We start from the raw sequence: 576,716 nt of genomic DNA on the forward strand, positions 1-576,716 counted from the left end.
GATTTTACCCTTAAATTAAATGCAGAGCACTAAGATGGGTTTGTGATAAAGGAAAAGTAAGTTTATTAACAAACGGGGATTTAAGTGATAATAAGTCAGAAGATGCAGTTATGATTACAAACAAAATAAGACATGCTTTCTAGTCGCTAAAACTCCATTTCAGTAAGTTATAATCTTGGTCTAAGCAGGTTCTCACCTATGGCAGTTCCCAGAGACTTCAACCCCTTGGCTGAAGGATCTGGCTTTCTCAGATTACAAGAGCTCTGGCCCCTTGTTTCCATCCAGCTGTGGATAAAAAATGGCTTTTTGCTTCTGTTTCTATCTTCACAAAGTTCACTGATGCTGTTTCAAGAGTCAGAAAGGCTTCCTGGGGGTGCAGCCTCCATCACCCATCAGGACTGTTAAGTGGCCATCTTCCCCCACTTGCTCACCTGAGGGCTGTGTTTACCTTACCTTTAAATGTCCTTTTCATTGTCTTTGGTTTCACTTTACTTAATTTTCCCTGGAGAAACAACATTCCTTTGCTAGGATTGGCTGGATTTAGGTCTGGCTACCAAACCCATTTTAGGAACATATTTCCAGCACACATCTATAATTCTTTATAGCTCACCTTTACATACCTCATACAATAATATTAATGACCAGCAGGTTATCAGTTTGCATATGACATCTTACACAACACCTTTTAGATACAGATTATGACGATGTGAGTCAGGACAATGAGTATGTTTGGTGTGATGAGAGCTATGGCATGGTGTGCCCTCTGTCAGTTGTCATTGAGGGGCTCCTTGGGTCACACCTTTATTTCAAGGGGAAAAAAATGAGTAATTTTTATTAAAAATAACCTCATTGTTGGAATAAGTTCCATCACGCCAAGCTCCAGATGTTCTGACTAAAGCATCATCCTTATTCAGTCTTATATTATGATCTGGAACTTCAATTGCTAATAGCTTGGTCTTGATCAAGCCCTTAGTGGAAATTCCCTCCCAGGTGTTTGAGTTAGATAAAACTCCAATTCTAATCTTTATTCTCCTTAGAAACAGAATGATGAAATGCCCTCAGAAAGTCAAAGTCCTATATATAATCCTGCATATGCTAAAAAAAAATGAAAGGGAACCATCTGGGCTGTACAGACAAAGTACAGCCTCTTTTAGTCCTGTAGCGACAGGAGGGAGAGCAGAGCCATGGAAGATAGACAAACTGAAAACAAGGTCCTTTTCTCTCTTTTCTCTTTGGCACTCTCTTAATAAGAACCAGGGTCTGGCCTTGTGGCGCGACTAAGTCCCTTTTCCACTACTGAGGGAGATCAAAGGAGGGTTATAGCTTCCCTAACAGGGCAACTGAGGATTTCCCTACTGTGCAGGAAAAGGCTTGTACAGACTCTGGGCTCCTCCCAACCCCAGGCACAGCCCCACATGCCTCTTCTCACCCTCCATTCCCTCCAATCAGCAAATTTCTATTGAATCTGTAGTGCCCTTCAAGCCCCTCACTCTCTGGTTGCCTGCCTCCTCAAATCTGTTCATCACCCTGGCCTCCCAGGGGCAGCCTCCTGCAGCCCAGCCAGCCCCCCGGCTCACTACAGGTATGTGTATAGCACAGCTGGTGAGTCCAGGAGAAAGGTGATAAGAACATTTTGAGAAACAAAATTTCAATGGAACACATTTTTTTAAATGTTCACTTCTGTTTTTCATTGAAAACAGAAGCAGTTGATACATCTTAGCACTGCTGATAGCTAATATTTGCATAGTTCAAAACACTCATTCTGATTAAAAGGAATAACTCTATGCATTTAATTTCAAATGTGTAAACGGTGTGTGAGATATTGTCCAAACATGTCTTGAAAGTTTGGCATATGTGGGGAATTTGTTTAGAATTTGTTTTTCTTTTTAAGTTAGAGGGGCCCAAGGCAAACATTTTAAAAACATCTTTGTACGTTCTCTGTAAAGGTGAGCAAATCTTTTATTAAAAATATCATGGGAAATTCAATTGTCTTATGAAGAGGTATGGTGCCAAATTTAAAGACTAAATTCAGTAGTTAAAGTCATTAAAGTATGAAACAGAAGGAATCTAGTCCTAATTTAAATGCAAATCTGCAGCAAATCTAACTAGAGTTGTTACCATTGCCTTCATAATACATCCTTTTTGCACCTCTAGGTACACACGCACAATGAATTGCAGTAGTACAAAGTTTCTAAAACACTTGAATACAGTTGCTTGCAAAGACTGAATTTCTGTATTTTAAGAAGAAATCCAAACTATGTTCTCTTTGTTGGTTTCCTCTCAATAACTTAATGGGATCGATTCTGTGGCTCTTGTGGCTTGTCTACATAGTGAAATGATGCGTTAAATGGGGGGGTGATTTCTAAAGCATGTTAACTTCTTGTTTATTAATTGATCCATGTAGACTCTGCTGGTGTGCACCAAAAGTTCTCTAGCATGCTTCAAAGTAGTACTGTTTCAAACAACACCATATTAAAGCACAGCAGGTGGGTTGACACATACCAATTAATACATAAGACATTAGTGCACTTTACAAATCACACACCTCTCCAGTTTATTACCCACCAGGTGGACAAGCTAACATGGTTGCTAACTTCAATAGAGCTACTTCAGATTTATTGCGGTGTAAATTAGCTGAATGTGTCTCTTTATTTCTTAAGTCTGTGTTTTAAGTTTTCCCTTTTCGACTATGCTTTATGACTTGTGAAAGGAAAGTTCAGTTAGATTTGTAGAAAGACTTCTGAATGTCAAAAAAGCAAATCTTCACTCGATTTAATTTGACTAAATTCATATTCCTTTAGCAGCTAGGAGACATGCTCAAGAATAAATGGCCCAACTTGATGATCACTTTAGATAAGTGGGGTGGGAGGAGGTATTGTTTCATGATCTCTGTGTGTATATAATGTCTGCTGCAGTTTCCACGGTATGCATCCGATGAAGTGAGCTGTAGCTCACGAAATCTCATGCTCAAATAAATTGGTTAGTCTCTAAGGTGCCACAAGTACTCCTTTTCTTTTTGCGAATACAGACTAACACAGCTGTTACTCTGAAACCAATAAAAATTCTGTTACCCCTTTCCTAAGTGGAAGCAAATTTGTGGCCTGGCAGGTCAGTTTCCAATTTGGACAAAAATGTATAGTGCAGTCAGGTATCTTCTTAAAGTAATTTGTACTTTTTACAGAATGTACACAAGACCTATTTCCCTGAACAGGGGGGTGATTACAATTTGCACACTCTTCTGCAGAAATTTCAAGTAAAGCCCAACTGTCCAGCTGCCTTAGGCCTCTCTCTCTCTCTCTCTGCAGAACTCACACATTACACAGACAGATCAAATAGCTTAAACACACTCTCTGCCCTTTTTTTTCCCCTCAGCCCCTTACACATGGGATGCCTCTAACCAAGCCACCCTTCATAATTCATGGTGTAGTAAAGGTGGCCTAGCCATTAACCCTCTTTTTGTTTAGCTGCTCTGTGATACAAAGGAAGCTCGCAACCATCTAATAAAAATGAGCAAAGCTTGATATCTTAAAACTCAGAAAGCAAATAAAAAGAACCCATTTTTTATGTCATGGGTTTTGAGGGTCTGGCTCACGATTTTTGAATGTTTAGGTTTGGCATCATTGCTCCATTGCAGTCTATCCAAAATGTAGTTGCTAAGATGATCTGTCTTGCTCAACCAGATCATGTCTCTTTCAGTCTTTGAATCCATAACTTTTCTACCATGTGAAATATAAGCTTCTTGAGCTTTCCATCAAGACAATGAACATTTTTGTTCCAGCTTATGTTGCAGATCTTTTTTTCTTATCATGTCCTTCGTTGCCTCCGTGTTCCAATAACATCAGGCCAATAGCCCTCTTCATTTTTTTCACTCCCATTTTTGCACATTTGCCATGGGGCATGCTGAATGTGGAACAACCTACCATTCCATTTGAGCCAGACTTCTACCCTCTCTTCATTCAGATTTTTCCTCAAGACCTACCTCTTCTGCAAAATTCACAAACACTAACTCACCTTAGTCAGATACCTTCAATCAACACCATATAAATGGAAGCAAGAGAGACAGAGACACAGTGTTTTAAGCTAACACGTTCTCTGGGTATCCTAATGTATTTTTTTCTCATCTGAGTCTGTCTCTAAGACTTTGTCTGTACTTAACAGCTTAAGTATAAATAAATAAATAATGATTTATCAGGGAGTACATCTTACATCACAAACTGTATAGCACAGTCTTTGTCTGGGGCCTGATCCAGAATGGGTGTTTCATCTAAGGAAGAACGGCAGATTCAGGTCCACTTTAGGAATTCCTGTGGCTACATCATCTCCAAACCAAGGTATAGGCTTTGGCATGGAGCCACAGTGTACCAGCAAGAATTTCAGGAGCACGATCTCTCCCTGAGACTCCTTCCTTCCCATTGAGTTTCCTCAGTGTGAGGAGAGAATAAATATGCCACCTCCCTGCCCTTCCCCCTTTCCTTTTGGATGAATTGTACCCAAAGTGGACACTAGAAAGCAGTAGTCTCTGTGCATCCTCGAGCACATAGACTGATTATCCCTGGCCATTGCAAGGGGCAAGGTAAGGGGCAGGGACAATATTTCCTATTTCTGTAAAGGGAATCAGTTTTCATGACTGAATAACTCAACCACGCAGCTCAACAGTCTTTAATCATAAACCTAAGACAAATGAATAGAGATGGTAATGAAACTGAAACTCGTTAACATCACATGCTTGAAAAACAAAATAACATTTGTCTGGATAGCTGGTATAAATTTGGTACTATACATTTATTATAAATGAAAATTAATAATATGTTACCAAGCAGCAAATAGAAGTCTGTAATTCACTCATTGGATTATTCTGCTATTCATAAATAGATTGTAATGTGCTACTATTTCATTTAATATTTTCAAACCACACTAGTAAATTACAACATGCCGTTAATTCTCCTGCAATCAGCTGTTTTAGGTGTATGCATTAATTGTCTTTATAATTTTCCCATAAAATACATGGGGTTTATAATGAACTGTGAGGAAAATGGGCCTGTTATGAATGAGCATTTCAGTTTTGCCATGACAGCTAGTTATAGTGCACCATGGAAGACCTGGCAGGTACCTATGGTACATTTCATAGCTACTACACAACATTTTACTTGGGGAATCAGAGTACTTAAAACAAAAAAATACATTTTGTGGACCCCACCCACATGAGTTTAGTGGACCTCAAAGGAGTGATATGGGGTCCAGGAACTCAGATGAGGCTGCTCTTGATGAGTTCCCTGAAAATAGGAAGAGTAGGGAAGTCTAGAGAAAAGGCATGGAATCCTTTAAAGGGGATTTCCTTTCCACTATAAATCTCAATGAGGCAAATGACCATATCATTATCAGCTCATCCCACAGCAGGTTTCTTTGCTTTGCTGGTTATTGCAATTTCCACTACAGATCCTTGCTGTATGACCTTGCCATAGCATCTTGGATGCTCACATAAGTTCTGGTGGTTTTTCCAGCTTCTCACAGACAGGAAGGGAATCATATTTATTCCCTCTTCGATGATTTCCTGAGGTGGGCCACATCCAGAGACAAGGTTCTCAAGGATATCTTACAGACCAAACAGGTGCCATAAAGCTTTGATGCTACAGTTTAAAAAAAGAGTCAGCTCTCAGTTTTTTAGACATTTATATGGGAGTGAAGACAGATAGTGTTCTCCACAAGGTATCAATACCTGTGAAGTGAAAACTCATGTTAACAAAAGCCCCACAGAGTATAGAGTATATATATATTTTCAATGTTCTATACAACTCACAATCCAACCACTCCTGAGTCTCTTGGGGATGCTGTTCTCCTGATATACTAGTTCTCCTAATATATATGCAGTGAGCCAAATTCTTCATGAGGCCCTCTGGGGTTGTCATAAATAAAGGGAAGTGTAACCACCTTTCTGTATACAGTGCTATAAAATCCCTCCTGGCCAGAGGCAACATCCTGTTACTGTAAAGTGTTAAGAAGCTCAGCTAACATGGCTGGCACCTGACCCAAAGGACCAATAAGGGAACAAGATACTTTCAAATCTTGGGGGGAGGAAGGCTTTTGTTTGTGCTCTTTGTTTACATTTTGTTCTCTCTTGGGACTGAGAGAGGCCAGACAGAAATCCATCTTTTCCAACCCATCCTAATCCAAGTCTCCAATATTGCAATCAGTATAGGCAAGCCAGGAAAAGCGGATTAGTTTATCTTTTGTTTTATGTGACTTTTCCCTGTGTTAAGAGAGAGGTTTATTCCTGTTTTCTGTAATTTTAAGGTTTTGCCCAGAGGGGAATCCTCTGTGTTTTGAATCTGAATACCCTGTAAAGTATTTTCCATCCTGATTTTACAGAGGTGATTCTTTTACGTTTTCTGTAATTAAAATTCTTATTTTGAGAACCTGATTGATTTTTCATTGTTCTTAAGATCCAAGGGTTTGGGTCTGTGTTCACCTGTACAAATTGGTGAGGATTATTATCAAGCCTTCCCCAGGAATGGGGGTGTAGGGTTTGGGGGGATATTTTGGGGGAAGACGTCTCCAAGTGAGCTCTTTCCCTGTTCTTTGTTTAAAACGCTTGGTGGTGGCAGCATGCTGTTCAAGGACAAGGCAAAGTTTGTACCTTGGGGAAGTTTTTTACCTAAGCTGGTTAGAATAAGTTTAGGGGGTCTTTCTTGCAGGTCCTCACATCTATAACCTAGAGTTCAGAGTGGGGAAAGAACCCTGACAGGGGTTCTCCTGTCTCTGATTATAGACTTATTACCATGACCACCCACAAAGAGCAAAATCCTCTCAGAAGCACCTAGATCATTTCAGTGGTAGATGATGAGAGACAGATCCCAGAGGGTATCTAAAATCGCAGAATCAGATACAGATTCAAATAATTTTCTTGATCCTTACAGAACTCCACAGTTTGCTCAGAATTCCATTTTCCACCTGCCCTGGAGGTGCTGAAACTTTTTGTATTGGGGAGGGTCACTTCATGTGATGCAGCAAGGTAGTCTGATGTGAACATTTTATTAAACAATGGTCACCTTGAATAAGGTGACAGATAACTCTTGGTGATAACATTGCAATCTACCTTTGTCCTAACTCAATTCATTCTGAAGGAGGTTGTGGAGTCTCAGTAGTTTGGATGACTAGTTCATGGAGATGCACAGGTGATGAAAATGTGATCCATGAAAAACTGATGCTACCTCAACAATAACTGTAGACTGTGATCTGCTTATGACCCACTTCACCTGCAGAAATCTTTTTTCACTGCTCTGTTCCCCCAAAAATCCAAAGTAAAAAGAAGATGTTAACATGACCCTGACCTTCCTGTATCTTTTCACAGGGCTTCTCTTCCATATAGGGCCAGATTATGCTATCCTTACTCATGGGTAGTATGCACTGGGACAACTCACAGAGCAAGGTAAACACCGAATGCAAGTCAGAGTGACAGAATCTGGCCCATAATGTTGAAATTTTTCTCTACCTTCAAAGCACTCCATCACTCATAGTTAAATGTCATCTTAACAAGGGCAGTCTGTGAACAGAGACCTACATTTTCAGAAGTTACTTAGTAGTGATTTTGGATGCTTCTGTGATTGTATGTCCTATGTGAGGCACCTTAATGGTTGATTTTCAGAGGGTGGTGCTCAGAACTTCCTGAAAAATCAGATGTCTCAAGCTGAGAAGCCAAAAAATGAGGTACCCATAATCATTGTCCCTTTTGAAAATTTAAAGGTAGGCAAATGCAGGCATAAAAGTTTGGGAGAAATTGACAGGGAACAAATGCCCAGAACATTTGATATCACAGAATAATTCTTCCATATTCAAAATGACTGACTTAAAAAAAAACTCTTTAAAGTATCTTCAGACATCTGCTAGGGATCTTTTCAGCAGTCTATAGACATCTTACCCCTTTGTGGTACTACAAATAGTAAATGCTGCACAACTGCAATGTGGCCAAACTAATTTTTCCCCCGGCAGGAATCTTCACTTTCATATATCCTGACTTTTGTATATGTTAACATTTTCACCTTAATATTGCAGTGGTCTAGATTTTTGCATTTATTATATTGTATTCAAAGAAAAAGTAAGTATGTCTCATAAAGCAAGTTTTCGTCCATTTTTTTACAACTATTTAGATTTTATTAGTGTTTGAAAGGGATAATGTCAAGGCAGCCTGGAGAATATGCCTCAGGTTATACAGTTAGGTTATGTAAACAGGCTGGCTCTAGGTTTTTTGCCGCCCCCAGCGGCGTGCCGCCGAAGCAAAAGGAAAAAAGGCCGGAGTGCCGCCCGGAGCACCGCCCCTTGAAAAGTGCCGCCCCGAGCACCTGCTTGGTTTGCTGGTGCCTAGAGCCGGCCTTGTATGTAAATAGGAACAAAGAATGTACATAGGATTATACAAGAACATTATGAACTTATATTAATTAGACACAGAAAGTAACACAGAGGTATTAACAATCCATTGTTTTACTATGCATAGGAAGTCAAGCTGATATTTGGTGCAATATCAGTTTGCAAACAAATGAAAACCATACATGAAGGTGAACTAGTCCATAGGAGTACCGTGGAAAGGGATCTGGGGATCACAGTGGATCACAAACTAAATATGAGTCAACAATGTAGCACTGTTGCAAAAAAAGCAAACATCATTCTGGGATGTATTAGCTGGAGTGTTGTAAGCAAGACACGAGAAGTAATTCTTCCACTCTACTCTGCATTGACTAGGCCTCAACTGGAGTATTGTGTCCAGTTCTGGATGCCACATTTTAGGAAAGATATGAACAAATTGGAGAAAGTCCAGAGACGAGCAACCAAAAATGATGATAGGTCTAGAAAACATGACCTATGAGGGAAGATTGAAAAAAATGGGTTTGTTTAGTCTGGACAAGAGAAGACAGAGGGAGAACATGATAAGAGTTTTCAAGTACATAAAAGGTTGTTACGGGGGCGGATTTTTTTTAATTTTATTTTATTTTTATTTTTTTAACCTCTGAAGATAGGACAAGAGACAATGTATTTAAACTGCAGCAAGGGTGGTTTAGGTTAGACGATAGGAAAAATTTCCTGTCAGGGTAGTTAAGCCCTGGAATAAATTGCCTAGGGAGGTTGTGGAATCTCCATCACTGGAGATTTTTAAGAGCTATCAGGGATGGTCTAGATAATACTTAGTGATGCCTTGAGTGCAGAGGACTGGACTAGAAGACCTCTCAAGGTCCCTTCTAGCCCTACACTGGTATGATTCCATATATATATAGACTTGGTGTGACATCATTATATGAAAGCAGGGAGTTAACATAGCAGACATGATTGTGTCAAGGTTTTCTGAAATTCCAGATTCATTTTCTCAGAGCATTTTAGGGTTTTTTGGTTCCAAAGTTTAGTATCTGTTGCGGGGAAGGGAGGGAAGGGACAGATTTTTATTCTGTTAAGTGATAAGTCTGCTAACTTTCCTCAAACCTGTCCTCGGATTGCTGGATATGGTCTGTAATTTGTTCTTTGTCTTATGTTTATTGCTTTCTGTCTAGCTGTAAATGAATGACTCTTTTAAGAACTAGATGATGTGTGATGTGTGATGGTGATACATTTCCAAGCTTCTGCAGGGAAGATTTTTGATAGATGTTGCTTTGAAAGAATGAGAGGAATTTTCCAGAATGCAATAGGTTGGATTTTCATCACACTGTGTGTTGAAGGCATTTGTGTATGTAAGACCAGAAGTTTTGCATATTAAAGCATCTCCAGAAAATGTGTGCAGAACCAGGTCATAGTTTGCAAAACACAGTGTGGGTGTTATATAGCACACAAAGACTTATCTCTGAATTTTAGATCCTTTTGGGTGAAAGGTGGCAGTTATCTGAGCCAAATAACACCATAGAGTTTTGTTGATTTTGTTTGTTTTTAAGAAATACAGACTAACTTCTGCAGTTGTAATTGGAGCATAAGAGGAATTCTAAGTAGGGAGAACAGAATTTCCAAAGTCAGGGGGATTGTCTGGCATTAGGGAGGATAAACTTGTGGTTGAAACAGGGGCTCTCAACCTGGGGTATAGTATCCCCTCCCCACACCGAAGAAGGGATCACAAACAAATGTCTGAGAGGTACAACCACTCTTGTCTATCCTATTGTAAAAGAGAAGGGGGTCCCTGTTAACTCACACCTATATGGAAGGTAGGATTGTATGTGCTCCTGGTATGGAAAATGGGGTAGCAGTACAAAAAGGTTTGAAAACCCCTTGGTTAAGGTATTGAACTGGGTTTCAGGAGATCTGGATCCCTGCCACAATCAGACATGCATACCACACTGAAAGCAGCTAAGGCAAAGAGGCTGGAATCTGTCCATAAATTATGTTTCATCTGGAGCCAAATGGTCATAAAAAAGAAATATGGAAATCTGTACATTTATTTTCAAGACCCAGACAAAAAGATGTGGAATAGAGCTGTGCCAGCAAGATGCTAACTGCTAGATTAAGGGGGGAAACATATGAAAGAGATGTTAATTCACCCTAACTATCAGCTTCCATAGGATGGGGGGATGCAAAGGCTTACAGACACCTATAGAGTGAACCTATAGGACTATGGGGATGTAGAAGGGGGGAAGAGAGTTGGACTGGAGAAAGGAGGATGGTAGAACCTTCCAGAGCTAGTCAGGGGTAGGAGACCTGAATGAGGATATAGTAGCCATTGTATGGGGAACACAGGCTATTTCACTTACAGACAGACAGTACACATGACCAACATTCATTTGTAGAGCTGTGGGTGGAGCCTCTCCCTGATATGAGGATGGACTCTAACACCTGGGAGATTGCCTACATAATGGGACTAAGGAAAAAGATCTGAGACTTCCGTGGGAGAGGTTTTCTCTGGCTGTTCTGACAGCAGGGGATCAGGGAAGGGATTAATTTCAAAAGATGAATGAAAAAGGAAATGTAACGTCTGTAACAGAGCTATGTGAAGCATACTTGATTTGGTACTCAAATTGAATATTATACATAATATTCAGTATTATTTTAATCTGATTTCCTGTCTATTTTTAATAAATCTTGTTTTTAAATAGACTCCTGTTTTATGGGTATTTTCACACTGTTCATCCCCAAAAAAAGCAAAATGCCTCAACCTCTAAGGAGTGGTAGTAAAGAGTATAGGGTGTTTGGAACCTTCATCCCCACTTGGAAGTCTCAATCAAAGGGGCATGGACTTGAGGGGTCATCTCCCAGAAGATGTTACCTAAGGCTGACATTGGTGAGCAAAAGGGATATGTCTTAGAACCAAGGACAATACAGGAGTTGGCAGAGGTGTAGGTGACAGCAATCTTATACTAACCAAGATAGAAAGCTCAACTCTGACCATGACACTTTGCATCCTACTGTTGTAAAAGTGTCTTGGGATCTCTCAGGGCTTTGGTTTTAATGCTTCATCCAAACGTCAGCACCTCCAACATCACACTGCTCTCTAACTTGATGCTGAGGTTGGTTCAGTAGTAAAATCAGAGGGAAGAGTGCCACCTACTGAATCCCCAGCAGCATTTTCTGCAGCATCTGGGATTTCCTTGGAGGTCCCAAATTCATGTTTTGATTAGTCCAAATCCTGTTTAGGATATGACCACACCCCACAGTTTTATGGCTTCAGGCACCGGTAAAAGCTCCCTGTGTTATAACCAGAAGTACCAAGTGTTCCCACTCCTTTAATTTTCACATGCATAATTTTCACATAAGAGGCACTTTAATAGGGAAAGCTGTAATTGTAGCATATTCTCTAAAACAGGAACACGATTCCATAGAACTGTCATTTCAATAAAAGTACACCTTAATGAGATACACTTTTTACACATTTACAAAAAGATAAATATAGCATGATGTGTTCTTTTGTTTTAGGCAGGCAGAAGATTTTCTACTCATTAGATCTGTAGAACCACTTACCAGCCTCCAATATTTTCAACATTTCTGATAATACAAAGAGAATAATCTGTGGGTGGCACTTTCAGAAATAAAAATATAAATAATGTTAAAAGAGGATTTTTTAAGTTTTAGAAGTGTTCTTGTAAAATTCACTATTATTTATTACCTATTTTTGTAAGATCACATGTGCCACAGAATGTTTTTCTTGATTTTCAGGTAAAGCTCAGGAAAATAACACGTATTCTAAAGAGGAGGTCTGAATACCTACAAGAGTGCCATAACTTTACTGTGTCAGAGAAGGTGGAAATGAAACATCAGTCTTCTCCCTCTCATGTCTGAAGTGTTAAAAAGCTGTTTGAGTCAAGAGAGATGTTCATTGCTTTGCCATATTCGTAATCTCTTTCATTTGCTTCAGATAACCGTGAACTATAATGCTGCTGAGTGTCCATTATTGAAAAAGCAATAGTCAGTCGAGCAGACAAAAAGGAGAAATTTAACCACAAGCAGAGTGAGTTTGAATTGTTATGTTCTGCTGTAGTTATTCACCTAATAAAGTACACATCTGTGAGAGTCCCGGTTATCAATGGGAGTTACTAATAACTTGTAACAGGAGAAAAAAAGCAGCATAGTTTTGCCTCTTATCTTGCTCTCATATGCTTTTTACATGTTTGCTTTTTACATGTGTGTTATTATTTATTCATCATTTGTACTACTGAAGCATCTAGGACTCCTAGTCAATGACCAGGACCCAATTGTGTAGGTGCTGTGCAAACACAAAAACAAAGACCATGAGAAGGGAACCCAGAATGGAAGGCCTTTGTGGAATTCCTGGGAGCTGTTAGTTTTAGGGGGATGTCAGCCCCTTGTGCCATGAGAAATTCTACAAGAGGAATATTGCAAGGTCTCCCATCCCATACACAGGCAATTCCTTCACAGAGGATTATCTAACTCAGAATAACAGCTTTAACTCTGAATTGCTTTTTTTCTCATTTTTATCACATCCTAGGCATTACATAAATGCAGTTATGATTTTGTTTACAGCTTTATATTGGCTAATCTCCTTTAAAGACCACAATTCATTGTTACCACTGCTCTTACTATACTACAGGGAGTGATGGATTTTAAAAGGGGTGAAGAGAAAAATAAAACGTTTTTCCTGAAACTCTCTTTTTAATTATCATCCCCCTGCCATATTATAAGAGTAATGATCTCCATGTTGGGCTTTGCATTCAAATGCTGTATAAAACTGATTAGAGAGAGGAAGTGGGTGAGGTAGTATCTTTTAATGGACTAACTTCTGTTTGTGAGAGAGACAAGCTTTTGAAAAAAGAAAAGGAGTACTTGTGACACCTTAAAGACTAACCAATTTATTTGAGCATAAGCTTTCGTGAGCTACAGCTCACTTCATCGGATGCATACTGTGGAAAATACAAGTTTTTGAGCTACACAGAGCTCTTTCTCAGGTCTGGGAAAGGTACTTGGAGTGTCACAGCTAAATACAAGATCAAACAGATTGTTTAGCATAAGTAGTTAGCACATATTCTAAGGGACCATTCAAGGTAAAGTGGCCCATTAGCACTCCCCTCCCCCTATTCCTAGGACAAAAAGGGAGGAGGGGTTAATGGGTTACAGATTGTTGCAATATGCCATAAATCCAGTGTCATTATTAAGACCATAATTTGGAGTGTCTAGCAAAAGTTATGAATTCAAGCTCCCAGGTTCATCTTTTGAAAGTGTTGTTCAGGTTTTCTTTGAGGATGCAGGTTGATAGATCAGATATGGAGCAACCACTTTATGAAAAGTGTTCACCAACAGGTGAGATGAACTTTTTAATCTTTTATCATTTTTCCTGTGTGAGTTCATTTGAGAGTGTAGTGATTGTCTGGTTTCACCCACATAGTTTTGATTGGGGCATTTAGTGCACTGGATGAGGTACACCACATGTGATAAGCATATGTAGGTCCGATGGATGTTGAAAGGTGTTTTGTGGGTTGTGTTGATCATTGTAGCAGTGGAGATATGTCTGCAGGTTTAACATTTTGTGTTCTGGCAGGGTCTGGTGCTGCCTTGAGTTGATGTATCCTGGTCTGTGGGGAGCTTGTTTCTGATGAGGAGATTGGAGAGGTTGGGGGGTTGTTTGAAGGCCAAAAGAGGGGGTTCAGAAAGATTTATTTCAGGATGGGATCCCCATTGGGTGTAGGTTGTAGATGTTTGATGATACCCCATATGGATTCCAGTGTGGGGTGGTAGGTGACAATGAGGTGTGTGCAGTCAGAGAGGGGTTTATTTCTGTACTGAGGCAGGTTCTCTCAGGGTATTTGGGGTATTTGGTATTTGTATAATAGTTGTTGTAACGGTGGGTAAATATACACTTTAATAACAATAAGTAATGCTTATGAAATTTCTCATCTTCTCATGACAGAGGTTGTAATGGAAGAAGGTAAATATGTGCCATTTTATTTTCTTGTTACAATCAGAGTTTAAATGTTATGTCCTTCCATTTAAACTGCTACACTACGCTGACCTTTCCAGTATTCTCCAATTAGACTAGCTAGCCATTTCTCTTCCACCTCTATTTGCAGTTTCACTGATTTATAGAAGATGGGTAAAATAGCTTACGAAATACAGATTAGAAGGATCAAAGCAGTGAATCATATTGTAATGTTCCTCATAGATCATATGGCTTACTGGAATCTTGGTATTTCATAAATTATAAGCAATGAAAGTGTTGATTGTAAATAAGAGTGGGAACTGGTATCAACTTCAGTAATTCTCATTTCAGGCAGATTATGATTTCATTTTCCTTTTCGGATTGGGGATGGTTTGTATTGCAGTAGTACATAGGGGCTGTAATCATAGACCAGGGCCTCATTGTGATAGGTGCTTTGCCATCACATAATGCAAAGATAGTCCCTGCATGAAGGCACTTACAGTTTAAGAATAAGACAAAAAACAGGAGGATATAACAGAGATGGGGAGCACAAGGTAACAGTGAGACAATGTTGGTCAGCACCATGGGCAATGATCACAGCACAGCTACCTAACCACTGTCAAGAATTTGCAAGCATCCCAGCAGATGAGAGCTTTAAAGATGACAATGGGGTGGCTTTGCAGTTGTTAACAGTAAGTCCTCCCATGCTTTCAGGGGTGATCTGGAGAAAGCACAAAGGTGCTTGTTTGAAATTTGAAAATGGATGAAAAAGGCAGGCTGGCATCATTGGCAGAGAGGAGGTGGAATGGGGAAGGAGGCCTGTCAATGTCTCAACAATGTATAAGATATAATAGGGAGAAGAAGGATAGGCTATGAAGAGCCTTGAAAGTAGAGTTGTGGAGGGACAAGTTTTCAGAGAATTTTGATTTTTCAGAATTTGATTCATGCTAGTTAGGAACAAAATCCAAAAATTTCAAAATTCTCCACCAAAAGGAATGGAGTTCGGACTCTGTCTGTATGGCTGGGTTGCTCCAGAACCACATACCCTGGAAGCCCTGAGGCGCAAATCCCAGGATAGACTACATAGCCAGGCTGCCCCAGAGCTAGGTACTCAGGCAGCATTCCGAATCCTACCTGAGTTATTTCAGAACTTTGATGGCATCATCCCATCTCCTCATAATGTTCCAATTTCATAGAACCTGCAAATTGTGACAAACCAGTGTTTCGAAAGACTTTTTTCCAAACCAGCTCTACTTAAAAACAAAGATGAATAGTTTGTGTTTGAGGTGGAGAAGGGGGAGCCAATGGAAGGATGCAAAGATGTGGTAATGTAGAAGAAACCATGGAACAGGGAAAAGATCTTTGCAGCAGTGTTTCAAATGGATATAAGTGGAGGAAGGTTTCACTTGTCAAGGCAAGAAAAGAGGAAGTTGCAGTACTTAAGATGCAAGAGGAAGAGTGTCTGTGTGAGAGATTTAGCTTTGAGAATGGGAAGCAAAATTGGATCTTCGAGATGTTAGGAAGAAGCAGCAAGATGTAAACATTGCCTGGATGTGAGGATCTAGAGAGGGGGCTGAATGAAAGATAATGCCCAGGTTGTGTATCTCTGTGATAGGGAGGATTGTGGTGTTGCCTTTGGTGACTCAGTAGAGGGCTTGAAAGGGAAGATTAAGAGCTATGATTTGCCACAACTGAGCTATTCATCATTATTCCCTGTTTCATTGCTGTTATTTGTTTTTTGTTAAGGGTGAATATTTAACACTCTACAAAACAGATTCAGGTGCTGCAAATAAAATGTATTCACCTTGCTATACGCCTGAAAGTTGCCTACCTCAGAGTTTTCCTTTTATCACTATTCTTATCTGAAGAACGTATTGGTCCATTATGCATGCAATGCTCTGGTGTACTAGCTACTATCTTGTCCTTATTTATCTCCCTCTTAAAGACTCAGGTACTCCATGACGCCTACAATAAGTTAGTCAATAATATTTGCTATCTTATGTCTTTATCGTCATTGTTTTATACATGTTATGCATGCAGCAGAAGTGATGTCATAGCTAAGGTTGCAGACATGTGTCATAGGCCAATTTAATTTTGTACATTGGAGTGAGTGTTAGAGGAATTGGTTGTGTTCATTATGGTTAGTTGTATCCGAGAAGTGAAAGGAAAAATGGTTGTAAAGGTGAAGAGTCTGTGATTATATACAGGTGGTATGCTGTTTGAATGGTGTGACAGATATAACAATATCCTGCACAAGCCTTACTGAATTGAGTTAAACCTTATCAAATTGAGTTTAATACCTTTGGGGTCTATTGTATTAAGAATCCAATTGTATATGTGTTATTGTGAGATTCTATGTAACTTCTTTAGGAGGAGGCCATGTGCGAATGTAATTCTTCTAATTATTAGCCCTTTGAAGCCACTTTCCGGGGGGGGGGGGGGGGGGGATTGCATGTATCAGTTCAAACTGGATTCTCCAGGGATCAACAGACAAAGAGAGGATTTTTTGATAAATAGCCTAGTTTTAAACTGGTTCGGGGCCTTCTTCTGAATCCAGCAAATAGACAGGACCTCTATCCACAAAGGGCTCAGTCCTTAGGGAAGGGTTGGAAGGAATGGGGCCTCAGAAGGCCAAGAAGACTATGTGCTAGTTCTAAGTTGAGGCTGTTAAGAACTTGTGACCAAAATCCTTTTCAGGGTTTTGAAGGACTCAACTGCCAGAACCCATATTGAAGACAGTTGTGGGGGATCTCTGGTAAGGTTAATAGCATACTTGTAGGTTCTTTATCATGTTTTCTCTATAGTCCTCAGGAATGAAATAGGCTTTCATTGAAAGTGGCTGTCTGATAACTTTTATAACTATTGGCAATTACTCTGTTATTAGTGAAGAGAAAGGAAGCAGGTCTGTTTAGGCAAACTGTCTTTTTCTGGGAATAAGACAGTGAATGCAGGAGTGTATGCAACCTGGAAATACCCTAATCAGGAGAGAGTGAGATGTCTGTCTCCACCAAAGAGAGACAACAGTTGGGACACTGAAAGCCAAGAGAGGGTGCCCTTGCTGGACCATAGAGGGGAATGCAGGTACAGTTACCCTGAACTGTGACAGATACTATGTCAGGTACATGTTTATGTCTTGAAATATCATGACCCCATGTTATAACAGAAAAAAAAGTTCTGGAGACTCCCTTCCATTTAGTCAAAAAATAATGAGTATAGTTGTGAATCCCAGAACCCTCTTTGTGACACTCCCCCACCCCAGAGGTTGAGCACCCATACACTGATGGAAGCCAAATAGTGTTTTTTAAAACAAACATGTACATACCATAGCATCTGTCACAGTTCAGGGCAACTGCACTAGTGGCAGATGAACTTCAGAAGGATTCAGCTTTTCAATTCAATTCAATTCAGCTAAGCACCCAAAACTTTGTGTGTTTACCCAAAACACATCTGAACATCTTGAGTCTACAAAATTGAGAAGGAGACTCATGAGGATAGGCAATTTTTGAGTTAACTATTTACATGGCTTGGCCAAAATTATGTTCAGAACAAGATCCTTTGCCATTTTTCTAGCATTTTTGCTTCTGTCCTGACTGGAACCAGGACGTGTGGTGCTGCATAAAACTGAAAAATAATGGAGAGGGGTGGGGGCACTGGCTGAAGTTTTTCAAACCTTGAAGGTTTGATAGAGGCTCAGTTTGAGATTTTGATGATGATTCAGGTCAGTTCTTTTATCCAGTCAGGTTCATCTAGCTCTATTATATCAATTTTTGCCTTCTAGTATTTCCTAATACATTTGAGAGTTAGAGAAATAGCCACTGTTCAATAATTCTCATACAGGGATTTCTCTTCAGAGCAGTGTGGCCTTGAGAATGGCGTGCTTGGCTGGGACACAGAAGACCTGGGTTCTATTCCCAGCTCTACTGCTGGGTGACCTTGGCCAAGTCACTTCACCTCTCTGTGCCTCAATATCTCCATCCCTAAAATAGGGATAGATACAGACCTTTTTTGTAATGCACTTTGAGATCTACTTAGGCAATAGGGCTAGGTAATATAGACCTATATAAGAGCTAGGTGCTATTAATATTATTCCTGAGCCCACAATTCAAGTTAACATGCATGCAAACAAATAGTAATAAAATTAGCAGAAAACTTCAGATTTGTTGCAAACAGGAATGAGAATGCTATTTTCTGAAGGGAAAGGGCAATAGGAAACTGCACCTACACTCTGAACAACCACAGAGAAATATGAACTCCCAGCAATATCCCCAGAATTCTTCAGGTTTTAATGTGAAGACTTTCATTAATGAAATATGCTGAAACAGTCACACTCTGCAATACTGTCTGCTCTTCCGATGCTGCGGAGGCCTGGATGTGTCAAATGGGCAGATTACTTTGCCAGAGGCAGACAGATTCAGTCAAAAGTATTAGAAAATTAAATCCAGACCTTGTCAAAAACAAAACAAAACTTCAGTCCACAGGACATGCCTGAGGTACAGTCCATACCCCATTGCCGTCTCCAGCAGCTGCCATGCAGGAAGGGGGCCCAGCAGCACCATGTGACCAAGCAGGAACAGCAAACCCTGGCAAAAATCGGGGGGGGGGCATGTGACCACACGTGTCCCCCCCTACACATTGCTTCTGGTTTCTGCCCAGTGTGGACGGGGGTCTCAGGGCTTCAGCCCCCTGGGGTGCACCTGCCCGGGCTCAGGGCTTCATCATGAGTGGGGTTGAAGCCCCAGTCCTGGGCAGGTGCCTCCTATGGGACTGAAGCCCCGAGCCCCCCTCCACACTGGGCAGAAGCCCCAGTAGATGCCTCCCAAAGGGCTGAAGCCCTGATCCCCAGCCGGTATGCCCCAGCTCTTGAACTTCTGAAGATTGTCGTATGTGGCTCAGAGAGACAATAAGTTTGGCCACCCCTGTTCTATAGGGATCTACCTATTGAGGGTGGTCATGATCATGATGGATAAAATGATGTCTCAGTAGACTTTGCCTCTGAAGATAAGGACCAAGGCCCTGACTCAGCAAAGCACTTAAGTGCATGTTTAACTTTAAACACTTGACTATTCACCAAAGTACTTAGGCATATATTTTGCTGAATCAGAGCCTAAAGTTTGACTCAGAACAGTATACCAAGCTACAGGTGACCCATCCAGGCTAAATTGAGACACTGGCAGAGGTTATGCAAAACTTGCTCTGTTGTCTCTTTGTTACCCTTCAATAACTAAACAGAACTTCATTTTCCAAAACCAGCAGAGTGTCGCCTAATGCAAGTACTGAATTCACTAAAAAAAAAAAAAAAAAGGAGGATTGTGCCTGCTTTGAGCAAGCAGGGGGTTGGACTAAATGATCTCCTGAGGTCCCTTCCAACTCTGATAGTCTATGAGTCTATGAGAGCGGAAATCTAGCACTAGTCAGTGCCTTCTTTCCCTTCAGTAAAGCTATACAGTAATCTTACTTTGTTTCTCAGGCTCAGAATTAAAGGCTATTCATTTCTAACATAAGGAAACCACATCACCAGGCATGTTATAAAGTCTTTGTTTGTTCTGCATGGTGAAATAGATTTGTCATAATTCAGACTGATAGGTGCAATTAACATCTGTGTTGCTTTGTCTAAAACTTCCACAAGGCAAAGATTTGACTCTGTAGTCTGATCTGATTTACGTCCTGTTCTCTTCTCACTTATACACCAGCATAAATCCTTCTCTCACTTCAATGGAGTTACATCAGTGTGCAACTTGTATGAGTTGAGAATCAAGTCCTCTATCTTAGTTTTGTACTTTGTACTTAAAATGAAGTGTGTCAGTACAATATCTCTCTTCCACCTCCAACCCTTCTATCCCCACAGCCAGTGTTTTATGTACATTTCAGGAACCATGGGCATGGGGAGACATGATTTTGTAGGGAGTTTGAAAGGGGAGATAAAGAGAAGGAAATTGTGTCAAACAAGCAAGATACACATATGGTACTCACAAAATTCCAGTGATACTGTATATATATTTGCTAAACCACTAAAAGCAGAGTGCATATGAAGGCATCTCACAGGTAAGATGCAGAAATTAAACCTAGCAGCTATTAGGTCTTATTAACTGTGCAAACATATAGTCAAAGTTTTTAATTTCTCTTGAACATTTCCTACAATGCCTTAAGAACATAGATTTTCATTAAGCATTACACAGATATCTACAGCTTTTTTGCTTACCCTCTGTCCCCCAATATAGCAACTATGGACAATGCAATGCAAGGAAACCCCCCATTCTACATAATGTGTAGATTCCCTTGAGCCATATGCTCGATAGAAACCTTCCAAAATTATTGCCCATATTTTTTTCAATTCTTATGCATTGTGTGCATTTGAGGCTGCCTCTTGGTAGCAAAATAAATATTGGAACTTTTTATGGGCTTCCTTTTATAGTCGGGGGAAAAAAGAATTTGGGGACTGGTTTTCAGAGCTGAATAACCACAGCTCCAGCTGAAGTAATGGGATCTGCTGTACTAGCATCTCTGAAAGTCAATCTTTGGCATTTAGCACAAACATTTAGCTATAGAATTTGGAAAAGATAGGTTAGATATATTGAAACAAAGGTATAGGTTACCAACCTTAAATGTGAAATTGCTCTATTGCGTTTTAATCAACGGACTCAAGGTAAGTAAAGGACTCAGGGTCTACTTAGACTTTTCATTTTGCTTTCATGAAAAATTAAATAGTAAAAAAATCTATTGCTCTGTTTTAGCCACGGAGGAAGTTATCAACGTTAGGAAGTCAGCTTATTTCACACATAGGTTTAAGACCGCTCGGCAAGTTTCAGGAACTATGGCTGTTCGAAGTAATACAACAGAGAGAATGCTATACTGTGATTTTTAAAATCACTGCTGCATTGTGATGACTCCAATGGGACCCAACACCAATGGAGGTGGCTGGAGGCATTTTGCATGCCAAAGGTTGAGAGTCAATATGCCACCTGGGTGCAGGTGGGGGGTATGCAAGAGCAGCTTAAATACTCCCTGTTTATAAATGCAGTATGTGCTCTCTCCCCTGCTGAACCCAGGCTACCTGCAAACATGAAAGAGGAGGGTGGGTCCTGTCAAGCCACCCACCGCACTCTTGTGGGATGTTCAGCACCCTTGAGACAAGATGGGATCTTTTATTGGTCCAATAAAATATATTATCTCACCCACCTTGTGTCTCTAATATCCTGGCACCAACACTGCATACAGCACCAGTGAGTCATGCTGGGCATATGAGAGAGATGCGATAAATCAGTCAAGTTGCCACTGCCTTTCTTCACCTAGAGCTTTAGTTACTTGGAAAGCACATATGAGCTGATGCTATTAAGTCTGTTGTATTTGACTAAACTCTGTGCTTCTGGGAAAGGGGAATGGAAATTGAACCTTTCTGTGAGGTCTGAAGGCCAGACCTGAATTCTCTCCCAGGTAGAATGAAAAAAAATTACTAAGTTTGAAGTGAAAAAACTGTGTTTGGAGATTTTCTGCAACTCACTTTTAAATGCCACTGGTGTGGACGTGTGAAATGGTTATGGGAAGGTGTGTGTTTATTTTATTTGTTCATCTTGATGGAAGTTAAGTTGTGTGGGAAAGCCAAAATACAAAACGTTAGGTTCCATGTGGTCCATTCCATTCCCACTGAGGTTAATGGCCAAACTTCCATTGACTTCAATGGGACCAGGATTATGATGATAATAGGAGAGACAAGATGGGTGAGGGAATATATTTTATTGGACCAACTTCTATTGGTGAAAGAGACAAGTTTTCAAGCTCCACAGAGTTAGACACCAAAAATCATGGACTCAACAAAGGTTGGTTTTATGTCTCATTACAACAATTTGTAACCCACTAACTCTCCTTTGTCCTGTAACTGCAGAAGTGTTAATTGCTCACTTCGTTTTGAATGGTTTCTTGAAACTCCTCCTTACCATTAACATGCTGTTCCTCCTTGTATTTAGCTATGACACCCTGATTAATTTGCCTTGACCTGAAGAAGAGCTCTGTGGGACTTGAAAGCTCGTCTCTCTCACCAAAAGAAGTTGTCCAATAAAAAATATTACCTCACCCTCCTTCTCTCTCTCTCTCTCTCATATCCTGGGACCATCACAGCTACAACACTGCTGTCATTATGACAATATCATGCTATATCCTCTTAAGCCTTGTGTATTCATTAATATTATACTTTTATATGCTGGATTCTTGCTATTACTGTCACAAAGGCCCTGATCTTGCAAAATATTAGGCACATGCTTAACGTCATTCAGTGTGTAGTGCCATTGACTTCAGTGTCTTCACAAGATCAGAGCCAACAAGTATGAACCAATAAAATTCTCTTTTGAGGAAAAAATAAAATATACCCTCTGCACATTTAAATAGGCCACATTCTACACCTTGTGCCCGAGCAATTCAAAATTTCTATGGCTATTACTGCTTAACTCTGAGTTGTCCCAAGACAAGGGCGGAGAAGAAACATGCTCACTACTCCACATATTATTCTAATATGGTTGACGGGTTGAAATGTGAGGTAAATCAGAAAAAAAAATAAAAGAAATGGCATGAGCAGCACCTTGAAATCTATAGATGAAATGACATAAAATATTACTAATTATTATTATATTATTACTATTCAGATCATTCAGCATAGCTAAGGCAATAGATGCAGTCAAGAGAAATTTTAAAGGACAAAAACATTTTTTAAAAATAGAAGTCTTCAATAGAACTGTCTTTTGACCTGTAAGACTTGTCTTTTTTTCACCAAGCATTTTGACAATCGATCCAAACTTGCTCATACAACAAGTACGATATGTTTTGAGATCCATTCATTAAGTCCTACTGTGAGATTGTTTTGGTGTGTGTTCAGGAGCAAGAATAAACATCTTTAACCGTTTTAAACTATTTAATTAATGAAACATTACTGTTAAGATCATCTGAAAACACTTCTGAGGCATAAATATTCACTATAAGCAGAGCTCACTGGGGAATCATAGAATCATAGAATATCAGGGTTGGAAGGGACCTCAGGAGGTCATCTAGTCCAACCCTCTGCTCAAAAGCAGGACCAATCCCCAATTAAATCATCCCAGCCAGGGCTTTGTCAAGCCTGACCTTAAAAACTTCTAAGGAAGGAGATTCCACCACCTCCCTGGGCAACGCATTCCAGTGTTTCACCACCCTCCTAGTGAAAAAGTTTTTCCTAATATCCAACCTAAACCTCCCCCACTGCAACTTGAGACCATTACTCCTTGTCCTGTCCTCTTCTACCAATGAGAATAGTCTAGAACCATCCTCTCTGGAACCACCTCTCAGGTAGTTGAAAGCAGCTATCAAATCCCCCCTCATTCTTCTCTTCTGCAGACTAAATAATCCCAGTTCCCTCAGCCTCTCCTCATAAGTCATGTGTTCCAGACCCCTGATCATTTTTGTTGCCCTTCGCTGGACTCTTTCCAATTATCCACATCCTTCTTGTAGTGTGGGGCCCAAAACTGGACACAGTACTCCAGATGAGGCCTCACCAATGTCGAATAGAGGGGGACGATCACGTCCCTCGATCTGCTCGCTATGCCCCTACTTATACATCCCAAAATGCCATTGGCCTTCTTGGCAACAAGGGCACACTGCTGACTCATATCCAGCTTCTCGTCCACTGTCACCCCTAGGTCCTTTTCCGCAGAACTGCTGCCTAGCCATTCGGTCCCTAGTCTGAAGCTGTGCATTGGGTTCTTCCGTCCTAAGTGCAGGACCCTGCACTTATCCTTATTGAACCTCATCAGATTTCTTTTGGCCCAATCCTCCAATTTGTCTAGGTCCCTCTGTATCCTATCCCTGCCCTCCAGCATATCTACCACTCCTCCCAGTTTAGTATCATCTGCAAATTTGCTGAGAGTGCAATCCACACCATCCTCCAGATCATTTATGAAGATATTGAACAAAACCGGCCCCAGGACCAACTCCTGGGGCACTCCACTTGACACCGGCTGCCAACTAGACATGGAGCCATTGATCACTACCCATTGAGCCCAACAATCTAGCCAACTTTCTACCCACCTTATAGTGCATTCATCCAGCCCATACTTCCTTAACTTGCTGACAAGAATACTGTGGGAGACCGTGTCAAAAGCTTTGCTAAAGTCAAGAAACGATACATCCACTGCTTTCCCTTCATCCACAGAACCAGTAATCTCATCATAGAAGGCGATTAGATTAGTCAGGCATGACCTTCCCTTGGTGAATCCATGCTGACTGTTCCTGATCACTTTCCTCTCCTCTAAGTGCTTCAGGATTGATTCTTTGAGGACCTGCTCCATGATTTTGCCGGGGACTGAAGTGAGGCTGACTGGCCTGTAGTTCCCAGGATCCTCCTTCTTCCCTTTTTTAAAGATTGGCACTACATTAGCCTTTTTCCAGTCAGCCGGGACTTCCCCCATTCGCCACGAGTTTTCAAAGATAATGGCCAATGGCTCTGCAATCACAGCTGCCAGTTCCTTTAACACTCTCGGATGCAACTCGTCCGGCCCCATGGACTTGTGCACGTCCAGCTTTTCTAAATAGTCCCTAACCACCTCTTTCTCCACAGAGGGCTGGCCATCTATTCCCCATGTTGTGATGCCCAGCGCAGCAGTCTGGGAGCTGACCTTGTTAGTGAAGACAGAGGCAAAAAAAGCATTGACTACATTAGCTTTTTCCACATCCTCTGTCACTAGGTTGCCTCCCTCATTCATTAAGGGGCCCACACTTTCCTTGGCTTTCTTCTTGTTGCCAACATACCTGAAGAAACCTTTCTTGTTACTCTTAACATCTCTCGCTAGCTGCAGCTCCAGGTGCGATTTGGCCCTCCTGATTTCATTCCTACATGCCCGAGCAATATTTTTATACTCTTCCCTGGTCATATGTCCAACCTTCCACTTCTTGTAAGCTTCTTTTTTATGTTTAAGATCCGCTAGGATTTCACCATTAAGCCAAGCTGGTCGCCTGCCATATTTACTATTCTTTCGACACATCGGGATGGTTTGTCCCTGTAACCTCAACAGGGATTCCTTGAAATACAGCCAGCTCTCCTGGACTCCTTTCCCCTTCATGTTAGCCCCCCAGGGGATCCTACCCATCCGTTCCCTGTGGGAGTCGAAGTCTGCTTTCCTGAAGTCCAGGGTCCGTATCCTGCTGCTTACCTTTCTTCCCTGTGTCAGGATCCTGAACTCAACCAACTCATGGTCACTGCCTCCCAGATTCCCATCCACTTTTGCTTCCCCCACTAATTCTTCCCGGTTTGTGAGCAGCAGGTCAAGAAAAGCTCTCCCCCTAGTTGGCTCCTCTAGCACTTGCACCAGGAAATTGTCCCCTACGCTTTCCAAAAACTTCCTGGATTGTCTATGCACCGCTGTATTGCTCTCCCAGCAGATATCAGGAAAATTAAAGTCACCCATGAGAACCAGGGCGTGCGATCTAGTAGCTTCCGCGAGCTGCCGGAAGAAAGCCTCATCCACCTCATCCCCCTGGTCTGGTGGTCTATAGCAGACTCCCACCACTACATCACACTTCTAAACTTAATCCAGAGACACTCAGGTTTTTCTGCAGTTTCGTACCGGAGCTCTGAGCAGTCATACTGCTCCCTTACATACAGTGCTACTCCCCCACCTTTTCTGCCCTGCCTGTCCTTCCTGAACAGTTTATAACCATCCATGACAGTACTCCAGTCATGTGAGTTATCTCACCAAGTCTCTGTTATTCCAATCACGTCATAATTCCTTGACATCACCAGGACCTCCAGTTCTCCCTGCTTGTTTCCAAGGCTTTGTGCATTCGTATATAAGCACTTGAGATAACCTGCTGATCGCCCCTCATTCTCAGTATGAGGCATGTCAATGTTGTAACTGATATCATGATTTAGTCAGATAAATGATGGATGAAATGTTGGCATCTTTTTTATGCAAATCATCAGCAATGCAGAAAAGGTAGCAGGATTCCTAAGAAGCATGTAGTGTTTTGCAGGAAAAATGGCCACTTCAGCGCAACCATTAGTGTCTGAGAGAGGAAGGTTTGTAGACCTTCTCGCATCTGAGGCAGAAATGACAACACATCAGAAAAGCCCCTTTCCAATTACAGTAAGTTTTTGAAGATTTCATATCCTGGGGTTGATTTCTTTTTTAAATAGTTTTTTTGTCTTTGGGAGTTTTATTTGTTATTAGCATTTGTGAAAAGGCAAGTTTATTAGCTTGTTTAAAATAAATGTAAAGAGCCTATTTAACATACACTAATGTTTCCTTGAAGCTGTTCCAAAAAGGAAAAAAAAACAGTCAAGAAACAAGAACAAAAAGTATGTCCATAGCTTATGCCTGCATGGGAGATTTCAACTAAAATTACCTCTAGGTCAATGGTTCAAACGCAGCTTAAGCTGACAGTGAAAAAAGTGTTTGCCTCTTGAAGGTTGTCCAATGGGCTTGGGATCTGATGCAGCATTCCCATACACTTCCTAGAGGAGTCCCAACATAATGAACGCTAACAAGACACCTTGTTGCAATTCCATCAATGAGGCCAAGGAGTGAATGAATGGGCATTCTTCTTGATAGGTCAAATATAGATTTGCTTCTCCCATTAATAGGAAACCATTTTAAAACACTTTTTTAAAATGTTTTTCAGCTAATATTTTTGTGTTTGCCAATGTGGATAGGAAATAACTTTGCTCAATAAAACCACTTTTGAAAATTGTCCTTGAAAGAAGATACTGTTGCCTCAACCTACGGTAAACAGAAATTAAAAGGTACATCACCAAAGTAAAATCCCTGCACGCTGCATGGAAACTTTTTAAAGACACCATAATAGAGTAAATGTATACCTCAAATTAAAAAAACATAGTAAGAGAACCAAAAAAGATCCACTGTAGCTAAACAACAAAGTAAAAGAATCAGTGAGAGGCAAAAAGGCATCCTTTAAAAAGTGAAAGTTAAATCCTAGTGAGGAAAATAGAAAGGAGCATAAACTCTGGCAAATGAAGTGTAAAAATATAATTAGGAAGGCCAAAAAAGAATTTGAAGAACAGCTAGCCAAAGACTCAAAACGTAATAACAAAAAAAAATGTAAGTACATCAGAAGCAGGAAACTTCAAACAACCAATGGGGACACTGGACGATTGAGATGCTAAAGGAGCACTCAAGGACAATAAGGCCATTGCAGAGAAACTAAATGAATTCTCTGCCTCAGTCTTCATGGTTGAGGATGTGAGGAAGATTTCCAAACCTGAGCCACTTTACTGAGATGACATTAGAGGTGTTTAATGAGGTGTCATTAGAGGAGGTTTTGAAACAAATTGATAAACTAAACAGTAATAAGTCACCAGGACCAGATGGTACCAAGAGTTCTGAGTTCTGAAGGAACTCAAATGTGAAATTGCAAGACTACTATCTGTAGTTTGTAGCCTATCATTTAAATCAGTTTCTGTACCAAATGACTGGAGGATAGCTAATGTGACACCAATTTTTAAAAAGGGCTCCAGAGGTGACCCCGGCAGTTATAGGCCAGTAAGCCTGAATTCAGTACTGGGCAAACTGGTTGAAACTATAGTAAAGAACAAAATTGTCAGACACATAGATGAACATAATTTGCTGGGGAAGAGTCAACATGGTTTTTGTAAATGGAAATCATGCCTCACCAATCTACTAGAATTCTTTGAGGGGGTGTAATGAATGCTGGCTTTGGTGGGACCCAACTTAGAGTACCAATTTAGGACAAATTGCTTAAAGCAGGGCAGTTACAGCCCAAGGCTGGGGTTCCTTTGCACACCAAGGCAAACCAAACCAGCCAAACAGAGAAGACTTTGGTTTTGCCCCACTGACTAACCACAAGTCACACAAGCAATTCCCTTAGACACTTCAGTTTTCCAGTATCACCACCCAGTGCCACTCGTTATGGACATGAATGGTTATGAAAACCAATACCCCAGTAAAAGAAAAAAGGTTCTCCCTATCCCAAAGGACCAAGCCCCAGACCCAGGTCAATATACAAATCAGATCTTACATACAAATCACACTGTTGCCAATCCTTTAGAATCTAAAATCTAAAGGTTTAGTCATAAAAAGAAAAAGATATAGATGAGTGCTAGAATTGGTTAAATGGAATCAATTATATACAGTAACGGCAAAGTTCTTGCTTCAGGCTTGTAGCAGTAATGAAACAAACTTCAGATTCAAATCAAGTCTCTGGAGTACCTCCACACCTGGGATGGGTCATTCAGTCCTTTGTTCAGAGCTTCAGTTTGTAGTAAAGTTCCTCCAGAGGCAAGAAGCAGGACTGAAGACAAGATGGAGGAGAGGCAGCTGCTTTTTATAGTCTCTTCCAGATGTAAGGACAGCTCTTTGTTCTTACTGTGGAAAATTACAGCAAAATGGAGTTTGGAGTCACATGTCCATGCATGACGCAGTTCTTTACAGGAGGCAGCCATTGCTTACATGCTATCTTGAACATTCCCAGGAAGAATTCTTATGTGGATTGGAGTCTCCCAAGGTCCAGAATAGTCCCTTCTCAAGAAGCTGACCAAATGCTTCACTGAGGTTTCTTAAAATCAAAACACATTGGAATACAAGTACATAGCCAATATTCATAACTTTAACTACAAAATTGATACACTCATATAGATAGCATAATCAGCAAATCGAAACCTTTTCTTAGACACCTTATTTGACCCCCTTTATACAAGATGTGGTCCCACTACAGGACCTTGGTTGCAACAATGATCTATACAGTCCCAGGTTATGTCAGTAACATCACAGGGAGTCAACAAGCATGTGGACAAGGGGGATCCAGTGGATATAGTGTATTTAGATTTTTAGAAAGCCCTTGACAAAGTCCCTCACCAAAGGCTCTCAAGCAAAGTAAGCAGTCATGAGATAAGGGGGAAAGTTCTCTCATGGATGGGTAACTGGTTAAAAGATAGGAAACAAATGGTAGGAATAAATGGTCAGTTTTCAGAATGGAGAGAGGTAAAGAGTGGTGTCCCCTAGGGGTCTTAACTGGGCCTGGTCCTATTTTACATATTCATAAATGATCTGGAAAAAAGGAGTAAACAGTGAGGTGGCAAAATTTTCAGATGATACAAAACTACTCAAGATAGTTAAGTCCCAGGCAGACTGCGAAGAGCTACAAAAGGATCTCTCAAAACTGGGTGACTGCACAACAAAATGGCAGATGAAATTCAATGTTGATAAATGCAAAGTATTGCACATGGGAAAACATAATCCCAACTATACATATAAAATGATGGCGTCTAAATTAGCTGTTGCCACTCAAGAAAGAGATCTTGGAGTCATTGTGGACAGTTCTCTGAAAACATCCACTCAATGTGAAGTGGCAGTCAAAAAAGCAAACAGAATGTTGGGCATCATTAAGAAAGGGATAAATAATAAGGCAGAAAATATCATATTAAACATAGAATCATAGAATATCAGGGTTTGAAGGGACCTCAGGAGGTCATCTAGTCCAACCCCCCGCTCAAAGCAGGGCCAATCCCCAATATTGCCGCTATATAAATCCATGGCATGCCCACATCTTGAATACTGCATGCAGATATGGTTGCCCCATCTCAAAAAAGATATATTGGAATTGGAAAAGGTTCAGGAAAGGGAAACAAAAATTATTAGGGGTATGGAGTGGCTGCCATATGAAGAGAGATTAATAAGACTGGGACTTTTCAGCTTGGAAAAGAGATGACTAAGGAGGGATATGATAGAGGTCTATAAAATCATGACTGGTGTGGAGAAACTAAATAAGGAAGAGTTATTTACTTCTTCTCATAACACAAGAACTAGGAATCACTAAATAAAATTAATAGGCAACAGATTTAAAATAAACAAAAGGGAGTATTTTTTTCACACAATGCACAGTCAACCTGTGGAACCAGTGTGCATTGGCCACTGTCGGAAGACATGACACTGGGCTAGATGGACCTTTGGTCTGACCCACTATGGCCGTTCTTATTTGCAGTTGGGTAAACTGAGGCACTGAAAATTTAAATGACCTGCCTAATATCTGTCCAAGTTAGCTGCAGAAATAGAATAGTCTTGTTTTCATTTCAATGACACTCTCTTCCTAATGTAATTTAAATGTTAGTATCTGCAAATTTGTATGATGTCTACTGTTTTCATTTTTTATTCTCAAAAACAAGTATAAATAAACCAATTATCTTGAACCAGGCATTGGAAAAGTAGAACTTCAGAAGGAGCAGGGACTATTTATAGTTTCAGAAAAGAGAAGAGCTTTCACTCCCTCCCCCACTACCCTGAACACACACACACACACACACACTCCCTCACCCCCTACAATTCGGGCACAGTTTCACCAGCTCCTTGGTTTCCATAGATCAATACTCACTTGTGAGTATTTTTCCTGCAAGTTTCATCCATATCTTTGCTTTGCCCATTACTGATCTGTGGCCTGCTCATAAATCTTGTGGTATAGCGACCACTTCTGCCTCGCTTGATGTAGTAGAATACAGTGTAAAATGTAATGACTATCTTTCCAGATTCTGAATTCATAAAACTAGAACTAATAAAAGCTGACAAAATACCAAGGCCAGAAGAATTATAACACTGTATTCTCAAGGGAGTAAGAAGGAAAAGTGTTTGGAAAAATTTATGTAATAGGTGGATAGATTTGCTTTTTAACCAGATAAGTCCTTTGTGTACTTCAGCCTAGTGTAATGTGAGATAAATGGGATAGAAATCATAATAGGCATCAGATTTGTAAACCAAACTCCCTGCAAACAGAGAGAAAGAAAGGAAGAGAGATATCTGATTATAAATATGATGTCTAAAAGTCTGAATACTATTTGTAAACAAGAAAGTTAAAATTAAGCCATTGTTTGAGTCTGGCTATAACATGCTGTATTGAGATGACCTCTCAAAGACCCCTCCAGTCCTACAATTCTATAACAAATCACAATTCACATAATAGGAAAATTCTCTTCTGTGTTGTCAGATGCCATGGGCGATGCAGAGACAATTTTTCTGAGATAAAGCAACCTCTGGCTGTTTGGAAGTAAGGCTGGTGGGATCTAAATGTTGTTGCATCCCATTCTCTGTGCTGGGGCTGGTTTCATTTAGGGCAGCACTCTCATTGTGGGAGACATGAGAAAATTCCTAAGAGCCAGTGACTGCACCACACCTTTAAGCAGGGGTGAATTTGTATCTCTGGCCTAATGAAGGGGAAGTGCTATGGCGGGGCGCGGGAGAGAGGTCAAACTGCTGCAAAAGGGGACGAGGGGCAACACTGACTCATCCCCTGGAATCTGGATGGGCAAAAGAGTTTAAAAGGGCAGCCCGTATGGTGAAGCCCCCTTTCACACAGAGCACGCTGTTGGTGCTTTCAGGATCAGCGAGCTAGTACCTGGGTGCGGTAGGGACTTTACAGGAAGGGCTTTGGAACTGCATGATGTACATGAGCACTCAGTTGTATTACACTTGCAAAGGTCAAAGATGGATCAAGCAGGCCAGGGTGAATCTGTTATCCTACGGAAGGGTGGTGAGCCTGGGGTCAGCTCGGTGCAGGCTTTGAGAGCCTACATGGTGACGGGGCTGGGGAGAGGAAGGACCCCTTTTTATGCACAGTGACAGGAGTCCCCTCACAACATATCAATTTGTTATGGTGTGGAGATGGGGATGATGAGGTTGGGGCTGCCAGCCCATGAATTTGGTTCCCACTCATTCAGAATTGAGGCAGCAACAAGAAGCAGCACAGCTAGGTATGGGAGCAGAGGAAATTCAGGCAGTCAGGCATTGGCATTCGGAAGCATACCGAAGGTATGTGAGACCTCAGGTGGTAAGTCAGCATTCATTTGTTGTAATCTTATTCCAGATGTTGGATGACCAGCCACACAGACAGTGGTGTGGAACTGCTGGAACAGTAATGCCTTTTGGACGCATAGGCATGCATCCAAGTTGCCTGAGGGTTCGCAGCTAGGGTTCTGCAGTGAAGCAATACTGAGTTGGCATGGAAAGAGGGGCATGTTATGGGATCAGCTGATACCACTTCTGTATGCTGTGCATGCCCGTCAGCAGCCACCAGATATAACTGTGGTACACTTTGAGGGAAATTATGTGGGAATGTGTAAAGGGGTCAAATTAATGCTCAGAGCAAGGAGGAACGTGAGGCTGATCCCTGCACTTTTTCCTGGAGTTAAAATTGCCATGAGCCCTCCCCCCAGGGTGAGCAAGGCAAGGAGGTATGTGAACACGGAGGTGGCCAAATTCCTTGGGATCATAGGAGGGACAGTTATTTCACATCCTGACATATTATATGGGGCACCAGAGTTATTTTGGGAGGATGGAGTTCACCTGTCAAACTTAGGTGCTGACATGTTTTTGGCATTGAGCATTGGAGATGTCTGGAAACCCAACTAGGTTTGGAGGAGGAGACAGCAAAGCAAATTGCTGATGCCTCCTTGTGGCAGGTACTCCATAGGGAAGTTATACAGTGACTGGATAAATGACTTGGTAAAGGACTTAAAAAGGAGGTGTTGGTTAAAGGAACGGAATGGGGGATTGGGGTTCCCATGAGCGGTATGGCAGGGAGACAGCCCTCCTTTCTTATAGCCCACCTTTACCCTCCTACAAGGGGGGATGAATGGTAAGGTCCCAGCAATGGATTGGCTGAGGGACTTTTGGAAAAAAGAGGGGTAACTGGCGGAAGCCCCCTGGGAAGTTATTGAATGCACATGGGGTTACCTCTACTGTACACTTTTATCTGCCGGGTAGTCCCAGACATCCAATAATAAAGTTGTGGCCTGATTAAAACCATATCAAATGTCTCCTCTCCTTCTTTCAGTACAGCCAGATGTGTCCTATTGGGCAAGAGCAATGCCCTGTAGGTTGCAAAGAATTAGGGGGAAATATGGTATTCATAAACCGTCTAGGAAAAAAACAAATAGAAAAACAGCAACTCCCCAAGAGCACAGAGTCATGGAAATGAATGATGGCCTGGGGAGGAGGCACCACCCATGAGCATATAGCACATAAGTGTGAATGAGTATGGGATCTAAGGAAAAACAGTAACAATGACAGGGAGAAGGAAGGTATCAATGAAACAAATAAGCTCTTGCCAGGGCATGTATAGTTTCTTATTGCTCTTTTCATTTGATCGTAAACAAACTCACACTTTTCTGGAATTACCTTGGAAGTATTGGTTGCAAACTGCTATTAAAAATGCCCCTTGAAATGGAATCCTATACTATCAACACGGATGGGTGGGATTTTATCCATCTGCAGCTCATTAAGGTCAGTGGGGAATAACAGAGCTGATTTTGGTCTCACTTACAATGATATAAATCAGATATAATTCTACTGAAGTCCCAAGAGTTAAACTGGTGTAAGTGAGATCAGAATCCGTCCCATTGCACACTACTTCAAAAGTGTGTCTCAAGTTAATTCTCTTTCAAACAAGTTTAATTTTCCTCCTTTCTTATTGCCTTGTTTAGTTTCATTTTCAGCTCCAATATCCCTCTATCTGCCTACATCACTTCATATCTTTTAAGAACAGAAGAGACCTTTAAATCATCTAATCTGATCTTCTACCATTAAATTTCACACAGATACACCTGTATTAAGCCCTCCAACCTGTGTTTGGCTAAAGCATAACTTCTAGAAAGGCATCCAATCTTCACCTGAAGACATTAAGAGATGGATAATCCAAGACCTTCTTTGATAGTTTGTTTCACAAATTAATCTTCCTCACTGTTAAAATATGAGTGTTTTATTTCTATTTGAATTTGTCTGGCTTCAGATTCTGGCCATTGGTTTTTGTTAGGCCTTTAGATTAATGAGATCTTTAGTAGCTGGTATTTTCTCCCCATAAAGGTACTTATACATTGTAATCAAGTCTCCTCTCAATCTTCTTTTTGATCAACTAAACAGATGGAGCTCTTTTTGTCTCTCACTGCTTTTAACTGCAAACTACTCAGATACCACTCACCCAGAATTATGCATCGATTTGAATTTAGAGTGTTTTATACTATTCTAATGACTAAACACAATGGGGCATATTCACCCTGAAATTAATGCCATTAGCTTCAGTAGATTTACCTCAGGGAGAATTTGGCCCATTTTATTCACAGATGAATCATAGCCACTTTATGCATTAATGGCTGACATTGCCAATTAATCTACGCAGAGGACAAAGGGAAATAACATGCCACAGATTTTGCATAGCCTTAAATGAACCCTGTACATTCCGAGACACTAAAAGCATTAAAGGAATGAAGGCATTGAAAGAATACATTATCAGTGTGTGGAGATCATACTTCTGACAAGATTCCCAGAGATATTAGAATATTCTATTAGTCACTTTCTTTATGTTTTTAATTCAAACAAGTAAGCATGTCATATTTTTTGTAAATAAAACATTGGAAAGGCTCTCAATATTTTAAGGAAAGTGTATTCCACTCTTTGCTAAACAATTTGTTGCTTTTCCCACAACAAGAGCACAATTTCTCTTTTCGGCATTTCCACATGCTGTTGTGCTGGGGCCTTCATTCTGGGCCAGCTATGGCAGCTCTCACTAATCCTTTTGACTGCTTTTACTGACAAGGCTTAGATAGTCAGTACCATTAACCCACGAGCAAGGGCACTGTGCCACTTATTAGATTTTTTTTTTTATCAGACACCTTTGATCCCAAGCAATACTTCTCAGCTGACAGCTCAGTAGGAATGTAACATAGCCATAGTGAATAGTTTGCCCCACCAGCAGATACTACTCAGCAAATTAGCCTGCACTGGGAAGAGAGGAAATGTGTGCAACGGGGGGGACAAAAGGGCCAGGAACAGAGTAAGTCAATGAAGAACCATGCAACAAAATACCAATTTAAATACTTTAAGATTTACATGGGATAAGAGGGAAGGTACTCTCATGGCTTGGTAACAGCTTAAAAGATAGAAAACAAAGGGTAGGAATAAATAGTCAGTTTTCAGAATGGAGAGAGGTAAATAGTGGTGTCCCACAGGGGTCTGTACTGAGCCCAGTCCTATTCAATATATTCATAAATGATCTGGAGAAAGGAGTAAACAAAAAGTGGCAAAATTTGCAGACGATACAAAATTGCTCCAGATAGTTAAGTCCCAGGCAGACTACGAAGAGCTACAAAAGGATCTCTCAAAACTGGGTGACTGCACAACAAAATGGCAGATGAAGTTCAATGTTCATAAATGCAAAGTAATACACATTGGAAAACATAATCCCAACTATACATATAAAATGATGGGATCTAAATTGGCTGTTACCACTCACTTGGAGTCATTGTGGATAGTTTTCTGAAAATATCTACTCAATGTGCAGCAGCAGCCAAAAAAGCAAACAGAATGTTTGGCATCATTAAGAAATGGATTGATAATAAGACAGAAAATATCATATTGCCTCTATATAAATCCATGGTACACCCACATCTTGAATACTACGTGCAGCTGTGGTCGCCCCTTATCAAAAAAGATATATTGGAATTAGAAAAGGTTCTGAAAAGGGAAACAAAAATTATTAGGGGTATGGAACGGCTGCCGTATGAGGAGAGATTAATAAAACTGGGACTTTTCAGCTTGGAAAAGAGACGACTAAGTGGGGATATGATAGAGGTCTATAAAATCATGACTGGTGTGGAGAAAATAAATAAGGAAGTGTTATTTACTCCTTCTCATAACACAAGAGCTAGGAGTCACTAAATGAAATTAATAGGCAGCAGGTTTAAAACAAACAAAAGGAAGTATTTTTTCACACAATCCACAAAACCGTGGAACTGCTTGCCAGAGGATGTTGTGAAAGCCAAGATTATAACAGCGTTCAAAAAAGAACTAGATAAGTTCATGGAAGATAGGTCCATCAATGGCTATTAGCCAGGATGGGCAGGGATGGTGTCACTAGACTCTGTTTGCCAGAATCTGGGAACAGGCGACAGGGGATGGATCACTTGATGATTACCTGTTCTGTTCATTCCCTCTGGGGCATCTGGCATTGGCCACTGTCGGAAGACATGATACTGGGCAAGATGGACCTTTGGTCTGACCCACTATAGCCGTTCTTATGTTCTTATGATTTGCAGCATGCATTTACCCATAGCAGAGGGTATGTCAGATGCTTCTTCGGTAGCACATCTTCCTAGAACTTACTGTGTGTAATGTCAGGGATTTGCACCTACAGAAGGGGTTAGGGCAGGAAGAAAAGGCACGGGGTTACAACCAGGAGGACACACTTTATCCCTCTCAAACACACAAGTGGAAAAGCCAGCCTGAGGCTGCATTAGCTGTTCCATGATCCCACTCCATATGCCAAAGCTTAGCCTAAAATACTGTTTCCCAACACAGGGTCAGATCTCCTCCCACAGTAAAAACCAAAGAATAAGATTCATGGAGTCCTTTGTGGAATTCCTACCCATTCACTCCGTCAACAGGTAGGCGAGAAGTAGTGAAGTTGCCAGGGACACCAGGATGATCTGTGCAGAGGTGCTGTGCCCCTTCAGTTGTTGTGCAGCCAAGTTTGTTTACCCTGCTCCAAGCTACATTATCTTTTTTTCTGGAACTCTCCATGAGGCGGGGGTAGGGTGGGATGAGATGTATATCCCCCAGCACACCCACTCCTTTCTCCAGCCTGCTCTGTCTCCTTTTGCTTCCCTAGCACAAAGCCTGGAACCACACAGCATCTTCTACAGGATCCAGAGGTGGCAAGTGGCCAAGGCAGCTGATTCTCTCTCTTCCCCTTTCACTTGGAAGTGGAAGGTCCATGGATGGAGGATTTCTCCTTGGGAGACAATCCCACCTAGAGTCACAGAACCATGTTTTTCTATCTACAGTGACAATTTTAAAGAGTGCTATAACATGATGTGCGCAACAATGGGGAACAGCATGTCTTTTTTAGTGGACCTTATACATTTCACTACTGCAAAATTTGACATACTATTCGGCATAAACTTTCCTTTGCTGAATTTCATCCCACAAGATGAACCCAGGGTATCCACCCTCTTACCCAATGGTATGTTCTAAACTATTTCTCTTTGTCAGTGGCACTTTTCCAATACTTGTTGATTACCACATACCTTCGGGTGCTTAACACACATCCTGAACCAATAATTCCATCTCTTTTATAATGTATGTTTCACCAGCCTTCCTTATATAAATCCATGTATATTTGCACTGTTCACCCAGCTGTGCAGAAAACTTCCACACAGGCCACGCAACAGCAGCAGCAAAAGTGTGAACTATGTCCCCTCATGTCACCTCACTGAGGTGGTAATGGAAACACTTAGTTGGGACTATGTAAATGTTAATACTACTAAAGAAGGCATTCTAGAAAAACTCAACTGGAATAAAAGAACTTTGCTCAGCCCCAATATGTCTGTTAAAGCATACATGCGTCTTGGCAGCAATTTTCACCAGAAGAGCTATTAACATACCAGGTACCTTAGGCTGCATATAAAGGGAGGTTTCCAGTCAAACTTGATGTGCTGTTTTAGGCTAGGGGTTGTCTTCAAGTACGCTGCTACAGTGCGGTAGCTGTGCTGCTGTGGTGCTTTCGTGAAGATGTGCCTACGCCAATGGGAGATCTTCTCCTATCGGTGTACTTAATCCACCTCCCTGAGAGGTGGTAGCTACATCAATGGGAGAAGTTCTGCTGTCGACAGCGCTGTCTACACAAGGTGTTAGCTCGATATAAATACGTTGCTCAGGGGTGTGGATTTTTCACATCCCTGAGCGACGTAGTTATAACAATATAGATCTGTAGTGTAGACCTGGACCAAGAAGAGACTGACTCACAAGGCTAATTCTGAGAGGTCAAATAAGAATGCAGCAGAAATGGAGAGAGAAGATGGAGTAGCGATTAAATCATTCAAAACATAATATTATGCATGTTACCTGAAACAGGGTGATAAAAGGGGACAATGGATGACAGAATATTCAGAAAGGACTTAATTGTGAAACAAGCTATGCCCTCACACAAGGGAGTGAGGAGCACCAGAGACCCCATTACTCTGCTCTGCAGACTATCCACATTGTGGATTTCATCATAGGATGAAAAGCAGTCGCCAAAAGACTCCAACCGTTCATCTCGCATTGATGTGCAGGGGGTGGGCAGACCCTTGGCTCTGTTCCCAGTGCACCAGGCAATGTGGAGGGGAAAGTCAGCTGTGCCAGGAAAAGGGCTGTCACAGATTACATCCCTCTTGGAACAAGTGCAAAATAAGAACTGAATTAGGACTTGAAGTACCTGCTTTGCTCCTGGCACAGCGCAAAGAAGACTGCAAGGTGTCATTCTAGCTGCAAACAAACTTCAATACCAGACATAATTACTTATTAACACCCATCTATCTTAGATTTGTATTTATAGGGTATCTGTCATTGTGGTATCTGGTCCCAAATTGAAATAGTTTCATTTGAGTTCCAATTAACATTCCCAAATGTAAGGCACAAATATACTGTAACACCATGGACTCAGGGGATATTGGCCCAGGGATCAGAACTCTCTCACTGAATTCACTCTCATTCATTGAGGGAACAATGTTGACAGGCTGCAGAGGAAGTCTCTTCAAGCCCTTCTCACTCAGAGATGGATTGAAAGCCACCAAGACACAGAGCCTTTTAGATGAGGGTAAAGAGGAGGAAAAATAAAGACTACCATCAGGTAGTCCAGTTGAAAAAGAGGAAGAGCAACAAACCCAGAAATAGAAGGAAAACCATTCGTACTGTACAACAAGCCACACACTTCTCATCCTGGAAGGTCCCGAGCACTTTCAAGTCCCACTAAGGGCAGAGGGAGTTGAAGGCCCTCAACAGACACATTCCCAGGCATGTTCAGCACCTTGCAAGGTGCTGGGCATGTCTAAGGCGCTGAGGCCCTTCACATCTCTCTTCAAGTCAGTGGGAAACATTGTGCTCAACCCCATAAAGGATTATGCCCACAGAGCCAGAAATGGATTTCCATCAGAAATTATGCCAATATCTTCACATCTCAGATACCTCCTATCCTCTTTACTCATGTACTGTGAATTTCCTTCCATGTACATTTGAGTGAATGTACTGGACAAGGAAATCTTGAATACTGAGCTGTCAGGCTCTAATTACTGTGCTAGAAATGTGAATGCAAAGCTGTTATGTTGGTGTTTTTGGTGCTTAGCCTGATTATTAATGTCAAAGTGTAAAAAGGATTTGAACAGTATAATTGTGGGCTATCAAAATAGTCATGGCTTCCAAAAGCGTGCCTCAGATTGGAATATAAAAGACAAGAGAATAGATAAATGTGAATGCTTTTATCCCAATTCAATGCTTTAATCCAAACAGAGGCTTCATCTTTATAAGAGAATCAGTCTTGAAGATGATAGTCAGGGAGTTACCTTCCTTTATAAGAAGGGATCAGTGAGACTGAAACCAGTGATTTCATGTGAGTATAATAACGGTGCTGGTGACAAAAATGGGCCAAAAGAAAAGGAAAGGACAAGGCTGATGAATGACAGCGTTATTAAAAGATTAGTGATACAGTGTCTTGTTCTATAACAAGCTTAATGCCTTTGAAGCATTTAGAACTGGCATTCTTCCCAGGGGCATGGGCAGGCATGTCTTAAAGATCATGGGTAGGAGGACACCACAGTGGATGTACCTTTTAGATTAGTAAAAATAAGGAGATTTTATTTTCTGTGACCCTTCTGTTAAAAAAAATACCACCAAAAAAAAACCCTTAGGCTTCATATGTCTATGAATTAAATAAAAAAGAGAACAGTCTTAGACTTGCTTAGCCAACAATATGGTTATATGCATTTTGTATGTTAAATTTTGAAGGTGATATTTTCATATCTTTATTTGCCCCTACAGGGTTGGCACTGCAGCATGATCTACTGTTGCTTTATGTGGAAGCCCCATGCTGAAGTGCACTTCAGCAGGCTGTTTTTATGTATTTTAAAACTTCATGGCTATAAGGCTGACCTAGGGGCAGATATAAAACACCCTCAAATGGATTTACATCTTTGGGCACTCACATGATACACCAGCATCCCACCACAGGTTGCCACTGAGTGGGCTTGGGGTATGAAGCAGAGCAAAAATGAAGAATGGCACTGTAAAGCACAATGTAAAACTATGCTTTCTAAGTCTTCTTTGGCAGAGAGAAGGGATGGTTGGGATAATATCTAAACGTCATCGCTATTGTCCACAATTGGCGTTTGACAGATCTGGTGGTGGGCCACATGCAGAGTGGAATTTTTTTTTTAATAGGAGAAAATAGCCTGTGCCTTTTTATTCCATGGAAAATATTGGTATAACTTGGTAATGACAGAATAAATTAGCTATATTTTTACAGATTTTTTGCTGTAGCTACAGATGAACAAAAATGTATATCTACCCATGTGCCCATCTGTAGTGATATCCCAGAGATGTAGTCTCAGTATGTATAGAGTATATAGATTCACAGAGTCACTATTATAGTTATATGAAGGAATATGACATCAGCTCTCTAGGGAAAGTAGATGCTGATTGCCCTGTGTGATTTCAACATCCAGATGGATGTAGACTCTTCCAGCTTAGTTCATGGAACTGTATCAGGTAGCAAGAGCCAGCTATCTGGTTACATAAATCTGGGAACTTTTTTCTCTTCTTTCTGTGGACTAGAATTAGAGGCAGAGATGTCCCCTCCCTCCCATCCCACTGCCCTCCCACTCCAAATCACCATTTTCTTTATGGCTCACTTTTATGCACATTGGGCAGGTGGGGCAGGTGAATCATGTTGAATAGCTTGATCTTGGAGCTTAATGCAAAGAGATGGGTTTCAGAAGTGTGTGAAGAAAAATACTGCTCAGTTGATAGACAAGTATTATTCTTGATTATTAATATGATTTACCCTTCCCTTGCATCAGGTCTCAGCTGAATGGGGATGACAGAGTGCTGGCAGAAGAAAGTGTGCTCTGAGTTTCACTGATCCATTTTGAAATATTATCACAGAGAGGGGAGTCTTTTCCTTTGCCATAGTATCTGCAAAGCTCCAATAAGCAGAATTGACATAGGTGGTGGACAGCGTGTTGAATCAGATTTGTCTTTATCTGACTAAAGAGTCTGATGCTTTTCACTGTGGTTAATTTTCCTAATATTTCACAGATTAGATTGCTCAGATTTGGACTAGATTGGCAGGACCTTTGGTGTTAGATTTGTGTGAGAGACGCAAGAACAATTGAATTGTTTTTTCTGTACTTGAGTTTGGTCTTTTTCACTCACTTAGTTTCTGGAGATGCTCATGAGGTTTTTAGGTATGATTTATTATTTTAATCCATGTCCTTCTTGAGAGGTAAAATCTAGCAAAAGATTATTGGATCTATAATTGCTGGAGATTGTCAATGGCTGCCAGCATCCCAATAATGAGAAACTGTTAGGCTCATACAGCAGAAGCCAGTTTTTGATTTTGCCCACCTTGCTAATTAGCACCCTTTTTAACTCTTCCCTGTCCAATGAAAACTATCAAGAAGGTTGTGGCGGTGAGGCAATTCTGGCATTATCTATATTCAAAGTTTACGCTCTAGTTTATAAAAAGAAAAGGAGGTCTTGTGGCACCTTAAAGACTAACAAATTTATTTGAGCATAAGCTTTCGTGAGCTACAGCTCACTTCATCGGATGCATTCAGTGGAAAATACAGTGGGAAGATTTATATACATAGAGAACATGAAACAAGGGGTGTTATGTTGTGTCTAGTTAAAAGCAAAACAAAAAAACCCTTGAATTTGAGGCAATTATTGTACTTTCTATGGTTTTGTCAATAAAACTGCAGTACATTTTTCCAGAAACTGTTCCTTTCCAACAAATGTACTCTAGCCTTCCATTTTTTCCTTTCTTAGTGGTTAATGTTCTTATGTTTAGTAGAGAGTTGTGTGTGTGGATTTGTTTATTGGATTTTAAAAATCTACGCAGTGATATAAATGTTAAAAATGGAAAAGCCAAACAGGTTTTCTTGCCTCAAAACAACAATTCTATAAAAATGCAGAAGGGATTTTTTACCAGCAGTAAATCTCTTGTGAAAAGACTACTTAAGCAGACAATCCGCTTGTCCAACTACTTCTACATTAAAAACAAATGTTTCATGCTATAGAAAGCATTTAGTTACCTGGCTCATATGCCTTATCAGGAGTTAATTTCTACCAGATTCCAGTTTACTTTGCAGACAAGTTTCCAGGCACTCTTTTGCATGCCCCAGGAGGCTATTTCATAAGTGAGCTAAAATCAGTTCAAACACGATTCATTTTTTCCATCACTTTACACCTTAGAAAACTAATACAGACTTACACTAATGAAGTTTAATACAGAACTTAGGTTTATGATGTATGGCACCTCATTTCAAATGTACACAGAACATATTGATATAGATTCTGAATTTTTTTTCAAAGAATAAAAATTCAGTGCAGTATCCAAATTTTATAACATGGTTCTTTACATAGCAATAAAAGAAGATATCCATGAAAGAAGAAATCCAAATCCCAGCAAATCATGGAATTTAGAATCCCACTTCAGTATTTCCAAAAATGTTTCTAATTCAGAGCTAAGTACACGTTACTTCCAAAATACACTCAAATGTATAATTGAATGCTAATAGTTGTAAAACTTCAAGGGATAAATTATGGCTGCTCCAGCATAGATGGGCAAGGAAGAGAGAGGCCAAAGAAGCCCTTTCTACACCTTGTGTAGTAGAGAGTCAAAATGTGCTCCATTCCTTTTGCACAATGGAGGTTGCGGGATAGGCTTACTGCCCCAGGGTTGAGGCTTGGCTCTGGTTCTCTCCAGACACACACACACATGCTTGTGGCTGAAGAACTGCACTGGGGGAAGGAGGGTAGCATAAAATACAGGTTTTCCAAAGACATTGCCAAGGCTACCATTGCACACTGTCCCCAACACATCTGAGTCACGTCTACACCAGGAAATGCAACAGGAGCAGCTGAACTAGTGCTGAACACAGTTTAACTGTAAGTTAGACCAGCAACAAACCATATTTAGTAGCATTTCAAAAGTGGTGATTAATCCCTAAGGAGGATCTTTTGTGCCATTTCAGCCCCAAAACTCAAACACATTGTAATTAATAACAATTTGCTAATACTTTAAGCTTGTTGTGCCATGTAATGCCAAAGTAGGTATTAACACTCAAATGATATTTTCATGCTATCTTGAGTGGCTCACAACTGTGAGTGCCTATCTTAGAGCAGACTGTCAGAAAACAAGGGCAGACACCCCAAACTGCTGATATGTTCCATAATTAGATTTCACCAAGCCAGTAACAAATGTGAACTCCTGGATCACGATACCAGTCTTACCATGAAGTCACAGACAGTCCCCTCAGACTCTCCAATCTATCTTGCCACCCAGACAAACTGAACTTTGTGATAAAAGGTTACTTAAATCTAAAAATCACACCACATCAGATTTCTCCCCGTACCAACAAACCAGTTACTTACCAAGATCAGTTGGTACTCCAGACCTTACACCAAACACAATGCTGGCAGCCAATCCCATAATAAACTAACTAAAGATTTATTAGCTAAGAAAAGGAAATGAGAGTTAATGAGAGATTAAAGTAGGTAAAATGTATGTACAGGTGAATCACAGTTCATAATTCCAAATGGTGGCAGTGATGAAGTAAACTGCCAGTTTCCCAAAAGACTTTCGGGGTACCCAGATTGTCTCTAGAGATCTCCACTTTGTATCTGGTACACTCCCCAAACAGTTCAGAGATGAAGGTCTTTCTTTGAATCCATCCTTAAATCCTCTTTTAACAGAAGACAAGCTGACAGTGTCTCTACCCACAAAGGCTTTTCCTTTGATGATGGTGAGTGAGGAATATAATTAGAGTCCTTGATCTCGATCATCACACACAACAACCACTTGCTTTGAAATTAGCACTTTCTATTAAAGTTCTTCATTTGCATTCCAAAAGGTTTCTTTCTCCTTTAATGAGTTTTTTGGTTACAGGAGTACACACCATGTAAATGTTTGCCATTATATTATAACAAGATATAGATAGGTGAAAACAATGCAAATAATGTTCCATTAGTTTTCATGAAGTTTAAACACCCAATACACTCCTATACGTCTTTGATCTATACTAATACGCAAGTGGATTTGCCTGTGGCCCTGGTCTGACCTGATTTGCCAGCATCTTGCCAGATATATTTTATAATTTCACATTCAAAAAATATAGGCCCAAGCAGGGGTGCTGGAACAATTTGTATAGTGGGGGGTGCTGAGAGCTATTGAACCAAACTGTAAACCCTGTATATGATAGAAACTACTTCAAGTCAGGGAGTGCTCTCGCACCCCCAGAACCCCTAGTTCCAGCACCTATGGGCCCAAGATTTAAAAAAATGGGTACCTAAAGTTAGATGCCTAAATCCATAGTTCAATCAGTTTTCATTGTAGTTCATTTCAGAGGTACTCCCACTGAAGCCAATGAGGGCTTTAAAAAATCAAACCAATGATTTAGATGAATAAATATTTATACACGCTTAATGAAAATATCACAACTTGCACATTCCTCAGCATTATATAATAACCCTAATTACTGCTGATATTTACACTTGGAAGGTTATCTTTGCAATGAGAAAAATCCAGACATAATACTTTTCAAACGCAAGCTTTGAATCTGTAGAAAACTTTGCAATTCACAGAGAGCAGCTTCAAAACCCATATTACAGTCATTACATTAAGTCAGGGAACCTTTCATTCAGATTATAATTCATATCTGGTAGATATCAGATATTGGCCTAAATTGCAACGTTTGAATTTACATGTATATCTAGGAAAAAGAAAAGGAGTACTTGTGGCACCTTAGAGACTAACCAATTTATTTGAGCATGAGCTTTGAGCTGTAGCTCACGAAAGCTCATGCTCAAATAAATTGGTTAGTCTCTAAGGTGCCACAAGTACTCCTTTTCTTTTTGCGAATACAGACTAACACGGCTGTTCCTCTGAAACATGTATATCTAGGGTTCTAGTTCATGCCCATCCCTATGGAGTAGCTAATGTGATTTATTACAGTGATTTCAGCCAAGTTATGAAAGAAGTACCATACTACCTGTACAGAATTATCATTACAAAAATAGGGTTACATACACATAACCCGTCTCAAGGCCTCTCATGCTCTCAGATGTGGATTCATAAGTCTGTCTCATACTTTTTCTTTCGTCACCTAAATCTAACCTAGTAACCTCTAATAAAAAATAATTTAGCTGTTTTTATGATATAGGGAGCCTATAAATCAGCAAAGTTAGACGGATGATATTTTACCATCAACCATGAGGTCAACAGAAAGAATCATATTTTCCCATCAGCTCATGATATTAAATGTCCCTATCTTACTTTAGTTTTCATATGGCAACTATGAGCACAACATTTCAAATCTATTTGGGGAATTCCTCTGATGTAGAGACTAAGGCCTTGTCTACACTTCAAATGTTTGCCAGCTAGACTGGCAACCCCTTCTAGTGTAGCTGCAGCTTATATTGGGAAAGAGTCCTTTTGTTGGTATAGCTCTACCAGTTCCCAGAGCAAAATAAGCTACACTGCATCTATACTAGGGTCTTGCTGGTATACAGATGTTGCAAAAAACATCGCAACCCCAACCAACATTACTAGACCAGCAAAACTTTTAAGTGTAGTCCAGACAGAGCTGGTTAAAATATATCTATCTATATTTTAGGGGGGAAATGTTATTTTAAAGTTGTTTAATTTAAACGTGTTTGAAAGCAACCCATTTTTGCTTATTTTTTTCACCATTTGAGGGAATTTTCAACTTTTATTGAAAACGATCAGAAATGTTAATGAAATGGGATTAGAATATTTGTTTAGTGATTTTAATCGCCATTTCAACAACATTTGATGTTTCAGTAAGAATTTGAAAAGATAAGACGCTGGCATTTTTCACTAAAAAACAAAAATCCACCAAAGTCAACAATTTTTCATTAAAAATCATTCTAATAATAATAATTTTGGGGCCAACATTTTTGAACAGCTCTAATTTTATTGGTTATTTTTGGTTTCAACCCAGTCTCAGCAGAATAAACACACTTTTCTTAATTTATCTTATTCAGAAAAGCACTTAAGTTTGTCAGTGGACTGTAAACATGTGCTTAACATTAAGGATGAGCTTAAGCATTTTTCTGAACAGGTTCTTGAAGGCTTGATTTTTTTTCTCTTTTATAGATTGAAAGATTGTGTTGATCATTTAAAGGTAATATTTAGTTTAAAGGAAGTCTCTCTCACACACACACTCACACTCACAGTAACTATGATAATAATTGTGTCCTAAAATTCCTTTGCTTTGTTATGTATGGAGTGTTGTTTTTAGAACTAAAAATCTTAGGAAATAATATCATGATTGACCTAACAGACCTGATATTCAAAAAACTGAGGCAAACAAACATGCATGAAAAATGTATGTGTACATATGTGACAGCTGCATGCACAAATGACCAGTCATGTATTATGAAGGTCATGGGCACTCACAAATAACCATTTTATGAAAGCTGTAAAGAAAATGAGTGCACAAATTAGATAAATGCATTTATAAATCTTAAAAATCAGGCCTGTAGAGAGCTAATTACTTGGTCCTACACTTACTACCTTCCTTTCTCTTCCTTCTCCACCCCTCCCCCCACTCCGCCCTTAAATGACTGGACCCCTTGGATTTTTGTGTTTGTACTGTAAGCAGGTAGGATTTTACAGTCTTTTTATTATACTGTGCATGTCTTTATTTTATTGTACAGCACCCTGAATGTTTTAGTAGGGATTGGGGAGCAACATAAATTCCTGTATATTTTTGTCACCTATGCAGATTATTTATTTATAGACTATATACAGCTATTCTAAATAATGATAATGTTAAGATAGAGTTATGGTGTATCACGGTCTCTCACTTTGTTATTTAGGCAAATCTGTAAATGCACAATATTTACCCAAAACCACATATTGGTTTCTTTGAAAGCATATTTATGTTTACCATATAAATATGAAATTAGACTTTAGTGCACGAATAGAAACAATCTTATGAAAACTAATGACTGTGGATGTGCATTAACTTCATTTCAGAATTAAAATCAGTATTTCAGCTACTCTCCATTTTTTCCACAAAAGTAATTTGACCATTTTGCTTACTGATCAGTTGTCAAATTTCATGTGTTAAATTGAAACTGTTTGAGCTGAAAGATCCCCCAGAGAGTGTCTCTACTCTTTACTCTTTTACTCACACCCCGAGAATGAGAGGGAGACATACCCTTTTGAGGGGCACCACTCGTTTTATAAAATGCTGCACATATATTGACAAAATTGCTAACAATTCTGTAATGCCTTTATATTCAATGGGCAAATCCTGAGAAGCAAGTGGAGCCTGATCCAAATCCCACTGAAGTTAGAGTCTTTCCATTGACTTCAGTGGACATTGGACCAGATTCATAGATTATAAGGCCAAAAGGAACCACTACGATCATCTAGTCTGGCCTCCAGTATAACACAGGCCATAGGGTTTCCCAGAATTCATTCCTGTTTCCACTGCAGCCTATTTTTTTAGAAAAACATCCAGTCTTGATTTAAAATTTGCCAGTGCTAGAGAATCCACCACAACTCTTCATAAGTAGTTCCAATGGTTAATTACTCTCACCGTTAATGCCTTATTTCCAGTCTGAATTTGTCTAGCTTCCAGCCACTGGATCTTGTTATACCTTTGTCTGCGAAACTGAAGAGACCATTATCAAATGTCCATTCCCCTTATAGGTACTTATAGACTGAGATCAAGTCACCCCTTAACCTTCTCTTTGTTAAGCTAAATATATTAAGCTCCTTGAGTCTATTAATATAAGGCAGGTTTTCTAATCATATAATCATTTTCATGGCTCTTCTTTGACCTCCCTCTGATTTAACAACTTTTTTGAACTGTGGACACCAGAACTGGACGCAGTACCCCAGCAGTGCCAAAGACAGAGGTAATAGAACCTCCCTACTCCTACTCAAGATTCCCATGTTTATGTATCCAACTATACCCACATCAGACAGTTGCCAAAATTCTGTTCAAGTCAATGAGCCCTCAGCACCTCTCAGCATTTGACCATATCTATGTCGAGTTTGGTTAGTATATCAAAGCATCTAAAAGATAATATCAAACCGTAAAGATGTGACGAAGCACACCACCCACATTTCAGCTTGAATGCAATATGGATCTAGATAGTTATGTCAAATAGAAAAAATGACAAATTAGGCATAAACAGCACAATTAAAGTTTGATTGAGAAGTTAAAAGATCAGGAGTGGTAATAGGACATTAGTTATGACTGAATCACTTAGGGCTATATCCTAAGTGCTGAACATCCATCAAAGGACATTCATTCTCCTCATCACCTCTGATGCTTAGCACCTGGCAGGCAGGGGCCTTAATTTAGCCATGCACTGATATTTATCTTGCTACACAGTTCCCTAATTTTCCATGCTGAAGAGTTTACTCTATGATTACTGTTTATGGACTAACATGTTCCATGTGAAGCACTGTGTCCGGCACAACATCCAAAAATAACTGCCCAGCTCTTGGGTAATGACATGGAACAGTCAGCTAAAATAGTAGTTCCAAATCCTAGAAATTCATCTAATATCTAATTATCTATAAATGATAGTTAATTATGAAAAATAATTAAAAGCTTTTAAATATACTGGAATTTCCCTAAGTAAAATCTGACTTTCTAGTTTCAGAGTAGCAGCCGTGTTAGTCTATATTCGCAAAAAGAAAAGGAGTATTTTGACTTTCTAGTGGGTCTCTCAAATGAAAACATGTTTAATTTTCTAATTTAATATGTCATTGTATAACTTTGCCAACGTGGGGGGGGGGCGGTGTGCACAAAGAGAAGCTTTATTAAAACTGGGGTAATAAAAATATCAGACAAGTGAGAGAACATGGTAAGAAAATAACTTTCAATGTGCTTTCTTTATTTATTTAGCACAAATCCATTCCAGGAAATGTTTGTATACTTGTGACTCCAAATTTCTATTAGCCAATGAAAAAGGAAAGAAAAGTCTGCAAAATCAAAACACAAAGCTAGAAATTAAAGCAAAAATTTTCAAGTGTGACTAGTAATTTGGGAGGCTTTAATTTTGCGGTCCCTACCTTGAGACACCCAGCCTCTTAAAAGGGCCTGATTTTCTGATATTTCAAATTAGGCATCCAAGAATGGAGGCACCAAAAATCACTAGTAACTAGTGTAAATTTTGGCCAAAATATACCTAGGTTTTAATACCAAATGATCCTAAGGGCACGTCTTCACTGGCAATTTTAAAGAGCTGCTGCGTCAGCACCTTAACATGGCTTGTGTAGTCACGGCACCACCTCCACGAGGGGCGTGGCTCCCAGCGCTGAAACTTGCAGCGCTAAGGGGGGTGTTTTTTCTCACCCCTGAGCAAGAAACTTGCAGCACTGTAAAGTGCCAGTGTAGACAAGCCCTTATATACCTCATGAACTAGGAAAGTAAAATTAATATGGGCTATAGAAATCTGTGGGGGATTTTAGTTAATCAGTTAGGATTTTCCCTCCAAAATTATGCCTTGTCTCCTGTGGCCATATTCCTTTTGTTTATTTTGTCTAACATTTGTATTTTAAAACTGAATCTCTCTGTAAGACACAAGAATGGGGAGTGTTTAAAAATTATATATTGTTACACTGCTCTCTGCTGCTATATCAGGTTTTACAGAAAGCCCTCACATCCTGCAAGCCGCACAGCAGGAGTCCATCATGTTTTGGCTATCATTATTGTACGCAACATTTAAGGGAAAGTAACAATCCTCTCAATTTGAATATTGGACTAATTACATATTTGGAATGTGTAGTGTGTTATGCCCATTCAACATCACAGCAGGATGTGACCCATATGTCCTACCACACTACATAATCTCATTAACTGGATTTCTTTGGTACCACTATAAGCACTGAAATAGTATTTTAAGTGATCATAATTAATGAGGCTTCAAAATTAGCGCCCCATTAAAACGAATGAGGAAAAATTTTGTCTCACTGACTGCAGTCTCAATTAAGATGGGATCTGGTTTGTATTCTGAAGACTATTTTAGCAAAAAGAAGGAATAATACGTGAATTATTTTAAAATGAAAGTTTAGGATCTGAAGAATAAAATCTCTAGTAAAACCCTAAACTCTTGGAATTAATGTTACTTTTGACTGCAAAGAGAGTTTTGAGAATGCCAACCCTTGCCTGCAGAATTGGTCTTGCTGAGTATACAGTCAAATTGAACTTTCCTCACCTAACTAATGAGGTGCTAGTTTTGAAGCCAAATTAGATGTAATTAAATACCAAACACATTTTGACTATTTCACTGCTGAAAGTTTTTTTCGAGACTCTTGTTGCCTGAAAGTTTCTTGTGTTTTCCATTCACATTTCAGAACATTGTCTTTCCTCTGCTGCTATCCACATTCAGCATAACTACCAGACAAGAACCTTTAGAACCAATTGAGTGCAGCACTAGGATTTCCCCTCTCCCCGGCCTCTCCTTTGCGGGTCGAACAGATTTTTATTTTACATATTGTAACTTTCTGACCAGATTCTCTGCTACATCCATCTTATATGGTGTGAAGCCCAGGGGTCTGTCCATGCATAGTCACTGGCAAGTTCAGGGCCAGACATTTTGAGGGATCTGCTTAAATTTGTCTGTACTGGCCAGCCCAATTTTTTCTTGCTAGTTACTTTTTTAAAATATTTCCCCACGCTCAATTTGTCCCCCTCACACACCTTTTCCCTTTGTAATGCTCACCCTCTCCTCCCATTGCCTGCCCAAAGTGCTGTTCATCACCCTGCCCAATCAACAGCAGAGTCAGGAACAGTGTGGGGGAAAACAGTCTCTGTTGTTATAAAGTAGTAGAAAGCATCTAAGGTCCCAATTCTGCAAGAGCTTAATCATGTGTGTCATGATGTCTGGAGAGGTTCACAACCTTGAGTGCCAAGCTGTCATAAATATAAAGGGAAGGGTAAACCCCTTTGAAATCCCTCCTGGCCAGGGGAAAGCTCCTCTCACCTGTAAAGGGTTAAGAAGCTAAAGGTAACCTCGCTGGCACCTGACCAAAATGACCAATGAGGAGACAAGATACTTTCAAAAGCTGGGAGGAGGGAGAGAAACAAAGGGTCTGGGTCTGTCTGTAGTCGTCTTGGCCGGGGATAGACCAGGAATGGAGTCTTAGAACTTTTAGTAAGTAATCTAGCTAGGTATGTGTTAGATTATGATTTCTTTAAATGCCTGAGAAAAGAATTGTGCTGAATAGAATAACTATTTCTGTCTGTGTATCTTTTTTGTAACTTAAGGTTTTGCCTAGATGGGTTCTCTATGTTTTTGAATCTAATTACCCTGTAAGATATCTACCATCCTGATTTTACAGGGGGGATTTCTTTATTTCTATTTACTTCTATTTTTATTAAAAGTCTTCTTGTAAGAAAACTGAATGCTTTTTCATTGTTCTCAGATCCAAGGGTTTGGGTCTGTGGTCACCTATGCAAATTGATGAGGCTTTTTATCCAACATTTCCCAGGAAAGGGGGGGTGCAAGTGTTGGGAGGATTGTTCATTGTTCTTAAGATCCAAGGGTCTGGGTCTGTAGTCACCTAGGCAAATTGGTGAGGCTTTTTACCAAACCTTGTCCAGGAAGTGGGGTGCAAGGTTTTGGGAAGTATTTGGGGGGGAAAGACGCGTCCAAACAGCTCTTCCCCAGTAACCAGTATTAGTTTGGTGGTGGTAGCGGCCAGTCCAAGGACAACGGGTGGAATATTTTGTACCTTGGGGAAGTTTTGACCTAAGCTGGTAAAGATAAGCTTAGGAGGTTTTTCATGCAGGTCCCCACATCTGTACCCTAGAGTTCAGAGTGGGGGAGGAACCTTGACACAAGCTTAGGGCAGACTGTCAAAAAGCAGGGCAAATGCCCCAAACTGGCGGTATGTTCTATAATTAGATTTCACCAACCCAGGAAAAAATGTTATCTTCTGAAGCACTATAACTGTCTTACAATGGAGTCACAGACAGTCCCCTTGGGCATTCCAGTTTATCTTGCAACCCAGGCAATCTGGATTTAATGATAGCTGCTTGCCATACACCAAAGATCACAAAAAAGATTCGGGTTGCTTTCAGTCCCAAGAGACCTGTCACTTACCCCAGGTCAATTTTTACCTCAGATCTCATACAAAAGACAACACTTGTAGCCAATCCTATAGTAAACTAAGGATTTATTAACTAGGAAAAAGATGTGAGAGTTTACAGGTTAAAGAAGGCAACCTATATACACAAATTACAGTCTATGGTTTTAAAAGGTGACAGAATTGTAGTAATCTGTTAGCACTGAATGCCTTTTAGGACTAACTGAGGTTGACCCTATGAATCTCTGCTTCTGTTTCTTAGGTTTTGTCAACACTGAAACCTGAATGACAGAACTTTTGTCATTCAGGGGTGTGAAAATAACACACACACACCCAAACTACAAAGTTTTACCAATGAAAAGCGCTAGTGTGAACAGTGCCTTGTCGGCAGGACAAAGCTACCACCACTAGTTGGGGTTGAAGTTTTTTCTCGGTGGGAGAGCTCTTTCCCACTGACAAACAGCAGCTACACTGTGCACCTTTTAGTGGCATGGCTGTAGCAGCACAGCTGTGTTGCTAAAAGGAGTATAGTGTAGACATAGCTTTAGTTCCAGCTCTCAGAGTCCAAACAGCAAAGAGATAACATGTTCTTAGGTCCCTGTTTTCACCCCTTCTTCCAGCACTCAAGCTGGTCGGAGAGGCTTTCTTGAACTTAGCACCTTCATGGGTGTGAAAGGGCGATTAACCAAGTCTTTGTATCGTGATGTTCTACAATAGCCAATTTAGTTTGGATAGTCCTTCTTGATGGGTAGTGGACCATTCCTCCTGACTGGGTTCACAGGTGCAGAGCAAGAATTTTTACAGTTATAAAGCAAAACTTACGTATTACCTAATATCGTGAGATACAGACATTACAAGTGAAATTAACCATTGCTGTATGCAGTGTCGTTATAGCAGTGTCAGTCCCAGAATATTAGAGAGACAAGTTTCAGAGGGGTAGCCATGTTAGTCTGTATCAGTAAAAACAACAAGGAGTCCTTGTGGCACCTTAGAGACTAACAAATTTATTTGGGCATAAGCTTTCCTGGGCTATAACCCACTTCACCAGGTGCATGGAGTGGAAAATAGAGTAGAAGGTATAAATATACAGCACATGAAAAGATGGGAGTGAGAGACAAGGTGGGTGAGGTAATATCTTTTATTGCGTAAGAGAGACACGCTTTCTAGTTCTGTGTGGCTCTGAAGTTGGTCCAATAAAACATATTTACCTCACCAACTTTGTCTCTCTCAGTGAAATTAATGCATGCAGCAATTTACAAGCATTCCACGGAGTGTAAGCACTAAACATTCTTATAAGTCTAATACCATCTTGAACAATACTAACATACAGGTGATCTGGTTTGGTTTCCAGCTATGATTTTGTCAGTGCTCAACTGACACCTACAGCCTTGACAAGAGCTGCCACCTGGCAGGCCACCATCATGATGTGCATACCTTTAAAGCCATGAGTAGTCCCATCACATAGTAAAGTTACACATATGCCTAAAAGTTCACAGGATCAGGGCCTAAAGGCTGAGGTGGCTAGTATTTGTGCAGGGTTCTATCACATGGCAGCACTCAGTTTAGTGTTGTCAAAATCTCTTGGCAGCTCAGTATTTATGATATTTTAAATGCATGTACATATAAATACTTATGTTCTTATATTTATTTAGCAAATTCTTCTCTCCATGTTTTATATTCAAGGTTGTTCATTGTTGCTTGCTATATACTTTCCTGTTGCCTTGTATTCCCAGAATTTTAAGCATCTCATATATTTTTACATAATTACTAATCTTTTATTTAAAAAAACTCTTACCAAGGTGTTGTCCATCCATATTTTTATCTGCCTTACACCATTTTTAGTGTTGCCTTTGCTATGCTAATTAAAGAAAAGAAAAGATAAAGTCAGAATGTCTTTCTTCACCACTCATAGTGTCTCAGAAAATGAATAGTGGCATTGCACATTATTAGATATGTAGGTAATGATACATTCATTCTGCCAAACTCTTCACAGATAATAAAAATTACACACTTGTTGCAGACATGCTAATTATCTGCAGTTATCGACAAGAAGAAAAAAATACTAATCCCTTCTATAAGACAGAGTAGTTTGCACTGAACACTGCCATTGACAAGGAGTTTGTGAATTTTATTTTAATTTTCTCAGCAGTAAATTAGAACTATGTTGAAAAACTATCAAAATTTTGAAATAAAACTACTAAGTCTGATTAATGAGCTAGAAAGGAGGTGCTCTACCTATCTGTGTCTGCCAATTGCAAATATACAAGAGAAGAAAGAGAGAAGTCTTCAGCTTGAATAGTGGGAATTAATATTATTTAATATTTATGCAACAGTAGCATCTAGAGGCCCCGTCAAGATAAGAACACAAGAACGGCCATACTGGATCAGACCACAGGTCCATCTAGCCAAGTATCCTGTCTTCTGACAATGTCCATCTAGCCAAGTATCCTGTCTTCCGACAATGGCCAATACCAGGTGCTTCCAAGGGAATATTCAGAACATCCCCTGTTGCCCATTCCCAGCTTCTGGCAAACAAAGGCTAGGGACATCATCCCTGCCCATCCTGGCTAAGATCTGGGCTGTGTTGTGCTAGGTGCTATACAAGCATATATGAAGACCCAGTTTCTGCCCAACATAGTTTATTTCATATATACTTTATGCCATCACTTCTGCCTTGCCACTAGTGTAAAGGGCCTGGTGAGGGAAGAGACATATCTGGAGCACTGATGTGCTTTGGTTACCCCTAGTTGCTGGAATAGCCTCTGAGGGCCATAGGCAGCTGGGCATGACTTTTAAAAGTAACCCCATGTATTCACAGCTTTTGGGAACATAGGGGAATTTAGTTCTTGGGAAAGTGCAGATTTTTAGCACTGGAGACTGAGTGCTCTATTGAGCAACAAAAGAGGTGCAAAAAGGCAGTAGCAGAGTGAGGTTTTCCTCCATATTGACTCAGGTTGGAAGGTTCCCTTTTATATTCTTTCTGAGGGCTAGTCTAGACTAGCAATGCTAAAGCGCTACTGTCAGGGTTCCTTCCCCACGCTGAATTCTAGGGTACAGATGTGGGGACCCGCACGAAAGACCCCCTAAGCTTATTTCTACTACCTTAGGTTAAAAACTTCCCCAAGGCACAAATCTCTGTTTGTCCTTGGACTGTGGTATGCTGCCAACACCAAGTGATTTAACAAAGAACCAGGGAAAATGACCACTTGAAGTTCCTCTTCCCCCAGCAATCTCCCCAAGCCCCTACATTCCCTTTCCTGGGGAGGCTTGAGAATAATATCCTAACCAATTGGTTACAAAATGATCAAAGACCCAAACCCCTAGGTCTTGGAACAATGGAAAAATCAGTCAGGTTCTTAAAAGAAAGATTTTATTTTAAAAAAAAAGGTAAAAATCGTCTCTGTAAAATCAGGATGGAAAATACTTTACAAGGTATTCAGATTCAAAACACAGAGGATTCGCCTCTGGGCAAAACCTTAAAGTTATAGAAAACAGAAATAAACCTCCCTCTTAACACAGGGAAAATTCACATAAAACAAAAGATAAACTAATCCGCCTTGCCTGGCTTACCTATACTGGTTGCAATATTGGAGACTTGGATTAGGATGGGTTGGAGAAGATGGATTTCTGTCTGGCCCAAGAGAGAACGGCCACAGAAACAAAGAACACAAAACAAACCCTCTCCTCCCCACCCCACCCCAATTTGAAAGTATCTTTTGTCCCCATTGGTTCCTTTGGTCAGGTGCCAACCAGGTTATTTGAGCTTCTTAACCCCTTACAGGTAAGGAGGAATTTTAGGCTATCCTTATGGTTATGACAGCTACTTTGGCAGCGCTTTAACATGGTTTGTGTGGTCACGGCAGAGTGCTGGGAGAGAGCTCTCCCAGTGCTCTAAAAAAGTCACCCCAACGAGGGGAGTAGCTACCAGCACTGGGAGCGCGGCTCCTGATCGAGAAAGTTGCAGCGCTGTAAATTGCCAGTGTAGACAAGCCCTAACATGGTCTTTGTGTTGAGATGGTTAAGGTGCCAATTATTGCCACCTGAGGTCATGGTCTTATAGTGTGGACACTCGTAGACTACTGAAAATGGACTAAAACTACCAATTTATTTCATATAAGCCATTGAACATTGCAGGATAACAGCTTTTGATCTCTACCAACTTAGGCAGGATGAACTTTTTTCCTGATCACTTTACCCCAAAATCTTTCCCAGAGATCTAAATGTATTTTCATATGAACAACAAAATACATTTGCTAACTAATATATTTAATTTAGTCTTCAACACCATGCACTCCTGGTAATCTGCCTTTTCCTGTTGTGAGTTAAATACATTCAAAATGGAAAGTGAGCCTGCATAAATGTAGGAATGGTAAAGAAATTAATCCAACATTATTTTGAGCCTCATGTTTTATTATTTTTGTATATGGCTCTCATTTTGGTTCTTTGTCCTGTCTGTTTAGGTTTATCAGGTTAAAAAGACCACGTTATCTGTATGAAAAAATATAATCATCCTGAACGATCCACTCTCCTGTACATTCAAATGATGAAGCAAAAAAGAAATAACTGAAAAATAAATTCACAGAGTACATCAGATTTATGGGGGAAAAAGGAAGTTCAACAAAATTTCTTACAAGAGAATTGGGAAGACCTGCTAATAACAGTCATAGAAGTACCACTTTGCCATCTCCCTGTAACTATCAGTTGCACAGTTGAGGGCATTCTGGGGATGAAGATGTAGGTGTGGAAAGGGGTGGATTACTGATATAGGATCACATTAAATAGCATCTATGCGAGTAGTCCTGTGCACATCAATGGGACTGCTCCTGTGAGTAAGCATGAGTAAAGATGGCAGAACTGAGTGCATAAAAATGTAATAAGACAGGACATTATCTGAACAATAGAACTTCAACTCCATTCTCTAATCCACTGGTATTACTGCTTTTCATGGAAATGCTGTCCTTCTTAACTTTGTCTGAGACTGGAGTTTATTTTTGGAAGCTTTTAAAAACATCTGGGGAGTATCTTTCACTTTTGGTTATATACATCTCTGTATCTTTTTTCATTTATTAAATATTTTAAAAACCCTGGATTCGGTGTAGCTTAAAATATGTTCCATATATTTCTCACAGGTGATAAAAATGGCCAGGTGGCAGACCTCTTAATTCTGCATGAAAGAGTTCAAACAGTTTAAATCGTATCCAATGCCTCTGATGCATTATATTCCTCCCCAGTACTGTTTCTCCAGACATTCACAAATTTGCAGATGTCCTCTGGAGAATTAAAAAAATTATGTCCAGACTCTCTATGCTGCCTGAAATTACACAGGTTTCATGATGCTATGCCCATGTAAAATGGGGAACTGAAGCCTGGATCCACCCATAGTAACTCTAACCCTAAAGCAGGGAGCCCTACCCATAGGAACCCTAACCGTAGCTCCAAGTGCCCTGACCATAGAAATACTAACCCTAGGGCAGGGATCCTTATGCATAGGAACATTAATCCTAAAGTGGGGAACCATACTCATAGGAACCCTAACCCTAGCTGCAAGTGCCCTACCCATAAGAACCCTAAGGCGAGGTGCCCTAACCATAGGAACACTAACCTTAGGGCGGGGAGCCCTACCCATACAAAACCTAACACTAGGATGGGGAGCCCAACCCATATAAACCCTAACCTGGCACCTAGTGCCCTATCCATTGGAACCCTAACCCTAGAGCAGAAAGCCCTACCAATAGAAATCCTAACCCTAGCTCCAAGAACCCTACCCACAGGAAGCTGAACAATGGGACAGAGAGAACCCTAAGCCTAGGGGGGAGGCCCTACCAGTAGGAACCCTAACCCTAGGGTGGAGAACCCTACCACAGGAATCCTAACCGTAGCTCCAAGTGCCCAAACCCATAGGAACCCTAATCCTAGGGTGAGGTGCCCTACCCATAGGAACCCTAAACCTAGCTCCAAGTGCCCTACCCATAGTAACCCAACTCTAGGGCAAGTACCATAATCATAGGAACCCTAACCCTAGGCCTGGGAGCCCTACCCAAACCCTAGATCCAAGTATCCTACCATTAGGAACCCTAACCCTTGGACGCGGAGCCCTACCCATACGAACCCAAACCCTAGCTCCAAGTGCCCAACTCATATGAACCCTAAACATAGGGCCAGGAGCCTTACCCATAGGAACACTAATACTAGCTCCAATTGTTCTACCCAGAGGAACCCTAACAATAGGGCGGGGAGCTCTTCCCATAGGAACCCTAACCATAGTTCCAAGTGCCCTACCCATATGAAAACGAACCCTAGCTACATGCACCCTACCCATAGGAACCATAACAGGGCACGGAGGCCTACCCTCATCCTAAGGCGGAGAGCCCTATCCGTAGGAACCCTAACCTGAGCTCCAAGTGCCCTACCCAGAGGAACCCTAAAAATATGGCGGGGAGCCCTATCCAGAGGAACCCAACCCATAGGTCCAACCATAGGAACCCTAAACCTAGGGGCGGGAACTAAGTTCCTTCTAAGCTGCGCAGCCGTACAACAGCCTGTTAAATGCTGTGAAGGTGCTCAGGGCTGCAGCGGGGAGAGATGACTCTCCCCCAGTCCCGGACCTGCCACAGCCAAGGGAGCGGCTGTTGGTGAACCTGGGCTTTTCTCTGCTACCTACAGCCTGTCAGATGTCATCTGCCAGGGGCTAATAATCGGCTGTGTTGCTCCCGGCAGGGGCACAAGCCTCCAAGAGGAGTCTGATCTCAGTCAGACTTGCTCCTGAGGGCAGCTGGGGCAACACCAGGGACCGCTGGAGCCCGAGTACAAGAGGCACCAAGCTTGGCCATAGGAAAGGCTACACTCAGGGATTAGCAGGGAGGGGCGCCTCTGCCCTGGCTGCAGCAGCTCCCAGTGTGGCTAGGGTTGCCAAATTTCAGACCGAACACCCTTTTCCCGCCCCTTGTGTGAGGCCCTGCCCTGCTGTCTCCTTTCCTCCCTCCGTCGCTTGCTCTCCCCGACCCTCACTCACTCGTGCATTTTCACCGGGCTGGGGAGGGCCCCTTTCCGAGTTCAGTTGAAAACTGGATACCTGGCAACCCTATGTCTGACCTGAAACATGGCTTTAAGCAGGGATGGAGACATCATGGTGGAATTCTTGCGGGAGGGACCAGAGCTGAGAGAAATCGGACTTTCTGTCCCCCCGGAAATCCCAACATTGGACCTTTGTTCCTGTCCCAAATGGAAGAAGCCCCAAGCTCTGGCTGGGGCAGGAGGGAGCGCAGGCTGCCGTTCGCATTTCAGTGGGGGTGCACTAGCTGTGCTCCCCAGAGGTTCCAGCCAACATTGGTGGGAGGCAGAGCTGCTCCACGCTGCTCCCAAGAGGGGCTGTACCTGACAGGCCCAGCCCAGCCCCAGGTTGCAGAATGTCAGTGGAGTACTGCAGGCAATGCAGTGCATTTGGGTTGCACTTTCCAGCCCTGTTCTGTGAGCAGTCACTAATAATGGCCTCACCCTGCAAACACTCACCATCTAGCATAGCGCACAGCCACTGACCCCAAGGGGGCTGCACTTCTGGAAGGGCCATTCTGCCTTCCAGTGTCCTTGTCACCCACAGGCATAATGTCCTCCCGGCCTCCTGGTCCTGGTGCCTTGCTTCTCCTCTCGTTCTCTACGGCCTCTATGGACCCTCTCTTGTAGTGACTTGACTATGTACAGCTGCTGCTCTGCTAGCTGGGTCATATAGGCCTGCAGATACTCTTGTGCCTCCCATTATCTCTGTTGGGCTTCGAGTAATTGGTGCAGCCGGGCCAGAAGCCACCCTCACTATTGGTCAGCCCCTTTCTCCAGGGACCCCGACTCTGGAGTCCAATCTGAGAAGGCACAAAAACCTTCTGCAAAGAAGGCCTCTGCATACTCCAACTTAGTCTCTCCAATCCCTGTAATGGGCAACCATCCCCACAGTTCTTTGTCCTCCCCTTATATCAGGGGTGACGGCATGACTGTGTTCTCCACTATATGTGGCGGGAAAGGGAGGGACTCACCATGCTAGCATCTCCTGCTGGTCATCTTGTGACCAGCTATACAGGTCAGTATGCCTACTCTCATCGCCTGCCGTCACTTCTGTTCCTGGACACATGTCATTCCAGGACCACAATGTCCTCTTCAGGACACAGTCCTCCGGTTGTGCTGCACTCTGTATTGCCCCCTTCCAGGGAAATGTACTGCAGTCTGACGTTCCAGCCACTTCCTCGGTGACAAGTGGGGGTGAGTGAGGAACCCAGGCCCACCCACTACTCTGGTCCCCACCCAGGGACCCTGTAGATGGCAGCCACATGCTGCATCCCCTCCAACCTCTCAGTCTATTTGCCTGGGCCACTGCCCCACAGCCCCAGCACCTTTTGGGGCCCTTTCCTCGGGGCCCTTGCCTCAGGGCCTCAGTCTTCAAATCCCCGAAACTGGCCAGAAGCTCTTCCCTAACTACCCTGGTCCTGCTAGCAGCACTGCTGTGTCCAAGGTGCTAGCTTTCTTCCTTCTGTAAGGCAACCAGTCCTCCCTTCTTGGGCTCCAGAAAGCAACTGCCCTGCTCTGACCTGCGGCTCTTCTTATATGGACCTGCCCATCCCTGAATGGCTGCTCCTTGCACCCCTCTCCAACTGGCTGTCTCCTGGACAGTGTCCCTCGGGCCCTCTGTAATTGGCTGCCTGTTGTGCAGCTTCCCTATGGTTCTATTAACACCTTATGGGCCAGTGTGGGCCAGAAGTCCCATCACAGAAGGACCCTCTGCCCCAGGGTTAGGGTTCCTATGGGTATTGCACTTGGAGCTAGGGTTAGGGAGCCTATGGGTAGGGCTCCCCACCCTAGGGGTAGGGTTCCATCAAGCAGTGATTCATATACCAGAGTGGAAATACATGTTACAGCTGGGCCAAATTGTTTCAAATTTGAATGCTTGAAATAAGATATTTAAATCCATATTTAGGCTCTTAAATGAGTGAGCTAATTTAGAAAAGTGCTGAGAATCTGCAGCGGCCTTCAGGGTTTCTTTGGCATCGCACTGTTTAATTAGGTACTTAAATATGGATTTAGGCATCAGCACCGACGATAAAACATTAGTGAGTGTTTAGCACCCACTGGCAGCCAACTCCCCCTCCCTCCCAGTGCCTACTGCTCGCCGCGATCAGCTGTTTTGCAACATGCAGGAGGTTCTGGGAGGGAGGGGAAGAGTGGGAATGGGGCACACTGGGGGGAGAGGGTGGAATTGGGTGGGAAGAGGCAGGGTGGGGGTGGGCGCTTGCGGGAAGGGATTGGGTGGGGCCTGGGGCACAAAGAGGTGGGACGGGTCGGGGACTTGGGGGGAAGAGGTTAGGTGGGGGCAGGGCCTGGGGCGGGGGGGGGGGTGTTGAGCACCCCCCGGGTCTGGAGGAAGCTGGCACTGTGGATTTAGGTACCTAATTTTAGGAACACCTAATTATAATTATTTGTGTATGCTTGAGGAAAAATTACAAAGATGTTCATTTGAGTATTTAACAAGTGGACATCAGTTTGATCCCTTGTCTAGAGGAGCACACTGCTCAGCTAGAACCAGTCAGTGCCAACACCTGCAAGCTGTGGAGCTCCAGGACTGCCATGCTCCAGCTCATTTCCAGGGCTGCCAAGGATGTGGCTGTGCAGGGGCCAGAACAGGACCTCAGCTACTGACTGCTCTAGATTGGTGGAGCAGCCAGAGGGAGAGAGTTAGCTGGCTTCTCCGCAGCAGAGGCAGCCAGGGCTGGTGGGCTCCAGGTTGGGCTGTACCAGGAGCACGCATCTGACTGAGTTGGGTGCTGCAGGGCCTGGCCTGTCTGAGGCCAGGATCTGGTATTGCTACTGCTACCTGCTGATGCAAGAGCTGCCAAGTGTGTGCATCCTGGTGGTGCTGGTCTTCACCTCACTGGCCCTAGTGCACCAGTACCTGCAGAGCTCACTGGGCTGGGCGCCTGGACAGCCTGGTTGGGGTGCTTACAGCTAGCATGACTAACAATAGCACTGCAGTAAGGCCTCAGCAGCATGGGTTAGCTACTCGAGTACATACCCAGGGTTCCAGACGGGCTTGGCTGGCCCAGGCTGCCGCAGCTTCATTGCTATGTTATTCATGCAAGTGCGATCTAAACAAGCTTGTCTGTGTCTACACATTCCTCAGTCACATCTCCAATAACAGTGTGGACACACCCTAAGAGAAAGGCTGCGAAGGGCCTTTCTAGCGAAGACAAGTAGTTTGTGGTGCAGAATGGGGAGCCAGTGAAGGGCCTCAAATACAGCACTGATGTGACTGAAGCAACAAACCAGGAAAATGATCTTCACATCACCTTTTTGACTGGTTACATGGGGCAAGATTGTGTTTCTCTGTAAAGAGGGGGTGTGGATGTGCGATTTAGCTCTGAAGATATTGAGGAAAGGCTAGATTTCAGGGATCTTATACAAGAAAGGGCAGGAGGGTTTAGATGCAGCTTGGCGACGAGAATGCAGAGCAAGGGCCGAGTTGAAGCTGATGACCAGATTATGGGTCTGTCTGACAGAGGATGTTGATGTTGTCCACAGTGCCTGACAGAGGATGTTGATGTTGTCCACAGTGCCTGAGAAAGAAGGAGGAGAAAGGGGTTTGGGTAGAAATTAGTTTATTTTTGAGTATATTTAGCTTCGGCTGATGGCTGGACATTCACAAGGAGAGGTCAAAGAGACAGGCTGAGATTTTAGTTTGACAGAAGGAGACAGATGCAGAGTAGAGAAGTCTCTGTGAATCATCAGCACAGAGATGCAACATGAACTTGTGCTTGTGAATGATATTGTCCAGTGACAAGATGTTAAGTAAGAAGAGGAAGGGACAAAGTTTGGAAATGCTGGCCTTGGTAGCTTGTGTTTTGCTTTGTGTCATTTTCATTTTGTTTCAAATAGTCTTTGCCACAGCTCAAGCTACTGCTAACCAGGTTTAATAACCAAATAGTTAAACCTGACAGACAAGAAATCACAAGAATAGAGATAGATTTTTGCAATGTCAACATCTTAAATTTCAAGGACTCAAGTCTGTGCCATTCTATTGTTTGCATTTGATATATGCCTAGTTTAAGCATTTATAATCTCACACAGATTTTTGTATATCAGAAATATGCCACTGTTATTCAAACAATTTTCCTAATTCAAATTCAAATTGGTTTTCAACTGAGATGGTTTATTCCTAGACTTAAAGATCCTTGCCCTTCACTGATCTAGTGATCTAATGATAGTGATTAATACCTTCTTAATGGAGAGCTGCATTTGATATTTTGGTGGCAGCTTCTGAATGTTGCTCTTTCCACCAGAATAAGTTGGAATTGCTCCAGAGGCAGCATTCTCATCCCATCCCATTCTCATCCCCCACCACTTATCGACCAATGGGCTAGATTTTCAAAAGAGCTCAAGCTCAGTTTTTCAGAAATACTCAGCACCCAAAGTTGGGGCTGGGTTTTTCAAAATGGATCAGCTTCTATTAGGCACCTAAATAAGGGCCAGATTTGCAAAAGATCTCAGCACCCACCAGCTCCTATCATGAAACTTATTGCCAGATTTTCAGTGTTTCAAAGATCATACTGAGCTTCTTTGAAAATCTGGCCTCAGCTATGGATGCTTCCAAAAATTCTGGCCCATATTTGTTATTTATATATAGTAGATAACACAAGGGATCCTTAACCCAAGCAGAAAGAGTTAAGATCCCAGAATTCAGGTAGGCCAGAGACTTCTACTTAATATATGACAATTTGTTTGCTTTACCATAGCTTTATTCTTCCCTTTTCTCCCAATTTTTGTTTGTCTCATACTCCCCTGGCATCTTGTCATACCATAATCAGTCAGGCTTCAGGGCAGGAACCTTTTTTTTCTGCATGATTATATGGTGCCTATATAATGGGGGGCCTGATCTTCAATAGGTGCCCCAGGCACTACTGCAGTACAAAAAGCAATAATAACAGCTATATAAAATAATAAAGTTGCTTTATTCAGTTAGAGACAACCAAGGTTCCTCTTTGTTTCTCCCAGCTGTTAATCCTGGGCCTTCTGGTCCAGTTCTGTGGTTTGTAAACAGAAAGAGACTGTTCAAGATACTGCTTAAACCAAGACCATGCAACATACATTTTATTTAAAGGATTGAGGGAGGGAACATGACCCTAACTAGCAACTCTGTAAATATTATAGTTATGATCCACCAGAAGGTGAGCTCAGATTCACTGGTGACACCCATTCCATGCTGTAGATTTGTAGATTCCAAGACCAGAATGGACCATTGTAATAAGCTAGTTCTGACCTCCTATATAACTCAGGCCAGAGAACTTCTTCAAAATAATTCCTCAAACATATCTTCTAGAAAAAAACATCCAATCTTGATTTAAATAGTGTCAGTGATGGAGAATCCACCACAACCCTTGGTAAATTGTTCCAATGGTTAATTACTCTCACCATTAAGAATTTACACCTTATTTCCAGTCTGAATTTGTCTAGGTGCAGCTTCCAGCCATTGGATCATATTATGCCTTTCTTTGCTAGATTGAATTATTAAATATTTGTTCCCTATGTAGGTACTTATAGACTGTAATCAAGTCACTCCTTACCCTTCTCTTTGTTAAACTAAATAGATTAAACTCTGGGAGTCTAGCATTCTAGGGCATGCTTTCTAACCCTTTAATCTATCTCTTTCTTTCTTTGATTCATCACAAGCAGTATGATTTGTTTGCCTTGGCTCAGTCCCTTTATTTCTGCCTAATTCCCATCCCTCAAAGAACTGATCTTGGCTTCTAGAGATGAGGCCCACCCTAATTTTGCCACTGCGGAGTGGAAGAGTGAAAGCCTTTGATGGCTTCGGAAGTTGTGATTCACACCTGTGACTGCAAAAAACAACTGACTTGGACAGGAGGACAATGAAAAACCATTGAGACATGGCAAGTAATTTAATTAGAAATACAGTTTTATGAGCAGTGTTAATGTGTGCTACCTCAGCTAACCTGACAATAAAGGTTTCACAAGCTACAATGACATCTGGCAAGGAATCATATGTAGGAATTATGCAGAGGCAATAAAAGACACTTAATTAGCATTGCAAATAGTTTTCCAACATTTATGAAATGTCTGCATATTTGCATACAGATACATAATTACATAATTTGCAGCTGTTGTGTTTGTTCCATAAGACCTTGCCACTTTAATAGTGGAATATGTAAATCAGGAATTAATGTGCGTTACCTTCTACTTTCTCAGCAGTCCATAAATATATGGCAAATCATGGGAACCTGGTAAAGCTCTTTTATCTGGACTTCATCGTCTTGTCTCAGAATGGTTTTGAAACAAAACCATATTCCATAACTTATTTAGAAGCAAAGGTCTTTTGAGAGATTTGTAAATATCATTTGTTAATGAATGCATCTCATTTATTAGCAAAGATTTTATGTTCTCCAGTCACCTTTGAAATTCTTAGCTTGCAGTGTCACACCAAAAATCTGTCCTCATTTATCCTTCTCCAATTTTAAGGAGGGTAAGTTTGCTCTCATTGGCACAGTTAAAATAAGGGCAGCTATCTTGTATGATAAATGAGTATGTAAGGAGAGGAGGAGGTATACCTGACCACGTAAGAGTGCTGTCTGTTGAGCATATTAGATGCAAAGTGATGCGGAGCAATTATGACACTTAAAATGAAAAATTAGACTGCATTTTATTAGATAAATTATAGTTCAATTTAATTAATTTATCATAAATCCCTGTGTATTGAATTATGTATTTAACTGGCTTAATGAAGAAGATTTGTACAACTATATACACTGGGACCACTTTGTATTGATAGGAAAGGACATGGAGAAGAACCATGATCTGAAATTCAGGTTCCCTCAAAATATATTGGACTTCCAGTTTTCATTGTGCTACTTTCATCCTCCTGAATACAAAATTAATATTTGTATGGCTAAGCTTTCTAGTATTTACTAGTTCACACAATTTTTGTGTGAACTCAGAATCACACTACTGGCTGCAAATTTTATACATATGATTAATGTAAAAATATTTTCTTCGGTTTTACTTTTTAGTGTGCTTTCTTTATGCATTTGACAGTGCTTTGAATATAGTCAGTTTCACTGTTTCTTCTCCATAGGCAGAGAGTTAGTTTCCCCTTTTGTTTGTGTGGTTTGTTTACACAGTAACAGGGGAGAGAAACATGTTAGGAAAATATTATTGTAAAACCACAAAAACAGGCAGAAGGACTATTTCATTTGTATTTTGCAATTGGCTAGATTTCAGTTTGACTGTGTCTCCTTAACTCTCTTTTAATAGATACAATTGGTTTACTGTAATAGAGCCTAAAGAATATTTTTGTTGTTTATAACCAGTAATGTTCTTCCATTACTTTTGTCTTATAATCCAAATGGTATGTGTCAAATAACAATCTGTTTATACAACAAAAACTATAATAAAAAATGAATATATCATTATGGTGTCTGTTGTTGTCTGAATATGGTAATGAGAAATGCAAATACATTCTTTTTCGGCTAAGAAAGATCTTTTCTACAGAATTCAGAGGAACAGCCGTGTTAGTCTGTATTCGCAAAAAGAAAAGGAGTACTTGTGGCACCTTAGAGACTAACCAATTTATTTGAGCATGAGCTTTCGTGAGCTACAGCTCACTTCAGCTCATGCTCAAATAAATTGGTTAGTCTCTAAGGTGCCACAAGTACTCCTTTTCTTTTCTACAGAAGTTTTCAAAAATGACTTTTGTCGAGGAGGGAAGTAGAATAAATTGCAAGTACTAAAGGATGGGGGCTCAGACACGAAGGTACAAGGGGGATGGGAAAAGTGCTTTGAAACTCCCCACCCCTTTGTACACCAAGGCTTGGACTGGGCACAGTTGCAGTCCTAAATGTTTCTCTCAGTGCAAAGACTGCTCCAACAGTGTGCTGTTGTAGTCTTCCCAGAAGAGGAGGGCTTAATAACGCTTTTCAACCTTGATATATGCTGAGTTGCTCATGATCAGTAATATCCAGGGAGTTTATCCAGCAGCACTAATGCATTAGCTATCTTTTTGTAATCTGTTTGGACAGTCCCTAATACAATGAAGCCCTGATCCGTGACTGAGGCCCCTAGTCCCTACCACAGTACAAATAAATAATGATAGCAAGCAAAAGGAAACATTCCTTGATGAATCTGCATATCTGTGTGATTCTTTCCCTTTTTTTTTTTTTTTTTTTTTTTTTTGATGTGAATCCCGCAGCACTGAGAGAAGCAGGACAAACCTTTGTATTTCATGTTCCAGTCAACATGCGGGGCCAGCCCATTGTCTCTTTCAGCAGGTGCGTGTGCTTCTGCTCCTGCTTTGTGGCTCTTGCATCCATAGCCAGTTTAACAGCTGTGTAATATGTGCAGTCACAAAGGACATTTCCTTACACCAAAGATCCATGTACTTGTTGTCATCATTAAACTTTGTACTGATCAGCCATAACCCCCCTGGTGAGTTCTATGAAGAAGTAGCAACAGAGTGAAAGGGGGAAAAATAGCATGGACCTAACTGAAAAATAATATGGGTCAGATCTGAAGTCAGTCATTTGCAATGCAGAATAACAACGCTATTGAACCAACAGATTAAGGAACCATATGAAATACCCAATATTTACTGGTTTCAGAGTAGCAGCCGTGTTAGTCTGTATCCGCAAAAAGAAAAGGAGGACTTGTGCCACCTTAGAGACTAACAAATTTATTTGAGCATAAGCTTTCGTGAGCTACACTGTATTTTCCACTGTATGCATCCGATGAAGTGAGCTGTAGCTCACGAAAGCTTATGCTCAAATAAATTCGTTAGTCTCTAAGGTGCCACAAGTCCTCCTGTTCTTTTTGCCAATATTTACTGTGAGGGATAAATGTCTGTCTTTAGGGGCAGATCTCAGTAGTTCCTAGATAATTTACCAAATGACATATAACCCCAGAGGAGGATATTGTGAACCCCATTGCTATTTTGAAAGAAAAAACAGCCTTCTGATTTTTATGGGTTTTATTACAAATTAATAAAAAGCAAATTTAAAATAAATTAATTCACACAAAAAATGACTATAACTTTTACTAAACTAATCAAGGATTGCACAGCACAATTATTAAATCAAAATCACAACCGGCATTGAGTTATTTCCACAAGTTGCCACTCAAACAAACCCAACAACAACAGAGCTTGGGGTGAGAGACTCAGATCCTGCTGGAAAATGTGCAACACAGGATGGGGATGAATGGGAGGGCAAAAGATGAGATTACACTAGTGTACACTCTCTGGTCCTGAGGTCACCCAGAGCTTGGCAGAGCTGCTTACCAGAGGGGGTTCAGGTCAGATCCTGCAGCTTACTCTAAGGCTTTTCTAATATGAATAGCACAATTTGTTTGTCTTCATATTTGTTGTAGAAGATTTCAATACAAAACACTTGCCTCGATGTTTGCATTTTTGTTCTTCTAACATAGCCGAGGAGACCTGACTGGCTCTTTCTAGAGCTCTAGGTCAGGTAATAGTCTGTCGGATACGTTTACGTTCCAAACTTCTTTAAATTGAACAAAAAGGAAATTAAAAAGACAAAGGCTCAGATTGCACACACAGCTAGATTATATCTGTGAGACACCTGCGTGTCGGAGAGAAGGCTGCACTGCAGCCACTTGCCTTCTACGGAGTAAGTGCTCTGGATGCAGCAGCCTTTAAAAGGGTGCTAGAGGATGTGATCCCCTTGCATTCAATCCAGCCCAATTTTTTTTATTAAGAAGCGGATTCCGATTGCCTTACCATGCATAGCACCCTATTCCATGGGACTACTGGTGGAGTAAAGTCCCACTCAATGAGACCCCAAAAATAATAAGAGCAAATTAGTCACATTGAATCTGTTTTATTGGCACCACTGTGCACTGTCATACACATTATTAACTATTTCTCTACAACTTACTCTAAATGTAGATTCAACCATATACACAAACATCTGAATTCAGGCCCGCCGACAGAGGAGGGCAAAGGGGGCAATTGCCCAGGGGCCTGGGCAATTTAAAAGGGCCTGGGCAGACCTCAGGGCCCGCTCTGCAGAAGCAGTAGGCTGGGGAAGTAGGTGGCTGTCCTGCGCCGCCCCTGCAAGGTAACACCTCCTCTCTGCCACAGGCATCAGCACCAGGTAGGTAGGGCTGGGTAGGGCTCTGGGTCAAAGGACCGCCCTGTGCTCCTAAGCTTCAGGTGTTCTGCCCCCTAGGACTGTGCTGGGCGGGGGGGAATCCCTGCTCTGAGCCAGCAAGTAGGGCTGGGGAGTGCGGCTGGAGGGCAGGGCATGGGGAAGTGGGTCTCTGGGGGAATCTGGTGGGGGGGTGCTGGGCAGTGGGGGAGGTTTGTGTGTTTTGGAGTTCTATCAGTGTGTGGGGTTATTGGGGGGTGCTGGGCAGTGGGGGTGGCCTGTGTGTGTTGGGGCACTGGGGGGTCTGTGTGGGGTGCTGGGCAGTTGTGGGGCTGTGGGCAGGGAGGAGGCGCTCAGTATAGCGAGTCCGGGGGAGGCTGGGCATACGGAGTTGGGGGGTGTTGGGTGGGGGGACTGTGTGGCACAGCATGGGCCCACCTCTGCATGCCATGCCCCATTGCCCCAGGCCAGCCCCTCGCTCTGAGTACTGACCTCCCTGCACCATGCTCCATTACTCCCATGGGGGCCCACAACTATGTTTTGCACCAGGCCCACAAAAGGTTAATCCAGCCCTGGTTCCTAGGCATATGCAGGCTGGTACCGGTGGTGGCAAAGGCAGCTGGGCGGGCACATCCCTTTCTAGGGGGCTCATTGACTTTTCTGCCCTGGGGCCTGGAACTGCTGTCCGCAGGCCTGCATCTGATCCACAGCCCAGTGAAGTGGGGCCTCTTTCTACTGATTTCAGTGGGCTTTGAATCAGGTCCAAAGAGAGGAGGAAAGGTCTCACCGTCTGGAGGATGAGTAAATCCCATCACAGATATTGTTACCGAAGTGTTGCAAACTTACAGAACCCCTGGCTGTACCTTACTATACAGTACAGTGATCTTGATACTCAGGCTTCCTATAACTGTTCTTTATTTGCAAGTACCCTGGCCTAAAACTTATCTCACCGGTAGGAAGAAAAGACTGACAGATGGTCCAAAACTGGTACATAGCTTTCAGACATTCTTGTGACCATAGATGGTTTCCACATCTTTTCTGTTATAATGAAAGACAAAATAGGATTTGCCTTCAACTTCCAGGAATTTAATTTCAGCAGAGTTGTGGAGAAATGTCAGAGCCAGATCTTATTCTAAACCAGTGTTCAGACATTTGTCTTATGCAAAAAATTTTGCAATAATTATGCTACTACTTTCTGGTTTGTGAATGATTTACAAGGTAATTAATATTTGGTTTTGTGAAACACATTAACCAGATGGTACCTTGCATTGACATGATCCTGAAAAACTACATGTATTTGGACTGGGCAACACTATAATGAAGTACAGTCTCGTAAAGAGTTTATTTATTATTATTATTATTATTTAAATGACCCATGTATAATTATAGTATGCAGCATTGACGCTAACTATGAAGGTTCCACTACTATGCTAATTTGGAAGTGATTGATTTTAATCACCTTCAGTCATAATGATGAAAAAATAGCACATTCATGTAAATATCCTATTTAGTGTTAGAATTTTGGTCTACCATTAGTTTAGTTTAACATCAGTGACATCCTGAAAAGAATGATGATATTGAGTTGTCTCTTATATTTACAGTAGAGGGGTGTCCAACTTGAATAATTCTGTAGGAAAGTTCAAGCACTTGAGGGTAAAATCCCTGCCCTACTGAAGCCAGCGATACAACTCCCTTTGATTTCAATGGCCCAATAGCTCTGTGCTTCAGGGTTAATTGACCAGGTTTCATTAACAAGAAGAGCAGATATAGCAGTTGTAGTTTGGGGCTGTGAGGACAATAGCAACTCTCAGATGCCAAGAGAACTATACAGAACCAGGAATTTCTACAGAGGTTTCTATTTTCATTTTGTAAAGTTACTCAGATGATGGAAATAACTTTTGCAGAGGAACTGCACACTGGATTTAACAAAATAGGACCCTAGGAGAAAGTGGTCTAACAAACCGTTGACGAACGTGGCATGACCACATATACACCTGGAAATAAGAGGATATCTCTACATGCAGAATCTTTAATTAAAGATAACACCCAAGATTTTCCAAACTGTGCACCGAAAGTGACACAAGAACAAATGGATATAAACTGGCCATCAGGAAATTTAGACTAGAAATTAGACGAAGGTTTCTAACCATCAGAGGAGTGAAGTTTTGGAATAGCCTTCCAAGGGAAGCAGTGGGGGCAAAAGATCTATCTGGCTTTAAGATTAAAAATTGATAAGTTTATGGAGGAGATGGTATGATGGGATAATATGGTTTTGGTAATTAAATATTTCAGGGTAAATAGGCCCAATGGCCTGTGATCGGATATTAGATGGGGTGGGATCTGAGTTACCCAGGAAAGAATTTTCTGTAGTATCTGGCTGATGAATCTTGCCCATATGCTCAGGGTTTAGCTGATCGCCATATTTGGGGTTGGGAAGGAATTTTCCTCCAGGGCAGATTGGAAGAGGCCCTGGAGGTTTTTTGCCTTCCTCTGTAGCATGGGGCACGGGTCACTTGCTGGAGGATTCTCTGCTCCTTGAAGTCTTTAAACTACGATTTGAGGACTTCAATAGCACAGATATAGGTGTGAGGTTTTTTGCAGGAGTGGTGGGTGAAATTCCATGGCCTGCGTTATGCAGGAGGTCAGACTAGATGATCATAATGGTCCCTTCTGACCTAAATATCTATGACTCTATGAAAGTTAAGCTCCTAACTCGGTATCACTAAAGTTAGAATCATAGAACATAAGAGCAGGCATACTGAGTCAGAGGTCCATCTAGCCCAGTATCCTGTCTTCCAGCATTGGCCAATGCCAGGTGCCCCAGAGGGAATGAACAGAACAGGCAATCATCAAGTGATCCATCCCCTGTCACCCATTCCTGGCTTCTGGCAAACAGAGGCTAGGGACACTATCCCTGCCCACCCTGGCTAATAGCCATTGATGGACCTATCGTCCATGAACTTATCTAGTTCTTTTTTGAACCCTGTTATAGTCTTGGCCTTTACAACATCCTCTGACTAAGAGTTCCACAGACTGACTGTGCATTGTGTTAAAGAAAACCTTCCTTTTGTTTGTTTTAAATTGCTGCCTATTAATTTCATTTGGTGACCCATAGCTCTTGTGTTATGTGAAGGAGTAAATAATTTACTTATTTACTTTCTCCACACCAGTCATGATTTTATAGACCTCAATCTTATCCCCACTTAGTCATCTCTTTTTCAAGCTGAAAAGTCCCAGTCTTATTAATCTCTCCTCATACGGAAGCCGTTCCATACCCCTAATCATTTTTGTTGCCCTTTTCTGAACCTTTTCCAATTCCAATATATCTTTTTTGAGATGGGGTGACCACATCTGAATGCAGTATTCAAGATGTGAGTGCACCATGGAGTTATATAGAGGCAATATGATATTTTCTGTTTTATTATGTATCCCATTCTTAATGAGTCACAACATTGTTTGCTTTTTTGACTGCCGCTGCACATTAAGTGGATGTTTTCAGAGAACTATCCACAATGACTCTAAGATCTCTTTCTTGATGGGGTCTAAATTAGCTGTTACCACTCATTTTATATGTATCGTTGGCATTATGTTTTCCAATGTACATTACTTTGCATTAATCAACACTGAATTTCATCTACCATTTTGTTGCACAGTCACCCAGTTTTGAGAGATCTTTTTGTAGCTCTTCACAGTCTGCTTGGGACTTAACTATCTTGAGTAGTTTTGTATCATCTGCAAATTATGTTCATCTATGTGTCTGACAATTTTGTTCTTTACTATAGTTTCAACCAGTTTTCCTAGTACTGAAGTGAGGCTTACCAGCCTGTAATTTCTGGGATCACCTCTGAAGTCCTTTTTAAAAATTGGTGTCACATTAGCTGTCCTCCATTCATTTGGTACAGAAGATGATTTAAATGATAGGTTACAGCTAGCAAACAGGAGTGGCTAAAAGGGGAGTTTTGCGAGGGAGTTTAGAGTGAGTGTGTGAGGGGGGGGGGGCTAGATACATTTACTCTTCTGTAAATGTAAAGCCAAAAACATCCCCTGATAAAAACAAAACAACAAAGGAACAAGCTTCTGGAGTATAGAGATAATGCAGGCAGAAGTCCAGCAACAGAGTGGGGGCTATCCAGTTTATTGACCCAATGCAGCATATATGATTACCTGCCCTATGGGCAGGTAGCATATGTGTGCATTTGGTGCAAGGAGCTCCTGGCCCTCAGAGACCACTCTTGGCTTTAGAGACCCGAGTAGCTGAACTGGAGCAGCTAAGGGAGACAGAGAGGTACATAGATGAGACTTTCTGGGACACAATATAGTACAGTCCCACCCCCAGTCTGACAGCCTCTGTGCTGTTGAGGAGGATGAAAGTCTCAGGGAAGGAGACTGGAGCAGAGAGAATGATCCCATAGTTGGGACCCTTCTTTCAGATGATACTGTGGTATAGAATCATAGAATATCAGGGTTGGAAGGGACCCCAGAAGGTCATCTAGTCCAACCCCCTGCTCGAAGCAGGACCAATGCCCAGTGAAATCATCCCAGCCAGGGCTTTGTCAAGCCTGACCTTAAAAACCTCTAAGGAAGGAGATTCTACTACCTCCCTAGGTAACGCATTCCAGTGTTTCACTCGCACTGAGGATACTGCTCCGGGGTGGGGGGGAGGGAGGACTCCAGTTATTAGGAATAGACCAGTATTAGTAATGGGCAATTTGATCATTAGAAACATAGATAGCTGGGTTTGCGATGATGGGAGAACTGCATGGTGACTTGCCTGCCTGGTGCGAAGATTGCAGATCTCTCAAGACATCTATATAGACTTATGTGTAGTGCTGGGGAGGAGCTGGTGGTCGTGGTACACGTAGGTTCCAATGAATAGGTAAAGATAGGAGAGACATCCTGGAGGCCAAATTTAGGCTGCTAGGTAAGAAATTTAAGTCTAGGACCTCCATGGTAGCATTCTTTGAAATGCTTCCAGTTCCACGTGCAGGGCCACTTAGGCAGAACTGCAGGGTCTCAATGAATGGATGAGACGATGGTGTAGGTAGGAGGGGTTTAGATTTATTAGGAACTGGGGAAACTTTCGGAAAAGGGGGAACCTATACAGGAAAGATGGGCTTTAGCTAAACCAAAATGGAACCAGATGGATGACACTTAAAATTAAAAAGGTCATAGAGTAGTTTTTAAACTAAGGGCTGGGAGAAAGCTGACAGCTGCAGGGGAGCAGATGGTTTGGTTAGGAAGATCTATTAATGGAGATTCTGTATGTCCTACTAAGGAAGAGAGAGTGGAAGATGATAAAACACAGGTAGGATCTGATGAGAAACAGTCAAATGAAAAAGAGTCCCATTCAATTGCATCATGTAATGACAGACAGCTAAAAAGTGACAAGTTTTTAAAGTGCTTATATACAAATGCTAGAAGTCTAAATAATAATATGGGTGAACTAGAGTGCCTCTTATTAAATGAGGATATTGATATATAGGCAGAAACTTGGTGGAATGAGGATGATCAATGAGACACAGTAATACCAGGGTACAAAATATATCGGCAGGAAAGAACAGGTTGTGCTGGTGGGGGAATGGCCTTATAGAAACAATAGAATCAAATGAAGTAAAAATCTTAAATGAACTAAACTGTACCATAGAATCTCTATGGATAGTAATTCCATGCTCTAATAAGAATATAATAGCAGTAGGGATATATTACCAACCACCTGACCAGGATGGTGATAGTGACTGTGAAATGCTCAGGGAGATTAGAGAGGCTATTTTAAAAAATAAACCTCACTAATAATGGGGGATTTCAACTATCCCCATATTGACTGGGTGCATGTCACCTCAGGATGGGATGCAGAGATAAAGTTTCTTGACTTCTTAAATGACTGCTTCTTGGAGCAGCTAGTTCTGGAACCCACAAGAGGAGTGGTAATTCTTGATTTAGTCCTAAGTGGAGCACAGGATCAGGTCCAACAGGTCAATATAGCTGGACTGCTTGGTAATAGTGACCATAATATAATTAAATTTAACATCCCTGTGGTGGGGAAAACACCACAGCAGCCCAACACTGTAGCATTTAATTTCAGAAAAGGGAACTACACAAAAATGAGGAAGTTAAACAGAAATTAAAAGGTACAGTGCCAAAATTGAAATCCCTGCAAGCTGCATGGAAACTTTTTAAAGACACCATAATACAGGCTCAACTTAAATGTATACCCCAAAATAAAAAACACAGTAAGAGAACCAAAAAAGGGCTACTGTGGCTAAACAGAGTAAAAGAAGCAGTGAGGGGCAAAAGGCATCCTTTAAAAAGTGGAAGTTAAATCCTAGTGAGGAAAATAGAAAGGAGCGTGAACTCTGGCAAATGAAGTGTAAAAATATAATTAGGAAGACCAAAAGAATTTCAAGAACAGCTAGCCAAAGACTCAAAAAGTAATAGCAAAAAAATGTTTAAGTACACCAGAAGCAGGAAGCCTGCTAAACAACCAGTGGGGCCACTGGATGATCAGGATGCTAAAGGAGCACTCAAGGACGATAAGGCCATTGCAGAGAAACTAAATGAATTCTTTTCATTGGTCTTCACAGCTGAGGATGTGAGGGAGATTCCCAAACCTGAGCCTTTCTTTTTAGGTGACAAATCTGAGGAACTGTCCCAGGTTGAGGTGTCATTAGGGGAGGTTTTTGGAACAAATTGATAAACTAAACAGTAATAGGTCACTAGGACCAGATGATATTCATCCAAGAGTATGAAGGAACTCAAATGTGAAATTGCAGAACTACTAACTGTAGTCCATAACCTAAATCAGGAGTTGGATTTTCAAAATTGCTGAGCCTCTAGCTGTCCACAGGGACTTCAGTGCAGAAATGCCAAAGCAATTAAATATAAATATTTGTCCCTATTAGCCAAAAAAAAAAAAAAAAAAAAAGAGAGAATTCCCAGAATAGTTGAAAATCAGGCTATGGATTTAGGTATCTACAGCTAGAGTCAGGAGCTTAATTTTAGGTGCAGAGTTTGGAAAATCTTGACTAACTTCTTTACACTGGAAAAATGAAATGTTGTAGAATTTAAATTCATTAACTTATTGGTGCTACATTTTCAAATGTAGAAGAGAAGATCCCCCAATAACTTTTTAAAGTGTTAGTTGAAATTTTGGGAATTAAGATCATGATCTCTCCCCATCTTGCAAAAAATATATATTTTTCTCCTGAGTAAAATGGGAAGTTCTGTTTAAACTGGTCTTTAGTAAGTGCACCAAAATTATAAGCTATAAAAACAGAAATTAAAGGTTTCATTTTCAGAAGTTTCTAGCTCTTATGGTTGTGAAGGTAACTTTGAAAATGTGAATCAAGTGCATACCAATGCGAGTGTCATCATCCAGAAGCAATTGCTCATAAAGGTGTAAACTGCCTATTCATCTCAATGGACTGTAAACTCTGAAACTAGAGCTATGCAGAGAAAGATAGTTCCATGATGCAGAGGATTCTGATGTTTTGCCATTTAGATTCATTCTGATTCAGAAGAGAGTTTTTCTATTGACTTCAGTATGACCAGAGGTGAAATTCTGGACCTTTTTCAGAGTAACAGCCGTGTTAGTCTGTATTAGCAAAAAGAAAAAGGAGTACTTGTGGCACCTTAGAGACTAACCAATTTATTTGAGCATCAGCTTTTGTGAGCTACAGCTCACTTGAAGCACTAGCTGATCTGCTTCCTTCTTAAATTTCATATGTAAGAGTTCAATTACACATTCCATTAAAGTCAATGGTGTTTTCCTATTGACTTCAATAGGACCAAGATTTCCCCTTCTTTAAAGAAAAAATAAATAAATAAAAATTTTCAAAAAAAAATTTCAAAGATTCAGTCTTTATTGGCCTCTGGCCAGCTAAGCAAACAAGAAGTTACAAAATACTAGTGTATTCCCCTTCACCCTTGAGGAAAAGCCCTTCAACAAGGGTAATTTAGCACTGAAATTGCATTGTCTTCTTTTGGAAATCTCAGTGATCTTCACCATCTGTTTCATACGATAAAATAAAGTTGTTGATTTGATGCTGTACCTTCCATGTTTGAATAAAGGCCAGCTTTAATTTGCATCAAGCAGCAAAAACTGAGGTAATTATAAATTGTAATGAATACAAGCACATGCTTTCTCACATTTTAATGAAACCAAGGTAGCTGCACCAGATTACAGTTCCAATCAAATTCAGGTCACGTATAGAGAATTTTTCAGACTTTCAAAACTGTAGGAACATAGCAGGCACAGTATAGTCAGAGCTCTAATGAGTTTCCCCACCACACAAAAATTATCCTGTGAGCAGTACAAAGATCACACAAATGAAAACAAATACTCAATAAAGCAGATAATTGACTCCAATCCTTTTTAATGAGATGGCCCAGAACTGCTTTGCAGAAATGCCAGAGCAACTAAATATAAATATTTGTCTCTTAACAAATAAAGAAAAATAACTTCTATTATATGGTTCCAGAAAACTTCTATACAGTTTTATGAGAATCTGATGCACTTTTAAAAACAAATCTGTTTTGTGTTAAAGGGCTTGGTTTTTTTCAAGTTTTATTCCAGCTTTGAGTCCCATGTTTTAACTGTCTAAAATCCATGTTGCTCCTGAGAATCCATCTGCAGCAGATTTTTACACTGAAATGGGAATGTGAGAATGGCATGCTCTGAGCTGTAAAATTCTGAGAGCTTTTACCACCATTGCAATAAAAATTGTCCAAATGGGACAGCTCAGGACTTGTGTCATTAGCCTTTTACAAAGAAAATATTAGAATATATAAATAAATAAATAAAAAGGTGTTCAATTATTGGAGTTTCTGAAGGTTACCGATCATGAAAGGGTATAGAATGGCATCCCTAGGCATTGAAGCCCTACATTTGGGCTTGACCTTGCAAGGTGTTGAGCACTCTGGCCCTAATCCAGTAAAGGGAATGTGACCACTCAAATAATGTCAAGTATGTTCTTATGTGCTTTGCTGGATCAGGGCCAGAGTGCTCAGCATCTTGAAGGATTAATGTCCACAGGACAGAAACAGTAGAGGGAGTAGCAGGGTAAGTTTTGCAAAACTGCATCACATCCCCAGGCTATTGGGATCAGTTCTACGGGTAATAGGATAGGTCAGTCTCTATGCCTATTTCATCCTCAGCCTTTATGCTGAGAGTACCCATACAAGTATAAATTAGGGCCAAATGGGATGATGGTAGTTCCTGTAAAATATGGAGACTTGTCCAACAAAAACAGTGAGACTATGCCAATGCCATTCACCAACAAAATATATTGAAAGTGTATGTTTCTTGAAAGGAATAAGGTAAAATGTCAGTCATATGTGACTACAACAAATCATAGAATATGGAAACCCATATACATTAGATGGTTATTAACTTACTAACATATGTGTTCTCCCTTCTATAATTACTGACTCTGCAGTGCCCTCTGACAAGACTAGCCTACTTAGGTTAACCAATCAATTCAGCAGTAGTACTTAAAAATGTTCAAATTAATATGAGATTAGAGAGAGTAAGGAATTGACAATGTAGCTTCATCAGCTGTGATTCTCAAGGAAATTGAACAGGGTTGAATTTCAGTGGGAGTTTGGCTCCTTTGAAAATCCCAGTCATCCCAACACCCTCTTCCTCCTCCCATTAGTGGATCTTCTCCCCATTAGGGAAATAAGTGGTGCCGACAGGGTTAAGCAGAGTCAGATTATGAACAAAACTTCCATGTAAGGAAATGAGTTTAGGAAGAAATGTAGGAGAATACATGCTAATGGGTGAACTCTGAATGAACTCTCAAAAGGTTCAGAGGTTTGGCTAAACAGCCTAAACTTTGATGCTTATCTGAACTTTTTGCCCTCTTCCTTCCCCACTCCATCAATAGGCCCTGGCTCCTTCTTTTCAAAGACAATCTACTCTCCACTGACCACACTATCTATTTGGATCCATAATGTTGTTCTCCAAACCATCACTGATGTGTCCTCTTGAAGGAAGAGTGTTAACTAAGCAGCCCACTCCCTTCTAGTCTGATAGCAGCTGCTGCTGGGGTGGGGCAGGGCACCAACGTCTCCTCTTCAGGAAGGAGTGTGATCCTTAGGAGGCAGTTAGCAGCCTTTTCTTTCACCCCACACAATTCCAGCAGGACAGAGTAACCCTTCTGTTGTACCCCAGGACCTCAGACCTTTAAGATTTAGAAGCAATACGGGGCTTCTACCAACAGGAGCACCAAATGCTCGCTCACTTGTAAATCCCAAAGTATGCAAACTCCCACCATCCCTTCATGTCAGATCAGTGGTAGAGTAGGAAGGAAAAGATCGATCCTGCCCCACTCCTTTCTCTGACCTTCCCCACTCTACCATCTCACTGCCACATTCAATTAATGGCAGATCTTATAAATAGAGAGCAGCTCAAGCTGCAAAATTCTGATCCAGATGTCAAACCCTTCTCTTCACATAGTTGGGATCCATGGCTTTGATTTGGACTCATCTCCATTACTGTGATGATGTATACTACGACAGTGGGGCAAAATGTGCTAGGCACAGTAACACACAGAAAGACCCAGTCCCTGTCAGAAAATAGCTTGCAACTTAAGAATCTTCCTAGAAGTAGCCAAAAGTCATACAGATGTAATTCAACTCCTTTCCACTTCTTTTCCCTTTCAGGCAGTATTCACAAATTGCCTCCATGCATCAGAAAAATGCAAAACTTCATTTTCATCCATGGCAGAGTGCTTTTCCATTGCAAGAAGTCCTAATAAAGTAGTTCTGCATATTTTAAAATTATGGTTAAACCCTGGGAGTCAGGAGACTTGGGTTCTATTCCTGCCATGGCACTGATCTGTTCTGTCACCTTGAACAAGTCACTTAAAAATTATGTGCCTCTGTTTCCCCATCTGAAAAGTTGGGACAATAATCCTTCCCTCCTTGGGTACTTTGTCATCTCTGGATGAAAAATAATGAATAATTAGCAATTATATAGTATTTTTAATTTTTACATTCTTTTTTCAATATTTAATTTTGAGACAAGTTTTTAGTGATTGAGTGTGCGCAGAAGAAATGTTTATTTCAGTTTATAAAAGCACATTTAGGCAACTCATTCCTTGCCTTGGGTACCTTTATACAGTTTAATTTCATAATAAAATATTGTATATGGGACTGCACTTCCCATCCTAACAAAGAAAGACCTTAGCAAATCATTGACATTTCTATACAACAGACAAAACCCCCTCCACTTCTTAGACTAGGCCTCCCCAAGTAGCTGGGCAAAAAGATGGGCCTTGCAGTGCGTACTGTCAGTTAGCAGATCTGGGCACTGCTCATCTAATCAGGGGTGGGCAAAAATCTAGGTCAAGGATCCCTCATGGAATACCCAGCCAGTACTCCCTTTCCTTGGCTTGGAGCTAGTGGCTGTGTCATAAATATACAGGGAAGGGTAAACCCCTTTAAAATCCCTCCTGGCCAGAGGAAAAATCCTCTCACCTGTAAAGGGTTAAGAAGCTAAAGGTAACCTCGCTAGCACCTGACCAAAATGACCAATGAGGAGACAAGATACTTTCAAAAGCTGGGAGGAGGGAGAAAAACAAAGGGTCTGTGCCTGTTGGTATGCTGCTTTTGCTGGGGATAGACCAGGAATGGAGTCTTAGAACTTTTAGTAAGTAATCTAGCTAGGTATGTGTTAGATTATGATTTTGTTAAATGGCTGAGAAAAGAATTGTGCTGAATAGAATGACTATTTCTGTCTGTGTGTCTTTTTTGTAACTTAAGGTTTTGCCTAGAGGGATTCTCTAGGTTTTGAATCTAATTACCCTGTAAGGTACCTACCATCCTGATTTTACAGGTGTGATTCCTTTACTTCTATTTCTATTAAAAGTCTTCTTGTAAGAAAACTAAATGCTTTTTCATTGTTCTCAGATCCAAGGGTTTGGGTCTGTGGTCACCTATGCAAATTGGTGAGGATTTTTGCCAAACCTTTCCCAGGAAGTGGGGTGCAAGGGTTGGGAGGATTTTGGGGGGGGGGGGGAAGGAGTGTCCAAACTATGTTTCCCAGTAAATCCAGTTAGACTTTGGTGGTGGCAGTGGATATTCCAAGGACAAAGGATAAAATTAATTTGTACCTTGGGGAAGTTTTAACCTAAGCTGGTAAAAGTAAGCTTAGGAGGTTTTCATGCAGGTCCCCACATCTGTACCCTAGAGTTCAGAGTGGGGGAGGAACCTTGACAGGCTGGTATACTGTAAAAGCAAATTTGCTCAAGCTTCCACTGGTATTTATGCTAATGGATCCTCATCTTGACCTGTATCACCCCTAAAAGCCATGAGTCTCTTGTAAGCACACATTGGAATCTACTGGGAATTGTATATGCACATACCCAGAGAGAAATAATTAAAATAGCAAGAGATCTGGAAGACATTTTGAATGCCTCTTGTATGCCCTGCAGTATTATAAGTAAGAAAAAACTAAAAACCATCTATATAAGAACGAATGAAACATGCAACTACAACCCCAGATGTGATAATAGTAGCACAGTGACCCATGTCTACATGTAAGTAGAATACAGATTCCGATTCTGGTCATTATGTAGAAAAGGTGCTGAACCAGGAAAAGTAAGGAGGATCGGGGACGGGGAGGGATCTATGTTAAAGCAAAACCAAGACAAATAAGATACCTGTCAACCCACCTGTGATTTGTTTTTGTCAGTGCTGTCAATCAGTGATCCAGAATAAGGGATTGGAAGCAATAGTATGTGATGTAAATATGTGCCCACTAGTAGAAGCTCATGGAATCATCATCACTCCCTATAAAGGTGCTTTCTGGACATGAAAGAAACATAGGAAAAGCTCAACCACTGGGCACAGACAAGGTGTTATTTTAGCATTTGTTTTATTTTTGAAGGATAGTCATTCTGAGGCCTTCACTCCAAAAGTGTAGAATGTAACAGGATTCCACAACTGGTTCTGATAGATTCAATGAGCCTGACTCTCAGTTACACAGTTGAAGATTTTCTAGTGACAAGTGGTTTTGGGTGCCTCCATTTTTGAGACACATTAAAGGGGCCTGAATTTGAGAGGGTTGAAGTTGAACATTCAAAAACTTGAAACACTAGTCTCTTAAATCATAACATACACATCCACCTTCTTCCCTTCATTTCTCTGCATGAGGCAGGGATGGGGGATGTCTTTAAGACACCTTTATGTTTCCTATATTCTGAGTCTGTGCAGGGACCTGTCAGGTTCTCAGCATAATTTAGAGCAGACACAGTGATGGTCTAACAACTCATGCTCTGCTTTACATGCCTGCCTCTTGGCCCTAGGAAGCAGAGGATTGCCATAGTGCAGTATCCTCTGACCATGCCCCCGACACACCCCAACGTACCACTTATGTCGGGGGTGGGGGGGGGAGAGAAGGACCAATATAAAGCCCTTACACCAGCTCTGCACAGGCTAAGATGCCACTTCATACAAGGAGCAGTCTCCATGCACAACAAGGCCCCTTTGTGATGCCAGAGTGCTGTAAGAGGACATTAGCGTAATTGAGAATCAGGCTCACTAGGCCTAATTCACTACTGCATTACTCCACTGTTATGTCAGGGTAACTCCACTGTGTGAACGGACTAACTGGAGTAACACAGTGATAAGTATTGAGTTGCTACTAAACTTGATAATTTATAGAAGCCCAATATAGCACAAACAAAGGAATGGAGCTAGGGATGGAGGCTCATAAGAGTTAATATCTGAAGACACCAGATAAAAATTTTAGAAGCACCTAAGTGGCTTGGAAGCCTAAGTCTCATTTTCAAGAGTAATTTAGTCACTGGAACTCAGTAGGATTTAGGCTCCTAGCAGCCAGATTTTCAAAGGTATTTAGATGCTAAAGATTCAGATAAGCATTTGCATCTTTAGGCATCTAAATACATTTTAATTTGGGAGAGTGGGATTTTCAAATGTGCCCAAGAAATTTAGGCTCCTAAATCCAATTCATTTCTATGTGCTAATCTGCTTTGGACCTATTGAAAATCTCACTAGGCACCTGTGTGCATCTTTAGGGGCCTAAATCCCTTTGAAAATCTGGCCCTAAATCCCTTTTGAAAAATGGGACTTAGGCTTTAGTCACTTGGGTACTTCTGAAAATTTCACCTGAAGTCAATGGGAAGGTAGTGTGGCCTATTGGATAGAGTACTGGACCGGGAATCAGGAGACCTGGATTCTATTCCTTGCTCTTCCATGGGATTGCTGGGTGACCTTGGACAAGACATTTAGGGCCAGATCTTCTTTAAGGTATTTAAAGACCTAAAAAGAAAGGCACTTTTGAAAATCCTACTAGGCACCTACCTACATGCTTAGGTGGCTAAATACCTTTAAAAATTTGGCCTTCAAACTCTGTGTCCCAGTTTCTCCTTCTGGAAAATAGGAATAATGATCCTGACAGCCTTGACAAGAGGCTTTTAGATTTACTGATTACAAAGTTCTATATAAGAGTCAGGTATCATATTAATAATATGCTAATATTAAACAATCATATCATTAAAAGACAAAATGGAAAAGGAGTTCCTACAAAATCTTACCAGTCTGTGGCCAAGAGCACAATGGTTTCCTTCATTCTGCTAAATAAGCAAACCAACACACACATTAGCAAAGCATAAAATTATACATTCATGTCTTCGAGAGTGAAACAAATGCTACTCAGTGGACTTTGACAGTAAAAGTACAAATAACTCCAATTATTTTAACAAAATTGTCCTTTATTATTTGCCTGTTTATACGTTTAAAACCTGTGATCTGGAAGACAAACCAATAGCATGAGTTGGGTGACCACAGACAGAAAATACAGTAAACAAGGTAACCAATATGCAAGTCTGAAATTTGTTAGCATTTGCTAGCATAAACTGGTCTATGAATACTTAGAAACAAATTCATTCATATGAATCAGGATCATTCTGCAAATGGGCAAAAGAGCAAAATTAACTGGATAATTTAGTTTCAACAAATAGATTGAACAGCAGACTGCTGGGATCATAATGGAGGTTTTGCAAACTATAGCAAGCTAATCCACCCAGTTGGCCTCTAGCCACTTCAGCATATAAATGAAATATAGAATGCAGAATATAAATATTAAATACACAACCTCGGTCCCTTTGCATAATAAAGGGAGCGAAAAAACATTTTAACCTGGCAGAAACATGAATGAGCAGGGTAACTCAAAAGTTCTCTGGAAAGAGGATCCACAGGAGATTACAATACCTTGAAAAGTCTGCTCCCTCACTTTGTTGTTCCAAAGTTCTCCCCCTCTCTTCTATATAGTACTTATAGACCCAGGGTCCACTTTTGCCTGATTTATTGCATGTCCTCTAGGTGTAATTCAGGACCGCAGTTTGCCTTTAAATTAACCTCTTTGTAATTTACCGCTCTCCTTTTGCCTTTATCCAAACTAATCAGAGTAAAGATGGATTAATTTTCCAGAATAAAATTGTTCAACACACACAGTTTAACACAATTAATTTCACACATTTTAACAGAAGAGTATACAACTTCACTACTGTCATGAAAAGGGCAGGTTCCTTCATCTACTAAATAGTGTAACTTTGGAGCCAAAGTCAGTCCTAACAATGCAAGGAAAGACTCCCATCCCATGAACTTCAACGTGCTTTGGATCAGGGCCTTTCATCCTGTGCAACTCCATTAACAGCAGTGAACTTTCACCAGATGTAAATCAGCTCATAGTTTTGCCTCTGTTGTAAGGAATGGATCTGGACTCCTGTTTCACCAGACCCCACTTTCCTGAGGAAGGTTACACCTTTTAAAGGTAAGCCAGCAAAAGGAATTTTATTTAGACACATCTATAGACTTTTCATGAAACAGAAAGCGTGTGCTGGTCATTTTCCTCACTTTAGTCCAAATGCCAACAGCAATGTCTCACTCCTTTTCCTTTGTAAAGCCAAGAGACTTGTGCAGATCACTGCTTATTTTACGGGTGCATTTCCACCCATTGCATGTGATTTGCAAAGGATTTTTAGATGGTAACTGTGTGTGGCCAGAACTGTCATTTTCTATGTTTGCACAGAGCCTAGAACAATTGGGTCCTGAGCTAGTGGCCACTAGGCTCTACTGTACTAGAAATATAAAATATAAAATCAATTATAATAACACAAAGTTAGGCTTGGGCCATTTTGTTTCCTTATAATTTAAGGACACAGAAGTGTGAGGGAGCAGGGTCTTCCCTTTTTTCCTTCATTAATAAATAGGGTTAAAATCTAGCTCCATTGAAGTCAATGGCAAAATTTCCTTTCACTGCAGCAGGGCCAGATTCACTCCAGGAATAGCAAATGTAGTTTTCTCCGATTCTGCTGGAGGGTCTCCGATCCCATGAACTTGGAAATCCCAACTGAAGACATAAGAGTCGCTAAAAAAAAGATTTCCTTTTGTGAAAATCTTAAGCAAGTATTGATGTTCCATAGGAGTTAACACACGGGCTAAAATTCATCCTATTCTGAGAGCGTATGCATAATTTAAGTAGTGTGTGGGCTTTGTATTGCACCCTTGAACAGGGATGAAATTCATCTTTGAGTAGTAACTTAATATCCAAATAGTCCCAGTGAAGCCAGTGGGATTAATCATGCCCTAAATTACTACTTAGTGGTTGTTAATACCTTAACTCAGATTGTTAATACCTTACTCATTTATGGAGTAGTACTTTATTTTGCAAATAGTTCCATTGAAATCAATGGGGCCAGAATATCATCCCTTTTATTGAAGATTACATGGTGTACAGTACATTTTCAGTGTGAGCAAGGGTTTCACAATCTGAGCCAATGGGAGTAAGGATGCCAGGAAAGATCCCTGAACAATTAGTTATCAAAAGGCTATATGATATTTGTTGAGGAAACAGAATGCAAAAGGACTGCACCAATACCCAGTAAAAAAAGTATGGTATATGGTTATACTCCTCTTTTATACAGCTCCTGTTTGAACTGAGGTGCAGATGAGTAGAAAAAAATACAACCCACTTCCCCTTTTTAAAAAATTAAACATTCCCAACACCGGTTAAGTCTTTTTACCCTTTTACTGTCATTTCCACCCAACCAGCTGCTCTAGAAATTCTGCATTCTCCATCAATTTGAACATGGACTGTGGGACTACTGCCTATCTGCAGCAAATTAAAGCTTGGAGCCTCTAAAGTTGTTTAACTGGCAACTGCATAAAAGCAAGCCGAATGAATGGACAGTGTTAGCAGTTAAAGTATGTGTAACAAAATAACCACAAAGACACGATTGTTCCACTGGGTTGGTTATGAGCTCTTGTTGGTACTGTTCTGATTTTAATCAACCTCTGTTTTGGTACACGTCAAGGGAAGCTCTAAAAAGATGGTCAGTCAATGTTTTTTTAATAACTATAAGTCCCTTTTCCTGGGTTATGCATGGGAGCATTTCATCACATGCCCTTGCAATGAACTTATTTGTGCTAATTATTCATCAAGAGGGGATGTTACTGATAGCATGCTTTCAAGAGCCCCACTTCCTGGCAGACAAGAACAGAATCATAGCTAATGAAGCATACAGACTATACATTAATTGCCTAACCTGGAATGCACAACAGTATTTGCAGTGTGAATTTGTAAGTCCCATTTGAGGACATTGAGCAAAGGCTGGCTTTTTGCTGGCACCTCTAAACTTAATGAATCCTCCCTTTAAAGGTAGAAAACTAAAAGGACTATAGACCTCAGATAGTTTCTCACTAAAACTGAAAACCAAAGGGCAGTGCTCATCTTGCTCACAAGAGACTCTACAGAGCCATTGAAGACCCAGCCAAATATGTCCTCTAAAGAGCCAAAACATGCAACCCACATGCAAAGAAATCCTCCTTTTCCTACTGCTGCATCCCATATTTTAAACGACCAGTTTGGTCAATGGCATAAAAGGAAAGAAGAGGAGGTGTGGAGACTTGGTAGAGACACTGACAGAAAGCACAAAATAAGGAAGGTCAGGGCAACTGCAGCAAACAACCGCAGAAGCTGGAACAGCAGCTGTAGACTGATGTGCCAAAGAAAGAAAAGACAGTTTTTTCATGAAGGCACACGACTGGGACTCAGATCTTGGTTCAGTTCTCAGCTCTGGCAGAGACTTCCGGCATGACTTAGGCAAATCTCTTTCCCTTGTACCTCAGCAACACCTCGTTTTGGAGGGAACCACCGGTTAGTATCTGTGCCTAGCACAATGGGGCTTCATCTAGCGGAGGCATTTTTGTAATACAATAATAAAAATACAAAAGCAGTGAGATTTGGAAACTGAATAGACTCTCATAGGGTAACTGAAATAATACACCAGCTTCAAGGCCGTAACAAACTCTTATAAATCTGATTTTCTATAGAGAAATTTAAGATGGCTGCTGCCATTCCATTTCTTTAAGTGAAACTGATTATTCTGTTTAAAGCTGTACCGATTGCAAAGTACATAATAATCATGTTCTATGAATCCCTGCCACTCACAGGAAGACAATACAGGTGCTTCTGCAACAGAAGTAATCAGAACAAATGAAGATGTAAGATATAATGTATTATCGAATCACTATTTTGGATGCCTTAATTTTCTAATTTGCTGTAGATATTCTGGCTGCATACATAGTTGATACTGTGGTAATAAGCGTGGTATGAGATCCTACATAGAACAAAATATTTTGTCATGCGACCCTATATAAAGTTCATGGTTAAGATTAAGGCCTATGTTTGTGAATACAGTATATAAATCAGGAGAATGTTCCTACCAGAGCTAGTTTTGTAGGAGCTATTTTCTATATTGAACTAATTAGGGAATCATTCCTTCCCTAAGTAACATTTCAAAAAGTGTTTAAACATATCTTTGCAGATCATCAAGCCCAAGGTCTGCAGCCCCTTTGCTCCAGCACAATGGACTTTCACTGTAGCTATAAGGCCTCCATGGGGAATACCACCAGTGCAGAGGGTGTGAAGGGGGAGGCATGGCCATGGTATTCCTATGCTTTCATTATTCCCTGGCTACTGCAACGCCATGGGGTCATTGCAGTAAATACCCAAGAAGTGGTGGGTTAATTCAATGCTGTTGATCTGTAGAATATTCTCTTAAGGGAAGAAATACCTTCTGCCTCATGGCAGAAATCTTTTAAAACTGAGCAGAGACCTTGATCAGATATTGTCAGGAATAATCCTGCACCAACAGAATAGATTATATAATCCTCAGGAAATTCTGCGCCACTGCGCGTCCACATAATTAATGAGCTGTGCATACTTTTATTTTGCACAGAAAAAAACTTCTGCTGGAGTGTTGCTGCAGATCTGCCTTTTGCCCACCAGAGGGCACTGTGGTGCTAGAAGAGAGCAGCAGCCCCCAGTAGACAATAACTTCTTAGTTCATCTTTTGCCCACCAGAGGGAACTGTGGGACTAGAACACAGCAGCTAGAACACAGCAGCCACTCCCAGCCAGCTACAGAAGAGAAAGAGCCTGCCTTCTTCACAGTGCCTCCCAGACAGTGTGGGGCTCCTGGGGGATCAGACAGGGGCTCATAAGGGCTAGTAGGGAAGGACTGACTGGGGTAGGGGCTGAATGGGAGTGGAGGGGGAGGGGCAGGGCCATATGGGCAGAGGGGGTGCAGAGCTCCAGGGGTAAGGGGGTTGGACTGAGTGGGGGCATAGAGACACATGGGGATGGAGGAGGGGGTGCAGGGACACAGGGCTAGGGGAGTAGCTGAGTGGGAGCACAGAAACACATGGGGATGGGGGGAGTGGGTGTCTGAGTGGGAGTGGAGGGACACATGTGGACAAGGGATGCTAAGACACATGGGGGTGTATGGATATGTGGGGGTGCGGGGCAGATATGCCTGAATGGGAGAGACTAGGGGTCAGCCAGGGTCTGCATGGGGGAAGCTCCCTAACAGTCCCTCCCTGCCTCCCCAAAAAACCTGTCCCATACTCCTCCCCCCCTTGCCCATACCCAACAACCCTTCAAGTTTACACCAGGCTGCTTCCCAGCAATTATTTCCCTCTCCCTCAGCTCCCTCCATTATCCCCGACTCCCCCAAGCCTTTGCATCTGAGGGGAGCAGGAAATATGGTTCCATATTGTAGTTTAAATGAAGTATTACTCACTATTAATATGCCTATTAAGGAATCTATTTGTCAACAAAAACTGACTTTTGTTGTCTGTATTCTTACATACTTGCTGACAAGTATTTTGAAATAAAATGACCACAAATAATTGAAACTGGTGTGATTATATTATGTTATTTTGACAAATAAAATATGAAGAATTTTGCAGAATTTGAAAATATATATATTTAATTTTTTGGTGCAGAATTCCCTGAGGAGTAATTCTAAAATCCTCTCATCTCTAATTGCTATGATCACATGAAAGTCTAATGTGAAGTAATCAGAGATATTACATCTCATTTATATATTAAAACTTCCTTAAAAACTTCTAAAATCACGTAAGATTATTTCAAAATGTTAAATTCACATAAAAATAAGTGGAAGGTAGTGCTTGAGATTAGAAACCCAGCAAGCCTGGTCTGCTACTAGGAACTTTTCAGCAGAATGCTTCTCACCTCTGCTCTGCATCTGTAAGCGAAAACAATGAGCTAAAGCTGCCTGAAACAGCTAACAGTATTTGTTAAACAAGTGATAAAATTTCTTGCAGTGAGCTGGAGTTATGCTTTATGTTGACTGATTCCTAGCAGCCACATCAAACGCCTACAAGCTTGTGAAAGGAAGGTAGCCAGGTTTTTCTTGCCTGCGGCCATATCTCATTGGTAAGGAATCTGGAGAAGATGACTGAATGGAAACCCTGGTAAGAACCTTTCAAGTCTAAAGTAAAGGAACTGCACTGATCCCTTCTGATTTCTCCTTGCTGTGTGAACTTATAAAAGTCCAAATCTGCATGTTGCTGCATAATTCCCAGTACAGTTAATATTATACTCAGGCTGCATTGAAAAAAATTGCCTTTGTATGACAATAAACTAATCTAATGCATCCAATGAAGTGATCTGTAGCTCACAAAAGCCGATGCTCAAATAAATTGGTTAGTCTCTAAGGTGCCACAAGTACTCCTTTTCTTTTTGCAAATACAGACTAACACGGCTGTTACTCTGAAACCTAATCTATTTTCCAGGCACTGTATAGTTAAACTTTATCTGATTTACAAAACCTTTACTATTTCCTCTCTTTTAAAACCACTGCAAGATTGAAAACTAACTTAATTATTTTTTCTGTATGAGAACCTAACATTCACTGATGTATGTCTGCTAAAGATTTTTCTCTTTCACTGGACAGTTAGGAGTGGTTTTTTTAATACTTCCCCACAGGTTCCAATCATAGCACTTTCTGTTGAATTACAGGACCCACTCAGGTCACACTGTTTCTGTCTGGAGATTTACAGACCTTTCTAAATATAAACTAGTGTATCGGTACCTGTCAGATACACTTCAGTGTTTGCAGCACTGGAAAAGTAAAAGAGCAGAGGTATCTCCAGATATCCTCTGTTTGATACATAACTGGGGAAAATCAGCTTTTCGGAACTGCTACTTTTGGGTTTGGAGAAAAGGAGTAGTAGGGGGACTCCAAGGATTTCAATATCCATTTGGGTAGATACATCATTGATGTCACAGGACTTTCTGTGGCTGTGACTTCAATGTATTGAGGCTTTGGCAGCGACAACAGAAATGAAGAGATCATTTTCATGGTCTGCCTACTTGCTAAGAGTTTATTTACTGTCCTATGCACTCATTTCAGTAATGACTACATTCTGACTTCTCTAGTCACATGGTTCAAACAAAAACAACAAACAGTCCAAAAACAAGTTTAAAAAACACCACATGCTTATTGTTGCTAGTGTAAGCGGGGGAATAGTCCCACTATTGTGGGGAACTTTCCTGGCTTCTGCACTACCCCGGTGAAGTAGGCTGGTGAAAGGATCAGAGTCCTCGCTCCCACTTCCTTTACCCAGTGGCCTCCCTGCCCTTGGGGGCTCCCCTTCCACTCTCCTGTCTGGCAAAGTCCTCATAACCCCAACAAGGCTGGGCCCAGGATTCCTGGGGGGCTCAACCCCCAACCTTACAGTGGTCACGTAGGACAGGGGCTAGGGTGTCCCCACTCCGGGGTACTCTCTGCACTGAGCACTTCTGACCCACTGATCATAACATACAATTTAAAGGAAATGCAAGTTATTTAATCAACAATTAATTTTTAAAAAAAAAGAGTAAGGAAAAATGGGAAAGGTTAAAGAAAACACATCACATGTCTCTGGAATGTCAGGGAAGTTCAGTCTGTTCCTTGTAAGTCCCAGGCTGCCTTCTCAGGCCCTGGCTGTGCTGCAGGGATGCTGTGGGGTGGACACTCACTCTGGTGATGGCCACACACTCTCAGGCTCTAGGTGGCAGGGCCCTTCTTCCCAGTGTCACCCCGCGCCCTGTCAGGGTTACCAATCCCCCTCCGAGTCTGGCCTGCAGAGTCTCCTGGCTGAGGCATCTCCCTGTGCTGGGCCCACTGCCCAGGGTCCCCCCTTGCTCTCCCCAGCTGCTCATGACACCCAGCCCCGTACTGCTCCAACCCCAGCCCCCACTCTGCCTCAGCATGGCTGCTGCTCTGCCTCCAGCTCCCTGGGCTGCTTCTCTGGCCCCTCTGGCTCTGGTTGCTGCAGCTCTGCTCCCAGGGCAAGTCTGCTCTCTCTGGGCTGTGCCTCTGGCTTTGGGGTTGCAGCTCTGCTCCCAGGACAGGGTCTGCTCTCTCTGGACTGCTTTTCTGGTCCCTCTGGATCTGGCCCAGCTCTGCTCCCCAGCTCAGCTTGGGCCCCCTGCTCTGTCCTTAGCTCAGCCCCACTCTGTCTGACCCAGACAATTCCAGCTCACACAAAGGACAGGACCTCCCTGGCCTCCTGACTCCCTGATTAGCCTGCCCGCCTTGTCATTCAGGCTGACCTAGAGCATTGGCCTCTCCCCATTGCTCCTAGGGACTGGCAGTCTCAGGGTTCTGATTCCCCACTGACCCTTCCCCCTTTTAGTACTGGGAGCTAGCACCTAAAACACGCCCCTTACTAACATTCAGTGGGGAACAGTCCCCTTATACTAGGGAAGTCATCATCTTGGTAGTAAACATTAGATATATTTGTGTCACAGTGCTTCTGCTTTTAGAGATACAGCCATAAGGATTTAGGATGAGTAAAAATAAAGAAAAGCAATAAAAATTACAGAAACAAATAAAACAAAGTACAAGAAGGGGAAACATGTTCAGTAAGCTATGCAAAGACCATTTAAATGCACGGTCATTAAAGACTTAAAGAATTCTAACTAGCATTTGCACCCGTAGCTTCCTATCAGGATAGGAGTAACTTCCTCTCATGTCAACATTATATTCTTTTCCTATTACAGAAAATCATAGCTGTAGTAGTGCAATGATGCTGGGTCTGATAACTGTATTTACTTGATTTTATGTTCTGCTGCAATGTAAATGTAGTTGTACTTCTTTGGCTGGGACACAGGACTCAGGACCCATGGATTCGGTTTCCAGTTCAGCCAGTGACTCATACTGTGACCCTGCATAAGTCACGTCTGTGTGCCTCAGCTTTCCTCATCTTTAGGATGTAGGGCCTCACACTCCATATTTGTAAAGAGCTTTGAAAGCAATGGATAGTAATGTATAGTATAATGCTCAGTGGAATTAGTGTTGTATGTATCTTCTGAAAGTTAAACCCAATATAAACAACCTTTTAAAATATCAATTGTGCAACTGTGGCTTGTGACTCTATGCAACACCATATTCTATTAAAAAACTGAAAACATCTTTACACATCTGAGTGCAACTTATCTTTAATATGAATCGATGGGGGGGGGGGGGGGCACGCAGTGGTGACATCTGAAAGCAGGTAGGCAAAACTTACCCATAAAAAGTATTCTTCCAGCCAATTTACAGTTGCGCGTAGCCAGCAGAGTCAATCTGACTCTATAGCAGGAGACTTCATGGTCATGTACCCTGTTAAAATAAAAAGCATTCCCTCAACCATGAGCAAAAGCCAAATTGTTTTACTGGAGGTTTTAGGGAATATAGCATTTGTATTCAAGGCTGTAAAGGTTCGGACTCACCCCTGTAGTGCCTCCTGCTGGTATTTGGGAATTAGCTCTTTTCCAGCCTGGAGCACCTTCTGCAGGCCGGTGATCTGCTCCGCGCTGGCCCCCCGTGTCCCTCACAGACCCCAGTGCCCCTTTCTCTGGGGTTCTGCTCCCTGGCCATACCCCCACACTCTGCCTCTGGGTCTCCCCTTCCTGGGGAACCCTCAACCCATTATCCCAACCTTGCCTCAGTCTGGGCTACTGCCAGTCATCACCAAGCCCCCGCTCTCTGGGGCAGACTGCAGTGTAAATGCCACTCATCATAGACAAGGGGATTTGGACCTGCTGCCTTCCAGTACCTCTATGGGCCTTGGATCAGGCCTTACAGCTTGTGGAGTTGCCAGCCTGGAGCGCCCCTGCTCAGCCTGCTCCTTCCCCAGCACAGCACTGCACCACCCCCACAGTACACTGTCAGTGAAGCCCTGCTCTCTCCCAACCTAGAAAGAAACTCCTTGGGCCTCTGCCTCACAGCCTTTTTATACAGGCCAGCTGGGGCCTGACTGGGGCGTGCCCCAGCTGCAGCTGCTTCCCCAGTCAGCCATCCCCAGCCACAGCCCTCTCCAGGGCTGCTTTTAACCCCTTCTATTTTAGGAGCGGGGTAACTACCCCTCTACAAAGGCACTCACATTTCTACAGCCTTGGAGCATTTCTTCACCTGAAGCATATGAGTAATTTTTATTGGCATTGAATAATATGTATATTAAACATAAGGCACAAACAAAATAGTCAAGCAGACTTCAACTCTTACTTTTTAAAAAATTGAGACGTGTTCCAGGGGTGTTGGTTGGTTGGTTGGCTGCCTGGCTGGTTTTTAGAGTGAAAATTGTAAGTATTGCTGCACTAAATGAAGCCTGAATAGGACTCCTCCAGGGCTAGGACAATATACAACATGAATAGTGAGTGACAGAATTGGGCCCAATAACAGCATATGCAACCCATCTTCTATTGCTCTCAATGCTCTTTAAAAACATCATTAAGTTCTTTAAAAACACCATTTTACAGATGGGAAAGCTGAGGCATAGAGAGGTAAAAGGTCAACTGAGTCCGTGGCAGAATCAGGAAAACCCATGTGTGCCGAGTTCTGTCTCCCAGCTGCCATTACATTACAACATATGTAACAGAACATAAAGTCAATAAAATACAAGTACCAGACTCTGCAATGTTGCATGGATACAAGTATGACTTTCAGTAATAGAAAAGAATTGTCATATAACAACTTTTGACAGAGTACTAATGATTTATTTCTCGATTAAAGATTTACTTGGTCTAGTGCTTTGAGCCCATGGCTGAGAATCAAGAATCTCCTGAGTTCTAAACTAATTGGAAGGCAAGTGACTGAGAAGTCAGTAGACCTGGTTTCTATACATTCTATTCATGTGGTACCCTTTAGACACAGCCCTGCATTGAGAGTGATGCAGTCATATCACCCCCAGGTGGTGCTCTGGAAGACTCCTCCCTTGGGCAAGCCCTGAGCTGCAGACACAATCTGGCCCTTCGTTTTTCTGTGCCTGAGTTCACTCATCTATAAACTATGACTAATACTTAACAATACCCAGTTTTGAAGAGCATTTTGGGTCTATGAACAAGAAATACAATGTGAGAGATAAATATTATTTGTAATCCCAAGCACTGACTCGCTCTTTGCCTTTGAGAGCAAGTTAAAACCTTTATGTCTGAGTTTCCCTCTGTATATAATTGGGGTGACACTTGCCTATTTCACAGGCTGTTTTAAGGATAATGGGGCTGGATCTGCAGTCCTCATTCCCATGAGCGGTCCCACTAACTTCAGCAGGACTACTGGAATGAACTTGAAGGGCTTGAAGATTGTGACTAATGGGCCAAATTTTGCTTTCCACTGCACTGCTGTGATCCTGGAGTAACTATACTGAAGTCAATAGAGTTACATGCACTGTAACTGAGTAGCATTTGACCCAATATTTGCAAAGCATCTGAAACACAAAACAAGGCCAGGTGGGGGCTAAAATTTAACACTGTGTTCCACATGAACCAAACTAAATATTGATTTAAGAAGGCACAACGCTTTTCAAGTCAGTGGAGTTACATCTTGTGTGCTCGTAGTAAATTTGGCTACAGCATAGCAGATATATACCTCTGCATATAACTTGTGCTGGTAAATAAACCATTCAAATATTCAAGTTCTAATTCTTTATTTAAAACTCATTTCAGAATTTTTAAATGATCTCCAGGTTTGGTGAGCTACAGAAGGCCTGATAGTGATCTAACAATGGTTTAAAGTCAGGAATCATCCCTCTGAAGTCAGTGGAGTTTGTATAAAAACAGTGCAAGTCAGAGCGGAATCAGGGCCATAGAATTTTTGCTTTTGTTGAGACATATGACATCCTATCTGTGCTATTGTAGTCTAGCAACAGCTTAAGCATCATGCAGTGACATCACTTCCTCAGATTTATAGGTTTATTCAACCCTAAGCACAATCCTCGATTGAGCATTTGAGTGAGAAATCATAGTTTAGTGAAATAAAACTATAATGTATGCTCAGAGCCATCTTGTTGCTGAGAAATTGTAAATCACAATACTTAGGAGAAAAATGAATTCTTTAGCAGATGGTAATTTTTTCCTATAAGGCATGCCAATAAACTTGAGATTTTGAGAGTCTGTGCCTAAAAGTGAAAGGAGGTAAACCTCTTCATCAGTTCCTGCATCATAACAGGAAATATACGTGTAGAGCCAGCTTTGTATTGGTACACATTTATTTTTTATTTTCCCCAGCTGGACCAACACCTTTAATGCTGTAGTGTATGCACATCTATTACTTCAGGAGTGGGCTCCTCCAGCTTCCTAAGTTGCCTCCTTACAACCTTTAATAAATAGAGCCCCAGGGGCACACTAATTCCAACCAGAAGTCATGTCTGCGATTATTGCAATCACAAAACTTATTCTTGGATTCATTTTTTCATTAGCTAGGAGAATGGATCAACATCACCTTGGAGGCTTGAGTTAGAGATTTGTAATTTAAAATCAACATAGGGAACCGTTTGGATGACTGAAGACCCTGTGCAGAAGGCCCTGGAAAGTAAAGCTGTTAAGAATATAGGAGTTCTGTAATACTGGCACCATGTAATGTTGTGTTTACTTGCATGTATTTAACCTTTATGCCTCAGCTACTTCTAAGAATGACTTAGGTATTCATGCAAAATAGACTTCGCTATTGACAAACAGTTCTTTCAAAAAATACTATTTTCTACTAATATAATACTATTATATTAAATTTTCAATAAAATACAGTATAAAAAATACTTTATACTGTCGGATAAAAAAACTAGAAAGACAACCTGAAAGGACTATCCAGCAGCCCCCAAGAATATTAAGTTCCAGTTACAAAGCTACTAAAGTCAGTGAAAGCCATATGTTTTCCACATAGCGCCAGCAACTCCCTATCTCTTTTTTGTTCCCTCGTTCCAGTGAATAAATGGACACTAAGGGGGTAGGAAAAATAAACAATCCTGCTTCCATTGAAATCAGTGGGAGAAGATGCATCTGTATATATAATATTTATTCCAAAATGTTTCAGAGTTAGATGAGAACCATCAAAATGAAAAAATAATAGCAGAGGAAGAGAAAAATTAAACACTGTAGTCAATGAGGAAAAGTCACTTTCAGATGTGATCTATCAGATGGAGAATGCATGAGGTGGGCCACACATCGTCAGAGCTTCATCTCAAACACAACTACGTCTTGGCGCTTGAGTCCTCAACAGGTAGACTTTTACCCTTTCTCAAGTACATTGTCTCAATGACCCAAAAACACTAACTCACCCTTAGGGTTAGTCACCCTTCAGCCAGGTGGTTACATGAATTGTATATAATCAATCTCAGCCTGAGATTTGTCATCTAAACAAGACTGCTCAACCCACCATACATATATCTAAAGATTCATGGCCTTTAACACCAAATTTAACAGTGGCCATTAAGTAAAAGTAGCTGAGACCCTAAAAGAAATGTTTCCCCTAGAATGCTGGGTAAAATTCTTCAGTCCTTAAGAAAAAACACCGAGAGAAGTCAAGTAAAGTCCACAGAATTTGGCCAATTGTTTTTCACATGGGTTTTGTTCCCCAGAATGAAAGTATAAAGCAGTGTAACTTAGCCAGGCAGGACAACAATCTGGACAGAATTTAAGGATAAAAAAATACAAAATGCGGCCTTTGCTTGTGCAAAAACAACTTTGTGTATCCACAAACACCTGCACACAAAGCTTTTGAGCAACTAATTTTCATAGTTGCATAGGCAGGTATTACAGACTATCAATAGCCCATTTAGGTGTAAGGACCTGATCCAGAATCTTTCTGTTGACTTCAGTGGAATTTGGGTCAAGCCATTAATGCTCAGAAGTATACATGCAGGGGTCTGCATGCAACATTGCCCATGCACAGGAGCCAGGCTGAAGCCCCTTTGAAAATCTAGCCCTATAGATCTACACTGCAGTAAAAGACCTGCGGCACAGCCACGGCCGGCCTGGATCAGGTGACTAGGGCTTGCCGGGCTTGGACTCCGGGGCTACAGAATTGCAGGGTAGACATTCAGGCTAGGGAGGGAGCCTGGACTCTGAGACCCTATGAAAGGAGTGGAATGTCTGAGTCTGGCCTCTAGCCTGGGCACAAACATCTACACACTGCAATTTTATAGCCCTGCAGCCCAAGCCTCATGAGCCTGAGTCAGCTGACCTGGGCTCTGAAACTCAGTGTCACAGGGTTTTTCTATCACAGTATAGCCATATAGTTATACTTCTCTGTTAGATCTGGTATTTCTACAAGAGAATTTTCTTGATTAGGGACACCAGACAAGGTCATTAGCACCATGCTGCACATAGACAGAGAAAGGTTTCAGAGTAGCAGCCGTGTTGGTCTGTATTCGCAAAAAGAAAAGGAGTACTTGTGGCACCTTAGAGACTAATAAATTTGTTAGTGTCTAAGGTGCTACAAGTACTCATTTTCTTTTCATAGACAGAGAAAGGAAGTGATTAAAATTAGGATGGGATAAGTTATTCACATTTTCCATTCTAATGGCAATCTTCATATTTTGCTGTTTCAGCTCTCATTACAATCTTTGACACAGGCATGAGGTGCTGGAATTTTAATAACTAATAAATTTTGTGAAATGTAATAGTTTGCTGCAGTGTTTGAGCTTTAGACAGTCTATGTATTTAGATTGGCTGGCCAGTCCCAAGCATTTCCCACAGCTCTGTTAGACTGCATAGGGAGAGAAAAGGAATGCCAGGCCAATCAAAACAATATAAAAAGGTTCAAATCTTACAACACGCTTCTGTAATTCGCAGAATATTGGAGACATTCCGATTCTGATCATTCATTCTTGTGACAAATGAGAGCAGCAAATGGTGAGACTTGCCCCAAGGCAATCATTAAAACATGAAGACACTCTTATAACAAGAAGAATTATGTGAGATCCATAAGTATGATTGAACCCAGACCCATTTTAGCAGACTGTGATCTTCCTTGAACACCATGGCTGAAATTCTGTGCCAATTTACAACTGGTCCAATCCCATTGTCTTCAACAAGGTTGTTTGAGGTATAAATCAATGCAGAACTTGGCCCTCTGATAACAACCTTCATATTAAAATAAAAGAAAATAAAATAAAACAGTAATTTTAACTGAGCACACCTCAGCTCTTCAGGTAGCATAAGGTATGCAGAATAATCACCTTTCTTTTGACAGAATTGATCTTAAATCTCTGTACTTCTATTTATAGACACTAGATTAATTTTTAACATCTACTTTTAATCCAGGCAAAGCCGTCCCTTTGAGTCTAAGAATGCCCACAAAGGTTTTTACTATTCACTGAATCTTCAGTTTTCTTGCTAAAAGATGGATGCCACATGCTTCCATGTAAAGCAGCAGCAGCCAAAAACTCCAAAAATGCTCATTTAAGAGGAAAAAATAAGTTTTGATGCAGTTTCTAGCTTTGCCAATTTCCTCCGCAGTCTCCAATAGCATGACATGTGAAGCATTTTCTTGATTTTACCACAGATCTTTCCTCACATAAGCTCTTATCATCTGTCACTCGAGAAAGATGCACAAGCACAGAGAGATAATGCAAATACTGAAATGCTGTCAGTTAAAATGTTAGTGAGTCCTCAGTCCATGATGATCAAAAAGCCTCTTTTATATTGAAACTTAAGTGGTAACGTTCTAACTGGGACAAGAACAATATTTTAAATCCTCACTTGAAAGATCAAATTAAATCCGCAGCAGTCAGTCTTGCTACTGCTGTGTCTATCACAGGCAGGTTTTTTATGAGAACTCTAGAAGGTCCAAAGCTACTTGGATGACTTGTCATTCCCCTGGGTTTTGTTTTGTGTGTTTTGGGGGGGGGGGGGGGCAGTTGGGTTTTTTTGCAGAAATTCAGGGAGCTAGGACTAGCTGTTCTTATTCAGAAAACAGCCCCAGTACTTAAGGGTGAGCAGGAAAAAAAAAAAGACCTCTTGATGTACACGTCAAGATTGTCCTTCATACAATCAGATTTTGACAACAGGATTTCAAAACATGACAGTCTCAGGCTTGATTTGCTTTTCTTTTTAGCATGATAATGTAGTCACACACTATCTCACACCTTTTCAGTTATAACTGCCTGGCAGCATCACTATAAAGTTCAGGGTCTGTGGCAGTTTCCATTAAAAATTCTATTTTACAGGAGTTAAAACTCAAGTGTTTCGAATCTCATCAACCTAAAACTTATTCTACAAGTTGTCAGCCCAAACACAATATATATATTTTTTCCTCAAATTTTAATTTAAATCAGTTCACAGAAGCTAGAGAGGAGTACAAAATGTACTTTAGACAGCTTGGGGGGGGGAGCGTGTTCCTCCAGCTAAACAAACCTTACTATTTATTTCACAGGCTCTTAGTTCATAATGTTGACCTTAATCTCCTTTTAAATATATTGGAGAAAACATGTGAAAATAGACAAAATACTTACATTGCCCAACAGTTACTAAGCATTCACATAGACAATGCTTAAAACTGTGTGGTTTCAGATACATTTTATGAAACTTGTTGCATATGGGATGATACGCAGCTTTGATTTCAACAGAAATTGAAATTTTAACATGTTTATGTAGTTTCAAGTCATGTAAAATATCAATTGAGTGATATAGCTAATCCGCAAAATTCCACTGATTCAAGGGGTGGGTTGCTAATATCATGGAAATATGTAGTTCTGTACCACACATTCTGTTTGGGATTTTCAAAACTGGAGGGCGGTGACCAAATCCCATTGAACTTCAGTGACATTGGACACTTAACTCCCTTAGGCACAGATTTTTAAAGGCATTTAGGTATTGCTGAGCTCAGTGTTGCAATGCCAAACTGTTTTAAGAGCCTAAATCTCATTTTCAAAAGATATTTAGACACATGGAGCCTAAAACCCATTCTTAGTCGATAGCAGGCTCCTTTACAAATTGCAGTCTATAGTCATGTTCAAAATAATATTGAGCCAGATTACATCCTCATGTGGAAAGACATCCTGGGAGAGGATAGAGAAAAGGAAAACTTCCAATAGATCATTAATCAGATTGGGGAAACTAAAAAGGACCCCAAAAATCTGCAGATCCCCTGAGATCCAAACAGTTCAAGAGAGGAAAAAACAGTTCAAGATAGTTGGCAGTTTTTCAAAGAGATTATTAAGGGCACAAGAGCAAACTATCCCACTGTGAAGGGAAAATAGGAAGTATGGCAAGAGACCACCCTGGCTTAACCAGGAGATCTTTAATGATTTGAAACTCAAACAAAAAAAAGTTCAACAAAAAGTGGAAACTAGGTCAAATTACAAAGGATGAATATAAAAAAATAACACAAGTATGCAGGACAAAATTAGAAAGGCCAAGGTACAAAATGAGATTAAACTAGCTAGATGCATCAAAGATAACAAGAAAACATTCTACAAATACATTAGAAGCAAAAGGAAGACCAAGGACAGGATGATCCTTGACAATCCCTCCAGAACATCTCAGATACAGGCCCCTGGCAGGCAGCATACCTTCTGGGATGCAATGTCAGGCTGATAGATGGGTGCCCCTGTCCCCCTCAGAAGAGTCTTCAACTACCACTACCCTACATTTCCTGGGAGTGGTGGCTGCAATCCTCCCAGCCTTCAGGGATACATGGCTTCTCCTCCACCACTTTTCCAGGTGATTCCTCATCACTCTTTGCCAGGGCAGCATAACTGTTCTTCATTACTAAGGTGGATGGGTTGGGAGTAATGTAGCAATGAAAATATACACCTTAGTCCTTAATTCTCTGCAATGTGAGTAGTGTGTGTGGTTTGGGGTATTAAATAATGGGGCAAGTTGAACTTGAAAATAGTGTTAGTCATCATTACCTCTGAATTTCCTGGCTATTTTCCCCAAATGCAGAAACTGTCCCTTCTCCCTATAGTGGGTTTAAGTCTGCATCAAAATTCCCCTAAACTTTGAAGAGTTCCAAAATCCAGACCAGATATAGATCTAATATTCATTTGTTTGGCCCTGTCACTAATTCCAACACAACTAGTACCACCAAATGGTCATTAAAATGTGCAGACTCATGATGAAAGCAGCCAAATTACCCACATCCCAGGGTGGAGGAGGCAGATAAACTTGTAAATATTTCACCAAAGTAGTATTATGTACTATCAAAACACAAAGCCACATTGAGCATCCTAGCTGTAGTGAACTCTCTGAGAATGCTGTATTTAATAAAAATTAATAGAAAATGAACAGAACACTTTATTCCTAATTAGGAACAATAGTTAGCTAGGACATCCTGATTTCAGTGAAGCAGCACCACAGGAAATTACTATCTCTACTACACTGCTACTCTTGGAAGATTTTTCCAGAGGCCAAGAATGCAATGTCCTGGTCCGTAATTAGAGGAGGAAAGGAGAAAAGAAAAGGGACTGGTCTGCTTGGGCTATTAAATCATTCCTTAGTGACTGAGCAGTATTAGGTAAGGTTCAAAGCATGGGGATCTCATTATGTCATTCATATTGAACAAATGTTCTGTGTAATTTATGTGAAGCAATGGTTGCCATAGACAGGAGACATGCATGACTGAAAGTAGTGCCCAGGGACTCCAGCTGAGGAAGGTTCACCAAAGAGAGGCTGCAGCAGTGCAAAGTGATGAGGGCCCTGTAGGCAGACAAAGTAGGCTTTAAAGTAAGCAATGCTGTCTGAGCCGGGGGATGCTCTAATTTTGGTAAGTGACTCTTAGTCAGAGCTGTCCCTTGGGTATGGCAAAGTGGGGCAACTGCCCCAGGCCCCACGCTTTGGGGAGGAGCGTGCTTCGCATGGGCAAGCAGGCGGCGAAGGGGGAGATGAGCAGCAGGCAGGCGGGGGGGCAAGGAGGAGCCCCCCTACTAGAACCTCCCATTCCCCACATCGCCTCCTCCCCGCCGGCGGGCCCCACCGATCCGTGCCTCCCCCTCCTTCTCAGCGCCTACTGCCTGCCACAGATGAGATGTTTCACGGCGTCAGGAGGCTCTGGGGAGGGAGGGGAGAGGAGCAAAGGCCAGCGTGCTTGTGGGAGAGGACTGAACTGGGTGGGGAAGAGGCAGGGCAGGGGTGGGAAGAGGTGGGGTGGGGCCTTGGGGAAGGGGTGGAGTGGGGGAGGGGTCTGGACGGAGCTGGGGGGGGGGTCAGGGAGGGAGCACCCTCCAGCAGATTAAAAACTCAACACCTATGTCCCAGGCCCCACACCCCCTTAGGGATGGCCCTGATCTTAGTATCCACAAAAAGAGAAGCAGAGTACTTTGTAAATAACAAAGAAACTTCTTGAAATATGCCTTATAAATATCCTTTTATAATATTGATATTTCATCCTTAAATCATGGTGTTCTAGGAACCTAACGCAAAGCCCATTGACATTCAGTGAAAGACTCCCACTGACTTCAGTGGGAAGTGAATCAAGCCCCAGAGTATAGTGATGAGGAGGAGTGCGCTCTCTCTTGGTGCACACAGAGTCATGGCTGCTTCTCTTTTTTTCAGGCCAAGACACATTAAAGTAGGGAAAGATGCCCAGCCCCCTTTGAACTTATTCAGCACCTTTCAAGCAAGGGTCTCAATGTGTGATATAGGTAGGTGTTAATACCTCCACTGCAGATGGAGGTACATTAATTTCCACCTCTTCAGTTTATCCTTCTGTAGCAGAGGTATTAATTGTGTACTTTAATTTGCATAGTTACCCAGTCAATCAGAAATATAACCCATGAGTAATGTCTCATTTCCTGTTCTAGTCACAAGATGATGCTGGCTCCCTTGTGGTATGTAATGACAAATATATTTACTGTACATTTTCTGAAAATATAGGGCAATATATCTTCCAAGGGAGGATTGCCTCATGATCAGCACCTCAGCAAAGGAATCTAAAGACCTGAATTCTGGTTCTGCCACTGACTGTGTGAGCGTGATCAAATTACATACGCTTCTGTTTCCCCAGCTATAAGATGGGGATAATGATTCCTACCTCACAGGGGCATTGTACTGCTTAAATTAGAATTGTAAAATGCTTTGAGATCCTTGGAGGAAAGGCACTAGAGATGTAAAGTATCATTTATTATTCTTTTAATGCTTATTATTACTGTGAAACAAAATAGATATCTGGGAACCATATGGAGCAAGGAGAGAGAGAGAGAGAGAGAGCGCTTTGAGATTCTGTTTGGTTCCAATTTTAGAAGTCTTGGGGAGAGTGGGGGGTTATATCTTCTATTTCTAAGGCTATGCTTACCGGAAAATAGCAAGGGGACAAAATAAATGGTTTGTAATTATTATGGAGAAGGGGAAGGATTTATCTCCTCCCAATCATTTATGTCCAAGCAAGGAGGGCTAATGCAAAGAAAAGAAGTGAAGGAAAAGCAAAATTCCATGGCTATTCAATTTTGTCTGTGTAAGGAGTTTCCTCTGCTGGGAAAGTTGATTCTCCTTGTTTAATTGAAGCTACCTCTCTCAAGTCCCTAAAAAAACGGGACAGAGTTAACAAAACAACAATTTAAATTTAGTCAAATATTTCCTTGGGTTTCTAAGTCAAAAGGTTGCTGAAGTTTATTTCTCTCTCTTTCACTAAAGTGAATTTAGAGTTCAGACATGCTGGCTGGAATGGAAGAGTAATCAGTCAGAAAGAACAAATAAATTTTGTGTCTGCCTCTGGTAGGAGGGAAAATAATTGAAAGCATGAGTGCTTATGTGGTTCCTGTAAAACTTCAAAAGTGTATATAATCGCCGAAAAGGGAATGCCATCTGTTTGTTGTTAGGGCCATGTCTTTTATTTTCCTGCTTACGCTCCTCCTAAAATCTATGAGACATTTTCAGCTCTTTTTGAAAATCAAGTAACTTTATTTTTCCCCTATATTCGCGTCAGTGAGGACAAGACTAAATTTCTTCCTCTCCCCCTAGCTGAATGAGTTTGTGGCTTGTTAATCGTTCTTTTTGAACATACACACTCTCTAGAATGCTAGAGTGGTTTGAATGGTCACGATTTCACAGCTGAAGGACTGTGACATTAAGGAAAAAGAGTAGACCTCCCTCAGGTCTCAACAGTTGAATTGAAGGGATTATTAAAAGCAAAGCCGCTGCAATTACACAAACTGTTCCCTTGCCATAATGAAGGCAAGATGTAACAATGTGTTGGTGAGGAGGGTGTCTTTGAAGCAGCTGCAGCCCAGTCTGTATAATATCCCAATGGAGATACACTAGTAATGGAAGTGTGCCTTGTCTAACTTCAACTATTCAGCTCAGCAGGTGATTTACAAGGTGATAAAAGGTTCCAAGCTGCAAAAGGTACTTTAGGCTGTTAAAAAGCATTTTTTTATGATCATTTCTTCTGTACAATACATGTTGCTTCATTAATCAAATACTTATTCTATTAGAAACCCCAAATCTTTTAGCTGGTGGGACAACAAATTTTACAACCATGAAATGGCATTAAAAGCCACAAACGTCCCAGCTAAGCCTCTGTAATGATTCTAACACAACCTGAGTGTGGCTATCCACAGTAAGATGCAAGAATGGTATCTCCGTTTAGCTTCGCCTCTTGGTGAACTCTGACAACTGTATTCCAATGCCTATGGCTCCATTACGTTCCTTAAACCATAACGCACGCAGGGGGAAAAGACATTTCCCAAAGCACTGCAAAACAGTCTGTTTGCATGAAATCTGAATTCACAGGGTAAACAGCATGCAGAAAAATATGGCTTCAATGAGTGGGGAAGGTCCAAATCCAGAAAAAGCAATGTTCACTCAGATTCAGGAAAAAAACATCAGCATTTATGTCTCCTGGAGACCCAACACAAAATAGATCACTCATAACTTTCCAATCAGCCCAGCTATGAGAGAAACCCATTCTACTAAACAAAGAGTTAGTGTGAAGCAACAAATAATATCAACTCACACATTTATAAAAACGGTAGAAGTGTAAAAAAGGAATAGACCTTGTTTATTTGTATAGAGCCCACAGTGAACAACAGACACATAAAAAGTCAAGGTTCCTTGCTTTGAAGAGCTCATTTAATATAAATAGACAACATTGCTAACAACAGACAAAAGAAGAATGATGAAAGTCAGCCCAACTGAGCAGTGCAGTAAAATATGTGACTTTTATGATTGGGGGGGTTATGTAAATTATGTGGGATTTTAATGAGACTATTCACATGATTAAAGATAAGCATGTGCATAAATGTTTTCAAGGTTAAGGCCTGCTTGTGAATCTGTTGAATGTGATTGATTGCTTTTTAAAAACAAACAAACAAAAACAATGTTGTTGGATTTTTTCCATAAATATATATTTATATGATTTCCAGGGCCTGCCAAATAAATTGATCTGGTTGCCTCAAATAAATTGGAGAAAGGTGTGAGAACATTAGGGTTGATACAGGATAAAACACACAATGGATGAGTAATATTAATTAGCCGTTTACCCATCACAAGTTTCTCAGGTATTTATAGAATTGTAGGTTATCTAAAGTACAAACTCAACATTCTATATGTCTTTTATTAATCAAAAATAAAAAGTAAACATAAATAAGTTACAGAAAGTAGAAGGTTGATGTTTATATCATAACTGTTGTAAAATTTAAATGAATTTAACATGAGCTATTAAAACCTTTCAAGTAGTAATAAATCAAACTCAAATAAATCAAAATCTTAACAGAAAGTGGTAAACATATTACTTTTCTGCTGTTCTGTGGGGAGGTGATTTGGGTACCAATATGGAAATATGGACCTTTTATAGGTTCATATGTTATGGGATTGTAAATGGCATTTCAACGAGGAGTAATTCTACAGTAATACAACTGTATGGCACTGCTACAGATAACCTTTTAAAGATAATTGATTATTATTCTAGCACAGTCCTCTGTCTATAAATCAGGGGGTTGATACTGTTTTACCTTTGAGATCTAGTATTACTCAACATTTTGGTTAACTTTCTTAATCTCTTTTCTCAGGGAAATTTGTGTCACAACAGGAAATAAGTAATCACACATGTGGCTTAGAATTTAAGAGGCTTAACATTTTACATTCTGGGAATGGTGGTAATTGGAGATCTTAAAAAAATAAAAATAAAATTGCAAGGGCTCCATAGCCTTTGCACTACTTTATTTAGGGCTTTATGCTTTCATTTTTGCATTGCACATCTTGTGCCAATAGGACATGACAATACAGAAAGCCAGCAATAGGGAACATAGCCAGTATACGGAACTCCCACTGGTACCAATGGGAGTTGCACTTGGAGATTGTGGGCACTTATAGATTCATAGATTTTGTAGATTCCAAGGCCGGGTGGGACCATTGTGATCATCTAGTCTGATCTACTATATAACACAGGCCATAGAACTTCCCAAAAAAATCTCCTAGAGCATAGCTCTTAGCCAGAAATGTTGTAACGTTACCATAAATCTAAAAAATAAAGGATGAGCCAGATTTTCAAAGATGTGGAGCATCCCCAACTCCAGTTGAAGTCAGTAGGATCTGTAGATGTTCGGACCTCTGAAAATCTGGCCCTAAGTATGTATTTTCAAAGGTGCTGAACCCTTGCAGCTCCAACTAACTTCTGGGGTGATGTTGTTGCTCAGCACCTCTGACAATCAGGACACTTATATTTAGGTGCCTAAATATGGACTCAAGGTAGGATCTTCATAAGGTGCCTAAGAGAGTAATTTTCAGCATCGCTGTAGCCACATTGGTCACAGGATATTAAAGACACAAGGTGGGTGAGGTAATACCTTTTACTGAACCAAATTCTGTTGGTGAAGGAGACAAAAACCTTCAAGCTTATACAGAGCTCTTCTTCAGGTCCTCTGTGTAAGCCTGAAAGTTTGTCTCTCTCACCAACAGAAGTTGGTCCAATAAAAGATATCACCTCACGCATCGTGTCTCCCTAAGATAGTTAGGCATCCAGCTCCTGTGGAATTTTAATGGGAGTTGGGTGCCAATCTCAGTTAGGTTCCTTTAACAATCCCAGCTTTAGATTTCTAAGGTTTTGTCTACACTGGCAAGTGAAACACAAAACTTTTGCCATTCAGAGGTGTTAAAAAAAAGACCACACACACACAGAGCCCGGAAGACAAAAGTTTTGCCAATGACAAACGCTGGTGTGAACAGCGCTTTGTTGGCATGCGCACTCTCCTGCTAACAAAGCTAACGCCGCTCGTTGGGGGTGGAAGTTTTTTGTCGGTGGGAGAGCTCTCTCCTGCCAACAAACAGCAGCTACACTGTGCGCCTTTTAGTAGCACGGTATTAGTGGCACAGCCATGTCGCTAAAAGCTGTGTAGTGTAGACATAACCTAAATGTTGATCAAAATGTTTCAAATAGCATTCCTGTGACCCATCCAGGTTATTTTGGACAGAGTGTACTAGGTGGGGTATTCTCAGAGCAATTATCTTAAATTATATGACAAGATTTCTTCTTTTTTTTATTTTTTTGTTCTTTTGCTCACCTTAGATCTCCTTTATAATAAAAACTTCCTTGTGAAGTTGTCTGTCTTGTTCCCCTCAGCCTATTATCATGAGAGGAGGCAGGGGCAAAAATTAGTATGTCCCCAGCCCTCTAGCCTTTACTCTCTGTGCCTTTGCCTTCACAGGGAGCAGCTGTAATTAGCTGGAAGGAGACAACTGTTTTTGTTCACGTTTGACTTCGGCATGAAACAGAGGAGATCAGCCAAGGCAAATGTTTAGCAGGGTTAAAACAATCTTGTTTATCTACATTTCTCCAATTTGTTAATGACTGAACTAACATGTGAAAAAGCCTTCTATTTTTGCTGAGTCAGCTGTCTTTGCTTTCCCAGGAACACCTGGAGCCCCTAATTCCCAGACTTGTTTTTGCTCAGGCACACAAATTGAATTACATGTACAGCTCAATCGATTAGTCACTCATCCTCACTCTCTGTTCCTCCGATTTTCCCACCTGTATACTGATTCTGTACTGCAGAGGAGTCATGTGACAAAGCTGAATTGGGTGAGCATTTTTGACACAAAAAGAAAAGGAGTACTTGTGGCACCTTAGAGACTAACCAATTTATTTGAGCGTAAGCTTTCTTGAGCTACAGCTCACTTCATCGGATGCATACTGTGGAAAGTGTAGAAGATCTTTTTATACACACAAAGCATGAAAAATACCACCTCCCACCCCACTCTCCTGCTGATAATAGCTTATCTAAAGTGATCACTCTCCTTACAATGTGTATGATAATCAAGTTGGGCCATTTCCAGCACAAATCCAGGTTTTCTCACACACACACACCCCACACACACACACACACACAAACCCACTCTCCTGCTGGTAATAGCTTATCTAAAGTGACCACTCTCCTTATAATGTGCATGATAATCAAGGTTGGCCATTTCCAGCACAAATCCAGGGTTTAACAAGAACGTCTGGGGGGGGGGTAGGAAAAAACAAGGGGAAATGGGTTACCTTGCATAATGACCCAGCCACTCCCAGTCTCTATTCAAGCCTAAGTTAATTGTATCCAATTTGCAAATGAATTCCAATTGAACAGTTTCTCGCTGGAGTCTGGATTTGAAGTTTTTTTGTTGTAATATCGCAACTTTCATGTCTGTAATCGCGTGACCAGAGAGATTGAAGTGTTCTCCGACTGGTTTATGAATGTTATAATTCTTGACATCTGATTTGTGTCCATTTATTCTTTTACGTAGAGACTGTCCAGTTTGACCAATGTACATGGCAGAGGGGCATTGCTGGCACATGATGGCATATATCACATTGGTGGATGTGCAGGTGAACGAGCCTCTGATAGTGTGGCTGATGTTATTAGGCCCTGTGATGGTGTCCCCTGAATAGATATGTGGGCACAGTTGGCAACGGGTTTTGTTGCAAGGATAGGTTCCTGGCTTAGTGGTTCTGTTGTGTGGTATGTGGTTGTTGGTGAGTATTTGCTTCAGGTTGGGGGGATGTCTGTAGGCAAGGACTGGCCTGTCTCCCAAGATTTGTGAGAGCGTTGGGTCATCCTTCAGGATAGGTTGTAGATCCTTAATAATGCGTTGGAGGGGTTTTAGTTGGGGGCTGAAGGTGATGGCTAGTGGCGTTCTGTTATTTTCTTTGTTAGGCCTGTCCTGTAGTAGGTGACTTCTGGGAACTCTACTGGCTCTATCAATCTGTTTCTTCACTTCCGCAGGTGGGTATTGTAGTTGTAAGAATGCTTGATAGAGATCTTGTAGGTGTTTGTCTCTGTCTGAGGGGTTGGAGCAAATGCGGTTGTATCGCCGAGCTTGGCTGTAGACGATGGATCGTGTGGTGTGGTCAGGGTGAAAGCTGGAGGCATGTAGGTAGGAATAGCGGTCAGTAGGTTTCCGGTACAGGGCGGTGTTTATGTGACCATCGTTTATTAGAACTGTAGTGTCCAGGAAGTGGTTGGTGGTGGGATGGAAATTGTTGAAATCATGGTGGAATTCCTCAAGGGCTTCTTTTCCATGGGTCCAGATGATGAAGATATCATCAATATAGCGCAAGTAGAGTCGGGCGTTAGGGGACGAGAGCTGAGGAAGCGTTGTTCTAAGTCAGCCATAAAAATGTTGGCATAGTGTGGGGCCATGCAGGTACCCATAGCAGTGCCGCTGATCTGAAGGTATACATTGTCCCCAAATGTAAAATAGTTATGGGTAAGGATAAAGTCACAAAGTTCAGCCACCAGGTTAGCTGTGGCATTATCAGGGATAGTGTTCTTGATGGCTTGTAGTCCATCTTTGTGTGGAATGTTGGTGTAGAGGGCTTCTACATCCATAGTGGCCAGGATGGTGTTATCAGGAAGATCACCGATGGATTGGGGGTGTGAGAAAACCTGGATTTGTGCTGGAAATGGCCCAACTTGATTATCATACACATTGTAAGGAGAGTGATCACTTTAGATAAGCTATTACCATCAGGAGAGTGGGGTGGGGGGAGGTATTTTTTCATGCTTTGTGTGTATAAAAAGATCTTCTACACTTTTCACAGTATGCATCCAATGAAGTGAGCTGTAGCTCCCGAAAGCTTACGCTCAAATAAATTGGTTAGTCTCTAAGGTGCCACAAGTACTCCTTTTCTTTTTGCGAATACAGACTAACACGGCTGTTACTCTGAAACCTGTCATTTTTGACACAGCTCTTGTTCCAGTCCCTGAATATGACAACTTCTAAATGGATATGCAGAAAACTAATAAGTTAATTCAATTCAATTATTTTAAGACCAAAAGAATATGAAGGGGAAACGATAAATTCTGAGAGTTTCATACTTTTGACTCTTATTTGGCACCAGAAATAGAGATTTTATTGTGATCAGAAAAAGGAAGTGACCCCTTTTAAAAGGACAGGTAAAGTAGCAAAAGTAAAAAACAAAAATCATAACAGTATTAGGATCAAGTCAGGGCTGTGAGGGATATTCACAATCCATCTCAAATCCATTTATACTGAGCCTTGCATTCAAAGTTTGATACATTCATGAACCTCAGCCCAAATTGCAAAATTCAGCAAACGGGCTGAAGTTGTTTGCCCACCTGGGAAGCTGGCAGACTCCTTTCTCACCATCTGGGCCCTTCCATTACTGTTCTTCAACTTGCACCAGCAGCCTCTTGAAGGTAACTTGTATGAGGAAAAAGAGGGTTCTCAAAATATTTTTATGATGTGGATGTTAACTCTACTTTATAGATGGGGAACAAACAGAGGCATAGCAAAGTTAAGTAACTTAGCTGAGGTCATATAGAAAGTCAGGAATAGAATTCAGGTTCCCCACTCTAATCACTCCTAGTGTATGCTGCCTCAATGTTCAAAAAATAATTGATCTGAAAGAAGGAGCGAGAAAAATCCAGGAAAAAAGCGAGCAGAGTTATGAATTATGATTTAGTGGTTATGTCAGTCCAGGAGAGAGAACTTGTCTCTTCTACCCTGATGGTACTTGGGATAAAATACAAGAGAATGCAGTGCCAGTCTCCTTGATAAATTGAGCACTAGAAAAGCCCTGAATGCAAAATTATCTAGCAGATGATAAATCTGCTATAATAAATAAAAAGGCAATAAAGCCAGAAAAAGTATTATCAGTGAAAAGTTAAACTTTCCTCCAAACTCTTTACACCTAAACTTTTCTTTTTTTTTCCACTCTGGATCGCTAGGCATATGACTATTATGTAGTTATGTTTTTCAGTTCATAATCTGAGATTCTATTATGCACAACATCTTTGCCAGGGAAGTGAAAGTCATTTGTTTACATATTAGAGTACGGGTGAGTTGCTTCTGAAAAATATCCTCAAGGAACTAACTGGCAGGCTGAATGTGCAGCTGATTTGGGGTCAGATGTTCTAAAGTTTAGCAGACTCTAAAATACAGATAAGCTGACCCAAGTCTGCACAAGACAATATCTGGGGGTATCCACACATGCTCTCTCTCCAGTAAATAACTGGCTCACCAGCAAGGATTCCAGGCTACTGCCTTTTTTTAAAAAAAAACAAAAAACAAAAAACAAAATCAAGCAAGAGGCTTATTTCAGCTAATTTGAATTGGCCAAAGCTGTGATCACATGCCTGAAAATACCACTTTCTGGGCTAGTACTGTGATGGATGGCTATACTTGGATAGATAAAGTATCATTGCTTCCACTTTAGTATCATCAGGAAATTTGCTAGAAGGTCATTGTAAGGAGGAACTATAGGATCTCTGTTCACGCACACTCCTCAAAGAATGGAAGCCAAGAATGAATGAGCTCAGACATGAGGAAAATGGATTGGAGATCATACACTGGAAGAACAACGCTACAGAGAACCATTAACGAATTATGGACTGCAACACATAAAGTAGTCCCTGCTAAGAGATAGGACAGAGAGCTTTGGGGAAACACAAAAAGGTGTCACTTCCAAGAAGCAGTAATGAGCCAAGATACTACTAATATCAAATAAGAAGACTGCTATCAATCAGGCACTACCCTTTATAGCGTACAACTTTCTCAGTTGATTATACCACCACTCATCAGACATGCATCTACATGACAATAAATTATGTCAATTACCTTTTCAGCATTGGGGCAATGCAGAGCCATAACATCTGGGGGACCTCTGGAAAGCCCAGTATCTCAGTGCGGTACAGTACCTCCCTCAGAACCATAACGCACAGGAGGAGTGTGTAGAACATACACTTCCTTTGAATTGTGCAGCAATCTCCTTTCCCTGTGCCTGGCCAGCCCTGCAGGGGTAAGAGAGATGATCTTTCCCACCTGCTCTCCATCCATGTTACAGTAGATCACACCACCAGGGATACAGAGAGCAGTCCCTACATTTCCCCAAGCAGAGTATCTGAGAGTCCTCAGCTCTTGTGCAGTGGGGTGGGAGGGAAGTACCTTGTGGGAATCTGGGCCCATGTTGTTTTATTTATTGGGTATGCTTTTCCACACAATGCACATTTACAAGGTGGAATTCATTACCACAAGATTTCCTTGAAACTAAGAGCTTTGTAGGATTCAAAAAAGGATTAGACATTTATATGGATAGTAGGAACATCCAGAGTTACAATAGCATGAACTAAAAACAAAGTAACTAAAATAAAAACAAAAAACACATGAACCCTTATGCTTAGAACATAAACCAACCTCTAGAAATTGGGGGGGAAAGAAGAAACTATCCTGATGAGCAGGTTATTGCATAACTGCCACCGCAGGGTTTCTGAACCTTCCTCTGAAGAAGTGGGTGCTGGCCACTGTCAGAGACAGGATATTGGACTAGACAGACCATGGGTCTGATCCTGTATGGAGGTCTCTAGGTTTGTTTCTCTTCTTGCTTGTTCAAGTCTACACCTATGGATTGGGTTTAGCTATTATTAATGGGAGAAACATGTTGTGACTGTCCACTCTGGGATTAAAGGTAGCCAGAAATTTTCTGGTGGAATACATTGCTGCCAGAAACTGCCAATTTCTTTAAATCCAGATGTTCCACAGAGACAGTTTGTTTCAATCAGAGCTGGCAGAAAGCAGGCAGGTTTCCTGCCAGCTTGCCCACTCAGCTCCTTGGCAGCCCACTGGGCAGGCTGATGAGGAGCCGAGAACCTGGAAACCCAAGCTCCCATGCTCCTAACTTCCCAGGCAGACTGCTCCAGAGTCAGGGAGCCCAGGGCTTTCCCTTTTATGGAAAAGTTTGAAATAGTTGGTTTTCATTCCAAATCAGAAGAAAGCTAAATTTCAAAACACTGAAATCCTTTGCAAAACAGAATTACTTTTCTCTGCATAGCTCTACTTGGGATGCAAGAACGGCTTTACTCAGAGAGAAGCAGTATGCAGGTGGAGTCCCATAGGGCACTCTATGGTATAGGTTTTAGAGAAGACCCACCATGGCACTAAATTTTAAAGCAACATGATCAGCAATTCCAGCAAAGGAATTACAAATTTTCATTGAAATGGAGCAGGCTGGCTGCAAAGTAGATCTGAGGCAGAGTAGCAGACCTAGGCTTTGTGACCGGCATTCTCTGACAAAACTGCCAAATGCTTCAGGAAATACGGAATATATCTGGTATTCCTCTCAAGAACAGGCTCAATGATGGAGTGGGTATGGACCATCCAGCGGCTCCTTAAAAGAGATTTGCTGTTGGGGGGAGAACAGGCCACCCAGTTGTCTCACCCATCCCAACAAGTGGTTGAGTAGGTGGAATTTTTAACCAATTTTTTTAACTTTGGTCAAATAGGTCCATTTCAGGTATTGTACAAAGGTCCAGTGAAGCTTTAGGAAGGGTCACATCCCTAGTAGCAAATTGCAGGAGCTCCCCACATGCTTCCATAGCACCCCTGTGTTCAGTAGTACTGTACCAGTTCAGAGCCGACCGATTCCTTTCATATGGTGTCTATCATATGTCAGTATGACATGCTGTCAAGGTTCCTTCCCCACTCTGAACTCTAGGGTACAGATGTGGGGACCTGCATGAAAACCTCCTAAGCTTACTTTTACCAGTTTAGGTTAAAACTTCCCTAAGGTACAAACTATTTTACCCTTGGACTTCCACCAAACTTTATCTGGGTTCCTGAAAAAACATAGTTTGGAAACGTCTTTTCCCCCAAAATCCTCCCAACCCTTGTACCCCACTTCCTGGGGAAGGTTTGGTAAAAATCCTCACCAATTTGCATAGGTGACCACAGACCCAAACCCTTGGATCTTAGAACAATGAAAAAGCATTCAGTTTCCTTACAAGAAAACTTTTAATAGAAGTAAAAAAGAATCACCTCTGTAAAATCAGGATGGTGAATACCTTACAGGGTAATTAGATTCAAAACATAGAGAATCCCTCTAGGCAAAACCTTAAGTTACAAAAAAGACACACAGATAGGAATAGTCATTCTATTCATGCTATTTTCTCAGCCATTTAAAGAAATCATAATCTAACACATACCTAGCTAGATTACTTACTAAGTTCTAAGACTCCATTCCTGTTCTGTCCCTGGCAAAAGCATCATACAGACAGACACTTTGTTTTTCTCCCTCCTCCCAGCTTTTGAAAGTATCTTGTCTCCTCATTGGTCATTTTGGTCAGGTGCCAGCGAGGTTACCTTTAGCTTCTTAACCCTTTATAGGTGAGAGGATTTTTCCTCTGGCCAGGAGGGATTTTAAAGGGGTTTACCCTTCCCTTTATATTTATGACACATGCCCAAAGGGGAATAAAGTGTCAACAGCACTAAATAATTGGAGTGTATTCAGACCACCCATATTTAATGGCTGTTTGTTTGTTTTTCAACAGAGAATATTTGGGGTTTTAGCGTATTTCAGAACACTGGAAAAAACAATTTTCCAAGCCCAGGAAATTACCACTGTATAAATAACAATCATATCAATATCACTTCCCCTGAAGTTTTTATCTTCATCCCTAAAGTACACATGCAGGTTTTATACTAAGTCTCACTTTAATGGACTTCCCCCCGCCCTCCACACAGACATTGAATGTTTTTCTAAAGAAAAGCAAACTTGGGGGGGGGGGGAGGAACAGACCAAACAAATAGAATTCTAGGAGTTTCATAATGAGTGTGTTGCTTAAATGATTAGCCGGCCACTTTTGCCAATAGATCTCAGGCTTTTTTATTGAACTTACTACTTTATATTCGAAAAGGTTCGAAAAAAATGACTCTGCTTCCAATCAAGCTGTTTTGATATAAGGGTCATAGTACTGAATTTCTCCCTAAAAGATGGGGATAGAATGAGGAAGGCAGAAGGCAAACACGGGATCATAGGAATTGCCACTCTGGGTCAGATTTAAGACCCATCTGATCCAGTATCCTGTCTCTGACAGTAGCCAGCATCACAAGCTTCAGAGGAAGGTGGAATAAATTGTGCAACAGGCAAATGTGGGGTAATCTGCCCTCTTTGAAGGTCTCGTCCCAACCCCCAATAGATAGCATAGGTTTATGCCCTGAAACAGGAGATTTTACTCATGTTTACTCTTTTTCCTAGCACTGACTTTTATAACTCTAGGAGTTCTATAATCCATATAAATGTCCAATCCCTCTGACAATCCTGACGGTTCTCTGAAAAGCCCATCATTTTGTAGTTTCGTCTAAAAAATAACCTTTTGTTTGTTTTCCCTTGAAACAGGAGTTATTGTTTTCACCACTTGAAGGCTTCTTTTACTGTCAAAATCAAAACATTTCACCCCAGGAAAATTTGTGAACATATTTTTCTTTCTTTGGGTGCAATTCTACCATTTTATGGCAAAAACCTGAGTTTGCTGACACAAATTCCTCTACTGCTCATGGGCACTGACTCTGTGCATGCTTCACAGCTGGAGCACCCACAGGAAAAAAGTAGTGGATGCTCAGCACCGATCAGCTGTTTGGGGGGAGGGTGAAGAGCAGCCAGGGCCTCGGGGAAGGGGTTAGAACAGGGGAAGGAAAAAGCGGAGCGAGGGCGGGGTCTTGGGGGAAGGTCGGAGTGGGGGTGGGGTCTCGGGGCAGAGTGGGGGTGGAGCACACCTAGGGAAAAATAAAAGTCAGCACCTATGCCACTGCTCACTCATTAAATTTTCAAACACGGACCTTCAAGCTTGGCCTCACACTCTTAGGAGGTACTCCCTGTAAACATCCAGAAAGCTACCTCATTATCCACCTTCAAAGCTCTCCTCAACTCTCTCCTCTGCCATGATACATACAAAAAAAACTTGACAATGGTTAGGTTGTTGGTGTGCAGAGACCAGTTTATCACATTTAACAAAATTATCTCATTGTTTCCTTGTACTCCCATATCTATCTATCTATCCCCATCTGTTATCTCTTGTCTTAGATTATAAGTTCCTTGGGGCAGGGACTGTCTTTTTCTTCAGCGTTTGTACCGCACCTAGCACAGTGGGGGCCTGGTTCATGACTAGGGCTACTGGGTAATACAAATAATAGGTAATAAAATAATAATAAATGTGAAATTTTGCCCCAGAAGGAGTTTACAGATTCATATGGAAACAGATCATTTTCTCACCTCTGTTTGGGCTACATCTATCCGCATGTCAGCATGAAGCCCATTTGTTAAAGTGTAGTTCTTGTCTTTTGAAGAAAATGCCAGCAACAAGACCTTGAGTAAGATTCAGGACCCAGTCTGCTATGAAAACAAGTTATGAACACATCCCTCATGTACTGTGCAGCATGTGGTGTTAAGAGAGAAAAAAATCTCTACACGAATCAGCAATTATAGCAACACTTCAGAAAGGCTGTGAAAAGAATGCACATATATATGCCAAACAACTCGTAATCTGATGAGGTTCAAGTTATTTCCCAGCGACAAATTGAAGGCTAATAATATAGCACTGTATAATTTCACAGTCAGAATGAGCAATTGACTATATCCCGACAATGTTATGAGACACTTAGTCTAGTACCTGGAGGAAGCTTTAAGATAGTGAATCATGCTCTCATGTAGGAAACCTGAGGAGGGAGCTGTCAAATATCTCAGCATTTGCAGTCTTCTGCAAATGTTCAGTCAAATCAAATTCAACAGAAAGATGTCTCTGTGTCTTTCAAGAGGCATAGAAGTTGTCCAAAAGGATTTTGTTTTCTTTTGGGCAGTGCCATAGCAACACAACCTACGAACCCTGCAGTTGCAAGGGGGCCCCAGATCCAGTCCATAGTTTCAAGGTTATTTTGATTAATGTAGAGCAGACTAAATGTAGTGCAATTGTGGGATATTTGGCATTTATATGGCCCGTTGCACACTCAAAATCCTAGTGCACATGTAAAATCGAAAGAATGAGAGGATACACTGAACTGCTTAGACACACACACTGTGTTCCCTACTGAAATGGTACATTCCCTACCCATGACTGGTTGGCAAACCTCCCCTCTGCCCCCATACAAACGTGTTCCTTAGAGATGATATATTCCCTGCTGGGGGTAAGCTTTCGCCTTTCTTCTTGATACTTGCAGGTATCTGTTACATGTTATGCTGCTGTTTAAAATTAGGTGCTCAGTGCATATGAATGCCCTTTTATTGTAAAGACTAACAAACTCAATAAGGATTTTTATTTATGGGAGGGACTATAGTGCTCCAATGCCCCAGTCAGGATCACTAGATCAGGGAGGCCGAGGGCCACACAGCTTTGCCCCAGACGGAGCCTAAAAAGTTGCCTTTCAATTTAGTATATGTTTTGCCTTTCAATTTAGTTTAATGTCCTCTTATCATTGTATTATGATGAGAAAGAGTAAACAAGAGTGTGTGTGTGTGTGTGTGTGTGTGTGTGCGCTCATGCATTACCTCACTCCCATTTTTGCCCTTTATCTACCACTACATGTTTGCACAGCCAGGCCCTGTTGCACAAGATGTCAGGAGGTTTTAGAAAATTTACAACAGGTACAGCAAAAAGGAAGGAAAAAAGAGAAAGAGAGGATTAAGAGACATAAAGGTGAACTTGAGAGGTTTTTGACTCCTGGCATGTCTTCAAATATAGAATCAGTCCAGGAAACTGATCAAGAAAAAAGCTTTATAAGTGCATTAACAAAATAAGGATCAAGAAATGTTGTCTGACAGCTATGCTGCTATATAGCATCAAATGGTAGAGAAAAGCCACAACTGAGAAGATATTCAGCTAATTCTAGTATCCATTTTTAACGTCAGAGATCCTTCAACATGGCCCAAATTCAGAGAAGACAAAACAAAAATAGCCATAGTGAAACGCGGACCATTGCAAGTTAAAGGTAAAAGTTTTCCAAGTCACAACAGAAGGAGGTTTTACAAAAGAAAACTGTAAGAAAATTGAAAAACAGAGAAAATATACAAGGACACTGGCTTATATATTCTGGAAAAGTGGATGCATTGTTCAGTTTTTATTGCAAATTATTTGGTGTTGGTAAGCTTAGTCTCATTAATTTTGGATTGCACATGTGATATCAGTAATGAGGAACAAATGTCTGTCATTTTGAGGTACATTAAGATCCAATAGATGGAAGTCAACATTGAAGAGCACTTTGATCATTTCGGAATATGCAGGAAACTACCAGAAAGGACCTGTCAGATGAAATACTATAGGAGTTATCCAGACATGGTAGGACATTTGATAATTGCAGGGGGCCATTTCTTAAATCCAGTGCTGAGTGACACAGCAAATTCCCCAAACTTGGTCAAAAACTCTTTTCAGTGTTCTTCAACAAATGTACACTACATTTGCTGCTTCAGCAAGTAGGTGGACAGTTTTGAAATCCTGTGAAAATAACATTAAAGCCTCTCTCCGACACAGATAAGAAAAAAAAATGGAAAGTGTTAAAGCTCTGCAGTTTCAGACACAGAATATGCAATCAGCACTGTTGAAATTGAGAGAAATGACAAAAGATAATGGGGTATATGCAGAAGCTGGATTGCTTGTGGATGAACACTCCTCATTTCAGAGCAGCGGCCGTGATAGTCTGTATCCGCAAAAAGAAAAGGAGTGCGTGTGTAACTTCAATTAATTTGCTGACATCAAGACTAAGCATTGAGCTCTGCAATTTTTTGCTAACAAAATTAATTTTAAACACGAAGCTGTACAAAACCACAAGTGAGACAATAAACTGAAATTAGGAGTAAAAAGAAAAGGAGTACTTGTGGCACCTTAGAGACTAACAAATTTATTTGAGCATAAGCTTTCATGAGCTACAGCTCACTTCATCGGATGCATGCAGTGGAAAATACAGTGGGGAGATTTTATTTACAGAGAACATGAAGCAATGGGTGTTACCATACACACTGTAACGAGAGTGATCACGTAAGGTGAGCTATTACCAGTGGGGGGGGGGGGGGGAAATAAAAACCTTTTATAGTCATAATCAAGGTGGGCCATTTCCAGCAGTTGACAAGAATGTGTGAGGAACAGTAAGCGGGGGGGAGGGGGGGGAATAAACATGGGGAAATAGCTTTACTTTGTGTAATGACACATCCACTCCCAGTCTTTATTCAAGCCGAAATTAATTGTATCCAGTTTGCAAATTAATTCCAATTCAGCAGTCTCTCATTGGAGTCTGTTTCTGAAGTTTTTTTGTTGAAGAATTGCCACTTTTAGGTCTGTAATCGAGTGATGTTCTCTGACTTGTTTTTGAATGTTATAATTCTTGACGTCTGATTTGTGTCCATTTATTCTTTTACGTAGAGACTGTCCAGTTTGGCCAATGTACATTGCTGGCACATGATGGCATATATCACATTGGTAGATGTCCAGGTGTACGAGCCTCTGATAGTGTGGCTGATGTGATTAGGCCAAAAGGATTTTTTTTCAGTCTCCTGCTGGTAATAGCTCACTTACCTAATCACTCTCGTTACAGTGTGTATGGTAACACCCATTGTTTCATGTTCTCTGTATATACAAAATCTCCCCACTGTATTTTCCACTGCATGCATCCAATGAAGTGGGTGGTAGCTCACAAAAGCTTATGCTCAAATAAATTTGTTAGTCTCTAAGGTGCCACAAGTACTCCTTTTCTTTTTACTCCTAATTTCAGTTTATTGTCTCACTTGTGGTTTTGTACAGCTTCGTGTTTAAAATTAATTTTGTTAGCAAAAAATTGCAGAGCTCAATGCTTAGTCTTGATGTCAGCAAATTAATTGAAGTTACTCTGACAGAAATACTGAATTATTGTGAAAAAGGACTTGAAGAGACATTGTTAATTGCTAAACAGATAGCAGAAGACATATCACTGCCTGTGGAACTAGCTGAAACATGAGCCAGCAAAAAACAAACAAGTCATTTGCGCAATGCAGAAAAGAGATTTAAATTTGATTTCTTCAGCATTGCTATAGACACTGCTCTCATGAAGCTGTGAGAACATTTTTAATTATTGCAAGAGAACATGAATGTGTTTGCATTCCTGTGTAATGTAAAATTGGAAAAATTGATCAGTAACCTGGAATCAAATCTGATGGGTTGTGGTGACAGTATTGTGGAAGTAGACATGTACAACCTGGTACATGAACTCCAGAGTCTTTCTGGTGTTTTCCCAAAACCTAAGGATGCATTAGACACTTCAATTAATTTCCAGGTGCGGTTTGTCCACGATGTATCCAAACACGTGTATTGCTCTACAAGTGTGTCTTACAGCTCCAATTTCTGTGGCACTTACAGAAAGAAGTTTCTCAAAGCTTAAATTAATAAAAACTTATCTGAGGTCAGCCATGTCTCAAGAACATTTGGAAGGACTAGTTATATTGTCCATAGAAAGTGACATTTGCAAGACACTATCCTTCAAGGATGTGATAGATTATGAAAGAATTTGTCAATAGAGCACTCCATTACTCAGCATAAACAAGGTAAGGAAAACACTCATTAAACTTTTTTCCCCGTAGTAATCCACTGACAAGAGTAATATGCAACAGGGAATTTATTTGTTTAGCTTTGAAGGTATTTGCAGCCAATTACTAGTTGTGGATTTCTGTATGTCATTATCTGCATACTTTGATTAAACTGGTAATTGAATATTATGTTCACTCACTGGGGGCATCTAAACTTCTGTATACAACACTGTTTTTTGATAAAGAACTTGCACCTGCCAATAACTCACTGATCAACCCTTTGTATGACTCAGCCGGCTAGAGATGTACAGGAAAATGGCACCAAATCATGCCCTGACCAGTGCTAGAAGGGTCAACAGGAGCACTGCTGAGTAAGGCCACAGCAAGATGGGCTGGCAGGTTTCCATAGAGACAGGCAGTGATGAGCAAGAGGAATTTGCAGAACTAATTGGCACTTGCTGCAGACTGAAGTATATCACTACCTGGCTAGGGAGCTGGGTACATACCTGCCAATCATGCCTACCTGTCGATATGGTTCCTTAGCCAGGATCCTCATATGTACCTATGTTTCAAGTTTTGTGGAGTTAAGTGATTTGTTGGGATGGCTACAGGGAGAAACAGAAATGTTAGGCAATTTGAAAATTTTAAAAATTAAAGGCTTTTAATCTCAAAAAAGTGCCTCAAAATTCTCTATATTTTTTTCAGAACTGACACTAATGGTGAATGAGTCTTAGCACTAGGCATTTAAGAGCATGAGGTCATTTTGTTTTTGTAAGAGTCAGCCACAGCTGCTGAGGAATCAGAATTCAAATAAAATAAAAGAAAGCAAAACAAAGGGAGCACAGTTGCTTTTTGATTCTGTAGAGGTGGAATATTTATTTGAGAGTCTGCAGGGCTGATTTGCTTGGCCTCCTTGATATTTGTTTTTCAGTAACATATTTTGGACTCTAGAATTTTTATTTTTTGCAATGGCAAACCTCTATTCAGAGTTTAATAATCATCTTCATACCAAATGTTCTCCCTGAGTATATTCACAGACTTAGGTGACATAGCCATAATAAGTGTCTAAAGCTTGAATGACCCATTTACTTGTGAGGATATTATTGTGCAACCTGTCACCCTGCATTCTCTGGATAGTAACCTAGCTATCTACAGTAGGCACAATCTTATTTAATGGATTGGTCCTCACAGCTCCTCTGTGAAGTAGAGAACTGCTATTACCACTATTTTACAGATGGGAAACTAAGGCATAAAGAGTCTCACTGATTTGCCCAAGGTTGCACAGGAAGTCTGTGGCAAGGCAGGGAATTGAATCTAGTCCCAAGCTAGTGCCCTAATCATGGCCCGCCCTTTCTGTCTGTCCTAAAGATATAGTTTAGCTATAGTTTGAGTATAAACCACTTAATCAACCAGAAATTCCATAGGCAAATGTGGAGAAAAGATAATACCCACACAAAATTGACTGTTTCATTGCATTGTTTCTACCAGTAAATAATTAAAGTTCTTTTTCAAATAGGTACTTTTGGAAAGGACATTATTGCCTGGCAGGTAAAGCAGGGAATCTATGGGTAGGAGCACATAAGAAATATTTCAGCTCCTGTCTAATATCATTATACTAAATTGCTAAAGAAATATATTGTTTTAGAATATTATCATCATTATCTGAACATGATACTGTTGTTTTTTCTTGTTGATTTTACAGCCAGATTTTAAAGGTGAGCGGTGTTGCCATTTTAGAAGATAAGCACTCCTAAGTGCATAGAGCTATGCAAACTGGTTATCTCAAAGGGATTAAGATGGAGCTGCATGGCAGAGTGAGTACACAGAGCTAGGTAGCAAGGAGCACTGAGACCAGGCTTTCCCAGCTGAAATGCTGACTAGTTCACAATTGAGAATGGTTTCAGTTGTTTCATCATGGCCTATTGCGGATGCTTTGTGTCACACAATCAGACACTGTTGGCAGTTTATGCTTAAGAGATAAAAACTGCAGGGCCATTGTTGGTCACACTTAAAGAGAGCTGGTAAAGCTGTGCAGGGAAAACTTTCACAGCATATGCCAAGTACCATTGTTATTCATGGCCAAAGCCAGTGTCATTTGAAACTCACTTCCAGGAGCCGTAAATTCAGCCCCAATCCTTAATAAAGCAAAAAGATAATTACAGCACCCTGTAACATTTTGCAACATCAGTTCTTCAAGTGAAAATGTCAAATCTAGGAGTTGTCTTATGATTGAAATTTGGGGTTGCCAGCCATTACATTGATTTTCAAGAGTGAAATAATACAGTAGCAAACCACAACTGCCTTTCTCACCTTCACATGGGGAAGCAACAACTTCCATGACTTCAGGAATTTCCAACCTTGTCCATCTCCATGGCAGTGCATTCTCCAGAGAGTCGTATACAGACAGAAGAAAAGGAGTACTTGTGGCACCTTAGAGACTAACCAATTTATTTGAGCATAAGCTTTCGTGAGCTACAGCTCACTTCATCGGATGCATACTGTGGAAAATACAGAAGATGTTTTTATACACACAAACCATGAAAAAATGGGTGTTTATCACTACAAAAGGTTTTCTCTCCCCCCACCCCACTCTCCTGCTGATAATAGCTTATGTAAAGTGATCACTCTCCTTACAATGTGTATGATAATCAAGGTAGGCCATTTCCAGCACAAATCCAGGTTTTCTCCCCACCCCACCCCCCCACACAAACCCACTCTTCTGTTGGTAATAGCTTATCTAAAGTGACCACTCTCCTTACAATGTGTATGATAATCAAGGTGGGCCATTTCCAGCACAAATCCAGGGTTTAACAAGAACGTCTGAGGAACGGGGGGGGGGGGGGGGGGGGTGGTAGGAAAAAACAAGGGGAAATAGGTTACCTTGCATAATGACTTAGCCACTCCCAGTCTCTATTCAAGCCTAAGTTAATTGTATCCAATTTGCAAATGAATTCCAATTCAGCAGTCTCCCGCTGGAGTCTGGTTTTGAAGTTTTTCTGTTGTAATATCGCAACTTTCATGTCTGTAATCGCCTGACCAGAGAGATGGAAGTGTTCTCCGACTGGTTTATTTTTTTTTATTTTTTTTTTTATTTTTTTTTAATTTCTTTTTGCGAATACAGACTAACACGGCTGTGTCATAAATATAAAGGGAAGGGTAAACCCCTTTGAAATCCCTCCTGGCTAGGGGAAAGCTCCTCTCACCTGTAAAGGGTTAAGAAGCTAAAGGTAACCTCGCTGGCACCTGACCAATGAGGAGACAAGATACTTTCAAAAGCTGGGAGGAGGGAGAAAAACAAAGGGTCTGTGTGGAATGGAGTCTTAGAACTTTTAGTAAGTAATCTAGCTAGGTATGTGTTAGATTATGATTTCTTTAAATGGCTGAGAAAAGAATTGTGCTGAACAGAATAACTATTTCTGTCTGTGTATCTTTTTTGTAACTTAAGGTTTTGCCTAGAGGGGTTCTCTATGTTTTTGAATCTAATTACCCTGTAAGATATCTACCATCCTGATTTTACAGGGGGGATTTCTTTATTTCTATTTACTTCTATTTTTATTAAAAGTCTTCTTGTAAGAAACTGAATGCTTTTTCATTGTTCTCAGATCCAAGGGTTTGGGTCTGTGGTCACCTATGCAAATTGGTGAGGCTTTTTACCAAACCTTGTCCAGGAAGTGGGGTGCAAGGTTTTGGGAAGTATTTTGGGGGGGAAAGACGCGTCCAAACAGCTCTTCCCCAGTAACCAGTATTAGTTTGGTGGTGGTAGCGGCCAATCCAAGGACGACGGGTGGAATATTTTGTACCTTGGGGAAGTTTTGAGCTAAGCTGGTAAAGATAAGCTTAGGAGGTTTTTCATGCAGGTCCCCACATCTGTACCCTAGAGTTCAGAGTGGGGGAGGAACCTTGACATGGTGGCATAGTGGTGGGATTAACCTGAAATCATTTTGAGATCCAGTTGAGATTTTTTGAACTAGAAATACAGATTTTAAAAAGGAATTTTTTTTTTCCTTTGGAAAGGAAGTCCAGAAAGCAGCTGAAACTGAAAGCAGCTTGTTTTTTCTCTGCTTTGTGGCCAAGCAGAGACAAAAGGGGATTATCTTTGTGAATTGCAGGTTTTCTTTGCCTGGAGGCAGGGTACTTAACTCCTGCAGGGAAATTCACAGTCTTCCAACCCAGAGTTTTTTTTTTCTTTTCTTCCTAAAAGTAAATAGGGGGTGTGTGTTCTACCCATTTGCTTTTTCTTTGGGCTGGGTAAGCAGGTTTCCAAGTAGTTGGAAGTTTTTTGCTTTAATTTGGGCCCAGAGCAGAGACAAGGGAATTGTCTTTTTCTGTAGGCTGACAATCACTATCAGAGAATAGGTATTCTATTCCAGCACAGCAAAATTTTACAGCCAAGTTTTGTTTGTTTATTTCTAAACCTCGGGTGTAAAATTAGTTAAAAACAGAGAGGTTAGAATGACCAAATCCGCAGCTCGACTACAGCTGGAATTAGCCAAATTTCATGCTGAGAAATAACAAAGGGAACATGAAAGACAGATAGAACTCATGCGGCTGAAGAAGGAGGAGAAGGAAGAAGAGAGGAAGCATGTGAAGGAGGAGAAGGAAAAAGAGAGGAAGCATGTGGAGGAGATGGAGAGGATAAAGGCCCAGCAGAATATACCAACAAACCCTAGCAATCCTTCTCCAGGTACCACTTCCCATCCCAGAAAGTTCCCCACCTACAAGGCAGGTGATGATACTGAGGCCTTCTTAGAAAACTTCGAAAGGGCCTGCCTTGGGTACAACATCTCTACTGACCAATACATGGTAGAGCTGAGGCCGCAGCTCAGTGGACCCTTAGCTGAGGTGGCAGCTGAAATGCCTAAAGAACACATGAACAAGTATGAACTGTTTAAATCCAAGGCGAGAGTCAGAATAGGGATAACACCCGAGCAGTCTCGTCGGAGGTTCAGAGCCCTAAGGTGGAAACCAGACATGTCATTTACCCGACATGCCTACCACATTGTGAAACATTGGGATGCCTGGATATCAGGAGCAAGTGTTGAATCTCCAGAACATTTGCCCTTCCTAATGCAAATGCAACAATTCTTAGAGGGTGTTCCTGAGGAAATAGAAAGATACATCCTAGATGGGAAACCCAAAACTGTAATCGAGGCAGAAGAGATTGGAGCCAGATGGGTGGAGGTGGCAGAGAAGAAGAAAACTGGTCGCAGTTGGAGCGGAGACCAGAAGGGACAACCCCAGACCACACCCTATTACCGGGGGCCGCCCAAAGCCCCACCTACCTCCCAAAGAACCCTCCAGACCCCTTATCGTCCCACCAACCCATTCTCCAGCAACCCTCCTCGCCCCAGTGACCCGTCAGCTGGGCGATGTTTTAAATGTAACGAGCTGGGGCATGTAAAGGCCAACTGCCCCAAGAACCCCAACAGATTACAGTTCATTGCACCGGAATCACACCAGAGGTCCACAGGCCCAGATACCTCCCAGATACCCTTGGAGCGGAGGGAAACTGTGAGTGTGGGCGGGAAGAAGGTCACCACGTGGAGGGACACCGGAGCACAAGTGTCAGCTATCCATGCTTCCTTAGTGGACCCCAATTTAATCAACCCAGAGATCCAAATGACGATTCAACCCTTCAAGTCCAACTCTTTCAATTTGCCTACAGCCAAGTTGCCTGTCCAGTACAAGAGCTGGTCAGGAATGTGGACTTTTGCAGTCTATGATGATTATCCCATCCCCATGCTGTTGGGGGAAGACTTGGCCAATCATGTGAAGCATGCCAAGAGGGTGGGAACGGTCACCCGCAGCCAGGCTAAACAAGCCGTGAGGCCTAGCTCTGTTCCGGAAACTTCTATCAGGACCCGGTCAGAGGTGATGGACCCGGACCCCAGGCCAATGTCTGCAACAGCAGTAGTGGATCCAGTCCCAGAGACCCAGACGGAACCAGTCCCAGAACCGGAACCAGCCGAACAACCAACACCAGACCCCGTGTCAGCACTGAATCCAGTACTTGCAACCTCAACACCAGAGGGTCCCACCGAACCTGAACTGGCAGCAGCCGATAACCCTACACAAGAGGCTCAGCTGGAGCCTGAATCCCAACATAGTGCACCAGCGGAGAGCGGTTCACAGTCAACAGAAACAGCTCCATCCCCTATATCGCTTCCAGAGGGACCAAGCCTAGGTCCACAATCCAATGAGGGACTGATGTCTCCAGCATCAAGGGAACAGTTCCAGACCGAACAGGAAGCAGATGAAAGCCTCCAGAGAGTTTGGATGGCGGCACGGAGCAACCCACCGCCTCTCAGCTCTTCTAATCGATCCAGGTTTGTTGTAGAAAGAGGACTTTTATACAAGGAAACTCTTTCTGGGGGACACCAGGAAGACTGGCATCCTCAGAGACAGTTGGTAGTTCCAACTAAATACCGGGCCAAGCTCTTGAGCTTAGCCCATGATCACCCTAGTGGCCATGCTGGGGTGAACAGGACCGAAGACCGTTTGGGAGGGTCATTCCACTGGGAGGGAATGGGCAAGGATGTTTCTACCTATGTCCTGTCTTGTGAGGTGTGCCAAAGAGTGGGAACATCCCAAGACCAGGTCAAAGCCCCTCTCCAGCCACTCCCCATCATTGAAGTTCCATTTCAGCGAGTAGCTGTGGATATTCTGGGTCCTTTTCCGAAAAAGACACCCAGAGGAAAGCAGTACATACTGACTTTCATGGATTTTGCCACCCGATGGCCGGAAGCAGTAGCTCTAAGCAACACCAGGGCTAAAAGTGTGTGCCAGGCACTAGCAGACATTTTTGCCAGGGTAGGTTGGCCCTCCGACATCCTCACAGATGCAGGGACTAATTTCCTGGCAGGAACTATGAAAAACCTTTGGGAAGCTCATGGGGTAAATCACTTGGTTGCCACTCCTTACCACCATCAAACAAATGGCATGGTGGAGAAGTTTAATGGAACTTTGGGGGCCATGATACATAAATTCGTAAATGAGCACTCCAATGATTGGGACCTAGTGTTGCAGCAGTTGCTCTTTGCCTACAGAGCTGTACCACATCCCAGTTTAGGGTTTTCCCCATTTGAACTTGTATATGGCCGTGAGGTTAAGGGGCCATTGCAGTTGGTGAAGCAGCAATGGGAGGGATTTACACCTTCTCCAGGAACTAACATTCTGGACTTTGTAACCAACCTACAAAACACCCTCCAAACCTCTTTAGCCCTTGCTAGAGAAAACTTACAGGATGCTCAAAAAGAGCAAAAAGCCTGGTATGATAAACATGCCAGAGAGCGTTCCTTCAAAGTAGGAGACCAGGTCATGGTCTTAAAGGCGCTCCAGGCCCATAAAATGGAAGCATCGTGGGAAGGGCCATTCACGGTCCAGGAGCGCCTGGGAGCTGTTAATTATCTCATAGCATTCCCCACCTCCAACCGAAAGCCTAAGGTGTACCATATTAATTCTCTAAAGCCCTTTTATTCCAGAGAATTAAAGGTTTGTCAGTTTACAGCCCACGGAGGAGACGACGCTGAGTGGCCCGAAGGTGTCTACTAAGAAGGGAAATGTGGTGGTGGTGTGGAAGAGGTGAACCTCTCCATGACCCTTGGGCGTATGCAGCGACAGCAGATCCAGGAGCTGTGCACTAGCTACGCGCCAACGTTCTCAGCCACCCCAGGACTGACTGAACAGGCATACCACTCCATTGACACAGGTAATGCTCACCCAATTAGGGTCCAACCTTACTGGGTGTCTCCTCAAGCTAAAACTGCTATAGAACGGGAGATCCAGGATATGTTATAGATGGGTGTAATCCGCCCCTCTGAAAGTGCATAGGCATCTCCAGTGGTTCTAGTTCCCAAACCAGATGGGGAAATACGTTTTTGCGTGGACTACCGTAAGCTAAATGCTGTAACTCGCCCAGACAACTATCCAATGCCAGGCACAGATGAACTATTAGAGAAACTGGGACGGGCCCAGTTCATCTCTACCTTGGACTTAACCAAGGGGTATTGGCAGGTACCGCTAGATGAATCTGCCAAGGAAAGGTCAGCCTTCACCACACATCTCGGGCTGTATGAATTTAATGTACTCCCTTTCGGGCTGCGAAATGCACCCGCCACTTTCCAAAGACTTGTAGATGGTCTCCTAGCGGGATTAAGAGAATATGCAGTCGCCTACCTTGACGATGTGGCCATATTTTCGGATTCCTGGGCAGACCACCTGGAACATCTACAAAAAGTCCTTGAGCGCATAAGGGAGGCAGGACTAACTGTTAAGGCTAAGAAGTGTCAAATAGGCCTAAACAGAGTGACTTACCTTGGACACCAGGTGGGTCAAGGAACTATCAGCCCCCTACAGGCCAAAGTGGATGCTATTCAAAAGTGGCCTGTCCCAAAGTCAAAGAAACAGGTTCAATCCTCCTTAGGCTTGGCCGGTTATTACAGACGATTTGTACCGCACTACAGCCAAATCGCTGCCCCACTAACAGACCTAACCAAAAAGAAACAGCCAAATGCTGTTCAGTGGACCGGAAAGTGTCAGAAGGCCTTTAACAAGCTTAAAGTGACACTCATGTCTGACCCTGTACTAAGGGCCCCAGACTTTGACAAACCGTTCCTAGTAACCACAGATGCGTCCGAGCGTGGTGTGGGAGCAGTTTTAATGCAGAAAGGACCTGATCAAGAATTCCACCCTGTAGTGTTTCTCAGCAAAAAACTGTCTGAGAGGGAAAGCAACTGGTCAGTCACTGAAAAAGAATGTTACGCCATTATCTACGCTCTGGAAAAGCTACGCCCATATGTTTGGGGACGGCGTTTGCACCTGCAAACCGACCATGCTGCACTGAAGTGGCTTCACACCGTCAAGGAAACTAACAAAAAACTTCTTCGGTGGAGTTTAGCTCTCCAAGATTTTGATTTCGACATCCAACACATCTCAGGAGCTTCTAACAAAGTGGCTGATGCACTCTCCTGTGAAAGTTTCCCAGAATCAACTGGTTAAAATCGTCCTTGAGATGTGGAAAATATTGTTAGTCTTTATGTACTTGGTAGTATATTTAGAGATGCATGTGTCTTATTAACTCTGTTTTTCCTAGAGCTCCAGGAAGAAATCCCAGCCAGTGTTCCACCCTAGCTGAGATTTGGGGGGCGTGTCATAAATATAAAGGGAAGGGTAAACCCCTTTGAAATCCCTCCTGGCCAGGGGAAAGCTCCTCTCACCTGTAAAGGGTTAAGAAGCTAAAGGTAACCTCGCTGGCACCTGACCAAAATGACCAATGAGGAGACATGATACTTTCAAAAGCTGGGAGGAGGGAGAGAAACAACGGGTCTGTGTGTCTGTCTATAGTCTGTCTTTGTCAGGGATAGACCAGGAATGGAGTCTTAGAACTTTTAGTAAGTAATCTAGCTAGGTATGTGTTAGATTATGATTTCTTTAAATGCCTGAGAAAAGAATTGTGCTGAATAGAATAACTATTTCTGTCTGTGTATCTTTTTTGTAACTTAAGGTTTTGCCTAGAAGGGTTCTCTATGTTTTTTAATCTAATTACCCTGTAAGATATCTACCATCCTGATTTTACAGGGAGGATTTCTTTATTTCTATTTACTTCTATTTTTATTAAAAGTCTTCTTGTAAGAAACTGAATGCTTTTTCATTGTTCTCAGATCCAAGGGTTTGGGTATGTGGTCACCTATGCAAATTGGTGAGGCCTTTTACCAAACCTTGTCCAGGAAGTGGGGTGCAAGGTTTTGGGAAGTATTTGGGGGGGAAAGACGCGTCCAAACAGCTCTTCCCCAGTAACCAGTATTAGTTTGGTGGTGGTAGCGGCCAATCCAAGGACGACGGGTGGAATATTTTGTACCTTGGGGAAGTTTTGAGCTAAGCTGGTAAAGATAAGCTTAGGAGGTTTTTCATGCAGGTCCCCACATCTGTACCCTAGAGTTCAGAGTGGGGGAGGAACCTTGACAGGCTGTTACTCTGAAACAGACAGAAGAGAACCTTTCTAGTCCATTGCCTAGACGGAAAGACCACTGAATAGTCCATGCAAAGACCATTGTAGAAACCTTTAAGCAGGCCATGAAGGATTCCGGGTGCATTTTTGATCTCATCATAGCATTGTCCCATTAAAACCAGGTGAGTTTGCCGCCCCTTATGAAGGATCATTCCATATGCCTTGGAAGGAAATTATCGAAGTTAGGTTATTAGAGAAAACAAAGTGCTAGTCTACACTACAAAGGTTTTGCCAGTAAAGTTATACTGGTATAGTTGTACCAACAGAGCCCCCAACAGAGATGCAACTTACACCAGCAAAAGAAGTTATTTTGCTGTGTAATTAAACCACCTCCCCAAACAACATAAGCTATATCAGCATATAGACTCTTTTTTTCAGTCAGAGCTGCATCTACACCATGGGTTTTACCAGCTTAGCTATGCCAGGTTGGTGAGAGGTTATTTCAGAACCGTGACTAACATAGCTATGCCCAGAAAACTTCGTAGTGTAGATCTGGTTCCAATCTCCTCTGATAAGGTAGCATCTCCACTTGCAGGAATGTGCTTGACTCAAGATAAGGTAAGACAGATACGGCAATATCCTGCAATATCCTTGGGAGTCCTTACTGAATTAAGTTTAAATATCTTTGGGGTCCATTGCAATAAATGAATGGTATTAATGTGGGCAGGGATTATATGTAACCTCTCTGGGGGAGAGATATGATGTAAGGCCTGGATGATTGAAGGAGTCTATTAAACAATGTGCCACACAAGAATGGATTTTTCAGGACAATAGTATGGAGTGGATTTCCTGGGAAATACTGAGAGATAGAGGCTAATGCAAATTCCCCACCTGTGGTTATGCAAAAATCCTGCCTTGTGAAGCTATGCTTTGAGGAGCCGGTCTTTGTCCGCTGCCCAAAATTGTGACATAAAGTACTTCACTTTAAGCATCCTGTCAGAAACAACAATGCAGCATGTTATAGGCCTTCTAGAACACTCAACATAACTAAATTAAACTAACACTCCCTTGTAGTTATCCATATTTTTCAATTAAAAGTGTCATAAGCAGAAAAAAGATCAAAGCCCTTTAAGGCCTTTACAAACACATGTAAACAAAGTAATGTGTTTATCCCTATTTTATCATGACTCTTGTTGCAACAGCCTAAAATATTAATACTGTTGATATATCAAACACCAAGGAACCTATGGGCTTAGTGAATCCAGACATATGAGATATCAAAATGATTTCAGTTCCCTATATGATTTTAGAAAGTCTTTAATTAAAGTCAATATGACCATTTCAGGGTTACCGAAGGGGTACAGGGTGAATCGCTACTGCTTGCTTTTAGCATGGGGGGGAGACTTGTCTGTGCCCCCTGGGGGAAACCCACCCACAACTACCAATTGCTAGAAATACAGTAGCCCCATTCAGTGCTCCACAAGCCCCTCTCTTTTTCTCTGCAGGCTAATTATTTGAACCCCTCTAGCCCTTAGGCTCCCTAAGTGAGTCATTGGGGCAGAGCAGAAAGAACCCGTGTCTAAATCTATGGAGATACTTAGCCCCTAGAGTTCTGCTCTGGCTCAGAAGCAGACGTCCCTCTAACCTATCTGTACAATCCACTTCACTGAACTCAAGTGCCCAGTCTCTTGACTTCTGGACTCCTGCAGTGCACACAGATTCACTGTCTCCATGGAAGCAGTGCCTCCAGTTCAGTAGGCTCATTTTGAAGACGGTGATCACAGGGGAAACATGCCTGTCTGGACATGTCTGGGCAAGTCCCCAGGTATAGACTCATACCTTTGTACCCACATCTGTTGCTAACTTGGGGCACTGGGATCACAGTAAGATAATTAAAATAAGTCAACTGGTCTTTTCCACTGCCTTAACTGATATCACAAATAAGAATCCACTAGTGCAAATAAGAAAAGAGTTTACAAACAGCTGGTAGGTTTTAGCATTTCACTTAAAATAACTTCATACAAAACAAATTAATGAGTAATGTGGAAAGAGTCATAATAAATTAATATATCTAATTAGAGCCAACCTCAATGAGATTACATTAAAATCTCATTTTGTTCTATTAAAAATTCAATAAAACTGTGCCAATTAAATTAAGCAATCAGTAAGAACATGTAGATTTACTTGAAGTTTCATCTATTTTATCTGGTTATTAGAAGTCATTTTTAACAGCCTGTTGACAATGCTCCTCTCCACAGTGCTGCAGTGAGTATCAGGTGTCAGCTTTCAAATCTACATGGACAAATCATCCTCGCATTGCCATTTAGCACATCTGCTTCTGCAGGTAATTGAGTTCTCATAGGAAGCACACTACTTGTAACAGTGTGGGAGAGAACATTTTGGGGGGGGGGGTAATTGAATTTCAAGATAAACTGAAATACAGCATAAAGCCATAAAAATGTAATTAGAAAGATACATGTGCTCTCAGCTTGTAGATTAACCCAACAGAACAAACTGATTCATATTTCTATTTTCATTTTACAGTCTGCTAGTAAAGGGGTGGTTCACATTCTGGAACTACTACTCTTAAGTGTCCTCCCTTCAGCAGCGTTTTCCCATGGAACATCATTGAAAATGGATCAGGGCACCTTTATGGCTCAGAGTCCACCTCACACTTTTCAGCTGTTCTTGCTCGTTATAAAACATCATTAGAATATGGTATCTGAGGTACAAGCATAAAATAACATGGCTTTAGACATCTTTTCTATAGAATAGCGGAAACATGAAACTGTCATGTCAGTTGTCTCGTTGCTCTCGATCAATATCTTTACATTATCTTGGGATCTGTGACAACTGAGAACAGAATTTGGTTCAGGGTAAGTGACTGGTCTCCATCCAAGAGTCCTCCTCATGGCCTTCATTTATGATACTGAATATCAGAGGCTGGTGGATCAGGTTACATTTAGAAGTTGTCCTTCATGGGGTTGATTGTCAGGAGTGGCTTCTCTCTGCCCATTTGCTGGTGAAGTCTTCAGGTGGCAACTGGTGACCTGTCCTTCCTTCACTAATGAAGCACTTAGGTGCAAGTAGCATCTAATAATCATTCCACTAGGCACTGCTTGTGATTAGAGCAGGTCGAAAAAACTTTGAACCATTTCCCTTCAGAGAATGCAATTAGTTGAAGTTTCAACTTGGTGTGAAATTATGCCCATTTTGCTAAATTTTTGTTTAGGAGAAAAAAAACAGGAAGAAAGTTCTGACAAAGTCAAAATGTTGCATTTCAACATTTTCCAAATGAAACATTTCAATTTTTGTTTTGAAATGACTGTTTAGGATATTTTTATTTTGTATTATTGGCAATATAAATTTTAAAAGAGTCTGAACTGAAACAAGTCATTTGTTAAAAAGAAGCATTTTGATTTTTTTCTGATTTTTCTCACTGCAACTTTCAAAATGTATAGGTTTTCCCCGAATCAGAACAAAGACAAATATTTAAATCTCAAAATCCTTTTTGAAATGGAATTTCCATCCTCCATACAACTCTACTTGTGATATGTATAGCTGTGGATTGAAGGGAGACATTGTCATTGTGCTTTCTATGTACTGCTACTTTTAAATGTAAAGGAGACTCCCTAAAGAGGCAACTCTCAGTTTGTATTGGTGTTCAGATGTGGAATATTATACACTGAATCGCTGTGATCTCTGTCACACATGCTGTTGCATGGAGACTCCTTACTTCTTATATCAGGCATTTCCTGATATCTGCTGGGAGAGCAATACAGCGGTGCATAGACAATCCAGGAAGTTTTTGGAAAGCGTAGGGGACAATTTCCTGGCGCAAGTGCTCGAGGAGCCAACTAGGGGGGGCGCTTTTCTTGACCTGCTGCTCACAAACCGGGTAGAATTAGTGGGGGAAGCAAAAGTGGATGGGAATCTGGGGGGCAGTGACCATGAGTTGGTTGAGTTCAGGATCCTGACACAGGGAAGAAAGGTAAGCAGCACGATACGGACCCTGGACTTCAGGAAAGCAGACTTCGACTCCCTCAGGGAACGGATGGCCAGGATCCCCTGGGGGACTAACTTGAAGGGGAAAGGAGTCCAGGAGAGCTGGCTGTATTTCAAGGAATCCCTGTTGAGGTTACAGGGACAAACCATCCCGATGAGTCGAAAGAATAGTAAATATGGCAGGCGACCAGCTTGGCTTAATGGTGAAATCTTAGCGGATCTTAAACATAAAAAAGAAGCTTACAAGAAGTGGAAGGTTGGACATATGACCAGGGAAGAGTATAAAAATATTGCTAGGGCATGTAGGAATGTTATCAGGAGGGCCAAATCGCACCTGGAGCTGCAGCTAGCCAGAGATGTCAAGAGTAACAAGAAGGGTTTCTTCAGGTATGTTGGCAACAAGAAGAAAGCCAAGGAATGTGTGGGCCCCTTACTGAATGAGGGAGGCAAACTAGTGACAGAGGATGTGGAAAAAGCTAATGTACTCAATGCTTTTTTTGCCTCTGTTTTCACTAACAAGGTCAGCTCCCAGACTGCTACGCTGGGCATCACAAAATGGGGAAGAGATGGCCAGCCCTCTGTGGAGATAGAGGTGGTTAGGGACTTTTTAGAAAAGCTGGACGTGCACAAGTCCATGGGGCTGGACGAGTTGCATCCGAGAGTGCTGAAGGAACTGGCGGCTGTGATTGCAGAGCCATTGGCCATTATCTTTGAAAACTCGTGGCGAACCGGGGAAGTCCCGGATGACTGGAAAAAGGCTAATGTAGTGCCAATCTTTAAAAAAGGGAAGAAGGAGGATCCTGGGAACTACAGGCCAGTCAGCCTCACTTCAGTCCCTGGAAAAATCATGGAGCAGGTCCTCAAAGAATCAATCCTGAAGCACTTACATGAGAGGAAAGTGATCAGGAACAGCCAGCATGGATTCACCAAGGGAAGGTCATGCCTGACTAATCTAATCGCCTTCTATGATGAGATTACTGGTTCTGTGGATGAAGGGAAAGCAGTGGATGTATTGTTTCTTGACTTTAGCAAAGCTTTTGACACGGTCTCCCACAGTATTCTTGTCAGCAAGTTAAGGAAGTATGGGCTGGATGAATGCACTACAAGGTGGGTAGAAAGCTGGCTAGATTGTCGGGCTCAACGGGTAGTGATCAATGGCTCCATGTCTAGTTGGCAGCCGGTATCAAGTGGTGTGCCCCAAGGGTCGGTCCTGGGGCCGGTTTTGTTCAATATCTTCATAAATGATCTGGAGGATGGTGTGGATTGCACTCTCAGCAAATTTGCGGATGATACTAAACTGGGAGGAGTGGTAGATACGCTGGAGGGGAGAGATAGGATACAGAAGGACCTAGACAAATTGGAGGATTGGGCCAAAAGAAATCTGATGAGGTTCAATAAGGATAAGTGCAGGGTCCTGCACTTAGGACGGAAGAACCCAATGCACAGCTACAGACTAGGGACCGAATGTCTAGGCAGCAGTTCTGCGGAAAAGGACCTAGGGGTGACAGTGGACGAGAAGCTGGATATGAGTCAGCAGTGTGCCCTTGTTGCCAAGAAGGCCAATGGCATTTTGGGATGTATAAGTAGGGGCATAGCGAGCAGATCGAGGGACGTGATCGTTCCCCTCTATTCGACATTGGTGAGGCCTCATCTGGAGTACTGTGTCCAGTTTTGGGCCCCACACTTCAAGAAGGATGTGGATAAATTGGAGAGAGTCCAGCGAAGGGCAACAAAAATGATTAGGGGTCTGGAACATATGAGTTATGAGGAGAGGCTGAGGGAGCTGGGATTGTTTAGCCTGCAGAAGAGAAGAATGAGGGGGGATTTGATAGCTGTTTTCAACTACCTGAAAGGGGGTTCCAAAGAGGATGGCTCTAGACTGTTCTCAATGGTATCAGATGACAGAACGAGGAGTAATGGTCTCAAGTTACAGTGGGGGAGGTTTAGATTGGATATTAGGAAAAACTTTTTCACTAAGAGGGTGGTGAAACACTGGAATGCGTTACCTAGGGAGGTGGTAGAATCTCCTTCCTTAGAGGTTTTTAAGGTCAGGCTTGACAAAGCCCTGGCTGGGATGATTTAACTGGGAATTGGTCCTGCTTTGAGCAGGGGGTTGGACTAGATGACCTTCTGGGGTCCCTTCCAACCCTTATATTCTATGATTCTATGATTCTCTGTTGTTTTCTTCAATCTGAAATCTATCCAGATATACAGGGTTTGGCATTGTAGTATGGGAAAACATAAATTTTGAAATACTGTTCAGAAGTGTTAACAGCACGTTGGGACTTCCCTTCAACTTATGCAGTATGCCACATGATTCTTAAATCCCAGACCTCAGGAATCCCCTCCTTGCTTCCCTGCCCATGAGATTAGAAGCTCTCAAGAAAGCAAGAGAAACAGGACCTGTTTTATAAACATATATTTGAACAGCTTTTATAAACACAATATTTTACAAAGAAATAGGCATTCCAGGTCTATCTGCCATTTTAGTGCAGTGCATTTACTACATGTTATTAATTTGGGGCCACTGGGCCAATCATATAAACCTATGTGAAATCGTTTTTTAGAAGGTGGATTTGTGATCCAGCATGCCATAGTGCCTCCTTTGGATCTTTTAAGCACATAATACCTCATAAACATATTGTAACAACCTGTAGCATAAAGCCACTGCTGCAGTAGCTGACATTCAAAGCATTAATACCCCACCTGGTTTACATTTTTAAAATGTATTAAAAGGGCTTTGTCTGCATTAGAGACTGAAAAAAAAAATCTCTCTTTTTTTAAAAAAAAAACATACAGGTTGAATTATAGGAGCACAAAAATAAATTTGAAACTAGCAGAGATTAGTTTAATGGGGATTAGATCTGGATTTTTAAAACATGGAACCAAAGAGTTTCTTAGCTCAGACTCATCACTGAGATACTAGTAGAAAAAAATTTAATTAAAAAAAATATATATGCAGGAATTTATTAATAAAAGGTATTGAAAGGCTGACATTCACATGTTAGGGTACAACTTAGACTAAATTTCTATGGTTATATTGCATAGAGATTTAAAATGCAAACTTGACAGCCCCTTGAGTCTAGAAAAAACTATACAATACCACACTAACGTTGAGAGCATTTGGGAAGGAGTAACCCAGGCATTAGGATAAATAGTTCCTCTCTCTCTTTTCTTGGCATTTTGGATTAATTTCTCTTTACATTCTCCTTGCCATGACAAATTATATTAAGTTATATCACTTTAAGACAATCCCACCAAAAACCGTATAGAGTAATTTAGGGTGTGCTGTGTAGATGAGGGCAGGATTCTAAATTGAATACATTGGTATCCTTAAAATCAGTAGCCCAGTCCAGCATTTATGGGATTTTTCATGCTTTACATTAGTGGGGATTTTGATGCTCAAGGATGCAGAATCAGGCCCAAGTGAATTAAATTTGGTTAAAAAAAAAAAGAAAGGGATGGTATCAAGTTTAGCATTCCATTTCAAGGACAAATACTAGTGTAATGTCACTACCATATCACATTGCAAAGAAGAAAGTAAACAATTAAAAACCTGTCAAATAAATTAAAAACTAATAATCGTAAAAGGAAGCTGACACTTTGGTATGCTATTGCTTGGCCAACCGCTAGACACTGTTAAATTAGCCAAAACATTTTTTAAAAAATAGATCTCACCTTAAAATGACCATGAGCTTCTTTGCTTTCCTAGGTGCAAGCGCTTTCCCCCTGAGACCTACTCTTCATCATCATTTGTATTATCATTAAATGGATTTTACACACCATTGACATCTGGAGAGATAATGCAATGATCACAGGGATTCTGAACACTGTTTTGAAATATCATTTTTCAAAATACGCAATATTTTTAGACAATATTTAATCACTGTTTTTTTTCTGTTAGGGAAAAGATATTCTCTGTTTTTCATTCCTACCATCCTAAGGAAGTGAATTACTATGAGACTAAGGTAAGTCAAATACATATTTATCCTTGATTTATACAAAGTGGTATATAGACAATCAATAATTTACACCATTTACTACATTATTTAGCTTATACCTTGCTCCCCATATTGTAGCTACAAATATGGTAACCCTGCTACAGCCTATTGCCTGATGGATCACCCATAGCAAGCTCATATCCTCATGACATTTAGAGGATTTAGAATATCACCTAGGAATACTGCATTAATTACCTGAGTTATATGTGGAAAGATAGAAGAGTTTGGGTTCAATAAAAATCCTGACCCATGTAAGTGTAATTCAAAACATATATTGCCAGAACAACTTTCTGATCTGCAAAAGAAGAAGAAAAGGCTGAATAAACCGATCAACATAGCATGTGATTTTAGCATTCAATTATACTTTGAAAATCCAAATCTATCATGTACTCCTAAGTGTGATAAAACTTTGATTGTTCTAACAGATGCTGCTGATATTAGATTTGAGGTAGTGCTGTCTCACATAATGAAGGGATAAAAACATCTACTGGTATATATAAGCAATAAACTTATCTTACTATAGGGAAAGAGTGTGCTCAGCCTTTAAAAAGAAAGGTATATTTAAATTCTTTCCATTAGTAGATTTTTTTCAAAGTTTTCCTTTAGATTCCTCTTCCACCCCATCAAACTGAAAAGGTCATTTTAATATAGTCATTTATTCTGCCTCTCTTTCTGGTCCCTTTCACTGAATTCAATGGAGATACACCAGTATAAAAGTCAATGTAGCAGAAAAGAGAAACAGATTCAATTCACAAATTTTAAGGCCAGAAGGGACCATTATGATCATTTAGTCTAACCTCTTGCATAGCACAAGCCATAAGACTACCACAAATTAATTTCTGTTTCAAGTCCACTAGCTGTGGTTGGGCTAGAGGATATCTTTTAGGAAAAAAATCCCGTCTTGATTTTAAAATTGCCAGCGATAGAGAAAAGGAGTACTTGTAGCACCTTAGAGCTTTCATGCTTATGCTCAAATAAATTGGTTAGTCTCTAAGGTGCCACAAGTACTCCTTTTCTTTTTGCGAAAACAGACTAACACGGCTGTTACTCTGAAACCAGCGATAGAGAATCCACCACAACCCTAGATAAATTGTTCTAGTGGTTAATTACGCTCATTGTTAAAAATGTGTCTTATTTCTAGTCTGAATTTCATAGAATTATAGAAATGTAGGTCTGGAAGGGAACTCGAGAAGTCATCAAATCCAGCTCCCTGCACTGTTGTAGGACCAAGGAAACCTAGACTACCCCGACAGGTTCTTAAAAGCTTCCAATGATGGGGACTCTACAACCTTTCAGCTGTAGAGTCCTTTCAGTTAGAAAGTTTTTCTTAATATCTAACCTCAATCTCCCTTGCTGCAGATTAAGCCTGTTACTTCTTGTCCTACTTTCAGTGGACATGGAGAACAATTGAGCATCCTCTTTATAACAGCCTTTAACATATTTGAAGCCTGTTATCAGATCCCTCCTCAGTCTTCTTTTCTCAAGACTAAGCATGCCAAGTTTTTTTTAATCTTTTCTCATAAGGTCAAGTTTTCTAAACCTCTAATAATTTTTTTTGTTCTCCTCTGGATTCTTTCCAATTTGTCCACATCTTTCCTAAATTGTGGTGCCCAGAATTGATTTTGTCTAGCTTCAACTGCCTGCCACTGGATCTTGTTATAGATTTGTCTGCTAGATCAAAGAACTCTGTTATCAAATTTTTGTTCCCCGTGTAAATAATTATAGACTGATCGAATCACCCATTAACCTTCTCTTTAATAAGCTACATAGATTGAGCTCCTTGAGTCTTTCATTATAAGACGTTTTCCAGTCTTTTTATCATTCTTGTAGCTCTTCTCTGAAGCTCTCTCCAGTTTTTCAGCATCCTTCTTGAAGTGTGAACGCCAAAACTGGGCACAGTATTCCAGTAGTGGTCTCACCAGTGCCAAATTCAGAGGTAATATAACCTCCCACCCTACACCTCCTCAATATTCCCCTGCTTATACACTCAAGGATTCAATGACTTTAGGGGCTTACTTCTGTGAATTAAGGATTCCTTATGGGGTGGAATGAAGTGTCTTATATTCTCACTTTATTGACCCTATGGGTTCCACCTACATTGATAACTAAAAGGAAAGGTGTTTTGACCAAAGTAACATTTATGCAATCAAAAATAAAGGCTGTCTGATCAGCTTCTTACCCTTTAAATCTCCCTTTATTCAAAAGACAAATAAAAAAGTTTCAATTTCAAATAATGTTACAAGCAATCTTTCATTTATTTAGCTTCCAAAATTCTAATTTCATTCCCAAACTCTCAAGATCGGCTATACAAAAGGCTGCACAATTTTCCACATTCTTCCTCTCATTTGTCTTCTCCTTTCCTCCAAGTACCTTTTTTTTTTTTTTGTAAGAACATGTCAGATCTGCTTTATGGCTTAGACAGGGTGAACAAAGGGCAAGAAACATCATTAAGTATCAACCTTTCTAGTTTTAACAGCCTGGGTGCGGAGATCTTAGACTCCAGAATTCAAAAACATGATCTAATCTAACAGTTATGACTTCCCTTTTAATTTTTTTAATGGGATCTGAGATATATATATTTGGGGAGAGGAAGGTGAAAGTTAACCCAGTTTACCATGTCACTCTACAAATCAAAAGAAAGCAATCCATTATAGATACTTTTGAGGGCAACAGTGTTACAGCGGTATTCCTGATGGGTTTAGAAATTATGGCCTGTGGAACCTCACAGGCATTAAGCCTGAAAATAAAACCATTAGATCTTCTAAACAAATGGAGCCACTATTGGGGGGATATATTTTTCTGCTCACAGTTGGGTTTTTACTTTTCAAAATTGGAAACACACCACACTGAGGAAGTAATAACATTGCAGTAAAATACTCCAAGCCCAATTTTTATTCACATTGATTATTTTTTTACATTTTGAAGTATTGCCTTTGTACATCCATCTGCAAATGTTTATCAGACCGGAATTCAAAATCTTTTGTTCATTAAACCATTTTCTGAGAACACTATTTCCCTTTAGTTATATCTTTGGGCAAAGTGGAAGAGAAATGTGACATGCATGTTTTTTCATTCACCTGCCAAATTCATAATCCACATTCCTTTCGTGAGCCCCACTGGTCAGAAAATATGAAATTACACTTCTGGTCTGCCTTTTACCACTATAATATCAAGAGTGCACACAAGGAATGTTCCTTCCAACCAGAATTTGAATGGTCTCATGAGTATTTACCCTGCCTTTCTCCACTTTAATTCTTTTTTAACTATGTGCATGTGCTCAAAAAGTGAAATATATATTTTAGAAGGGTGGAGAGGCCTACTGAAAGAGGAGTGCTGCAATAAGATTTCAGACCTTCCAACTCCAAGTTACTTAGTTTTTGATTTGTATCAATGCCCATCAATACTGCCAGCCTCATCAAACCGAAAATTTTTTGATGAAGAAGTGGAAAGGATGACACACATGGTCAACTGCTTCTTAAGAGTGAAACATGTTATCTTAATGGCATTCACTCCAAATCTAGAGAGTATGTCATGGTCCTTTGGTCATAAATATTCTTTGATGGAGCTCAGAATGTCATTGGGCAAACTTCCGTGAACTTTTGCTGTTGGTTAAGCCACAATCTAAGTGTTGTTATAACACACAGCAAAAGGCATTCTGAGAACATGTCAGCTTATATACGTTTTAACTTTAGAGAACTGTTATGTGAAAGAAAGCTCTTTATGCCTTCATGTTGCAAAACTAGCAGAGAAATGCCCGACTTCTGCTGTCACAGGCTGTAAAATAAAATTTAATAATTGTCTTCCACAATGCAGAGGCTTCGCAACCGAGTGGCTTGATGTGGTTTTTCCTAGGTCAGTCACTCAGAGCATAGGTTTTCCCTCGAAGTTTCTCTCTTGCATTACTTCTTCCCCAACATGTTCCAGGGTGCCAGATCGGTGGTGGCAGGACCCTACACAGACAGTTATACAAAGGATCCATAACTGTAGCATACTATGAAAAAGTGATTACCTGGTGTACCAGTTCAAAAGCTGGAGGTCACAGTTTATGGTTATAGACCAATTTGCTATTTCCATGAAGCAAACAGTCAAGTGTTCTCTCAGTTGTTCTCAAGATGGAAAAACAGGGATCCTTATGCAGAAAATTAATGGTGGGTAATCTTTTGCAGTTGATCCCAGATACATTTTTGGGGCCCAGTCATACAAGGTGCTGAGCACACTCAGCTCTTATTAGCTTCAAGAGACAGAAGCACCAGAGTGAAGTAGGCACACTGCTATTGGAAGTAGCAGGCCCTCTGCACATAAGTGAATTTCACCCAACTTGAGGAAGTATCACACATGGGAAGAGGCTGTTGGTCTCTCAGATAATCGAGTCCCAATTTAAGGCCACTCGTGTCCCATAGAGCCAGATTCATTCCTCGTGTAGTTGCACTGCAGTCAGTGGAATTACTGCAGGGGTGAATTTTGCCTATTAGCTTCAATAAGACTACTCTCCTAAGTAAAGGTTGCAGGATCAGGCCCTATATTTTTATTTATTTTAATTCATTTTCATGCATAATCATTGAAATATCAAAATGATTTACTCCTAAGTAATAATTACACTAGTAAAGAAAAACTTGTCCAAACCTAACTCTCATTCTGGATCTGGTAGGTATCTTCCTCAGAAAAACAAAACTTCCATGCCTATTATTTAGTGATGGAAGTGATATCAGTCTAGCAAAGCAGCTGATGTTAGATATGGGAATGATTACTCTGAAAGAGAAAAACCAGGAAAAAAGCCTAAGATTCATTACAGTAATATTTGTTTAATAATTCATATAACTAAATATTAAAATATAATATAAAATAATCTCTAAAAGGGAAGTATTGCTGGAAAAATCATGAAACAATTAATATAGTCAAATACTGCAATCATTAGAAGACAATTAATGCCTAATAAAACATAGAGGGCAACTTTTTAGAACTTTAAAAAAAAAAGCGCTGAACTTTGTCCCACCAACTAAAACTCCTGCTGCCACTTTGTCTCATTTCTGAGGAGTGGATTGTTTAAAATTAAACGTAATATAAAACAGTTTTAATATGGGAATGTTTTGGTGAAGAGAAAGCCTCAGGAAAAAACAAATTTGTTGTTTACCTTGCTTTTGTAGGTACATCTTTATAAATTTGTTAGATTAATCTTTCCCTCATGTCTTGCTTTGAAAATCTCATACATTATTTCCTTCTTGACCTTTATATCTTCCTGTGTTTTTATTAGGGTTTTATTGTTGTTGTTGTTTTTAATTAAGTGGCTCATTTTAAATCTTGTTGTGAAGTTCTGACATTTTAAGTAATTTATTTATTTACTTTCCTGATTAAAAATGAATTTAAAAAATTATTGCCAAAAGAGTTGTTTTAATTATGCATGTATCTAAAAATATGAGTTACTTGTGGTACTTATTTGAGGTAGGTGTTTTTACTGTGTGTGTGGGTAGGTGTGTGTGCACATGTGTGTGCATGAAGATGAATACTTGAATAAAACTTTCTTAATTGCTCCTTTAATTGTTTTTCCCCTATGCATCATACTAGAAAGTCTAAAATAATGGAGTGTCTGTTACTTTAGGAATCTCATTGCCAATTACATTGGAGTAGCCTTTGAAAATTCATTTTCTAACAGTAAACTGATTCTTCTCTGTGATCACTGAAGAAAAATTAGATGGAGGAAGTGAGTTTTCTTCTGATTTTCAGAGTTCACATAATCTTTTCACTCTGTGCTTATTTCTGGATATTTCTTACTGTCTGCCACTTCATGGTAAAATAGTTACTTTTTGTCAGGGTCACAGAAAGTTCAGGATTATTAAGAATCTGTTTCTCGCTGCAATGGTGTTAACTACTGGATAACTCTGTCAAAGTCTTATTAAAAGGGACAAGATTATAGTCTCCAGAAGATATACCGTAAAAGGATTTTCTTTTAATTATCTCTCTAGTACATTAAGATTGATGCTTACCTAAATAGAGGACAAACTACCAGATCAGACAGTTATGAACAGGATTGTCCATCAATCCTACCCTGCTGCTACCCATTTCAAAATAAAATCAAACACTTGCTGGATCTTTTATAGACAACATATGACACCCATGTAGCTTTATAATCTATCACGCAATTTGGCAGAATGCAAGACATCACAGAGAGATAGCACATAAATGATAGTGATATCCATGTGATAAATTGTATTTACCACGCACCTTTGACTGTCACTTGCACTCCGCCTACTAACCCACCAAATATATAAAACATCACATCTACTGCAGAAGAGATGGGAAATCCTGGCTCCATCATAGTTAATGGCAAAACTCCGATTGACTTAATTCAGTATCGCCAGGATTTCACTCCTGGTCTTTGCCATTCGATTGTTTTCATGTGGGGCAGGGAAAAACAAATGTATTTTTCTCATGTTTAAAAGCAGTTTTCACAAACTTAAGGACCTGATCTTGTTCTCTTTGGAGTCAATGGGCTTTGCCACCAACTTCAACTGAAGAAGCAGAAGGTCTTTATATTTGTATCTCAAATACTTTTTATACATACTCTTTCATATGTATTATTAATTATTATTATTATTATTATTATTATTTGTATTACAGTAGTACCTACTGGCCCCAGGCACAGATCAGGTCTCCCCACTGTGCTAGGTGCTGTACAAACACAGAACAAAGAGACACTCCCTGCCCCAAAGAGCCCATAATCTAAACACAGGAGAACAGCCAACAGGTGGATACAACAAACAATGAGACATTGCTAGCACCATCATAAGCAATGGCTAAGTACAATGGCTAAGTACAGCTGCCAAAGAATTAATTCAAAATGGTAAAAAAAAGTGTCATAATTTTAAAGGAAATGCTAGGGAGGATCTAAGTTTTTTCATAAAAACCACAAAAGTAAAAAATACTTTTTTCCAAAAGCCTTTTTCAAACACACCCCCAAAATAATTAATTTTGATAAAGTTCAGTTTTGCAAACCAAAAATCAAACCAAATGCTGTTTTATTGAAACCCTCTCCCCAAAAAACACTATTTTTTCCTGTTTCCATTTGTTTCAACCAAAAAGAAAATTTTCTACAAAAAAAAACTCATTTTGGTTGAAAAAGCATTTTGCGTACAAAAAAGTCTTGACAAAAAAATTATTTCTCAGGTCTACCCCTTGTATGTATATATGGATGTAGGCAGTGCTTCATTTTTGCCAGGGCTGAAACCCAGCACCTCTAGACTTGGCAGTTCATAGCCCCAGTATCTCTGGGCTTGCCGCATCAGTTTTGAAAGTTTAAAAAAAATGGTTGTTCTTTATTAGAATTCATTAGAAATTAAGCACTGGGTGTATGCATGTGTCACTTTAAAGGTCAAGGCAAATGTTAACAAATGAAGTATAGTTACATCAATTTCCATATCACTCATGTGATCACTAGAGCGCACTGTAACACTGGAGAAGTTACCTTGTGGGTGTCAAGAGTATAATACAGAGGAAAAAAGTGCTAAGTGTAATTTGGCAGCAGAAATAAAGGCCAAATACTCTGCTGGTGTAAATAGCTGCAGCTCCACTGAAGTCAATAAAGCTGGGTCAGTTTATACTATAATAGAATTTGGGAGCGGGAGGAAGAGTCAACATTGCTTCTTTTTTCAGTTAGCTCACAAGAATTGAAAACTAGCGGGAAAAAATATATTTTTGGCAAATTCATTCAATACCTTCACTCGTCCCACCTGCATCTGAAATCCATGCAATGAGCAGTTCTGCTGCACTTTCTCCTACTTCTTTAATTTTCTTACTTACCTGTACTACATACCATACATTGCAAACACTGTTGCATTGTTTTTTCATAAGGCCTTCTCTACTTGGATGAGAACATTTATCTGGATGTGAACATATGCCCAGATTCACAGCATTTCCATTATCACATTGAAAACTCCTATAGAATCCTGCATTATGGTATTACATTTTTAGTTGTATGAGTCATTTCCCACCCTAGCCATAATTTGTATTCAGTAAAGATTGTGTGGGTTGATATAAAAATTGCATAAATTTGTAATTAAAGAAAAAATGCTCAGCTGTTTGGCCACAGTTTTGTTTGCTACATACAGTGGTTGCCCTTAAAGACTTTACAGTTTTATCCTAGATAACCTGCAGCAGCTGGTGCTGGCTCAGGGGCTGCCTGAGCCGGGCAGCCCCAGGGCCAGCAGCAGCAGTATGGGTGTGTGGGAGGGGATTCAGGGCTAGGGGCAGGGGATTGGAGGGTATGGGGTGTGCTTACCTTGGGGTGTGGTGCTCCCACTGGCATGGCCCTGCAGCTCCTAGACAGCGTGGAGCCAGGTAGGGAGCCCCTGCAAGCCCCGCCAACCATCCCCCACCAGCACCAGCAGGGGTCCTGGACCACCTCCCCCAGCACCCACGGCACCCCCAGACATCCGCCAGAGCACCCACAGCCCCCCACCCAAGTTTTAGTCATTGGTATTTTTAGTAAAAGTCATGGGTAGGTCACGGGCCATGAATTTTTGTTTAGTGCCTGTGACCCATCCATGATTTTTACTAAAAATAACCATGACTAAAACATAGCCTAAGTTATAATGGATCACAAATTGAATGAGTCAACAATATGATGCAGTTTCAGAAAAGGCTAATATAATTCTGGTGTGTATTAACAGGGGTGTTGTATATATCACAAGGGGAAAATTATCCCACTCTACTTGGCACTGGTGAGGCCTCAGTTGGAGTACTGTGTCCAATTCTGGATGGAAAGATTGGACAAATTGGAGAAAGTCAAGAAGAAAGCAACAAAAAATGACAAAAGTTTTAGAAAACCTGATCTATGATGAAAGATTTAAAAACTGGGCATGTTTAGCCTTGAGAAAAAAAAACTAAAGGGGGACCTGATAACAATCTTCAAATATGTTAAGAGGTGTTATAAGAGGACTGTGATCAATTGTTCTCCCTGTCCACTGAAGTTAGGACAAGAGGTAATAGGCTTAATCTGCAGTAATGGAGATTTAGGTTAAATGTTAAGAAAAACTTTCTAATTATAAAGATAGCTAAGCCCTGGACTAGGCTTCCAAGGAAGGTTGTAGAATCCACATCATTGGAGGTTTTTAAGAACAGGTTGGACAAATATCTGTCAGGGATGGTCTAGGTTTACTCGGTACTGCCTCAGTGCAGGGGGCTGAACTTCATGAGTTCGAGGTTCCTTCCATCCCTGAATTTCTGATTCTAAGATTCTAAACCAGATTCCTAAAGGTATCAATCATACAGCACTATTCTCTAATAGAGGAACTTAGCAATGAGGAAAAAGATAAGTTCTATAATTGCCTCTGAAGCTTGGCTGATAGACTACTAAAACCTGATTTACTCCTTGTGATGGGTGAATTTAACACTAAAGTAGGAAGCGATAACCAAGGAATGGAAAGAGCAATGGGGATGTATGGGTTGGGAATCATTAACCAAAATGTGGAGAGATTCATTGTGCTTGGTGTCCGACCTTGTTCTTACAAGCACCCTGATCCCTCATGATATACGAAAAGAAACTCAGAATTCACCAGATGGCAAAACATTAAAAAAACCAGACTGATCGCATCTGCACCAGCTTGAGATACAGTTCATCTGCCCAAGACAGAAGGGCATATTGAGCAGCAGATGTTAACAGCAACAACTACTTTTGCATTGCCAAACTGAAATTCAGAATGAGAAAGATCAACTTTAAACAGAAAGTGGCAAAGAAAATCAACTGTACAGAACTGAAAACAGAGTACTGGGAGAAATTCCAGCTTGAACGAAAGAACAAGTTTGAGGCACTGCCAGAGGCAGAGGAAGGTGAGACACAGACTGGACCTGAAAGAAAATGGGCAGTGCTCAGAGACAATGCGATTCAAGCTGCAGCAGTTACAGTGGGACATCAGCATAGACAGCGAAATAATTGGTTACGCCCAAGAGATGTGGTATCTTACTGAGGAAACAAAAGTACAGACAAGGAACCTGCTGAATGCTCAGACCAATGAAATATTGGAAAAACCAATGGAGGAGTACAAGAAAGACGACAAAGCAGTGAAAAGCAACGCAAGGAAAAATAAATGGAGACATGTTGAAGACCTAGCAGTTGAAGCTGAAGCTGCTGCTATGATAGGAAATCACAGAGTTGTTAACAAAGTGACTAAATCCTGTGTAAAAAAAATTCAAAACAGAAAATGGACCAATACAAAGTAATGATGGAAAGATGCTTGCAACTGAGATAAAACAGAACAACAGATGAAAGATACACTGCACCAAAACAAAACTGAGAATTTTCAATTCAAACATAATTGCAATGCTAACATATGACTGCAAGAGCTAAAGTTCTATTAAAATGTTAGAAAACTAGATGCCTTTGAAAATAACTGCCTACAAAAGATTCTGAGCATTGGATAGAGAGACTTTATCACAAATGACGAGATCTGAGAAATTACCAACCAGCAACTCATCTCTATTACAATTAGAAGGAAGTAATGAACATATTTGAGCCATGTATTCCACATGCCAACACACAGATACCCAAATGGAGCTATCAAGTGGAAACCAACTTGTGTGAGGAAACAAGAGTACTGAAGAAAATCCTTTAAAAGAACCCTTAGCAGGAAGGTCAGAACAGCAGATCTCAACACCGTAGAGCAGATGGAAGCAGGGTGATGGAAGAGACTAGTTTCTGCCACATGCACCAACATTGGCATGAGAAAGATGTAATAATAAATAATAATGTGGGTCATTAAAAACATTGCAAGAAACTCGGGAAGCAGGAACGGTGTGATTTGAGACTGAATTTGTCAAAAAGCACTGAAAATGCATCCTACAAATTTTGTGCAGATCAATGCATTCTTTCTTTGTATCAGTTTTGTTTGTTGTGTGATGTGAGCAGCATAACTGTAGTTTTTATATATATATAGCAACCATCTGCCATCTGTGTTCTAGGCACCACACATACAATGAAGCATTAGAACAATTAAAATCAATATAGACAAAGTTCATGGTACAAAAATCTCTTATCCACTCAGACGGCAAATATTGTAAGGGTTATAAAGGTCAGATATATGCTAGAGACCAAGTTTAGTCATGTCTTTAAAGGTAAAAATCACAAAAATGTTTAAACTCCGCCAATATGCCTAAAGGTGGTGAGCACAGAGGACAAATCAACAGAAGATAACATTTCACTCTCTCCCTATCTCAAATAATAAAAAAGCAGCTATCATCAGATAAGATTCATAGGTAGCACAATATGGATAACAAAGGCATGCACCATTGTCTTTAGATTAGTATGAAAGAGAAAGATCCACAAGCTACTGATGTTCTTAAATCCTGTCCTCACACCATGGTTGAGAATCATCTGGCTTTCTAATGCAGCAACTCATTGAATATTGGGAAGGCCTTGGAATATGCTGCTCTCTTCAGCACTACAGTAATCAAAATAATACCAGTACATTCTGTTTTGTTAATATTTAATGTCGCTTAGTTTAGTGTTCACTAAGGTAACACACGTCTTCAGACAGTACCTACAGATGCTTGTATCGTGTGTGTGTGTGTGTGTGTGTGTGTGTGTGTGCGCGTGGAGGTGTGTCACACACACACAATGTTCCCATTGAGGAAGAACATAGAAATGCAATTCTTCAGCTCTTCTCCAGCCCTGTAGCCTCAACAGGAAGAGAGAGCTCCTCCTGCTTTGGGGCTGCAGCACGGGGGAAAAAATCCCAAATTTTAACTGTCATGTATCCACCAGCATCACTAAAAGATCATCGGTCTTTTTAAAGGGATTTCTATAGTTGAGGCAGCCTTTTAAGTTCAAATCATGGAATTTGTGAGAGTCATTTATAATGGGCCAGCCAATGAGTACAAAAAGGAAAATCATTTTGGGCCAGATTAATTGGCATGCTCCAACAGTTATGTGCTGCTCCGATGGCACAAAGCAGCTATAAATCCAATTTAAATTGTTATGCAGGGTTTTCAGAACCCAAAGCAGTGGTAGCTTAACTGTTTCTCTCCCAGCAGTGTCAGGAATAAATGAATATGGATGGACACAGCTCCTCCATACGATAAATGATTGGTACAAACAAGAGTGCTTTTACCTAAAACTACTCATTCATTAGATCTTAAACACACACACATATATACCGTAGACTATAACGCCCTTTGCTATAGCGAGACTTTGGCTACACTGAACATGATCCCTGGATCCCCGACCGCTGTGGTGAGGGGGCTGATCGCTCTTCTGGCCCTGGGGCCACCTCTGGCACAGAGTTCTCCCCTGGCCCTGGGGACTCCGCCGGCACAGAGAGGAGCACTCTGTCCCGGCCACAGCCACAGGGCTGGAGGAGCGCTGTCAGGTCCTGCTGCAGCCCCAGGGCTGGAGGAGCTCTCTCTTCCCATTGCAGCCCCGGGGCTGGAGAAGCGCTGTCACCTCCTACTGTGGCCCTGGGGCCAAAGGAGCTTTGTCTCCCCAGCCCACAATGAGTTCAGTGGGTTAATAATGAGGCCCAGCATGGGCTCATGGCTCTCAACCAAGACCAAGCAATAATCTTCTCACCGGCACTCTCAGTTTTCACCCCTGATTCTGCCCCTCATGTAAGTTCCCTAGGGGAGTACCCATGGTTTGCGAAAGCAGGGGTTCTGCAACCAATCCATTTCTTTACTACCCAGCACATCAGTGCCAAGAATAAAACAACTGACATAATTTCGCACTTGACCAGGCTACCAGCCTGAGCCTTGAGTCCCAGTAACAGAATGCATCCATAAATTGACTAATGAACTACACTACCCTGCCATTCTCCCCTCTTGCACAGTAAACCATTTGTACCAATCATACCCTTCTCTCCATCACTCCTGGCGAGTTCGCCAAATCTGTTACCCAGGATTTTCAGAACCCAAAGCAGTGGTAACTTAACTGTTTCTCTCAGGAGGTGTCAGGAATAAATCAATAGGGACACACCTCCTCCATCTGATAAATGATTGGTACAAACAAGAGTGCTTTTATCTAAAACTACTCTTTTATTAGGTCTCAAGCGCACACACACACACACACACATATATATGCTGTAGCAGTAGGTTCTGAGCACCCCAAACATTATAGTTACCCAAAGTCTGAGACAGTTTCAAGTTATCAGCAGCCAGGCTTCTAGGGGCCTCCTTACATCCATCTGCTGGGGAGTTTAGGAGTCAGCGCCTTGCTCAAAGAAAAGCTACCTTGGACTACTCCAAAGTGTTTTTTGTTTTTGTTTTTTTGCTTAGTCTTTTATAGCTAACTTAAAAAAGAACATAATTCAGAGTGACTCCTAGTGGGTCACCATACTAATCTCTAGCAGGTCACCAATTCTCCTAATTTCAGCAAACTGCTCGTTATCTCTTATCATCAAAGTATTTCTGGTATTTCTAGTCATAATAATAACATTTGGAGAAATTAAGGTCAAACTTTAGACAAGAAAACTGATGAAACTGAGCAAGTGTACTGCGAGCACCAATGTTTCTAGTCACACCTACACAGAGGGTGGGCAGTTATCAGTTAGTACTGTATATCCTCCCCAAAATCCAGAGAATCATGTGGAGTCACTGGGCATCATCTGCGTAACAGTAGCCAATGAAATATTTTGCAAATGTCTGTCCATGAGGTGGAAGGTAAATACTGAAGAGCAGCCAAAGTAGACCACAAGGGGAACATCACAAACAATTCCAATATACTCTGACAGAAGTTGGCCCAACATAATTGAGAAGAATCCTTTTGTCAGGTTTATCTGGACTCAGTTAACTATTTTCCTATTTTCCAACCATCACAGCAGAGATTGATGAAGGATTTGTAGTAACATATAATGAGATGCTAATTACTAACCAGCATATCCTCAAAGATTCCTAATCACATACCCCAAGTGAAGAAAGGTTAAACTAATATGAATGTCATTCTAGTTATGCAGTTTATGAAGTATATCCAGTATTTAATGTAAAAAAGAGTATTAAACTGTGCCTTAAGACACTGATTGAAATTCACTTTTTTGTTACCATAGGTGCTTTGTTGTGTTTTGTGCATTCACTGAATCTGTGGACATGAATTTGTCTTGCTAATTTCTTTTCAGACTAACTAAACTCTGAGGGAAAATGCAGAATCACTGATTTCTGGAAAGTAATTGAGTTTTCATCCTTATAAACTAAAGTCAGATTTTCTTTAGTTAGTCCACTTTTCTTGTAATACAGCAGTCATCATCTTCATATAATCTGCAGTGACAAATATATATCTTTTAGATTTTCAGCATAATAATTTGAAACGAAGCTTTGTCTTTACCTCTATTTTGTCAGTTTTCATTTTCAATTCAATTGCAGCTAGGTTCAGTAAAGATCCACATGTACATACATTAAATCTACTTGAATAATGCAAGATACAATGTCATTTCCATGCAAAGTGAACCATCAGCGAACTACACGTTGCATGTTAATTATCTACCATCTTCTTTGAGAAAATTATGACCAGACTTTGTAAACATGATGGATAGCACAGGGATATATGTCAAATATAATGATTTATAAAACCAAAAAAACTATGTTAAAACATATGCATCTGTCTGTGTTATTGCATCTGACATGAATCCATAAAAGCCAAGAAAAAATAAAAATGTATTCTGAAAGTCTGACCCAGCAATCTATCTATATAGACCCTTGTTGTGCCTACAAATTGCAGTCCCTATATTACATACTATAATTTCAGCCACTGTTGGAGAGCTCTAGCTATATTTTGGCATAGAGGGTGAGTTAAGTTTGAGAGCCAAATTCAGAGTGGTATGTATTGTCACTGGTTTTAACTGCACCTCTGCCCCACTTTGTGGCGTTGGTATGGGAACCCATGTTCCTCTCCATCCAGAAGAGAGTTTTAGGGCTGTAGTCCCTTTGCATTTTATTGTGCTTATCCCAGCAGGTCTGACCCTGGTTCAGCACCTGCAGTTCTGCTTTCTCTTTGGAACAATGACAGAGTAAACCACTGACAAGCCAGCTTTCACAAAGAGTACAGTACATTTATTTAGGACAAAAGTGTTACAAGAAAACAATACACAGTTTACACACATACTAAGCTTACTGGATATTACTATCATCTACATGGGATCCTAATAGGTCTGTATTCAAGTCTGTCAATACTTTCTTCTAGAGCGAGTCTCTTCCTGAGCCAGATCAGGCTGACTCTACACAGTCTGGGGCCTTAGACCAAGGTAAAACCAGTAAATGTCTTTTCCCCAGGGGGGCAAAGTTTCAAATAGCTGTGCAGCTCCATAACCAGAATCGGTAATTTGCACAAATTACCCCCCTCTCAGTGATGCCTGATTCTACAGGAAACCCACCTAGCAAGTCAAGAACACAAAGATACATACACTGCTAATTGATACAGTAGTCTAGGAATAGCCCATGCACCCATAACATTTGGCAAATCTCAACATAATACTTGAAGTTTCCTTCTCACATCTGTCACATGTATGTTTGGGTATAAATTGGTAAGAAACGGGTGTAAGCGGCAAAGCCGTTTAACTTGCACAGACAACTTGGCATTGCAAAGTGAATGTAACTTTCACCAATGCAGTGTTCTTTGGGGAACTTATTATCTTCCTAGCACTCCTCCTAAAGTAAGTGCCATTGAAGTAAATGGGAGTTTTTCCATTTATGCGAGGTCTGAATTTGATCATGGGGACGTTAGGATGGTGCAAGTATAACAAAATAGTGGGAGGGGGCAGTTTAATCTTTCATCTTCTTGAAAATTGCTTTCCCTACTACTCCCTCCCTCCATTCCCTTGGAGCCCAAGTCACCCATTTTGCACACTGAGGGTCCAATCCTGCAAGGTGCTGAGAGCCTGCAATTCCTACTGTAGTCATTGAGAATTGAGGGTCTTCAGCACTTTGCAGGATCAGATCTCAGATGCTAAACTGCTGCCATTTACATTACTTTACCACTTACACCTGATGTGTAATTTACAACTGTTTGTATCACTGTTAAGTTTGGCCAAGAGATTTCCATGAGTGGTGCTACCTTATATACAAGGCTGCATTTTGGCTGAATATGGTTCCGAGCATCAGAAGAGATTTAACACCTCTTACTGTGCAACTGATTTAGTTAATTGTCAATCCTGAGTCACTAGACTCTAATCTTCTTTCTTTTACCACCTGGAGAAGAATGGATTCTGGCAATATTCTTTGTATTATTTTAGAATAGGAGTTTGCGTTTTCTTTCTAGAAAAATATTGTTCAAATGTTTTACCCTCTCCATAGGTATGTATTCACTTCATTAACAATAATGGCTCCAGGTTCTTCAAGAATAGTGCTTCCTTTCAGGGGGTAATTTGACATGCTTCTTACTTGCTAAGCTTTGGTAGCAAATACTGTGGCCTGATTCTGATCTAATTTACAATACTTTTACACCATTGACTTTGTTCATGTGAGATCAGAATCAGGTTTCTGATCTATAGCTATGCTGGCTCAAGTATCAAAATACCTGCTTTATTTGGAGCTCTCGGGCCTCATCAACAAAAGAAAATTTTACTCATTTAACTAAATTGGTTTAGAAACAATTTACTCTACACTAGAGACTCTTATCGCTATAGCAACATCACTTAGGGGTATGAAAAATCCACACCCCTGAGCAATATAGTTATACTGACCTAACCCTTGGTGTAGACAGTGCTATTTCGGTGGGAAAGCTTCTCCTGTCGACATAGCTATTGGTTCTCACAGGGATGGATAAACTACGCCGATGGGAGAAGCTCTCCCAGTGATGTAGGAGCATCTTCACGTTTTAAGTGTAGACTTGCCCTTAGTTAAACTGGTGCAGGTAACCCTATTCACTGGACTTTCTTATTTGGTTTGAATGAGGTGTATACCGATTTAGCTTAAGTCAGTAGGGAGTGCAAAGTAGGTGTAAAATGCTACTGTACTGTTTTACAGCCATTTTACACCAGTGTAAATGAATACCCAAAGTGTAAGACTGTGGAGAAGCAGGCTCTTCGATCAAATCCTCAACTGGTATAGATTGGTGTACCTCACTAAAATCAATGTAGCTACACCAGTTGAGGAACTAGCCCTTTTGTTTATATTATAGTAAAGAAAATAGTTCAGTCAATTGGCCTGATTCAGCATAAAACTGGTCTGACCATGTGGAGATTGAAGCCGAGTGACGGTAATTATCTCACCCTCTAGCAGCTGAAGGCTAGGAAAGAGGATAAGCGCTACTATTGCTAATAGATCATGAAAATTCTCTTCACTGCAGTTCAAGTGGTAAAGCAGCTGTTTTTACCTCAGATAACCACAGGCTGTTTTTTGACTAGAGAGCCAGTAATAAAGAGCTGACATTTAATCTTATATTTTACTGAGTAACATTATTTCTCAAATGTTCACTCCTTATGAATTCATTTCATATTCACTTGTACTAGCATTTGATCATTATGAACATGACTATGAGGAAATATCAGAAGGTGATAATTAAGCAATATGTTCGGTCAAGAACATTACCATCCCATAATGTCCATCATCTCACTTATATAGTTAATGATTTCAGTAATAAGTTACCAAGATATTGCAGTTAGATTTTTTTTTAACAGCCTACACCTCCTTCAACAAACAGGCACTGCCAGCTTCAGTGCTGATATATCAAAGGAGTGTTTAATATCTTTCTGTTTTCTGTTCCATTTATTTCTTCCGGCCGCTTTCATGAAAAGGAGTGTCCAGACAGAGGTCAGAGACCAATTACTTATTTGTTGTCTGTCTAGTCATTTAGATAGTAAATTCTTCAGGGAAGGGATTGTCTGTATTCTGTGTTTCTACAGTGCCCAGCATAGTGAGTCAACTCTCCTGAGCAGAGCACCGAGGCATTACTGGAATGAATATAATTAACAAATTAATAAATAACAATAATGATAATATACCTTATGGTGATCAAATCTGATAGCTTGTGAACAAATTTCTGTCTACTTGGCAAGTGACTACAAATACAAATGCCATTAACAGAAAAATGCCAGTTTTGTCAATGATTCACAAACAGAAAGGATGGTTGAATTTACAATGAATGTTATTTGCAACAAGCAATTTGACTAGCTCTCATCAGCAGTAACTCAACTGAAGTTTTTGGAGTTGCACTGAACCAGATTAAATGGTTTAAGAAAGCAAAAGAAGTTTCAGCCCCAAATTATCCTGGAGGAGATTTCAAATCGCACTAGAAAAAGGAACACATATCTCACATACAAAAAATATAGCTCTTGTTCACTGATTTACCTTAAAAACAGAAAAGATCATGTTGAGTGCAAATGGAGCATGTGCAGGCAGCTTTTCTGAGACTTCCTAGTTGCAGGAATGATTCTGCAAAACACCCAGGACACCTAATCTTAGAAAATCACTATGGTAGTAGTCTATCAAGAGAATTACAGAAAAAATATTGTAACAGAACACCATCTCTCATGGGAACTGTGAAAAATGCACAATTTTCACCTATTATAATATAGTTCACAGTGAAAAGATTTCCATAGAACACAGAGAAACAAATATTAACTCTGAAATTCTGGAGAAAAAAAAAGCTTTACTCCTCTGAGAATTATTCATGGCAGAAATATGCAATGGCACAGCACTGGGTATGAACCAGTTGTTAATTGTGTGCTGTATGGGCATGAATTGTGTATTCACTAACCAGGCATAACCAGTTAGTGGCACAGTAACATTCACTGTGTGGACAAGGCCTTAAATTACCAATTAAAATCCCATTTAGCCAGATGGTGACTATGGGTCATGTTTTAGCCTCATTCTGCAGATTAAAGTTTCATTGACATTAACAGAAGTTCTTTATGAACATCATAGGAAGGATACAGCCTTTCACTGGCCTATGTGAAATGAGTTAGTGGTTTCCACCTATCTCCTATCTCAGAGGTCTTCACATCACTACATCAATAATGGCTTTTATATGCAAGGGTAATTGGTATTTTATAGCTACATGAACTCATAGAATCATAGAATGAATGAATCCCATCAACCATCCCATTATACATCATCCCATATCTTTTTCACTTTTTAATAGCTCCTGTATCATTATTCTTACTCTCTTTTTATTGCTATTATTTTCTGATTCTTATATTTAAAAAGTGATTTACCAAGAAATAAAAATTTGGGTGAAGCCCGTTTTAATTTATTATACTGTGTAACAAAAAGAGAGAGGCTGAGGGTACATTTTTTTTCAGTGGAGGTGATTAACATTTTTTTTTCTCTGCTGGTTTTTTAACAAGATCCAAAAAACTTCCTTTTGCTAGAAGTCTCTTTGGAGGACTCAGAAGAGTGGACTGGGAGCTTTCTCAGCCCTTACCTAAGTTAAATAGAGATTAATAGAAGCAAACAAACAGTAAATCCCCCTATTTTTAAACAGTCTGAATAAATATAATTTCTCATCTCATTCATTTAAGTTTATTGGCTAAAATGATGTCATAAGACTACCAGTTCTTCAATCATTCATAAAGTCTACGAGGAAAAACAGGGCATTCAAAACTTGAATGTCTAATGTAAAAAAATGCAGGAAAAACAAACAAATAAAATAAGAACACACACACACAAAAACCCTGTCAGGTGTCTTTATGCATTAGGAAGCTAATAAAAACACAGGACTAAAATATTTTTCCTCAGCAGATCTTCTTTGATTCTTAATCAGCTTTCCATCATTTCAGTTTCTCACATATTCTGAGGATTAAATAGAAAAAGAACTACTTAAAAATGACCTTTGAAAGTGAAAACAGGTTGGTCAAGGGTTAGAAAATGTGCAGCCAAGCTCTCCAATATTTATTTGCTCAGTGTGAAATGCTTCCCATAAGTAATCTCTTGATCACTTGGTAGAAAGTAAAATTAAAATCACGCCCTCCATCTAAATGCCCTAGCATAAAGAGCCCTAGAACCTAGTCCTAGAAAGGTAGTAAACAGTCTCAGCTGGCCACTGGATCAAGGGCTTATTTAGGTGGTTAATCCTTTGTTCGTGACCCACTGAAGGCGTAGTAGTGCTTCAGTAGCATTTGATAACATGCAAAAGGAGGGAGGGACTCTAACCAGTGCTCAAAAAAAGCAACAGAAAGGAATTAATTAGTGTACATTTTCTAAAACCGCTCACTCTTTCCGTTTCTGTTTTCCCTTCTATCTGACATGTCTAAACCCTCCAACATGGTGAAACAGATGACAAGTTCTTTAAGCTTTACCCATAAATACCAAATGAAATATCTTCACAAACAATACAATGTTAGTTGTCTAATCTTTAGTACTTCAAATGTTTCCCATTCTCTTTCAGATGTTTCTTGGCTTTTGGTGTTGGCTTTTTCCGCCTTCCCTCTTCCTACTGTGCTTTATTAATGTATGGTTCTTCCTTTTTCTTTCTTTCTTTAAATGCAACAGTGAATTTACTTATCACAGCTCTTTGTCACATTATTTACAAAATCGTGAACAGCCAACACAAAGACTACTCTTCAAGAAGAAACAAAAAAGATGTGAAAAATTAGAAGTTAGCAGCATAGAACGTCTAGCAAGTATGGCGAAGTGCTGATATGTGAGACATAGGGTCAGGAATAACCCTTTGATTCACCACACTAATAGGAATTGGAAGGATCTAAAAGTATTATACCCCATTCTCCACCACCTTGTGTTCTAATTTATACCTGTGTATAATTGGTCAGATTCTCCCTGGTGTAAATTGACATAGCTCAATTGCAGTCAATGGAGTTGAGGATTTGAGTCAGTTAGTGCCCCGTGGGTGTAAAATTCTACCAGTTCTGAAATGTTCTGATCCAGTAGCATTTTATATACTCTTTCTACAGGTGTAGTTCTTTGGCATTGTCCAAAGAGCCCTCCAGCCAAAAAAAAGTGCTTGATATTCCCAATATTTCTAAAGTGAAAAACAAAACAAAACCAAAAAGCCTTGTCAGATCTTTTTTGAGGGAGGGGACCTTCCATATCACCTTTATACACCATAAAGCAGCATGAATGGACACTCCCAAGTTGCTTTATGTAGGATGATATTATACTGTTATAGTACATAAAGTAATTTTGACTACTTGCAAGAATACTAATAGCTGCTTCTAGTTAAAGATGATTTTTCACAAGTATACTATTGTGAAGACTAGTGGTTGGCTAGAGAGATTCTCTAGTAACAGCAAGAAACACACAGGTGAGACAGTCTGCACATCCCCAAAACACTGACTGACCCGAAGTCTGCAGCCAAAATTTCCAACCTGGATGCCTAAAGTTAGGTTCCTACATCCAAAATATAGGGGAAGGGAAATCAAAACTTCAATTCAGGTAAAAGCCTAAATGTTTAGATGCTGATCTTAAAGTTTTTTTAAAAAGCTGGGTTTGAAATCACTCAGCGTACTGTCTCATGAGATTACCACTTATTCCTGCTTTCAGCTAAACTGGAAATGTCATTTAGAAGACTATTGGGATAACCTACTGCCTGTACTTTGGGTTCTGACTTGAACTAAAAAGTGCAGAGGAATACAAAAACGAAAAATAATGTGTGAAATCCTAGTTCCATTGAAAGCAGTGGGAATTTTGCTACTGACGTCAATGGAGGCAGGACTTCACCAAAAGTTTTTTAAACCATGTAAGCAAACTCATTCACAGATCACCAGAATTGTTCCAGTCAGGTTTTGTTTGAGTTTGAAGCAAAGGTTGAGGATGGTTGTTTTACCTGAACAGCTTGTCCATACTCTTACATGACCCCTGAAGTTGTTCCCCTCAAGAGAAACAGCAGTCATTTTCCAGAACAAAGTCCTGCAGAACCAGGCACAATCTGTGACCTGCATTTGAAAATCAAATTTTCATCACATGTTTTATTTCTGCATTCTCATCTGGCAGCATTTCTTAGATGGGAAAGACGGGAAATCTTTCCAGAAAAAAAATGGAGCTGTAAGAAAAAAGTATTATTTTTGTAAGTGATTAAATACAAAGGTCTTGCTGAAGGGTTAATCCCTTCATTATTGTTCACCACCTACTGTTTATACCCAGAACCACACTGTCATCTCTTTGTTATGGAGTCAATGTAGATGGGCAGCTCATGATAAGTCTCATAACTAAGAAACTATCCTAAATGGCAATTAATGGTGATTCCAGGGCAGTTACCATTTTTATTGATCTCATAATGTAGTTTCCAAATTGTTAATTTGTTAATCAAATACTCAGTTTGATGTGCAGGATCTGTATATTTGTGTGTGTTCTTGATTATGGATGGAACAATAGAAATTGCTTATTGTGACAGCAAGCTGTGGTTACTACCTAATGGTGGGGGACTGATCAGAGACCTTAACTGTCCACTTCTAGGCTTTCAAATGTTTTGGGGGCTACAAGGAGTGGTGTGTGCCCCAAATAGGTTTAAAAATATGCGGTTGAGTCTTCACACTCACTATAGCTAACACCCACTCCACTTTCTTCTAACAAAGTACCTTGTGTGGCTGTGCGGAAATAACAGGCTGTGTCTCTTGCTCTTTACGCAATGGAAATAATAATACGAAGGAACCACATGGGCACAGTGAGGTCCATATAACTATGGGTATTTGTTAACTATGTACATAACATGTTAAGACCTAGCGACCTGTTCAAGTTACTGCTCTGCAAGATTTCTAAACATAGAGCCAAAGAGTGCCACTAGAGAGTTCACAACCATTTAAAAAGACACTACCCAGTTCCCATACACTACAATATACACACATGCCAAACACAACACACACACACACACGCACACACACACACACACACACACACCAATTGGTTTCTATAGTATGTTGTTATTTCTAGTTGCTAAAGTAGGTCTTCAGAAAATTTAATACTTATAGGCTATGTAGTCAAATACTACTATATGCTCAAATACATTTTTTATAAAAATATGGAAGCAGTCAAAAATCCAGTTTCACAAAGATCCACACAAATTTCTCCACTCAAAACTCATAATCAGATACATGGGTCTGACACATTTCCATTCCTTTTAAAAGCTACTAATGACCTAGCAAGAAAAATGGCCAGAAGATGGTTAGAGAGACAAGGTGGATGAGGTAATAGCTTTTGTTGGACCAACTTCTGTTAGTGAGAGAGACAAGCTTTCGCTCTTACACGGAGCTGTTCACCAGGAGAAGAATTAGAATTAGACATCTTCGTATACTATTAGCCTATCTCTATGGATATAAGTTGCAATGTCAGATGAGTTTCTCTGAACCCTGCCCTACTTCCCAATTTTTCTTTCATGAGAAAGCAACAGAATTATCTAAGCAACAGCAGCAAAGCCAGTGCTTACATTCAAAGCAAATTGCTCTAAGGATACAAGGTGTACTGTTGTGGTCATGAGAGTGAACAATATGAGCATACAGGAGTTCTCTGGGGAAATCACAAAGATTTGTCTGAGCCAGTTACAGGAGCATAAAAGAATCCCAGGCTACGTACTGATTCTTCAGCATCTAAACAGCAAGCTATTTACAACTGCTATGTAAGTGCTTTAATAACAGTCAGGCTGGCTCTAGTGCTGCTTTTACAAATTGCAAAACAAAACAGTTCCAGCTGCCTAAATATCCTATCTACCAGTGTTAGAACATCATGTCAGACTCATGCTCTGGTACAACATCTTATAAATTAGAAGAACATCAGTGCCCTATGGTTAGTGCTTTGAAAGGCATACAAGGCAAGATTCAGTTCCCAAATCCAGTCTCTCATGCCCTAAGTCAGCAGAGCACTGTAGAGGTTTGGAGTGAAATCGGGCCCCACTGAAGTGAAAAGGGGTTTTGCCTTTGATTTCAATAGGGCCAGGATTTTATCCTTCATGTTTAACCTTTGGAGCCAGTGTCTTACACAGCTCTGCAGTGACCATTCTGTGGCCCAAATAGGAGCAGTGTTGAGCGGATGTCACCTTTAGAACTCTTCAGCCATGGCAGTTTATTACAACCTAGGCCACAGTTTGAGGGGCGGATGGTTTCTGGAGGCTGGGCAGACCAAGACTTTTGCATGAAGTGAATCCTGAGATGACCCACCTCCATTTATTAACAATCTTCTCTCATCCTGGGCATCATTCACCCTCAACCTACCTCCCTGTTGCTTGTTCTTGGCTCACTTGGGAACAGGCAGGGGAAAGTGGTCAGCCAGAAGCATAATGTTTCTGCAGACTGAAGAGGAAACCAGATAGGTCTGAGCAAGAAGATGGGTTAACCTGGGAGAGAGATGGGTAGGGAGAGAGGAAAAATTGGTTGTGAGGATAGAAAGCCTGCAGGAGACATGATGGCTGGTGAGGTAGAAAGGAGATAAACCTCTTGAGGATACTGAAAAAACCAGGATTGAGAATAGTGGAAAAAGCAGGACTGAGAACTGATGCATTTCATTTTAGTCAGAAAGTCCCCTCAGCACAGTTCACAGGAGGAGGATGTCTAATGAATAGTGGGTGCTCCCTGTCCTTTAGGACGCAATCCATCCATTTCTTCCCTTCCTCCTGCAGAGCACCATAAGTGGGCTGACTAAATTATCTGTCATAAATGCAAGCAATGGTCTTTAATATAATTTGTGAGCATCATTTTGGAATGAGTCAACCAATGCTCCACTAAAGATTGTAATTGTATGGAAACTGTTCATATCACCAGTAAGTAGCGAGAGACTGAAAATGCAACTTGGATGAGGGTTTTAGAGAGGCCCTGTAGGTGGCAGAAAGCTTTAGAAAAACCAGTCTTCACTGAGTTAGGTAACCAGTGCTAATTAACAAGTTCTGATGCATTGGTGTATTGTGTGAATCAAAAACACAAGCAGCATAGTTGGGGCTATTTTTGCAGTAAGGATACTCAGCTTTAGAAAAGGCAGCAAATAAAGAATGCCAGTAATTTAATCTGAAAGACATAAACCATGAGTAAAAAGTTCTCATCAGTAATGGAGAGAAATATCCACAATCTAGGAAGGTTTCAATGACAAAAAGGCAGTTTTTCATACATATAAAACTACAAGAAAAAATACTCAATCAAGATACCTGTTTGAAATAGAACTGAAGGTCAAAGGCCAGAAGAAAATGATTGGCATTTCTCAGTAAATTTAAGGAGACAATCACCAGGAGCTTCATCATGAACAACATGAAACATTCAGCGACCTGTGATTTTGAAACATTAATGATTTAATGCCTGCCAGACAAGAAAAGACCCAGAGATGTTGGATTTCAAAGACAGTCATAACTGTTTCACTGGCATAAAAATGAAATCTGACATTATAACAATGAAAAATTGTTCTGGGGCAAGCTAGAAAACAATGGTCAAAGTAAAGAGTCTCATGGCAATTCTGAGGAAAATAGAACAACTCACCCTATTGCAGTGAGATATAACTTTTACAATTCCTGGAGACATGAAAAATACATGTGAAAGCTACAATGTTCTGCAAGTGACTCTCAATATATCAGCAAAATTCTGTGCCCTGCCTGGGTTATAACCTGAATTATTTTTAGCATTCATGAAAGGTACCAAATTGACAAACCTGTCCAGCCTGACTTTGAAGGAGAAGTACAAAACTAGAGAAATGCACCACTGCTAATCAAATCAGTGGATTGCCCTAGTGGAAAGAGCAATGGTGCAGTGCAGTCACACAGACTATCCTGTTTCAGTCCTGCCCTGCAACCCCACACACACAGCACTCTACTCTGGTAGCTATGGTAGTTGCACTGCCCTCTGGACACCTATCCCACAGTTCCTGACTCCGCTCCTTGAAGCATCAGTGTATGCAGAGTCTGCAATAGGATTCTGAGTGACAAAAGATATTGTCTTGTCCCTTGAGATCCTGTGTCTGCACTGCTCATGGTACCCAGCTTGAGCAGCTGTACAGACACCTGCTCATAAATCATACTTTTGATAATTCAGTATGGCTAAAACTATATCTCCTCAATGTCCTATATATGTTCCTTGGCCAGTCCAAAGCAATCTTCTTTCGGAAAGATGATCCCCAAGCTGCCGGGGGGGGGGGGGGTGGAGGGGGGGGAGCTTAACACTGGAAGAGCAATCATGCAAAAGTGGATGCTGGTGAAAAAAAGTAAACACAGTGAGATCTAAGATGTGCACACAGCCCAGATTGTACAGGCGAGGAGCTGCCAGAAAATGATCCTGCACTGCAAGAATAAATAAATAAAGACCAGGCAGCCCACTTAGTAACTAGTGCATTGTGAAACCAATTAAACCATTGTGAAACTAGTGCATTGTGAAACCAATTAAACTGCTTCAGTACCACTCCAGGTACGATCTACACTAGCATTACATCAATACATGTTAACATGGAGGTGGGGAACAGTTGTTATTCCTGTTCAGCGTAAATGCAATCTCAATGATGATAAGACCTCCCATGCACTAGTAATTGCAATTTTGTGTATATGCATGGAGGATTACAGGCATGCTGCGTCGTGTTGTAATGCCAATAGTCTATAGTGCAGGGAAGGCCCAGATGTGAGAGAGTAGTTTAAGTTCAGTGGTCAATTCAGCACTTGAGTTTTTGCTGAGACTGCCAACAAGATTATCATCTTATTGCTAATTATTACAGTGTTTTTCTGTGATGTGACTATTTTGGTGTAGCAGGTAAATGACACTTTAGTCAATATCAAAATTGTTAATAACTGTATGTTTTCTGTAGAGATTACCAGAAACTATTTGATAAACTTCTGGTACCTCCATGCCTGGGAATAATTCTGCCTCATTTAATCTTTTTTCCTGAAGTTGGAGGGAATAAGTGTTAATAGTAGTCATTATTTATATGATGGCAACACCTAGAAGCTTCATTCGAGGGTCAGGGCTCCATCATATTCGGAATTATACAGAAGAAATAACCAAGATGACAGAGAAAACACAATATACATGACAGGTTGCAACAGGTGAATAAAACAGACCTATTGAGTGGGGTTGGGGTGGGAGGCTGAAGTAAACAAACAGAGTTTAGCAAAAGAGCAGAAACCACAGTTTGTTATTTTCTGAGACACTGCCAGATGGGGGTGATTTATAGATATCACAGAAGAGGGTGGTTTCACTGGAATAATTTCTTGCAATGCATATCCAAACATGGCAAAACACAGATAAATCAAAAGAAGAGACTTTTAAACCACAGTGTTTACAGTTAGAAAGTTCTTTGTTGACATTTAGACACTAGCTTGGTATGCACTGAAAATGGAAAAACAACATTGTACACTAGTATTTATTTTATGTAGTGTTTTTCCTCTCTCTCTCTAGATCACATCAACAGATGTGTCTTTTGTTCTTCTCTGGGGAAGGCAATCTGCCATTGCTTTCCTGTTAAAATGCTTACAATATGGAGGAACATCAGGAACAATTAGCAAAAATCGCTGAGGTGAACTTGGTAGAAAGCATACATCAAATCTCCTAGGAAATCTTAAGAACTGCATAAAACAGAAATCCGTCGTTTCATTTTTCAGAAAGACTAACAGCATATAGTAACTTACAGGAGAACTATGAGTATGTTGCACAGAGGGTATATAAAAAGCTTCACTTATGTATTTTATTTTTCACATCAGGAGAACTATGAGTATGTTGCACGGAGGGTATGGTATATAAAAAGCTTCACTTATGTATTTTATTTTTCACATCATCTTCACTGTTTACATAAGCTTCTACCACATTGCCTCAGAATCTCCTGTGATGGGCTACAGCTGTTGCAGCATCATGTGGCTTCCCCTCCTTCTTCCTCCCCACAGCCCCAAGAATTACAAGACTACAGTCCCTATCATATCCTCAGCCTTCTGCTTACCAGACAGCTTTGATCAGAATGGTCCCTGAAGGAACCAGATGATGTAGCTATGGTCTGTTCTTGCACAAATGTACACAAGACTGCAGGAGATGGGAGGATGATATGTTATGTGATACAGTATACTTACTGATACAATCCATGGTAAGACAACTGTATACATTGCAAAGAAGCATCAAGGCAGCAGGGGATGTTCCCAAGAAGAAGACGTTTCTTTTTAACAATTAGAAGCAACACCAATCCTTCATGTCATTTGCTTTCCTTTTATTGCTTTGATTTTTGTTAATGGCAGACAAAATTTTGACTTGAGGAGGCCTATGTAAATATATATTTAGATAACCCACTAAGGTTTTGTAATCTTTTCTTTCCGCACATTCCAAGATCTTTTAGTGAATCTGTAAATTTTTGTTCAATTGGAACAAAATTTTATTAAATATCTTGAAAATAAAATGTCAATGGAAGCCTAAAAACATTTTGAGACAGATTTGAATACTTTTATTCATAGGAAGTAAAATGCGACTCAATGTGTGGCCCATTGATTACAGTTTGCTGAGTAAAGTATTACCCCATGTGAATAATATCAAAATATAGCCCTTGTGAGCCCAAAGATGTGAGTAAGGCTGGAAGAATCAGATCCAAATTAAAGAACAAATTTTCAGTTTTATATGGGGATTCTTTAATTTTGGACCTGACTCTTCCATCCTTACTCACAGTAGTATTTCACTCTGAGTAGTCCGAATTAAATCAATAAGACTACCAGCCAAGTAAACTAATAATCAGTGTGAAGTAGACTTTGTCTACACCAGCATTTTTATAGATAAAGCTTTAATCAGTCCGAGGTGTGAAAAAACACCCCCTGACCAACACAAGTTTCTCTGATGGAAGCACTGGTGTGGACAGTATGGGAAAGTTTGACATTTCAAAATTTCCTACAAATCGGAAATTCCAAAGAAATTTTGTTTCATAAGCATTGACACACAGTATTTCTGAATGAAATCTGCTTCCCAGAACCCAATCAGCACTTGACTAAAAGTGACATGATTCTTGTCAGATTCACACTGCTCTGCAGTCATGAAACTGACAAGAATCATGTCAATTTCAGTTGGGCAACCAGGGTCCACATCTAAGGGACAGTCCTACTATGTGGATTGGCCCCAGGGCTGGGGACCCCAGCAGTTCCAGTCTTCTGGGTCAGCAGACTCCTCATGATGTCTGACTCTCATGGCAGCTGGCTCACCAGGCTGCACAAGTGTAATTACACTGTAGTTATGCTCCAGTTGCAGTGTAATTAGACTGTGGTCATACTTTTAGATACCAGTGATTAATATTAATTCATATAACCAGAAAGTTTATTGCATGATAGTATAATTATAGGATAAATGCTATGTGATTAACATACCCATATTATAAACAAACATTTAGCCAGTTTGAAATAAAGAGAGGTAATAAGTAATTCAGTCATGTAGTAATCTGCAGTTAAATGAATTAGTGATAATTACAGGTATCCAAAAGCATAACTAGTGTAATTAGACTCACTGTATAATTTCTTTACATTCAGGAGGAAGAAGACTGTACAAATCTGAAACTCCAGAAATCAAATTTTTGATTTTTGTTGTTGTTTTTTTCTACTTCACTATAGGGTGAAAATTTCTGAGGATATGTCAGCAATTCTACTATGTTGTGCAAGTAGAACTGGCAAAAAATATTAAAAGTTTCACAGTGCATGTGAACATTTTGCATTAATCTTGAGGAAACTGAGCTACGCGCAATAGTCAGGTACTGGCTGCTTTCTGTGGCTTTCATAACTCAGTCAAGGCACACTAGCATGACAATCAGAGTATTTTCAGAAGCAAGGAAATAGGGCATGACTGGAATTTTGTTTAGTTGGAGTGCTTACCTGATGGAAAATCAACCCTAGAATGTGCTCTCCGAATGACATGTCCATACTAACACATTTTAGAAACCAATAATGGGAAGTGGATCAACTATATGGGTCCATAAACATGGTCACCAGCTAAACTCTACACATGTGGCACTGGGGTGGTATTCAGGACTATCTGCTGCAAAACATAGGGCCCATATCACTTGAGCTAAAGGACCATCTCAGATAACTGTTGTGGTATTAAGATTTCTCTCTGCTGTGTGGGCTAGACACTAAAGGGAGACAGTCACATATATTCAGGTCCCAAAACTTTACATTTGTAAACCACACCCACTCAGTGTAGTGCTCCACCCTGATTCCAGCCACATATAGCGGTTAATGAGCCTGCGTAAAGCCTTGGCTAACAGAGATGGCTCTTTAACGCAGGCAATAGAGGCTCAGGTGTTTAGATACAGAGACCTTTGTTTTGATCCCTACTGCAGATGACACACACAGCACACGATATAAAACATTGACTAAGTTCTTCAAGTCTTTGGGTTCATAGAAGTTTAAATTAGTCAGGCACTAGTCTGTAAGCCACCATCTGTATAGTTTGGTTTTGTGTTGTTGACTTCACTGTTCTGTTGCTAACTGTGTGAGAAGAGGACACTCAATGAATGAGGCATTGTCTACACTACAAAGTTTTGTCGGCAAAAGCTGCCTTTTGCTGACAAAACAGGGAAGGTGTACACACTAAAAAGCTACTTTTGGTGGCAAAACTCTGCTGTTTTGCTGACAAAATAAAACCACCTCAAAGAGAGGCACAGACGTTTTTGCAGAAAAGTTAAAGCGACAAACTTCAGCGTAGACTATGCTGTTTGTTTTGTCAAAGTAACTGGCTTCCACTAAAAAAAAAAAAAAAAAAGGAGTACTTGTGACACCTTACAGCTCACTTCATCGGATGCATTCACGAAAGCTCATGCTCAAATAAATTGGTTAGTCTCTAAGGTGCCACAAGTACTCCTTTTCTTTTTGCGAATACAGACTTAACACAGCTGCTACTCTGAAACCTGGCTTCCACCAGTATCCCATAATGCCTGCCAGGACTACTCGGCTCACTGTTTTGATCTCTGCTGCCCTGCAGGCATGTCTCCCTCCCCTTCAATCTGACAGCTGAGCGTGATGCTCCCTTGGGGGAACAAAAAGCAAAACATTAACATGGAATGCACCTGCTCTGTCCTTCACTAGGACCACAGCAGCAGGCACACTATTGCTGCAGGGAATGGAGGGTGGGGATTACTGTGCTGCTTTGACATTCCTCAGCACAGAGAGCTCACAGAGCTGCTCAGGATACCGCTCCCACCAGCTGAAGAAGCTGTGGGAGAACTCAGAGGGAATCGCAGAACCGCAGGCAGGCAGAGTGGGCTGCTTCAGGAAAGACTGCTGTGCTGAGCAGAGCTGGGGGCTGACATGAGGGGGGTGTCCCCCTCCCCCCTGCCTCAGAATAAGTTGGTCAGACTGCTGTCTCCCCTGCACCAGACACACCACTCTCCTCTCCCTCCCCGCACACACTTCAGTTGAAAAAGCAGCTGGCAATCTACTAGGATGCCCCTGGAACAATGGGATTGAGAAACCTGCATCATGTGACACTGTACCTGCCCCATGAAGCATTGCAAAACCTTCCCAGAGCACCCTGCAGCCAGCTGCACAGTGGGATAGCTACCCACAGTACACTGGTCTCTGTGTTGATGCAAGAGCTGTTAGTGTGGATGTGCTCCACCGACACAAGGAGCTAGTGTGGACATGCAACAATGGTTTTAATTAAAGTGGCATAACTTTTCCCGACAAAACTTTGTAGTATAGACAAGGCCAGAGACTGTGGTTCTCTAATTATCTTACATTCTAAAATGATATAATTAGAAACTCTTCAGAACAAGGATAGTGCCTTCTCAGAGTCTAGCAAGTGTCTAGCACATGGTGGTCTCTACCAGAAACAAATAAAATAATAGTAATCATATTATATACCATCCTGGTTTGTTGTTTTAGATATTTTATTCCTGCCTGTATTTTATAAAAAATACCACTCACACAAAGTCAGTATACTGTTCTGAAGATATTAATATTTCAATATCTATGTGGTATACAAAAGTTATTTCTAAATAGTAATTAAGACTTTGAAAAGTATCCAATGAGTCTGAAAAAAGTACTTTGAATTAATGTGGAGCGCTCTGTCTAAACTGAATTGATATAACAGTGTTAAAGATTTTAATTTCATAAGCTTTGCCACCTGAATAAACACTTCTTTTCTTGAACAGTTTATACTGTCTGCACTAGCTTTTATAATTATCAGAAGGTGAGCATATGGGCCACTTCAGGCTACTTGAGGAGAAGGAGGAAACACAGGTAATCAGTCAACAATAAGTGGCATGATCAAGTCATGACTTCTATCAGATGGCAAGTAGAAAGAACTTATTGCTGAACTCAGTCCAGACTTGAGTGATCCTTTGAAATGGACATTGGATGGCTTGTTCCAACACACTCAGGACCTTCCCAAGTACAATTCATAATGAGCTCTCTTTTGGCCACCATGTTTACACCCAAGAACATTAAGAGAGACAAGATACTAATTAAGCCAGGGATGGTACTAATGAAGACTTTCTATTATTATACACTGCAGTGTTGCAGTATAGTTAATGTACATTTAAACCTCAATTAACCCAGGTGTCTACCTTTTCTTTCTAAGCAACATTCACCTTGATGCCTTGAGCCAAATCCTTTCAAATTTAGAGCCAGATAATGAACACCTTACTCATATTGGTGAGCAATTACTCACAGGAGCAGCCCCCTGAAGTCAATGGGATAACTCCAGTGAGTAACTGCTCACCACTCTGAGCAAAAGACTTACAAATTTGCCCTTAGTATACTACTGGCATTGGAAATTCAAGGACCATACCAGGACTCAAGCTCATATTTATACTTTCACTGCAATATGGTACTCAAGGGCGCTACCCTGGTAGAGTTGCGACCATTCAGATGGGATGTTAAAAAGAGGTCTCTTCTGGGGACTCTGTAGGCGGAAGTAGAATAACCCAGTACCCTGCTGTATATCGCCTATATCACTAACACAAGTTCTGTCAGCAATGTATGTGAACACATAACAGTTTCTGAATTTCCTGTACTATTAGTTTGTAACTCATTGTACTGAAATATCTCAAGGCATTTTATACTAAAATGGATTATTCTCCTCTGTGTTCATTCAGAATTGTACCGCAGAAGGCAATCACACACAGATGCCTACTATACCTTCTCTGCTTATGACAATATGTTAGGAATAGAGGGAAAATAATATCTAAGAAATTACTCTGGGATCTTTGTGTGGGAGTCACTTTTTAGTCAATGTATAAATAAACGAAGATGTGTGAGCTATTAAAAACTACATTCATTATAAGTCTTTTAGATTTACATCAGTATCCAGTACACGACTCCAACAGTAACAGATGCAAGAGAAACAATAATAGTCTACAAACTGATGATCACCAGTAAAATTAATGACTTCCATCAGAACTTTAATGGCCCATAATTTTGCCTCTGGACATTAACTACCTAATCAGTTGTTAAGTGCTACTGATGTCTAAGTTGTCAGGTGTTATTGTGTTAATAATAGCATTCCCTTATTAAGTATAATGGTAGCACACTAAAATATTTAAGGAAGTCCAAATAGAGACATTTTTATAAATGACTTTTGATCAGTGTCTGTGCAGTCTGATGCAATGTTTCAAGCAGCTAATATCTGTTTTTAGCCCTTGTCTATCAGGTATCACAAAGTATATGAGAAATGATAGGCTATCACATTCTGCCACCTAACCAACATGCTGTAATGTAATGCCAAAGGATCAGGTCTCTTGGTGTCTCATCACCTGCAAAATCAGCACTGCCTATAGGTGTAGGACATGTCCATGGTAGTACTAGGAATGGCATCCTGGCAGGTGCCTGAATAGACATTTATTATAGCTGATGTGCTAGTGACAGTTAAAACTGTGGGAGTGTTTCCACGATAGCCCCCTTCATTCCAGTTGCTCATAGTATTCCAGTCTTTCACGTCGGAGGTTAAAATGTGGAGCCACAGTAATGGTACATATTCTATCTTTACCTGTTGCAGCAGGCAGGGCTGTGGAAAAGGAGCCATGGCTGGGGCAACCCTACACACTAGTGGACCTAATTTTTCAAGAAGGCCTCTTGGGGCTGTTCTAAAATAGAAAAGTCTGGAAGATGCTCTAACTTATGCTAGGGACTGGATCAAACCTGGCTGGTTCCATCAAAAGAACATAAGAGTGGCTTAAAGCCACCTTTGCTCCAACCACTGTCCCCTCTATTGAACTGAGTGCAGCTTGGCTAGACCAGTGGATCTGTACTAATATATATTTGACCAAGCTAAATGACACTAAACCTAATGATATTTCTCTTTTTGTCTGTCCGCAATGTGATAACTTTTGAAGATCACAGCTGAGCAATGCCAAAATTTGAGAGAACATTCTACGTATCAGTGAGAGGAACCTTAATTATTTTAGTGACAATTGGAAAGACAATTGGAAAACCCTGATTTCCACACAGTGCCCATTTGATGTGACAGGCAGATGAGCATTCTGACATCAGACACAATTCAGCCAGTCATCACTCCCTCCCTCCAAATTTCAATCCCATTGGTTTGAAATGAGTCAGCAAATAAAACTGCACTTTGTGAGTGAGGTGCTATGACAGAGTCGGGGGGTTAGGGACTCGAATAGTGGGGAACTGCTTCAAATCATGTGCTATATTGGCTGAATAGGAATGAGGCCGGAAATTTGCACTGTGGCTCTCTCCACACTATGCTTAGCTCAGGAAAGATCATTTACCTTTGCCTAGTCAAAACTATTTTAGTTCATCTAAACAGTGCTCATTTGGTGCTGCAGGCACAGAGCGTACTCTGCCTGCAATACCAAATGGGCACTGTCAAGAGGAGAGATGGCCAATGCATGCAGCGGAGTTAGGGTGAGGGTTACTGGCAGGAGCAATTGATGACTGGCTGAGTTACCTCTGATATCACAATGCTAGAGACAGATCCTCTGCTTGCAGCACATGGGCACTGTCAAGGGGAAGTTGTTGATATGAAATTGATAAAACAACCAAGAGAACAAGAGGAGCAGTTTCAATGAGTTAACAAAATGTCGGTTCGGTGGCAGTATCCTGTGAAAATGCTACAGGTTCAGGGTAGAAACTGCGTTCCTGCCCTTCGCATCACCTGCTTGCTTGACCTACATAAGCAATGAGCTATGCAACCCTCTAGTTGGTGTATATTCTTACACATAATAAAGGACAATACGTTCTTTAACCATGGAATAGGTTAGGGACAATGCATGGCCACCCCCTCCCAGGAGATCATATGGAAGATTTGTGCCTTAGGCAGCACAATATCTCCTCAAAATAGGCCAGTGCACAGGTTGCACCATTGGGGGTTGCGGGGAGCATGGGAAATGGAAACAGGTCCTTTCAGTGGGAATTAGGTGCCTAGCTGCCATGTGTGCCTTTGAAAATCTCACCCCCTTTCATTTAAACAGTACCAAAAGGAGTTTGTCATCTAAATAGCAATGAATAATGACGACAGTCATGGTGGCGAATGAAGAAGGACAAAAGATAACAACAGAAAGGGAATATTCCTCTTAGAAGAGCCCTTTTTATCACAAAAGAAGATTGTATCATTCATTTTCTTTTAGACTTGTTTTTTGTAGACATTTGGAGATTTTTTGGTTTTGTTGTGTGTTTCAATTGTCACGCTCAAGAGTAATAAAAAAGAGTGCTGGAATATAGATTACTGGTAAAAACCTAGGCAAAAGTAGCAGATTGTAATAACAGTGAGAGTTACCTTGGCACACAGGAAGAGAAGATGTGCCACAGAAGAGAAGGCATGAAACAAAGCACAAGGGAACAGATAAATGCAACAGATGAATAGACAAATATGTCAATCACTTAAGGTGATTGATCATGGAATAAAAAGAATTTTGAGCTAATTAAAAAAAAAGAGAGAGAGAAAAAGAGCTTGATTTACACCGTCAGGAGAAACCAGTCCCATCAATAACACACTCAGATCCACAGTAACAAAGAGGACGAACTGTAATATGCTTGCATGTTCAACATCATCATCATGTATTTGCTGCATCCCAGTGCCATTTAAGGAGTAAAATACTTCTCCCATTGAAGTTAATGGGCAGTGGAGGTGCATGACCTCTAGCAAGAGACTTTCAGCACCAAACAGGATCAGCCCTCTAAAGGAGGAGTTTCTCCATGATGATATGTTCATCCCTTATAAGTATTTTACAGCTATTCTTCTCACAAGGGAAAAAGTGGCTGCTCTCTCTATCTGATAGTTTTCTTCACATAACTCTCAACATAAAACTAGCCAGGGCAGGTCATGCTTAAAAGAACAAAAATAAATTAAGTAAAACTAAACTTCAGTAACTAACTAGACTGTAGTGAGGTGGTGTGCCCTCCCTCTGACCCACAGGGGGAGGAACCACCCTCTGTGCCTAGGTGGGCAGAGCCAGACCTGCCTCACCTTCCCACCAGAAGTAGGTAAGCAGTTTAAAGGACTATGGGACTATAGACTGTTGGCTGCTCTGTCCCAGGCTAAGGGCCAGAGCATACGGACTCCTGGGAGGCCCTGTCCCTGCCTAAGGGCCGGAGCCCATTGACTATTGGGGGTTTAGCACTGTTGGACCAGCTAGGATGCTAACGCCTATTCGCTAGTCCCCCCAGATACTAGGTGGCGATCCAAACGGCATAGTGAGGTGGGGTGACCTCCCCCTGACCCAGGGGGTGGGAAGACCTCCATACCACTGCACAGACCTATGAAATATTGATCAAAATGTCTGAGGCAGGGCTTACAGTACTTCTCAACTCACACAGTGTAAAGGAAATAGACAATATCCAGGGTTTAGATGAACATTAACTCATCCAATAAAAATGTGATACTTCCATGACATAAGTGCTATAATGCTGCTGTACATCACATGTATCATCTAATAATAACCCTGCTTCACACCCCTTCAGACGTTGCTCAGAGACTGACAACTGCACAAGGCACACATTCTGCTGATCCTGCTTTCTCCACATACTGTCAGTGTGCTGCTTCTATATTTATTTTTATCCTGCAAGCTTATGATCTAGTGTTTTCTCACTTACTGAGGTTAATACATAAATATTCATTTTAATCAGTGGCACATTAGTAGAAAAAATAGCCCATTTGAGTCTTTTGGTATGAAAAATATGATGCTGTGATTTGAATGTTGATTAAAATCAATACCTCTACGGTAAATAAGTTGCAAAATACATTGTTGCACAGGATAGAGTGATATGAATGCTTTCTCTTGGTGGCAATTGATAAAGAAAGGCTTAACCCTTGTTTTTAAAATTGCAAAAATGCTAATGAGAGAGTGAATCTGTTCAAATAGTATTAAAACAAAAATGAAATCCTTGATTGCTTAATGCTTGCAATTTAAAAGCTAGTTATGTTTGTAGCTTCCATAATAATAAATGTTTCAGTGTAAGAACTGAAATAGCATAAATCTAATTGTTTGAAAAAAAATTGGTCTCCATGAAGTGTCTAAGAAACATGTTTAGTAAATTCTAAAATAAAAGGGATTAGCTCAGGCCAAAACCTCCAAAGCTCAGGAGGAGTTTGGTACCAGATCTTGGACTTGGCAATTTGAAGCCATATTTGTGTGACAGAATACCACCTAATTCAGCATTTACACAATCAATGGACATTTGAGAAAGGTCATTTTCAACTAATAAAAAATGATCGTGTTTATTCAAATATTTCCCTTTCTTGGGAAACTAACAAGGAACAAAGAGGTGGTGGGGCTGTACTTTCAGAAAGGGTTGATGAATGATTCTGGAGCAAATCTGCTTCAGCGGTTCTAGTAAAGGTACCTCTTATCAGCTGGACTCCCCACCATCTAATGAGATCCTGATCCCCCAGTACTAATAGGAAGATATGTCCATTCCTGTGGACCCATGGAAAGGCCAATAGCAGACAATGACCATAACTTCAACTTATGCTGATTAATGCACAGTCACTAAAATAATCAGTGGTTGAGATGACCAGTCATGCTTGTCTCACCAAGACCTGAATGGATGGTTGCTAGAACAGATTTCTTCACTACAACATGAGACTAGATTAAAGGGAAAGGGAGACTTTGGCAACCCCAGGCACCATTACTTCAACTAGTAAGGAATGCAGCTGCCCTGCTTTTAAGTAGGTTAAACACAGGAGAGCGCATTACTCCTGCATAGAGCCAGGTGACATTTTTCAGATGAGAAGTTTATTTGCCAAAAAAAATGTAGTTCCAATTGACCTGAAATTATGCACATATTTGACTGAATAATTTCAACCAATACTTTTTTTTTCCTGAATCAGGATTTAGGTACCATTCACAAAAGGGTCACCATGTTTCTCTTATAACGGTTAGCTGAGTGGTTAGGGCACTCAGCTCAGATGTGGAAGGCTCAGGTTCAGTTCCCCACCTCATGTGGAGAAAAGATTTGAACCTGGGTCTCCCCTGTTGCAGGAGAATGCCTAGCCATTCGGCTATTCAAGTCTTTAATGGACCCTGCCCCAAGCTTTTATATTCTAAGAACCTGAGCAACATGCCAAGGGTAGAGGAAAGAAATACAATCAACTATATAAAAATGCAGGTTGTTGTGGTTATCATTATTTAAATAGTCTTCTATCTCCATGAATCTAGTTGTCATGAAATGACTGATTTCTTACAGGCATTGCAGCAAGGGCGGTGTCTTGTTGGAGAGGTTGGAACAATGTTCATAGTACCATGGGCTCTGCCCCCATACAAAACCGACGCCTATCCACACATGGATCCTCCATTGAATCCATGAGTTTAGCAGGTACAATGTCACAGAGGAAGCCAAACTCCTTTTTTACACTCCCTGGCCAGGAGTTCACCATTTTTCATCCCCTCTGCCTACAGAGGAGTTATTGGGCCATGGGGTTATATTTTTTATCTTTAAAATAATAATGATATACAATAATAATCACTGTAACTGAAGATTGTAGTATACAGATTCACAGACTTTAAGGCCAGGACCATCATGATAATCTAGTCTGACCTCCTGCACATTGCAGGCCATAGAACCTCACCTACTTACTCCTGTAATAGACCCCTAACCTCTGGCTGAGTTGCTGAAGTCTTCAAATCATGATTTAAAGACTTCAGGTTACAGAGACTCCACCATTTACACATGCACTATCCAAGACAGTTACCCTATATTTCTCTCTTGCTATTAAAATCTCTGGCTGCTGTTCAGCATCCCAAAAAGGAATCAGCAGCATTTATTCTCCTAGGCATGAAGTAGAAAGTAGAACCTCTGTGCTGAGAGAAATAAATCAAAGAGCCAAAACAAGGAACGTTACAAATAAGCACACAGGAAGCACAAACAGCACAGACTGCACTTACAGAATGTTAAGATCCCTCTAAACGGAGGCAAATGTTCTAATAAGAACCTTAGCAATTCTTTGATAAACAGCAGAAAATATTTTCTTCGAGATGGGATGTAAAAGAGATGCATAATGTATGAGACAAAGGCAAAATATCTTCAGTCCCTGAGGGAATGGCTTTTGTCTTATATGTAGGTCATTTCTGCATTCGCAAGATATTTTCTGTATCCTTTTTAAAGACATTCAAGCATTATGGATTATTATGTCAAGCCTTCTTTGCTGGCAGGCTGGGATTTTTTATTGCAACTAATGTGTTGTAATGAGCTTTGTAAAATTTTGAACTCAACCATCACTAAAAGAAATTAAAACAAGCAGAGATGTGAAAAGAGCATTCAGTTTAGCTGGGAGGAAGGAGTGGTGCTACTTACCTTAGACACTGAGAAAAGGGACAGAAAATTCACAGAAAAACATGGCAGAAATCAAGAAGGTATGAATTCAGAAGAGAACTGAAACAGAGGGGATAATAAAAACCATTCACTGGGAAGAACAAACACACGACTCAGAGACAAACTTACTTAAATTTAAGCTTAGTTTAAGCCGGCCAATACAATTAAGCAGAAAAAGATTTTGATAACAGGGGCTAAAAGTTTGAAGTAGGTGCCCACTCCCTTAGACTCTTTTGAAAATCCCACCCAAAGGCCTTATTTAGGCCATTCAATATAGAGGCTGTGACAGGGTCAGGCCATAGGAGAATTATAGGAATTATAGGAGAGTAATTTTTTTTTTTTTTTTTTTTACAGGAGAGTGATTTTTTTTTATTTGCATAACACACTTACAGAGTAAAAACAGCAGCATATGCAATGTGTAACACAGCAACCAATCACAATTGTTTTCTCATTAGCTTCAGGGGAGGGAAGTGTTCAAGCTTGCCTGGGCCCAGAGTGGGGGACTTCCTTGACTCTCGTGGTCTTCCACCCTTCCGAGTTACCTGGTGGCCCAGAGCGAGGGGGCTTCATCGACTCTCAAGGTCTGCCACCCCCTTGAGTTACCTGGCCCCATGCCCAGTGTCACCAACAATTCCCTCCTCTGAAAGCACCCAACAGGAGGGGCAGGCTGTGGGGTGGACAATCGGGAGGGGGGGCACCTGCACCCACGTGTGAAAGGACCACTCTTAGGTGGTGGTGTCTGCAGCAGCAATGGCTGGGGGTGGGGTCCCTTACTCTCTCCCCCAATCAAAGGGTCAGACAAAGGGACCCGGACGGGGACACGGAGCAGAGAACCTCGGGCAGCGCCCACCGCTCCTCAAAAGCATCAAGGGAGTTGGTGGACGCCGCCCAGAAGAACTCTGCCCGGATACGTGAACGGACCGAGGATTGGAAAATGGTCTTACAGTTACAGGAAACTCCATCGGCCAACCTCCTCTCTCTGGTTTTATAGATGGCCGTTTTAGCCAGGGCCAGGAAGAGGTTAACTAGGCGACTTTGTGAGGCCACAGATGGGGAATGCATAAATAAAAAAGTGAGGGGAAAAATGCAACCAAAAACGTAATAAAAGATTTGTGAGGAGCCGGAACAGGGGCTGCAGCCTGGCGCACTCCAAATATACATGCGCCAGGGTTTCCCTCACACCACAAAAGGGACAAGTATCTGGGATGGGGGTGAACCGCGCCAAGTACGTGCCCGTGCTCACAGCTCCGTGAAGGAGCCGCCAACTGATGTCCCCGACGGGCCTCGGAACCAAGGTGGAATATAGGCTGGCCCACTGGGGCTGCTCACCCTCCAAAGGTGGCAGAAGGTCCCGCAACTTTGTGTCGGGGCGGGACAGTAGGGTGAGGGCATGAAGGGTATGGAGCATGAGCGTGTATAGATGTTTCCTTGGCGTGGTTTGGAAGCGTACCGGCTGCAGTTCATGCAGCCGGCTCGCAGTGAAGGGGTAAGGGGGTTGATTGGGTCTGCGGGGCAGTGGTCCAATTAAAAGGTCTGGCAGGCCTGGGGTAGAGGGTGGGCGGGGCGTGCCCTCGAGCAGGACCTGATCGAGGTAAGCTCGAGCAGCGGGCAGCAAAGCGGCCTTCACCTCCTGAAGTACGCGCCGGGGGGGGGGGGGTACAAGGTCTGGAGAGCCCCATGCACGCATCAGGGGATCCAGCCAGTCTCCCCGGTCGTAGTCCAGGAGGTCTCCAACCCTCGTGACTTCCGCTAGGACCAACCTCTGGCGCACCGAGCGGGACTCTGCCATCTGCACATGGAGCTGGGGGTTGTGTAGCAGGGGCTCCATGAGGAGATCTACCCCCTAAGTGGCCGCCACGGACCTGGTCATTAAAAACAGTTTCCAAATCCAGAGGAGGTCCTGGTAGAAGACGGGCAGCCTGGAGAGGTCTCACGGAAGACCTCCCAGACGGAGATAAAAGAGATGCCGGTCATATCAGAGCCCTCAGATGTGGCGCAGAATGGTGTGCGCCAGTGTGCTCCACACCGAACTGTCTGCACCATAGAGGAGCCTCTGTAGGGCCTGGAGGCAGAAGACACGGACCTGAGTGTGTAGACACTTCAGGCCCTGTCCTTCTTCCTTCAGGGGTAGATGAAGAACCCCTACAGGGGCCCAGTGCATTCCTAACCAAAAGAACCCCAGAATCGATGTCCAGAGGTTGGTCAGGAAACCCGGGGCCGGGACCAGGGTGTTGAGCCAGTACCAGAGCATGGACAGGACTAGTTGATTAAGCCCCAGCGCTCTCCCTCAGAGGAAGAGACATCGGAGTAGTCCCGTCCATTTCCGGAGCCACTCTATCACCCCACCCTCTAAATTTTCCCAGTTCTCTGGCAGAAAGGGATGCGTGGCAGAAAGGTAAACGCCGAGGTACAGCAGCAGACCCGCGCTCCACCGGATGGTCTGAAGCGCGGGTGGGAGGGAGCTCGCCTGCTGCCAGTTTCCTACCGCCAAGCCAGAGCTCTTGACCCAGCTGACCTGGGCGGAGGAGGATGCCGAATAGATGGCCTGGCAAGCCTCCACCTGCGCCAAGTTGCCGGGGTCCTGGATCATGAGGAGCATGTCATCAGCATACGCCGACAAGATCAGCTGCAGCTCCGGCTCCCACAGCACCAACCCTGTCAACCTCCTCCGGAGCAGACAGAGGAAGGGCTCGATCGCCAGAGCGTACAGCTGGCCCGAGAGGGGGCACCGCTGCCGTACTCCTCGCCCGAAGCTGACGGGTTCGGTCAGGGTCCAGTTGAGCTTAACCAGACACTCTGCAGAAGCATACAGCACCCGGAGAAAATCCACAAACTGGGGTCCGAAGCCAAATGCCTGCAGAGTGCTCAGGAGGTACCCGTCATCCACCCTATCGAACACCTTCTCCTGATCTAGGGACAGGAGGACGAACAACAGACCGTCTCTATGCCCGAGTTCCAAAAGGTCCCGAACTAGAAATAGGTTATCAAAGATACTGCAGTCCGAGACAGTGTAGGTCTGGTCTGGGTAGATCACGTCCGCCAGCACAGATCCTAGCCGCAGCGAGATTGCTTTCGCTATGATTTTGTAGTCCATGCTGAGGAGCGAGACGGGACGCCAATTTCGTAAATCGTGGAGGTCCCCCTTCTTCGGCAATAAGGCGAGCACAGCTGGCCTGCACGAAAGAGGGAGGACCCTGCTCTGCAGAGACTCAGCCCAGACGGTGACTAGGTCTGGGCCGAAGACGTTCCAAAACACGCGGTAGAACTCCCCGGTCAGCCCATCCATGCCTGGAGACTTATTAGTGGGCATACGACGGAGGGCTTCCGAGAACTCGGCCAGAGTGAGAGGCAACTCTAGCCGATCTCGGTCGCTTGCACTGACCATAGGGAGCTCCTCCCAGAGCACTCTGCAAGTGCTAGGATCAGTCGGATCCGGGGAGAAAAGACTTGCTTAGAAGGCTCAGGCCCTCCCACACATCTCCGCCAGTTCCGTGAGGGAGGTGCCGTCTTCTGCCAGTAGGCAGGTGACATGTTTCTTGGCCCCCCTCATTTTCTCCAGGGCATAGAAGAAGCGGGAGCCGCGATCCATCTCCCGAAGGAGGCGGATGTGGGATCAAACAAAGGTGCCCCGGGCCCAATGGTCCTCAAGGGCCCGGAGCTCCTCCCGCTTCTCCCAGCGCACTCCGCGGAGTAGCAGGTCTTCGGGGCTGGCAGCCAAATGCCTCTCCAGCTCTAAGACCTCCCATTCCAACTGCTCTAATGCCGCATTTCTCCGTTGGCTGGTGCCCTGGGTGTACTCGCGGCAGAAAAGCTGGGCGCACACCTTCCCCAGCTCCCACCATCGCCGCACCGAGGGAAAGGCACGCCGCTGCCCTCGCCAGGCCAGCCAGAATTCCCGGAAGGACGTCACGAAGCCCTCATCCTCCAACAGGCTGTTGTTAAAATGCCAATAGGCCGGCCCCAGCCTCTCCGCACAGAGGGAAGCTGTCACGGTGGCTAGGTGATGGTCAGAAAATGGGGCCAGCCGAATGCTGGAGGAGTGGGCTCATGAGAGATGGAAGCGTGATAAATAAATGCGGTCCAACCGGGAGTGGCTCAACCGATGGGCTTCCACCCGGACAAAGGTGAATGTGGAAGTGTCATCCGGGTGGTGGTCAAGCCAGATGTCGACTAGGGAGTGATGTTCAACTATCATCCGGAGAGTGTCCACGGCGGCCGGGCTCTGCTCGGTCCCCAAGCAGTCTCGCTCCTCGAGGGTGGTATTAAAATCCCCTCCCAGGACCAGGCACTCGTGAGAATCTAAGGTGCCGAGGAAGGTGGACGCCTGCTGATAGAATTGCAGCCACTCCGGGCCTGATGTTGGGGCATAGACGTTAATGAGGTTAACCACAAGCCCCTCTATACGGACCCGCAGATGCAGCAGGTGACCTGGCACGGCCTCGGCGACCCCTAGCACCTCGGGACATAGGTCGGGGGAGAACAGGGTCGCCACTCCAGCCTGCCAAATCATGGAATGACTAAAGTAGACCCTGTCCCCCCACCTCAAGCCGCCAACTGTCCTTCGGCGGTCGGGTCTCCTGCAGGAAAATCACAGAGTACCCTCCCTCCTGAAAGAAGGAGAGCACCTGGAACCTGCGGAGAGCCATCCTACAACCCTGCGTGTTCAACATTGCAATGGTGAGAGGTGTCATGGGGGGGGGGGCTGGGGGGATCCTCACTGGCAGGGATGCTCGCATCCCCCAGCGGGCCGCGCAACAGTCCTTGACCCATCCCGTAGGTGAGTAATTTTTCACAGAAGATGCAGACCCGCCAGTAGGCCGCAGCATCCTGCTTCCCCGTCCCTTTACCTTCCCCCATGAGGGCCCTTGTGACCCGGAGGATTTGAAAAAAATCCCCCCATCGCTGGAGAGCAAGCTGTACCTTGTTGCGGGAGCCACGGATATCCTCTAAAAACTTCCGCGGCTCTCCTCACAGCTCATGGGGGGTGGGGTTACGGTTTCCCAGTTGTTCCCCGGCGGGGTCCTTGTTGCAGCCCCGTGGCTCACTAAAACAGGCAAGTAGGGTGTGGACCCCCGACGGGGTGCCTGATGGGCTGGAGCTACTAGGCCCGCCTCAAGCCTTGGGGCGATAGAGGGCGGTGGAGGGAAAATAGCAGCCCCTAGTGGGTCGGGGCAGGAGAATGCAAAGGCCACTCCCTGGGGGTCATCAGTTGGAAAAGGGAAGGAGACAGCCCCAGGGGCAGCAATGACATTGCAGGAGGTAGACTGGATAGGGGTAAGGGCAGGTGCAGAGGCGAGGTTCTGGGTTTCGGGAGGCAAGCAGCTGGATGGTGGCACTTCCCGATCAGACTCGAGGGTTAAGGGGGTGGGGAGGGAGCTCTCCGTGATACTGGGCGCGGGCTCTATGGTGGATTCAGCGGCCACAGCATCAGAAGGTGGATTATCTTCTGTTGGGCCCCCGCCCAGGAAGGAAATCGATTGCTCTGCACCAACGGGGGGTGCCTCTGGCGACTCGTGTCCCGGCCGTGTGGTGCCGGCTGTCACCTGAGGAAGCTCGGTGGTCATCAGCGGGGTGCTATCAGCGGCCAGGTCGATGGAGGAGTCCAGGGGCTCCTCGGAGGTGGGAGCAGAAGCAGCAATTAGGAGGAGGGAGCATGGGGAAAAGAGGGGTGGAGCGAGGTCGCCCAAATCGAGGTTTGTTGGCAAAAGGTCGTCCTCCCCCGGGCGACCGGGGTCAGATCTAGGGCCTCGATCTCCTCGAACATGGAGGAGAGGACACTTTCTGTAGCTCCGGGGTTCTCCCCACTGGCACCCACCACGACGGTTGCCTCGGAGTTCACGGGGGCTTCGGGTAGTGTCAGGACAGAAGGGGCTTCATAGAATCATAGAATCATAGAATATAAGGGTTGGAAGGGACCCCAGAAGGTCATCTAGTCCAACCCCATGCTCGAAGCAGGACCAATTCCCAGTTAAATCATCCCAGCCAGGGCTTTGTCAAGCCTGACCTTAAAAACCTCTAAGGAAGGAGATTCTACCACCTCCCTAGGTAACGCATTCCAGTGTTTCACCACCCTCTTAGTGAAAAAGTTTTTCCTAATATCCAATCTAAACCTCCCCCACTGCAGCTTGAGACCATTACTCCTCGTTCTGTCATCTGATACCATTGAGAACAGTCTAGAGCCATCCTCTTTGGAACCCCCTTTCAGGTAGTTGAAAGCAGCTATCAAATCCCCCCTCATTCTTCTCTTCTGCAGGCTAAACAATCCCAGCTCCCTCAGCCTCTCCTCATAACTCATGTGTTCCAGACCCCTAATCATTTTTGTTGCCCTTCGCTGGACTCTCTCCAATTTATCCACATCCTTCTTGAAGTGTGGGGCCCAAAACTGGACACAGTACTCCAGATGAGGCCTCACCAATGTCGAATAGAGGGGAACGATCACGTCCCTCGATCTGCTTGCTATGCCCCTACTTATACATCCCAAAATGCCATTGGCCTTCTTGGCAACAAGGGCACACTGCTGACTCATATCCAGCTTCTCGTCCACTGTCACCCCTAGGTCCTTTTCCGCAGAACTGCTGCCTAGCCATTCGGTCCCTAGTCTGTAGCTGTGCATTGGGTTCTTCCGTCCTAAGTGCAGGACCCTGCACTTATCCTTATTGAACCTCATCAGATTTCTTTTGGCCCAATCCTCCAATTTGTCTAGGTCCTTCTGTATCCTATCCCTCCCCTCCAGCGTATCTAGCACTCCTCCCAGTTTAGTATCATCCGCAAATTTGCTGAGAGTGCAATCCACACCATCCTCCAGATCATTTATGAAGATATTGAACAAAACCGGCCCCAGGACCGACCCTTGGGGCACTCCACTTGATACCGGCTGCCAACTAGACATGGAGCCATTGATCACTACCCGTTGAGCCTGACAATCTAGCCAGCTTTCTACCCACCTTGTAGTGCATTCATCCAGCCCATACTTCCTTAACTTGCTGACAAGAATACTGTGGGAGACCGTGTCAAAAGCTTTGCTAAAGTCAAGAAAAAATACATCCACTGCTTTCCCTTCATCCACAGAACCAGTAATCTCATCATAGAAGGCGATTAGATTAGTCAGGCATGACCTTCCCTTGGTGAATCCATGCTGGCTGTTCCTGATCACTTTCCTCTCATGCAAGTGCTTCAGGATTGATTCTTTGAGGGCCTGCTCCATGATTTTTCCAGGGACTGAAGTGAGGCTGACTGGCCTGTAGTTCCCAGGATCCTCCTTCTTCCCTTTTTTAAAGATTGGCACTACATTAGCCTTTTTCCAGTCATCCGGGACTTCCCCGGTTCGCCACGAGTTTTCAAAGATAATGGCCAATGGCTCTGCAATCACAGCCGCCAGTTCCTTCAGCACTCTCGGATGCAACTCATCCGGCCCCATGGACTTGTGCACGTCCAGCTTTTCTAAATAGTCCCTAACCACCTCTATCTCCACAGAGGGCGGTCCATCTCTTCCCCATTTTGTGATGCCCAGCGTAGCAGTCTGGGAGCTGACCTTGTTAGTGAAAACAGAGGCAAAAAAAGCATTGAGTACATTAGCTTTTTCCACATCCTCTGTCACTAGTTTGCCTCCCTCATTCAGTAAGGGGCCCACACATTCCTTGGCTTTCTTCTTGTTGCCAGCATACCTGAAGAAACCCTTCTTGTTACTCTTGACATCTCTGGCTAGCTGCAGCTCCAGGTGCGATTTGGCCCTCCTGATAACATTCCTACATGCCCGAGCAATATTTTTATACTCTTCCCTGGTCATATGTCCAACCTTCCACTTCTTGTAAGCTTCTTTTTTATGTTTAAGATCCGCTAAGATTTCACCATTAAGCCAAGCTGGTCGCCTGCCATATTTACTATTCTTTCGACTCATTGGGATGGTTTGTCCCTGTAACCTCAACAGGGATTCCTTGAAATACAGCCAGCTCTCCTGGACTCCTTTCCCCTTCAAGTTAGTCCCCCAGGGGATCCTGGCCATCCGTTCCCTGAGGGAGTCGAAGTCTGCTTTCCTGAAGTCCAGGGTCCGTATCGTGCTGCTTACCTTTCTTCCCTGTGTCAGGATCCTGAACTCAACCAACTCATGGTCACTGCCTCCCAGATTCCCATCCACTTTTGCTTCCCCCACTAATTCTACCCGGTTTGTGAGCATCAGGTCAAGGAAAGCGCCTCCCCTAGTTGGCTCCTCTAGCACTTGCGCCAGGAAATTGTCCCCTACGCTTTCCAAAAACTTCCTGGATTGTCTATGCACCGCTGTATTGCTCTCCCAGCAGAGGGAGAGCTTCCTCGAGGGTCTTGGAGGGGAGGGTCTCCCATGGAGGGGAGACACTACCTTCCGGTGCTACCGTCTTTCCCGGCTGACACCAGTGGATGGGATGCACTCGTGGGCAAAGCAGAAGGTTCGGCATTGGTGCCCCCATTCCTGGACTTCCGGGCGGCCTCCGCCTCAGGTAGATGAGGCGGAGCTCGAGCCTTCCGCTTGCCTCGCTTCCCCTGGACTAGGGCCCAGCCCTCCATGGCATCATCTGGGGGCTGGTTAGCAGGGGTCGTGTCAGGGGGTAAAGGTGATGGCTCAGGGACTTGGAGGGGGGGGGCGGCAAAAGGGAAGGAGGATTCTCCCTGGGGCAGGCTCTCTCCCATGCCTGGTGGTATCTCTGCCACACCCTCCTCCATAGGCCCCACCAGATTGTCAGCAGCAAGGGCGGGGCTCTCCCGCTCATCTGGGCCTTGTAGGGGAGGTGCCCCTTGGGCCTGAGTGGGAGAAGTGGTGGTCCAAAGAGGAGGGGGGGCGGGTTCGGGTATCGGGCAGCCAGGGGCATCGGCAATGACGGGGCTGATGTCCTGTCAGGTCTCAGGGATCCCAGGTACCCCTCCTTGGCGGGCTAAGGGGCAGTCCCTCTGGACATGCCCTGATGCCCGGCAGAGGTAGCACTGGGCTTCCCCCTTGGAGAAATACACCCGGTAATGGGCCCCCTGGTGGGGGACTAGGAAGGACCCCTCGAGCGCCTCTCCGACACGCGCCGCTGATGGCAGTAGAAGCTGCACTTGCCGGTGGAAGGAAAAGATGTGATGGAGGGCGGGGTCCTTGCAGCCCAACAGGAGAGGGCTGATGACAGAAACAGGTTTCCCCAGGGTGGAAAGGGCGGGTAACAAGGCAGATTGGGAAGAAAAGGAGGGACAGAGGTCAGGACCAGGCAGACGCCCAGGTCCTCTAGTGGCTCTAGGGGAACAAACACCCCCCCCCACTGCCAGGCCCCCCTCCACCGCCTCCTGGGCGGCAGCCTCCGATGCTAAGAAGAAGACGAACTTCCCATACATTTTGGAGGCCACCACAATGGCCGAGGGCCCCACCACCCTCGCCAATGCCCACACGGAGGTCTCCACGTGGGGCGAGGTGGGCACCAGGAGGCATTGGACACCGTGCTTCCTTGTCATGGTGGGGAAGGAGCCCCAGCCGCTGTTGATGGTGGCGGAGACGGTGGGTGGGAGAGATGACGAGGCAGCAGGTGGGGGGGCTGCCACTGCCCGGGCATACATCCTGGGGGGTGAGGGAGGGATACCCACAGAGCTGGTGGAGTGGGCAGTGGGGAGGGATGCTGTGGTCGGTGGCGGGGCCGCAGCAGTGGGGGTGGCCCCTGCTATGGAGAGCCTGGTGGTTTTAGCGGGGCCCTTCCCCTTCTTCTTGCCCTGGCCTTTCCCGCCGGCTGGGGGGGCTCCCCTAGAGTCTGGGGAGGTGGTGGGCATGGCAGTGGCAGAGGTCACCCCGGTGCCCTCCATTGCTGATGCCCCAGCGGGGGCGATGGCAGGTGGTTAGCAGGAGTTGGGGTCAGGTAAAAAAGGGACAGGCTGTGGGATGGGCAGTTCGCGGGGGTGGGGGGACACATGAATCACCGTACGTTTGTCCAGAGAATCCTGTTTGGTTGGCTGGTGCTTCTGGCCCACGTTGTGGAATCAGGGCAAGCAGCTGAGTCCAGAGGCAGATGTCAAACAGCCAGCAATGATGATGGAGGGGGCAGTGATGAGGATAGTACTGGGGGGGGTTGGGAGGACACAGATGGATCGGGGGCAGCTCCGTGCCACACCCCCTGTGTCCCTACAAACACAGTCATGACACAGTCAAGGCCTCCCCCCACACGAGAGCACAGTTCGAAAGTTACTCAGTCTTGGGCCCCCTCCACAGTGATTTGTAGATTCCCCGGGTGGCGTTCCTCCAGTAGACGGCTTTTTCTCTGTCTGTTCCGGGTTGTAGCTGCAAACATTCCAGGGATGCCAGAGCAGATGATAAGAAATTCTCTCAGCCGGAGACAGGTCCGCAGACAAACAGCTGGGTCTGGGGGTTGGGTCCCTCCACTCCCCCACTCTGGGGAAGCGGGCTGGCAGGCCCCCCCTCTCTCAGGGAGGCGGTTTCAGCTGGAGCGGCAGCAGCTGAGGGTGGGCGGGCTGGGGGGGGGGCTAACAGCTGGCCGGCAGCCGGCCAGCACTCTAGCAACAGCAGAGAAAGAGAAAAAAAACAACAAAAAGAAAAGGAAGGGGGGAGAGCGTCTGGCTCAGTCGGAGGGGAAGCCGAAAGCAGGGGCAAAAAGCAAGGAAAGCCCAGGCCAGAGGGCAGCAGCAGTAGACCAGGCTAAGTAGGTCCCTTTTCCCTGGGTAAGGTAACAGGGAAGGTACCAGAACAATCAGGAACCTTCTGGAGACAATTAAGACAGACAGGCTGATTGGCTGCAGGTGTTCTAATCAAGAAGCTGCTAGAATCAATTAAGGCAGGCTAATCAGGGCACCTGGGTTTTAAAAAAGAGCTCAGTTCAGTTTGTGGTGTGCGTGTGAGGAGTTGGGAGCAAAAGGCGCTAGGAGCTGAGAGTGAGAACGCAGACTGTTGGAGGACTGAGGAGTACAAGCATTATCAGACACCAGGAGGAAGGTCCTATGGTGAGGATAAAGAAGGTGTCGGGAGGAGGCCATGGGGAATTAGCCCAGGGAGTTGTAGCTGTCGCAGAGCTGTTCCAGGAGGCACTCTAGACAGCTGCATTCCACAGGGCCCTGGGCTGGAACCCGGAGTAGAGGGCAGGCCCAGGTTCCCCCCAAATCCTCCCAACTCCTGGTCAGACACAGGAGGAGTCGACCTGGACTGTGAATTCAGAAAAACGGCCAACCTGAGGGCTGCCGTGAAGCTCCAAGGTGAGCAAATCCACCAATAAGCGCAAGACCCACCAAGGTAGAGCAGGAACTTTGTCACAAGGCCCATTAGTGGTTCACTACTCAGTGTCAGCAACTCCTGTCAGGACTGACAACCTCACTACACCTAACTAACACTGTTGCCAAAATACATAACCAAGAGGTGGCATATAATATATAACTGGAGAACTATTATCTCACTAATTATTAATATTCTTGCACGATGTATGCACAGGTGTTTACGAAGAATTAGGATATGTGCTAGAATTATGTTTTTAAAATGTTTGGCAAGTATTGCATAAGCCCAGTCTGCGCTACACGAAGAAATGTGTATCTGTCCGTCTGACCAGCCTGGTTTTCTGGTAGAGACAATGAAGGTACAGTCACATAAAACATTTCAAGTCTATAAAGATTGGAGGTCTGAACCCCAAAGAATAAGCAACTGAATTTACTGATTTTATACATTACTGTATTATAAAAGTGTATCGAGTAACATCTTTTATAAAAGGCTATGCCACACTGGTGATTAATATAATTGTAAAATGTGTGTATTAATATTATATAAAGGAATTATTGATACTTTCTAATATTATGCTTTCAAATCTGTGACCAAACTTGGAAGGAATTGGTTTTCTCCCATACATGAAGGAAAGTAGCGGGGTAAAATCAAAACAATGGAAGCCCCATTTCCATACAAATCAGGGAAATGGGAAGTCCACAGGAAAGTAAGAGCAGCATAAGGTCATCCTGCGACTTGATACAGGGTCAATTAACTCAGATCTATGCAGAAAGAGAGCTATTTTGGCCTCTTTCACCGAGGAAGACAAGGGAAACCAGCACCTTGTACTTCTGTGGAAGGTCCTGACTGAAAGAAAGTCAGCCAGGGCTGGAAACAAGTCAGATTGGTAAGAAATGTACCTTGAACAAAGTTAGTTCTTAGCCATTAGAAAGCATATTATTTGTTTGTTTGTTTGTAGCCCTTTTTGTCTATCCCTTCTATTTGAATTCACTTTAAACCGCTCTCTTTTTGATTGATTAAATAAACTTTTTTCTTTTAATCTAAATCAGTGTAGTTCGGTGTTAGAACTGAAGTTACTGTTAACTCCAATTCAAGTAATAAGCTGTGCTTTTGCCTCTCCTCCAGCACACTACGCCTTATTACATCTCTGAGTGTTCTAGGAGAGGGCTGGATACTTCAGGGCAGATGGTTTTGGGGAAATTTGGGACAGGGGTGTGTTGGGGGTCACCCTGCTGGTAGTAACCAAGGCTGGTGGTGACCAGGATTGTTGGACTGTAGGCAGGCTGGTGAGGTCAGAGTGCTGAATCAGAGCTGCACAGCATGCAGAAAATCAGGGTACTGCACATTTGTCTGCTGGTGGTTGGTCTCTGGGCTGTGAGCCACAGCAGCAGAGCATTTAAGGCACCCAGGGTTACAGGGCACATGGTGACACAACATCTTACTGATCTGGATTGAACCCCAGAACATCACAGGCCCCAGATAAATGGTCTGGTTCTCGAAAGGCTGAAGTCAATAGGAGCTTCTAGATGCTCAGCACTTTTGAAATTCAGGCCATGTATTTAGGAGCCTAATCTTTAAAAATGTGGCCCTAACTCCCCCTGATTTCTGAGGTAATTAGGCCCCTAGATACCTTTAATATATGAACTTTAATAGTTTAACTAAATTTTCAGAAGTGACTAGTCATTTTGGTACCTCAGTTGTGGGGTGCCTAACCTGAGAGACTTTAGAGGAGCCTGATTTTTAGAAAACATGGGACACCAATACTCTGAAAATCAAGCCCTGTTAAGGGGTCTCAAGTTGGACACCCAAAAATTGAAGCAGCTAAAATCATTAGACACTTCAAAAAATGTAGATCTATTTTGAAAATCTTGGCCTAATATTCTAGAGACAGAGCTGGAATGCAGAGTGATAACAGTATTCTATTATTTCTTTTGTTTTAGTTCCTAAAGACGCACTTGAGCACTAACATTTGGCTATGCCACTCATGAGTTATCACTCTCCTCATGAAGATAAGCATCATGGCAGGACTTGGTTATCATTAATTCTCTGACTCTCTCTGTAGATCCCATTTATAAATTAAATTGGTGTGTGTTGCTCATACCACTATTTCAGCAGGCTGCACTCGGTGAGACTACCAGACTGTGAGATAGTGTTCCATGGAGAGGGGGAAAAGATTCCTTGTGCAAGACATTCAAAACTATGCTGAAAGCTTGGAAATATACTATAAGGAACTATGTTTAGTAGATTGAAGAATTAGAGGTACTAATAACGTCTCCTCTCTCACTTCTACAATATTTGTATTCTATGATACTGCTTACTGTGAACCAGATTATACCACCCTTCCACACTCTAAATAGTACCTCCATGAACAGTCTCAGTGAAATCCAGTGGGATGGTTTGCTGAGTAAAGTACTACTTAATGTGAGGAAGGACAGCAGAGTCTGGCCCTGAATATATAGGCAAAGTACAGAAACACGTAACAAGGAGATGGTGGTGTGGTTAGCTTTCTGAAAAACCTGCCATGTTTGGTTCGCATGAGTATCAGAGAGCTTTCTGATATGGTTTATGACCACTCATAGAACAGAAGATCTACCATACTGGGTCAGACCATGGCCCATCATGATCACTTTCCTGCCTCTAACAATGGCCCCTACCAGAACTTCAAGGGATGTGAGGAGAACAGGGAAATTATGGAGTGATCCAACTGTCTTCCACCGTTGGCTTCTGGTAGTAAGAGGTTTAGGGTCATTCCAAGCACAGGACTGAATCCCTGACCACCTTGGCTAATAGTTATTGATGGACCTAGTCTCCGTAAACATATCCTGTTCTTTTTTTAACCCCATTTTTACTTTTGGCCATCACACCATCCCCTAGCAATGAGTCCCACAGGTTAGCTGTGTATTATATGAAAAAGTATTTCCTCTCTTTTGTATTAAACCTTATACCTACTAATTTTATCAGATGACACCTGGTTTTTGTATTGAGTGAAAGGGTAAATAACACTTCTGTATTCACTTTCCACACTATTCAAGATTTTATAGACCACTATCATATCCCCCCCATCTTAGTTGTCTCTTTTCTAAGATGAGCCCTAATCTTTTCAGACACTCCTCATATGGAAGCTGTTCCATACCCTTCATCATCGTGGTTCCCATTCTCTGAACATTTTCCAGTTCCTTTTTGATATGGGGCATCCAGAACTGGACATGGTAGTTAAGGATTGGGCATACCATGGGCTTTATAATAGTGACATTATGGTATTTTTCCTATCCCTTTCCTAATATAGCATTAGCCTTTTTGACTGCTGCTGCACATTGAGCCGAAGTTTTCAGAGAACTATCCCTGGGGACGCCAAGATCTCTTTCTTGGCTGGTAATCACTAATTTAGAACCCATCATTACATATGCATAGTTGGGATTATTTTTTCCAGGGTAGATTACTTTACATTTATCAATGTTGAGTTTCATCTGCCATTTTTTAACTAGACACCCAGTTTTGTGAGCTCCCTTTGTAGCTCTTCACAGTCTGCTTCAGGCTTAACTATTTTGAGTAATTTTGTATTGTCTGCAAACTTTTCCATTTCATCGTTCATACCCTTTCCCAGACCATTAATAAATATGAACCCACTATTTATCTCTCTCCATTGTGAAAAATGACCATTTATTCCTACACTTTGCTTCCATTCAATCAGTTACTGATCCATGGTCTCTGATTTACAGTGATTTAACTAAGAACGGTTTGGCCCATAGCTTGTGTGTAGGACAACAGAAACAAAAGCAAATGATGAAATAATGTGAATGAGTGTTTTTAAAATAAGGCCAACTGTCAATCTTTTCACTGCCAGCGTATTGCTCCAAGAATTTCTAGCCAAGTCTCCACTGGATGCAGTCCTAGTATTGTTTAAAACTGATTAACTTAGTTGACTAGAATATTTGTTATTTAGAAGGGAAAAGATAAACAATATATTTATTTTTAAAGACTTTGGTCCCGGGGTAAAGGGTGTGAGTATTCTCAGTCTGATTCTTGCAAGGAATCTTTCATTATCATGGAGCTAACAGATGTGCAATTATTTTGAAAAACTAACAAAATCAAAGAACTATAAAAGCTTTGTCTAAATGTTTAAGTGTGAGTGCGCATAAAGTGCAGCACCTAAATAATCTAAATTCCATTGTCTTCAAAGAGTGATTATTTGTTCTTGGTTCCACTGGAAACCTAGCCCATAGCATATTTAGAATGCAAATCACAGATAAATATCCTGATGAAGTGTAACAGTGTAACACTAATATTAGATCCATGTTTCAAATTAGAAAAGAACCCCTGCATAGTATGTAATGTTTTTACATGCTTTTATACATTACCAAAATCAGGATTTGGACATCAAGCAGTTGAATAGTGAATTTCTAGGGCTTTGCAACAGAAAGCAGGGCTCGTCCTCTTAATTACTGTTAACTCATTTTGGCAAGCAGGTTCTAAGCAGTATTTTGCTAGGCCCAGGGCAAACTCATAACATGGGTCCCCCTGCCATCCCACACTGACACACTAAGTTAAATAAATTATATTTTATTTCTGAAATGGCATAGATAGGCTTTATCACTTTACAACTTTACTTTTCTGGTCCTTTACATTTCAAAATCATGAATTACCTCATGAAAAAGTTAAGTCAATTTTTCTTGAAAGTTCACACTCAGTAGACAAAACAGCAAGATGACTTAATTTACTATGGCACAGGAATGCTTGTTTACAGTTTTTGATGAGTGTCAGCTTGCTGAAACTTTTCCACTTTTGACATAGTCACTGGTAATGTGCAAAAAATTCACAGGACTATGTGCACGTCACTGAAAATTAGTTGTTTTTTGATGTAAATCTCATTAAATAACATAGTGGTGGCGGATCCAATTCTTTTCCAAAAGTAGACTTGAAGATTCTTTTTCAGATGGAAAAAGAAAAGGAGGACTTGTGGCACCTTAAAGGCTAACAAATTTATTTGAGCATAAGCTTTCGTGAGCTACAGCTCACTTCATCAGATGCATTCAGTGGAAAATACAGTGGGGAGATTTATATACACAGAGAACATGAAACAATGGTGTTACCATACCCACTGTAACCAGAGTGATCAGGTAAGGTGAGCTATTACCAGCAGGACAGCCCGGGCCGGGGGGGAGGGGAACCTTTTGTAGTGATAATCAAAGTGGGCCATTTCCAGCAGTTGACAAGAACGTCTGAGGAACAGTAAGGGGGGGGGGGAATAAAAATGGGGAAATAGTTTTACTTTGTGTAATGACACATCTACTCCCAGTCTTTATTCAAGCCTAAGTTAATTGTATCCAGTTTGCAAATTAATTCCAATTCAGCAGTCTCTCGCTGGCATCTTTTTTGAAGTTTTTTTGTTGAAGAATTGCCACTTTTAGGTCTGTAATCGAGTGACCAAAGAGATTGAAGTGTTCTCCGACTGGTTTTTGAATGTTATAATTCTTGATGTCTGATTTGGGTCCATTTATTCTTTTACGTAGAGACTGTCCAGTTTGGCTAATGTACATGGCAGAGGGGCATTGCTGGCATATATCACATTGGTAGATGCACAGGTGAACGAGCCTCTGATACTGTGGCTGATGTGATTAGACCCTATGATGGTGTCTCCTGAATAGATATGTGGACACAGTTGGCAACCGGCTTTGTTGCAAGGATAGGTTCCTGGGTTAGTGGTTCTGTTGTGTGGTGTGTGGTTGCTGGTGAGCATTTGCTTCAGGTTAGGGGGTTGTCTGTAGGCAAGGACTGGCCTGTCTCCCAAGATCTGAGAGTGGTGGGTCATTATTCAGGGTAGGTTGTAGATCCTTGATGATGCATTGGAGAGGTTTTAGTTGGGGGCTGATGGTGATGGCTAGTGGCGTTCTGTTATTTTATTTGTTGGGCCTGTCCTGTAGTAGGTAACTTCTGGGTACTCTTCTGGCTCTGTCCATCTGTTTCTTCACTTCAGCAGGTGGGTATTGTAGTTGTAAGAATGCTTGATAGAGATCTTGTAGGTGTTTGTCTCGGCAAACCTGGTGGCTGAACTTTGTGACTTTGTCCTCACCCATAACTATTTCATGTTTGGGGACAATGTATACCTTCAAATCAGCGGCACTGCTATGGGTACCCGCATGGCCCCACAGTATGCCAACATTTTTATGGCTGACTTAGAACAACGCTTCCTCAGCTCTCGTCCCCTAATGTCCCTACTCTACTCGCGCTACATTGATGACATCTTCATCATGTGGACCCATGGAAAAAAAGCCCTTGAGGAATTCCACCAGGATTTCAACAATTTCCATCCCACCATCAACCTCAGCCTGGACCAATCCACACAAGAGATCCACTTCCTGGACACTACGGTGCTAATAAGCTATGGTCACATAAACACCACCCTATAACGGAAACCTACTGACCACTATGCCTACCTACATGCTTCCAGCTTTCATCCAGACCACACCACATGATCCATTGTCTACAGCCAAGCTCTACGATACAACCGCATTTGCTCTAACCCCTCAGACAGAAGTGGAGTACTTGTGGCACCTTAGAGACTAACACATTTATTTGAGCATAAGCTTTTGTGAGCTACAGCTCACTTCATCGGATGCAAAGCTTATGTTCAAATAAATGTGTTAGTCTCTAAGGTGCCACAAGTACTCCTTTTCTTTTTGCGAATACAGACTAACATGGCTGCTACTCTGAAACCTGAAACTACATAGCCAGCAAGGTCCAGGTTTTAAATTGGACATGGCATAACTTCAGCACCTGATGCCAGGAGCTATCGTCAGAAATGTAGAGATGATCCCCAAAGAAAAAGTTTCATCTACAAGATCTCCTAAGACCCATCAGTGCTTCCCCAGATTCAGAGTTTGGCATATTGGGGCCACAAACATGTCATTTGGAAGCAAGGAATGAATAGTGGCCATCAGGACTGGTGATGGTCCCGCAGACAAAGTGGGAAGGTTTAAAAACAGTGGTAAGAGCTTCCTGCTCCACTTCACAGTAATTGTCCTTGTGGGACAAGGTGTCAGCCTTCCCATTCTTAGTCCCTGAATGGAACAAAACAATGAAGTTAAATTGGAAGAGGAAAAGGGCCTATCAAATCTGATGTTGGTTTGTTAATCGCACCATCTGCAGATGCTCCAAATTCTTGTGATTGGTCCAGACTTGAACAGGTACACAGGCTCCCTCGAGGAGAGGCCTCCATTCCTCAAAGGTGGCCCTGATGGCCAGGAGTTTTGTTTCAACTCATAGTTTCTCTCAGCAGAAGTCAGTTTGAGAGAAAAGGGCACAGGGATGAAGCAACTGATGAGGGCCAGTAAACTGTGAGAGAACCATGCATATCACAGTCTGGGGCATCAGTCTCAAATATGAAGGCCTTTATAGTGTCCTGATAGGTTAAAATGAGGGCAGAAATAAATTCCTTTTTCAAGTCATCAAAAGCTACCTGTATGTCAGTGGACCAGATAAACTTAACTTTCTTCCCAAGAAGGCACATTATGGGAGCTACCAGGTTCGAGAATCCTTGGATGAATCACTAGTAAAAATTCACAAACCTAAGGAACCACTGCAACCCGCGTATATTCAAAGGCACCTTCCACTTGGTGATGGCTGTAACCTTGCAAGGATCTGTAACCACAGCAAGTCCAACTGGGGAGATATCACAGCCCAGAAGCTCTACAATATCCTTATCAAATACGCAAAACCTGAAAAATGCAAAAACTTGATTTGATGAAGCTGATCAAACACAGTGCATGCATGGTCGTCATGGTGTTCTTTATCCTCTCAAAAAAAAAAAGAGAATATCATCTAAATGGAAGGTCAGAGACATGCACAACCAATAAGTGAAGACATCATACATGAAATGCTAGAAGGCAGCAGGGACATTACGTTGACCAAACAGCAGGACCAAATATTTGAAATAGCCAAAATTCCATCTTCTATTCATCCCCCTTCCAGATTCTGATCAGGTTGCATGCAGGTCTAGTTTTGTGATGATCCAAACCAAATGGAGTCTTTCCAGGAGTTTGATTATGACAGGAAGAGAGTATCAATTGTGGAGGGTGATCTTGTTAAGGGCTCAGTAATCAACACACAGACAGGGAGCCACCCTTTCTTCCACAGGGGAAGTTAAGGGATGGATGAACCCATTCCTCAGATTTTCCACAAGGTACTCCCAGAAGGCCTCCATCTCGGTCTTGAATAGGGTGTAAAACACATCCACAAGGGACCTCCATTCCTGGCTGAAGGTCAGTTGGGCAATCATAACTGCAGTGAAGAGGTAGAAGATCTGCCTTCTGTTTGGCAAGTGTGTTGGCACATTCTAGATACTTGTCAGGAATTCTAGGCGCTGCTGACCAAAAAAAGTGATTTGTGACTAGATCCTTTGAGGGCTGGCACGTGCCACAGAATGTGATCCGCTGTTGGCTAGATCTGGGAAGATATGCTCGTCAGCACTGCTGGGAACAAAAGAGTAGCGATTATGACTCAGGAGTAAAATGGATCTTGGCTAAGCACTGTGCTACAATGTGCCCAGGCATTCTACAATGCAGACACAACCCCAATGCCCAATGATTGTTCTTTTCAACAGTGAAGAGGTGGGACTGCACTCTGTCGCCTTGCATAGGTTCAGGGTCTGGGAGGATAACTGGGACCACAGGAGATGGAAGAGTTCTGGCTGGTGGGGATTGGGTGGCATGCTGCTTTTCTTGGACTCACTCAGTTAGTTGAACATCAACCAGGATGCAAATATTCATTAAAACTCTCCATCTAAGTGGAGGTTCCACCTGGCCTAGTTAATCTTTGATTGAGTCCCTGACTAAAATGATGTTTCTGCACAGCCTCATTTCAGGGTGTGTCTGCAACCAGAGATCAAAATTCCATTGCATATTTGGCAACAGACCTGGCACCGTGCCGGAAGGTGAGGAGAGCAGTTTCTGTGATAGGTTCTCGATTAGGGTCAAAGAAGTCCACCATTGCCCATTCAAAGTTCTCAAAGTATTCAGGGAGAGGACTGGACCCTTCCAGGAGCAGGGACGCCCACTTCTGGGTCTCTCCAGTGAGCAGGCTAAGTACTAATCCCATTCAGGACTGATCTGTGGGGTAGAACTGTGGCTGCAACATGAACAGGAAAGGACATTTATTAAGGAACCCACACAATTTGGCATGATCCCCATCATTTTATCAGGTAGAGGCAGCTTGAGTTCACAGACAGTGGATGCAAGAGTTGAGGAGACAATAGATGCTGCCTGGGCTTGTATCTGGGCCTGGAGGGACACATTCTGATCATCTAGTGCTCTACCTGAGACTGCAGTTCCTGCAGAACTGCAACAGTGTCTGAGAAGGTGGGTGGAGCTTTTGCTAGGGCCATTCCAGTGGAGACCTCCATTCTGTGGGGAAAAGTCCCCTCTCCTCTTCCAATTGGCTGTTCAAACTGTCACACTGAGGTGTAGGCAGTGTGACCTAGCTGTCAGAGCAGAATCAGACGGCAGAGCTGGAGTTGTAGTCAGGAGGCAAGCCCATGGTCAGAGCCAGGAGTTAGGAATCAGGAGTTCAGAAGCAGGCAGGGACTTGGGCTGGAGTGGAGCAATGGCTGTGCAAGAAGCAGGTCTGAACAGCTGTGGGCCTGGAATGCATTGAGCAGCCGCTATGCTGCTGAGCTTAAATGGTGCTCTGTTGGCTCTTCTGACCACTCAGGGAGCACAGTAACTTATCTCGGGTTTACTGGGCCCAGTTGAGCTTGTTGAGTTGCTAGACAACTGAGCCCATAGGCAGCTGAATTCCTGACAGTGGGAAACCCAAAGTTCAAATTTGTTCTCCATATCAGGCAACAAGAGGAGCTGAACCTGGGTTTCTCACATCCCAGGCAAGTGACGTAACCCCTGGGCTAAAGGTTGTAGAGGCAATGTCTTCCTGTCCCCAAATCCTGCCAGCCAGTTTGTGTGAATTTAGGCATGCTCTAAGCACACCTACTGGATAGGGCCCTTCAGGTTAGATTTGGCGGGGGGAGAGTACAACGCTTAGTTTGAGGATCCTTCTGAGGTGGAGGACAGCATCTGGGCACCTATATCGAGGTGGATGTGTGCAGGCTCACCTGCAGAAACTTGAGTGCCTCGGGGACTTTAATGGTGGCGATTTAGGCAACTAGGGATTTTTACCCTACCTAATTGCTTATGCTCCACTAGGTTCATTTAAAATGCCTAGGGCAGAGATAGGCAACTGGCAGCCCAAGAGTACATCCAACCCACCAGATCATGTTATGTGGCCTCCCAGCAGAGGATTTATTCTACCATGACATTCTCCTCCCTGCCCCCCCCCATGATAAACAATCTGCAACTACGAAGTGATGTATTAACGTAAAAGAGCAATCACTCAGGGGAGTGGTTGTGTGCTTCTTTGGGTAGCATGTATACCAGCGGTTCTCAAACTATGGGTCGGGACCCCAAAGTGGGTCATGAACCCATTTTAATGGGGTCGTCAGGGCTGGCTTAGACTTGTTGGGGCCCGGTGCTAGAGCCAAAGCCCGAAACCCACCACCTGGGGGCTGAAGCTGAAGCCCATGCCCCACCGCCCTGGGCAGTGGGGCTCAGGTTACAAGCTCCCTGCTGAGACTGAAGCCCTGGGCTTTGTCCTCCCCACCCAGGGCAATGGGGCTTTGCTTTGGCCACCCCACCTGGGGCAGTGGGAATCGGGCTTTGGCTCAGGCTTCAGTCCTCCCTCCTGGGGTCACGTAGTAATTTTTGTCCTCAGAAAGGGGTCCTGGTGCAATGAAGTTTGAGAACTCCTAATTACTGAACACAAAGAAATTCAATACCCTGAAACATCAGGTCTAAATCCATTGTGCAATGAATGAGGTGGAAAGCAGCACTTTGATAAACCATTGGCTGGCTCTTCTGCTTTTACAGTTTTATCATGAGTAAGTGAAAGACAGAAAAACGAATCTTCATGCAGAGTGGGAGCTTGAATATCTTTTCACTGAACATAGAGGTAAGCTCCAATGCTCTTATGTTTTCAAGAGAAGGCAGTGACAAAAGGAATGAAACTTGAACAGTCACTATAGTACCAGTCAATGCCACAAAGCAAAATATGACAAATGTCTTGGCACTGCCAGGGATCCCACTGTTGCTGATCTAAAAGGAGAAGTTTTAAGTTAGTAGAGGTGTTTTGCAAGAGCTACCACAGCACAAACAAAGTCTTACTGCATCATGCCTTCAAACTGTGGAACTGGCATGGGCTAAAAAAACCACTGAGGGACAGCAAAATGATGGTCAATGCAAGTGGCAAAGGCATTTGGTAAGGACAAATTGTTTTTAAAAAAATGAATGGCATCTTTCTAAGACGGAGTTTCACAAAGTTTCAGATATTAACAATCACATGGAAGAAAATGCAAAGGAAATTATGCACTATTTTTTATTTTTCTTTGGCACAAGGTAAGAATACAAATGTGTCAGCTATTGATATACAGACAACTGACAGTAATTTTAATATGCATAAACAGCTTATGAAGTTAGCCTCATTACATGGATAAGCAAAGGGCCCAGATACTTTTGGTGCTGTTCAGGAGGCTATTGCAGACTTTGAAGGTTTCAGAAAAGTTACCCACTGTTGCAACAGATGGAGTACCTTCCGTGCGTAGATCAAAGGTTGGGTTTGCAGGTTTATTGAAGCATGCAAGGCTGGACTGCTCAACACAGCCCTGCATTATTCATCAAGAGTCACTGTGTAATCCGGTCAGTGTGGTCAGGAAAGTTACAAACTCATCCAAGGTGGCCACAGATCACTGAGCCATCACAGATTTGTGGCTTTTTCTTGATGAAATGGATGCAGCATACAGAGACTTGGCCCTCTACACTAAAGTGTGATGGATGAGTTGTAAATGCCTTGAGAGATTCTTTGCACTTTGAAAGGAGATAGTCACCTTTCTAAAATACACTGAGTTCTGATGCTAAGAAGTTTCAGGGAAACCTGTGAACTGCAGCCTGATCCTATCTTTGTTGGAAAGAAGGAAAGGGGCATTGTGTTTTGGAAACTGCTTCCTGAATCTTGTTTCCCCAAATATGAGCAAGTGGTCACTGAAATTGTGTTCTGTGTTTGGAAGCCCTCATATTAGTGAAAGATTTCAGAGTAACAGCCGTGTTAGTCTGTATTCACAAAAAGAAAAGGAGTACTTGTGGCACCTTAGAGACTAACCAATTTATCTGAGCATAAGCTTTTGTGAGCTACAGCTCACTTCATTGGATGCATACTGTTGAAAGTACAGAAGATCTTTTTATACACACAAACCATGAAAAAATGGGTGTTTACCACTACAAAAGGTTTTCTCTCCCCCCCCCCCCCACCCCATTCTCCTGCTGATAATAGCATATCTAAAGTGATCACTCTCCTTACAATGTGTATGATAATCAAGTTGGGCCACTTCCAGCACAAATCCAGGGTTTAACAAGAAAGTCTGGGGTGGGGGTAGGAAAAAACAAGGGGAAATAGGTTACCTTGCATAATGACTTAGCCACTCCCAGTCTCTATTCAAGCCTAAGTTACTTGTATCCAATTTGCAAATGAATTCCAATTCAACAGTCTCTCGCTGGAGTCTGGTTTTGAAGTTTTTCTGTTGTAATATCGCAACTTTCATGTCTGTAATCGCGTGACCAGAGAGATTGAAGTGTTCTCCGACTGGTTTATGAATGTTATAATTCTTGACATCTGATTTGTGTCCATTTATTCTTTTACGTAGAGACTGTCCAGTTTGACCAATGTACATGGCAGAGGGGCGTTGCTGGCACATGATGGCATATATCACATTGGTGGATGTGCAGGTGAACGAGCCTCTGATAGTGTGGCTGATATTATTAGGCCCTGTGATGGTGTCCCCTGAATAGATATGTGGGCACAGTTGGCAACGGGCTTTGTTGCAAGGATAGGTTCCTGGGTTAGTGGTTCTGATGTGTGGTATGTGGTTGCTGGTGAGTATTTGCTTCAGGTTGGGGGGCTGTCTGTAGGCAAGGACTGGCCTGTCTCCCAAGATTTGTGAGAGTGTTGGGTCATCCTTCAGGATAGGTTGTAGATCCTTAATAATGCGTTGGAGGGTTTTAGTTGAGGGCTGAAGGTGACGGCTAGTGGCGTTCTGTTATTTTCTTTGTTAGGCCTGTCCTGTAGTAGGTGACTTCTGGTGAAAGTAACTTTTCTACACTGACTCATTTGAAATCAGTCGAAAGGAAATGACTGACAGCTGAAACCATCTTATGCAAGCTGGATGCTCCAGAAGTGATATAGATATATATATGCCTTTCTTAGTGCACAAGTCAAGTTTCACATTCACTGGCAAGATACTGTAAGCAGTGGAGGGAAAACATTAATAAAAACTTCTATTTTCATTTCTTAATCCCCTGCTCTTCTGTATGCTGAAAAAAGATAAATGAAAAGGGTAAACACAAATCTTTCACTAATTTAGGAAGGCTGTATTATAAGGAGATTTTTTTAATGAAGAACACTTCAGTTTTATATAGTTAATTGCATGTTATCATGCTGTATTGTAGCAAAACTTTCTGAGTTATGCCATATGGGGTCTCTAATTATATATAGGAACCTTAATGGATTCTCTGGCCCTACTATCTTAGGTTGCACATCCCTGGCCTAGAGTATGGAACACACATAAGTAGTTAACACATTCCATTTAAAAAAAATTGTGCTTTAATAAGACATTTGTTGAAAGTAGACAAAAGCAAACCAAGTACTGCACTATTAATTTAATTTTACAGGACTCAAAACAGCACCAGACTCCTCACAATTCAAATAAATAGCACATGCTCCCTGCCCTAAAAAGTTTACAATCTAAATTATATGTGATACTATATAAAATCCCATCTTCTCCCCTTAGATCAGAGGTGGGCAAACTATGGCCCACGGGTCACATCTGGCCCGCGGGCCCCTCCTGCCCAGCCCCTGAGCTCCTGGCCCAAGATGCTAGCCCCTTCCCCACTTCTCCCCCTCCCCGACAGCCTCAGATCACTGGGCCACCGGCGCAATGCTCTGGGTGGTGGGACTGCGAGCTCTTGCCAGGCAGGGCAGCTGCAGAGCCATGGCCTGACCCAGTGCTCTATGCTGTGCAGTGGTGTGGCTGGCTCCAGCCGGGCAGCACGGCTGCCTGTCCTGGTGCTCTGGGCAGCGCCGCCAGCCACCGGTGCTCCAGGCAGCGTGGTAAGGAGGCAGGGAGGTTTGGATAGAGGGCAGAGGAGTTGCGGTGGTGGTCAGGGGTGTTGATAGGGGTTGGGGCAGTCAGAAGGTGGGGAACAGGGGGTTGGATGTGGCAGGGATCCCAGGGGGGCAGTCAGGAATGAGAGGAGGGGTTGTATGGGGTGGCAGGAGGCAGTCAGGGTCTGGGGGTGGTCAGGGGACGGGGGGGTTGGATGGGGCAGGAGTCCCAGGGGGACCGTCAGGAGGCAAGAAGCGGGGGGGGGTCAGATACAGGGTGGGGACTGGGCCACGCCTGGCTGTTTGGGGAGGCACAGCCTCACCTAACCGGCCCTCCATACTTGATGTCGCCCTCAGTCCAAAAAGTTTGCCTGCTCCTGCCTTAGATGCTTATCACCTTTCTATTTCCTACACTGCTAACTGAGGAGAACTTGCTTCATCGGTGAGGACAAAAGCTCAAGGAAAAAACTCCACAAGCCAGATTCTGATCTCACAGCAGTATGACAGATGAGACTTTCTTCCCCATGTGAGTTCTCCTGAATGGAGTTCTATTCTTCTGGTCCTGGTCTGTGGTTCTGGCTTCCCTGGGTTTCCATTTTTTGTTGTTGTTGCTGCTGCTGTTGTTGTTAAGCACTTTTGGTGTGTCACTTCTGGTGTGTGAAGGATAGCCCCATTCATTCAGTTAACAAATACCCAATATGAACAGCATATTCCCTACCATCCTAAATTAGCATGGCACGATACTCTTCAGGAGACAAGAGTACTTTACAACATTCTAGAACTCAAAAACGCTAAATAGCTGGTGAGGACTTGTGGATATTTATACAAATTGCATGGCATTCAGGACTCAAATTTGGCCACGCGGAACAGATGGGAAGAAAATAGGGGCACCTATTTTAGTGCCACTGAAATAAATAGGACTGATGTTTCCAAATGACAGAATCGGAAAATGTTTCTCTCTTGAGAGAAACAGGTTTTGGATTCATGCTTTTGTATTGTTTGATGGTTGACTTCATTGTGGAAGGGGACAGAAAATACTGTTAAATAATTCTGGTGCTTAGGAAAGTTAAAAGCACATGTAAATAATGTACTGGCTAAAAGACACTGTGGGAGCCGGAGGAATGCAAAGACCCCTCTTCTCTGCTGATGTATTTGAATGACATGCACCAAAACCTTTGCTATTCCAGACCTGCAGCTCTCTCCTAATTAGAGACAGCAAATCGTACTGTCCACTACCAAATTGTTCATTTGTGATCTGGCTTTGTGGATACATGCCCACTAATATGCCAACTTATTTGGATAGTGATTAAATCCAGATTTAAACTAGAGATGGCGAAGTTCAGGTTTAGATTCTAGCTTCTTTAATGTCAAGGGATTTTCAGACCCAGGATTTTGGTTCATCCCATTATCCAGATGGAAAGTTCAGTTCTGAACAGAATCCAAATGGGGAGGAGGGGAGCACAGGGGGACAGGGATAGGAGAGGGAGGGCTGGAGCCAGGGTTTGGGGTTCAGGCCATTGCTAATTTAAACCGGTGAATGGTAAGTGGTTAGAATGTTAATGCACTACATTTTTTAGCCTGTTTTTGAATGGTTTTATTTAAAATGTATGCTTTAAAGTGTGTTTCAGGTGTGGTGGTGGTGGTGATGGAAATGGACCAAGGTTCTTAAAATAGCCTGTGAGAAAATGCAACCTTCAAAATACATTATTTTTCCTGTCTCAGTCTTACTGCTGTACTGTTTAAAACCAAAATTACTGAACCTCTAAACACCATGAAGTCTCATTAAGTCACTTTTGTATCTTCGGGGCATTCAAATATCCTCATTACTGTTTAAAGGCCACATTCAAATAAATATGGATTTTTAAAGAGCTGCTTACCTACTTCCATTTTACTCACTTCTGAAAGGCTGTTTAAGTTAAAAATGAACTAATTAGAAAGCAAAATTAGACGTCAATGATTGTAGGTGGCAATTATACCCCATTACCCTGCTAAATGCTAAGGTGAAACCAATTAAGTTAAGGGTGACTTAATTCCTTTTTATTACTATTCATTTTATGTGTTTTGTGTTGTTTTAATTAATGCTTACAAACTGTGTAGACGATGAAAGGAAGGTAGTCTCAACACATTCACAAAATGTAAAATTTCGTTTTAGGGCCTGATATGCTAATTGTGTACTGCTGTTTTTAAAAAAAACTTTTAACCCTGTAATTACTTACACTCATGGACGAAAAAAGACTATCTGCAAGAAGTCAAACCCTTTGCAATGGCACAGCTGGACATCAGAGAAATGAGGGTAACTGGAGTCCAGATTCTCAGAGGTACTTAGGCTCCTATATTCAATGGCCTACAATGTACAGACCATACTGTTGTTCTCACATATATTATAAAATGAAGTATGGAAGGGCAAGCACCTCTTGGATAAATTTTATAAATTTCTGTAAGGCTTTTGGCAGTGTACACAGAGACAGTCTTTGGGAAATCATGGCATATTATGAAATATCAGCAAAAAATAAATTAGTCATCGGAGATGTGATCATGCTGAATGTGCAGTCAGACAGTGATAGACAATGGTCTGCAGTGACAACTGGAGTAAGGTAAGAGCATATTATGTCCCCACAGTTGTTTGGATTGGTCTTTGACTATGTCACAAGGAAAAGTAACTGCAGAAGGCATTTTATGGACAAATGACAAAGCACACTTGGATGACCTTGTTTTTGTTGTTGACAGTGTCTTCCTTAGTTCCACTAAGTGATGTGTTGAAGAAGAAACCCAGCTTTTGGCAGACACAGCAAAACAAGTTGGTTTGTTTATCCACAAAGGGAAGACAAAATATATGGCTATCAATGTCCCCAAAACAAGTCGAATAACACCAGAAGTCATTTTACCACTCCAGGGAGCGTGATGTGTAATGATGATGACACCCTACTAGAGGTCAAGCAACAAGTATCAAAAGCAGCAAACAACTTTCATAAATTCGGAAAGGTTTGGAAGAGTAGCATGATAAAAATTTGTATTTTTGTGTCAGTATCTAACACCCGCATCAAGTCTATCCTCCTTTATGGAGCAGAGTCATGGAAATCTACAACAGAAATCGATAAGTTCAGCTCATTCCAAAGTAAATATCTGCAGGAGATCTTCTGAGTTCATTAGAAAAAAAAAAGAGTTTCTTGCAAGACCAGAAATTCTAAAGAAAGTAAAGACATCTAATGTATCCAACATGGTAAGATGATGACCATGAACATATGTAGGACACACTATAGGGATACCACCAACATTACTTCCACATCAAATGAGAATACAGACACTTGCTAGGAAGAGAAAGAAAGAGTGACCTCGAGAAACATTACACAGAACAGAGAAAGAAGCCAGATCCATCAGCAAACCACTCAGGAGACTAAACAGACCAGCACAAGACCAAAAGAAAATGGTAGAAACTGATAGTTGCCCCTGTGCACCTGTAACTGGGAGTTGCCCCTGTGGGCCAGTAACTGGGGTCCAGATCTTCAGAGATACTTAAACTTCTAATTTCAATGACCTACAATGTTCAGACCATGCTATTGTTCTCACATATATTATAGAATGAAATGTGGAGAAATAAATTTTACTTGTTGGCATATTTCATGCTGCTTCCATGTTCTATTATGGCTACTAAATATGTTGGGTCAAACACACCCCTTAACATTAGTCAATGGAGTTACCCTGGAAATTTTAACCCTTTTACCTCATTTTGTAATAGTGATGAGAATGGTTTCATGCTTTGTGTTCTGCTTATTTTTAAAACACAACATAAGATAAGTGTGACCGTATCCCAAAATTGTCCTTATAAGTAGGTCCCTACCAAATTCACAGCCATGAAAAATCTGGTCTTGTGTGCTTTTACCCTATATTGTATAGATTTCATGGGGAGACCAGCATTTTTCAAATTGGGGGTCCTGACCCAGAAGGAAATTGCAGGGGGATTGCAAGGTTATTTGGGGAGGGGCAGGTTATGGTGTTGCCACCCTTACTTCTGCGCTGCCTTCATAGCTGGGCGGCCAGAGCGTGGCAGCTGTTGGCCCGGCGCCCAGCTCTGAAGGCAGCGCCCCACCAGCAGCAGCACAGAAGTAAGGGTGGCAATACCATACCATGTCATCCTTACTTCTGTGCTGCTGCTAACAGCAGCTCTGCCTCGAGTTGGGCTCCCAGCCAGCAGCTGCCACTCCCCAGCTCAGAAGGCGGCACAGCCCCCAGCAGCAGTACAGAATTCAGGGTAGCAGTACCACAACCCCCACCCCCTACAATAACCTTGTGATCCCCTTGCGACCTCCCACAACTCCTTTTTGGGTCAGGACCCCTACAATTACAACACTGTGAAGTTTTAGATTTAAATAGCTGAAATCATGAAATTTACGATTTTTAAAAATCCTATCACTGTGAAATTGACCAAAATGGACCATGAATTTGGCAGGGCCCTACTTATAAGACTCTGATAATTGGGACAACTGCTGTAATTGTCACATTTCTGTTTCTACTAGTGTATCACACTATCTAATGTATATTTTGCTCAAGAACAAATATGGCAACCACCAGTTTCTGCATACTGAAAATACTCTTACCAAACAAACAAAAAAGAATATTAGGACATGAGAGAGAGAGCTAGAAGATTGCATGAGCTACTGTAATTAATTTTGACAGCTACAAAATACACCTAAAGCATATTCCCAAACTAGGTCCACTCTGCTAATCACGGAATAAAAAAATAGAAACCGGATCCTGCAGCCCTTATTTACGTTGGGCAGCATTTGTTGTAAAATAGTTCCATTCAAGTGAAGTACTACTCAACAAAGTAAGAGTTGCAGAATCTAGCCCATAATAATTTATACATTTCAGGCAACAAGAGCACCATTCAGTGAGCATTCTAGATAGCAGGCAAACCTATATTCATGAAATATACCTTAAAGTCAAAGTCAAGGCTCTTAATTTGTGCAATGGACAGTCCTATGGGAGCATTACAAAGCTCACACTTTAGAGGATTACTACAGGATTAGCTGTTTTTTCAGAAGTCAGTCTTTAGGCCATGAAGGCACTAAGGCTGTAAATCTGACAAGGTACATAGCACACTTACAGTCAGTTAATTCTCAGCTGAGAGACCGAGTCAGTTATCAATTTAGAATGTTATATCAGAGAGAAATGTGTAATCATGCTTTTCGTTATTTCCTTCTGGAAGCCCTCCTCAAAAAAAGATAATTGTTGCATCTAGAACGTTTCTTTATTAACCTTGATCCAACCCACTAGAACTGCAGCATTGATATGCAATGTAATTCAAAGCACCCAGGTTAACACTCTGGGCTTTGGAACAATAGAGGTCTGGCTGTACTGGAAAGGCAGTGTACTCATTCTAGAGAGAACATTCATTAGCTGGCAGAGTTAATGAATGACTAAAACAACATTGGCAGCAGCTCACAATACAATTTATCTGCAGGATCATGGTGGTGCAGATGAAGAGGGGAAGGAAAGACTACATAGTGCCCATCCGGAACTATTCTCTATTCCTAAACAGCTATGACAAAATATAAACAGGAGCATTCAAGCTGTGCAGTACTAACATGGTTTGCTTTTTAGTACAAACATGGCAAACAATAACTCCACATGGTGGAAGAAGAGAATTCATCTATAATAAAGCAAGACTGGGATTTAAAACAGTAGAATCTCTTGCAGGAAAGCATAGGTTCCAGGACCTTGCTATGGAGCAATTTCCAGTTATGTAAAAGTACACCCAAACATTCAATGCCGGAGGATGTCAAGGAAAACTATAATGTTGAATTTGTGTGTCAGATTTCTTTACATATCAGTTAGGGAGGCTGTATGACCTTGACATGGGAACAACAAAAATGTTTGTGAAATCTATAGACACGCTGAAAAGACCGCCTCAGAGAAATGTCAATCACGTAGTCAAGGTTGCTCTAAGACACCCAAAAAAACTAATTTTTAAAAAAGCTCATCCTGAAAGGGTGATTAAATATGGATGTCTTTTCTCAGCTTCTCGTTAGCACTTCAGAAAGTTTGCAAAAGATACATTTTACTTTGAGTCTAAAAAAGTTACCAATAAACATTATTAAAATACTTCGCACTTTTATAGCACTTTGAGGATCTCAGAGCACTTACAGCAACTAATCAATTTTAGCCTAGCAACATCCCTGTGAAGTAGGCAAGCATGATTATGTCCCTCTTATAGATGGAGGCCTAAGATTCAGAGATTAAGAAATTTAACAAGCTCACACAAGTGTGGAAGAGCTTCAAGTAGAATCCAAGACTGACTCATAAGGCCACCCCTCTCAGAAGGCCTCGACATTTCCTGTGAATGGTCCCTTCCAGGGGCAGCTTTAACGACAGTCCATGAGTTAAATTGTACCCACAGAACTCAGGCCAAATTTGAGTGGTCTTGTGACCTGGCACTACTCAAATTTCATGGTGAACTATCACAAATGGAAGGGATAAAAAATTAGCAGCATCACATAATATAAGTAATAGATTCTATCTACTTCGTTTTTTAATATTTAAAATGAGCTCGTAATTCCCACTGGGTGCATGTGCAAATATTTCAGTTAGAGTCACAAAATCCAAAAGTTCCTGGAATAATTTAAAGGAATAGATCATAAGTAACTGGAGATGAAAAACCTCTTTGTTCAATAAAGCAGTGTCCCCTTCATTCCTAAATAAAATTTGGACATACACTGGGAAGGGGTATGTTGGCGTCAAAATTCATTGAATCATCTATGCTGGATTAGCAGTCACCAGATAATAGCGTTCATACTTAGACTTCAAACGAACTGGGAGTATAAGTGACAGCCCCTTAGGAGGAAGGGATTGGAAAAAAAAGTCTCACCGACAGTTATGACCTCAGGCACTGGGATATAAGGATAAGGAGTAGTTTCTTATTTATCAGGGTTGTAACTATGAGGTTTACTTTACCTACCTTGGCTGTTGCCTAAGCTATGTACTAGATACAATGTTATAGAAACTTTAAGGTATCTATCTTGGCCCATGTCCAACTATGCTGGGACAGTCACCATGGACCATTCTTGAACACACAATTCTAATCTCTGGTAAAATAAGAGCAGGTTAAGAGGTACCTGACCTGCAGCATTCACATCAAGGCAAACAGCAAAAGACCATTGCATCCCCAAGAAGCTGTGCAGACAGACTCTGACTGCAGTCAGTAAGGAGCAAGGGGAAAGACTAATGATAAAGTGGAACAGGGAAGTGACAGTTACATAGTGTACATATGAAGCAAGATTTTTCCCCCCCTCAAAGATTTTGGATTCTTTTACTGGCAGAGGAAATTGGCCACCATACTTTGCAATATCATCATGGCTTCCAAATGGTCAGGAAGACGTGGACTCCAAGTGTGAACTATTTACTTGTTTGGGGAGAAATCAGTGATAGTAAGTAAAGACGAGGCTAGATTTCAATATTAGATTACAACTCAAAATCATGTCCAAGATTATATTGGATTCCTTTTGGAAGCAAAAAGTTCTTGAGGATGTTCTACAAACTGTTAACCATCCTAAGAACAGTTTAACATAATGAACAAGCATGAGAAGGAAACATTCCAGAGACATCGACTGCTTCAATTCCTTCAATCACTTCACAAGCTTCAACTCTCTTTCTGTGTGACCTATCTATTGGGAAGGATGAGAATACTACATCAACTGATACTTCAGAATAGATCATAAGATGACCAGTAAAGTGAAATATTTTAATCCAGCAATGTACAAAAATTTCCCTTTCATTGAATATTCAGTCCAGGCTGGTGCTATCTTCTGTTTGTTGGGGGCACTTCACTCTGTACACAATAAATAAGGTACCTGGTAGAAATTACAACTGGAATTGATAAATTCAAAAAAAGCATACAGATATATGCAAAGGCATGATCTTTCTCCTGCTCATAAAGAGCCTTTTCAGCAGTGGATGGACTGTCTCTCATGGAAAAGCAGAGACAGTGTTACCAACCATAACATATCAGGGTGGAAAGCACAAATTGAACAAAACGGATTCTTCTTCCAGCACATTGCTGACTGCGCCCTCACTGCAAAAAGGACCTCTGTGTAACTTGAAAGCTTGTCTCTCTCAACAACAGAAGTTGTCGCAGGCAGAGATATTACCTCCCCCACCTGGTCTCTCTAATGCTCACAATAGACTGTTAAATTTATGGAAAATGACATTCTGTAGGAGGACAAAGGAGGAGTGGCCTGTCTCCATACCTCCCCTCTCAGAAGGCTATGGGGAAGAAGTTTTCTTTAACAGGAGTCCAAGTTTCTGGCACCTTTGGAGGTGAGGGGGGCATGTTCCAATAACAAACAAAAACAAACTTCCCCAAGTCATTCACAGAATTCCAAACACCTGAATAAAGGCCTCTCTCTTACCTCAGAGCCTGGGTGAGCAAAAGGGTTCCTTCCTTCCTTTTATTAGTTCCTATGAGTTGACCTGCTTTGGGGTTTAGCTTGCAGCTGCCCTGGACAGAACTGGCTCCCTTGCAGACTTTCCAGAGTCAGCCACCCCCAGAACTACTTCTGGCTCTTTATATCAAGAATCAGCTGCTTAAGGCACCTACTACTTCCCTTTGCCAGGTGTCTCTGGCTGGCTCATTTCGGAAGCCTACACCAGGCTTGAAGACAAGGCAAGGCAAGGCAGCTTCCTCACTCCCTCTCATTTGCTTGCTCTCCCACGCAGAAAAAAAAAAGCCATGAAAATGGAGTATTCATTGCATTATTATGCATCATAATTGTTACTATAAGTAGAGTATCATAAGATTAAGTTTGTTGAAATATGAAATGATCATGCTCTTTGTATTTATTTTTGGTTTTCATACCACAATTACACCGCCAGGGGCTTTCCCTGAACAAGCGGCGTCCCAAGTTTGGGAAACACTGCACTAGAGTTTGGTATAGTGCACGCATTGAATTAGGAGGCTGTATCCACTCCTGATCACTTCTGCTTCACACCATGGAAACCCCTTTACAGGGTTCAGGCTCCACCTGAAAGGAAAAGAGGAAGCTAGAAATAGCAACAGTTGTTCCAGCCCCACCTCTTCTATCTACACCATCATACGTTACCCATACCACAGAACTTCTACAAGTAAATTCAAGCTTATCAGCATTGATTTACCTGGGCTCCTTCTCAACACACTGCTATTCATGGGACAGAAGGAGCTGGTAGGCACCATGCTGACAGAGGATCATAGGCAGGGCTGGGAGACAGTGCGGAAAGACAGAGCCTCTGCATGGATGCTTCTGGCCTGTACAGAATTCTACTGGTTTGAGGCACTGAACTACCTGAGCCACCGCTTCTGGTGGGCTACCCTTCACACTGACAGAAAAGTGCATTGGAAACTTCAAATCCAACTCATAGGGCTGGCCTGCATTGGGAAAAATTCCTCTTCAATTCAACTGGCTTTAAAGCCAAGCCTGTTCAATTCAGTAAATTTTAACCCGGTTTAGACCTAGGGTACATTGCATTCCAGGCATCACAAACCAATTTTACTGAGTACGTTCCAGAACGACCATCATCAGGTTTTGAAACTCGTTCAGGCTGCCTGGAGCCTGGGCTACCTGATGACTCTCCCGGTTTTGACATTGGTTTAGCTGAACAAGTTTTAAAACTGGGTAGAATTTGGATCATTAATTTCTCCTGAGTAGTAGAAGCCATAAAGTTTCCTGTCATCTACTTTGTTGTATCCAGTATAGAGAATTATATGGCCCAGAGCATTGAGAAAAACTAATGTAGATTCCTCTGCACAAGGATTCATAGAGGTGGCAGCTTTAAAATGTCAACCATATTCTGCAATATATATCAGGAGCTCGACTTGCTAATATCGTGTGCTCATCAATTGCCACTACTGCATTATCACCACACGTTTGGGAATGACGGTAGGCCAGAAATAAGTTCATAAAATATCAAGGCTATAAAATGTTCAGAGTATCTCCCTGCATGCATCAGGAAGAATAGATCAGAGTAGTGCTTTGACTGTTTAGTTGAATGTATTCACATTTGCTTCCAAGCTCTTACTAATTGCAAATGAAGAAAGCTGACAGACTGATCCTAATTTTTCAGTATTCAGATCCCAAAAGGGCATTGTTAAATTAAAAATTGCATTTCTGCCTGAAAATTTTGCACCAACAATAATTAGATGACTATAATTCTAAAAATGTAACTAACAATGTATTTCCCAGCTCCCCACGTCCCATAGGGTTTGATCCAACTCCCATTAAAGCTAATAGGAATCTTTCCACTGAGTTCAACAGCCATTGGATTGGGCCCTTTGCGTATTGTCATTCAAGCCCAGATCCTCAAAGGTATTTAGACTCCTAATACCCATTGAACATCAATGAAAGTTAGGAGCCTACATACCTTTGAGGATCTGGGCCCCAGGGCTAGATTTTCAGAGGTATTTCTGTGCCTAAAGATGGAGAAAAAGCACTAGGTGCCTAACAGCTTATGCACCAAAGTTCTGTTGAAGTCAGTGGGAGTGAGGTGCCTCCCCTGTTTAGGCACTTCTGAAAAAATCCCATTAGGCACCTATCTGAATGTTTCGGCACCTAAATTTGGCCTTCTTTGGGGTAGCCAGGCCTTCATCCTACATGATGATCCACGATGAAGGGATCCTGCACAGGCATGTAGCCCCTTTGGCTTCCATGAGCTCCACAATGGGCCAGCCTTGCATGATCACCATGTAGGATTGAGGTCTTAGTTTTTCCATTCCTTATAAACAGACAAGGAAAGAAGGGGAAAAAAGCTATATAAACTTTTTTCAATCACTTCTTTTTATTTACACACAAATTCACTACATGCTATTTAAAGGATGCTCGATTACAAACTGGATTTCTTTATGTAAATATACAACAAAAAAATCAAATTGACAGTGTCCTTTTCAAATTAAAAAGTTTAGAGGCTTGGATGATAGTGTCAGTGTAAAACTATCCTCAATTCCCATTCCCAGACTGTATGCAGATACAAGGAGCTTTGGTCAGGTGACATGGTTTTCTCATGGGACTTTAGGAGCATGCCCTGTAGGTTGATTTAATGGAGAAGTTGTAAAATGCAATGGCAAATTATCTATCAGAGTCTTCCTGTAACTGTTCAATTTAGTAATGCAATTCCCCATTTGCTGGCAAAGTTTATGCTTTTAAAAAAAGATGAGACACTTCACCTTATCACTTAATTGTGTACAGGTATTGCAGTGAAAATGTACATTTTTAATGCTAAGTATAAAGTATTAAAATGCATTTGACTTACATTATTACATAGGGCAACTCTTCCACCTATCCAATATGCTATATGTACATTTCATGACATTATTCTCTACTGGTCACTGTTAACGATCATTTCATTCAATATATTTTATTACAGTAAGTATATTTTGGGTTTTAATTGATTTTTGTTCAGATTTTCATTAATTTATAATATGTTTCCATTTTTGTTTAATCTAATAACTGTCTGATTCACTGTAGCTGCCTTCAGTAATTCAATTACTTTAAAAAAGATTTTGTTCCCTTTTACCTCAAATTAATATCCATCAAAGTTAGTCCTGAATAGTAATAAGTTATAGTAAAACAAATAGTTTTCTGTAGAAAGAACAGGAGGACTTGTGGCACTTTAGAGACTAACAAATTTATTAGAGCATAAGCTTACAGTAGGATTCAGTAGGTTTCCATTCAATAACTGGACACTCCCATTCAAATCAGTAAGGCTAACATGACACTGGTCATAGTTCAGTAGCTACAGTACCACCCAGTAGTTGGTATTAATATCTATCAACTTTATATTAATGAACGCTTTTGTCCATGGTAAAAGAGCAGTTCAGTGGTGAAGCTAGAAACAGAACCCTCCTCTCCTGACTCTCAGCCCAATGCTCTATTTGTTAGATTATTAAGGGACATATTCTGGCCTCAGTTACATAATTATAACATGAGTTGACATCAAGAGGGCTGGTCAGTTGTAAATGAGAAGCAAATTCAGTCCAGTACCATGGCGTGGGGCCTAAATTAACAATGATGTGATTCCACTGATTTTGATTGGTTTGCACCAGAGATGAATTTGGAATTTTATGTTTGTATTGAAAATTGCAGGCCAGATTGTCGCTTTAAAACAGAGCCGGCTGGTAGGGAGGAGTGCAAAAGCACAGCATGACAGTGAGTGTTTCAGGGAAGAGAGCTTCAATTCACCCCAGTGCCCATGTAGAGCCTTGCATATTAAATAAGGGGAGGCAACTTGCATTGTTCCTATACTGGTACTACAGAGGACTGGTTCAGTTTCCAACAAAGGTTTGCCCTGGCCAGTGTCATCTCCTCTTTCCTTGGGACACCCCTTTCTAGTTGGTCAATAGCTGAAACTAGGGCAAAGTTATGCAGCCTTCATCACTCTCAACAGAAGGCACAGATTAGTTCAAGTGGGTCTGGGCATCAGCCTTCCTTTCGTTCTGCTTCCCTAAATTATTCGTATTATTGTAACATCAAAGAGACTCCTCTGACTGATTCAGCTGTAACCACTGTCTACTGGAGCTAGCTTCCTTGCAAGTCTCCAGACAAGAAAGTGTGTGTGTATAACACACACACACACGCCCCTTGTTAATAACTATCCAGGTACAAATGCTATCACTGTAAATAGCCCTTATGGGACCCTTATGATAGCTTTTTTGTTTAACCCTTTCTATGGCGAGTTTACAATCAAGTATTTGCATATCAATAATTCATATCATGCATTTTCCATAACCAACATGACCCTGCAAATCATGGTGCACAGAACACGGCATTGCTGTCCACAAAAATATTCACAAATTAGTTGTTCTTCCTATGTGATCAGCTGTCCTGAAAATACATTCAGTGTTCCAAACAACTCGATGTTTGTTTTAAATGAACTTATGCATATTCAGAATCTGTCTTGAATTCCAACTTGCCACTGTAAAACAAGAGGAATGTTCAGCTATAAACCCTAAGGCAATATATGATTAATCATACTGCAGTCTTATTGGGCACTGAATGTCACCATGGCTTTACACAAATATTGTGCCACTGAGAGTGCAATTATCAGGCTGCAGATAAAGCAAGACATAAAAAGAGAAATCTCACATTTGGCAGCATGTTGTCAAACATGCCCTATTAGGGGAAGGAAATAAAATGTTTATGAACTAATTTATTCAGAACCTGTTTGCAAGTTTCTATCGTTAGCATTGTTCGATCCCAGTAAAGGTTAGATTGATTTGAATAAGAAAGACACAAAGCCTCAAAGACTACATCAAAAATATTACCTGCAGTCAAATCAAATAAATTCATTGTTTTCTAGTGGCCATAAGAAACTCACTGTTTCTCTGCTGATATCATTCAAATAACTGTTGTGTGTACTATCTCCCTGTCTTTCTTGGTGTCAAATAATAGTACTGCCAGATAATCCATTGGGTTTGGTTTGTTTATTTAAATCAGTGTTTATGCTTATGATCACAATGTCATCAACCTAAACCTAAAGACCTTGCAAAGCTGCACAACATAGGAATGAAAAACTAGCATGACGATAAATAATATACCAGCTGAATGGTATTACTGCCCATATTTGACAGAAGCTGTTGGAAGACATCAGACTTAGTAACATCAAGTAATAAAAAAAAAAAAGTGCCTAAAACAGCTGCTGAAGTTTAAAGTCATAATGTCGACAGCCACAGAGATGCAAGTCTGGATAATAATAGGGGTAATATACATCTGAACATCCTCTATAAACTGCATCTGACCTCTTTATGAAAAATAAAATGGAGAAGCTAATACTCCCAGTTTAAGTGACAGTCCATTACTTTTGAAAAAGCAATCATGCCTCCCTCACGGTAATTAAAGTTTCTTTCATCTCCCTGAGTCTGCACAGCTGCCACTATGTACATCTGATGCTAAGGAAACAGAGCAGGTTTTAAACCATAAGGGCCGCAGGACTACAGCTACCAGCAGCTCCAGAAAATATCTTCATTTTACAGGTTATTAAATTAATTATATTCCAGGAAGGATAAGGACACTTTGAGGCTGATCCTGCTCTCGCTTGTGCTGGTTTTACACAAGCATAACTCCACTAGAGTCAATGGAGATAAACAAGTGTAAAACCAGTGCAAGTGAGATCTGAAAGAAGTGCACCTCTGATCACAGAGGTGCAGGAACACGTGGCAATAGAATGGGGTATGGTGTCTGGGATGGGCATTTAAAACAATAGACGTTTAGGGCTAAAGTCTGCTCTCAGTTACTGCAATGTAAGTTGGCTTCCATGGCATTACTCAGCATTTACACTGGTGTAAACCAGAACAGAATTACACTAGCATATGAAGAAGCAATAAAACGTTTTACCAGTATGCTGAGTGAGAAGCAAGTCAAATTAGTAGGGAAGGTATCCCTACTAAACCAAAAGCCTTCAATACATTTGAGTAGGGATGTATCTCCCAATTTCTCTTTGCAAGTATTTGCATAAGAAAATAGTTTACACAAGAATTTCTGAACTTGATGCGGGGTTAAAATTTCACCATTTCTACCAATGAACAGCCATTTGGGGCAAAACTGGAGCATTTCCATTCTGGGAAAACTCCATAATTTGATCTAGAGAGATTTGCCACCATTTTCTGCCTTTCTTCAGAAAAATAGCTGCTCTGTTGGCAAAAACTACCTTTTATTGTTCTGCCAATTTGCAAAATATTTGACTTGAGACCAGAACACAGATTCTTACCATGAAATAATTGTTTTTCTTGTATGAAATGTAGCTGTGGCATGTTGGTTCCAGAATATTAGAAAGACAAGGTGTGTGAGGTAATATCTTTTATTGGACCAACTTCTGTGGATGAGAGAAACAATGGGAGTTGGTCCAATAAAAGATATTACCTCACTACCTTGTCTCTCTATTTCTTTTCTTGGTGATTAACTTTTTCCTCTGAAGGGGCAGCTCATTATATTTTTGAGGTCTCCCATTCTTCACTTTCAAAATGTCGATATCGCATATGAAAAAATATTAACAGTCTAATTTAGCCCAAATGGAACCACCAGACACACCCAATTTTATTTCCAGAGGGTTCAGGCTCACATTGTAGCATTCAAGTTTCTTTTTTAGGAACTTGCTCATTCTTTCACAGCAGATTAAACACAGAACATCATGGTGGCACAGTAATCACTGCTAGATCATTTAAAAGTATATTTCAAATACTGAAAAATACTATCTTTTTAGATACCCTGTTCTAATTGCAACAGGCTGCTTTTATTCCAGGCTCCAGCACCCATAGCTATTGAGTTATAAGCCAGATATGTGCGATTACATTCCACTCAGATCACACAACTCCCATTGCAGTGAGTTATCAGGTGGAAAAGAGCCCTCAGCGGTGGGGAATATTGCTTAAACAGGACATACATTATCTTCAAAGCAGAAATGATTTCCCAGGATACCTAGTGAAAATTGACGAACTGCATTATCTTCTAGCTCAGTGACATGCTCCTCCACTCAAAAGAGTAGTAAATGGATATGGTCAGGAAGTTTGGCATTGGAAATGAAGTTCCAAAAGCAATTTGAGACTAAAGAGAAAAATCAGGAGCCTGAGGAAGAGAGAATTATATAGGAGGAGAGAGACTGTGTGATTAGGGAAAGATATTGGGATCTGCAGATAAGAAATTAGAACTAAATAAAGATATGAGAAAGCATACTGCTTCTAACAGAAGGATATTTTTTACAGAAAGTAGGCTTGAGGGGGGAAGAGGAGAAAAATCTTTAGTATTTTCTGCTGTAATAACTCCCGTTTGAGACCAAAACAGCAACATTTTTATTGGCATGCTACTATAGAATCTCTCACTGGACATTTTATGTGGCCTTTGATTATTTGACAGCTTGCGTTTTCAGCAAATGTGATGGCTTTCCCTTATTTCCTGAGTGATTGGCATATTAAGCCTTCCTTTGCAGAATACCCGTCCCTATATTACCTGTTCTTCATATACAAAGGGGTTCAAGCTCACCTAACATTCTACACAGAGTTTGGCTATTTATTCTGGGCCTGCGCCTGCAAGAACTCTATTCTTGAAATTCCCACCATCTTGAAATGTGAGTAAGCCATTTGTTGAAGAATTGGGACTTTCGTTGGAAAATCTTCCATCTTTTTTTAAACAAATTTTACAACACTGTCCTCTTCCAAACAGCAAGGCAAAATGATGCTTAGAAAGATGGTCATAGTCAATTATTTATACACTATCATAGAATCATAGAATATCAGGGTTGGAAGGGACCTCAGGAGGTCATCTAGTCCAACCCCCTGCTCAAAGCAGGACCAATCCCCAATTAAATCATCCCAGCCAGGGCTTTGTCAAGCCTGACCTTAAAAACTTCTAAGAAAGGAGATTCTACCACCTCCCTAGGTAACGCATTCCAGTGTTTCACCACCCTCCTAGTGAAAAAGCTTTTCCTAATATCCAACCTAAACCTCCCCCACTGCAACTTGAGACCATTACTCCTTGTTCTGTCCTCTTCTACCACTGAGAATAGTCTAGAACCATCCTCTCTGGAACCACCTCTCAGGTAGTTGAAAGCAGCTATCAAATCCCCCCTCATTCTTCTCTTCTGCAGACTAAACAATCCCAGTTCCCTCAGCCTCTCCTCATAAGTCATGTGTTCCAGAACCCTAATCATTTTTGTTGCCCTTCGCTGGACTCTCTCCAATTTATCCACATCCTTCTTGTAGTGTGGGGCTCAAAACTGGACACAGTACTCCAGATGAGGCCTCACCAATGTCAAATAGAGGGGGACGATCACGTCCCTCGATCTGCTCGCTATGCCCCTACTTATACATCCCAAAATGCCATTGGCCTTCTTGGCAACAAGGGCACACTGCTGACTCATATCCAGCTTCTCGTCCACTGTCACCCCTAGGTCCTTTTCCGCAGAACTGCTGCCTAGCCGTTCAGTCCCTAGTCTGTAGCTGTGCAGTGGGTTCTTCCGTCCTAAGTGCAGGACCCTGCACTTATCCTTATTGAACCTCATCAGATTTCTTTTGGCCCAATCCTCCAATTTGTCTAGGTCCCTCTGTATCCTATCCCTGCCCTCCAGCGTATCTACCACTCCTCCCAGTTTAGTATCATCTGCAAATTTGCTGAGAGTGCAAACCACACCATCCTCCAGATCATTTATGAAGATATTGAACAAAACCGGCCCCAGGACCGACCCCTGGGGCACTCCACTTGATACCGGCTGCCAACTAGACATGGAGCCATTGATCACTACCCGTTGAGCCCGACAATCTAGCCAACTTTCTACCCACCTTATAGTGCATTCATCCAGCCCATACTTCTTTAACTTGCTGACAAGAATACTGTGGGAGACCGTGTCAAAAGCTTTGCTAAAGTCAAGAAACAATACATTCACTGCTTTCCCTTCATCCACAGAACCAGTAATCTCATCATAGAAGGCGACTAGATTAGTCAGGCATGACCTTCCCTTGGTGAATCCATGCTGACTGTTCCTGATCACTTTCCTCTTATGTAAGTGCTTCAGTATTGATTCTTTGAGGACCTGCTCCATGATTTTTCCGGGGACTGAGGTGAGGCTGACTGGCCTGTAGTTCCCAGGATCCTCCTTCTTCCCTTTTTTAAAGATTGGCACTACATTAGCCTTTTTCCAGTCAGCCGGGACTTCCCCCGTTCGCCACGAGTTTTCAAAGATAACAGCCAATGGCTCTGCAATCACAGCCGCCAATTCCTTTAGCACTCTCGGATGCAACTCGTCCGGCCCCATGGACTTGTGCACGTCCAGCTTTTCTAAATAGTGCCTAACCACCTCTTTCTCCACAGAGGGCTGGCCATCTATTCCCCATGTTGTGATGCCCAGCGCAGCAGTCTGGGAGCTGACCTTGTTCGTGAAGACAGAGGCAAAAAAAGTATTGAGTACATTAGCTTTTTCCACATCCTCTGTCACTAGGTTGCCTCCCTCATTCATTAAGGGGCCCACACTTTCCTTGGCTTTCTTCTTGTTGCCAACATACCTGAAGAAACCCTTCTTGTTTCTCTTGACATCTCTCGCTAGCTGCAGCTCTAGGTGTGATTTGGCTCTCCTGATTTCATTCCTACATGCCCGAGCAATATTTTTATACTCTTCCCTGGTTATATGTCCAACCTTCCACTTCTTGTAAGCTTCTTTTTTATGTTTAAGATCCGCTAGGATTTCACCGTTAAGCCAAGCTGGTCGCCTGCCATATTTACTATTCTTTTGACACATCGGGATGGTTTGTCCCTGTAACCTCAACAGGGATTCCTTGAAATACAGCCAGCTCTCCTGGACTCCTTTCCCCTTCATGTTAGTCCCCCAGGGGATCCTACCCATCCCTTCCCTTCGGGAGTCGAAGTCTGCTTTCCTGAAGTCCAGGGTCTGTATCCTGCTGCTTACCTTTCTTCCCTGTGTCAGGATCCTGAACTCAACCAACTCATGGTCACTGCCTCCCAGATTCCCATCCACTTTTGCTTCCCCTACTAATTCTTCCCGGTTTGTGAGCAGTAGGTCAAGAAAAGCTCTCCCCCTAGTTGGCTCCTCTAGCACTTGCACCAGGAAATTGTCCCCTACGCTTTCCAAAAACTTCCTGGATTGTCTATGCACCACTGTATTGCTCTTCCAGCAGATATCAGGAAAATTAAAGTCACCCATGAGGACCAGGGCGTGCGATCTAGTAGCTTCTGTGAGCTGCCGGAAGAAAGCCTCATCCACCTCATCCCCCTGGTCCGGTGGTCTATAGCAGACTCCCACCACTACATCACTCTTGTTGCTCACACTTCTAAACTTATTCCAGAGACACTCAAGTTTTTCTGCAGTTTCGTACTGGAGCTCTGAGCAGTCATACTGCTCCCTTACATACAGTGCTACTCCCCCACCTTTTCTGCCCTGCCTGTCCTTCCTGAACAGTTTATAACCATCCATGACAGTACTCCAGTCATGTGAGTTATCCCACCAAGTCTCTGTTATTCCAATCACGTCATAATTCCTTGACATCAGCAGGACCTCCACTATGATTAATGAAAGTACATGAGTAAAACTTTAAGCAGGTGAGTAATCCTGTTGACTTCAATGAACTACTCAAGCACTTAAAATTACATAAAAGTTTAGAAATCTTGATCAATCAATCAATCCTGATCAAGATCCTCTACAGCAAACAGGGAAAGATTAAGAATGAGCTCTCAAAAATGGATACTCTCATAAAGAACCAACCTTCCACACAAACTTCCTCGTGGCTGGATTTTACTAAAACTAGACAAGCCATTTACAACGCACACTTTGCTTCTCTACAAAAGAAAAAGGACACTAAACTTTCTAAACTACTACATGCTACAAGGGGCCACAGCAATGGTTCCCTCACCCCACCTAGCAATATTGTTAACCTATCCAACTATACTCTCAGCCCAGCAGAAGCAGCTGTTCTATCTCGGGGCCTCTCCTTCTGCCCCTCCACCCCCACGAACATGATACAGTTCTGTGGTGACCTAGAATCCTATTTTCGACGTCTCCGTCTCAAGGAATATTTCCAAAATACCTCTGAACAACATACTAATCCACAGAGGTCTCCCTGCCAACACTACAGAAAGAGGGATTCTAGATGGACTCCTCCTGAAGGTCGAAACAGCAGACTGGACTTCTACATAGAGTGCTTCCGCCGACGTGCACGGGCTGAAATTGTGGAAAAGCAGCATCACTTGCCCCATAACCTCAGCCATGCGGAACGCAATGCCATCCACAGCCTCAGAAACAACTCTGACATCATAATCAAAAAGGCTGACAAAGGAGGTGCTGTTGTCATCATGAATAGGTCGGAATATGAACAAGAGGCTGCTCGGCAGCTCTCCAACACGAGTTTCTACAAGCTATTACCCTATGATCCCACTGAGAGTTACCAAAAGCAACTACAGCATTTGCTCAAGAAACTTCCTGAAAAAGCACAAGATCAAATCCGCACAGACACACCCCTGGAACCCCAACCTGGGATATTCTATCTACTACCCAAGATCCATAAACCTGGAAATCCTGGGTGCCCCATCATCTCAGGCATTGGCACCCTGACAGCAGGATTGTCTGGCTATGTAGACTCCCTCCTCAGGCCCTACGCTACCAGCACTCCCAGCTACCTTCGAGACACCACTGACTTCCTGAGGAAACTTCAATCCATCGGTGATCTTCCTGATAACACCATCCTGGCTACTATGGATGTAGAAGCCCTCTACACCAACATTCTACACAAAGATGGACTACAAGCCGTCAAGAACACTATCCCTGATAATGTCACGGCTAACCTGGTGGCTGAACTTTGTGACTTTGTCCTTACCCATAACTATTTCACATTTGGGGACAATGTATACCTTCAGATCAGCGGCACTGCTATGGGTACCCGCATGGCCCCACAGTATGCCAACATTTTTATGGCTGATTTAGAACACCGCTTCCTCAGCTCTCGTCCCCTAAAGCCCCTACTCTACTTGCGCTATATTGATGACATCTTCATCATCTGGACCCATGGAAAAGAAGCCCTTGAGGAATTCCACCATGATTTCAACAATTTCCATCCCACCACCAACCTCAGCCTGGTCCAGTCCACACAAGAGATCCACTTCCTGGACACTACAGTGCTAATAAACAATGGCCACATAAACACCACCCTATACCGGAAACCTACTGACCGCTATTCCTACCTGCATGCCTCCAGCTTTCACCCTGACCACACCACACGATCCATCGTCTACAGCCAAGCTCTGCGATACAACCGCATTTGCTCCAACCCCTCAGACAGAGACAAACACCTACAAGATCTCTGTCAAGCTTTCTTACAACTACAATACCCACCTGCAGAAGTAAAGAAACAGATTGATAGAGCCAGAAGAGTTCCCAGAAGTTACCTACTACAGGACAGGCCTAACAAAGAAAATAACAGAACGCCACTAGCGGTCACCTTCAGCCCCCAACTAAAACCCCTCCAACGCATTATTAAGGATCTACAACCTATCCTAAAGGATGACCCAACACTCTCACAAGTCTTGGGAGACAGGCCAGTCCTTGCCTACAGACAGCTCCACAACCTGAAGCAAATACTCACCAACAACCACATACCACACAACAGAACCACTAACCCAGGAACTTATCCTTGCAACAAAGCCCGTTGCCAATTGTGCCCACATATCTATTCAGGGGACACCATCACAGGGCCTAATAACATCAGCCACACTATCAGAGGCTCGTTCACCTGCACATCCACCAATGTGATATATGCCATCATGTGCCAGCAATGCCCCTCTGCCATGTACATTGGTCAAACTGGACAGTCTCTACGTAAAAGAATAAATGGACACAAATCAGATGTCAAGAATTATAACATTCATAAACCAGTCGGAGAACACTTCAATCTCTCTGGTCACGCAACCACAGACATGAAGGTCGCTATCTTAAAACAAAAAAACTTCAAATCCAGACTCCAGCGAGAAACTGCTGAATTGGAATTCATTTGCAAATTGGATACTATTAATTTAGGCTTAAATAGAGACTGGGAGTGGCTAAGTCATTATGCAAGGTAGCCTGTTTCCTCTTGTTTTTTCCTAACCCCCCCCCCCCCCAGATGTTCTGGTTTAACTTGGATTTAAACTTGGAGAGTGGTCAGTTTAGATGAGCTATTACCAGCAGGAGAGTGAGTTTGTGTGTGTATGGGGGTGGGGGGGATGTGAGAAAACCTGGATCTATGCAGGAAATAGCCCGACTTGATTATGTAAAGAGTTGTCACTTTGGATGGGCTAGCACCAGCAGGAGAGTGAATTTGTGGGGGGGGGTGGAGGGTGAGAAAACCTGGATTTGTGCTGGAAATGGCCCACCTGTTGATCACTTTAGATAAGCTATTACCAGCAGGACAGTGGGGTGGGAGGAGGTATTGTTTCATATTCTCTGTGTGTATATAAAGTCTGCTGCAGTTTCCACGGTATGCATCTGATGAAGTGAGCTGTAGCTCACGAAAGCTCATGCTCAAATAAATTAGTTAGTCTCGAAGGTGCCACAAGTACTCCTTTTCTTTTTGCGAATACAGACTAACACGGCTGTTCCTCTGAAACCTGTCATAAAAGTTTAGGTACCTGCTGAATCAAGACCTTTACAACTAGTGCTTATCTGCACTTAAACATACGTGCTGGACAAAGTCAGGTTCAACTACTGCAAAATGTAAACAGAGGAAAGTGAAAGTGTGTGTGTGTGTAGGAACACAGGCCCCATCCTGAAAGCTCTCCACTTGTGGAACTTCAGCTGTACTCAGTGCAAGTTCTTCACACAGACAGCTTGCAAGATTAGTATAAATAATGGCAGCAAGCTATAAGCCACATCAATAAAACTCACTGTGGAATGTTAGAAGAGATGGAATTCTATTATTAATCAGGATAAGCCAAATGGGTTAAAGCTCATTTATGCCATTTCCATATTCTCTGTTAAAATGCTGTTTTACAAAAAAAAGTGAAAGAAAATCTTTCACACTGTATACCCTTTTCTTTTCTGCAGGTATGAAGATTGCAAGAGAGAATTAGGTCACAAATTAAATGTCATTTTTAAAAAAACTGTGCCTAAAATTAATGGTTCGAAACAATCTACCGAGTTTCATTGAAATTAAGTTCTTTTTGGATGGTGTGTGAATTACTAATGTATAATACAGAATTCACCTCAGAATGCTTAACATCAGAATCACCCCTCTTTCTTTTAAGCTCTTCTCATACTTAGTTATGATATATAAAAGAAAAATGACTTTCCATTTACTAGTCCCCCTCACTTTAAAATGTAGGGACATAGACACAGCACATTAACTACTAATTGTCAGCTTTTAAACTCAGACATAAGGTGCACATGTACGCATTTTGAAAATTCCACTAATGCAATGGTGAATATAACTATGGTAAGAAGTGTGGAGTTGATAAATGAACAAAAAGAAGTTAGTTACACCTTAGTGAGACAAAGGCAACAATTCTCATTGACTTCAGTAGCAGCAAGATCAGATCCATCTGAGCTGGCTAGATTCAGCCCTTCTGCACATGAGCACAACTTCACTGGAAGTTGCACCCACTTTGGCTGGGTCTCAGTTTGGTCTCCACTCTATACTCACTCTCTAGTCTCTTCCCATCTTTCTAATCTCCTCCTGCTGCTGCTAGACCATGAGCAGTATAATATTATGTGAACAAAGGGCTTGATTCTCCTCTCAGTGATTTTACTGTGTAACTCTTGAGTTACACTGGTATACATGGGAGGAGAATCGGGTCCAAGAGTTTTTATACTAATAATAAAAGACACATACTGTGTAGCCTGTTAACATACTTGGTGAAGGTGAGCCCACCAATTCCAACAACACTATTGTAGTTCTGCACTATAAGTCTCTGATCCTGTAAGCTGATCTGCCCAGAAAGACCCTTCGATAGGGCTCCACATATGCATAAGGGTCCACCTAACACAGATCAAGGACTAAATATCTTACAACTGTGGATGTCATTTTAGATTAAAAAAATGTAAATACAATTGAGGTAATAATTAAATTAAATATTTATTGGCTTCTCTGAGTGGGCACAGTCCTGTGGACAGAACTAAGTATTAGCAGCAAAGGCAAGCTGGGATATTTTGTTCATGGGCACTGTGGCAGAAAACATGGCAACAAAGAGGAATTGAGGACACTTGCCTTTTTGGTAGCTTTCCTAACTCAATGTCTAGGGGCCAGTAAAGATTTTGTTTGTTTTTAATGTGGTAGTAGAAATCACTGCAGATGGGACCTAACAAATGTATCATGATGTCAAAATGAATTTAGTCATTCCTATAGCTGCTGAATCTCTGTAAACAGCATGTAATGCATTAATGTCATTTTATCTTTCCAAAAGATCCATCTGGCATTGACTCTTTAATAAAGACATTTAGAAGTACATTTATATATATTTTGTAGGATGCTAGCACCCTTTTTATGGGACCAAATTTTCCAGATACCTTCAAGATATAGAGCACCTACCTTTTCATGACAAGGAGCCTCAAGATACCCGACAGAAGATATACAAAAATAAGTTGTAATCAGCAATGCCAAGCTAACAATTAACAGCAAAAGGGAAAACTAGAAGTGTTATTGGATTTGATTTTAAAAGAGTTGCAGCAAATGTAAGGAGGAGAGCAGATATTGGGATTCATCCAATTTAAAATAATCCTCGTTTAGGACTTCATCTGCAGACAACTATGCACAGATATACAGGCTCCAATTTCAACGAAGCACCTACATACGTAAAATCAACGCAACCTAAGCACATGCTTAAGTGCTTTGCTGAATCAAGACCATGATTACTTCCGCACAGGGCTGGATTAACTCTCCTGTGGGCCCGGGGCTATTAGATTTTGTGGGACCCCTGTATACAAGTCTTTTTCCTGGGAGGGAGTTTGATGCAGGGACGGTGCTGGGGGTAGGGGCAGTGCATGGAGCTGCCTCCCCCCTAGCAGGGGCCACAGAGACGTGCTAGCAGACAGCTGATTCCAGGAGCGGCGTGGGGCTACATCATGTAGGCAGCCTGCCTGAGCGCCCTGCTGTGCTGCAGGACTTTTAGGGGCCTGGAGTTGGAGATTGCTGCCTGTGATTTATTTTTGTGGGGTCCCCCTTGAGCCGGGGCCCTGGGCTGCAGCCCCTAAAGCCCCTACCTTAATCCGTCCCTGCTTCTGGAGGGGAGGTCTTTACAGAACACTTAATATCATGACAAATAAAATAAAAGACACATCTATATTCCTGACCAGGACCTGGGAAAAACTGTAGAAGATACCACTCCAAAGGAAGCTAGCCAAATTTTACAATAAATCCAATGCATGCTAGAACAGAGCTTTGGGCTAAATCCTGGTTACTATGCAAAGGCCAGCTAAAATTGGAGAATTTCTTTGTTCTTAGCCCAAGGCTGGAGCAAATGGAATTCTCTCCCTGAGGCTGCTCGGCAGTAGTGGAGCCACACGGCAGTCATTGTAGAAACCCTGGGACTGCAGTAGACAGTCTGCAGACAAAATCATTCAAACTCACCATTCAACAAGACTGATTTTGAGTACTTCTTGTATTCTGTGAATCTGATCAGTTTATACAGGACTCATGGGTACAAGGCATATGATTAAACAAAGTTCTACATAGTACAATTTAAAGTAAAGGCATACTATGTTTGGGGAAGCCCTGTTTGACCACCATCTCTAGGACGGTCCTCCACTGTCAGGAGAGAAGGAGAAGTCCAATGTCTTACTGTAAATAAGTGATGTGTCAGACAATGAATCCTACTTAGTCTACGTTGTCAACAAGACACAAAGGGCCAGGTCCTCAGCTGAGGTAAATCAGTGTATCTCTACTGGCTTCAATGAAGCTCTGGCGAGTTTTAACCAGATCCTTGGCTGTTGTATAAGAGCAGTATTGTTACTCTGTTCTGTTCTGATTGGCTGTTTGCTCCAACACTCCTCCTCCCTCATAATCTCTTCCCCTCTGCTTCACTCCACACCTGTCCCTTCTACTCCCCCCATCTATCTTCCCTTCCATTTTTATTTTGCTTTAGCTGATCCCTTCCTAAGTAGCCTTTCCCCCAAAATGAAATAAATCATGGAACTAACATGCCATTTGCTGCCATCACATTGTTCACACTGCTTGTCTGTTCTATCTCTTCTTTTATAATCTAAATAGACAAGTCAGACACAGGGTAATTTCTTCAGGGCAGGGACTGTCTGCTACTCTGTTTATATAGTGCCTAGCACAATGGATCCCATTCTTGCTTCCTCCTGAAGTACTAACACAATATAATCATGATTAATAAACTATTATATTCACAAAGAGCCCGTCATTTAAGAGCAAAGCACTATATAAACATTTATCCATATAAGAATCATTTACTCATCAGTGAAATTAAGCAAGAGGCAGCATTCCTCATAGGGGATAAAGGAAAATTAGTGTTCAACAGTGTAGCTCAACTATCTTCAGGAGCCTTGTTATGATCACTTAGCTTCTGCATTCTGCTTATAAAGTGTACTGGTGATCTCTGAAGTTTCCACGTTTGAGCAAAATCTTTTAAAATGTTCTCTTTGTTTTATACTTTTGAGTAACAAACAGAGCTCCTTTCAGGTAAGGCCGTATCTCCATCATTTTTCTAATTAGGTTTTGCGTCACTGTGAATCACAACTTTCCCATGAAATTCTTGCAACATTTTGATATCAACTGTTTATGTAATTTAACTAAACTTTAATACTTAACTATGTTCCTATAGGACAAAATGTGAGTGCATATCTAACTGTATCTCCAGTACCACTTTTCTCAGCCCCTGCACAGAATGGACAAAATACCAGTTGTAATTGTGGGACTATAAAACACTGACAGAGTTCACTAGCTTGTTAGTAATTTTACCTAGCTAATGATAGAGTTGGAAGAAGTGGGTGTGAACTGGCATAGCTCCACTGCCAGTTTAGACCAGATGAGGAGGTGGCCCAACAGTTGTGAGTTTACCAGAAAAATCTAACTTTCTATATTATTGAAAGATAATGGGTTTTTTTCCTGCAATATTAATATGGTTGATCATGCTTTTCTGTTTTAACACAGAGATATAAAAGTAATATGTGCAATGACAAGAGTAAGTTACTGTAGAACAGAGCTATTTGCATAAATAAGCAGTCTAATAAGTCTAATAAATAAGTCTAATAAGACTAATTTTTCCCATAGCAAGCAAAATAATTTGTGTATTACACTCTGACACATCTTCTTATCAACCCCACCCCCAACTACCAGCCCCTGTTGCAACAGATTGGAGAAGCATTTAACCTGCAAGAAAGAAATTAATCTTCTGACCCCGCAGCTCAATTTTCTCTCAGATGAGAGGAAAGGACGGTAGTGCTCTCAGGTGAGGAAGTGCTACATTCTGCCCAATCCTTCTAGTAAGATGCCAGTTATTGGTAATGACTGTATTATTACCACTTTCACATCACATCCCTGAGGTAAAATAAGTGATGACTGTATGGATTGAACTATCTCAGTAGTCCTGGGGAGTTGAATTGATAGACTCTCCTCCATGACTACTTCCTTAATTCACAGGGTCTAATCATCTTCTCACTTACATCAATTTAAAATCAGGAATTAAATCCACTAAATCAAAGGAGAATTGGGCCCTCAGACTGCAGTTCAGATTTCAAGATTGTATGGTGCCAAAAATCCACAGCAAGCAACATTATGTGACTGTTTTTTATTTTGAAAGAGGACTATAGAACATGTTGTATCCATACTAGGTTTCATTTGTTACTCAAATTTATATGGATCCACAGCTGAAATTCTCCCATTAATCTCTCCAGCACTTAATGCCTCTTTCGGCAGGTGACATTCAATTTGTCTCTTGTGAAGCTCTTTCCAACATTGCTGCATTTTCTCCTATCCAATAATTCAACAGTTTCCCCAACTTCTATTACTTGGAATGTTCTGTGAAGTGGCAGGAGACAGTCTATCTAAATCCAATACAGCCTGAAATGGGAAAAGCTGAAGGGAGAGGAATCATTTTATGTCTCTTACACCACCAATTCTTCCTTGTGTATGGCAGTGGGAGAAGTTCCACCTAAAGGGAAAGCTCAGGTTGCCAGATAACAATTTTGATGCTGAAGTGGTTTAGTTTTGAAACATACAGAACTGCAAGAATACAAAGTTGCCAACACACACAGTTTGTCTTTCAGAGATAAACTATATTAGAAATTCTAATTTGAGAGATATGATTGACCTGAAAATACTTCTGTTATTTGTGTATTTGACAACTTTTTGTATTTAATCACTTTCACTATCCCCCTACATGTTCAGTCAGTTTGTCCCTTGCTTATCCCTTATAAAATACTGAAGGGAACAGAAAAAATTTAACACATTTTTGAAATTTCAGGACATTTTCATAAAGCACCCTTTTAACCACATTGACTAAATTCAGAAAACTAGTCAAAAGGAAAGAAGCTGACATCTTTAAAGGTTTCGGCCTACTTCCCTTCAGAATAAGAATAGTTTTGATACACATGTTAGCTGGAGTCACTGCTTAGGATCCACTGGTAATAGCCCACAGGACCCATGCAATGAGTCCCATGTAATACTAGTGGATACAGTCCAGAGCGTGGGCAAAGTAGTACAATCCATCCACAACCCCATTCCACCATGGACTTCAGTACTAGATGGTACAATCCAAGAAGTGAGTAGGGGTGTACAGGTCAGTCATCACCAACATCTGTCTTATAAATTCTTAAAGCAGTTCACTTGACAGAACCCCCCAACAAAGAATAGTGGTTATTCTACCTTCCTTGCTCTGGAATCCTTCCTCAGGTGCAGCAGACTCCTTCTGTCCAAAAGAGCCTAGTCAAGTCCATTGCTGAGAGCACTATGTTCACGGTGAGACAGTGGCTAGGCATGTAAAGGAGAGTCTCAACTTTAATTTTTAGAAAGTAAAGGCAAAGTTAGATATCCAAAAGAATGATCTGATTTTTAAAAGCTACTGAGCAATGACAATTTCTCTGAGTTCAGTGAAGTTTGGGTGTGTTTAGTGCCTCTTCAAAACTGTTTAATTACTGCGCCTTCATTGTGGCAGATATGGCTAATTAGACTCTGCCCCATATACACAGGAGGTAGGAGCAGCTCTCTGCAGAGGGAGATAGGACTTGGGACAGGTATTTTCTTAGGGAAGGAACCGTAGGAGCAACCAGGGCTGGAATTCATGTGTTGTTTAAAAATTAGTTTTTTGCTAATAAAAACAGAACCTATCTGACTTCACATGTGTATGGCTTTTTGATTGGACCAGTTTACAGAGTCCCACAAATAGTAAAACTGTGACCCTGATGGAGTCTGCTATCTTCTTCCTCCATAGTCACTATACAAAGAGTGGAAACATTCACTATACACTGCAGAACCAACCGACTGAATTCCGCAAGAGCGATAAGAAAACTTTCTGCAGAACTACTTGCAGAAATAAAATGTTATGTTTTACTATAAATAAAGTGCAACCATATACTTTGTGTCAAGTTATTAAACCAGAAACAAAAAGTAAAGAGTCTGTATGAAAGAGCACAGTGTGGCATGCCAAAAGGAAAGGCATCTCAGTTGTATACTCTATGCACCTCAGATTCAGATGGAAAGAAGTTACAAAACAGGGTGCCATAAATTATTAATTCAATACAGCACTTTGCAGGAGGACAAAATTGACTTGCAAAAAATATATAATGGAAAGCAAATCTAATGAGAATAGGAAATTAGAAACCAGTGATTCAAGAGACAGGTAGCGAGGAATTGATCATCTGGGAAACAAAAACCACATTTTTGCAGTTCAGTTTATAAAAGGCCTTGTTTTGACATCACAGGAGAAAACACTGATATTTCTACAATTTTCATAAAGTGGACTTCTGGACAAGAGGAATAATTTTACAGTAATGTAGCCATTGTCTCATTGCTGCATAACAGACAACTACCTTACAGTTGAGAAATATGCCCATAAAATTGTGTTACAAATACTTTTTACAAGAGGAAGGGATTTAAATGTCTGAAAAATTAGCACGTTACCTGAAACTTAAAGTTTGTGTTTTACCTGGATTTGAACAGCCTTATGGAACCACATGATCTGCATCTTTCTCCACATAGGGTGAGAGAGTTGGAACAACATATTTAATTAACCTTGTCCAGTCAAAATAATTGTAACAGAGAACATTGAGTTGCTACCCTGGTCAGATGATTATTACTGGAATTGGATGCATCAGCATTGAAACAAAATCAGCACAGAGTAAGCTGCAGGAAAGGCCATTAGAAATTTGTCTCAGCTGATGAAAAAAAGCCAATGGCCTATTAGCTTTGGGTGCTTTCTGCACCTTTTGAGCTACAGCTGTTAGATGGTACATTCCTTGTCATGTGAGCTGGTCTACAGAATAGTAGTTTCATATTCTGCAGTCTGGTATTCCTCATTCGCTGATACACTGAGTTTGACAGAGATCAAGCACAGACATGTATTAAACTAGAATTGGCATAGATAAGTTAACAAGCTCTGTCCTACTTTTTTCTGAAAAATCAATCAGAATCTTGTCAGAATATAATTGCATTTTCGTTTGATTCTAGCTGTGTACAGAAGGTGAATGTGCAGGTGCTAGGACTAGACACATCTCTGATTATGCTGGTAAGCACATTAACAGAAACTTGACAGCAGCACCCACCACATTATCTCCTGCTGCTGCTCCTGTCATACACCCCATTAGGACCAAATCCTAAAGGGACAGAGTGCTGACTGTGATGTGAGTTGTGACTCATGGTGAACATGAAATGGTTCTCCCAGGAGTCACCAGATGCTACTATATAGTGTCTGACATTTGTGTCTCATTTTAGTGAATCAGCCAGAGAACCTCTTAGTAAAGCAGTGCATTTTAAACTCTGAACACATTTTCCAAATGCTTCAGAGGACACTCAAACATTGACTACTGAGAAGGAACAGTGCCCAACATACACACCTTTGCAATTCACAAGTAGTCTCCTCTTACAGAAACTATTCTATGGCATATTTTTTTATAAAAGTATTCGCTGGAAGGCTGGTGCCTTTGAGTGCTCTAATACATATACTGTGTAATTTATAGATCCAAAATTGATTGTTTTTCTCTTGGAAAGTAGGTCTGTTGCCTTCACTTTCTTTATTTCAGCAAAGTCCTAACAGATACATGTTGCCTTGGAATCAATATTTTACTCTTTTAATGTTGGGAGTAATTAATATTAACTCCTTCTGCACCTCACAATGTGCATCTGTCATCAAGGAATTCATTTCTTCTTGTGACAAGCACAGTATTTCTGCCACTCTGCTCTGTTACATCCCCACAGAAAAAGAATAGCTTACTTTTAAAAGGTCTGGCACAGGCATTGGGACAATGTGGAGCTATGGTCCAGAACAAAACCATTTTGTTACTTTGGTTAAAAGATATTGTTTTAGGTGTACAAGAATGGTCTTAAATTTGAGCTGGTTGAACACCATTTGTGAATAATTTGACTAAAATTTTCCCATCACTGTTGAACAAATTGCTTTCATTGGAACTCCATAGTATGAAAATATTGCTCAGGTTATTCCATTATCTTAAAGATGCTGGTGAAAAGATAAATCAACTATCACTTTAATTTTTTCCCCTCAGAGAGAGGGCGTTGCACTACAGATTTCCCTTCTCAGCTGATGCTCATAATACAAGTATTTTATTTGCAGACTCCTCAAAGAATATGATTATTTTTCAGTTGTACAGGATACAACTACAGTGCAATTATTGTACTGAATTCTACAAATGCTTTCTGAAAGATCTACTATATATTAACAAAAGGTGTTACTAGTAACACTTCCTTGTTATTCACAGCATTATACATTTAACTCTTCTACACAAAAGTATGGCCATTCCAAAGATATTTAATTCCCAATCTAAAATATTGTAACAAATCCATGGCCTCTTAATACTTCATGGTTATCATTGTTCTGAGCACCACAGAGGACTTCATAGCCAAATAGTAAGGATAGAACTCAACTCATGAGCCAGAAGCAGATACCTTGACCTACTTGAGCTAAAAGAGAATCTTTATTAGCTATCATAGTTCAATGACTATGACACAAAGTTGAGCAGTTTAGATTACATCCAACTGAGGTAGCAGTACATGCGCGTGTACACACACATTACATATGGATGAAACTTGGCTCAATGAGAGTCAATGGAAGTTTTGCCAATTATTTCAGTGGGCCAGGATTTCATGTATACTTTTCTAGCAGGGCAAAGCTCATCTGGGTTGACAGGAGTTTAAATTTTGCACCTAACACCAATGTAATAAATCCCTGGACATCTAGGATTCTATTTTAAACTATGCTGTAAGTCATAGCCACTCAGAATGCAAGGGCTAGCAGGGTTTTGGGAGGGAGCACATTTCTAGCACTTTAGCTAAAAGAGAATCTCTGTTAGCAGTATTAGGCCTATGACACACAATTGAGCAGTTCTGATTCCATCAACTAGAGAGCAATGCTATGTGCCCACATTAATATATACAGAGAAAGAATACTCAATTAATTGTATTACATAAATAATTCCAATTTTCAGAAAACAAATGGTATTCCTTAAGGACGTAAATCAAAAATACTTCACTATGAGAGCAGGACAGCCCTCATGATTAATTTGAGCATAACAAACCCTGCCATTTAATTAAGTCACAGATGCACCCTCCCTAGGTAAACATGGAAAAAAGCAGCAGAAGAAATATAAGTGAGAAGTCAGTGATCATTGAATTTTCAAATCTATTAACTTTTTCAACTAGCGCGCTCAGGAGATTTGTTTATATTTTAGATATTTTTCTTGTCAGCTAACATTTGAAAACATATGTATCCTGATGAGTCAATTCATTAGTCTATGGCCAGACATTTTGCCAACAGACTCTGACCTAGCCTTCCATAATTTGCTAAATTCATAAACTCTACACATTCTTTTACTGATCATAAGTTTGTGTCCTGACATACTGTGTACTGACATACAGCTGGGTGTGGCCCTACATCTGGGTGTACTGACATACAGCTGGGTGTGGCCCTACAGCTGGGTGTGCATGCGCTGAAAGAGGCCAGAGAGCTTACTTCAGCAAAACAGGGAGTGGGAACCGAGGCTGGTGGAGCAGGAGAGGCTCAGTGAAATCCCAGTACATCAGGTGGCATCCCAGAAGGGGGATCCAAACCGTCACAGTATGTTGTAGGGTTTAACTTGAAATATAATTTGGCTCACAGGCACTTATGTCAGCATAAACCAAATTCCAATGAAGTCAATAGATTTACAGTCATAAAACTGGTGTGAGCAAGAGGAGAATTAAGTTCTATGTATCTATATGAACATGTAGATATATAATATATGCCAGGTTGTGCTGATTGGGGGATATCTAAAATTTATGAATTATGAACTCTCTTTATATCTCTATCAATCTGCAAACTCCAGTTTGTTTGTAAGGATGGTCTTTGCCTTTCCACTGTCCTTTTATTTCCATCTTGAACTAAAATTCCTAGGGTTTGTGGCACAGGGCTAACAACAAGGAATAAGTAAACTTAATGACAGCTCTGACTGAATTGGTATGCTAAAGAGGGTTGCCTGGGAGGGAAACCAGTTCCACCAAGTTATCTACAGGGGGCTGGGTTTAGAGAGTGGACAATCCCCAAACAGAACAAAGAAACCAGGTATTATAAACTCAAGGGATCTCAGAAGACTCAGACAAAAGCAGCTTGGGAAAACAGGGGCATGCTTTTGCAGAAGAGAGGTCTTGTTCAACTGCAGGACCAAAGTTGACATGGAGGAGAAACTCTGAATTCTCACTGTCTGAGCTTTTGAAAGCCCTCCTGAGTCCTCAGTCCTGAGTCCCCCTCTTGAGTCCTCCCGGTGGCCTGCTCTTGTTGCAAATTTCTACTTCTGTACTGCCGGGCGCTCAGTCTTTCCCGTTGATTTTCCTGCACTTCCTTGGATATCAGCCCTCTTTCCTTTCATAAATTTGTGTTTCCCAGCGACCTGAGTGTGTGGTTTTTTTCCCCTTCAGAATCACCTCACCACTTTCCAATTTGCCTTTTCTTTCTCAAAGATCCACTGTCTTTCACTATCATGGAAGCTCTGTATCAGCATTCCTTTCTTAGTCTTACTAGAAGGGCATCATATCCAGAAAAGGTTTCCAGCACTTTAAATGCATGTTTTCTAAGATTAGGTTGGTTTAAAGGGGGGACAACAGCATAGAAGTAGACAGAAATCAACAGCAAGAAACCTAAATGCAGAGGTTTACCCAACCAAGAGGGGGCTGTGCTAACCACAAGTTTTTATTTTTGTGCCAGAAGATGTTTTCTTAGAGAAACATGGGAGGTTTTACTGCATCATAAATAGACAATGTTCCCCCCCAAAAAATATTTTTTTGTGAATCCTCCTGCAAATATTTCTAAAGATTCCACAAAATCCTTAGTCTTCCCTAGGCTCTTCTATCCCTAATAAAACTCTGGTGATCCCATTTATGGATCATGCACCATTCAGATGGTTTTGGCTTCTAATCCCATGAAATCTGAATTTTAATCTGCAAACAACTTTGTAATAGACACACATTTTGTACTTCAGTCACTAGAAGGGATGTTGCCCCATTAATCTCAAAGGATCGGCATAGCAATTTTATCACATTTACTAAAAAATCCATACAGATTTAAGGTTGAGTTCTGGATTTAATTGAAGTAACCTTTTGTACAATCTAGCTTTTAATGAAGTGCAATGAAGTTCAACTCCATGGGGGCCATTAATCTGAAACACTCCATTAAAAACAACTACAAGGGGAGTTTTTAATAAACAGTGTGAACTAATGCCCATGTGGAAAGGTAATTGAGAGGGAATTGGTGTCTGGCCCAGATTGTTATTAAATCCTGATCACAGGTAAAGCTGAAACCCCAAATGGCAAGCTGCCGTGTGATTTATAGAGCCCTTCTCTTCCCAGCCTTAAAAAAAGACTAAGTTTAATAATAAAAAAAAATCTTGTGACTAAGCTATAAAATAACTGAGCAATTACTTAGAATAATTTATACAGCGCAATACACCGACCTTGCTCTAAGCATAAAATCTACAAAATAACTTCTGTAATAAAACTGCGAACTACTAAAAGGACTAAAGGTTTTAACCCTTTTTATTGTGCAGAGCCTGAGGGAACTATAAATACACATTACACTCTAATAGGCGGGCTTAAGAAAATTCATAATTTTTTTATCTTTAAAAAAAAAAGCCTCTCCGAAGTCTGATAGAGCTGGTCAAATTACAAAGCAGCAGTTCACATTGTCGTATTTTAAAAGCTCTTAAAATGATACAAAGCTCCACGCTTTCTAAGATGATTTGTATTTAATGTCTGAACCCCTCTTGCCTCTGGTCTTATTCTTCCAGGGAACAATTAAAAATGGACAGAAAATTCTAATGTCAAAATCCATGACCAGTCTGGCTTGTATTTTTATAGATTATACTTTTAGGAATGAAAAAAATGGTACAATTAAGCTCTTGAAAGGTACAGTGGTGAAAGAGCATTAACTTAAGTTATCTAAGCAATTTCAGCTGGGCTAAGAATGGTTACATGTTATGTTTTTTGCTATAGCTGTAGCTTGTTGGCAAACTAGTACGACTATACAATGGTCATTTCACTATCTCTCAGACACCTGTCGTCAACTGTTAATGGTACATGGATCAGGGAGAAATAGATATGAGAGGGCTGGAAGTAGTAGGTTGTTTCAATGCCTGTTGAAGTCAATAGGAGTTTTTCCATTGTTTTCAATGGATAATGAATCAGTCCCTAGGTCAGTGTCAGTTTGTCTCTGAATGTGTATCAATGGTTTTGTCTAAAATAGATTTTAAAGCCTTCCAACATCTACTATTATTTACATGACCCGTCAATGTGTATAATGATGTACAAATGGGAAGGAAAAAGTCTCTACCCTAAAGATCCTAAATGACATGCTGAATAAGATGATTAACATAATAAATTATAAACGACAGTGAAGGGGAGGAGAATGGGAAGGAAAAGAGAGGAGACAACAGAAAAAGAAGAGGTAATCTGCTCCAGGGAGAATGTTATCACAAAGATGTCAGATTATTTCATTTGTTTTGCTTTCAGGCTTATCCTGACTCTAAGTTTATTAGGGGTTTTTCTGTTTTGGGTTTTTTAATATTATAACCAGCCATGGGAAAGAGAGAAGATGGTGCTAAACTGAGATTAGTGGCAGGATGCTGGTCAAAAGACATATATTTTGGGAATGGATTTGGAGGAGGATAGGTAGGTCACTTGATACACAAGAAGAGGAAGCCTGTTCCATATCTTGGGAGCAATATTAAGAAATAAAGGCTTGGAGTCAACAATGAGAGAAGAAAAAAAGTGTTCAGGACAGAGGGTGGGCAGAGCACAGAGAAGGGCTGGGGGCGGGGCGTTGCTTGCACTGTTCCAGGAGAAAAGATCTTTGGATTCTAAACCCACAATTATGTTTTAAAAATGCTTCCAAACCATGATTTCCTGTGGAAATGGCGGTTTGAGATTACCTCAAATTGACATGACAAAGTGCACAACATTATACAGACAACAGTGCTTGCCAGGAGTAGAATCCAGGACCTCACTGATGGTGGGCATATATCGCTTCTATGCTATGGATTTATAAACTCTGTTCTAAACTAAAGGCAGTATTTTTGGAGTGTTCTGTGACTTGGCACACAGGAAGTAGAAGTTTGGAAAGGAGTGCAGCAATGGTGACCTTTTGTGAAAGCTTGCTCGAGTTAACCCTACCAAAAGGAGGGCAGTATAGCTCAGCAAAAAAAGAAAAGAAAACTCCTTTATTATCAACATGGTGATAATTTAGTTTTACAGCAGATGCCATCCAGAAGGCTCTAGTCTGTATGCAGCATAAATGAAAGTCAGAAATGATCAACCATTCTGCATTCAACAGAAGGACTGTATCTTGATACACACTAACTTGGAAGGGTGCCTATGTGTAAGTGACCCTCTGCTTGCATATCAACAACACTCTCCCTACCACTGTCGCCAGTCACTGCTTTTATAATCATACAGATGTGATGCCAAAAGAAAGAATTGTAATATGTCTGGTTACTATTTCAAAAAGGAAATATCATCCCAAAATAGGCTAATTATAGTATACTGACTAAGCTACTCAGAAAACCTATGCATGTCAGCACATTCGTAAGCACCAGTCATTTCAACTGCATACTTTTTAGTTTTCCCCCGTATGTACACCTTCAGCTGTACATCATTATCATAAAAATGAAGAGCTGGAAGGGCCCTTGAAAAGTCATCCAGTCCAGCCCCTTGCACTGAGGCAGGACCAAGTAAATCTAAACTAACCTGTTCTTTCAAAACCTCCAGTGACAGGGATTCCACAACCTCCCTTGAAAGCCTATTCCAAAGCTTAACTATCCCTTATAGTGAGCAAGTTTTTCCTAATATTGAACCTAAATCTCCCTTTCTGCAAATTAAGCCCATTATTTTTTGTCCCATCTTCAGTGGACATGGAGAAAAATTGATCAACAGTTCTCTTTATAACAGCCTTTAACATATTTGGAGACTGTCCCCCCTCACGTCTTCTTTTCTCATGCCCTCTTTTAAAACTTTTCTCTTTAAAACTTTCCTTATAGGTCAGGTTTTCTAAACTTTCTGTCTTTTTTTACTAAATGGAGGTGGGGGGATGGTATCCTATAAGAAATAATTAATAGAAATAGAGGAACATTCTAAGACATCAGTAGACTATCCCAGAGTCCAAAGGAGAGCATTGTGAAGAATAGCACTCATTTCACTCAAATTTACCTTGTTACTATTGTATTGTACACATGTATATTCAAAACAATGTATGTAAATTTATGCAAACCTGTTCTCATTCTTTACTACAGGGATTTGTTGGCAACTGAAATATTCAGTCTTAAAACTGGAGTTTACTGGAAGTTTTATTCGTTTTTAAAAAGTGAGCTCTCATTGGTTTATGAAGTAAAAAAAATAATCTGTAAAAAAGGGATAAACAATAAAGTGGCAAAGTTTGCAGATTATACAAAATTACTCAAGATAGTCTAAAGTAGACTGAAGAGATTCAAAGGGATCTTACAAAACTGGGTGACTGGGCAAGAAAATGGCAATTGAAATTTAAAAAGTTGATACATGCAAACTAATGGCCCTGCAGGTGTGGCTCGGTGGGGCCACTTGGGCCGACAGCTACTCCTTAACCCCTTGCTCACCACTGTGGGGTTTGTATACCCCATCACAAATTCACTATACGTACAAAGTGATGGGGTCCAAATTAGCTGTTACTACTCAGGAAAGAGATCTTGGAGTCATTGTGGATAGTTCACTGAAAACATCTATTCAATGTGAAAATGTCATGCTACTATAGAAATCCATGGTATGTCCACACCTTGAATACTGAGAGAAGTTCTTGCTACCCCACCTCAAAAAAGGCACATTAGAATTGAAAAATACAGAGAAGGGCACCAAAAACTTTTAGGGGTATGAAACAGCTTCCATATGAGGAGAGAAAAAAGACTAGGACTGTTCAGCTTGGAAAAGAGACAACTGAGTGAGAATATGATAGAGGACTATAAAAATCATGAATGATGTGGAGGAAATAACACATCACAGAACACAAGAACAAGGGGTTGCCCACTGAAATTAATAGGAAGCAAGTTTAAAACAAACAAAATGAAGCATTTCTTCATATCATGCACAGTCAACCTGTGGAACTCACTGCCAGGGAGGTTGTGAAGGCCAAAAGTATAACAGGTTCAAAAAATAATTACATAAGTTGATGGAGTATAAGTCCATCAGTGGCTATTAGCCAAAATGGTCTGGGATGCAATCCCATTCTCTTTTTGTCCCTAAATCTCAGACTGCTAGAAACTGATGGTGGAAAACAGGGGATGGATCGCTTGGTAAATTATTCTGTTTGGTTCTCTCACTCTGAAGCATCGGGAACCGACCACTGTCAGACAACAGGATACTGCACTAAATGGACCATTGGTCTGGCCCAGTATGGTCATTCTTGTGTTTTGTTTGTCCTTCATTTATAGTGCTTTGTCATTCATTTTTAAGATAGGATGTATATTGTACTTTTTGCTCTTGGCAGGACGGTCACTATGTCATTCTAATAATAAACATATAACTAAGTCAAGAAAGTCCATTCCTGTTCAACAAAGCACTTAAGCATGTGCCTAAAGTTAAACATATGCTTAAGTACTTTGCTGTATAGGGATGGACCAAAACATAAATGCTTTGCTGAATTGTTTTTTCAGGTTCTGCCACATTACTTTTCCTTATGCTAAATTTTTCATGCAATGTAGCCATTCCATAAAGATTAACTGTGGTTCGCTGTATTGGCGCAGTTTCTCAGCTAATGGGTAGTGGTGTAACCTATTGACATTAATGGAACTATGCAAGTTTACATCAGCTAAGGAACTAGCCCAGTGTCTCTATATGGAAAGTACACTTGCTCTGTAAAGTCTATAGCAAAGGAGCTGATGATCCACTGATGTCTTTGAAAATGCATCTGTTGCTATTATTTCCTTAGGAAGAATCCTACAGGATACCATTCCCCACCAAAAAAACCATTTGCCGTCCCTTCTTCCCCACAATGATTTTCACAGGCTGTGTGTAACACTGCCCCAACTTCAATCTATAAGAGACAAATGGGGCTTTCAGCAGGGCCCATCAACAAATCTTCAAGTTGTTGCCGAAAGAAATTGGTTGAGAACACCATGAGCCACTTCTTTCTCGCAGGTCCAGTGAGACCTGGTCTGCTACTGTCAGAAATGAAATCAGACTCCTGAACTCACATTGCCTGCACAGGCAACACATTGGTCTACCACTGGAGCATCAGGTTAGCCCTTTTGCATCATTTTATAGATGAAAAGGCATTGATTAAGACGGTCTTCTTGCCAGATGTTACAATCAAAGTCAAGTTAGTATCCTGTCTTGGCCCGGATTTAGAAAAAAACCCTTCTCTTTCATTGTAATTTATATTTCAGGTTTACAAAGCTAAGCTAATTTGCAGAGTTAATTAAGTACTAGCCCATTGAGGAAATTCATACGAGATCTATACTCAGAAATGAACACAGAGTGTACATATAGTAAGAGGCATTTAGACATCAGCTATTCTACAAGTGCAATTCTCCCTTTTTCCTTCCTTTATATAAGATTCATTGCCCCTTAGCACAAGGAAAATTATCTAAGTTTTCCATTTAAACCTAACTGCCAGGCAACTCTCAAGACAAATGAATGGAAAAAGTATAAACCTCTTTCAGTCTTTTAAAATCCCCTTGGCCTTTTTCTGAAAGGAACTTGGCCTCTCTGGAATGGTTAAGACAAAGTATGAAAATAACATATTTCATTCCTTGGCAATCTACAAAATTATTACTTTAATCCATTTGCAGAACTAAACGTTGTTCTTATCTGATGCAGATAACCCAGCTGAAGCAAGGCTGGCTTGTGAGATTCATTATCCATAAGAAGAAAAGGAGTACTTGTGGCACCTTAGAGACTAACAAATTTATTTGAGCATAAGCTTTCGTGAGCTACAGCTCACTTCATCAGATGCATTCAGTGGAAAATACAGTGGGGAGATTTATATACACAGAGAACATGAAACAATGGGTGTTACCATACACACTGTAATGAGAGTGATCAGTTAAGGTGAGCTATTACCAGCAGGAGAGCCGGGGGGGCGGGGTGGGAAGGGGAAACCTTTTGTAGTGATAATCAAGGTGGGCCATTTCCAGCAGTTGACAAGAACGTGTGAGGAACAGTAGTGGGGTGGGTGGGAATAAACATGGGGAAATAGTTTTGCTTTGTGTAATGACACATCCACTCCCAGTCTTTATTCAAGCCTAAGTTAATTGTATCCAGTTTGCAAATTAATTCCAATTCAGCAGTCTCTCGTTGGAGTCTGTTTTTGAAGTTTTTTGTTGAAGAATTGCCACTTTTAGGTCTGTAATCGAGTGACCAAAGAGATTGAAGTGTTCTCCGACTGGTTTTTGAATGTTATAATTCTTGATGTTTGATTTGGGTCCATTTATTCTTTTACGTAGAGACTGTCTAGTTTGACCAATGTACATGGCAGAGGGGCATTGCTGGCACATGATGGCATATATCACATTAGTAGATGTGCAGGTTAAGGAGCCTCTGATAGTGTGGCTGATGTGATTAGGTCCTATGATGGTGTCCCTTGAATAGATATGTGGACACAGTTGGCAACCGGCTTTGTTGCAAGGATAGGTTCCTGGGTTAGTGGTTCTGTTGTGTGGTATGTGGTTGCTGGTGAGTATTTGCTTCAGGCTGGGGGGCTGTCTGTAGGCAAGGACTGGCCTGTCTCCCAAGATCTGTGAGAGTGATGGGTCATCCTTCAGGATAGGTTGTAGATCCTTGATGATGCGTTGGAGAGGTTTTAGTTGGCGGCTGAAGGTGATGGCTTAGTGGCGTTCTGTTATTTTCTTTGTTGGGCCTGTCCTGTAGTAGGTAACTTCTCGGTACTCTTCTGGCTTTGTCCATCTGTTTCTTCACTTCAGCAGGTGGGTATTGTAGTTGTAAGAATGCTTGATAGAGATCTTGTAGGTGTTTGTCTCTGTCTGAGGGGTTGGAGCAAATGTGGTTGTATCGTAGAGCTTGGCTGTAGACAATGGATCGTGTGGTGTGGTCTGGATGAAAGCTGGAGGCATGTAGGTAGGCATAGCAGTCAGTAGGTTTCCGTTATAGGGTGGTGTTTATGTGATCATCGCTTATTAGCACTGTAGTGTCCAGGAAGTGGATCTCTTGTGTGGACTGGTCCAGGCTGAGGTTGATGGTGGGATGGAAATTGTTGAAATCATGGTGGAATTCCTCAAGGGCTTCTTTTCCATGGGTCCAGATGATGAAGATGTCATCAATATAGTGCAAGTAGAGTAGGGGCATTAGGGGACGAGAGCTGAGGAAGCGTTGTTCTAAGTCAGCCATAAAAATGTTGGCATACTGTGGGGCCATGCAGGTATGCATAGCAGTACCGCTGATTTGAAGGTATACATTGTCCCCAAATGTGAAATAGTTATGGATGAGGACAAAGTCAAAGTTCAGCCACCAGGTTTGCCGTGACATTATCGGGGATACTGTTCCTGATGGCCTGTAGTCCATCTTTGTGTGGAATGTTAGTGTAGAGGGCTTCTACATCCATAGTGGCCAGGATGGTGTTTTCAGGAAGATCACCGATGGATTGTAGTTTCCTCAGGAAGTCAGTGGTGTCTCGAAGATAGCTGGGAGTGCTGGTAGCGTAGGGCCTGAGGAGGGAGTCTACATAGCCAGACAATCCTGCTGTCAGGGTGCAATGTCTGAGATGATGGGGCGTCCAGGATTTCCAGTTTTATGGATCGTGGGTAGCAGATAGAAGACCCCTAGTCGCGGTTCCAGGTGTGTGTCTGTGCGGATTTGTTCTTATGCTTTTTCAGGGAGTTTCTTAAGCAAATGGTGTCGTTTCTTTTGGTAACTCTCAGTGGGATCAGAGGGTAATGGCTTGTAGAAAGTGGTGTTGGAGAGCTGCCTAGCAGCCTCTTGTTCATATTCCGACCTATTCATGATGACGACAGCACCTCCTTTGTCAGCCTTTTTGATTATGATGTCAGAGTTGTTTCTGAGGCTGTGGATGGCATTGTGTTCTGCACAGCTGAGGTTATGGGGCAAGTGATGCTGTTTTAATGCATCCGATGAAGTGAGCTGTAGCTCACGAAAGCTTATGCTCAAATAAATTTGTTAGTCTCTAAGGTGCCACAAGTACTCCTTTTCTTTTTGCAGATACAGACTAACACGGCTGCTACTCTGAAACCTGTCATTATCCACAGGCTACTTTAAGTAAATGGGTGATGGACATGCCTTCCAATTCTCACCATCATGTGAAGGAGTTAGATCTGTGGATAAATCTTGACAAAGGCTTTCATTGACCTAACAATACATTCTATGTGGCATAGTTCCAAAATGTTTAATGCCTGTAAATATGTGCTGGCTGGTATTGCACTTTCAGAGAACAATGTACAATGAAGACAGTGAAAATGTAATAAAAAGAAAATCTTATCTTTACTGCCCCCTGCAGGCTATAGTGACTTTAGTTTTATGCAGCTGAACATATTCTATACTGCAATAATTTCTGACAGTCTTTGAGGTAAAACTTTTCTTTAAATTGTCTTTAATTTACGACAACTTCCTTTAAACAAAATTTATAAAGGAGCATGAATCTATTGTGTGTGAAATTCAGGTTGTAGTTTTGATGGCTTGATTAGTGAAATGCACAAATCACAGTTGCAAGTAACTGAAAGATACATAGTGAAACTATCTGCTAAGCATTATAGAATCACAACTGTCCTATTCATATTAAACAGCTCTTTCATAATTTACAAAGCATTGTTTCTCATTTTGCAAAAGAGCCAAAATCTACCACTTAGTTATTGTGTCATTTTTCACCTCCCATTAAGTTAGTGTTTTATATTACTTTTGTCCAGTTAGTGTAATTTCATTTTTCCAAGCTAAATCTCATATTATTTTTGCCCATGTTCTTTACCCCTTATTTTTGTCTCAGTAGTATTTGCAATTCTTTACAATTTAGGATCATCTTCATATTGTATTCATAACATCTTAATGTGTTACTCCCTCTTCTATAGCTTGTATAAATGGTTAATTAACCTGGGCTTAGAACAGTCTCCAATGTGCCCACCAGACAATTCTCCCCATTTAATATACTGTCATTTATCATCTTCTTTTGTTTATATTCCTTCAGCCAGTTTTCACTTTGAATGACTATTCCTATCCAAGCAAATCTGAATTAATGTCTCGAGTAAGTTTTAATATGGTATAATATCACCTGATTTATTAAAATTCAAATATCTACTGTGTTCTCTTCATCCACTAATATTCTACTTCTATCAGATCAAGTTTGTCTGGCAAGATTTAGTCTTTATAATCTCACTATATTTATTACTCATTGTTCTATTAATTACTATCATTTTGGCGAGGACGCTAAGTCTGATAGCACCTGCCTTTAAAATTTGGGACAAAAACACCCAGCAAGGAATACAACAACAAAATCTGTAGAAGATCTTGAAACAAATAGATGTTCAGTGACTTATGGGATGGTAATTTCCAGAATACTTTTTTTTCCTTGAAAACCCCCTAGGCACTTAAGTTTTCTCTAGTTTTTCAGAATTCCACATTAAAAAACATGGCAAAGACCAACATTAACCATATAAACATAAAAGCAAAGCAGGTTGTATCTATCCTGTGTGTAAGAATGCTAATTTACATAGTACATACAAAAACATGGGGTGAAATCTCGTTTGCTATTAACCTCATTAAGGCAATGATTACATTCCTGGTCCCTAAATTCTGACTGCCACAGCTGTGTACCCTCACATCCAATTCAAATTCTGAACTATATTCTATTGTTCTATTCTGGAACCAGATTTTAAATTTTATTTTACTTTTATGCTTCCCAAGTTCTCTGTTCTTTCCTTAATTCACTTTACTTTTTTCCTGGATTTTGCCCAGCCTTTCAAGAGCTCAGCTTCAGTTTCCCCTATAATTTATTTTTCCCCCCACCTTCCTCAGTCTAAGGTCTTCTCCACATAGGTGCAATGAGCACTACAGTGGCATGATTTCCAAAGTGCACTAATGTGGTGCATATTAATTGGTCCCTATAGACCCAACTGGTGTGCACTAAAAGTTCCCTACTGCACTTTAACTTAGTGCTGTTTAAACAGTACCATATTAAAGCATACTAGAGTACTTTATTGCACACCACACGGTCTACAGGGACCACTTAATGAGCAACTTTAGAATTCACAGTCCTTAGCACACATTGCCCTACCATGTAGACAAGCTCTAAATCTCTCCTCCGTCCCCTCCATTCTCCTCCTCTTTCAGTGCTCCCTCTGTCATATTCCCTTTCATTCTTCTTCTCTGTCCTGCAATATATTTTGGATATCTCGCCATGATTGTCACTTATGCAGGGTTTGATCCTGCTCTTTATCTCACTGAAGAATGTTGTATGACTTGTTTGTTGTGCATATAAATTACACATCATGTATTTTACTAATGTAGACATAATATTGAAATATGACAAGTGGGAGAGACAGAGAAACACAGTATGGTAGCCAAAAAATACAAAACTACTATTGGGCTAAGTTTTGAACAGCTGAGTTCATTACTAGTGGTAATCTCAAACAAGTCCAAATAAAACCTTTACAGCACCATGAACTATCGTGTATTTTGCTTACGACACGGTATAGAGAAAATTCATTATTTACGTTCTAAAATTGTTTGCATTATATTTTAATCCCTCCACCTCAAAAGACAAGTTATCCTAGAGCCTGATCCAGCAAAACGTGCTTAACTTTAAGCATGTGAGCAGTTCCTGTTAAATGGGACTTAAAATTAGGCCCATGCTTAAGTGTTTTGCTGGACAAAGGCCTTAGTTACCATTCATAGCCCTTGGACTGATGGAAATATTAGAATAATTACACTTCAAGGGAAGTACAATGTAACTGTATATGATTAGGCTTCCTGAGTCAAATAATTTGGAAAGCTAAACATAGTAACTTCAGAAATAAATTTGTAGGTGAAGGTAAAGCAGTTAAACTGCATTTATTCTGCCCCTTTATCATGTTTGCTCAGCTTATGACATGGTTACAGAAAGAAAGGAATGCATCACACGCATGGATATTACCACATATGCCAGAAAATTAGGTCTGATTTTATAAATATTTCATAGATCTGGATATTGCATTTTTTCCCCACTGTTCTGATCCAGTTTTTAAGATGTGCCAGACAGAAAGATACAAATAGGACCTTGTTTGATCTGATTAGGCTGGAATGGAAAGTTTGATTCCTCTCCAAAGTATTCTAATGGGTAACTAGAAATGTGTCAAAAGAGTTTCCATCTCTTTTGTTTCTATTGAGCTGTCCCAATTTTCAGATTTCAATGGGCCCCCTAATTACCCTGTCTTTGAAGCTTGTTTGTTTGTTGTTTTGAATGATTACTTGAATGATTAGCAGATTTCCAGCCTCAAGAGTGGTTTCCCATTTGGGTATGAACTGGTAGGGCTAACTGATATACATGTCCATGCAGGAGCAGAAGCATTAGGCTACAATATAAGCACAGAGAAAATCACTGGGATTACAGCTTTAGCATTTTACAGTACAGCAAATCTATAACCACAGCCTTAATTAATATTCTGGCAACTTTACTGGTCACTATGTCTATGCATCTAGTACAATTAGAAACTTAATAAGGAGGTATTTATAACAGGAATTATTTTTCAGTATAGTTTCATCAAGGCATAGTCAGCACTCTCATAGTAAAAGATTGCACCGAATTGATTATAGCATACTGGGGATTAGAAAGTAGCGAACAGCACAGCCGCTAACAGTTTGCCTGGGATCTGCCTGAGAGGAGGTACGCTAAGGGCTGCATTAAGGAGGCTGTGTTGGTGAGTATCTGAGTGTTTGTTGTGTTTGACCGTGTGCTTGACCGTGTGCTTGATTGGTTGTTTGAAAAGGGCGGGAACTGGGAGTGCTTTGTTCCAGCTGAGCCTTAAGTGGGCCTGACTATATAAAAAGCCAGTCAGCTATGAACCAGCTGAGCAGGGAACAGCACAGCAGCTAACGGAAGGAGTTTTCCTGGGAGGTCGCCTGGGGAGAGCCCACTGAGGCTTACGTCTTGTCGAAGTCTCTGAGTAATTACTACAACTCCTGAGGAAGCTCGTAGAAGGAAGGGAATATGGATGGGGGGTGTTCAGCTGTTGTGACCTGCATTGGATGTGCTATGTTTGTCTTTCTTCCACAGGACAGAAGCGACTTTGTCTGTACAAAGCTGGTCACCATATTGGAAGAGAAGGTTCAAGGTCTGGAGCAACAGGTATCGACCCTGCGTTGCATAAGAGAAACTGAAGATTTCCTGGACAGACGTCAGGATATGCTTCTACAGGCACAAGGTTCTGAAGATTCAGAGCAGGCTGCACATAGGGGACAGGAGGATGATGAAGAAATTTGGCATCATGTGACCTCCAGAATCAAAAAGGGGAACGTCCATGTACCAGCAACGCAGATACAGGTAAGTAACCGTTTTCATGTTCTCTCCACAGGTACTAATGCGGAGAGTGGACCAGATGATACGTCTGAGGGAAGGGAGCAGGAGACTCTGCCAGTTGGAAGGCATGAGATGCACTCTCCTAGGGTTGGGGGTTCCACGACCACCACTCCCAAGAGAAGGAGGCGGGTGGTGGTGGTCGGGGACTCTCTCCTCAGGGGGACTGAGTCATCTATCTGCCGCCCCGACCGGGAAAACCGAGAATTCTGCTGCTTGCCAGGAGCTAAGATTCGCGATGTGACGGAGAGACTGCCGAGACTCATCAAGCCCTCGGATCGCTACCCCTTCCTGCTTCTCCACGTGGGCACCAATGATATTGCCAAGAATGACCTTGAGCGGATCACTGCAGACTACATGGCTCTGGGAAGAAGGATAAAGGAGTTTGAGGCGCAAGTGGTGTTCTTGTCCATCCTCTCCGTGGAAGGAAAAGGCCTGGGTAGAGACCGTCGAAACGTGGAAGTCAACGAATGGCTACGCAGGTGGTGTCGGAGAGAAGGCTTTGGATTCTTTGACCATAGGATGGTGTTCCAAGAAGGAGGAGTGCTAGGCAGAGACGGGCTCCACCTAATGAAGAGAGGGAAGAGCATCTTCGCAAGCAGGCTGGCTAACCTAGTGAGGAGGGCTTTAAACTAGGTTCACCGGGGGAAGGAGACCAAAGGTAAGAGGTAAGTGGGGAAGTGGGATACCAGGAGGAAGCACGAGCAGGAACACGTGAGAGGGGAGGGCTTCTGCCTCATACTGAGAAAGAGGGGCGATCAGCGAGTTATCTCAAGTGACTATACACAAATGCACGAAGCCTGGGAGACAAGCAGGGAGAACAGAAAGTCCTGGCACAGTCAAGAAATTTTGATGTGATTGGAATAACAGAGACTTGGTGGGATAACTCACATGACTGGAGTACTGTCATGGATGGATATAGGCTGTTCAGTAAGGACAGGCGGGGCAGAAAAGTGTGATTAAAAAAGAGCAGTGTGATTTATTCCTTTTGAACCCTATGTAAGTCCAGAGTACAAAACAGTGTCTCTAACATGAAAATGAGAACGAATTTCCCCCACTGTGTTAGTAATGACATTGAGAGTTTTTCAGCAACAATCACTGCATTATTGGTCGGTCATCTCCCTTAGGAAGGAAAAGATTGAATGTTTACCTCTGCATTATTTACATCCATTCCAAATCCAATAGCATTGGCTTCATCATAGATACAGTTAACATCCACAGCTATTCTCCCTTATTGCAAAAATTACTATAGTGTTCAATAGTAATATTCCAACCCACTGTGGAATCTTTATTGCAAACTGCAGAGTTTTGGACCAAATATTGCAGAGCTTTTGTGAGAAGGATTGAGTTTGACTCCTGGAAAAAAAAACATTTTTGTGGTGAAAACTCCAAATTTTTAAATGAGGATGTGGCGGGGCACACTCATCCTGCCCCAGATGGGAAGGGGTTAACACTGAGACAGCCACACTCCCTTCTCACTACTGGGCATGCTCCAGGTGTACCAGTATGAAAGAGAACAGCCCAGCTCAGTCAGGGAGAGATGCCAGCAGGGAAGGACATGCACCAGAAGCCCCTGCTGAGGATGGCCTCTAGCCTGCCCCAGAGGGGAGCGGAGATGTGGACCACAGCCTCAGACCCCAGCAGCCCCTAGAGCGACTGGTGCTGGGGAACTAAGCGATCCCAACACCTCCTGGACTACAATGCCTGAGACTGAAGTAGGAAGTGACCTGGGGCGGTGTTGGAGTGAGAGCTCCCACCGAGGTAAGCTCAGCTTGTTTTGGTGGGACTCCCCACTAAGCTGGTAGCTGGTTGTTCCACCACTACTAGGGCCCTGGGTTGGGGCCCCCTACCTGGGCTGCTGGCAGCCTCTGTGAACTCTGGCCATTGGGCCACACTACCCTGGTAGTAGGAGCTTGTTTCATGGACTCTGGCCACAAGGCTGTACTACTCCTGAATGAGCAGGGTGTTTGCATAGACTCTGGCCACTGGGCCACAATGCCCTGGCAGTAAGGGTGTGTTTCATGGACTGTGCAATACTAGGCCACAGTACCCCTGAAAGAGGACAACGTGGTCCAGAGAGCAATGCATGTCCCAGTGGTGGAGACAATACAGCCAAGCAGACAATGGGCAAGACACCACCTGCTGAGGGTGCTCTGAAGCTGAATGAGCTAATTTCCAGAGCAGCCAGCAGGAGGTGCCATGGTGGTGAGCACAACCTGTTACAGAGGGCAAATGCATTATGTGTTTTACTATCACCTCTAACCCAGTTACATGCCCATGGGACTATATCCCTTCCCATCTCATGATTTACTACAATCCCTTTTTCCTTCTCATCCGACACTTTTCATTCTGCCTGTAATCATACTAGTGTTTCTTCTACTGTAATAAAATAAAGAACACCCTCAATTCTTCCTACATCTCTACCTATCACCCCATTTCATGCCTCCTGTTTTCTTCCATCCCTCTTGGGCTTGCTATTGATACACTCAAATTCCTGGTTTCAGAGTAACAGCTGTGTTAGTCTGTATTCACAAAAAGAAAAGGAGTACTTGTGGCACCTTAGAGACTAACCAATTTATTTGAGCATAAGCTTTCGTGAGCTACAGTTCACTTCATCGGATGCATACTGTGGAAAGTGTAGAAGATCTTATTATACACACACAAAGCATGAAAAAATACCTCCTCCCACCCCACTCTCCTGCTGGTAATAGCTTATCTAAAGTGATCACTCTCCTTACAATGTGTATGCGATGTCCATCTCCTCTAATTCTCATTTGGATTCCCTGCCCTCTTGCTTTGATTTGTACCACTCCTAGGCTAGAACTCTAATAATCTGCTTCTGTTGACTCCCGCAGGCATCTTCTCCAATCTGATCCTCCATGATCTGGTCACTGCCTTTGACAGTCAGCCACTATTAGAAAGGTCAAAAAAAAATTAACGAACATTTTTTTCAATTAACATTTCTCAGGTCCAGGATGGAATTTTTAATTGGGGAGTATGACCAGGTGCTCAACTTGCCACTAGGGTGGCGCTTCCTCCTGGCCATTCTGGGGATTAGCTTCACAAGGTTGACACCCCTTCCCACAGATGAGCACCATCACCCTGCGGCCAAGTCTCTCTCTCCGGATCTGCGGCCAAGTCTCTCTATGCATTTTTCCCCTTCCAGGGTATCAGTCTTTCTTCAGGAATCTTAGGCAGTCCTCCCATTCACTGCCTTAGTGACCCACAGTGTCACATCCTCAGTGACTGGCAGGAGAACCCAGGTGTGCGTGCACACACACACCCTCTCTGCTTCCAATTTCCTGGCTTTATAAACCCAGCCCAGCTCCTTCCTCCTCTGCTGGGCTTCCTCACACAGTCAGGGAATTACTCAGCCACCTGATTCCCCATAGCTGTGGCCTGTTGGGTTAATTAGCCCCATCTCAATCTGCATTAACCCTTTCAGGGCAAGGGTGGGGTAAACACCTCAGGGAGAAGGAGACCCCAGAATAGCCGGGTGGATAGGGCACTCCCCTGGGATGTGGGAGACCCAGATTCATTTAGAGCAAGTACCTGAACCTGCTTCTCCCATATCCAAGGTGAGTGCCCTAAGCACCAGGCTATAGACTATTTTCTCTTTAAAAAAAAAAACCAGAAAATATTCCAAAGATCTCATTTTTCCTTCCAGTGTGGAAGAAAACAAATTTTGAAACCAACTTTTTTTTGCAACATGGAATTCTTGTTTTCCAGCCAACTCTAGTCACTATATATCAGCACACTCTTCCCTGGGCTTATGGGTTTCTTTGCTCAGAGTTCTTCTAACTCTCTGATCATTGGTCCTTCAACATCTCACCTGGTGGTGCCTCCTCTTCCCTGCTCCCATATTCTGTGTCCCTCATGTCTGTTCTTGGACCCCTTCATTTCTCCCTTTAAACCCAATCCACTCACATGGCTTCATATAATCTGTCTACACTGATGACTCCCAAATGGACCTTTGTAACCCCAAACTCCATTCACTCATGCTTCTGCAGCTGCCTGTGGTGGAATTGGAGCTGCTCAATTTATGAATATTGTATACTGGTTATTGGGATGTTTACTGTATGAATATATTGCACTAGTTTAATAGGGGGAGTTAATGGTCAAAACCACAAGAGATCATAAAAACCATAGTAGAATTTAAAAAGGAACTCTCTTGAGAGAAGTATGTGGTTCAGGGGAACCAAACTGTCACAGGAAACTGTTGGGGTGTCTGAAGTAGTTAGGCCTGCCTAGGTTACAATCAGGGGATGGCAAGCATTTAGATAATAGTCTACATGCATGTCTATCTTATCTTAAACCCATTTTCTCTAAATACCTTGTCCCCACTGTGTGGGGAAAACAATACTTTGTTTTAACAAGGTTGTTTTGTCATTATATGCCACTGGTCACAGATTCCCCAATGGAAGAACTCAGGTATTTGAACTCAGTTGGATCTTCTGGGTAAGCACAGTTGCTAGACTGGGTGTTGTAGCTCAGGGCTTGGTTTAAGAGTGGGAGAATTTCAGAATTCCACCGTGGGAAAGTTCTGACTAGCACCCCTATGCACTATAGGAATATAACAAATATAAATAACAATAGACATGCCTGCCACCTGAGAGGATGCATTCAGAGGGACAGAGGTGAAGCTAACTCCTAAATGTGATAGGACCACTCTGAAGTTTCCTCCTGGATATCCAACTTCCAAACAGAGAGGTTAACAAGTATACTTAGCATTACACAAACCACAGAAACTTCCAGTGTGTTAATCCTCCTTGTCCCAGAACCCCATCTCCTTTTGTTTGTTTTCCTGTCATGGGATGAAGGGCCTGCACTGTAGCACCCCCTACTCACCTACTGTGACACTGCAGGCACTCCATGCTTCAGTTTCCCTTCTCCCAGGGCCCCTTAAGAAATCTACACTATCTAAAAGAGTCTAAGACAAACTTTCCCAGGAGGAGTTTTGCTTTAAGTACAAATAAACTTGAGCTAAAATATCTCTCATCAGGCTCAGGGATGCACAGCCCTCTTCTAGCCCTCAGACCTGGGAGGACAGGACAGTAGTCTCTCCCCTTGGCTCAAGGGTTGCAGAGCTCCTCAAGTCTCTAGGAGCTCACCTCCCTTAGAGTTTGTGTATCTCACTCAGCACCTCCCCTTCAGCTGAGCACAGATAACCTTTTATCAGCCTCAGGTGCTCATTATTCCATTAACTGCCTCATTCCCCTTAAATGAGCTTAACACAGCTTACCTGACACTGGACTCCTTTTAAAGGGGATAGCTGCCCTGTGATACTTCCACTGTTGTATTAAACATCCCTCATGATATTGAAATAAAAGAACCGGTCCCTGCCAAAGGAATTTTGTCTGTAAAGTTCCATGCACTCCTGTAAAGTTATGTGAATTTTTTAAATTAAATGAGTTTAATATGTAATTGTATTATATTCAAAGGCATCATTGATACCCTTTATTTTTTCCTTCAGAAGGGAGCACTGAATGCCAGGTATGATAGCAGTTGGATACTATACTGTAAGCATGTTACTTTAAATGGCAGACAATAAAAGCTACACATTCTTTTCCTTTAATTTAGTTTTATTCCCATACTTGGAGGCTATTGCTTTGGAGTTTGGATATTGTTGATACCTATGTTGGACTATTGTATCTTAGTAATATAGACATGCTACATCCTAAAATAAAGGAGGGTAGCACAAACACTTTAGCAAATGATCCAACCCTAAAGGTAAAAAATAGGAAAAGCCATCTAACATTTTCAAATTAATAATTGATCTGGATATTGATTATTTCAGCCTATCAAATTCTTCAACATTTTGACTAAGATAGAAATGTCATGATATAAATACAGGTCTTTTCTGCTATTAAAAAGGTAACCATGTGGGCATGTATATTGTGCAGTCAGTACTTGCCTGATCTGTGCAAATCTCTTCAATATGCAAAATTGGTCTCTATCTCATAACAATTCTTCCTATGAGATTTCTGGAGCTTCCTGCTTCCAGTCAGATGGAAATGATATAGGAACATGTTCTTTTTAGGGTATTTTCAGGGCTCCCACCTCCAGCACCCCAGCCATAATCAGGCAATGCAGAAAATCAGATAATTACCTACATATTTTTAAAGTTTTATACACCATTTTTGAGCTTCAAGAAAGGCTCACTTTGGGTTCACACTAAATGAACCCAGCCAGGCAATTCTTAGAAGCACAGAGAACCTCAAACATGCTGCTACTCAACATCTGCATTATGGGTAACCCCAGTTTTTTATACACAATTATATATGGTTTAGTCATTTAGATGTTAAAATACCCCAAAAAGACCTCTAAAAAAGGCTTTCAGCACCCTAACATCACAATAAAATCCCAGCAGCATTAGTCATTTCACAGAAACTCAGCTAGATACCTACAGCGATCCCTTGCCACCCCTGTATCACTCATACCCTCAGCTGTCTCCAAAAACCCTGTGAAACAGATGTATTTTGAAGTGTAGCTAAAAGTCACCAAATTTTGGACCAAGTCAGGGAATGAATTCCACATACTGGAGCCCTCACAGAGCATGCTCTGCCAGCCACCCCATCTCTTTCATAACTGAATCATTTCACTTCATTTCTCAAGCACATCAAGTTCAAGCTACTTCTCACCTTTCAGGTCCTCCTCATTCTTCCCTCCTTGGATTAGCTAACTTTATTTCTTTTTGTGCCACACCTTGTCCCCTGTGCCCTACAGATGACCTCAGCTTGCATGCCCCATTTGTCTGCTTTTTTTCAAATCTGTTCACACTTTCTTGCATGCCCAGAAACCATTTCCTGAGCTGATTTGTGCAAGGACCTCATTCATTCAACTCTTAAGACCATGTCTGCCATGATGCCTACACTAAATTGGACAACCGAGGGTATATCTACACTGGAGGTGTAATTGTCAGCTCAGATAGACATACCTGCACTAGCTCTGATTGAGCTAAGATGCTAAAAATCACAATCTAGCCATGGTGACACAAGCAGCAGGAGGGGCAAGCTGCCTTGAGTAGGATTCTGTCTGAAACCCTAGTACATTCTCAGGCAGCTAGCCCATCCCACCACTTGCAAACTCCTGGCTATACTTCTATTTTTAGCAGCCAAAATCAGTCACAGTTAGTGCAGGTATATCTATCCAAACTGGAAATTCTACATCCTGCTCTAGTGTAGATAGATGTACCCTAAAACATTCATTTAGACCTAAACAGAAGAAAAATATCTTCTGTGCTCCACCATGTCGTACACCAGCCACTACACAATCTTCTTGATGCTACTGAACCTGTCCTTTCCAAGCCCATCCCTACTGTCATTTTTATGTCCTATCTAATTTAGTTGTCTGATACCTGCCCCAAAGGAGCTTACCTATCTTTCTGTTTTGAAAGCCACCTAGAAAGCCTTAAGACATTAATAATAAATAGCAGTCCTTATCAAGCAACACCTGAACTGCCATGCTCTGCCTGCCTGAATTTTAAGGTAATGTCTTGTATGACTTTAGAGGCACTGTAATGCTATTGTATTCCATAACCCTTCTATTATTGTAGGATCTAAATAAAGGGAAGCTATTTATTTCTATATATCTGGCTGGTCTGGAGATTATCATTGTTATGAGTGTGTGCTCCCTTCACATCACACATTGGGTACTGCTTTCCTAAGGATAGGAACCTGAAAGGGAACAAATTTCCGTCACACATGTAAGATTTTATTGCTAGCAACCTGGCACAAGAGAAGGTCAGTAACTCAGTACAAACCTTGTTATATTGCATGGGTAACACAGCAAGAACTATGAATGAAATATCCTTAAAGGCTTAGGGTGAATTTTTCAAAGCTGCCTTAAGTATTCGGATGTAAATCCCATTCATTTGAATTAAGAGAATTAACATTTTTAATTTGAATGGCATCCAAATCCCTTGTGTCTTAGAAAACCTCACCTGAGTGCTGGGCTAAGGCTCTTAAAACCAAAACAAGGGAAGAGAGAGGAGACAAAGAGGCATGGCACAGACCTGCACATGCTAAATGTTCTTTAGCAGTGATAACAGAAATTTCAGTTGACTGAATTTAAGAAAATTCATTATTTTTGCCATGTTTGCAGGGGAGAAAATTTTATTTAGCAGGAGTAATGGCTCATTTTAAAGAATTTTGTGGGAATGCATAGGTTTCCCACGTGAATACTCAAAGCAAAAACTGGTTGTTTTGCATAGCTCTGCAGAAATATCAAGAAATATCATGGAACTGTTCTGGATGTAACTGACATCAATGAGACTTGTATGCACATAGAATCATAGAATATCTGGATTGGAAGGGACCTCAGGAGGTCATCTAGTCCAACCCCCTGCTCAAAGCAGGACCAATCCCCAACTAAATCATCCCAGCCAGGGCTTTGTCAAGCCTGATCTTAAACTTCTAAGGAAAGAGATTCCACCACCTCCCTAGGTAACGCATTCCAGTGTTTGAGGGCAGAACTTGGTTAAGCACACTTGGGGTTGTGATGAGACCTGCCAATCACTAGGGCATGCAAAGTGCTGCTAAATCACAGCCCTGGGACAACTGGAGTACTGCGGTGTGGTGTGGTGTGGTGCCAATAAAGGACTCCTGAGACTTTTAGACTGAAATGCAGCTAATCACACCAAAACCCTATATTTTCAAAGACCAGCACAGAATTGTGGTTATACAACTAAATCTCCATACATCTCTTCACATTTAGGAGAAAATGTTACTATTGGATTAAATATTTAATACTGCTGTTTGGACCAAGAGACTCCAATACATCTAGGGAGCTATTGGTTGCTGATAGAAGTCTTCCATGCAGCATTGGACTTCTGGAAGCCTAACTTGAGATACATTAAAGGGGCCTGATTTTTAAAGGGCAGGAGCCTGGCATTTCTGAAAATCAAGCCCTTTTAACTAATGGTCATTGTGTATTCTCTATCACTATTTTTAAATCAAGATTGGATGTTCTTCTCAAAGATATGCTCTAGGAATTATTTTGGGGAAGTTCTATGGCCTGTTACGCAGGAGGTCAGACTATATGATCACCTTCTGACCTTGGAATCTATGAATCTATAAATGTTTCAAGCTGAACACCCAGGAATTTCTGAAAACTTGGGCCTATTAGTAGTTGCATGAGACTTGTAAACTATCATACATAACTTTATTTCATCTAAACTTCCAGCTGTGATCCCTCCAGTGTTTGCAACTGAAACCAAATGATGCATGTCAATTTCTCACTAGGTTTCTTAATCATGTTTGTCACCCCCAGAGAAATAGTTTACTTTTTCTTAAAGCAGTGGGTTGCTTTTACGATCATGGAGCTAGCAACATTTCATGTGGCTTAGCCAAATTCTGTTTATAACATTCACAAAGGCTCATTTCTAAATCCCATGTTTAGTCAATAAAACTCCTGCTTTTGAGGACAACAGGAGTTCTGTCTGAATAAAGAGCACAGAGTAGCCCCGGGTCTTAGTCAGATTGACTAAATCCTAAAATAATTGGTGGCATATATGACTTGTGTCTTACAGATCACATTCAGCTCCACATTAAGCTTGTCAGTTATGAAAGCTGACTTTTATTAATCAGTTGTCCATTTTTGAAACTAAAACTAAACTTCTGGATGATTTTGTTTTGTTTTTTTAAAATATCTAATGTCCTACTTTGAACCAGATTCTTCACACAACACCATCAGGTGCTTTGAGGAAGTGTGCTTTATAAATATACAGCAGATCGATTAATGGAAGACTTGATGGCTGGTTTATGTCATGACCTTTACTTTCACTCATGATCTATCACTCATGAAGCAAAAGGTCAAAATAGGACTCAGCCATTATGTATTCTCACTCCCTCACTCAAGATAGTTATATTCATAGATATATGAAGGCTGACATAAATGGGCTCACCTCTGTGCTTTTCCATTTCTTTTCTCATCATAGGTGAGTGCCAAATGTCAGCACACATATCCAGCTTGTCCCATATTCTTTTCCATTGTTTTTTACATTCCCATTGACAGGTATAACATGCAATCAAAAATGGCTCCCATAAGAATTGCCCTTTTTGATTTTCTTTTTAATCTTATTTTTGCTGACAAGAATCCTTCAGTGACCGAAAGGAAACTGGCAGGATGAACAGAGTTTGTGAATGATAGCTGCTTTTATTGAGAGGAATGGATCCGTGCAAAACTCAGCGGCTGTGCTACGGAAAGGTTTGTGTAGATATATTTATTGGCTTCAGTCTGCTTAGGTTGGTATTCCTCTTTTTTTCTTTGAGTTTTGGATTTAACCTAACTCAAAATCTCAAAGCAAAACTTAATAAAAAAAGCCACAAATTTCAAATGATACCCAGGCAAAGCTAGTAATCAATCCAGGTTCACTCCATTAATGACCCAGGTTTGCTCAGATAGCTCAGGAACCTTTTGAGGAACACGGTCTGAGTTTCCAGATTGTAGCAAAACCCAAAGCCATGGGAGTTTTACTTAGTGCCAGGTTTCATCTGAAGTATTTTACACAGCTGTGATGAGGTATTTGATGCAGCAGTCACATGAATCAGCAAACTACTAATCTGCACTGAGAAGCAGAGGTGGCCTTGATGTTCTGCAGTGGTCCTTTTGGGGGAGAAAAGAATAAGCAAATTATTGAAGTCAAATGATAACAATGGTATTGGAAAAATAATGTCCTACAGATTGACATGAACAAAAGAGCTTTGCTTTCCGATTCCACACAAAGTGTGCTTTATCTGCATGCCTAGAAATAAAGTAATAACAATAGCATGTAATAATAGATTAGAAGAATTTCAGTTTCAAGGCAAAGGAGTCATGTCTATACTAAAATAGCCTATCAGTTGAGATTCCATAGAGAATAATTCTGAGCTGGAAATGTATGCTAATGAAATATGTAAAGGTAACATGGATGTCCCATTATCCAAAGAAGCAAAAAATGAACAAGCCCATGTATTCAGAAGATGGGACCTTTACTTTTAAATAGTCAGACTGTGACATCAATGAACAAGTACACTTTAGGGAGCATTCACAATTTTATAATTGACAAAATTCCTACAGTATTTTATTCTGTTCACTTAATTATGTCTTCTCTAAATGATCACTTTAATTTTTCATAGTACCAGAGTCTGTTCAAAGAAGTTATTCATGCAGTGTTAAAGGCATAATGCTTCTCTGCAGCTTTGGGAAGCCTTTAAAAGGAATTGAATCCTGCTGGACCTCAGTGGAGATTCCAGGGGGTGTAAGCGCAATGACATTTTATCAATTTTAGATTATGATCAATAGGTGTCTTATTGTAAAACCATTTCTACAGGTGCTGGGAGGAGATAACTCTTCACTTCAAGACAATTGTAATTCAGAAGTACAGCCACAGTTTACCAGCTGTCCCTTTCTGCAATGGTAGTGGCATCTCCCAGAAGAAACCCAATCTTTTAGATTAATTTACCACATTATTGGGGTCTTGAATGTATCAAGGAAAAATCATTCTTACAAAGCCCAAACTGCAATATGCCCTAATAAATTGTTACGTTTTTCAAGGATGGCTTCAAAAGTAATTTTTTATCAAAACATTTTAGAAGGGAAATCCAACGTTTTCAGTTAAAAATCCTGCTTAATTGTTGTCTGAATGTACATAATGACAAAGGGAAGCATTTGCTGGCACACACAACCTGTTTTTCTCCTATGTAGCTGAGGGTGAAAATTAGGACCCTAGGGCCAAAGAATCATAAGGTGAAATGCTGGCCCCATTTAAGTCAATTGGAGTTTTGCCATGGACTTTGAGGACAGGATTTCACTCACAGATTTTAAGGCCAGAAAGGACTGATATGATCATCTAATATGATACCCCAGCATGACAGAGGCCTTCATCAAGTGATTCCTGCATCAAATCCATACATACTTAAGGCTTTACTCATTAAGGGCAACTCCTTAACAAACACATGTTAAGCATGGACATAGAGGGACATAGGATATAAGGATCCCATGTAGAAGGTACAAAGCTCATCAGAGTTCGCAACAAAAAGACAGGTATGGGACAGGGACAGTAGGTCTGCCATCATCCCAATCAGCTGGTCATTGTCCTACATGCAGCATGAGGTGCTGCTCCGCCTCCACACAAAAACTTCCTACCTCAAAGCCCAGGTGCTCAGGCTGCATGTTTGGAGAAGGATTCACTCTCAACTGTACATGACCATGTATTCTTGTGTCCACACCCTACATACTATTGTAATATTTGTACAAAGTATGTCTTGTGAAATATCATCTGAAAACTCATAATTTGCTGCTCAATATGGTCTTGATAAAATGTGTGTGGCAACATTGTATGTGAAGTTATAACATTATGCAGGGAAATCTTAACACATGTTCCAAACCACAGGAGAAGTTGGCACACAGGTCTGTCTCTAACAAGGAATGTGTGCTCTATTTAATTTGCATTTTAGAAGTAAACAGAGTCATCAAGCAGGAAGGGTAGGCAAAGAAACACCAAACACGTGAGGAAAAGCTGCAGGGAACATCCTTCTCCACAGACTTTGTCTCCAGAATCTCAGCTGGAAATGTTTTCCAACAGGGGGACCGACCCTATAAAAAGAAGGGGCAAACACCCCAAGGCACCCCCTTCTCCCTCTCTTTCTCTCTCTGTCAATTCCTGCACCAGAAGGGACAAAGACAGCAGTCATTGAACTGGAGAAGGGGTCCAGAAGACTAAGAAGTTTGGTCGGTAAGATTGCTGAGAGCATGTGGTGAGAAAAACTTTGCTTTGAATTTAACATAGTTTGTTTAGTTAGGCACTTGTTGTGTTTTATCTTTATTGATCTTGTAACCATTTCTGACTGCTATGCCTCATTACTTGTACTCAAGTTTATTAACTATGAAGAGGAGAGTTTGTTTTGTTGTTTTATCAAATCCAGTGTATTTAAATTGAAGTGTCTGTGAAATTCCATTTGGGGTATCAAGGTGTGTGCATATTATTTCTGTTAAAGAAATGCAGACTTTATATGAATTTGTATTGTCTAGGAGAGGGATGGGCAATACACGACATCAATTTCTGGAGGGAAATCTAAGAGGACAGCATTATCTCCCATAAATGTAAACAAACTTGTTTGTCTTAGCAATTGGCTGAACAAGAAATAGGACTGAGTGGACTTGTAGGCTCTAAAGTTTTACATTGTTTTCTCTTTGAGTGAAGTTATGTAACAAAAAAATCTACATCTGTAAGTTGCACTTTCACCATAAAGAAATTGCACTACAGTACTTGTATGAGGTGAATTGAAAAATACTATTTCTTTTGTTTGCCATTTTTACAGTGCAAATATTTGTAATAAAAAATAATCTAAAGCAAGCACTGTCTACTTTGTATACTGTGTAATTGAAATCAATATATTTGAAAATGTAGAAAAACATCCAAAAATATTTAATAAATCTCAATTGGTATTCTATTGTTTAACAGTGTGCTTAAAACTGTGATTAATCACAATTAATGTTTTTAACCGTGATTTTTTGAGTTAATCATGTGAGTTAACTGCAATTAATCCACAGCTCTAGCTATTAAGTTAGAGGATGGATGTCCTGACTGTTTTTAAAACTCACAAAGTGACCTTCTCAGAAAAATCTCATATATATGGGTATATACCTACAGGTAAGCAGGATTGACTATTATGTCTCCACACCTTTGTCCTCACTGCATAGGGGTGGATATTGCCTCCCAAATCAATTGGTGCACTGTACTAAACTCTAGTGTAAGCATAGTATGAAACAAAACCAAAAATAAATACAAGCATGATTATCATTTCTTTATTACTTCAACTTATTATACTTATATGATACTCAACTAGTAATAACAAAATTATGTTGCATAATAATGCCATAAATATTCTCTATACAGGACCTTTTCTTGGATGTCAATTTTCTGTAACTTTAACAGCCTACTGCAATGTTCGTCATCTTGGATGCATTTGAGCAAATACATCTGTCCATCTTATCAAATCTATTTTGTAAGACAGATCCATCTAAACTGCAGTCACAGCCAGGTGGTTAAACTTTTTCTGTGACATTGTTGAGCAGAGAGAGTTCTTGATTCTCTTCACTGTGGAGAATGATCCCTCAACCAAGAGCACATGGGGAAGGTCATGGCCACTCACACTTAAGGAACTCACACTTAAGGAACTCCTCTATCGCTCAGTTTTTGATTGCTTGTGACATCATCAGAGATGATCATACACGTAAGCATTTAGCATGTGTAAACTGGAGCTATGGGGATTCCTACTGTTTTTCTATAGCATCAGTTGGGGAGTCACTATATTCATATTAAGCAGCCCCAGTGCAGATATACCCAAGATGATGTCACGATTGTCTGTAAAGCTCTTGTTGAGTTCACTGACTGATAAGACAGTTGGCTCAAACATGATTTTGCGATAGTATAACTGCACATCTTCTCACCTTTCTAGTGATTCAGACATTCCATAGCTGGAATTAAGTCAGCTTGATACTGTTTCTGTTGTCATGGTGCTTCTCCCATACATCAGCCTTATGTGCCATACTGGTAACATCAGTCCAAACCTCACCTAATCACATTTTCACAAGGTTCACCAGGACAATTTCCACATGCAGCAATGATCTATCAAGTGTGATGTCCTTCTTCGGTAGGCTCTCAGAGAGTGGTTGTGTTTCTTTCAAGAGGTGCAGTAGGGTGATGTAAAAGGATGAAATCTCTGCTAGCAGCCCATCTGCATCTTGATCAATAGTTGAATGGTCCAGCATTCATTCACACTGACTCAGTCTCTCCAGTATCTGAAGGATGCAATCAAATTGATTCACAAACACATATAGGCAGATCCAATGTGTGTCACATTGGACTGTATCTCCCATTTGTGTATTCCATGAAGTTCTTGGACCTTCATGAATACATCATCATGTTTTGCAGAGATGCTGAAAAAAGAGTCAACCTTCTCCATAAATCTAAACATTTTGTTGATGTGAGGGATCCCTCATGCTAGGATGAATCTGGTGGTTGTTGTCCTATGAGCCATGTAGTAAATGTAAGGGTATGGCTTCTGGCTGGCTTTTCTTTTAATAGTTTGGATCCCATTCGTTGTTCCAGACGTGATGTTGAAATCATAATAATTTTGTGCCATGCAATTTTTGATCAAGAGATTGGCCTAATTAATTTCATCCAATGTTGTTTTTGCTACAGAAAATGCATCATATTTCTGCATAGTGACAAAACACAGGAACCTTTCCTTGACTTTGCCGGAACTGACAGCTACGTAGCAAAAAGAGATAAAAAGCCGTTCGATATCTGAGATGCCTCTAGATGCATTGGCTCTGTGATGGGATATACAAACCTTGCACCAGTAAGGAATGTGTTAAGCAGCTGCTCTGGGCCCAGGCAGCCCACCCTCCTCTTCCCCCCCCCCCCCCCCACCTGCAAAGTGTACATGGCTTGGAGGAGAAACTCAAAAGGGGAACAGGGAGCTCAGTAAAACATCAGATTGTGGAGGTGAGCTGACCTAAAATCCTAGGAAGGAGCTCCACAGGAGTTCCTGAGGCCTGACACCTAACTAAGGAAGAGACTTGAGATCTGTAGAAGGTCTGAGACTTTATCTTTGATTTCCACTTATTTGATGTCTTTACTTTACCTGTTGGAAAAGAGGGGTGAGGTAGGAAGTGATCCAGAGAGACAGCAGTATAGCACTTTGGCAGTGCAGGATGTAGTTGCTTACACTGGGCCCTGAATCAGAATCCAGTGGCAAGAGTGGGCCGTGGTTCCCCTACCAGCCCCTAAGTGGTGCCAAAGGCAGAAGCAGACCCCTGATACAAGGAGTCTACGGGAAAGAAGGCTCTGAAGCCTGAAGGCCAACACCCTTGGACCTCAGCCCAGAGAGCAACCCAGAGATCCTCCCTTAAACCAGGAGGCTACCTATTGTTGGGCTCTTTATATACCCCAAAAGGGGTAGACATGAAACACATGACCTACCAGAGGTCAGAGTCACAAAAGGGCCAAATCACTACAGGACCAGAACAGCTATCAACAAGGGTGCCAGGAGAGAAGAGGCCCTGCCACACACTTTGTATATATTCACATGCCTTTTCCCATCTATTAAATCTAGTTGTAACAACTGACTCAGTGCCAATGCTACCAGATACCTTATTTATTGTGGACAGAGTGAAGTGTCAACAATAGAAACAGAAGACAGCACCAGCTGGGACCAATATTCAGTGAAAGGGAATTCTTTGTACACTGCCAAATTAAAACAACTTTTCACATTACCAGTCATCTCCTGTGGACAATTTTGAAGTATCAGTTGACATGGTTTCTCATCCTTACCAGCAGATAGGGCACCCTGTAAGAGAGTTGAAGCTTGTGAAGTGATTGATGGAATTGCAGTCATCGATGTTTCTGGAATGTTTCATTCTCATGGGTCTTCAAATTCTCTGAAACACTCCTCAGGCTATGTAGTAGTTAGTAATCATCCATTTCCCAAAAAGTCAGCTATCTTCCTGGACATGATTTTGAGTTTTGTCTAGTATTGATGCATAGCATGTAGCCTCATCTTTATTTACTATCATAGATTTCTCCCCAAACAAGTAAATAGTTCATGCTTGGAGTCCACATCTTCCTGACCATTTGGAAGCCATGATGATATTGCAAAGTATGGTGACCAATTCCCTCTGCTAGGAAAAGAATCCAAAATCTTTGAGGGGGGAAAAATCTTGCTTAATATGTACACTATGTAACTATCACTTCCCTGATCCACTTTATCGCTAGTCTTTCCTCTTGCTCCTTACTGACTGCAGTCAGAGTCTGTCTGCACAGCTTCTTGGGGATGGGATGGTCTTTTGCTGTTTGCCATGGTCTGAATGCTGCAGGTCAGGTACCTCTAACCTCCGCATATAGCTTGCCAGAGATCAGGCATTTGCATTCAAGAATGGTCCACAGCAACTGTCCCAGCATACCTGGATATTGGCCAAGATAGATATCTTAAGTAAAAGAAAGTTTATGTAACATTGTATCTAGTACACAGCATAGGCAACAGCCAAGGTAGGTAGGTTAAACCTTATAGTTACAATACTGGTAAATCAGAGATTATGCTGTATTCTAATGTCCCATTTCCTGAGGTCATAACTGGCCATGAGATTCTAGTCTAATCCCATCCTCTAAGGGTCTGTCATTTATATTCTCAATTTTTCTGTGATCTACATGTAAGGGTCAATGGGACTAGAACCCACATCTGCTGAGCCTGGGCCAGATGATAGTCCCACATCACCATTGGGAGGCAGTGCAGACCTATATCCAGAGGATCACTATGGAGATTAGTATTATCCAAAGAACTCGGTGCAGCAGCACCTTCCATCCTTCTGATTAGCCTGATTTCTAATTAGCCCTGAAGGGTGGCTCAGGAAGTTGTCTGGTCAACCATGCAGACTTCTGGCTTGCTGCAGCTCCAGGTCTAGTCTCACAATATTCAATCTGCAAGCCTGGCCTGAATTTGACCCTAATTTTTGCTTCCTGTTTCCAGCTTGGTAACCACTCCTGATCTTTGGTCTCTGACCCTGGCCTGACTCTGACCCTTGCCTACAGGTTCTGGATCTCTGATCCCTGTTGCCAACTTTGTGGCTACCCCTTGACTCTGCAACATCAGCCCAGCAGTAATCACTAGGCCTGATGGCCTACAACTGGTCTTTTATGCTAGATATGAACACTTTTACGTGAAGACTGCTAATCCGGCAGATATGATACAATAGATTTTGAAGCCAACATACCCTTTCCAGTATATGTCCCAATTTTATTTATTAAGAGTACTCCGCTTTCATGAGTAGAATTTTTCATCACCTGTTACTCAAGATACATCACTTCAAAGTAACTCCAGGAACTTTTGGATTTCAAGACTTGCAATTGACGTGTTTGCACATGCATCTAGTGGGCTCATTTTAAAAGTTGAAAAAATGAGTAGATAAAATCTGCTTACTGAGAATTACTTGAATCTGCTAACTTTTGATCCACTGCATTCATGGTACTTAACTTAGATTTGTAAAACAGTGATGTTAGTGTTTCTAGTATAAACTTTTATTAAACTATAACATTCAGCTTGTGTCCTTTTGCCATATTATATGTGACAGGTACATTCAACATCACAAAACTCTCTAGAATAATGTCAGTCTCCTTTTAAAAAAAAAAAAGTTTGCTGCCAAAAACAAAATCAGTATTATTATAATGAATGCAATGCTCTCTATCTTTCTCACCCCTCCCTCCCCCTACAAGGATACTTTGATCCAAATTCTGCACTGCCTCTCACAATATACAAATAACATTTAAATTAATGGGAGGTATACTGTGTATAAATTTAGGCAGGATTTGGCTCTTTTGAATTAATCTTTCTGTACCTGAGGGGCTTCATTATAAACATTTATCTTTCCTCTGAACTAAACATTTAGAGCTTTGGAGGCATTTCCAACAGCTGCTAACCCAAGAAGTAAGAACCTAGGAATGAGAATCAAACAGGGTCTCCCACATAGTAACCACAGCAGAATTCTGATATTAAAGTAGCCCAGTTTTTCAAAAAATACTTCACTCCACTCCTAAATACTTTAAAATGACCATCATCCTTACATGTAGGCTCCAGAGAAATTGAGGATATAAATGACAGGCCCTTTGAGGAAGGGATTGGAATAGAATCTCATTTGCATACTGCCTGCCCACTCATAGCTTGACTTGAATTCTAGAGCCAATTTGAGTGAGTCACTCCTTGCAGTACCGATGGCAGGTGCCAAACCTGAGTGCTGATACAATATGACACACAGGTTGCAATGCCAATTACTCAATTGCAAATGCATGGTTTTGTGATCCCATATGCCAGGTCGCAGCTGCACTCAGGTTCGCCCTACCTGGGCCTGTCGTCTGTGGGTGCAATTGCGCCCAGGGACCCCAACTAAAGTCTCCCCTGATGCTGCCCCTCCATACAGCACACTCTTCCCAAGCTGGTCTGAAAGGCCACCAACCTCTCTTCACTGAAATTGCTCCTGAAGAGCCATATCTACTGGGATGCCTACAAGAAACCACCCTGCTGATTACAGTGAGATTATGAGTACATAGGACTAATCTATTTATTTTATTGAAAAATAAAACTACAGTGCTTTGAGAGTGCTTTCTGAAAGCCTTGTATTACTAGAACATGGCCAGTTATGATCTTGAATGCTATGCTTATATACTGTATCACATTTCTCTGCCCCTTTGCCCAGTGTGCTTGGTACATTGTGGGACATATCAGAAACAAATGATGAACATCATAGTAACAAGAACAGCTCAAGCAGAAGTCCAAGCCTGCTCAGACCAGTTGCTTACAAATTGGTGAAACCAAACCCGGACATTGAGTGTTCAGTTCATAACACACAGTGTCACAACACATTGTTATACAAACACCATTGCACACTGGTGGCTCAGAAGAGTTCTGTGTTGCAAGGGCTAAGTCCCAGACCACAGGAAAGAATCTGAATTTGTCAAATTTTGTGGTTACTGACCAAACGCAAATACCTTTTGTTTCACTCACCCTGTGATGGAATAGTGACTGGCCTCATGTTCCTATCATAAAAGGCCTCTCAGAGTTAAAAGTCCCAGATTTAATGGAGCCCAAGGTAGCTCCTACACTCTAGCAATTTTTTCATTGTCTTGTTCATTTACAGCAGGAGTGGGCAAACTTTTTGGCCCAAGAACCACATCTGGGTATGGAAATTGTAGGGTGGGCCATGAATGCTCACAAAATTGGGGGTTGGGATGTGGGAGGGGGTGAGGGCTAGGGCTAGAGCTGGGAGTGCAAGCTCTGGGGTGGGGTCAGAAATGGGGAGTTCAGGGTGCTGGAGGGGGCTCCGGGCTGGGGAAGAGGGTTGGGGTGCAGGAGGGTACTCCAGGCTGGGACTGAGGGGTTCGGAGGGCAGGAGGGGGATCAGGGCTGGGGCAGGGGGTTGGGGCATGAGAGGGGGTGAGGGGTGCATGCTCTGGGTGGCACTTACCTCAAGCAGCTCTTGGAAGCAGTGGCATGTCCCCCCTCCAGCTCCTATGAGGAGGTGCACCAGTTCCTGGCCAATGGGAACTGCGGGGGCAGTGCTTGGGGCAGGAGCAGTGTGCGGAACCCCCTGGCTGCCCCTACGCATAGGAGACAGAGAGGGGGACATGCTGCTGCTTCCGGGAGCTGTGCAGAGCCACAGCATGCAAGTCCCCGATCCTGCTCCCCGGCAGGAGCTCGAGGGCCTGATTAAAACTTCTGAAGGGCCAGATGCGGACACCCCCAGGCCGTAGTTTGCCCACCCTTCATTTACAGTGAGCATCATTTATTCTGTTGTTTCTTGTTCTCATCAGTGCCTTGAATGCTGGACAAGAACTTATAAAATTAACTAACTAAAAATAATTACATGAGAATAGTGCATGAAATGACTTGACTTTTCTGCATATCAACCTAGAGCAGTAGTTAGAAAAATTTGTCAGATTTCGCCTCCTCTCGTGTCATAATTTTCTACCCTTACATTTCCTCCAGTGTCAAGGAATGAGAAATCTTGACAAGTGATAAAACACTCATGGGTATTTACTACCTGCGATAAAAGTCTGGGGTTTTTTTATGTTGTGTCTTTTCTCTCTGCTTGTATATATACAGAGAGCAATTTCTGATAGTAAAGCATAAACTCACAAGTAAAAATTCACTTTGGTACCAAGCGGAAAACTCTAAGAGGGAAGAATTTTATGAAGGGAAATAAAAAGGTGTTTTAGTGGTTAAAAAATATTGTTCCTGCATCTCTTCATATAGATATTTTTAGGTCTTTTTAGGCCCCTGTGCTGAGTGACCTTGCATGCAGAGGGTGAGGAGGTTGTCAGTGCATTACAGAAATGGTGACACTGATGAAGAATAACTACATTGGCCAGGTTGAAAAGTTATCTCTGGTTCTCTGATTTGTAAGAAGCATTGCAAAGCCTTAGAGACAACTTCAAAAGTTGAGTCATTGCACTCTACAGCTTTCTGACAATTCCTATTCTGGCTCCATTTGTACATTAAAGTAAAACTTAGACTAAGAAAGGTGCTGTAGTTGAAAGACACTGACACTTGCAGGTAATAATATTTAGCAGCTTTTGAAGTCTTTGATCACCTACTAGCTGCCTCAAGCTGATATATGGTAAAGGCTAAACAGTGAGAGCCAAAGCTATTATGGTGCAAACCAAGATGACATTATGAGACACCTGTAGCAAGGGGGAGTTCACTTAAAGTGGGACACAGAACCATACCTGGGGGACTCAAGATTTTCTTACTTCACTCACAGACAATAATAAAATCTCTCCCATGTATTTATTTTAAAGGACCTTTTAGACAACTCAGATGTCTTACTAGGATATCCAGGATTTGTAAGTTCAAGAAATCTAAAAGAATTATAAGCAACAAAACATTTCTGCTAATATTTACTCCAGTGTTCAACGCTGGCTCACAGCCAGGCCAGTGGCTAAGGAGTCATTGAACTACAAACCAAGAAGAATTTGATGCAGGAACTAGTGTAGACTGTCAATCTTCTGTGCAGCAGGAGCTCAGACTACAGGATAAGGATCTCATCCAAAGCCTATTGGAGGCAAAGGGAAACCTCCCACTGGCTTCACTGAGGTGTATATCCAGGCCTAAGTTTCTTGGGCAAGGTTAAGATTGGGGATTGCACTATGCCTCACTCTTACAGTACTGACTGTCCTTCCAGCCATACACAAAGTAGGGAATTCTAACAAAGTGTCAGTTCAGCTGCAGGAGGCCTGTGATATAAGTAATTTGGGCCTGAGGACAGGAGGGAGAGGAGGGCAATCATCATAGCATTTAGGAACCAAAATACATTAATGAAGAGTAACATCAGACTTTTAAAAAGTGGGCTCTGCTCTCATATACATTTTGTTTGGCCGTTTATACCTGGAGTTCTCTCTTCCTGCAAAGCTAACTTAAATAGCCCCATCCCCCTGCATTATCCAATGGTGGGAGGGTTACCCAGTCCATAATTGTGTAGCTACCATACTCTTCCTCTTCTGCTGGAAGAACTGTGCTTCAATAAGTCGCAATGCCTTCAGGAGCTGACACCAAGACTGTGCAACCTCTGCACTGTACCTTACCATCGGCTCACTTGTATTAGGGCAATTTAGCCTGAAGAACTTTTTAGTGGTTAGCCTTAGTCATTCAACTATTTATTGAGGGGGAAATCTTCAAAGGTACAAATGTGAATTAGGCACACAAATCACACTGACTTTCAGTAGGAGTTTTTGCCACTTAACTGACCTTTGTACCTTTTGAAAATATTCCACTTATAATTTATTTGAATCCCTAATCATTCAGGTCTTAAAAGAGCATCATCAACACCTTAAATTGCAGCACGAATAAGAAGCCAGTGCAGAAGCTTCAGCATAGGGTCCACATCATCCACATCGTGGGTAGCTGCATTTTACAGAGACTTCATGGTGATGAGTAACCTAGGTGACAGAAAAGGTCTAGAGTCCTTTTAAAAACCTAATCCAGGGATGCCATGTAAACTGTGTACTGACTGTAAGTATCCAGTTTGAGATTAATATGCATATGCTGCTTATCTGCCAGACTAGATACTACCTGACTTCTGGAAGTACAAGGGAATTCCAGTTAAAATCCCACCAAATATTACTGGATTATTACAAATTAGTATATTATGAGATTATTTTAAACATAGTACCATGAACTGCACATGGTGTATGTTATGTTCTGACTTGAGCGAGCTCAGAAGGCACCTGCATGAGTCTTTTCAAAGCAATTGTAATATATTTCACTGGATGTGACAAACCCTATAAAAATGAAATAATGTCATGCTTTACAAGCATTTCAGTCAATGGGACCAAACACATGGAGGGCATTGAGGATGATATTTAACTTTTTCCATGTGTTGATTTAATACCACACAAAAGTTTGAGTCCCATATTGCCAATTTTCCACCATGTGGTAACTATTTAGTCAGATTTTTAAAAGTTACTGAATTACAGAGTTGAATTACAGAACACAGCAACTACCAGTGGGTACTGGGTGTAGGCATGTCCCTCAGGCTTAGCACAGGGTCACATATACCGGCAGTAAATCATGGAAGCATTCCTATGGCAGCACTGTAGGTTTACACAAGAATGAAAGTGCCAGATTGCAAAACCATAGGCTTATGTTGTTCTAAAAATAGAGAATGTTAGTGTCAGATTGAATTGATGTAACTCCATCAGGTTCATGTCATTTTTAGTATACCTATGGAAATATAGTTCAGTATAGGGGATCTGGAATATGACCCTGCTAGAGAAGCCTGCTAGGTTATATGGGGTCAATTAAATCAAGCTCAGACTATTTTACATGGCTATGCAGGTCCAAATGTGAACCAAGAAGTACCATTAACAACAAGATTTGAAATATTCACCGAACTTTCACATCACAAAGAAGTAACATTGTGAATTTGTCCTTTTCAGGTTAGGGTAAGGCCTGAGTTGACAACTTTTGAAGAGAGAAGTACTTTTAAAATACATCACAAATCATTGAAGAGGGAAAACATCAATCGTTTCATTCATTCAATATCAGTGATAAAGATCATTCATTTAAAGCCAATGTGTTCTGTAGTGGGGTGATCACCCACTCCTGCCTGGAAGGACTTAAAACAGCCCTGGGAGAGGTCTGGAGCAGAAGAAAAGCTGGGCTGATTGGGAGGAGCCACACCCAAGCAGACCCAGCTGGCCCTACAGAAGCCAGTGAAGCTGGGAGCAGGAGACATTCTCTCTTTCCTGTTGAGAGGGAGGGACCTGGCTGCTGGGAGCATACCAAGGTACCTGAGGTGGAGCAGGACTGGGGGAAGGCCAGAGGAGCTGGGGAGCTCCGGCCTGGGGACCCCCCCCCCCAGGCTGCAGGCCTAGTGGAAGGCCAGATAGGTGCTGGGGTTGCAGAGGACAGCCCAAGGGGTAGGCAGAGGCAGCAGGTCCAAATGCTATGATGAGGGGCGCTTACACTGCAGTCAGCCCCAGGGAACAGGGGCTAGGTGAGGACTGGCAGTGGCCACAGACTGAGGCGAGGTGAGGGTAGAGGGTTGGGGGTTCCCCGGGGAGGGGAGACCCAGATCTGTGTGGGGTACTGCAGGTGGCAGCACCCCAGGGGAAAGGGGGCACCGGGGTCCGGGAGGGACTCTGGCCTGTGGAGGGCACTCCCGAGGCTGGAACACTAATCCCTGGATGACCAGCAGGAGGCGCTGCAGAAGTGAGTCCCGCACCACTACAGTTCCCAACAGCAAAGATCTATTGCAGAGCATGAAGTCTGCTGAATTATCTAAGCATTTTATCTGAGGGATTTACTATGATGATAAACAGCAGTATATCAGAGCACCCACCTCGTAAAATCTATAGCAAAGATCTGCCCAAGCTTTCACATGTTAAAATAGGCTGAAAATATACTGCATTATTACCAGCTGTACAATATATTGGACATAGTAAGATATTGTGCATGTTTTCTAAGTTAGTTATTCTGCAGCATGTCTTTTGAGGAAAAATGAAAGTGTATACTATATGTCATAACCAAGTAAATCTTCAGTGTTACCTGTGATAACAGATCAGTGCAACTGTCTCAAGTAATAAAGCCAAACAGCATGCAGAAGGGAGCAGACAAACCCGCGATTCCTGCCCAGGCATGCAGAGGAACTTCCCCCAGCACTCCCTTCTCATCTCACCACCATCTTGACACTACAGCAGGATCACTGCTGCACTCGGGAGAGTTCCAGAACACGGATACATTGGGAGTCAATGCTGCCTCAGGCTGTATGACTTGGTTGCAATTTAGGTGGGGGGCCTTCCAGTCCAATGCCTCCCCCTCACTCCTGACTACTCCCCCAACTTCTACCACCCAAACCAGCGAACACCTAGATATTTTTCACAGGCAGTGCAGAGAGAGCACATCCCAGTTAGCCACTTTCCCTTTCCACCTGGGTCCGTTATGGCTTTTAAGAACATCAGAATAGCTATACTGTTCTATCTAGCTCAGTATCTTGTCTTCCAACAGTGGCTGGTGCCAGATGCTTCTGAAGAAATTAATAGAATAGGGCAATTTATCAAGTGATCCATCCCCTGGCATCTAGTACCATCTTATAGCAGACAGATGTTTAGGGACACCCAAAGCATGGGGTTGCATCCCTGACCATCTTAACTAATAGTCATTGATGGACCTATATTCCACAAATTTCTCTAATTCTATTCTGAACCCAGTTCAAAACCCAGTTTTGTCACAGATTTGCTCACTTCTACATCACAAAGTGTGATGGAGACAGTATCAGCTAATCTTATTATTCATTCCTTTCCATAACCCCACAGGTATGCATAATGTCTTACACAATTAGACAAACTCCGTGGTCCAAGAGTTTACAGCCTAACCTAATGGATATAATATGGACAATGAGACACAAGGTGGAAGGCAGACAAGAAATGGCAAGAAGGGTGGGGTTTTTGATTCAATTAAAAGTGGAAATGGAGGATATTTCTTTCCAACCATGAAAAAAATAATAGAAGAGTCAATAGTGAGAGGAGAGGACAAATGGCTCACTTGAGAACATAATCCCTAGGACTCCTATAACAATTTTTCTATTCAAGGCAGTTTACAAAACATTAACGAGTGACTCCGCACCATATTCCTCTTTAGTTAAGTCCCCATTTTACAGAACTCAATGGTAGAGCAATTAAATTGTTTGCTCAGGCCTACGGAGAGATCAGAACAGGGATTAAATTTCAGGGCTTGTCTACACTGGAACTTTACAGCGCTGCAACTTTCTCGCTCAGGGGTATGAAAAAAACATCCCCGAGCACTGCAAGTTTCGGTGCTGTAAAGGGGCAGTGTAGAGTGCACCCGCGCTGGTAGCTACGCCCCTCGTGGAGAGCTCTCTCCCAGTGCTGTGATGCAACTACACGAGCCATGAGCTTTAACATTGCCAGTGTAGACAAGCCCTCGGAAAATCCTTGGTCCTCAGCCAGTTCTCAGACTACTACATCACGCCTCTTTCTGGGAGTATCAGAGAAGTCTGATCATATGCATTTTCCTGGACAATACATGTTTAAGGGTCATTTTTCAAATGTATTTCTCTTTTGCTATTCCTTTGCTTTTACATTCATGAAAGAAATGTTAACTTCCCCATAAAATATCAGAGGAGCCAGCCAGCATCTGTCATTCCTGACTGTTCTTCTGTTTTGAAGCTCAGACTACCTGATGCAAATAAAACTTGCTCTAGCTAATTATTGTTTTTGGCATGAATCAAGTCAAGTCCATAGAATTTAGATGCTCTAAACATTTTTTGAAATACCAATTAGGTATAGAATCATGGCTACAATCACTAGTACTGACTATTCTTTTGCTGATAATGCCACATCTCACAGGAGCTCATTACCAATCCCCATTTCGACAATCATTTAAGCATCCTGTAGGATAAGAAGAATGAATCAGAGAATTAGCAAGCGGCCTTTTACTACAATATCCATCCATAGTTTTGGCACAGTTTATCAGACAAGGCCCAAAATTAATGAATACATAATCTCCAAACCCACTTTCACTCAAAGACAATATTGTCCTTTCTTCTCACTTAGAGACAATATTGTCCTTTCTTCTGAAGTGTTTCTAGTGCAGTTTGGATGTCCAATCCACGTGTACTGGGTTGGGGAGAAACTGGACCTATGCCCTACCCCATCAACCTCCAATATTTCCAATACTTCAACATTTTATGAAAAGTAGGAGAGACAAGAAAAGAAGAAGATATATCAGCTTATTTCCCACTTTAATACACTAGGGGAAACATCCTTATCTGATTGTAATGGCTGTAAACCTTAAAAATAGTCACTAGACAGAAAGAGGACTTCTGTATCTTTCTTCTATTACAATATGAAAGCAGTTCATTACTGTTTAAAGAATCAAGTTTCCACAGGAGGTTAATACTGTACTCGTTCTGCTGCTAGCATGATAATTTTTCACAAGGACTTCAAAGTCTTTCATAGGTCCCTATGGAAGACAAAGGCTGTTGCCAATGAAGAGAATGAAATGTCTGCACATCACCCTAGAGCTTTTTGTTTGGACATTTACAAGGCATTTACTGTAGACATAACAAATTGCACCATTGCTTCTACAGAATGGCTACCTAATAAATAAGTCTACTGTTATCCATCTTTTATTATATAGAGACCAAAAGGCCAACAATACAGATTTATTTGTGTCTAACACTCGCCTTCAGAGTGATGGAAAGAGGACAAGAACAAAGCACAAGAGTCCCTCTCCAATTAAAAGGGATGTTATCAGCCTTTGAGAATAAAATGTCCCATTTCAAAACCCATTCTGAAATCAAATTAGAGCATAGACATCAGAATGCTCCAGCCAAGGAAAAAATGCAGTGCCCCTTTCTTGCAGTTTGTATGCAGGCCATTGGTGACCCATGTGGACACTCACAGAGATGAGGCACCTTGCCTCAGTTGTAGCATTAGCTGGACACCCCACTGAGCCAGACAGTAGCATGGAGATTTTGGATGCACCAGAAAACTATTCAGTAAATAAATGTGAAACCTCAGAGAGGGCTTTTTCCGCTGCACTTGGGATTTATACTGAGTTTCTGTCTAGCTGCACGACAGACCCTTGCCCAGCAACACAATGGTTATTATCTGGGTTACATGTAAATGTTAGCCTTCCAAGTTATATTATAAAGGTGTTTGTCACAATGCAGCAGACAGACAAGTCTCTTTTAATTTCCAAATGTCTCCTCTTAAAGTATGCATTGGTGGCAGAGGGCTTAGAGATTGTGGGGTCCAAGACCCTATTTATTTTCTGTAGTAACTGAAAACAAATTGTTTCAGAGTAGCAGCCGTGTTAGTCTGTAAACGCAAAAAGAAAAAGGAGGACTTGTGGCACCTTAGAGACTAACAAATAAATCAAGAAATGCCAGTGGAGCCAAATTGTCTCTTTATGATAATAGCTTTTCTCCTTAGCACAATACAGTACTGCAGGTCAATATTTATGGAAGAAGAAAGTGATGGACTGATACAACATTACCTGGAGTCAGGTATAGTGCAGACGCAGACAGATGCCGTGCAAGCTACTGAAGAACCATGCTAATACAGAGTGGAGTATGCAGCAGGACCTGTGACTAGTACTTGATATCTAGTACTGAAACATCCTATTATGCTGAACAATATGCTAGCCTGTAGCCGAAACCAAATGGTACTAGTTTCCAGCGGTGAAAAGATAGTGCAATACCCTACAGTGACACTATGCTAAATACCCCCTGTGGATTTTGTTTCTTCTAGTCAGAATGTTACTTTCGCCACCAAACATCCATTTGTCATCTGTTTCACTGGTTGCACTGGTATAGTGGTGGTGTGGGAGCATTCAGAATGAAATTAGACATTGAGCTTCTATGCATCCTTCCTAAATCAATTCCTGCCAATAGTGAATGAGCTGTTATATTTGCCTATAACGCAAATCTAATGCAAAGGCAGAATCAGTTTCCACATTTAAGTTGCACTTGACACTTGACACTGAAAAATGCAGAGAGACATTTAAATGGTTCTTGGTAACTTAATTAAAAGTCATGCTGCGAACTAAGGTTGTACTTTTGAGCATTATGGTCAGTAGAAGAATCTTTTTCTAATGTGTACACACACACACACACACCAATTGGAGTGAAGGTTAACCTAAGTAACCACAGGCTATGAAACTTTCTGCACTAAGCATAGTTTACTCTCGGAGTCAATTTTAGCTTTTTCTCCAGGGCTGATGCCTTAAATAAATCTGCATACCCACCCACGACCTATCAAGCTAGCATCACTGTGGAGCAAAGCTACACCTCAACTGGCCAAGGATCCGATTCTCAGCAGTGGGACTTCTACCAGAGTAGAGCCCAACCCCCCACTGTTCACATCCAAACACAAGACCCACACCTTTGATAAGGACTCCTCAGTATCACCCTCAGACCTAATCATAGGCATGTTAGTTCTGGTCTATATTATGCACTTATGTTGATATAACTACATCAGTCAGTGGTATGGAAAATCTGGTAAGTGTAGACAAGCACTTAGATCAGACAGATTGTTGTTTTCATGGCTTTGAGGAAGAATGGTGACACGCAGAATATAAAAGTGTATAGGTACCACGGCTAGATTCTGCAGTTTGAGGCAGGTTGCTTTGATTCCTATTGACATCATCCCCCCCACACACACACACTCTCCAACAGGTCACAGAGAAGGTTGGTGAAGCTGCATGACTGCTGGTATATTTACTCCATCGAAAACAAAACGAAAGCTGATTGTCCCTTTTTAGACTCAGGAGAGGGAGATAATCAATAAAACCCTAAAAAGGGAAGTAGACAGAGTTCTCAGATCGCTCATTGCTTTTCCTGTTTGCTCTTGCTTTGCTCTTGTGTATTTATTTCTCTTTTGTGTGTTATCAATCCTTAGTCACCCAGTGATAAAATAGTAAGAATTAACATGCCGAAAAGTAACAAAATATGGGACACAACATCAATCATGTAGGAAGGAGCTCTGAAACAAAATGCAAAACATCCTTTGAAACTTGTAAATGCTACTTGGAAGTAAAGTTATTTATTTAGGTTTTTTTAAAATCTTATTTTGCATGTTCGCACTAACGTTTTCCTATAATGGTCCTGCGCAGCTTTTCCTACATGCTGCATCAATTCATTTTTACAGGGAGATTTGTCACATTAAAATACACATTGCTCATTGAGCAGAGGCATGCCTAATATACTTTTGAAACACTCCAAGCACAGAGCTAACTGAAATGGGATTCCTTATCCTCACTCGAAAGGAGCTTATATCTCAACACACACACAAGTAAGTCATCTTCCACTATCGAGAAGCTAGGTAGGAGGCTCCCTTTGAGGCTGAACAACTTCACACCATTAAAAAGAGGCTGTCTTTCTAGGGCAGAGTCAAAGTTTTTAGAGGGGGTACTGTAGAGCATATTGTGATTGCCTGCATCATACTAGGTCTGGACAAATGGACAGCCTTAGCTCCCTGCAAAGCAGCTTTCAAATTTTGAGATGCTGATTCAGGCTATGAGAATCCAACTGGTGAGGTGGGATTTTATAGCAGGAAAAGCCTAGGGAAATCTAAGTATATTAAGATACAAAGAAACATGAAGCCATAAAAAATGGTATGTTTTGGAGGCCTCTTGTGTGGTATTTATAAAGATTCATGACTACTCATTAACCTTCAGAACACCCACACTAGAGAGTACCCACACTAGGGACAGCACACTGCTTGTACTACGCCACTACATAATATCACCAGTTTAGACAGGGCCTAAGCTTGCTAAAGCAATAACATACAACAGGCTACACTGTTTACAGGACACTCATGTCCATGGGTATGTCTACACTGGAGCTGGAGGTGTAATTTCCAGCTCGAGCAGACATATTCGTATTAGGTCTGATTGAGCTAGCGCATTCAAAATAGAAGTGTAGCCCTGTGGCAAGACAGGCTAGTCACTCCGAGTATGAGCCCATCTGAAACCCTAGGCAAGTATTCAAGGAGGCTAGCCCATCCCGCTGCTCATCTTGCTGCAGTGAAACTCTATTTTTAGTGCACTAGCTTGATCAGAGCTAGCATGGGTATGTCTATCCAAACCAGAAATTATACCTCCAGTTCCAGCATAGACATACCTTATATGTCTCAACTGTATTTTGGTGTGTGGCATGAGGCCAAATGCCTTTGACCACCCCAGAATATTCTGTAGCATTCTGTTTTTATAAAATAGGCTGTATTGCATTTCTGAAGATTGTTTGTCCATATTATATTTTAATTGTATACGTACAAAGTTCTGTAGAGTGCTAAGCATTGGGTCAGCACTGAACACATACCCAGAATGAGGGATGCAGTGTCAATCATGGTGAGCAAGTCTGAGTGGAGGCTGTGTGAAGGCAGAATGCTAGGTTCGGTCTTCTGCAATTCATGGCAACAACTCTCAAGCTTCCTCTGCAACTGCTCCTTTACTCACAAGCGCACAAGATAAAAAAGGAATAGGTATGGATAGATAATGTATGTGCCTGGGAAGATGTGCATTTGTGTGATTACTATCATGCTAATGAAGTACTTACCCTTTTAGGCCTAACAACTGCACTCTCGGAGGAATCTACATGTATGCTGTGCAGGATCAAGTCCACAGAGTATCTGTGTGCACAAGTAGCTAAACGTCCAATTACCCCATTTTATGCACAAGCTCCTTTTTTGCCAGCACAAGTGATTATGTGCCCAAGAGTTGGCATTTAACCAGAGGCTGATTTTGAAAATGATCCAGACTAGTGGCCCTTGGCTGCTGGAGTGCAGAGATCACTGCCTGTCATGCTGACCAATTCTGTCTCATTGCTTCTTTGCACCTAGGTCTGTAACCATCTGTTACTTCTTGTCTTATACTCAGGCTGCAAGCTTTTGGGGGAAGGGACAGTCTTTTTGTTTGTTCTGTGTTTGCACAACTCTTGGCACAATGAGTGGGGCTCCTCAACACTATGATGATAAAATAATAACAGCAACAATAAGGAAAACCAAAGGAGAACAAGTGCATCTGAGCACCTAAAATGCAGAAATTCAGTGGAGGGTTTAACAAAACTACGCAAACCAATGAAGTTGGTACATGGTCAGGATTTATTGGTGACTCCTGGGAATAAATTTTAGACAGTAGCTTTCCCCTTTTTATGATTAAAGAACCTGTATATTCGGAAGACTATTTATTTTAAATACATCTATCTATCTATCTCTATGATGTAATATCAAAGAATAATTATAATAAAAAGAGTTATGTGTATGGTACCTGGTTGTTAAATACACAAATCATTTCCTTTGAAGCTTCAGGGGCTATTCTTACACAAAATAAATCTGAAATGTTCGGGTTGAATTGCTTTTGTTGAAGACTAATGTAAACCTTTGATGTCATAGATATGCTTTTAACATTTCTTATTTCTTGTGTGTTATGCATACAATATAAGTGTGGAGATGATGTCGATAGGATACATTATGGAGTCCTGTGATAAACATATTTATCATTCACCTTTGACTGCTTCATCTGTCCTTAACACACTAATCCATATCTGCTGAAATTACTTCCATTGTTCCCAAGTTCAAGTCCATTGACCATTTCATTGCCTCTCAGGGTTCCTCAACAAATTCCAGCTATGGAAACACAGCCAAGGGAGAGAAATGTAATCCACTCATTAGTTCCCAAAATCTTTATAGACCAGGAAGTAGATCCCAACTGCTGCCATCTCCCTCTACTCTATTTAGTTGTTGCCTTCTGTGGAGGAAGGGAACAGAAAAGGCTCCTACCTGTATCTTCCTCACCACCTTCCACTTAGCTTGGAATAAAGACCAAAAAAGATACAAAAAAGCACCTATTTTTTTAAAAGCATTTAAAAAGCATTTTTAAACATTTTCATGTTCCAACTCATACTGATAAAACCTTTACACCACCCTATGCCATCATACACACACACAGTGGTATATTTTTGAAACAAATGCTTACAACTAAACCAGAGAACTTGCCTTTTGCCTTACGGCTTGAGTCTAGTAGCAAATTATGCCTAAGAAGAAAATAATAGGGTATAGCTGTAGTCTGCTGTGAAAATGAATAAATCAGATGTGATCGCTGCTTGAGCTCAGCTTCTGAAGTGTTGATTTTTAACAGATCTGTGAAGGAAGCTGACAGGCAAAATAATCTCTCTAATCACTCGGGATGAAATCCACCTTAACTGCATAAAACTTAAGTAATCAGGCCTTGTGCAGAGTACCAAATGAGGGGCTAGGAAAGATGACATTCCTAGATACACATCTCTACCTGTGAGCCGGCCATGGGGTCACATAATGCAGATACTACTCTAATACAAGCGTTAAAATAACAGATACTGCCCCATCCATCATTGCTCTGAAGGGACTGGCCCCCCTTAAGCACAGATCCCGTGGCCCTTCCCTGGCTTACTATGCTCTGGGTACCCCTGCGCAGCCTCCAACACAAGGCTTAATTATGCGCTGCCTCCTGATAGTCAGGCCTCGTGATTGGAGTGGAGGTCAAAACCCAGACATAGGGTCAGGACTGGACTGAGGGTAGCACTAGAATTGAGATCCAGGGATAGGCAAGGATCAGAACTGAGATCAGAGTCTGTAGACAAGCCAAAATCAGTACAACAGCTGGAGTCCAGGTACAAGCAAGGGATCGAAGACAGATATTCGGAGTCCAGGAGGGTCAGGAGGCAGAGGCAAAGCTGGAGTGAGTTTGTAACAGGGCTGGAGCAAGGTCAAAGTAGGACAAGAACAAGACTGGACAGGGCTCAGGCAAGGCTGGGCAGGAGCAGGAACAGGTTCCAGAGCAGTCTAGAGAGTCTGTTACACTGTGTGGCAGCAGGAGAGTCCCTCCCTGGCCAGGTAGTGCTGTTGCACACACAGATCTGCAGCTCTGGCAGGGTTGGGGAAATACCTGAGCCTGAGGGTCATCTAACCAGGCTCAGCTCAGGGATAGCTGACATGTGCCTGAAGGCTGAGTCACTGCAGGTTCTGTTGGCAGGGTAAGTCAGGGCAGCTACTGAGGGACTGGGTATGGGCCTACCCACATCTAAAGGCCCCTCCCTAAGCCTAAGGAGAGGAGCCACCAGACCCAGGCACCAATTAATCATGGGGGACAACTAATGAAAAAACAGGGATGGGAGTGAAGGTCACAGTTTCAAAATCAAGGATCCAGAGGGGACCCTGAGCAGAGAACGCTGGACAGAGCCCATTGCTCCTCAATGGCATCCGGGGAGCCAGTGGACACTGCCCAGAGGAACGCTGCTCAGAAACATGATAGAAGAGAGGACTTTTACAGTGGCGCCACGGATTGGGTGTGCATAAATAAGGAAGTGCAGGAAAAAGTGCAACCAGAACTTAAGGAAGAGGTTCTAAAGGAGCTCCAGGACTGCATAAGAGGGGCTGCAACCTGGTGCACTCAATGTAAATGTGTGCCAGGGTCACCCTCTCGCCACAGAAGGAGCAGGTGTCGGGGCGGTTGTGAATCATGCCAGGTATACGCCCGCACTCACAGCTCCATGAAGGAGCCACCAACTAATATCCCTGTCTGTTGGAGGGGCACCTATTGAGTCTCTGGGGAGCTGAGCAAGCAGCCCTGGGTTGACTGCAGGTTTGCCTCACAGTGACTGGGAGCAAGGGGTCAACTTCCCACTGTGCAACTGTCTCCATCCCACAATGTCATGTATGTCCCATAAGTTTTGCACATTTTTAAAAAATACCATGAACCTACCATGGTCTGCTATCTCTGACAGAAGAATGGAGCCTGCACAGCTCTGCACTATTGTCATAAGCGTTGCAAGCACAGGATGCACAATCCTCCAGTATTTGCAGAGCCTAAAGAAGAACCGAATCATCAGGGAACATCATTTCTTGGAGGACAGATTGCTGTGGGACATAGCAAGAACCAATTTAAGGTCATTGGTGTCATTCATGTAAAAGCTACAGATGGTGGAGTGCCGTTTCTAGGCCTGAGAAACAAACACTGATGGGTGGGATCGCATTGTAATGCCAGTTTGGGATGACGAGCAGTGGCTATCAAACTTTTGGATGTGCAAGGCCACATTCCTGGCTCTGTGTGCCAAGCTTTCCCCAAACCTCCAGCACAGGGACACCAAAATGAGAGCTGCACTGGGAGTGGAGAAGCAAGTGACGATCATACTGTGGAAACTTGCAAGACCAGATTGCTACCAGTCAGCAGGAAATCATTTTGGAGTTGGGAAATCCACTGTGAGGCTTTTGTCATACAAGTTTTCTGCTACACAGGACTGTGACTCTCAGCAACACGCAGGACACAGTGAATAGATTTGTGGCAATAGGATTTCCAAACTGCAGTGGAGTAATAGATGCCACAGCATATCCCTATTTTGGTACTAGACCACCTTGCCACAGAGTACATCAACAGAAAGGGCTACTTTTCTATGGTTATGCAAGCGCTGGTGGATCACTGGGGATGCTTCACTGACATCAATGTTGGCTGGTCAGGAAAGGTGCTTGATGTTCACATCTTCAAGAACACAGAACTGTTCAGAAAGCTACAAGCAGGGACTTACTTTCCTGACCAGTGGATTACCTTTGGCAATGTTGAAATACCAAAAGTGATCCAGGGGGACCCAGCCTGCCCCTTGATCCCTGGCTCATGAAGCCATACACCAGCCTTCTCAACAGTACGAAAGAAAATTCAACTACCTGTTTAGCAGGTATAGAATCACAGTTGAATATGCTTTTGGTAGATTGAAGGGATGTTGGTATTGATTATTTACAAGATTGGATCTCAGAGAAAAAAACATCCCAATAATTATAGCTGCCTTCTGTGTCCTGTATAATATCCATGAAGCAAAGGGGGAAAAGTTGCCACTGGGGTGGAGGTGGAACAGCTGTCGGCTGAGTTAGAACAGCCAGACACAAGGGCTATTAGAAGAGCTGAACACAGAGCTATTCAGCTAAGGGAGGCTTTGAAAGAGCACTTTAAAAGTGAGCCAAAGTAATGCTTTGGGGTTTGCTGTGTTCTACCTGAACCTGCTGTTTGGGGGCCTGTTGGGAATTGCATGGTGCTTGGTGTACATCTACGAATATAACAGTCAATGACCTATTAATTTTCCAATGCTTCCTATCCATTTATGATAATTGCACTGTGTTTGTCACTGATCCTGTGAGTTGTCACACTGAACAGTAACAAATAAGTGGGTGCCTTCAAAGCTGCTAGGCACTCTGCAGCATATGTTGTGAACTAATAAAGATGAATTATTTTCCAAATAATAGAATAGTAGTCAGTAACAAAACCAGTGCAAAGAAAAATCTGTGCAATTTAAAAGCACATACATTAAAAACTTAATAAATTAATGGAGCAGAACTTATGAAGGGGAAAGAACATTTATGTCCATTTTACCTACACATTCAGCAACTGTGGCTTTCACAGGTCAGTGTATGTGAAGCTGTGGTTGTCTCTAATGTCCCCCGGAGTGGAGTAGTAGGTAGGGATGAGGCCCCTGATGCCATGTGGAATGTTGAGGGGGGGGAGGCGTAGAAGTTGCTGTAATGGACTGCAAAGGGCGGACAGTCTGTGATTGTTAAATCTGTAGGTCCATAAGAGTCTGTGTTTGCTGCTGGAGAAGCCCATTATGTCCTTGTGCATCTTCCTCTTCTTTGACTTCTGGGACTCAGGGGCCTTTCTCCAGTCTTCTCTTTCCTTCTCCAGGATGTCTGCAATAGTCACCATCCAGGCCTTTTGCTCTAGGTCTGATGCAGCACTGGCTTGCAGGATCTCAATGAATATGCCATCCCAAGTCCTCTTCTTTCTCCTCCTCGTCTGGTGCAGATGTTCTGTAGCTGTCGAGGGGTGACCCCTTAGTGCTGCCATGGCAGCAGCTGCAGATAAAACACACAGAAGTACCATTGTCCGTACAGTCACAACGGAGAGCAAGAGTTAAGATTCGGAACTCCCTTCCCTTGCTCCCCCAAAGTTTTAAACAAGACATGTCTATTGACACTTCTACTTGGGAGTGCTTGCGTATGGCACCACTCACAGCACCAGCCCTGGTGAGTATGGCCTGCTAGAGCATGGGAAATGAGGGGGGAATTGCCCGGTTGCATGGAACTATAAGTATAGGGCAGTGGCATTGAGTACTGGCACCATTGTCCACAGGCAGCGGTGATTTTAGCTGATCTCTCACTTTTGTGTGTAACAAAGTCACGGAAAGCACAGCTGCTGCTGGTGTCCCAAAGCCACCCGGACCTGTATGCTGCTAGCTTGTGTAATGCAATGGTGCCTGCCAAAGTTATCTCTAACTGGTGTGGGGAAATGTTGTACCGCAGAGGAAGAAATAAGGCAGCCATCACTAGAAGACTTTGGGAGAGGATTGCAGAGTACCTCCATAAAAGTTTAATTGAGATCTCTCAGGAGGATTCAAGGGGCATCCCTGTGTACATAAAGAAACAGCTCTGCGTGGCACCCTGCCTAACTCCAGAGGGGAATTAAAAGCAATTAACCCCTCTCTTTGTTGTACCACTACCTTTTCCAGTACATGTAAATTTAATGAAAAGTTGATAGCTGTGTCCAGCAAAGTTGGGGTTGCCATTAGTACATCAATGCAATGGGAAATACAGTAGCACACTTACCCTAGATTCCTTCCCCTGCATCAGCCTTGCCTGTGCTCAACTGCCGGGACTAGCTGGAGTGCGGTGGATTCTCAAACAGGTCCTGGATTGTAACATAGCGGGACCCCACCCCCTCCCCCGATCACATGTCCCCCATCATCCTCCTCCATCTCATCCTCATCCTCACTGTTCAGGCCAGGGGTCTGTTGCTCAAGCTCCTCGGAGGAATCCATGGTGGTCTGCAGGGTGGTGGTGGGGTCTCCACAAAATATGTTATGAAGCTCCTTGTGAAAGTGGCAAGTCTGCAACTTGGCACCAGATAGACTGTTGACCTCCCTGGCCTTCTGATATGCCTGACACAGTTCCTTTCTTTTCATGTTCCACTGCTGCTGATCTCTGTCATATTCCTTCTCCTGCATCCCCTGGGCAATCTTCTCATAGAAATATGGACATCTGTGCAAGCCTCTTCTCCCCACAAGCCCAGGAGATCCAGTATCTCCTGTCTACTCCAAGCACGAGCACATCTGGAGCATGTAGCCAGTATGGTCAGTTAGCCAGTTACACACAACAATGGAGTGTTGCTAGGTGTACTAGGTGAGCTGCTAGGACAATCGGGAAAAGGCATTTCAAAAATCTGTAGGGCTTTAAAAGGGAAGGGAGCCTTCCTTTCTCCATGACCCCTGGGCAGTAGAGTTCACAATGTGACCAGAGCAGTCAATATGGAGTACGGTGGGACAGTTAGGGTCAACATAAGCAATACAGTGACTACCCTTGCGCTGCATCAACCTCAGTACATCTACCATGGCTCAACTCTACTCAAGGAGGTGGTATCACTACGTTGCTGTAACATGGCACTTACATCGGTGGGAGACAAATCCCAATGTACATTCATACCCAGCTAGGTCGATGCAAGGTGGCTTATGTCAACCTAACTTTGTAGCATAGACCAAGTCCGAGTAAGGCAAGCAGGAGTTGGTCCTATGTTTGAAACAGCACACTCTAGTTGAAAGGCACACAGCTGGGCTTTCCAAAGCAAATGTTAGCATTGTTTAACTCAGATAGGGGCACTCTGTTATGTATGCTATGGGACTGTCCAAATCCCTGACAGAAAATAAACCACCAGTATTCAAATAACTACAGATTTAGAAATTCCACATCTGTTTGTTTAGAAGCCCTAACAATACTCCTAAGGATATCTACAGTTCCAGAAAAATGGTCACTCTGGGGATTCCTCATTGCCAAAAGAGTGATCTTTATCAAATAGAAATCAACAACAGGCAATATGTTGTTGCAGGGATGCATTACAGGAACAAGCACTGAATTGCAGCGTTTTGTCTTTAAAAGAAATCTCATTCCTTTCACTATCCAGAATCACTCTTATTAAGGGCTAAATCCTGCTCACTTGATCATGCAAATATTCCCTTTGGCTTTGGCCCTAAATCAGAAACTTGGAAAAGAAGCTGTAGCTCACGAAAGCTTATGCTCAAATAAAATGGTTAGTCTCTAAGGTGCCACAAGTACTCCTTTTCTTTTTGCAAAGACAGACTAACACGGCTGCTGCTCTGAAACCTGAATCTACACTGTTTGCCATGGTTTGCTCATCTCCATCATTCACTCTGTTTAAATCACAACCCACAGTGGATTCACTGAAATTGCTCCCCAGAATACTTAAGGGATACAGTTTAGTAAATACTTGTAGACTTGATACAGTTGGTAACAACTGGATGAAGGTTACGGGTACCAAAAAGACCTTCCCTTCCTTTGTATGCATCTTCTTGATTCCACCTCCACAATCGTTCATTTCTGTCAACTGAATATTCAACCCCCTCTAAAAGCCCTAGTTCCTCCCATGGCACTTCTAGACTGAAGAAATCAGATTTAACTAGCAGACAAATGAAAGCCATCAATACAAAGCATAAAATATTAAAACCAAAAACAACACAATCAAACAGATCCTGTGGCACTAACACAATAGCTGCTCCACTTCACTCCTTGCAACCTGAGCTCAGCCTTCATTTGTATGCTGTCTTCCTACATGGCAAGCTGTTCAGGGCCATTCCTTCTCTTTTTGTCCATTTGTAAAGCACCTAGCATGACGCTGGCCTTATACAAGTAATAATTAACCATAATTATACTCTATATCAAAAGTTTTGCCTGTTACAAAGATTGGTCCGAAAAAAGAAAGCTGGAACTGGAAGGTATGTTTACCAAAGAGTTTACACTTAAATTCTGCTGAGACTGAACACTGAATCTTTAAAATTCATTTTATTTCTAAAGGTCCTTTAAAATTAAGCTAAAATTACCTGTCAACCACTAAGAAAATAGAGCAGGAGTACTGAGCTGTGGATACAGCATTTTTATTTTCATGCAATTATATATCATTTAAAATCTTTTTCACAAGCTCATTTTCTTTTCTGTTCATAACATTTTGGTTTATTGCTTTTAATCACTTCTCAGCAATTTACTAAACAATATTATCAACTACTCTCAATTTATTTTGAAGATTTAGAGCCCAGTGAAGTAAGAATTTGCAATCAATGCAAATAACACCCTTTATCTACTCTCGGATCCCTGCTCATGAATCATGATATGACAGTATCTATATCTACAAGGTGCAACACTATTTCTAATTCACCTTGTTTAATACCAGATCACAAAATCTTCATAAATCATATCCTGTTTTTATACATCTCAGCTGCAGACACATTCATTTTTCAAATGCATCATTTCAAGCAACATTTATTTTCAACTTCAATTTCCTCACCAATCTAGTCATATAGGTTATGACACTCCTTAATAGGTTTTGTGTGTGTGTGTGTGTGAGTGTGCAAGCACACTCTTTAGAGCAGTGGTGGGCAACCTGCTGCCTGTAGGCCGCATGCAGCCCGTCAGGGTAATCCGCTGGTGGGCCATGAGATAGCGTTTACATTAACCATCCACAGGCATGGCCGCCCGCAGCTCCCAGTGGCTGTGGTTCAGCGTTCCCAGCCAATGGGAGCTGCGGGGAGCCATGCCTGTGGACAGTCAATGTAAACACTGTCTCGCAGCCCACCAGTGGATTATCCTGATTGGCCGCATGCAGACCGCGGGCCACAGGTTGCCCGCCACTGCTTTAGAGAAACAGCATTGTATTTTCTGTGAACTATCCCAGCTGATAAATCTAAACCCTCATTTAGTTATCCTTTTGCATCCAAAATCTATTGCACCTCATCAGCTGTCCATAGGGCCTGATTCTGCTCCCATTGTAGTCAATAGCCAAATTCCTATTAAAAAATAGATATAGATGATCTAGCCTGGTAGTGGCCACAATGTGCTAGGCAGTTTCTAAACATAGAAGGAGGCAGGGCCCGGTCAAAAAAAGCATTAAATTTCTTTCAGTGGGAATAGGATCAGGCCCATGTCCTGTAATTTTAAAAGTAAAGAGACAGGCTCTAGACCTTGCTGAACAAAATTAATGGGAGCTCATCAACCCCCTAGGGCCAAATTCTCAGCCTCAATTCCATTCTCTTTGTACTAACCCAGCAGCACAAAGGGGCTATCACCTGGCCAGTTCAACATTCCCTCTTTCTTTTCTCATTAATAAAGAATGTCATCACTAAGGGGCATGTAGGGGGAAGGAATGTGACAGGATCAGAGATGGGAAGCTCCACTTTGCTCCCCTAAGGCAAATTTCAGATGGCATACCAGTTCCAACCAGCACCATAGCCATCTGGCGTGACTTAAAGCAGCCCCTAGACTGCTATAATTTTTGTCAGGGCCAGGGCAGTTTGAGAATCAGGAAGCTGTAACAGGCACCCTGACAGCCCCCTCTTCCTCCCTCCACTTAATGTATCTTGACACTGGGTGAATGTGGCCCTCCTTTGTCTCAAATTTATGCATGGAAAGGATACGCCACTCACAAATCTTCCAACTTCCATGCAGATGTGGGGCTCAGCTGACTCCATGGTACCATCCCCTATTCTGAACCCTTCTGAGATTTTTCAGGTAAGGCCATTTTCTACCAGTGCAGGTATTTCAAAAATACAATTTATCCACAATGGTATAGAGTTGGGGGGGTTTCTGACACTATCGAAAGTTACTGTGATCTATCTAGCAGTCTCAAAGCTAAAACTTATCGTATCCAGTTAGTAACACAGACAGTGGTCACTACAAAAAAAAATTCTACTGATACCCTGTCAAGGTTCCTTCCGCACTCTGAACTCTAGGGTACAAATGTGGGGACCTGCATGAAAACCCCCAAAGCTTATTTTTACCAGCTTAGGTTAAAACTTCCCCAAGGTACAAACTATTTTACCTTTTGCCCTTGGACTTTATTACTGCCACCACCAAGCGTCTAATAGATATATAACCGGGAAAGAGCCCGCTTGGAAATGTCTTTTCCCCAAAAATCCTCCCCAAACCCTACACCCCCTTTCCTGGGGAAGGCTTGATAAAAATCCTCACCAATTTGCATAGGTGAACACAGACCCAAACCCTTGGATCTTAAGAACAATGGAAAAGCAATCAGGTTCTTAAAAGAAGAATTTTAATTGAAGAAAAAAAGTAAAAGAATCACCTCTGTAAAATCAGGATGGTAAATACCTTACAGGGTAATCAGATTCAAAACATAGAAAATCCCTCTAGGCAAAACCTTAAGTTACAAAAAGACACAAAAACAGGAATATACATTCCATTCAGCACAGCTATTTTATCAGCCATTTAAACAAAACGGAATCTAACACATATCTAGCTAGATTACTTACTAAGTTCTAAGACTCCATTCCTTTTCTGTTCCTGGCAAAAGCATCACACAGACAGAGGGAGCCTTTGTTTCTCCCCTCCTCCAGCTTTGAAAATATCTTGTATCCTCATTGGTCATTTTGGTCAGGTGCCAGCGAGGTTATCCTAGCTTTTTAACCCTTTATAGGTGAAAGGGTTTTTTCCTCTGGCCAGGAGGGATTTTAAAGGTGTTTACCCTTCCCTTTATATTTATGACATATCCATAAACAGACTTACTGGGAAATTTTATAATTCTTATTCTGCTTAACCTTTACTTAACATTCTGAATTGCTGAAATACAAGATAATTTTAAGCATCTTTTCTCATTAATATTATGTCAGGAGAGATCAAGGCGCACTTATTTAGCCACTGAAACCATTACATTTTTTAGAATTCTGTGTTTTCTTCTAATTTAGCAATGTTTGGCATTAACATAGCAGAAACATGTATATAATAAAATAATTACAAAATGCACTTAGGTTCCATCTTTGTTCCAAAGAACTTTAAATGCTCTACAAAGTTATGTGAGTAACTCTGTGCCCACTTCAGCTGGGTAACACGAGACATAGAGAGGTTAAGTGATTTGTGTAAGGTCACACAGCAATTCAGTAGCAAAACTAAGGATAAAAGCCAAGTTTCCTGCTTCCTAGGTGTCTGATCCAACCACTGTTCAACACCACCTCCCACAGCTATTCAGGACTCACCAGTATCAATCTTTATGTTTCTAATACACACACAAAAGTCATGGACCAGATCCCAATATAGGGCAAATTGGAGAAGTTCTATTAAAGTTATGCTATGCTGATTTATACCCACTGAAGTTCTGGCCCCATTTTTCTAACCTCATATCTTTATTTGATTGCTCTTGTAGACAGCAGTAAGGAAACATGAAATAGCCAAAATGTGACCTGAAAGTAGTTTAAGAGTAGAAAATAGAGATCAGATCCTGCAAACCTTTATCATGTGAGTAGGCCTATTATCTTCAGTGAGGTCCATTGGTATTAATAAGGGTTTGCAGGTATCGTAAGTATCCTCTGCTTCACACACTGGTATTACAAAGAAGGATTAAAGAGAAGGCACTGAATTCATAGAAATTAGAGCTGGAAAAAACTTTTTTAGTCCATCCGTTGATTGTACGATTGCTCCTTAAAATATATTTCCAGTAATTTTTTTTCTGATTAACCAGACTGAATACCAGACTTCCTATTAGAAAGTGCATAGAAATTTCTCCAGAAGTAAGTAAGCAATGAGAATTGCAGATACATAATGCGAGTTTTCCTAATTCAAAAAAATGACATACCAATTCCCCAAATCTTCTTGCTTTACACTGTGAGAGTGTTATCGCAAATTATACATCAGATTTTAAAAGCAAAAATGCCGGGTTTTCAATGCAAATTAACAAGTGATGATTCTTTTCCACAGGCCTTGATCGAATTTCTGTCTTCCCTTTATTTTTTGAAAAGTTACTCCTGCTTTACTCTTGACAGCAAGATATCCTAAAAGCTATAATGATTGTTTATCTGGAGTCTTAAGTGCGTGCATTAGACTTACCATATTCCCCAAGCTAGCTGACTGATTTAAGAAATGCACATGTGTTTTTACACTTCACAAATACAATCAAATCTACATTTGGAGAACATTAAGTTGAAGGAGATAAAATAATGTCAGGTTCTGTGGAAGTAATTTTATTTAAAGATAAACAGTATTTCAATTATATTTTTAATTGTCATTATGTTTGACAACCTAGCAAGTACATTTCCAGAAGCGTGTTTCTATAAAGGAGTATTTGGGTGTATCTGTTATGAGCCATCATCTCTGAGGGCATTGCCATTATTAGTATCACTGTCACTTTTCCAAGATGGCAGAAGATGATGTGTACAGATAACTGGAATCTAAAATTATATTGAGAATAGTATCCCATACTATGAAATGTTTCCTTTTTAATCTTATATGTTAAATCATTCATATGTGACATTTCAAAGGAAATGTTTTCCTACAACCTTTGATCAGATAGATTTTACAAAAGAGCAAATGTCACACCAACCATAAACAAGGAATAAGAAAACATCAGGCTCCTTAGCACTTTACCCGTTATTCATACAACATCTCCGGGTCTATGGTAGACTTAGCACTAGCGATATCTGAAATCTGGTAAGAGTTTGCTGCTTCTTGCACATTCTAGCTGCTACAATCTGTATGTGAGTTCAAAACTCACAAACAGAGCTTGTCTTATGTATGTAAAAAGAATGGTATTAACTTGAGTTAACTAACACAAGATAAAATCCTAGTGAAAACAAAGCAGTTGCTGATCAGGGAAGCAATTACTGGTACCTGGGAGGGCAAGTGAACTGCTTATGTTATAAATTTAGAATGGTTTAATAAAGAGAGGGAATGTTAACTAAAACTCCTAGGTGCACATGCGGAGAGTCAAGAGGCTGAAACTGAGGTAACTGTGTTGCTATGCTGGGGATGAGAGTAGTCTGTCCTGAAACAAGCTGTATGTTTAACTCACAGGATTAATATTGTATACAGCATAGACTCCAAAAGCTGACATTTACCTCACTCTGAGTCAATCGTAGCTGTAATGGCAGTCATCTCTTGTTCCCTACGTTTGGAACAAACTGGATCCCTGCTTCTGGAGAGGTATACAGTAATGGAGAGTCAGCAGTTCTGTCATAAGCATGTGTTCAAAAAGCACGAGTCAATCCCCCAAAACATCATGAAATTTTAAAGAATAATCAGTTTGGGGTTCTTTGTATACTGAACCTTTAGGTTACATTTGGGTCCTATTTTCTGGCTTTTCTCCACAACCATGAAGACTAATTACTTTATTTTTTAAATGAAAGCTGAGATTGTCATGACTCCAGGAGCTGGTCTTTAAGAAAAATAGCAAGTATGGTGAGAGTTAGCAACACTTAGTCAGTCTCAGAAAGTCTCAAATCTTGTCTCACCTCTCTGAGTATGTGGGTAGCCCAGTGCTCTCTGAAGAGATCTAGGAGAAGGAGAGTGTATTTTCTGATACCACAGATCTTTTAAGTGTAAGCAGAGTCAGGATGAGCTCCACCCTGACATCTGGTGGTGAGGTATGGCAAGTTGTGGAAAAGAACTTCAGGGGCCGATCTCATTTGCATAGGCACACCCACCCTGCCTAGAATGAGGCCATAACTGCCCAAATGATCACTTTGGCTGTTGTGGGATCCCCAGTGTCTCTGTTATTGGGGTGGGAAGAATAAATTGTTATTACCCTGATTATGGGAACTGTGCTTGGAACTGTACTTGGCCTTTTGTTATGATGGAGGGACTCACCATCAACTAAGTAGCACTCGCTAGACAAGGGACATGGGTTCCAAAACTCTGTGAATTGAGAGAGGTTTAAGACAGGTATTAGTGCCTGGTGGTGTGGGCCCTTTTGTGAGGGCCTGAAACACCAATTGCACCTCTGTCTCTCTCCACTGTGGAATGTCAGAGCTAACTTTGGGTCTATTAAGAATCTTGCTACAGGTACTGTGGTGAATTCACTTTGGCCTTACGGTGCACCAGCACTAAGTCTCCCACGACTATGAGCTGAAATCACTGAGCACTGTGTCAGGTAGTGGGGAGCCAGAAGATCTAGAGTGCAGTGGTGCTGTTCATGGATAGGCTGGTGGAGCGTTCGTGAGATGGCGAGGCGAGCTGTGCAGAGCAGAGCTGTTCGTGAGATGGCAGAGTGGAGCGTTCGTGAGACGGCGAGCTGTACAGAGCGGAGCCGTTCGTGGTGGAGCGGAGCGGAGCACTGTGGGGCAGTCAGCTTCAGGACACGTAAGGTGCCCCTTACCTGTTTCCCCCACACAGAGGCACATTTTAGCCAGACTGGGGAGTAACACTAAGCAGATGAACTTTTGAACTCTGGGGCTGGACTTTTTGGACTTTGAGTGATTTGTGGATTGCTGGACTCAAGAGACGTTTGGGTTCTGGGACTCAAGAACCCGAGGGAAAGGATGTGGCCCAATTTGCTGGGGTGGGTCTTTGCTCATGGTTTGGTTAATGAACACTAGTTGTGGTGTTTCCCCAATTTAATGCTGATGTTGTTTACCTCATGTTATTAAAGATTCTCTGCTACACCGAGACTCTGTGCTTGCGAGAGGGGAAGTATTGCCTCTTTGAGGCGCCCAGGGGGTGTGTAAGATTTTCTCAGGTCACTGGGTGAGGGCTCAAGCCAGTTTTGCATTTGCTTTGATGAGAGGGAACCACTGTATACTGAACCCGGCCCTTGCTGCTATCAACTTGGCCTGGCAGAAGGGTTACATAAGAGCTGAAGAGAAAAGTGTAGCATTAAGGTAACTTTTCTCATCAGTTCCTAATAATCTGTAGGTATCTACTGCTCTTATAATGCAATAAATATTTGATACAAAAAATTGCTAAATGGTGCCTTGGGAATCATATGGATTTTTCTAGGCTTTTAAAAACAGCATTCACTCAATATCTAGTTATGTATCAAATTATTTTACCTAAAGGCCAGGGCAAAGAACTGATTTTTTGTTTGTTTAATAAAGTGGGGAGATAAAAGTGAGACTACAGTTCAGGCTCACAAGGCATTCAGAAAAAAATTAATTGTTGCCTAAACTTTTCAGTTTATCCCCACAACTGAGACGACAGATTTGCCATAAGATAGCTGAGAGCTTGAGGCGCTTTGGGATAATGACTTGCTTATGAGAATGCCATGTATCCCCTTTCAATCAGAATTCCTGTACTTAGTATTGCCACATTCACAGCAGCTTTTGAACTTCAATTTACCTAGGAAAGATCTAAAAATTGGAGCCACAGCATTACACTCTGTTAAGATTCATCAGCATGGTAATTGGTTTGCTAAACAGAGCTTACACAAATGATATGACCTCACTTTTTGACTGCATTAGTATTTCAGGCTAAGTAATTATACCTGTTTCTTCCACCTACTCACTTCAAACCACCAAAGTCTCAAAAATGAGACCAACAAAAAATCTCTTACAATGTAGAATATGTCTGAAAAAAATGAACATGTATTTGTGAAGGTCTCTGCAGCTTCTTAGGACAATCTCCAATCTACAGGAAAATATCACCTCTCAGGAAAGGGATGGAACTTACATATACTATCTTTTGCAAAATAAAAAGGACAGGCTTTCAAATGAACAAAGTGTAAGTTCTTCCTTTTATTATTAATTATATAGTGCCATAGACAGGCATGGCACTTAATATATACAAAGACAAGATCTCTGACCCAAGGGAAGCTTACAACTTGAGCCACATCCTATCATTGGGATTACTTGTGTATGTAAACCAGAAGGATGTGACCCTCAGTCAGACAGCTAACAAATTTCATGGAGAAGGGCTGATGCCATTAACAAACAGTTGCTCAATGTGTTGTATTTATTTCAAATTTAATGGGCCAGATCTTCAACCAGTGTAAATTTGCCTAGTTCCATTTAAATAAACTAAGGATCTGGCCCTATATCTCTTCACCGCTGGGTGCCGGACTGGTAATGTGCAGTACCCATGTGAAAATTAGGAATGGAAAATAAACAATAAGAAGCATCATTAATGCCTGATTCAGACCTGTGATGTTTTTTCTTTCTTTTTTTGTCCTGACACTTGATTCAATTTGTGTGTGTGTGTGTACACAAAGTGCATGCATAACTTCCTATATAAGATTTGAGTTGCTCTGAGCTGCTAAAATCAATCAAGGTAATTTTTACATCATTTTTCTGGGCACTGTATTGACAAAACAGACTTGATGGATGAGACTTTTTCAGTGTCAGGAGCACATTTAAGAAAGAAACGTGCTGAAATGCCCAAAAGCCAAACCCAATTCCCACTTACTGTATGTTGCTCAGAGTCTCTAGACTCTTCCACTGATTGCATGCTTCCTCTAATGGGAACATATTCAGCATCGATCTTCACATCCATCCTCTGAACATGAGGATTTTCTTTCCTGTGTAGCTTTACTAGTTTTGTAGACACGTGTGGACATGTGCTACTCTTCCCTCTGCTGCCAGGTAACGTGTGAATTTTCTGGTGTACTGGAAGTAGATGAGATAGCCAAAGTAACAAATTCATCCAGAGCTTTTTAATTAATTTCTGCATTTGAATCAAGATGATCTGAGTCCAAATGGTATTTTTTTCTGGTCTGTATCAGAAAAATACAAATCCCCAGACCTAACGTGTACCACATTATTTCTAGAATTGGCTTTTATTTTCACCATTGCAAATGGAAAATTCTCTCTCATAGTCTTCCAGTTGTCAACTCAGAACCAAAATAATCTTTAGATTTTTTTTAATGATGCTTACTAGGGATGGGTAAACTGGTCAAAGAAAATTCTAGACATACTTGTTTATTTTTTTTAAAAACTTCTCTGTCAAATAGTTAGCCCTTTGCAGCCATATCATTCCACTTGTCCTCTGCCACCGTTTTAAAAAACAAAAATGAAAGCTTTCCTTCACTGATTAATCATTACTTCCCCATTACTGAGCTAGCACCCATCAGAATGCTACAGTGTATGTTAGGTCTAAGGATGATCAACCTATCAAATAATTACCGACAAAATTTACCAGAACTGGAAAATTAAATCTGAGAACCTAGTGGATCCTCCAAAGAGTTTATTTACAGCAAGGGAAGTTAAATGGCTTACGTGCAGGCAGAAAAATGGGTGTGTCAAATCAAAACCCTCAATATCTAACCAAAGAAATAAAAGGAAATGAAAGGTGCCACTGTGTTACACTGACACCAGTGACCGCAGGAGGCTGAAATAGCAATCAGCAGGCTATATGGAAGCCTCTGGCCACATCTCTTCTGCCAGCCATATCGTCTACACCAGCAGCCAGGAGGGAGGATGGTGTTGTAAGAGACCCTATGCCAGCACTGTGGTGATCCTCCAAATAAGCCATTTCCTCTGGCTCATTTCTGCCAACAAGATGCAAAGCAGCCACATTGCATTCAAAAATCAAAAATGCATGAAGGTTTTAACCAGCACAAATGGAGTAGATCTTCATTACTCTCTCTATATATAAGTAACTCTGATGGAGCCAATCTAACTGAACAGAAAGGTGTCTGTTTCGGGGGTCTAACACCACCTTAGAAACAAAAAATCTTTTTAGGTACTAAGTTCAAAATATGCAAATAAAACTGGGTCAGTGTTGATAAATGCAAAAAATGCACATTGGAAAACATAATTCCAACTATACATATAAAATGATGGGGCCTAAATTAGCTATTGCCATTCAAGAAAGAGATCTTGGACTCATTGTGGATAGTTCTCTGACAACATCCACTCAATGTGCAGCAGCAGTCAAAAAAGCAAATTGAATACTAGGAATCATTAAAAAAGGGATAGATAAGACAGAAAATATCATATTGCCTGTATATAAATCCATGGTACGCTCACATCTTGACTACTCCTTGCAGATGTGGTCGCCCCATCTCAAAAAAAGATATATTGGAATTGGAAAAGGTTCAGAAAAGGGCAACAAAAATGATTAGGGGTATGGAACGGCTGCCATATGAGGAGATATTAATAAGACTGGACTTTTCAGCTTGGGAAAGAGACGACTAAGGGGGGCTATGATAGAGGTCTATAAAATTGTGACTAGTGTGAAAGAAAATAAAAAAGGAAGTGTTATTTACTCCTTCTCATAACACAAGTACTAAGGGTCACCAAATGAAATTAATAGGCAGCAGATTTAAAACAAACAAGAGGAAGTATTTCTTCACACAATGCACAGTAAACCTGTGGAACTCCTTGCCACATGATCTTGTGAAGGCCAAGACTATAACAGGGTTCAAAAAGAACTAGATACATTCATGGTGAATAGGTCCATCAATTACTATGAGCCAGGATGGGCAGGGATGGTGTCCTTAGCCTCTGTTTGCCAGAAGCTGGGAATGGGCAACAAGGAATGGATCACTTTATGGTTACCTGTTCTTTTCATTCCCTCTAGGGCACCTGGCATTGCCACTGTCAGAAGACAGGATACTGGGCTAAATGGACCTTTGGTCTGACCCAGTATGGCCGTTCTTATGGGTCTTCGCTCCTTACTGCAAAATGAGTCCAATGGTCAGTGAGTTTTAAGACAGTATCAAATCTGTGTTTTGATTTTCCTCCTGGAAATTAGAAGTTCTTTGTTGAAATACAACAGATTTTAGGATTGTGAAAAGATAGATTAGATATTACAAAGCCCAATGACACCCAATGGACATGGCAATAAAAAAGTAAGGAGGCAATGACAAAAAAATCACTCTCCCCCTACTATCATATAGGCTTCGACAGGGTTAAATGAACTGTCCTCAGAGTGTACTATTGTACTGCTGGTTCAGACAAATGGGTTTCATTTTATTGCATCTGATAAGGTTTTTCGATTGATTCTGGTGAGTCACCATGCCTTACAGCACAGGTTGTTATTCTTAGAACAGCATCTAGTGCCCTTCACAACACAGTGGTTTTCCTTAAAACAGGCAGGTGTTATCAAAGCTAAAATGATCAGTGGAAGCAGCTTCTCAGATTTTGTGAATCAAATTAAATCAATTCTGCATCAGCACAATAACCATAACAACCAGAAATACAAAGAGACCAAGACAAAAATAATGATATTTTTCTCTTCTGTCAATGTTTGGACAGCATGAAGATCCAGTAGAATCCACAATTCATAATCCCAATCCACAGCAGGAATGGTGTCAAAATATGTGTTTTCAAGTCACAAGAGCTGTTCTTAATGAGACTAAACGTACTTTTCACTGGAATAATTAGCAATACCAAGAACTGTGACTTCAGTTTTAGAATGCAGACAACCAGTGAAGCTAGGATCCTTCTTCATCCTCACATTACATTGAGTTAATAATAATGAGAGGTGAACCTCAAAAAGTTTCAAAAATATGGATAGGTTTTAAATAACAAAAGCAGCGTATCTAATAATTAGAACAGAAAATGAAAACTCAAAACTCCTTGAGTCCAACTCTTCCATTGACTCAATGAGTAATATTAGAAAAAAGTCACCTCTCTGTACTCCATTGTTACCCTATATTTAAAAAGGGATAATAATATCTATTTACCTAACAGGGGTGCTGAAAGAATTCACTGTTTGTAAAGTGTTTTAGGAATCCCGGACACAAGACACAATAAAAATGCAAAGTATTATTATACTGCCATTATTATCCATAGGTTCTGACGCTTATTTTGAACCTCTGGATTGGAAATATCAAAAGAACAGGCTCTCCAGAAAACTTTGCAGTACTTCTTTGCAGGAATGTCAGAACTCCTGCCAGAGTAGTGTCTTTCTTAGTATTCACGCTTGTGATCATATCAAGCAAGTGCAGAGGCCATAAAACAAATTAAGAGTTAACTAAAACTTTTTCAGTCTTCCATTTGAGTTTTGGATGGTTTGTCTTTTATCCATACAAGTTTGTCTGTGCTTAGTTTTTGTCATTGCAGGTGTGCTCTGTAATTTAGATAAAGACTGATTAAAATCTGCTAGGATTGTTTTAAACCTCTTTTTTTCAGGATTTTTCTTAAAACTCCTAAAAAAGTTCCGAACAAGAGATTTAATCTTATTCAACTCCTTCCTTCCTGTCTGTTTGTTAGCAACTAGAAACATGTCCAAGCCACAAACCAGATCATGCTTCAAATTTTCCCAAGATTTGAGGGTATTCAGAATCACAGTGCTGGTTTGGCCAGCTAGAATAATAGAGTAAGGCCCAGATCCACAAAGGGATTTAGGCCCCTAAATCGCAGATATGATGCTACTGTGAGCCACAAAACCCCCATTCAACTGCTTCCAAACCCTATGGGTTCCTATACTCACTCAGCACCTAAATTTTCACTGTAAAAGTTTCCTAGGCACTTAAGTTTCTGCCTCTGGCCATGTGCACTACTGCCTCAGGCAGGTGTCCAGATACCTATCTCACTCCTAAACCCCAGTACGATCATCAAAATAAGTGAAGATAGGTGTCACCCCACCTATCTCGCCTGTGGGGCCCAATCCACTAGGCATACTCACAGCAAGTCTAACTCCACACAAAATCAGTGTGTGGGGCGGTGCTTTAGCTCAGTGGTTAGGGTGCTCACGTACGCTGTGGGAGACTCCACTTCAATTACCTCATCTGCCTCATGTAAAAAAGGGATTTGAACTTGAGTTTCCCATTTCTCAGGTTACGGCCCTAACCACCAGAGTATATCATGCTCTAGTAGGGGGGCACGATCAGTCGCTCTTGTTGAAGCTGTTCCGCTTTGTGACACTAATGAAATATGCAGAGCGGTGAACCACAAAAAGAGTGAGTCGATAGCCCAATGGTAAGGGCACTCACCTGAGATGGAGGGAACTCCTTTTCAAGTCCCTTATCCACAATAGGCAGAAAAGGGAATTGAACAAGTGTCTTCCACATTCTAAGTGAGTACCCTAACCACTGGGATAAAGGTTATAAGGCACCTTTATGTCCTCCCTACCCATTTTGTGTGGTGTTACACATGCACTACCATCATTCTTGCAAGAAACAGCATAGGCGTCCAACACCAGGAGCTGGTTCCCAGCTAAAGATCACAAATAGAGATAGGTGCCCCTCTATCAGCTGGACTTTGGTGCCTAACTCCATGTGAGGAGCAGGGTTTAGGTCACCCACTTCTTGTCAGCATCTCCCACTGGCTAGTTTAGGCAGCTCCCTGCCTAGTGTGCTGGCTTTTGTGGCTCCCATTCTCAGGCACCCATCTCTCCACATGCATTGTATAAGGGTCCTAAAGTGCCTAATCCAGAGTTTGTGGATTCCACAAATTTTCCAGGCACCTGCAAGTTAGGTGTTGCAATGTCTAAGTTTCTTTGTGACTCCAGGCCAGGAAGTTCAGATGCAAATCTGGAATTTCCCAGTTTCAAGGTGTTTTGATCCTGGGTTTTAATTCAAGTACAATCTCTATTAGAAAAATTACAAAACCTTGGCGTATGATACAGAAAAAAGTTCAGTGCCATCCTCCAGTGGAGCAGGACCTGTCCTTTTATACTCATGAGGAGCTTTACATCTGTTCCTGAGCTTTCCTTTCAAATTAGCTGCTTGTCAATTCTATTACCAAACAAACATGAAGCAGCTGTAGCTCTCAAACTATGATTAGTATTAAACCCTCCAAATCCAGCCCAGCTTAGACAGCCTCCCTACAGTTCTACTCAATTGATTAACTCCAACTGGTTTGCTACTAAAACTAATCTATTAATTTAACAATCTGAAAAAGCTTCAAATAAAATGCTTCGCACCAGAGGGATCCAAACAATAAATTAAGTAAAACATCAATGGAAACACCACAGAAGTGTTTTAGGAGGGATAAGTAACTTTACGTTTTAAATCAGCGAGTTTTCTTTTGCCTTATGGCACTAAAACTGCGGATTATTTTATTGATTCAACACTCATTGTTTTCCTTTGCAGAACACTGGAGGACTGGAATAATGTTATTATTAGTCTTCTGAGAGAGGTAACATAGAAGACTCTAGGAACCACAAACCAATCAGCCTACTATCTGCTGCCTATAACGTCTGTGGCAAAGTATTGAACAATTGATTTACAGTAAAGCTGGATTCCAACCATGCTAAAGAATAGCATTTTGATCTGAACTTTCCACAACATATACCACCTCTGTGCAATCAACAAAATACAGGAAAAGATGACAAGCTATAACCCATCAATTTGCATTATCTTGTTAAGTCACGTTGCGATGTGTAAAATACTATAAAGGAAGAAAGGTTTCAGAGTAACAGCCGTGTTAGTCTGTATTCGCAAAAAGAAAAGGAGTACTTGTGGCACCTTAGAGACTAACCAATTTATTTGAGCATGAGCTTTCGTGAGCTACAGCTCACTTCATCGGATGCATACCGTGGAAACTGCAGCAGACTTTATATACACACAGAGAATATGAAACAATACCTCCTCCCACCCCACTGTCCTGCTGGTAATAGCTTATCTAAAGTGATCATCAAGTTGGGCCATTTCCAGCACAAATCCAGGTTCTCTCACCCCCCCCCACCCCCATACACACACAAACTCACTCTCCTGCTGGTAATAGCTCATCCAAACTGACCGCTCTCCAAGTTTAAATCCAAGTTAAACCAGAACATCGGGGGGGGGTAGGAAAAAACAAGGGGAAATAGCCACTCCCAGTCTCTATTTAAGCCTTTATAGAGACGGAGTGGCTAAGTCATTATGCAAGGTAGCCTATTTCCCCTTGTTTTTTCCTACCCCCCCCCCCCCCCCGATGTTCTGGTTTAACTTGGATTTAAACTTGGAGAGCGGTCAGTTTGGATGAGCTATTACCAGCAGGAGAGTGAGTTTGTGTGTGTATGGGGGTGGGGGGGGGGGGTGAGAAAACCTGGATTTGTGCTGGAAATGGCCCACCTTGATTATCATGCACATTGTAGGGAGAGTGGTCACTTTGGATGAGCTATTACCAGCAGGATAGTGAGTTTGTGTGTGTGGTTTTTGGGAGGGGGGTGAGGGGGTGAGAGAACCTGGATTTGTGCTGGAAATGGCCCAACTTGATTATCATGCACATTGTGTAGAGAGTTGTCACTTTGGATGGGCTATCACCAGCAGGAGAGTGAATTTGTGTGGGGGGGTGGAGGGTGAGAAAACCTGGATTTGTGCTGGAAATGGCCCAACTTGATGATCACTTTAGATAAGCTATTACCAGCAGGACAGTGGGGTGGGAGGAGGTATTGTTTCATATTCTCTGTGTGTATATAAAGTCTGCTGCAGTTTCCACGGTATGCATCCGATGAAGTGAGCTGTAGCTCACGAAAGCTCATGCTCAAATAAATTGGTTAGTCTCTAAGGTGCCACAAGTACTCCTTTTCTTTTTATAAAGGAAGAAAGTTGGTTACATACAATATACTTACTGATCTACTGGTTCAAGGGTGCTAACCAAAACAAGTGAGGGGCTGTGTCACTGCCTGTCCTGAAACCCTGAGTGCCTCACAATGCCTTGCTGCTGTAGCTCCCAACCTAGGACACTCACAACCAGCCTACAAGCTTGCAGATCACACCCTGCATGTCTGTGTGCTTAGACAACCCTGGTTCAGCAGCTCTGACCGCAACAGCCTCTCTACAGCCCCAGTGTGGCTTCCACCAGCCCTAGTTACTACTTGCAGGGTGACCCCAACACACTCCCAATTCAGAACTTTCCCAAACCGTGTGCTCTGTAATGTCCAGCTCTCTCCTGGACAGTAATAAGGTTTGCTTTTCCTCTAAACACAAAAGCACATCAGAGCATATTAACTTAACTGGAGTAAAGACACCATCCATTTAAATACAGCACTGAGATGGTTTATATTAACAATAAAACAAGTTTATTAACTAAAGAAGATAGGTTAAGTGATGCCAATTAAAAGGAATAAAGTTAGAAAGGGTTACAAGCAAATAAAAATGAAAACACACATAAAAAAGTCTAAAAATCTAGTAAAATACAGGCTTTGTTCAAGATATTTTTCTCGCCTATAGTCAGTTCCCAGAGATTTCAAAACAAACACACACACACACACACCTTGGTTGAAGGGCCCATCTTTCTCAGCTTGCAAGAGCTCTCTTCACTTGTGTCTGGCTAGTGGATGGATGCCAAACATGGCTGCTCTCCTTGCTTATATATTCCCAAAGTTCAATAACTTTGTTTCAAGAGGCAGGGTGGCTCCATGCTGTTCTTCCCTTCCTGTGGGCTTCCCATCCCCTTCTATATAAATGGGACTTCTGTTGTTTTGATTCCATCATCTTTAACTGACATAGGAGATAGGTAAATAGTTACCTTCTCTACTGTGTAGAGGGAACCTGTTTCTCCCCAAATGGCCACAGACTTCAAAACATAATATCATTTCCTCATATAGTGTTAATACATACATTTCACAATTATATTACTCACCAAGGTGTCATTAGCTTTCACTCCTATACTGCAACAACATTGCATACAGTCAGTTGATTCAATTGCTTTCCTCCAGAACCATGAGGGCTAGAAACATCCTTTTTTAAAATAAAAGCTGAGATTCTCACATAATCACTTCACTCCAGGAGCTGAACCTTAAAGAAAAACACCAAAAATGAGAGTTGCAACAAAATCATGATAGTTGGCAAGACTGATTCACATATTATAAAATAGGTTCTATACATTATATAATACTATTAGATGTTACATGCAGATGGCAAAGGTCCAGTGGTTTAGGTGCAAGCCTGAGATTTGGGAGACCCCAGTCCAGTTCCCAGCTCTATCACAAATTTCTTGTGTGGCCTTGGGACCTTGATTTCAGTGGGAATTAGACACCTAATTACTTTTAAAAATCTGGCCCTTAGTCTCCCTGTGACTCAGTTTCCCATCTGTAAAATGAGAATAATAATGCTTTTCTATGTTGTGGGGCATAATACATTACATACATTCTGAAGATAAATACATTAAAGATTAGGAAGCATTCAGCTATTATGGTAATGGTAGAAGTAGAGAACTATCCTAGATTGAAAAACACTTGGAAAACAAGAAACCAGTTGGCAAAACTAATAACTAACTATTACAAAACGACTAACAATGAGCACTGCATTTTTATGACTCAGGCAGTTGAGCAATCATGATCAGTGTTCTGTGGTTGCTGGCATCCCACGAGTTCTTTCCCAGGCTAACCCAAATGAAGTTTGTTGCAGTCGTCCAGCTTAGACGTAACAAATGTTTCAATAGCAAAAAGTAATGCGGCAAGCAGACAGGGTAGAAAAACACAGTGCTTTGTTAAACTATGTCTACACTTAAAACACTACAGCTGTAGTTAATCCACCTTCCTGAGAGGCAGTAGCTAAATTGACGGAAGGATTCTTCCATCAACCTAGCGCTGTCTACACGGAGGTTCAGGTAGTCTTAACTACGTCTCTCAGGGATGTGGATTTTTCATAACCCTGAGAGATGTAGCTATGCAGATTAACTTTTCAGTGTAAACCAGCCCCGAGAAGCCAACATTACATGCTGGGGCTTTGTGTGTTTCCAAAAAAGCCCCAAGCTTGCATTCCTCAGGCCAGGTCTACACTAAAAAGTTAGGTTAACCCAGCTATGTCACTCAGGAGTGTGAAAAATCCACACCCCTGAGCAACACAGTTCAGCCAAACTAAACCCCACCCCAAGTGTAGATGGTGTAGACAGAAGCATTCTTTATTCCAACCTAGCTACTACCGCTCAGGAGGGTGGATTAAATACAGCAATGGGAGAACCCCTTCCATCACTCTAGTGAGTGTCTACACTGAAGCACTACAGCTGTGCCACTGCAGTGGCTTAAGTGTAGACATAGCCCATCTCTGGTCTCATACCAATATATGTCCTTCTTGAAACCTGATCACCTTTTTCCAGTTCCACTCAGCATACTACATCAAAAGCATGGATTACCATGGCAAGGCCAAGTTCTGAAAGAAAAAGTCACAGCTTCTGAATATTTCAGAAGCCACAGCTGAACTCCTGGCCACCTCAGAAATACGGGCTTCCGTGTTCAATTTATGGACTTTTTGTTTCTTTCTTTTCCTACCCAAATTATTTTTTTAATTCAATAGCTTTAAAAATAGCCTAACCAATATTTAAGACTATGTGGATATAGGCTCATAAAATAATCTGAATGGATTTTGCTCACCTAACAGATTTTCATTAACATGAGTCTTGAGACAGCAATGCATGCTCTTGTTCCTCCTTAGTTTGTGCTGGTCTTAAAAACTCAGATTCAAAAAGTTAGACAGCCCAAGTATATTAGGTTTATGATGGAGAGAAAATATTGACAAAACAAAAGCAAAAAGTAGAATTATTTACTGATGATGTCCTGACTAAGGTACAGATTAGGAAATTATATGTACTGTATACTTTTTTCATCCCTGTCACCGATATAAATCCAGTTGACCATTATTACATTAGATGGGTGTTGGGATGGAAAATAAATGTGACAGTCTCATTAGTCAAGTTCTTAATGGAAAAAACCACTAGCACCAACTGACACTGTTAAGGCATCTGGAGTGGCTCAAGATTATGAGTACCAACCGCAGGGCAGACTTTTAAGAAGCAGAGCACAAACCCCAAACTGGTGTGAATTCTATCCTTAGATTTCACCAACCAAGTATCAAGTGTAAACTCCTCAGACACTACAATAGCCTACCCATGGAGTCACAGACAGTCCCCTTGGGCACTCCAGTCTATCTTGCCACCTAGGCAAGTTTGCCTTTTCTTACACCAAAAATCACAACAATATTCAGGTTAATCCTAGTCCCAAAGAACCACTTACTTGCCCCAGGTCAATTGTACTTTAAATCGTATACCAAAGATGACACTTATAGCCAATCCTATGATAAACTAACTAAAGATTTGGAGTACTTGTGGCACCTTAGAGACTAACCAATTTATTTGAGCATGAGCTTTCGTGAGCTACAGCTCACTTCATCGGATGCATACCGTGGAAACTGCAGAAGACATTATATACACAAAGGAAGATGATGTCTGTCTGTATCTGTACAAGTTTTTTCATGCAGTTGATAGACTTCCACTCCATATGGCTTTTCTTTTTGCGAATACAGACTAACACGGCTGTTACTCTGAAACCTAACTAAAGATTTATTCACTAAGAAAAAGAAATGAGAGTTATTTACAAGGTTAAAGCGGCAGGTAAACATATACACACAAGTGAGTTACAGTCTTAAGTTTCAAAAGGTGGTAGAAAGTTCTATAATAAACAAACTCTATCTGTCCTGGAGGGCTAACCCAGGGCAAGCACTGGGGAACTTCTGCTTATTCTTAGTAATCCTTGCCCCTCAGAATATGTCTACACAACAAAGAAACTCCCGGCTGACCCATGCCAGCCAACTTGGGCTCGTGGGCTCAGGCTGTGGGGCTGTTTCATTGCTGTGTAGACTTCTGGGCTTGGGCTGGAGCTTGGGCTTTAGGACCCTCCCACACCACATACCCTCAGAATCCAAGTAGCACAAAGATACCCTTTCATCCTGTCACGGATTTTTATTCCCTTCCCCCAGAGTTCAAACTTATGTGACGAATCCACAGGCACGTCTCTTCTTCATAGGCGTGGGGGAGGGAGCAATCAACGAAAGTCTTTTATCCTCTGATGTTCCACAATGATTTGTCTATAGGCCTTCTTTTGTTGGGCAGGAGATAACACCTCCTGTGGCAAACCAATATTTCACACTGAGTAATGTTTCTCTCCTGACTGATGGTATGAGTTACAGAGCAAACACTTAAATATTATCTTATAACATGGGATACGGTTATTATAAGTCAGTTTCATGCATGCAGAAACTTGCAAGCATTTGATAAACACTAAATGCATTTTTATAAGCCTAATACCTATTTTACCTACAACACACCCATGAGCCAGACTGGTTTCCTATGCATCTGTCAGTGTTCACTTGAGGCCTAAGGGCCTTGGCCTGAGCTGGTTTGCTAGTATCACAGATACTTTGCCACAGTCATAGTAGTGAGACAATAGACTGAATGGACATGGAGAATGAACACCTAGAGGTTTTCTTTTCAAGCCAGGAAGCTTGCTCTGCCACTGCCTGTGCTCTGCCTGTTCTGCAGATAAGGGTCCTTTGCGCTTTCTCCCACCTTTCACAAGTACTAAGTTTCCCCAAAACAATTTAAAAAAAAATAAGTTGTTTAAAAACTCAAGGATTTCACTCCCATTGGGTGTAAAGAAAATTGTGGTTTTGTGGGGACAGTATCTGGATTCAGGACAAATGACACAGAATCAGAAGCTCTGTAAGATATGTAGAGGAAAGTCACCTACAACAGTTCTTCCAATTAAAATGGGCAATGAAAACAATCAAATACCTTGGCAGTACCTTAGCCCAGTTAGACAAAACTGTAAAGAAATGATACAGCATTCCTGTGGGACAGCAAACATAATTTAGGAAGAAAAGGCTTATGGTTTTATGGCTGGGAAGAATAGCAGCAGTGAAAATGGACAACCTGCCAAGGATTCATTTTCTTTTTAAGCTCTGCCAATTCAAGTGTCTAGGGAAACTATAAATGACATCCAGCATTGTAACACAAGATTTGGGGTTAGAAAGTAAACTGCCAAGACTTACCAGTCATGTGCTATCAAGGGGAAAAAAGGGTATGGGATGGGCCCTCTACAACACTGAAACATATCATTGGGCTACACAACTAAGGACCCTGTTCCAGAAATATGGCCTTTCCAGAAGGAAGCACACTAAGTTCCAAGGGATCTTCTGCAAACACAGATTGAGGGCACAGAGGAAATAACTGCTTAGAAAGAAAAAAACAACTGCTGAAGTAGCAGTTGGTAGTTTGAGGAAAACTGAGGTTATTAATTTTATCTAGGGCTCAGGGACTGAAGCCTTGAAGTACGGGTTGGGCAAGGCGCCTCATTTTCTCAGGCAAGAATAAGGAATCTTGGGAAAGTGGGTTTTATATATTCTTCCCTCAGAGAGGAGGAGATTGTGGAGGCTTGCAGTCTCTCCCAGAGCTACAGAGATCTTGGCCTATTTTGCTTCCAGCTGTGAGGAAGAAACATTTTGAGGAATCAGTCTGATACAATAAAGGTAAACACTGGGTAGCAATTGCTTTGGAAAATCATATAGAAATTAAATTTTGGTATATACTAAAAAGAAAAGACTAACCTCAACATTAATGGAATTACATGAAACACCAATCACTAAATTCTCTCTAGAATTTTAGAGACAGTTGTTTGAAAAGTTGGCTATTGCCTCATTTTCTTTCCCCATATTTTCATTTCTCCTAGGATGTGAAGCTAGCGTATTTGCACAATGAGATCAATACATTGGGCCACATCAAATACCTACCACAGGGAATTAATGTAATTACGGCAAACCAAGGGACCGTCAATATGATTACAATATAATAATGATTACTAAGAAACAGGAAGGGAAAGGCCAATATATAAAAGCTAGGAAGAGTTAGTGGAAAAAGAACAATAGACTTTAATTTGGGAAAGAGTAGATGTCAAGGTTCCTTCCCCACTCTGAACTCTAGGGTACAGATGTGGGAACCTGCATGAAAGACCCCCTAAGCTTATTCTTACCAGCTTAGGTTAAAAGCTGCTACTACCAAAGTGTTACACAAAGAACAGGGGAAGTGCCCACTTGGAAACATCTCCCCCGCAAAATATCCCCTCAAGCACTGCACCCCCTTTCCTGGGGAAGGCTTGATAAAAATCCTCACCAATTTGCATAGGTGAACACAGACCCAAACCCTTGGATCTTAAGAACAATGAAACAGTAATCAGGTTCTTAAAAGAAGAATTTTAATTAAAGAAAAAGTAAAAGAATCACCTCTGTAAAATCAGGATGGTAAATACCTTACAGGGTAATCAGATTCAAAACATAGAGAATCCCTCTAGGCAAAACCTTAAGTTACAAAAAGACACAAAAACAGAAATATACATTCCATTCAGCACAACTTATTTTATCAGCCATTTAAACAAAACAGAATCTAACGCATATCTAACTAGATTGCTTACTAACTCTTTACAGGAGTTCTGACCTGCATTCCTGCTCTGGTCCTGGCAAAAACATCACACAGACAGAGAGGACTCTTTGTTTCCACCCCACCCTCCAGCTTTGAAAGTATCTTGTCTCCTCATTGGTCATTTTGGTTCAGGTGCCAGCAAAGTTATCTTAGCTTCTTAACCTTTTACAGGTGAAAGGGTTTTTCCTCTGGCCAGGAGGGATTTAAAGGTGGTTAGCCTTCCTTTTATTTTTATGACGGCAGACAATATCATGTACTCAGAAGGATAAAATGAAATCAGAAGAGTTAATCCCAGGCAAATCTACAGGGGCCAAGAGGGCCATGGAACAGCTGCAGGACTGTTCTGTAGCTTCGTTGCCCTTTGACTCCAGCAGCAGTGCTGTGCAGAGGAGGAGCACTGTATTTAAAGGTTAAGCAAAATCCCACTACCTTCTGCATTGTCTCCATTGCTCCCTAAGTTATTACGATTATAAAGATATAATGCTTCCAGGCATCTCAGTTCAGGTGATATACCTCCTCCTCCCACCTGCACAACTTCTGAATGTAAGAGGCATGAGCGCTGGGTATAATAGGTCAGGGGAGGCAGAATGAGGCGCACCTCCCTTTGAAGGCACACGGGAACCTGTCGCCTTTGGAGCACTGCCAAAAGGGTGCCCGAGCCATGGCCCCGCCCACGCTCCGTCCCAAGGCTCCATTCCCACATCCTTCTCTTGCCAAGTGGCCCCAACCATGCTCCTCCTCTTCCTGTCCCTGCTCTGCCTTTTCCCCTGGGGTCCCCATCTGCCACTCGCGCTTCACCAACACTTCCTCCACAGCCTCCCTCCCCCGCTCGCCTCTCGCGCCTCCTGAGAGGCAGAGAGGCATGGGTTTGGGGTCCCATGGGGGAGGGAGGGGGCGGAGATAGGCGCGAGCAGTGGGGGAGCCCCTCAGAGGAGGGAGCAGAGAGGCACAGGTGGAGGGGCCCCTTGAGGAAGGGGACACATATGTGCCAGCAGCAGGCGGGGGGCCTCAGACTCTGAGGCTCAGAGAAGGGGGCCAAGTGGGAGAAGGGTCTGGAGCACAATCAGAGTGGAGTATGGGTGGGGCCTCATGGAGAGGAGGCTAGGTGGGGATGGGCCTCGGAGTGCAGCAGGGGGAGGACCACAGTCCGGGCACTGGTGGCCCCTCCCACTTCTAGGGAGCTTCTGGCGCTGAGGCCCAGCCTCCTGAAATGCAGGAGTCATGCATTGCCCATGGTAAGAGACATCACTAGGGTTGCCAGGTGTCCAGTTTTCGACTGGACTATTCGGTCGAAAAGGGACCCTGCCAGCTTCCGTCAGCACCGCCGACTGGGCCGTTAAAAGTCCGGTCAGCGGAGCTGCAGGACTAAGGCAGGCTAGTCCCTACCTGTCCTAGCACTGTGCTGCGCCGCGGAAGCAGCCAGTAGGTCAGGCTCCTAGGCAGGGGGCCACGGGGCTTAGCGCACTGCCCCCGCCCAGAGCACCAGCTCCACACTCCCATTGGCCAGAACTGTGGCCAGTGGAAGCTGGGGAGGGTGCCTGTGGGCAAGAGCAGCACGCAGAGCCTCCTGCCCCACTCCTCTGTCTCCACCTAGGAGCCAGATCTGCTGGCCACTTCCGGGGCGCAGCACGGAGCCAGGACAGGTAGGAATTAGCCTGCCTTAGACCCGGGGCACTGCTAACCGGGAGCTGCCCAAGGTAAGCCCGCAACCCAACCCCCTACCCCAGCCCTGAGCCCCCCCACAAAGCTGGAGCTCCCTCCTCCATCCCAAACCCCTCTTTCTTGGCCCCACACCCCACACCCTGCCCCAGCCCTGTGAAAGTGAGTGAGGGTCGGGCAGAGCAAGCGGGAAGGTAGTGAGTGGGGGTGGGGCCTGGGGAAGGTGTGGGGCCTAGGGGAAGGGGGCAGAGCTAGGGTGTTCGGTTTTGTGGGATTAGAAAATTGGCAACCCTAGTGTCAAGGTCCCTCCCCCACTCTGAACTCTAGGGTACAGATGTGGGGACCTGCATGAAAAACCTCCTAAGCTTATCTTTACCAGCTTAGGTCAAAACTTCCCCAAGGTACAAAATATTCCACCCGTTGTCCTTGGACTGGCCGCTACCACCACCAAAGTAATACTGGTTACTGGGGAAGAGCTGTTTGGACGCGTCTTTCCCCCCAAAATACTTCCCAAAACCTTGCACCCCACTTCCTGGACAAGGTTTGGTAAAAAGCCTCACCAATTTGCCTAGGTGACTACAGACCCAGAATCTTAAGAACAATGAACAATCCTCCCAACACTTGCACCCCCCCTTTCCTGGGAAATGTTGGATAAAAAGCCTCACCAATTTGCATAGGTGACCACAGACCCAAACCCTTGGATCTGAGAACAATGAAAAAGCATTCAGTTTCTTACAAGAAGACTTTTAATAAAAATAGAAGTAAATAGAAATAAAGAAATCCCCCCTGTAAAATCAGGATGGTAGATATCTTACAGGGTAATTAGATTCAAAAACATAGAGAACCCCTCTAGGCAAAACCTTAAGTTACAAAAAAGATACACAGACAGAAATAGTTATTCTATTCAGCACAATTCTTTTCTCAGCCATTTAAAGAAATCATAATCTAAACACATACCTAGCTAGATTACTTACTAAAAGTTCTAAGACTCCATTCCTAGTCTATCCCCGTAAAGAGCAGCATATAGACAGACACAGACCCTTTGTTTCTCTCCCTCCTCCCAGCTTTTGAAAGTATCTTGTCTCCTCATTGGTCATTTTGGTCAGGTGCCAGCGAGGTTACCTTTAGCTTCTTAACCCTTTACAGGTGAGAGGAGCTTTCCCCTGGCCAGGAGGGATTTCAAAGGGGTTTACCCTTCCCTTTGTATTTATGACACCTAGGCATCACGGAAGTTTTATGATCAAAATCTGTCAAATAAGCAAAAATGTACTATTAGCTCTTACATTTTTTCTGATATCCTAAATATTGTATTATGTATTGACTAAAGTTGTAAAATGCTTGTTTATGAATGTTTACTTGTCCATGTAAAAATCTGAAATTAAACTTCTTATTTAACAAAACTGGCAATTTTCAAGGCATCTGTAATATTGAGAAGTTACAATAAAAGCATTTTCAAAATATAGTGGGCCAAAATGACTCTATTTTGACATCCAGGGGCTGTGCTCTGACATCATGACTTGCATCATGATATTATGGCGATGCATCAGCATGATCACACAACTCTTTTGGAATGTTGTAACAAAGCATTGCAAGGTGGCAGCCTGAGCTCCACCTCACATCAGACTTCCCTCCTCCAAATTATCAAGCAAAATATAAACCTCACACAAGCTACCTTTTATGCAGCTTGTTATATCTGCCAAGAGCGAGATATTTTAGGAGGGCCACCCATAGCTGTAAAGAAAGAGAAACTGAGCCAACTCCACAATTAAGAGAGCTCATTCACCACTAGAGTTTGCCTTAACCTGGAAGATTTCCACATTTTCTAACTATAAATAAAAGAGATAGACCTAGACCTATACAAAGTTCAGATCCCAAAGTTCAAGGATGTTCAGATCTCGGATTTTGGTTCAAGCCCATCTCTAGCATATGCATCTAAAGCACTTGAATATATCCATGCAAGCACAACTACATCTCTTTATTTCCATCACTTCAAAATGTCCTAGAGACATGTTGTTCATAAGGATTTTTTTTATAACTTGAGCTATGAAGGTGCCCATTTTGCAAATGACACCTCAGCGAAAATACCCCATCTGCATGAGAGACGGCAAATGATCTCAATCTTTAGGAATCTTTATTAAAAAAAAAAAAAAAAGCACATACAGCAAATTCCAAGCCAGTAACAAAATCCATCTATGATTTGTTTTCTAGATTTTCATATACCAAGGCTCCATTTATTTCCACTACCATAAAGAAAATGAACCATTACACATTTTTAAACAATCATAGCTAGCACATTTTGGAAATGTTTTAATTTCAAAAATACTAACTGGCAAATTAGAATGTAAATAGCTTTCCTAAAATGGCACTATTTTAGACACTGTTTTCTGATTGATGGTATGACTTTGCCCTGAGGGAGAAGATTTCATAGTTTTGTATGTATAATGTAATGATGTCTTTTTGCTGTTAGTGTCACTGAAATGAAAAATACTTTAAAATATGTAATTATTGTAAATAAAATTATATCCATTAAAAAGAAGAGAACTTAAGTCTCACATTATAGGAGCTTGAGAAACTCATGCCTAAATTTTTTTAAGCACTAGGAATGTATACTCTCAGCATTGTAGAGTAAGAATTGCAAGGTGGCAGCCTTGCAAATAAATAGTAAGTGTAATAAATATGGTCCCAATCCTGCAAAAATTTATACACATGTTCAATTAAAGTGCATAGTTGCTTCATGGACCACTCAAAATGCACAAAGTTAAGCAAGTGTGTAAGACTTTCCAGGATCAGGCAGATATCATTAGCAAACTGTAACAAAAGTATAGACATTATAGTTTTCAAAAGTTTGTTAATTTTCATGTATTTTTGTGGATACAGCAACATCTGGTGGACAAGTAGCAGAATATAAAGAGAAGACATTTCAGTTATCTGATAAAAACGAGAAGTCCGGTGGCACCTTAAAGACTAACAGATTTATTTCAGCATAAGTTTTTGTGGGTAAAAAGAAGTGTGAGCTATGAACCTGTGAAATGGATCCATGTCCCTCCTGGCTGGTGAAAACCAGCAAAGAACTATGCCTACTACTAAAGGAAATAGTCAGTGCTTCTTTCAGAAAATAACATAACTACCAGACTTTGTGAAAAATGCAATGGTTAACTCAAACTTCAAGAAACCAACATTCAGTACTGAATTTCTCTCCATCTACTAACCCATCTCCAGCCTCCTGTTCCTGGGCAAAATAACTGAGAAAGTAGTAACCACTAAGTTCCAACAATATGTGACATCAGTCAACATCCTGGATGCCTCAGTGTTCATACTAAAGCACATAGCTGGTTCTAGTGGCACTAGAAGACAATCTCCTCATGATCATGGTCACAGGTAAAATCTCCATGCTCATGCTGCTGGACCTCTCTGCAGCCTTTGATGCCGTGGACCAGAAAGTACTACTAACTTTCCTACTTGACACAGAAGATGACCCAGCACTAGTGGCTCCAATAATTCCTCTCCAGAAGAACTCAAAGAGTAGTGATGGGTAATTTCTTCTCCCTCTGAAGACCCTCACCTAAGGATCCTGCAGCAATCCCTTCTTTCCCCCCAGTTCTTCAATATCTACATGAGACCACTGGGAGAGAGAGCGAGATGCTACGGGCTTAGCTGTCAACAGTATGCCAATGATACTCAACTATATATCTCATTCTCAACTGATGCAACCACCACCATTTTTTAAATGTCAGAACATTTATGGAAAATAAGCTCTTGGATGAAGAGCAGCTGATTCAAGCTGAACCCAGGTAAAACCAAAGTGGCACTGATCAGAAAGAAGAACAGCTTGTAAGAGCTGGCCAAGACATTGTCTTCACCTTCCATCAAAGGACACAGCCCTCATTCGTCAAAGTGATGTGAAGCCTCAGGGTCCTATTTGACCCCTCACTGAGCTTGGATGACCAGGAAGCATCAGTTTCCAAAAATGCCTTCTCTCACCTCCAGGTTGATATGAAACTTTGTCCCTCTCATGCAGACAAGGACCTGGACATACCGATCCATGCATTTGTCACCTCCAGACTGGATTACTGTAACTCATATCTGAAACTGAATATGCAGATGATGCACTGACTGTAGCTGGTACAGAATATGGCTGCCCACCTTCTCCATGGCTCAGGCCATCATGAACACATCAAGCCTGTGCTCAAGTTTCTTCAAGTTTTTAGTGTGGCCCATCACACTAGTTTCTGATGCTTTCATCCTGATTTTCTAAGCAATTAATGGATCAAGGCCCACCTAAATCAAAGTCTAATTTTTGATCTATGAATCACCGTGCCAGCAGAGCTCCTCTGGGACAATGAGATCTGAAAGCCCTGGATAAAGCATGTGAGAGCTGGGGACAAAGCATTCTCTGTTGAAGGGATTTGGCTATGGAACAATCTTCCTGAGGAAATCAGGTGAATCTAGAGTGTGACCATCTTTAGGAAATGTTGCAAAGCCTTCCTCTTTGAGAAATCCTTTTCAACATAAGTGATGCTCATAGTTCAAACAACTCTTTTATTTCCAAATGCCTTTCATCACCACCCAAAAAGAAAAAAAGAATCAACCTATCCCAAACAGAGTTTTGACCTGAAAAGGAAGAAGGGCCAGAGACCTCATGAAGTACATTGTGTCCTGGCTATTGATATTGATTGTATGTAGATGTTCAGATATTATGGTGATGGGCTGTACTATAAAACCCTTAGGATACATCTACACTGCACACTCCTTTTGGTGGCATGTAGAATACAGACACTATACACACCGCTAGCATGGATATAAATAGTAGTGTAGATGGTGAGGTACTGCTTAGGCAAGTAAAAACACACCTGAACCCTTTGGTCATGTCCCCGATGTGGCACTCTACACACCCAAGTAGTACCTCCGCCCCTCTACACTGCTATTTTTAGCAGTGTAGTGTTCCACTGCCTCCCCGCTGCTGGAGTATTTCCCCTCCACAAGGAAAGGCTCCAGCAGCGGGGAAAGGCTCTGGCAGAGGGAAGGCAGCGCGCAAAAGCTTTGGCAGCTCGCCGCTGCTGAGCCTTTCCCTGCTGCCTCCCCTGCCAGACCCTTTCATCAAGACCTCTGGCTACACACCGTAGTGTGGACACAGGCTGCTTTTCACTGTGCAGTCTAGTTACACATACTCTACACACTGATGAAGGAAGTTCTAGTGTAGACATAGACTACAAGTATGTCTACGCTGCAATTAAAAACCCCTGGTTGGCCCACGCCAGCTGAGTTGGGCTCGTGAGGCTCGGGCTCACACGGTTGTTTAATTGTGGTGTGGACATTAGGTCTAACACCCTGCAAGGTGGAAGGGGCCCAAGCCCAAACGTCTACATGGTAATTAAACAGTGCCTTAGTCAGAGCCCCAAGCACCGGAGGCGGCTGGCGTGGTCCCGCCCTGGGTATCTAATTGCAAACTCACAACACCCGCCCGAAGGGGGCGGGAACAGCCGGGTGAGAGCAGGGGCTTCGCTTTCCCACTGCGCATGTGCACACCACTCGCACGCGTTGCCTAACGGCCGGCCGTTCCCATTTGTCCCTCAGCGGCCCCCGTTGGAGTTGCGGGAAGGCGTGGACGTTGTGTCCGTGCCGCTACGCGGCGGCGGCCTCTGTTGTTCAGCAATGGCGGAATATACCTGCGTGAAATCCACCAAGCTCGTTCTCAAGGGGGCGAAGAAGAAAAGGTGCGAAGTGGCCGGGACGTTCCGCCCCACCCCCCCCATTGGTCGCCCACGCGCCGCGATGAGCCCCGCTCCCCGGCATGGACAGGCCGGTCCGTCTCTGTCTGCTGCTCCCGGGCGGGGGCCCTGCTCGGGGCTCGCTCCCCAGCCGTGAAGTCACCGCGCGCCCTATCCCCCGCCCCCGCGTGGCCGCGCTCGTTCCGGGGTAAAGCGGCCCTGGCTCGCTGTAGCTTCGACTGACTGGGGTCAGGTGTGAACTAAACCCCAGCAAGAGCGTCCACACGGGGTCGTGCCTGGTTTTGAGTAAAGCGGTTTAAAAACCGACTTCTGAGATGGGTACAACGTGAGCCTGCTGACAGCTCGGTCTGCAGAGCCCAGGGCTGCCCTGTCAGAGCGGAGGTTTGTCCTGGTGACCTGCCCCTCTCTCCTCCTCCCGTGTTACTGTGTATTAGTGGTGGTGATCCAGAGACACACGGTTAGTTAGGGAAGGCTTATTATTTAGCCGTTTTTGCCATTGTCTCTCTTTGCAGTAAGAAAAAGCACAGAGATAAGAAAAGAAAAAGAGAAGAAAATGCAGAAGATCAGCTTGATATTGTTGGTGAGTGGGCTTTCAAGGATGTGCACACCAGTATAGAAGTAAAGATAAAGACAGGAAAAGTTAGGGTGTTTGTTTTGTTTTCTTGTTTGGGCTTCTGGCATGAATACAAAACACTTTTGCATTGACTATTTGTACATGTCTGCAAACCTATAAATCATAGTCCTTGTAGTCAAGAAAAATACATAAATGACTGTTTAAAAAATCTGTACAGAAATCTTTTTTTATATGGGGTAGAAGGGAGGTCTGATGTCCAATAGCCTCTGTTTCTCTACACACACTATGCTCTCTTGGCTGCTTCCAAAAAAGAGGAAAAGGCCATTCTAAGTTTAAGGCTACAAATAATCTTTCCAACAGCTAAGTCTAACTTCTAATTGCAGTGTGTCACATCATACGTCAAAAAGGGTATTTGGTGTTTGTCATTTATTCGCTTTAAAGTGAATGATGCAGAACACTTTTGTTCAACTTCTGGAATACTTGTAGATTGTTTTACTGCAAGAGCAAAATAAGCCTAAATATAATTATCAATCAAGGCTTCACAGCAAACTACCTAAACAGTAGGAGCTTATCATGCTACTACATATTACTAGATAAGATCTATTTCCTACCCAGACCAAAATCTGCATCTCCTCGTGGATGTCTAGCCATCAGCTGAAGCTCAACATGGCTAAAACAGCTCTTAATCTTCCCTCAATGCCCTTTTGGCACTGCTTCCTTTTTCACTCAGGCACATAACCTGGGCATCATCTTCAACTCAAACCTCTCTCTAGATCCTCATATTTAAGCTATCTTGCAGATTCTTTCTGGGAAAATTCTCTAAGATATAGCCCATAGACAATGTTTCAGAAGTAGTGTGCTGAGTCTTCATTTATTCACTCTAACTTAAGGTTTCACGTGCCAGTAATACGTTTTAATGTTTTTAGAAGGTCTCTTTCTATAAGTCTATAATATATAACTAAACTATTGTTGTATGTAAAGTAAATAAGGTTTTTAAAATGTTTAAGAAGCTTCATTTAGAATTAAATTAAAATGCAGAGCCCCCCCGGACTGGTGGCCAGGACTCTGGCAGTGTGAGTGCCACTGAAAATCAGCTCGCGTGCTGCCTTTGTGCCTTAGGTTGCCTATCCCTGATATAGCCTTTCCTATCCATCCATGCAGCTATCGCTGCATCTTGATCACTGGAACATCCTTTTCTCTTTTTAACATCTGTAACAAATGAAATCTTGTCCCATTCATATCCATTCAGAATGCTGCTGCAAAGATCATATTCCTAGCCTGTTAGTTTGACCATATCATCTTTCTCTTTGCAACACTCCACTGGCTCTCCCATCTCTAGCATATCAAATATAAGCTGCTTCTCTTCACTTTCAAAACGCTGCACAGTGTATCCCAACTCTACCTATAATTTCTCATTCACAGTTGAGATGTTGATTCACACCTCTGATCTGCCATTGATGCCAACCTCTATCACCCACTTATTAAATTTTCAAATAAGCACCCTAATGCTTTCTCCCGTGCTGTCCCTCATGCTTAAGAGCATTTCCCACAAACATCGTTATCCTCCAAACCCTTTCCTCTGCCGTGACACCTTCAAAAAGACTGAAGACAGTTAAGTTGCTGGTATGCTGACACCACTGCCTATCCTGCTAATGAATACTGTCTTGGTTCCTTGTACTCCCCTGTCTGTCTGTATCCATCTGTTGTCAGTTGCAAGTTCTTTGAGGCAGGGACCGTCATTTTGTTCTGTACAACACATAGTCTGATGGGGTTCTGATCCATGATAGGGCTCCTACGTGCTGTGTTAATTCAAATAATAATAGTATTTGGCTAAAATCCAGTTGTAAGTGTGCTATGTTATTTCATTTTCTTATATTTTAGGAAGCTGGTGGGCAGTAAAAAATTTTGGTGAAATCACAGGAACTGTAGCAATAGAACTGGACAAGGGAGCCTATATCCACGCTCTTGACAATGGCCTTTTTACACTTGGAGCACCACATAAAGGTTTGTATCAGGAAAAGAAAAAATTTGCAGTGTCGAGGTATGAAACATATTTTGCTAAGTGGAGAGTTTTTGTTGAAGACAATAACCTAAAGATTTTTTTTATAGTGATGCTAGTTAATATACATAATACAAAATATCATCCTATATGGCTGTATGGCACAGCCAAGAGGATAACTGAATCCTAATGACTGACCACTAATTAATTTTTCTAAGCCAGTCTTGATATTTTCTTTATACATGCAATTCAGTTCCTTTCCTGATGCTCAATTTCCTTGTATAAAAGTCCTTTTTCTACAATAAAACCTGGATTGAGTAGAAGAGCTGAGAGGTGGTGGGTTGCTCCATGCCACCGTCCAAGCTCTCTGGAGGCTTTCATCTGCTTCCTGTTCCGTCTGGAACTGTTCCCTTGATGCTGAAGACATCAGTTCCTCGTTGGATTGTGGACCTAGGCTTTGTCCCCCTGGAAGCGATGTAGGGGATGGGGCTGTTTCCGCTTGACTGTGAACCGCTTTCTGCTGGTGCACTACGTTGGGTTTCAGGCTCCGGTTGAGCCTCTTGTGTAGGGTTATCGGCTGCTGCCGGTGCAGATTCGGTGGGGCCCTTTGGTGTTGGGGTTGCAAGTACTGGATTCAGTGCTGGCACGGGGTCTGGTGCTGGTTGTTCCGCAAGTTTCGGCTCTGGGTCTGGCTCTGTCTGGGTCTCTGGGACTGGATCCACTACTGCTGTTGCAGACGTTGACATGGGGTCCGGTTCCATCACCTCTGACTGGGTACTGGTAGAAGTTTCCGGAACAGAGCTAGGCGTGACAGCTTGCTTAGCCTGGCTGCGGGTGACCATTCCCACCCTCTTGGCTAACTTCACATGATTGGCCAAGTCTTCTCCCAGCAGCATGGGGATGGGATAATCATCAAAAGTCTACGTTCCTGACCAGCCCTTGTACTGGACAGGCAACTTGGATGTAGGCTAATTGAAAGAGTTGGACTTGAAGGGTTGAATTGTCACTTGGATCTCTGGGTCGATTAAATTGGGATCCACTGAGGAAGTATGGATAGCCGACACTTGTGCTCCGGTGTCCTTCCACGCTGTGACCTTCTTCCCGCCCACACTCACAGTTTCCCTCCAATCCGAGGGTATCTGGACCTGAGGACCTCTGGTGTGATTCCGGTGCAATGAACTGTAATCTGTTGGGGTTCTTGGGGCAGTTGGCCTTTACATGCCCCGGCTCATTACATTTAAAACATCGTCCAGCTGACGGGTCACTGGGGCGAGGTGGGTTGCTGGAGAACGGTGTGGCAGGACGATAAGGTGTCTGGAGTGTTCCTCGGGGTGTAGTTGGGGCCTTGAGCTGCCCCCAGTAGTAGGGTGTGGTCTGAGGTTGTCCCTTCTGGTATCCGCTTCAACTGCAACCAGGATTGTTCCTCTCTCCTCCCTCCAAACATTTTGTTCCGGTTTGCCCCTTCTGATATTTGCCCTAACTGCTACTAGTTTTTTTCTTTTCTGCCACCTCCACCCATTTGGCTCTAATCTCTCCTGCCTCGATTACAGTTGTGGGCTTTCCATCTAGGATGTATCTTTTTATTTCCTCAGGAACACCCTCTAAGAACTGCTCCATTTGCATTAGGAAGGGCAACTCTTCTGGAGAGTTAACGTTTGCTCCTGATATCCAGGCATCCCAACGTTTCACAATGTGGTAGCCATGTCGAGTAAATGACATGTCTGGTTTCCACCTTAGGGCTCTGAACCCCCGACAGGAATGCTCGGGTGTTAGCCCCATTCTGACTCTCGCCTGGGTTTTAAACAGTTCATACTTGTTCATGTGTTCCTTAGGCATTTCAGCTGCCACCTCGGCTAAGGGTCCACTGAGTTGTGGCCTCAGCTCTACCATGTATTGGTCAGTAGAGATGTTGTACCCAAGGCAGGCCCTTTCGAAGTGTTTTAAGAAGGCCTCGGTATCATCGCCTGCCTTGTACGTGGGGAACTTCCTGGGATGAGAAGCGGTACCTGGAGAAAGATTGCTATTCTGCTGAGCCTTTGTCTTCTCCATCTCCAGTGCATGCTTCCTCTCTTTTTTCCTTCTCCTCCAGTTCTTTTTCCTTTGTCTCCGTAGCTCTGCTGCGGGCAGCCTCTCGTTTTTTTTCTGCCTCTTTCGCTGCCTCCAGTTCTCTCCTTTGGGCAGCCTCTTTGTTTTTTTCTGCCTTGGTTTCTGTCATGTTTGCCTCTCTGTTTTTAACTAACTTTACACCCGAGAGTTAGAAATCAAACAAACAAAAACACTTGGCTTGTCAAAAATATAGGTTGTGCTGTAACCTGATACCGATGTTCTCTGATAGTTTTCTCAGCCGACAGAAAAATCCTTTGTCTCCAGACAAATAGACAGAAAAACCCTCTAATTGCTCTTAGCTAAAAAAAACCCGACCTCTTCAGGTCTGTGAAGAACTTGTGAATTTCCTTGCAGGAGGTTAACTACCCTGCCTTTAGATAGAGAAAACTGCAGCTCACAAAAGCAAGCTCCCTTTTGTTATGCTTGTTGCTTTGTCCCCTTTTACAAAACCCTTTAAAATCTTTTAAAATTCTTCTGTGTTTTTGGTTCAAAAAAAATCTCAAAATGATTTCAAATAAATCCCACTGCTCTGCCACCATGTCAAGTTTCCTTCCACACTCTGAACTCTAGGGTACAGATGTGGGGACCTGCATGAAAGACCCCCTAAGCTTATTCTTACCAGCTTAGGTTAAAACTTCGCCAAGGTACACACTTTTACCTTTTTGTCCTTGAACCTTTATGCTGCCACCACCAAAGCGTCTAACAAAAATAACAGGGGAAGTGCCCACTTGGAAACGTCTTTCTCTCCCCTCACCCCCCCAAAAAATATCCCCGCAAGCACTACACCCCCTTTCCTGGGGAAGGCTTGATAAAAATCCTCACCAATTTGCATAGGTGAACACAGACCCAAACCCTTGAATCTTAAGAACAATGAAACAGCAATCAGGTTCTTAAAAGAAGAATTTTAATTAAAGAAAAAGTAAAAGAATCACCTCTGTAAAATCAGGATGGTAAATACCTTACAGGGTAATCGGATTCAAAACATAGAGAATCCCTCTAGGCAAAACTTTTTAAGTTACAAAAAGACACAAAAACAGGAATATATATTCCATTCAGCACAGCTTATTTTATCAGCCATTTAAACAAAACAGAATCTAACGCATATCTAACTAGATTGCTTGCTAACTCTTTACAGGAGTTCTGACCTGCATTCCTGCTCTGGTCCCAGCAAAAGCATCACACAGACAGAGAGGACCCTTTGTTCCCCCCGCCAGCTTTGAAAGTATCTTGTCTTCTCATTGGTCATTTTGGTCAGATGCCAGCGAGGTTAACTTTAGCATCTTAACCCTTTACAGGTGAAAGGGTTTTTCCTCTGGCCAGGAGGGATTTAAAGGTGTTTACGCTTCCCTTTATATTTATGACAACATGTAATTCAGTTCCTTTCCTGATGCTCACCTGTATGTTTAGGCCTTTAACAAGGTGGAAAGCACTATCGCTCTTGTAAGTAACCATGCAAAACCAGAATGAGGGTCCTGGTCTAACTTTAGTTTCTCTTTTTGTCTTATAAAAAGAGAAACTAAAGTCAGACCAGGACCATCATTTACCAACCAACAACTCCCACTCCACGTCAAAGGGTGCTGACTAACCCTCCTATACCTGTAATTGTTATGTAGATGTTCTCTGGAGGTGGCCTGGTAGCTGGTCTTTCCCTCACTCTGGGAGTGAGAGAGGTACTGCTCAAGTAGGGAATCCCTGTTCTGGAAGCAGAGTGAATTTGGATGTATTTCAACCCCAGAGTAAGGTAATGGCCAGTCCAGGAATGGTGGCAGTATATCATTCCCGCTGTTGCAAAAGTGATGGTGGCTTTTAAAATACTGAATTCTAGTCATGCGCTCAAGTAAAACAGTGCAAGTACATTTTCTTAGGAGAAGCTTATATAATGCATAGGCTGAGATTCACAAAGCAATTCAGTGGATTTAGATTCACATTTTCCATGAATAGTTATAAATTCTCAATCCTAAATTTGTTGGGGGCAGGGATTGTCTTTATTTGTGTCTTGTAGAATGCTAACCATATACTGTAAGTGCTTAGATAACTCCTATAAAACTCTTCTTTGCTTTTACAGTGTTTGGATACTCTTCTGAAAATTTATGTCAATATCTGGCCCCGCATTATAGCCTTTTCCTGTATTGTATACTGATCATTCTTGTATAATCTATCATCTTTATTTAAACTTAGTCTCATAAATTCAAAAATTGTATATCTAATGCTTTATACCTAATAATAATTTTCAAAAAAAATGTCTTTCAGAGGATGATGGCCCTAGTCCTCCTGAGCAGTTTACAGCAGTAAAGTTGTCTGATACCAGGTAATTTCTCCAGTGGATTTTTGAAAAATTTGATGTTGTGCAGGTTTTACTTCAAGAATGTCCATAAGGTCTCATTTAGACTGCTATATGTGATCTCTTACCCTGAATCAAAGCTAATTATCCCTCCCTTAAAATCTCCTTTATTGTAACATCTAGCTCTTAAAAGTATAGCTAAAACCAAAATACTGGACCTCTTTGATATATTGAATATTTTACAGAATGTTTTAAAGTTAAAACACTATCTTTTTTCCTCATTTCTCTAAGAATTGCACTGAAGTCTGGCTATGGCAAATACCTTGGCATAAATTCAGATGGTCTTGTTATTGGACGATCAGATGCAATAGGATCGAGAGAGCAATGGGAACCTGTCTTCCAAGATGTAAGCCATCTCTAATATTAACTGCAGGTGATGTTTTTGGTAAAAATTGTTGTTTTAAACTTAACATTAATAGTGCTAATGGGATACTCTTCCATGCAAGTGATAAAACAATGATATGACAGGTATTGCAAAATTATAAAGAATAGTTAATTTGTAAGTTGCAGTTGGGTACATTACTGTATTTTTAAAGACTTTAAATCAAAATGTTTTTCTGGTTTTGGCAGCAATATACAATGTAAGAGTAAAAGAGAGAGCAGATTGCCAAGGGTGGCTACTAAGAATTCCTTAGACATCTGTGGTGTCTTCTGGAGTATTCTAGAATTCTTATAATTTTAAGGCATGTCTAAAATTTGTTAACAGTACTAACTTAAATGGTGGTATTTTAACAGGGGAAAATGGCTTTATTAGCAGCAAATAGCTGTTTTATCACCTGTAATGAAGAGGGAGATATAGAAGCCAAAAGTAAAACTGCAGGGGAAGAAGAAATGATAAAGGTAATTTGTGTGTGTGATATATTCTCTATAATTATCATTATATATATCATTATCATATCATATAATTATATTATTGAATGCTATAGTGGAAAATGCAAAACCTATGTACTATCCATAATATTTATGGAACAAACATTCTAACATCGTAAGTTTACATAATACCTTTCATCATGAATTTTTCTAATTCACTTTACAAACTTCATATTAAGGAGCATCTTCATTCATCACTGAATTATGGACCTCTCCAAGGTCATATGGGGCAGCTTTTCAACAAATCTGCTGCCTAACGATTTAAGACGGGAAGAGAGTTATACTCATTGGAAATTGCAGGTAGGCAGAATACTCAACAAAACTGGCTTATGCCAAGTAACCAGGATTGCAAACTCCTTACTCTTGTGCAAATGCCACAAGATCTCTGACCACAAGTGGTCACTGTCTTTTTCGGTCTGAACAAATCAGATTGTAGTTCTGACAGCAAACTGCTCTCTAATAGTATGCTAGATTATTTGTTCAACACTTGCTCAGAAGTGTACCACCTCCTCCTTGCCAGTAACTGACAGCAACTTGGGTTTTCCTTGGCAATGTCGGGTGCAAGTACTAGATGTCCCTGGTTTGTACAAACAAGACTATCACAGTTTCTAATAGAAAAGCACTTAAGCTCCATCTATAATTCAACATCAGTTAAATTAGAAATGCAATATATTGTCACTCCTGGACATTAAAGGAATAAAAAAAAAAAAATTCTTGTCTTGATTTCTAGTTTCTAAAATCCCATAAACTTAATCTAAAACTTGGTATATAAAATTTGCTAAGAACTCAGTCTTGTAAGATTGTACAATTTAAATAGGAGTCTCCAAGTCCTCTTTCATCTTGCCAAGTACAGATGATGATGTTTTAATTGCATATATAGCAAAGCATTAACTGTTTCAGAACATGTGTGACACCACGCCCCATATAATTCATAGAAATACTGTTATGATAATGGCATAATTAAGATGTATTTTATGCAAGATGAGTCATGTGAGATACCATTGGAAAGGTTATGATTTACTGAATATGATTATCATATTTGTATTCATATACATTTTTGTATCTGAAGTTAGGAATATTGTCTATACACCTATTACAAATGTGTTTACACCTGGGGAACACGCACTAAACAATGCAGTCGGTCTAGTTGCTGGCTGGAAAGGGCCATTTGGAAAAACAGTAGGTCTTTGAAGATATCCCACCCTCCTGGAAAGCCTTCCTGTGGACTCTGCAAATAGACTTTTAAGTTATGGCTGCAGGGTCATGTGATCAAGTCACCTGACTCTATGATAAAATCAGTACTTTTCCACTGGCCAGGAGTGGGAATCACTGGAAGACAAAGGATTCCCACCATATGTAAAACCTATTTAAGGCAGGAGAGTGACATAATTGTGGTTCATTCTTCACTGAATCCCTGCCCAGGATGACTGCTAGAAACATCTAAGGGTATGTCTTTATTAGCAACGTACGGCAGCGCTTTAACGTGGCTGTGTAATCGTGGCACCAGCGCTGGGAGAGAGCTCTCCCACCATTGTAAAAAAACCACCCCCATGAGGGGAGTAGCTACCAGCACTGGGAGCGCAACTACCAGCTTTGGTGCACTGTCTATGCTGCCACTTTACAGTGCTGAAACATGTAGCTCTCGGGGGTGTTTTTTCACACCCCTGAGTGAGAAAGTTGCAGTGCTGTAAAGTGGCAGTGTAGACAAGGCCTTAGAAACAAAGACTTGGGGAGTGGGGAGGAGGAGCTGAGCCCAGGTTGGAAGGATGTCTAGTCTGTGAAAGAAATTCCTGGAGTTTTAAGCTGCAAGCAAAAGCAGCTTGCTTTCAAGAACCTCTGCAATCTGCTTAAAACAACATTTAGTTTCTTTAGTGCCTTAAGCTTAGTTTGCGAGTTTGTTTTATTTACTCAGTAATCTGCTTTGATCTGTTCACTGTCCCTTATAATCACTTAAAATCTATCTTCTGTAGTTAATAAATTTTGTTTTTGTTTTCTCTAAAAACCAGTTTGTGGAATTCATAACGGGGCCAAAAAGCTGTGCATATCTTCCTCCACATTGAGGGAGGGAGCGAATTTCATGAGCTTATACTGTACAGTTCTCTGTGCAGCACAAGACAATTTTGGGCTTACACTCCAAAGGGGAGTGTGCACTTGAGTGCTGGGCAAAGTGTGTATCCTGGAAGGGAGCTTGAGAGTCTGTCACAGCAGCACAGTGTAAAGGGAACCCAGTTCCAAGTGGCACCCTGGGGGAACCAGTCACAACATGAATCGTGGCTAATCCCTTAAATGTAGTGTTTATTACTGTAGATTCAGAATATATTTTGTTTGTATATTCAAGAAATATGTGAAATGTTGTTTAGTGTTTGTATGTTTTATATATACAATTTCAAGGTAGGAGCAAAGGCTTTATAAAACCAGAATAGAATAGAATCAACTTTTTTGTTAAGAGATCTTTGTCATATCCTAAGAAGCTGTTAAACTGAAAAGACCTACTCAAAAATTCAACGCTTTTCATATCCTGAGTGCCAGGAGAAGTTAGAATGTGTTTAGTTTTTTCTTACTATCAATTGTAGTTCGTATAATGTATATTTTCTATTTTCCCCTAATAACTAGATCCGTACTTGTGCTGAAAGAGAAGCTAAGCAGAAAGATGACATTCCAGAAGAAGACAAAGGAAATGTTAAACAATGTGAAATCAATTATGTGTATGTAATTGAAAGCTATTTAGCTGCCAGCCTTCTACATCTAAAATAAACTATCCATTTCCATATCTGAGCACAAAGGATTCCCATCTCCCCTTGTTTAAAACAATCCTGACCCACCATCCTTCTAGTCAAATGAAATTCTCTTCAGAGTCCTGTCAGCACTGCACATTAACAACCCAAAGAGGTTCCTGCTGAATGACAGTCTTCCCTCTCAAAGGCGGGGAGGCTCGTCTATCTTCCCCCCCCCCACCCCCGCCCTGCCCGGAGGAGCTTGGGGCTGGCCAAAGCCGCACCATGCCTTCCCTTCCCAGGCCTAGCCCGCCCAGGGGAAAAGCATCTGTTAGAAGACTGTTTTGATATGCCCCATGCAGGTTCTGGGGCAGCCGAGGAGGCCATACCACCTCCTCAGCCGCCCTGGCACCTGCATGGGGCATAATAAAGCAAAAACTTCACCACCAAACCCCGCAACCAGGGGTCCGGTAGGTGTGGCAGCAACACCCCTGGCCTATTGTACCCACCACCCATGATCTCAGAACACAGACTGTCTGAATAGGTTGTACCCACAACACTCAGTGTAACATGTGAGACCATTACCGATTCTCTTGCATCTTATTCTACTTTTAGGCCACGAATCTAGCCCAGGAATTGAACTTTGAAATCCTTGCACAACTATTGCATTTTATTATATAAAGTTCCAATAGAACTGGAGCTATTTTCACCCTCTTTATTGGTTGCAGAAAGAAGTTCCAAAGTTTCCAAGATCGTAAACTCAAAATAAGCCAAGAAGACAGTAAAGCTCTCAAAAAAGCTAGAAAAGAAGGCACTTTCCATGAGACGTTGCTGGACAGGTATTTTAAAATCCAAATAATTCCAGCTGTTAATTAAATGAAAGCTATTGACAGATAAATCTGTGATATACCTGGAATGCTAAAGACAACTAGAGTTAAGATTGCCTAAATGTTCTCACCATAGTCCATTTTCTGCTGCCTGTATATTTTTGAAACTCGCCTTTTTCAAGCCTGCCTGGTTTCTACCTGAAAGAAAACTTTTATGGAAAGCTTGAGCAAAACTCGTTTAGTCAATTGAGTACAAGGAGAGTGGAGAACAATAATACTGTATTATAAAAGCAAAATTCTTACATTTATTTTTTTCAACAACCCTGACACCAAAACAAGGATAGAAAGTTGCATTTTTGTAGGGAAATAGCCATTATTAAGGATTCTTTTCACATTGTTTAGTGAAAACTACTCTTGGTTTGACCAAGCTATGAGGGTGTGAGAATAGCACTTTGTACAGGTACAGTATTTGGGGAATGCAGAATATTCCAAGCACTACTTACCAGCTTTCTAAGCAAAGGAAAGCTGTACTGTATACCTATAAGTAATTAACTCAGCTGCAAAAAACATTGAGAAGAGCTGATGCCACTACTGTACAATTGTTACGTCGATTTAAGGCATTAGGGTTCCATAGGAGCCCTGCCCCATTGCACTGACTTGTGCAACTGAAAATTTTATGAACCTGGCGTAATGTTTTCTGTGATGTTCGCTGTGTATGCCAATGAAGCCTTTCCTTGTTAAGTGTGATGTGGCATGCCAGAGATGGTCCAGCCAAATAGTTTTTGACTATGGAATCATTTTTGTTTACATTCCCTGTCTTTAAAAAAATTCTATTAAAAAAAACAGTAAAAGATTAAGGCTTCGTGATTCAGAAACCAGAAAACTCCAAAATTTTAAGGTTGCATGTGCGACCAGTGGGCATATTCCTCACGGCTCTAATGCAAGAGCAAATACTAGCTGTACAAAGTAACAAAGCCAACAAACAATTCAGAAGTACTAACAGGCCTCTAATGTCATTTGCCAATGTTCCAAAGTTAAGTAGAAGCAAATGTTATAACAGCCTCCTCGTATGTCTTGTAACTATCACACTGTTCAAATGTATGTGGCTTTTGTGTAACCTAAATTTTGTCTGTCTTCTCTTTCATATAGGCGAGCAAAATTGAAAGCTGATAGATACTGCAAGTGACAAAAACAATTGGCTTGTTTGCTTGCTTTTATATCCTTTGGTTGTCCAACTGAACATACTATCTGAATAAGACATTTTGCAAATGTGACTTTATTTATGCAAAGACTTTTTTGTTCCTTCTTCTCATTAGAGTTAGTATCTAGTGTCACTCTGCATAAGAATTTGTCATTATTCTGATGAAATGCCATTTAGTTTATTATAAAACTTCACACAGTATTGAAATTTGGTATGCAGAATTTTATCCAAAAGCAAATAGCTTTAGCAAATTGAATTGTTGAAGGTTGAGAGAAGCAACTCAGTAATCTGAAGGTCATGATTAATAATCACGAAGAGAAGAGCTGCATACAAAACCAAACTACAAAGTTGCCCTGACCAATTGTACTTTCATTGGATAAATAAATTTTATCAAACTAATGTGTCTCTGAACATTTGGGACTGAAGTCTCAGCTTGACTTCAGTGGAGCAATGCTGCCTGATACCAACTGAGGATCTAGAATGGTTTTCAACATTTATAGAGAACAGTGGGTCTGTAAACATTAAGCGAATGTTTGCATAAACTATGTAGTTGAAAAACAGTATGGGGAAATGAAGAAAAGGCTGTCAGAAATGTAGAAATTGAGGTTCTTCATGAGAAAAGGAGACCCTTTAATTACCCATATGTTGCTGATGGTTTTTATGTTCTTTCAAATTTTGCTAACTTAAAGCTGTTGGATGGACTTGTTTCTATCTTTTAAAGTAAAAATGTTAAAGAATGTTTAAAATGCAGATACTGTGCATTCCTAATAACTATTACATAGAATGCTGTTTGCTATTTATGCTTGTTACCAAAATTTTATTTTACTAAAAACCGTTTATAGGAACTATTCCAACTGTACTGATTGTAACACCACCTTCACAATTCAGCTCTAACCTGTCGTCAAAAAGTATTTGGTTACCAGGCTCAGCCTTTTCATCTCAAGTCTTACTTCTAGTGAAGGCCATAATTTAAGTTACCTACATGCAATGTGTAGTCTATGCTGGTTTTTGTGGTTTTAAATTTGCAGCGTGGAATTGCCTATAACCTAAAGCAGGGGTAATTAATAGGGAGACCACGAGCCAAATCCAGACCGCCAAACACTTTTAATTGGGCCCCCAAAATCTTTTTATTTACTTACTTTTATTATTATTGTTATCTGGCATTGGGACCTTGACTATATCTTGACCAAGAAATTTGGACCTTGACAAAAATAGACTACGCCTGACCTGAGGCATAAAAATGGGATCATTAAAAGAACAGGCAGAGTCTGAGCATAAATACCCATCAGCATAAGGCTGAAAGACAGCACTGCCAGTTTAAAGTGGTGTCACTTCATAGCCAGCCTATGTGAAAATGAAACAGGGTGAACTTAATTGCCTATATTCAGAACAAGTTATAACTGGTGCTGAAGCCAAGTTAAGAAAGAATTGCAGTAGTAGAGCTGTATACACATGAGAGTATGTGATGCTGGTGTCAGGGACTCAAAGACAAACAGGTGTATAGCTTGTGCAGATTTATATTGCTGAAAAACTCAAGTTGCACACCATTTTACTGTCCCTCATCACATGAAAAGCTAACTGATTATTTACTGTATCAGGACTCAGACTGGTGCTTGGGAAAGTTTACTGGTTCTGTGCTAACTAAGCACATTGATTGTTGGCTCTCCAACATGGTTTTAATGCCAGGAATCGAATGTTTTATTTTATACTATTAAAAAGATAAAGGATCCAAGTTTTAGATAATATAGAGCAATGGAGTCCAACTCTTAGTTTTTTAGAAAATATATATATTTAAAAAAATAAAAACCATAGCACTTGTCCATTGTATTATCACCTACTTTTTATCCCTTGTTGCTGTTTGTCTAGACGTACCAGATCATGCCATTTACCTTCATGCAGAGGGGACTCTGCACCTAGGTCTCCCTCATGGAAGGATGGGAACCATAAGCTGCACTGTTCCCCTGTGTCCCCAGTCCTGAAGAAAGCCCTCTGCAGGTCTGAGAAATCATAAGAGCTAGGGAAGTGCTTGGGAATGCACATCCTCCTGCCCATGCTGCAGGGATCTCACATGAAAGTTAATATAACGTGGGGCTATATCCCTCCTGTTGGGAAGTAGCTTTTCAAGGGGAATCTGTCACAAGGTTAATTTGCTGCTGCGCTGCCAAGAAGTCGGAGGGAGGGTCAAAAGACTTTCAGAGCTGCTGTGGAGTCAGAGGGCCTCCATGCATATGGCTTTTGCCTCCATGTAGATCTCAGCAGATCTACTTAGTCCACAGGGTGGTCAAACTTATTACTCAACAGAAAAATAGGCAGAAACTCTGCCATTTTTCCTTCCCAAGCCTTTTTGTGTGAGATTTTGCCTGAGAAGAGGACTTGTCTACATGAGGAAATTTACAGCCATGCTACCAATATAATTATACTGGTATAATTTCCCATGAAGACAAGCCTTTAAATAGTAAGTTCACTGGAAGGCACATAAGACCTATGAGGTTGATAGAAATAAGTTAGAATACAAAGAAGTTAACTTAAAGCAAGGGCCGTAGCCATGCCAAGCTGTAAGAATGACGACTAATATGATAAATTAATCAGAACAACAAGAGAAATTGCCATCACTTTTGTCCATTTCATTCAGTAACCTGTATCTGACAGTATCAATTAACAGATGCATCAAAGATGAGTGCAAGAAACCTCACAGTAGACAATTGTGGTCGAACCTGACCTTCAGAAAAGTTTCTCCTTAATCTCTGTTACATATGGCCTGAAGTATGAGGGTTTATAGCCTTTCGTAAACATAACTCTAATGCTGGACATTTACTTGTACTATATAAATGTCTAATCCCTTTTTTGTATACAGTGACCTGAAGAAGAGCTCCATGTAAGCTCAAAAGCTTGTGTCTCTCCTTAACAGAAGTTGGTCCAATAAAAGATTCTCTCACCCACTTTGTGTGTCTGATATTGTTCAGATCAGCCATCTCAATATTGTTTAGGAATGAGTCTGTCTTAAGTTATGTTGTCAGGTGTTTGGGGTTTTTTTTAGTATTTGCAGGTGTCAGTTTTGAATTTGTTGCTTCCCAATTTCACTGAACATCCCACTTGTTCCTGGATTGTGAAAAAGGATAAATAGGAGCATTCAGTTTATCTTTTCTGGGCTATTTGATTGTATTGTACACTTCCATTATATCACCTGTCATTTGTGTCCTCTCTAAATGAAGCAGTTCTGGTCTTTCAATTCCTCATCCATACAAAATCCTGCCATGATCTAATCATATTCATCACGCATGTCTGAATTTCTGTTTCTGCCATGTTGTTTTGAGGTAGGGTAACTAAAACTGAACACAGTATTCCAAGTAAGGAGAACTATAAGCTTGATGTAATGGTGTTATGTTCTCAGTATTGTTCTTTCTTTATGCATCCTAATGTATTTTCTTTTGACAGTTGCTGTAGAGCAGTGGCTCTCAACCTTTCCAGACTACTGTATCCCTTTCAGGAGTCTGATTTTTCTCTTATGTACCCCAAGTTTCACCTCCCTTAAAAATTACTTGCTTACAAATCAGACATAAAAATACAAAAAAGTGTCACAGCTACACTATTACAGAAAAATTGCTTACTTTCTCATTTTTACCATATAATTATAAAATAAATCAATTGGAATATAAACATACTTACATTTCAGTGTATAGTGTATAAACAAGTCACTGTGTATGAAATTTTAATTTGTACTGACTTCACTAGTACGTTTTATGTAGCCTGTTGTATAGTTAAGCAAATATCTAGATGAGTTTATGTACTCCTTGGAAGAGTTCTGTGTACCCCCAGGGGTACGCGCAGCCCTGGCTGAGAACCACTGCTGTAGAGCACATTGAACTGTCCATGCTGACACTTGTGTCTTTCTCTCTCTCTTTTTTTTTTTTCCACTATCTTGCATTTTGTCAACAACAAATTTTCATCTGATCTGGTGCTGCCCATCTACCTAGCTTTGTTAGGTTCCCTCTGACGTTGCTCATAGTATTCTGCGGGCTTGACTAAACTCTAGAATTGTGCCACCTGTAAATTCTGCAATATCACTTTTCACCCATTTTACGAAGATAATTTAAAAATATATTGAACTCCAGTCCTTGTACAGAGCCTCATGTCACCCTACTTTAACCTTTTACCATGTTGAAAATGGGTCTTTCATTTCTATTTTTTATTTCTACTTTATGGCAGTATTTTACCTACCAGAGTAAGCTACCCCAGAGAGTTTGCAGATCATTTAGAGTGAAACAAACAGTAGTCATGTAGTTACCAAACATGTTCCGTGTTTCTCTAATTATTTCACGAACTTCACATGAAATTACATCCCTCCCTTCACATACGGTTCTTAAGGCCCCATCCCTCCCACACCTACACAGACACACATCATGTACAATGTGTTTCTGTTTGGGCTAACTGTAGGATTGCATATGAGAATTTGGCTTGAGTCCTTTGGGACACCACCCTAAGAAAAACTGAAGAGGCGTGTAAAGCCTTAGTCAAGCAGTAATGCAAATCACATACTGCTGCTGAAGCCTTAGAGACATGGTATGCATTGGTATGTTACAGAGATAACGCCCCATAAACGCAAACAAAAAAAAGATGCTTATGTAATTAGTGGATAAACAGTTTTTGTGAATGAGTTCAGACATTTTATATAAAGCTTACCACATAATGAGATCACTATCTGATTTTTTAAAATAAAAAGCTTAGCTATGCCAATCTCTACATGACTAGCAAAAGCCCAATGTACATGGTTGTTTTAAAATGTAGAAATAAAGACCAAATAGCCATTTATAGTGTGTCTGGTATTACTACCGATATTTTTCAATTGTCTACAATATAAATCAGGCACAGGCAACCAAATAAAACACTGTTAGGTAATGAATTCTCAAAAAGTTGGCAATTGTTAGGCTTAGAAAATTTTTAAAATAAATGCTCAGTTCCTACTTTAAAGTGTGTTTGTGGTCTTAAAATTGACTATAAGCTACTGCACAAGTCTGCTTCATTTAATGACAAAGTTAAAATCATCAGTGAATATGTGTGAGTGTGAGATTGGAATCTTTTTAATAGCATCGATTGGAGCCACTCGTGCCGTATTCTCCTCACACTCCTGTATGAGGGCATAAAGGGCAGGGCAGCTGTGACCCTCCACCAGTTCCCTCTTACTGCCCAGTGTAGGGAGACAATCTGGTAAGTTTCCAACACGTTTGTTCTTAGCTTCAGAAAAACCTTCAGAACTCTTCTGATTGCCTGACAGGACTGCTGTGAATGACACTGTCTGAACTGAATATTGGACCTGAAAAAGAGCTCTGTGGTGCTTGAAAGTTTGTGTCTTTAACTAACAGGAGTCAGTTCAATATGAGAGATTACCTCACCCACCTTGTCTCTGGACTGAATACAAACCCTCTTGTACAGGGCTCGATATGATGGATTCAAACCTCTTCTGTTTAGGAAAGTCCCATATAGAGAATGCTAGCAAAACTCAGTAACACTGACCTGCCCAGATATAGCCATATGTCCTGGGAGGGTATAAAGAGAAAAAAAAACAATTGCTGAATAACAAAGCAATTCTTTTGTGAGTGATCCATACGTTGTTTCCCAAACAGAAAAAAGATTATTAATAGAGAGCCTGTAATACGGAACTGATAAGCCTCCCTATTACTTAGGGTTAGAACTTTGGTGTCCTCTTTGATTCCTCTCTTTCCTTCACACAAAATCAAAACCTTTGTTAAATCCTATCATTTTTTCTTCTATGATATCTCTAAATGTAGCTTTTCTTCCATCGTTGCGACTCAGACTCCTGTCTATACTTTAGTACCTTATGCAAGAAAAGTTGTCCATTCTTAGCCCTGGTCTACACTAAGGGTTAGGTTGAATTTAGCTGCGTTAGGTCAATTTTAAAATGAATGCATCTACACAACTAATCCCATTCCATTGACCTAAAGGGCTCTTAAAAACAACTTTTGTACTCCTCCCCAGCGAGGGAAGTAGCACTAAAATCGACCTTGCTGGGTCGAATTTGTGGTAGTGCAGATGCAATTCAACGGTATTGGTCTCTGGGAGCTATCCCAGAGTGCTCCAATGTGACCGCTCTGGACAGCACTTTGAACTCCGATGCACTAGCCAGGTACACAGTAAAAGCCCCGGGAAATTTTGAATTTCATTTTCCTGTTTGGTCAGCGTGGCGAGTTCAGCAGCACAAGTGACCATGCAGTCCTCACAGAATCGCAAACAAGCTCCAGCATGGACCGAAAGGGAGACACTGGATTTGATTGCTGTATGGGGAGAAGAATCTGTGCAGGCCGAACTTCGATCAAAAAGAAGAAATGCTAATATATATGCCAAAATCACACAGGGCATGGTGTAGAGAGGCTACAACAGGGACACACAGTAGTGCCACATGAAAGTTAAGGAGCTCAGGCAAGCCTACGAAAAGACAAAGGAGGCAAACAGTCGCTCTGGGTCAGAGCACCATACATGCCACTTCTATTATCAGGTGCATGACATTCTAGGTGGGGACCCTACCACTACCCCACCACTGTCCGTGGACACCTGCAAGGGGGGCATCTCACACAACAAGGAGGAGGATTTTGTGGATGAGGAAGAGGAGGAGGAGAATGTGCAGCAGGCAAGCGGTGAATCCATTCTCCCTGGCAGCCAGGATCTTTTCATCACCCTGGAGCCAATACCTCCCAAGGCGGGATCCCCGACCCTGAAGCCGGAGAAGGCAGCTCTGGTGAGTGCACATATGTAACTACAGTACAGCGTTTAAAAGCAATAGTGTTTAATGTTTGATTTGCCCTGAACAATTGGGATGCATTCACGACCAGTACAGCTACTCGAAAAGTCTGTTAACGTGTCTGGGGATGGAGCGGGAATCCTCCTGGGACATCTCCATGAAGCCCTCCTGGAGGTACTCTGAAAGCCTTTGCAGAAGGTTTCTGGGGAGGGCTGCCTTATTTCGTCCTCCACAGTAGGACACTTTACCACGCCAAGCCAGTCGCAAGTATTCTGAATCATTGCAGCACAAAGTATGGCAGCGAATGGTCCTGGGTTTTGGTCGCATTCAAGCAACATTCGGTCTTTATCTTTCTGTGTTAGCCTCAGGAGAGTGATGTCATTCATGGTCACCTGGTTGAAATAGGGTAATTTTTGTAAGGGAACAGTAAAAGGACCCCATTCATGCTGGGTTGTTTGCGCCTGGCTAAAAGGGATCATCCAGGAGAATAGCCTCGTGGCGGGGGAGGGGTGAAGGGATCATCCCAGAGAATAGCCACGGCTTGGGGTGGGGGAGGTGTGTGCTGCACATCCACCCGAAAACCACAGCCCCTCCTTTTAAATGTGAAACCCAACCGGCATTGCTTGGAAAGGATGGCGCTGCAGTTTGAAACCATTCCCACATGTTATGAAGGCGTAAGAAGCCAACACCTCGTACCCTTTGGCTTACTATGGCTGCCTGGAAACTGAATTCTGTTGCCCAGCTGTGTGTGATGTATCACCATACCGGCAGGCGCTCAATATAAAAGGCAAAATGCGACCTTGTACCTAAAGCACATGTGCTGTCTGCTGTAAATTGCTTGATTCACTGTGAAAGAGTCTCCCTTTTGTTCTCAGAAATGTATCATCTTAAATTTTAATCTCCCTTTTTATCTCCCCCCAGGTGCAAATGTTTCTATGCTCCCCCTCTCATCTCTGTCCGTGAGGTTAGCACAGATTAGAAGGCAAAAAAAACCTGACTTACGATGACATGTTTTCCAAGCTCATGCAGTCCTCCCACACTGACAGGGCACAGATTAATGCATAGAGGCATTCAGTGGCAGAGGCCAGGAAAGCATTAAGTGAGTGCAAAGCGCAGAGGCAGGAGGCAATGCTGAGGCTAATGGGGGAGGAAACGGACATGATGAAGCATCTGTTGGGGCTGCAGGAAAGCCAACAAGAGCACAGACCCCAGCTGTATCCATTGTATAACTGCCTGCCTTCCTCCCCAAGTTCCATATCCTCCTCACCCAGACGCATTGAGAAGTACCCCTGGTGGTTTATATACTGGTTGGCAAGGTGGTCCGGTGCCAAGATAGGGATATGTGTTCCGTCTATCACCCCACCACAGTTAGGGAACCCCATTGCAGCAAAGCCATCCCGTATGACCTGCACATTTCCCAGAGTTACTACCCTTGATAGCAGAATGTCAGTGATTGCATTGGCTACTTGGATCACAGCAGTCCTCACAGTAGACTTGCCCACTCCACATTGATTCCTGACTGACCGGTAGCAGTCAGGAATTGCAAGCTTCCACAGGGCAATTGCCACTCGCTTCTCAACTGTCAGGGCAGCTCTCATCTTGGTATTCCTGCGCTTCAGGGCTGGGGAAAACAACTCACAAAGTTCAAGGAAAGTGGCCTTATGCATGCGAAAGTTTCACAGCCACTGTGAATCATCCCATACCTGCAACACTATGCGGTCCCACCAGTCTGTGCTTGTTTGCCGGGCCCAGAATCAGTGTTCCACTGTATCAACCAGCCCCACTGCCATCATGATGTCCCAATTGCCACAGCCCGTGCTTTCAGGAATGTCTGTGTCCATGTCTTCATCACAAACATCCTTGTGCTGGCGTCTCTTAGCCTGGTTTTGAACATACTCCAGGATAATGTGTGAGGTGTTTACAATGCTCACAACAGCAGCAGTGAGCTGAGCGGACTCCATGCTTGCCGTGGTATGGCGTCTGCATGGGTAACCCAGGAAAAAAGGTGCGAAACGATTGTCTGCCGTTGCTTTCACGGAGGGAGGAAGGGAGGGGCGACTGATGACATGTACCCAAAACCACCCTCAGCAACGTTTTTACCCCATCAGGCATTGGGAGCTTAACCCAGAATTCCAATGGGTAGTGGAGACTGCGGGAACTGTGAGATAGCTACCCACAGTGCACTGCTCCGTAAGTCAATGCTAGCCATGGTATTGAGGACACACTCCGCCGACTTAATGCACTTAGTAGGGACATACATAATCAACGGTATAAAATCGATTTCTAAAAATCGACTTCTATAAAATTGACCTAATTTTGTAGTGTAGACATACCCTTAGATAATACAATAACTATAGTATCTTCTTATGGTCTGCCCTCCCTTGATACCATCTAACTTTCATGCTGTCCTGATCTCATCATATATGTCCCTTTACTCCTTCTTTAATAAAAAATTAGTTCTATTGGAAAGTAATAAATATGCACCATTGTAACTAGCTACAGTAAGTATAGCACTTTGATGATATTCATGTTCTGAAGGAGTTAAAGTTTTCAGCACATGCTCCTCTTTTATCTTAATATTTTGTTGTTACACAGCCCAACTAGTAGCTATTAGTCTAATGTGGAAGCAACCTAAGTGACAACATCTGTATAATGCACAATATTTTTTTTCAAAGGAGTTTTGCTGTGGAAGAATTTGGCCCACTTCATCTGAGGTTGGGGCTAAGTTGTAGTCCTAGTTTGATTTAGGAATCTTATATAAGAAAAACAGTAATACATCCTTAACCTATATGTACCAAGGTTATCTGCATTAACTGCATACTTGAAAACTGGAAACCAGATGTTCAGCTATTCTCTCTTGTTGGCATTGATGCAAGTCAGTTTTCCCATGGAAATGGTGTAATATACTTTTGTAAGCTAGCAAGATTAAGTTGGCTGGTCTCTTTTCTTCCAGTAGACCAAAACAATGCATCCAGCTACCACCAGTAAATATGAAACTAGTGTTCTGCCACATGCAAGGTATATTCCCTTCCACCCCCAATGAGGACACCCAAGTAGAAGGACAGGTAGCCACCAAAGAAATGAGTGTAGGTGATTTTCTGTACATTAGGTACTAAAACAAGCTTCCAGAGCCCTTTGATGATGAAACACTCCTGTCAAAGTGCTGAGCTCCACAGTTACAGCAGCAATTTTCCCTATTTCTCAAATCCGTACACTGACTTCACAATGTCCACATCAGGCTTCTCATCGTTACCTTAAAAGCTTTATGCAACTCCACACCTGTCTGCATCTATTAACTGACTTCCTACTCATGGCTGCACACCCTACATTTGCTTCAGGCACTCTAACACTTTGTTTCCTTTATCGTTTTGTGACACTATACCTTCTTCGGTGCCTCCCACTCAGTACAGTAACCCATTGGCATTTGCCAACAACACATTCCCTCATCTTCACATCATCTGGGTTTTATTTATTTGGGGGGCAGTTCAATACCTGAATAACTTGGATAACTGCAGAGACTAGCTTATTAAAGAATTTATATCTTGTGTATGTGTGCTTTAAATTATGTGACGTGCCTAGAAACTGAGTAGGCCATTGGAAAAATCAAAAGAAACAAAATTAATATGCTCCCATTCCAGAAGGCCTACATACTTAACATTCAGACACAGTACAGTAGAGTGCTTGTGTTTTAATACAAAGCACACAGTATTAAAACAATACTAGTTTGTATTTTTTTATTATAAACTCTTTAGCATCTGGACCTTGTTATCTGTTTGCTGAGTTATTTATAGCCCTGTAAAACATCACATACAGTGACACATAAATAATAGACACACTGTCTAAGGTGGTAGGTCTAATGCTACATCTGTGTTAGCTCTGTGGCTGCATGCCTGTGGGTAATCTGCTTGTTGCATTCTTGAGCAGGCAAGACAACAAAAACTCCTTCCCCACCCCCACACGCCCCCCAAGAGTTTCAGGAGACTAAGCTTCTTTATTACCATAACCTGCTAAAAAGAACTAAGCAAATAGACAGAGCAATTAGATAGAGCAATGGATACAAAATTAAACTTACTGCCAGAGGTTTGTTCAGACAGGGTTGCCTAACAGAGAAAATAGAATCCTCGTGTTGCAGCCTCACTTTTGCAGAACAGATAGATTTTTTTTTTCAGTCAGGACACTCTTTTGAATATGTATTTTTAAGGTAGGTTCCATTTTGGGTTAGTATTTTAAGTTGCTGTATCAGCTGAAAACCAGTCAAGTATCTTTCAAAACAAGCCAAATGCAATCAACAAGAACCTGTTTGTCAAGTTTCTGTTCAGTGAAACAAGTATTGTCTCACAGAAAGAAATGTCAAAAAAATAAAATACACTAACGCGGTATTACAGCTGAAAATGTTACACACGACAAGTTGGACATTCAGCTGCTCAGACCTGTTGTTCTCAATGTAATAATTTATATTAACTATACTGCCATAAAGAGACACTTTCAGATTAAAGAATAAGTGATTACATGGAGTTACTGAATAATTCTACTTTCAATATTTATGCAGTCTCTTTTGTTTTTCATTCTACTTGGATAATGCAAACAGATTAAAAAGAGTTCACTGGAAATTTGGGAGGGGGATTCCCATGGAAAATTTAGACTTTTTGTGCAAAAAACCCATGAAAGCCTAAAATTTTGGGGGGTTAGATGAAAAGTCAAGATTTTCCATGGAAAGCAAACACTTTCCTCAAAAAAATTATTTTGTTGAAAACCCAATTTTCTGTTGAAAAACAGTTGATGGAAACTTTCAACCAACCCAATTGAATAATACTGTTTTGCCCTTCTACCGTACCTCTAGCCAACGAGCTCACTCAGCTTTACAAACATTAAAGAATAAAATCTTCCTAACACCTTGTGAGGAAGATATAGTTTATTATTGCTTTGAGGCAGAGACCATTTTTTCCTTTCAGTCTGTACAGCACCTAGCACAGTAGGATTTGGGGGCATGACTAGGGCTCCTAGAGGCTACACTAATACAAATAAATAAATAAATAAAATAAGCCAGGTTCACCTCTGTGCTTAGAAGTGCCTTGTTCTGTGAATATGACTTTAAGGAGGTGCTGAACCCTCCCAATTTCAGTTGAGATCAACGAGAGCTACAAGTGCTCAGCACTCCTGAAAAGCAGGCATCAAGTGAGTTCCCAGAGAGAAAATTGACTAAATCCCTCGAACGAAACCCACATTGCCTGATTCTCAGTCCTGTGCTTTAACCCCACCCGTCCTCTGCCTCATCCTAGTTTGAACTATTCATGTGAGTAAGGGTTTGCGAAATGACACCCTTAGACTGACTTTTTTAATAATCAAAGTTATGTTACTTCTTATCCAGTAGCACAATGCCTCAGTGTTTGGAATGCAACATTTACAAAGTATATTTTGTTTGATTTTCATTTTTTTTTTAATAGCTGCTGTTGAAGTCAGCCATGCAGCTGCACAACTGGTGGGATAAGTGGGCCACTCACTTCTCATCCTGGTTCTGCCACTAGGTTGCTGTGTAGCTTTGAGCAAGTTATATGAACTCTCCTGTACACAGATGCTTATAAGGAAAGTACCTCCCCAACTATAACTATGTGTTTTAAGAGGTTTTCATGTCTTATATTTTATAAGGTTTTCATTTGACCTGAGCACCTTGGGGTTGCGTGTTTCTGGGTGTATTACTGATAAAGTTATTGGGACAAATTAATCCTCACTGTAACTCTTTTGACTTCACTATACTACAGATAACTATATCCCATTTTTATTAAACTATTCAAAGCAAACACACCTATAGATATAAAAGAAAAAACACATTAACTACAAAAAGACTGGACTGGTTTGATCAGGTTCATGCAACCTTCCTAACTGCCCACAGTCCTGCTGTTGTATTAATAACACTATCCTCATCTTTAAAGGTTAAAAACTATTTCAGCCCAAGGTTGGATTGCTATAATCTCAGGAACTCCCCATTTGCAATATCTAGGTGTTCCATCCTCTGCACATGAAATGATACCTGTGTTAGATTTCTTAATATATTTCTTCATACAGTTTATTACTCCCAGGCTGGAAGGAGGCACCACCAAAAGGAGATAAACCACAACACAGAACCAGATCCCATAGAGAAAGATTATGAACCAGCTCTTTGGCTCCTGTTCCAGCTGTTTTGTGCTGCAGCAGCAGAGCAAAACAGCTGGAAAGTTGCCCTTAAGAGTCCAGCAAGGATTCCCCTGAGATAAATCATCAGCTGGTGGAGTAGTCCCTATGAAAGTGCTCCAACTGATATAATTTATAGCATCCCTTGGGCTACTCTATGTTGGAGGGAAACAGTCCACGGAATAGATTTGAGAGAATGGAAAGGTGACTGAGAGTCATCTTCACTTCCAGCCCAACCTCAGCTGCAGGAGCATGACATAGGGACAGCTGAGGGCTTGACCCCATATGCTTATTTTACAGCTCAGAGTGCATCCACTGAGGTAGACATAGTCTTTCTCACTGCTGACAGTAGTCTGAAATATTTAACCGAGGCAACAAGACAATAGCAAAAGTCTTTGGAGATTGCTTCACTCCCACTTATTCCTTATTATCATTTACCCAGATAAGTCAAAATATGTCCACAAAGATCAGCCAGCAAACTAGCAGCCATACCTTGATAATAAGCCATCACTCAAAGTGTTTGCAGCATCAAGGCTGTCAACCAAATAATTTGGCAATTCCTGTTTCAACTACTTGAAAAATATAATTTTGATATTGTTTTAAAGTGCCAAAGCTATTCTACAATACTCCAAAAGCTGATCTCTTCTTGAAAAAGAACTCTGCATCAGCTGATGCTGTCATAGATCAAAGAACAATGGAGATCCTAAAACTCTTAGGGGTAAGGACTGTTGTTTACTGTATGTTTTCACAACAAATAGCACAGTGTAGCCCTGAATTAACTGGCTTCTAGGCAGTACCAAAATATAAATCTGTGATAAATGTAGCCTCCTTGGTATTTTGGGGGCTTGAGAAAAGAAGCTTCCAGCAGCTCATGCAGTCAGAAGCACAGAGGATTGGGGAAGTGCTACTGAAACTGCTTGCCTGGCTTTTGCTTGAGGGACACAAACTGCTTGTGAGGCCTGGGGACCTGGAGTCTGACTGACAAAGCAGGGCAAACACATACAGACCCTGCATAGCCTGTACATGGCTGGGACCATCCTGACATTGGAGCTGCACCAGACAGACCCCTTGTTTGGGAGGAGAAGGAGTTACCATATCAGAACCTGCTTGCGTGGCCTGGAAGACCATCTGCAGACCCCGGAGAGCTTGCATATGCCTAGAACCAGCCTGACATGTGCACAGAGAGCTGGGCAGGGGCACTGTTTGTGGGAGACAGCTGGCTGCAAGGAGTTGGGTTACAGCAGCAGGAGGAGAAGCAGACCTAGCATTGCTCCCTGTAGCAGAAGGGAAAACAGCCATTTTATCTCTCTCAGCCAGAGGGCTTGAGACTGACCTAGAACCCCTAGCTCCACAAAGAAGAGACTGAGTTCCAACCCAGTGCTGTGCCTGTGAGGCGCAACTGTCAGACGCACCCCAGAGGCCTCCCGCTATGGTTGTCAACAGTCCCTTATTACAAGGAACATCCTAATTTTTTATTTCTCTACAGCAACATTGAGAGTTGCTGAGGGATGGTGGAGTTGGAGCTCAGTAAGAAGGGCTGGTATCCCCCACTGGGAAACCAATAGCTCTTCCTTTTGGCTGGAGTAGCCCTGCTGACATCAGGCACTGTAGGGTTGCCAACTTTCTAGTCACACAAAACCAAACACTTCTGCCCTGCCCCCTCTCTGAGGCCCCGCCCATACCCCACCCCTTCTCTGAGGCCCCGCCCCCACATTACTCACTCTTCTCAACCCTCACTCATTGTAACCGGGCTGGGGCAGAGGGTTGGGTGTGGGAGGGGAGGTATGGGCTCTGAGCTGGGAGTGGAGGCTCTGGGGTAGGGCCGGGGATGAAGGGTTTGGGGTGCAGGAGGAGGCTCCGAGCTGGGTCAGGGGATTGAGGTGCAGGAGGGGTGAGGGCTCTGATTGGGGGTAGGACCGGGGATGAGGAGCTTGGGGTGCAGGAGGGGGCTCCAGGCTGGGCCAGAGGGTTGGGGTGCGGGGTTATGGCAGCACTTACCAGGGCTCTTGGAAGTGGTCGCCAGGTCCCTGCGGTCTCTAAGTGCATGGGCGGCCAGGCAGCTCTGTGCGGTACACACTACTTTTACGCCCGCAGGCACCGACCCCCGCTCCCATTGGTCGTGGTTCCTGGTCAGTGGAAGCTGTGGAACTGGTACTCAGGGTGGGGGCAGCGCGTGGAGCCTCCCAGTCCCTGGATGCCCTAGCGTCTAGGGGCCGCAGGGAGACGGCGGCCCCTTCCAGGAGCTGCAAAGAGCCAGGGCAGGCAGGGAGCCTGCCTTAGCCCCAGTCCGCTGCTGAGCCACCGACCAGACTGGTGTAGGGGAGCGTGTTGTACTCCTAAAGCCAACTAATCTTGTTGTCTACCACTTCAGAGCTCACCTCCCTTCCAACACTACAAAATAATTTAATTTAGTCTTACAGCAAGGAACAAAATCACTAGTTGCTTCTAAACTAAACTACAATTCATGCCCAGCTGGGTAGAGTTAGGAAAAGTTTCTCATCTGGGAGGATATTTTGCCAATAATTATAATAAGGTATGGAACTGTTCAGAACCAACTATAATCTCTCAAATACTTTTAATTATCTGCACCCTGTTTTCAAGACTCAGCTAGAGAACAAGTGAGAGTCTCACAGAAATACAAACTGAGAAATCTCTTTCAGTATGGATGGACTCCAAGCAATTCATCTCTGAAATAGTCTCTTCATGCTCCATGCAGTGAACTCTGAGAATAGAAACTCAATATTATGTTGACTAATGATCATTGCTTTGAGATGTTGCAACATCCAACCTCATTCCCAATGTGCTGTAGATTGTCTGCCTCAACTCTTTCTTTAAACAGCTAAAATTCTTTATATAACATAGATTGCAAAATAGGACTTGTCATACTAGTTCAGAATGGTGAACCATCCAGTCTAGTAAGGTATTCTACATCTGGCAGCAGCTAATACAGGGTGGACAAACTTTTTGGCCTGAGGGCCACATTGGCGTTGTGGCCTCTATGGAAGGCCGAGTAGGGAAGGCTGTGCATCCCCAAATTGCCTGACCCACACCCCCTATCCACTCCCTCTCACTTCCCGCCCCATGACTGCCCCCCTCAGAACTCCCAACCCATCCAAGCCACTCTGCTCCTTATCCCCTGATCACCCCCTCCCAGGACCCTTGCCCCTAACCACCCCCCCAGGACCCCACCCCCTGTCCAACTACCCCTGCTCCCTGACTGCCCCAACCCCTATCCACACCCCCAACCCCAGGCAGGCCCCCCAGGACTCCCATGCCTATCCAATCCCCCTGTTCCCTTTCCCCTGACCCCCCCGAACCTCCACCCCATCCAACTGCTCCCTGCTCCCTGTCCCCTGACTGCCCCCTGGACCCCTCTGCCCCTTATCCAACCCCACCGCTCCCCGCCCCCTTACCATGCTGCTCACAGCAGCAGGAGCTCGCAGCTACACTGCCTGGCCAGAGCCAGCCACGCCGCCCACGCTGCCCGGCAAGAGCAGCAGGCTGGTGGCGCACGCTGAGGCTGTGGGGGAGAGGGGACAGCGGGGGAGGGGCCGGGGGCTAGCCTCCCCAGCCGGGAGCTCAGGGGCAGGGCAGTACTGTCCCATGGGCTGGATGTGGCCCGCGAGCCGTAGTTTGCCCACCTCTGAGCTAATAGATGCCTCTGAGGAAGGGGTACTCCTGGGGGAATTTTGCATCACTGCGCGTGCGCAAAATTCATGACCTCTGCATATTTCTTTGCTTCCCTGCAGAAAAATTATTTCTAACGGGGATACAAAGGGAAGCCGCAAGAGTGGTTATGTGCCCCTCCCCGGCAGTGCAGACAGATCAGTTTGGCTGCCCGGAGCAGCCAGTAGAGACACAAATCTCCGCAGGGACAGGAGAGCTGGGTAGTCATACATATGAGAGAGAGACACTCTGTTCCTCTCACTCGCTATTGTGGTATGCTTGGTGTGGAGGGGCAGGGCTTTGGGGTGTTTCTCAGGAGGTAGGTGTGGACCAGACTCTATCCTCTCAGGCAGAACAGAATGTAGCAGTCTGCCTGCTTAGTGAAGTGTTCTCATTCTTCTTACTGAATTCCCCCAGGAGTATAAAACAGGTGTAAAAATTTTAAAGCTCCTTTACATTGCCAGAGTGATGTAAAGGAGCCTTATTGTAAAGTGTGGCCTTAGAAATGCTTATGGCGCTTTAGTGATTAGAACCTGTCTAAATTTTGGGACTGAAAAGATTTCATATCAAAATGTGCTCCATGAACTGTTTGCTACTGACCTTTCTGGAGATGGTCAGTAGCCAATATTGTGAGTTTGAGTTCCCAGCCCTCACTTGCTCTTCAGTTGCCTATGATGTAACAGTGAGCAGATGGCCATATATTTGTTGACTAACAACTAGAAGAAAGGGTCAATGCTAGCTACATTACTATTAGACAGAGGGGGTTTGGGGATTTCCTCCAATGCTCCCCACTCCAATTCTCCATCCATTATATTGCAGTTTAATTACCAAAATAATTGAAACCAGCATGATTATGGTTGTGTTATTTTGACAAACAAAATATGTAGAATTTTGCAGAATTTTAAAATATTCTGCACAGAATTTTTAATTTTTTGATGCAGAATTCGCCTAGGAGTAAAAAGGAACAAACCCTGGAGTGGACAATTATGGAATAATCTGCCCATGAGGGAAACTTATTCCTTACTCCAGGAAGTTAGTGCCTGCGTTATTCCAGGTGGCCGCATGAAGGCTTATAGCCCTGAAACAGTTTTAATCTTAACTAATACAAGGCTGGGTGTTCTCACTTCACTGTCCATATAACTAGCCCTTCCCTTTTTTGCTATGACGGCTCTGGATCGCCGTGGTAGTGAGTTCCACAGGCCAATTGTGGGGGGTGCAAAAGAAGCATTTCCTTATGCCGCTTTCGGCGTGTGCCGAGGGCTGCTGCACCCTGCTGAGCCACCTGGCCCAGCGCCCGCACTCGGACTCCTGCACTGCCCCTTGTTTGCTTCTCGCTGGGTGCCAGCAGACCATCCCTCGCTTTCTCTCCCCCCTCCACCGTGAGTGGTACCTTCCTGGGGATGATGGGTCACGTGGCGCGCCACACACTGGGCGTGGGTGGTGTGGTCTCAGAGCCGAGTCACATGACGCCGCTTTTCTCCTGGTTCCTGCGCGTGCCGGCTCAGTCAGTGCGCGGGGCCCAGCAGCAGGATGAGTATCTCGCGCTGGTCGCTGCTGGCGGTCACTGCCGCCGCGGCGCTCGCGGCGCTGGCCGAGGACCCGGTGAGCGGGGCATGCTGGGCTGCTGCGTGGGGCAGGCTGCAGGGCTACTCCCCGCGGGTGACGGCTGGAGGTGCGGGGCTTCGCCCTTCTCCGAGCCTCACCCGCAGCGCCTTGCTGGGAAGCACCGGGGGGAACTGCAGCTGCGCCGGGCCGGGCGAGGGCTGCCCCTGCTTGCGGGACGGAGCGCGGCCCTCACCGGCCCGGGCACTCTCTGGGGTTGTGCCCCTTTGCAGCGCTCTCCTCTCAGGCAGAGGCGGCCCTCGCCTGATTCGGCCTCTGGGTCCCCGGGGGAGGACGCGGAGCCTTGTCGGTACTAGTTATGTGCATGGGCCGCACCTCGCTCTTCAAGGCACCGCCCTAGGCTGAGAGAGGAGTGGGCTGCCGCGCCTGGGTTAATAGCAAGTAGGTGGGGGCTTAGGATCCTGGGAGTCAAGCTGGTTTCAGTTGTTCTTGTAATTGGTATCGGTCTAAACTTTCAGAGTGGGGTTCCCGAAATTCGGCACTGCAGCCTGACCTTCCAGCATGGCATAGGTGCAGTGCTCCTGACTGCTTCTCTTAGTATCTTATCCTCTGGCTTCAGGGGAGGCTGGGGGTGTGTAGCTGTTCTGAAAGTTAGGCCACTTATCTAGGTACTGAATTCCAGGTGGCCAAACTCATAAACGGTAGCCCTTGTTAATGATGTAGGAGCTTGGTGTATTGTTGTGCAGAAAGTGGTACTGTATAGTCTACAGTAAGAGCAACTGCTTTTCAGCCTGTTTTATGCGCTGCTGAAGTTATGGGTTCCCCTCTTCTTAACTATTTGCCCCAAACCACTCTTTGTATGGGTTATTTATAATGTACAGCTTTATTCGGTAAAGCAGGAGATGGTTGGGGCTGTTTACATTGTTTAGTGATGCCCTGAACTAGTTAACCAGTGGTCTTGTTGTTTAAGCAGGGTGATTTAAATGTGCAGAACTTTATTGGGAAAACTTGATTATTCTCTGTAGAAGGTATAGGCAGAAAACTAGTATTTAAATGAGATCTTCTAGGAGTAACCAGAAGTATTTATTATTCTGCTTCATATGACAAAACATACAATTAACATGTTCCCTGGGTTAGGAAATGTACAGACAAGATAATACACAGAAAAACCAGGGGTGGTGGCCTATGGGAGAACATTTGTAAGACCCCACTTTCTCTAAAAACTCCACTGAAGTTAGTGTCCCAGGGAACTTTTCAGAATTGAAGCCTGGATTTTCTTCAGTGGAAAAAGAAAACACTTGAAAGTTTGTGCAATAACCAGAATAGCAGAAGTCTATCCAAGCTAGTTAAACTCCTAGCTGATTAAATTTACACAAATTGGCTTTTGAGGTAGCCCGATGCAGCAAGTGAGCTAGAGCTCACAAAAGCTTATGCTCAAATAAATTTGTTAGACTAAGGTGCCACAAGTCCTCCTTTTCTTTTTGCGAATACAGACTAACATGGCTGCTACTCTGAAACCTGTAACTTTCCTACACCTCTGAATTAATCCTCTCAATACCTGTAACTTCATTTCAGTAGTAGATGAAGTGAGCTGCGTGTATACATTTGTGAAGTGCTTTGGGATACTTTGAGATGAAAAAATGTTTGAATATTTGGATTACAGTAGTTTCTAGAGACCTCATTCAGAATTGGGACCTCATTGGGCTGGAAGCTGTGCAAACAGTAATAACTTAAATGCCTGTCAATATAATGACAAGTTTCAGAGTAGCAGCTGTGTTAGTCGGTATCCGCAAAAAGAACAGGAGTACTTGTGGCACCTTAGAGGCTAACAAATTAGAGCCTAAGCTTTCATGGGCTACACCATCATAGAACCTAATCACATAAGCCGTGCCTTAAGGGTTTGTTCACCTGCACATCTACCAATGTGATATGCCATCATGTACACTGGCCAAACCAGACAGTCTCTGTGCAAAAGAATAAATGGATGCAAATCTGACATTAGGAATCATAACATTCAAAAACTGGTAGGACAGCACTTCAACCTCTCTGGCCACTCAGTAAAAGATTTAAGGGTGGCAATTTTGCAACAGAAAAGCTTCAAAAACAGACTCCAAAGAGAAACTGCTGATCTTGAATAAATATACAAACTAGATGCCATTAACTTGGGTTTGAATAGAGACAGAGTGGCTGGGTCATTACACATACTGAATTTATTTCCCTGAGTTAAGTATCCTCACACCTTCTTGTCAACTGTCTAGATGAGCCATCTTTATTATCACTACAAAAGTTTTTTTCCTCCTGCTAATAGCAGCTCATCTTAACTAATTAGCCTCTGTTTGTATGGTAACTTCCAACTTATCTGTATGAAAAAATATATATATTTTCCTCTTACTATATGTTCCATTCTATGCATCTGATGAAGTGGGCTGTAGCCCATGAAAGCTTATGCTCTAATCAATTTGTTAGTCTCTAAGGTGCCACAAGTACTCCTGTTCTTTCTGCCAATATAGTTAAGTTTTGTTTTAAGAAGAGTCCTCTGACTTTCTTCTCCCTAGTCCACAGCAACTTACAACAGAACAATTGCTTCCTTTTATGACTTTCTGTGGTCTAGGTAACAGTTTTCTTGTTTCATAAGAAAGGAGTCCAGGAGAGCTGGCTGTATTTTAAAGAATCCTTATTGAGGTTACAGGAACAAACCATCTCGATGTGTAGAAAGAATAGTAAATATGGCAGGTGACCAGCTTGGCTTAACAGTGAAATCCTTGCTGATCTTAAATACAAAAAAGCTTACAGGAAGTGGAAGACTGGACAAATGACCAGGGAGAAGTATAAAAATATTGCTCAGGCATGCAGGAGTGAAATCAGGAAGGCCAAATCACACCTGGAGGTGCAGCTAGAAAGAGATGTTAAGAGTAACAAGAAGGGTTTCTTCAGGTATGTTAGCAACAAGAAGAATGAGGGAGGCAACCTAGTGACAGAGGATGTGGAAAAAGCTAATGTACTCAATGCTTTTTTTGCCTGTCTTCACAAAGAATGTCAGCTCCCAGATTACTGCACTGGGCAGCACAGTGTGGGGAGGAGGCTGTAACGATGCTGGTTCTTGCAGGACCCAACTGAGAGTGCCAATTGAGGACCAATTGCTTAAAGCAGGGCAGTTACAGCCCAAGGCTGGAGTTCTATGCACACCAAGGCAAACCAAAGCAGCTAAACAGAGAAGACTTCGGTTTTACCCCACTGGCTAACCACAAATCACACAAGCAATTCCCTTAGACACTCCAGTTTCCCAGTATTACCACCAGTGCCACTCATTATGGGACAGATGGGTATGAAAACCAATACCCCAGTAAAAGAAAAAAGGTTCTCTCAATCCCAAAGGACCAAGCCCCAGACCCAGGTCAATATACAGATCAGATCTTACCCACAAATCACGCTGTTGCCAATCCTTTAGAATCTAAAATCTAAAGGTTCATTCATAAAGGAAAAAAATATAGATGAGAGCTAGAATTGGTTAAATGGAATCAATTACATACAGTAATGGCAAAGTTCTTGGTTCAGGCTTGCAGCAGTGATAGAATAAACTGCAGGTTCAAATAAAGTCTCTGGAGTACATCCACAGCTGGGATGGCTTTCAGTCCTTGGTTCAAAGCTCCAGTGTAGCAAAGCTCCTCCAAATGTATGAAGCAGGATTGAAGACAAGATGGAGGAGCTGCAGCAGTTTTTTATATTCTCTTGCCATGTGGTCTGTCTTTCTTTGTTCCAAAGACAAGTTGTCCATCACATGGCATGGAAAAACCTCAGAGTTCTGTCCATAGGCATGTCCCTGCATACCTTGCTTGAGTCACAAGGCATGTCTGCCTTCTCTCAGTGGGTCACTTGTATAGCTGATGGTCCTTAATGGGCCATCAAGCAGGCTAGGCAGAGCTGACACCAACTTGTCTGGGGTGTCACGCAGAAGCATAGCACAAGTTTGAAATACAGACAGTATAGAGCCAATACTTAACTTTAAATACAAAAATGATACATGCATACAGATTGCATAATCATAACCAGAAAACCGTAACCTTGTCTTAGACACCTTATTTGACCCCTGTTATACAATTTTGGTGCTACTACAGGACCTTGGTTGCAACAATGTTCTATACAGTCCCAGTTCAAGTCAGTCACAGAGGCGACCAGCCATCTGTGGAGAGTGTGGTTCAGGACTATTTAGAAGATCTGGATGAACACAAGTCCATGGGGCTGGATGCGCTGCATCCGAGAGTGCTAAAGGAGTTGGCGGATGTGATTGCAGAGCCATTGGCTGTTATCTTGGAAAACTCATGGTGATCGGGGGAGGTCCTGGAAGACTGGAAAAAAGCTAATGTAGTGCCCATCTTTAAAAAAGGGAAGGAGGAGGATCTGAGGAACTACAGGCCAGTCAGCCTCATCTCAGTCCCTGGAAAAATTATGGAGCAGGTCCTCAGGGAATCAATTCTGAAGCACTTAGAGGAGAGGAAAGTGATCAGGAACAGTCAGCATGGATTCACCAAGGGCAAGTCATGCCTGACTAATCTAATTGCCTTCTATGACGAGATAACTGGCTCTGTGGATGAGGGGAAAGCAGTGGACATGTTATTCCTTGACTTTAGCAAAGCTTTTGATACGGTCTCCCACAGTATTCTTGCCAGCAAGTTAAAGTAATATGGGCTGGATGAATGGACTATAAGGTGGATAGAAAGCTGGCTATATCATCGGGCTCAACAGGTAGTGATCAATGGCTCAATGTCTAGTTGGCAGCTGGTATCAAGAGGAGTGCCCCAAGGGTCCGTCCTGGGGCCGGTTTTGTTCAATATCTTCATTAATGATCTGGAGGATGGTGTGGACTGCACCCTCAGCAAGCTTGCAGATGACACTAAACTGGAAGGAGTGGTAGATACGCTGGAGGGTAGGGATAGGATACAGAGGGACCTAGACAAATTGGAGGTTTGGACCCAAAGAAATCTGATGAGGTTCAACAAGGACAAGTGCAGAGTCCCATGCACTGCTACAGACTAGGGACTGAATGGCTAGGCAGCAGTTCTGGAGAGAAGGACCTGGGGTTACAGTGGACGAGAAGCTGGATATAAGTCAAGAGTGTGCCCTTGTTGCCAAGGCGGCTAACAGCATTTTGGGCTGTATAAGTAGGGGCATTGCCAGAAGATCAAGGGACAAGATCGTTCCCCTCTATTTGACATTGGTGAGGCCTCATCTCGAGTACTGTGTCCAGTTTTGGGCCCCACACTACAAGAAGGATGTGGAAAAATTGGAAAGCGTCCAGCGGAGGGCAACAAAAATGATTAGGGGACTGGAACACATGACTTATGAGGAGAGGCTGAGGGAACTGGGGATGTTTAGTCTATGGAAGAGAAGAATGAGGGGGGATTTGATAGCTGCTTTCAACTACCTGAAAGGGGGTTCCAGAGAGGATGGCTCTAGACTGTTCTCAATGGTAGCAGATGACAGAACAAGGAATAGTGGTCTCAAGTTGCATTGGGGGAGGTTTAGGTTGGATATTAGGAAAAAAATGTTCACTAGGAGGGTGGTGAAGCACTGGAATGGGTTACCTAGGGAGGTGGTGGAATCTTCTTCCTTAGAAGTTTTTAAGGTCAGGCTTGACAAAGCCCTGGCTGGGATGATTTAGTTGGGGATTGGTCCTGCTTTGAGCAGGGGGTTGGACTGGATGACCTCCTGAGGTCCCTTCCAACCCTGATATTCTATGATTCTAAGTGAACCTGAATTCTACTACTGTATCCTTTTTCAAAACACTGAAATGACACTCTTACTTTTGTCTGAAGACATGCTATATATGTCCTGAATACATTGTAAGCAGAGTTCCTCATTTTGATTGTTTTCCTCTAAGCATGCTTGATACAGAATACTGTTAGAACATTGCATATGAATGAACTCAAATACTCAAATTCTAATTTATACATGACTTTTTGATGTAACCGTAAGGTCTTGTTGAACAAGTGATCATACCTTTTAAAATATGAAATGTGGCCTTCACCAGTACAACAAATATTTGTAATATGTTTATAATGAAAGTACTGCAAAGGTAACTGAAGGGAGGCAAAGGGGATCTAAAAATCCAGCCAGATTCTTAAATCCTGATCTTGTAGTTGACTGCACCCAGGTGTATCCTTGGGGCTCCATGTTCACATGGAGCATACTACTGTAGTGGTTTAGAGGCACTAGTGTGAAAATGTGTTGGGGTAGGCTATTTAGAGGTGTGGTGGGAGAGTTGGTGGTGAAGTGGATGACTATATAACTTTTAATTTGTGTGATTCAGTTTCTTAAAGAACTTCAGGTTTCTCTTGATTTGATGCAGATGCATTAGGTTAAAGTATACTTCATACCACTGGCAATCAAGCTGGTTTCTCTTGTCACTTTGTCACTAGTATTAAATATCCTATATCCTAATGCTTTCAGTTACAGCTGTGTGTAACCCCATTGTATTGAGAATTGCACAGATTGTAACTGAATGCTTTCAGTGGGTTGTACACATGTAACTGAGGGCAAAACTTGTCTTGCCATTTCAATTTAGATAGAACTAAAAGCAAAAGAAAATTGGGCTCACTTGCCGTATCTGCATTGTCTGCAATTCTGTTAAGTTGTATATTACTTGTTACTATTATTCTGAAGGATGAAAAACATCAGTAGGATTATTACAGCATGGCAGAATACTGCCCTGTAATGGGAGAGGTAAAGAAACCGTTTTATGGAACATAGAATTCTAAGCTGTCTTTAGTTACAAAAAAATGCTGAATATCAATTAGTCTGTTAGCTTTAATGTGATATCTTTAATCTATAAAATAATATTCAAAGTTATAGTTGTGCAAAGGGAGATTATTAGGAATAATAGGGTTAGGTAAGGGAAATCTTAGACTGAGTAGTGAGGAAAATTTCCAGAAATTCTGGAGTACAGAATATTCTTCCAAGGCAATGATGAAATCCCTGTTGCTTGGAATGCTCAGAATGGACAATTTAAATGTCCAGGTGAACTTTATAAATGTAAATAGGCTGGGCTTGAAAAGTTTACCCAACTGTTACTAATCTGGGCACTAATGCTACTCTACAGTGACAAATTTGTGGCACCATGTTTCCTGCAGTTAACAGCTATATTCTGTATTTAAATGTAACTGTCAATTTTCTATTTAATAAACTGAGTAAATGGATAGCTGACTTTTTTGGACTCCCTTTCTTTGTAACTTGGCTTCACTCACTTTGATCATGGTGTATCTTTTCTATGTGGTCTTCAGCCATCTTACCTCTTTCCCTGCATTGCATTACCTTTCTCCTCCATTATATATTTTTCCTTCTGCTTCTCCTCCACAATCTATTGTATTTCTCTTTCGTAACTTATGCTGCCACGCACCCTCACATACTTTCATGTACACACGAAATTTAGAAAAACTTTACTCGACATTTAACAATCAAAACCTGGTAGCAAAAAGTTGGTAAGAAAGATGCAACCTGTCTGGGCCAATGTCCAAGCAAGAAGCTATCCTATCTTCAACCAAAATTCCCTAGCTATTGAGAAAGAGGAAAGTATAGGAATTTTTAACAAGATGCCGCTTCAGGCCCCTGCTTCCAGGCTCCGCTTTTTGTAGCGGCCTCTGATTAAGTGTCTGACATACCTGAAGCCCACTTTCATGGCTTCTGAAAGTGAAGAGAAGATCTGTCTACTAAGAGCAGCCTGACTGTTGAGAGGAGAGGGTGTGTCTCCTCTATCCTTCCTCCAGCTTCATGATAGTTGTAAAGGAAGGGGTCTCCCTTACCACAGTAATAGCTCCAGACCTGCTCCTAATTTCATTCTGTTGCTGGGAAATGTGTCAATTTCACTGCTGCTCCAGAGAAGCTTCTGAACAGCAGCAGTGAAACTAATCAGTCTTGTCAATTTTATGCTTTTTGCTTAGGAAAGCTATGAATAGTAGATGCTCTAGAACTGTCTGAAGATCTGGAAACAGCAGTGTGTGTTTGTAACCCTCCACCTAGAAACTTGTCTGTTTTCTTGAACTTTAAAAATAAAGTAAGGGTGGTGTTTTAACTAACTGTGACATAATACACACTGACTATAACTGAAAGACTAGAGAAAAGTCACTTCTGGACATAAAGGACAGTTTCATCCACCCACCCCACACCCCCTATGACTATGTGGGTTATTTTACACAAATAAAGAAAGGGGAAGCCTTGCAAAAGTGATAATAGAACAGCCAAAATTAGCTGGGGGAATATAACAGCATATGTAGGACTAGAAACGCCAAACTTAAAAAAAAGGTTGGATTTCAAGCTAATGTCCTATTATGTTCAATTTGCTAGAGGCAATAATATTTCCTCAATTAATATAGACTGCTTAGGTTACCATATTGAGCTTCTTATCAAGAAAAGGATTCTAGAGTATCCAGCTATCACTTAAAAAAAGAGACAAACTTCCAAACTGAAATTTGTCATTTTCCCTTAACAGTAGATAACTAATAAGCAGTTGGGTGCATTGCCTGGAAGTCTGCAAACTTATACTGTTTACCTAGTTTTGTGTTATAATTTTGTTGTGAAGGGATAATGTTTTTAAACAATGGTGGCAACAAAACCATTTATCATTTTGAGATACTTGAATATTTGTCTGTTTAGCAATGTTTTTCGGCCAGGTATCTATTTTTGAAGTGGCACTGTACTAACTGCCTGACCTAGTCCTAATTTTGCTTTATCTGTTAAACAGTTTCATGTGATGGAATATTTCCTTTTTGAGTATTGTGAAATGTAAAAGTTTCACAAGATACAGTTTTGCTGTTCAGAATTCCTTTGTTCATGAGAATTCTGACTCCTTACAGCCTTCTCAGTCACCTGATGTCTCCAGCTAGCTTCCTTATTTCAGATTCCTTAATTTGGTAGTTGCCTCTAAGTTTGAATTTTTTTTACATTTGTCTTAATTAGGAAGAGGATGTTATAACTGTGCAACATTGTGTTCATGCCCATGAATCTGCTTACTTCTTATAGTCACATCTAGCATGAGCTGTGATTCCCTTCATAAAGTTTCTTACCAATCACTCAAAACAGCAAGAATACAAATGTATTACATTTATTCAGCGCTCTGCTGATGACTGTTCTTAGCTGTGACTAGCACAACAGGGTAAGAGTAAGAAGCAGCTGCCAAAGGGTAACCTCTGATGGGTATAAAATCTCTTCGCTAGATTAATTTGTTACAGATCAAAAATCCTCTCACCAATTATATTGCACAAGTATGAATTAACTTTAACGCTTTTAAATGTCCTGTCTTCCTCTGTGATTGATACCATGGAATAACTTGTAAGATAGAAGGTATCTTGCACAATGTCACAGGCTATTTGAATTTATGAATCTAGGGAATTTAAGATGAGTTGCCCAAGGACAACTTGCATCTCCATCCAGATTATTGAACACTGATATGTTGGCTGTCAGTTGTTTAGTCTGAATGAGCTGTATGCCCATTTGTCAAGGACAAACTTAATCTTTCTTACTGGTGCAACCAAACTGCAAATAATTGACCTTCTGCCTGTTTACTTGTAAATGGCATTTGTGCCCATAAAACACTTCAGGGTGCACTTATGTTGTTAGCAGTGTGCCCTTGTTCGGTAGGGCAATGTGGGGTGTACTTGGGTGAACAAAACTCAGAAGCAGGCTGGTAATTTTTTTCCATTACTTCTGTTAGCTGGCTACACTTACAAGTCAAATGAGGCGAGTTGCCAGAGTGAAATAGCTGGTGCATCACAGGATTGGAAGCAGGAAGACTTGGGTTCTGACCCTGATGCTGACTCCTAGACTTCCCTATACTACAAAAAGAGTACTCATTGGGTGCAGCTGATATGCTTGGGATTATGCTTGCAGTTAATCAGTTTCTATATTGGTGCTGAATGTAAAATTAATTAAATGGTGCCAAATGTTACCTTGTATTTAAGTCCTATTCAGCACCAGTTTAGCTGCTCACGTCAGCAGTCGGTAATGTCTGTACCATATAGCAAGCTGTCATGACTTTAGACAAACCACTTAATTTGTATGTGCCTTTGCCACCCATCTGTAAGACAAGGATACTATCTAACATGCCTGTCTTGCACGTGTGTTGTGATTTACTTAACGCTTCTGAATTATTCTGATCTATGAACAGAATGCTCTGTAAATACTAAGTGCTATCACTGGCACCTCTGATCACAGTAGGAGTAATCAGTTAATATATAGGATTAAGTGCAAGCCATTAGCTTGTCCACTAAGCAATAAATAATAATTTCACTTGTTCAGCTTGGACTACCAAAATACAGGATTTTTTTCCCAGCCTGTTGTGATTGCTCAGCTAACCAACGGGTTATATTATCCTTCATGATAAAAGTATGAATGATTCCCGGTCATCCTGAAGTACCCCCTTGTGTCTGAGCACCTTAAGGCCAGGGTTACTGTCCCACTTCCTCTGTCAGGCCCTCTAAGGACTCCTCAGCAGGCTCTCTTGCTTCAACACCCCTCCTTGGGGCCCATTTATTACAAAAACATCATGCAAATAATCAAAAACAAAAGTCCCAAAGCATAGTCCATCTATATCACCACCAGTGCATCTAATCCATTGACATAGCACATACCACACTCCCAGTACCTCTTTGGTCCTCTCCTAGCCTTCTGCCAGGACAGCCACCTAACCATTTCACCTGGAGTCCAACCCCACTATTCCCAGCAGGGACCCCTCTCTGCTGGGAGTTCATCCATGTTAGGGGAACATACCTCACTCCTGTTAACCTTTTTCCAGCTCTCCAGCATGTAGCGCTCATTGGGTAAACCCCTCTGTTGTACCCTTGCCTTTAGTCTTCTCTGGTCCTTGGTTTCAGCTCTCCAGCTTGGAGGTCAGTAGGTAAATTCCTCTCTAGCTTGGGGTGGTCAGCCAGTAAACACCTCTGTAGCTTTCCCCCCAAAAACTGCCCTCCCTCTGTGCTTCTCCCTGATCCTTTATAGCTGCATGTGCTTCCTGGTCCCCCTAATTGGTCAAACTGGAAGCACCTGTACTGGCACAGAGGCACTGGACATGCTTCATTTAAAAGGACCAAAAACCTAAGACTACTTGGCATATTAAAAACAAAAGTCAGATAACCAAGAAATTGGTTTAAAAAAAAAAAAACCACCTTGCATTCTTAAACAGTATTGTTTCTCTCTCTCTCTCTCTCTCTAGTTTGGAGAAGACTGCAGAAGTAAAACATATCCTCCTACAGGACCAACGTGAGTAACTCAAATTACTACTACACTTTCTACCACATTACAGGAAAACAGTGAATTGGGAAGAAAAAAAAGCAGTTTAAGCTTTTGGCTTGCTTACATAACAGAATCAAATGAAAACATCTCTTCCATAGTTTTGGTCTTGTACTTGGTATAGCACAAATGTATAAACCTATATAAATATGAACTTTGGTACTCATTTTTCAGATTTAAAGGGACGGTTCCTATATACATCATAAATCTTGATTTACCACCCAGCAGAAGATGGGATAAGTTGATGAGTGACAAAAAAATGGAGGTATGAAATAAAGCTTTTGCTCTTAAGTTTAGCTTTAATAACTTGTATATAACTTTTTCATGGAGTGGGAAGAATTTATCTTTGAAATATTTAATGATTAACGTTTCTAATTCCAGTCTTCTGTACTTAAACTGATCTGACTTAAGGTCTTGACCAGAAAAAAAAATAAAATGGCTAAGTAAACACTTTCTTCCTACAAAATGTTTGTCAAACTAGATCTGACTTAATAGAAGGTAAGTTAACTAGTAATTAGAACACTTTGAAGAGTGGTGTTTCCTGAGGTGGACTTAAGTTTTCTTTTCCTCTTCAAATCTAAACACGTTTATTACGGGGGAATTGTGCCAGAGTGACAGCCTTCTGGGGGCTGAAGTATTCTATCCACAAACGCAGGATACAGTGGCAGTAGTCTTAACTTTCCCACATGATCCAGTCAGTATGCCTCATTCCTAATATGGAGAAATTGACTCTGGTGCTGAGTGGGTAGTACATTCCTCATCACCATACTGTTTTTGGCCTTCCTAACACTGTAAATTAAGGCACCGACTGTGGTGGAGTTTTTTGTGGAGTGGAAAGAGGTCACTAAATTTAGTTCATTCAAGCCATCTAATAAGCCATTGGGTAGGAATAACTCTTGAACAATATTAAGGTGTTTGGTTTGAACCTAAAGAGAAAAGGAACTGTGTCAAATTTTCAAATTTGCTGGTCTCTAAAGTTAGCCTTAAAAATCGTATTTAGGCCTCTAATTAGAAGTGGCTTTTTTCCCCAGATGTGTTGGGCATGAGCTTCTTGCATTGACTTCAGTGCCAGCTGGGACTGTTAATCACCTCTTAAAACTAAGCTAGTTCTGCTTTTGCCCAAATGCAAGTTTTAGGAATCTGTTTTTAGCTAGATTGGAAAACACCTGCCTATATTTTAGATCATGTACTCCCTCTTGAACCATGTAAACCAAATCAGTGGATTTGCACCATTTACAACAGGGCTGCATTTGTTATGTGCTCTCAAGTGGAGAAAATTTGAAGCTTTTCCAGTGTATATACTCGAAGTTTCTTAGAGTAGGGCCCTTATCGTCTTGTGTGAATAAGATAGTGAGTAAGGGTTCCAGAATTGGGCTCTTTAAATGGCTGCAGAGACTGGCAATGTTTGTCTCATCACTAGCATCAGATTATCATTTTCCTATCATTTCCTATATTAAAATGCAAAAGTATCGCAATCTTGAACTCTATTAACTTAAAATTTTTGCCTTTCTAGTTGAAGACTGTAATTCAGAGTATTAAAAATATAGCAAATGCATTCGTCCCTAGTGGCAAAGCGGTTGAAATAGTGGATACTAAGTTGGTAAGTACCTTCAGTGTCTAATTTTTTTTTTTTTTTTTAATCCTCCAACTGCATGCCCTAGCCTCCAGAATGCAGTCCTAGAATCCATAGAAATGTAGGGCGGGAAGGGACCTTGAGAGGTCATCAGGTCCAGCCCCCTGCACAGAAACAGGATCAAATACACCTAGACCATCCCTGACTGGTGTTTGTCCAACCTGTTAAAAACCTGGATGGGGATTCCACAACCTCCCTTGGAAGCCTATTCCAGAGATTAACTACCCTTATGGTTAGAAAGTTTTTCCCTTGCTGTAGGTTAAGCCTGTTACTTATCCAGAGACTGAGACTTCAGATGTGATAGATACGTACTTACTCTTAGTTTAGAAAACTTATTTTCTGGAGTTAAATTCTATTGGAAGACAGATACTAAACTGAGGAAAAAATTATTGCAAGTGTTCTGTTTGGGGGAATTCTTATGAATTCAAGAAAGTTTGAACGTAGTCTATCTAGTAGGAAAATTCATACGCCATTGAAAATGACGGTCTCTTTAACAAAACAGACTTACTGCAATGCTGTTTTTTCTGCTGTGCTGTACTCCTACTTAGTCATTTTCTTTAGTTCACTGCATGTGACAAGTGTCTGACCACAACAGCACTTATAAATTTACCAAACGGTCTTGATCAGAGTCCATTGTTTTGGACTAACAGCAAAACTGTGGCCCCCTCCCCTTTAACTACGAGCAGATATATGAAGTATTTGTGAGTAATTCACGAGTGTGGCAAAACTGAATTGAAACAGTACAGTTTTGAGCAGCAGCAGTAATATCTGGAGTTAAAAGTACCATTTTACTATGTGCAGTTTTGCAAAGGGTAAAAGGGACAAAAGCAAGAGAAACTGCAGATGTGGTGTTGATAAATCTGCTGATCTATATTGTAAGACATGTCTGTATACACTGCAATTTCCCTTTTATCCTTTGTAAATTTTTAGACCTCCTCAGCTGCTAAACTGACTGAAATGATTATCTTTAAAACTCTTAATAAAAGTTAGATTCTTTGGGTCAAACCTTCAAGCCTAGTTGATCCAGACTTGGTACAGGACCTGAGCAGGGAGCAAGATGACGTGCTCAAGCTAATGTGCTAAAAAGAGCAGAGTGGATGTTGAAACATAGGGTAGCCACCCAAGTATGGACCCGGGGATCAGGCAGGCTTGTAGCTGGTCAGCTAATTCTTTGCCAGGTTATCTTAAGCAGAGCTTGTGTGTGTCTGTCTTCCTGGACTGGGAAGCATTCTTAGTTGCAGTGTAGACATAACATTAGACAACTCTGCTTGCCTCATCCTGAAGGCAGCAGGCGGCCAGGTCTGTCCCTACACAATATACAACAGTCTCGTGTCACTCCAATTCGCCTCTGTGGCGGGGAGTAGGTAGGGATTCCCCTAATCAGCATTATTGTGAATGGTGCCTGGGTCTTGTCTTGGTCTTAAGTCTGTGGTCTCAGAAATTAACTGGACGTTGTGCCCATCTCCATTGTTTGAGTGTAGAGATTTTAATAAACTAATTTTTATTCTTAAGGTGCTTCCTTGCTTTTCAATTTTTTCCACAAACCCCTCAAATATTTGCAGATATTCAGTGTCCAGTTTTACAATGTCAGCCTAGAAAGATGTGACTATAAGGAGGAGAGAGCCTCTGTTTAGAGACCAAGATATTATTCATCATCAGTTACAATTTAAACAAGTTGTGGGTTTGGTATTTTTTTTGTCCCCCAGGTTCGGCTGATTTCCACCCTTCCCTACCCTTTCAATGAAGAGCTCAAAGGGATTGCAAATGCTTCGGGCATTCCTTTGGGTAATAATTTCAACATTTCAGTTCTATAATGTCTGAATCACTGATTTTTCTTCCTCCCCTTTAAAATTGCAGTGCATTTATCTATCACATTAGCCTACACTACCTAATTATTCAGTATATAATGGTAATTTAATGATGCTTTATATGAACACATTATCTGTAGGAATATGACAGCAAATGACACTTGAAAGATTGCAACTTGTAACCCTTGTGTCCAACCATGCCCTCTCTCTGATGGCCTTGTGAAGCAGATCTTCTGCTGAGAGATATGGAGGCTCTCAATCTAGGACTGCTAGAAGTTGCAGCACTCCTTTGTTGAGAGTTCTTTGCCTTTCCTTACACCCACTCCCAACATGCCAAGAGGGGCAGGGGTAGGAGTGCTTGTGGGACTTTTCTCCCCAGAAAGGCTATGTGTAGCTACATGCCATAGTAAAAAGCAGGCCGCAGCTACACATGCAAATGAAAGGCATCCCACTGCCAGAGCCATACTGCTAAAAATAGCCTTGTAGACTGGGGAGGTGCTGCTTGGACATGTGGAGAGCCATGTAGAGTACATACCCACAGGGTTCAGATGTGACTTGAATTGCCTAAGCAATGCCTCACCATCTACACTGCTGTTTATACCAGTGCTAGGGGGACATGCAGCGTATGTACTCTACATGCTAATAGAAGGTGTGTGTGCAGACTCTCACACTGGATCTCTGGGTACTACATATTCTCTGCCAGAATCCAGGCAGATCAGGAGAACTGCTGATCTGTGCTTTTTTCCCCCCAACAATCCTGGCAGTGTGCAAGCAGCACGAGCAGTGCTATGTTGAAGATCTTGTGTGATGCAAGTTGCTGAACAAGGAAAGCTGTATCTTCAGTGTCAGATTTGGGTGGGCACATAGGTGCAAGAGAATCTAGGCCCCGTGTTAGTTTAGTTCTTAAGATATTGAAGCTCCTTATACCTCTTGAGGCTCTTGCCTTTAAGTGAACTGGCCATTGACTCAAACCCTAAGAGTCAAATTGAAATTCTAGATAGGTAGTGCTGTAGGATTCTCCTTTCTCCAATAGACTTCTTTTCTAATAGCTACTCTTTTTATTGACAGTCTGGCACTTGGATTGAATGCTCCTTTTTTTTCCTAGGAGAAATTGTTCTGTTTAATATCTTCTATGAAATCTTTACAGTATGCACTTCAATAGTAGCAGAAGACAAATCAGGTAAAGTCTGTTCTTAACCACTTTTATTGTGAATCTTATGGGAGCAATGGCTTTTGTCCTGTGTAAATACTTTTTGGTTGAGCTTTTGATAATAGTCCACTAGGAACTTTGCTATTGCTGGCTTCTGTTCCTTGCTCTGTTGCTGTCCAGCTGGATGAAGTGACTTACTCAAGGTTGCTGTTTCCTGCATCAGTTTCCCCTTCTAGAAAGTAGAGGCGATGATGATATTGAACACTGTAAAGCATGTTGTGATCTAGAGATAAAGAGCACTATGTACAAGTTCAGTACTTTATGTGGAAGGTGCTCAGATACTGTGGTGATGGGCAGCATTTATATAACTCTAAACCAAAATAGTTTTAAGTGGCTGATTCATACCTACTGAATTAAAAAAAAAAAAATCACTCCATCGTTGCAGTGTTCTCAGTTGCTATGTGAGAGAACTGGGTTTCTGGTTTTGTTTTCTTGGTCCATTCTTTCCCCTTCCTAAACTGCACAGACACTAATATGAGTTGTCGCAAAAGGAGTCTTCCATTTTTCAGCCAAATGGGTGATAGTTTTGAGGGTAGGAGTGAATTCAGTGAACAAATGACATGAGGATTTCATTTGCTGCTTTTTCCCTTCCTGGAAATGAGTTCTGATATTGCATGATCACTCTTCCCATAAACAGAGTTTTTAGAGCGGGGGAAAAAAACACCTTTACAAACAGAGTAGATCATCTACTTATTTAAAACAAAACCCTCAAACAGCTGTGGATTGAAGCAGTAAACTGGAACTGCTTTGTATTCATCATTCCAGGGACTCTGAAACACTATTAGCAATCTGTAAACTACTATAACTTTGCCTAGGTTTCAGATTTACTAGGGTAGTTGAAATGCCTTTCCAAGAAGACACAGCATTTTTAAAGTTACCTGATTATGTATTCATTCAGGTGTTCTATCATGTTAATTTGATAACATTCCATATTATTTAAAAAACAAGTAATGGAAAAACTGGGAGAATTGTATTTTAATCCCCAAATAATGTTGGGGATTGGAGTCCATTTTGATATAGAAAACAATGGGACAAGTGTCAGAGAAAAAACGCTAAGGTTAGGAAACATTAAATTTTAGAAAGGAAAAGCTTTAGAAGCAGACTTGTTCCAAATATCTTTTTGGCAAAAGTAGCTTCTTTGGTCTCCCTAATCATTCTTAATATAGAATGGTATTCTTTAGCATCCATGTTGGTATAGCAAGAACACCCACAACACCATCCAGTTATAAAAATCTGTCTGCTATGAGTTCAGCTTGCCTGTTTTTCTTTAGTCAGAGCCTTAACCCCCTAGACATGCCTGTTTTTAAAAATATATTAAAATAACTTCTCTTCTAAATCCAGGAAAGCTGTACCATGCTAGAAATTTAGATTTTGGACTATTTCTGGGGTAAGTACATGTGTGTCTATCTGCCCATTAGAAATCATAGAATGATTCCGAATAAGAGTCCTAAAAGCAACCGAGGCGTGAATGTTACTCTGCTGTTTTTCAGTACAAGCTATTAATTTAACATTTACACATTGTTTGTCACAACTAGTTACTGTTACTAATTAACTCTTCACTGTATATTGCTGGTATAATGAAAAAGACTAGTACAGGGTAAGAGTACAGCTCTTTACCTCAAGTAGTAAAATGACCCTTCTTCCATACTTAGCAGAAATGGCTGTTCCGTTTTTTAAAAAATCATATCTTGTCCTGCTAGCATGGAAGAACCCCATAGATGGCCCAAGTGAATCCCCCCCACCCGCTCACCCACACCAGGGAATGGGCATGAATAGTTGCTGGAAACACTTGCACTCTGTGTGCTCCACTCTGTCCCAGCAGGTGGAACTCGCTCCAGAGCACAGCATCTGCTGTGGCACAAGACACACAACACACAGTGTAAAAGAAAAGAAGTGGATCACTGGGGTCACCAAGCTTTGGCTGTGGTCAATATCTAATTCTTCTAATAGCATCATGTGAACTGAAGAAGCACTTGTACCATGTCATCTGGATTATTCCTGCTGCTTGTTTTATGGTCCTGTGTGTGTATACACACATACCGCACAACAGCACCATCAGTGTGAACTCTGGAATTGAGTTTCCTTAAAAGGATAGCTTGGGTCAGACAGACTTCAGCTTTTACATCTCCTAAGATCAGTAGAAATGTTTCCATGGAATGATCTTCTAAATTCTCTTGGAGAGTTTGCATCCCAAATATTGCCACATGGTAGTGCAAGAGTTTGACCAGTTTGTATTTTTCTTAGCTCAGAGATTGTAAACCATAAACAGTATAAATAGTAAACTGAGTACGAAACAAGGGTGAGATCTTACCACTCTTAAAATTATCTCTGGTGCTGCTTAATGTGCTTTGTTTTTTTAAATTTGTATATGTTTAACCTGCCTATCACTGTACTTTCAGGTTGTTTTCAGTTTTTTTGTTAAATAACTATAATCATGTAGTTATATGTCCTTAGTATCTGAGGCCTACAGTACACCTTGCTGCTTATAGACAGATGGACTAGAGACTCAACTGTGTAATATTCTGAGAAATGTCTCTAAACAATTCAGTTTAGATTTGGGTAACCGTTATTGTACAGGTCATTGTTTTCTTGACTTCTCTCAGTATTCACAATCTGTTCTGTCCAGAGCTGGAGTCTACTCACTATTATATATCTTCTAATGTTTCTGTATCATGTTCCCTTCCACTCACTTTGTTTGAATAGAGTGAGCTCCATTGTTTGGCAGTAGTTTTCCTTCCAACTGTCTCTATAGCCAAGAATTTCAGAATTCCATTAACTTATTCACCCATTACATTTCTGAAATGTCAGTTTTATCTAGGTTTTTCTAATACCTCCACAAATTAACCATAACTACTTCTCCATATTTTTACTAGAACTTCTGCTCTTTTATTCGAGCTTCATTGATCAGTGCTCCTCAGCATCTTTCAAATTTCCCTTGACTAATATCAATAATAACCTCCCCACAAACAACTTCAACTCTGGTTCTTTCGGTTTTCAACAAAGAAAACCTCTATGTCTCTTTAATGAATCCTGATAATATTGCGTCTTTGGTTTCTCAATGTCTGTATAAGATAAGGACCTGGCTGAGACTTTAAACTAAAGATGGACAAAGGGTGATCAAATCTCATGGCGGAGACCACCAAGAGGTATACATCTTTGGGGTGCTTTAAAAGTCTCAGTAGCTCCTGGAATTCCAGGTAATCTCTGCCAAAAGTGGGGTCGTTATGACAGTTGAGATCACTTCATGACCCCTTACTAATAGGGTTAGGGTGGCTTAGTAAGTATTGCGTAGAGGTCCAGTTTGGCACTGAACAATCAGGTGTGGGCCAGTATTGGGTCTTTAAAACCATATATTCACCCATAAACTGCATTTTATAAATTTGATTTTCACTTTCTTCATGCATAGATTCGCTAGAAGTAAGGAATTAAAAGTAATGCTAAATGTGGAATTAAGAACACTGTTGTATTGGGTTTATGTGTACATTTAATGCATAGCTAAATGTTGCAGTCTGTATAATAACATGGGTTAGCAGAGTTGTCTTAATAATGCACACTTTCCTTCTGTAGGTGGGACATAAAAAATAGTTCCTGGATTATAACTCGGGAACTGAAGCCCTTAGTGGTGACTCTGGACTTCCAGAGAAACAACAAAACAGTATTTAAGTCTACAAACTTTGCGGGATATGTGGGCATGGTGTCTGGAATCAAACCAGTAAGTGTTCTTTGTTTGCAACACCACAAAACTTTCTGGCTCAGATTTTCCTTTTTTAGAGCAAGATTAACCTTCCTTCTAAGGATCAGTTAGGAACAGGTTTGAAACTTGTTCATTTGGCACCTTCAGAGATTGTCCATCTTTTGTAACTGAGCCCTTTACACAAGTTATAGCATCCAAGTTTACTTATAGTTGAGATGGAAATGTATGCTTCCAAAGAATGGAAAAAGAAGAAAGGATACTTGTTGGAAAATGCCATTGATTTGCACAATTTCATTATAAAAGGAAATTGCCCACATAAAATACTTGAACTTTGAAGCTAGCTTGTATAGCTAAAGGAAAATTTCACACACACTCAAAATTCAGAATCGTGCGGTCTTGTATCCAGCACAGATTTGGCTTTAAAAAAAGAAAAGTTAGATGAGCAGCTTTGTGAGCAAGCAAAAAATGAGATCACCCGTGATTCCCAAAAAGACGAAGAGCTGAACTTGGTCAGTGTTCTTAGTGTTATGTGTTCATCTCTCTTCCTGGCAAACGTAGGCATGTATTTTAAATTAACTTGTCTTGATTCTCAGGCAGCTGAGATCTGGGATTTAATCAAGATTTTAAACACTGACTATAAACATACACCCTGCTTCTCAAACGGGTGGCTTTTCTCTCTGCCTCCTCTTTTCCCTGTATTTTACCATCACCTCAGATCTTCTCCAAATGCTCTGTTCCACTCTTCTCTACCATTTTAGCCACAAACACAGTAAAATGAGCTCCAGCAATATAGTGTGAGTTCCACCTTCAGGAGTCTAGGCCTGAGCTGTTGAGTTCCCTTCCCACCCCACTGGAGGAGTGGAGTACACAGGAGGGGTTGGGGAAATTAACCTGGAAGCTCATGCACCTTGGTAGTTTCATGTGCGACTATAATTTATAAGTGTGGTACCAGTGACCATGCCATGGGGCAAGTCTTCAAGCCTGGAACTTTCCTAAGGTCTGGTCTCTTTCTGGGAGACTAATTAGGTGGCTAAAAGGGAGGTCAGATACATTATTGGCAGGTAGCTGATGTGATGCTCCTGTAGTGGTTTGAAGGGAGAATGACCCCAGCATTGGATTAGCACGACAGGAGAATCTTCGTGGCTTGCTACAGTAGGCTACAGACCCCAGAATACAGTTCAGCCTGGTCTTACCCACATCTAGGTTAGTGAGGTTCTGCTGCACGTGTCTAATTTTGCGATTCCTTTCTCAATGAGTAGTTCCACTGGTATCTTTTGGGAATATTCACACACAGAGCAGATTACAGGATCAGGCTATATGTCCACCTTAAAGTACAGTGTTACTCACTGCAGTGTCAGTAATTAGTAAAAGTATCTTTCACTTCATTATGAAAGCTAACTCATTTTGTTTACTGTTTCCCAGGGAATTTTCACTCTTACAATGAATGAGCGCTTCAGTCTTGATGGTGGCTACATTGGTGAGTAACTGAGACTTGTTTCTTGAATATATAGCAAAGTTTTCAAAATTTAGGGGCATCTGCTAACTTACACACAAAAAAAAGACTGAAGTCAGTGTCAGATGTACAAGACGGGGAAAAACAGAGAAGCTGAGGCTAGGGATTATACCAGGGATGTAGAAGCTATCAAGGGGAAATAAGAAAAAAAGTCAAGGGGAAATAAGATTGTGTCTCTATGAAGAAAAGTTGTTATAACAGGTGATTTCTTTCAGGAATCTTTGAGTGGATTCTTGGGAGGAGAGATGGTATGTGGATGGGTTTCCTCACCAGAACTGTGCTAGAGAACGGTACAAGGTAACGTGTTTTCTGCTCATCTTCCAGTGGGTTTGTTTATCATGGTAGTGTTGTGGATATTAACATTTAGAACCCCCCTACTCTTTTTTTAATCTCTTATTAGAAACTTGAAAATTAAACTCATCTCTGCCTATTTTGAAAATGTGTGGTAGATCTTTTTAGAAGCTAGAAAAGGAACCTTTTCCTGGCATGCATGTGTGGGGGTTCCTGACGAGCCCTTGTTTTCTTAAATGAAGCTAAAATTAACAGGACCACTTCCACCTCTCGAGTGGCGTATCATGACAGAACCTCTTCAGACACTAACATAAGTTAGGATGTCATGATATTGGGGGAAAAAATGCTTTGTTTCGCTGCAACCCACTAGGTGGGTCATAAAAAAGTTCCCATTTCTGTCTTGACAACCCTTAAAAGAAAAAACTATCCAGGAGACGTCTCCCAGAAAACTATAGGCTTTTTTAATAGAAAATCAAATTGTAAACATGAGCAGCTTGCTATTGGAGAATTTTTACTTCTAGAAACTCAGTATTGTTACTTTATATAGTTCTATTAAACTTTACTTATTGAATAAGCCTGATATAATGGAAAATACTTTGAGCATCAATGTTTGGGTATTCGTAGGGCTTAAAGCACACGAGTCTTGTTGAACTACATTTTTTTTCTCTAATGCATTATTTAGTTATCAAGAAGCAAAGGACCAGCTGGTTAAAACAAGACTACTGGCTCCAGCTTACTTCATACTGGGCGGAAACAAATCTGGAGAGGGCTGTGTGATCACTCGTAGCAGACAAGCTGCCTTGGATGTCTGGGAGTAAGTACACTTAAGAGTAAGACAAATTCCGTTGACATAGGCACACCTATGTCTAATGTATGAGCTCTTTTTTCCTTAAAAAGCTGACTCTGGAATCTTATTGCTTGATTGGATTAAAAGCTTTAAAAACTCTAAAAAGCAGCGTTTTGATATAGTATCTGACTTATTCAGGAAAAAGTGCTTTTATAATCTGAGGCTATTTCACTAATCTGCTCAGGAATCTCAAATTCTTTAACTAGTGCCGTCAGTGAAATACAGATACAGTTAGCATAGGGGGAAAAGTGTATCTGGAGTATTTAACCAGAAAATGAACACACATTTACATCTCTTTTCAAGCCTTAATGCAAACAGGGGCACATGGTACGTGTTGGAAACAAACTATGATCGTTGGAAGGCTCCCCTTGTCTTGGATGACCGTAGAACACCTGCAATGAAGTGCATGAACCAGACAAAGCAAGAGGTAAATATTTTAAAATAACTTAATTTAGTATTTTGAAATTATCTGAACTCAAGCCACCTCATAGTAAGGGTCTGCACTAACCATGGCAGTTCAGGGCATTAGCTTGGTAACAGGAACAACTAAGGCTTTAGAGTAACAGCCGTGTTAGTCTGTATTTGCAAAAAGAAAAGGAGTACTTGTGGCACCTTAGAGACTAACCAATTTATCTGAGCATAAGCTTTCGTGAGCTACAGCTCACGCTCAGATAAATTGGTTAGTCTCTAAGGTGCCACAAGTACTCCTTTTCTTTTAACTAAGGCTTTGATGCAAATTTGCCTACATAATGTATGTATAAAGCAGCTCAGCTGGCTGCTGCTAGGTTTAATGGGAGGCTTCTTCCTGGGCTAGCCTGAGGCTCTCACTGCTTTGCATTTTTAAACTCCAATTTCTGAAGTATTTTTTTTCTTCAGCAGTGCAAGCAGGTTGGGGTACAACTGATCATATAAAAACACTTCCTAAACTACATATAGGGATTGCTTCATCCATGAGCAAAATACTACAGCTGAGTTTACAGGTGCCAAATGTTACAAAACTGCCCTACCTTCAGCAAAGCCTGGCCTGCCAATCTCTAGTGCCTGCTTATCTTATGTCTGGAGGATGGTTGGGGAGTTATGTATTTTCAGTCTGCTTTAACTTTATAGCTTAAGTAGTCAGCAAAGATGATAGGTCACTGTTCTCAGCATGATCTTGCTATGTAATTTGTATGTAAACATGAGCTAATATAAACCTAGCTAATTGCAATTTACTCATCTCTTTCAGAACATCTCCCTACCAGCCATCTATGATGTTCTCTCCACAAAGCCTATCTTAAATAAGGTAACTATTTTTTCACATTTCTTGCAGTGGTGGTGTATTTCCACAACGTGGGTACATCACTTTAGGCCAGATTCAGTGGAGTTTCACCAACTTATGGCTGAGTCAAATTTGACCCTGGTTGATCTCTGTATATTTTGGTAGACACTTGAAACAAAAAAAATATTCTTGGTCTTGAAAATGTTTCAGTAGATGTCTTAGTGGTTATTTTACATCAGTGAGAATGCAATGATCATACTAGCTTGGTAAGAGGATGTGCAGCAAATCCAACTTCATCAAAAAAGGATGAACATCTAATCGTTTCTAACAGCAGTCAAATTACACAAGCAAGGAGAAGTACTGACATGAGATTCCTAAGTAAAACTTCCTTCAAAATATGTTGGCGTCAAAGTTCTCTGGCACTTGCAAAATGTATATGAAATCATTTAAACTTGTATCTGTAAATAGTCAGAGGCAAAAACACTTAGTGAATCTGACCTCATCCAAATCTCATGCTGTTACCTATGAATTTAGAGTTTAAATAACCAAGGGATAAATCTGGTCCACTCTGTTTACAAATTGAGTCATCACACACACCTTATCTTCCTTAGTGCCAGGAGCAAGGAATCTAATGTCAAGGAGCACAGATCAAGGGATGAAAAGTGTTTGATTTATTTTTATAGGGGTGATGTAAATTTTAGGATAATGTCTCCTCTTTTATAAATACACTGATTCAAAAACATTTCAGAGGTTCTGGGCCTTCATTAAGGATAGTACAAAACTGGTTAATTGGCAATCCACATAACTTAGACTTAATTCTTTTAAAACTTTCGGGTTGCAGCTCAAGGTGCTACGTCCCAGCATGCCTAAAGTTTTTCTTTTAACATAGAATGGACACTTGTCGGTTCTTCAATGGGATTAGGATTAAATCTAGTTATAACTAATCATAGTGGCTAGACTATAGGCTTTTTACCTCTGTGGATGGCAAGAACATAATCATTTTTGCTCTTACAGCATACACCTAATGTTTTACTAAAAACAAACCTCATAATATACATAGCTAGAAATATTAGAAGCTAAAAGAGCCAAATAGTTCTCATCCTCTCTGTTCCTCAGGGACTATCTGAAATAGGTAAAATGTGAATCACAGGAGGGATAAAATGAGTTTCCTTTCTCTTGCTAGCTGACTGTGTGCACAACACTGATGGAGGTTTCGGAAGGCCGTTCAGAAAGTTACCTGCGGGAGTGCATAGGTTCCTGTAGTCCATGGTGATCCTTCACCCATCTGGGATGAGCTCTGCCTGTTGGAATTGGATACCCTTCAATAAAAATAACTGTACCTCTGGAAAGGGGCTCTTCAGCCTACAGATTTTTCATCAGAAGTTTGATAGAAGCTCATAGATAGCTATCTGCAGATAGCTAAGAATAGATCCAATGTAGGACAGGTCATCCATCTGCTTCCTTAATTATTGACCGTTCAGACAACTGTCAGACAACTAGCGTTCTTTTGTTTCTACTTCCAAGTATCTTTGCTGTAAGTGTAATACAACAATCACCTATTAGTCCCTTCTAATTTGTTACCACAATTGTTCACTATCTGAAAATTCCTTTTTTAGAGTATATGCTTTTAAACTACAAAATTGCATTAGCATGGCACCCTCTCCCAGTATGAGAAAACTGGGAATGGTGTAAAAAAGGCAGTTGATTAAATGAGTTCTCTTACTCTCTTTTCACAATAACAAAATTAAGAGTTTATATTGTTTGGAAGAATGTTTAATGCAGCTATTCCATTATTAAGGATGCATTTCTAAAATGTCTGTGTAAAATGACCTATCCATAAAGAAGCTCCTATTACAATAAACAAGCTGTTGGGGAATGTCTTGTGTTAGATCTGGGACAGAAGTAGACTTTGGTGTTTGGGAGATTTTTACCCATGTTATTTCCTTGGCATGACATTTGCACTCTAACAAAAATAACGTTTCAAAACATTAATATTCCTCAATTTTCCTAGAGAATATCTATATTTTGACATCCAAAGTGCCTATGTATGAGTCACTGGTGCACAAGACACCTATGCACTCAGGTGTAATATAACAGTGTGCCATTTGCAATGAAAATAGGACATTGCAAACAACTTACATCAAGTAGAGAAAATATCCTGTGAGGAACATAAACACCAATTATTAAATAGCAGATAAAACCATAATGTAAAGCTGTACAGAGAGTGTACTGCAATAAGAAGTATTTGAAAAACCAGTAATGTTGGTTCTATTTCTCAGTTGTTAAGGACAAAGGAACTATAGAAACCAGAACTAGTAAATTGGGACAATACTCAAACTGTAGGGAGAAGTTGAAGATGCTTACTAGAGCTGAGTGAATGGGTTTGGTTTTTCCAGTTCCTGGGCAGAACTGAAAAATCCCCAAAAAACACTGTTTCAAAGTGAAACTTTTTTTGTTGTTGTTGGTTCTCTGCTTGTTTTGGGTGGGTTTTTCTTTTTTGTTTCAGAATGGTTTTAGGTGTTTCACCCTCTAAGTAAATAGCTACTTCTGAACAAAACACAATTTTGAAATGAAACGCCAAAATATTAGCCAAAGCTTAAACAGTTTCAACTTAAAAAAAAAGCTGAAGTAGTGTACACACTAACTTGTGCTCTAGATACTTGGGTCACATTGGAGGCTTTTCCCCCACCCACCTGATACTATCTTAGAAGTTTCAGAGAACCACAGTCTCACATAGAAATGGAAGTTTAACATTGATTTTAATTTGGGGGGGGGGGACTATTGATATTGCAACAGTTAATAAAGATGAAGACCATGTATACCAAACTGTTAAGCGATTACTACTATTATAAACTTTCTGGTTTCTATTCTCAAACTATAAAACAAATTAGGGTTTAACAGTTTATAACAGGATATATTATTAAAATGGTTTAGGGGACTACTCAGTAGGTTTTAATTGCATCCAAACAGAGGCAACGTTCGCTTAACATATAAAGCGCCAACTGTCATTTCAGGGATTTTTCTTTTTAAACAAGTGCCCTGTTTAAACATAAGTGTTAAAGGGAATGTGTATACAAATGTGGGAAAGACTAGACAGTATTCTAATGGTGTGGGAAGACCAATGTTTTGTATTCAATGGCCAAAAATATTCCTAAAAAGTGAGGTTTAAGTTGTAGTCTTCACTCTAGTGTGAAGTGTAGTCTTCACAACACTACTGTTGTGTGCTTTAAGGAACATTCCTTTGGAAAGGATAGACTAAGTGTCTCCAGCAATTTTAATGCATTCAGAAAAGAAACTAGTTTTCTATTTTAATAATTTGTTTTTAAAAAACTTGTCAAATGGGAAAAAATCCATCCCAATCAGTTTGCTAAAACTATATAAAAATGACATCTCTTTCCTAGACCACTCTCCCTACACTCCCCCATATGCTCCTAGAAGAGGCTGGAACCTGCCTTAGGGTCTGTCACAGGGACCACTTAAGCAGCCAGCCTATCTTAAAAAAAATCAAGCTTATGCTCAAATAAATTGGTTAGTCTCTAAGGTGCCACAAGTACTCATTTTCTTTTTGCGAATACAGACTAACATGGCTGTTACTCTGACACCTGTGAATTTTAGTAATTTTATTTACTGAGGGTTAAATAAAAAAAGTGTTAATCTTTCCTTAAACTGCTAAAGGATGTGCCCAAAGTCTATTTAAATGTGTGTGTAAAGATCAGCCAAAACCACTGGTCCAAATCAATCCAGTTTTGCAAATAGTTTCAGTGCCCCCCAAAAATGTATTTTTTGGCAAATTTACTGTGTGCTGAAAAACTTTGCCTGGCTCTAATACTTAAACCAAGCATCCATTTACATCCATAGTTATCCTACATGACTGGCACGGGAAAATTTTACATAACTAAAGTTGATTACTTGCTTTGCAGGATTCCAAGAAGGGAATTAATAAAACTCAGATGTGTGGAGTATGTGTCATTGATTATACCTGGGATTAGTGCCTATTCTCCACCTCCATACATTAAGCTTGTAGGACCAAGTGTGTTTTTTGACTTATACCCACAGCCTCTTAAATTTAATTTATGTTGTAGATAGTGTTATGGTGAGTAGCTACAAAGCTGAGCAGTTCATGCCTGTCATATGAGCAAAGTGGCATTCTTCTGTCCCTTCCTGATGGTATACAAAATTATTTTTTCCTACTATCCGTATCTGGATAAATCAAAGGGGCTTCAGGTGTCCTACCAGCTTTGAGGCTGTCACAAAATCACTGTTTTGCCTGAGACATTAAAATAAAATGTAGTAACATTAATAGACAAACTAAAACAGCTACATTAAACATTTTAAATTAGTCATCAAGTCAGCAGTAATGCTGAATACTTGGCACCTGTGTAATTTTCTTTTCCAGATTCTCCTCAAATGAAAGATTAGGCATACTTTTTTTACAATTAGTAATTAACCATTGGAACAATTTACCAACGGTTGTGGTCGATTCTCCATCACTGACCATTTTTAAATCAAGATGAGATGTTCTACTAAAAGATATGCTCTAGGAATTATATTAAGGAAGTTCTGGGGCCTGTTTTGTTCAGGAGGACAGACTAGATCAAAATTGTCCATTCTGGCCTTCGAATCTGTGGAAAAAAGTGGCTATATAAAACAGCAAGCACAGCCTTCCCTTCATAGTAGTAAATAAAAATCTAGTAATTTTGTTACTTTTAGCAATCTGGGAAGTCAAGAGGGAAGATTGTGTGTGTTGGAAAAGTTAGTTAACTCTTATTACAAACATCAGTGCAGAACTTAACAGTGGGAGTGTCCATTGAGTTAACTGTCCAACAGCAGCGTGAGGGACAAATTAGTTTCTATTTTACCATTGCATAGGTTTAATAATGAAACTTAAATTTTACAATACTTAATATTCATGCATTAGAACATTGGTTCTTTTTAAACATTGGTATGAAAAGAATGGTGGCTTTTTAAAAATTGGCCATTGTCATCACCCTTCAGCAAACTGGGTTGCAAGTTGATGAGAGACTGAAATGCCATGAATCCCTCAGCCCCACAATAACCAACAAAATTGATTCCCTCTTACAGAGAGCTTTTCACCTGAGGATACTGAAGCACTTTATAAACTTAAACCTCAGCCTGTAGTGAAGCAAGTCTCATACCCAATTTACAGTTAGGCAAAGTGTGACGTGCACATTTAGGGGAGCCTAGGTAAGTTACTGAGAGGCGGTGAGGGAAGAACTGGGAATGAGAATAGGACTCAAGACTCCTAGGCCCTGGTCCCTGAGCTAAACAGGAGTTTAGAAGCCAATTAAATTACCTACAAATGTATCTGACAAAGGGAAAGCAAGGTTGTGGCCCTAAAGGAATTGCTAGGGTTTTCCCAGGGGGCTTGTCTCTGACCTGGAGAGGGCTCACCAGAGCAAGCTAGTCTTGATCCTTGAAAGGACACAGATACCACTTTCTGCTCAAGGATTGGTACACAAGTAGAAATTCTTTGAAAACAAATATTTAAAAAAAAACGTAAGAAGTTACAGGAAATTTACTAAAGAAAGAATGCATCAAACATAAAACATAATAGAATTACATTCAAATACACAGTGCAGCACACAAAGACACAGACTATATAATGTATAGCAATGTAATCATTCACTTAAGACAGTCACATTTAACATGTAACACTAACAATTTAATACCTAACAACTGTCTACATTAATATGTACATTAACATTCTGTGAGGGCTGATCATAAAATCATAGGACTGGAAGGGACCTCAAGAGGTCACTTAGTCCATCCATGAGTGCAGGGGACTGGACTAAGTATTATCTAGATCAGGGGTGGCCAACCTGTGGCTCCAGAGCCACGTGCGACTCTTCAGAAGTTAATACACGGCTCCTTGTACAGGCACTGACTCCGGGGCTGGGGCTACAGGTACTAACTTTCCAATGTGCCGGGGGGTGCTCACTGCTCAATCCCTGGTTCTGTCACAGGCTCTGCCCCCACTCCACCCCTTCCCCTGAGTCTGCCATACCCTCGCTCCTCCCCGTCCCCACCAGAGCCTCCTGCACGCCACAAAACAGCTGATCGGCAGGGCTGCTGGTGGGTGGGAGGCGCTGGGAGCGGGGTGTGGAAGTTGCTGACGTATTACTGTGGCTCTTTGGCAATGTACACTGGTAAATTCTGGCTCCTTCTCAGGCTCAGGTTGGCCGCTCCTGATCTAGACCATCCCTGACAGGTGTTTGTCAAACCTGCTCTTAAAAATTTCTACTGATGGAGATTTCACAGCCTCCCTAGGCAATTTATTCCAGTGCTTCACCACCCTGTCAGGAAATTTTTCCTAATGTCCAACCTAAACCATCTGTGCTGCAATTTAAGCCCATTGCTTCTTGTCCTGTTCTCAGGTTAAGGAGAACAATTTTTATCCCTCCTCCTTGTCACAACCTTTTACGTACTTGAAAAGGTATGTCCCCGCTCAGTCTTGTCACAGGATGGGTAGGGGAAAGCTCACTCAGACACAGGCATCCAGCTTTGTTGACAGATGCACCCATACATTCCTTAATAATAGATGGGGATTTACACTTACTTCTATTATTCCCTCTGTAGCTCTTGAGCCCTCAAGGTCCTTTTGCTCTGTCTCACTGCTGTTCCTCCCAGATGGTACACGACACCAGTGCTGATTATGGCAGGGAGCAACAGCTACAGAACTGCTGCTGGCAGAGGCTGTTGGTTTGGTTGCTATAGCAACCATTGCCAAGGCAACCTCAGGGTTCTTTTGCTGCTGCAACTGCTGCTTCTTGAGGCTTCTAGCAGGCAGTCTCTTTCTGGAACCCCAAAGCAACCCCCCGCCAAACTCTCACAAGACTCCACCCAAAATCCAGCTTGTTTTGCTTGCTACGTCTTGATGCCCCTTGTAAGTGGTGGTTCTTCAGAACCCCAAAGCAACCCCTTCCCAAAGCCTCACAAGAGTCTACCCAAAGCTGCCTAAGAACCCTCTTCTCGGGTAGAAGTCTTGCAGCTTCTGTTCTTCTTGAAGGTCTCAAACCATTAGGAATTCAGTCTAGTGGCTGTTGCCCTTATATACACTTTCCAGTCTACCCTGCTCAGCTCTGATTGGTTGCCTTTCAGTGGCATGATATTTTCTCAGTCTCTGATTGGTTGCTCTTTCAGTAGGGTGACATTCTCTTAGCCAATCAGCTACCTGCTTTCTAACTCATGTGTACCTACATGTGACTACTTCTCCCTGGCACCATCTTGGGTTCTAGGAGTTCCTAAAAAGTTCTAGGTGATCTTTCCCTGTATCTGCCATTTTGGTCCTCTATATTGGATTTTATAAATTTAAACTATTAATTTTTATTTATTTTAAGCCTTAATTTTAAAACTAATTACTATTTTATGCACACTAAAGTGTCCTGATACTGTCATCACTCTTTTTATGTCCAATTGAGAAAAAATTTACAAATTTAAACCCCCTTTCAAGGTTTTTCTGCAAGCCTTTTTTCAAAACTTTCAAGGCAAAAATCTCTCACTACACTGTAGTCCCCACTTGAGCTTAGGGTAAAATAAGTATATAACTACTTAACTCAATTGACCTGAACAAAAGCAGTGAGAGAATTTCTTTAATTCTGTACCTAATCAAAAAATGTTAACAAGTAAGCAACCAGCAACACATCATTCAGTATGTGGGATTTTTGTAATTCACGATTATCTTTGGGTTCTTTCTTTAATCTGATTGTAAACAAGTTTGATTTGAGTTTAATCTTTAACCTGTTTTTACTAAGACTTGAGCATAGTGGAGTAAGGTCTTTATTCCCACATGGACATAAACATGTATACATGACCCACAACATACCTGAATAATGGTACAGTGCTATGGTTCACATGAACCACTTTACCTAAACAAAGGTAATCAAATGTTACATTTCATGGCATTAAAAAAACAGATTTTATACTACTCCATAATCCACACCCTAATTCAGGAGTTGGTACCATTAAGGTAATTAGGACTACTTGTGGAGTAAATATCGGTCCCTCAATTAGCCTGTCCTTCAAAAAAACCAACCAAAAAACCATCCAGGTAAGGCATCCTATCATCATCAGTAGTGAATGCAATTCATTTACAATATTCTGCATAAAGTAGGACAGTACTTCTTTGTGTGTGCTCTAAATTACCCAAGCAGCTCTTTTAGTTTTATCAAGTGTCCCCTTAACAAGTACTGTGGCTGCCTCTTGTGCAAAATAGCCTGGATTTGTTGACTTTCAAGTTATGCTGCAAAAAGAAAAGGAGTACTTGTGGCACCTTAGAGACTAACCAATTTATTTGAGCATAAGCTTTCGTGAGCTACAGCTCACTTCATCGGATGCATCATGTTATGCTGCAGGACTCATTTATTTCACCTGCCTTTCGAAGAGAGCCAGGAGGCTTGAGGTATAAGCTGATGTATGATTTGAATTTTGTATTTAATTCCAAGCTGCTACTTCTTACAAGGGGCGAGCTGCCTGAATTGCATTTTTGGTTCTGTAATTTTAAACAACTGGCAGGGTGGTCAAAGTCTATGGATGGGTGGCCTTTTTGTTATGCTACATAAAAAAAAATAAGTCAATAAAGCAAGGGTCCAGTGGGAAAAATAGTGTGTGAGGATATAATTGAAGACTGTCATAATACATGTGGACAAAGAATCTAATTAAGGTTGCACGGGCAACTTTAATTTTGGCATTTCCTTACATTTGAGTGCTTGACTTTGCAACCTTAATGTTCATCTAATTTAGCTTTCTATGTAATTTCCTAAGTTAAAAAACAGTAAAAATTTGTTCCATGTGATGATGATGATTTTGTTTTTTCATATTGATACAGAACATCATCATCCTTGATATAGAGCATCATCAGGATTGCGGTCTTTAAATCCACAGCACATATCCATTATGATATAGTCTTTAATTACATGATCACATACTATTTTTGCACCAGACTTGTGCAATTCAGTGCACAGGCTGGATGGTGAGCAGGTTTTCAATATTATGTTTTCTCCTCATTGTTTAATATGTAGCCCCAAGCTTTATTTACTGCTGATAGGATTATTCTGCAGATAGGATAGATAGATAGATTATTCTGCAGAGAGGATTATTAATGTCTTCATGGACTTTTTTCCTTTGGTATCTGAGTTCTTCACAAACACTAACTTATTTTCACAACACCTCTGTAAAATGAGTAGGGAATATCCCTGTTTTACAGATGGTGAACCAAGGTACACTGATTAAGGTAAAAAATACCCCCTAATTTTGGGGTGGCCAATTGGAGACACTTAGGACCTGATTTTTCAGAGTACTTAGCATTATCTAACACTTTATACACTCAAAGCATAGCTCCCCTTGCCTTCAGTTGCAGCTGTCAGTGCTCAGTACTTCTGCAAATCAAAAGCCAAAATATCGAGTTGGACACCCAGAAAATGAGGAACACAGAATTTTAGTGGCCATCTGTGGAAAAACCTGGTTTATGTGACCTACCCAGAATCATATAGGAATTCTGATACAGGCAGAGGTAGAATCAGATTCACAAGGGCAGAATTCAACTGCAAAACCATGAGACCTTCCTTTCTCTTCCTGCAATTCCTTGTCTGATCCACTACACACCTTCCAATTTCTGCAAATGAGGCATGGGTCCTACACACAACACTTTCCTTCACTACACAACCATTATTCATTCCCAGCACAGGCCTGTGCTGTGCACTAAATGAGGCAGGGCACCTGTGGAAAAAATATGTGACTATGTAATCAAAGACTATCTTAATGCATAGGTACAAGTGGGCCACATTATTGTTGCACAAGAAACTTAATTCTGGCATTTTCTATCTTTCAAGTGCTTTGCAAGCAATTCTTTAACATAGTTTTTTGGATGTAATATACAGAGTAGGGCAGCTTCTGTGCCATGCTTTCTGAGAGATTCAGTACAGAAGTCGCGTCTCAGGGGGAGGTAGGGTGGGGCAAAAGTTACTTTAAACCACATTTGTGCTACTAAGAGTCTTCTTTCAAGACCAGGAGACACTGTGGACACTAGTGTAAGTTAGAGCAGCCCCAGGGACCACTTACGCTGGCCTTTTGCTGCACCTGTGCTGGTGTCCAACGTACTGTATTTGCCCAGCTTCTTGTGGCTCTCCTACAGCTTCAATGTGCCACCAGACCAGTGACCAGTATGTGACCCAATGTACTTATTGTTTTTATTAATTGTCACTCTCTGCTCTATTCTTCAGTCACTTAATTTGTTTTTCACTCTGTGTCTGCTCCATTTTCCATTCTATATTTTTCATTGGTTATGTCTCCTCTGTGCAATGCAGATGCCATAATTTTCCAGATGAACTTTCAAACCATGCTTACGTGGGTTTGAAGTGAGGAAAAATGCATTTGTCTATTCTGGTCTCTAACTCCTATTTTTCAGTGAGGGTTATATTCCAGAGCATTATGATAGAACGTTAGCATGAAAACAGAACGCCCCAGAGCAGGGGCAGGAAACTTTTTGGCCTGATGGTTGCATCGGGTTTCTGAAATTGTATGGAGGACCAGTTAGGGGAGGCTATGCCTCCCCAAACAGCCAGGCATTGCCCGGCTTCTGCCCCCTATCCGATGCCCCCACTTCTCGCCCCTGATGGCCCCCCCCCGGGACTCTTGCCCCATCCAACCTCCCCTGTTCCCTGAAGGCCCCCCAGGGACCTCTGCCCCATCCACCCCCAATGCTCTTGGTCCCCTGACTGCCCCCGGACTCCCTGCCCCTAACTGCCCCCCGCTGCCCCATCCAACCCCTCCTCCTTCCTGACTGCCCCCCGGACCCCTGCCCCATCCAACCACCCCTTCTCCCTGACTGCCCCGGATCCCTTGCCCCTAACTGCCCCCTTCCCCTAACTGCCCCCCACCAGTCCATTCAACCTCCCCTCTCCTTCCTGACTGCCCCCCCCGAACCCCTGCCCCCATTCAACCCCCATTCCCCTCCCTCTGACCGTCCTGACCCCTACACATGCCCCTGACCACCCCCCGAACTCCCCTGCCCTCTATCCGACCTCCCCGCTCCCTGCCCCCTTACCGCACTGCCTGGAGCACTGGTGGCTGGCCGTGCAGCTGCACCAGGACAGGCAGCCGTGCCGCGCAGCACAGAGCACTGGGTCAGGACGGGCTCTGCACCCCCGCAGCCCAGAGCATTTTGCCGCGTGACAGCATGGCTGTGGGGGAGAGGGGACAGCCTCCCGAGCCAGGAGCTCGGGCCAGGCAGGACGGTCCCGCAGGCCAGATGTGGCCCACGGGCCGTAGTTTGCCCACCTCTGCCCTAGAGGCTGTGTCTTGGCTATGTATATTGGGAAATCCAGTGCAATCCACACCTTATTTTAACCCTGATTACAGGTCTCACTTTTACTCTCTCTAATTACACAGTATAAAACCAATGAAAAGGGTGATAGGTAAGCAAAATAATGTCATATCAAATTCTCTGCTAACCTTATTACCAGTGAAATTGCCTGACTGAGCAACCATCTCATCAGTGTTGTGGAGATCAATTGTATCCACCTCTGAAAACTCATTTTATTGATCACAACTTGCTCAGATTTGTGTGATTTCATGCTCCTGAACAATTTTATTTGATGATGAGAATGTTATAAGCCAGGTCACAATACTACTTATTTTAGAAAGCCATTTAATGTTTTCTTATGATCTAGCCTCCTTCTCCCCATTGACTGAGGACTATTTGAAGATAAGATTGGTGAATGGTCAAAATGCTTTGAAGTTGGAAAGTGCCATATAAGTGCTAGGTATTATTAAGTGTAAAAATTCCCAAGGCTCAGGTTAAACTTGATCTGTACAGTTGTTTGTATCTTCAAAGTCCTCATGCAATGGCAGTAACATTCTCGCTATTTGATTTGTTCTAATTTAACCAAAACACAGTTAACTGAGTGTATTATATTCCCTGTCCTAAAATGATTTTTGAGGGGTAAATCAACTGCGTTTACTTGTACAAATATTTAGAAATCTAAATTCCATTTTTATTTTCGGACTATTGGAGTTGAAATACTGGAGTCATTCTTATCTGTTACATTCCTCTGTTGTACTGGAGTATTCACCAGATCTAGATTCACATTTAATAGGGTTAAAGAATGCTGTGACCCTTGCCCCATGATTGAGCATTACATTGTTGCAGCAGGTTTCAGAGTAACAGCCGTGTTAGTCTGTATTCGCAAAAAGAAAAGGAGTACTTGTGGCACCTTAGCGACTAACCAATTTATTTGAGCAAAAGCTTTCGTGAGCTACAGCTCACTTCATCGGATGCCTACTGTGGAAAGTGTAGAAGATCTTTTTATACACACAAAGCATGAAAAAATACTTCTCCCCACCCCATTCTCCTGCTGGTAATAGCTTATCTAAAGTGATCACTCTCCTTACAATGTGTATGATAATCAAGGTGGGCCATTCACTTGGTAAACTTAAATTAGTTCCTCTTCTCTCAGTTTCTGGTTTGCAGAACAAACATTTACTGTAGTTTCCAATTTGCGTATTCCTCTTGGACCTCATCCCTCCATGTGCTCAGTGCCTTGAACTCTCACTGAAGGGAGTGAGATTTGCACCATTAATTTTGTTTATAGTGTTGTTGTAGCCATGTTGGTCCCAGGATATGAGAGAGACAAGGCAGGGGAGGTCATATCTTTTATTGGACCAACTTCTCTTGGTGAAAGCTTGTCTCTCTCACCAACAGAAGTTGGTCCAGTAAAATATATGACCTCCTCTGCCTTGTCTGTCTCTCCCTGAATTCTGGCACCCAATGTTTCACAGGCTCAGGCTCCTTGGCCCTTGATCCTACAAGCTGCTCCATTGATTTTAGTGGGGCTCTGCAGGCACACAGGGTGCCCCCATGCCAGGCAGTTTGCAGGAACAGAGCCTCAGTGTAGGGGAAAACAGATTTGTGGTGAGGAACTGGCAATATGTGTCATGTGAGTGTGGAGCTCCTATGGACAACCTCTCGTCTCCACATACAGGAACAGATATGAGCACATATGTGTAGGAGATGTGTTGTCTGATGATCAAAGGATGGAACTTGGAGTTAGGCTCTGCAGTATTCTAATCCTGGCTCTGACACCCTCTCTGGCCTTGTCTTAATTTTTCTACCTCAATTTCCCCATCTATAAATGGGAGATTATACTACCCACTTGCTTCCCTATGTCATGGAGATGTTGTGCGGATTAACTCCTTAATATTTGCGAAGGGCTCCAAAGATGAAAAATACTAGTATACATAAATAGGTTGATGACACATAGGAGTTCCATTCTCTCTTCTGCAGAATATACTCAAACCGCATATATATTTGCAAGCTGCTGTGGTTATGAAACCTTCTAAATGCAAGTTAAAACAGGTAAGGCTAAGGATCTGTTGTGCAACCAAGTAAAAGGGCTTGGGTTTAGTTTATACACACTGAAAGAGAGTTACTATCATCTTGAGGAAATAGATAATAGAAATGAGTTTAGTAATTCCACATACCCATTAGTTCTTTTCCACATTGCTGAATTAATTTTGCTCATAGCTTTAATCTTCTACAGAACAGCTAATTAAAAAGGCTACTTTTTGATTGCAACAAATAACCATAATCATTTCAATCCCTTGTCTGCTCTGGGTGTGTTTGTTTAGCAATAATATTTGCATGGTGTAATTTAAATGTTGATTTCATTCTGGTGCTAGAGAATCACTTTGAGTGTTTCTTCTTCCAGATGGCTATCAGCTGGGACTCATCATTGACAGGCCCAGGGAGAGGGTGGCAAAGAGTTAAGCTTGGGTGAGGGTTGGCTCTGAGCCCTTGGAAAAGGCTTATATATGCTGCAAAATTAAATCAGAAACTTTCTAGGGAAAGTTGGTCCTGTATGCTCCCAGAGAGGTAATAACGAGGGGTTTAATTCAATTGCAAGGGGGTTGATTGTTTAAGACTTATTAAAGGTTTTGGTATAATAAACCCCAGCATTTTAGTATTTCTAAAATGTATAAATTGATCAAACTCTCACTGATAAAATGATTGTAAGACAGTTTTTACTTTATTTCTTAATAGCTGTGGTAAGAAATTAACTTTAAGCAACTGGCTTTTTAAAATTCTGCCACACATACTGTGTAACTTGAATTCTGCTTTGATAATTCTCTACCAATTTGATAAGTAACCTTATGTAAGCCTCCTGTAAGCAAAAAAGCTCTGAGGGTAATTTCTACATTCTTTATCTGAGGCTTTTCCCAAGGAAGTCAAGCTAGTTAGCATCCTTACAACTTGATTAAGTTGCCTATGATCTAATGGAGTTTGTCTATTTCTTACTAATACTGGCAAGTGATGTCTCAGGCTGGGGTGGGAGGGTTTGTTCCCACTCCTGTCTATGAGGTGGCTTTGGAGCTGTGGGATGGAAGCGCTTTCCAGGTGCAAAGCATCTTGCCTTAATAGAAATTAAATTGGTTTTGCATTTGTTTGAAAATTGAAAGTTCTGTGCAGTGTCTACTAGGCCATTTTAAATAATGCTTTATAGAGAGAGAGAGCTCATTCTGCTGAAACCAAATCTGATTTAACAATGGTTAGGGCCAAGGCTGAAGTCAATCAGTTTTTTAATTGATACAATTGTTTAAGAACAACTATTTAAAAAAAAACTGAAGTCACACTTGTTCAAGAAGCTGCAAATGTACCTGGCTTCCTCGCATGGGGACTTGGGATGCTGATCCTGCAAATTACTGAATGTAAATGGATCCACATTGAAGTCAATAGGGCTCTGCCTCCAAGCAGCTCAGAGATTTGCCCCTAGTCTCAAGGTGCCACAAGTACTCCTTTTCTTTTTGCGAATACAGACTAACACGGCTGTTCCTCTAAAAGAAATCTGTGTTAGAGGCAAGACCAGAAACTATGGCTCCCAGCAGCTAAGTCCAGATCTCTGCTACCAGACTACAGTGCATCCAATCGGGTCACTTAATCTCTGTATCTTTATTTCTGTCTCTCAAATGGAGATACTGATCTGACTCCCCTGTGTGAGTATCCATCCCATAGCCCTCTTGCTTAATGCAAAGCTAGCATCTAGTTTACAGTCACTCCCATGTAATGACTTGGAGAGGTGTGTGGGAAAGAGTTCACCACCTAACAAATATGTGGGCCAACTGTCAGACCAATGAAATTATTTTATGCAGGAGTATGTTACTAGAGGTAGTTTTAAGGGAAGGAAACTTCGATGAGGAGAAAGGGGGTGTTGGTACTACACTGTCCAGCAAGCTGCCATAATGTGTTGTGTCAAAGCAGCATTGAACAAGCTAAGGATGGGAACAGAGGAGTGGCTGAGCCACTCCTCTCTCGCCCCTGACTTTATGGCCTCAGTCAGTGGGGCTGACATGGAGCAGGATAGTCATGAGGTGACAAAAACTGATGTCTCAATGACTTGCCAGGAAGGGTGGGAGGGAGCACTTTGCAAGGAGAATGGTATTCAGGAGACCTGGGACCTTACCTTCTACCACCCTCAATTACACACCTCTCCCATGCGGCACACTAGCAGGTACTTGTCTCCTGCAGCAGGAGAATAGGGCTCCTGGGTTCTACTCCTGGTTCTGCCACTAAATTCCTGGGTGACCCTGGGCAAGTCTCTTAACTTCTCTGACTCCCTATCTATAAAATGGACGTAACGTTATTGAATTACCTCACAGGGGGACAATGCATTGTCTACATTTTAATGGTTAAGTAAATTATTACGGTGCAAAGTCTATTAGTTGGTGCCTGCTGCAGCTTGGGGTAGCAGTGCACAGGGGAGACTATTCCTGTCAGTAGCCTAGCTATGCTGCCTTTCACAGAGTGTGCAGGACAGGGATGTTATCAGGATATATGTAAAATGAGAATTACTAGAAGGGGCTTGAAGGGGAGAGTGTTTGGCAGAAGCATTTGCTGTGGAAAGAGAATCTGATATATAAAGACAATGAAAGAGAAACAGCAGTGGGGCTTCTAAGCCATGCTGAAGAGGTGGCAGAGTGGTCCAAGCACAACATTTTGAGATATTTAGCGACCAGTTCAAACGTAGGCAGGATTAGATCAGCTGTTCATCTTCAAGGCAGATAGACTGAGCTCCATGCAGTTTGCTGTGGGAAGTATTCTGGCCAGGCCCTAAAAACTGGAGCTCCATGTGGACATTGGAGAGTATATGATGCATTTTGCAAGAGAAGGTTTTCTCAGTGTCATTCAACAGACCATCCTCCCACTCAGCCACCCATCTTGTGCTGTCGTTGGCAGGTGGCCTCCACCCCAGAGGACATGGCCCTCTAGTTCAGTGGTGCTTTATGTATATATTTTGGAGAGTGTGCTGAATAAAAAATGCTGTGTAAAATGTTACAGGATACTACTCAACCTGGACATATTGAATCAAAATGTCTGCTTTCTTTGGGCCGTAGCCAGGGAACAGATTTTTCCCTGATAACCTTCATTATCGCTAACGGTTATAATATCTGAATTAGAGAGTATGAGCATAAATTTTAACTAACAGGACTGATTTTGTGACAAAGGCCCCAAATCTGTGCCATGTACAAGGGCTGGAAACCAGTCACATCATCCCACCAGGGAACATTCCTGTCAAAAGGAATATTCCTTGGTAGCTATGGGCCAATGGAACACTCTTACACTGCACCCGGTCTACATGGGTATTTTGGGGGAAGGCTGGACTAGGTCTAACCCCTCTGTGCTCTGACTCTTCTGGGTTGCTGAACACTCATTCCCTTGGGGACCATTGCAATCTGGACAGAAGTCAAGCATTTAGAAGATGGGAAATGCCAAATTAAGACTTATAGTTCAATCTCAATGCTGCCCTCTTGTGTTTATCCCTTGGAATGGTGTCATGAGGTATGTTAAACTATTTTATTCATTAATACAAGAGATCTAGGGTTGCCAACTGTGTAATCACACAAACATCCTTGTCCCACCCCTTCCATGAGGCCCTGCCCCTGCTTACTCCATCCCCCCTCCCTCCTTCATTTGCTCTCTCCAACCCTCACTCACTTTCACCGGGATGGGACAAGGAGTTGGGATGCAGGCTCTGGGCTGGGGCCAAGGGGTTTGGAGTGTGGGAGGGGACTCTGGGCTGAGCCTGGGGCAGGAGGTTGGGGTGCAGGCTCTGGGAGGGAGTTTGGCTATGGGAGGGGGTTCTGACCTGGGGCAGGGGGTTGGAGTGCATGAGGGGGTGTGGGGTGCTGGCTCCAGGAAGGGGCTCAGGGCAGGGGGTTGGGGTATGTGAGGAGGTGAGGGGGGGCGCTTACCTCAGGTGGCTCCCAGTTGGCAGTGCAGCAGGGCTAAGGCAGGCTCCCTGCCTGCCCTGGCTCCACGCCACTCCTGGAAGTGGCTGGCATGTCCGGCCCCTAGGTGTGTGTGTGTGGGGGGGGGGGGGCGGGCAAGTGGCTCCACGTGCTGCCCCTTCCCCCAGAACTGATTCCACAGCTCCCATTGGCCGGGAACCGCGGCCAACAGGAGCTGCAGGGGCGGCATCTGTGGGCAGGGGCAGTGCGCGGAGACCTCCTTTCCTAGGGACCGGACATGCTAGCCGCTCTCAGATGCAGTGCAGGGCCAGGGCAGGTAGGGAGCCTGCCTTAGCCCTGCTGTGCCACCAGACTTTTATCAGTTTAAAATGTCCCGGATTGGCTTCAGTGGCCTCCCGGAAGATTAAGCCCGATTCTGGGAGACTCCCGGCAAAACCGGGAGGGTTGGCAACTGTAAGAGATCACATGACACTTGCAGAGATTTCTCACTAACCTTGCACACAGTAAGTTCCAGCACAAGACATGAGATGTTCACTTACAACCTGAATTCCAATTTGATGTGATCTACAAGCCAAGCTGAAAGAAAATGGTGGTCTTAAAGGTGGGGTGGGTGACCTTTAGAAACCAAACAAAGCATCCTGTCCTCCTCCTAACCCCATGTCCACCCCCAGAGGAGATAGCTCAAGGGAAAACTGTAAGAAAAACTCCACAAGCTTCCTCTAACGCCTTCTCCCTTGCTTTCTTCTGTAGGCTCTTACCCAGCAGGGTCCATCTGTTGTATGGACACTCACTAATACACAGCTCGGCCCAAAAGCATTCAATAAGCTTTAATATCCAGATGTGGTGGGGTTGATCAGAACCTAATAACGATTGCACAGAATTCAGATGCAGACTCAGACTCCTTTTGAAAGAGCAGCACTGCAGATGACCTGCTTTAGAACAAATCCGAGCTATCCAAACATTCACAAAGCACTTAACGTTGCGTAGGCTGTATATGTAACCCACAAACCTCCTGGGTGTGGTGTTCTGGCCTATCTAGTGGTACTGAGACCATTTAGAGAGAGAGAGAGAGATTGGGTTTGCTCTACATCCTTAGCTAACAGCCATATGGCTTTTAGTTCATGCTGTAGAGCAGTGGTTCTCAACTCTGGTCCACCGTTTGCTCAGGGAAAGCCCCTGGCGCACCAGGCTGGTTTGTTTACCTGCCGCGTCTGCAGGTTTGGCCAATGGTGGCTCCCACTGGCTGCAGTTCGCTGCTCCAGGTGCCGGAAGCAGCGTGGGCTGAGGGATGTGCTGGCCGCCCTTCCAGCAGCCCCCATTGGCCTGGAGCGGCAAACCGTGGCAAGTGGGAGTGGCGATCAGCCGAACCTGCAGACGCAGCAGGTAAACAAACCGTCCCGGTGCACCAGGGGCTTTCCCTGAACAAACGGTGGACCACAGTTGAGAACCACTGCTCTAGAGGCTCATGCACTGAGGCCCCAAGTTCGATCCCGCCCACCAACGACTGGGGTCTGTCGGTGTTACATATACTAACGCTCCTCTTTCTGACACAGTTTAGTTACTGATGGAAGATCAAGATGTTATTACCGAAGTCCCTGCAGCACTGAAACGGCTGGCCAAATACATGGTGCGTGGCTTCTATGGGGTAGAGTACTCACTGGTCCTTGACTTATTGATCCGATATCCCTGTGTGAAGGAGGATGACTTGTTGCTACTGCTCAAGTATGAACGCAAACAGTTGCGCACTGTCCTCAACACACTCAAGGCAGATAAATTTGTCAAGCTGCGCATGCGGGTTGAAACAGGGCCCAATGGGAAGAGTACAAGGCACAACTACTATTACATCAACTACAAGTTGCTGGTGGACGTGGTGAAGTACAAACTGGATCATGTGCGCCGGAAGATAGAAGCAGATGAGCGGGATTCAACCACCAGGTCCTCCTTCAAGTGTCCATCCTGCTTCAGCACTTACACGGACCTGGAAGTAAATCAGCTGTTTGACATATTCACAGGTATGCCAACTAGGCTGCTCATTTGCTCTCATCCTTCAGGAAATTGTTGGCAGCATTAGATGTGTCTGCACCTGTGCACATTTTGTAATAGAACCAGGTTGGTTGGGTTTTGTTTTTGGACATTTGCCCTAAAAAAAAGTAGAAGGAAATAACTGGGCTTTTAGAATGACCTGTGGTGAAGAGGAAGGGTATTCCTGTAGCTAAGATGCAGTCCTAGGATTCAGATTTTAGTCTCAGCTCTGCTATGGACTTGCTGTTTGACCTTGGCCAAGTAGTTTAACCAAGTTTTATGTTGTCTTTAATTTCCTCACCTGTAAAATACAAGTAAGTTGCCCATTTCACCTGGGTGTTTTGAGGTTAAATTAATTTAATGGTTATAAATGCATGAAGATCCTGAGGCAAGATGCCATAAAATATTAATAAAATACAGTATTTCAAATTGTTTTAACAAACATTAACTAATTCTCCTAACACCAGAGGGGGAGGTATAAGCTTCCCCATTCTACAAATAGGGCAACTGAGACATAGAGGTTCAGTGTCTTCCCAAAGGCACATAGCAAGTCAGGAGCTGAGTTGGCATTACAACTCAGGAGTTTCTGCCTCCTCTTCAAGCCAACTGAACCAGAAGTTGCATTTCAGATTCACTGGACAAGGCATTGTGAGGTATGGTGCAATAGCAGTTGACACCTACACTATAAACATCTGGGTAGCTGATAAGGATGAATGACCCAGAAAGAACGAGCAAAGCTTGATTTTGAGATTGTAAGGGGAGTTTGCAGGGCTGCACGCTGGCAAAATCCTTCTTGGCTTGTAAACTGAGCAAATTTGATCTGTAATCATTGAAACAATAAACATGGAAGCTGCTGATGGTGACACTTTTACAGAGTAGCTTTTCAGAGTAGAACTGAACACTTCAAACAGGTTCATTGAGGTAGAGGTACTGGTTTTTACTGCAGGATTCAGCTAGAAATAGCACCATTGTGTTTAAAAGGACACTGTCAATTTAAACATCAAATCTGCCTGAAAATATTTTACCTCTTGTTCCATGTTATGTCTAAGCTGAATGAACAAGTATAAGACATTAGAGAGAAGGAATTGACTATACAGAAGATGTTGCCAAATGCACAATTTCTCTTTCCTGTGGTAGTCTGTTTGTGTGGATCTTTCATACAACAGGTGTGTCAAAATCAGAGGCAAATGTGATTGTAAAATTCTCAGTGTTCCCCAGGATTCAGAGGCAGGAACAGTATCAGCAACTGCTTTTTAACCATTTTTTTTTAAAGTAAATTTGTTCATCTCTAACTTGAAATCTGTTATTTGGGCATAAGCTTTCGTGGGCTAAACCCACTTCATCGGATGCATGCAGAGGAAAATACAGTAGGAAGATACATATACAGAGAGAACATGAAAAAATGGGTGTTGCCATATCAACTGTAATGAGACCAATTAATTAAGGTGGGCTATTATCAGCAGGAGAAAAAAACCTTTTGTAGTGATAATCACGATGGCCCATTTCAAACAGTTGACAAGAAGGTGTAAGTAACAGTAGGTGGAAAAAGAATTAGCATGGGGAAATAGTTTTTACTTTGTGTAATGACCCATCATCCACTCCTCGTCTTTATTCAAGCCTAATTTAATGGTGTCCAGTTTGCAAATTAATTCCAATTCTGCAGTTTCTCATTGGAGTCTGTTTTTGAAGTTTTTTTGTTGGAGAATTGTGACTTTTAGGTCTGAAATTGAGTGACCAGGGAGGTTGAAGTGTTCTCCGACGTGTTTTAGCCCACAAAAGCTTATGCCAAAATAAATTTGTTAGTCTCTAAGGTGCCACAAGTAATCCTCGGGTTTTTTTTGCTGATACAGACTAACATGGCTACCACTCTGAAAGATTTCGAGTTGATTGTGTCCCTTCAAGCAGCATAAATGGTTGTAGCAAGGAACTGAGTTGTTCTTCAAAAGTCTTATTCACTGGGGGAGCAGGTTCCTTGGCAAAGATCACTGCTGAATTTTTGCATCTTTTACTAACCTGTGAATTTCCAATGGGGGTGATGTTGCAGAGACTTTCCGCTGCACCTACTGCAATGCTGAAGTGGAGGAGGATGCCTCTGCGCTTCCCAAACGAGATGCTCGAACCTTGCTAGCAAAATTTAACGAACAGATTGAACCCATCTTCGCACTACTGCGCGAGACTGAAGATGTTGTTCTACCACATGATTTGCTTGAACCTCAGCCAACAGAAATTCCAGAGCTATCAGAAAGGTATGAAGAGAAATCCCTTCTCAATCCAAGTTATAACTTATGGAAAACCAAATGTTTTCTGGCTCACTTCTTCCAGAGCATAATTTAAGCTAAACTTGTAAATCTTTCTTCCCATTTAAGTGGAGGACAAAAAGTGGCCCAAGGTGGTGAGGTAAAATCATGTTGACTAGAATCACGAATTGTCTTTCAAAAGGCCACTAAGGCCTATTTTTACATAAACAATTTTAGTTCTGACTCCTGCGCATCTAAACATTGGCACCTTTTCTTCACTGTGCTTTCCTTAAAACTAACAGCCTACTTCTCTCTGTATCTGCCTAAGATCCTGCTAACTACTTAAAAAATTAGAATTGACACAATTTGCTAGGCTCTCCTTTGCTTCTTTCCCTCCCTGTCATCTTATTTTTCATGCCAATCTCTTCCTTCTCCTATTATCTCCAACCCAGTTATCTGCTCTCTTGCTCCTAACTCCTTCCACTACTAACCTTAATCCCCTTCAGCCACCCACCTGTCTCAATTTCCTCATCATTGATACCATTACCAGTGACTCCTAGATCTGCCTTGTTGACAGGTTTGTTTTTTGTTTTGTTTTTTAACTTTCTCACTTAAGCCCTGTCCTTGCCTCATTTCTTAATCCTTCCTATTACCCAAGCTCTCAGCCTTGATGTCACTTTTGATTCTCCTCTGCCTCCTTTCCTGCACTCCCAGGCCGTCAAGCACATCTTACTGCTTCTTTCTCTACACTTCCAAAGTTCCAGCCCCCCAAACTACTCATTGGCAGGCTTTCCTAACACTTCCTCGTAGACTACTGCTTTTTACTTCTTACTCGCTTACAAATAGGGATGGAGACAGAGAACTTTGAATCTTCTTGCACACCTGCCCAACAACTCCTTTGTCTCCTCTAAACTTTGTCATCCTTTCACGAAGTCTAGACTGGAGTCTCTTTAATGCTTCACTGAAACTACTTCTTGCTTAATATGTGCAAAGTTCCATGCATAGAAAATAATAAATAAGAAAACCTAAAATCCTTTTCTGTGCAATGTTCTAGTTTCATGGCTCTTTCTACTCTATTTGTCTTGTATTGTGCCTGTTTGGTTTTTTTTTTACCATAACTGCTTAACGTACAGAACTGTGTTATGTTTGGCATATCTGTAGTATATGGCACTCTAAAAACTCCCAATTATTAAATGTGTGTATTTACCCCTCAAACTCAAAGATTTTTTTTCCACATTGGGAAGAATTTCTTGCTTCTTAAAAGTTTTATATTTCTCTCAGTACTACTTTTGGCTACTCTCTCGTTCTCTTTGCTCTCTACTGTCCTGTGAAAACCATGACATTAATCCTGACAATACACTTGATCCTAAAATGTATTCTAGAAAAGGGTATGCAGCTATTAACAGCTCAGAACCACACGTTAATCATGGGTTGGGGAGGAGATAATTTTATCTCAAGATACAGTGTAGCTGGCCAAACTGAAATTAATCTTGTGTCAGTTTCCTTGATAGAGAGATGAGGTGGTGGTGTGTTTTTGTGTGTGTGGCGGGGGTGGGGGGGGGGAAGACTTTTAAATACCCTGAGGTTTTGGGAGAGTGACTCTCTGCAAGCAAGAATTAAACTTTTTTCCTTCAGCTTTGAACAGAGGGTATGTTCAAGCATCCTGGACTCCAGTATCCATCTTGAGAAATGGGCCAACAAGAATTCATCTGTCAGTAATATGTATGTTCAAAACTTGGTCATTGATTTCCAAGAGTCTGAGCCAAAGAAGAAAGGGAAGGAAAAAGTGACTAAAGAACATCCTATATGGATGTCCGAAAGTACTGTACAAGGAGCATCTTCAAATGCAACTGATTCCAATATTGGTAAGACAAAGTTTGAGAACCTAAGATTTGAATGTATGGTCATGTGTTGATATGGCTGTCTCGTTAGGAATGTACTGTAATTAATTCTCTCCTCACCCCCACATTAGTAGCTGGTGGATGCTCAGCACTTATGAAAACTGTCCTCATGTAGGGACCTAAATACAGATTTAAGAACCTTGCTTTATGCACCAAATCCTGGAAAATCCCAGTCTTTTAGTAGCCTTATATTTTAAAATGTCTTCTTGAATGATGTATTCTATGTAACAACACATCTTTGTAAAGCTCTTCTCAATCTGGGAAGAGCAGGAAACTGAATGCTTCTTTAGGGATATTTATATCTGTACAAGTACCTGTGTAGGGAGACTTCTGCTAGTAGAGGGCTCTTTAATCAAGCAGACAAAAGCTTGACAAGATTCAATAGCTGGAAGCTGAAGCTAGATAAATTCAAGCTGGAAATAAGGTGTATTAACAGGGTAACTAACCATTTGAACATCTTGCCAAGGAACGAGATGGATTTTTCATTCCTTGAAGCCTTTAAAACAAGATTGGGTATCTTTCTAAAAGATACATTCTAGCTCAATCAGACATTATGACCTGTGATATATAGGAAGTAAGATTAATTGATACTAGTTCCTTCTGGCCTTTACAAATATAAATCTATACAGAGCAAGATTTTTCAAATGCTAGTAGTGATTCAGCATGTTCACTTAGACACTTTAAAGTGTACTAACTTTCAAAAAGTGCTGAGCACTCCCCTTTGAAAACTGGGTGCTTTTTGGGCACCAAGTTGAGAGAGACCTTATTCACTAGTCACTTATGAAAACGCTGGCCTCGGACTCCAATAGCTGAACATGAAGTTTGGATTAGATTTATGAACAAAGATCCAAAGGTTTAAAGGAATATTCTGTATATAAGGCTGGGGGTCCAGTCTACTGATAAACAGGAAACCAGTATTAACAACAGAACAAACCATTAAAGTAGGTCAGTTTAATCAAATATGATCTTGTTCAGAATTCTTCAGTAGAGGAGTAAGTTATATAAAGTGCCAGATGCAACTACAAAAAATATCTTCAGTGGCTCAATGCTGCTTCTGTAACTTAAGTAAGAAGCTATATTTCAAACACAAATCTAATTTTATTTCCTAACTGATACATCTGGTGCTGAATTACAGAAGAACCAGGGTGCCATGTCTAGAAAACCATTGAAACAGGTATGCTCAATATCAGATACAATAACTACAGCTGAGATGGCTCTCTATATATTTTAAAGGAGAGCTGGAGGTGCATTTACTGTCCATCTCTTTCCATCCTATTTTAATACACTTCATATACCCTGCTTATAAATGAACAGGAAAACACTCATTTCATTCGCTTGTGAAAGATGTCTTATAATCCTTTGATTGCAATTGTCAAACTTAAATAGGATTGTTCAAGTGGAAAATTACTGGTCTGTTTACATGTTAATTGCTTGTGGCTTATTTGATGCTCTCTTGTTTTTGGGAACAGAAATGTCCAAAGAAACGGATGACTGTGTTAAGGAGGCTGTTACTGATAATGAAGTAATAAGGACCCTTCTCATCCATGAATCTAAGTCTTCCTCTGGCACAGGGCATCCCCCTCCTCGTGCCAAAAACAAACTGCATGAGTCAGAAAGTGACACCAGTGAATCAGAGGAGGACGCCAAACATGCAAAACCTGTGGTAGTTAAAGCAGCAGGGAGTGACTTGGAACAAGAGGAGCAGGAAACACTGGATCCGACAGTAATGGTTGCTGGACAGGCCCACTTGTACAGTGAAGTTAGTGACAATCCAGAGCTAGTGTCATTTATGACAGATGAAGAGAGAGAAGTTTACATCAAGGTGGGACAAGAAATGTTCCAGTCTGTCTTTGAGTAAATGCATGAATTAAAAAGCAGTTGTTATACCACTCGTGTAAGTTTAGATGTTCTGCGAAGTTCTTTCTGTAGCTTAACCTACAGTAGTTGTCGGGTGAAACAAATGTAAAGTTCAGGATATTTTTGTGAAGGTGGTGGTGAGGTCTGAATCTGCTCCTTGGAGAGCTTGCTATTTATTTTTTGCTCATGTTATTTCTCTAAAGCAACAAAGTGAAGATGTTGCAGATAACCTTGGTTGGTTTCAGTCTAGAGCAGGGGCAGGCAAACTTTTTGGCCTGAGGGCGGCATTGGGTTTCAAAAGTTGTATGGAGGGCCGGTTAGGGGAGGAGGGGCGTGGCCTGACGACTGCTCCTCCCCCACCGCTGCACCATCCAACCCTCCCTTTCCTTCCTGACTGCCCCCCCCCGGAATCCCTGCCCCATCCACACCCCCACTTCCTGACTGTCCCACCAGGACCCCTGCCTCCATTCAAAACCCTATTCCGGCCCTCTGACCTCCCTGACTCCTCTCCACCCCCCCCCCCAACTACTCCATGAACTCCCTTGCCCTCTGTCCAACCCACCTGCCCCCTTACCGCGCACAGAGCACCGGCTCAGGCCAGGCTCTGCAGCCCCCCCACCCAGAGCATGGCGCTGGTGGTGCAGTGAGCTGAGGCTGCGCAGGAGGGGGAACAGCAGGGGCTCAGGAGCCGGGCATGAGGGTCCCATGGGTTGTAGTTTGCCCACCCCTGATCTAGTGTATTTAAATTGTTTTTGTTTCCATATAGTTCCTGTTTGTGAAACAGTCCTAAATTTTGTTTAATATGCTAAGTATTGTACTCACTTTTGCTTAATATGCTAAGTATTGTAATGAAAAGACAAAATGTAATGCTTTAATTACTTTAGAAGCAGGAATCATCCTGTTTGATCAATAAATAAATTGCAACAGGACACAATTGTCTGAGTGCTAAAATATATGCCTAAAACCAAGTGACAGTCAGAACCTAAATATTAAAAGATCTAACAGGTCATGTAATCCATCTCCCTGCCAAGGCAACGTTAGATTAATTTCCCTTTCTTGATAAGCAAGTTAAACTCATTGTTGCTGTAACTCCTTCATGCCAATGTGTCCAACAATTCTTCTGGAGTGTATGCTTCTACTGAGGTGGAGTATTAATGGCAGACAGAACAATCACAAAGGGATGTCCCTGCAACAAATCCCTGCTCCCAGATTTCTCTTTCTAGAGTTAATACTAATACTTGAAATCAAAGCAATGAACAGTCATAACAGCTTGACAGATAATTTAAAAAGAAAATTGTCTGGATTAGCAAAACTGTCCAAACAAACAAACCCACACAGTTAAGAGAGATTACCAAGTGCTCTGCAACTGATCCCTTTTGGGATGGGGAGAAATTTAAAAAATCTCAGGGTAAAGTGTGAGCTGAAGTCCTGGAGAAGAAGTGGGTTCGAGGACGTGGGCTGTAGCTCATGAAAGCTTATGCTCAAATAAATGTTAGTCTTTAAGGTGCCACAAGTACTCCTTTTCTTTTTGCGTATACAGACTACCACAGCTGCTACTCTGAAATCCATAGGAAATGACATCATTCATAGTCCAAGGCCAGAAGGGACTATTGCAATCATCCAGTCTGACTTCCTGTACAACACAGGCCACAGAATTTACCCATAATTCCTGGAGCATATGTTAAAAAAAAAAAAAATCTCCAACCTGATTTAAAAATTGCCAGGGATAGAGACTCCACCATGACCCCTAGTAAACTGTTCCAATGATTAATTACACCCACTATTAATTTATTTCCAGTCTTAAATGCTGCAGTGTGTTAGCCTTTGTCTGCTAGATTGAAGAGCCCATTATTGAACAGTTATTCCCCTCTAAATATTTATAGACTAATAATGTCATCCATTAGCCTTCTCTTTGAAAGAGCACACTATTGATCTTAATCTGTCTCTATAAGGCATCTTTTTCTAATCCTTTTCAATCTATCAACATCCTGTTTGAATTGTGAGTACCAGAACACGACATATCATTACAGCAGAGATTGCACCAGATATAGAGGAAAAATAACTTCTACTTTTATTGAAGATTCCCCTCTTTATGCATCCCAGGATGGTGTTTGCTCTTTTGGCCAGGGTCACACTGGGAGCTCATGTTCAGTTGATTATCCACCATGACCCCCAACTCTTTTTCAGTCAGCTTCCCAGAATAGAGTCCCCCATCCAGTAGGTTCATATGGTCTGTTTATTCCTAGATGCATATGTTAATTTAGCTGTATTAAAACATTCTTTGTATGTACCCAGTTTACCGAGTGATCCACACTGTTCCGAGTCAGTGACAGTTCTATTAATTACTTACCACTTCCCCAACATGTCAGCTGCAAACATTTTCAGTGATTTTATTTTCTTCCATAGCCTTAACATTAAATTGCATATGTTCAAGAACTGATCCCTGCAGGCCCCCCACTAGAAACATCTGCTCAGTGATGATTCCATGTTTACAATTCAAGACCTATCAGTTAGTTAAACCCACTTAATAGCATTCTATTTTTTTAATCAAGGTTGTGCTTTTTTTAGTCATGAAGCTTCAGGCTGCATTGGTAAATCAGAGGTAAAGCTTACATTGTTCTATGAAAGTAAATACACTCATTTACCATGTTACTTTGGTTTTGTAACTAGATTATGCTTCAAGCAGTAGTGGCAGGTACTGTATTATGCCTTTGGTCCCTAAAGGGTTCCTGGCCCATTCCCTTTTGATGTACTATTTCATTTCCTCTAAGCAATAGTTACCTTTCCTAGGTATATAGTGTTCTTGAGTACCTCTTTGCCCCTGTATCATATTTGATGATGAAGCCACCAGAACACTGGCTTAAGTCTACTTTCTCTTGCAATCCTATTTAAAGTGCTATACACCTTTCTGGTATTATGTAAATGTAATCTAAGTTATGCAACTTTAATAATAGGATGATTAGGCTGAGGAGGGAAGGATAAGTTCACAGGATCCATGGACAAACTACAGCCCACAGGACCATCCTGCCTGGCCCTTGAGCCCCTGGCCCCTCCCCTGCTGCATCCCCCCACAGCCTTACTTTGCCACTCTGCCAGCGCTCTGGCCTGCTGCTCTGAATGGCAGGGTAAGGGGGAAGTTGGATAAGGGGCAGGAGGTTGCAGGGGACAGTTAGGGGTGGAGGTGTGGATAGGGATTGGGGCAGTCAGGGGAAGATTGATTGGGGCAGAGGTTCAGGGTGGGGGGGTTGGGATGGAGACCAGGGTGGTTGGATAGGCATGGGAGTCCTGAGGAGGCAGGGAGGGTGCGGGATACAGGGCAGTCAGTGGACAAGGAGCAGGGGGGGTTGGATGGGTCGGCAGTTCTGAGGGGGGCAGTGGACCAGGCTGTTTGGGGAGGCACAGCCTTCCCTACCCAGCCCTCCTACAGCTTTGCAACCCCAATGTGGCCCTCAGGCCAAAAAGTTTGCCCACCCCTGGACTAGAACTACAGTTGGAAAAGTGAGGCATTGTCATAAGAACCATTTTAGCTTGGTGGAAAACACAGAAGCACCTCTATTCCACAGTAGATACATCTTACAAAAGGCAATAGCTCTAAGGCAGGGTCTTTTTGCCATTTCAAGTGTTCTGAACACTTGTCAAAATGGGGGACTGTAAAGATACAGAAGTGATACCTGGATCAGCCCACCGATAAGCATACTACAGCATTGAGCCTCAAACCATTTTTCTTGATGAATGAAATGTTGGGAGCCCTCAGTGTAACTGATGTGAAAGTGAGTCCTTGAGACATTCTGCCTGAGGGCTAGTCTGTCTGCTCAGTTCTTTATTAAACAGCTGAAGTTGGAAGTCTAGACACAAGACAGCTGAGGCCTTGGGCCAGGTGACTACTCACATGTACACCCCAAGCATTGACTGTAGTGCTTTAGGAAAACTTCTGCTGTCTACCAAAGCGACAGACTTAAACAGTAGACATAGCTCGTTCTATTCATTTTCCCTGTGGTGGATCAATGCTGACATGTGGGTGAATTCAGAGAATGCCTTGTTCAAGGAACTTTGAAATTCTAAAAAACATCTTAAAGCACTCATCACTATGAAAAGGTAAAAAGAAAAGCTGTAGCTCCTAAAAGCTTATGCTCAAATAAATTGGTTACTCTAAGGTGCCACAAGTACTCCTTTTCTTTTTGCGAATACAGACTAACACAGCTGTTACTCTGAAACCTATGAAAAGGTAGTGATTTCTCCTACTCTAACTGTTGTAACTGCAGCAGGGAAGACTGTTTTGACCAATAAATACTGCAACCAATCTTTAGTTCAATGGCTTAAGTGGCATAACCATCTGGCAGATTCCTAGGCCCATGTTTGAACCATATGTTCAAATACAGTATCTGCAGGCTTCAAGATTACCACACAGCTTAGGGGTGTCTTTTTGGCTCTGAGCAAAAAGCAAACAATCCTTATCACAATTTAATCTCTATAGAGAATAGAGGCTTGTCCCCTCTCTCCATTTCTCTCCATGCCCCCCCCCCTCCATTTGTACAGAAGTTGTGCAGTAGTGAGGAGCAGTTATTAGTGGGTCTGTATTACTCCTCTCTTCTGGACTCAAGCAGCAATGCAGCTGCTGAACTTGTTCCCCCAGTTGGAGAGAATGACTTCGACTGTCCAATGATCATCAAACAAATAAGGAAAGGAACTACTCAAAGGATGCAATTACTGGAGCCCCAACATCAGGGATGCTTTCCGCACCATGTAGGGAAACAGCCTGTCAAGGTTCCTCCCCCACTCTGAACTCTAGGGTACAGATGTGGGGACCTGCATGAAAAACCTCCTAAGCTTATCTTTACCAGCTTAGGTCAAAACTTCCCCAAGGTACAAAATATTCCCCCCGTTGTCCTTGGCCTGGCCGCTACCACCACCAAACTAATACTGGTTACTGGGGAAGAGCTGTTTGGACGCGTCCTTCCCCCCAAAATACTTCCCAAAACCTTGCACCCCACTTCCTGGACAAGGTTTGGTAAAAAGCCTCACCAATTTGCCTAGGTGACTACAGACCCAGACCCTTGGATCTTAAGAACAATGAACAATCCTCCCAACACTTGCACCCCCCCTTTCCTGGGAAATGTTGGATAAAAAGCCTCACCAATTTGCATAGGTGACCACAGACCCAAACCCTTGGATCTGAGAACAATGAAAAAGCATTTAGTTTTTTACAAGAAGACTTTTAATAAAAAATAGAAGTAAATAGAAATAAAGAAATCCCCCCTGTAAAATCAGGATGGTAGATATCTTACAGGGTAATTAGATTCAAAAACATAGAGAACCCCTCTAGGCAAAACCTTAAGTTACAAAAAAGATACACAGACAGAAATAGTTATTCTATTCAGCACAATTCTTTTCTCAGCCATTTAAAGAAATCATAATCTAACACATACCTAGCTAGATTACTTACTAAAAGTTCTAAGACTCCATTCCTGGTCTATCCCCGGCCAAGACCCAGCAACAGACAGACCCAGACCCTTTGTTTCTCTCCCTCCTCCTAGCTTTTGAAAGTATCTTGTCTCCTCATTGGTCATTTTGGTCAGGTGCCAGCGAGGTTACCTTTAGCTTCTTAACGCTTTACAGGTGAGAGGAGCTTTCCCTTGGCTAGGAGGGATTTCAAAGGGGTTTACCCTTCCCTTTATATTTATGACACAGCCAAAAGAAGATAGAATTAGGATAAAGAGTGAAACATTTAAGTCAGGTATTTCAAAAGTTACAGTTCTCATAGGTGGTACCAAAAGGCCCTAATGGTGATAAAATACAAGCTATTTTTATATTTGTCTACAGTTCAATAATGTACTGCTATTAATTTTAAATTAGTTGATACCCTAAACATGAATATTCACTTTAAGGATTTGGCTAAATAAAAATAAGTGCTCAAAATACCTGAACTAAGAAGTTAGCAATTGAAAGATTGCGGTGTTGATAGCCACAGAAATCTGCTTAGTTCAAGTATTGATTTGTACTGTCAAGTGTTAACTCTAGGTTTCAAATTGGCATTTTGTAAATAAATGTTAGTTAAGAATTATTAGTCTTGCTTATTGAATGTGTAATGGTGTTAGTTTCTAAAATCTTGACTGTATGCTAATATCTGAACTGTTAAGTGTATTCAGTTTACATTAAGGTTACAGAATTCAAAGAGTCTAGAAATGCCAAAGTTCAAAAGTAAGTGAACTGGACAGAGCTGGAACAAGGTAAGATTTACTTTGTAATTAGCTAGCAGATGGATGTGGAAGACGCAACTACAGTTAAAATTGGGGTACAGAAGCAAGGAACAGGCTACATGTCTTGAACTTAGAGCCCAGTAGTTTGGTGTGTGTGTGGTTTTTTTTGTTTGAGGAATAGCACTGATAGTTTCAAACTTCTTATATATGGGATCATATTACCTTGGAGGAGGGGGCAATAGGCAAGTCTTTGAGATCATCCTTGGGAACAATGACCAATGCAAGTGTTAACTGAAACTGACTCTTGTAAATTAGGCAGTTAAAAATGAAATATTAGAAGTCTCCCTCAACACTGCCTTCCCTATGAAATTTGTCACTGGGTGCTATTCAAGTTCACTGTTTTATTACATGGCAGTGACTTTGAGGCACTGCCCTTTACACCAGGAAATCATCAGACACACTCTTGACAAACTAAACACAACTGAATCCAGTCAGTTTATACGTTAGAAGTGGTTTGTGATTATGCCAATGTAGTTTTACAGTCACATTTTCCTATTTCTTAAATTTTGCTTGTTGTGTAGAAGACCTATTACAAACAAAGGGGGAAAACTGATTATACAAGTACTCTCAAATGCAGATCAAAAACTTCTACTCCTTGTTACAGTAAATTTAGATATGAAACAATTGTAGGCAACTATATTTTCAGAGCCATTTAAATTGTTTGCAGTGTTTACAGCAATGTTGGGCTCACCCTCTCATATAAATTGTGTAAGGTTTTTTTTTGTTGTTTTTTTTTTAAATCCAGCATGTAGGAAATAGGAATGATTTCTATCTCCTCTCCAAAAAGTTAAGTGAACTCATAAAAATTAAGTAGATTAACTTAGAAAATATGGCTGGTTGTGGGAGGCAGAATTCAGAGAACTTAGAGTAATATGAATGCTTCCATTTAAGGCTACATTTACTCTTCAAGCTAGGGGTCTGATGCCCAGCTCTTCCGCAGATGCTCAAGGAGAGCTAGCCTGAGTATAAACAGCAGTACGTCTGAAGTAGCACAGGAAGCAGTAGTACATACTCACAGGATTCAGAGATAGTGTATTCAGCACGGCTAAGTCATACCAGTGCCCCTGCCACCACAGCTACACTAATACTCCTGCTAGCTCTTATACATGCTCACACTAGGTTGATATGTGAGTTGGCACTCCCAGCCCTAGGTCATAGTGCAGATGTAGTCCAAGATGACAAACACTCCTGTTTTCCTTACAAACACCAATCATCTGCACGGGCACATAACAGCTACACCTATATAGTACTGTACCAGGTGAAGGGGAAAAATCTGTGGGATTTTTTTTTTTTTTTTTTTTAAAGAAAGCTACCCTTCCCCACCACATAGATTGATAGGACAACTAGTTTTCCTAGGCCAGGAAAACTGATAGTATCCCTTTGAATGGCACACTCTACTCTCTACAAATAAGCATTCACTACTAAGCACTTCATGTTGTCCAGGAGAGCAGGATGCCTTCACGCAGCATCATCAGAACTTCTCCAGCAACTGTAAAATAAGGGCTCAAAGACTTTACAGACAAGTCCAACCTTTATTTAAAACTACATTTTAAACCATTTTAAAATTACTAAACAAATCACAATGAATAAAAAAGATTAAGACAGAAAAAGAACAGTGCAGTAAGAATAACTAGAGGATTCAGTTACAGCTGTTTAAACTGCCCTGGGCAGAAGTTAGCATATCTATCCTAAAGGCAGTAGTGTGTCAAACTAATTTACATTTTTATACAAATTCAAATTGAGTGAAGTTTGTGCCCATTTTCTATATGCACTGGTATATGTGGAGAAGGGCTAGGAAGGAGTTTCTGGAAAAAATGTTCACGCACTTTGAGCTCCAGCAGTTTCTGCAAAATAAAAATTGTACTCATTAATGTCCAGGAACAATTACTGAATCTCAAACACACATTTTAACAGGTATATGTTTAAAAGTATTGCTGAGAACATCTTGACAAAACAAGTCCCTCCTCATTGTTGGTCTATACACAGTTTGCACATTGTGTTAGGTTGCACCTATTCCACTATCATGTGGGCACTCGGATTTCAGATAAAAAGCACCCTAATGCAATTACCAACTTAAGCAAAATTGAAAGAGGGTACTCAACCCACAATTAGTGTCCACAGAAAGGAGCTCTACCAATTTAACTAGTTTGGTTTAGAAACCAATTAATTCAGTGCAAAATGAACTCCATGAACTGTTTGCTACTGACCTTTCTGGAAATGGTCAGTAGCCAATATAAATTGTGAGTTTGATTTTCTAGCCCTCATTGGCTCGTCAGTTGCCTATGATGTAACACTAAGCATATGGCTGCATATATTTGTTGACTAATAACTAGAAATAAATGGTCAAACCTAGCTATATTATTATTAGGCAATGTTTCAAGGGATTTCCTCCAATGCTCCTCACTCCCATTCTCCAAACATTGTATTGTAGTTTAAATAAATTACCGAAATAATTGAAACCACCGTGATTATATTGCAGTATTTTGACAAATAGAATATGCAGAATTTTTAATTTTTTGGTGCAGAATTCCCCCAGGAGTAACTGACTTATAAAACTTATACAATCAGATCCTTCCTTACTATTAACTTCCATTTGAAAAGGATTGCTTCTTTAGTCACAGTCAAGAATATCCTGACTTGTAAAAATTAATGGAAGCAGCAGCAGCAAACAGAACATTTAGGTCAATACACATTTTCCAGTATGTCATAATGGAAACATTGACAATCAGAAGATTGAGTTTTCTTGCTTTACTCAGCAATAACCCTAAAGGGTTTAGACCCTAATAAAGCTTAACTCTCCCAAGAAGAGATTAAGGCGTTAGGAATTTAAAGAATCTCTCACCAGGTTCTTTTAGTGTTTGAGAGTCTCCAGCTAATTCTTCTCTTTGCATTCCATCACCATCTAGTATTGCATCAGACAAAGAGTTTGTCTGGGCTTCCGCCACCATTTTATTCATTAGATCTGCCTTTGGAGTGGATAAAACAAATGAGTTTCCAGAGTCATGTATATTTCTTCCCTTCCCGCATCCCCCCAATTTAAAAAAAAGACTCATTTTTGTGATGGGCACTTCTAAGTACAGAAAACCTCAAGCAAAATACCTCTGAATATATTGTAAGTTTAAGGGGCAAGTCTTCAACTCTCACAAAGTCATCTTCATCAGACTTTTGACTTATGTTTCCAGACCCAGCTTCCTGTTGATGACAGAATTTATGACATTTTAAGAAGAAAGTAGAGAGGTGCATGATTCTGTTCTAAGTACAGATACCTGATAACTAAAAATAAAAGAAATTAAGAGTTATATTTTAAGTGCTTGTATGCTCAATTTAACCTACAAACCGAATGAGTCTGGAGAGAAGGCTTAACTTTGAAATGACATTTTATATTTAAGAAAGACAATATGGAAACACAAATTATACGTACATATTCAGTCACTAACACAGGTGACTCTGTATCAGGGCTTCCAGCCATAGAGCTTTCTGGGCTTCCTGTCAAGGATTTGGTTTCTATGCACATTGTTTCTGATATCTGAATTTCATTTACTAGTAATGAAGGGCTTGGCTCTTCTGTTGCTGACACCTTGGTAGTACTAACAGACTCAGGTGCACTGACTGTTAGAAGTTTCTTATTCTCCAGCATATTGAGATAATGAGGCAAAATAGCAGGAACATCTTGTTCATCTAAAAACACAAAGCATTTTAAACAAGACATGGATTTTGACAAAGTAAATGGCTTCTTAATATTTTGTTTAAAAAACAAAAACAAAACACAAAAAAAACAACAACCACCTTCAAATGAATAACAAAAGCGAGTTTCCAGCAGACATGAGTCAGTATGTCTTTGAAATGAACAGGAACAGAAATTAATTCTGCTGAAACATTTGAGAGGGCAACAGCCTTGTAAACACTCATTGCAAACTAAAATGAACCTAATTAAAAGCCAATATATCAAGTTACAGATACCACATATTAAATACCTTTCTGAAGTTTATAGGCTAATCTTAATGTCAAGAATAATTCTGTGAATACAGAGATCAATTTTGGCAAAAAACTTGACCAATCTGCCTAATTTATAGATCAGATGCACAGTAAGCAGTTCAGTATTTCAGGCATTTTTTTTTTTAAAAGTTATTTCAAAGCATGTATAAGAGCAATACTATAAAGCCATAATTTACAAGAAACTCATCTACCCCAGTAGGTCATTTTAAAATGTTGTCAGTGTATAAACAGTGACACCAAAATCAGAAATATTTTAAGTTTAGAAATTAGTGCAATTATGTACCGGTAAATTGCTAAAGTGCAGAAGTACACTCATTTTAAGTTGTTTGGTAATAAAACAGAGTAATCCTTCACAGAGTTTTGGAAAGTTAATCAACCTGCAGTTGTTGTTAAACCACAGATTTGTTAAGATTGTTAATTTAAAATTCTGATGTTTAAATTAGCTTTTTAAATCATCCACAAACTTTATATCAAAACAAAATGTAAAATACAGTCTGCTGAAGGCAAGGTTAGTATTTTTTATGATGAATCAGCATATCATGATTAAGTTAGTTTTCTTCCTTACACTGAAGGTATTGACAGAGACTTGTGACACTATTCCCAGTAGCAGATACAACTTTAGAACAGACTGGTGCATGTAGAAAGGATCTGACATGAATGTTGAAGTTAAAGCACAATTATTATTATGACTGATGGGAACTTAAACGGCAAATGTACAATATGAGGTGCACATAACTGTCTGCCTTTTTTTTTTAAGCCTGCGTATGCTGCTCTTACATAAACATTTTAAAGAGTACAGTGTGCAGAATTTCTTAATGTTTTGCATGACTGCTGAAGCACAACAGAATCCACAGAGATACAGAGCTGTTCATCTATGAGAGGAACATAGGTCAGTGCAGAAAACACAGACTACTGCTAATTGTCTGAAATAGAAAATATATCTTAGGTGAGATAAGAAGCAACCACCATGACATGCGGTAGACTTGCCATCTTTTGCCAATAAGTAGCCAAGAATAGAAGGGCAATTTATTTTTGGAAGAGTTATCAGAGGGTTGACATTTTCCCATCACTTCTCTAGTAGATATGTACTTGATTTAGTCCCCATCTAATGTAAGGTTTCTTACACAGTAAAGATCACTTAAATAATTTTAAAAGCCTTATATTATTGACAATGAAGGATGAAAATGGCAGGGAGTGAGAAACAGGCACAGCAGCAATTATCTGTTGATTATGAAATTCAAACTTTACTTTCCAGTTTACTAAAACATTATCCTCCTCAGCTATTATTCATGGTTTTTCTTCTTGATACAAGAGTTATTCAATTAAAATTGTGTGAACCATGATATCAAAATAGTCCTGAAAGTTATGCCATGGACAAATGTCAAAACGCAACCCTATCATATACACTCAATTATATTGAGGTTTCTCTTTTAAAATGCTTGTTTTTTCTCATTTAAAATAATTAGATCACAGCATGTGCAAGAATCAGTAAAGCAATCCAATTAAAATAAAATCTAAAAAATTCTTACAAGTTTATTCAACTTCTTCATTCTTGGAGAAGGCAAATTCACATGAAAGTGATAGTATGGTTTTTTTTATGATGTACATAATTTAAAGTTTTACTCAGATCTTACCTTTAGAACTAACAGATTTCTGCTTAGATGATAAAATCTCATACTCATTTGGTTTATCAGATTCATCTGTTGAAATCTATATGGCAAAAATCATGTTTAGACAATCATGTTTAATTTCTATTAGGGAGAGTTTAGTATTTCATCTAGTCTACCCCTTCCTGTCCCAAGTCCCCCCCAGCAGGTATGCTTGTTCCTTACAGTATAAGCGCCAACATCTTGTCTATATTAGTTTTAAATTCTCGGTAAGTTCCACTGTTTACTTGTTAGTTGCTCTTCCATAGATTAAAAGATCTCACTGTTAAGATGTTTTTACACAATAGCCTTCGTTTTCCTTTTACCTTATTAGTCCTCATCATAAACCCATACATCAAACTGAAAAGCTCCTCTATAAGCATTTACATCATTCAGTACTTTTAGGCAGTTATACTTGCCTACCTCTTGTTCATTTTGCTAAATTGCCTATTTTTTAAAGGTCTTCATAGGTCAGTCCTTTCAACCCTTCACTCATTGGTAAATTAAGGAACAAGTCTCTAGAACCAAATCATACTCATTCAAGAGTTTCTAATGAACAATGAAGTGACTCAACAGCTAATAAAATACTGAAATTTTATTTTGAAATTTGCTACCATACTAGAAGGCTGGAGAGTAGCCAGTAGTTGTACCTATCTTTTTAAAAAGCTCTAGAAGTGATCCTTGAAATTACAGCCTAGTAAATTTACTTCAGTGCAGTTAAACTGCATTGAAAAAAATTTAGAATACAATTATAAAGCAAGTATTGGCACACTGGATGATGGAATGGCTTCTGCAAAGGCAAACTGAGTTTTAGTTATCTACTACAATTTTAGAGGGCCTATCAACAAAACAACGAAGAACGAACCATCACCTGACATGAACATTAACCCAGCAAAATTCAAACTGGAAATTTAAAATAAATATATTTATTTATTTAACACTGAAGGATGTGGCACATTTTCTCTCACTTGGTGTCTTTAAATCCAAGCTGGATATCTCTACAATATATGCCTTACTTCAACCATAAGTTGTTGGGCCAGATGCCAGGAATCACTATGTGAAGTCTGATGGCCTGTATTTTGCAGGTCAGACTAGATGACTGTATCAGTTCTACTTCTGACCTTAAAAATATAAGACGACAAGTGATGGGACTAGATGAATATGAAGTTTTAAATGTTGACAATGTATGAGACCTGCAAACTTCTCTGAAAAATCATCCTATTCAAAGTCAACTCTCTTCTCAAATTTTCTCTTTCCAATTTGGGGGGGGGGGGGGGAAGGCTTTATCTATCTAGTCATTACTTATTTCTAACTTAAAGTAACAACAGTTTGACATCACAAATGGCTACTGACTAACTAGGTGTTATAATAAACTGAATTAACATTCACTGAAGGTGGGAAATTAACAGCAAAAATATTAAAGCTAGAAACAGTGAATTTGAATAAAGTGTGAAATGCACCCAAACTGAGTGGCGTCACAGGGTCATAATGCAACCGCCTCTCTGTCTCCACTTATGGAGGGGCGAATGCTCCAAACCAAAGTATTGCTGCCACCACATGGACCAGGTCACAACACCTGAAGTGGGGAACCTGGCCCTGTCCTATGGGACAGGAACCACTGCTGGGGGGAGTGCAGGGTGGGCTCTTTCTCCAAACCCTTCCTTCTCTCCTCCCACCCCTGCCACCCTACAGGCTCCCTGCTCTCTCCCAATCATGGATATATTGTGGTTTTCATGCACCTCTGCTGTAAAATGTATTAAAAATTGGCATGCCAAATTCTAGTCTTAACTGTAAGGCCAGAAGATACAACTGATCATCTAGTCTGACCTCCTACATATAACACAGGCCATAGGACTTGCCTTTGAACAAGAACATCTCTCTTTTTGAAAAACATCCAATATTGATTTAAAAGTTTCCATAATGGAGAATCCACCACAACCCTTGATAAGATGTTCTAATAGTTAGTTATCCTCACTATTAAAAAATTACATCTTATTTCCAGTCTGAATTTGTCTAGCTTCAACAGCTAACCATTGGATCTTGGTCTCCTATATTGAAGAGCCCTCTTATCAAATTTCTGTTCCCCATATAGGTTTTCCAATTCTTTTATCACTCTCAAGGCTCATCTCCGAACCATCTTTAATTTATCAACAATCTTCTTGAACTGTGCACAGCAGAACTGGACACAGTATTCCAGTGAGGTTGCACTAATGCCCAATATAGAAGTAATATAGCCTCCCTACTCATACTCAAGATTGCCTGAGTTACAGATCCAAGGATCGCATTAGCTCCTGTTAGCTACAGGGTCACACTGGGTGCTCATGTTCAGCTGATTATCCTGGGAAGCAGTGATTCTGAAAAAGATTTGGGAGTCGTGGTGGAAAGAGTCTCCCATTCCTTAAGTATGGCCTACATTCTTTGCTCCCAAATGCATGACTTTAAATTTTGGCCATATTAAAACACATTGCTTGCTTACCAAGTGATCAAGATCACTTTGTATCAGTGATCTGCCCTCTTCCTTTATTTAGAACTCCCCCAACCTTTGTCCCATCTGCAAACTTTATCAGTAATGATTTTTGTTTTCTTCCAGGTCTTTGATAAAAACATTAAATACCACAGGATCAAGAACTGATCATGCAAATATCCTTACTAACAAGAACTCAAGAAGAATGTCTGACAGGAAAAAGGGTATCCACGTATAATATTTCTTTAAACAACCCTAGTAAGTGTAAAAGAAGAAAGGACTGGCATTCAAGAGTACAATGCATAGGTAACTTCCCTTCATTAAAATATTTTTTGGGTACCAAGTAGGTTAGCTAAGGTTTGTAGAACTCTGATAATACCTGCCCTTGTTCATTTTCAACTGTAGTGTCATTGCTGGCTTGCAGTGAAGTCTGGACATCCACAGGTCCTTCTTCAAACTCTTCTATTTCGTCATCTTCATTCTCATCTTCCCCACTTCCATAATTAGTTAGAGCTTGTGTTTCCGCTTTAGACAAACCTGAAGTCAGTCAATGCAAGAGTTTCAATATAGCTTAATCACTGATATAAGTTATACCGGCTCTTCATTAAAATTCTTGTCCTCGGTATTTCAAAAAAATAAAATTCAGACTTTAAGTAAGTTCTCTTCATATTCTGGAATAGGAGATAAGGCAACATTAGATACCTAGAACCTCAATATAACATGATAAATTATACGTCTGTGAGTGAGAATGGTTATGACCTGTAATTGTCTTGTGAGACCTTTTCCTGGAATGCAAATATTCTACAGAAACCTGACTGGAAGTACCACCGAACACCACTGCTGTGCTGTAATGTAATTAAGTACTTTTATTTATTGTAAGTCTACTTGAAGAGTACAACCATGGTGGAAGCAGAGATATTCAAGGATGGAACACAGGGACATAATTAGGAATAATGCAATGAAGGGAAAACATTTAGGTGGAATACTCAGGAAAAGTGTAGTGATAACAATTAGAGCTGAACTGCAGAATCAGAATAATAAAAGGAGAATGAAAGCCATTAGGGCTTGAAAAGATTCATATGAAGAGAGACTGAAAAGACAAATTATCTGCCTTAAAAAGGAGAGGAAAAAGAGGGAAATGATAAATAATGGTACAGAGAAGGTAGATTATAAACTTCTATTTCCCTGCATCTCAACATACGAACTTTCACTGAAATTTAAAGGAAATATTTTCTTCAAACAATGCATTAATAGAGTGCAGAACTCATTGTCAGACGATATCACAGAAACCAAGAACATGACAAGATTCAAAAAGTGATTGGACATGTATGTGAATAACAAAAATAGTTATTAAAGTAAGAAAAAAATCAGAAGGGATGTAAACCACATGCTTCAACGTTTAAGACAATCTAACTAGGAGAGATCATGCATGACAAGGCCTTCACAGGAGATGAGGTGGGGGATTTATCCCACATCTGCCTAATGTGGGGTTTCTTGACCCATCCTCTGAAGCTGGCCTGGTGGCTGGCCAATGTTAGACACAGGTTACTAGACTATATGGACCATGGATTTGTATCTTACAGGAATTCTCATAGTGGATCAAATCCATGGAATAAATTTGCTAAGTAGTGGAAGCTCCACTGCTTTTGGTATTTAAACCTAGACTGGACAAAATACTAGAAAATGTAGTACTGGAAATAATCGTGCATAGAGAGGAGAATAAACTAGATGAGTTAATAGAAAACTGAGATAAGACCTATTAACCTTATGCATGTATAGCACACACGAACAGTACATCATTAAAAATGTTGTCATAAAATTAGTTGCATGAAGTTACAGTAAAAATCTGAGTAACAACCTATCAAAACAATTAAAAACACACTTACTTATAGACACCGGACAGCCTTCACTCTCCTCATCTTCCTCCTGATCAGAAGCATCAGATCTCATACTTTGAGGAACTTCACCATCATTGTATATTTCTGATTCTTGTGTGGGTTTAACTGTTTCAGTTTCATCCTTGTCCTAGCCATAAGTAAAAGTAAACCTCTATTGAATAGATTTTCCCCTTATTCTGGACAAGAAGATTATTGTTACAATTAAGTGCATTGCCTCTGCTATACTCTGCACTAAAAACTTAGAAGCATCAGGAGAAAAAGCACCCAATGGAACAGATTAAGTACCAGATTAAGTATCATGAAAGGCCAGAAGAATCTGATCCTAGACACTAATGCATAAAAGCAACTGAATATAGGTTGTCTTTGGATCTGAGTCCCTCACCCACAGTGTCCTCCCTGCTCAGAATAATACCCTTGTTTTTCCTCATAGAAACAACATTCACAATTGCTTAGAGAAGAGTTCTCAGCAGTATGCCTTTTCTTCTTTAAAGACAGAAAGAACTGGGAAAAAGAACGGATATAAAAGCATAAACTCGGCCTGTGTGCGAAGATGTGTTTGAAACAGACAGATCAAATCCAACACATACTCAGTAGCCTTAGACTACTTTATGGAGGCTTGGTGGGAACCAGGCAACTTCAGATCCCAAGAAGACCTCAGAATAGACACCAGGACATTTAGAAGTTTCCAAGACTTCTTTCATGCCAAAGGAGGTGGATCCTTAGACAGACCCAGAACTAAAGGATTCCAAGAGTCTAGTCTTCAGGCTCCTACAGAAAGCTATTGCAGCATTGTTCACTATCCTCCACCTGTAAGAAGTAAACCCTGTGCGCACAAAGCAACCTCAAAGAATATTCATGTGCAAGGCACAGACAGACAAGGCATGTGACTCTTAACATCAAATGAGTGACACCAAGCACAGTTCAAATCTTGCCAGCTTGCAGAGATCTGCCACAGAGCCTATCAACACCACAACCCTGAGTAACAGAGAGGGAAATAAGATAGCTGACAGAGCTGAGTGGTCATTTGGAGTCAAAAGAAGCAGGAGTTGTTGATCATCACACAACGGTGATTAGTCAAATAATCCACACAAAAACCATGCTAATCATGAAGGGTGCAGAAAAAGGTTCCTATCCTCATAGCTAGCCATTATCAAGAAGGAGCTGAAAGTGGCTGGAGTCACAACTCCTCTTTATAACCTCTTTGTTTGGACCTGCAAAGTGGCCACTTTGCTATGCTTTTCAAGATGATTCTGCATTCACAGCACTGAGGGAAAACATCCCACAATGAGGCACTACAGAGGCAATTTTTGAGAACAAGTACTGAAAAGAAATAATGATGTGGTTCTACTCTGAAGAGAGATATTAAAAAAAGATATTGAGAAATTCCATGTTTATTGTGTCTATTTCTACATCAATTCTGCTAAGTTTATAAGCTATTTTTGTTTGTTTTAAACTACCAACCCTGCAAACTATTACTGGGATCTCAAAGTCAATCTGGCTCTTTCACACTTGCATCACCGTTAACAGAGATCCTGCAGGTCTCATTATGGTTTCAGTTAAACCTGATGTAACCTTTGTGTTCAAAGAGATTTCACAACTGTGAATGTCTTTAATGGGGATGCACAAAGATAACTGAGGACAGAATCTGGCGCTGCAACAAGAATTTAATGCATAAGAAATCGAATTAAACTCATGTCTGTAATCTGTGATGGCTCTGCTGTGCTAACAGAATGAAAATGAGTAAATCTTGGTCACTAAGTAATCTGCCATTATTGAATACATACAGAAGGGTATTTACTGATTAAGGAAGTTCACTTTCTTCTACATAAATCATTTTTCAGAAAGCTGCACTTTAAAAGATAGGTTACAGTACACATTGTGTTTCAGAGACAACTAAAGTAAAGAGTTGGTAACAGTCTAAGGAAACAGAAGAGGTATTAATAGGATATTTTCAATCAAAATTGAAATTCTGAAATATTTGCTTTCCAATAATCAGAGTTAAATGGATTGTTCAGAGACATTGGGTTTGTATTATCACTTTTGTTCAAATCACTACTAAAAATGCACTGAAAGTGATAACTAATGACTTCTGAAATTCTCCTACAAAAGGAGGAAAGACCGTTACAGTTTTAAAAAATAAGTATAACCTACTTTGTCTTCATCAATATCTTCAGCGGATGAACGAACGCCTACCTCAAGAACTCTCTTTGCCTAGAAGACAACCAATTAAATTATCTTCAATTCTGAACTGAAAATATCCCTTTTACAAAAATTTAGTCTACATATAAATCCACATTTAAATCAGAAATGGCTTTGAAATACTGGAAAAAATTGACTAAGCAGTGTCATACCCTTACTTAGAATTATGTTTATATATCATGCCTACTATTATAAATTCAATCTAAAAAATTGCAATAAAATACTCTAGCAAATATTTCTCAAGTCTTGCTGTAGTTTTTGAAGGGATACATCTTTAAATAGGTGTCATCACTATCTGGGAATTACAATACTCATTCAGAAATGCTTTGCTGGGTTTCTTACTGTTTAGTTATGTTTTAAATGAATATTTAGGACTCTTGTACTATCCCAATTTTACAGATATGTTCTATTCACATTAAAATGAAATTAGTTGAGCTGCATTTTTTTTAATTTGAGACTTCTAAAGAAAGCTACTAGGACTTCCATTAAAATATAAAATGGGAACAATTACAGTATATAAAAGGAAGTAATTAAGTAGTTGCGTAATGCTATGGTGGGGTAGTATTAATTTAGATTATACAAAGTATTTTTGTTATAATTTAGTTTTTTCTACGGTAAGTTCATTATGAACCCTGAGGATGCTGCTATGACATTCTTTAAGTGCCACCATGTGATCCCACAGCCTAGAACTAACAGTGATCATGATACATGCTGCTGGAATATATGGTGCCAACAATACTCTTATTTTCATTACAAGAATTTCTATTACATTCTTATTCATCGATTCCAAGGCCAGAAGGGACCATTGTTTTTATCTAGTTTGACTTCCTGTGCAAGACAAGACATAGAAATTTCCACAAAATAATTCCTGTTTGAACTAGAGCACATCTTTTAGAAAAAAAGATCCAGACTTGATTTAAAAATTGCCCATGATGAAGAATCCATCACAACCTTTGGTGTTGTTCCAATTGTTGTTTACCTTCACTGTTAAAAACATACGCCTTATTTCCAAACTGAATTTGTCCACCTTCAACTTGCATGTTTCTTTTTAATAAGAGGTTAACATTTTATTTACATTCCTTATTGAAGTTAGTCATACTTCCAAGAAACCCTGCCAAAACTGAAACTTTGCCAGACTGGTCATTGACATAGCAGCGTAAGTAGTATTTCTGCAAAACTTTAGTCTCACTGAAGTAGTGGATGAAAGGGCAGAAGGTGCAGGGCAAGAGAAGTGGTGCAGTGGGGAAATTGAAAGAACAAACTCATGAGCCCAATTCTACAACTATTTACTCAAATGAATAATCTCATTAACTTTAATGGGACAATTGACCTAAGTAAACTCACTCGTGCATATTTATAAGGTTGGACCCTATGTTTTTTGCTTATGAGGAAAAACAGAAAAATGTGACAGAAAGAGCATTCTCTCTGAAATCTTCCATGCACTAGGCCACTGATGTGTCTATATAGAATCATTTTTACTGTGATGTCACATTAATAGAAATAAGTTTTTAGAAGTCATATGTTCTTTTTTTCCTAGGAAAAGTTTTTAAAATAATTAAGTTAAACACATACATATCAACTGAAACCAGAAAAATTACATGCTTAAAAGAAAAAGCTTAAGCAGTTAACCTCTTTATCATAAGGTTGTATCACTCCCGCTGCTTCCATTTTACTTTTGCATCTTTGTTTTACAGTAATACTGTTGCTGTCCAAGTCTTTCATGAGTTTAAAGAAGGCTAGTTCATTAAATAAAACTTCAGAGATCTCCACAAGAAGATCCTCTCCACAATCTTTTAGTTTTCTACCAGCAAATTTTGCCAGTGAATCCTGTCAAAAGAAAAACAGTTCTTCAGTTTGAGTCATGATCTTAAAACTGAAATGAAGACTAAACAGCTTTTCCTTATATACCCCTGAAGATCAGGAACTTAGCATATTACAAACAGAGCTAAGCTAGTTAGAAAGATTGTCTAGGTAGCTTGTTTAAGTGAAATCCATCATGACGTAACATGGAGCTCCTCGTTACCAGGTCATGGCTCTGAATTGGCCCCAAGCCTATGGCAGTAAAAATTCATGATCACTTGATGACTTTCCAGTGATCCACATGAAGTAAATTTCTAGTTTCAGCACGGTACAAGTCTCTGCCCACAAACAAAACCATCATTATGGTTACCTTTAAAGGCAACCTCAGCAGATGTATTTCTCCACAAGTATTTTATTTTAAATATTTGTTCATATTTTATAATTAAGTTGCTGCTTGTTGTGGAAGGTATCACGATTCCCAGAACTTCACTGTTCTTTGTATCCAGGCATATAATAGGCCAAAACACAAGACGAGGGCAACACAAACTTGTCTACTCACATTGCTCAATTCTGTTATAGAGAACCATATATGCTCTCAATACTGTCAACACACACAATCACTGCGGTTTCTGGGCACTAATGAAAGGGCGGTTTAATTTTAATCAAATACTTGACTTTCTGACCAAATTCCAAGTTACGTTAATATCAATTATGCTGGCAGCTGGTTCATAGGTTTCAAATCTATATTCATGCTGCCAGATTTGTACTACTGTCTGATCCTGAGAAACCAATTGAGCGTGAGATATCAGAAGAGGTGATATTTATGTGAGGAAACAATGTACTATTTTATTAATATGTCAAAGAAGAAGGAAGAAGAGAGGCAAGGGTTTGTGTCACTGAAAGTATGCTCGATTGGAAATGTATTACCTGATTTTCAGAAGTCAGTTGAAGCTGCAAGTTGCTAGGCACTATTGAAAATCAAGATCACTATAGTACAGTTTTAAGGAATGTTTACACTAGAGATTATGTATCTTCTGCAAAGTATCCAATTTGCAATATAGCCCAAAACAAAAATTTATGAAGAGAAGTTACTGACCTGCAGTATGCCACCAAGTTGCTTATGAAAAAATTTCACAAATTCTTTGCTTTCATCATTTTGTTGTGTAAGAGTCAGGACCATACGTCTTACTGATGTCAATAGCTGAGAAGAGCATACTTCATCCATGTGTTCCTAGAAAATCCCAGGGGATAAAGAAAATTATCATGACTTTAAAAAGTGGTCACTACATCATATCTTGAAGCTGACTTTTACAGACAGACATTTTTCCAGAACTGTAACATGTTCTGGGAACACAGTTAAAGCATGGTTCAGTTTCATCCTATTCACATGGCACAACCAAGTTGCGTTTTTAACCCATGTCATAACCTTAATGGTCCCACACAGGAGGAATTATAGTGAAGACCTTATTTATATAAAATTTAAGCCTAACCTAGTCCTATTCCACCTTTCCAATATAGTTACTTCACACCAGCCACCAGAAATTTTACAACCATCTTATGATCTTCAGATACTCCGTGGCTGTGAACATTTAAAACCCTATATATGCTGGATGGCACTGTTAAAAGATATCTACAGTTGTAAGCCTCTTTGAATTCATAGGCAAACCTTAAAAGTTCCCACCATCAGGAATTGTGTTAAACCATCAGGCTATAGAGGTCAGCCAGTAGGAATTATTTAAAATGTCAGCCAGTAGGAATTATTGTCACAGATCTAACTAACTTACATTGTGTGCAGATTACGGTGGTGACAACATCAGAGTAAGATTGCTTGTAAGTTAATCATTTCTGCATTTACACTTCAACTTGAAAAAGTTAGTTTTAGAGTAGATGGGGTTCAAAATTTATCTTAAATTGGAAAGTTAGTTTAAACCATACGTATAGAGAAGCTACTGCTGTTTCATAATTTGTTTTTGTACAACTATGTTGTGTGATAATTTTTCTGATGAACAAAAGTTCAGAAATAAAAATCTCTTACCTTCAGAAAAGGGATGACCTCTTTCATAATTGCTTTAATCTGTCGGTCAAGCTGCTGAGTATCTATACGAGGACATGGAACAGAAGAAACTTCACTAGGCCGTGGCACACAGGGACTCTCGCCAGTAGATTGACCTAGTAAAATGAAGTGTATTCAAACCATAAGATATCTCCATTTAATAAGTATCAGTTTCAAAAAGTAAACTGTACTTTTAAGTTAAAACTACATGTTTAGTTATGGCAGAAATCCTATGCAACTTAACTAAAAATTACAACAAAGTACAATTAAGATGGAACTGAATTGTCAGGTGAATAGTTCCTGATATCTACAGATACTGTTTTCAAACACAAAATAAAAATACTTATATATGTGCAAACCTTCTAATTTAACAGCAGAGGCACTCTGGAGATTACTACAGCAGCCTTCGGAGTCAAGGGTACTTTCTGCTTCAGTTTTCATACGCTCATATTCCCTCATCCTAGCCAATGCCTGATCTAAGTGAATCACGGTGTTGCCTATGTTTAGAGCAAAAATACTTTTTATAAGTTTTTTAAAATGTACATTAAGGTTTGCATATGCAAACACAATCTGCATAATTGTAATAACGAATTAAAAAGTAAGGTTATATTTACGTTTAAGAGCCATAATTACTTAGGATACAGGAGGTATATATTTTAGAGTTAATCAAAAGTATTTAAGTGTTTCACATACATTAATTGACAGTATTATACTATATAACATTTACCAAGATCATCAGTGGCAAAAGGTTCAAAATTTGAAGATGTAGACATGGTACTGCCATTGTCCGCATCATTTTGTTCACAATCTCTACTTGCTCCTGTGTCAAAGTTCTTCTCAAAAGTTTCCTAAAAAATATACAAACAAATTTAAACAAAGCAAGCATATGTCCTGCTTCCTCAAATATCCCAGCAAGCCACTGATTCTCTCTTCACCCTGCCCCTAAGGTTACAAAATGTGTTCCCAGACTTACATACTGGGAATGACCTAACTTATGAAGGAGGTAACATAGGGTGCTTCTATAATGATCTATTTTGTATCCTTATATAGGTAACATAATTGAATAGGGCATAGCTGTTAGTGATTTCGTAACAAACTACGGAAAGTTTTAAGTCTTTGGGATTCTAGTGGGAAGTGCCGTCACTCCCTAAAAACAGCCCCATTTAGAGAATCTCTCATCCTCCCACTCCTGAAGCAGTTTTGACAGCTGATGGATTGAAGAGAATTGCTGCAAGTTCCTGATAGAATCTCTGTCTCAGATAGGAAGTAATCTGGGCTATTTACATTAACTGCAAGGCACTGAGTCTTCCTTCCATTCATACCAGCTTTTATGCTAGTTTTCAATATTAAATGAGACAAGATTCTACATAATTTCCATGTGAAGATATCCTGTAGCAAGCTTCTTCTTACAAGCAAGTGACTACTTATAAGCTAGTGTGGGTTTTGGAAAACAAGTCATTATGGTGAGTGCAGCATAACAACCTGCACAGAAACTGAAAGATGAAGAAATGAATTTCATATTAAACTAGTTTCTGAAGATAAAATAAAAAAATAAAATAAAAAAAAAAACACAAACCAAACCAAAAAACCTTACATCATCAGTTGTAGCAAGACTTTCACTAGGAGTAAGTTCAGAGTTTGAAGCCATCCATGTAGCTGAATTCAGAGACTTCGTGCATTCTCCTTTTTCATTGTTCTCAGATATGTGTCTAGTCACTATATCCTAGAAAAGATAATGAATCTTAAAATCTATATTGTGAAGAAAGTTTATTCAATGCATAAATGTAAATAAAATGTTTTGCATACCTGTAACGCATACAATGCTCTTTGCCTCAAGTAGTCTGTATTTAGCAGCTGAAGCTCATGGAAAAGTTCAATAAGAAAATGTGGACGAGATTCATTTTGAGATATCAGAGTAGCTACTTCAGAATAAATGGTGTCTCGCAAAGCTTCAAACATGGAAAGATCGCTACCAGTTTCTGTAGAAGAATAAAGGAGCCAGTCTATGTTCATGAAATTCTTGATAGTTCTTTCTCTATTGACATATACCTCAATTATATTTGAAAACTTTACCTTGGATTCAGCTTACATTTTAAGCAGCTGAGCAAGTTTACTGTTTCTTAAAGCTTAGTATTTCCTGAAGGCTACAAAGATTTAAACATAATACAATTACATTTTAGACCAGTGGTTTTCAATTTTTTTTAATTTGCGGACCCCTAAAAGATTTAAAATGGGAATGTGGACCCCTTTGAGAATCTTAAGAGTCTGCAGACCACCAGGGGTCCATGGGCCACACGTCGAAAACCACTGTTTTAGACAGTTTGTCTTCATGTAAGTATTTATGTATAACATAATAATTAAAATGTACCATACACTCCCATGTATTAGAAATTAGGACAAGCTTTTTGTCTTTGTTGTTTTTCTTAAGCTTCTGAATGAAAACTTTAAAGGTGTGGCATATAATTGAGTAAATTATGCACAAACACATATATATGGACACAGGTTTTGAGAGTAGGTAGAACGCTTTTTGAAAACCAGGCCTCTAAGATATTTCAAGCTTGGCATCCAAAATCACAAGCTTACTTTTGAAAAATCTAGCATTATACATAACATATCCTCTTTAAAGAAAGAAGGAAACAAAGAAAATCTGGGCTGGTGCTAATTTCTACATTCTAAAGGGGATATTCACCAAACTGCTGAAGTCCCAACAAAACCTTCTGCAACACTTAAATCCTACTGATAGGCTGCACATGGGGAGGGAGAATACAATGGCTGTGGATAGGAAAAGAGTCTCCCTCCTAACTATGAACAGGCTAGTGCAGACGGGGGCCTAGCCCAAAGAACATATGCTTAGAGGAATCCAGTGGCCCACAAATGCCAGGGGGCAAAGGCTAACATTCCAGTAATGCTACAACAGGACTAAATTTCATCCCAGCTTCATTTGAGAGAAAGAGAGATACTAATTGAGCTTTTTGCAGAAGTGAATTTATTCCTCAGATTTTAGACTCTCACCTCTTATTAATTGTTTGTTCAACATTTTGATAAGGATGCAAGGATAAAAAGGATCTCCATTCATTTGAAAATAAAGTACTGTACTCCTGAGGAAATTCTGTGCCAAAAAATTGAAAATTTTGTGCACATTTTAAAATTCTGCGTATTTTGTCAAAATAACACAATGTAATCGCACTATTTTCAAATACTTGCTGACAAGTATTTTGAAATAAATTACCAAAATAAATTGAGAATGGTCCAATTATACTGTTATGATGTTACGGTGCTATTTTGACAAAAAATATGCAGAACTTTGCAGAATTTTAAAATTTTGGTGCAGAATTCCCTCAAGAGTACCAGGGTTCTTTGTGGTGCAATCTGGGTGCAGGCAGCTCGGTGGCGGTTTGGGTGGGATCTGGATCCACAGGGGCTTGTTGGGGCTTCTGGGTGCAGGGGGACTGGAACTCTGCAGGGGAGTTCAGGTGAAGGTGGTTAGGGCTCAGTGGTGGGGGGTCTGGGTATGGGGGGTTCAGTGAGGGTGCTGGGGGAGTGAGGCTTGGTGGGGTGGGGGATCAGGGTGCAGCTGGTTGGGGGTTCAGCAGAGGTGCGAGGGGAGTGGGTCTTGGTGGGGTGGGGATCTGGGTGCAGCTGGTTGGGGCTCGGTGGGGTGGGGAGTCCAGGTGTGGGGGGCTCCCAATGTAAGGGGGGAGCTTTTGGGGGATGGGTGCAAGGGGCGAGTGGAGTGAGGGGACTCATGGGGGGGGTTCTGGGTGCAGAGGCTCCCAATGCAGGGGGTGAGGTTTGGTGGGGGACGGAGGGTGAGACTTGGCAGGGGGTCTAGATGCACAGGGGTTGGGTGGACAGAGGAGCAGTTCCCTGTATTGTGACACCCTCCCACCCTGTGGCTGAGGAGCGATGGGGCCAGAAAGCAGGGGGAGGGATAGCTCAGTGGTTTGAGCATTGGCCTGCTAAACCCTGGGTTGTGAGTTCAATCCTTGAGGGGGCCATTTAGGGATCTGGGGCAAAAATTGGGGATTGGTCCTGCTTATAGCAGGGGGTTGGACTAGTGACCTCCTGAGGTCCCTTCCAACCCTGATATTCTGTGATTCTGGGAGGGATCACTGTATGAGGAGCTGCTCCCCCTGTCCGCCTACCCCCCATGCATCCAGACCCCCCCACACCCACCCTTCCCAGCCAAGTCTCACCCCCACACCTGGAACCGCCCCAGCGTGCAGAGCTTCCTACAGCCAGATGTGGGTTCTGGGGGTTGATCTGACCCAGCCCTGGCTGCTCCATGCAGGGGAGGAGGAGGGGGAAGTCCGTCTCTGTCCTCCTCCTGCCACCCCTCACCCAGGACTAACGTCCCTGGGAGGCCGGGGCATCCCCGAACCCAACACACATACACACTCACCCACCCACCCCACGGTCACTTACCTCTCCCACGGCTTCCTGAACAGACGCGCCTGCGCTGCGGGGGACGGTGAGTGAGCACTGATACAGCTTCTCTTTGCTTCCCCACAGAAAAATAGTTTCTGTGGGGAAGCAAAGAGAATCTGTGGGGGTGGACGTGTTTCTGCATGCACGCAGTAGTTCAGAATTTTCCTCAGGAGTAGTACTGTAAGTTCCATTAACTGTTTCATGTAAGTAAAGTTAACTATTTAAAAAAAAAGGGGGGGGGGGTTAAGGGAAGTGTAGTCCTTGGAAAACTCAGTAAACTTACTGATCCTAATAAAGGGCCATTCCCTACTATTTTAAAGTAACAGAAGTACTACGGGATATAGTTCTGTTGTTTTTCTTCTTTAATTAAAATACAGTTGAATGTTTGTGGCTTATAACAAAGTTTACTAAATTATTCAAGAATGCAGACAAATATATTAAATCTACTATCAGATGTTAGTTTAGCAGTCTTACAAGTGTGCTTAAATGCAGTTTTATTTTTTAAAAGACTAAAATATAATGGTCGCCTTTCAACATTTACTGACATACTCAAATGTACTTTGCTTTTCAGTGGCAAACTGAATCCAATCATCAATTCTACCAAAGCTGCAGGCTAATAATTAAGGGCACAAGAACACCTGTAATTAATTTTACTATGTTCAACATGCATATTTTGTATCAAAATCAGTTATTAATGCAATTAACCATATTGTACTTTATATAGGAAAAATATGAAGTACAAACCAGATATGATACAAGGTAGCTGTGTTATCGAATATTCAGCAAAACACAAGGTTCTTGTTTTCCTGGGGTTGGAGTGGGGGGTTGTTTTAAATAAAATACTCGCAACAATATAAATTAGTATACATAATGCTATTTCACTAAAAGAGCTCTCGAGAAACACGGTTTAGTTTTAGAACACAAACTAAGAAAAGTAAGTAGCTGTGAACAGTTTTGAAGCTAAGCAATTAATGCATTACCTGGGGCTTCAATGCATGCATTTCTGTTAGACTGCTGCAGTATTCTCCTAGCATGTGCTGTAGGAAAGCGGGGACAGACAGTGATAAACACAAAAATGTGTACTAGAAATAAAGACTCGTCTATATGAATCAGTGGGAGGAAGACTCATTAAAATGACACTAAACTGAATCTACAGAACTAGTGGAGGGGAGAAGGGGGTTTGTTTGTTTAGGAAGTTTTGTGTTTTGTTTTAAGCAACTAAAACTAATTATCCCAACTAGAAAAGAAATACAATCGAATCTGGTCAACATTAACTGACAAATGCCAGAGATATTCAAAATATTTAACCTAAAACCAAGAATCAGTTTACAAATGTGATAAACACTATATCCCATATTCTGCCCTATCATATATGCAAAGATCCGACTGGAACAACAAACGCAATTCCAAGTTCATCATTTGCCCATAAACCTTTGGATACTGAGACTCAGGGATAAACTACATGGAAGAGAAGGACAAAGTCTGACTAAGTGTAATAAAGAAGCAATGGATCAAAATCACAATTCTTAAGTGAATCTTAAGTGTTTCATAAAGGTCAAAAGGGAAGGGGGGGGTACACTTATAGGGGCATCGTAAGGGGTTTGTTTTGATAAATTTCTTTTTCTCCTCCACAAAACCTAATAATCAATATGTTTTAAGGAATTAAGCAAAATATACTATTTTAACTAAATTTTGGCATTAAACATCTTTTGGGAAGCAGTGTTTCCACCCAAACACTGTTGCATTGATCCAACATTTAAGAATCTAAAAATGATACGACATACAGTATGTTCACAATACAGGTTGCAGGAATGCAAAAAAGGAAGCAGTTTAAACAGTGAAATGTAAATGCAGATTTTTAAAGATATGACTGTTAAGTAAGGATTTACTTTTTTTTTTGATCCTGGAAGAGTCCCTTTAAATGTGAACGTGAACGGAAAGAAAGAGCATGCAGTACAGTTTGTAATTTAAAATATTAAGTGCAGGTGGAATATATCATCTGAAAATCTGACTGGTGTTTTTTGTCATGACTATTTATCTATCACAACTGGCACCTCCCTTAAAATAACATTAATGAGTACATGTATCTTTCCCCAGACTGCTTTCATAGTAAGATTACAGTTGAGTTTCAAAATTATGTTAATCTAATATTTAGTCTACTTCAGAACGCTTTCTGCTTTATTACAATATTTGTACAGCAGTTTTGAAGATGAAAATGTGATGTAAGATCTAAAATATTATATATGTATCCTATATACACATTTAGCAAGGGCTTTAATAGTGACAGCAATTAATTAATAGAAGTCATGAAGTGACTGTCCCTTACCTGAAAAACCCTTTAGTAGCTCACAGGAAGACTGGTAAAATACCCTTAACAGTTAATAAGGAGTTACAGGATCAACACTCTTTTACAGAAGTTTTTAATATTGTTCAGATTAATTAAAGAATACCTGAGGACATTTCTGTAGATCTACTATACTTAATTATTTTTTCCAATTGTTCTTGATTCTTTTTGCTGAACACTTTTGCTTGAACAGCCTCTTCACTGTGCACAGAGCGCCTGCTCCTATTATTCTCGCAAGGTTCCCATGTACTAGAAATGCTGGCACTTTCATAACCTTAAATGAACAAAAAGTGTCTCTTTACAAAAAGATCTTAAAATCAGCCATTTCTAGTCGGTTTTAATGATAGCTCAAAAGTGCAATCCAAAGACTTGTTAACCACTCTTTTGTTACTTCAAACTATGCAGAACTTAAATTATTTTTACAGTAATGGGAGGTTGAGATGTCTATGTAATTAGCATTGACAGCGTCAAACATGAATGAGAGATTATTACGGAGAGGAGAGCAGTGGTGAAGTATTAACAATGAATAGTCTGCAAGATGCAATTCACCACAGAATGTTTGTTGGCTAATAACAAAGTCTGATGCAGAAGCATATTGGCAGATTACAAGCACCCAGATCAACACTAACGTGTTTTACATGCGCGTATGCACATTGGCAAACAATTCTGTACTACATTACGCTGTTTAAACAAACTGCAATTTAAATTGGGTTTTCTCTTAGAAAAAAATGTTATCACTAGTAAACACTGCGGAATTCACTCCCATCTTGTTGAGTTTCATACCTTTCCACACTGAAAGCACCATGTTCAAGCCATTAGCATTTCTGACACGTGTAAGATGACAAAAATAAAACTTCTGCTCCATCACTTACCATCTCCACATCTTGTGTAAAATTAACTTCCATTCCCAGTTATACTATTACTTATGGACACTATCTACACTCCAGAGTACAGCCGAAGCAACATTTAAGTTATATGATTAAAATGGAGTTTGTCTCAGTGCCCTTAAAATTAACTGAAAACCTACCAGTATTTTTAACTCTGCTTTTTAGCTGAGAAGAACTCCTCCTCTTATTCTTCGATTTAGGTGTTTTATCTTTAGATGCCAAGCTTGCCTGGGCTGATGCTTTTCTAGATTTAAATGTTTTAGTCACAGTAGTTGGATCCACTGGATCAGGCATACTGCTAAAACTCTCCAAAGATTCCTCATCAAACTCTCGTCTCCTCCGGCTGGTATCAGACTGACTTTTGTGATTACCAGAAGCCATATTTTGTACTGAAACCGCAAACCCTGCCTTCAGGAATGGCTGTTTTTCTTTTCTTCCTTCTTGGCTGTCATCTAGCCAAACTGCTCTGTTTTCCATTTCCTCTTCAGGTTGTCTCTGACTCCTTATCAGAAAGAAAAGTTGTAAAATACTATTACAACAAAGCTCTTTGGGGAAGGAACTGTGAATGCTCTCAGACAAATACATTATAGATTCATCCATATTTGAGGAATACCTGTACAGTGACTCAAGAGCCAGCAACTGTGAGGTGTTGCTGCAGAATTAGCAACATTTTAAAAAAAATGGGAGAGAGTTACAGGCATTAGAAGAAATTCAAATTACCCACTGAGTTTATCATGCAGAGATATATATTTCAGATTTATGGTTGTATAATCATATAGTGTTTGTTTTTTTTTAAATCAATGCAGCAACACATTGTTCTGAAGAACATAAGGATGGCCATACCGGCAGACAGATTGTCCCTCTAACTCAGTATCCCGTTTTATGGCAGTGGCCGGTGCCACATGCTTCAGAGAGCACAAACAGCATCGGACAACTTATCCAGTGATCTATCCCATTGTCCAGTCCTAGCTTCTAGAAGTCCAAGGTTTAGGGCCACCCAAAAGCATGGAATTGCGACCCTGCCCATCTTGGCTAATAGCCATGGATAGATGTATCCTCCATGAACTTATCCAATTCCTTTCTGAACCCATTTATACTTTTGGCTTTCACAACATCCCCTGATGAGATCCACAGGTTGACTGCACATTGTATGAAGAAGCGCTTCCTTTTATTTGTTTTAAACCTGCTGCCTATTAATTTCATCAGGAGAACCCCTGGTTCTTGTGTTATGTGAAGGGGTAAATAAACTTCCTTATTCGTTTTCTCCACACCATTCACAATTTCATAGACCTCTATCATATCCCCCCCTTAGTCGTCTCTTTTCCAAGTTGAACAGTCCCAGTCTTTTTAATGTGATCACTCTCCTTATAATGTGTATGATGATCAAGGTGGGCCATTTCCAGCACAAATCCAGGTTCTCCCCCCACCCTCTCCAACAAACCCGCTCTCCTGTTGGTAGTAGGTTATCTAAAGTGATCACTCTCCTTACAATGTGTGTAATAATCAAGGTGGGCCATTTCCAGCACAAATCTCTCCTCATGTGAAAGCTGTTCCATACCCCTAACAATTTTTGTTGCCCTTCTCCATACTTTTCTCAATTTTATTTTGAGATGGAGCAACTGGAACTGCATGCATTATTCCAGGTGTGGGTGTACCATGGATTTATATAGTGGAATTATGATGTTTTCTGTCTTATCTATCCCTTACTAATTATTGGCTTTTTGACTGACGCTGCATACTGAGCATGTTTTCATCCACGTCTCCAAGATTGCTTTCTTTGCTAATTTAGATCCCATCATTTTGTACATCTACTCGGTATTACATTTTCCAACGTGCACTATTTCGCATTTATCAAGACTGAATTTTATTTGCCATTTTCTTCCCAGTCACCCAGTTTTGTGAGTTCCCTTTGTAAGTTTCTGCAGTCTGCTTTGGATTTAAACTATCTTTAGTAACTATGCATCCTCTGTAATTTTGCCACCTAACTTTTTACCCCCTTTATCCAGATCATTTATGAGTATGACAAACAGCATTCGTCCCAGTACAGCTACTAGGGAGACTCTGCTATCTACCTCTTTCCACTGTGAAAACTGATAATCTATTCCTATCCTTTGTTTCCTATCTTTTAACCAGTACTGATCTGAGAGGACCTTCCTTCTTTATCCCATGACTGCTTACTTCACTTAAGAGCCTTTGGTGAGGGACCTTGTGAAAGGCTTTCTGAAAGTCCAAATACACTGTATCCACTGGATTCACCTTTGTACACATCTGTTGACATCCTCAAAGAACTCTAATAGATTGGGAAGAGTGAACACGATTTTTGTAAAGGGAAATCATGCCTTACCAACCATAGTGTGTTCATCTAGATGTCTGATATTTCTGTTCTTTACTATAATTTCAGCCGATTTGCCTAGTACTGAAGTCAGGCTTACCAGCCAGTAATTACCAGGATTATCTCTGAAGACTTCTTTAAAAATCAGCATCACATTAACTATCCTCAAGTCATCAAGTACAGAGGCTGATTTAAGCGATAGGTTACATACCACAGTCAGCTGTTCTGCAATTTCCTATTTGAGTTCCTTCGGGACTCTTGGGTGAATACCATCTGGTCCTGGTGACTTATTTCTGTTTAATTTACCAAATTGTTCCAAAACTGATACCTCAGTCTGGAACAGTTCCTCAGATTTATCACCCAAAAAAAAAATGGCTCAGGTGTGGGAATCACCCTCACATCCTCCACAGTGAAGAACAATGCAAAAAATTCATCTAGCTTCTCCACAACAGTCTTTTCTTCCTTGACTACTCCTTTAGCACCTCGATTATCCAATAGCCCCACTGATGGTTTGGCAGGCTTCCTGTTTCAGATGTACTTAAAAAAATTATTGGTGTTAGTTTGTGTCTTTTGCTAGTTGCTCTTCAAAATTCTTTGAATGCCTAATTATACTTTTACATTTGACTTGCTCGAATTCATGTTCCTTTGTATTTTCCCAAGTAGGATTTGACTTCCAATTTTTAAAGGAAGTCTTTTTGCCTCTAATGTCTTATGTTCTGTTGTTTAGCCATGGTGGTGTTTTTGGTCCCATTACTTTATTTTTTTTTTGTTTAATTTGGGATATAGATGTAGTTTGAACCTTCATTATGGTTTTTATGTTTTTAAAAAGTTTCCATTCAGCTTGCTGACATTTCACTCTTGGGATTGTTCCTTTTAATTTAACTACTTTCCTCATTTTTGTTTAGTTCCTCTTTATGAAGTTAAATGTTACTGTGGTGGATTTCTTTGGTATTTCCCCCCCTACAAGGATGCTAAATTTAATTACATTATGGTTGCTATTGTCAAATAGTTCAGCTTGTGGACCAGCTCCTGTTTGCCACTTAGGACTAAATTAAGAATTGCCGCTCCTGTTGTGGGTTTCAGGACTAGCTGCTCCAAGAAGCAGGGATTAAAGGCAATAATATCTCCCTCTCTGCATGATGTACTTTAGCACAACATTATGTAACAGTTTGGCAACAGAACGTATCGTCTACTCATTAAAATACATATTTCAATATTTGTAAAACTGATATTTTTTCCTACATATAAAAACTAAGATCATTTGGCAAACATTGGGCCTAACTATACCCAGTGTATTTTCCATACACACCAAAAACTGTACATTAAGAACTTTTTTTTCTGTCAACAGAAAATAGTCATAACATAGGTAGGGAAGAGCAAATTACAATGAGGATTGTTCACCATTTAATGCAATTGCTTACCTTTCAAGTAGAAGCTCCGATATCACTGATGGGTCCCAAAACCAAATTACAGGTAAAGAATGATTAAAGGAGAATTTCACCATAAATAGTTAAAATACCTTTGTTTCTCTGCTCCAATAGAGGAACTGCTTTCAAAGGGCTTTGGAAATGCCATGTATTCAGTTTTTCCTGAAGTGTGATCTAGGGGTTGCTGCTGCGGCTGCTCACTGTTGTGTGGGGTAACATTGTGTGCAAAATCTCCAAAACCAGAGGGAAACATAGGGTTGAAGTTCATACCTGTGAGGGTAAATTAAAGCTAATCAGAAGACATACCACACTGCAAAAAAAATAAAAGTGACATCACATTAGAGAATACACTGCATATCACTACAACTTCAAAGTTTTATCATCATGCAATGTTCTAGTAAATATTTTAAATGAAAACTATGGGGAAGAGACAAATAAAAAAAACAAAATAAAACCAGTAGTTGACTTTAAACTACTGCGATACTGAGGCCTTGTCTTAATTTGTCCAAATTCAATGATCTCTGAGCTACCACCACTGTAGATGCACAAGTGCAACCCATAGCTTAGCCAGGGTAATCTGCCATTTGCACAGTGTAGCTTTTTACCCAGATTTCAAGCAGGGATAAGTTCTGCAAGTGCAAATAGGAACTTGTCTGTCTACACTAATGGTTTGTACTGGTGTAACTGCTCAGTAACATATAATGCCTGTTTGGTGGCAGTTTCAATCCAAAACAAGTGCTAGCAGTCAATGAAGTAATGAACAAGTTCACGCTCCCCACAAAGGCAGCCCTTCTTCAGAAGGCTGTTACTGCATAATGGCAGGGGCTTGTGTGGAAACTTCTTTTAACATTCCTCATCCTATATCTGACCTATACATAGGAGGATTTCAAACATCACTGGTGTAATCTGGCATGTTTCACCAGCACTAAGATCACGTTTTTTCCCACACTGCTAGCTAGAAGTCATGCCCTCCATACGGAGATCAAAATATGTACGCCATCTTTTGGCAGCAAATGTTCATGCCCATCTGCTTGGGCTCACTCACAAGTTGTTTGGACCATTTCATTAGGCAATATGATCTGGGGAACATATACAGACAGGCAGGTAAAGCAGGCCTCCAGCAGCTGAGGTTAATTGGTTTGTGGAAGGAAGTAGAGGGAAAACAGTAAAAATACTATTTTAACATGAGAACCTATTTACCAAAGTCCAACAAAGCAAAAGGTTTATGTAACCTGTTCACCAAAACTATGTTTAGTCATTTCCTTCTCTTTACATTTCCAGAAATACCTACCTGGTGCAAAAGAAGAAAAATTAGTAAATCCAGGTATGTTAAATAGATTCATAGGTTGAGGAGGAAAACTGAAAGGACAAAATACTGTAGGAGATGGAGGTGGTGGTGCGCTGCTGCCTCTTTCCTTTCTTTGCGGCTTCTCCTGCTGCTGCTGTTCTTGTTGGTACATAAGATCATTTAACATCTGTTTCAACCTATGAAATACAGAAAAGTTACTGCTGAAGAGAAAGGCAAGTTACAAAAATGATACATAGTACAAAGGTTCACTTATTTCAAATACATGTAAATTTTAAAAGGACCATAACCAACTGGCTTTCCTGCCCCCCCCCCCCACCTTCCCTTCAGTACATCAACTTTGAATGAATTATACACTCCATATACTGGAAACCCAACAACTAAAGCAACATGGAAGTCATATAGATTTGCACCTACCTATTAACAGACAACCATAGTTATAGAGTAGGCAAAATTCCCAGAAAAGCAGATATTAATACAACAAAGCGTTTCTGGGGAAAATTTGCTAAACCTGTCTTCTTTCATAATTTCAATGTACTGAATTTGAAAATAGTTACTAAGCTGAGTTTTGAACTTGAAGGTAAGTAAAAAACAAAAGAGAAAATGGCTACCATTTGAAACTTAAAAAAACCCCACAAAGTAAAGGAGAGATACTAAATATGGAATATGTTCCTAATTTGGAATACCATGCTATCAGAAAATACATGGAGTGATCTCTGTTGAAGATTATACTCTCTGCTTCCTCTAGTCACGTAATGATAGGCACTGGAGTATTGTTGGTTTTCCGATAAGGACATTTAAGATTAAGTTAACTAACTACTTTTCAGGTATTTTTGATAGGTTAAGGAGTTAAATGCACTGCTATCCATTACACAAAGTATCATGCACAACACAGTATGATAAATTATTTCTGTAAGTTCTCTTTCAAAAATATAAATTTTTTATTATTAGCAGCTAATTATCAGCCCCCTAACCAGTAACCTAACTAAAGCTGACTTTTACTTACAGTGTGCGTGAGTTCTGAGTACTGATCTGGATAACAATGCCATGGCATAAGTGATATACTGGTAAATATTTATTTGTTCAAACGTTCATGTGACAGTTAATTGCATTATTATTGTCATGTATTCCATACACAAAACATGGAAGCAGTCCTGAACATGACACGTCCCTCAACAGCATCTTATGAAAAAGGCATTATTTGCCAACAAGTGAAAAAGGAAATTTTGCTTCTAGCAAACACGGATTGGCTACAATACAGGAGGCAACCAATGCAAGACAGAAACTAAGATTTCCAGAATAGGGATGCAATTGATAGAATTCTAAACAACTCTTCAATCTGAATGCAGGTAATGATTACTCTGGCATATAAACCGTTATGCATGCACAGATCAAGGTAAAATTGGCAGACTTCATAAATCCATTGAAGCTACTAGTAAAGAGTGATCTTCAAACCCAATCTTGCGTTACAATCACCAAAACCTCAATAGTGTTTCAGAGTAAGGTCCCCCACAGTGAACTGGAGTCTTTGCATTTTCTGCCAGGATTCAAGTTCCATACAAAAAAAAAAAAATTCTTCTGTAACATTCAAAATAAACAAATATATATTTGAGGCAGAAGAGTATGAACATGAGTTCAGTGTACGTGTAAATGGTGTTAAGTGACCTTATAGCCTTAGAAAGGATATACCACCCTAATTGCTATAAGCATTTCTGGAGAAAAGTAACAAAAACTAAGCACGAAACCACTAAGTGCTCCTGACTTGACAATGGTCTCACTTAGTAATGAGTTAAAACATTGTGCCCCAAAAGGATGTGGAATTTTCACAGACATGGACTTTTTACCGTTTTCTCTCAAATGAAGCTGGTGAAGAGGTCCAACATTCATTTACAAGTTGTATGGCAACCTTCAAAGAAAAATTTTCTACTATTGATGGTATTTACAAATTCATTGTCTTAAGTGATCAACCTGCTTCGAAGAGACAAACACTATTAGTGCCGATCAAATTTTGTCACATCCCTCTCTAAATTGTTAGGCAGTAAAGCAGAAGAAAATGCATCAACCATTCCATTTTCCAAGACCAAGCTGGAAAATGAATTTCTCTCAATGGTACATGTAGCACTGGAATTACGTTCAGATTCACTTGCTCATCCTGGATGCCATGGGTTAAACAACAATGAGGAAGAGGCACTAGCCTGTGTGCCAAATAGCACATAAATGTTTTTGCAACTCATCTTGGCTGGCCAGTCTACTCTTGAGGTAGGGGAAGCTGAAGAAGGTGGTGATGGTGATAAGGAGGGAGGACACAGAAGATAACATTGCAGAAGAATGTGAAGAGGAGAAACAGGAATCACAAACAGTCCAGGGCATTAAATATTACACATTTAATCTAAGTGTAAGTGGAGGTAAGAAGTGGACACCCAAACGTGTTGGCCTTGGAAGTATACTTCACCAGGCAACAAGATAAAAAAAAATTGTCCAGTTGTTTCACAACACTGGGCATTGCATCAGCTGCAAGGACATACTTCGGGTTGACATAGCACTGGCCAAGAGCACTCTGATGTCAGTGAATGAGGATGGAACAGTGATCCCATCAAACTTGGTTAAAGGAAGATTTACCCATATTACTGTAGATAATATTGATATAAATAAGCACACACTTGATGGGCAAAACACATTACATACCACGCAGTATGGAGCCTAGCAGAGGCAACCGGCATCAGATCTGATACTGCACAACACAGCCAATAAATCATGCTACTTTAAATGTTCCCGATGCAATACACCATTTTTCCTGCTAATATCACAGCAGAACCAAAATTCAATGAAGATGTCCTAGCAGAATGATTTAGTGAACACACAAAAGATTACCAGTCAGCTTTGAAAGCACAAGCACAGGATATGTTATTTTCCCTCAAACATCAATTTGAAAATCCAAAATCTGACTGGATACGTTTTAACGAAAAGCACAGTAACGCAATTCTCCATTGAACTACATATGGCTACATGTCTATCTTTCAGTCACCAGTTTGTGAAGCTGATACATTGAATGTTGTCATGAAAAGACTTGCACAAGTCACACACATCATCAACAAAAACATGTAGTCTTAACTGTTGATCAACCTAATATTAGGTTGACAAACAAAAGAACATGTAATTGCTGGTAAAAATTATGCAAAAAACCACTTGAGATTACAAGCTCACTCTATAGGCAATGTGGAGAACTGCTATTATGACAACTTCTGAGCTATCTACAGCAACATGACAAGAAACTCAAAGAAAAGTTCCTGGATTTGGAAAAACCCGATGCTGCAGAAGATTACAATGACTGAATGGGCATCCAGTCATCAGCAAGTTTCCGTGACCAGATGGCATCATTTGCACTGAACAGTACAGACAACCATCGCAACTTCAAGTACATGAATATGGTGTGTATTCTTCTACTCTTCATCAGAGCTCAACAGAATGGAATTTGGGACCTTCATCTGTATGCCTTCAAAAGAATGTTTCTATTTTTTCACTAATACAACCACACAAATTATGCTCAGTGGGGATTTGTGTACTTAGCAGAAATAAACCAGCTCCCTCTGGAGGTACTTGAAGAGCTCCATAGAGGCAACTGGGTTATGAAAGTTTCCAACCACAGATTCAGTCAGGTAGATCCGGACCACTCCAAAGAGTGGCTCAATGCCACTGTTAAAAGAGGAGGAGGAATTATAGGTATCACAAGACTAACACCACCAAAGAAAAGTAGTACATTATAAATGCTTCCTAAAGAAATGGAAGGGTTTTTTCATTCACTGTAGGAACTCCACCTCCCAAAGCGACAGTAGCTAGCTCAACGGACTCATTCATCTGTCGACATAGCTGCATACGCACTGGGGATTAGGTTGGCATAGCTATGGCGCTCAGGGTTGTGAATTTTTTACACCCTTGTGTGCTGTAGTTATGTCAACCTAACTTTTACATATAGACCAGGCATCAGTTTGATTTATTTAAAATATTTATCAGTTAAGTAAGCTTTTTGTTACTTCTGAATCATTTCAATATAAGTATTAGCAAAAGTCTTTCTCAAATACAGGATAAATAGCATACCTTTGAACATTATTCTGTTGCCATGTCAGCTGAGTATAGCATTGGTTTAACTGGTGCATTATAAGGTGCACTTGTGGAGATGCAACATTACTGGGCATCACACTGTAAGGGCCTGTAAGCAGAGTCTGTAGTACACAAGAGAGGGTCTGTGGAAAGAAAGAAACGCTGGTCACCAAAACTTCAAATAAGTCAGCTGAATTATTCCTGAAAGATTTAGAGGAAAAGACACCACCACTACAATATATAGCATATAGAGTAATATGATACCAGAATAAATGCTTTTGATATTTACCTGCTGATCCTGCATCAAGGTCTGAGAAATACGGACACTAAATTCAAGCTGTTTCTTTAACTGGTTAATCTGCTCTTGCCATTGTTCCTTCTCCTCCACATAAGAGAGTTCAGACATCCACTTAAGGTTTTCTTGCCGTCGCATGCTAATATTCTGTTGTTGCCTTGTCTTAGCCAATGGACGGTAATTCCCATCTGCAGAAAGAGGGCGGCGATTCTTCCATCTGGGGAAAAGGGAGTGTCAGATTTCTTGAAAGTCAAAATAAACTTTGCAAATTTCAACTTTCTCCTCTTACCAAGTGTTCATAGTTTCAGTTCTAGGTAAACTATTAACAATTAATTAATACCACCAACACTTTTTGGCATGAGCAGTTTCAGTTTCTTATTCAAGAAACTTACCCATTAGCACAAAAAAAGCTACTTTAACTTTTAAATTCAGTATGAGTTAGAGAACTGGCTGATGAGATTGACATCTAGAAATTCAGTATCTTCTGTTGCAGCTCTTCTCTTCTCACATCTCATATGGCAAGACTAACTTGTGAGTAAAGAATTTATCCTTCTAATTTCCACATATACTCTCATACTTTTATAGCTTATTAGTTGTAAGACAGCATGGGAGCCAAACAGAATATTTGCTGGGGTCATATTGGTGGCATTGTAAAATCATGCAAAACTGAAGAAGTGTGCTCAGCAAGAATATGGGACAAAGGCACTAAAGATGCAACTGTATATGACAACTATTAATGGGTTTGAACAAATGGCCAACCAGTGGAGTGTTTCCATCACTAAAATCAGCTACTACCCCATGGGGCTACAGAGTAACTAATGTTATATCTTTTTAAAAAGTTGATAAAGGTGATCTTGGGAATTATAGACCTATAAACCTTTCTTAAGTACCACAAAAATTAGTAGAAGTGATCATTAAAAACAGAACCATAAAATACCTACACAAACATGCTAGGATAGGGCACAGCTTCTGTAAAGGCAAATCATGTCTCTAATCCAGCGGTCAGCAACCTTCCATAGGGACACGCTGGCTGCCGCTTCCTGCAGCTCCCGCTGGCCGCTAACAGCGAACTGCGGCCACTAGGAGCTGCAGGGGGCTATGCCTGCAGACGATCAACCGAAAAACAATGACTCATGGCCTGCCTTCGGACTATCCTGATGGACCGTGTGTTGAAGGTTGCCAACCCCTGCTCTAATCTTTTAGAATTCTTTGAGTAAGTCAACAAAACAGAGGAAGGCAAACTGGCTGATCTGATTTATTTTGAAGTTCAAAAAGCCTTTGAAAAAGTCCCTTAACAAGAGGCTACGAAGGAAACTAATTAATTAGTCATGTAATGAGACCAAGTGCTATCATGGATTAAAAACTGGCTAAAACAACAACCAAAAAAAAAAAAATCAGAAATAAATGGTTAATTTTCAACATGATAGAAGTTAGCATGGAACATTTAGGGGCACCCAAGTGTTAAAACTGATGTTTAATGAAAAAAGTGTTGAACAATGAAGTGACAAAATTTGCAGAGCAGATCAAATTATTTAGATTAGTCAAAACTAGTAAAGACTGAGGAACATGAGGTGAATGAACAGCTTGATTGCAGATGAAATCCACTGTTGATTACACAAGTTGGAAGGAATAATTTGAACTACTCAAACACTGCACATAGCTAGTTTAGAATCAAGCTATAACCTCTTGACAAAAAAGATTTGACTAGGTGCCGCAGTTGACAGCTCAGTGAAAACCTCTTTTACTCAGCAATAGTGGAAGAAGACATTTTGTTATCAGCTTTCTCTGTATAAAAACTGAAACACTATTTTATAAAACTTAGCCTAATATCAGACCAAAATTAAATAACACTACTAACCTATCTTTATTTTCCGTAACACAATATGTACTTTGATGGTTATGGGGATACATGGAGAAATTGTCATTAGAACTGGACTCTTGTTCTTCCTCCTCCTCTTCTGCCTGAACAAGTCCATCAGAAAGATAACCATCTCCATCTTCTTCATCTAGCACACACTGGGTAGAACCTCCCCATGTTGCCACTGTTCTAGTGAACATTAGACATTAAAAGATACAGTCAATCTGCCATTAACAAAGGATAACAGCTAAAATCAGAATACTAACAGTAAATTTAGAAATTTTATATGCCAATTATATCTACAAGTTGCATCAAAATGAATTTTGCAAACCTCATACCAATGCAGAGACAGTAAACTAATTTATAAAGAACTACTTGTGTTTGAACTTTGTAACTTATCAGAGAAACTTTTCAATTTGTTTGGATTCATAGATATAGCCAGCAAGGACCACTGTGATCATCTACAAAGACCTCCTGTATTACACAGACCTTAGGACTTCCCTGAATCAACTCTTGTTTGAATTAGAGCATTTCTTTTAGAAAAACAGTGTTGATTTAACACTTGAAAATAAACCATTCTTTCAAGCTGGAATCAAACGAACAACTTAAGGATATCTTTCCAAACATGCTAGAGTCCTGCCAGTTGAGATATTGAAGGACAACCTAGTATTTTAGGTATTTGACAGCATTTTTCATACAGCCCTTTTTCCTTGTTTATAAGGGTTTTTCCCAAGTAATGGAGAAAAAAAGAGAAAAAGCATTTTGAAAAATATAATATCAAAACCCCAACAAAATGGCAGGAAGCTCATAGGCAAGTGGGTATATCTCAAAACTTTTAGGTAATGTTTTGAAAGTGACTAGATTATAAATTTACAGTATGCCTTTAAAACTAAAAACAGTTTACTACTTTTTCCATTAAACACTGGATGTGGAATTTTGTTCCAAGTAAACAGAATTAAAAGAGTTTCTTACTAATTTATTTTTAAATTGAATACCTGTGAGACATTGTTCACAACAAATGTGAAATATACAGCAAAGGATTCCAGACTCCAAAGGTAAGACCATTTAAACTGGGGGGGCGGGGAGGGTGACTCATGCTCTTACTTTTCCATCCTACTTTGTTGTGGAGTACATTGGGTCTCTGATCCATCACTTTTAACAGATGCAGCAACAGTAGATGTGGTTTCTGCCAGATCTCTTCTCCTCTGGTGTTCAGCCATTAAAGCTTCAAGCTGCTTTCTTCTCTGTCGTAACTCTTCCCTTAAAATCTCATGCCTACGCATCTCAGACCATAGCTATTTGAAATAAAATAGTTTGATCCTTCTGTTTCATTTTCCACATTTAACTATATTCAAAACCATTAAACTAACAAATTAGGCAAAGCTATGGTTTTTCAAAATTAATTTGATGTGACTATATAGCAGAATAAGCAAAATGAAGAAAAAAAACCTAAATTTCAGCTTGACAAACCTATGATCTAAGTTTCACCTTTTATATTGTAAGAATAGAATGCAAGTTATGTCAACAAAAGTGAGGCTGATAAAATGATGATTCTCCTGTAATATTAAGAGGTGATCAGGACTGGGGCCACATGTGCAAAGGGCTGCACAAACTCAAAAAATAGTCTCTGTCCTGAACACCTTAAAATCTAAAAAGATAAGCAACATAAGAAAGTGGGGAGAGAAGAATCCAATCAAATTGTTTATATTAATACTCTAGAAGAATAATGAAAGTGTATGATGATCTCCATTTATCACTCAAGCTAACCATCATTAACTCGCTGATTTCTTACAAATGTCAAGGCAGAATAGGATCTTGAGGAGGAATTTGAAAGAAAAAAGTGGTAGTGGTTTTATGGATCACTTCATGAGCATAGGAAGCATGAATGAAGGGACAGATGTTTCTGCAAGAAGCTGTGGCCCTAGCCTCTCCCCTGGCTATATAAGGACAGGTCCCCACTCCTCTCATTTCCTTCGCACAAAATGTCCAGAGTACAAATGCCGATCCAGAAGGGAAGGAGGATGGGTTGTGGAATACATATCTGCATCACCAATATACAGAGGACCAAGTGGCAGCCGTGCAAATGTCAAATATAGGAACATGTAAGTCCCAGGATATTAGAGACAAAGTGGGTGACGTAATATCTATTATTGGACCAACAGAAGTTGGTCTAATAAAAGATTACCTTACCCACCTTCTCTCTCCAATTTGCAAACATTGCTTAGAAATGCCACTGAGTTTGCCTGGGCCTTCATGGAATGAGCTTGCACATGTTGAGGCGGCACAGTCTGAGCTACTTCGTATGCTGTCAGGATACAGGAAGTTATCCACCCAGAAATCACTTGTGAAGAGATCACTTGCCTCTTCATTTGGTCCACATATGAAACAAACAGATGAAATGAAGAATGGAAAGGTTTAGTCCTATCCAGACAAAAGGCTAAACAATCGCCTGACATCCAATATGTGAAGATGCTACTCATCTGGGATTGAGTGCAGCTCAGGGAAGAACCCTGGTAGATACATAACTTGGTTCAAAAGAAACTGAGAAACCTCTTTAGATAAAAACTTAAAATGTGGCTGCAAAGTTACTTTGTCTTTGGAAAACTGTACATAAGGAGGCTCTGCTATCAAAGCCCGCAACTCACACACACACACACACACACACACCCCTTCCAGATGTTTTTGTCAGAAGGGAAGCAGTTTTATGACACAGAAGAAGGAAGTGCCAGAGGCTTGAATGGTGGTCTCATAAGAGCCGCTAAGACGATATCAAGGTCCCACAAAGGGAACCAGTTCTTTAACCAGTGGATGGAGACAAATGACTCCTTCCAAGAACCTCGCTTCCATGGAGTTCAAACACACTGACTTCCCATGGATAGGTGAATGAAACGTGGAAATCACCGCCAGGTGCACTCTAACAAACTAAGTGCAAGACCAGAAGACTGAAGGTGTCAGCAAGTACACCCAAATATCCCGGATACAAGCCATTTTCGGTTGAATTCCCCAGGCTAACGACCTGAGGAGGTTGGAGAACTAACATTGTCTTGGCCACAGTGGAGCAATGAGAATGAGGTTGTCATGATCCAGTTTCAGCTTGAGAATGATCTGCAGAATAATCGGAATTGGAAGAAAAGCATCCCAGCTCAGGTGAAAAGCATTGCTCACCGAGCCTGGACTGAGACCTCTCAAAAAGCAAGAGAGAGACGATTGTCGAGAATCCATAAAGATGGATTACTGGATACTGGGCTTCAGAAACCACTCATGATTCAGGGAGAAATTTCTACTCAGGTGATCCACCAGGTGATCCTAGAACCCAGGTAAATGATCAGCAATAGGATAATGTTTTCTCCGATGCAAAACTGCCAGAACCTGATGACCTCTTGACATAGCAGGTTGGCGCATGCTCCCTCCTTTCTGTTCACGTAATACCTCACAGTGGTATTATCAGTAAGGATGTGCATCGCCGAGTCCCTGATGTGATCTTAAAGGGCCTGATTGGCACTGTAGATGGCACAAAGCTCCAGGACACTGATATGCAGAGAAGTTTCCTATTGTGATCACAGGCCTTTCAGCAATCCCAGATGCACTCCCTAACCTACTAAAGAGGCATCGATGGAGACTTAGTGAAGGAAACACCCTGGCACACATTGCCCTGAGCCTCTCACCACCATAAGGACTCGAGGATCGGCAGAGGAAGTCGGACCGGTCCATCCAAGAGTTCAGATGACAAACCAACTTTAGCCACATTTGAAGAGGACGAAGGCACAACCTGATATATTGGATTACTTATTTGCATGCAGCCACAGGGCCTAGCAACCTCAGGCATACACAGACTATTGTTGACGGTTGAGTTCCCTGCAGCTCCAGAGATAGGTGGCAAATCGCATGGAATTGGTCAGTAGTAACACTCGAACTCAGAGTCTAGTAGGGCCCCAATGAACTTGATTCTTTGAGTTGGAACCAATGTTGACTTTCCACTGTTTAGGATGAGACTTAGATGATCAAGTAAGCATAGAATGAACTGAACATGAGAGGGGTCTTCTTCTCTGGACTTGCTTCTGAGGAACTAATCATCCAGATAGAAGAAGATATGAATTCTCTTCCTGAGGTATGCTGTCACCACAATCATGCACTTGTTAACATGCCAGGTGGGAGTGGAAGACAGACCAAAAGGAAGCATGGTATACTGATAGTGCTGGTCCAGCATGACTAACCACAGAAACCGCCTGTGGCTTGGGAGCACTGCTACATGGAAATAAGCATCCTGAAGGTCCAGCAAACCAGTTGCAATTTAACACAGGGAGGATAGTTGCTGAGGTGACCAGATGGAATCCCACATATCTGATGTATTTGTTGAGGTCACACAGGACATGACTCATCCCTCAGGGGAGTAGAATCCCTGTCCCCAACATTGCAGTGGAACCTCCTCTACAGCCCCCAAAGCCAGTAGAGACTGAACCTGCTCCAGGAGCTGTGTCTTGTGGGAGGGGTCCCTGAAGAGGGATGGAGGAGGAACTGTATGGCACAACCCCGGGTAATTGAGTCCCAAACACTAAAAAAAATGAGCCAGCCTGACCCTGAACAGGGGTAATGAAGACAGACTTCTGCTTGGGACATACAAGTCAAAATAGGCGCTTACTGGTTGCCAATGGAGGACAAGCCAGTCATATACAGAGAGCAATGCCTGCTGATTCGCAGTGCACATCTGCCAGGAAGAAGTAGTATAAATCTTCCTCCCCATTCCCTCCTGGACTCTGTCTTTAGTACAGATTTATATCTTCACTGTCATTACTGTAGTTACCACAACAGAGTTAGGGGCTGGTGGGAGCAGAAACCTTCAAAACCCAGCATGGGATTGAAGTATGACTTCTCCGCACACTTTGTCTTAGGAAATTATGAAGTTGGAGTATACCAGAGTGTCTTTGCAGATTCCAAGACAGCCTCATTTATCAGACCGGCTATTCTCCCTGGAGCTGATGACTGGAGAAGATCCAGCAGCTTACGTGTATTCTCCTGCATAAATTCAGCCTGGATGCCTAATGTAGCAGACATACACCTAAGAAGGTCCTAATATGCCTTAAAGTCCTCAAACATCAAAGGAGAGCAAGAGCCTGGCATGGCAGAGCTGTCCGGAGATGCTTTTGCTACACCAGTGACAGGTCCTTTCTTAACCCACAGTTGGGATTGGAGGCCCAGACGGACAGGCTCAGAGTCGCCTGTAGCTGAGACTGTTTGGGAATGGAAGCCACCCATGGGATCCGTGATCTTGTTTTGGAGCAGGATAAATAATGGGACCTGAAAGACCAAGGAGTGTCCCAAGGATTCCAAGGAGGCCACTGGAGAAATGGATATGACATTGGTGATCAGCAGACACTGGGCCAAGAGCCACCCTCTTGACTGCAGAAACTATGCCAACCTCCGTACCGATGGTGAGCCAAGGACAGTCTCTAGCGCCTATCAGACAATGACAAAGGGGAGGACGATCTGAACCTGGATCTCGAGGAGTCGCAGAGATTCTCTGGTGACAATGGAGCCAGCCACAACTGAGCAAACAAATGACCAGATTCATCTGAAGCCCAACAGAGACAGCATCAATGCCAAAAAGGAAGGGGGAATCTGCACAGAGCGAGACACTCCCCCACCCAGTACCGGAAGAGGCACCAGCACCAAGGCCAAGGACCATGGCCGAAGGGGACATCAGCATGGCAGGGGTCTTTGGTGCTAGGCACAGCACTGGCCTCAGTTCCACAGTCTGGGACCTGGGCTGCGGTGCTGATGAACCCAGCAGCTTTACAACCCAGCCAGAATGGGCCAAGGGCACAATGGAAGATGACGCATAGAAGCTACAGCACCTTCAAACTCCTGAACCACTGGAGAGTCATGGACTGAGAGATAAAGCAGGTCTGATGCCACCTGATACACCTCCAGCATGGAGGCAGTCAGCACTGGTGCAAACATCATCGGTACCAGACTCACTGGATGCCCCATGGCTGGAACCAGAGTTGATGATATGGGCTCTTGCTGATCTTGGCACTGTACAAGGAGAGGTTAGATGGACCTGTTTCACTGCGTGTGCCAGGAGTATTGTGCTGGTGAACATTCCTCTTAGAAGATGAGGAAGTCTCAGAGAAACTTGGAGTGCTCCATAATTAGTCTTATGGGACATCTTCCTCGCCTCACCAAAGGAGGGAGAGCAACGCCTCTTCCTCTTGGAGGAAGCACTAGAGTCCGAACGTGAAGTCGCATCACTTGCTGGTTCTGACACCAACCGCCAAGCAGACGAGGGTCTCAGTGCTGAAGCGAGCCTCTTGGCCTGTTCCAGAAGGTGCTGCTTCACCCGTAAGTCTCTTGCCACCTCAGCTCTCTTTTTGAATGACCTATAGGTGGAACACCATTCCTTATCATATCCCTCAGCCACAATAAGCACCTCATGTGAGAATCTCACACACACACAAAAAAAAGACAGGCTAGTTTTCTGAGAGTTTTTCCACTACATTATGAGACCAAAAACGTGAGATGAAAATATCACACAAAGCTTCAACTTAAGGCACAGGCGGTGAAAAAGAACTGAGTGGGAGTCAGGACAGAGCTGCCCTTATATAGCTAGAGGAGGGGCTAGGGCCTTTAACGCACAAATGCTTTCCTTCTGGGCATTGCTAGGCAAAGTTCTCCAGCTTCAGTGCACTGGGCACATGTACACCTACGTGGAATACATGGCTGCATCTACTCAAAGAGAGTAGGATGAAGTAATGGTTACGTACGGAGGAGCAAAGTTGTGAAGGACCTTGAAATCAAGAAGACACTTGAACCTGATGCAGTGAAACAGGGTAGTGGAGGAATTCAAAGGGGAAGGTAATATGGTTACAGCAGCAGGTAAACATAACTTTTGAATAGTTTCGAGCAGTGTTTTGAATAGATTTGAATGAGGTGATAAAGATGTCAGGGAAGACAGATAAGGTGGTATATTATACAAAGCATAAAGGCAAGCAGGCTTTTTTGTTGCGAAACAGCTGAACACCTTTCTAGGCAAAGTTTCTGATATCTCTGAAAATATGAATTTGTTTATAGAAAAGGCTATATTTGGAAGTTAAAAATCAAAAGTTACTTGTGGAGTTTTAGAAATATGATCACTACTACATGCTCTTACTGTTATACCAGGACCTCTTTTTTTTTTTAAAGTAGAAAGAGACCCACACTGGTTATCAAAAGGCAAATTTAACTACATATATATTTGTAAGATGCCTATGTTTAACCAAATCCTGCTTTTCAAAAGATCTTGGAAACCCAGCCAAATATATTTTAAAAAATTTGAGTTTAAAGCATGAGTATGCAAAATGGTCACCCATAGCTGGGACAGCATCATATTATTAACCATAGTGTTGTGAAAAATATTAAATGGAAAAACATAACTGGTAAGTGAAAATGTATAGTTGATCGCACAGCGACACCTATCGTTAAGGGTGTACAAGCATTTTGTTCTAAAGGATAATTTTTAGACCTCTGTAATTTATCTCTTTACCCTTTGTTCTATTCTCATTTTTTGTTTTCAAGTCCCCAGTAAAAAATTCAGCCATTTGAGAACAAAAACATGACACAATACTATCTTGTCTTTATTTATAAAAAAACATTTATCCAACACTGTTAGAAGGCAAAAGCTATAAATCTTGCAAGAATACTCCTTCAATAAGACATCACCTTTTACCTTTTGGTGGTTTAGGGGAAAAATCTTGAATTCAGTGACATTACAAGGATTTTAGACAGACAAAATTTCAGTTAATTGATAAAACTAATGATCTGCCAATGTAAACTAAGCAGAGTGTGTGTGTTTACATACAGTGAAATTATCCAGTTATAACATGTCAGGATGGAACAGTGGAGCTACATTTGCATGCACGAGGCAGATCCCTGGGAAACTAATTTTAAGATGTAAGCATGTGTGAAAGAGTGTCTGTCTCATATTCTACATGAACTCCCTGATTGGATGGGCTGTTCTTGGAATCCAGTTTCCTTGGAGATCATTCAATCCCTCTGGTTATAATTCCAAAATCATATCCCTTTTACAGCCAAATTCTGCAATATTTGCTTAAATATTTCTTTTTTGGCAAATACTTCTTGCTACTAAGGTTCAATGTTTGCTTTCTACAAACACACTTTTAAAAATAAACACATCTCAACATGTATATAAAAGACTTAAAATGTTTCAAAATATTTAAAAGGTATTTAAGGGTTTGTTTGTTTTTTTTAAAAGAGTAACTGACTCACAAGCAAGTCAGAAATGTCAAGTACCTCATTGTCCACTGTTACTGATTCTTCAGGTTCAAGAATAGGATTGCCTGCTGTGCTACTTTCAACAGCTGGTGTTGAAGTAGCAGGTGAGGCTGGTCTATTTGCTGGGCAATTCCCCAAGCTAGCTGACAACTGAAAGAAAAAGAAGATTTTAAAATTAAATAAAATATATATTACTAGAGTAAAACAACATATGTAATAAATTATTGCGTTCTGAAATTTCTACTTATTTCTTACTGTTATTGGATACAGCTATTCCCCGCTCCCTCCAACTACTCATCCCCAGCTCAATTTTAGACTTGAGATATCAGCTCAAAGTCAACATATGCTATGAAGAATAGTCTCAGAACTAACATTACCTATACTTCAACCAGCATGCAGCCCATCTTACATTATGATCAATGCTACGTATAATATAAATGAAATCAGAAACTTTGTAATCACAAATGAATTTTAAAAACTCAAACCAACATTGTGCAATGTGGTAGAATACTGGTCCCTTTAGCTCTTTTAGTAATTGCAGCATTTTCAACTGCCTAAATGAAACATACTTTTGAAGAAAAGGCAACATCTTGTTAACTTTCATTTTGAGAGAACCAGTGTTACCTTCAGATCTAGGATATATTCCAGATTTAGGGAAAGATTGTAGTGAAAATGAAGTACACAAAAATAAACAAACTTTGCAAAGTTTGGTAAGATGGGCTCATCTGAACTTCTGTTTTAATGCAGCCAAATATAAAGTCACCTTCACAAGATGAGACATTACTCTGGAATACAGGGGTTCTGAAAAGGACTTAAGGTTCATAGTAAATAAGCTAATGACCATGAGTTTCCAGTGAGATTATGTAGCTAAAAGGGCAAATGCAATCCTTGCACCTATAAGAAGGAGATCACCACACAAGAGCAGAGAGGCAGAACCTAGCTCTGTATATGGCAGTACTGAGACCATTACTAAAATACAGTGTCCACTTTTTCAAATTTTTCAGTATTCATTCAGGAGTTCAGAAAGGAGCTACAAGAACAATTTGAAGTCTGAAAAACATGCCTTATATAGTGAGCCCTGGTCTACACTAGGACTTTAGGTCGAATTTAGCAGCGTTAAATCGATTTAACCCTGCACCCGTCCACACGACAAAGCCCTTTTTTTCGACTTAAAGGGCTCTTAAAATTGATTTCCTTACTCCACTCCCGACAAGAGGATCAGTGCTGAAATCGGCCTTGCTGGGTCAAATTTGGGGTACTGTGGACGCAATTAGATGCTATTAGCCTCCCGGAACTATCCCAGAGTGTTCCATTGTGACCGCTCTGAACAGCATTCTCAACTCAGATGAACTAGCCAGGTAGACAGGAAAAGGCGTGCGAACTTTTGAATTTCATTTCCTGTTTGGCCAGCGTGACAAGCTGCAGGTGACCATGCAGAGCTCATCAGCAGAGGTGACCATGATGGAGTCCCAGAATCGCAAAAGAGCTCCAGCATGGACCAAACGGGAGGTACGGGATCTGACTGCTGTATGGGGAGAGGAATCCGTGCTATCAGAACTCCGTTCCAGTTTTCGAAATGCCAAAACATTTGTCAAAATCTCCCAGGGCATGAAGGACAGAGGCCATAACAGGGACCCGCAGCAGTGCCACCTGAAACTTAGAGCTGAGGCAAGCCTACCAGAAAACCAGAGAGGCAAATGGCCGCTCCGGGTCAGAGCCCAAAACATGCCACTAACCCAACCCTGTTGTTTGACTCCTTCAACGGAGATAGAGGCAACACGGAAGCAGGTTCTGGGGACAAAGAAGCTGATGATGAGGAGGAGGTTGTAGATAGCTCACAGCAAGCAAGCAGAGAAACCAGTTTTCCCGACAGCCAGGAACTGTCCCTCACCCTGGACCTGGAGCCAGTACCTCCTGGACCCACCAGGCAGAGAAGGGACCTCTGGTGAGTGTAAGTTTTAAAATAGTATACATGGTTTAAAAGCAAGAGTGCTTCAGGATTAATTTGCCCTGGTATTCGCGACCAGTACAGCTACTGGAAAAGTCTGTTAACGTGTCTGGGGATGGAGCAGAAATCCTCCAGGGACATCTCCATAAAGCTCTCCTGGATGTACTCCCAAAGCCTTTGCAAAAGGTTTCTGGGGAAGGCAGCCTTATTCCGTCCACCATGGTAGGACACTTTACCACGCCAGGCCAGTAGCACGTACTCGGGAATCATTGCAGAACAAAGCATTGCAGTGTATGTTTGCTAGCATTCAAACAACATCCATTCTTTATCTCTGTGTTATCCTCAGGAGAGTGATATTGTTCATGGTCACCTGGTTGAGGGTGCTTTTCTTAAGGGGACATTCAGAGGTACCCGTTCCTGCTGGGCTGTTTGCCTGTGGCTGAACAGAAATGTTCCCCGCTGTTGGCCATGGGGCAGGGGGAGGAGTTAGCCACGTGATAGGGGGAGGCGAAATGCGACCTTGTAATAAAAACACATGTGCTATGTATGTAATGTTAACAGCAAGGTTTATCGTGAAAGAGTGTACCCATTGTTCTATAAAATGTTTTTTTTAAATACCACTGTCCCTTCTTTTTTTCTCTACCAGCTGCATGTGTTTCAAGGACCACAGGATCTTCTCCTTCCCAGAGGCTAGCGAAGATTAGAAGGCGAAAAAAACACTTGCGATGAAATGTTCTCTGAGCTCATGCTGTACTCCCACACTGACAGAGCACAGACGAACGGGTGGAGGCAGACAATGTCAGAGTGCAGGAAAGCACAAAATGACTGGGAGGAGAGGTGACCGGCTAAAGAGAAGGCTGAAGTTGATCGGTGGCGGCAGTGTGATGAGAGAAGGCAGGATTCAATGCTGAGGCTGCTGGAGGATCAAACTCATATGTTCCAGCGTATGGTTGAGCTGCAGGAAAGGCAGCTGGAGCACAGACCGCCACTACAGCCCCTGTGTAAGCAAACGCTCTCCTCCCCAAGTTCCATAATCTCCTCACCCAGATGCCCAAGAACGTGGTGGGGGAGCCTCCGGCCACCCAGCCACTCCACCCTAGAGGACTGCCCAAGCAACAGAAGGCTGGCATTCAATAACTTAAAATTTTAAGCTTTTAAAGTGCTGTGTGGCCTTGTCCCTCCCTCTTCCACCACCCCTCCCGGTGCTTCTCTCCTCCACCACCCCTCCTGGGCTACCTTGACAGTTATCCCCCTATCTGTGTGATGAATTAATAAAGAATGCATGAATGTGAAGCAACAATGACTTTATTGCCTCTGCAGTGGTGATTGAAGGTGGGAGGGGAAGGGAGGGCGGTTGGCTTACAGGGAAATAGAGTGAACCAAGGGGCGAGGGGTTTCCATCAACGAGAAACAAACAGAACTTTCATACTGTAGCCTGGCCAGTGATGAAACTGGTTTTCAAAGCTTCTCTGATGCATACCGTGCCCTCCTGCACTCTTCTAACTGCCCTGGTGTCTGGCTGTGCGTAACCAGCGGCCAGACAATTTGCCTCAACCTCCCACCCCGCCATAAACGTCTCCTCCTTACTCTCACAGATATTGTGGAGCACACAGCAAGCAGTAACAACAGTGGGAATATTGGTTTTGCTGAGGTCTAAGCGAGTCAGTAAACTGCACCAGTGCGCTTTTAAACCTCCAAACGCACATTCTACCACCATTCTGCACTTGCTCAGCCTGTAGTTGAACAGCTCCTAACTATTGTCCAGGCTGCCTGTGTACGGCTTCATGAGCCATGGCATTAAGAGGTAGGCTGGGTCCCCAAGGATAACTATAGGCATTTCAGCATCCCCAATGGTTATTTTCTGGTCTGGGAATAAAGTCCCTTCCTGCAGCTTTTGAAACAGACCAGAGTTCCTGAAGATGCGAGCATCATACACCTTTCCCGGCCATCCCACGTTGATGTTGGTGAAACGTTCCTTATGATCCACCAGTGCTTGCAGTACTATTGAAAAGTACCCCTTGCAGTTTATGTACTCGCCGGCTTGGTGCTCCAGTGGCAAGATAGGGATATGGGTTCCGTCTATGGCCCCACCACAGTTAGGGAATCTCATTGCAGCAAAGCCATCCACTATGACCTGCACATTTCCCAGGGTCACTACCCTTGATATCAGCAGATCTTTGATTGCACGGGCTACTTGCATCACAGCAGCCCCCACAGTAGAGTTGTCCACTCCAAATTGATTCCTGACTGACCGGTAGCTGTCTGGCATTGCAGGCCTCCACAGGGCTATCGCCACTCGTTTCTCAACTGTGAGGGCTGCTCTCATCTTGGTATTCATGTGCTTCAGGGCAGGGGAAAGCAAGTCACAAAGTTCCATGAAAGTGCCCTTATGCATGAGAAAGTTTCGCAGCCACTGGGAATCGTCCCAGACCTGCAACACTATGCGGTCCCACCAGTCTGTGCTTGTTTCCCGGGCCCAGAATCAGCCTTCCACTGCATGAACCTGCCCCGTTAGCACCATGATGCCCGCATTGCCAGGGCCCGTGCTTTGAGAGAAGTCTGTCCATGTCCTCATCACTCTCGTCACTGAGCTGACGTCATCTACTCGCCCAGTATCGCTCTGCCAGGTTCTGGTGCTGCATATACTGCTGGATAATGCGCGTGGTGTTTAATGTGCTCCTAATTGCCAAAGTGATCTGAGCAGGCTCCATGCTTGCCGTGGTATGGCGTCTGCACAGAAAAAAAGGCATAGAACGATTGTCTGCCATTGCTCTGACCGAGGGAGGGGCGACTGACGACATGGCTTACAGAGTTGGCTTACAGGGAATTAAAATCAACAAAGGGGGTGGCTTTATATTAAGGAGAAACAAACAACTGTCACACAGAATGGCCCCAAGGACTGAACTCAAAATCCTGGGTTTAGCAGGCCAATGCTCAACCCACTGAGCTATCCCGCCCCCCCCCCCCCCCGGCAGGTATGTCAGGCAGGACTGAATCTCCATTAAACTTTTCAAGGTGCCCCTGACAGACCTCACCAAAATGACTGTCGGCTGCTGATTTCACAGAGGGAGGGAGGGGGGAGCAAATGAATACAAAACAAATCTAGTGTATTTCTTGTTTTGATCCACTCCATCTATCTTTTACATCTTTGGCTGGCAGCAGACGGTGCCTGCTCAGCAGAAGATGGTGCAACAGGACTGCCTGCAGGACTAAAGAGAATGACCTGGTCGAGTCACTCCTATTTTAAGTCCCTGCGCCCATGTCTGCCCAGGCGCTCTTGACCAACCTTACCGAGGCAGCCAGGAGCACCTTGGACATGACGACAATGGTTATCAGGCCTATTCATAGATATTAAGGTCAGAAGGGACCACTATGATCATCTAGTCCGACCTCCTGCACAACGCAGGCCACAGAATCTCACCCACCCACTCCTGCAAAAAAACCTCTCACCTACGTCTGAGCAATTGAAGTCCTCAAATTGTGGTTTAAAGTCTTCAAGGAGCAGAGAATCCTCCAGCACATGACCCTTGCTTCATGCTACAGAAGAAGGCGAAAAATCTCCAGGGCCTCTTCCAATCTGCCCTGGAGGAAAATTCCTTCCCGACCCCAAATATGGCGATCAGCTAAACCCTGAGCATATGGGCAAGATTCGCCAGCCAGATACCCAGGAAAGAATTCTTTGTAGTAACTCAGATCCCACCCCATCTAACATCCCATCACAGGCCATTGGGCCTATTTACCATGAATAAAGATCAATTAATTACCAAAATCATGTTATCCCATCATACCATCTCCTCCATAAACTTACCGAGTTTAATCTTAAAGCCAGATAGGTCTTTTGCCCCCACTGCTTCCCTTGGAAGGCTATTCCAAAACTTCACTCCTGTGATGGTTAGAAACCTTTGTCTAATTTCAAGTCTAAACTTCCCAGTGACCAGTTTATATCCATTTGTTCTTGTGTCCACATTGGTACTGAGCTAAAATAATTCCTCTCCCTCTCCGGTATTTATCCCTCTGATATATTTATAGAGAGCAATCATATCTCCCCTCAACCTTCTTTTAGTTAGGCTAAACAAGCGAAGCTCCTTGAGTCTCCTTTCATAAGACAGGTTTTCCATTCCTCGGATCATCTTAGTAGCCCTTCTCTGTACCGGTTCCAGTTTGAATTCACCCTTCTTAAACATGGGAGACCAGAACTGCACACAGTACTCCAGGTGAGGTTTCACCAGTGCCTTGTATAACGGTACTAAAACCTCCTTATCCCTACTGGAAAAATCTCTCCTGATGCATCCCAAGACCGCATTAGCTTTTTTCACAGCCATATCACATTGGCAGCTCATAGTCATCCTGTGATCAACCAATACTCCAAGGTCCTGCTCCTCCGCCGTTACTTCTAATTGATGCATCCCCAGCTTATAACTAAAATTCTTGTTATTAATCCCTAAACGCATGACCTTGCACTTCTCACTATTAAATTTCATCCTATTACTATTAGTCCAGTTTACAAGGTCATCCCAATCTTCCTGTATGATATCCCGGTCTCTCTCTAAACTGGCAATACCTCCCAGCTTTGTATCATCCGCAAACTTTATTAGCACACTCCCACTTTTTGTGCCGAGGTCAGTAATAAAAAGATTAAATAAGATTGGTCCCAAAACCGATCCCTGAGGAACTCCACTGGTAATCTCCCTCCAGCCTGACAGTTCACCTTTCAGTAGGACCCGCTGTAGTCTCCCTGTTAACCAATTCCTTATCCACCTTTCAATTTTCATATTGATCCCCATCTTTTCCAATTTAGCTAATAATTCCCCATGTGGCACGGTATCAAACGCCTTACTGAAATCTAGGTAAATCAGATCCACTGCGTTTCCTTTGTCTAAAAAATCTGTTACTTTCTCAAAGAAGGAGATCAGGTTGGTTTGACATGATCTACCTTTTGTAAAGCCATGTTGTATTCTGTATACCCATTTACCATTGACCTCAATGTCCTTAACTACTTTCTCCTTCAAAATTTTTTCCAAGACCTTGCATACTACAGATGTCAAACTAACAGGCCTGTAGTTACCCGAATTACTTCCCCCCCCGCCTTTCTTAAAAATAGGAACTATGTTAGCAATTCTTCAATCATATGGTACAACCTCTGAGTTTACAGACTCATTAAAAATTCTTGCTAATGGGCTTGCAATTTCATGTGCCAATTCCTTTAATATTCTTGGATGAAGATTATCTGGGCCCCCCGATTTAGTCCCATTAAGATGTTCAAGTTTGGCTTCTATCTCGGATTTGGTAATCTCTACCTCCGTATCCTCATTCCCATTTGTCATGCTACCATTATCCCTAAGATCCTCTTTAGCCTTATTAAAGACTGAGGCAAAGTAATTGTTTAGATATTGGGCCATGCCTAGATTATCCTTGACCTCCACTCCATCCTCAGTATTTAGCGATCCCACTTCTTCTTTCCTTGTTTCCTTCTTATTTATAAGACTATAGAACCTTTTACTTTTGGTTTTAATTCCCTTTGCAAGGTCCAACTCTACTTGACTTTTAGCCTGTCTCACTTTATCCCTACATGTTCTGACCTCAATCATCAGGCGTATTGCACCGTCTGCTGCCACAAGGCAATGGGCTGCTGCTGTGTAGCAATGCAGTACCACGTCTGCCAGCACCCAGGAGATGTAGGGTGACAGTGAGCTGAGCGGGCTCCATGCTTGCCGTGGTATGGTGTCTGCATAGGTAACTCAGGAAAAAAGGCGCAAAACGATTGTCTGCCGTTGCTTTCACAGAGGGAGGGAGGGCGGGCTTGACGACATGTACCCAGAACCACCTGCAACAATGCTTTTGCCCCATTAGGCATTGGGATCTCAACCCAGAATTCCAATGGGCAGCGGAGACTGCGGGAACTATGGGATAGCTATCCACAGTGCAACGCTCCAGAAGTCTATGCTAGCCTCAGTACTGTGGAAGCACTCCGCCAAGTTAATACACTTAATGCACTTAGAGCATTTTGTGTGGCGACACACACAAGAGACTATATAAAAACGATTTCTAAAAACCGACTTCTATAAATTTGACCTAATTTCGTAGTGTAGCCATACTCTTAAGACGCTCAATATATTGAGTTTATCCAAAAGAGGTGTAAGAAATGAAATGATCATGGTCTACACTACCAGTACATACATAGGGAAGAGATTCTGATCGTAGACTTTGCTAATCTAGTAGGAAAAAGGTATAACGAGATTCAATGTTTGGAAGCTGAAACTAGACAAAATGTCAGACTAGAAATAAGGTGCAAATATTTAACAGTAACAGTAATTTACCACTGGAACATCTTACGTAGGAATGTGGTGATTTCTCCATCCTTTGAAGTAAAAATAAAGACTGCATATCTTTCTAGAAAGATATGCTATAGCTCATATAGAAGCTACAACCCTCATCCAGAAATTATCAGGCGAGGTTCTATGGCAAGTGTTACAAAGGAGGTCATACTAGATGATTATAGGTGATCCCTTCTAAGCTTTATCTATAATTATGAATGAGTCAACAAAACCACTGTAAGAACAAAAGTCAACATTATGAGCATAAACAACTTGAAGTTCTGAATTTCAATTTTTCTACTAGAAAAACTACTGCTGTGAGACATTTGGTGCCCCATTGCCTGATTTATTGCAGTGTAGACATAAACCATCACCACCACCCACGCTGGATCTGTGTCAGCAGACTTGGGCTCACAGGGCTCAGGCTGTGGGACTATACAATTGCAGTGTAAACGTTCAAGTTCAGACTGGAGCCTGAGCTCTAGGACCCTGCAAGGGGAGAGGGTCCCAGAGACCAGGCTCCAGCCCAAGCCTGAACATTTACACTGCAATTTTAATAGCCCCACAGCCCGAGGCAACTGACGCAGACCAGTTGTGGATGTTTTACTGCAATGTAGACCATACCCCTGGAGTCTGTGAAGAAGTATACTCTACCTACTTGAAGGTCAGGACAAGCCTTCTGTAATGCTTGGATTTTTTCTTGAATCTCAATCAGTTTCCTTCTTTCTTCTTGAAGTTGTTTAAGTTCCCGCTGCTGCTGCTGAAGTTTAGCTTCATAGAATTTTTCTCTGTAGTAGGAGATATTAGCTGCATATTACTTAGCAAGAGATTTGATGGAATTGTGATCTTTTAAGATAATTAAAAGACAATAAACCTTGCTTTTTCATTCAGTCTCACATCTTGCTGCAATTTGTTGGTAGTAGCTCTGATGTTATTTGGTTGCTGCTTTGCCTCCTCTACTTCAGCCAAAAAGAAGTCACCCGCATTAGATGTATCAGCAGTAGTTGCTTCAGGCTCTGTCTCATCATCCTGTAACAGCAGCCATATTTTTCAATTGGTACACTGATATTTCTAATCAACCATATTTTGCCAACAAATCTGGAAAATTTTACCTTTGTGTATTAAGATCACATTTTATGTTTATATGTAAATAAACACACACAGTACTCCAATATATATTACTCTCCAACTCTAAACTATACAACACAGACAAATCATGCTCCAGCCATATGTGCGTATATATAGTCTATATAGCTGGAGCAACAGTTTACAGATGGAGAGTAATTTATTGGAGTACTATGAACAAAAATATGACAGTTATTGAGGGACAAGAGTAGAGAAGGAATAGCCAGTGGTCACAACCCCATTTTAATGGGGTCACCAGGGCTGGCTTAGACTTGCTGGGGTCCAGAGATGAAGCCCAAGCCCCACCACCCAGGGCCAAAGCCCAAGCCTCAGGGCTTTAGCCCTTGGTGGTGGGACTCAGGTTACAGGTCCCCTGCCTGGGGCTGCAGCCCTTGGTCTTCGGCTTTGGCACCCCCACCACGGCAGAGCTCAAGTGGGCTCAGGCTTCGGTCCCCCCTCCTGGGATCGTGTAGTAATTTTTGTTGTCAGAAGGGGGTTGCAGTGTAACTAAGCTTGAGAACCCTGGAATAGGCGATTGCCTATTTAATCGTCGTCCTATTGAGATCCTGGAAAATATTCTATACACTTAACCAGAAACCAAGCTATGCCTGAAAGACACAAATTTAAAAACATTTTAAAATAAAGTGTCCTTTATGTAGCTTAAAAGCCCCATTTTCTTGGCTTTTGATTTTTTTTCCCCCATCTCATCTAAATTTAGAAATTTTTGGCTTAATCTAAAAGGCTATGAAGCTGAAGCATCCATTCCTGTTGCTGTCCAAGATGAACATTCTGAATCAAGAACCAATTAAAACAGAGGGATTATGGAAGCCAGAGCAGAGAGATCTGCATATTCACAATACAGGTATTGATTATGCAAATAATTGTGCTCAGGTTAACTGAACTGTTGTCAGTCACAAAGGTTGGATGGATTCAAATGTACAGTTTAAAACTATTTGCACCATGATCATGCACATCATAAATCCACAACCAGAGTTCAAAGAACAGCACAACAACAACAAAAAAAACCTATCTGTTCAGCAGCTCTCCTCTCTGGCTACGACAATTCCACTTACATAAGAAATAAAGCACACACCTTAACTAAATTCTCAGATTGTAAGAATTACAAATTTTTAATACGGTACAGGTTTTTATCTTTAAATTTACTTACTGTATAAAAGTAAAAGATGTACAGTTTTTTAAATTGCCTTTTGTGGGGTATTATATTAATAATCTTGTTTCAGCTGAAAGTCAGGAGGAGGAATTGTTTGGGGAGACCATCAAAACCAATGAAAGAAAAACTTTTTATTTAAAAACATTAAAGGGACACAGGCATTTCTTATTTGGCCCACAAGATAAGAGTTTGAAAACAAACTTTTATGAAAATATTGTCCAATACATTTTTTTAAATTCCAGTAGAATCAGGTGCTATTAAAAAAAATCTGTTCCCCTGTAGTAATCAAAAGCCAAAGTTGCAGAACTCAGAACCTCAAAGTGAGACTGATTTCACTAATATTCATTATCCAAGATGGAAAAAAAATGCAAAAGTAATAGAGCATAAACACTGAAAAATTATTAGATTTTTAGAATTCAGTTCGTGATCCATGGGTTTTTATAAGAAAGTTTTTTATATTATAATTTAAGTTTAAAGTCCCTCTAAAACAGGGGTTCTCAACCTTCTGCTTTCTGAGGCCACACCAAAATGCTATAAAACTCCAAGGCCCAGCTGTGCCACAACAGTAGTTTTTCTTCATATAAAAGCCAGGGCTGACATTACAGGGTAGCAAGCAGGGCAACTGCTCAGGCTTCAGCTTCAACCCCAGGTGGCAGGGCTTGGGGCCCTCGGCTTCAGCCCCACGTGGGGCTTGTCTTCACTACAGGGGTAAGTGAACCGAAGTTATGCTACTCCAGCTACATAAATAACGTAGCTGGAGTCAACGCAGCTTAGGTCGACTTACCCCGTTGTCTTCACTGCGCTGCATTGATGGGAGACGCTCTCCGGTCGACTTCCCTTACTCTTCTCAGAGAGCTGGAGTACTGGGGTCAACCCGAGCGCTCTGGTGTAGATTTAGCAGGTCTTCACTAGACCCACTGAAATTGATCCCTGTCGCATTGATGGCAGCAGTGTCTATCTCCCCGTAGTGAAGACAACCCCATGGTGAGGCTTCGGCTTTCTGCCCTGTGCCCCAGCAAGTCTAACAGTGGCCTTGCTTGGCAGACCCCCTGAATCCTGCTTGAGGCCCCACATGGGACCCTGGACCCCTGGTTGATAACTGCTGCTTTAAAGAGTATTTTAGATTTGTGTTTCAAATGGACGACCTCCATATTAGACAAATCAAACTATTCTCCTTTGTCAAGCTTTACAGTGAGCACTACCACTCTATTAGTCTGGTCTGCGTTTTTTCATTGTGCACAAAGTTAGTTCATACACAAAAAAACACACTACTAACTCTTAAATTAATGTTCACGGGCATGTAATAAGATTGTATTTTTAAGAAGTACCTGTACCATAGCTACAAGATTTTGTAACTGTTTAAGTTTTTGTTTTGCAGCTATAAGTCTATTGATCTTCTGCTCAAACTCAGCATCTCCAGCATCAGCAACACTGCTTCTGCAGCTAGATAAAGAAACTTCACTGGCTCTGTCCTCTTCCACTTCATCATCACCACCTTGCGATACATCAATATCTTTGTCATTGTCCCTATTACGACAATCTGAAGGAAAAACAACAAACAGTGCCAATGCTGCAGATAAACACTAGTGAACTTGTTAAAAATCACTAAATGTTCATATGACTAGTGCGTTTCGGATCTGAAGCTGTACTGCTCAATGAAAAGAACCCAATCTAGCATTTAAGCCCTTGTTGAACACTTAGTTTATATGCAAATCTGAAACTCACAAACCATGTGACCAGAAAGAAAGCCGAAGGAGTTAACATGCTCCCAAACACACACTCGTCAGTTTTAGCTCTATATACAGTAATACTTCAATATCTTTTAAAGCATACCTAATGTTGAAGACATATTTAAAGTCCTTAAATTAGCAGCAGATCGGTTATTTATTTCACAGTCTGTATTAAGGTGTCTTCCATCTCTGTTAGTAGTTCCACACTGTATGTTGGAATTGCTATTTATTTCACCCCAGCTACTAATTCCCTGGGGGTTTCTAGGAGAAAACATTCACCATATTAAAAAATTGGTTTTAAGTCCATTAAAACTTTTATATCTTATCTAGTTTTTTTAAATTGTTGGAAGAGACAAGCACATGGATTTCTTTTTTTTTAAATTTAAATCATTTTAGATTAATGTGCTCAACACTACAATTGCCAAGATAGAAGGTCATTCAAAACAAGCATATACAAACTTTAACATCCCATTTCCCCTTCAGCGGGACAACCAAAATTCCCCAATCCAGCTCTGCTCTACACCCCACATCTATCACAGACAGGAGATGGTCTATAGCATAAGAGTCCCCTTTTAAATATCTCCCATGTAGATTTTCAAGTAGAGTTGAAGGTGCTGGTCTGAAAGTACAAAATGTTACGTGGTTTGGGACCTGGTTACTTGAGAGATTATCCGTGCACTCAAGTACATACGGAACCCCTTCAATATGAACAGAAGAAGCCTTTGACAGGGCATATCCATGAACATTCCTCAACACTGCAATTCATTTCCGCCTTGATTCTCAAGACTAGATTTGTTAGCCTTCCAGGTACTTTGAAAATCCCATCTTTAACTGTGACTATGTGAGGTAAGGAGGAGTTGGCAGCCTGATAAATTGAATGCAAGGAACTCCATTTGGATTTTATAAGGCCATTTAATGTGCTTGGTTATCCTTTCAGTATCTTGAAATTCTAATAGGTCTCAAGAGTTGCATATTAATGCTATAAAATCTAAACAGGAACATTAATTTTGAAACAAAATTTTAAAACTTTATAACATTTATATGAAAAGCATAGTTTATCCATGAAGTTCTTAGTGGAGTTTTGTGGTGTAATCAGCACAGGGTCTAATTCACAGTGCATAATTCTAGAGCTGTTGTACATTTTAGGAAGACCGTTAAAATGATTTATCAACTGGATTAAGAAAAATATTGTATTAACCAAGGTTAGGTTATCAGCATAATGAAGGGTATTCAAATGAACTGACACAAAACAGTGCCAATTTAATCTAAGTATTAATAACTTTTGGTTAACCACACCATCTTACTATGCAGAACCTACAACAACTAAGGGCCACAAAATTTAAGACAAAATATAAAAAAAAAAAGTGTAACCTGATATTGGTAACAGGTTGTGAATTCTCATGCTCAGAATCACATTCTGATTCTCCTGTGTCCTCCTCTTTAGTGTTTTCATTCACGGCATCAGTCATCATATCAGATGTCTGTTCATAGTAATGAACTAACTCACGCAACTCATTCAATCTCTTACGAACTTCATTCAGTTTCCTGGAATGAAAGCAGAATACTTTATATGCATGCCCCTACTGGATCAAAAATCCTAAATGTAGTATTCAGTTCTTTATTCAACAGTGCTCTCAAAAAAAAGTGCAGCAAAATTAACCAAATTTTAATTTTATCCAAGTCCTAATATACATAAACTGATTAGTATTTAAACTTACTATAATTTGAGATCTGTAACAATCTTTGCTTGAAGATGTTCTGAAGCCCAAATTAATCTGTATGATATTTCACAGAAAACAATACTCATAAGATAACCTAGTTATCTTAAGTTACGTATTTCAGACTTTCTACATCTTTCAAAAATATGCTACTTAGGAAAAAAACTTGAAACCTAACAAAAATGTATACAGAACCACTTAGTTCATCACAGCAAATTAATTAGATAATAAAATTTGTTAAACATTTTACTGGAGCTTTTCTGTTGGGTTTAGATTGTCATCCTCTTCACTCTCATTCTGAGAAGCAATGGAATCAGGAGGATAAGGAGCAGATGATGCTAGGCTGTTAGACTCTCCATTGACAACAGTTGCTATGCCTATAGGAGCAGAGGCAGCTGAAGTTGTACTTCTTTGATCAATACTCCTTTGAGGAGCACCGGACACAGGCAAGACTACAAAAAAAATTGAAAGTATCAAATTTGGCATCTTATTAAAAACAAGTTACAAAAAAAAAAGCCACTTACTATCTTTACATATTTTTATGTAAATCAAATAACTATTAACAGAATATGCAGATCAGCAATAAAGATCTTTCTTAGTTTTTGCAAATGTCATTGCATTTATTATAGGCGGGGCTGGTGGTGCTGCTTATTATGTTTGCCCCACACTTCTCATTATAAGACCCTATTTTCAGTTCCTTGTAACCTTACCAAACCGTAACCATTTGTGCTTAAGTTTTCCATGCTGGATATCTGCTTCACACTCAGTTTGGTTGGAAAATTTCAGCCAAAAGAGTTCAATTATAATCAAGCAAGAAGTTAGAGAAAAATACATTTTGCCCATATTAAAAAATTCTGTTAACCATCTTTTTGAAAAGCTCTAGCACTTCAATGATTTGTAGTAGGGACTTGAAATTTGGCAAGGCTGTGGCCTTGGTGACGTGACTTTTGCTTTCCCCATAAAAATCTGCCCGAATTTGTTTAAGTTATAAGCATATGAAAAATTTCAGTTTGAACATGCTCAGTAAAGATTCTATGATTAGCTAAAAATCTCTGAAACCTCTCCTCAGTGAGCACACACAAGCCTCGCACAGCTCCTGTGTGTGAGCAGACCTCGCATGTACCATCCCCAAAGAGCAAGCTTCAGCCCAGATCTAACAGGGACAAAGCCTGGCTTTCCCCATAATTGTTTTAGGGCAGGGACGTCTCTTCTGAGCTCTAAACTGACCCTGCTGCTGGCACAGCAGCGTGGAAAAGGAAGTTGTCAGATTTTAATGCAGAAGCTACATTGTCTCCAGGAATTAAAGATTAATCTAATTAAAGATTATGTCATGTGATGAAATCTCCAGGAATACATCCAACCAAAACAGGTAACCCTAAGCTACAAGAGAGTGCGTCTCGGGTGGGGAGGAAAACTTAATTCTGGCATTTCCTAACTTTTCAGCACTTGCCTTCAACATTAGCTATGGAATATTATTTTGAAATGAATGGCTTTTTATAAAATGAAGTTAAATAAACTGAAGTATTAGTAATCAGCCACTAGTTATATTAAAATAAATTTTATTAATAAATTAGATATTTGTATATTGTATTGAAGCTTACAATGGAGAAAGTTTAACTTGCAAACCTACCATAGTTTCTCTCTTAACCATACACAAACTCTATTTGAAAAATCTGTATTGATGTACAATTTCAAAAGGTTTTCACATATCAGAGGGGTAGCCATGTTTGTCTGTATTGCATCCGAAGAAGTGGGGTTTTTTACCCATGAAAGCTTATGCCCAAATAAATCTGTTAGTCTTTAAGGTGCCACTGGACTCCTCATTGTTTTTATAAAGTTTTCAAATTCTTTGTTTAATTGTCATTGTAGATATGTGCATTTAAAATGAAAGGCAATATTTCTCATCTTCCAAATGTTGTTTCTTGGAGAGCTTTTATATCAGACTATTAGTGTAAGTAATTTGTAACAGGTTTCAGAGTAGAAGCCGTGTTAGTCTGGATGGTAACTTCCAACTTATCTGTATGTGTGTATCAAAATATATATATCTTACTATATGTTCCATTCTATGCATCCGATGAACTGGGAGGTAGCCCACGAAAGTTTATGCTCTAATAAATTTGTAACAGTAAACAGAGATATTACAACTGAACCTATGAGTGATAGCTGTAAGAAAGGTTTGCCAGCTCAGCATCAGTTAAGCCTTTGAAAGAATAACCACACTATTCACACTTATGGGTAATATGCAGCCTGGTGGTACCTAACAGCAGACCTCCTCCAAGCAGCAGCCACTAGACCACAAATGCACCTCCTCCTTCCCCTTCTCTCAGTGTCCCTGAATGTTTTGAGAGTGAAGCTATATAAGAGGGCAGTCTGCCCTTTACTGCCTCAGTTCCTTCCACCACTAACCCAGAGAACCAAGGTAGGACTCTGGAAGAGAGGGGAAGGTGGGTGGGAAGCATGACTACGTAACTCCTCTTGAAGAACTCTCGTGACAAGTAAGTAACTTTTATTTCTTCTTTGAGAGGCTTTACATACTCCCCACTTATGAATAGTTTGACAAGCAGTGCTGAAATGTCAGGCAGATGGAACAGAGTACTAATAATGGCTAAAGCACTTATCTACCAACTCTGGCATCTGCTCTTGAAGCCAAATCCAAAGCGTAGTGTTTGGTAAAAGTATGGATTGACCTCCAAGCAGTAGCCTTACAGATTTTCCCAGTAGAAACATGTTTAAGGCACTGGTCTAGTAGAAAGAGATTTTACAGTAGCATGCACAGGAATTAACAACATTCACTGATACACTGTTTACTAAATCTGGAAATAGTCTGAATATATACACTATTAACCACACTATATTAGCATCTAAAATATGTAACGCTGATTTTCCTTTAGCAACAGGAGGCTTAAGGGAAAAAATAGTAAATTAATAGTTTGATCAAAGTGAAATTCCAATACTATTTTTGGCAGAAACATGAGGTCAGATCTAAGAGCCACCTAGTCTTTATGAAAAATAAAAAATGGCAGATCTGCACATAATCCACTCACCCTTCTGGATGATGGTCTAACTATAATAAATAGACAAATAAAATAAGAAACTCTGTCAAAGGTTCAAGGGGTGGCTTGGCTTCATCAGTCTGGTCAAGACCAAATAGAGATCCCATGGAAGGGCTGGCACCCTCAAATGGGAATACAGATTGCATGATTTCAGATAAAAGGTTTATGAAGGGGTTGTCCAAATAGTCATCTACCATCAATCAAATCATGGTAAGCAGAAATAGATGCCAAATAAACTGTTAAAGAAGCATGAGATAAGCCTTCAGACTTCAAACACATTAGATACTCTAAAACAGACAGAACAGAAGTTGAGACTGAAGAATCAGATTTGCCCCAAACATCCAAGAGACAAATCTAGTCCATTTCAAAAACACTCTCTTGTGGACAGCTTCCTTGCATTAAACAAGGAATCATGGACAACAGAGGAACAGCATTGTTCAACATTAGTCAAAGTCAATAGCCCAAGCCGTCTGATGAAGGATCCTGCCCTGCTGTTGCGACAGCTGATCAGGAGACAAAGGGAGACTTTTGTGAATCCCACCCAACAGATGAAGTACCACCACTACTGTTTCAGCCAATCTGGGCAATTGCATCATCACTGCTTTGTTTTGATGTACTTTCCTCACCACTTTCTAAATTAATGAGGGTGAAGCACACAGAAGACCCTTTCCACAGTGTAGCAGGAACATGACTGAATTGGATTGTTTGTCTCTTCCTGTTCTTGAACAGCAGAGGGGACACTTCTTGTTGAATATGGTTGCAAACAAATCTACAACGGAGCGATCCCAGTTGAAAGATCGAATAGCTCAAGACATTTTCTCCAAGGACCACTCATGCATCTGTACACTGTCCTACAGAGACAGTCGACTAAACACACTGCTCTCCTCTGTAAGATGCAAGGCCAGACACACAAACATTGTGAAGAGGGCACCAATCACATAAATTGACTACCTTGACACACAACAGGTAAAAATAAGTGCTTCCTTGCTTGTCGATGTAATACATAGCCATTGCATTGTTCATTGCTACGTGAATAACATTCCCCATTACGTGAGGAAGAAAGGATCTGAGGACCAAGTGAATGGTTCTTAATTCCAAGAAATTCCAATTTCTGCGAGACAGCCAATGGCCTCAAACTGTAGGATGACCCAGATGAGCTCCCCAGCCATTGTTGGTTATCGCAACCAAAGGTGAAGAAGGACTGAACAAGACTCCTCTGCGGACTTTTGATCTGTCTTCCACCATATCAATAAATTTAGGACGTGCTGAGGCACAATGACAAACATTTAAAGACTGCCCAGATTGAGTCTGTAAGCCTGAGCTATCCAGGGCTACACTGACCTCAATTTGAGATAAGCGCACGGAGTCTTGTTAATGGTTGCTGCCGTAAGGCTCATGAGATTACATCATGAAAATCACCTTCTGGGTCAGACTCAGCTGGATGTACTAAAACAGATTGTTCTACCTTCAGAGACCTTTCCTCTTGGAAAAAAGTCATTCCCCTCCTGTTACCAAGTCCAACACAGAACTATTAAATGAAGTCTCTGAGTTGGGCAGAGATTCAACTTTTTCATGCTCAGCAGCAGTCCCAGCTCTGTAAATAAGGTGACTGGAGTTGATGTGAAGTAGCAGGTACTCTCGTGCAGAGGATTTCAGCAGCCAATGCTGAAAATATGAGAAAAACAAAAGTATATGTAAATAGCTGTCATTTTCTATCACGAATTGTGAACCAATCCATAGTTGAAAGCGAGCGGATTATGAAGGTCAGGTTTAGCATTTGAAACCGGAACTTCTGAATGTATTTGTTGAATCTTCCCAGATTTTAGACTGGATGGAATCTGCCATCTTCTTTCCTGTACCAGGAAGCATCCTGAATAAAACCCCTGATGCCAAAGATGTTTGGGAACCTCTTTGACAGCACCTAACAGAAGGAATTTTTGAACCTATTATAGAAAGACAGCTTTGCAAGAAAGCTCACTGTAAAGGGAAAGGTAGGGGAAATTGAAAGGGGTCAGTTTTTCAAACTGCACAGCTAGCCATCCCCTAATTTCTAGAACCTACTTGTCTGATGTAATAAGCCTTCAATTGTTACTTAAAGGGCTATCCTGTCTCCAAACAGAAGGAAGGGATCCACATTAATTGGTTCGTGACGCTTAGTCTTCCCATCAAATCTGAGGCCTGGTAGTTGAGGAAGCCAAAGAGGAAAGAGCAGGTTGTTTTGTCTTATGTCTGTACTGAAAGTCCACTTTCTTGTGCTGGCTCTGCAACAAGCTTCCTGATGATATTGCCGATGTGTCTGATTGGAGGGTAAACCAGTCTCTGATAGAGGAAAGATGGCATCTTCTTCTGAGCAAGAGATGAAGACCCAGTTATTGAGCAGTGGATTTAGTATCCTTTAATTTCTCCAACAATTTGTTGATCTTGTTGCTGAAAAGACCATCCCCCATCACAAGGAAGATCTTCCACTTAAATTTTGGTATCCAGAGTCAATGAAGAGGAATGAAACCATGCACATCTCTTTAAGGTAACTGTATATGTCAATGCTTTAGTGGCAGAGTCTGAAGCATCAGACAAAGCCTGAGCGCATGTTTCACCATATTTTGAGCCACCATCAAAATAATATTTGCCAGCCTTCTGTTATCTGACAAATCCTGAACAAAATGCAGCCATCTTTCCTCACAGATGGAATTGGCAACAGGCCATGAGCACCTAGTAATTAGCCTCATTAATACCAAGAGAAGAGGAAGAAGGGGAAAAACAAACAACACAGATCTTTTTTCCCTTTCACTCACCAATAGTTGATGGGCCTGACTGGACCTAAGCCTATTACTGGCAGCAGCCACCACCAGTGAATTAAGTAAAGGGTGAATGAACAAACCAACAAAAACACACCACACCCCCTCCCGGGTTATCTGATACAATTTATCTGGTTTTCATTTAGAAATAGGTGGACAGGAAGCAGAGATCATCCAAACAGTCCTAGCAGGCTACTGGAGACTATCCAGCATGGGCAATGATATTCTATTCCTAGAGGCAAACCCAAGAACATCAAATACCAGGTGAGAATTTTCGTCCACAGTCAAAGGTGGTAAAAGTTCAATGTGAATGCCATGTGGTCCACCAGGTCATGAAATTGCAAACTGTCCTCAAAATGAGATGATGCAGAAGCACCACTCACATGCTCATCAAGTAACAAATACAGGTTAAAGTCTGTATCCATCTGCTCTCATTCAAAAAGAGGCACTATCTCCTCATCCTGCTCTTCAGAAAAGCACTGTCTGAGCTAGATTGATCTGATGGAACTGGATCCAAGGATTGCTCAGCCACCGAACACTTAACCAATGAAACACTGCCTCTTCATCTAATAAGGCGGTAATTTAAAAAGTCCGGTGATTGAATCCAGTGAGGCCACTGAGACCAGGATTGCCAGTCTCTCCAGTAGCTGGGATCCAGTTACTTGCCCACAAGGAGGAGTAACAACACTGGAGAGGGGAAACCCAAACTGACGGGGCACAAATCAGGTCTCTTAATTCTTCCTCTACCCTCCTCCCCCTGAGGATCCGACTTCAGATCCTCTACGGAACTCACCAGACATATAAACAGAATCCAAAGATGAAGAGCAATAAAAGGTGAGAAAGCTCTGCCTGGAGACCCTTGTGGGAGACTTCAGAAGCGGACGTGGCATAAATTTCTCTGGAGAAAGACTAACAAAGCTCCTCTACTCTTCTACTTTAAGGTGAAGAGGAAGCAGAACACAGAACTGAAGCAGCCTGTATCTTCCTCGTAGCCATTTGCGTCTCACGCAGATCCATGGAGCATTCAGAACCAGGAGGGTGCACATTAGCCACCACAGTAAATAATCTCTTTGGATCTAAGGATGACCTTCAGAACAGGACTGTAGGAAGAAGCTGGCCCCACAGACCTGGAGAGTACCAGATCCAGCAAAATATATTCAGTTCTGCACCTCTGGTCTTTGAAGTTGAAATTGAAACCAAGTTGGGATTCAATGATGGAACCACAGAGGCCATGTCAGAATCAGACAGATCTTGGAAATCTGATGCCTGGAATTTGGCACTGCCAACAGTGGCTATCTTTTAGCTAGCCTTCTTCACGTGAACAGATATTTCAAATCTGACAACCTACCTCTAGGACAGTGGTGGGCAACCTGCGGCCTGTCAGGGTAATCCACTGGCTGGCCTCAAGACAGTTTATTTACATTGACTGTCCGCAGGCAGCGCCGCCCACAGCTCCCAGTGGCTGTGGTTCACCATTCCCGGCCAATGGGAGCTGCAGGAAGTGGCACAGGCTGCAGGGACGTGCTGGCTGCCACTTCCCACAGCTCCCATTGGCCGGGAACAGTGAACAGCTATCTTCTATTCAGGAGTGAATTAATTAGTCTCTCCCATAATTACAGCAGAAAACCTTGCCTGAAAACTTGGCAGGGGCAGGATCCTCATCCTAGGCACCTTTACAACTTCAAAGTCACATTTAAAACTCTGTTGCTGAATCACCCAACCTTAAAACAAAAGCCCTGAATCAAGTTTCTGAAACCTCTGGGCCCTTACAAAGTTTTTAACACCTGTGTCTTAAAGAAAACTAGAAGCCAGAATATTATTCCCAGGACAATGAGGAAGACAAGAATGCCACATGGAGAGAAACCAAGCCACTCAAACATTTAAACAGCTAGTAACGGAGGGTGTGAGGAGCAGAAGCTGGCAAACTTATCTTAACGAGAAAAGTCAGTCAGTACAACTGTAAAGTTCCTGTCTGTTGTACGTAAAGAACTAAATACCAAGTGTGTAGATCAAAATAAGCAAACAAAAAAAATTCCCTAGGAAGTATGCCAATTTAAAAAACAGTTATATTAAAGGAACAAAGAATTGAAAATAAAATTTTGAAAATTAAATTTTACCTTTTATTACAAAACACAAAATGACAAAGATTAGAGAAAAAAATTTTTAATTTACTGTATGCATTTGACAGAAGTGTGTATACAGTAAAGTTCATTGTTTGTCCCTATATATTCAGTTTCTACCATTTGTTTTGGCCTTTTAGTGAGAGAAGACAAATATTTACAAGATAGGAAAGTGAGAGTTTTACCACCACAAATGTTGGCCAGGAATTCAGGGCAAAGCATAGCACTGAAACTATTTAACTCTGTGTCCCTTTAAGTCTTAGCCATTCTAAAGCACAAAGGTTAAACTTTACAGATCTCTGTTAGTGTAAACCTTCCCAAACATTTCAGGAACTTAGCCACAAAAACTGCTATTAACAGAGGGAGCAACCTATCACCGAGGTTCAATGCAATCATTTTAACCTAAAGAAAGCAATTAAATTTAATTATTTTCAAGATACTGGGGGAAGTTACTGAAGAAATCACATTAAAATGCACTTTTTGTCTGTAATATTGGGTATTTCCATAGTTACAGAGTTCTGTAGTCAGATTCTTCAATAAATCAGTTTGGTGGACTTTCATAATATTATAAAGCAAAAGATTATTACCACAGGAAAAAAAACATTCCTTGTTCTGTATTTAAATCTCTACATTAAAAAGGAAACATTTAACTAAAATTTGTTATTACTGAAAGCTACACAAATGACAATACTTCCAGGAGAAAGACAAGATGGGTGAAGTAATATCTTTTATTGAACCAATTCTTGCTGGTGGAAGGGACACGCTTTCAAACACAGAGCTTTTCCTCAGGTCTGGAGAAAGTAACCAGACTGTCTAAGCTAAATACAAGGTGGGACACATGGTTAACTATAAGAGGTTCACACAGGTTGCAGGAAGAGCTGTATGAAGCTTGAAAGCTAGTCCATTTCACCAACAGGTCCAATAAAAGGTATTACCTCCCTCACCTTGTCTCTGTCGTGTCCTGGGACCAACACAGCTACAACAATACTACAAACAATACTTCCATGTACTAAGATCAGTGACAATTCTGAATCATTAGTTGCACGTTATGTTCAAAAGGACTATAAACTACATTAAACAAATCCAGTTTAAAGTGAGTTCTGCATACATTTACTTACAGGAGGAGTTGTTTAGATGCTCGTCACGAAGCGTATGAAGTTCCCCTAACAACTTGTCCATTTTTTGTTTTTTACCCTGCAACATTCTCATCTTGCTAAAAAGTTGTGCTTTCTCATCAGATAAGTGCTGTGACATAGAAGAATTTCTACTTTGTGAAATCTCTCTAGTAAGTGAAAGACTTTCTGCTTGCCTTCTATTATCTGGCACAGGTTGAGTCTAAAAACAAACAAACTTCATTTTACTACAAGTACTATGAAGATGCCATAATAATTTGCTAGTTACCTCTCCCAACTCCATAAAAGTCAAAAGATACCTCATTTAACTTCTTAAAAAGGCTAGTGCTAAGAGCTCCATAACAGAAAACCAAGGTTCTCAAACTAAACAATAGTTAGCTCTTATATAATTCCAACTGCATAATAACTAGTACTATGATGTGGAACTGTTGCTCTTGGCTTCCAAGAAAGAACCAGGTATAAACTGACACTAAGCTTTTAACAGTCAATGAATGACCGCTTCTATCCAAAGTAAAACATAGGAAGCATCAATTGGAATAAAAGCAAAACCAAAAAAACTTTACAATCAAATCCAGTTAAGGTTTACATATAATAAATTTCAAACACGTTGTAGGGTTTTTTTTAACTGAATATTGTGTCTTAAACCTATGGCCCTACATACAATTCTTGTTATGAGTTATGTAAGTAACCTACAGGGCATGTTATTGAAAACATAATTAGAAGAAACCATACCTCAGCAAGTCAGACAAGTATAGGCATTTAAGAGGTAGCAATACAAAAAGCTTAAATTTTGTGCATCACAGAAACAAGATCTAAGAAACAAAATCTTTTAAACTGCATATTACTGCCCTGAAGATTTAATAAAACGTTATCAAACAGCAATCACTCTCACTGTGTGAGAAAGTATACTGAAAACTAAGTCAGAATAGCTTTGTAAATAAACCTATTTATTCTAGTATTTTTAAGACCCTTATAGGGAAAATGAACTAAAATATACATAGCAACACTATATAAAAAAAAAAAGTTACCTGAGATTCATGAAGCTGATTGTGAAAACGCTGGATTAGCTCATTTAATTCTTCATTTAGTTCAGATGTAAGACTCACTCCTGAAATGCTACCTGTGGTCTCTGTTACAACTACACAAAACAGTAAGTCCAAAACATTAAACTAAAAGGTAAATTAGAGAAAATGGTTTAAGATTTCAAAATAAGTATATACCATATCTACTAACATACAGCACTGGTTGGACAAATTTATCTTATTTTTTCAACTGAACTAACCAAACGCTGTGCGCACATTATAGAAATTTAAATCAAACAAACTTCTGAAGTAATCCTTAGAAAAACAGATGTCAAAAAAAAAAAATTGTTCCCAACCCCAGAAAGAAATCATCACTTGGGCTTATGTCTACAACATCAGTTTCACCGACAAAAGTGCTAGTGTGAACAGTGCTACGTCGGCAGGAGAGACTCTCCTGCAAACATAGCTAAGGGTGCTTGTTGGGGATGGTTCAATTATGCTGGCAGGAGAGCTCTCTCCCACCAGCAAAGAGCAGCTGCACAGGAGACCTTACTGCAGCACACCTGTGCCACTGTAAGGTCCGCAGCGTAGTGTAGACATAGTTTTCGCAGTGAAATTGTACATTGATTGAGGCTGACTATGCAAAAGTGTACCTTGTTCAACCATCTGTTCCTTTTGCGTTTGGGGTTTGTTTTTTGTTTCCCCCCCCCACACACAAAAATCAGTTAAGTTCAGTTTTTGTTGTGTTTTTTTTGTTTAAAAACTGTATGTCCCTGCAGAACCAACACAGCTAAGAACAACGAGCTGGATAGCATACTTCTCATATATCAACAGAACTCTGTGTTCCAGTCAGTTACAGTCGAAGACAATAATATAATTTGGCCTCAGAACCTTTACTGACCATGGTATGCTAGGAGGAAATACCTCATCTTGACATTCAAATCTGATTTGCAGAGCTGGCAGTTAGGAAAAAAGGCACATTTTTACTTGTAAAAACACGTTTGATATGGAAATCAAGACAAATGTAGAACTCTACAATATTACTTTAAAAACAGTCACTTGTCAACACAGACCAGGACCTTAAATAGCCACCATTTTTAGCCATACAAAAGTATGGGTGTCTGGCCTATTTTTAACTTCACATGAATCGTTTGTTTAGTAAACCCTTAATTGGATTTATTTTTAAAACGTTACATTTATTTAATTTTACACGAATTTTTTTTTTCCTTTTCCCAGTCCTGGCTTCTTCTACCTTTTTCAACACAAGGGTTAGTGGGATGCTGCTCTGAGTACCACCAGGACAAATGCGACACAAATAAGAGTAGCACCAGAGAACAGAGAATAAGCCTCTCCTCTGTCCACAACCACCTCCTCCTATGAAGAGAGGTTATTTCTGTAGGGGAGAGGAGTATAGAACTTCAGATTTCTACTAGTACTGGGAAGTTTGTTTAGGACAAAAGACACCATAAGGCAGAGCTGAAGATGCCCAGAAGCTGATTCAGAAGACCTGCAAGGAAGAAATGCCTTCCCCAGAACCATGGCATGCTCTATCTTTGAGACTGGGCAACCGGAACTTCAGCCAGTATTCAAGGTGTGGGCATAACATGGATTTATATAGTGACATAATATTTTCTGTCTTATTATCTATATATATTAGAATTGGAAAAGGTACAGAGGACAACAAAAATGATTAAGGGTATGGAACAATCTCCCTAGGAGGAAAGATTAAAAAGACTGGGACTTTTCAGATTGGAAGAGAGATGACTAAGGGAGGATATGATAGAAATCTATATAATCATGAATGATGTGAATAAAGTGATGAAGGAAATGTTACTTACTCCTTCACAAAGCACAAGAAGTATGGGTCACCCAATGAAAATAGGCAGCAGGTTTAAAAGAAAGAAAAGGAAGTACTTCTTCACACAACACACAGTCAACCTGTGAAACTCTTTGCCAGGGGATGTTGTGAAGACCAAAACTATAACAGGATTCAAAAAAGAATTAGATAAGTTCACAGAGTATGGGTCCATCAATGGCTATTAGCCAGGACGGGCAGGGATGCAACACCATGCTCTGAATGTCTCTAGCCTCTTTGTCAGAAGCTGGGAATGGGTGACAGTAGATGGATCACCTGATGATTGCCTATTCTGTTCACTCCCTCTGACCTGGCACTGGCCACTGTCGAAAGACAGGATACTGAGCTAGATGGACCATTAGTCTGACCCAGTATGGCTGTTCTTATGTTCTACTAGCTGCCTGGAGGATCATTCCATCTCAAAGCAAAACCATCCTGTATGGTCCTTCTATCCCACCTCAAAGCTGGCTTGTTAGGAGAGGACACAGGAAGAGACCAATTACTACAGGCAGAGCCCTAGGCTACAATTTTGCTTGTCAGTTTGTTGGTGCTATTCTTGTGTGTGATGTCACAAGCAATGCACTCCATTTCTAAAAACAACAAGGTAGAAGTTAGGCAAAGGGAAATTTGAAGTCAAAACAATTTTAAAATGATTTTCTCCCAATTAGAAATTTACTAAACAAGCTTTTAAAAACAAGTATGGTACACACTCTGTGAGGATGGTAAGCAGATCGGAAACCATAACCATCTAACTTTCAAATCATTTATTATTATTAGAGGTTGTTTAACGCTGATCTCAAACCACTTCTGTTCATACTTTCCAAAATAATTTATCTTTTGGCAGAGACCAAATGTGAGAAGTTTCAACCCCAACGATTCTTTTGACAACGGTAAGGAAGTATTAAAGTACAGGTTTATAATGGAACAACACTTAACTTATCTTTATAGTGGTTGTGATGTGTTTAACAGTTGGAGGCAAGTCTACAATTCAGATTCTTTAGAATCTGAAATCTAGTTTTATATTTGGTTAAGATATGGTAATCAAATTTATAATTGTTCTGTTCTTCCTTATACAAGGAAGGTTTAAAAAAAATACATTTTTGAGTTTTTAAAGTAAACTTTGGTGGCTCATCTCAAAGTACCAGGAAGGAACTTAGGGTTTTAAGTAGGGCTGTCCACCTATTAAAAGATTAAATTAATCGCACTGTTAAAAAATAATAGAATACCATTTATTTAAATATTTTTGGATGTTTTCTACATTTTCAAATATATTGATTTCAATTACAACAGAATACAGAGTGTATAGTACTCACTGTATATTTTTGATTACAAGTATTTGCAGTATAAAAAAAGAAAAGAAATAGTATTTTTCAATTCACCTAATACAAGTACTGTAGTACAATCTCTATCATAAAAGTTGAACTTACAAATGTAGAATTATGTTAAAAAACTGCATTAAAAATAAAACAATGTAAAATTTTAGAGCCTGCAAGTCCACTCAGTCCTACTTCTTGTTCATCCAATCGCTCAATTTGGAAATACCTTGCAATGCCAGCTACAAAAGTGCCATGCTAATGCCTGTTCTCACTTTCAGGTGACGTTTTAAATAAGAAGAGGGCAGCATTATCTCCTCTAAATGTAAACAATCTTGTTTGTCTTAGCAATTGGCTGAACAAGAAGTAGGACTGAGTGGATTTGTAAGCTCTGAAGGTTTACATTATTTTGTTTTTGAGTGCCGTTATGTAACAAAAAAAATCTACATTTGTAAACTGCACTCAGGACAAAGATTGCACTACAGTACTTGTATGAGGTGAATTGAAAAATACTCTATCATTTTTACATTACAAATATTTGTAATAAAAAATACACTGATTTCAATTACAACACAGAACACAATAGATATGAAAATGTAGAAAAATGTCCAAAATATTTAATAAATTGCTATTGGTATTCTATTGTTTAAACAGTGTGATTCAAACAGCAATTAATAGCGATTAATTTTTTTTTTGCGATTAATTTGAGTTAATCGCCTGAGTTAACTGCGAGTAATTGACAGCCCTAGTTTTAAGTTTGTAGCCTTGTTACCTAATAACATATTAAAAATATTTAAATTAAGTTCTCCCACCAAATGGCAGTCCTGCAGTAATACTCCAAATATTACAGGTATTTTATATAAGGCACAGAATGTACAAGCTTAAGAATATATCCAGAGCATTTTTTTTAATTGTGTGGTACATTTATACTTTAATATTATTTTTTTTAAATTCAGAGTGTCAGTTTTAAATCAATCAATCAATATATCAATTTATCATTATATACTCTTGTCCTTCCACATACCAGAATCATCCATGACAGCAATTGCCTGCTCTGCTTTATGCTGCAGAGCAAGAAGAGCAGCTTGTCTTCCCTGAAGCGCTTTCAGCTGTTCCTGTTGTTGTAACATCCTCGTTAACAGGTCATGTTGCTTCTTCAAATTCTCTAGCTCCTCTTTAGCCTCCTGCTGGGGGTCTCTAGCCTGGAAGATAATAAAGGATACCACCATAGCTGTGGAATTTGATAACTCTGCAATAGTAATACACAAAAAGAACAGGAGTACTTGTGGCACCTTAGAGACTAACAAATTTATTAGAGCATAAGCTTTCGCGGGCTACAGCCCACTTCATCGGATGCACAGAATGGAACGTATAGTAAGAAGATATAGATATATATACACACACATACAGAGAAGGTGGAAGTTGCCATCCAAACTGTAAGTATGGAAACTTCCACCTTCTCTGTATGTGTGTGTATATATATATATATCTATATCTTCTTACTATACGTTCCATTCTATGCATCCGATGAAGTGGGCTGTAGCCCGCAAAAGCTTATACTCAAATAAATTTGTTAGTCTCTAAGGTGCCACAAGTACTCCTGTTCTTTTTGCGGATACAGACTAACACGGCTGCTACTCTGAAAATAGTAATACAATGACATCTTAATGTAAGCAGAACCTTAACAGCTCAATGAAAACCTGAACTGTTAGTCTTGAGAAGTGTAAAGAGGTGAATACTTAACTATAGTCTCTTCACACTTAAAGCAAGTTCTTCTAGACTAAGTTTGAGTCCTTTTAGGGAAAAGCTCTTACTGCCAACAACCATGCTGCACAATGCCTTGCAGATAAGTAACGTTCTTTTGTCTTCGGGTCTACCAACTCAGCACCTTCCACAAGCAGATTACAAAATTAAAAACTTGCACGTTTCTTCCTTTAACTACACTTTGTTTATAAATTCATTAATACAAAAAGTATATAACCACAAAGCCATAAGAGTACTCCTTCCCTCAATCCCTGATGGATATAAAATGCAATTCAAGATACTGAATTAAAATAGCAAAAAAGCAAAGACTTCCGTTTGGTGTTGAACTTGTTTTAAAGAGTCTCTGCAGTAAACACTTTTTAAAAATATCTACCTGATCCTCTTCATTTCCTATACTGGCTTAACAGTCCAGCGTACAGCAAAAACAGAAACTGAATGATCTGTTCACAAGTACTCGTTACGCAGCTGCCAACCCAAAGAAGCACCACTGGACCCTGCCTCAATAAGATTCAAGGTCCAAAATGATTCACTCACCTCAAAGCTTTCTCTTTCACCACACAATTTTGCAACAAATTGTTTCTCATTCCATAAAACCATATGTAGTCTACAACTCTGCATCAAGTTTGAAACTGCATTTTCACAGTAGGAAGATGGACTACAAAAATACCAGTATTATGAATTTTTAAACATTTGCCAAGCTGAAAGTCCCACTCCTAAAGCAAAAAAATTCACCTGCCATCTAGTGTCGAGTGCCTACTGTAAGCAACTATGTATCTGAATTGTGAAAAATTCCTACATTGAAGAATATGCTTGCATATATTAAAGTACTTGGCCCTACTGCAGAGGTACTCCCACAGAGTTTAGAAGTTGTTGGAAAAAGCAAGGTCAAGTACTTTAATGGACAGTAAATTAACTTTGTAGCTGGGGTGCTGCTTCTTGCCCCCCTAGCAGACAGTGTGGATCCCAGAATGCAGTGAGCAACAACTCCTTCTCAGCCTAGGCATCAGAAATCTCCATCTCCAAAAATCAATGTTTTAAGGGGTAAACCATGTTCAGCTCAATCCACTGTTTTTAAACATCCAGAATTTAATTATTAATAAAAGGTCTTCAAAAATGTAATAACACTTTCAAATGACTCTAAACCACTAAACATCAATGATAATCCCTGTGTAAATCCCCATTTTAGACAGAGAAACTGAGGCATGGAAAGATTAGGTGATTTGTGCAAGATCACATGTCAAATCAATGGCAGAGGGAAAAAAACCAAAACTGATAAACAAACCAAGCTTAATTTCAAGCATATCAGAGGCATCTATACTCATTAAAACGAAGACCAATTTTTTTCCCAAGTTGGGTATCTAAAATTAGGCACTCAAGCTTGACAAATTTGCTATTTTAAGGGTATAGAAATACAGTAACTCCTCACTTAAAGTCATTCCGGTTAACATTGTTTCGTTGCTGATCAATTAGGGAACGTGCTCGTTTAAAGTTGTGCAATGCTCCCTTAATGTTGTTTGGCAGCCACCTGCTTTGTCCAATGCTTGCAGGAAGAGCAGCCTGTTGCAGCTAGCTGGTGGGAGCTTGGAACCAGGGCAGACCGGCAGCCACCCCATCAGCTTCCTAAGCCCAGCAGGCTACCAATTGCCGGCAGTTCAGCTGTCCCTCCCCACACTGCCATGTGCTGCTCCTGCCCTCTGCCTTTGAGCTGCCCCCAGAGAGCCTCCTGTTTTCTGTACAGGGGAGGGAGGAAAGAGGGGGGACTAATGTCAGAGTGTCACATTTTTCAGGCACATAACTACAATGTTAAGCGAGGAGTTACTGTATTCAAATAATGTATTTAAACAATTTGAGTTTAAACAAAAAAGATGGAGCACTAAAAATTCAATTACAAAAATATTTATTAAAAAAAATCACAGGAGGACTGGACACATCTCAAAACACGGTTTTTAAGGCACTGACCCCCACAAATGTGTTTTTCCCTGCAGGTATAACTGGGTACTGCAACAGGCATGCACAGTTTATCCTCTGTAGAGAGTTTATTACAGATCATATTTTTCCTTGGGGCAACAGAAGTTTTTGATCTTCCACTACACTTTCTCTACACAAGATGTTTGTTATTACGTTCTTTCAGGCAGATTAATAGCATGAAAATTAACAGATCTAAGTGTGAATTATCTAAAATGACACTACATTAAGCCAATTTAAAAACACTTTCCCAGAAATAAGAGTGCAATTGCATCAAGGCATGAACCTGAAGTGGCAAGCTGTGGTTACAAAAAGTTAGATTAATAGCTGGACATAGAGTTAGATTTATACCCCTCACTAATCAAAAAAGAACATATGTTGGGTTGGAGGAGGAGATTAGTAAAAACTCATTTTTATAAAATCTCCACTTCCCAAAACAAGTCAACATGAAGAAGAAGAGACATTCAATGAAAATTTAGCCAAACACAGTTAAGACAGACAGATCTATTGTTATAGTGGTAACTAAAGCATTAAACACCAGAAGCTTCTGTATGAAAAGAATGAGAGAAAAAAGTAATTGTTCATTACAAATATTAGTATGTTTTAAAGCGCTTTAGGAACAAAGGAACTGAGGAAGAAAAAGAAAATCAGCAAGTACAGACCCTATTTTGGAGACTTGCCAAGTTAATATTCTGAAGAGTACCTGTGAGGGTAATCCAATCCTAATAGGCCAGATTTCCCTGCCATTCAGAGCAGCTTTGTCACCTTTCCCTTTTGGACTTGTTGTAACGTCAATGTCTGAAACCTGTCCTTGTGAAGCTGAATTCCCTAGTTTGTCCTCAATGCAGGGCCGAATTTTCAGACTAAAAGATACTTCCTTTATTAAATAGTTTAGTAGGTTAGATTTAGAACACACTCCTGTTTAACATGCATTTTTAAACTATAACATTGCTTACCTAGTTCATTTGTGTCTTATTTATTATATATGGCAAACTATTACTTCAAATAAGTCTTCGCTTATTTAATTAATTTTACTGTATTTTCAATTTCCTTTATTAATTTTTTTTTTAAATGACAGGATTCCAAATATCACTGTATCATGTAATTACAGAGATACTTTTAATATTTCAAAGAACTATATTATAAAAGAAACCTAATTCCAAAATTCTTAAAGCCACACACATAAAAATGAAAAAATATGCTTTCTGTATAAACAAGATACAAGCTTTGTTTACGAGAATTCTACATGGATATATATTTCTATCAGTATTGGTTATTTTTTCACATTTTAAACAACATTAAAAAGTTAGATGTAGATGTTTAATCTCTACAATGTTATCATTCTGAAAGACCCGATAAAAACAAGAACATCTTGCAGGACTTTGATATTAGATTGAGAGACTGTCTGGTTTCATTCTGACTTTTAATCAAGTACCTCTGTATTCTTTATTTAAACACTACTTTTAACTTCCTAGAACACACATTCCAACCCATAGTCTGTGGAGCACTTTGCTGATAGTCCACAGCACGCTGGCTGGAAACAAAGAGTCAATGCCATATACACAGATGCTTAAATTTTATTTAAAAGGAGATAAAAAATTAGGAAGAATTCAATGTTCTTTTCCATGTGAGCAACTGCTGAAATTGCTACAGGAAAGTTATGTGATCACAAATGGGAGAGAAGATGGTCTATGCAATCATGAGTGTATATATGTAGAAACGCCAGAGTCCATAAGACACTCTAATAAGAGGTGGCCCACTCAATGAAAGAGGTTGGGAACCCCCGTCCTAGAGCAATGCTTTTTATGGTATCACTATAGATATACTTATGCTTTCTATAGCAACAACCCATGATAGTGAACCATTTCCACTCTTCCATTACCCTTCAATTCCCCCTGTACTGGAAGCACACCACTTACCGAAAACAGCTTTGAAAACTAGTCCTTTCTGCATTAATAGGCCAGATACATATTTAACCCCTAGAACTATTTAAAAGATTCATAAGCTACCAAAAAGTAAAACTGCTACAACAGAAGCTTTTAAAAAACAAACTTTTTAAAAATATACATCATTGAGAGTTTGGGGGGTTTAAGTCTCCTTGAACTGAATTTCAGATTAACAATACTATCAAGTATCAGTCAGGAAAAGAAAAAACAAGTCTTCATTTCTAGCACCTTAATTACTAAAAGCAGCTTACCGTGGTATCTGAAGCCTCAGACTGCACATCTATGTTTAGCGATGTGCTCTCAGCTACAGAACCAGATCCCACAGCTGAATCTATAGTCCGAACATCCTCCTCCTCATTTTCTCTAGCCTGAAATATTTTAGGGGCATAAATCAAAAGCTATATAAATGGGTAGTAAAAATGAATTATTATGGACGGCACTGTATCTTGAAGTTAACTCCCCCAGCAGTACCATCAAAATGCCAATGATTGACTCCTTAAAGTTTTCTCACATTGCTTAAGAGAGACATATCTATTTTTAAGGCTCTGAAACTTACAAGCATCTTTTGCAAAAATTTCAGATAGGATTTTTCTTGTTCTTTAAGATGGTCTATGAGATGTGACAAGCGCTCAACATTAGCAGATCTTTCATTTTTCTCTACAAGATCATCCCGCATGGAGCTGGCCTTAGCAATATAGTCACGAATTTGAACTAGTCTGCTCACAATCTGCAGAGAAGACATTGAAATTATTCAGTAAGTTCATCAATAGTTTTGATATTTGTGATCCACAAGACATGAGGGTGATAATTTAATTTATACCACACCTAGGTAAATAAAATGAAAGGTGACATACTAGAGTTTATGGCCTCAATCCTATTATTGGCACTGACTTCAACATGTGCATAAAGTTCCAAGACTGAGGATTAATGTTGCTTCTGTCACAGATACCAGGTGCACCATTGAGCTCATATCTCTAAACATTATGTCACAATTTGTATGCTGGTCCCAGAAATTACCAAAACCATTAAAATGGTAATCAGACCAATCTCTAGACTTAAAAGTGGTGTATTAAATAGACTGCTTCTCTCTCAGTATGCAGAGTTACTAGCATTATGTGATCATAAGCATTCCCACATGTAGTATAATTTAAATCTCATTTCATGTATTCCGAAGCAAGTTACTGTGTAAAAAATTAAGAGTAGCAAAATATAAACAATCTTAGTAACCATTTGGAATTAATTTTAAAAATTAATGAAACTTTCTAGGAAGCTTCATCAGGGTGTCTACAACACAACAATGAAATTAGACATTTTCTAAAAGTTACAGTTTTTTAGGAGGAAGAGATTACAATAGGAATACACTGAGTCATGAACAATACCTGGCTACTATCCATAGCAGGTTCTCCTCTTCCATCTTCTTGAACAGACACCTGATAATTCTGCAAGAAGTCCTTACTTAGAGCAGATGCAAATAATTCTTTACATTGTGATGATCCATCAGTTTCTTTTTTTTGAGGGCTTGTGGCAGCATCCTTGCCTTTGTTAGTGTTAATCTGCAGTGATAGGAAGTTGAATGGTTTTCTGGTTTCATTAAGCTGACGTTTGTTGTTAGCAGCTGTTGCTCTACCTTGAGAATCACTTCCAATGCTCCTCTACATAAAAACAAACCAAAGGAAGTTATCATATATTACTTAAATATTCCTTTAAAAACATTGTTCTACTTTTATTAGTTCACAGTTGAACAAGAGTGGTACCATCATGTGGCATTATTGGGCATAGCGGGGGGGGGGGGGGGGAGAGAGAGACACACCACACGACACCACCAAAAGATTCACCTCCTAGCCAGAGAACTAAACTTAGTAGCTGATGACTGAGATTAAAAATGATTAAAACCATCTCCACCAGGCGGATTCTGGTCAGAAACTTGACCTTCCAACCAATGTATTGGGAATGACAGGGACACTTCTACAATTTTTATCAGGGTGCTGCCCCGGGACCCTGTTGTGAACTCCAACTTCATGCCTGATAATGTGAAGCCACATCTCCCTTCCAAATGCATGAGAAAGAAGCTACTTATCCCATAGCCTCCTCACTATTGAATTGGAACAAAGAACACCTGATACTGAATTCCTATATAGCCTCTTGCTTGCTGTGTGGGAAGATCTTCTACCCTAGTCTAGACTGCATTTTTTGTTATCCTCCCCCATCCGTAGCTCCAGAGCTTTCTTCTGCCACTACTAGGCTGGAATGTTTACTGATGCTATTCAGAACTCTGTGTGCAACCGAGATGTTAAGTATATCAGTTCCACTCTACTGTTCCTTGAAAAGCTAAGAGCAGCAACAGAAGCTCTAGAGTAGTCTGTCTTCAGATTTGGGAAGACTGCAAAGCAATGGGTCACATTAGCCCAAGTTATTGTCACAACCATAAAGACTAGGTTTTATCGTCACTGTTTTAATGGAAAACTTAAATTCAGCAAAAATTTAGGGAAGTATAGAAAAAAGTATGACATTCCATTCTGCCACAAGGCACCCAATCCAGGGTCAGAATCTCAAATTACAGAAAGAAATGCATTCAAGAAAATACTTTCAAGATTGGCAGGTACTAAATAACCTCTAACTCTCACAGATGTGTTACACAGAGAAATACTCATTTGGAGAACTGCAATTTATTACACTACCGAGTGACACCATACGCCAACCTTCAGGTATGCGGTCTAGTGAAAATAGCTGACCTACCAGAAGGTATCTGGACACCATGATCCAGAATATATGTATTTTTCTACACTTTTTCCAATTCAGAATATGGATTATTATTTGCTATGTGATGTCAATGCACATTTTTTATTTGAGCCACTGATTTTCGAAGTCTTTCCTTTTGAAAAAACAGGAGTACTTGTAGCACCTTAGAGACTAACAAATTTATTTAAGCATAAGCTTTCATGTGCTAAAACCCACTTCATCGGATGCATGCAGTGGAAAATACAGTAGGTAGGTAGATAGATACACACACAGAGAACATGAAACAATGGGTGTTACCATACACACTATAACGAGAGTGATCAGTTAAGGTGAAAAGAAAAGGAGTACTTGCTATTACCAGCGGGGGGGGGGGGGGGGGGAACCTTTTGTAGTGATAATTAAGGTAGGCCATTTCCAGCAGTAGACAAGAATGTGTGAGGAATAGTAGGGGGGAAAAATAAACATGGGGAAATTATGTAATGGATGTGTCATTACACAAAGTAAAACTATTTCCCCATGTTTATTTTTCCCCCCTACTGTTCCTCACACGTTCTTGTCAACTGCTGGAAATGGCCCACCTTGATTATCACTATAAAAGGCTTTTTTCTCTCTCCTGCTGGTAATAGCTCACCTTAACTGATCACTCTCCTATAGTGTGTATAGTAACACACACTGTTTCATTGGGGGGGAGGGGAGGGTTGTACATATACATACATATATACATCTTCCTACTGTATTTTCCACTGCATGCACCCAATGAAGTGGGTTTTAGCCCACGAAAGCTTATGCTCAAATAAATTGGTTAGTCTCTAAGGTTCCACAAGTACTCCTGTTCTTTTTGCAGATACAGACTAACACTGCTGCTACTCTGAAACCTTTCCTTTTGAAGTCTGTCAGATTAATAAAGACAGTTTAGCAGGTTTGTGTGGTTTTATATTCACATTTATACAATTTTTGCAAATACACATCCACAAACCTGATCCAGATCACTGAAGTTTATTCTTTGTTTAAGCCTTTCTAATTCTGCTTGCTCTGGAACAGACATCTGAGTCATATATCTAGTGTGAGGAAAACTATGAAGAGCCCTTGTCTTCCGCCGTCCCATTCCGGGTGAGGACTCTGGAGATATGTCATTAGTAAGCCTTGTTTCACCTTCCCCACCAAATTTTTTCTTGTTTTTCTCTGAAGACCTGTTTGCTTTCTTCTGTTGACCCCCCCAGTCCTTCAGAAAAGCAGGAAAAAAAGCATATTCATTATCTCTTTAGTGAAAAAAAGATATGGTTTACTTCAGTGAATTGAAGTTTGATTCTATTTTAGAATTACAGAAAAAAACAAATGTCAAAACATACTTTTATTTAAGCAATAATTTGAAAATGAAATTGGATAATATAGTTTTCTCTAAAGCACAAATAATAAGTTATCTGACAGGAAGTTTGGTCCACTTAACCTTTTTTGTCTTCAGAAGTATTTGTTCACTTGAAACAAAGCTACACTAGCATTTTTCTTCCACTGAGTCTTCGGAGGGTTATAATGCTTAACCTTGAGGGAAAATTCCCACTTAAGGCTTTCAATCAAATAGTCTCGTTCCCCCACACCCCTCCCCCTCCCAAAATGGTTTATACATACCTAGATTTGCAACTCAGTTTTGATAGGCCATCTCTTGACCACAGATGATCATTCGTAACAGTGTATGGCTTTCAAATCTATCATACATTTATTTGTTTGCTGACTTTTGTTTCAGTTGGACACATGTATTTAGTTTTATGAACAGAATGTAAGCAACAACTACTACTACAGTATTTTGTTTGCCAATTTTTACGGTTTCATATCTATCCATCATGTCGATTTTCACCTTCAGTATGATGTGACAATTAAAAAGTTAACATGAATTATACCGTATTGTTCAGCCGGTCATCAAAGCTTTCATTGCTCCAGCTAGGCAAGTCCTGATCATTCATGCCTTCCTCAAAAGGACCACCTCCTGTTGCCATGGTATGCAGTCAAAAATGCTATAAAAAAATTGTAGTTAAACCTATTTTAATGCAGCATATTTCCCGTTGCAACTAAAAATTAGAGATCTTTTCTTTAAAGACAAACTATTCTAATCCAAACTCAGCACTATGCACTTTTCATGAAGTAAATGAGACCATAGAAAATTATATGCAGTTCCTCAGAAGCCTAGGAAATTGAGCTATTATGAAAAATATTTTACAAAGGTATTTTATGAAACACTAAAATCCATAAATATTAGCAATGCAGAGAAAAATCAAGACAGGTGCTAAAACTAAACATTCTCACAGATGTTGTCAATAAACTATGAGGTTTACTTTCTAAAATTGTTCTATTATAAAAGAACAGTACAAATTCTAAAATATTTTAGAATATTCACCTTGTGCAATGAAGAGCACAAAGGTATAATGAGAAATTTTAGTTCATGGAAACACTATAAAGAATGCAATACAGTAACATCAGGTCCACAGTGATGTCAGTCTAATACGTCTTCCAAGAATTAAAAGTTTCCTATAAAGAACGTAACCAAAGCAAAATGCCCTTTATTCAATACTAAAATATATCCCAACAGAGCGTTGAAAGGGACACTAGCTAACAACCAGTAAGAGGAATTCCTTTTCCTTGCTATACCACAAATTACAAACATTTAATTAGAAAATGCCCTGGGGTTTATCCTAAATATGGTTTATATAGAAATAAAAACATATGAACCACTATATTTGTGTATTTAGCAAGGAAATAGTTTGGCTAATATAAGATAAACTAAGGGTCTGCATTAGAAACAAATCTGAAGTTAAATTCACTCTGTCAATAGTTAAGGAAATCACTTCTGCCTAAGTTTAACTAGTTTTGATACAAGCAACACCTACTTACATATAGCTAAAGAAAATTAGAGAAAAATATAATAGCTTTTTAAAGCTGAATCCTTAGCTTATCCTGTTGAGCATTGGTATGAAAGATCACAAACTATGTGTAATTACATATACAGTAGTGCTGCGATACCAAGCATGCACAACACAAGAACAAATTTGTAGTCCAGGTAGCCGTGAAACACGTTAGCTGGGTTGAGCAGGAAACCAGTTCCTTTCACCCACACTGATATTCACATAACATTCAGTTACAGAAGTGGAATACTGAAACACTTTTGCAAGTAATCGCTTTCCTACATAGCCCAAGCTGTCAGGTGAAAATTAGGATCATGTTCTGAAGTTATCTCATGCAATACAATGTGGTGTTATTTTATTTCTTCTGGTGCTAGTCAGAACTTAGTAGCTCAGATAGGAGACCAAAAAAACCAGAAGGTATATAACACTAGTGGGTCAGACTTTTGTCCCCATCTGAGACCACTAATTCCAAAAAACACATTTTCACATCACAGAAAAAGCACACTATATGTCCAGAGGTCATCTGTGTTTATAAGTTGGCTACCAAAGTGATTTCTTGGTATCCATCTAGGATTGATGCTAGAAGAATTAAGCCTGGTCTACATCTGAAAGTTGTACCACTGTAAATATTATGGTTACCTAATGTGGATGTACTTACACTGGCAAAAAAGGTGCCTTATATCAGGACAGTGTACAGGAATAAACTCTACCAATATAAGCACTTTTATACTCATTTAACTGTGTCCACATGAGGGTGTTGTACTACTTTCACTTTTATTGATGTAGTTAAAGCAGTAAAACTTCAGGTGTGAACAAATCCCTGGTTCACCTCTGCCTAGGCACAAACTGCATAGCTAGGCTAATTTACAAAACACAAAAAATTAAAATATCATAAGCATGTATTACTTTTGAAAACAGTTTCTAAATCCATAGAAGGAACAAGCACTAAACAGATTACAAGGTTTGCAAGCAAAACTATCTTTGACTTATTTTTTGATAGCGGCGGTAAACGTGACTGTATGAGCCCCTCAATGCCCATCTAGCTACAACTGTTGCCAGGCCTGACAAACTCACTACACAAAGCACACTGTTACAATATTTATCCAAAGAATATCTTGTAAGGTACCATATAAATATTGATGACACTCTAGTCATTAATATTCTTGCATGATGCACTTACAGTTAGAATGTAAAGAGTTATGTACGTGTGCTGGAAATAAATTACTAAAATATATTTAGACCAAGCAATCCAAGTACAGTAACTCCTCATTTAAAGTCATCCCAGTTAATGTTATTACACTGCTGATCAATTGGAGAACATGCTCGTTTAAAGTTGAGCAATGCTCCCTTATAACGTTGTTTGGCAGCCGCCTGCTTTGTCCACTGCTTGCAGAACCAGCAGCCAGTTGGAGCTAGCTGGTGGGGGCTTGGAACCAGGGTGGACCAGCAGTCCCCCCACGCCCCATCAGCTCCCTGCTCCCTTAAGTTCCCTGTGCGCGCAGCTGCCCAGCAGGCTATCAACTGCCAGCAGTTCAGCTGTCCCTCCACCCACTACCATGTGCTGCTCCTGCCCTCTGCCTTGGAGCTGCTCCCGGGAGCCTCCTGCTTGCTGTGCAGGGGGAAAGATGGAGGCTAATGTGAGGGTGTCCCCCTCCCCACTGTTTACCCCATCTCCATAGAGTGGAGAGGGATGGGGGACACACACAACAGGGCTCAGGATGGAGGGAGCCTGCTGGCAGCAGCTGCTGTCTAAACTTGCTGATCTACTCAAAAAGGCAATGTACTTAGAATGGGGTCAGCGTACTTAAAGAGGCAATGTGCATCGTGCTCGCTCTCACACATAGGGTGTATGTCTCTGCCATGCTGTCTCCCCTCCCTCCATTTGTGCTGCCTTGTAGAGTGAGAGTACGTGTACACACGCAGTCTTTTGTCTGGTGAAAAAAATTTCTTTGGAACCTAACCCTCCCTATTTACATTAATTCTTATGAGGAAATTCGATTCGCTTAACATCATTTTACTGAAAGTCACATTTTTCAGGAACATAACTACAACGTTAAACGAGGAGTTACTGTAGAACTGATAAACTGGTTTGTCCTAAACAATGCAATGTATGTGGGCAGGCTTTGCAAGCAAAACACAATAAAAGTATGTTGCATGTAAGGTAAACAGAATGACCAAACAGCAGGAAGAGGGCACCAGCTTGCTCAAAAACACACAGTAGGACCAAAAAGAAAAGGAGTACTTGTGGCACCTTAGAGACTAACCAATTTATTTGAGCATAAGCTTTCGTGAGCTACAGCTCACTTCATCGGATGCATACTGTGGAAACTGCAGAAGACATTATATACACAGAGACCATGAAACAATACCTCCTCCCACCCCACTCTCCTGCTGGTAATAGCTTATCTAAAGTGATCACTCTCCTTACAATGTGTATGATAATCAAGTTGGGCCACTTCCAGCACAAATCCAGGTTCTCTCACCCTCCGCCCCCCCCACACACACACACCAACTCACTCTCCTGCTGGTAATAGCCCATCCAAAGTGACCGCTCTCTTTACAATGTGTATGATAATCAAGGTGGGCCATTTCCAGCACAAATCCAGGTTTTCTCACCCTCTCCCCCTTTTCTAAAAGCCACACACACAAACTCACTCTCCTGCTGGTGAGAAAACCTGGATTTGTGCTGGAAATGGCCCACCCTGATTATCATACACATTGTAAAGAGAGTGGTCACTTTAGATAGGTTATTACCAGCAGGAGAGTGGGGTGGGAGGAGGTATTGTTTCATGGTCTCTGTGTATATAATGTGTCTGCAGTTTCCACAGTATGCATCCGATGAAGTGAGCTGTAGCTCACGAAAGCTTATGCTCAAATAAATTGGTTAGTCTCTAAGGTGCCACAAGTACTCCTTTTCTTTTTGCGAATACAGACTAACACGGCTGTTACTCTGAAACCTGTCTACTATTAATAAACTTATTTTTAGTTTTACCATAAAATCATTTCAGTCCTCTGTATTAAACTGTGGGTCCTCAGATAAACTAACTGGCTTTTATGTCTCTTTGAAGGAAACAGACTTGATAATATTGGTGACTGTTCAGTGATTGGGGATTGACACTGCAGAGAGAAGCCCCTGTGCAGCTCGGGAACTAGGGTTCACTGAATGTCAAGGTTGGCAGAGTCTCAAGAAGTTTGCTGATGAGGAGAACAGACTGGGATAGCAAAGAGCGGACAGATCCACCAAAGGCATCTCTTGCTGAGGCAGAGGGGTAACACAGTAGCTTTTGGCTCTGGGCTCTGCAAGGAGCGTGTCACAGTATATTTAAGAGACCTGACAAGATCAACTGACATCTCTGATAAATCAAGGTGAGCACAAACCTAAAACGTACACTATTCACATTTAACAGCACTAAAACACTGTTGCTGGCACCACATGAAAGAACTCTGAGCAGAAGCAGCAGAGACATACTACTGATGGACTTTCCTACAAGGGTATTTCAAGAATCTGAGGGAGGAAAGGATGCTTTAAAAAGGACTAAACAGTGACTTTGATGGGAAAAGTAAAGACTTTGCCACGCAAAAGCATAATCACCTAAACTAGAGAAGGCAGTGCACCTGGTGCTACAAGCAGATGTCACCACCAAAGGTGTACAAGTGAGGAGGAAAACAGTATGTCATCCAAAATTTTATTAAAGATCGTTTAATAGAGACCTCATTTCAAATCAATATGCTCCATCAACACCAAGTGCAAACACAGAATACGTTTTGCAATTAAGGGCAAATCCACCAAGTGAATATATGCCAGGCTTGACAGTGTAACAACCATTTTATCCTTACCTACATCACTGGCCATAACGAGTTCATCTTGGCAAGATTAAAGATCATCTGGTTTACAATCAAACTAGGTAAGTATATTCTTCCCTTATGATGTTATACAATTTGTCTAAGTCTAGTATAAGATTACATCACAACAGCCATTTTTTTTCCAGTGTAAAAAACAATGGGCAATATTTATCTTAGCATCTAACAGAAGTAAGACGCACATCAGATACATTTTTTATTACTACATAAAAACTCCTGTAAGGATTGAGTATTTCCACTTAAGTAAGACTCCAAAATCAGGTCAGTTACACCTATGCAAACTTCTGAAATCTTAAGTAACTCTTCTCTCCTATTTACCAATATTTTGGTGGCATTGGGACTTTTAATCCTGGTTTATAGCAGTCACTAAATCAACTAGACTACTTATATGCTTAAATTTAAGCATATGCTTAGGCACCTTGCTGAATCATTGTCCAGGCAGCTTATCATATCCTGATGATTTCTTACATTTGTTTTTAAAACGTTTTCTAATAAACCCGCATCCCTATTGGACTCACATCAATTCTTAGAAACTGATGCAAATTATTTGTTACTTTGAGATGAGATATTTTTCACCAAGATGAGCTTGAACTATACAGCTCTTCCAACTTTTTTCTGATTCGTTCGTTTTAACTGAGACCACATGCAGCTCTTTTCGAATAGTTAATTCAATAAAATGTCATGCACGTGAAACTAAGTTCAGTTTTTCTTGGTCTTTTCTTGGTGTGTTATTTTCTTTCACTTTACTTCCTAGCACAGAGGTGGGCAAACTGTGGCCCACGGGACCATCCTGCCCGGCCCCTGAGCTCCCAGCCCTGCTTTTCCCTCTTCCTCGCAGCCTCAGTGCACTGCATCGCTGGCGGCACTCTGATCCGCCACTCCTGCCGGGCAGTGCAGCAATGGGGGCTGTAAGCTCCTGCCACTCTGAGCAGCATGGTAAGGGGGCACAGGTAGGGGGTTTGATAAGGGGCACGAGGTCCCAGGGGGCAGTCAGGGGACAGGGAGCGGTTGGATGGGGTGGAGGTTCGGGGTGTGTGTGGGGGCAGTCAGGGGATGGGAAGCAGGGTAGGGGGTGGGAGTCTCGGGGGCAGGGGTGTGGATAGGGGTTGAGGCAGTCAGGGGACAGTGAGCAGGCGGGGTTGGATGGGGGTAGAGTCCTGGAAGCGGTTGGGGTAGGGGTATGGATAGGGGTCAGGGCAGTTAGGGGACAGGGCAGGGGGAGGTTAGATAGGGCAGAGGTTCGGGGGAGGTCAGGGGGTAGGGAACAGGGGAGGTTGGATAAGCGTGGGAGTCCCAGGGGGCCTGTTGGGGGCGGGGGTGTGAATAGGGGGCAGGGCAGTTAGGGGACAGGGAGTAGGGGGGGTTGGATAGGGGGTGGGGTGCCAGGGGGCAGTTAGGGGCAGGGGTCCCGGGAGGGAGTGGTCAGGGGATAAGGAGCAGGGGGGTGGATGGGTCAGGGGTTCTGAGGGAGGTAGTCAGGAGGTAGGAAGGGGCGGGGTGCAGGCTGTTTCAGGAGGCACAGCCTTCCCTACCCTAGTCTCCATAAAGTTTCGCAACCCACATGTGGCCCTTGGGCCAAAAAGCCACATTAACATCTTTTATGTTTATTTTCTCTGGTTTTCGGTGACACTTCGCATATAGTCAGTTTCACCATTTCCCATTGGTCAGTATCTCCCTTGCTGAAGAGCCCCTTAGAAGCACTAACAAAGAAGAAAATAGTTCCTACCCTTTAAAGGTTTTAAAATACAAAAAAAAAAAAAAATCAGGTCATTGCAGTTAGTGGATAGTCTATCAGAAAAATGGGTCATTAAGCTAATTTAAAAAAAATTCCAAAAATTTAAAGTTGAGAATGTTCACTCATTTTTATCATCAAGCAGTCACAGAAAGCCAACATACCAACTCCTCACTCTATCAGGACTTGCACTAATGATCCATACCATCAATTTTGTATTGTATAGACCTAACACAATCCAATATCAAAACTGCTGATCTTATTATACTGGCAATAAACAAATTGTGTAAAGGTACAAGTCAGGTAAACATTTGCACAAGAACAAACCAATGCCAAGATGTAACCTTTTACTTTAGGCCTTTTATTTTATGTACACTTACAACTTCAAGTGTGACTCCAACAAGTTATGAAACAGTCTCTTGTCAAATTTTAAAGTATCCATTTGAGCTGTAAAAGCTCATATGTTCAACATTTGTAATTTGATTGTGGAGGGAATCAAATACTCTGCACAATCTTCAACTCAGAAGTTCTGAAAACTAGAGATTTTAAAAGGGACAACATGAATTTAAAATCTAGCCTTAAAAAAGCTAAATTAAAAGTAATTTCAGATACCACAGACACTTCATGAATCCCCCTTCTAATCTCCAGTTTTGCCTTCATATTCTGTTGCTACTGGGAGATCCAAGCAACTGAGAAAGCTGGCTATACATTAAACTGACTAAAGCAGTGTTGCCAACCCACGATGTACACAAACAAAATCCCAGAGAAATAGTTCTCTAATCTCTTTCAGCTGACAATCATTCGATGAAGTGAGCTGTAGCTCACAAAAGCTTATGCTCAAATAAAATTCTGTCAGTCTCTAAGGTGCCACAAGTCCTCCTTTTCTTTTTGCAGATTAACACGGCTGCTACTTTGAAACATATCCTCACATGTATCACAAACAACTGTGAACAAAAACACTGCGGCAGGAATGTTACTTGGACGGCGAGATGTCCCTCCAGTGGGGTGTGGGGAAGGAGGGGGGTACCGAGAAGCCCCGGCTCTAGCACAATAAATCGCCCATAAACACGCTCGATACCGAGCGGCCAGGCACACGAAGGGCCCCAGCTGAAGTCCATTTTCATTACGATCGCTGTTCTAGGCCCAGGCAATAGAACCCAGGACCGACCTACCTGCCTGCCTGCCCTTCAGTCGCTCCGAGACCCCAGCGCAGGAAAGTTCCTGCCCCCTCCACCTCCTACTGCCGCCAGAGGGGACGGAGGAGCCGAGCTGCGGCCTCAACCGCTACAAGGTGGGGAGGCCGTTAGCAGGGCGGACCCGCTCCTTCCCAGCGGCAAAGCCGGCGGGCGGGCTCCGCGCCAAGGGCCGCTGGCAGGAAGCTGTCGGGCGGCCGTTGCCCGTGAACGCGCAGCGTCTCCTCGGAGAAACGAGCAACATACCCTCCCCCAACACCCCTCCACGCGGCGGGAACGACCGGCGCAGCTGGCCGGGCACCCTGGGGCGAGGAGCCGCTGCACAGAACCGGCGCCTCCCCCCACCCCGCTCCGTGAGAGAGCGAGCTGTCGGCGGCCGCTTTGTCCGCCGGGACCCGGCGACACTGGCCGGGCAAGACGAGCGCCACGCAGCTCTCCCCGTCCCGCGGGGTCCGTGCCCGGCCCGGCCGAGCGGGCTGCGAAGGCCAAGGGCTCCACACAGGCCCGTCCCAGCTCTCCCTTCCGCGGCGCCTCCGGTGCGGCGGGCCGGGCAGCGAGCGGCGGACTCCCCGCGGGGAGCGACAGGGAAAAGGCCACGCGGGCAGAGAGAAGGGGAACAATGCGGCAGCGGCGCCGCTGGAATAACATCGGGGCTGCCCTGGGGAAGGATCCCGCCTTGGGAGGAGCTCTAGGTAACCGAGATCGGGGCCCTCAACCAGGCCCGCCCCCCGGCCGGACTCGGGCTCCCAGACCCCGGCGGGGCAGCGGTGTTACCTTGGCAGCAGCACTGCTACCTTGGGCCCTGCGGCACCGACCGGGCCCTGTTGGTTGCGGGGTGGGGGGGGACAGGGACCCTCACACGCAAGACTCAACGGCCACCTTCGCCGCCATTTTGGTTCTCCCCTGTACGCGGAGGCGAGGCGGGGCGGGGCGGATGGATATACACCGTTACTTAGTAACGCACTCCGCAGATGCTCCTCCGCGCGGCCCCCTGCGGCGGCGTAAGGGCACGTGACTGACGGCCGACACAGCGCGCTTTTTTTTCACGCTATTCCGCTCACTCCATTCCTGGCGGGAAACCTGAGACAGCTTCATAGAGCCAGTGCCCCAAAAATAACCAAAACTATAAATCCCGACATGCCATGCGTGACCAAGCTAGTTCCACCTACTAAGGAGCAGAGCATGGTGGGATTGGTAGTGTCAGTGGTCTTGAGGCTGACTATGGGTGGGTGTGGAGAGAGGGGGGAAGAGAGAGCGAGACACACACCCACAACACGCTCCGATCGCAATGCATGCTGGGAAGTGTAGTCTCCTCTGACAGGTTTCAGAGCAGCAGCGGTGTTAGTCTGTATTCGGCAAAAGAAAAGGAGTACTTGTGGCACCTTAGAGACTAACCCATTTATTTGAGGATAAGCTTTCGTGAGCTACAGCTCACTTCATCAGATGCATTCGTTCTCTTTTGGTTACAGTGCTCCAATAAGGGTCAAGAATTTTGTTGCTAAAGCCTGGAGTGTCTGCTGAGAGAGATGGTCCCATTGCATCACAAACAGGGTTGAGAGCACTTTTTGTTCAGCATGTCACTGGTTCAATCACCACTGGGATTCACAGTCTGTTTTCATCCAGTTTTTAAGTTCTCAGCCATTTTGACTTTATAATTACACTGGTGCCATGGACAGCTATAGTATATAAAATATGTATTTATCCCATGCCAAGAGTTCAACACCACTGTGAAATCTGATGTAACTCAACTAATCGCCCCACCCTTACTCAACAGCTAATGTTTGTGCATGCAACAGTCCCATGGGTTGTCTGGCGGAGACTGCACACGTAGTAGATTACAGGGCCTAAATGCCACAATTCTTCAAAACAATACAACTAGCCCATACAATTGCCTCAAACTCACATCCTCTCACCCTAGCACACATCCTTATTCACCCCTCACACAAATCAAAACAAATCTTCCAGGATTGTCACTTTCTACGTGTGTCACTCTGAAGACCAGAATGTCTGTCAAGTCTGTGTGAAGTGACAAACAGCAACAAGTATGGTAGAGAGCTAATTTTGGTTAGAATATGAGCAGGTTCAATCATCACTGGGATTTGCAATCTGTTACCATCCAGTTTTTAAATTCTCAACCATTTTCAGCTTTTTTACCACCCGACTTTATGAATTACACCTGTGTGATGATACAGGCTTCCAGCTACTAGTACTGCATATTGATCTAGTTCAAGGATTCTCAAACTGGGGGTTGTGACTTTTCAGGAGGTTGCACGGTTATTATGTGGGGGGGTCATGAGTTGTCAGCCTCCCCACCCCCAAATCCCACCTCACCTCCAGCATTTATAGTAGAATTAAATATTAAAAAGAATGTGTTTTTAATTTTTAAAGGGGGGTCACACTCAGAGGCTTGCTGTGTGAAAGGGGTCACCAATACAAAAGTTTGAGAACCACTGATCTAGCTGCATTATAGGTGTCCTAAAAAGAAAGGAGAATTGTTGGGATTGTGCCCTTTGTTTACTTCTTTATGGTTATATATAAAAGATATGAAACATTTTTTAGATTTTAAATTCATGGCATATTAATAGGATCATAACATCAGTCATCAAGTGTGAGAAGTTATTTTTATTTAGACTGCAATAGAAACAGTTTAAAGTGCATACTTAGGTTTAAAAGTTTTCATATTGTCTCCTAAGTCACGCATAAAATGATAAATAAGAGATTAAAGAGAAAAATCTTCTTTTCAGCACATTTAATTTGTGCATTTATCTCCACATTGTGTATATTCTTTTTAAATTTTTCCCCTGTTGTGTCTTTTGTGTCATTTGTAGATATTTTTACACAGCAACAAGAGAAAAAAGCAAAACGAAAAACTTTCAGGCCCTCATTATACATCATAAAGAAGCACAGGCACACAAAAAGCACATAGAAGAGAACTTTATATCTGTTTACACATAAATAGTTACATAGTCTTAAGCTTCAGAGTGGTAGCCGTGTTAGTCTATATCAGCAAAAACAATGAGGAGTCCTTGTGGCACCTGAGAGACTAACAAATTTATTTGGGCATAAGCTTTTGTGGGCTAGAACCCCCTTCATCAGATGCATGGAGTGGAAAATACAGTAGCAAATATAAATACACAGTACATGAAAAGATGAGAGTTGCCTTACCAAGTTGGGGGGGGGGGGGAGGGTCAGTGCTAATGAGACAATTCAATTAACAGTAGAATACCAAGGGAGGAAAAATCACTTTTGAGTGGTAATGAGGGTGGCCCATTTCAAACAGTTGACAAGAAGGTGTGAGTAACAGTGGGGGAAAATTAGTTTTTGTAGTGACCCATCCACTCCCCATCTTTTTTCAGGCCTAATTTGATGATGTCCTGTTTGCAAATTAATTCCAGTTCTTCAGTTTCTCGTTGTGGTCTGTTTCTGAAGTTTTTTTTGTTGAAGAATTGCCATTTTTAAGTCTCCTATTGAGTGACCAGGGAGATTAAAGTGTTCTCCTACCGGTTTTTAAATGTTATAATTCCTGGTGTCAGATTTGTGTCCATTTATTCTTTTGCATAGAGACTGTCTGGTTTGGCCAGTGTATATGACAGAGGGTCATTGCTAGCACATACTGTGTACATATACCTGCTACTGTATTTTCCACTCCGTGCATCTGATGAAGTGGGTTCTAGCCCACGAAAGCTTATGCCCAAATACATTTGTTAGTCTCTAAAATACTATAAGGACTTCTTCTTGTTTTTATAGTCTTAAGCTTCATTTATTAACATATACCTGTGTTTTGTAAGATCAGTAACACTTTGGCTTCCTCTCTGCAGCTCTTTACATCAGCTCTTCACGCCTGCCACCAGAGGTGAAACTAAGCTGGTACGCCCAATACGGCGTACCGGCAAGAGCCAGTGAATCGTAGTGGCGCAGACCGGCTTCCCCAGGGGGCAATTTAAAGGGCCTGGGGCTCCCAGCAGTGGCTGGAGCCCCAGGCTCTTTAAATTGCCTCCAGAGCCCCGCTCCTGGAGCCCTGGAGTAGCGGCTGCAGGGCTCTGGGGGCTATTTAAAGAGCTGGGGCGGTAGAAGCAGGGGAGCCCCAGGCCCTTTAAATAGCCCCCAGTGCCCTAGGGTGGGGAGGGGCTCCGGGGGCTATTTAAAGGGCCGGGACCCCAACTGCCTCTGCTGCCCCGGTCCTTGAAATAGTCGCTGGAGCCCCACTGCTTCCCAAGGGCTCTGGGAGCTATTTAAAGGGCCCACGGCTCCCCTACTTCTACCTGGGGAAGCGGCGGGGCTCCAGCGCCTATTTAAAGGACTGGGGCTGCAGAGGCAGCTGGAGCCCCCGCTACCCCAGGGATCCGGGGGCTATTTAAAGGGCCAGGGCAGTGGAAGAGGGGAGCCCCGGGCCCTTTAAATAGCCCCCGGAGCCCTGGGCTGCTGCTGCTGCTACCCAGGTGGGGGAGGCACTTACATATCAGGGTGGGCTGGGGCTGGCTCTGACCCCCTCAACCCCACCCCTTCCGCCCTAGGCCTCGCCCCTTCCGGGGGCCAGAGCTGGCCCCAGCGTACTGGTAAGTCACTCGACTTACTTTCACCCCTGCCTGCCACCCATTGGTCTACTTCATATGACGTTACCTTTAATATGCTATAACTCCTGCTATCGTGTCCTGTGGTCTCTATCAGCTACATCTCTGTTTTCAAAATAAGATACCTGGGGTGTTATGTCCAACATCTAGGCATCGCTGGCATTCAGAAAACCCCTACTCAGTTGCTGCCTATCCCCATAGGCATCTTAATTCCCTATGTGCTTAAGTTTCTGCCATTAAAGTCCCCAAAGTGCTTAAATTTTGGTAGCTGGGCACGTGCTCAGCCACCTCCATCCTGACGCTGCCCAGCTGCTCAGTGCTTAACTCTCATTCACACACTGAGTGTTCCTCTGCCTTTGGCGCCCAATCCAGTAGACATACTTAGAGCATGTCTAAACCCACTCCAAATGTCTGCTGGTGGTGCAACCCTCTCTTATGTCCTTTAGACCAATAGTTAGAGCTCTCACCATTTGTTTTTTTTATAGGCTTTTCCCAGAGTGACTGGTGATATAGTAGCCATATGATATCCAGGTCCCTAACTAAGACCAAAGGTTGCAGCTCAAGAGGGGTATCCGATCATGAGTTGCTCATACCTCTACTCCTACTGCCAGAAGTAGGGAAAGGGGGCCATGAATTCCTGAGCCTATATTACCTGAGACTCCAAAAGCAGGAGGCTCTAAGAATTTGTTTGTGGTTTATTGCTGAATGCTGATCCTGTGCAGTGGGTGTTTTCTTTATGCTCCATTAAAAATATGGTAAAGGAGACTTACATTGTTACTAAAGCCTTCATCACCTTATTTTACTTTACACGAGCAAAACAACAGCTGCAGGAAATTATTTTCCATGGCTCATCAACTGATCCCCTTTGTGCTAGAAGAACACAAGGACCAGAAACTCTGTGAGGCAGCAAATCTCTGATTTTTATGGCAAATGTCCCCACAGCAGGGAAGGGCATAAGGACATATTCCTATGTTTCCACAAGTGAAATCACTTAAAAAAAAGAATATGCAGCAACTTCCTGTAATAGATCATGCTGATTTGTACCATTACCATCTCTATAACTATTGTGCAACTAATAATCTCATCTTAGAGCATGTAACAGATACTTGTTAAAAACAATTCTGCATCTATTACTTGAGTAATGTCTTTTTCTCCCACCCTCTACTGCCCTGCATGCATAATCAGCATTATACTGGCAATGGTTCAGAGAAAGATGTTCTATGTTTCAGAGTAGCAGCCGTGTTAGTCTGTATCTGCAAAAAGAACAGGAGTACTTGTGGCACCTTAGTGACTAACAAATTTATTCGAGCATAAGCTTTCGTAGGCTACAGCCCACTTCATCGGATGCATAGAATGGAACATATAGTAAGGCTAATCAGGAATCATAACATTCAAAAACCAGTAAGAGAACACTTCAGCCTCTCTGGCCACTCAGTAAAAGAGTTAAGGGTACCAATTCTGCAACAGAAAAGCTTCAAAAACAGACTCCAAGGAGAAACTGCTGAGCTTGAATTAATATGTAAACTAGATACCATTAACTTGGGTTTGAATAGAGACTGGGAGTGGCTGGGTCATTACACATATTGAATCTATTTCCCCATGTTAAGTATCCTCACACCTTCTTGTCAACTGTCTAAATGGGCCATCCTGATTATCACTACAAAAGTTTTTTTCTCCTGCTGATAATAGGTCAATTAATTAGCCTCTTACAGTTTGTATGGCAACTTCCACCTTCTCTGTATGTGTGTGTATATATATAAATATATCTTCTTACTATATGTTCCATTCTATGCATCCGATGACGTGGGCTCTAGCCCACGAAAGCTTATGCTCTAATAAATTTGTTAGTCTCTAAATTGCCACAAGTACTCTTGTTCTTTATGTTCTATGTTGTGACTGAGCAGTACCTATTATTGTCCTGCAGATGGCAGCAGCATCTAGCCCAGTGGTTGTCAACCTAATTATCATTGTGGGTCACATATGCAGCTCTATATGTGTTATGTGGGCCACATCCACACAATATACATATACTACCTGTACATCTACAAAAAAAAAGTGTTAGTATTTGTTTTATGACAGAAATAAGATTCAAATCAATCTTGTATCTTTCATTTCAACACCAGCAAATGCCTACCAAGAACATTTTAAATTAGCTAAATAAGTAAAATCATTAACTGTTAAAAATTAATTTACTGTAAGGATGGCATGGTATGGTGTATTGTCACCCTCACTTCCATGCTGTGGCTGGTGGTGCGGCTGGCCTGAGCGCCCAGAGAGTGCAGCTGCGGAGCCTGCCTGCAAAGATGGGGAGCCCTGTCAGATGCATGGGACTGCCCACCGTGGGACTGTCCACCATGCACCCAGCCCCCCTGCTAGGGACTGTCCCCCATTCACCCAGTATCTAGATCCCCGAACACTGGGCTGGCACACATGCCTGCCCTGCAGAGACAGGGTGCCCTATCCAAGGCAGAACAGCCCCCCATGGACTGCCCCCTCCAGAATCCAGCCTCCCACCCAGGGACTGTTCCCGCCCTGAACCCAGCCTCCCACCTAGGGACTTCCCCTCTGCACCCACCCCCCCACCTAGGGACTGCCCCAGCACCTCCATATCCAGTGCCCCAGTATCTAGCTCCTCATCCAGGGAGTCCCCCAAGTCACCATTGCCCACACCTAGAGCCTGTCCCCCATGCACCAGCTGCACCCCTCTCCCTGCAGCCCTGGACCCTCTCCCTGCACTAGGGTTGCCAGGTGTCCAGTTTTTGACAGGAATGCCCGGTCAAAAAGAGACCCTGCTGATGGGGCCACTAAAAGGGCGGTCATGGGGTCTCTGCTCACTACCTCCACCCCAACCACTGTCTCCACAGCTCCCATTGGCCAGGAACCTGGCCGGGGCAGTGTTTGCGGGCACGGGCCGCGCATAGAGCCGCCTGGCTGCCCCTGCGCCTAGGAGCCGGACATGCTGGCTGCTTCCAGGAGCTGCCTGAGGTAAGCGCCACCCAGAGCCTGCACCCCACACCGCCTCCTGCACCCCAACCCCCTGTCCCAGCCCTGAGCCCCCTCATGCACCCCAAAGCGCTCATCCCCAGCCCCACCCCAGAGCCCACACCCCCAGCCGGAGGCTGCACCCCCTCCCGCACCGCAACCTCCTACCCCAGCTAAGAACCCTCTCCCACACTCCGAACCCCTTGGCCCCAGCCTGGAGCCCCCTCCTGAACTCCAAACCCCTCATCCCTGGTCCAACCCCAGAGCCTGCACCCCGAGCTGGAGCCCTAACCCCCTCCCGCTTCTGAATGCCCTGCCCGGTGAAAGTGAGTGAGGGTCGGGGAGAGCGAGTGACGGAGGAATAGGGTTGCCAACTTTGGTTGGACATATTCCTGGAAGTTTCATCAGAAGACATAATCTTCAATTAAAGGTTAATCTTTAATTCCTAGAGATTCCAGGACAATCCTGGAGGATTGGCAACCCTACGGAGGAAGCGGGGATGGAGTGAGCAGGGGGCAGGGCCTCAGGGAAGGGGCAGGGCAAGGGTATTCATTTTTGTGCGATTAGAAAGTTGGCAACCCTAGCCTGCATCCTAGCTCACTGCACCCCATTCCCATGGCCACTGGTCTACTAGGTTAGCTGTCTGTAGATGAGCAGTGCAGCCTGCTCTGCCCATCTGCCGCTGCAGTCCTAGTGCCGGGAGCCTGCTCCAGCCAGGGCCACTGGACCCATAATCCTGTGGGGTGGGTGGGCACTGAGCACCCTGGCTTTCTACTGATGCTGCTGGGCCCGATCCTGCACGGCCCAATTTTTGCACCCCCCTACCAGCTCTGTTCCCCGGGGCAAGTGACCCTCGCACCCCACCCTAGTTATGGCCCTGCGGAGGTCACATGAGCCACAGCTATATGCTGATTGGGCTGCAAGTGGCCTGTGGGCTGCATGTGGAGAACCACTAATCTAGCCACTTTCACGTTCTCTAGCTATCTGAAATAGCAATGTAGAAATGTGCTAAATGGAAACAGAAAAGAAAAACAAAATGAGAGAGAGAATTGTTAACTTGTAAAAGCCACCCAAATTTCCTCCCTGACCCCAAACAAAGAACTATACAATGAAAGAAACAAACCAAAAACGAATATACCTTATGAAGAAATTATCACAGCCAGGAGTTCATATGATTTTGTCCCTGTTTTTATTCAGTCCATTTTGAAGCTAAATTAATGAGGGAATTCTCATTTTCTATTCTTTCTGCATTATCATTGATAGCAAAAAGAGATAGTTCCAACATTTGAGATTCCATTCTAAAAAGAAAGTATTGAGGGGGCTTCTTTAAAATTGGAAAATTAAAAGAGCATCTGATAGCAGTCATTCCTGCACGTTTCATGAGCCCCATGGACTAACTGCTTTCTTTATACCTTATGGCTTTGATTTACATTAAAAATATGTCAGCATTAAAGTATTTAGCATATAAAGCTATGCTGAATACTGCAAAGTCACCCTAATTTTCATAAAAAGAAAAGGAGTACTTGTGGCACCTTAGAGACTAACCGGTGCCACAAGTACTCCTTTTCTTTTTGCGAATACAGACTAACACGGCTGTTCCTCTGAAACCTAATTTTCATGTCCGTATGTGCTCCTATTTTAATACGGAAGCAATCTGCCAAAATGTGTACCACTATAGAGTACATCTGATTGAAAATAAATGTGTTCTTTAGCAGTTACATTGTCTTAGGCTCACACCCTGGAGGTGCATGTTGACTTTGTATATTAACACAAGTTGTCAAACATGTCACATTGTAGCAATACAGAGTTAAGAAATTTCACAAAGTACCATGGAAATTAACTTTGTGGTGTGATACTGCATACTTTACTGAAGCAATAAAGCATGCAGTACTGAGCCACACGTCACAGTGGGTAAGTGTGAAGCACTGGGGTACCATTTAACCAGTTCAGTAACGTTCACTTTTATAAAATACTGCATGCACTCAAATTTCATGTGATTTGTGTTACTTATACCCAGATATTTTATTTGCGTTTTACTCCCCAATAGCCTTCAAAAGCTACATGCTATTGATATTTATAATTTACTTGTTCATCTTCCTTTGTTGGGGAAGAGATATTTTAGGTGCCTCTTACCAGCCAAGAAAGCCTGTACAACTATTCTTAAAGTGTATGTTTGCTTTTATGAATCAGTTTTTAAAAATGAACAAATACTTGTAGTAATGCATGTCATATATGTACATTAAATTTAAAATAATGAACACATAGACAAAAGTTAGGATGGCTTTGACGTGTTTTGATTAGATTTATAATCCAAATATTACTGACATATTTCTAACATAATTGCTTACTTCCTTTGTTGAACTGCACTGGCAGGTTTGGATGACATACACTTAATTTCCAAATTACTTTGCTATATTTCTTCACTCAGTGGGGCTACGGCTACAGAGTGCTCAATTCTGATGTTATGAAGAGACTGAAACCACTCCACAGTTAAGGTTGCAACCAGGACTCTATTATAATGCTAATTTCTGACCCCTAAAATAAAAATGCTCACTTTTAAAATTTGAAGGGAAATTTTTAGTAGAAGGGAGAATTTTTCCAGAAAATTTGAAAGAAAGTAAGACTTAAAACTGAAAATACAGTCAAATTATGATTATGGAATTACTTGGTAAATAGTTTCCATCATATCTACAGGAGAGTTTTCAAGCAAAGAAAATAAAAAGTAATCATTAGCATTTTTCAAAAAGTAGATATAGGCCTTGAATGCTATATCCAGCAGAGCAAAACAATGTAGATAATATTTTCATTGGCAACATTAACATATAAAAATTCACGTGTAATTCCTCCCCCCGGAAAACATTAGATCAGACCCCATTTCACAGGGACTTTCTATGTCAATTGATTTACCTAGGAGCAGGTTAGAAGTTTCAATCTTAGAAGGCCTGGGCACTCTAGCCCCGATCCACAAAAACATTTAAGTATGTGTATAGTTCAAGAAACAAGATGGAGGACAATGGTGAATTGGGCTCCATATAGCTACATGGTAGGTATCTTCCCTAGATAATCAAATACCTTCTTTTCACAAGGCCAATTTATTATTATAATTAGAGATAAACCTTTACCAAAACCATAGATCCAAACACCCTTAAACTTTGAGAAAGTTTGCATCAGGAGTCAGATCCAAAATTTGCATCTTGGACCCATCTCTAATTATTGTATATAGTCTTTCAAATAACTGTACCTTAAACCCATATAGACAGCCCTGTAATTGCAGCCATTTACCTGAATGTCCATCAAATCCATAGACCACTGGTGAGGCAGAGGAGGTAAGTAGCACAGTTGGAGCTAGTCAACATTCCTGCTTGCCTCCACTTTCAACTGGAGAGGCATATACATGTCCCAGACTACAATAATAGGGGTAGGAAAAAGCAGAGAGCCAGTTCTAAGTGTGGTTCCCATTATGGTACTGCCTGGGGACACTATTATAACCTGTTGGCACTGGGGTTTGATTAATTCTCATTGAAAGTGATAGATGTAACAGCTGCCTTTCATTCAGAATAAATGCAAAAAGCAATTTAGCTCCTTTATGGAATAGACATCTGAAACAATAGGAGCCACTGGCTAAAACACAGACCATGTGCGAGGCTGGAATAGGTGTTGAGCAATGCAGTCTGAGTGGTTTTCCTTGAGGTCTGAATACAAACATGTGGGGGCTGCATACAGTTTGATAGAGCTGTGCGCATGAGGGAGAGAGAAGGGGCAGTAACACCCTGGAACCATCCAGTGAAGGGAGCAAGGAAACCCCAGAGACAGCCAGAGAAGTACTTGTAGCATGACCCTAAGAAAAAGCTAAGAGAGCTTTTTGTTAAAGTTCTGACTAAGAAGAGACGTGGAAGTATGAGCAAAAACTGGATGTTTCATTCCTACCATGTTGAGGAAAACAGGACTTTATGTACATTCTTGGTAAATAATACCTGACTCCATCATCAATTTGTCCTCCTAATGGAAACAACTTGCAACTTCCTGAGTATTGGCTAAAGGGGGTAGCCCTATATTAAATTGAGGGGGAAACAACTGATTCCATTTCTGAAAGAATTCTACCCAAGGAAGCCAGTATTCAGTTGTAAGAAGTATGGATTTGATCTCAAAGAAGATATGTAACATACAAGTTTTTTCAGTGTTGCCACCATTTAACTTAACAAAGAGTATGGGCCAGATTTAATGGTGAGGTAAATGATGGGTTAACTTCCACGCTGTTGAGTAAGTGAATATGTCACTAAATAAGTATAAACTCCAAACTGCAGGGATGGAGGGGCAGGCATGCAATGGCAGTAAGACAGAACTGGTGGGGGCAAGTGCTTTATGTTATATCTTTTTACACAATCCTGTTTGTTTTTTCCTGATACAGCCACCACCCTTCCACCTCCTCATATGAATTTGCACCCACATACTGACATAACTTAAAACACTTTTGAATTTGGCCCATTATTTGTTTCTGTAGGCTTTGAAGCCATTTTGCATTTCACTTTCAGTTCAGCAGGAATGAGCACTAGTCTACACACACTTTGTGCACCAGCAAGAGTGCCTTACACAGATGTAGCTTATTTTGTTTTGTAGCTGATTTAGTTAAATTGCTGCAACCCCCTTGTATGTAAATCAGTTTCAAAATCTCGACAAAAGGGAACAACTCCCACTTAACTAAAGGGTAATTAAGAGTAGACCAGCCCCAAAAGAAAAAAAATATGTTTTTTCAAAGTATGCTGTTTTTCATAAATATGACTCCAAAATACCATATGGAGTATAAACAGTTACTAACTTTATTTAGCTGTTTAAAAATTATCTCTGTGTTTTTACTAACAATCTAATTGTTGGGTATTTTTGGTCACATATAAAGGACTCTGAGTTTCCAATCACTCTAACTGTTGAATGACATGGCGGCATATTATATATGATGACTCAAAGTGAGCGCTTGTACGAGCTAGAGCAGTGGTTCTCAAACTATGGGGCAAGCCTCCCAAGGGAGGCACGAGCAGTGTGCTTTTTTTTTTTTTTTGAAGAGCTCTGGCTATCAGCCCTGGGTGGCTAGGGCTCGTGCAGAAGAGCCATAAATACCTAGGAAGTGGGAATGAAGGGGACAGCCAGAGCCCAGCCAGGCCAGGGCTGACAGCTGGAGTCCTGCCACCCAAGCATGGTCTCTCCTTCCCACCCAACCCCACTGTCTCACTGTGAGGCAGCCCAGACTTGGGCTCTCCTTCCCTCCTCCTTCAATCATAGAATCATAGAATATCAGGGTTGGAAGGGACCTCAGGACGTCATCTAGTCCAACCCCCTGCTTAAAGCAGGACCAATCCCCAATTTTTGCCCCAGATCCCTAAATGGCCCCCTGAAGGATTGAACTTATAACCCTGGGTTTAGCAGGCCAATGCTCAAACCACTGAGTTATCCCTCCCCCGCAAATCCCTCACCAGGAGACAGTCTGAGCTGAGGCTCTCCTTCCCCCACTCCCCAATCCCTCATCTGGAGGCAGTGGGGCTCCGGCTGTAAGCCCCAGGGTGTCAGCAGCAGCACAGAAGGAAGGGTGACAATGGGGCTCAACCCTTCCTTCTGTGCTGCTCCTGGCACAGCGCTGCCTTCAGAGCTGAGTGCCCAGCCAGCAGCTGCTGCTCTCTGCTCTGCCTTCAGAGCTGGGCAGCGGGATATGTACTTGGAGGGCGTGGCGTAAATAACTACAGACACAAAGAAGGGGAGCCCAATCAAGTAAGTCTGAGAACCACTGAGCTACAGCAATTTTGTTGAAGTCAGTAGAGTTGTACTGTGATGTTGCACTCCACATGTTTAATGGAAATATGTTTATAAGTGTGAATATGATGTAACTGGAATATGCTTCATGAAAAGGTCTCTTGTAAGGTATCATTACAAAGCTTATAATCTACTGAGTGTGTTCATCCTCTTTGTATGAATGTATCATTCTTGTATCTGAAGCTAGAAATATGAAGTATTACTCTAACATTCTATTGTAATTATGCAAAGTGTGGGCCATTAATGGTGGTTTAGAATCTTGATGGCTCCCATTGACCAGGAAAATTGGTTGTAAATGGCTCTGTTTACTTGTAAGTCTTCCTATGTGGGGCGGGGACCCAGAGAGACAAAAGATTCCCGCCTTGTGCCAAAGCTATAAAAGGGGGTGGAACAGAACAAAGGGGGCTGCCAGTCATGAGAAATCCCCTAGTTACCACCTGAGTTGGCACTAACAAGAACTGTACTGGGGAAAGACATGGGCCCAGACTAAGAAGGAGTCTAGTCTGTGAAAGAAGCTTATTGGAACATCTCTGAGGGTGAGATTTACCTGTATTCAGTTTCTTAAATGTATTAGGCTTAGACTTGCATGTTTTGTTTTATTTTGCTTGGTAACTTACTTTGTTCTGTTGGTTATTACTTGAAACCACTTAAATCCTACTTTTTATACTTAATAAAATCACTTTTGTTTATTAATTAACCCAGAGTAAGTGATTAATACCTGGGGGAGCAAACAAGCTGTGCATATCTCTCTATCGGTGTTATAGAGGGCGGACAATTTATGAGTTTACCCTGTATAAGCTTTATACAGAGTAAAACAGATTTATTTGGGGTTTGGATCCCATTGGGAGCTTGGTGTCTGGGTGCTGGAGATAGGTGACTTGCTGAGCAGTTTTTGGTTAAAGTCAGCAGCTTTGAGGGCATGGACCAGACCTGGGTCTGTGTTGCAGCAGACTAGGATGTCTGGCTCAACATGGCAGGGTTCTGGAGTCCCAAGCTGGCAGTGGAAAACAGGCTCAGAGGTAATTCCAGCACATCAGGTGACAGCCTCAAGGGAGTCTCTGTAATCAAACCCGTCACATGTACCACTTACATTAGGGCTGAATTTGGTCTGTCTTGTGTAAAAGTGAGACTGTGCCTTTTAACATGTCTATCAACTATGCACACACTCAAGGCATATATGTGCTTTTATTCACGAAACACATTTATGATGTTGAAATACAATATTATTCTGGTAACTGGCAGCTTCATTGTTGTGATAATGATCTAAGCAGGTTTTAAACATGGAAGGCTAATTTTTCAGTCATTCTCTAATCTAGTTTATACACGCAAACCTTAAAGGCTGCTTTTTAAAATTGGACTCATAATGATTTTAAGTTAATAGGAAAAAATTACAAAGCTGAGGCTGGCTATCTCAGATTTCAATTATGTTTTGTATCAGTTGTAAATAAATTACATTTTTCAAGCTATGATTACTACATAAAAGTGATAGAAGCAACAAATCATTAATGGTGTGAATTACTGAAAAATACATGAATCAGAGAGTACAAAAGTATTAAGGATTTTTGATTTGATTAATCAGATTTTCGGCATCCATAGTAAAAAATAATTTAAAAATATAATCTTGGCTAAACTACCAAAAATTCTAGCAACTTCTTATAAAGGCATTTTTGTTACTTGATCAGCATATGTGTATAAGACTATTTGAATATCCTCTTGCTGGATATATAATACTGTACTTTCTTGGGACACAATTTAAAATGTGGTTTTTACCGACTTTAGAGTCAAGTCTATTACATGTTTTCTATTTATTCTGGACATTCCAGAAACCAAAAAAAAAAAAAAAGCCATGAATCGTGTAAACAAATTAATTCATAACAGATGGAGTGAAAGTAAATTTTGGCATGTACAGAGCTACAATTTCATGGTTGTACAATCTTTGACCCTTCTGTGTTTTTACATGACAGCTGAAGTTGATTTGAAACTTTCCAGGCTAAGAGTCAGCCACATATGAAAAGATGAAGCTCCACTTCTTATAAATGGCGCTTAACACTTGCATTATAGCTTATCAGGAAGAAAGAAAAAAAAACAACCTCTTAACAACTCAGCATACCACACAAATTCTTGTCTGTTTGCAGACTCTTTTGAGTTTGAGTGACAAAGGGCTGACTTTATGAACACATTATCTTGGATGTACTGATTTTACAAGCTCTTGAAATTGTGCCAGATAAAAGACTGCAGCAGCAGCAGCACAGCTAAAAAGGCTCATAACATGAAGAAAGACCCTCCACTTTCTTTGACTGAAGTAATTTCTTTTAAACATCGATGTAAGAAAGTAGGTGGCTTTTTAAAGTTCTATTGCCCTTGAAGTTGACTGTCAATTCACAGCATGGACTGACTGATGTCACCATGCACATGGGAAGTTTAAAGTTTTACAAGGTCTAGCATAGAAGTGAGCAACAGCGATATAATTTTTATAATTGTTTTTAAGAAATTAGCTGAGAGATGAGTGAGTAATTCATGGTGTTTGATGACTTTTCCCTCACGTGTGGTTGCAAGTTGTCCAAGAGCAACTTATTCATAGACTTGGGTGGCCAGGTCATTAGCTAGGTAAACTGGCATAGCCCCACTGAAGTCAATGGAGTTTAGCCAATTTACGATAGTTGAGAGTCTAGGTCTGGATCCTCAAAGATATTTAGGGGCCTAACTCCCATCCAAGGGAATTAGGCACCTACATGCCTTTGAGGCTCTGGGCCCTAACCTTATCTCAAGATAAGAAGGGATCATTATGTTCTTTTTTCCTCTGGTGCTTATATGTCTCCCATTTCCATAGTATCTAAGCACCTCACAATACTGGGCGTAAATATCCTCATGGCACCCCTGTGATGATAGTCATCTAGCCCGACCTCCTGCATAATACAGATGATTGAATTTCACCCAGTAAATTCTACATTGGGCCCCATAACTTGCGGTGGAACCACAGTATATCTTTTAGAAAGACATACAATTTTAATTTAAAGACTTCAAGTGATGGTGGCTCCCTTGGTAAACTGTTTTAATGATTAATTACTCTGAATTAAAAATTGTGTGCATTATTTCCAGTCTGAAGTTTTCTAGCTACAGCTTTGAGCCATCGGATCTTTTTATGCTTTCTTTCGGCTGCTAGGTAAAAAAGTCCTTCTAATAATAGATGTCTTCTTTCTGTGTAGATTCTTGTAGATCATGATTTTCTCAACTTTATCTGCTATTTAAAATGACTTGCAGAATATCTTCTCGCAATGATTCATTATCTAGGTCATTCGTGAGCATTTGTTGTAGGTATTTAACATTTGCAATGCAAAATTAGAGCTGTGTTGTTTAGTTTTAATTGAACCTATGGCTTACATAGTATGATTTCTCTTCCCTGAGTGGATAAGTATTATTCTTAAAATTAGATTGCCAGTGCAAAAACTCACTTTCAAAATTGTCCAAAATTGCTTTCCTTGAATATTCCTTAATATTTCTTATAAAGTTCACTCTTTCCAGAAGCATGCCTACCAGTACACTCATTTGCTGGGCTTTTCTTGGAAAACCAACACAAGTGAAGTGCCAACAGTCAAAACAAATTCAATTTTTTTGTTTGAACAAACATACATGGAAAATGTATCTCTGTCCAGCTCTAAATTAGCCCATAGTAGTATGACTATGTCCCAACAAAGTCCGAAGGCTCATGTGCCTATAAGATGTCACTAAAACAATAATAAATGTTCCCTGTGTTTGTCCATCATAGTTAGAATGTCCTTGTCCATCATAGTCAACCACAATTCTCTGCCTCTAGCCCCTTTGGCTCTCTACATTACTTTGTTTGTGTGTTTTTGCAGACATTCCTTACTTTCCCAGCTCTACAATGTATTATCTATTACACAGTTCTAAATTAATCTTACATGCTTGTGTGTTTCTGAAGCCTAACAAATTTAGGCCCTGATTCAGGAAAGCACTTAGGCATGCGCTTAATGTTAAGCATGTGCTGAAGTGCTATCCTGATGAGGAATGCTTTCCTGGATCAGGGCCATAGAAAGACCATAGATCTTTCTTCCTTTCTTTTTTTATTAATTTATTTTTCAATTTGTATATTATGCACTATATTATAGTCTTCTCTCTCCTGTGTTCCAATTTAGTTAGTCTTGATCACTGCAACTCCTCAGTAACATTCCTGCCCGCTGACTCATAGCAGACCTAAGTCTCAACTCTACAGAATTTAATAGCAAAAACAATCTCGCTCACAGAAAGGCTGTGGAATTCTTTGCATCAGCGAGGAAGATTTAACAATTGTAAGTTATGTCTGGAGAGTAAAGGTAAAGATGATAGGTGGGCTTGAGGGTGTAAGCAGGGATTTGGGGTGCTTTCTACAATGCTGAGTAAAAATGGACATGTTTTTGAACTAATAACATATTGTTTTAATGATCTCTAATGGTGTGACTGTGTTAAGGGTGGATATAGATGTTTTGCTAAAACATTTAGTTATGTTATTCAATAAACTCTAAACTAAGATCTGTAGTCCTAAATATATTTTAATACATTAATGTCTGAACTATGGCAAGACTGTTTTTAGGCCTTAAAATGGGTTAAAATCATTGACAGCGTTGCAGAAAAAGTGGGTGCATTTCTGTAGATGATATGACCCAATGTAAAACAGTGCAGTGCTTGAATAATGAGGTAATGAATACTTGTTCATGAGAATGGTTTAGCTTTTAATAATTCTTAAGAATGCAAGGAGAAAAATATTTCCCTGCAGGTCATATACTGACCAATTTACATTTTCAGCAGGAGATTTCACTTCACTGCAAAGGTTCTTGCCTATTATTATTATTATTTTATTTTATTTATTTAGCGCCATTGATGTTCTTGGCACTGTACAAATACAGATGACACAGTGCAAACTCCACACAGCTTGCAATCTACAGAATTCAGGCAGGCAAAACCAAAACCAAATCACACATCGAGAGTCCAATATTTTAGCAGTGTAGTGTTTTTTGATGGTATTGATATCTATTTGATGGATTACCATTGAAGAACATTGAAGGATAAGTGATTTTCGGAGGAATTTGAACAGAGGGGAAGTCTGACTAGAGCATAAATAGTGGGAGGAAATTCCTTGCATAAGGATGGCATGGTAGAAGAAAGTTTAAATACATCTACCTGGCTTTTTTTTCTTCAGTGAAATAATTTAAAATCTCTCAGAGAGCCATGCACATCCCCTCCCTGCTATAATATCTTATCTACTATATGGGTACCACTGTCCTTTTATGGATGGAATGTCAGAACATCTCATAAGCCTTAATACTGCTTTACCTAAAGATGATTCTCCTTTGGATCAAGTGGTAGTATTTTGTGTCTTCAGATGAGAAGAACTTTCTTTAGGTTTTTATCTTCACCTATGGCCTTTCATGGTGTGTGGAAAACTGATGACAGCAAATCTGTAAGATCTGTTATCCACCTTGAAGGTTTTTCAGGGGAAGAGCTCCTATGTGTACAATTTCTGTTTCCTTTACGGGTAAATGTTGGTGTTAGAGGGAAAGTCATCTTTATAATTATTCAGCACATATTATCTCTTTGGAGTCACTAAAGTCAGTAACAGAAGAATGTTCACTAAAATCATGTGACTGATTTCAGCTGTGTTGTGACTATTTATTTACTCGTATGGCAGCTTTATTGGAATGAATAGGCTTGCTTGCTGCTTTAATATGTGAATGTTTGTTTATTTATAATCATTGACATAGTGTAGGGAGAGACTTTCTTAATTAATTGTTTTACCTTGTAAGGAGATTTCTGATTAAGTTCTAAGTAACTATGTAAAATGAATGTAACTGTTTAAATAGGCAAAGAGATTAGCATGAGGATGTAGACTGTCATGATGTCTGTCTGGAGTGGCTCATGACTGTGAGTGCCTACCTCAGGGCAGACTGTCAAAATAGGGCGGACACCCCAGACTAGTGGTATATTCTATAATTAGACTTCACTAAGCCAGTGACTAATGTGAACTCCTGGATCACTAACAATCTTACCATGGAGTCAGAAATAGTCCCCACAGACTCTCCAGTCTATCTTGCAGTCCATTTTCTCTCTGATTGTTATGTTTCTCTGAATAAATAAATAATACTTTGTTTTGAAGAAGGTGTCTGCCACTTGTATTTTCAGACAGATCACTGCTCCTGAAGGGAAGTTTCGGGCAGGTGCCAAACTTGGTTGAGCTAGCTAAGGAAACAAAGTTGGTAAACCAGGGTACTGTAACCTGGAGACCCAATCTAAAAGTAGGCTGAATCACAGGATTCCAACCTGAGAGACAGAGCGGTCAAAGGTTCAGCTAATCCTGAACCATGACTTTTTGTTAATAAAAATCAGTGGGAGTACAAGGTCCTGCTGCAAGTTATATTGGAAGGGAGGTCTAATTAGGTGTAATGGGAGGAGTTGTACTGTACATTAAGTGCCCAGTTCTGCAACCTGCAACCTCACAAGTGGTCCCATTTACCTTACAAGTATTTGAAATATGAAGAAATAAATAAAATATAGGGAAGCTAAGCCAAAGAGGTGAATTTATACCAGATATCATCATAGGCACCGACTTCTTCTGGCACCAGTGAGTGCTCTACCGCCCTCTGTCCCCACCCCCACCCCGACTCCACCCCTGCCCCGCCCCCCTCCTGCCCCAACTCCGCCCCCTCCCTGCCCCTATTTGACTCCTTCCCCAAATCCCCGCCCCGGCCCCACCTCTTCCCCGCCTCCTCCCCTGAGCGTACCATGTTCCTGCTCCCCCCGCTCCCTCCCAGAGCTTGCTACAGCTGTTTGGCAGTGGCAAGCACTGGGAGGGAGGGAGGAGTGGAGACGTGGCACACTCAGGGGAGGAGGCGGAGGAGGAGGTGTGGCTGTGGGGGCGGGGTGGGGAGCTTGGCTGCCGGTAGGTTCACCCACTAATTTTTCCCCATGGGTGCTCCAGCCCTGGAGCACCCACAGAGTCGGCACCTATGGATATCATATCAGTGAAACTGTCTTTTGGCTGTGCTAGAGCCGATATAGACAAAGTTGTATTCCAGAGAACTTCCAACTCCAACCCTTGTGCACCTCTGCATGAGAGAGACTTCATTTAAAATGAGCAACCTTTTAAATAGAATGGTTACTTCATTTTAATAGAATATACAAACTCAGCTGCACAAATTCTAAACTCCTACACCTGATCTATAGTTCACATGCAATAGATCAAACATACGGTAAGAGGTATAGGCTGACTAAAAGAACTCTGACGAGTAAAGTCTGCTTTTGCATCAACACCTATGTCTACACTACGGAATAAGGTCGAATTTATAGAAGTCGGTTTTTTAGAAATCGGTTTTATATATTCGAGTGTGTGTGTCCCCACAGAAAATGCTCTAAGTGCATTAAGTGCATTAACTCGGTGGAGCGCTTCCACAGTACTGAGGCTAGAGTCGACTTCCGGAGCGTTGCACTGTGGGTAGCTATCCCACAGTTCCCGCAGTCTCTGCTGCCCATTGGAATTCTGGGTTGAGATCCCAATGCCTGATGGGGCTAAAACATTGTCGCGGGTGGTTCTGGGTACATATCGTCAGGCCCCCGTTCCCTCCCTCCCTCCGTGAAAGCAAGGGCAGACAATCATTTCGCGCCTTTTTTCCTGAGTTACCTGTGCAGACGCCATACCACGGCAAGCATGGAGCCCGCTCAGGTAACCGTCACCCTATGTCTCCTGGGTGCTGGCAGACGCGGTACGGCATTGCTACACAGTAGCAGCAACCCCTTGCCTTGTGGCAGCAGATGGTACAGTACGACTGGTAGCCGTCATCGTCATGTCCGAGGTGCTCCTGGCCACGTCGGCTGGGAGCGCCTGGGCAGACATGGGCGCAGGGACTAAATTTGGAGTGACTTGACCAGGTCATTCTCTTTAGTCCTGCAGTCAGTCCTATTGAACCGTCTTATGGTGAGTGGGCAGGCGATACGGACTGCTAGCAGTCGTACTGTACCATCTTCTGCCGAGCAGCCATGAGATGTGGATGGCATGCAGTCCTTCTGCACCGTCTGCTGCCAGCCAAAGATCTAAAAGATAGATGGAGTGGGTCAAAACAAGAAATAGACCAGATTTGTTTTGTACTCATTTGCCTCCTCCCCTGTCTAGGGGACTCATTCCTCTAGGTCACACTGCAGTCACTCACAGAGAAGGTGCAGCGAGGTAAATCTAGCCATGTATCAATCAGAAGCCAGGCTAACCTCCTTGTTCCAATAAGAACGATAACTTAGGTGCACCATTTCTTATTGGAACCCTCCGTGAAGTCCTGCCTGAAATACTCCTTGATGTACAGACACCCCCTTTGTTGATTTTAGCTCCCTGAAGCCAACCCTGTAAGCCGTGTCGTCAGTCGTCCCTCCCTCGGTCAGAGCAACGGCAGACAATCGTTCCGCGCCTTTTTTCTGTGCGGACGCCATACCAAGGCAAGCATGGAGGCCGCTCAGCTCACTTTGGCAATTAGGAGCACATTAAACACCACACGCATTATCCAGCAGTATATGCAGCACCAGAACCTGGCAAAGCGATACCAGGCGAGGAGGCGACATCAGCGCGATCACGTGAGCGATCAGGACATGGACACAGATTTCTCTGAAAGCATGGGCCCTGCCAATGCATGCATCATGGTGCTAATGGGGCAGGTTCATGCTGTGGAACGCCGATTCTGGGCTCGGGAAACAAGCACAGACTGGTGGGACCGCATAGTGTTGCAGGTCTGGGACAATTCCCAGTGGCTGCGAAACTTTCGCATGCGTAAGGGCACTTTCATGGAACTTTGTGACTTGCTTTCCCCTGCCCTGAGGCGCATGAATACCAAGATGAGAGCAGCCCTCACAGTTGAGAAGCGAGTGGCGATAGCCCTGTGGAAGCTTGCAACGCCAGACAGCTACCGGTCAGTTGGGAATCAATTTGGAGTGGGCAACTCTACTGTGGGGGCTGCTGTGATGCAAGTAGCCCACGCAATCAAAGATCTGCTGATATCAAGGGTAGTGACCCTGGGAAATGTGCAAGTCATAGTGGATGGCTTTGCTGCAATGGGATTCCCTAACTGTGGTGGGGCTATAGACGGAACCCATATCCCTATCTTGGCACCGGAGCACCAAGCCGCCGAGTACATAAACCGCAAGGGGTACTTTTCGATTGAGCTGCAAGCTTTGGTGGATCACAAGGGACGTTTCACCAACATCAACGTGGGATGGCCGGGAAAGGTGCATGATGCTCGCATCTTCAGGAACTCTGGTCTGTTTCAAAAGCTGCAGGAAGGGACTTTATTCCCAGACCAGAAAATAACTGTTGGGGATGTTGAAATGCCTATAGTTATCCTTGGGGACCCAGCCTACCCCTTAATGCCATGGCTCATGAAGCCGTACACAGGCAGCCTGGACAGTAGTCAGGAGCTGTTCAACTACAGGCTGAGCAAGTGCAGAATGGTGGTAGAATGTGCATTTGGACGTTTAAAGGCGCGCTGGCGCAGTTTACTGACTCGCTTAGACCTCAGCGAAACCAATATTCCCACTGTTATTACTGCTTGCTGTGTGCTCCACAATATCTGTGAGAGTAAGGGGGAGACGTTTATGGCGGGGTGGGAGGTTGAGATAAATCGCCTGGCTGCTGGTTACGCGCAGCCAGACACCAGGGCGGTTAGAAGAGCACAGGAGGGCGCGGTACGCATCAGAGAAGCTTTGAAAACCAGTTTCATGACTGGCAGGGCTATGGTGTGAAAGTTCTGTTTGTTTCTCCTTGATGAAATCCCCCGCCCCTTGGTTCACTCTACTTCCCTGTAAGCTAACCACCCGCCCCTCCTCCCTTCAATCACCGCTTGCAGAGGCAATAAAGTCATTGTTGCTTCACATTCATGCATTCTTTATTCATTCATCACACAAATAGGGGGATGACTACCAAGGTAGCCCAGGAGGGGTGGTGGAGGAGGGAAGGAAAATGCCACACAGCACTTTCAGCACAGCACTTTAAAAGTTTACAACTTTAAAATTTATTGAATGACAGCCTTCTTTTTTTTGGGCAGTCCTCTGTGGTGGAGTGGCTGGTTGGCCGGAGGCCCCCCCACCGCGTTCTTGGGCGTCTGGGTGTGGAGGCTATGGAACTTGGGGAGGAGGGCGGTTGGTTACAGAGGGGCTGCAGTGGCAGTCTGTGCTCCAGCTGCCTTTGCTGCAGCTCAACCATACACTGGAGCATACTGGTTTGGTCCTGCAGCAGCCTCAGCATTGAATCCTGCCTCCTCTCATCACACTGCCGCCACATTTGAGCTTCAGCCCTGTCTTCAGCCCGCCACTTACTCTTTTCAGCCCGCCACCTCTCCTCCCGGTCATTTTGTGCTTTCCTGCACTCTGACATTATTTGCCTCCACGCATTCGTCTGTGCTCTGTCAGTGTGGGAGGACAGCATGAGCTCGGAGAACATTTCATCGCGAGTGTGTTTTTTTTTCTTTCTAAGCTTCACTAGCCTCTGGGAAGGAGAAGATCCTGTGATAATTGAAACACATGCAGCTGGTGGAGGAAAAAAAAATGGACAGCGGTATTTAAAAAGACACATTTTATAAAACAGTGGCTACACTCTTTCAGGGTAAACCTTGCTGTTAACATTACATACATAGCACATGTGCTTTCGTTACAAGGTCGCATTTTGCCTCCTCCCACCACGTGACTACCCCCTCAACCTTCCCCCCTCCCTGTGGCTAACAGCGGGGAACATTTCTGTTTAGCCACAGGCAAACAGCCCAGCAGGAATGGGCTCCTCTGAGTGTCCCCTGAAGAAAAGCACTCTATTTCAACCAGGTGACCATGAATTAGATCTCACTCTCCTGAGGATAACACAGAGAGATAAAGAACGGATGTTGTTTGAATGCCAGCAAACATACACTGCAATGCTTTGTTCTACAATGATTCCCGAGTACGTGTTACTGGCCTGGAGTGGTAAAGTGTCCTACCATGAAGGACGCAATAAGGCTGCCCTCCCCAGAAACCTTTTGCAAAGGCTTTAGGACTACATCTAGGAGAACCGCAAATGCCAGGGCAAAGTAATCCTTTCACATGCTTGCTTTTAAACCATGTATAGTATTTTAAAAGGTACACTCACCAGAGGTCCCTTCTCCGCCTGCTGGGTCCAGGAGGCAGCCTTGGGTGGGTTCGGGGGGTACTGGCTCCAGGTCTAGGGTGAGAAACAGTTCCTGGCTGTCGGGAAAACCGGTTTCTCCGCTTGCTTGCTGTGAGCTATCTACAACTTCCTCATCATCATCATCTTCTTCGTCCCCAAAACCTGCTTCCGTATTGCCTCCATCTCCATTGAAGGAGTCAAACAACACGGCTGGGGTAGTGGTGGCTGAACCCCCTAAAATGGCATGCAGCTCATCATAGAAGCGGCATGTTTGGGGCTCTGACCCAGAGCGGCTGTTTGCCTCTCTGGTTTTCTGGTAGGCTTGCCTCAGCTCCTTCAGTTTCACGCGGCACTGCTTCGGGTCCCTGTTATGGCCTCTGTCCTTCATGCCCTGGGAGATTTTCACAAAGGTTTTGGCATTTCGAAAACTGGAACGGAGTTCTGATAGCACGGATTCCTCTCCCCAAACAGCGATCAGATCCCGTACCTCCCGTTCAGTCCATGCTGGAGCTCTTTTGCAATTCTGGGACTCCATCATGGTCACCTGTGCTGATGAGCATGGTCACCTGCAGCTTGCCACGCTGGCCAAACAGGAAATGAGATTCAAAAGTTCGCGGTTCTTTTCCTGTCTACCTGGCCAGTGCATCTGAGTTGAGAGTGCTGTCCAGAGCGGTCATAATGGAGCACTCTGGGATAGCTCCCGGAGGCCAATACCATCGAATTGTGTCCACAGTACCCCAAATTCGAGCCGGCAACGTCGATTTAAGCGCTAATCCACTTGTCAGGGGTGGAGTAAGGAAATCGATTTTAAGAGCCCTTTAAGTCGAAATAAAGGGCTTTATTGTGTGGACGGGTGCAGGTTTACATCGATTTAACGCTGCTAAATTCGACCTAAAGTCCTAGTGTAGACCAGGCCTAAGGTGTGTTTGCTACTCCCTTTAAACAATGAAGTTACTCTCGTTAGAATGATGTTCAATCCTGGAAGGATTAACATTCCATTCAAGCCCGTCAGATTGGGGAACTCTCTGTGGAACAGTTGGACTGTGAAGATTAGTGTGCAGTTGATGAAAATAAATGCCTGCAGTTATGCATACTAGATGAACATGAATTATTAAATGAAAGAAATATAATCCTCAAGTCCTAGACAATATATCTTGATCACAACTGTATGCAGAATAAGTAGTATGACCGAGATAGTCAAAGCTAGAAACGAAAGGTTATGTGCAAGTTGCCCAGCTAGCTGATGTACTCTTAGGTCACTCATCTCCCATGACTGAAAGAAAATCATTGTAACAGGTGGCAACAGCTGCTTTCAAGACTATAGTAGCTGCAACAAGAGAATGACTACACAGATATGTGAAAGTGCCTCAGGTTTGTCATGGTTCAAAGTATTTGAAATCCAGATTAAAGTCAGAGTTCAATGACAGGCAGGTTTTGCAAATTCTGCTTTCATTAAAACTGAAATTAATAGGGTTGCACCGGTGTAAATAAGAGCAGAATTTGGTCCTCTGCGTTTAAATTAAATATTCAGATAATATAATGCCTATAATAATATCTGGTCAGCATGGGAAACAATTTAAAGTTATGATTCAGAAAATTTATGACAAATAGTCAAGGCTGAGATTTTCAGATCATACTTTATAAGACACATTTATAAAAAGTTTATAAAGGGCTAGTCAGTGATCAATAGATATTGGAAACCTACTACAGGTATGAGTAGCATTAGAGACTGTCAGCAGCACATTCGTGGTAGGTTTTATAGAACGTTTAAAGCCATGGTTATTTGGCTTGGCTTGTTAGACTCTAACAATTGATTAACCATTATTAAAACATCTATTACTCATTTATTAACCCTTCATAATTTTTTTTAAATGTAACCTTAATATAAAATGTGATTTTTTTTTCAAATCTTCCCTAAGAGAACTGGATGCTCAATTGCCATTAAAACTAATGGGAATTTGGTATCCATATCCCCTAGGTAACTTTAAAAATTTCAGTCTGTGGCACATAGCAACACTTACATTAACATTGCCCAGGATTTTTCATTCTAAAGGGTCATTTTCAGGTTTCTCAATGTTTTAAAGTTTGGGGTGAAGTTTGATACATTTGCTCTCTGTCCCAGAGTGACTTCTGTTCTGAACATTTCACCAAAAACAGATGAGCCATTTTCAAGCATAGTAAATTACATGGTGGGAAAAATGCATTTTTTCTACAAAATCAAAAGATCTGCAAAATGAAGGTGATAAAAATGACATTTGGCAGGGCCAGAGCCTCTAGGACATGTGCTTTTCGGAGGTCTCGTGAACATTAGATCTGATTTGGCTGAGTTATAAGAGTTTAAAAAAAGATATATCACATATGCACACTGTTTTTTGTTACACAATATAAAGAACAATCTGCCAGTGTTCCTTTGGCATTGCACATGCATGTGTAAATAAACCGAGTAGAAATTTCCACAAAAGCTATTCTCTATCACGCACATACTGAAGTGCTTTGCTAAAATTGAACCTTAATCTCTCTGTATATTAGGCCTTGTCTAACCACAAACTTGCATTGGTTTAATTGAAATTGTTTTTCAAACTAATTTAATTAGTGCAAAAGGCTCTGTGGACACTCTTATTCCAGTTTAAACCAGGCTTATTTTGGTTTAGTTAAAGTCAGTTAGGAATTGGTTTAAGTTAAACTGAAATAAGCTACTCTTAAACTGAAATGAGTGTCTATACAGCAGTTTGCACCAGTTTAACAAAATCAATTAAAAAACCCAATTCAAGTTAAACCAACACAGCTTTCTCATGTAGACAAGCCCTTAGTTCCTCATCTCTAAAGTGAGGACAATAACACTACCCTACCAAACAGGAAGTTGTGAGGCTAATTTTATTAATGTTGAGACACTGAGACACTATGGTCATAAGAGCTTTTCATAGAATCATGGAATCTCAGGGTTGGAAGGGACCTCTGGAAGTCATCTAGTCCAATCCCCTGCTCAAAGCAGGACCAATCCCCAATTTCTGCCCCAGATCCCTAAACGGTCCCCACAAGGATTGAACTCTCAACCCTGGGTTTAGCAGGCCAATGTTTTTTAATGTAAGGTTTTTTTGAAATATGATATTATAATAATAATAATTGTAATACTTGTAATAATAATAATTAATTGAGTTTATAACTCAAGTAAAGCAGTTTAAAATGTCATATACTGTACAGTACAACATACTCCCAGAAAATTTTTCAAAAGCAGTTTTTGTCTGGGGTTGCCAGTTTTGGTTGGACCTATTCTTGGAGGTTTCATCACCTGACATAATCTTTAAGTAAAGATTAATCTTTAATTCCTGGAGATTCCAGGCTAATCCTGGAGGGTTGGCAACCCTATGTCTTGTCATCAGTGGTATGGAAGCTGAATATCAGTTTCTATTCTACATATTTCTAACAATGATTCTGTGGCAGAGGTCTGATTATGTTCTGTTCTATCCTGCTGACAGGAGAGCTTCATAGAAGACATCTTCTCTAATTCAGATCAAATTCACCTTTCAGTTCTGTTGATGTAATTGAGAGCCAAATTTGTCCTACCTTTTATATTGTCTGTCTTGTCCATATTTTCTCAAGGACCAGTGCAGCCTCAACATTATCCCAAGCCTGCTTCTACCAAAGTCAATGGGAGTGAGTGAGGTTTTTGTTTGTTTTTTTTTGTTTTGCATTTTTGCAATTTTGTGATTTCCTAGCCTCTGAATATCTTTGCATGAAAATATATTTTCAGTACTCATTCAAATGAATATTGGTGATCTATTAAAAGTGGCGTGCAAGGGGGGGAATGATTTTGTGCTGTCTTTTTTTTTTTTTTTTTTGGCTTGTTCATGATGGGTAAAGAAAGTATGAGTTTCCCTGCCCCCACCAAAATAATTTCCCTCCCACTTATTTTAAATATAGTGAAAATAGTGCCTGGAGGATTTTAAAGGGCTAAATAAAACAGATTTAAATTAATGCAGATTTTATTGTTACTTTCTTTTGCAGTTTCCTGAGAATGAAGATTTTGAAACTATTTAATTTCATCCTTGCAAATTGCTTAATAACGGCCATTGGTAACTCGGTAAGTTTTACTAATTCCAATCGTATTTATAATGCCCTTGTTTATTTCTAACAGTATAGAAGAGGTCAAGAATAAGTTACATTATTCTTATGTCTAAATTTTCCTCTAGCAATAGGTTAACTTCAAAAAGTTCAGAAGGATTGTCTGGAGAAGCACCCAAAAGTTTGGGCGATATAACAAACATCCAAATCAGTCAGATTTCTTGGACCTGGAAATCTCCTGAGACTGAGCTTTGTGGGAGCAGACTTCTGTGGCAGTAATTCCTGTTGTGGTCAGGCTGGAACTAGCACAAGAACAGTCTCTCAAATTCTTACATTCTGGCACTTCCGTTTCTAGTTCTGGTAGAAAGAAGAGTGGAAACAAATGAAAATTAAATCAAATGAAGGGGGAAAGTCTAGGTTTGCTTCATTTCTGTGCAAGTTCACTGACCGCAGTGGAAAAAATCATTACATTAGCATGAAGTCCATTTTCTTTCTTTTAGTTTTTGGTGGGAAGCTTCTGGACTCTGGTTGACTTTGAAGTAAATAAACTGGGAGCACTGTAAAACTAATCCCAGGGTTTTCACCACTTCAAGGATGCATAGCATTTCATCTCATTAAAATCCTCAAAAAGAGGAAAATACAAATGAAAATTCAGTGAAAGATCCTTTAAGTCCTTAGCCTAATTTAAAGGTGTCTTTTACTGCAAGGATGTTAGTTCCTAAAGAGTTACAAAATGAAGAAATAAAGGGTACATGTGCATATTAATAGCATCAACTGGGTTAAATATGGGACAATGTGTCCAAGAACAGATCTGTCAGCAGCCCTTGAATAATTGCTTCTAAATGTATAGAATAAACAATTGTAGTCAGTAAAGCAGACAAAAGAAGCTATGTTCAATCTGGTTTAAATCAGTGGTACTACTATTCACTAGAGACAGAGCCACAACCAAATAACATTTCTCTAATTATTATAGTATCATAATATTTTTGCTTTGATTCATGTGTTGACTAAAGAAAGGAAAAGGAAAAGCAATCTGTTTTTGCCAAAGATTCTTGTACTATATGCCTGGGGCCAGAGTCACCATTTTATTACTCTATTTTTACACTGGACTAACTCCAGTGATTTCAGTGGAGTTATCCGGGGTAAAACTGGAGTAACAGGCCCCTAATCTACACATCTGAGAGCCAGGCTGATCCACATTAAAGTTATAGAACTGGTTTCTGATTGTCCCCATGGGAATAGGTCCAGTATTCCAGATATGAGACCCTTATTATTGCTGCTCATCAACAAAGCCTTATAGGTCCTGTTTGGAGTTCAGCGAAAGAGAGACCAAAAACTCGAAGTTAGTACTGTTCATGCATAGCTAGACAGATACTGTTTTATTCTTTTTCTGGTCAGTCAGTTTCTTATTACGGTACTAGCTGTCCAACACCGCTGATAGGCACCTAATATCCACTAACATGGGGATCTTCGAGCTCTTGTATCCAGGGTATTTTTACATAGTGTATTCCAGTTTCTACCATAACTGGCTACACAAGGTGGAAAGCAGTGGAGATTATTCAGGCTCTGTGTTGGTCTTTCACTTTCATGAGCTCTAAATTGCAAATATTTAAAGTAAATAAAAAGAAAACTTCAGTTTAAAATCCAAAGTTTAGAATAACAGCATGTAGAGACTTAAAATATCTTCAAATGATACTGATAAGTAATTTAGACTCAAAATAAGTGATAGACCTCCATTTATTTATGCCCTCCAGATTTGAATTAATCTTTCCCCCCCAAAAGTCTCTTCTGTATTATCAAGATTATATAAAATAAACATTAACTTCCGATTATTGCTAATTTTCTTGGAATCTTGGGGTATGTCTACACTACAAAATTAGGTCGAATTTATAGAAGTTGGTTTTTTAGAAATCGTTTTTATATATTCGAGTGTGTGTGTCCCCACAGAAAATGCTCTAAGTGCATTAAGTGCATTAACTCGGCGGAGTGCTTCCACAGTACCGAGGCAAGCGTCGACTTCCGGAGTGTTGCACTGTGGGTAGCTATCCCACAGTTCCCGCAGTCTCTGCTGCCCATTGGAATTCTGGGTTGAGATCCCAATGCCTGATGGGGCTAAAACATTGTCGCGGGTGGTTCTGGGTACATATCGTCAGGCCCCCGTTCCCTCCCTCCCTCCATGAAAGCAGCAGCAGACAATCGTTTCGCGCCTTTTTTCTTGAGTTACCTGTGCAAACGCCATACCACGGCAAGCATGGAGCCTGCTCAGGTAACTGTCACCGTATGTCTCCTGGGTGCTGGCAGACGTGGTACTGCATTGCTACACAGCAGCAGCAACCCATTGCCTTGTGGCAGCAGTACAGTAGGATTGGTAGCTGTCGTTGTCATGTCCGAGGTGCTCCTGGTCGCCTCTGTGGGGACGAAATTTGGAGTGACTTGACCAGGTCATTCTCTTTAGTCCTGCAGTCAATCCTATTGAACCATCTGATGGTGAGCAGGCAGGTGATACAGATTGCTAGCAGTCCTATTGTGTCATCTTCTGCCGGGCAGACAAGAGATGTGGATGGCTTGCAGTCCTTCTGCACCATCTGCTGCCAGCCAAAGATGTAAAAGATAGATGGAGTGGATCAAAACAAAAAATAGACCAGATTTGTTTTGTACTCATTTCCCAACACCGCCCCACCCCGCTGTCTAGGGGACTCATTCCTCTAGGTCACACTGCAGTCACTCACAGAGAAGATGCAGCGAGGTAAATCTAGCCATGTATCAATCAGAGGCCAGACCAACCTGCTTGTTCCAATAAGAACAATTACTTAGGTGCACCATTTCTTATTGGAACCATCCGTGAAGTCCTGCCTGAAATACTCCTTGATGTAAAGCCACCCCCTTTGTTGATTTTAATTCCCTGTAAGCCAACCCTGTAAGCCATGTCATCAGTCGCCCCTCCCTCGGTCAGAGCAACGGCAGACAATCGTTCCGCGCCTTTTTTCTGTGCGGACGCCATACCAAGGCAAGCATGGAGGCCGCTCAGCTCACTTTGGCAATTAGGAGCACATTAAACACCACACGCATTATCCAGCAGTATATGCAGCACCAAAACCTGACAGAGCGATACCGGGTGAGGAGGCGATGTCAGCACGGTCACGTGAGTGATCAGGACATGGACACAGATTTCTCTGAAAGCGTGGGCCCTGCCAATGCATGCATCATGGTGCTAATGAGACAGGTTCATGCGATGGAATGCTGATTCTGGGCTCGGGAAACAAGCACAGACTGGTGGGACCGCATAGTGTTGCAGGTCTGGGACAATTCCCAGTGGCTGCAAAACTTTCGCATGCGTAAGGGCACTTTCATGGAACTTTGTGACTTGCTTTCCCCTGCCCTGAAGCACATGAATACCAAGATGAGAGCAGCCCTCACAGTTGAGAAGCGAGTGGCGATAGCCCTGTGGAAGCTTGCAACGCCAAACAGCTACCGGTCAGTCGGGAATCAATTTGGAGTGGGCAACTCTACTGTGGGGGCTGCTGTGATGCAAGTAGCCCATGCAATCAAAATCTGCTGATATTAAGAGTAGTGACCCTGGGAAATGTGCAAGTCATAGTGGATGGCTTTGCTGCAATGGGATTCCCTAACTGTGGTGGGGCCATAGACGGAACCCATATCCCTATCTTGGCACCGGAGCACCAAGCCGGCGAGTACATAAACCGCAAGGGGTACTTTTCAATAGTGCTGCAAGCTCTGGTGGATCACAAGGGACGTTTCACCAACATCAATGTGGGATGGCTGGGCAAGGTACATGACGCTCGCATCTTCAGGAACTCTGGTCTGTTTCAAAAGCTGCAGGAAGGGACTTTATTCCCAGACCAGAAAATAACTGTTGGGGATGTTGAAATGCCTATAGTTATCCTTGGGGACCCAGCCTACCCCTTAATGCCATGGCTCATGAAGCCGTACACAGGCAGCCTGGACAGTAGTCAGGAGCTGTTCAACTACAGGCTGAGCAAGTGCAGAATGGTGGTAGAATGTGCATTTGGACGTTTAAAGGCGCGCTGGCGCAGTTTACTGACTCGCTTAGACCTCAGCGAAACCAATATTGCCACTGTTATTACTGCTTGCTGTGTGCTCCACAATATCTGTGAGAGTAAGGGGGAGACGTTTATGGTTGAGGCAAATCGCCTGGCTGCTGGTTACGCGCAGCCAGACACCAGGGCGGTTAGAAGAGCACAGGAGGGCGCGGTACGCATCAGAGAAGCTTTGAAAACCAGTTTCATGACTGGCCAGGCTATGGTGTGAAAGTTCTGTTTGTTTCTCCTTGATAAAACCCCCAGCCCCTTGGTTCCCCTCCTCCCTTCGATCACCACTTGCAGAGGCAATAAAGTCATTGTTGCTTCACATTCATGCATTCTTTATTCATTCATCACACAAATAGGGGGATGACTACCAAGGTAGCCCAGGAGGGGTGGTGGAGGAGGGAAGGAAAATGCCACACAGCAGTTTAAAAGTTAACAACTTTAAAATGTATTGAATGCCAGCCTTCTAGTTTTTGGGCAATCCTCTGTGGTGGAGTGGCTGGTTGGCTGGAGGCCCCCCCACCGTGTTCTTGGGCGTCTGGGTGAGGAGGCTATGGAACTTGGGGAGGAGGGCAGTTGGTTACACAGGGGCTGTAGTGGCGGTCTGTGCTCCAGCTGCCTTTGCTGCAGCTCAACCATACACTGGAGCATATTGGTTTGATCCTCCAGCAGCCTTAGCATTGAATCTTGCCTCCTTTCATCACGCTGCCACCACATTTGAGCTTCAGCCCTGTCTTCAGCCCGCCACTTATTCTCTTCAGCCCGCCACTTACTCTCTTCAGCCCGCCACCTCTCCTCCCGGTCATTTTGTGCTTTCCTGCACTCTGACATTATTTGCCTCCACGCATTCATCTGTGCTCTGTCAGTGTGGGAGGACAGCATGAGCTCAGAGAACATTTCATCACGAATGCGTTTTTTTATCTTTCTAATCTTCACTAGCCTCTGGGAAGGAGAAGATCCTGTGATCATTGAAACACATGCAGCTGGTGGAGAAAAAAAATGGACAGTGGTATTTAAAAAGACACATTTTATAAAACAATGGCTACACTCTTTCAGGGTAAACCTTGCTGTTAACATTACATACATAGCACATGTGCTTTCGTTACAAGGTTGCATTTTGCCTCCCCCCACCGCGTGGCTACCCTCTCAACCCTTCCCCCTCCCCGTGGCTAACAGCGGGGAACATTTCTGTTCAGCCACAAGCAAACAGCCCAGCAGGAACGGGCACCTCTGAGTGTCCCCTGAAGAAAAGCACCCTATTTCAACCAGATGACCATGAATGATATCTCACTCTCCTGAGGATAACACAGAGAGATAAAGAACGGATGTTGTTTGAACGCCAGCAAACATACACTGCAATGCTTTGTTGCACAATGATTCCCGAGTACGTGCTACTGGCCTGGAGTGGTAAAGTGTCCTACCATGGAGGACACAATAAGGCTGCCCTCCCCAGAAACCTTTTGCAAAGGCTTTGGGAGTACATCCAGGAGAGCCGCGAATGCCAGGGCAAATTAATCCTTTCACATGCTTGCTTTTAAACCATGTATAGTATTTTAAATGGTACACTCACCGGAGGTCCCTTCTCTGCCTGCCAGGTCCAGGAGGCAGCCTTGGCTCCAGGTCCAGGGTGAGAAACAGTTCCTGGCTGTCGGGAAAACCGGTTTCTCTGCTTGCTTGCTGTGAGCTATCTACAACCTCATCATCATCCTCATCTTCTTCGTCCCCAAAACATGCTTCCATGTTGCCTCCATCTCCATAGAAGGAGTCAAACAACATGGCTGGGGTAGTGGTGGCTGAACCCCCTAAAATGGCATGCAGCTCATCGTAGAAGCGGCATGTTTGGGGCTCTGACCTGGAGCGGCCATTCGCCTCTCTGGTTTTCTGGTAGGCTTGCCTCAGCTTCTTAAGTTTCATGTGGCACTGCTTCAGGTCCCTGTTACGGCCTCTGTTCTTCATGCCCTGGGAGATTTTGACAAAGGTTTTGGCATTTCAAAAACTGGAACGGAGTTCTGATAGCACGGATTCCTCTCCCCATACAGCGATCAGATCCCATACCTCCCGTTCAGTCCATGCTGGAGCTCTTTTGCAATTCTGGGACTCCATTCATGGTCACCTCTGCTGATGAGCTCTGCATGGTCACCTGCAGCTTGCCACGCTGGCCAAACAGGAAATGAGATTCAAAAGTTCGCGGTTCTTTTCCTGTCTACCTGGCCAGTGCATCTGAGTTGAGAGTGCTGTCCAGAGCGGTCACAATGGAGCACTCTGGGATAGCTCCTAGAGGCCAATACCGTCGAATTGTGTCCACAGTACCCCAAATTTGACCGGGCAAGGCCGATTTAAGCGCTAATCCACTTGTCAGGGATGGAGTAAGGAAATCAATTTTAAGAGCCCTTTAAGTCGAAAAAAAGGGCTTCATCATGTGGACAGGTGCAGGTTTACATTGATTTAATGCTGCTAAATTCGACCTAAAGTCCTAGTGTAGACCAGGGCTTGGTTAAGTGATTCAGTTAAGGACTAAGAGTCATGGGTTCTGGACTCTGTCAGTGACTCGCTGTGTGACCTTGGGCATATTATTTAACTTTCTATGCCTCAGTTTATCCATCTGTATTATTATTTATTGCTTGTATTATAGTAGCACCTCGGAGACCTGGTCTAAGACTGTAGATCCTTTGTGCAAGGTACTGTATAAACACAGAACAAAAAGACAATCCCTGCCCCAATCTAAGTATAAGCCAAGAGACAGCAGAGATACAGACAGACAAAAGGGAAGTACAAGGAAACAAAGAGAATATTGGTCAGCCTCAGAGGCTGTGGTCTCAGCATACTATTAGCCTACCATTGTCAAGTTTTTTGTAGCATCACAGCAAAGGAAAGTTTTAAATAGGGATCGGAAGGAGAACAGTTATGTTTACGGGAGCTCCTTTCAAGAGTGAGGGGCAGCAGGAGAAAAAGCACAAACGTGTTTGTTTGAAAATTTAACAAGGGGGAATGGAGGCTGATATTATGGGCTGATCAGAGGCAAGAGGCAACCTTTTGACATTGAATGAGAGATGATAAGTTGGGGGGCAGGGGAAATAGGCCATGAAGGGCCTGAAAGTGAAGACAAGTAGCTCATTTTTATACAATAGAGATGTGGGAGCCAATTAAGAGATACAAAAAGAGAGAGAACATGGTCAAAACAATGGACTAGGAACATGATCTTTGTAGCAGCATTCTGAATGGATCTGACTGGGACATGACTGCATTTCTCAAGGCCAGAGAAAAGGATGTTGCAGTACCTGAGACATGAAATTATGACAGCCTGGATGAGAGTTTTGGCTGTGTGAATAGATCAGAAAGGCCATATCTTAGAGATGTTTCACAGAAAGAATCTGCAAGATTTAGACATAAATGGACATGAGGAGTCAGAGAGAGGTCAGAGTCCAAGATGATGCCCTGGTTATGGACCTGAGTGGACAGGTAGAATGATGGTGATGTCCTCAGTGATCAAGAAAGGAGATAGCAAGAAGGATTTTGTGGGAAGGGAAAGGAGAAGAAAGGAGAAGATTAAGAACTCTGTTCTAGCCATGTAGAGCAAGACGTCCACTGCTTTCCCTTCATCCACAGAACCAGTTGGACATGTGGACGTGTTGGTAGCCAGGAACACCCATAAACCCAGGATCTGGTCCAAGAAGTTCTTATGCTTGGTGACATCTCCTCATCTCTGTCAGGACGACTGGAAAAAGGCTAATGTAGTGCCCATCTTTAAAAAAAGGGAAGAAGGAGGATCCTGGGAACTACAGGCCAGTCAGCCTCACCTCAGTCCCTGGAAAAATCATGGAGCAGGTCCTCAAGGAATCAATTCTGAAGCACTTAGAGGAGAGGAAAGTGATCAGGAACAGTCAGCATGGATTCACCAAGGGCAAGTCATGCCTGACTAATCTAATTGCCTTCTATGACAAGATAACTGGTTCTGTGGATGAAGGGAAAGCAGTGGACGTGTTGTTCCTTGACTTTAGCAAAGCTTTTGACACTGTCTCCCACAGTATTCTTTCCAGCAAGTTAAAGTAATATGGGCTGGATGAATGGACTATAAGGTGGATAGAAAGCTGGCTAGATTGTCGGGCTCAACAGGTAGTGATCAATGGCTCCATGTCTAGTTGGCAGCCGGTATCAAGTGGAGCGCCCCAAGGGTCGGTCCTCGGGCTGGTTTTGTTCAATATCTTCATAAATGATCTGGAGGATGGTGTGGATTGCACCCTCAGCAAGTTTGCAGATGACACTAAACTAGGAGAAGAGGTAGATATGCTGGAGGGTAGGGATAGGATACAGAGGGACCTAGACAAATTGGAGGACTGGGCCAAAAGAAATCTGATGAGGTTCAACAAGGACAAGTGCAGAGTTCTGCACTTAGGACGGAAGAATCCAATACACCGCTACAGACTAGGGACCGAATGGCTCGGCAGCAGTTCTGCAGAAAAGGACCTAGGGGTTACAGTGGACGAGAAGCTGGATATGAGTCATCAGTGTGCCCTTGTTGCCAAGAAGGCCAATGGCATTTTGGGATGTATAAGTAGGGGCATTGCCAGCAGATTGAGGGACGTGATCATTCCCCTCTATTTGACACTGGTGAGGCCTCATCTGGAGTACTGTGTCCAGTTTTGGGCCCCACACTACAAGAAGGATGTGGAAAAATTGGAAAGAGTCCAGCGGAGGGCAACAAAAATTATTAGGGGACTGGAACACATGAGTTATGAGGAGAGGCTGAGGGAACTGGGGATGTTTAGTCTACGGAAGAGAAGAATGAGGGGGATTTGATAGCTGCTTTCAACTACCTGAAAGGGGGTTCCAAAGAGGATGGCTCTAGACTGTTCTCAGTGGTAGCAGATGACAGAACAAGGAGTAATGGTCTCAAGTTGCAGTGGGGGAGATTTAGGTTGGATATTAGGAAAAACTTTTTCACTAGGAGGGTGGTGAAACACTGGAATGCGTTACCTAGGGAGGTGGTGGAATCTCCTTCCTTAGAAGTTTTTAAGGTCAGGCTTGACAAAGCCCTGGCTGGGATGATTTAATTGGGGATCGGTCCTGCTTTGAACAGGGGGTTGGACTAGATGACCTCCTGAGGTCCCTTCCAACCCTGATATTCTATGATTCTATGATTCTATGATGCTATGATTCACATCACCATCGGAAGCTCAGGATGGGTTTCTGCTAAAGGAGTCTGTGAAGTTGCATGCTGCAGGATATACACCCAGAAGGGCCTGAGTGGTAGCCCCCCAGAGCCCACTGATTGGCTCATGCTGGTATATAGGAAGTCATCATAGAAAGCTGTCTGAGCAATGATGCAAACTATTTGCTTGCTTCTGCTCCAGACCTTGTCTTGCTGTGAACCACAGACTCTGCTACTTGCCTCCTCTATGCAACTCAGCACCTGACCCTGACTTCCAGGCATCCTGACCCTGCCTGACCTGATCTGACCCTGACTCCGCTACTTGCCTCCTGTCTGCAACACAGTGCCTGACTCTAACTTCCTGGCATCTTGACCTGGCTTGACGCAACTCTGCTACTCATCTCCTGACTGCAGCTTGGTAACTGACCCATGCAGACAGACTGCCCAAGGCCCAGCCCTGACACTGAGACAAGCTGAGATTTTAGTTTGGACAGAAAGAGACAGGTCTGGAGCAGAGAGGTACTATACTGGCTAGTCTACACTGGCCACAGCAGCGCTTTAACGTGGCTTGTGTAGTCACAGCAGAGCGCTGGGAGACAGCTCTCCCAGCATTCTAAAAAACTACCTCCAGGAGGGGCGTAGCTACCAGCGCTGAGAGCACAGCTCCTAGCGCTGGTGCCCCTGTCTACACTGAAACTTGCTGCCCTCGGGGGTGTGTTTTTTCACACCCCTGAGCGAGAAAGTTGCAGTGCTGTAAAGTGCCAGTGTAGACAATCCCTAAATTGTAGAGATAGTAGTTAAATTTGTGTTTGTAGATGAGATTACCCAAAGTAAATAGATGGTGTAGAGGAAGAATAGAAGAGGACAAAGTACGGAGCCCTGTGGAACCCCAGAGAAAACTGAGGATATCCTCCAAAGAACCTTCTGAAGGAGCAATTAGAGAGGTAGGAGGACAATCAGGAGAGGGCAGAGTCATGGAAGCCAAGGGAGGACAAGATTTCAAGAAGAAGAGTATGGTTGACTGTGTCGAAGGTGGCTAACAGGTCAAAGAGAATGAGGATGGAGTTCTGATCCTCAGCTTTGGCTAAAAGGTCATCTGTAAAATTATGATAATACTTCTCTACATCCCAGGAGTGTTTAGAGACTTAATTAATTAATTTTTTAAGCACTCAGATCTTCATTTGAAATGCACTATAGAAACAAAAAATATTGTATAATTTTTAAAAATAATTATTAAGATCCTATATGGCTAAATTTTACAAACCCTCTAACTTTGTCACCCACAGTTTTGCTTCTGCAAAAACTGACATTTTTGAGTGCAAATGCTTCTGTGCATGAAAACTAAGCAGCTAGATCTCTAACTGATTGACATGGTCATGCAAGTGCTGTGTGTGTATGCAAGATCCACAAGCAGTTCTGTGTGTAAAACTGTTGGAGCAAATGTGGCACCTGTGTTGAGGGCACTTCAAAAATTTGGCTCATATTATTTTGGGCTTTGCTAATGAAGAGCCAGCAGAGGGAGCATGAGCATTTTACACTTACATCAAACAGGATAAGAAATACAATCAAAACTACTAGTATGCTGTGAGGCAAAAGTACCCATTCCCTGAAGCTGAAAAAAATACCGTCTCTCATAAGTCATCTGTAAGAATTTTGCAGTAAGAATCACTTGACCAACAAGGACCATCTAATAAGTTTCAGAGTAGCAGCCGTGTTAGTCTGTATTCGCCAAAAGAAAAGGAGTACTTGTGGCACCTTAGAGACTAACAAATTTATTTGAGCATAAGCTTTCGTGAGCTGTAGCTCACTTCATCGGATAAAGTGAGCTGTAGCTCACGAAAGCTTATGCTCAAATAAATTTGTTAGTCTCTAAGGTGCCACAAGTACTCCTTTTCTTTTTTCATCTAATAAGTGACGCTTATCAGCTTTTCAGGAGTATATTACTGTATTGTCTATCATTGTGCCCATTGTTACTGACACCTGGAAAAGATTTTCAAGGCACTATTCAAATAAGTTAGGGCTCTGGGGGTTAATAGGCCACTGAAGGGCTTGTGTGTGTCTCTGGTGAGTTTTAGGATTTGGTCAACTAGCTCATCTCACAACTTCTTGTGGCCAAAGGTCCTGCTGCCTGCTCAGCATGGCTTAGGTGCAAGCAGCCAGCTGGTACGGAACTTACTCCATAGCTGAATCTGGTCCAAAGATTTTTATGGAGTTTTCAAAAATGCATCACACTGGCACATGCAGTAAACCCTCTGCTCTTCAACAGGTTCCTGAAAAACTACCTTATCCTGCCATATGTGTTCCAGGCTGCTAACCATCATCATTATATACTGGATTATAACACAGTATGAATTAAATTAAAAGCAAACATCTGAGATACAACACAAACATTTGGAATGAAGGCATGTGATCAGGATTGCGCTGCAGAGCCAACATGCCTGAAGCAACAAATACTCATCTAAGGGAACCTTGAATATTAAAAGAAAATAACATTTTATATAAAAAAATCATTATAACAAACCCATTTGAAGTGATTCTTTATCTCTTGCCTAAAAAGATCAACTCTTCTCTCTTTTCAATCTCCTACTCTAAGTTGGTCAACAAAGTGAATTGCATCGTCTAGAATGAAAAAGCAATGCGGTCTGGCCTCCTGTAATAATCTTGAGTCTTACCAGAAACAATGGGCCATGTCTATGTAAAATGGATCATGAGTGTTTATTGGTTGTAGTAAAAGCCCCTCTTCTTTTTAACTAACGCTAAAGTATAATCATGTGTTAACTTCTCAGTTTGTGGAATCTTATGAGTGCTGTGTGTCTTAATTAAGAATCCTATTCTCAGAGCTGTACAGACATTAATGATGGTGCTGATTCACCAACAAGGAAGCAAATCTATAGAGAAACATGCTGGTTTGTGCTGCATTTGGATGCACTGGAGGGAACCTATGTCTGTCAAATTGAATAGGACAAAATTAGTATGGAAAGACATTTGGTTTTTTTGCAACTGTGTGAAGTGAGTGCAAAACACTACTATTATGTTCACGGCATACACAAAGAGAAATTAAATAAAAACATAGATTCTCTTGCAGGAAGGTTGCAGCATCATGCTTCATTTCTTAGCTCTAGATCCCCCTAGCCAACAGGCAGGACTAGGATCCCCCCTCCACCACCACCATTCAGACTGATAGCCTGTGATTCCAACACGGTCTTCAATACACCAAAACTACCAGATCAGAATGCAGTAGTATAATCAAGGGTAAACAAAGTTTACCCACTTCTCATTGGGAAATATGGAGTGTAGGTTTACCCATTTCTTTCTGTACCACCACACCACTGCCAGAATGTTAGCATTTCACACCAGCCTTGCCCTGGTGTAACTGATTAAATGAGTAGTAGGATAACAGTGAATCACGTTCTTTGTACTTAGCATTTATTCTTCATGTTCATCAGCAACTTGTGAATGATCATAATTTTTTTTTTGTGAGCGCTGGCAGTGGGTGTGGAGCTGTACAATCCATGCATAAAGGAAGTCTGAGTCCATACCCTAAGAACCTTGTACTCTAAAATGAAATGAAAGTCAGACATAATGGTGTTTAGAGAGCAAAGCTGAAAAAGTACCAGTGTCCAGATTATATTTCCTGAGACCCTTGGGGACTACAAGGTTTGGGGAAGATCCCACTACCTGTTCTCTGGGGACTAAACCCTGTCCCTGACAGGAAGATGGGGGGAGACAATTCTATGAAGGGATCCTTACAGTAACATTCTCCACCAGAGTCCCCTCCTGCAGATTTTCCTGTGGGAGTGGATCATCCATCCCCATGATATAAGAGCTGGTCTCTAAGCGGTGTAAATTCCTTATTTATAAAATATATAAATGGATTATTGTTTAAAGACTCCATGGAAGAAGAGTGTTTTAAGGAGAAGTCTGAGAAAGTGATGGTGGATGTTTGGCCACCCTGTAATATACTTGATAACTTTAAATAAAGGGGGGGAATGCTAATCATAATCAATTTCTACAGTGACTGGTGAGAACTGCCTTCTTGAATCAAGTGGTTTATTAATGCTAAACACACTGTGACAAATGTTAACTCTACAAGCAAAAGTGCATTTTCCCCTCTAGACTCTACAGAGTTGTTTTCAAGAGCAGCTGAGGCTCAAGGCCCAGGTGAGACTTCTGGAGTATCGTGTGAAACAGCAGCAGGTAAAAATAGTGCAGCTCTTACGGGAGAAGGAGATTCAATACAGTGACACCGGAGATGAAAACAGTGTTATTGACCTGGGAGAAAAAAGACAATACGCAGGTTAGAATTTATTTCTTCTTTTCACATTGTGTCTATTTGAACTCGTGTATATGTTTCCATGGCCAGTACAACAGAGACTTCAGCGTTACAGTGATGCTTTACAATTCCCCCAGGAAACTGTCCCACCAAGACATAGCATTCAGCTATTATCCAGGCCTTTGTTGTCTTGAGATCAGATTGTGCAATGCATTCTACATGGAGCTACACCTTAAAACTGTCCAGAAACTGAAGTTGCTGCAGAACATTCCAGCATGCTTTTTTAAATGCTATCTTGCCAAATTATACCTGCTCTAGATCTGTACTAGCTACCTGTTGGCTTCTGAGTAGATTTTAAGGTGATAACCTTAGACTTTAAGGTGACCTATAAAAACCTAAGAAACCGGACAGCTACCTATCCAAGAATCCACCTCTCCCCCATTGTGTTACTGCTACAGCTGCAGTGAATGATGGCATTCAAGATGGTGCTTCCCTCCGTATAAAATAAAAGGGGCTGGCTGTTTTCCATGAGGGCCCCACAACTTTGGACCTCATTTCCCACCATCTCAGTCCAAAACAGCTGATCTGTTGAATTAAAATTCTAAAACAGGTGAAACTCTAGTAAAAAACAAAAAGTGTAATAAGAGCAGGGAAAGAATTTTTCATGCTTTAAAGAACATGATACAAATAAAGGAATTTAAAAAAAAACCCACAGCTATGGTCTGTTGTTTAGAGCCACATTCTTTAGGTATATAAACAGAGCCTGAGCTAAGAGACTGAAGAGAAAGGGCAAAGCCCTTTCAAACATGTTTTTAATCATATTTTTTCAGCTGAAAAATGAGTCTAACTCCCAACTGTTTTCAATTTAATTTTAGGAACACCCAGCAATGCAATACTATATGTCTTGATTTCTCCCAGAAGCATAGACACTACCAGCTCAACCAGGACACATGAAACAAGACTATACAGAACAATAAAAGTTAATAAAACTTTAGAATCCTATTGCTGGGTGACCAGAAGCCAGTACAGACTTCATATAATTTGTATTTGTATTTGTGACCTTAGCTTTAGTTTGGCTGATGATTTCGTTATTCAACTAGATTCTGGGCTCCACTCCAGCTGCTTTGTGCCAGCAGATCTAGCCTCTTTAGGATCCTCCCCACAAGTGCTGTAGAACTACAATGGTAGAAACAGGACTACCTCCAGTACTGAAGAATACAAAGGTGACTTAAAGCCACCATTTCATAAACCCTCCTGCCCTGTGCTGAACTCAGCTCAGCTGGAATGGAGGATTTGATCCTCTGATTTTTGCTACCTTAAGGGTATTGTTAAAATGAGACATAAATAACAGATAGTCAGCTAGGACTGCCACCTTTCTAATGGCTGGTAACCAGACCCTCAAGGCCCTGCACACATCTCCGCCTCTTCCCCCCAAGGCCCTGCTCCATCACTCGCCCCTCTCCCCCCATCCTCCCATCGGATTGCTGTTTCTGAGGTACATCTGCTCACACATCCTAGGGGTAATAAGGACAATCTGCACACACATAGGGGGATTTTCATTTACACTCATTTGAATTTCTTCATTTCCACACACATGCACACAGTGGAAAGTTTGCTTCATTAGCACACTGGTTCTGGAGAGCAGGGGAAGGGAGCTCCCCCTTTTGCACATACAGATGAGGTGAAAGGGAGGACTCCCCCTACATTTACATGGATGCCTAGATAGGGGAAGAGATTCCACTTATTTGCACCAGTACCTAAGAGAGAAGAAGGTCCCACCCACTTGTACACACAGTGGAAGAGTGGAAGGAAGAGAAGCAGATGCTCCCCCATTTGCAGCACACCCACCCAGTTCCTGTGTCCTGCCAAACTCCAGGCTGAGAAACTTACTGAACTTTCCCCAGTTGGGCTGTTGGGAGTGGCTGGGGCAAGGAGGACTGTGGGCTGTGATTCGCTGGGTGGCAGGGCGCTCAGCTATGATTGGCTGGGCTCTGTTCCCCTCCTCACGAGGGTGGTGTGCGTTCTCTGGGTAAGCATCTCTCAAATCAGAAATGAGCAAGTTTCCACAGATCCAAAAAATTGGACATCAGGGCTTGTGAAATGGTACTTGGACACACAAGCTGAAACCCGGACTGTCTGGGTGAAAACCGGATGGGTGGCAATCTTATAGTCAGCTAACAGAAATCTCAGGTTTCTGCCTTTCACCCTTCATAGCCTGCTAAATCTGTGTCTAATACTAGCCAAGTCTAGACAAACACTAACACATGTCAGCCATTTGCCATCTCCAGTCCCGCTGAAGGAGGAGTGAAAGATTAGGAAGGACAGTGGACATAGACCACCCTACAATGACTAAACTACTGAAAATATTTTAAAAATTGTAGTTAGAGACCAGATTTCCAAAGGTATTTAGGTGCCTAAAAATGCTGATAGGCACCTAATAGTATTTCCAAAGGTGCCTAGCCAGGTTAGATGCCTAATTCCCATTGAAAGTCAGCATTAGACACCTAACCTGCTTAAGGGCTTGTGAAAATCCCACAAGGCACTAATCTGCATCTTTAGGTGAATGTGAATATGAATGCCCAATTGTCCGTATAGATGAGATTTTTTTTTTCAGATTAAGAGCCTGATCTAAGTGCATCCTGTAACTGTTATTATTTTTTGTCTTAAAGTAGCATCTAGAGATCCTAACTGAGAGCAGGACCTCATTGTGTTAGGCACTGTATATAAACCTCATAAGACCCTATGCAGAGCTTGCACTTTAAATGGACAAGACAAACAGTGGATGAAAGGAAAGCAGTGCTGAGTACCCTGAACTCCCACTGAAGTAAATCAGCAGGGTCTCTCAGCACAACTGTAGGATTGGGCCCCATTTCATTGTCTCTTCTAATATTCAGGGCGCCATATTTCACACATTATTGCCACATTAACTAGCAAGATATGGAGAACTTAATTATTTTTGGGTTTTTGTTGTCTCTGGTACTATAAAGAAAAATCCCCAAACATATTCCTCCTTTTCCCCATTTGTCCTGTCAACAACGCATCACATTCATTATTAAAACCATTCTGCCAGTGGAAGCAAGCAATCAGCTTCCATGCTGGGTGTGAAGCTCTGGTTTTGATCTAACATCTATAATGCTTACAGGACAGTGAGACTCTTTTAGAGACTGAAAATATTGTTACAGCTGGAGGGCATTTTAAGGTGAGAAAACATCAAAGTGAGCTGTAGCTCACAAAAGCTTATGCTCAAATAAATTGGTTAGTCTCTAAGGTGCCACAAGTACTCCTTTTCTTTTTTGCGAATACAGACTAACACGGCTGTTACTCTGAAACTTAAAATTTCAAAAATTGTCAGCCAGCCACTTGTTCTAGTCCAAGGCACCATTTTGGCAGTCAAGGGTTCAAAAAAAGAAAAGCTTAATCACAGATTCATATTGAATATCTTCTGTTTCTATAAAAGACGAAGCTACTTTGATAGTTTTCAGGACATTTGTGTTGTAAGAGTACAGCAGGTTTGTTGCAGTTCTAAATAAAATCTTCTCTTCCTTCTGGGTCACCTCATTCAGTCACTACCCGAGTCCTAAAGGGCCAAATCTATCCATAATGTAAATCCATTGAAGTCAATGGACTCATACCAAGAGAATTTAGTCCAGTGGGCCTAATATGCTCTCCTCTCCGCATGCTGCTCTCTCCACTGTTCAGCTACAGTTTTCCCATGTCAGGTGTGTGCAGATAATCAAGAGCCAATACAGACACAAGCAGTTTCTTAGACAGGAAGGTTTGGATGCTTGGATAGCTGAGTTTCCAATGTGTATTATATATATTCCATTCTACAGCATGACATGCCTTCTTATAATAAAGGCATGTCCTCCTCCCTGTGCCAACCCCTAAAACCCAGATTTCACCCCACAATCTTTGGGGGAGAATCTCCCTTCCTGCAATACTAACGGCCCCTTATACAGGAGAAAAGGCCACTGGATTGCTGTATTTATTAATAGTAATATCATTGTTGGTGGGGATGGTTATATATTTGTATAGCATCCACAGTTCACAGGGCACTTCACAGAAAAATAAGGCAGTAAAGTCCTTGCCCCATAGGGCCCGAACCCTTACCTATCTCTATAGTCATGCACAGGCATCTTCAAGGAGCTGAGCACATCATGCTCAAATAAATTTGTTAGTCTCTAAGGTGCCACAAGTCCTCCTTTTCTTTTTGCGAATACAGACTAACACGGCTGCTACTCTGAAACCAGTGGATTAAGCACATTCTTAAGTACAGTGCAGACTTGGGACTCTGCTGAGAAAATCATGAGTGTTTGAAAATTTGAGACTATACTCTAAACTAGTGAAACATTCTTTAAATTCCTCCCATCGACTGGCTTAGATCTTATTTACATTACTTTTCTCTATTATAGTCTGTTCAAACCCTGGCACAGTCTTTTGTTTTCAGTATAAACTGTTTATTTTCTGGTCTAAAACGCACTGGGGCTTTCACAAGGGAGAAAGAAAATAGTTCAGAATGTTCCAAACTGGCCCACAAATGCAATTAAAAAAACAAAATGTTGGCAGAACCCCAGCCAACATGTTCAGCAAGTTTTCAGAGGTAAATCTTACAGTTAATCACCTCTACCTTTGCCAGGAAAAACAGAAAGAGTTGAAAATTGTATGTCTTTTCTGTGTGACTGACAGTCTGAGAGTAGATTAGATATTAACAAAGAACTCCTTTCATATAAAAATTAACTCCTAGGAGGAAAAAAAAGATTATAGAATTATAGAATTATTGTGCATTCATTGGGCCTTATTCTCTGAACCTTAGTCAGTCACTTATACCAATTCAAAGTGAGAGCAAAATAGTATCAAATCACAATGGGAACATTTTACATACCGGAGTATGTGAGTTTGGACTCATGCTTTAGAAGGTGCAATAGTGTACCAGGTTCAATGTTTATTATTTTTCTCCTAACAGTGATGATTCCATCCTGCTGTTTGTGGCTATTCTACAATGAGCAAAATTCTGTAGTACGTGGAAATCCCACTGAAGTTAGTGGGTGTTTTTACATTTGAGGAGGCTGTACAAACATGTAATTATGGTAATCAATGAAAATGATAAAACACAAAGATAATATGCAAGTTTTATATTTTTACCATACATTGATTATGTTGATGAAGGTCTCTCTTTGTGAAGCTTGTTTTCAGTAATAAGTAAAGGACCTAAAAAAATCCGTTTTCAACTGATATTTTGAAAGCAGATTGTGCAGAGATCTACAACGATGGACATAAACGCAGTGGATTTTACAAGATGAAACCTCTTCAGAGCCCTAGTGAATTCCTCGCCTACTGTGACATGTCAGAAGGGGGAGGCTGGACTGTTTTTCAGAGACGTTCTGATGGCAGCCAGAAATTTGATAGGTAGGTGTTGGAGCCAGCAGTTATAATTACAAACAAACCACAGGTATCTGAGACCAGGTGAGACCAAGTTATACATTAACTCTAAAGCTATCTCCGTAAGGGACGATCAGTGGTGAAAAGAGAGGAATGATGATTTTGTACGTAAGCCACCAGACTGGAACACCAAAGTTCTTGGTTCAATTCCTGACTTTGCCTCAGACTCTATGCCCTGGTCTACACTAGGACTTTAGGTCGAATTTAGCAGCGTTAAGTCGATGTAAACCTGCACCCGTCCACACGATGAAGCCCTTTTTTTCGAATTAAAGGGCTCTTAAAATCGATTTCCTTACTCCACCCCTGACAAGTGGATTAGCGCTTAAATCAGCCTTGCCGGGTCGAATTTGGGGTACTGTGGACACAATTCGACGGTTTTGGCCTCTGAGAGCTTTCCCAGAGTGCTCCATTGTGACTGCTCTGGACAGCACTCTCAACTCAGATGCACGATTGTCTGCCGTTGCTCTGACGCAGGGAGGAGCGACTGATGACATGGCTTACAGGGTTGGCTTACAGGGAGTTAAAATCAACAAAGGGGGTGGCTTTACATCAAGGAGTATTTCAGGCAGGACTTCACGGAGGGTTCCAATAAGAAATGGTGCACCTAAGTCATTGTTCTTATTGGAACAAGCAGGTTGGTCTGGCCTCTGATTGATACATGGCTAGATTTACCTCGCTGCATCTTCTCTGTGAGTGACTGCAGTGTGACCTAGAGGAATGAGTCCCCTAGACAGGGGGTGAGGGGGGGGGGTTGCAAATAGGTACAAAACAAATCTGGTCTATTTCTTGTTTTGATACACTCCATCTATCTTTTACATCTTTGACTGGCAGCAGACGGTGCAGAAGGACTGCATACCATCCTCATCTCTTGCCTGCCCGGCAGAAGATGGTACAAGAGGACTGCTAGCAATCCGTATCGCCTGCCTGCTCACCATAAGATGATTCAATAGGATTGACTGCAGGACTAAAGAGAATGACTTGATCAAGTCACTCCAAATTTAGTCCCTGCGCCCATGTCTGCCCAGGCGCTCCTGATCGACCTCAGAGAGGCGACCAGGAGACCTCGGACATGACGATGATGGCTACCAGTCCTACTGTACCATATGCTGCCATAAGGCAAGGGGTTGCTGCTGCTGTGTAGCAATGCAGTACCACGTCTGCCAGCACCCAGGAGACATACGGTGACGGTTACCTGAGTGGGCTCCATGCTTGCCGTGGTATGGCGTCTGCACAGGTAACTCAAGAAAAAAGGCGCGAAACGATTGTCTGCCCTTTCTTTTACGGAGGGAGGGAGGGAACGGGGGCCTGATGATATGTACCCAGAACCACCTGCGACAATGTTTTAGTCCCATCAGGCATTGGGATCTCAACCCAGACTTCCAATGGGCAGCGGAGACTGCGGGAACTGTGGGATAGCTACCCACAGTGCAACACTCCGGAAGTCGACGCTTGCCTCGGTACTGTGGAAGCACTCAGCCGAGTTAATGCACTTAATGCACTTAGAGCATTTTCTGTGGGGACACACACACTCGAATATATAAAAACGATTTCTAAAAAACTAACTTCTATAAATTCGACCTAATTTCGTAGTGTAGATATACCCTATGTGTGGCCTTGGGTAAGTTACTTAGGCCCAATTAAAGTAGTTAAGAATTAACCCAACTTTAAGCATCTTTTAAAAACAATCCACTGAAACCCTTGGGACTACTCCTGTGTTTTAAGTGAGGCACATATTTAAGTACCTTGCTGAATCAGGGTCTTAATTATTTTGTTCCTCATTTGTAAAATGGGGATAATAGCAACTACCTACCTCACAGTGTTGCAAGGAAAAAATCAATAATGTTTGAGGTGTTCTGATACTGTGATGATGCGGGGGTATGTAAGTACCTAGATGCTGTACCTAGGAAAGGGGATAATATAGGTAAATTGGATTTATGAGCTGCTGCTCCTTTCCCCACTTATCATGTCCAAATGAATTTTGGCTATATCCTCTCTAATCAGAACACCCACTGACTATCAGTAACATTGGCCTAATTATTTGTAGTTAACACTACAGACACATTAAATTCTAACTATAGTAGGCCACAGCAAAAATGGTCATTTGCTGCACTGGGGTATTTTCTTTGACAGCAGTATTTGTGGTAAATCAGATGTTCATAGCACCACTGTCCCACTGTGTGTAACTAAGTTCATTTTCATGTCATTAATAAGCACTGAAATAGTATCTGACATGTTTAGAGTTCTGTGCAAATACCAAACTAGGGAATCCTTTAAAAAAACACCTGTGACGTAGGTAAGCATATATTAAAAATAGTTGGAAAATTGGGGAGGAGAGAGTGTTCTGTGGAAAACCTGGTCTTTCAGCAAAAAATTGAAAACCAAAATAGTTTGATTCAGAAATGATATTTCAGTGTCCCATGGGAGTGGTAGTTCAGGCGCCTCATGAGTCTGTTCTCCTCTATAAGCCCAAGCTCCTGGGTTGGACTACATCTCCCATGATGTACCATGTGAATTAGGGAATCCCTGGCTGTGGTGCATCATGGGAGGTGGAGTCTGGCTCGGGAGCCCAACATATAGAGGAGAATGGGAACATGAGGCAACTGAACTACAACTCTCATGAGTCACCATGGTGGCATATCTGAAACAAAATATTTATGTACTTGGCTGAAATATTTCAATTTTTGGCTGAAAACCAAAATCTCTTTGGTTTTCAAGCATTTTTGTGTGTGGATTTTGTGTGCATGGGTTGGGTTTTGTTGTGGTTTGTTTTATTTTATAAATTGGTTTTCAGGCATGAGGGTTCTATAAAAAATTTAAACTTTCTATGTAAAGCAGGTACTACTTGGGGGAAAATTATTTTGTTGAAAACCCCATTTTCTGTCTTTTTTTTGACAAAAATATTAACTAGTTTTAGAAAGTATTACTATCCTCATTTTATAAATGGGAAAAACTGAGGTACAAAGAGGTTAGAGACACAATAAGTCAATCTGGGAAAGCGAAGATTAGAATTCAGTAGCTCAAAGTCCTGATTCCCAGCCCTCTGTTCAGTCTGCCAGACAATACTGAGTCCAATATGGTTTTAATATTGTTACATAACTCATACTCAGTTAACATTAATGATGTTACATGCACTACCCTGTTACCATATGTTCCTGATAATCTTTGCAGCCTCATGACCTAGTCTGTAATAACACACTGTAGTAAATGAAGATCTTTAAATGTCTGACACGTTGTTTACTTCTTTTAACTGTAGTGAGTACACCCTGTATTATCCATTATGTATTTCATAGCGCATGCTTGGCTAACCTCTTTTACAAACTCTTAAACCTCACTGCTAGATATCTCTGCAGTCACCAGTAAACAATACCTTAACATACAGAAACACAAGTGAATCTTGAGGCAAGTTCATTATTAGCACATTTTCACAGTCATATATTGCCATTTCATGTGACATAAGCTAGCAATGTATTTGGTTTTGTCAGTTGATACAGTAATTTTGACAGGTTTCAGAGTAACAGCCGTGTTAGTCTGTATTTGCAAAAAGAAAAGGAGTACTTGTGGCACCTTAGAGACTAACCAATTTATTTGAGCATAAGCTCAATAAGCTACTGTAGCTCACGAAAGCTTATGCTCAAATAAATTGGTTAGTCTCTAATGTGCCACAAGTACTCCTTTTCTTTTTACAGTAATTTTGTGTCTTTGCTCTATTTCACTAACTTTTTTTCCCTTTTAAAATGCTCTAAATACCAATAGGAAAAGTGTTCTTCTGGAATTGTACTTTTAACCTAAAAACTACTCAGCACATTTTATTGATTAACAATAACTAGTCCTCACAATACCCTTGTTGGTGGTGCGGGTTGATCCTGAGAGGCTGAGCATCTGCAAGTAGGCGAAAAGTGAGCAATACTATTTCTATTTTTCAGATGGAGGGAAATTAGGTTTTAGTTCATTGATTGACTGAAATTGAATTACTGTGCCTTTACAGTGAAGTAACTGAGATCAGTATTAACCCCAAAGAGATTACAGTAAGTGATTTATACAAGACCACAGCGGGAGTGTGATTCTCTCTTCAGGACACTCAGAACCATAAGCCACTGTGTTACTCCTCTGCCTCAGCAAGTGAGAGCTTTGCTACTGTTAAACTGTATGTCAGCTCTCTGACATACCAGTCTGTCTGCCTTGCCAGCAAACTCCTTGAGACTCTTCCATTCTAAACCTTCCTTGCAGGTAACAATCAGTAAAACCTAACTCCTGAGTTCCCCAGAGATGTCTTTCTGCAGTGTCCAGTCCCTTTCACAGAGACAGCGTGCACACCAGCCTGTTAGGTTACCTGAGGACTCATTCTTCACTTAAATATAATAGCAATGAGATGGGTTATAGTAAAACTATTAATAAGTTTTTATTAATAAAGTACAGAGATTTAAGTGATACTAAGCAAGAGAAAATGACAGGTATGGTTACAAACAAAACACGCATTCTAGTCACTAAAACTTTTCATTTTAGCAAGTTACAATCTTTGCCTAAGCAGTTCTCACTTACATCCGTTTACCAACATATTTAGCCCTTCAGACCAGGGGACAAAACTTGCACAGACACAGAGGATAGTGTCCCTTTTCTTCCCTAAGTGATGGATAACTAAGGGGTTCTCTCTCCTTTTTATAGTACAGGAAACCTTTGAAAAGCAAACCCAGACAAAGTTCCTCTCCTCTCCTGATGTGTGGACACCATGCTGTCTTCCTCATCCCTTGATCAATTTTCTTTTTCGATTGGCTTAATCACTTCATTTCCCTTACCTGTAAATGTACTTCCATTGTCTCTGGCCTCTCCTTGCTCAATTTACATTGGAGACAAAGGTAAACAGGTGAAACAATGTTCCTTTGTCTATGGCAAACCTGTTTATCTGCTCTACTCAGGTTGCTTGATCTGAACATATTTCAGGAATATATTTCCAACACATATACACAATTCTTTACACACTGACTGCACATACGTCACACAGTAATATTAGGGACCACTATCACCAGTTCTTACATGATACCTCACAAGATACTCTTTGGCTAAATATTCTGACAACAGCGTGTTGAGTGCGACCTTTGCCTGTTGGCATAAAGGGGGCTCTTAGGGTCACAGAGAGTCTGTCAGAGCCACTCTAGAGATGGAAAAATAAAGATCTGCTCGAGCCTAATTTTAGAGCCCAACCCAACCCTGAGTTGACCACAGCCAATCTGAACCCAGCCCAAGCATGTTGGGTTGTTTCATACCCGACCCAAACCTGACACTAGTATTTTGGTCCTGTCAGGTTCAAGTCAGGTTGCAAGGGTCTAACCTCTGGCCCAGAATGCATTTTCTTTACTTTGTTTCTCCATGGAGCCATTGGGGCTCATTATCCCCTAGCCCTGCTCTCCCACCACAGCCCATCAGCTGCTCCCAGCCCCAGCCAAGCACTGCACACCCAAAGGGTGGCCAGTTTTCCCCTCTCCCTGGCCACTCCTCCCAGACCTGTGTTAGTGCCACTGCCTCAACCTTGGAGGTCAGGCTGGTGGGCCTTCCCCCTCCCCATTCTCCATGCCCCACATCTGTTTCCGGCAGCTCCTTCCTGTAGGGTCTGGCTGCATGCCCTGCCTGCTGGCCACAGCTGCCTCCCTGAGCTGTGCGTGCTGTGGAAAAGAGGCACAGCAATTTGACACCACAGTACAGTGAGGTGGCGGTGGCCAGCAGGAGCAGGGCAGGCAGCCACTGCTGTACCAACCCCCAGTGCAGCTTGTGCTCAGAGACTGCCTGACTCAACTCGAGCCTGAGTGTCAGGTTGTTCTCCACCCGATCCATCCTGAACCTGACACTTTAGTCAGGGCTCATTGGATTTGCGTTCCATTGCAAGGCAAAGGAAACAACGATTTTATCTGATCTGTCTGGCATTTCTAGTACTCCCTTCACTATAGTATCTAGGCACCAGAGAGAGACACAAAAATGGCAGGGCCTATCAAAAGACGTGCCCCTAGCTCAAGGGTGGGAAAAGCAAGGTGATGCTACAGCTTACAAAACAGTAGCAGCGAGATCTGTGGAAGTTTCATAAGCTACTCAGTCAAATCACAGAAGGTATATTATTTCTGATGAAATGCTGTGTGTGACACTCCTACACATAAACTTTCATGCTGTGGTCACCCGGGAAGTGTCTCTTCATTGTACACATTTAGGAGATGATTACTGGAATTTAGGCAAGTATGTTATGCAGGAAGTCAGACAAAATGGTCATAATGATACCTTCTGACCTTAAAAGCTATTGTGGCTGTGTTTCTGGAAACCAAGCTTTAGTTTGGGTTTCAGCTGCCAGCATAAAAACTAAGGACCTCCCACTTCCATGTGTGTAAATCAGAAGTAACTCCAGTTAAGTTAATAGACTTACACTAGTTTAAAACCAAGGTAAATGAGGTCAGAATCATGCCCCAAAAAGTAATTTATTAGTGACTTGATATCATATAAGACTGTGAGGTTAAAACAATGGTGTAGTTCCTAGCAAACTTATTATCCTCTTTCATTATCCCAAATCATTAGTTTCAATTTTATTTTCAGAGTCTGGGCTGACTATGAACAAGGTTTTGGAAATTTTGTTTCAACAAATGGTGAATACTGGCTTGGAAATAAAAATCTTCACTATCTCACCAATCAAGGTAAGATTTGTACAGAAATATTTTTCTTCCTTACCGGCCTTTGCAATACAGGCAAATCCACGATCTGTTTCTGCCTGTTACTTTGTTTCAGGACCAGGTTCTGATGCAATTTGCACTCGTGTAAATCCTGAGTCACACCACTCGTTTGAATGGGGTTGTTTAGAATTTACAACAGTGTAAATTAGATCAGAATCTGGATCTCAGTTCCTAATAAAGGATTCAAACCCTCATTGGACCAATGTGTCAATGGTGTGCAGGGATCCTCTACAGAGCAATGCTCTGCAGTACATAATGCCAGCATCCCCCACGCTCTCAGATCCTTTCTCCCCATAGCAGACCTGCATCAGTTTAACTGACAGTCCTGACCCAGTCAGTGAACTGCATCCGTTCCATTTAGTCAGGACTTGTAGTGGCCACATATGTGACACAATCTGACTGACAATGCAGGTCTGGGTGTTTTCTTATTTCTCCTACTCCTAGGAATGCTAGCAGTGTCTCCATATTTCTAATAATTAAAGGTAGTTAATCTCCTATTGTCCTAACATACCCTCCTCTAAGGGCTTGTCTACACTTAAAATATTGCACTGGTGCAGCTGCACCACTGTAGCACTTCAGTGAAGATGCCACCTACACCAACAGGAGGAGTTCTTCCATCAGCATAGGTAATCCACCTTCTGGGAGGTGGTAGCTACAAGGAGGGTTAGGTTGGTTTAACTGCATCACTCAGAGGTGTGAGTTATACTGACCTAATTTCCTAGTGTAGACCAGGACTAAATTATTGCTTGTTAGATCTTATGGTTCAATTTAGTGTACTCATTCCTCCTCCCAAAACCTTTAAAAGGCAGACTTCCTAAATTACTCTGCTGACAGTTCACAATGGCATCATGCCCCTCATTGCTCAATCAGCCTTTGAACATACTCTCTCCTCAGATAAGAAATCGAGGTCAATGGGGTTGAATGGGTGTAAGTGAAAGAAGAATTTATGCTATGCATTCAGGGCCAGATCTTCAATTGTCTTAAATTTGGCACAGCTCCACTGAAGTCATTGGAAAGATGTCAGTTTACACCCTCTGAGGATTTGGCTCTGATTGTTTAATTTACTAATCTACAGAGGACCCAAAGCCTCAAATTTTGGATTTGGATGGTAATTACCCCAAATTTTGAGGAAGAGCAAATCCAGGATTATGGCTGGATCCTCTTTCCTACCTTCATCAGCAACTCACAAATCCTACCAATGTGAGAGGGCTGGGTGGCTTACACTGGAAAACTTGTACCAGTGTAACTCCATCAATTTCTGATACAGATCAGCCCCATATGTTTTGTGGAGGGAGAAATACGAATAAAAATTAATTTTAAATGTCTAAAATTTGATTCCAAGCATTGTGGTCTGTTATATGCTCACCTTTAAAGACCTTCATGAGAAAATGTGGCTTTAGCAGAGGTGATGCATGGGGGGGGCGCATGTGGGGAGACGTGCCCTGCCAGATTTGCTGCTTGGCTTGTACTGAGCATGCTCAGTAACACTGCTGAAGCTGGCTGCCCTCACTCTGTTCCCCTCCCCCACACTACTGGCAGGCACAGGTTGTCTCTAGACGTTAGTGACTATTATAATTTGTATTCTTGAAGTATATCCCACACCTCTTTATCTTCTTTCTTCCTCACCACTTAAGCATTTCTTGCTATTCCTTGTTTTACAACAATTTTAGGAGCATAATTTAAAGAAGATGTTGCCAGAACAATATTAGTTTTATAGAAATTGCTGTGATTTTTATTCATATGAATTTGTCCCATAACTTTTTAAATATGTAAATGCAAATGTGAAAATAAAAAGGCTTGTGGGAGCAAAAGAAGAAACATAAATAGGATTTTAGTCTTTTTACATAGCACAATGGCTTTATTCTGAGGAATGCTGAGAGAGGTTGATTTAACATGAATAAATATTTGTTGTTGTTTTGTTAAGGAAACTATACCCTAAGAATTGATCTCTCTGATTTTGAAGGAGAACGGCGCTTTGCACAATATAAACGCTTCAGAGTTACAGATGAAGAGGTAATAAAATACTGAATAACTTAGTTAATCGGTTAATTCATTTTTTAAATGAAAGCTTGGATTCCGTAGGCAACAGAAAAAATATTATGGAAGGCCATATAATTATAGATTCCACAACTTTCATATACATATATGGTTTTCTAATATCTCTTATTAACACATTTTCTTTCTCACCAAGACCTTAGAATTTTGGATTATGTAATAATACATTGGTTTAAGTTCATAAATTGGTTTTACACAATCATACTTTGTGCCTGTCTTTAAAGATTTTAAATTCGTTTTCTGGTTCTTCAGCAACCTTTTAAATAATAGGCAGTTTTCATAGAACTTTGCTGATGTTATTAATGATGTTGGTTACAAAGATTTTTTGACATGAAAATGTTCAACATAAGATGAAGTTTTTATTAAGCAAAATTAGCTCTGTTAAAGGGTAAATCACAGAGAATATTCTTTGTTAACAAAGGCCTTGATTCAGCAAGGTACTTAACTATGTGGCTAATTTTAAGCATATGAGTACATATGTTTACCCTAAACAGCCACTAAAGTAAAATCCAATTGTTTTGGAGGCAGTAGGAGTTAAAAGCATTCAATGGCTAACAGAAGCCCTTCAGCACCTTGCAGAATTGAATCCTAAAAGCCTGCTTTTAAACACGTATTTAAAGTTCTTGAAAATTCTTTTGTCTTACTGAGCATCATCCCAATTGCCTTTTACACTGTGTTTAAATGGCAAGAGCTAAATGACATGCCATTTCTGAGTTTATATTAAATAACAGTGAATGGAATGTGTATATTTCCTAGTTAATACCCATATTTGTTAATAACACCCAGAGATTAGTCTAATTTTTCTCTCTCCATTTTTCATTAGAGCTCATACCAGCTGAGCTGTGGTGAATACTCTGGCACAGCTGGTGACTCCCTAACTGGGGGGTTTCACCCTGAAGTGAAATGGTGGGCTGATCACCGAGGAATGAAATTTAGTACACGAGACAGAGACAATGACAACTATGAAGGGAACTGTGCTGAGGAGGAGACAGCTGGCTGGTGGTTTAACAGGTCAGGTATTTCATGAGAGTACCAATACTAGTGATTATGATATCTCCTGATTACATATGATGTAGAAACATACAATATTAGGTGGGATTAGTACAGAGGTGAGCAAACTACTGCCCGTGGGCCTCATCCGGCCCGCTGGACTATCCTGCCCAGCCCTTGAGCTTCTGGCCAGGAAGGCTATCCCTGGCCCCTCCCCTGCTGTCCCCCATCCCCCGCAGCCTCAGCTCGCCGTGCCAGCGCTCTGGGCGGCGGGGCTGCAAGCACCTAACAGGCAGCACGGGTGGCGCAGCTGCCAGTCCTGCTGCTCTGAGCGGCATGGTAAAAAGGCCGGGAACGGGAAGGGGTGGCTGGATAAGGGGCAGAGGGTCCCTGGAGGCAGTCAGGAGACAGGGAGCAGGGGGTGGTTGGATGGGGCGGAGGTTCTGGGTGGGGGCAGTCAGGGGACAGGGAGCAGGGGGGTTGGATAGGTGTGGGAGTCCTGAGGGGCCTGTCAGGAGGTGGGGGTGTGGATAGGGATCGGGACTGTCAGGGGACAGGGAGGAGGGGTGTTGGACAGGGGGTAGGGTCCCGGGAGGGCGGTCAGGGGACAAGGAGCAGGGGGAGTTGGATGGGTCGGGGGGGGCAGATAGGGGGTAGGAAGTGGGAGGGGGCAGATAGGGGATGGGGGCCAGGCTGTTTGGGGAGGCACAGCCTTCCCTACTCGGCCCTCCATACAGTTTCAGAACCCCAATGTGGCCCTCAGGCCAAAAAGTTTGCCCACCCCTGGATTAGTATAATTAATTGTAATTGGGTAATCTGTCATTGACCCCTATCACAGACACCTCAGCACTTGCCCACATGACTGAGTCTGACCCTTGAACGAACTCCTTGCCTGATACCCCTGTATCACACCATCTCTAGCTTGCACTGGACTGACAGAAGGGATTTACTATGTGCTGGGGTTTGCATTCCAAATTCTCACTTGCTGTCATTCCGTATCTATTCTATCTCCAATGTACAGATTCTCTTTAAGGTCTCTAACTTTCATTAAAACAAGTCATCTTGAACACACATCACCACTGCTTCCCATTCTTGCATTTTCCCAGTATTTAGCTAGACCAGATGTGACATTTGTGCAGTCTATGACAAGTTAGTGCTAGTGGTTGAGTTAATAGATGCCTAATGTTAGGGGAACCATTTTTCACCCCACTTCACAGGGTCTCAAGCTCATTGTCCATTCATCAAGAAAGGAATGCACCCCCTTAATTAGTGGTTGTTCTCAGAGCGATTATTCTGAGAAGGAAACTTCCTTAAAGATGATGAAGTCAAAGTTTTTAAAATGTAACATTTCTTATACTTGTGCATGCAAGGTGACGCAGAAGATTGAACATAAATGATAAATAACCTTGGCCTTGAATATATGGGCAACTATCTATATAGGTTCACTTGAATAATAAGATAAATATAGCTGCAAGGTGCAATTATGCAATATAATTATGCAATATATAGCTATAAAATGCAGTTCAAAGAAGCATATTATCACAATGCAATCTCAGTTCACTTGGGAAGAATTGCCAGGCAGGATCAGCTCCAATGTGTGTGTCTCTCTCTGTGTCACCCTTTGTCTCCCTTTTTAACCCCTCACTTCCCAAAATTCAATACCACTTTCTTTGAGAGGACTGAGATAAGTTAGGCTGATCTCATTACCTGTAGCCACCTCATAGGTTTGTTTCAAAATTAATTTTATCTTTTAGCATATGCTAAGGAAGGAGAATCAACATAATGGATAGTGCAAGGAATTGGGTATTCCTTTTTGTGGGTACACAAAACCACTTGTGGACTGAGTTTCAGTGCTACTTAAAGCTACAATTATAGATATAGAAAAAAAAATCAGTTGTGATCCTGTTCCCAATTAAATGAACCTCCAACCCTAAAATTACATAGGATTGTGATAACGTATCACAGCTCTCACGTATGATGAATCACCAATGACTATTAGTCAACTGAGTCCATTTTCCTCAAAACAAATCTCTTATTATGTCTGATAGCTCAGGCAAAAGCATTATACTTTTGTGGAAATAGCTGCATGACAGGATTTGACAGCTCTTTGTATCTAATATACTATTATGATTCATATCATATAAATACCACAGATAGCTAGCTCTTGCGGTGCAGGTTTCTATTAGCTGTGGGTCTTTCGCTCTCTTAAAGTGATAATACTGTCTTGTAGCAACTATGCTCTGGATTAAAGATGAAAGCTGCTCATGAAGTTACCCCACTTCCATGATTCTGCCATTTTGTTGAGTAAGCACTTACTACTGAAGTGAACACTGAAACACTCAGCAGAATGCTTGCAAATATCGGTATTCTGCCCACACAAAAGAACAAAGCAAGCAGGCAGAGTGAAATGAAAGCACTGAGAGCACTCATTTGTCATGCTCACATTAGCAATCATGGATTGGGGGAGAACCAGTGCTCTGGATTGGGTTATATAGAGTCTCCCAGCTGGGTAGGAATTTGTTTTTCTATTTAAAATCTATTGAAATGCAATTTTTGCCTTAAAAAAATTAAGGGATCAGGAGACAATAGGAATGGAAACAGGCTACTTCTGAGGTGTGTACATGAGCCTGCCAGGTTTGGCAGTGTAACTTTAAAAAAAGCATACCTTTATTACTTTTTATTTTGTATGAGCTGAGTACTTAACATATGTAATCAATAAATCATATGCCAGTTGTGTTTCTTCTGCATGTCTAGTTATTTCAGTGTCCAGACTGTTACACAGTATTTGTGTAGTTTTGTTATTGTGCTTTTTTTGCTCCCCAGCACCAATTTAAGAGTTGTTATTCTTGGCTCATGGTACTTTCAAAAAAAATCCACTTGTGTCCATTTCCTCCAAAAGAAGGAAATGCAGTAAAGGAGTCAGTAAAGAAGTCCAGTAGCTAGTCACCACCTGTTACCCTCTATGCCTTTGCTGAGGAAGTTTGTGCTTGAGTGAGTAGTGCAAAGTAAACAAATGCCTACCCAGTAAGGAAAGTGTACGACATATTGAGCATGTCAGTTCCGTCATCAGTTTATCCTTTTGAAAATCAAAACCACCTTTTATATCTGCAGGTCATAAACTTTCAGCTGGTATATGGCATGATTCAATTTTTAAAAAGTGTTTGCAACGAACAACCAGCTAAATAAGAATTTTAATATATGGCTTTTATTATTATTGCTTCTATTTCAGTTCTTTGTAACTGTTGAGTGTAAACATGTGCAAACATACCTAGAGAGACTAACATTTGCCAATAGTTATATCCTTAAAGCTCATTCTAGATTGTTTTCTGTTTGAATTCTACCTAAAGTCAGCTTTCTAAAATCCATCATAATGTGTGACAACTAGCTACTAATAACAACAAAATACCAACCCAACAGTTGTTATAATCTAGTATTGGAGCTATAGCTAAACAGATTCACTACAATATCCTGCAAAAAAAAATGTTTAAATGTCTATATAATCACAATCATTCCTTCTTCTTCATGGAAACAAAATTAATGAGGGAGAGGGGCTGTAGCATAGCAAAGTATTTCTTTGACAGTTACAAATGTAACTTATACTGTTGCAATGTATTAGAGAGCCAGAGAAGGATGCCAATTGAAATGGCAACTCAGATGATCCAGCTATTGGAGGATGGCCAGAATGGCTATATTTAACTTGTAGAGAGATTTCATATTTTTCCAACAAATATGAAATCAGTAGTTTAATAGCTGAGCTGATGGTGATTATTCTTATTTTTGCATGTGAAACTCCAACTGTTAGCAGTAAATGCAGGATTTAGAGCAATTGCTCCAAAACAACAAACAGAGGAACAATGCCACGTTCCTTTCACAAAGTTTTCATTGCCACATACCCTTGTTGCTAGGTATGATCTTAACAAGTCTGGAAACATTCTCTAATGAAGCAGATTAGCAGGCAAAATGTCAGGGAACTAATGGTGTTAAAGGAATGGAGTCAAGGAACAAAGGATTTTTTGTTTTGGAGCCGCTAAGAACCCTTGAAATTGTGCCCTAATTTAGCCTTTATTGTTTAGTGGCATTGAGCCCCATGAATACAGATTCCTGCAGCTGTCAAACTAGACTGTCATCAACATAGTGATTTTTTTGGCTCATGCAACAACTACAAATCCCTGAAGCTTTTAGACAAAACAGATTTGTTTAATTAACATGAATGTCTTATTTTTGTTTTCCCCTTCTTTCCCACCAGGTGTCACTCTTCCAACCTGAATGGTGTGTACTACAAAGGACCTTATACAGCAAAGACAGACAATGGAATTGTTTGGTACACATGGCATGGGTGGTGGTATTCTCTGAAATCTGTTGTTATGAAGGTCAGACCAGCAGACTTTGAACCCAATGTTGTTTAAATATCTAGTTAATATAATTCATCCAGTTAATCTTTTAGCAAATCCATTCAAATTAAGCCAGATGGGCAGATTTCTCCCTCCACCAGCCCCGCTCCCCTGCCTCATTTATGCCTGTATAAATCTGGAATAACTTCATTAAAATCAGTGGTGTTATATGGGTATAAATGAGAATAGAATCTGGCCTTGAGCCTGGAGATACAAATAACTTGTATGGGATTGCTAAAGAGACCGGTCAACATTCACCCAGGGTTTATGGCAACTTTCACCCATGTAGAATACTTAGCAGTAGATCCCTAGAAGAAGGGGGAACTTCCACTTGACTGACAGGCACAAGGGGGGCCAGGACTTCCCCAAAAGCGAGCGGTATTGGTCAGGAAGGAGGAGTGCAGTGCTATTGTAGCCTCTGCTGGTGAGGTTCCTTTGGAATCCCCAGTGGAATTCAAAGCAGCCTACAATGCTAGAACCTCTGAGGAACGACAGCAGTGGGAATCACCTGTCCTTTCCTAGGACACAAGAGACTAGGCTGGTACACAGGTGCAATTTGTACCTTCTGTGCCTTCTGGAGAATGGGGTACAGGAGGGGGTGCCAACTTGGCCCACACTATTTTGGACTTTTTTCATTTGGAAACCATCTATATCGAAATCTATGCACAATAAATAGGATTTAATGGAAAAATTACAAAATAGATTCACTCTATTGTCCTAAAAAGCAATGTGACTATATATTACACATAAAAATGACATTAAAATCATGTTATAGGCGCCTCGTTTAGTGCACAGAATGGACTGTTTCTGGGAATTAATCCTGGTTGTGTAGAATGAAGGTGTTGTATGTAGGAGTCCTGTGTCATTTGCTGCAGAAGTTGAAAGATGTGTAGTGAATGAGGCAGTAGCTTGAATGAAGAAAAAGGATGGTCTTGTGGTTAAGGCCCTTTCGTGCTGCCCTGGAAAATTGGGTTCTATCCCTACTGCTACCATATAGTTCCTATGTGATGTGAGCAAGTCACTTAAACCAAACTTTTCACAGATGGCCACTAATTGTGGGTTCCTCATTTTCTGGGTGCCTGACTTGGGCACTCACAGCTGCAACTGAAGTCAATGGGAGCTGTGCTTTGAACATACAGAGTGCTATATAACTCAAAGCACTCTGAAAAATCAGGTCCTAGTTGTTTCAAATTGAGCATCCAAAATTAATGGTTCTGGAGCAATTTGTATACTGAGGGTGCTGAGAGCCATTGAACCAAACTGTAAACTCTGTATGTGATTGACACCATTTCAAACCATGCTGCACCCTTAGTTCCAGCACCTATGAGTGGACATGCTGTGCACTGAATGGGGCAGGGGTCCAGTGGAAAATATAATGTATGATCCTGTAATTAAAGACTGTATCATAATACATACGCACAGGGGAGCCAAATTAAGGTTACATGGGCAACTTTAATTCTGGCACTTCCTAGCTTTTGAGTGCTTGCTTTAGCAAACGTAACATTCTTTTAACGTAGTTTTTGTGTGTAATTTTAAAGAAAAGCTGAACCCATTTCCATCATGACACCCAGCAGGGTTGGAACCTTTAGATCCATAGCACAGACTTCTGCCACTTGAGCTCACGGAGTAACTGATAGTAGCAGTAGGTTATCTTCTACGTGAACTAATGACTAGAGGGGGAATGGAACACTCCCTTTTCCAGAGGGTTTCACAGATATTTGCAGACAGCAGAGGAATGCCGAGTCTTCAGAATCTTGACTTTCAGTCTAAATTCTGACGTATAGCATGCTTTACAGGTAACAGACCCTTGTGACCCCCTCACCTCAACAAGACTGCCCCCTTCTACCACTTGTCCCTTTAGCCTGTTCCTTTTCCAGTCCTGGCTCTCCCCCTCCTTGCAGATCCTTTCCTAACTAGTCCCAGTCTAGATCCTCCCAGAATCCTCGCTCCATTCCCATTGTCCTTGCCCAGTCACATCCAGGCTCCCCGTCCAAGCCACAGTCTTCCCCGACCCAGGCTCCTTGTCCCAGTTTCCTTGCTCACTCAGTCCCATTTCCCACCCCCAGCTCCTCATCCAATCTCAGTGTAGCGTCCCTCCCCGCCCCTGGCTTTCACTCCAAGTCTCTGCCCAGCCAGTGTCCTTGTTCCACTCTACTCTCTCTTGTGTCCCCCCAATCTGGCTCTTGTCCCTTCAGCATTCAAGTCAGGAAATTTCTGTCTCCATACTGCCTGGGGGTTTGCAGGGGAGTGCTCATGAGCACGGGAGAGACAGCCTTCCTGCTCTCAGTCCTTACTTCCACTCTCACAGCCAGAAGCAGCAATTTCAGGCAAAGTTCTACTCTGCCCCAGTAGCCCTAAGATGTAGTATGCCCAAGGCAAACTGAGTCATTAGAGAACTGAGCTGCAAAAGTCTAAGTCTCTGCTGAGCATGTGTAAACTGAGAGTTTTCAAAAGTTTATAATTTGGCCAGATTTGGGTGGGGGTTTTTTCAAGGATAAGCAAAAGATACATCCCTGGCTTGTATTTTTCAAGTTCCTATTCCAAAACATGGACATACTAGAGCTTTTCAACTGAACAGCTGTAAGAATTTATTTCGGGGAAGGGGTTGGAATGGGGGCAGGGCCGGGGCAGCAGGGTCAGTGATGCGGCCCTCAGGCCAATGTACTAGTCCTCATGTGGCCCTCGTGCTCATTTGAGTTTGAGACCCCTGCTCTAATGGTTAGAAACCTTCACCTAATTTCAAGCCTAAACTGTTGATGGCCAGTTTATATCCAAGTTTTCTTGTGCCAACATTGGCTCTTAACTCTGCTCCCTCCCTTGTGTTTATCCCTCTGATGTGTTTATAGAGAGCAATTATATCTCCCCTCAGCCTTAATTTCATTAGGCTAAACAAATCAAGCTCCTTGCACCTCATCTCATAAAGGAGATTCTCTATTCCTCTGACCATCCTAGTAGCCTTTCTCTGCACCTGTGGGGGGTTGGAGGGTGAGAAAACCTGGATTTGTGCTGGAAATGGCCCAACTTGATGATCACTTTAGATAAGCTATTACCAGCAGGACAGTGGGGTGGGAGGAGGTATTGTTTCATGATCTCTGTGTGTATATAAAGTCTGCTGCAGTTTCCACGGTATGCATCCGATGAAGTGAGCTACAGCTCACGAAAGCTCATGCTCAAATAAATTGGTTAGTCTCTAAGGTGCCACAAGTACTCCTTTTCTTTTTGCGAATACAGACTAACACAGCTGTTACTCTGAAACCTGTTCTACTTTGAATTTCTTTGCTTGTCCATGTTTAAGAGAGTTGCGCACAGTATTCCAGATGAGGTCTCATCAGTGCCTTGTATAATGGTAATAACGCTTCCCTATTTCTACTGGAAATACCTCGTCTGATGCATCCGAGGATTGCATCTGACTTTTTCCATGGCCCCATAACATTGGCAGCTCATAGTCATCCTGTGATCAACCAATACATCCAGGTTTTTCTCCTCCTCTTTCACTTCCAACTGTTATGTCCCCAGGTTATAAGAAAAAATTCTTGTTGTTAGTCCCTAAATGCATAACCTTGCACTATTAAGTTTCACCCCCTTTCTATTACTCCAGTTTTCAAGGTTATCCAAATCTTTTTTTATGATATTCTGGTCCTCCTCCATAATTGCAACACCACGTCACCTTGTCTCATTTGCAAATTTTATTAGCACACTCCCACTTTTTGTGCCAAGGTAATGAATGAAAATGTTAAATAAAATTGGTCCCAACATTGATCCCTGAGGAACTCCTCTAGTAACTTCTCTCCAGCCTGACAGTTCACCTTTCATTATGACCCACTGTAGTGTCCTCTTTAACCAGTTCCTTATCCACCTTTCGATTCTTATATTAATCCCCATCTTCTCCAATTTAACTAATAATTTCCCATGTGAAACTGTATCAATTGATTTCCTGAAATTCAAATAGCTTAAAATCTACTGCATTTCCTTTGTCTAGAAAATCAGTTGTCTTCTCAAAGAAAGAGATCAGGTTGGTCTGGTATGAGCTATCCATTGTAAAAGCATGTTGTATTTTATCCCAGTTACTGTTTACCTCTCTATCCTTACCTTCTCTGTCTTTCAAAATTTGTTCTAAGACCTTGCATACAATTCAGGTCAAACTATAGTTTCCCATACCACTTTCTCCCCGACCACCCTTTTCATAAATATAGGTACTATATTTGCAGTTCTCCAGTGGGGTATGGCCCATAGTTTACAGATTCATTAAACATCCTTGCTATTGGTCTTGTAATTTCATGTGCCAGGTCTTTTAATATTCTTAGATTAAGACAATCCACAGCTTCCAATTTGGTCCCATTAAGTTGTTTGAGTTTGGCTTCCACCTTGGATCTTGTAATTTTTACTTATCTTCTTTCTCATTAGACACCCTGCTACTGTGCCCAGGCTCTTCATTCTTAAGAACTGAGGCCACATATTCATTTAGGTGGTGGGCTATACCTAGATTATCTTTAATCTCCATCCTATCCTCAGTGTAAGGCCCCAGAAGTCTAGAACTCGGGCTAGTAGAGCTCCTAGGCAACTGAAAGCTCCAGGCTGCCATCCAACAGCAGCTGTAACCAATTTGCACTACACATCCCATGTCCTGCTGTGGACACAGACCACAGGAAGTTCTGCCTCAAGAGTTTGATAGACAGCAGCCCCATGGTTCCTGATTGGCTCCCAAGAAGTTTCCAGGCAATAATGTGGATCTTCTGTAGTGGTTATTACTTATTCATTGCTCTTGAATTCCTGGTATTGGTGTGATTCTCCAACCTTGCCCCTTCTGGATGCAAATCTTTTTGTCTTCTGTTCTCACTTGCAATCTTCTGAGAAAAGAAAAAAGAAAAGGAGTACTTGTGGCACCTTAGAGACTAACCAATTTATTTGAGCATGAGCTTTCGTGAGCTACAGCTCACGAAAGCTCATGCTCAAATAAATTGGTTAGTCTCTAAGGTGCCACAAGTACTCCTTTTCTTTTTTCTTTTTGCGAATACAGACTAACACGGCTGTTCCTCTGAAACCAATCTTCTGAGAGTCATCCTCTGTCTTCCTGTAGCTCTGAACTCTGGTTATCTCCATTGTCTCTGCCCTTCTTTTTGTAGGGCTAGCCACTCTTCCTTGATCTCCCATCTTCTGTTAGTGACTCTCTCTCCCCTTCATTTTCCAATTCAGCAAACCTATTCCTTGGCTCTGTCTCCTGTGTTTGCTGATCTTTTCCTCTGACTGGTTCTTGTAAGCACATGTTTCCACTGGCCACTTAATTCATCCAGCAGTCTATCCTCACAGTTGTCCAGTCCAGCTTCCATCTGCAAGTCTTGAGTTTTCCCCTTCAACCTCTTCTGGCCTTTCCTTCATCATCAGCTTAAATCCCCTTCAAAACTCAACCATAGTTTCTACCTGCATTTCAAAACCTCAGATCTTCTCTTCCATCAGCTCTATCAGGCAGCACATCATACAAATGAAGCATCTTTCAGGTACCCTCTCCAGAATAATGTACATCCTCCATCTTCATTGTCTTGTCCATTCTTGGGGTTACTACCCCTGCTGCCTCTGTAACAGGCATGGCCTCCCATCCAAAGCTTCTGTCAACAGATAACCCACACTGCACACAAAATCCCCCCTGCAGCTTCCCTTCCAAATTCCCCTGTTTTCGGTTGTTTTCTGGCTCATGTGCTGCTGACTGACCAGTTGGCTGCCTTTATAGGCCTGCTGATTAGGAAAGCCTGGTCCCCTAATCAAAGCTCAGCTGTGATCCTTTTCTCACAACACACTGCCCCTTACCACACTTTGCAAACTGAAAGCAATCTAGCAAGCAAGCAGACACTCTTGAGAACACACACTCTGCCACTAAGAAACAGGGGCTTGCCTCCCTTCTCCTCCAGCAGGTTTCCAATCAAACTCCCCTGATCTCAGCTCTCTTTGCTGGCTCCTGTGCCGCTACTATGAAAGTTCTTGCAACAATCCCAGGGGATTCATGTATCTCTCCATGGTTTTACTTGGTGGCCAGTGTCCTGCCCCGCTCAGTGCTATTCACTATTTAAATTCCTTCTCGGGTCACACACTATACACTGGGAAATAAAGAAGGAAGGTGTTGTGATTAAGGCAACAGACTGGGGATAAAGAGATCTAGATTCTGTTCCAGGCTCTCTCATGGATTCACTGTGTGACATTGAACCCCTGTAAAACAGGTGTGACATTTACTTTAACTTCACAGGGTCTGCTGAGAGTAGATACACAAATGTGTGGCATTCAGATACCAGGCTGATGAGGGCTGGAAGAAAGCCTATAAATAAATGAGATGTGGTTCATATGCATCTCTATGCTGCAGTATAAACTTTAGCTTAAATTCTACAATGGGTTTTAAACTTATGCTTTAGTAGCAATTAAAAAAAATATTTTAAAAGATCCAGTCACAGGACTGGATGCATTTTCAGCATACTAGTGTAGAACAGTTCAGTCACATAGAAAATCCACAGAAGACAGGAAGATACACATAGAATCATAGAATCATAGAATATAAGGGTTGGAAGGGACCCCAGAAGGTCATCTAGTCCAACCCCCTGCTCGAAGCAGGACCAATTCCCAGTTAAATCATCCCAGCCAGGGCTTTGTCAAGCCTGACCTTAAAAACCTCTAAGGAAGGAGATTCTACCACCTCCCTAGGTAACGCATTCCAGTGTTTCACCACCCTCTTAGTGAAAAAGTTTTTCCTAATATCCAATCTAAACCTCCCCCACTGCAGCTTGAGACCATTACTCCTCGTTCTGTCATCTGATACCATTGAGAACAATCTAGAGCCATCCTCTTTGGAACCCCCTTTCAGGTAGTTGAAAGCAGCTATCAAATCCCCCCTCATTCTTCTCTTCTGCAGGCTAAACAATCCCAGCTCCCTCAGCCTCTCCTCATAACTCATGTGTTCCAGACCCCTAATCATTTTTGTTGCCCTTTGCTGGACTCTCTCCAATTTATCCACATCCTTCTTGAAGTGTGGGGCCCAAAACTGGACACAGTACTCCAGATGAGGCCTCACCAATGTCGAATAGAGGGGAACGATCACGTCCCTCGATCTGCTCGCTATGCCCCTACTTATACATCCCAAAATGCCATTGGCCTTCTTGGCAACAAGGGCACACTGCTGACTCATATCCAGCTTCTCGTCCACTGTCACCCCTAGGTCCTTTTCCGCAGAACTGCTGCCTAGCCATTCGGTCCCTAGTCTGTAGCTGTGCATTGGGTTCTTCCGTCCTAAGTGCAGGACCCTGCACTTATCCTTATTGAACCTCATCAGATTTCTTTTGGCCCAATCCTCCAATTTGTCTAGGTCCTTCTGTATCCTATCCCTCCCCTCCAGCGTATCTACCACTCCTCCCAGTTTAGTATCATGTGTACATGTGTACAATATGATATATTCAACAACAAAAGAGAGCCTCCAGTAGTTATTTCTAGCCAATTTTCTCATTAAACTCAAAGTGATCCTGCATCTTCCTCATGCACACTCTATAAGTCTGAATCAGTAGAGTGAAGATGAACGCTTGGTTTTCCAAACAAAAAGATAGGTTTCTAGAGATGTTAGAAACGCATTCTTTCCTGTGGGAATTCTCAAATTCCTTTCAGAAGCCTGAGTTGAGGAGGGTTCATTCTCTGCCAAGCCATGAATGATATTACAGATAACAGTGAAATTACCCTTAGTATTTTGGAGAGGAAAAAGGAAGGAAGATTACTTAATGCATTCAAAGAAGCCCTACTGAGGCTGATCTAATTGCACTTAATGTAAATATAAGACATGGAAGGCTTAAATAGTAAATTCTCTAGCAGGAAAAAAATAGATTGCTCCCAAACTTGCTGATAAAATCTTCAGCAGTTTTCTTGAGCTTGTTGTAGGATAAATCAAGGCTTATGATAAATCAAGGCTTATGTAGGATAAATCAACTTATGAGAATGCGAACAACACTCATCAGGTTTCAGAGTAGCAGCCGTGTTAGTCTGTATTCGCAAAAAGAAAAGGAGGACTTGTGGCACCTTAGAGACTAACCAATTTATTTGAGCATAAGTTTTTGTGAGCTACAGCTCACTTCATCGGATGTGTGACAAGTACTCCGTTTCTTTTTGCAAATACTCGTCAGCTGAGCTAGGACATATTCCTAACATTTGAATGCAAAAGTGGCAGAAAAAGCCATTTCCCTTCCCCTTTTGGAAATCTCATGAGGAAACGTACTCTAGATTGATGTACAACCCGGTTACACAAGGCAACCCTCTTTCTGCATATTTTTTCATGCGTTTGCACATTGTTTATTTGGATTGTAACCTCCTGAGGGCCAGGATCTTGTCCTCCTAGCTGCTTGAAAAGCGCCTGGTATATTGGTGGCATTATGCAAATAAAATATAATTCCCCCTCCCCCATTTCCATGTTTTTCTTTGTCTATAATCAATGCGGACTGTATTAAAATGTATGAGTAAAGTGTTTTTAACTCAAATGTGATCCCATGTTTCTTATCAAATAAGTAAAACCTTTAATTTTAAAGAACAAGTTCAGATGGATTTTTTTTTTTAAAGTACAATTTGGAAGTGAAATCACAAGCTGCTAAGTGTTCCTTGCTGTGCCTGGCATTGCCTGTTAGTATTAACTTGTTTCCTCTACAGGTTTGAACATGTCCTGGAGCAGACTAGTATTCATGCATGATTGTAGAACAAAGATCAGTGTATTTGTTCAATCATTAGATAGGAACCACAACACAGAGCAGAATGAATTTGTTTCACTTGATACAAATTATACAACCCAAATAAAGAACAATCAAAGAAATAATAAGGGTTTTGCTGGGTCATTCATGATTGAACAAAGAACACTATCCTAGCTACCAGCAATACGCCAAGCAAAAAAGCCCTCTCTTTAATCATCCTTTGTGAGAAATGTCTCAATGTTTATGAACTAGCAGTTATTCTAATAGTTTTCCTTTCCCTTCAAATTGTTAAACTCTTTGGAGAGTGAAAGAATGGAAATCATAAATCAGCATGAATTAAGTGGAGTAGGAGGCATAGATCCATTAGAAATCTGCCTTCTAACCTCTTCCTACAGTCAGAAACCTAACATAGTGCCCTGTTTGTTTATTTTTTAGGGAGAGAGTGGTGCACTGAGGAGAGAGAGGAAGTTCCTGCCATAATTTGACCTATAGCTTTCCTGCAAAGATTTTTCTCTGAAGCCCCACTGGCTGCCTAGAATTACTTCCGCTAACTCTCCCCCTTACACACTGCTACCCCACTAACATCCTGTGATGTTCCTTTGAAAGGGTCAGAGCCTCAGGCCAGTTCTCAGCCCAGCTGCTGGCACAGTGCATGTCACCAGGGGAAAAGTGCAGGGTAAGGGCTCCCCAGATGGCCAAACATCCTTTTCAGGCTTCTCTAATTCACAGCAGGGACAGGAACAGTACCTCAGTGGCCCAAAGACCTGAGGAGCACAATGGTGGCTTTAAACTGCCTGTATCCCTCTTCAGCTGGGTTAAGTGCTGCTCCACTACAGCTGAAGATTGGAGAAAAAGTTTCTTGGCTTTAATTCCCCACACTTTTGGGGTGTTTCAGTTCATCTGGAGCTCAACTTGGAGATCTCAAAACAGGCACCACAAATTAGTGGATATTTTAAAACTTAGATATTGATGTCTTACTGCCTCACTGTTGCATTGGGATCTTCAGACCACCAGACTCAGATCCTAAGGATCCCATATTAATGTGTCCATAATGATGTAATATTATTTGTCTTATATTTAACTCTCACTGTCTGTGTCTTTTTCTCTTATGAATCACTCCTGTGTATCTAGTACTGATTACTGGAACATTCTTGAAGAATTGAAAACAACTCTTAAAAAATGGCTACATTCCCATAGCAATAGAAGGGATGTTATGTTATGTTATGAAATCTCTGTGAAATGAGCTGAAATTAGGCTCCTGCCATTAGAGATTTATTAAAGCACCATAACCACTAAGTTGTCATGGATTCTGCAATAGTGTCACATCTGTTTTAAGTGGATGTTGGGGAAACGTACAAATGGAGCTATTTACTATGAAAGATGTCCTGCCTGACAGAAAATAAATTAAAAAAACCCAACAAATGATATCTGATTTTTAGGAGGATAAGGAAGCTGCAGATTTACTATACAGAAACATATGGCATTGGTCCTGTGACACAGAAATCCCTTGGTAAAGAGTCCCCTATTCTTTGCAAACATCTTCCACCTCAGACCTCATAAACTTACTACACCAAATATGTCTTACAGAATATTTATGCACAAAGAGTAACATGTAAGGTACCTATAGAAATCTCATAACTTGTTAAGATTCATAATCATTGAAAAAGATATGTATAGGAAATATTTAAAGAATAATGTATTTATATTGTTAGTATGTTTTATGGACCTGGGTTAGAAATTAATCACAGGAGATGTGTCTTGGTGATGGCCGATTTGGGCAAAGGGGGGTTGTCAATCCTCCTCGTTTGGCCAGTGATGCAATGCAAGGCTCAGTTGTTTAGCCTTGTGCACTATTAAGGCATAGACAACTCTTGCCTCCCCCTAGTTGGGGGGGAGGGCACAATCTTAGGGTGACCAGATAAAAAGTGTGAAAAATCGGGACAGGAGGTGGGGAGGAATAGGTGCCTATATATGAAAAAGCCCTGAATATTGGGACTGTCCCTATAAAATCAGGACATCTGGTCACCCTACACAATCCAAAGGGGAGGACACGTGACCGCCCCACATGTCTCCCCTGCCCAATGCCCCCTGTTAGGATATAGATATTCAGGCCTGTCTGTAAAGGCCTATACTCAAAGAATTTAGGTGTATTCTTATCACTTAGCTAGTTATAGAAGTATAAAAGAAAGAATCAAAATCACTGTCTGCCAGTGTAAGGGCCTTACTGTGACAGTATGAGGCCCTGTTCTTAGGCTAAGGCCTTTGGCTAAGCAGCAGAGGCAGCCATAAGCTGGGAAGTGAAGGATCACATCCTCACATTCCAAACTAGTCACACTGAAATAAGGTGCTATTGGGCTGTTAGGAATACAATCCTGTCCTGATAATGCCTATTGCCTCCAGAGAAAGGGAAGTGCCTAGAAAATGTAAAAGGAAACTTAGTTTGACAGCATCCTGTCTGGCAAGAACTCACTTATCAATAGACAGAGCTGGGAAACCCTTACGTCTTTATAGATGTAGTGGTGGAAATACTCACTTCTGTATTGTTTTGTCATTATAGTTCCCACTTTGCTATTGTTTATTTGCATGGTCTCTGTCTGGTTCTGTGATTGTTTCTGTCTGCTGTATAATTAATTTTGCTGGGTGTCAAGGTTCCTCCCCCACTCTGAACTCTAGGGTACAGATGTGAGGACCTGCATGAAAAACCTCCTAAGCTTATCTTTACCAGCTTAGGTCAAAACTTCCCCAAGGTACAAAATATTCCACCCTTTGTCCTTGGATTGGCCGCTACCACCACCAATCTAATACTGGTTACTGGGGAAGAGCTGTTTGGACGCGTCTTTCCCCCCAAAATACTTCCCAAAACCTTGCACCCCACTTCCTGGACAAGGTTTGGTAAAAAGCCTCACCAATTTGCCTAGGTGACTACAGACCCAGAATCTTAAGAACAATGAACAATCCTCCCAACACTTGCACCCCCCCTTTCCTGGGAAATGTTGGATAAAAAGCCTCACCAATTTGCATAGGTGACCACAGACCCAAACCCTTGGATCTGAGAACAATGAAAAAGCATTCAGTTTTCTTACAAGAAGACTTTTAATAAAAATAGTAGTAAATAGAAATAAAGAAATCCCCCCTGTAAAATTAGAATACCTTACAGGGTAATTAGATTCAAAAACATAGAGAACCCCTCTAGGCAAAACCTTAAGTTACAAAAAAGATACACAGACAGAAATAGTTATTCTATTCAGCACAGTTCTTTTCTCAGCCATTTAAAGAAATCATAATCTAACACGTACCTAGCTAGATTACTTACTAAAAGTTCTAAGACTCCATTCCTGGTCTATCCCCGACAAAGACAAACTATAGACAGACACACAGACCCTTTGTTTCTCTCCCTCCTCCCAGCTTTTGAAAGTATCTTGTCTCCTCATTGGTCATTTTGGTCAGGTGCCAGCGAGGTTACCTTTAGCTTCTTAACCCTTTACAGGTGAGAGGAGCTTTTCCCTGGCCAGGAGGGATTTCAAAGGGGTTTATCCTTCCCTTTATATTTATGACACTGGGTGTAAACTAATTAAGGTGGTGGGATATAATTGGTTAAATAATCATGTTACAATATGTTAGGATTGGTTAGTTAAATTTCAGTAAAATAACTGGTTAAGGTATAGCTAAGCAGAACTCAAGTTTTACTATATAGTCTGCAGTCAATCACGAAGTAAGGGGGGCAATCGGAACAGGGAATGGAGGTGGGGAAATTGGAATCATGTTTTGCGGGGGGGGAAATGGGAACAGGGACACAGGTAAGGCTCTGTGGTGTCAGAGCTGGGAAGGGGGACACTAAGGAAGGAAACTGGAATCATGCTTGCTGGAAGTTCACCCCAATAAACATTGAATTGTTTGCACCTTTGGACTTTTGGGTATTGTTGCTCTCTGTTCATGCGAGAAGGACCAGGGAAGTAAGCGGGTGAAGGAATAAGCCCCTAACACCCCCTCTGCCCTGCACCCAGCCTGGGGCCACCACGCTCTCCCTGCCCCACCAGAGTTACCTGTGGGCTCTATCCTTCTTCTGCTATGCCTCCCTCCGAGCCCACTAGACCACTCTCACTGGCAGCCAGGCCCAGGTGGGGAGTGGGATGGAGCTGCTTCTCACACGGCTGAAGCTGGCCACTCCAGGCGCCACTCGGTGCAGCGCAGCAGCTGCTTGAGAGAGAGAGCCTGGCTGGGGAGGTGATGGCACCGGTGGAGCACCCCCTGCCCAGGGCCAGCTGCTGGGGACAGGGGCCAAGCGAGCTGGAAACATGCCTGTCTACTTTATGATATATGAGACTTCCTGTCTACTTTATGAGATAGGAAATGTAATTATTGGTAAGTGTAGACCTAGGTTCACATTTTATGGGTTTTTTTTATATCGTAACCACTTATTTCTACCACTCAGTCTTCTTTCCAGTTAAATCTTTATTCTTTCTTAAATAAACTTAGTTTTTGCTTTATCATGAGTGCTCACAAGTGCTGTGTGCTGTACAGAAACAGTTGTTTGAGTAAAACTGGTAAACTGGGTTATACTGCATCTTTGGGTGCAGAGTAAGGGGCTGAATATCACAGGGGAATGATTCAAGGTGTTGGGGTGTACCTATTGTTAACCTGCAAGGTGACGTTAGGGCTGGCACAGCCGTGAGGAGAGTGCTTGAGTGGCTGAAAGGCTAGTTAGGCAAGACTCCCTCATGCTGGAGGCGGGGGTAATAAGGTAGTCCTGGTGGTCACCATGCCTCAGTAGGTCACAGTTTAGAATACCAGATTCAGGACAATCTGCTGAGAAATGGGGCAGACTCACCCCAAACTGATAGTTATTCTTCCAAAAGATATACTAAGCCAGTAACAAAAGTAAACTTCAATCTCACCACACTGATTAACAAGATGTCAGAAATGCAGTCTCCTTGGGTATCCCAGGCCTTGTTTCACCACCCAGATACTAGACTGAATGATGAGTGGGTATTCCAAACCAATTTAATCAAACAAAGGGTTCTTCTAACTCCAAGACATCAGCCACACAGCCAGGCCAATATATGTCAGATCTTACCCAGTAATCATGCTGTTGCCAATCTTTTAGTATCTACTATCTAAAGGTTTATTTATAAGAGAAAATAAATAGGAGAGAGTTAAAACGGTCAAAGGAATCAAATACATACAACCATTGCAGAGTTCTTATGTCAGGTTTGAAGCAGTTATGGAATAAATTGCTGGCTTGTAAAATCTCTGGTCACTTCCAAAAGATTAGAAGGTCCTCAGTCTATCGGTTGGAATGTTTCTTTTAGTGTGAGTCCAGAGATCAGAGCAGGAAAGAGGCAAAATGGAGATGCTTCCAGGGCTTTTTATACCTTCTCCCATGTGGACGGGATGCTCTCAGTCTTAGTTTGTGGAAAATTACAGGCACAAGATGGAGTCCAGTCACATGAGCAACTCACATGCTTTGATGAGTATCGGAGGAGCCAATACCTGTATTCTGGCTAAAGTGTCCACAGGAAGGCCCATCCAGAGGGGACAGGCTTCTTCTTCTATTGTGTAAGTTGAGTGTCCTTCAATGGGCCACTAACCTGAATAGTCCATTCACAATGTGCTGGCTAGATTGGATGTAAACTGCCTGTTGGGTATCACCCCAGGAGCAAACATTTGGAATACTGGTACGTGGTCAATATTCATAATTTCGAGTACAAATATTATACATGCATACAAATAGGATAATCATATTCAGCAAATCATAACTTTACACAACACCTTACATGATAAACCTTTTACAGGATTTGTTGCAATTGACTAACAATAGCGATATTAATGATATAACTGGTAATGTTGCAGTGGGGGAGATTTAGGTTAGATATTAGGAAGAACTTTTTCACTAGGAGGGTGGTGAAACACTGGAATGCATTACCTAGGGAGGTGGTGGAATCTCCTTCCTTAGAAGTTTTTAAGGTCAGGCTTGACAAAGCCCTGGCTGGGATGATTTAATTGGGGATCGGTCCTGCTTTGAGCAGGGGGTTGGACTAGATGACCTCCTGAGGTCCCTGCCAACCCTGATATTCTATGATTCTATGATTCTATGTTTCAATCAGACAGTGTCACACAGAACCATCATAGGTATGTTCATTGTTTCCTCAAGATACAGCCGAGAACTAGAAAAGGTAAGAGGGCTTCAAATGTTTAGCCAAAATCCACAGGTTTACAAACTGAGAGTTGAAGAAATTATAATTTCCTCCTATTTAAAATGTTTCTTCAACTTTGTACATGAGAAAAATGTAATATCCTGCAGTAAATATTTTGCCCTTTGACATTTTATTAGCCCTTGTCATCCACACAGAAAACAAATATTTTTTTCTTTTCATATGACCATCTGGAATTCCCTCACTTCATATATATATATATATATATATTTTAAACCTCCTGTTAAAGGTCCACCTTCCTAGTCCAATGAAGACTAGATACCACCCCTCAGAGCATGTCATTGCCATGCCGTTAGTCAACCACACGGGAATCACTGCAAAGCAGCATAGGATATCTTGTGTCCTCCCACCCAAAGACTAAATGTACTGCCTCCAAAATAGAATGTGTGTGTATATTCACAGAGTTTTTATAGCAGTATTGGTCCCAGGATATGACATAGACAAGGTAGGTGAGGTAATGTCTAACTGGACCAATTTTTGTTGATGGAATAGACAAGCTTTGGAGCTTCACAGAAATCTTCCTCAGATCTCGAAAAGGTAACCACAGTAACACTCCGATTACTTTCTCCAGACTTGATGGACAAACAGAAGGATGCCCACACTCCCTTCATGCTCTCCAGTCCCAGAGGAATCTAGTGCCCAGCTTGGGTAGGGACATAATCACATAGGGAATCCCAATTCTAAAGAATGCCTCATGCAACATTGTGGACAGATGGCAAAGCATCTCCTCTCAAACTGAAATGGTTCTCTCAACTGATTACAAGGAGTTCTGCTGGCCTGATTTCCTGGTTACAGGTCATTCTCAACCCACTTTTCACATGTGACAGCACACTTGTATTTCTAGCTGAGCCACTAAGCTGACACGTTATATAGACTGTAATATTTAATATTAAATTAGCTTAATATGTATAAATGGCATATGTAAATCAAAAGGCTTTTATAATAGTTGCATTCCACACTAGACAGTGTTCTGCACATGCTTCATTTTATTAGGCAATGCCACATTTGCAAAGTAGTTTAAATATTTCTCACACCCAAAATAGTGTAGTATATAAATGCTTTAGATTTGTGGTAAAAATTTTTAAAGTGCCTAAGTGACTTAGAAGCCTAATTTTCATTTTCAGAAGTGATTTAGACCCACTGAAATCAATGGTAGTTAGATGCCTAAATACCTTTGAGGATTTGGGCCTTAGGAGACTAAGTCTCATTGAAAGTCAATGGGATTTAAGCTTCTAAATCACATAGACACTTTTGAAAATTTTATCCTGAGTCTTTTTAAACCTCCCCCCTGAAATCCTTGTGTTTACATAATCTGCAGAAACAAGGCTGCCTAGGCAGGGGGACTATGAGTGATTCTTTAGTATCTTTTCATAGAATCATAGACTATCAGGGTTGGAAGGGACCACAGGAGGTCATCTAGTCCAACCCCCTGCTCAAAGCAGGACCAATCCCCAGTTAAATCATCCCAGCCAGAGCTTTGTCAAGCCTGACCTTAAAAACTTCTAAGGAAGGAGATTCCACCACCTCCCTAGGTAACGCATTCCAGTGTTTCACCGCCCTCCTAGTGAAAAAGTTTTTCCTAATATCCAACCTAAACCTCCTTCACTGCATCTTGAGACCATTACTCCTTGTCCTGTCATCTTCTACCACTGAGAATAGTCTAGAACCATCCTCTTTGGAACCACCTCTCAGGGAGTTGAAAGCAGCTATCAAATCCCCCCTCATTCTTCTCTTCTGCAGGCTAAACAATCCCAGTTTCCTCAGCCTCTCCTCATAAGTCATGTGTTCCAGAACCCTAATCATTTTTGTTGCCCTTCGCTGGACTCCCTCCAATTTATCCACATCCTTCTTGTAGTGTGGGGCCCAAAACTGGACACAGTACTCCAGATGAGGCCTCACCAATGTCGAATAGAGGGGAATGATCATGTCCCTCGATCTGCTGGCTATGCCCCTACTTATACATCCCAAAATGCCATTGGCATTCTTGGCAACAAGGGCACACTGCTGACTCATATCCAGCTTCTCGTCCACTGTCACTCCTAGGTCCTTTTCTGCAGAACTGCTGCCGAGCCATTCGGTCCCTAGTCTGTAGCGGTGCATTGGATTCTTCCGTCCTAAGTGCAGGACCCTGCACTTATCCTTGTTGAACCTCATCAGATTTCTTTTGGCCCAATCCTCCAATTTGTCTAGGTCCCTCTGTATCCTATCCCTACCTGCCACCGTATTTACCACTCCTCCTAGTTTAGTATCATCCGCAAATTTGCTGAGAGTGCAATCCACACCATCCTCCAGATCATTTATGAAGATATTGAACAAAACCGGCCCCAAGACCGACCCTTGGGGCACTCCACTTGATACCGGCTGCCAACTAGACATGGAGCCATTGATCACTACCCGTTGAGCCCGACAATCTAGCCAACTTTCTACCCACCATATAGTGCATTCATCCAGCCCATACTTCTTTAACTTGCTGACAAGAATACTGTGGGAGACCATCTCAAAAGCTTTGCTAAAGTCAAGAAACAATACATCCACTGCTTTCCCTTCATCCACAGAACCAGTAATATCATCATGGAAGGTGATTAGATTAGTCAGGCATGACCTTCCCTTGGTGAATCCATGCTGACTGTTCCTGATCACTTTCCTCTCGTGTAAGTGCTTCAGGATAGATTCCTTGAGGACCTGCTCCATAATTTTTCTGGGGACTGAGGTGAGGCTGACTGGCCTGTAGTTCCCAGGATCCTCCTTCTTCCCTTTTTTAAAGATTGGCACTACATCAGCCTTTTTCCAGTCATCTGGGACTTCCCCCGTTCGCCACGAGTTTTCAAAGATAATGGCCAATGGCTCTGCAATCACAGCCGCCAATTCCTTTAGCACTCTCGGATGCAATGCATCCGGCCCCATGGACTTGTGCACGTCCAGCTTTTCTAAATAGTCCCTAACCACCGCTTTCTCCACAGAGGCTGGCCACCTACTCCCCATGCTGTGTTGCCCAGCGCAGCAGTCTGGGAGCTGACCTTGTTCGTGAAGACAGAGGCAAAGAAAGCATTGAGTACATTAGCCTTTTCCACATCCTCTGTCACGAGGTTGCCTCCCTCATTCAGTAAGGGGCCCACACTTTCCTTGGATTTCTTCTTGTTGCCAACATACCTGAAGAAACCCTTCTTGTTGTTTTGCTCACTATTTAACAGAAACGAACAAACTATGAAACTTCCAAACTGTACATTTAGCAAATATATTGCAACCCCATATTCCTGTTAGTCTTTCCCCTCTTCTTCTCTGCTGTGTTCCTCAGGCACTTGTCACATCTTGATCACAGTTCAGACTGTAAGGTCTTTAGAGATGGGGCTTGTCTTTTATGAATTTGCAGCGCCCAGCACTACAGGGCTTAATCATGATTGGGCCCACTCGGTGCTACCATCATACATATACTAATAAAACATTTAAATATTCCGTCATCATTCCTTGGAAATTAAGGTCAATGGGCTTCATTGACCCCTGCTGGCATAAGCAGGGTACAAACTGCATCCCCTTCTTCACCAGCAGGCATACCTATGCTCCATGGGGTACTCACCATAAGGGAGGGCAGGTAATGCTTGCTTTTGGTGGAATGGCATTTACACTGTTGTGTGCCCTCTACCTCTTCAAGAAAGATTACACTGCAATAGGCCCACAGCCCTGGTTCTGTTGGTGGGTCATAGATGAAGCACCCAGTAAATATACCGGTGATTCATGCTATCAATAGAATTGACCAGTAAGACCTGCCAAGTCTTCCTCATTTGGACAGTAAATATTAATAATTCAAACAGAGGCAGTCAGACATTTTTAAAGTAACTCCATTTTGTGATAAAGGATTTTGTAATGTGTTTCAAAGACATTAGAATCTCCCACAGAAATTTTTGAAATAATTCTCATTCAGAACATCACAGCCCTACTCTACTGAATCTTCCCCACTCTGATACCTCTGTCATGTAATCTACTCATTGAAGGACTTCAGCTGACAGAAGTACTTTTCATAATGCCTCTTTTTAACATGAGACTTCAGAAAATGGATGGAGCAACTTCTAAGAGCTACTGAGGAGTCTCATTACCCATCTGACATGTTGCAAGGATAAATCAGTCAGGATTGGGAAGAGAATGAAATTTCAGTTTAAGGATTATCTACTTGAATAGTGCTTACTACTGAAGGAAGTTAAGGACTTCCTCAGTCTGCGTATTCAGCTGGAAAAACTCATTAGCAAGTATAGGGGAAGGATAGTTCAGTGGTTTGAGTATTGGCCTGCTAAACCCAGGGTTGAGGGGGCCATTTAGGGATCTAGGGCAAAAACTGGGGATTGGTCCTGCTTTGAGCAGGGGGTTGGACTAGATGATCTCCTGAGGTCCCGTCCAACCTTGATAGTCTATGAAATATTTTTATCCTGTGACGATAACTAGTAAATCCCACACTGGGTTTTCTACTCTAGCTATATCCTAACTCCTCAACAATAAATGAAAACCCATGAGCTTCTCCCAGACAAAAACCCAATCTGCCAGACAAAAACCTATCATATTTGTGAAAGTATTCACAGAGAAGCACTGGGCACTGGAGACCTCTGCAGTTATACAGTCCTGGACTTTGCTTTTAAAATAATGGGTCAGTACATCCCTGGTGTAAATCCATTGACTTCAGTGAATTTGCCCTGGGGATGAGTTTGACCTGTTTGCTGCCGGAGCAGATCATTTACATTGTATCACAGGGAAAAGACACTTAAAAACAAATGGATTCCAGTGCTGAACTTCCTTATGAAAAAAGTCTTGATTGTATTCACTGTGTAGTATTCTAGCTTGTATCTCAGAGACCTTGAACCAAAGTGTCAACCAATGTAAATCAGTATAGCTCCATTACACCACCCATGGTTTTGGCCCCTTGAGTTGTGAGTGCACATTGGCTTTGTAATGTGAAATAGTGTAGAGATACTTGCACCAGAACCCATGCTAGAAAAAAAACAAAACCACCACTTTGGGATCCTCCCCAACTCACATCTAAGTCTAATGAAAGTGAGAGAGCTTATGATCCCTCTGGATCTGTTCATGATCACCAGATTGCATGATCACCTATGTGCTATTGTCATGTGAATCAGCAATTTATAGACTATCTGTACATTTAATAAACCCTCCAAAGGGAAATCCCCAGCAAGTCTAAGATACCCGGTAGCCTTTCAAGAAGGAAGAAAAGAGAAAAACAAGAACATTACCAAAGAGAAGCATGAGGGTCAAGGTCTTCATCACATGAAGAGTTCCAGACAGAAAGAGAATGATACCCAATTCACCG

General features: G+C 41.6%; 5 protein-coding genes and 1 long non-coding RNA gene across 24 annotated transcripts; 4 read left to right on the forward strand and 2 right to left on the reverse strand.

The window, feature by feature from the left end:
- Positions 1 to 124,362: 124,362 nt before the first annotated feature.
- On the reverse strand, positions 124,363 to 381,652 carry LOC125635859 (uncharacterized). Of its 2 annotated transcripts, XR_012668156.1 has the most exons (6): positions 381,209 to 381,652; positions 307,323 to 307,477; positions 140,090 to 140,189; positions 139,572 to 139,685; positions 132,780 to 132,881; positions 124,363 to 124,440 (listed from the first exon to the last, which is right to left on the reverse strand). It is a non-coding gene; the product is annotated as an uncharacterized LOC125635859 (long non-coding RNA). The 2 variants fall into 2 exon arrangements; XR_007356402.2 differs by lacking the exons at positions 124,363 to 124,440; positions 132,780 to 132,881; positions 139,572 to 139,685; positions 140,090 to 140,189 and adding exons at positions 284,093 to 287,949; positions 299,272 to 299,471.
- Positions 320,129 to 335,888, forward strand: FRG1 (FSHD region gene 1). Its single transcript, XM_048848121.2, has 9 exons — positions 320,129 to 320,302; positions 320,830 to 320,897; positions 322,773 to 322,895; positions 327,247 to 327,304; positions 327,569 to 327,683; positions 328,073 to 328,177; positions 330,821 to 330,912; positions 331,650 to 331,760; positions 332,898 to 335,888. The coding sequence occupies exons 1-9, from the start codon at positions 320,241 to 320,243 to the stop codon at positions 332,932 to 332,934; spliced, it is 771 nt and encodes a 256-aa protein (XP_048704078.1). The 5' UTR covers positions 320,129 to 320,240; the 3' UTR covers positions 332,935 to 335,888.
- Positions 350,938 to 376,507, forward strand: ASAH1 (N-acylsphingosine amidohydrolase 1). The gene is given in 15 exon segments (XM_048848120.2): positions 350,938 to 351,047; positions 351,049 to 351,139; positions 362,301 to 362,347; positions 362,552 to 362,642; positions 363,891 to 363,977; positions 365,717 to 365,795; positions 366,924 to 366,998; positions 368,370 to 368,415; positions 370,596 to 370,740; positions 372,145 to 372,199; positions 372,451 to 372,532; positions 373,209 to 373,340; positions 373,677 to 373,800; positions 374,599 to 374,655; positions 375,815 to 376,507. Coding segments are annotated over 15 exon segments (1,311 nt in total). The 3' UTR covers positions 375,905 to 376,507.
- An 11,652-nt stretch (positions 381,653 to 393,304) lies between the features above and the next one.
- On the forward strand, positions 393,305 to 400,767 carry LOC125635354 (general transcription factor IIE subunit 1). Its single transcript, XM_048846955.2, has 4 exons — positions 393,305 to 393,902; positions 395,957 to 396,158; positions 397,785 to 398,014; positions 399,520 to 400,767. Exons 1-4 carry the CDS (start codon positions 393,455 to 393,457, stop codon positions 399,906 to 399,908), a joined length of 1,269 nt encoding a protein of 422 aa, XP_048702912.1. The 5' UTR covers positions 393,305 to 393,454; the 3' UTR covers positions 399,909 to 400,767.
- Positions 400,768 to 407,676: 6,909 nt separating this feature from the next.
- PCM1 (pericentriolar material 1) lies at positions 407,677 to 495,768 on the reverse strand. Of its 13 annotated transcripts, none has more exons than XM_048848125.2 (41): positions 495,629 to 495,768; positions 487,070 to 487,183; positions 486,151 to 486,396; positions 483,815 to 484,087; positions 482,992 to 483,162; positions 482,687 to 482,803; positions 481,193 to 481,366; positions 477,785 to 477,962; positions 473,599 to 473,708; positions 472,556 to 472,772; positions 463,720 to 463,921; positions 463,123 to 463,296; positions 461,855 to 462,012; positions 461,356 to 461,561; positions 458,600 to 458,754; positions 458,384 to 458,513; positions 449,482 to 449,613; positions 442,300 to 442,490; positions 441,196 to 441,384; positions 439,332 to 439,554; positions 439,040 to 439,185; positions 434,930 to 435,123; positions 433,731 to 433,908; positions 430,020 to 430,381; positions 429,099 to 429,266; positions 427,629 to 427,685; positions 424,027 to 424,199; positions 423,815 to 423,943; positions 422,948 to 423,068; positions 422,580 to 422,717; positions 422,203 to 422,336; positions 421,264 to 421,398; positions 419,997 to 420,194; positions 418,320 to 418,379; positions 416,157 to 416,295; positions 414,650 to 414,807; positions 411,795 to 411,870; positions 409,586 to 409,842; positions 409,264 to 409,356; positions 409,007 to 409,130; positions 407,677 to 408,008 (listed from the first exon to the last, which is right to left on the reverse strand). In XM_048848125.2, the coding sequence occupies exons 2-41, from the start codon at positions 487,163 to 487,165 to the stop codon at positions 407,983 to 407,985; spliced, it is 6,408 nt and encodes a 2,135-aa protein (XP_048704082.2). In that variant the 5' UTR covers positions 487,166 to 487,183; positions 495,629 to 495,768; the 3' UTR covers positions 407,677 to 407,982. The 13 variants fall into 13 exon arrangements, with proteins under 13 accessions (XP_048704082.2, XP_048704080.2, XP_074983980.1 ...); XM_048848123.2 differs by having other exon boundaries at positions 461,350 to 461,561; XM_075127879.1 differs by lacking the exon at positions 495,629 to 495,768 and adding an exon at positions 494,842 to 494,966 and having other exon boundaries at positions 461,350 to 461,561.
- Positions 495,769 to 512,368: 16,600 nt separating this feature from the next.
- FGL1 (fibrinogen like 1) lies at positions 512,369 to 566,615 on the forward strand. Of its 6 annotated transcripts, XM_048848165.2 has the most exons (10): positions 512,369 to 512,513; positions 522,965 to 523,018; positions 523,370 to 523,445; positions 536,759 to 536,939; positions 542,159 to 542,321; positions 548,925 to 549,022; positions 550,983 to 551,071; positions 551,937 to 552,124; positions 556,350 to 556,473; positions 565,629 to 566,615. In XM_048848165.2, the coding sequence occupies exons 3-10, from the start codon at positions 523,380 to 523,382 to the stop codon at positions 565,671 to 565,673; spliced, it is 954 nt and encodes a 317-aa protein (XP_048704122.1). In that variant the 5' UTR covers positions 512,369 to 512,513; positions 522,965 to 523,018; positions 523,370 to 523,379; the 3' UTR covers positions 565,674 to 566,615. The 6 variants fall into 6 exon arrangements, with proteins under 6 accessions (XP_048704122.1, XP_074983981.1, XP_048704121.1 ...); XM_075127880.1 differs by lacking the exon at positions 522,965 to 523,018 and having other exon boundaries at positions 512,369 to 512,537; XM_048848164.2 differs by lacking the exon at positions 522,965 to 523,018.
- Positions 566,616 to 576,716: the final 10,101 nt, after the last annotated feature.

The sequence above is a fragment of the Caretta caretta genome, chromosome 4, assembly GCF_965140235.1.
Source record: "Caretta caretta isolate rCarCar2 chromosome 4, rCarCar1.hap1, whole genome shotgun sequence".
Classification (NCBI taxonomy): domain Eukaryota; kingdom Metazoa; phylum Chordata; order Testudines; family Cheloniidae; genus Caretta; species Caretta caretta.

Excerpts from the sequence above, each read along its gene's own strand:
- LOC125635354 (XM_048846955.2), top strand. The coding sequence starts at position 393,455 with ATGGAAGATCAAGATGTTATTACCGAAGTCCCTGCAGCACTGAAACGG. Across the intron at positions 393,903-395,956 it reads GCTGTTTGACATATTCACAG|AGACTTTCCGCTGCACCTAC; the intron begins GTATGCCAACTA and ends GTGATGTTGCAG. Across the intron at positions 398,015-399,519 it reads TGCAACTGATTCCAATATTG|AAATGTCCAAAGAAACGGAT; the intron begins GTAAGACAAAGT and ends TTTTGGGAACAG.
- FGL1 (XM_075127880.1), top strand. The coding sequence starts at position 523,380 with ATGAAGATTTTGAAACTATTTAATTTCATCCTTGCAAATTGCTTAATA. Across the intron at positions 536,940-542,158 it reads AGAAAAAAGACAATACGCAG|CAGATTGTGCAGAGATCTAC; the intron begins GTTAGAATTTAT and ends ATATTTTGAAAG. Across the intron at positions 551,072-551,936 it reads TCAGAGTTACAGATGAAGAG|AGCTCATACCAGCTGAGCTG; the intron begins GTAATAAAATAC and ends ATTTTTCATTAG.
- PCM1 (XM_048848123.2), bottom strand. The coding sequence starts at position 487,165 with ATGGCAACAGGAGGTGGTCCTTTTGAGGAAGGCATGAATGATCAGGAC. Across the intron at positions 484,088-486,150 it reads ACTTCAGTGATCTGGATCAG|AGGAGCATTGGAAGTGATTC; the intron begins GTTTGTGGATGT and ends GTTTTTATGTAG. Across the intron at positions 423,944-424,026 it reads GAGCATTGTATGCGTTACAG|GATATAGTGACTAGACACAT; the intron begins GTATGCAAAACA and ends TATCTTTTCTAG.
- FRG1 (XM_048848121.2), top strand. The coding sequence starts at position 320,241 with ATGGCGGAATATACCTGCGTGAAATCCACCAAGCTCGTTCTCAAGGGG. Across the intron at positions 322,896-327,246 it reads ACTTGGAGCACCACATAAAG|AGGATGATGGCCCTAGTCCT; the intron begins GTTTGTATCAGG and ends AATGTCTTTCAG. Across the intron at positions 330,913-331,649 it reads CAATGTGAAATCAATTATGT|AAAGAAGTTCCAAAGTTTCC; the intron begins GTATGTAATTGA and ends TATTGGTTGCAG.